This window comes from Motacilla alba, chromosome 9 (genome assembly GCF_015832195.1).
Source record: "Motacilla alba alba isolate MOTALB_02 chromosome 9, Motacilla_alba_V1.0_pri, whole genome shotgun sequence".
Lineage (NCBI taxonomy): Eukaryota > Metazoa > Chordata > Aves > Passeriformes > Motacillidae > Motacilla > Motacilla alba.
This window is the reverse complement of record NC_052024.1, coordinates 68,701-624,092: the sequence shown is the minus strand read 5'-3', so window position 1 is coordinate 624,092 and position 555,392 is coordinate 68,701. Positions and strand designations below refer to the sequence as shown.

The window sequence follows — 555,392 nt, the reverse complement described above, 5'->3', positions numbered from 1 at the left end:
TGTCCGAAAAGGAGACAGAGGAGTCCTGTAACTTCGTTGAAATAAAGGGAGAGGCCATGGGGCATTTCCCATGGGATCTTTCACATGGCTGGGGGACACAGCCCCATTTTTGCCCTGATTTCCCGTCCACATCACCCTCTTGCTTTCCCCATCGGCCGGGGTTCTCACAAGGCACTTCCTGCATCCCGTACTCTATGTCCCTCTCTACTCTGTACCCCCCTTTTCTTTTGTTCTTCTATGTACCAAAACACTGTTCATAATTCTGTTAAGTCTTTGTTCTTTCTCTTTAGGTTCAGGACTTCAACATGGCCTTGGCTGAGCAGCAGTCCGTGCCAATTAGTGCCATTTTCTAGAACTGATAGTCTCTTCCATCCCTTCCCTCGCTGGCCCTGTCTGCTCGGAGTTTCACGCGGTGTGTTTGCAAAGACACAGTCATCTTACTCCTTTAAGCTCAGCTTTCCCTGTGTCCAACGGCCTCACAAAGTCATCTCCTTCTCCATCAGCTATGGAACGTTGCGCAAAATACATCAATGTAACGAAAAGTGTGCTAAATAGATTTTGCAAAAAGTGAAGTCCAGAGTGTTGTAGATAATTTCCTTAATTTTTAGGCATATAAAATCCATTTTCTCAAGACATCAAAATGTCACCAGTTAGGTACCACAAACATCCTCTTTTTCATACTATTGAAAATTTTTACTGATACAAATTTTTCTCTGGCCTGACATCATGGTAAACAATAAATAGGATTGTGGAGTGCATTTTTAAGCTCTCCTGTGTGAAATGCACATGCAAATGATGAAGTTTCGCTCCTGCACAGAGGCCATGAGATGTACTTCAGATCTTTTGTTGCCCTTGCTGAAAGCTGGCCAAGAGAAGGCTTTGGCAGTGGGGCTTTGGTTTCAGACTGGGAGCAGAGTTTGCACTTTTGAGGTTTGACTTCAGGGGGACAAAGTGGCAGTGTGGGAAATGCTGAAATTGAACTGAAATCGTGTGTGGCTGTGTATTTCTCCATGACATTTCCATGCTTGTTGTTGGTCCTGGTCTGTTCACATAGTTTCATTCTTCTACAACTTGCAATTTGAGATATTAGGGAACTATTATTGTTAGTGGCAGGGTAACTTTTGTCATTTTTTAAAACAGGGAGAGTGTTGGACAAAGACTATGCAAGCAATTTCTTATACATAAGGTGTCCAGACTGTAGATGCTTAACTTTTAAAAGCTGTGGGATTATATAATGATGAAAAGTCAGATTAGCAGTTTTGAAATAAACTAATGTGTGTATAAATAATCTTTCTTACAAAAGGATCTAGAACTTAGTAGAAAAAGCAATTCCCCAACTCCCTTTGACAGACAAAAGTTCATTTAAAAAAACATTATGACAGTGACATCCTGTACATAAGGGACCACTTATTTTGGCTGACCACGCTTACTAAACATATGAAGTTTTTCCAGAAAAGTAGTAGCTCCTCTTCCTAGAGTTTGAATTACTGTTATATATTTTCTCAATATATAAGATTTCCTATAAAAGGAAACATTTCATTTAGAGAAAAGACAACCATTCCAAAGGTTACATCTTGTGCATCAGGTTGAAAAACTAAGGATGAGCTGGTGAGTGGGCACAAATTCATGAGGCTCCATTGGTCCCAGTGGGAGCTGTTCTGTGCTGGCTGGGGTTCTGTCCTTCACCAGTTTTGTTGTAAATTGCATCACAGGTATGCACTTCTGGCTTGCTGCCTTTAAACATAAGGTTTCCACTTCGCATTAGTTTTCAAGAAAATGTTTCAATATAGGTATGATATTTTATGAAAATCCCTTTGCTAGGATTTTCTTCTCCTGAGAAGCTGAGAGGTCCTCAGCTTAAAGTGTAAACAATTTATTATCTGCTACTGTAGAATGCAGCAGGTGCTTTCTTGATTAGTCAATGTAGGATGTTTCTACTTGGTAGCTAATCGAGGAAGCAGCAGCTCTCAGACTCTCTAGGATTCACAGAACTTTGTTATTCATTATTTTTTATTCCTGTCTCGCTTTCTGATGAATCCTTTTCTCTGTTCTTTGTAGTATAGTTATAGTGTAGTCTTTTTTAATATAATATATATCATAATATAATAAACCAGCCTTCTGAAATGGAGTCAAGATCTCCCCTTCACCAAGTCCTAACTGCCCTGAAGACCCACAGCAATATTTCATAAATAAAATGCTTTAGTACTGAGAATAATTTGCTGAAGGTAACAAACAGAGAGCTGGATGTGATCCTAAGCTGAGTTCTCCAGGAGCCCTCTGGAAGTGGGTGAAATTGCAAACTGTGCCTGAGGTACAGTGGTGTAAAGGGATGATGTGGGCAGAGGTGAGTACCAGACATGAAGGTGTGCAAGAGCTGAAGCGCTGAGATGCTTCTCTGCAAGGGAAGAACAAATGACCACAGAAAGTTCCCCAGCATATGAAAGATGGGCTAATTAAAACCTGTCTTCCAGCAGCCAAATGAAGACAAGGTTACTGCTACAGAATCATGTCATGTCCTGACAGTCACCTAAAGAGAATGGTAACCACTGGGCTGGCTTCTACTCTTTATCACAGAATTATTTTCATGGGTTTCTGGCCTAGTTTCAGGGCAAATTTGGAGCAACATGTCATTCTGTTACTCTTATATTAGTATTAAGTAAAATGTAAATCAGAATACCCATGTCAAGGTGTGAAACTATGAGTATGGAATTCCAAGCCAAAGTTGTTCCAGATGTTGTGAAGAAAATTTGGCATTTAATGCAGTTCTCGAGATGCAAAACTCCCAGGGTCTTACACAGTTTGTGCACACTGAGACTGTAGAATTAGGGCTTGTAATTGTAAATTAAGAAATAATCTTGTAGTTCTTGGCATCTGCTCTGTTCTGATGTGTAGTTCAGATCTGAAGAAAATTCTCTTGGGATGAGATGGAGAAGAGAGACATGAGAGAAGTGTTCATTAACCTTTCCCCTCCACAGCAGAGTTGGAGAGCATTAGCTTGAACCTTTGCTGATACTCCCATGGCTTCATCTATACACAAGTAAATACACAGCTTTTATGTTGAACATACTAAAGTGCTGCAGTTACAGCTACTTTGAACGTTACATCGAATATCACAAATACGGGTGGGCAAGAAAATGTTGACTTCCTGCAAATGAAAATCATTCCATTGGCTGATTGCTGTTGGAATTAAAGGCAAACATTAGCAAATCCAGTATTACAGAGGCAAGCAGGAGGAATCAACAGGCTAAACTGCAGTACAGAAACAAAGCAAAGCAGGCTCCGGTGTGCAGATTCCTCTGAAGTCACAGGAGATAAATGAGCTGAGGTAGAGACAGGGCAGAATACAAAGCTTTGTCTGAAAGTCAAGAAATAAACCCAAACCAACTTAAAAAGGCTCAAAGAACAATCATAAAGCTTTTTAACTTGGCTGCAAGGAAGGCTTATCTAGAAGATAAAATACAAACACAAGAAAGGGAGATAAACAAAATTTTTCACTTGTTTTAGGCTCCATGACCATCAAAATAGTCTTTTTGTTTTTTTTGTCATGGGTGAACAGAATGAAATGTTTGGTTCATTTCTTTCTGGTTTTAGAGAGTGTCTCAGACGTGCATTTTAAATTGCTTTGGGTTCTTTTTTTTTCTCCCTCTCCTTATTCCTCCACTGTTTGTAAAGTTATGTCAATATGTATCAATTGGTTTTGTCATTTCATTTACTTGCTTGTAGTTTAAATTTTAGTGGAGCTAAAATAGCTTGTTTTGTTTGCATAATGCTTCTGATGACGTTCCATGTTATCTTTCCAGCACAGTAAGTGGTATTACTGGCTGATAAAATCTCACAGTTCTTTGGTATTTTAATCAGAATTTAAAACAATTTGCAGGGTTGTGTCTGGAGGTAGCAACAACAACAGCAACAACATATAACAAGTCCAAGTAAAATTTTGTGACATCATTAAAAAATCTGTTTCTTAACATAAAAATTTTGATATTGATTTTTCAAGTGGATTTTATGAAAGTATATAGCACCTTGCTTTTCATTCGTGCATTCTTTGGGATCTCTGTTAGTGAATATTAGCATGGTGCTGTGTTCTTCTGTAACCTACAGAATTTAACTGCAGGTATTTCTACGAATTGTACTGAAAACCACAGCACCATTTTTGTCAGCTGTCAGCTTTCCTATACCTAAAGCCTCTGTATCACTGGAAGTTTGAGATGTAATAGTTCTGCTGAGCTGAAAGTGGGAGTAATCCCATTATCAAAAGGAAACCATTCTTGGTTTCCTTGGTATGGCTCTGTTCTAATTCAGAAATGACCAAGGCAAAAAATACTGCTACTGTAACGTGTAATACATTTCTGTGCAGCAAAGGTGCTGTAACATCCTGTCCTAGGGTGACGTTATGATGCTTGTATCCCCATTTGTGTGTTCTGTTTATGCTGGATATTATGTTCTGTGCCTTCAAGACTGGCTCTGAAGAGTGAATGTTTTGTTTTGGGTTTTTTTATCTGCCCGCTCCCCCATGTCTGGCGGGACACAGAGACAAGGAGTACATAGTGTGGCTTTTGCTTTTTGCTGGGCTTTTTGCTTTGCTCTTGCTCTGGCTTCTGCTTGCTCCTGCTTCGCTCTTGCTTTTGCTTTTGCTTCTGCTCATTAGTTAGTTTAGCTAAGCAGTCCAATTTTTTTTTTTCTCTGGACTGTTTTTTTCCTTTTTTTTTTCTTTTTTTCTTCCCTTTTTGGAACTACTCGAACCTGCTCTGGACTGGGACCTGGAAACACCGAGAGCTTGCACCTCGTGGCTTGTAGCAGCCATCTCCAGCGCCGGAGGGACTGACAACAGAGCAACCACCCCCCAAGAGAGACTTTCTGAATTTGTCATCCTTTTCAGAGTGGTGAAGGAGTGTTATCATCTGGTATTGTTCATTCTGTGTGCTGGGGGTGCTGTGCCTGTTAAATAAACAGGTTCTTTCCACTTCTCTCCGAGGAATCCTTCCCGAACCGGTTGGAGGGAGGGGCTGTGTGGGTTTGCTTTCTGGAGGGGCCTCCTTTTGCAGGTTTTCTCCCAAATTTGCCCTAAACTAGGACACATCCCCAGCGTGGAACGTGGGTAGCCAGCAGAGTTGGAACTTCTCTCTGTGGTGTTGTCCTGCACTGGCACTTGCTGGATCTCCGTGTGCCCTGTGCTGGTGATTTGAATTGAATTGCATTTAGATCAAATGTGGCAGGAGTCACTATGGAAATGCATCATGGTGCCATGTTTGTTCTGATAACTTTCTGACTGCAGAGTGCTCACTGATCCCTTGCACAGGTAGGGCACAGAGAAAGGAGATGAGTCCAGGACTGGAAAGCATTTGGGTTTATATAAAATTTGGCATCTGACACATTTTCCTTTGGAAAAGATATGGAGAGGATTTTGTGTTCTTTCAATGCAGACCACAGACTAATTTCAAACCTTGAAGTTTTGTTGTGAACCAGAGCTGGCATTTTTTGGGAGCTCTGTAAATTTAAGAATAGCTTCTCTGTAACACCAAACTGTGTAATGTAGAAAAACTGAGTATAATATGTGGCTTTCATTATTGCTTTTCTGAGAGGAACTGCTGTAAAGGCACATCATTTCCCCACTCTCAGAAATGGAGGTATTCCAGTCTTTGATTCTGCTGCCACAGCCACACAGATTTGCTGAAATACTCAAGTTTGTTGCTATTTTCTGATAGCAAACCATACTTACAGGTTTTTCCCCCCATTTAACCTCCTTTTCCTCTCCTGGAGTTGTCAGGAGGAAATTCAGAGAATTTTTCCAGTCCTAGAAATGATCTCCAGTTAGTACAGTGAAATTTACGTGGACAAACAAAGTGGTTAGGAGAGTGTGGGGTTTGTGTTTCAGGGAGGCACTGCAGGGTCACTGTTCCCACAAGGAATTCCCTCTGTGTCCCACAGTGCTGGTGTTCTGGCTCTCAGCAATGTCACCAGGCCATGGCAGGAGGTCAGCTGCAGTCAGATGCCAGTCAGATGCCTGCCTTCCCTGGGTGCCTGGTACTGCCATCCTCCTCAAGGACTGTTGAGGCACAACATGCCTTGAATTTAAAAAAGAAATAAATTATTTTTTGTTCATATTTGTACACTTTTTTTTAAGACATGCGATATTGTACTTCAGAGAGTAAAATTTAAATGTGCTGCAAACATCACATTTTATCAATTTTTTTACCAGTGTTTCTGTTATCTTCATCAGCTAGAAGATTTCTTTCTCTCATCCCTCACCAGTTTAGCTTATAGTGACTTGGCTAGAAGATTATTTAATCTGTTTTATATAACTTTGAAATGATACAATGAGGCATAGACATATGCTTAAAATCTTGATTTCAGTATCAATTAATATAAAGGATCTTTTACAAAACCATGTTGTGCAGTACAAAGCATCAAGGCTTCCATCCATCTTTATTGTTCCTCATTTAGGCCCAGATCCACACTTGCATGCCAGATGGCAGCTGCAGAGGAGTTTCAAGTTCTAGCAGCAATGGATGGGAAGATAAGTGCCTCTTGAGAAGGGAAAGCCAGATTGCAGATTCCTTTCAATTGCACCTGATGACTTATTGCCAGTCACTAATTGGTTTGCCCATACACAGGCAATTCAGAATCCAGCAGCAGTGCTTGACTTTGTCTGGAGCTCTGTTCTTCCTGCAGAGATCACTGCTGAAATAAACCCCTGCAGAGAAAAATATTTTACATGAAGCTCTGAGAAAAGCAGACGTAAGGTTGTTTTTTTTTTTTAATTTGTTTGTTTCTTTGTTTTGTTGGGGTTTTAAAAATTTGGGGGGGGGGGGGGTTGTTTGTTTGGTTTTGGTTTTTTGTTTGTTTGGCTTTGTTTTGTTTTTATTTTACTTTTCATAACTGCTGTGTCAAGATTTTTTCCTTCAGGAGAGCCACAAAATCTTTTGTAACTGTCATTGTTAGCTATTACTGCAAAATAGTGTAGCTGGTTGTGATGTGCTGTTGACAGTATATGCATATTTTAAAAAGAGACAGAAACTATAACTAGAGCTTTTTACTATTTTTCATTAAAAATATTAATGTTCTCATAAAAATCTTCCTTTCCCACTTATTTCTGAGTGCATTTTCATTTTAGTCCTGGATGGGACGTTTGACTTATTTTGACAGCATCCAGAGAACCAAGAGAGCCAGCTATGACAAACAGAGGATAACTCAAGAACAAGAAACTGCTGGTTATTTTCACCACTTGGAGGCCATGAGAAGCTGAAGTGTCTCTGGAGCTGCAGAGCAGTGTTGGTGCTTGCCGTTGTTGTTGATGAAAGACAAAAGCTGTGTGCAATGGTACAGCCCACAGCCAAGCTTGGAATAAGCCCTTTAAAAGGTGAAGTATCCACTTAGGAAACAGCATTCTTCATGCAGTGAAATGTCAGTAATTTTCCAGCTAATGCAGAACCAGCATTATCTCCTGAACTTGCCAGTGGAAAGCATTTTTGCTAGATGTGTTTTACTGAATGCAGTGACAACATAACAGTTATGTGGGAACAGAAAAAACCCAGCTGTCTGTGTTACAAATTGTTATTAGTTCTGCTGAAGAAAAAACCAAGAACAGTCTCTGTAATTAAGATCTTCAGTGTCCCTTGTCTTTGTTGTCCATGTGTCTGTGATCACAATCCCAACAAAACCAGAAGTGAAGCTGTGGGTGTGCAGCATGTCAGGGCTGTAACACCGCACAAGTGGGTCAAGAGCACATCTTGTTAAATGAACATGAAGTAAGTAAATCGCTGGGAATTAATGGTACATACCAAAGGTATTCTCAACAAAGAAGGGTGTGAAATAGTGGAAATATTCCCAAGTACAGCAAAACCACATTAAACATGTGGAGAGATCACTGGGGATCACCCAACACTTCAACTGGACCGTGAATTGAATTCATATCTTGTAAGTTATTGTTTGCTTCAGAAAATCGCTAAATTGACTTTGCCTGTCAAGGGCCCCATCAGTAAAAGATAAAATAAAATCACAGACCAGCATCCAATCACAAATGAAGTTAATTTAACACTTGGATAGCTGTGTAGTCAAACCCACAGTCCGCAGGGAAATGAAATTTAGACATTTCGAATGTGTTAGAAAGCAATGAATGTAGATTTCTAAAAATCCTAGTTCAGGTCGTTGTTTTACTCTGGTTTTGCTCCAGACCTAAAGGAGGATGGGGTACTTGCAGTGGCTCCACCTCTAGAGCTGAGCCAATGGTTTGTAGCTGACATGACTTGAAATTCTTTCTTGAGATGGGAAGAAATTCTGTTGCTCATCAGCATCCACAGGGTGGATGGGTGAAAAAAGCACTTATTTAGCAGAACATTCTTGCTTGTGGGTTTGATGGCAGCAGTGAAGAGTCATTTATCCAATACAGAGCTTGTCTGCAGAGCTTGTCTTTCTGTTCCTCAAGCAGAATTTAACAAATGCTGGGCATCCCCTGGGTTTGTGTGAGTGAGTGACTGCTGTGATAGTGCACTCTCAGAATGGGGCTTTGGGAACACTGCACTCATCTGGGATCTCTGCAGAGTGATCAGTGTAGTGGGGTCTGTGGCAAAACTCTGACCTTGTTTGATAAATGCCTCTCAAAATATAGCTGTGTATTGGTGGATAAAAATGTTTGGGGTGCTTTGTGTTCTTAACCCAGTTTAAACCCGTTCTTAAAGGGTTTGAACAGGTTTAGAGATGAAACCTAAATATTTGGAGGAATGGCTGCAAAGACAGCAAAAATTAGAGTAAGATGCAAAGAGGTGTCTGGAATGGTTTTCTACTCCGTAGGGATCTGAAGATAAACACTTCCTAAGAATAAGAATGGTGAAGTAATACCAGAGTCTGTATCTGAAATCTCTTAAAATGTTAAATTGAACATTATCAGGTTTTTTCCCTTACAAGATTTATGTCAGCCTGTATATGTTACGAGGTAGTGTAACAGGTGAGATTATCAATGGAACTGTGTCCTATGGAGCTGGGACTTTTGCCTCAGAGGGCATCAACCTCAGGCCATGGGAAACAGGGTACTGAAGGGGGGTCACCTAGTCAGGTCATGGTAAGAGCCACGGGAGTCAGTATGTTAATGGAACTATGCTATATTTGGTCATGTTTCTGCTCTTAGTTAGTTCAGAAGCTGCTCTTAGTTCTAAGTTATTTCAGAAGCTGTTACACATAAGGTCATGTTCCGAGTTTGTGTTTGTGACTGGATCCTTGCCTTCTGATACCCCTGTACCTGGCTGCGTTTGCCATGCCCACAGGTCTTTGGATCTTGCCCCTCAGATGATGAGGTTTCTGCATTTGTTATTTTGCTATTAATGATCTTTCTTTTTGGGCAAGTTCACCGTACCCATTCCTCTGTTTTATGCCATGCTTCCCCTGGCCAAGCAGGATTTGGGATCACAGCGAGTTGGACTGCAATAATTATCAGATAGAAGCAATCCTTCACCAGATTTGGTTGGTGACAAACCTACGTTTGTGACTTTACAAATCACTGTAAAAGTAACAGATGCTTTACTTCAGGGCATTGCTGTTTCACTTGTGAGGGATTCGGCATTGGTTATAGTCAGAGGAAATTCAGAGGCACTATTGGGCCAATAGTGCAGTTGTGGCAAAGTGACAAAAATAATTTGTATGTGAATTTATTGCTCTTGAAGATGCGGGCTCAAATGGCATGATATACAAATTCACCTTCAGACATGCAGCCTCCAAACATGGAAAAGTAGTTTGGTTACTGTACAGCTAAGGGAGAATGTTTACCAATGGTGGAAAATTACTGCTCTTTCTCCTTGAGATCGAATGCCATTTGCTGAAAATTTTGGAGATTGTTTTCTTCAGTCTTATTTTTCATCCTGGGTTGAATTCAATGGGGTTGTGAGACCTAGATCAGTGAGTTTGTGCTTGAAACCACCCAGGCTGATTGACCTTCATTAGAATTGTTTGGTGAGAATGGAGGTGCTGGAGATGCTTATTTTTTGGAGAGATGAAACATCCTACATTTGAGAATAAGCCCTCTGTTCAGATCTTCTCTTCCTAAGCTGGCAGTGATGGGATGACAACTCATCACGAACAGAGGGGACCTTCCTGTGCTTACTGTTCTGCCACAGAGATGATATTTTAGACTTCTGGCTGATTTGTTAAACTTGATGTTTTAAATACTGTAACCGCCGGGTTTATTTGTTAGTGTGACACGTCACACACATCTCTGCAAATACAGCAGTGAGTGATTTATTTGTGAGGTCAAATCTGCTACAGAAGGTGCTGTCTCCCTGATAGGTTCAAGGTGCTTTTCAATGAATCATTGCTCCAATAAATCATATTGTATATATACTGGCATACCCAAGTCAGGATATTAATTCCCAAGCAGTGCCTGTCATGAATATGGAGTTTAAAAGACCTGAGATGAATAAAGCATATGGCCTTTACATTTCAAGACCGTATCTGTAATTCACTGTACTTTCTTCTTGATACACAGACAAAGGTGAATTAGTTCCAGACAAAAATGCATCAATGCTCTATTGAATAGTCAATTATTAAACATGTAATGGGATCTCTGGTTATCAAGGCATGCTCAGTATGTGCACAGAGTACATAATTTGCCCCAGAATGGAGCAGAACTGGTCTGTTTTGAAAAAAAAAATCCAGGCAAAATGATATTAATGTGGAATTAAAACAAGTTATTGCTTCTGCTGTACAATAAATGGGCTTACTTGACTTCATTAACCATCCCAAGGAGCTAATTTCAGAGTCTTATTATATGTACAAACCTAGAAAAAATAGCAGTAAACAACATTATTTTCCTTGCCCTCAAGAAATAGTCTATCCAATTTACAGTGTTCTGTTTTGTGGAGAAATAATGTTTTTGACAAGCATACGTGAAGGTAAATGTTCTCACAAAAATGTCCTGGCAACACTGTGACTTGCTTGAATAAAATAAAAAAAGGAAGTTATTGCTGAACAATGAGGAAAATACTTAATGAATGCTACCTGCATGAGGTTTTAAGTATTTTTCATTTCCCTAAATTTTGTTCAGGAGAAAAAGTATTTGACTGTTTGATTGTCAACATTGTCGTCAAACTAGAAACATTATTCAAGCTGTGGCTGTTTATTATTTTACTGCAATCATGTACCATGATTGCTGCATTGGGCCATTCATCTATTGCATATTTTTGATTGGCATTAGGAAAGCTGCAGATTTATTGCAGCCTGTGAAAGGCACCATTTAAATCAACAGACAGGTGGGGTTTAGGAAAACTTCATTCTCAGTTGCATTAAATGTAATTATGAATATAGTTCATTGTGATATTTCTGTATATATTTTCATGGTTTATTAAAAAAAAAAAAAGTATTTTCTGCTCTGTGACTTCCAAAAATACTTTTTACTAATATTTTTTGTGGCATAATTAATTACAGTTATTTGCATGCTGTAATAAAAATTGCAAAATCTCCCTTTAGTGAGATTCAACAGTTTGCCAATAATTTCTTTTCAAAAAACACCTGGACAGTATGTGAGATGATACCCATTTATTACTGATACTTCATGTATATTAAACAGGAAATATGAGTGATGGAGACTTTATATGTCTAAACTGATATATCCAACATAAAGGTAAAAGCAGAAATTATGTAAGATATTGCAGTGATTTCTTGGCTAATAAGATGACAAAGACAAGTTAATTTTTCTGAATGAAAGGAGAGGCACAGAGAGGCAGAAATTCAGAAGTGAAAACTATCTGTATATTGTTTTCAGGGGTACCTTTTCACCTAGAAATTGGAACTTCTGTTGGAATTGGAATGCAAAAGATAGTTCTTGATTCTGCAATCCACAATTCTCTAGGGGATTCTTTTCAATTCTTACTGCAGGATTGTTCTTTTGTGAGAGAGGCTTAAGACCAGAATGATTTTATGTGCAAAAAAAATTTCTTAGCTGAATTACTTGACGCAGAAGAAAAGTTTGCAGTGGAGGTGGGAAAGCATTTCTCCATTTCTGCATAGGGTGTGTAAATGCACCTGAAGGTGGGTGATGCAGGTGGAGTTCTGCTGCTGTACAGCACAGGGAGCACAGGCTGGGACTGTAAAAGCTGTGTCTCATGTTTCTCTGGGGGGCTCCAGTCACTCAGCCATTGGAAACGGTTACCTGCAGTAGTCTGACACCTTGTGAGACCTTCTTGAACTTAACTCAAAGAGAGTAGACTTTAGGAAAATATTTTAACAAGAATTTAGCCTTTGCAGGATAAAAGTCATGCGTGCAGTTAAAATTCCCAGTCCACGTCCTCAACATGCAGCACACCATCCTAACCCCATCAGTGCATCAGTGTCCCAGCAGAGCTTTGAGCAGAAATCTCTGTCACTGCCCACTGGCCCTGCTGGGATTCTGTGGGGGGAACCTGCCATTAACAGGGATCAACTCCAGGCACCTGCAGCCAGGGCTTTGCCAGAGCTGTCAGTCACCTCCTTATCCCCCTGTTCCAGACATTGATCAACCAGCTTCTGGTCTTCTGAGCACCTTGTTGATGCTGCAGCAGGTGTAATTGCCTGCTATTATGATTCATGCTGCTCCTTCTATTGACCTTTCAGAATTGTTTTGCACCTCTGGAAGAAGAGGATATTTTGTGAGCTATGGGGCCCTTATGGTTAACGATGTGATCAGAGTACAGGGGGAGCTGTCTCGAATATGAAACCATCTGGGTATGAAGGAGGGGCTCAGTCCCTGAGATTTATAAACCTCAGAATAAGGCCACATCTGCCTAGTTGTACTTCAAGCTATGGCTGTCTCTTACATAAAAGCCATTCCAGAGGGAGACACTATTCCTAAAGCTTTCCCATGGATATTCTGTCATGTTCTCGGAAAGAAAAGACACAATTCCACTCCCAAGATCACAGAGTCCTTGGGGAAGTCCTGAGGTGCTTCAGACCTTTGGGAACAATGTGTGCTGATGTTGGCCTCAGTACCTCAGCTGAGAGTGGAGGGGAAGATGTGACCTGTTACTTCTGCACCTTAATGTGGAATCTGTGTGCTTTCCTATTGCCCCTTTGCTTCTTGGGCAAAGTGGTTACTTGAGTTCTGCCCCTGCACAAAATTTTGCCTCCAGGGGACCCAAGAGAGTCTGAAAAGACATCTCAGTACCCCTCTTTAGCTCAGCTCTCACTGTGCTTGCAGTTTGCCCCCTTCTTTTCACTGAGCTTTATGGTTTTGCCAGTCGTCACCTTCACTTTCCTCCTGCTCTACTGAGCACTTTTACTGTTTCCTCTTATGACTGCTTCTGCTAATCTAGGAGATGTTTATAAGAAGACTTCTCAAAATGTGCAATCATAATATGTGAGATTTTTAATGCAGCAAGACAGAAAAATCATGATTTGCATACATTGTTTGCTAGAATTAAAAGGTAAGCCTTGTGTTTGGCTAGTAGCTGTTTCAGCAGCAGGAGAAGGAAGTTCAGCCAATTGTAAAAGATTTTTCCTAAATACCTCTTGGGTTAGAAAAGAAGGTAAAAGGAAACAGTAATTCTGCTGAAAACATTCATGAAGTGCAGAGCAGACTTGTTTGCTTGTTTCTTTCTCCCCCTTAGGCATCTGTAATTCAAATAAACAAAAATCCAAAGCAGTGATTCTGTTTGTCCCCCCATCCCTTGAGTTTTTCCAGGCTTCAGTGTCTCTACCTCAGCAGAGCCTCAGTGCAGGTGCTGCTGTCCATGACTAACCCTGGGCCACAGGAGCCATGAGGGCCACGTCTGCCTCTCCCTGGAGCCTGTAGAGTCAGGACTGCCTTACGTAGAGTGATGCAAACTTTACTGTGGTGTCGTTTCTTTGTGCTGCTCATTTTAGAAAAAGCGGGGAACAGAATGTACAAAGCCAGCCCTTCATCTTTCTCCTGTCCTACCCAGACTTTTCTGCAGATGTGTGGAGACTCATCATAAGCAGATTTTTGTGTTTTTAAAGCTCCCACCCCTCTGTACTCCCTGGAGCCTCTAGACTCAGGATTGCCTTACGTGGAGTGATGCAAACTTTACTGTGGTGTCGTTTCTTTGTGCTGCTCATTTTAGAAAAAGCGGGGAACAGAATGTACAAAGCCAGCCCTTCATCTTTCTCCTGTCCTACCCAGACTTTTCTGCAGATGTGTGGAGACTCATCATAAGCAGATTTTTGTTTTTAAAGCTCCCACCCCTCTGTACTCCCTGGAGCCTCTAGACTCAGGATTGCCTTACGTGGAGTGATGCAAACTTTACTGTGGTGTCGTTTCTTTGTGCTGCTCATTTTAGAAAAAGCGGGGAACAGAATGTACAAAGCCAGCCCTTCATCTTTCTCCTGTCCTACCCAGACTTTTCTGCAGATGTGTGGAGACTCATCATAAGCAGATTTTTGTTTTTAAAGCTCCCACCCCTCTGTACTCCCTGGAGCCTCTAGAGTCAGGATTGCCTTACGTGGAGTGATGCAAACTTTACTGTGGCGTTGTTTCTTTGTGCTGCTCATTTTAGAAAAAGTGGGGAACAGAATGTACAAAGCCAGCCCTTCATCTTTCTCCTGTCCTACCCAGACTTTTCTGCAGATGTGTGGAGACTCATCACAAGCAGATTTTTGTTTTTAAAGCTCCCACCCCTCTGTACTGCTGGAAGCTGGTATTTGATTCCTTGCTGCTTTCAGTTTCTCTGCGTTCCCCCCAAAGTGGTGTTTGTTGGTAGCAGTGTGACTCCAACACAGAGCCCTTGGACTTGCACAAGTGACCAATTCAGTGCCAGCTGCAGGACTGATAGCTTTTTTGGAATTTAATACTGTAAACCCCAGTGGAAACAATGAGAGATTTCTTTGCAAGATAAAAGTTATGAACTGTCAAGGTAAAGCATGGCACTGAATAAAGAACTGGTTAAAAATGTATGAGGAGAGCAGGGTGGAATCCTGCCTCTCTTTGGAGGAAGGGTTACTTGCATGTGCAGAAAGGTTAAAACATTGGTGTCTTTAACCTCTAATAGTTGTTTATGAATACAAGATATACAGCTCAACAACTTCAGAAAGGACAGGCCTCTTTAGAAAGGAAGGGAAGCATCGGACAGTAAACCAGTAGAAAAGAGGAGGAAAAATAACCCTGAAAACTGGAATGTATGTTGACATTGAAATGCAGGGAGTGAGTTTGGTACTGCCATTTTTAGAACAACTCAATTTCTTTGCAATTTGCAGGAAATGGCACAATGAGGTGAACAGGATTGAAGAAGGAAAAGTATGTCTGATGTTCTTTCATAGCTAATGGACTTTCCTTAAGAGAAGTATCAACTCCAAAAAATACTCAGAAAAAAAAAAAATTGAAAAAGAAATAATTAATAGCTAGGACATTTAATACTTGACTTCAATCTTTTCACATCTGAGATGAAGCTTCTTAACCCAAGAACACTTCAACCATCTATGGATATGGTATTCCTAGAAACAGGTATCTTAAAGGAGGGTTAGGTTAAAAGAAACATAATTAACATTTCCTTTCTTCTTCCTCAGCCCGTGCACAGCATCTCTGAATTATGAGCAGGCAGTAAAGGGTTCTTTTTTTACAGTTCTCTGCAGCAAAGGTGCAGCTGCTCGTATCTCTGAAATTGCTTCATGGAACTGAATTCACATTTCCTACTAATTTGGCTTTCTTTAATCATGAATAATTACATTCAAAGAAGTAGTAGGAAAGGTGGTTTTCTTTTTTGCCAAGACTTGCAATTCAGTGAGGTTAATGACATTGGCACTGCTTTATTCAAGAAATGAATTTGCCCTTAAGTTAGAATGAGAATTCTTCAGAAGACATGCTTCAAAAAATCTGGGTAACTTTTTCTGCTATCAATCACTGGCACTTGTTACAGAGAAACTGATGGTCTTAAAAATGTGTGTCAGCTTTCCATTCGTATGGGATAAGGATTTACTTCTTAAAAAAAAAGTGAAGGAGGAGGAACAGGATACAGATTCTATTAAGCTGGATTAGTCTAAAGCATCTAGATAAATTTAGAAGGCCTGATTTTGGGTGATTTGGCCAAGGTAAAATAGGAACTTTTTGAAAGAACAGAACCCCAAATTTATGTCTCAGGCCAAGCCTGTAGGACTCTCCATGCCCTGCAGAAGTTCTGCAGCTGTCTGGTATCAGCTTTGTCTGTAGGAAGGTGAGATTCTGGTGCCATCAGGATCAGGAGAAAATGCTTTCTTTTTTTTTTCTTTTTTTTTTTCACATTTTCCTCTGAAGCATTTCTTTAGAGAATGATATCAATATTTTTGAATAACTATAATTTCTTATAGTAATTCTGAAGAGGGATTTTTAAAATTCCTTCTGTAAAAGAAGCTGTGTCAGGATGGGCTTAGAAGCAGGAAGGAATCTCAGAAAATATAATACACCTATTGTAAAATGTGACTGCTCTTGTCTTGTCAAAGAAAGGGTTAAAATAGATTTGATGAGCAGATCCAGGAGTACAGAACACAATAAAGAATAACCAAGTCATGTCATTCCTTTCAGCAGTAATAAGTCAATGAATTCTCGATCCATGCAATCCAGTACTCTCCCTAAGCTGTGCCATGCACCATACTTAAATCAATACTGAAAAGGGAGAGAAACTATGTAAAGTTAAAGCAACTGATACAAACATTAGTAGGAAATTGTACCAGATTTGTAGGATGAAATTTATTGGTAGGTAATTCCTACAAATGTATCATTCTGCAGCTTTATCTAATGCCTACCAAACCCAGCTGTCTAAAAAATGTAATTCTGTTCATGTATCTGTAAGTGACAGATAAAAAAAAAAAACAAACCAAATTTCTAATATTATGAATGCCTCTGTAGAGTCTGTAATGGAGTATATGTCAGTATAAATCAGTAAAATCCTTGTTAGCACTGAAGTGGTGCCAGAAGTGTACCCTACACAGAAAGTCCACTGAGTGATCATTAACTCCTCAGATACACTTACTGGATTAGCAGGGAAGTGACAGCTTGTTTTTTCACACTTTTAGAATAGAATTGGCTCTAGTGATATTTTAAATGAAACATTGGCACTGCTAATAAGAAATCCATATAATTGTTCCAAAAAGCCTGGAACTAAAGGAAATCCAAAGCGGGGAAAAGCCAGATTTCACACACTGGAGAACAGAGCACTAATAAGCCGCTTTTGAGAAAAGACTGAATAAATGAGAAATATAGGTTTGCAAAAATGCATTTACTTTGTAAGGAGGGCAGTGTTTATGTGGTTTGGCATTTCCCTGCCAAACAGAAAAGAGCTCAGCTGACATTCCTGCTGTGGGTTCCTGTGTCAGGGTCTGGGGCTTGGCCCTTTATGGCTCTGCTTTGGTGCTCCAAAATGGAAGTCCCCTGTGGGCCACTTATGTGCTGTTCCCTAACCCAGTTCTGGTGTTTGCATTGGAAATACATGGTATTAAAACTGAGCAAAAACTTGCTGTTGCCCAAGTGAGCGGGACAAAAAATAATTTTTTTTTTTTTTGTTGTATATTTGCACTTCACACAGATACTCAGGAAGCTCAGTGTGAGTGCCAGAGCTGGCCTTGCTGATATGCTGTGGTAATGTATGAAAAGGAAGGCAAAGTCAGAGGACAAGGTTAATCTGCCCTGAAAATAGAGAGAGCTCCTAAGACACCAGCAAACTTAGAGATTCTTTGTGTTCAATGTGTGGTCTTCCACTTTTTCTCTCCAGATCTGATGCCAGCAGCCGTTTTCTTGCAGAAGAGTCACAGATGTACTTCTCCCTCTAAGTTCCACCAGGCAGATGATATGTTGTGCTCCTAATAAATGTGTGTGATCAGGCTGTTAACGACTTCATATTCAGTTGACACTGGAAAGTTCCCATTCCTGTGACAAAGGAGTTGGCACAAGTGGCACAGTTCTGCCTTAAGAGCTGTAACTATATTCATATATTCCTTTTTGAGCTATTTAATAGAATTTCCCTCCCTGAATCTGAAAAGCTGGAATGTGCTGATTTTCCTGCCTTATCCACCCAGATTCTCACTTGCATTCACAAACGCAGGCGTGCAAACCGGCCCAACGAGCGGCGTCACCTGGGGAAATCGTTTGCCCCTCTTTTGTGTGCACCCAGCCATTTCTGGCTGGAAATATCCCCTTTTGCCGTGAGTGTTTTCCTGCTGCACCTCCCTGAATGCTGCTCCACGCAGGCATGAGAGCAGCTGAGCACACCGGGATCAGGGAGTGGACTGGGGGGGATGCACAGAGCCGAGCTCCCAGCGCTGCTCTGGCGTTTGGCTGATCACAGATTCAACTGCAGATCTTCTGCTTCAGTCTTGGAGCTTTTTGCAAGCTTTATTTCAAAGGCCATCCCTCAGCAATTTGCTGGAGCAGCTGTGATAAATGCAGGGAAGGACCTTTGCAGAACAAGGACTGGAAAAGTCTGATTGTGCTTAAAGTCTATTGCAGGGTTTTAAAATCAGAATTTCTTCACTACATAATGTGTTGTTCGGGTTGTTTCTGGCTGAAAACATTCAGAATCTCCTGAGAAATTACTCAAAAGTGAAAGGAAGGGTGTCATATGCTAACCTGTACTTTTGATTAATGTCTGTGAAATTAAAATACTAGGAATATTTAAATATATTAGATTTCTACAAAGGCGGAGGCAAAAATTATCTATTGTAATTCTGAGGATGTTCCTGCATTTAGTTATATGTGTCTGTTCTAAATTTTGGAGTTACTGTAAGAACCATGTTATTTTCTCTGAAGAAGAAATACTACTCTGATCCATGGGAACTGATAATATTGATCATGGCATAAAAGGAGGAAGAACTTCATATCTGTAAAGTATTTTGTCTTCTGCAAATAAGAGCTTATTTCAGCTTGCCTTTTGGGACCTTTGTTAAGATATTTTCCATTCTCTTTCTTTGAAAATACATATTGTTCTCAACTTCCTTCATGCATCACTGTGTCTTTCCCCCTCTCCCTGAGAGCTGTGTTGAGACTAAGTCCCTTCCGATACAAAAGAGCTGAAGGAGAAGCAGACAAGGCAGTCTCATAAATACATAATGAGGTGGCCTGCAGAAGGGAACAGCCTATGTTGGAAAACACAATAAATGTTCCAGCTTTGCACCAAAAAATGAAACACAAAAGCTGCAGCAAATTTTGCATTCAGTGTGTGTAGTTTTCAGTTTCTTGAGGAAATTCCTGTATCTCAGTGGCACCAGTGCTGCAGCTTTGCTCCTCTGGTTCAGAGGAGACAGTCCTGGCTCTTCCCTGGGCTCTCTGGATTTGGGGTGATTTGCATTGCCACAGTGGCTCAGGCCATTGGGCTGTGGCAGCAAATCTGATCTCTCATATCTCTGATGTCAGAATGAATCTGGCATCATCTTGCTTATGTGAGGTTGTCCTGCTGCAGCTGAAATCAGAAGTTGCTTCTTGTTTGCATATTGATTGGTTTCCATTGGTATTGAGTGCACAGAGCTCTCTGTATGGCTTGTGCTGCTTTAGGGGAACAACAAATATTAACACGAAGCTGTTTAATGTACATAGCTCATCTCTTACAGATTCTGAAATACTGCTAAATCAAAAACTACAGCACTTAGATTTTAAAATGTTAAATAAAGTTCACTCAGGCAGGTTCTGTGCTCAGAAGTGCAACTTGCCTTCAGGTTAGAGCCTGGGTGCTCCAGAGCCACCTCAGCACACCCAGCTGCTCATCCCTGCTCTGTGCCCTGTCCCTGTCCTTCCCTCCCATCACTTTCCCATTCCTGTGCTCAGGTCAGGGGCACAGGTCACTGGGCCAGCCCTTCTGGGGAGAAGCTGGGGCTTTAGTTTGCACTCTGTGTGTGCCACCTCTGCCATGCCAGGAAGGGTTTTCCCTCTGCACAGCTGGTGGCAGGGAACAGAGTTGCACTTACTGCAACATCAGGCATTTGTTTGCTGCTGCTTTTCACTAGGCTGTGTCAAAATACTCTGAATGACAGAGAGATGGGAATGCTGAGCTCTAGCAGCTCCACGTGTGGTAAACCCAGGGCTAGGTGGGAGGGTGGAGTGGGGACCCCAGACTGCAGACTGCGTCAGCCTCAGGAGGCTGAAGCTCTCTGCAAGGGTCTGCGTCCTCACCAGGACTGTGGGGCTGCGTTGGGACTGACAGTGAAATTCTCATTCCTTATGATGCCTTAGGATTTAAGCTTTTATATTTGTCATATATTTGTGATCCTGCAGTTCTTCAGTGTATAACTCTTAACTCCACACTGTGTGTGAGCTGCTGCTTTCCAGTTTTGGGCAGACACAACAATTCCTCTCCAGGCCTGGCAATCAAGGACACCTCACTGCCTCAGGCCCCCAAGGATGGAAACAAAAATGAGTTGTGGGGAGCAAACTGGGGCTAAATGACTTCATTACCTGAAGCTGTACTTGGAAGATTAACCCCCAATATTCAAATAGCCCAAACTTATAAAAGTGTGAAAACCCATGAGCTGTGGTCCATTTTTGGGTGTAGCCCATGGGGGGACTTCATGTGCCCGAAATGTACCTGAAGGCCCTTCAATAAATATAACTGCTTTTTATTGCCTTAATTTTGTCTGGCCTCTGGTTTCAAGTAGCCCCAAAAAGGCATCACTTAAGGCAGGGAAATGGATCCCTGTCGCTGGTCCTACCGGTGGCCACACACCTACAGAACACGATGGAAATTTCCTGTCTTTGAGAACTGGGACAGAAAATTCTGATACTTTGAGGTGATGCAAGTGAAGTTTGACACAGAAAACACACTCGAGTTGGAAATTAAGATCCTTAGCCATGGAAAATAGTCTCTGGAGTTATCACAAACCCAGAAATAGATGCCTTTATTTTTATATCACTAAGTAACTCACGCCTCATGTTCCTTTTGATAATTGTTGAGGATGTCTGTAACTCCTGATTCCTCTGACAGAAAAAAGTTGAAGACCAGATGGGCCTGATGAAAGCCATCCTCCAAATCACAGAGTATAATTCAGCAATTGGAGCTAAATGTTGATAATCCATAGGTGGTTTGTGTTAAATGAAAACCAATCATTTTGTCATATCTGCCTTTGCTGGATAACATTGAAATTATCCATTTGCATTCTGGATTTTTTTTTAAATCTGAAAGTGGAGGAAGGTGATATGAAAGGCTAACAGGACAGATGACAGAATTTCCTGTAGCTGCCATTAAGAACTGTGAGTAAGACAGACTTTGAATCCCTGTTCAGAGTACTGTTGTCTTCTCTGTTCCCTCAGTGTGGGATGCAGCAGGATCAGTCCAACCCTAAATCTTGGTAGCTCTAAGGATCCTCAGGGTGCTGCTTCTACTGTCCAACTATATATTTCACCTTCTCATGCCAGTCAGACTTAGCATTCTCCCCCAAGTATATAGGATTTAACCTTTTCACCACCTCAAGAAAACCCCCACATTTTTATGCTTGAAGAAATCTGAAAAAAAAAAAAAAAAGCACAAATAAAGGGCAGCTAGACACAGAATCAGAATAGTTTGTGTTGAAAGGGACCTTTAAAGGTATCAAGTTCATTCCCCTGCAGTGAACAGGGACATCTTAAATTAGACCAGGTTGTTCAGAGCCCTGGCTTGAATTCTTTCAGGGATGGGGTATCCATCACTTTTCTGGGTAACTTGTTCCCCTGTCTCACCAGCCTTATTGTAAAAATGTCTTCCTTGCATCAAGTCTGAATCTACCCTCCCTTAAGTTAAAAACTTTCCTTTCTCCTCTTGCAGAAGGCCCCGCTAAGAAGTTTCTTGTTCCAGGTCCCTGCAGGAAGGTGTCCCAGAGCCTTCTGCTCTCAGGATGAACACTCCAGCCTCAGCCTTTCCCCACAGACAGGGGCTCCAGCCCTCCAGCCTTTCTGTCCCTGCTCCAGGAGGTCCCTGTGGATCCTGTGCTGAGGGCTCCACAGCTGGACACAGGATTCATCTAAAATAATGTCTAAAAGGAAGTCTTCTGCACACACTGCCCTTTGTGCTTTATTCTCACTTGTCGCCCAAAGTTTCCTATTTTTTGATAGAAGAGTTTCAGAATGTGGGAAAAAGTATTTCATGGGGGAGCAGTTAATGAGAGAATATGAGAAATAAAGCTTGAGGTTGAGGCCCAGCAAACCCCTCAGTGTTGCTGAAGGGTCGAACTCCCCAGTGGACATCAGGAGAGGGAGCAGAACAAGAGAGCAGGAGTGAACCTGGCTCTCAGCCTCTTAGAGTGCTTGAATTCTGTATTTTGCCAGCTCTGGTACATTTATGGCATGGCATGGGTAGTAAGATGTTTTTTGTTTCCATCAGTGAGCTGATCAGAAAGGGTTCAGATGCCCTGGAGAGCTGAGACAGTGGTTGTTAGAGGGGGAGCTGGTTTGGAGCTGAGGCCCCACAAGAAAAGGCTGCTCTCAGTGTCGGTTTGTCCCCAGCTTCTCCTTGCACAGCTGCCTTTGTTTGGATCAATTCACCCCTTCCAGAGTGTGGTTTTCTACCTGGCAATATGACAGGCAAGACGGAAGGATCTGTGGCTGGTGTGTTCATAAAGGTCAAAATATTCTCATTAGAGAGCAGATAACTGCTCAAAACTCCTTGTTATTTTACTGGAAAGGTTTGCTTGTCCTGGGTGACTCTGGAACAGTTCTTTCTGCAGCTAATGACTATAAGGATGCTTCTTGGTAGCAATACTGTCTTCTCTCCATCCCCTACTACCCACCCCAGTCCGAAGTGCAATCAATTAACTTCTCATTTGGAAGTGCTCTCCAGCTGGGTATATTTTCCAAGTCAGTGTAAAACAACTTATCCAAACCAATATGGAGAATGAAAGGTTCACTGGGAAAACATTTAAAAGCTTTCTAATGTTTCTGCTTATTGAATTGGTAGAAGTTGGGGGTTTTATGTGAAACATCAGTATGGAAGTCATTATGCCCATAACAGATTCTCAAATAGCTAGTAAACTTCCAGAGGTATCCAAAGCAACCTGCTTTGAAAAATGTAAGTGATGAAAAACGAAAAGAAAATATAGATAGAAAGGGAGCCTGGCCTTACTAAGGTATCTCTGGTAACCCTTTCCACGTGTGGGAATTCAGATGAATTAAGCGTGTCATCAGCAGGATTACTTCATCCACTTGGGCTTGCTTTGTGTCCTCTAATCTTCTCTCAAATGGTTGTAAGCCGTCCACACATCAGCTTTGAACTGGTCATTGGTTCAATTTTACTTTTTAAGTGTATCAAAGACCAATTAATAATGAATGGGCTGAAGTCAAGAAGTATCTCAAGTCTTCCTATCTTTCAAAAATCTCTCTCCGTCCTCACTCACCTCTCTGTGCTTAGTGCTTCAAACTGACAATGACAGGAATTGAAATAACTCGAACCTTGCTATTATCGTAGCATTCTAAGCCTGACTTAAATGGTTTTACTGTATTTCTTGCTGAGTTAGGCTCTCTTGAAAGAATTAGGCTAGTGTTCTTTTGAATGTCAAATCAATACCAATAACCTGTAGAGCTCTTGAGCTCCTGCAGGCTATGACAAGATCTGTTTTATTCTTGGTGGCTTGTTCTTAACAATCCATAGTTCATAAAGAATCTCTGTCCTGAGCACACAGAATTTTTCACAGGTGGAATCTACTCATTATATGTTTTAGAGTGGTTAGATGTTCCCATATAGCTGTGGATGTTAGAGTATCTACAGAAAGTGATTGCATTTTAAGTTTAGCAGTGGTTGTTCCTTTCAAGTCACTTTATCACAGAGCACTTCCTACAGCAAAGTCATGGGTCTACTGGTGATGAAACTGCTATGGCTGGCTGTGGGAAGTGTCAGCTGAATATGCTGAGAGAAGAAAATTACTGAGGAAAAAAATTAATGGTATTCTAAAACTCAATATCAGTGGGGCCCTGTTCATTTAAAAAATAATTTCGGTGATAAAACTTAACAGCAATAGGTAGAATTTTATCAAGATAAATCATAACAACACCTATTTGAGTGTTCTTACAAATATCTCCACGGTGTTTCTGCAGCTTCAGAAAATCTGCAGGCAGATTGTTGTGAGGGTGAACTAGAAGCTGGAGGATTATTGTTGTAGGAGTGTCTGTTCCCCATGCAGTTACGTGTGCTACTTTCTGTACTGGAGTAGTGGCAGTTCCTTTAACCTGTGGATAGGAAAAGTGTGGTCACTTGTGGGTGCTTTGCTGGATCACTGTGTAAACAGCAGAACAGGTTTGGTTTTGCAGTAAAGATGGCACTTACATATGCAGTTCTGACCCTGGAAACCACGGTGCGTGCAGCGTTGTGCGAGACCCTCCTCACTGGCTGTGATCAGATCCTGCCTGTGGTGGCATTCATCAGCCTCACTGTTCTTCCCATCTTTAGGCAATTCTTCCAAATGGATGAGGCTGACAATCTCCTACCTTTGCAGTGCTGCACTTCCCGGTACGCCAAGGTTCAGTGATGTTAAAGGCAGCTCACACTCTGCCACAGTGTGCACTGGGGTTATGGACCAGTCACTCGTGTTAATGTCCAACTCTCTGAGGCCAAGGACTGCTGAAATCTCTGCCTGGATGCTGCCTGAAATCTGTCTCTTGTTACTGCTGCTGTGTCCCCCTACTGCTGATAAGGGGGAGAATAACCAAAAGGATGTGCTCACAAAAGTGGGAGTTATAAGCAATGCATGAAATCATGACTTTGACCCTGATGATATGCAAAATCTCTAGGTTTTGAATGAAAGAAAAATCAAGGCTCCAGAGGTAAATGGAATAACTCAGTATACAGTTCCATCGAGTGCAGGTTTTATCAGACTGATTTAATATATTGATAAGATAGCTGACTTCTTAAACAAGGGGAATACAATGAACCTAATCTGTCTAAATTTAAGCAAAGTGTTTGACATAGTTCCTCAAGGGAAATTATTCTTCAGGAGTGAGAAAGTGGGGATGAATTAAAAAAACTATGAGGTGGATAAAAAGCTTGGTCAAGTAGAAGCTTTGGTGAATTCTATGGAAGGGAAAGTTCCTGGAATGAAGTTACCAGTGCTGCTTCTTAAGGTTTGGTCTGGAGAACAACCCTGTCTAATATTTCAATTAGTGACCTTGTTACAAGAACAAAGTAGGTACAATTATAAAATTTGTGTCTGACATGAAGTCAGAGAGTGTTACCAATTTTGGAAGAGGACTGGGTCATAATTTAGGAAGGATTGGATAGCCTTAAGGGAATAATTATTTCTGAATTATGATGCAGTCTTCCTCTAGGACTGGCAATATTTTCTCATTTTGTCATCCACAAATTTTATATGGCCTTGTAGACTTGACTAATGGGAATGGAATGAAGTTTAATTGCACAAAGTCAATCACATAGAGACTAATTGCAATAACTTTTGCTATGAGATGGAACCTTATTGTTTGGAGCTGGCTATTTCCTGGTTTTTATATGCTGGAGAGGGATGTAACCAGACTGTAGGATGGTTACATGTGCTGTGCTGGGGGTCTGGAGTGGATAAAGTGAATTTTCATCTAGTCCTTTACACCAGCATAGGTGAGGGACTATCATGCAGAAAATGACTATAAAGTTGTTTCTGCGATGGCCCATGGCTGCTCTTCCTTGCCTGGGCTCTAACTGGGGTGGTTCCCTCAAAGAGTGCCTCATTCTGAGTTTTTAGGAAGCACAAAGTTGCAGCTCAATTATGTTGTAACTCAGACTCATAATAACTGTAACATCATAAATTATTGAAACTTTCCTTTCAAGGGATTGTATTCTTGGGGTCTTTTATGGTCTACACATCCATTTTAGGCCCTTCCCTCCAAGACACTGAGGAGCTGGAGTGTGTCCAGAGCAGGGCAGCAAAGCCGGGGAAGGGACTGGAGCACAAATCCTACCAGGAGCAGCTGAGGGAGCTGGGAAAGGGGCTCAGCCTGGAGAAAAGGGGGCTCAGGGGGGAGTTTGGGCAGCCAGGTGGGGATCAGGCTCTGCTCCCAGACAGCAAGTGACAGGACCAGCAGAAACAGCCTTGGTTTTAGACTGAATATTGGGAAAAACTTCTTCACAGAAAGGTGGCCGCACCTTGGAAGAGGCTGCCCAGGAGCCCCCATCCCTTGAGGGATTTAAAAGATGTGTAAATGTGCCACTGAGGGAGATGATGATTTAGCAGCAGACTTGGCAGTGCTGGAAATGGTTTGACTCCATGATCTTGGAGGTTTTTTCCAACCTTAATGATTCTATGATCTCTTGTACTTGGTGTAAATCTGAAGGGATGAAATTTATTAGTTTGGGAGTACTTGAAGTGATGTGAAATCACTTTTGAAGATGAAGCTCATGGTGAGTCAGTCAGTAATTTTTTGTTTCTCAGGTTGTAACATTCATCATATTGCTTAGAATAGCTTAAAAACTGCTATTGATGTGATGATTTTTTTTGTCTGTTTGCTGTATCATAAATATCATATCATTTGCTGTATCATAAATATCTAAAAGCCAATTATTTATATCCTATAAAAATTCTGTGCTGATGTTTATTTTTCTGTATTATGAAGTTACAGTGAGACACAGACAGACATTGACCATCAGCACTTCTGGGAAGGGTTGAGCCTGGAGAAGGTCAAATTGCAATGAAGCTTGCCAGTAAATGCTGTTCCTAACAAACACCAGCACTATTGAATACTATTGAATTCTTTTGACAATTCACAATATGTAGAAAGGAACCAGTGTCTATAAAATCCTCACAAAATTCTGACTGAATTCTAAGTTTATTGCCAGACATTGAATATTCATGGCCAAGAGCCCTGATAAATCCAGGAAGTTGGACACTGGGACTTGATGCCAGAAATCCCATCTTGCTTTCATTCTGTGCTCCAAATAATAGAACTGCTCAGGATCCTCCAAAAGAATTCTTACAAGAAAAAAAGAACACCAAAAAACCAAAAACAACAACAAAAACAACAACAACAACAAAAAAGGACAAGAAAAGAAAAGAAAAGAAAAGAAAAGAAAAGAAAAGAAAAGAAAAGAAAAGAAAAGAAAAGAAAAGAAAAGAAAAGAAAAGAAAAGAAAAGAAAAGAACTAACCTGTAAATTTTCCAGAACATGGTCACAGAAATGACAAGACCATGTTTGATTTGACCTTTAAAGGAAAACCTCCCAAAACCCAAAGAAAATTTCAGATATGGAGAATTTAACCTTTCAGAGCATACTGGAAATCAGAATATCAGAAGGAAGATGGCTGAGGAATCTTTGCCAGTGTTATCTCAAACATCTCTAATGGTCAATACAGGCCATTAGCACTGCTGTGAGCATTGTGGTGGGCACTGCTCTAAATGCTAACTGGTCACATAAAGGTTTTTATAAGGCCATAAATTAGACCATCATCTGAATGTGTATATTAAGAAGTGGGTATTCAGTTGGGTGTATTGCATTTCTGTGTCATAAATTTTTATTCATCACATCTTCATGCACAGTGCTAACAAATGTAAGGTTTCTCAGAGCTTTCTGAGATCCTCAGTCAGATTATGGTCTGGTAAATCATTCACACGGGCGATTCCACTGACCTGAACAGAGCTATTTCAGTCAGAAGCTCCTCCTGGGGATTAATAACGTGATCACAATAGAGCTCATCAATTACAAGAGTTTTGGTGTTGCTGGGGTAGGAAATGTGGATTTTAATAGTGAGGATCACTGGAAGTATGCAGAAGTGAAGTACGTTTTGGATTTTTTGCTTCAAAAGAACAGAGAAAGTAGGAGTTGGTGTTGATGCCTTCTAGAAATGATTATGGAATAATGGTGACTTTGAACACTTGTGTTTGGACAACAGCCATGGAATTTCTGAGGCTTTGAGAAGCTGAAGCCATGCTTTTATTTTCTAACTTATGATTCTGTGTTTCTTTATTTCTTTGTTTCTATATCTCTCTAGGAGATAAAAATAAAATTACTGTGTTATTGAAGTAGTATATCAAATAGGGGAACATTTAGAAATATATAATAATTTATTTTCTTTGACTCTTATGGTCCAGAAGAAATTAAATAATAAATAATAACAATACAGAGGTAATCAGAGTTTGGAGCTAAAATAGATTCAACTGACTTCACTTCTGAGGGTGGCTAATACAATCTAATATACTACTGAGGTGAAAAATCTGCTCCTTAGGAATGAGGCTCTGCATTTGAAGTGTGAAGGTAGCTAACCTGCTGGGTTAGCTTTCTGCTTTTTGAGACAATCACAGATAATACCAAAATTAAAATCTTGCTGTTGGTGCTATTAAAATCTTTCCTCTGGTAAATACCTCCTGCCTTGTACTCTAAGCCAGAGACCATGCCAGGCTGATTTTTAGACAAAGTTCTGGCTGTTCTTGGTGCTGATTTTCTGCAGTCTGAGTTGATTTACCACACAAGCCTCCTTGGAGACTCTCTGCATCCATTTCCCTCAAGTTCAAGAGTTTTGAAACCAGACAGAGTTTGGAGTGCCTGCAGTCCCAGTGATTTCTCATATTTAACTATTACTAAAGCTGCAACCTATTAGAATAAGCAGTAACAAGTGCTGGAGAGAAATCTTCATTCCAGTTCCAAACATGAAAATAGAGTATTTCCTTTGGCATAACTACATTCAAACTCATCACTGTATATTTCAGATCTAATTATCAGAACTATTATTTATGTGTAAGATGCAAAGCATTTAATCAGGGCTTTCTGTAAGGATGGTGACTCAAGCAGTCGGGAGTCAGGACACTTCATGTAGCTAAGCTTAGAACCAAAAGGAAGATTTGGATATTGGGAATTCTGGAAGAAAACCTTGAAGGATTTATTTTTTCCCCATGTATTGTTTTGCACAAGGTTCATTATGATCCCAGTAAAAAGAACCCTTGGCCTTGAGTTCCTTCAGACACTGGGAACCTCAAATTGTTTGGAATCACACGGGCTTCCACCCAGGCACGTCCCACTTGTGGAAAACGTGCCCCTCAGCTTTGGTTTTTTTGAGGCTTTCAGAATTTTGTTAAAAGAAATTCCACTAACACTTCTATTGTCAAACAAACCCAAAGTTTGCCACAGGAGGACTTGTGGCACTTCTAGCCCCAGGCAGTGACTCCTCAGTGCTGGCAGGGAGCTCCTTCTGCCCCCTGTCACCTGGGCTGGGGGGACACCATCCTGGGCAGCAACACAACCTCCTGGGCAGCATCACAACCTGCTCGGCAGCATCACAACCTCCTGGGCAGCAACACAACCTCCTGGGCAGCATCACAACCTGCTCAGCAGCATCACAACCTGCTCAGCAGCAACACAACCTCCTGGGCAGCAACACAAACTCCTGGGCAGCAACACAAACTCCTGGGCAGCATCACAACCTGCTCGGCAGCATCACAACCTGCTCAGCAGCATCACAACCTCCTGGGCAGCATCACAACCTCCTGGGCAGCATGGGCAGCAACACAACCTGCTCAGCAGCATCACAACCTCCTGGGCAGCAACACAACCTCCTGGGCAGCAACACAACCTCCTGGGCAGCATCACAACCTGCTCGGCAGCATCACAACCTCCTGGGCAGCATCACAACCTCCTGGGCAGCAACACAACCTCCTGGGCAGCAACACAACCTCCTGGGCAGCAACACAACCTGCTCAGCAGCAACACAACCTGCTCGGCAGCATCACAACCTCGGGCTGAGGCTGGACCTGCGGCCTGGCCCAGCCCGACGCCGCCCAGCCCAGCCCTGCTCAGCCCAGCCCTGTTCTGTTCAGCTCAGCTCAGCTCAGCTCAGCTCAGCTCAGCTCAGCTCAGCCCAGCCCCGTTCAGCCCAGCCCCGTTCAACCCAGCCCAGCCCAGCCCAGCCCCGTTCAGCCCAGCCCCGTTCAACCCAGCCCAGCTCAGCCCAGCCCCGTTCAGCCCAGCCCCGTTCAACCCAGCCCAGCTCAGCCCAGCCCCGTTCAGCCCAGCCCAGCCCCGTTCAGCCCAGCCCAGCTCAGTTCAGCTCAGCCCAGCCCAGCCCAGCTCAGTTCAGCTCAGCCCAGCCCCGTTCAGCCCAGCCCTGCCCAGCCCAGCTCAGCCCAGCCCTGTTCAGCCCAGCCCAGCCCAGCCCAGCTCAGCCCAGCTCAGTCCAGCCCCGTTCAGCCCAGCCCTGCCCAGCCCAGCTCAGCCCAGCCCTGTTCAGCCCAGCCCAGCCCAGCCCAGCTCAGCCCAGCTCAGTCCAGCCCTGCTCAGCCCAGCCCAGCCCGGCCCAGCCCAGCTCAGCCCAGCCCTGTTCAGCTCAGCCCAGCCCAGCTCAGCCCAGCTCAGCCCAGCCCGGCCCAGCCCAGCTCAGCCCAGCCCTGTTCAGCTCAGCCCAGCTCAGCCCAGCCCAGCTCAGCCCAGCTCAGCCCAGCCCAGCCCGGCCCAGCCCAGCCCTGCCTGGCCCAGCCCAGCCCGGCCTAGCCCAGCCCTGCCTGGCCCAGCCCAGCCTAGCCTGTGCCTCCTCGGTCTGAGCTGCTCAGGGCATCAGTAACTCCCTGATTTACAGGCGCCGTCTGCTTAGAATCACCGCAGTGATTAATTTTGATTTTCAAGCTCTCATCTCCCTGCCCACAGGGACCAATCCAGTGACTTCAGACGTAAAAAATAAGGGCCTTTAATTGCAATTAGGATTAGGTTCTACTGTCCTACTGGACAGTGACTGAAATGGCTTTTCAGATTTATTTCAGGTGGATCATACACTACTCAGCACTGTTCAATTGTCCTCTAAGTTTCAGAACGCTTAAATATCACTCTCCTTTGAATATTGATATACCTTTCCCTTTTTAAAAAAGTTGTTGCAGCCAAGGAAAAATGGTTCCAAAATGGCTGGTAGTTACCAGTTCATTTAGGAATAGAACAACATGTGGATCTCCTTGCTTGCATATGAATGTATTTTATGGAAAAAGGCTAAAATTGAGCTGTGAAATGGAGTGCTGTCAATGTAGTTCATAGCTGGGCCATTGCAGGTAGCCAAGGAAGGAGGAAGCAGTGGGCTCGGTGCATGACTGAGCACAGGACTGCCAAGGGATGGTGACACCCTCCCCAGCAGCTCCCAGAACGCGGGTGCCTGGCAGAACTGACACAGAGGCAAGAGGAGCCACACCTGGGCTGGCCACAGCTGGGCTGGCATCAGACTGGATTTGGCTCGTGTGTCTGTAGCAGACCTTCATTCCCACAGTGCCTGACAACAGGAACACGTTTTAGGGGTCTGGCCCCAGTCCTGTGAGCTGCCTAGGTTTAATCAGAGTTTATACCTGGGTTGACCAAGTTGGTTTTCATTTGTGTGTTGGAGTAGAGGAGAACTGTCCGGTCTGATCAGCAGACCAAGGTGCAGTAGGAAGGAGCCCCTGTGCCCTGGGTTTTGGCAGCTGTTGTTTAAGGCAGCAATAGTATTGTTTGACTGCGACTTTTTTAAGCTTTTAAAGTTAAAAATACAATTTGTGTGATAATAGATGATTGTTTTAAGCCAGTAAAGCTATTTGTTCATTTTAAAGGGTCCATTTAAGTCTTCACCTTACAAACAACGTTTACCTTTTCAAGTCCTTCTCTTGTTGTCTTGCTAATGTTGAGAGCATTTGTGGCTCAAATAGTTTGAAATATTTACTGGAGACACCACAGGCTTGCACATTCACATTGTATTGTTTATACTTGAAATATGACTTTAAAATAAGATTCTGTATTTCTGCTTTGAAGTGCTGAGAATGGTGTCCCTGTTTAATCATGGGACTCTGATAGAATACTTTGTTATTACTATAGGTAGTTCCAAAACTTCTGTGTGAGAATAAAGAAAAAGTTTATTTCATTAAGCCCGGTAAACCTAACAAAAAACCAGTTAACTTAGGGGGCAAAAAGATGTATTTATGTCCTCAAGTTGCTTTATTTTATATGTATCTCATGTGTATTAAGGCTTGTAGTTAATCCTCTGAAAGTTTGTACTGAGGATAATGCCCATTACTTGTGAACTGTCAAAATCACACAAAGGATTGGCAGCTTCTAAACTTTGTATAAAACAAATTGCTCTGACATTTTGCCCCCTAGTTATTAATCCAAAAGTAAAGATTTATGCTATCAAACTTTGATCCACCAAAACCCTTTTGTAGAAAAACTGGGGGAAAATGTGCTGTATTGACCATCAAAGGAAAAAAAAGATGTTTCCCTTGACTAAAGATACAAATTTAAAAAAACAATTCTTTATAGAGCTATATGAGCTTATATTTGTGAGAAGCAGGTTGTCCTGTTTCTGCTGCCATAACTCCTTTCAGTATTTTCCTGGAGGGAATGAGGAAGCACTCTGGGGCTCCAATGGATACACAAGCAGCTTTGTACTTTGGAAACAGAAGTTCATAATTGGAGGGTTTCACATTTAGAATTGCCTTAGTGTAACCTGAAGTTTGTGTTTGTCACTTGGAAACTGGCACAGCTGTCAGGTTTTGATGGGGGTAGCAGAAACATCTCTCTTACAAAGTGCAGGGCATGTGGAGTAGAGTTCCCACGCCTGGGTGCTGTGTTTTGCGTGAGGTCAGTAATACTGGCCTCAGTTTATAAGAGCAAATGTCCTAATGGTAAAAAGGGAATTAATTCTTGTCACTAGAAATGCAAAAACTTCAGTGAGTTTGATCTCATAGAAGTCTAGCTCAGCACAGGCGCACAGTTGCATGAGTATCTGGCCTGGAACCATTTTTCTTACACTTTCTTTCACTTACACTAACATGGGGCAGGAGAGGTCTTCTTGCAAGATTGCTACCAAATTGTCTGTCCATCATGAATGTAGCAGGGAAACCAAGAATTTAGGAGCTCTGGGTTCTAGTTCTGTGTCTTCTCTAGACTCAGTACTGGTCAGTCACCTCACTTTGTCACCTGTAAAATGAGAGACTGTACATCTTTGAGAAGGACTTGGAGCTGTCTGTGCTTTACCTGTGCAGGTTTCTTCACAGGCAAATTAAAGAGCATTGGCATAGGGATGTGATTTTGTTTCCTTATTGAGTAAAAAAAAAAGACAGCTCAAGGTATGACTAAGCAATTCCTCAGCAAGTTAGGAACATACATTTTAATTCTTGTTTTATTGATTTGCACCTGACAGTAAGTGTCAAATTAAGCCTGAAGGCTCACAGCTCTTGCAGTTCTGGGAGGAGCATCCAGGCAGCAGGCAGCACCCAGTTCCTTTAATCTCAGCCCAGAAGAGCTGCAGGGAAATACAAAAGGCATCATTTCTGTGGCTGTCAAGAGTCTGGCTTTGTGAATGTGCCTGGCAGTGCAGGTGTTGGCTGTGATGAGGACATCTGGGAGGGGGACACCCTCTGGCTGGAGCTGTGGTGTGCCCAAACTCCGCTCACACTGGCAGTGAACAGCCAACCAAAATGGAGTGGGCAGCTGTAGGAGTGTGCCAGCAGACCTCCTTTGGGCTGGGAACCAGTGTTTAATGAAATACATGGCACCAGCCACTCCTCCTGTGAATCAGCTGTTTCTACAGCCGATGCTGGTATTGTTGAGTCTAATATTTAAACTATAGTTTCAAATACATTGATCTGACTTCTTGTGAAGTATTAACATGTTATTAAGGCTGATGCTGAAAGATGCTGGGTAGACTGGGAGCTTCATTTCGTGTGTGACACTGGAAAATCCAAACAGTACGGGTACTGTGCAAAAGAGATCTGCTCCATGGAAACTAAATGTTTGCAAATATGTCTCTCCCTTAAGAGCTGAAAGCCTTTAACTTCATCTTTTAGCCAGCAAGCACCTGAAAGCTTGCACCCTCTAATGGAAAACATCTTTCAGCACTAATAACATAATAAGAACAAATTGGGCAATGATCACACATAAACCAGGATGGATTGCACCCCGGGAATACCATCTCCAACAGATTGTTAAAGGTGAGGCTGTTTCCTGATTGCTAAAGAAATGCTATTTCAGAGGTGGCAGCTGCAGCCTCTGCAGGGGATGCTGCTGGCTTCACATTCAAATGCTGGATTTGTGCTAGTTAGAAGGGGATTAGGTAGAAAAAGAATAATCCATATACAGGCAAGAATATGCCTTTGAAAGAAAAGGCTGAGTGCTGTTAGACATGATGTGGCACTAGTTTCAATTTCTCTCTGTTTGCTGATAGTTTTTTCCTGTTAAATACAGTCACAAGCATACTTTCTTATTTAAAATGATCTTTAGAATATTGTTACAGGCATTTGCTTGTATTTTTTCTCTCATTTATCAAAATTTTCCGAAGCTGCAACCACAGGTATGCCATATGCATCACAGTCAGTTTGAAAGGTAGTCCTGGTGTAGTTTTTCCAACAGTATTTCTCTTCCACTTCAAAAGCGTAGCTAAACTGGCTAAAAGGAAATTGAAAGGAAGAAAAAGTTCACTGAACTTGAAGCATACTTTTCCCTGACAGATTAAATTTCATTAAATATTATATTCCAGGTGAGGTGAACCTAAAATGGAGAATTAAAAAAAATATAGTGAGATGACCTGCTTCATTTCCAAAACTACTCCATTTTAAATGATTAAGCAACTACCCAAGTGCTGTTGCCTGCACCATTAAATCTCCCAGTTTATGCTCATAGGTGATTTCTTCTTTTCCTGTCTTGTTTAATAGCGTTCAGCTTTACTGGTCTTTTAAAAACCATCTTTGAGTTGCTGTGATGGAAATGGGGTGTTCCTGCTGCTAAAGGATGCCACATGCATTGGGTCACATCGATTATATATCAGTCCTCTGGTGTCTGCAGACACCTGCCTGGAAAAATTTGCCTCCAATCACTTGATAAATGGTGAAAATTAGTTTATGTCCCCCTCATGGCCTTCACAGCTGAAGCCAGCTTTACTGAGAGAGTCTGATTCTGGTTTTTTTTTTTTTTTTGAGTGGGAGTAGGGAACACAGATGTGTTTAGGGCACTGGAGGGCAAAGTATGAGAGATGGGAAATGGGCAGCCTGGGGCAAAGCCTGGGGTCAGAGCCATCTCACTGAACAGTTTGATTGAGGCATTTCCTGACCCACTGCAGCAGGGGAAGCCTCCCTGGTGGCACTGGGGTGGCTCCTGGACCGGCCTGGGGTGGTCACAGCCACACCTCTGCCCCCTTTCCATTTAGGCTGAGCTTCTCCCCAAACCTGCCTGAACGAGGTGGGTGCTGAGCCAAGTAGCAGCGCTTTGCTGAGCCTAGCTCAAGTTCCTCTCAGCACAAATTCCACCTAAGTCCCTGTGAATGGTGGTTCCAACTCTGGTTCTGTCTTGCATGTGGGAAATTCAAACCTCAAAGGTTTAAGAGCAGGGAGGGAAGGATTATCTGGGTTTCCTCTGTTAGAGTCAGCTCTTCAAAAGGAAGTTAATGGAAAAGTCAGTTCCTAGTCTCTCATGCTTGTTATGATTTGTAAACCAGGGGCAACTATTAGGAAAAGCCTTTATTATGCCAGAGGGTGAAATTAAATGGGCAGGTTGACCAGCAGGAGGAACCAAATGTTTGTAAGAAAAAGGCTGGCTAAGGCAGTAAATACACTGCACTGTCTTAGCCTGTGCCAGTGAACAGTGTACTCAGATATCAAATTTGTTTTGTGTAGTGAACACATGAATTCTTCATTCTGTTGGTTCATTTTAGTTTGGTAGAGAGTTACAGCCTCTTTTTCACATTCTAGTGTGTAAACTGAGAATTCACATCTTTATCCTTTATGTCCTGATAAACCCACTAAAAGGTTATAGTTGAAGCTTTCCTGGTTTTCTTCATTTGACGCCCATTGATGAGATGAAAATATTGCTACTGTTATTTTATTGCAGTGCTAAAATTTTGTGTTTCCATTATTATGACATCTCCTGTCAACACAGGTTTTAATTTTTGAGATTTATACTTTGGACATGACATAGTTTGTCCTTGCTGAAATTTGGCAAAGAAATTCTTCAGTCTTGAGGGATTTGAAGCTTTTGTGTACCTGTTAAAAACAACAAAAGCCAAACCCTAAACACCTCACAGCTCCAGTTTTTCTTTCACTAAAAAAGAAAAATAATTTAAAAATCAAACCATATGCTGAAATTTCTGTTTCCACTTGCCTGTAACTTAAAAAGAACAAGGCAAAATGGTTTAAAAAGGCCCATTTCGAGTGGCCTTAGAATTTGTCAGCTGTCTCAGTGATGTATCTTCCTGAAACTGAAATGATTGCACAAAATGTGAACATTTTTGGTGCCAGCTGGTTACAGTGGCAGTCTTTAGAAGAAGAAAATTTGTGTTTTAACTCAAAGTCATATGTCTGAATTCTGTAAAGTATTCCTGGAGTTGTACTTATTTGGATATTTGAAAAAATTTATTGGAAAAAAATATTGGATAAAGAAGTGTAGGTAGATGGCCAGCCATCAGAAGAATATTTGTCATCACACCTCAAGTAATAATAAATCAAACTTCAACTTTTTTTAGCACATTCATGCTAAATAATGCTATATAATATACTGTGCTAAGTGAGTGGTAGTTTCATGGGTTAGCAGACTTGGTCCTTGAGCTTCTCTTATTTCCTTCCTTAACAGAAAGGTCCAATTTTTTCTTTATTTTTCTCGTTCACCTAAACATCTCTTCTAAAAGTCATGTATGATATGTTTTTTTTCAAGTTGGACATGGTACTTCTAATTTTCAAAAAATTAGCTTTATAGACAAAGCTCTACTGTCTGCACAGATTCATAGTGTGTAACTTGGGGATAAATCTAAATACTGGGGAATTTCCACTGCTGGCTAATTTGCTGCTCTTCATGAACTCTGATCTCACTCTTTTTAGTAATTGCCTCTCTTCTAAAGCAGATCTAAATCTTGGTGGTTGGAAAATCCAACACGATCGATATTCTGTTGGTCCTCCTGCCAACAAGATTTAAGTTCAGTTTGCTAAAGGATCTAATTTATGTCTCCTCTAAGTCCAACTCTACGCACACATTTTTGCCTGCCCTGCAGCCAGACTGGTTCCCTGCCCTCCACAAAGCTCCTGGGATGTGGGGAAGTCCTGGAGCACTGGAGGGAGAGAACCAATGCCTGTCCCATCCCTCTGCGAGGGCTGAATGCACTGAGTACCCCAATACTGAATTACAGCACAGCTGAGATGGCCCTGCTCCTTCTGTGTCTGCCAAATAAAGCCACTGCAAACCTACAGATATACAAACCTATTTATGGATAGCTTCACAAACTGTTATAAATGCCCACAAAGACCCTGAAACCTGACAGTTGGTCAGTATGAAAGCAAAGATGATCAATATTAAAGGAGTAACTGGAAATGCTTTCTCTTCTGTGTACCAAGCCATGCGTAATTTTTTGGTTGCCGGAATAACTGAGGTGGGTGTTCAGGGGGGAACTTCTCACTTTCAAACAAATGTTGTAGGGTTTTGAAAGGATTTAAGAATACTTTGATGTACTGTTACTCAAGACTAAATATAAACATTTAGCTCCAGTGGTCTCGGGCTGAAATTAGGAGTGGCATTTTTAACCTAGAAGAGAACAACTCACTAGCTGTTTCAAGGGGGAAGGATTTATCTTCTCCTGAAATATTTGATGCTTCTGGCTGCTAGGGGCAAGCATTTAGACTTGCCAGAATAATGGCCTGATCCAGGATGGATGCTTCAAGCTGCCAGATTGGCTGGGAGTGCTTCAAGCAGCCTGGCTGGGTGCCCCAGTTGGAGGCTGTTATTCTCCTGTGTCATCTGCCTCTCCTGTATCTGGCACTGTGCTGCCTTGTTTTCATTGCAAAGCAACAAAACAGAATTACTTTTTTAGCAACTGATGATGGGGGAAAAATCCCCATCTCACTGAGAGCAAGAGTGTTTGGAGAAGTGTTCCTTCAGCCAAGCAGGCAGAGAGGCTCATGACTTTATAGAGAGGGAACTGAGACAGACTTTGTTGACTCCACTGGCAAAGAGTCCCCATAATTCTGGTGTCAAGGTGAACATCTTGCCATTTCCACCCCACACTTTGATTTCCCAGCAAAGTGAAATGACTTTCTTGCTGTCAATAGAGAGGCTGATAGAGCCAAGCACCAGCCCCAAGGAGCTGATTAAAGCCATTTTTCACCTTGCTGAAAAGTCAATGCAAAGCACAGAAGTGCAGCTGAGCAGAGCAGTCCCCCTCTGTTCCATCAGAGTTCTTGCTTGTTTGCTGCCTCCCCGCATCAATTTTCTCTGTGTTGTTTTCTGTCAGCTCTCCATGCAAGCTTTGATGTTTGTGGACTTCCTTGCATGTGTTGTTTTAATGATCCATTTCTTAGTGTCAGTGAATGTGACGGCAGGGCGTCAAAGGTCCATGCTTGGCATTAGGGATGGCAGCTGAAGTGCACCAATGTGGTCTTGGCCCTGAGAAGATACATTCTTAAGAAATATGATGTGTGTGTAGGTTGCCTTTCATTTCTCCCTTCTGTTAATCAACAATATTTCCTAGCAGGTAGTAATTACTCCTGATTATCCCTCCTCTCATAACCTAGAAGAAACAAAGAAAAATTACCAGCCTCACTGCTGCTCAATACAGCCAAACTCATAAATTAACAACACAATATTTTCTCAACAACATGGCTTCTTTTGAATCTGGTAGTAGTCAATTGAATTATTATTTTTAACAAAATCTCGCCCGGGTAGCTTTAAGAAATTAATTTTTTTTTGCATTCTTCTTGTATCTCTTTCTTTTCATTGCCTTTTCTTTTCCCTCTGAGATTAACTGTTGACAATTATTTTCCAGTTCTTTCCAGTACCCAAAGTTTGACCAGGAGCTGTTCTGGTGGCTGGTCATTGAGCACTGATGCTGAGTGAGTGAATTGCACAAGGCAGAGGTTTCTGAGCTGCTGCTGAAGGTGGCTGGGCCAGAGCTGAAGGCATTGCCCTCTTGTCAGACCACTTGCACACTGGATTCATTTGACAAAATCCTGCCCAAGGTCATGCAGAGCACACACCTCAGTGATCAAGGGACTTGGGGAACACATAGATGGAAAATTTAAGTAGCAACTTCAAAATAAGAAGACTTTTCCTTCCCATTTATGTGTGGTCTGTTCTGATCAGGAGCTCCTTGAGGCTGGAGAGTGCCTCTGCTGTGTCTGTGCAGCACAAGACCCATCCTCTGTTAGAACCTGTTGAAATCACGAGGGTGTAAATAGCACCACAAAACGCTTTGGGGCCAGATAAGCAGGAGAAGGTAAGGAAATTGTACAGCCGGTCTGGGATGGAAAAAGCAGTTGTCCATGGCAGAGCTCCCAGCAGGAGCATTCCCAGCAGGATTGTGTAAGAGCACAGTGCCAGACAGCCACACTCACACACCCACGGCCGGGCTGCTGGGCCAGACACAGTTGGAGAGCTCCTATTACACACCAAAAAAAGAATAGTTGCCTTCCTCTTTCTGGCCAGTAGCTGAGCTGAAGGAGTAGGGGCTAACAGAGCCTATTTGGTTTCTAATTGTTACTTACTTTGTTCAGATTGTGAGCTGCAGGAAAGTTCCTGCCTTTCAAGATTTCCAATTAAAATAGCTTTGATGTGGGGACAGTTGGATACCACAACAATCTATGAGACAGTATTTTTTTCCCTCAATTGAGATGATTAATTTATTTAGTTGCCTGCTAAGAAAATAGTGTCGGGGTTTTCTGTTTCCATCAGGTAATACCACCCTGCAGAGATAAATATGATTTTGCAAGGCTATGGGGAAAGGCTGGCTCTTCCAGTGCCACTCAGCTGAAGGACTTTAGGAAAGAATGGAACTCCAGCCTCCTGCACCATCCCAGTGCTCCATTTACTGAGCCAGGCTTGTGGCTGGTGCAGAATGGCACAGAAAATAAGATGACACATCAGAAGTGCACCCTGAAGGGCCAGTCTCAGGCTGGAGTGATTCAGGGACAAAGGACAATCTGGGTGTCTCTCTGTGCCACAGTGAAGGGGTGGGTGAGTGGGCTGTTCTTGCCACAAGCTCCCATTGCTACTTGGCATTCCTCATCCTTGGCATTATTCAGTGGCTGCCAAATGGACTTGCTGACTTCTGGGCTGACCTGCTAGACTTTATGTTTTATTGATGTCCTATGGTTTTCATGAATTCAGAATTCTCCATTCACTCTAATTAGTTGAACTTGAGTTCACAAACTCAGAGACCTTTCAAAGCATTTGGCAAGCTGCATGAAAGTAACACAGCCAACGTCTCTGAAGTGCACAATGCAATCCATGTTGAAAATGCAGGGAGGCTATACAGGTGCTTTTTGAAATCTTGAATATCAAGAGAAAAAAATACCTGAGAAAAATATATGCTACTTTTCTGCTGAGCATCCCCAAAAGAAACTCAGGATGAGCTTTCCCTGAGTACTTAATGTGGACTTAACATAGGTCTCAGTGTTTAAAATTAGAATGGAAATAGCCTGAGTACCAAAAGTGTCTCCCCAACTAAGAAGTTTCTTGGTGTCCTCTCCAAAGTTATTCCCAGTGCAGAATGAAAGTGTGATGTTGATGTTACATGGACAATTTGTTGTTCAAGTAGCAGCTGGTGCCCCAAGGATAATTTTAAATCTGTTTCAAGTGTGTGCAGCATCTTTGCAATCCAATTGTGTCCTGGTATTGGTTCTCCAAATAACAGCCATTAAGAAAATCACCATCATCCCTGAGCCTTGTGGATTTTACCTCTGGTATCACTGGTCTGAATCAGCACTGTGACAGCTGAGCACTGAAAATGTAGGTAAAAATCTCATGAGGCTTTATGGAAATACAGTGACAAAAATAAAAGGTTGTGATCAAAAGACCAGAATAATTGCTGTCGTACAGAATTTAAAATATTTAAGATTTGCTTAATGAATATTTAAATATATTAAAACCTCTGATAGTGAAGTGGTTGTGCTTAGCAGAAGGTGTTCCAGGGCTGGTATCTGAATTTCAGCTCTGACTCCAGACTGCTCCTTTGCACTCTGGGTAGCTGCATCTGTTTCCTTTCCTGCTGAGCATGACAGTGCTCATCTCTTGCTGTCTTGAGAACTGCCTGGGTCTGTTGGCTCAGCTCTGTTTCTGTCTTGTTCAGATCCTAATGATGAAAAGGAGCAGCTGACTGCTTGTAGGGTTGCAAGCAGAGTGAACTGTGCAAGGGGAAATCCCCACTTGAGGCAGGAGCTCCTCACCCCGAGGAGGAGATGGTGGCTGAAGCTCTTAGATGGCTTGTCTTAACATACACCTGGAAATTCAGTAATGCAAATTGGGACTGGAAGCCCAGCTTAAAAAATTAGAAGCAGTTTTTTAGCTCAGTTTTACTGCATGAGTAAGTTTTAAGTTCCTGATTCTTGTTAAAGGTGAAATAGAGAGGTCACTTCTTGAAAATTGTTATCAGTGGGATGGGAGCTGGGAGAATCCTAAAACCTCTGGGTCAGATTGTATCCCTGCTGTTCTGCTCTCCAACTGTTTCCATGGCAATGGATGTCAGTCTGCTGAAAATGGGAAAATCAGACTTTGGAAACAATTATTGGTTTAAATCTCTTCGTTTTTGTTGTCTCACAGGGGTTCCTGTGGCGCTAGCAGCAGGTACAGAGCAGTTTGGTTGTCAGGTTCACATCCAGCTACTAACTAAGTGACAGCTGAAAGAACTCATTTTGCTAGGAGCAAAAAAAACCCCAAAAAACCAAACCCTAAAGCACCTAGGTTTATGGATGGGAGAAATAGGAAGTGGTTTTAAACTGTTTATTAGACAAAAAGGTGTAATATGCCTGCTCCTAGGACAGAAGGGAATATTAAGAAAAAATGGGTATTTTAATACTCCTCACATTTCTTGGTGGAGAGAGCAGAGCTGGTCTTCACACACATGAAACTTCCTATCACCATATGTTCAGCTCTTGTAAAACTAACTGTAGATTTCAAATACGCTCACCCTTGAGGTTTCAAAGATAAGAACTTAATGCCATTTTTTTTTCTGGATTCCTTTTATGTCTTGGTGAATCTGTAGGGAGTGGGAGAAGGAGGAGAAGAGGTTTAAAAATATAGAAGGTGTGCATACAAGACATAGCAAGGGGAATCTGTCACAGCATCCAACTCAAAATTCAATTAAAGGGAAATAAATGCTGGCAACACTTCCAAGTGTTTGGGAATCTGTAGAATTTGCCTATATTTATAGCTTTTATTTCTGCAAAACTGGGTTCCAGGTAAATGTTTGATTTGCCAGTGGACTGAAACCTCTTCTGGTGTAAGTTAATCCAAGAGAGATCACATTAGATTCAGTCTCTAAATGGCTGGAGAAGATTTGGGCTGATCAGGAGCTGTGGTGAGGTGTTTCATAGGAAGTAAACATAAGGCAAAAACTCTCTGCAGGGGTGTTTAGGCCACAAAATCTCTGTAATTTTAGAAATGTGATATTTACATTGTGCATAAATGGTTGCTGATCTTCAGAAATTGTAATGTTCTGAAAAGTGAGGGCATGTTGAAAAATAACACGGTGTTTCTTTTCACTGCTTCTGGATTTTTGAAGTGTGATTCAGGAGCTTAAGTCCTGTGGCAAACCAACATGCATTAGATTCCAGACTCATTAGGTGCAGTAGCTATTGCCAGACATACTATTCTCATTTAAATCCTTCTTTAAAATCTACACCTGTCAGAAAGCTTGAGGTAAACTAATTAAGATGTTACAGTGAAGTAATTTGGCTTGCCAAAAAGCCTTTGATTTTAGAGAGGCAGGAAACTCTTGTCACTAAGGTCCATCTGTGTTTTAAGTCTGTCACCTCAGCCTTGAGTCCTGGTGTACAGAGCTCACAAGTCTCGCGTGCCTTGTGTGATACCTGGGGCATCTGTGGGCAAGAAGGGATCAGTAGTGCTAATAAAAATTTCCGTAGGCATTTAAAATGTGGTTTTGTCTTTATTAATGTTAATTAATGTCATTCTTACGCTATCTGTAAATTCTCCAGGATTTTTTGTTCTAATTTCCTACATAAAGACCAGTGTTTCTTCTTTCCTCTAAGTCTCTCAGACAGCTCTCAATCTGCTATTCTACTTGTGGATCTTTTTGCTTTCCCTCTTCTCTGTCAATTCTTTGATCTTTGCTCTGTTTTGCAATTCAGAAAGTTTTTATTCCCCTAGATAATGTGCAGTGTTACCATTTTTCTCCAGAGATCTGCAGAATTCCTTTTGCAGGCAGCACGAATCTGACAACTCTGTGGAAATGCCGCACCTCACGCTCGCACATCATAGGATTCCCTCAGTTTTGTATCCCTGGTATCTCACATTCACACTGCAGCAACACCTGTGCAAATAGCAAAGTTAAAATGCAGAAGTCAAACCAAATAACTGCTGTGCTAGAAACTCCTCCCAGCCAGAATCAGCCTTAGCTCAGCTCCTCAGGTTGCCTTAAACAGCGATTGAAAAGGCTAGAAACAAACATAAAGGCATTTGTGGCAAGATTCAAGTTTGTTAAAAGAATAAAATTTAAAACTAAAAATTAAAAATGAAGTCTCCTAAATGGGTAGTGGGCAGGCTGATCTGCATTTGGATCAGAAGCCCACAGCCATCTGACAGCTGTCCAAGTGAAACTACCAAACCTTGAACACCAGCGTATTTACCCAGCCTGATCTGGGGATGGGTCTGTTTATTGGTCATTGGCAGAATTTAATTCTTCTTGGGTTGGTTGGGGTTTTTAGTGGGTTTTTTAATGACAGGTAGTATTAGTGTGCCATAGCTTCTGTCAGCCAGTAAAGCTGCTGGTAATGTTACAGAGGCATGGAAAAACAAAGGCTGTAGGTACAAAGCCCATTGATTTGGCTTTCTCTCTCCTAACTATTCAGGCTTGGTGTTAAGCTCTTGATGCACAAGGGTTTCAGGTGGATGATAGCTTGGCTCCAGAAATGGATTTCATAAGGAATGGGATATTTCTGTAATTGCAGCTCTGTGAGGAAATGAATGTTCCACTTAATGGCTTCCTATAAAAACCCCCTCATATTTGCTCGGAATTTGTTGCTGTGCTAGAAACTGTTCCTCCTCTTTGCACAGCTTTATTCACTCTCTTTGCTGTCGTAATCCTAAACTTGATAGAAGCTAGCTTTTGCTAAAAGTAAAGAAAAAATAAAACAACCCAATTTGAGGTAGGTTTCTAAACTATAACAGTGGTGGTTTCTAGAACAAACACTTGGTAGGTGATGAAAGAAACTGATTAATATCTCTGAATATTTGAAGTGAGGACTGATAGCCAAGAGCTGACAGAGAGTGATTTAAAAATGAAAATGAAGCCATAATATATTCAAAGGGTGAAATGGATATTACTTGGGGGGAGGGAGGGAGGTGTGCTGATGTATTAATTTTGATTTCCAAATTAAAGGAAAAAAACTTGGGAGCCAATTATTACCCAATTGCTCCAGGCTGCATTTCCAAGATGATGTACAAAAATGGCAATTATACAACATTATACCCCTAGAAAAACAGCACTAATCAAAGATCACTTCTGCAAGTGCCTGCAAGTTCTGACTGGCAGGATCCCAAGTTCAACATCCACCAGGAAAGAGCAGGGAGGAGAGGATTTATGCACTGCCTTAGCACAATCAAAGATATGGGGAAACAGAGACTCAGTCCCAAACTAAAATTGTGAACTGCATTTAATTTCATGGCTTACAAAAGGTGATGCCTTAGCAGCATGTCAGGGACAAAAAAAATCTGGAATTTTTATTGGGGAACCAAAGGGAAATGACATGTCCAGTAGGGCTCTGGTGGGAAGGAAAGATGAGGGAATGAAAAGCCACACCTGGTGATCTTCCTGAGAGGTTTGATCCAGCTGAGAAACACTTGTTCGTTCTTTGGTTGCATGGTTTTGATAAATCTTTGTCAAATCCTTGACCAGTTGCCACTGGAAGCATTGTTGATTTTCTAGCACGTTGTCTGGGAGGTAGCTTGGGAATCAGAGCTTCTGTGAGCTGCTCCTGCAGCTGTGTCCTGCCATGTGAAGCATTGCAGAGCCTGCCTCCACACCTCTGGGCAGCTGGCAGGAGGTGCTGCTGCTCCACTCCTTCCCAGGAACCCTGAGGAACTTGCTGTATTTATACCAGGTACATATATATGTGTGTATATATATATGTGTGTGTGTGTGTGTGTGTATCGTGTGTTTTCACACCTGCTTTATTACAGCAGATGTGTGCCATGTAAAGTCAGGCTCCACAAAAGATACTCCTTTTTCTACTGGTGCACTTAGTGCTTGTAGCATTAACAAATTACCCTGTCCAGTTCCTCTGCAAAGAGAAATTCTGCTGTTGATCTGCTGCTCATCACCATGGATGCTCATCCCCTCCTTTCCCTGCCTCCCCCTTGGTTCCCAAGATCCGTGCCCCACCCCGGCAGGGCTGAGGCAGGCTGTGTGGGGCTCTGAGCAGCCTGCTCTGGTCCATGGCAGGGGATTGGAATGAGATGATCCTTGAGGCCCTTCCAGCCCAAAGCATTCCCTGACAGCAGCCAGTGTCCATGGAAAACTCTCCATGATCATGCCAAATGAGTTTCTGCTGCTGGGACTGCCACACACCAGTAACTTTACAACCTGTGTGCATATTCCTGTGGTAAAGGGCACACTGGGGGAGCCAGGAGAGCAGGATTTGAGTCGTTTTATTGAGGGCAGTAGGTTGGGCTGTTTTCACCAGGCCTTCTAAATCAGTTAAACTTTGGAAAATGGACTTGCTTTCTTTTGGTCCAGAATATCCAATTAACATTTCAGTGACTTAAGTGCACCTTGTAATAATCCATCTCCTAGAGCTGCCTTAATTGCTCATAGAAAAATACGTTTCTGCCATAAAAAATGTATTTTTGGGCTGGAGGAAGATGCGGCTGGCAGTTCAGAATGCTGAACAGATGGCGGTGCAGAGTCCTGGACTGCCAATTCAGCTGTGCTTTGGGGTGCCTTTGGTGATCAGGCCACCCCTTTGGAATGCTGCAGAGCCAACGAGGATCCATTCAGGACCCTTTTATTATAGCTGGCGCTGCGTCCTCTGTTGAGCCACTGAAATAGCTGTTGTTATTTTCATTTTCAAATAATAACCGTGCCCCATAAACTGCTGGATCTGCTTTCTAGCTGGGAGTGCAGTAATCAGATGCTACCTGGCAGCTGTGCTTCAGGGGAAGTTATTGTAAATATCTCAATTAAGTATTTTCATTCTTTGCACAAGTAGTGCTTGTTGAAAAAAAATGCTAAAATAGAAAGGTTTCATGGTCTTAAATTGAAGCAAACGCCGATATTTCACTAATTATGTACAAATGTATTCTACTAATGCAACATTGCAGCTTATGTTAAATAGTTTCTTTGGACTTTGTGTAATTACTGTGAGTGTTCAATACCTGGAGATATTTAAATCCAGAGGTGTATATTAAAAATGAACATCTGCAGCTGTACTGTTCACACAGACGTGATTCTCCCCCCAAAGATCACTTCAAATGGCATTTTCCTCGACAGGGCAGAGAAGGAAAAGTTTGGGGACACTATAGTATATTCTGAGCATTAATATAATTAGGTTGTTTCATGCAACCCAGCAGCAAGGATGGAACAAGTATGTGTCAAAAAAATCTTTCAGGAGAATATTATCATTACATCCTGCATCCTGTTTATATAATGAAAAGATCACCTAGATTATATGTGTGTATATATATATATATATGGGGTTTTGTGGGGGTTTTTTTGGGTTTTTTGGGGTTTTTTTTTTTTTGGTTTGGTTTGGTTTGGTTTTTTTGTGGCTCAGATCTACAGTCTTTGACTACAGTCTTTGAAAGGAAAGGACTATTTCTATTTCTTAGTTTGAACACAGCACTGTATCCTCTGTACCCACAACATCTGATAAAATCAACTGCAAAATCACTGCAGTAGCATAATTTTGATATGTCTCAGTTTGAACACAGGGACAGTAGTCTTGCCTTGATTGTAAGTCACACCTAAGGAGAAATTCCCTCAGCAAAAATGATGCAAATACTGCCTCAAAGGAATGTTTTTATGACATATATGCCCATAGAGGTTCACACATTCTAATTACAAAGATGAGTAAGTCACAAACTCCAAGCTGGAGTTCTGTAAGCAAATACAGCAACATCCTCTCCTCTTTCTACAGCGGTGTCTGACAGTTTGAATTTAAGGAGAATGACTTTCAGGAACAGGTATTTCCTCACAGCTGGCAACTGGCTGGAGGAGTCAATGCTCTTGGCATTGCCTGAGGTCATTAAATGACAGGGATTCTCTGATCTGGAAGTAGCTATTGCCATTATAAATAATAGGAATGAAATACTGCATCACCATAGGGGTAGATGTCTGTAGATAGTTTTGGGCATTTTTTTGCTAGTAATTAAAGAGCATAAATGCCACAAGAAGCCAGATAGTCTGTTCTGGAGCCTTTGAAATAATTGTCCTTAGGTATAGATTTTGCATCCCCAGGTTCAGCAGTGGTGAAGAGAAGAGCAGCTCCATCAGGCTGCGTTCCCTGCTCAGTCACTTGCTGCTGACCTTGCTCTCACATTTCCCCATTCGTTTTGTGCAGTTCCCTCCTTTCAGCACTGATCAACCAGAACTGCCGAGGGCAGCTTGGCTGTGTCTCCAGTGCTGCTGACACCAGCAGAGTTCTCCTCCTTCCGGGGGGGAATCTCCACAGCAGGAGGATGTGAGCAGCAGAGAACATGAGTTCTGCATCACTGAGGTCGCCAGGAAAAAAATTAAAGCCACTAAACAAGGCTGGGACTAGTGTAATCAAGTTTATTATAAATGGGAGAGTTTTTACTCCAGAAAGAATTGTAAGAAAGCTCTTGGCTCTGATCATGGTGTGGTGTAGAATAATAAAAAGGTGTGGCAAAATTTCGGTTCTGAATTTCATCTGGACCAAAACCTAGTGGACCAGAGGGAGTCTTTCCTTTGACTTTGTGGATGATAGTGCCAAAAAAAAATTGAAAACACCCATGGTGGTACACTGGCTTTGTATTTGTGTTTTGTGTCTGAGTATTTTGTAAGATGCTGTGGGTGCTGTGGTCCCCAGTTCTCCCCAGAGCAGAGGCCTTGGAAATGTGTGTCCAAAGAGAAGAGAGAGACCAGAAAGGAAGAGATGCAGAGAAATTACTCGGGCAGCAATACAGACACACAGCTGGGAGTCTGATTCAAATCAGCTCAATCCCTGTCTTTTCCACTGATGCATATTCCTTACAGTTTTGAGCACTTGCATCTTTGCTGAGGAAAGGAAAAAAAGAGGGATTTTAAAATTAATTACTTTACTCATTAAAATAGAGAGAGAAAAAGTTTAAAAGAGAACTATGATAAACTGGGCAATCAAATACTCAGGAAAAGACCTTAAAAATAACACAGATATGCCTCGTGCAGTTGTGTGTATACAGCAATCACAAGGTAAAACATCATATACGTATGCAAATTTCTTACCCTGAGGCTTTTTCTTTCAAGAACAATAGTAGGTGTTCATCACCTGAGGTTCATGCAAGCAGATTTCTTTTAACTGAACTCTAATCTGATGCCTAGGGTTGCATGTGCCTATTATCCAGATTACACTGCAGATTTAGGTATGTGATCAGATTTAGAGCTTTACTGGAGAATACAGTTTAATAGAAATGTCATTAAATGTGTCCAATCTGCAGATGTACTGAGGAGTTCACCTTCACATTTTTGACAGCTGATGAAACTCGGTGCCCTCTCGAAGGAACTGGTGTTTCAGGCTGATATTGGCACAAGAAAAGGTACTACCAAATGTAACATCATTTTAACATGTTCATTTTAAATTCACAGAAAACCACAGTTCACGTGTGAATTATAGATTGAGCCAGGGCTATGATCATCTGTTTTAACATAAATCTGTTTCTCAGGGCTACATCACAATGAGTAAAAGACTGTGAGGTAATACAAATCCTGAAAGACACGAAGATCTTGGTCAGTGTGCTGTGTGATTTTGCATTATTCACATAATGTGCTACAATACTGCTGGATTAAATCAGTTTATTAGACCTCCGTGCTTCAAGTTTTAAAGTCAGTATCTTCAAGCTGAATGTGAGTCACTAGAATTAGTTAAATAACTCTCTCTGTTGCAGTGCTCAACAAATTATCATTCCTCTAGTTCAAAGGTCTCAAATAGAACATTTTAACCTTATTTATTGTGTGCATACACAGCAGGAAAGAGTCCACCCTCTACAACACTTTACAGGCAGATGTAGTTAATTTCAGTTTAAAGGGATTGTGCTATTCTTGGTATTTTGCAAAACATTTTCTAAAAAATCCAATTGACCGAGTTAACTGATAAAAACAAGACATTAATGTGAAAGAAAAGGAATATTTTTTTCTTGCCTGAATTCAATGACTGAAGTATTTGAATACTGTTACCACTAAACAGGTGGGGCTGTCACTTGAAAATCTGCATGATCTAAATATATCAGTCCTCTAACTATACTGGGTCATATTAAAAAGCAAACACAAAATCATCCCTATCTGTACAAAGAAAAATCTGTGGACTTCCTAGCACTCAACACCTTAGGGGAAGCAGGGAGGAGAATTGCTGTGCAGCACTGTGCCAGGCTAAACATCCCCCCTGAACACCCCCTTTAGGCACCACAGGACACTATTTCAGAGTGGCAGTCAAGCCTCATGAGGGCAAAGCAGGTTTTGCTATGTGTTAGAGCAAAAGTACAAAATTATTCCAAGAGCTCAGCGAAAGAAGACAGCGGATGAAAAGGCTCCACAATCAGTGGACTGACTTACAGTATCTGAGTGCTTGATGCTGGCAGTTCTTCATATTCAGTCATAATTAGTTTATCATTTGCTCATTTTGCTGCTCTTCTCAGCTACTCATTATTTTAGTGGCCATAGCTTCGTTTGCACTCTGCTTCCTGTTCTGTTCAGTACCTTTTATCCTGCAGGAAATCTTTCTTTTGGTTCTTCATTGGCCTTGTGCTCTGAGGAGCCCCTGGACCTGCAGGTGATACCTTTATCTGAAGCAGAAAGTGGGTCACTGCTTTTCATAAAACTGGGGATGATGCTTCCCTAGATTCTGTCTTCACCTGCTGCTCCTGCATTTTTAAAACCATCAGACGCATCCCAGCTCCCTGGGAGACCCTTCCACACTGCTCCCCTGCAGCAGGGCTCAGCTGGTGCTGCTCCTGCAGCTGGGAGAGCACAATGAGCCTTTCCCCAGAAGTCTGGCAGCGCAGATCCTTTAATTAGGCCGGACGCATCACTGGGCAGAACGCAGAGCTCCCCATCCCCTGGGGCAGCTGATGCTGCCTTCCCCGGGTTCAGCGTGCTGCCTGGGGACTTGGCCTTGGGATAATGCATCCTGCTTGCTCTGGCACCCGCACCTTGGCTTTTTCCTGGGGCTCTGAAACAGCCAGCCCTCGCTGCCTGCCCCGTGTGCCCGGCTGTGCGTGGCAGGAGGGCAGTGCTGGCACTCTCTGCTCTGCCACTCACCTCGTTTGCCGAGGCAGAGGGGCCCCTGCTGTAGCTGAACATCAAACATGACCAAGGTTGTTCTGTGTAGCCCGAACAGGATACACATTACATGTTTCCAGAGCTCAGAGTCTATTCAAAAGACAGCCAAACAATTCAGAAAAAAAAAAATGTAGCTAAAGCACTCATGCAGTTTAGTTTGTGCTGTCGTGACGTTGTGGAAGAGCTGTGATTATGATGGGGGAGGTTGTTTGTAGTGCTAGACAGTCTGAAACTGGCTCTTGAGTACACAGAGGTTATGTCTGCCTATTAATTTTTTCCTGCTTCTGGTGTCCTTAAATAGCACAGTTTATATTCTCTGGCTGTGCACTTCTTTCCCTACAGTTTCACTGAAACCAAAGAAATTTTGAGAGATCCTATATATTTAACAGTACAGCCTTTAATAAACGCAAAGGTAACAGAAAAATCCCTCCCTATTCAAAGATAACTTTAGACAATAAATTCCCATTTGTTTATATAAGATAAAACTTTGATTTAATCAAAAATATATCCATGCCAAAGTGATGGAATCAAGCTGCTTATCTGCTGTAGCTACACTGGGAAAAGGGCAAATCTCTATTTTTTCTGACTACAGGAACTCCACTCCTAGGCTTAGATCTTGTCTTAGAAGCAGCCTATTAGTGAGAGTAAGGGTTGTTGCACCTTTTGTTTGGTATTTAATTTATTGATGAACTCATTTGAATAATGGCAGTTGTGGTGATGGGCTGTTTGTAGCTATTGGTGCTCTACAGAGCTGGACTGAGGCAATCAGCAAAATGAACACAGGCAGCTGAGCTGCCATTCTCATTGACCTGAGCTGGATTCACAGCAGTGACCCAGTGCTAAAAGACCCCATTACCAGTCCCCAGAGCCTCCTGCTCTTCCAGAGTGCACAGAAAAATTGGCCACTGGAATTTCAATGCTGAAAACCCTGTGATCTGCTAGAGTAGAACTGTGATTCCCTTATCCTGATTTTAGCCCCTTCTTTTTTTTCGGACTGAGTGGTGAAATGAAAGGCAAAACTTACTCTCTGCCAAGGAAGTGAAGCAGAAGCACAGCTCAGCGAGCAGTACAACCCGTCACTCAAGGGAGAGGACTTCATTCTTCCCCGCTGTCACTTGCAGTGTAACCACAGCTGAATGGTAATTTAGGGACTGCAGAGCCAGTTAGGATTGGCCATACCCCACTGCCCCAGCCCCGAGGTGAGCACACAGGCTGCACTGCCCTCCCGGGGAAGCTGGATGCCCAAAATGCCGTAGAGTGGGAATACAGGCAGGACACACCAGAGGCAGCGCTGTTCAGGTGTTTAGGAACTCAGGGCGAGTTATTTAGGAACTCAGGGCTGACCTCTGAGCCTGCTTGAAGGCTGAGGAACTTCTGCAATGAAACTGGAGTGAGTCAGGAAGCAGAAAAGGACATAAAAGATTGCAAGAGTCGGGTGTGCAGGAGTACCTGGATGTCTGTGTGGAGCCAGCAGTGTAGGAGAGCAATAAGAACAGTTATTCCCAAAGGGAAATCAAACAGTGTAGAACAGTAGGAGCACAGTTATTCCCAAAGGGAAATCAAACAGTGTAGAACAGTAGGAACACAGTTATTCCCAAAGGGAAGTCATGGGAATGTAGAACAGTAGGAGCACAGTTATTCCCAAAGGGAAATCAAACAGTGTAGAACAGTAGGAGCACAGTTATTCCCAAAGGGAAATCAAACAGTGTAGAACAGTAGGAGCACAGTTATTCCCAAAGGGAAATCAAACAGTGTAGAACAGTAGGAGAACAGTTATTCCCAAAGGGAAATCAAACAGTGTAGAACAGTAGGAACACAGTTATTCCCAAAGGGAAATCAAACAGTGTAGAACAGTAGGAGAACAGTTATTCCCAAAGGGAAGTCATGGGAGTGTAGAACAGTAGGAGCACAGTTATTCCCAAAGGGAAATCAAACAGTGTAGAACAGTAGGAGCACAGTTATTCCCAAAGGGAAATCAAACAGTGTAGAACAGTAGGAGCACAGTTATTCCCAAAGGGAAATCAAACAGTGTAGAACAGTAGGAACACAGTTATTCCCAAAGGGAAATCAAACAGTGTAGAACAGTAGGAGCACAGTTATTCCCAAAGGGAAATCAAACAGTGTAGAACAGTAGGAACACAGTTATTCCCAAAGGGAAATCAAACAGTGTAGAACAGTAGGAACACAGTTATTCCCAAAGGGAAATCCAGCAGTGTAGAACAGTAGGAACACAGTTATTCCCAAAGGGAAGTCATGGGAATGTAGAACAGTAGGAACACAGTTATTCCCAAAGGGAAGCCCACCAGGGAGCCAAGGAGAGCCAGAGATACCTGCAGGACACAGTCCCACAGCGCTGGAGCCAAGCAGGGACAGCGCCAAACAAAGCAAAACAACAAGCCGATGTCAGATTAAGATACCAAAAGAACGGGAGAAGAAACAAAAATCTACAAAGGGCTTTAAACTGAGACTGAAAGCCAAGGTTGGAGTTTATGTGCTGCTCCTGGGCACATGGATGGGATCCTGGCTGAGGCTGCTTAAAGCAATTAGTGGCTGTTAATGACCTCTACAATGTGAGATTAAGGCCCCTGAAGCCACCTGCAGAGATTAATCACAGGATGAGCCTTACAGCACTTCCTTACTCTCTATTAGTATTCTGAGAATAGGTAAATCAGCCTGAGCAACTCAGCAATTACAGCATGGGAAGCTGCAGGAGCAAGTTAATTTGGAATTGGATAGGATAGGGTTTCAAAAAAGAAAACTGACAATTAAGAAAATTCATGTGTGCTTGATTGGAATGAGCTCTTAAATTATATCTAATTTTACAGAAACCAAAAATAAACCAGATTATTTTAATAGAAACTTCTTTTTTTTTTTTTTTAGCTCCAGTTAGGGAAAAATTTATAGTAGTACTTTTTGATGAAGAATTTCCAGTTGACTGCACTGTTGAATAGGGTACACTTAAACAGTGCAGCAAAACCTTTTCTTCCAAGACTTATTCTTTTGATGAAAAGTACAATAAACAGAAGCATGTTTGACCAGCTGAGCTTTTATAGTGGTTTTTGGTGCAGATTATATAACAGGCTCTTAAAATATGGATGCAGTGACTGGTTTTTCCTCCCCTTTTTGGGAAACTCAATATGCTTTTCTGGTGCCTGATTTTTCTCATTTATTGGGTTTGCCGTTCTAGGCTAAAGCATCAAACTGAGCTCAGAGTGTGCTTTGAGGTAAAAGTTTTAATTTATTCAGTTCCTCACTTGCGCGAGCACACTGCCTGCAAAGAGGAGCACTTGAGGTTTATCTGTGTCATCATTAAAGCAGAGAGAATGCATTCAGAAAAGCTGATAGTAAAATTCGCTGTCTCTTTGCTTTTCATTGGCACTGACTGTGAGTTTGGCTTCTTTCTTTACTCATGAAATCTTAAGGGATAAAAAAGTTACAATTCCTCATTATTTATAACTACCCAACTGATTTTGTGCTGTTATTAGGACTTTTTTTACATTGGATTTAGGGATGATAATGGCCATTGAATTCATGGGTTTGAGATGCGATAGGTCAGTCATGTGGCAGGAGTTCTTTTTAGTGTGAAAGGAGTAAGTGGAGGTGGTTTTGATTAAGTGGGGGCTTAAAAACGTGCCCTGGAGAGCAGAGAAAAAATGGTTGTTGCAGATTTTTAAGGGATCTTCTGTGCCTTTCTCTTCCTTGATTGCCAAGGGATTCTCTGGGCACTTTTACCACGAGCAAGGGAGGATTTTGCACCTGAAAGTGGAAAAACAAGTGGGACCTTTTGCCTGTGAGAGAGAAGATGTGTGCTAATGTTGGTTCAAATAATTTGATGGGTGTTAACGTCTTTGAAGTGGGTGTGAGTGTCTCTCCTGACTTTGGCCAGGAGGTTCCTCACCAGACAGTTTGGCTCCTGAGAAAAACAATGGTTTGCACAAGCCCCAGTTATTTCTGAAAGTAGTTCAGAGTTAGAAGTCTGACACAGTTCAATTGCACCAATTACATCTATCATTTCAGTGTACTTTCATCACCCAGCTTCAATGGAAAATGACAACAGAATGAGAAATAGAATGATGACACTATGAGGAATGTGCATCATTTATTATCAAGGTCTGTGTTGTCACCATTCCTGATTGGTTTCTTTTTCTCTAAGGGAATAGTTAATGTGTGATATTCTGATTTTTAATGATGACTAATATAGAGTTGAGGGTGTGGGGTAAATCTGTTATTTAAACTGTTTGAATTTATTATCACCATATAAAATAAATAAAGTGCTTGATTTGCACTGTATCATTAGAGCTTGTGCCTAATCCTTTTAAATCTGATTAGTTATTTTATGAGAGTAGAATTAGATGTTTGCAGCAGAAATGCCAAGAGGTAGATTTGATGTCTCTATTTAAGAGAGAATCAGTTAATCCAATCTCCCAGAATTTATGTTAGTTCTGTGGGTTGTGAACCCTTTTCATTATTTGAACTTCCCTCTGCTCACTCTGAATGCTTTTTCCTTCTAGGATCTGAGAAATATGTAAACATTGTGTTTGTTTGTTTGTTTAATTAACTAATACTTTTTTAAGAAAAAAACCCAAAAGTAGCCAATCACAATCAGTTATTGGAAAATACACAGTTATGAATATAATGAAATACTGTTGTGGTACTGGGAACTTGTGCAGCTTTGGACTTTTTAATGCAAATAATGAAATGAAATTGAAATAAGTCTCACTGAAATTTGTATATAAAAGACCACTGAAAAACTCAGGCAGAAGATGAACAGGTTTTATTTTTGTTCCTAAAATGCCAGCCCTACCCCAAAAAAGCTGGCAGAGATAAAGAACCATACAAGTACAGCTCATGTGTCCTGCCAGGGCAGGAGGTCCCTGCCTTCCCCTGCACAGCAAGGCTTGCCCAAGGTTCCAGGGATGTTTGTTTCAGATTCTGAGGGAATCCCTGCCAGGCACTTGCATGTGGGGAAGCCACACCCTCCTTTCACAGATTGGCCATGGTGTTCTTTGCACTGAGAACTGAACCTGGGCGAAGTTTGGGAGGTCACTTGGATTATTGTGAGAGAACTCCCTGGGTAGAGAAGTGCAGGTGTCTGAAAATGCTTTAGTTGGCCTCAAGGACAGGGGCACAGCTGAGTGCCCTGGTGTCACAGTGCAGCCTGTAAAGCACACATCCTACAGTCCAGTAATGTGTCCAATCTAATTGCTGGCACTGCTGCATTATTCTGAAGGACCTTGTGAATCTGTGTCCCCTTGTGTCCCAGCACCGCAACCCCAGAGTGCACTCACTGGCTAACCCTGCATATCCCCCCTTCCTCACAGCAGAAGTTAGACATGTGGATCAAATGCACTTTATAACAGGGGTTCCATCATTTTCCCTCTGTCTATTAATTCTAAAATTCATGTACTGTTACCATGCTAATTCTAGCATGGTAACCATAATTCTAGATTAGAACAAAACCGAGGGTTGGAAGTTGGGATATCATTTACACCTCTATTTCTTCCAAATATGCTTCCTTATATTCATGTTCAGAACACCCCAAAATCTCATGCTCTCTGAGTGTTACTGTGCAGTTGATTAATTCAGCTTTATCGTGTTATCCAAGGGTTCCTTGGCCTACTTAAAAATGTCCACTTGGAAAGTGCCCTTGAATCCAGCAGACAGCGTGTGATGTATGAGACAGAGTCCAGTCAAACAAACTTTCTGAGCAGAAGTGGAGAGGATTTATGACTCCAACTTCCTCCTGCAGGAGTGCATGATTGGTGGATTTGTCTGTTGTGGGTTATTTGTGTGGCAGTGAAACCTGGGAGTCTCAGGAGATTCTGTATTCAGAGCCAGCTCTTTCGCTGGGTACATGAGGAAGGTGGGCAGAGAGCTGAGGTTCCTCCAGTTCTCACAATAAATGAATGGCCAAGTTGGCATTTTGGGTGCCTGGCTTGTTAGAGAGGGTCTGGGGAAAATACAAATCAAAATGTAAAGCCTGAAAACTGTCCCAGTGGAAGTTGCCCAGGAAATTTGGAGGAAAACAAACTATGTGGAAGAAATAGAGTAGCTAGAAAATTGTGATTTAAAATACATTGATTATTGCTTGTTTGTTTATTTGGGCTGTAAGTAGGGAAATTGGCAATGTTCATATGTTTTGCCCATAGGTTGATATAATACAGAGAGGCTTCAACTGTAAAATGAAAATCCATGTTTGGTTTTATATGCCAGCTCCTCTCAAATTGGATATTCGTGTTCCAGTTTCTAGTTCAAGCCTATTTCTAATACATTTTGCTAATAAAACACAGAGGTTCTGGTGGTTGAAGTGGTTACGTATCAGGTCACATTTTGGTTAACTCCTACCTAAAATAATTTGTCCCTTCCCCTCCCTCCCCCCCCATTTAATTAGAGAATCTTAATATTAAACCATTCTGGGCTGCTGAAACATTTGATTAATTTTGTGTGGTTGCAGTTCTGTAATGAAACCCTGCAAGCAGTCGAGCAGCTTTCCACAGCTCCATGAACACAGCTGTGAATTATGGCTGTGCTAACCCTCCAAGGAAATAAGTGCAGCATTCAGTCTCAGTGGAAGGTTTCCATCTGATTGGATTTCCAGTCACAACTTCTCCCCCTTGTGCTGCAAGGCTGGGACTCCTGGGAAGGTGCTGGGCTCTGTCTTGGAGAAGGGCAAATATTTACAGTGTCCAGACAGTTTTCTAGTCAGCCATAAAGATGGGTGACCATGGCACAGGGCTTGGAGAGAAGATTTAAGTGAAGAAGAAAATACAAATGAATCTGACTAACTCAGAGCAGAGTAAATGGTGAAATTTGCAGACAAAAAGACAGCTTTGGAAAACATCATATTAAATTATGGGGAAGGTTTGTCTTGAAAAAACCCCAAGACACCATCTAGTTTATACTTTTTCACAAGGCAAGATAACTTCCACCAAGCTTTTCCTGATAAATGTTCCTGTAATGTGTTCTCCAAAAGCCTTCAGTGCTAAAGCAATGCATCACAGCTCTCCACTGTCCTCACCACACGAGTTTTCTTAGTGCTTTGCCCAAATCTTTCCTGCTGAATGCTGAGCCCATTACTTTTTCTTTTGCCCACAGAGGATAAACAGTTTATTAACTCCTTCTCCTCCCCTCTGTATCGTGTACGTACAGATTTAGACTCAGAGCCACAGAAATGGGAGTATTTAAAGAACACACAGCCCCATTTCAGTCCCTTCCTCAGGAGTTTCAATCGAATTATGATTCTGTGACATCAGGTTGGGTCTTGTGGTCGTTGTTCTTGTTCTCCTACAGGCAGTCTGTGGTGGTGTGCACCTTCAGTGCAGTGCTCAGATGATCCATTCCAACAGAGCCACTGCCAGGCTGGGCACAGGAATGACTTCTGGATCTTAATGACACTTTATGTTAGCTTGGTATGGAGCAGTGGTCTGATAATGCTGTTTTCAATTTGTGATCTACCAAACTCTGGTATCCTTATCTGGAAAACTGGTGCTTCTTGCATTTTCCCTCCATCGTGTTTTGTGGGGATTTTTCTTGTATCTTTGTTGTTGTTGGGGTTTTTGGTTGGTTTTGGAGGGGATTAGTCCTCACTGCAGTGCTCTGCATTTATCCATACTGACTTGCACCTGTGTATTTCAGACCTTTTCTTCAATTTCTCAAGATCATTCCCAGAGCACTAATAGCTTTTTCTGTTATCACAATCTGTTTCTATTTAATCAATCAACAGCCATTTAAATTTTGTTCTTGAATTTTGTTTTGCTTGGTTATTTACATGGAAAAACAGAAGCAGTCTGCTAAAAATATATGTTGCATGCGTTTGCACATGCTGTTTCATTTAAAATACTGCCTTGTGTCTGGCAATATTTAGTATGAATGGGAATGTTCAGAAAAATATGTGGGAGCAGATGGAAAACCAGTTTGGAAAACTCTGAGGGGAAGAGTGAGCCAGTAGAGGCTTTGAGTCTGGAAATCTCCCATGGGGAGCAGCCTGGAGGAAGGGTTGAGCTTTCTTGTGAAAGCCAAGAAGCTTGGGGAGCTCACTCAGAGCTCACTCGGAGCTCACCTGTTCTTTGGCAGGTGCCACAAGGCACAGAAGGAAAAGAACAATCAGAAACAGCGGTTTTCTTGCTCTTGGCACAATGGAAGGACGTAACATTCCCATAAAATATGTCCACCTTTATTACTGAGCTACTGCTCTGGAACTTCCTTGCTGTGCAAAGCATTTGAGGTGCTCTGGGAGGAGTGAGGGTTCTTTCTCTCTCTCTCTCTCTCTCTCTCTCTCTCCAGGAGCACTTGGTGCTGCCTTCACTAGCTCAGTTGTTGATATTTGTGAGGCAGGGATTGTTCCTGAAGGACAATTCCCAGAGAAAATCCTCCCCAGTGTCATTCTGGGGTAGCACTGGGAGGGAGCTCCTGCCCTGCTCACATGCTGTGCCTGGCATTTGGCAATTCTTGTTCCAAAATAGGAATGCCAAATAAAGTTGGATTCCAAAACGCTTCAGCTCCCCTGAGCAAAGCAGTATTTACAAGGACAGAAATAGATTTAGCATCGTATCAGCAGCCCTTTAAAGCATGTTTTAAATACTAGGCACTCCTCTGGGGGAAGGAGTGGGGAGAGTTGTAGCTGTGTATAAATAAAATGCCCAAGCTGTAAATAACAGAGGAGATCAGAGGTGGAAGATCAGGCCTTTTGGAGAGCTTGTGACTGGACCTTAAAAATTCCTCGAAAGTGTGATTTTAAAAAGCAGATTTTTTCATTCTCCTTTTAATTTCAACAGTTTTAAGATGGAATACTTAACTGAGATCAGGTTGCCAGGGGTAAAGTTATGCTCTTTAATTATCTGCTGTCACTTCTCGATGATCTTGGGATTTATTGATGTGGAATTACCAGTCTCTGGTGTTTCCATCTTTTACATTTTTTCAGCACCGGGAAATTTTTTTCTCCTCCAGAGAGATCCACCTGATATCTCCTCCATGACCACAAATCAATTAAATGGTCTTGCCAGAATTGCAAAATTTTACAGATTGAAATCCAGCAGTTGTCCTTTACAGTAGGCTGTGGAGAAAACTTTGTAAAGTGTGATAGAACAGGAAACAACACCCTTTTGGGGTCAGGCCAGGCTGCATGAGAAACTGAGAGCTGGAAAATCATCATGAGAATGAGGAGAATTGAGGAAAAGAGCCTGGGTATGGAGTGTGTGTGTCTATGGACAAGAGTGGTGGAAGAATTTCAACTGACCAACTCTAGAAATCACTAAAAAAGTCCCAAAAAAGGACTTCAGGAAATATTTTAGATATTTAAAAATTTCTTCACTTCTGTTTGAAACTATTTTGAAACTTGAGAGTGTTTTCTATTATGTGGTGCAAGGGAAAAGCTCCAAAACACTGAAGATGATGCTGCCATTCCTGTTTTGAGCAGAGAGCTCTTGCAATCTGGAAGGTTCCCCCAGTCTGAGGGAGAGCAAGGGCCAGAACCTCAGAGCCTGGGCCACAGGGAGTGTCTTCACCCAAAGATTATGGATTTCCTTGGGAGCTTTCTCATTGTCTGTAAATCTAAGGTTAAGTTGGTCATTCGGGGATCAGAGCACAGCTTCTAATTCTGCAGGTTTGAATTTAATCATGAACCTCAGAAGCCTTTTCTGATGAAACTTTCATGAAAATTTAGGAAGAATCTGTTTTAAGAAAGCAATATTTCTTTATATAATCCCTAAACATTTTTATTCATCTACTACTGAAACAGAACTTTTATCCTTTGTGCTATCAAAACACTTCATCCTCTGATCCAAAGTATTTATGCAAAGATTTCCCAGAAGCAAGCCAAGAACACCAAAACTCACCAAAAGAGAGATGCCAGAATTTCTTGAAACACATCAAATATCTGTGCTAGGGAGATCGTGTAAAATAACTTTAACAACTGTTGTCTTTTCAGAAATCAGGCTTTATAAAATTCAGAAGCAACAGGGTAATGCCCTTTTACATGGACTTGAAAGGAGCTCGGTGGACCGAGTACAAGAAGTGTTACTGATTCTTTTTTCTTCTTTCAATAACTGTAAGCCCCAAATTTCCACGGGTGTGGGCTCCCTCCTTCATTGCAGCAGTTGCTCCTGCTTTGTTTTCCCAGGAACTGCCAATGCAGGTGGCAGGTTTTGGAAGGAGATGCCACCCAAGAGGGAATTGCCAACGTTAGGGACTGACATGGCTTCTGACAAGCAGCTGCTAGAAGAGGAGGGAAGAGAAACTTCTCAAGTGACAAATACTAAAATGGGTGAAACAAATGCTTTCAGAGTGGGGTTGGATGGGAATGATGTTCTTGTGTGGAAGAATCAAGTGACAGAAATACACACACACACACACATATATATACATACATACATATATATATATATATATATACACACACACACACATTTGGGTAGTGCTGGGAGCAGAGCCGTGCAGGATTCTGACAATTCCAGCAGAAAATGTGCCTGGGAGCAGTAACCACAGCCGAGCTGCTCGTTCCCTCGTTCCCTGAAGGGGAATTTGCTAACTCTGGCAGCAGCAGAGCTGAGGCTTTGCATCCTTTCATTCCTCTGCTCTCAGATCTCCCTGACCCTCGGGACTGATGCAAGGCTTGTGCACTTGGTTTATTCTTCCTCAAAATCCCCTTCTCCCTGACAGTTCCTGTAAGTTTCTGGTGGCATCCAGCAGGGATTGTTGTTTTGATGTGCTGATGGTGTTTCACAGAGAGCTTGGAATAATTCCTGCCTGTTAACTTCTGTGTACTCCCACAGCAATCAGCCCTTTTTAACGGAGTCAGCTAATAATCCTGTAAAATTCCTCGCAGAACATTTTAGGGCTGCTTCACGTGGACCTTCAGAAGGTTAAAAACTCCAGTTATAGTTTACAGAATGGGGAACAGCAACTGTCTGAAGTCCAGAAAGCCTGGTAGCGTATGGAAATAATTAAAAGTAACATTTAAGGCATCTTTTTTAAGCAGAGATTGTGTACTGAGAGCACTCTCTAATACTGACAGGGACAGCTGGCAAAGCCAGCTAAAGCCTATCCTTCCTTTATTCCCAAGAATAAGAGATGAATTGCTGTATTTAGACAAATGTAGCTGAGTTGTCCGTTCATTTTACATAAAAACTTGTTTTGTCATTTAGATTAGCTTTTCCTTGGGTCTTTAGTAATTTTTCTGAAGTTAGCATGTGTAGCTGTGAGTTCTGACAAAACCAGATCTCAAAAACTGCATTTACATTGTTGTTTAATGCTTGCAATATTAGGGCTTACATGGACCACAAAGCTGACTCATAAGCTTTATTTAAAAAAAAAAAAAAAAAGAAAAAAAAGAAGGGGTTGAAGGGTGTTTTTTCGTTTTTTTCAGCTGGTGGGTTTTGGGGTTTTTGTGGTTTTGTTGGGTTTTTTGTTTGTTTGGGTTTTTTTGTGGTTTATTTTGGTTTTGGATTGTTGGGTTTTTTGTGGGGTTTTTTGTGTGTGTGTTTGGGGTTTTTTGTGTTTATTTGTTTGGTTTGGGTTTTATGCTGGGATTACTGGTTCTAGTCCAGTTTGAATTCTGACATTGGAAATAAAACTGAACTCCTGTAATATTTCTGGCGTTACAGAATAATGAAAGCATAATTCACTACCAGGCAGCAGGTTGGGGAGATCTGGCAATAGTGGGGTGTGGGAGTGTGGCATTTTTGTGTGACATTGGTGACATCAGCATTGCTTTTGGCTACCTGGGCAGAGGCTTCCAGCTGCACTCTCACTGAATTCTCATGGCTACCCCTTGCTGCTCAAAACCAACTTTGGAAGCCTGCCTTGTTTCTGGAAAACAACCCCAAATTTCTTACAAAAAATAAGAGTCAGATTTGAAAACTTTGTGCCACAAAGAGACAGAAAGCCCTGTTTGTAGATAAATCCTTTGCTATTCCAAAGAGCCTGGCCCCAGGTCTGCCTGCAGAATGCTCCAGAAAATCCTTGCCAGGGCTTTCCCTCCCTCTGCTGTGCAAAAGCCACCCCTGTGTAGCCACAGAGCATCCGAGGGTAGCCCAGTGTTTGTCTGGGGGCAGAGCACACAGCCCATGCTCCAGCTCGTGAGCAGAACCTGCCGTGCCCAGGGCAGCTCACTGGAGAGCCCTTCTGCAGAGCCATAAAACACAGGAGAAAGCTGAGCCATTTAAAACCCAAACATTTGGCACCTCCGGTCTCACTGCTGCTCCTCCACAGCCACGCTGGCTTTTAGCTTCCTCTTTTTATTAAACTATTAAATTGGGAGTTTTTATTACTCCCAATTTAGCACTTCTAATAAAAAGTCACGGTTAAAAGCCTCTGTGGGTACTGAAACTGGCAGCTGTGATTTCTCCTGATGAAAATAAAGACAACCCCTGCTTTTAAAGCTCGCCTCTGTCAGGGGGTGGCTCCAAATCAGAGGGAGCTGGGTGGGATAGCAGCTGAGAAGGAATTACAGCAGCAGGAAGGGGTGAGGAGAAAGGAGAGAAGATGGCAGAATAAGAGAAATATTAATTAGGTGTTCACAGGGCAGCTGCAGTATGAAAATACTTCAAAGTCTAGAAATAGTCCAAAGCCCCTCACTGCTTTAACAGAGGACTGATTTAAACATGACATCAGTGTTCAGTGACAGGGCTGGAACCTCCCTGCAGAGGCTCCTTTTACCATTCATGGACAGCTCTGTCCTGTGCAGTGGTCCTGAGGGTCTCCATCCCAGAAAAATTGTGGCAGCAGGGTGAGGGAGCACATCACTACAAATCCTGCCAAGTGGCTGCTTGAGACTCTGACTGCCTGTAAAGGACAGCTTGACACCTTGACCTGGGGATTCAAAGCAACAATAGAAGAAATTTTAGTACAAAGAAAATTCTTTTCTGTCTAGCTTCTTAAACTGACATCATTATCTTTTACTGAAAAAAAAAAAAAGAAGAAAAAGAAAAAAGGAAGAAATATTTTAGAAGTGCAAGAATATATTTTTAAACTGTGTTTCTGCTGGAAATAAATCTTTTCATTAAGAAAAAACACTGAGATGAAAACTCTGATGTATAATGATTTAAAGTTTTCTATCTTAAGGTAAAGTTTTTTATGGTCCTTAATGGAGAAAGATAGAATATTTTGAATTACTGAAGTTGAATTCAAAGTTACCTGACTGGACTGCAGGAGACAGTTCTGGGATGAGAGGAATTTTGAAGGCAGGAAGAGTGTCTCTCCCGCAGAGCCTTGGAAATCTCCAGGAGTGCTGCTCTTCTCTGCTGCCTCTGCTTTTCCCTCTGCTGAGGAAATGAGGCCACTTCCCCAGAGGGAGGTTGTGTGGCTCATAACTCAGTTTGTGTTCTGTTCCAAAGCAGGTCCTAGAACTGCAGACCTCTGAACTAGAAAGGGTAAGAGCATTAAACTGCCCCTCTTTCATTATCTGTTTGATGGCCAGAGCTGTAGCAGCTGCACAGCTGCTCAGATGTCTCGTGGTTTACAAAGCACTGCTGAAGGCTCAAGGGGGAAATAGTCTTTCATTGAAGACAGAACTCCCTTTGATTTCTGCTGGAGCTGTGTTTCAGGCTTACAATCTGATGGTGCACTCAGTTATGTCAGAAGAGAGGTCAGCCCATCCAGACCCATCTTCAGAAACATTCCTCAGGTTGCACCTTTCAGCAACGTGACCAGGTTAAATTTAGCTCCACTGATTTTGTTGAAATTTCCTTGAATATAACTGTGCTGGAATTGGATGATAAACTGGGGGGGTTGCTGGGTGTCTTGGTTTGAAGACAGGTGTCTGCTAAGGAAGGCAGGAGCCTCCCTTGAAATGGAAATTGTAAATCCCATTCCTCTGAATTATTATAATTTTGAAATTAAGAGGCTCTCAGGCAAAGATATGGGAATAGCAATAACAGTTCTACTAGGAAAATTAAAAAAAAAAAAAAAAGCAATAGTACAAAAAACCCCAACTACTGCCAGAGTCAGAGCATGCCCTGACCCCCTGTGTGTCAGGGTGGTGGCAGCAGTGCCATTCCATGGTGGCTCAGCCCTCCTGCAGTGCCAGCTGTGCTTCTGCTGGAGCAGGGATCCTGCACAAGGCTGGAGTTTTCCTCTGAAGCTCCAGGGCTGCTGGAGATGGGCCTGCTCTTCCTCTGGGAATGCAGTGAGAAGAAAGCTGCTCCTCTGGGAATGCAGGGGGCAAAGGCTGCTGTGCTGTTCCAGGTTCAGATTGGATCCAGGCAGGAATGCTTGGCTCCTGCCCTGGGCGCAGCATCTCCCATGGGATGATGGAATTTGATCAGCCATGCAGGGACACTCAGTGGCCATGGACAGCAGAGATCTCCTGGAGGGAGGATTGGCTGTGGGAGAGAGAAAGAAAACTGCCCAATGAACAGCAGAGAGCTGCCCCAGCTCTGAGAGATGGGGATAGGATACACACCTTTAACTACACATTGCAACTTCAGATGCTGGGTCAGAATCACCTTAGGTGCTGTCTGTCCCTCCTCAGCTCTCCCATCTCCTCATCATATTCTGTGAGCGAGGCAGTGGTTTTTAACCTGCTGAAAGTGTCCCTGGAGCCAAAGCCAAGATGTCTTTGGGTGACAGGATGCCCCTTAGGACAGCACATTTTAAGGGATGGCAATTCTCAGTTTTTGGCAGTAGTGCACACCTGGGGCAGCTCAGGAATGACTTCCCTGCTCTTGGAGGCCACTGCTGCTGCCACACCTGGCTGTGGGAGAAATGGTGTCCACAGAGCTGTCCCAGTTCCATCCTGGGACTGACGCATCCCTTGCTGCCCGTGCTGTGTGCAGGGCATTCCTCAGCCTTGGGCAGTGTTTGTGTCCCTCTCTGGGAGCCCCCATCCCTCCTGGGTAGCTCCTGAGTAACTCCTGCTCACTGGTGCTCAGGAAGGAGGCACATCGGCCAGAAGAAGTTGTTTTGCTTCACTGCCACCCCATCAGCTGCCCTGATGTCACCACACCCTCCCCAGGGTCTCAGCAGGCAGAGCAAGGTGTGTGACCATGGCTCAGGAGCCAGCAGTGTCACCCTGGTTCAGGACCCAGCAGTGCTACTCGGGAGCCAAAAGTGTCACTCAGGTGCCAGCAGTGTCATTCAGGACCCAGCAGTGTCACTCAGGTGCCAGCAGTGTCACTGTGGCTCAGGAGCCAGCAGTGTCATTCAGGACCCAGCAGTGTCACTCAGGAGCCAGTAGTGTCACCGTGGCTCAGGACCCAGCAGTGTCACCCTGGTTCAGGACTCAGCAGTGTCACTCAGGAGCCAGCAGTGTCACTCAGGAGCCAGCAGTGTCACCATGGCTCAGGAGCCAGCAGTGTCACTCAGGAGCCAGCAGTGTCACCGTGGCTCAGGACCCAGCAGTGTCACAGTGGCTCAGGACCCAGCAGTGTCACACAGGAGCCAGCAGTGTCACCGTGGCTCAGGAGCCAGCAGTGTCACTCAGGAGCCAGCAGTGTCACTCAGGACCCAGCAGTGTCACCGTGGCTCAGGAGCCAGCAGTGTCACTCAGGAGCCAGCAGTGTCACCGTGGCTCAGGAGCCAGCAGTGTCACCCTGGTTCAGGACTCAGCAGTGTCACTCAGGAGCCAGCAGTGTCACCATGGCTCAGGAGCCAGCAGTGTCACCCTGGTTCAGGACTCAGCAGTGTCACTCAGGAGCCAGCAGTGTCACCATGGCTCAGGAGCCAGCAGTGTCACTCAGGAGCCAGCAGTGTCACCGTGGCTCAGGACCCAGCAGTGTCACACAGGAGCCAACAGTGTCACCGTGGCTCAGGAGCCAGCAGTGTCACTCAGGAGCCAGCAGTGTCACTGTGGCTCAGGACCCAGCAGTGTCACTCAGGAGCCAGCAGTGTCACTGTGGCTCAGGAGCCAGCAGTGTCACTCAGGACTCATCAGTGTCACCGTGGCTCAGGACCCAGCAGTGTCACTCAGGAGCCAGCAGTGTCACCGTGGCTCAGGACCCAGCAGTGTCACAGTGGCTCAGGAGCCAACAGTGTCACCGTGGCTCAGGAGCCAGCAGTGTCATTCAGGAGCCAGCAGTGTCACTCAGGACCCAGCAGTGTCACCGTGGCTCAGGAGCCAGCAGTGTGTCTGCCTGTGGTGGCAGCACAGGCTCAGCTTCTGGGCAGTGGCCATGGGGACACCAGTGCAGAAGTGAACAAATATTTGGATATGACCCACTGAAAAGGGGAGCACAATGATTCTGATGCAGGGAGAAGAAGAGAGGAATCTGCCTTTGTCCTTGCACTAATCGAGCAGACTGACTGTTTGTATTTCTCCAGGGTTGGAGTTGGGGCAGGGGACGCACAAAACTGACTCTCATGAATAATTAATATATATATATTTTAAATGTTTCATCAACTCAGTGAATTAAGGAGATCTGCAATGAACAGATGAAGTATTAGACTGTGTGGAGTGAAGACAAGCATTTAAATTAAGAAAACAGCATGATAGGATTGTGCATGCTGAGTCCAAGAACCCTTGATCTAGACATTTAATGGATGGAAAGGAAGACAAGCAGGAATATATAAAAAGATGCTATTAGTGCCCTGGGGTTGTCTGAGGAAAAAGGACTTTTCAGTGTGAGAAATTAATTTGAAAATGTTGACTTTTTGTCCAGATATTTTATGAGGAACCCAATGGCAAAGTACAGAAAGAATAGGAAACATAAAAATAAAAGTAGGGAAGGAAGAGACAATATTTTAGAGTCTCTTTTCCAGGATTTTTTTTCACATTCTTGTACAGTGGAGCAGTCTGCCTTTTGTAAAGGAGATCAAAGCTGTAGGAGAAGCAAAATCTAATGAAAAGCATCTGGGCCTAGTGATAAAAGGAGGAAGTGTCTGCAAAGGGATGACAAGTGTATAGTTGTTCCTCCTGTCAGATCTAACATGAAATTGGAGAAACAAAACACAACCTGCACCAATCCAGCTCTTCCCATCGGGAGTGGTGGGCTGGGGCAGTGGAAGGACACACACACACAGATTGTTAAACTCAGGGGAACAGAAAAGCTGCTGTGCTACAACTGAAAGGAACTGGCAGAAATTTTCAACACGTGCACTGCGTAAGAACGAACATGATCAAGGTTTTGATTGAAAACTAATTGAAATTCAGTCAGAAGATGGTGGAAGGCAAAAGCTTTTTCATTTTTATCTGTCTTGAAACATAGGATTTGGATTCACTTTCTCAATTTCTTTGTGTGGTAGAGACCAAAACTTGATGAGAAAAGTGGAGAGAAGCCTCCAGTTCTTGCAGTGGCCCAGATATATTCCACATTCCGTATTTCCTATTCCACATTCCATATTTCCTAGTCCATATTCCATATTTCCTATTCCTTATTTCCTATTCCACATTCCATATTTCCTATTCCATATTTCCCATTCCATATTCTACATTCCATATTCCATATTCCACATTCCATATTCCACAGTCTCTATTTCCTATTCCATATTTCCTATTCCATATTTTACATTCCGTATTCCACATTCCACACTCCATATTCAATATTCTATATTCAACATTCCACATTCCACATTCCATATTTCCTATTCCATATTTCCCATTCCATATTCTACATTCCATATTCCATATTCCATATTCCACAGTCTCTATTTCCTATTCCATATTTCCTATTTCATATTCCACATTCCACACTCCATATTCCATATTCAATATTCAATATTCCACATTCCACATTCCATATTCCGTATTCCACATTCCACATTCCATATTCCATATTTCATATTTCACAGTCCATATTTCCTATTCCATATTTCCCATTCCAGAGTCAATATTCCACATTCCACATTCCATATTCCATTGTCAATATTCCACATTCCACATTCCATATTCCATATTGCACAGTCCCTCTTTCCTACTCCATATTTCCCATTCCATATTCCACATTCCACATTCCACATTCCACATTCCACACTCCATATTCCGTATTCCACATTCCACATTCCACATTCCATATCCACATTCAACGTTCCATATTTCCCATTCCACATTCCATATTCCACATTCCATATTCTGTATTCCACATTGCACATTCCATATTCCACAGTCCCTGTTTCCCATTCCATGTTTCCCAGTCCATAGTCAATATTCCACATTCCACATTCCATATTCCACATTCCATATTCCATATTTCCCATTCCACATTCCATATTCCACATTTAATATTCCATATTTCCCATTCCACATTCCACATTCAATATTCCATATTTCCCATTCCACATTCCACATTCCACATTCAATATTCCATATTTCCCATTCCACATTCCACATTCCATATTTCCCATTCCACATTCCACATTCAATATTCCATATTTCCCATTCCACATTCCACATTCCATATTTCCCATTCCACATTCCCCATTCCACATTCCATATTTCCCATTCCCCATTCCACATTCCATATTTCCCATTCCCCATTCCACGTTCCATGCAGCTCTGCTGCTGAGCAAGCCCCTGTTTCTGCGCACGCGTGAGGCACTGCGGGGCTGTGCTGCAGGGTCCTGAGGGCCAGCTTCACACGGAACCATTCCCCCAGGCTCTTCCTTTTAGAACCAGCAACAGGGCGTATGAGCGGGGTGGCAAATTATTTGCTATGTGGATGGCCCTGTACATTCTTTAATCTAGATCTCACCTGCTCTTTTGTGCCCTGATCCCTCGCTTTCAAGCTGGTGTGGAATTTCTTATGCTATCTGTACTGGAAAAATGATAAAATTATTTAGATACTTTCAAATACTTTGTTTAAACATGCCTAAAGTTCTCTAATGCATAGCTTAAATAATTGGTATACTTGATGAACATAAAAAAGTTATGTTTTTAAACACCTCATAGGCCTCAACACTAAATTTTTATTCTTTCTTTGCTGTCTTTTACACTGTTTTCTGCGTGAAGGGGGTGATCAGGCGCAGCAGAATCTGCACAAGCAACGTGGTTTCTCTACATGAACCCCTTCTGTGCATGAGATGAAATGTCAGAGGAGTATGTTAGGGGTCCCTGGTGGCTCCAATGCTTGTGCCAGAGCTCACTGAATGGGTTCTGAATTTGCAGCCACATCTCTGGATGAATTCACTTTCCTTCTGTTGCTCACTTTTCTTTGTTTGCTCTCCACAAACTTCTGGTAAGTGATGGGATGCTCACTGCAGAATATTTCCAGAAAGTCATCTTTTCCCTTTGTAACCATTAAATCTTGGAAGTATCTCATGCTCTTTGCTTGTCCAAGTGAATTTCTGAGGCAGTGATCTGCCTCTGGGAACTGAGTACAATTTATCTGTGGACCTTTGGAACAAAGACAGAACACGAACTTGTGGTACTCCCTTAGAGATTCTTACTCAAACATTTACCTTCTTGAGGCAGAAGTAAAGGAGATTTTGGAGATGTTGAAGTATCAATTTCACTTCCCTTGTCCTCCAGGCTGGTGTCTCTGTTCCCTTCCCCTGGTCTCTAATCTCACTCATGACCCCCTGGACACAGCAGCACAGTCAGACTTTGAGGACTTTGAGGAACAGGTTGTTGGAAGTCTCAGGCCCTACAGACAGGTCCCTGCTTCTCCCTTCCCTCCTGGGACAAGGAGAGCTGGAAAACTCCCATCTCCAGCTTTGCTGCCTTCCTGCAGGGATGCCTTACTGCAGCAGGTTGCTGCACTGCTCTGATGCCATCCTGGTTCAAAACTCCCCCAGCTTTGACAGCACATGGTGGCAGGAATTGTTGTGTGCATTCCCAGACAGCTCTTTAAAGGGAACATGACTGTCTTTGTGCATAGAATTTTTACTGGAAAAATTGAAGAGGTCCAGGGAGCTCTGAAATACAGTCCATTTGTGGTTTTGCAGAGCCTTCTGTCTGAAAACACTTCTCTGGCTGCTGCTGATTTTCCTGGGGTCATCCTGGAGGGAAGGAGGGGAGCTGGGGAGCAGGGTGACCCCCATGTACAGCTGCTATCATTTAGTTGCTCTTTTAAATTGAATTTTTTTTTAAATAGAAAAATTTAAGAGACATTTTCTTACACACCCACAGGGTCTTCCTTTCTTCCTTTCTTCCTTTCTCCCTTTCTTCCTTTCTTCCTTTCTTCCTTTCTCCCTTTCTTCCTTTCTCCCTTTCTTCCTTCATTGCCTTTTTTCTTTTTTCTTTCTTTTTTCTTTTTTTCTTTTTTTCTTTTCTTTTTTACATGTTATTTCATAACAATGTAAGTACAGAGAGTGGGATATTACAAACCCACTACAGCTGGATTAAGCAACTGAGAACTTGGCTGGAATGCCTGGAAAATTAAGAAACAAATAGTCTATGTAAGAAAATATAAAAATCCTTTCTTGCCCCAGAAAAAGTTCCCCTAATCTTAAGTTGCAATGCTCTTATCTCCATCACTGCCTGTAACTCATTTGTGTTATGTAACTGCTCCATTTTGCTGACCATTTAAAAACTCGGAGGAAACTGCTCAGCTCCATCCCTGTTTTGTTGCACACTTACTCTTCTTTACTACCTCTGCTCCAGTGTAATCTCTGGATAACACCTTTTGGCTTCAGATGTATTTTCCCCTTCTCTCTTTTATCTTTTTCTCGTTGTTTTGGTTGATGCTCTTTTTTGTTCTCTGGATCACGAAGGAGATAAGGTGTTCCTAAGAAGCTGTTTTGGAAGCACCTTTGCTGTCCTGGCCTGGCAGACAGGGTGCTAAAGCATCGAGCTGTTCAGGATGGCTCCTCCTTCTCGCAGGGGCTGGCACAAACTGGGGGCCACGGGCTGAGACATCTGGGTCCAACAAAACAGATCAAAAACCCCCCGAATGGGATGGGATAATGAACCATCCCCAAGACAGTCCTGCAGGTTAAAAGCAGCCTTTGGAGGCAGCTGGAAAGACACAATTTGCTCAACTGGCAATGGAAAGCTATTTTCATGTAACATTATTTTCTCTTGGTTTGGGGATTTTTCTTTTGGAGGTGTTTATCTGGGTTTTTACTGGGTTTTTTGGTGGTAGTTCTGTTTTGTTTAGTTTAGTTTTCTGGTTTTGTTGTGTGGGGGATTTTTTGTTGTTGTTGTTTGGTTTTGATTTTGCTGGTTTTTTAAAGTAGCAATATAGCCTGTTCTTGTAAGGAGCTTTGCCACTAAATTGTCCCACCAGCCTCCTACTTTTCCAAATTTTCTCCAGTACATTTGGGGTTTTCTTCTTTGCTTTCACTCCCTCCCTTCACCTTTCTTCCCCCAATTCCAATATGATAAAATGGATGATAACTAAAAGTCCTCCTCAGAATGAGAAGAAAAAAAAAATCAGAAAATTGAAATGTCTACTGATAACCCTGACCTGGACTCTTTCTCTCTTAGGGAGTTCGAATTAGTTTGATGTAATTTATTAACACAAACCAGGTAACTGCAGAACCATTGCAGTTTGGATCTAAATCAGGAGCTGAAGTTATTGATGACACGACCAGGTCCCTTGGTCTCCAGGTGTGAGGGGAGTGGCTGAGGCTTGGAAGGAAAGGCAAAGTGCTCAGCAGTCACATTTGACCAGGGAAGTGGTGTGAAGCTGTGAAACATTTATGTTGAGGAAGATCTTTCATTCATAACCACAGGTGCCACGTGAAATCCATTGCATTTCTTACCACACATTGCATAGAACTGGAAAAAACAAACTGGATGCTATAAACAAGCCCAGCACTGTTTTTGTGAACACACAGCACTCTTGGTTCACTTTCCTCTCTAATCCTGACCAAGGTTTCCTGTGAGATGCCCATTTTCACCAGGAGATAGCAGGTGCTTGTAGATGATGGCAGCAACTATTGTAAAACCATCAGCTCTAACATCACTCTGATAGAGCTGCTTCTATGCAAGCAGTGGAATTTATATGATTGATTTTGACCTTTTCTCTCCTCTGGAAACCTGTGCTCTTGACATGCTGAGGTCTTTGCTCTGCTGTAGCATTGTTTAATACAGGTTTTGCCATCATTAAATGAGTATGAAATAGAGCTCCCATGAAAGGGAGACATGTTCACTGCTCAGAATGTCACTGTCTTGCACGTGCTTGTTTAAATTCTCACATGTGAGAGACTAGAAGGTCTTTGAGATCAGTAACAGCATGAAGAAAAAGAAGAAATAGAAATATATTTGCAGAAAAAATATTTGTGGTTCTCAAGAAAAGCCTTGAGGATTTTCCATCAAATTATCAGACAACAGTCCTATAAAAACAAAATATCTTTCAAAAAGTTACAGTGAATCAATAGGGATTTTTAAACACCGTTGTGTCCATGTGAATTTTATCTCAAAACAGCTGCTTTTGTTTAAGGCTGGAACCCACAAGAATACATTTTCCTGGGTTTATGTTTTTCCTGAATCATCTTTTACAGCAATCCAGCTCCTGGGCTATAAAGGGAGCCTGTGTGAGCTGATCTGATGAGCTGAGCCATCGCTGTGTTCTCTCTGTGCTCTGCTCATGGACCCAGGCTGGGACCTGGAATGAGGGGCTGCAGCTCCTCAGGTGAGGTTCCCCCACAGCAGCCTCTTGGGGTGGCACTCAGGCTTTTGGAGGAGGCTGAGGAGAGGTTTTGTGGTTGGAATTCTGCATCCAGAGGCAGGGAGGGCCCCTGTTGGATTGGGGCTGACTTAGATGTTCACTCCATGCTCACTCCATGCTTCTGAGCATGGACAGATGCACCTTTCAGTGGCATCTATCCATGCTTAGAATGTTTAACAGCTTAAAAATCATTGTTACAAATAAAAGAAAGCTGCTCTTGAAGCAGTACATAGGCTTTGACCCTTTCTTTGACTGCAGTTATTTTAGCTTCCATCCAATTCTACTGGAATTGCCACTGCAATCTTTGGCTTCTGATTTAATAGACCCCTGTCAAAGCCAGCATAAAACTGATTTAAAATAACCATAGAAACAGACAGAGAGTATTGTCTTTATCTTTTAGACTGATGTTTTGTTTCTCTTAGATCTTTGTAAAAATTCAGCAGAGGGACTTGAAACGCTGCATTTAAATACAAGAAAATCTAATATACATGAGGAAAAAGCCAAGCCCAAATTGCTGTGTGCTGAAGGTCTGTTTCATGCATTACAGCTTAGCTAAGACCCACTGAAGGAGAAACTTCAGCAGCCTTGCCAGGGCTGTCTCCATCAGCTGTGGCTGCTGTTAGGGCCTGCTGTAAATATTCTGCTGGTTTACAGCTGCCAACTGATGGACTTGGCACCACCCATGTGAAATGTTTAGATAAAAAAATAAATATTCCTCTTCTCTCCCTTCAGAGGAAATCCTGGCAATAAATAGCAAGAAGGACAAACCATCAAATAAGTGGTGAGGACTCATTTGTAAATGCTGTTATCTCACTCATTTCATTCATAAAGCTGCACCAGCCAGGTGCTTGGAAACCAAGCAGGTTTCCCCTTTTAACAGCAAATCTACTAAACTGCAGTGGGTCTGTCTTTATGGCACAGCTTTATTTACATTTACTGAAGGAAAGGGGGTGCTCTTGGCACTTTGAGCAGATGGCCTGGGCTCTCCAGTTCTACTCAGAACTGTATTTGTAAGTAATGCAATATTTGTAATATCATTCATGTATTTCTATTTTTTTTAAATGAACCATTTTATAAAGAAGCTTCTGAAAGTGAGGAGTGACCTTTTTGAATCTCATCTATGGAATATTTTACAACTTAGGATTAAAGAAGATCTTTTTTACATCTATTTATAAACCATATTTTTACAATATTTTATGGTTTAGACTCCTGACCTCTCCTTCCAAATGTTTCACACATCATATACTTGTTATATTGTGCCTGTGCTATAGAAGTAAAAGCATTAATGGTTTCTCTTTAGAGGTTACCTCACTTAAAAGACAATTTGGGGAACATGGTACCTGTGGTTGATGAAGCAGGATGGAAAATTTTGTCTTAATCACTGTTTCCAACTCATTGTCATTAGTTCAGAAGCATTTTTAGCTGCATTAGCAGCTTAGCATTATGTTTAATGTGTTCTCCAAACCCCCCGTGTTCAGTGGCCAAAGGATTGGAGCCCTTGAGGCCGGTGAGCGAAGCCCATGCCATGAGCCAGCTCCTGGGTGAGCACTCAGGTCAGAGCCCCAGCATCTGGCTGGAGGACACTGCTTCCAGAAGCGTCCCCTGGGCTTCTCACCACCCCACCTGAGCCTTCTGTTCAGCTCTGCTGTGTCAGTGTGGATCCAGAAACTGCCACCTGTGTCCAGGTCTGCCTCTCAGCCTGTCCTCAACAGCCTCTTGTTCCTATTGGCACCTTCAGGACTACTCCAAGAAGCAAAAGTTCTTCAGTCCCAGCAGTGAGGAATGCAGTCTGATTTTTCTTTTTAAATTTCATTTTTTTCCCATGTCATCCTCCAGGCTGTTGGCTCTCAGCCTGGGAGCTGTATGATTTTTATGGGAGGTCTAGGTGCCCAACTGCTCTAGGGAAGTGTTATCTCCTTGGCTTGAAAAAAGGCTCAGCAGCATTCTGGCTTCAAGCATGGCAGTGATTTGAGGGACAGGAAGCCAAACTGAAGGGGTGATATCTATGTGTGAAACAGAGCTGCCTCAGTTCTCCAAGAGTAGATTTTAGTGGTGAGTGTCTACCCAAAGAAATCCATGGCTGAGAAGAGGCAGATTCCCAGCCCATATCAATTACCCCAGCCTTGTTCACTTGAGTGGAGCTGCCAGCTTACTGCAGGATTTGCTGCAGGAACCTGGCACAGAAATAGGGAATATCAGCAAGGACATCAATCACTGGTTGCACAGCAGTTTGCTTGGTATGTGGCTGCTTGCTACAAATTGCCCTCAAAAGCTTTACATCTTCTTGGAGCACGGAACTATTTAGTATGTTAGACTTCCTGCAATTTGGGGGCCTGATAGAATTCCCTTTGTGGGAAATGGTCTAGCTGGCAATGCTTTAAGATACATATACATGTAGATAAAATCAGGTGTCAAGGACCAAACAAGGTGAAATTGGGCTCTAGTGTGAAAATGTCGTGTTTTCAGCATTCTGTGCAGCCACAGAAAAGCCAAGAAGCCACGTGGGGCTGGAAGCTCCTTCAGAGAAGACACAAAGAGGGAGAGAGATGAGTTTCTCCTGTCTCAAGATTTCTGCTCTATCAGCAGTGTCCATCAGATGTCATATCAAAAAGGCTTTTCACATCAAACATGAGACTCTGGTTAATATTTCAAAACTTTCAATTTCGCATCCTCTGTAGCTGTCCAAGTCTCCTTACCTGTAACCTGTTTGTGCTTTTGACTTCAAAAAGTTGCCAGATTGGAAGTTTCAGACTGAGCCTCTCATTAGCTGTGGGTGCCATGAACTCAGAAAAAGATAATGAGCAAAACAAACACCAGTTCTCAGTCTTCTTTTCTCTGAGAAAGTTCAGGTCTGGCTGTCAGTATGCAGTTTGGTTAATTATTCTTGCTCTTTGGACAACTTGTTCTTACATTTATTAACTCTATTGTGTTTCAGAGTATCACATTTTCTTCCCTGGCAGCATCTCCTCCATTTTGCATTGTTTACATGAGGACACATTTCCAGTTTCCCTGTCTCATCAGGCATCAGTAGGAATTTCCATTCAACTCCATCTCAATCCCTTTTCTTTACAGAGTTTGTCATACTTGGCCATCCAGTGAGAGTCAGAGTTCAGGGATGAAAGAAAGGGCAGTATCTAGTTTTTGTGTTTAGACACTGGAAACTCCAACACTCCAATCATATGATGTTCACAAGGCTGTTGGTATCCATTTTCAGTATCTTGAAATATTCAAAAACACAGTTTGACTAGCTTTTGCTATTAGTAAAACTAACAAAATCAGCAGAAAACCAAATGTTGTTTGGTTTGGGGTTTTTTGTTTGTGGTTTTGTTTTGTTTTGTTTTTTAAATAAAGAAACCAAGGTCCTCTGTTTACAGTCTTTGACAAAACTGATATAAGCAAGCAAACTGGGGGTTTTTTTGTTTGTTTGTTTTTGATTTTTGGGGTTTTTTTGTTGGTTTTTTTTTTTTTTTTTTTTTTTTTTTTTTTTTTTTTTTTTTTAGTTTTAACAGTAACTTTGGGGGAAGTAAGGTTTCCAGAGCAGTAATCTGACATAATCATAAAAATAAATGTCAAAGAGTTGTGACATGCAGAGACTCTTACAACAAACTGGAAAACTCATTAAGTCAGACATGTGCTCAGGTAACTCCACTGAATCCAAGCCTCTTCTTTGTTCCTTTTGGAATCTTGAAATCCTCAGATTAGGAAGTTTTGGAGGACACTTTTCTGTTCTCTTCATCCCACCCAAAGCAGTGACATTGGTCCCCACTGTTTCCTCACACCTTCCAAGCCCAGTCCTCACGGTGCAGCCGCTGCTTCCCAACCTTCCCGGGCATTTCTGTGCCTCCCCTCCTCCAGACACTGCTCTCAGGTCCCAAACTGCTGATCTCCTTCACTTCTGAGTTCAGAGTTGCCTGTTTTGTGCCATGAACTGCCGTTACAGGAGGTGTCATTGAGAACATGAATGCATCACGCCCAAAGAAAGGACAAAAGGGAATTTAAGGAGACAGATGAAAATAGCCACGGCCATATGGATTTCATTGGGTGTGTGTGATACGCTGATGCCATCTCTTTTTTGGTAGCAATTATATGCTGTTTCCAAGTCTTCTAATTCTTGTTTTGCATTCAGCATTTCTCCAAAGCCATTTTGGAGAAACAAACTCTGAGTATCATTACTGCACAAATTGGTAAACTGGGTGTAAACATTTTATAAGCAACATGTTCAGTCTTATTTTTTTTATGGTGGGATTTGTTGAGGTTTGGGTTTTTTGCTTTATTTTTTTAAGTGAACACATTATTTCACAGGCGCTGGCTTACTGGGTCACAAGTTAATAGCATCTCTGCCTGGCACTGAGTTGGAGTTATTACTGACTCTCATCATGAGTTAGGCCACTGTGGATTTTTTCATTTCTAGCAGTTGTTGTTATAAATGCTGTATCATCGTTGTATTTCTCTGATCTTACAACGCAAAGTTTATTTGATGTAATAAATATTAGAAGAAATTCGTGCTTATAAGAATGGTATGTATGAAATAAGTTATATTTGTAAGATGCCTGTCAGAAATAGTACCAAGGTTTAGCAATCACACACAGGGGCACGAGAGAAGATTACCTCACTGCACTGTGAAATCGCAGGTGGGCACTGAACAGAGTTCCAAATTAGCAAGTGAAGGGACTAGCCGGAAATGTTGGGCAATTTCAGAACACCCAGGCCATCAACAGCTGATAACGACTCAGAGATAACCCAGAACCCGCATCCCAATGCCTGGTTCCCCTAACTTGAAATTTAACATTCATCTTTTCCCAGAGACTGTTTTGTCCACCCAGAAACTGCTTTGTCCACCTGGAGACAGGTTTCTTCCAATACGACAGAGAAAAGAGACTGCATGAATATTCGAAGGAAAAGAAAAGAACAAAAGGAACTTCCCTCCGGGCAAGAAAAACAGTATAAAACCTGCTCACCAGATGGACTTGGTGAACACTGGGGGTTCCGATGTGACCATCGGTCAGAACTAAGTGCACCCAGCTCCGAGACCCGGGCTCGACACTGCCCCTTTGATTGTGGCTGTTGGAAATTGTATTTTGATTCACGAAATAAATTCTTTTGATTTTATTTTGTCTTTCTCAATTATCAATTTGGCCTTATCGATTGCTACCTATAATATTTGACATATCCTGAATCTGTCTGTTTTCTGATGGAATATCACCTAGAAGTAATTAGAAATAGCAATGAGCATCATATTTAAGGAATGGAATATTTAGGATTATAGCTACATTCTTCAACTGGCTTGGTGTTCGAATTTCCTGGATTCAAAGGAAAAAATGGAAAATGTCCTCTCTGTAATAATGTTTTAAAAGAAGCTTCAGGTATATGACCTGAGTGATCTATTGCTGCCTTGGGCTAAAGCAACAAGAAGAGGAACTGCAAGAAGCTCGCTGGGATTTCAGCTGTGACTTTCTTGGGTGCTGTCATAAGAGGGGAGATAACATAATCCATATATCTGCAAGTCCAGGGGAAAACCATCTTGTGTAAAGCTCCCATTTCCAGCAAGCATTCAAGGTGTAGGATAGATGCTCATCAAACATGGTTTTGTTTGCAAAAGTGTTGGAAGGTTTATTAGCACCCTTGTAAAGCCAGGACAGCTGTTCACAGACCCAGTCCTGCTTTCTGCAGAAGCCATTACCACAGGCTTTAGCTCCCTGCCAGTAGCACCCTTCGTGTTACAGGCTGCTGCTTCTACATCTGTCAGAGGTGTCTCTGGTTTGCTCTGTGGTGTGTTCTATAAATCATGCTTTGGCAGGAAACACTGGAGGGTGCTTTCTTTAGAGGTAATAACCCCTGGCATTGATAGGGCACATCAGGGAATCACAAAGAACTTTGCTGAGCTTCATAACAACCCTCTGGAGCAAGCAAGCATCATCACTCCCATTTTTTCAAATATGAATTTTGACCTTTTTCTATACCTTATGGGACGTTCTGCTTAGCCTTCTTATTCCGATCTTAAACTTGTGGCTGAGTGGAATCCTCGTGTGTTTCACATGGTAAAACCCTCCCTCATGTGATGCTTCTGGTTCATGCTGCTCTCCAGTGAGTCACAGGCAGCATGAGATGGCCTTGGCTGCCTGGAGTTGCCTCTGAGGGGTCTTTCCTGAATGAGGCTTGTGGCAGGATGCCTTCTCTCCTCTGCTGCTCCCTGGGCAGCCGTCAGACATCTCTGCTTAGTTCCATATCATTGTCCCTGTCCATGTGGAGGTGAGTCCTGCAGCCCAGAGTGCCCACTGGAGGCTGGTGAAGCAGCTGAAGCAGGGGCTTCACAGCTGGATGAACCTGACTGTGTTTGTACCAGGGCTGGATGAACCTCCTGGGTTTGTACCAGGGCTGGATGAACCTGACTGGGTTTGAACCAAGGCTGGATGAACCTGACTGTGTTTGTACCAAGGCTGGATGAACCTGACTGGGTTTGTACCAGGGCTGGATGAACCTGAATGGGTTTGAACCAAGGCTGGATGAACCTGACTGTGTTTGTACCAAGGCTGGATGAACCTGACTGTGTTTGTACCAGGGCTGGATGAACCTGACTGGGTTTGAACCGAGGCTGGATGAACATGAATGGGTTTGTACTGAGGCTGGATGAACATGAATGGATTTGTACCAAGGCTCACGAGACACACAGAGCTGGTGCGTCTCTCTGTGCTTCCAGGGAGAAATGCTGGTTGTGGGGTTTTGAGGTCATGGAAACCCAGAACACTCAGCTTCAAATCCGTATCTTCAGGTAGCAGAGAAGTGGGAAACAGGAGCTCTAAGGGACAAATGTCCCTGTGCTCCTGGTTCAGCAACACCAGGTAGGTAAATGTGATGAAGAGCCACCCAGTTTTGTGTCAGTTCAGGAAGCTGGACAAATGGAAGTGGGGAAGAATTTGGACAACTAATCCTGACCTGAGATCACAATCACAGGTTTCTTTACAGGGAAATAAGTGGAGGAGAAAACGCACAAGAACCCACTACAAAACCCAGTATCTGGTCTTTTTTTCCTGAGCCTTACCTGGAGATGATGTGGATATGTGAACAATATCTTTTCCCATGAAGGGAATGTCATGAACAGGGAAAATCAGCTGTGCTCCATCACTGTCCCAGGGACTCAACAACTGCTGAGCCATATCTGGGAGGGAAAACAACTGTGGACGTAAAGCCCTGGCCTTCAGGAAGAGATGGGGGTACACTTGAGGATGCACTACTGCAGAATATCAAAGAATAAATGACCAAAACTATACAAGAGACAAAAAGAGCCAAGGTAAGAAACTGCCCTTGTTTCACTCAAGTGCCTTGTGCAAACATGCGTCCCTTGAACTGCGGGCTGGAAAGATTAAAGGGTCCAGATTAAATTGTGCAGAGCCCAGGCTCACATGAAATGGCACAACTCTGTTAACTTTACTGGAGCCTCAGAGATTTGCAGCAGGTTGGGATTTGACTTCTTGCCAAGTTATTACTTTGGAAAACTCCCATTGACATCTGTCAGGTTAAGGACAACTGTGTTCTCTATCTATAGACATTGTAGACTCAAGATTGAAGAGCACGATCTTGGCTTTAAACAGTGACACAAGCATTACATGAAATTGTTTCAGAATTTCTTTTATTGAGCGGGAATGTTCCATATTTTAGTATTTCTGAAGGAAAATATTAAAAACTGTAGGTATCACAGAGAAGCAATTCCCTTTGAACTCAATGTTCTTTTTGCTCAGCTTTGCCTCCTTTTTTTCCTGCTCATTGTATTTCACAATATTATGTCCCAACTAGTTTAACATCAAGTGTTTGTGGAAGACAAATATAGTGTGCATATAGTCATTACGGCTGAAACGTGCTTTTAGTACTGCAGAGAAAAGATGTTGCCAATTTGATAGTTATTCAAAAGAAATGGAAAGGCTTCTAACACAGAGAATGGTCTGGGCTGTTGAAAAAAGATCTAAGGGTAATTTCTGTTTCACTACTAAAAAGAGTTCATGATAATGAGGCTGACATTTGCCAGTTGTTCTTCTCTATTTTTTACTCAGAAGGAATCCTAACTAGCCTTATGGCTGTAGTTATGGATAAGGTCATTTCTGCCTCATTCTTTTTTTGCTCCTTTGCTTCACGGTGGATTTGAAATGGAGTTTGGTTTGTTTTAACAGTTGCTACTCATTGCTTCCAAAAGCAACTGACTTCTTAAAACACAAGGGCTTTCATTCCATTTCAAGTGGGGGTGGGGGGTTGTTTTTGTGAGCATGGGGCAGGAGGGTGAGCAACTAAACCTCATTGTATGGGGCAAATTATGTTTATACGCAGGGTGAATCCCATGCTCTGTGTGTAAATGATGGAGTACAACTGGCTGTGTCTCCTGACAGAGAAGGGCAGGCTAAAGCTGGCAGTGTGTTCTGTGTTCTCATCCTGGTGTTTGCAGGGCAGGGCCTGTGCTCTGCAGCACTCTGGTGGGCACAGGCAGCACCAGTCCTGGAGACAGGTCCTTGTGCCTGTGATGTGATGCAAGTGGAACATGGCTACTGGAGTTTGCAGGAAGAGCACAGCATTTTCCTGCTTTTTGCCCAAAACATTTCTGATTCCACTTTTTGGAGTGGAGCTGAGGATACTGGCAGTTCCCCCTATTCCTCCAATGGCTGGCAAATTCAAGCAGATGTGTACTTCTTCCTTATTTGCCAGCTGATGTTTCAGAATGGACATAAGAGACTGAAGTCCTTACTGTGGTACTCCTCAGTTAAACATTCCCCTTGTTCCACCACTTTCCAAATAGGCACTATCACTAAACAACAGAGATTTGGTAATTGGTTGCATGTGAATAAATTATGATCAGGTATGTTTAATTATGAATGGGGATGTGTATGTAAGAGAGCAGAAGACATCTAAAGGAAATATGATATCCACAAGGGATAGGAAATAAACTTTCCTGAGTGCTAAAAGCCATAAACTGTCAGGCATTTCAGTGATTTGTCACCTCAGCATTAACCACTGACTCAAGCTATTAATGATAAAAGCAGGTAATTACAGTGCCATCCTCTAACAAAGAAGCTGTTATAGCTGGGTAAATAACAAGCCCTATAAAATTGTCCTAAATTTGTGTTTGCACGGTACACAGCATTCAGTAAGCTCCTGTTAGCTCTGGAGATGTTTGGGAAATGGAACTTATTCTTTTGTGTGTTTTCTGTTGTAATATCAGGGGAAGAAACAAAAGGTAAAAAAGCCCCCAGATTGTATGGCAGGTTTTAAAGTGTCTGCTGCAGAGGGATGAAGCCAAAATGGCCTTCTCAGAGCCAAAGGCAAGTCTCTGGGATTGCCACGGAGCTTGCAATAGTTGAGCTGCATTTTCTTCCACTGAAGTGAAGTATGGCAGTGCATTTTTATAGTCACACTGGCATTCTCTACACTTCATTCCTTATTCTTTTCTCGGCAGCAACAAAGTCCTGACGGCTGCGTGACACAGAAGTGGGGAGTGAGCAGTGCGAGCATCCTGCTGGAGCTGTTCTGGGACCACAGGCACATGAGACAAGGTTGCTAGTGACAGCAAACACCAGCCTAGCGTGGGCACACGGAGTTATCCTTGCCACATTGCTGTCCAATTAGAGATACCTGACTCCTCCTGCCAGGAGGAGTGGGGAGTGCAGCTGTGCTGCCTCTCACATCTGGGGCTCTGCTGGACCAGCACAGGGAGTGTTGTATGGCCGGAACAAAGCAAGCATCACAGCAGGACAGGCTGAGGCACAGCCCCAGGGAGGGTTTCACTGCTGGCTCAGGAGATCCAGCCCCACGGAGGGTTTCATTCCTGCCTCAGGAGATCCATCCCCAGGGAGTGTTTCACTGCTGGCTCAGGAGATCCGTCCCCAGGGAGTGTTTCACTCCTGGCTCAGGAGATCCATCCCCAGGGAGTGTTTCATTCCTGCCTCAGGAGATCCAGCCCCAGGGAGTGTTTCACTGCTGGCTCAGGAGATCCAGCCCCAGGGAGGGTTTCACTGCTGGCTCAGGAGATCCATCCCCAGGGAGTGTTTCACTGCTGGCTCAGGAGATCCAGCCCCAGGGAGTGTTTCATTCCTGCCTCAGGAGATCCATCCCCAGGGAGTGTTTCACTCCTGGCTCAGGAGATCCAGCCCCAGGGAGTGTTTCATTCCTGCCTCAGGAGATCCAGCCCCAGGGAGTGTTTCACTGCTGGCTCAGGAGATCCAGCCCCAGGGAGGGTTTCACTGCAGGCTCAGGAGATCCATCCCCAGGGAGTGTTTCACTGCAGGCTCAGGAGATCCAGCCCCAGGGAGGGTTTCATTCCTGCCTCAGGAGATCCATCCCCAGGGAGGGTTTCATTCCTGCCTCAGGAGATCCATCCCCAGGGAGTGTTTCACTCCTGGCTCAGGAGGTCCAGCCTCTGCCAGTTGTGCTGACTGTGGGAACAGCTCCCTCTTGGTAGCAGTGAGCAGTGGGAGGTGACAGTGCCCACGCTCAGCCAGCCTCCCAGACAGCAGGGGACAAGGTACACCTCTTCCAGGAAAGACATTTCCCCTAATGAACACGGACAGGAAAAAGATGATGCAAATAGACTGATTTTCTGATTCTAATTAGTGCTTCACATTTAGAGTATTGTGAGCATAAAACATCTTGCAGAATAAAAAAATTATCAGGACAACAGCAGTCATCAGTTCAAGTAATAAAAAAGCTCTTAGGTATTAAAAAAAAAAAGGATATAGAAATAGACTTATTTAGTGGGGCTTTTTTTCCTAGAGAAAGTTTAGCATTTCCTGCTGTACTGATGTTTATGTGAGATAAATATAAAGTATTATCAGTTGAACAGCATTAGTTACCACTGAAGGCCTTTCTCTCCTTCAGCTGAATCTGCTTACCATGAGCAAAGTAACTGAGTGATACACTTGCTTAGATTCCAATTCAATTTAGGGAAAGGTTAGAAATGAAATTGCTGTTGGCCTTGATCAGTGTTGAAAATATTGATCAAACTGCTTATCTATCAAAAATAAAAGGCTTGTGAGTGTTCTTTGAAGATAGAGCATTGGCAAGGATCTGAGGGATGATTTTAATAAGTTGTTTTTAAGGGATTTTTTTTTTCGTATGGAGACCAGTGTTTGCTAGAGAAGGCAAAGGCTTCACTTAAAAAAAAAAAAAAAAAGGCATGTATTTTAAATTTTTTTTTTGTGCTTACACACATGTCTACACACTGGTCTCTGTGTTAGTTGGCAGAGCCCATTCAAGGTATAAATTGTGTCCAAAGGGTGACAGGGATGGTTCTGGGAGCACAGGGGCTGCCCTGGGGCTGTTCCTGGGCTGTGTCCCCAAGGGGTGACAGGGACAGTTCTGGGAGCTCCGTGCCTGCCCTGGCACCCTTTGCTGCCCAGCTGCAGTACCTGCCTCTGAGGCCACTTCCTTCAGACAAACACTGCACATGGCTCACCTAAATAAATGCCCCCAAATGTTCTTATTTGAACAGTTCCTTCCAACTTCTCTCGCCATGGTTGAACTTCTGGTCTCTGGCCTCCTTTGCTCCTTGTGCTGTTGCTTCTTGTCCCGGTTTTGCTGCCTTCCTCTCTCCCTCCTGCTGATCCCACTGTGTATCTGCGTTTTGGCTGTGCTGATTGCATTTCCTCCTTTTTTGTTCTTGTTGGCCTTTATTGCAATAAGCACAACACTGATTGTTTCTTTGTTGACATATATGAGATGAGATATGACAATACATTATTTCACTGAAAATTTCCCTCAAAGGATTATCCCTCCAGGGTGAAATGATTGTTTCCTCTGTTTCAGATTAACCATGCTAGCAAGGAAATATTTCATGCTTCATTACTACCATTAATCTTTCAAGGTGCCCCTCTGAATGAAAATCCATTGTTTTCTTTAACGGAGAGGGACAGCAGTACAAGTTATCCTGTGTAATTACACTTCTAACAGATGTATCTGTCAGGTTGCTCGGTGTTTGGTAACATAACAGCCCTGAATATTACATTGCAATGCAAAACACACTCTCACCTAGGTATGCAGACCTGCAGTTTTTCTCTTAACTCTAATAAAATGTGATGGTACTTCATCTGCTGGAGTGCACGGGAAGTGTATTTACCTTGCAAGACCGAGGCAGACTCACCTTTGGTGCTGTGGCAAGAGCACCCAAGGTAATGGAACGAGACTGGAGAGCAGGAGAGAGAGGTGAAGTTCAGAACCCTTTGGACTTGGGAGCAAAAATCCCTTTTTCTGTGGAGATAGGATCAGGATCAGGCAATGTTCCCTCTGGCTTTGCTCTCTGGCTGCTGCTGGTGACCTGCAGGCAGAGTGGCTGCAGTTCCACCCGAGGCAGCCAGAGACCTGACGTTCTTCCTGCATCCTGCCCCTTCAGCACTCGCTGCCTCAGCAAGGCAGCACTTCACGTTCTGCAGCAAAAGGAAGAATAATTTTATGCTGCTGGCTCATTTCTGTAGGTACTCAGGTAGTTCTGTGAAAGCTTTGCATGAAGTAACGTGTAGGATGTGCCAAAGCCATTGTGTTGCTTGCTATGATTTATGATTTCATCCTTTTCTTCTCCAGCCAGGAATACTCAGGTGTAGGAGAGCACTGCAAGGCAGAGGAGCTCTGAAGGCAACAAGCCAGTGTGTTTGATTAGCTGTGTGTGCTGTCCTGTGAGGATTGCAGTCTTGTCAGTCCTGCTGCATCTTCCAGGCTTCTGTGTTATTTATTGCCCATAAAGCAAATCAAAGCACTTCTTTGCCACTGACACAGATGGGAGGGCTTTGAACTAAGTGCTTTGCCTTTTACAGCTCTCCTTGTGATACGTTTTGAGATTTCTAAATGCTTATACAGGAATTGTCACTTACACTGAGGTTTTACAGTGCTTAGCAACTTTGAAGCTGATCTGAGGATTGCTAAATAATAATTATATCATTCCTTTCTCCTCTGTTCTCTTTCTGTTCCTTTTGCTCCCACATGTACCCATCATGCTCCTACAGTTTCCAAGTCAAATATTAATGTGCTCACACATACTGGAATTAAGTTTGCCTGTAGTTAATTTAGTTTCATTATGTATTGCAGCTTAGCTAGCAGGCACTGAGGTCTCTCTGCAGCCAGCTCAGGATTCTCCCCCTTTTCCTTCCTATGAGTGGAGGCTGCAGACTGGGGAGCACAGAATGGATCCCTGCTCTCATGTTCCAGGTACTGACCCTGGCAGTACGGGAAAAAAAGGAGGCAAAATCTTTGAAGTGCTGTGATAAATGTTCTCGAAATACACAGAGCTTAAGCTCCAGACCCTTTTCAGGAGCTCCAAAACAGAGATGCAATTAAAACCATTGAAAATAAAGCTATGAGAACGTATTTGAAAATGTCATTAAGGATAGGAATCCCTACTCTTATTTAGAAAGAAAGATTTGTATTTCTAAGCAAATGCTTTTTCTGAAGCTGAGTATTTGCAACCTATTGGGTTTTAGTCCTTGGAATCAGAGGTTTACACAGCCACAGATTTATGACACTGCTTGAAATGACCATGATTATAATAAACCATGGAAAAATTAAACTTGAAGATTATTTTGACAAATTGGCTAGACTCCTGCTTCCTCTACTCTGCACACTCAGGAAAATGGATTCTGGTGCTCATGGAGAGATGAATTTTAAATTAGCGTGAATACCTGGGTTCATAAGGAACTGTGCATCAATTTTAACTCTCAGCTGGAAAGCAGAATGCAAGTTAGTGATTTTTGTCTCTGATATAAAAAATTTTTAATCCCTTTCAAGTATCTTTCTTTTTCTGTATTTAGAAAGTAGGTAACCTTTTCCAAATATTTTGAGACAGGTTAGCATTAGTTACTGTAAAGAGGAAAAAAGCCCACTGATTTCTTTTCATTTTTCAATGTATCCAACCCTTCTCTCCAGTAGTGGTCTCATAGCACAAAGCAGAATTTGGAGATCTTTAAGAGGCTTGAATGTAAATAATGATTTCTAATAATGACTACAGGATTGTCTTTATTGGAGTTTTAATGGGGATCAATGAGGTTAGACTGGAGAATACAAATTAAGAAGGGAAATTCAGGAGATTTACTCCTTCACTCTGTAAGACTTTGTTAGGGAAGATGAGGAACCCTGCACTGTCAGTCAACAGCCCAGCACTGAGAAAAGGGAAGATCCTATGTGCTCAGGTCTCAAGACGTGGTCCCTTTTCCTTTGGTAAACAGAATTCCCCTGGGTTTCAGGGAGTTTTACCCCATCACCAAAGTGCGTCTCTGGATCTGTCTGGTCTCGGGACTGAGGAGTCTCCACTGGGGCAGTGCAAAGGATATTTTCTCTTGCAGGGTTCCGTGGGGTCGGTGCTCAGAGGCAGGGACAGCACACACACCTCAGAGCTCCATGGTGTTCCTTGTCCTGGCTAGATGGTGACAAAAGCTATAGCCCCTCTCTCTGCTCCGCTGATTCCCAGCTGCCAGGGAAGGCACAGTGCAGAACAAACGCCAGCAGTCACGGATCCTGGGATGAGTTTATTTGATGGTACAGCTTCCCCTTGGCTTCTCCAGGACCCCAGTCTCGGGGCAGACAATAGCTTAAATACCAAGGGAGGGTCACTGGCAGGATACAGAATTCAACTAATCAGGAAGACTTGAGATAACAAACAAGGCGGGCATTCAAATATCACCCAACGAAGAATCCCAAGGGAAAAGAACAGTTACAGTGAACTAATGAAGTTTAGAGAAGTACAAAACTGACAGGGAAGTTTCTCTAGAGGAGGCAGTTTTTAGGGAGAGATTGGCATTTCCTGAAAGGGGGAGTAAAGGAAGTTCTGGGAAAAGCACTGAGACCAAAGGGCTGCATAAGGAAATTACAAATCAAACAATAATCATATTAATAAAACAAAGCACACTACAACACCATGGGACAGCAGCGTGTCGTTGCTGAGAGCCTCCTCACACAGGGAGGAGGGTCAAAAATGCTGGGTCTCAGCTGCTGGTTGCTCTGATCCCCTCACAGCCCAGCTCCTGACCAGGAGATGCCTGCAGCCCAGGAGCCATGATAGGTGAAGCCCCTGTGTAGATGTGGATCCAACCTACCCTGCCCACCCAGGGACTGTAACGCTGCATCGCGGAGCTCAGTAATTGCAATCATGAATTAGTTTATGCCGGGTGTTCTGAACTTGCTGATAATTTCTCCAGGGAGATGTGAGGTTTGGCTGTGCCTGAAAGTAGGGTAGTGCTACCCTCTGTTCTAATAAATTGGAAATAAATTGGGAAAGAGAAACCATAAAATGTTTCTGCTGGAGTTACCATTCCATGGCCCACACACACTCGGCACCTACAGATTGTGGAGGCAGATTCTGTTCTTTTGCAATCTCCAAATCTAATGGAAGTTCCAAGATGCTCCTGAACTGACCACAGAAAGCAAAGTGTTATCTTCTTCTTTGGAAAGGTTGAGGAAAAGATTAAAAAGCAAAATTCTTATCTTTCTCCCCCAAGAAAAAATATCCAGGTCTTCCAGTGACAATTGCAGAAAACATTGCCCGAGTTCGTAACACAACGAGTGGAATGGAAAATGCCAGCACTGTTGCAAGACTCATGTGACCATTGTTGCTCCTGCTGGAGAACTCTGCTGGTGTATTTTACAGCAGTATTCAAACAAATATTTTCCGCTTCTATTTATTTAAAACGAATGCTCTTTTCTGTAAAAAATAAGCTTTGTGAATTCAAGGAATTCAAGTCTTCTATTCAAGTCTATTCAAGTCTAGACTTAGTCCTTACTGCATAAATTTTCAATTATCCTTCTGAGTATTATGCAAAGGCTTCCACACTTTGCTTTTACACTGAAGTTCCTGGGCAGTATCACCTGTATGCTGTGTATTTGACAGAAATGCAAATAAATTGGAAGGACTACAATTATTCCTTCTTCTCAAGGTAATTTCTAAGTAGATTAGTTGAGAAATGGAAAATGGAAAGAAAGCATTTAAATTATTTCATGTAGCTTGGTTTAGGATATTCCTTTGCAATCATTTTAGATTCGTAACACCTGTATTTTATTTCAAAGAAAGTTGACTCTGGATGATCATATTAATTAAAGCAGAGAGAATAAAAATGTGCTTATGACATCCCTGCAGCACAAAAGTCTAGTGTCGCCACACAGACAAGTTTAACGTGAAATTGAAATCTTTTGTCAAAGCCCTTAATAAAGTCACTCATTGATTATCATCAGTTCAACTCTTTTAGAATGGCAGATTTGGAGTGCCCAAACCAGCACAAACATTAAAATAGTTTTTATTCCGTAGTCCTTCTATTATTTTTACATTGTTATGCAGAGACACTGTGGCATCACAAAATGCAATATGTTGTGCGTTTACCTATATTTTCAACTAATTTCATGCTTTCTTCTTTCTCCCATTCCTTTAATTTCCTGCTGATTGCACCCATGAGCCCATGACTGCCTCTCCGGGTGCCCAGGAGAGTTATCCATGTGACAAGGCTGCAGCTCTCCCTTTCCACGGGCCGGTGGAGATCACCAAATGCAAACCTGGACCTTCAAAACACTCACCGCAAATTCAAAAAATGCAGTTCTTTCTGCTCACCCCCCCTGCACTGTCTGACAGCAGGATCCACCTTGTGCTGAGGTTGATGGCAGCTCACAGGGGTTTTGGTGGAAGGGATCCTGTGTGGAGAGCAGGGAATGGGCTCAGCTGAGCAAAGTGGGCCCCAAAGTCCTGCTGGGCAGTGCAGGGGTGTAAGAATATCGTGCCTGGACAGGCTGTTGGGGTCCAGTCCCACTAGCTGTGGACCCCTGCCCTCACACTCTTACAGGGACAAAAGGCAAAAGACAAGAAGTGCTCTTCTCCACGTGGGGACAAATGTCCTCAGTTTATTGACTTGATAGGAGACACCAGCTCCAGGCGACTCGCTAGATGGAAAAGAAGGCTGGCTGTAGCCATGATATTTTATGAAAATCCTTTTGTCAGGATTTTCTTCTCCTGAGAAGCTGAGGGCCTCAGGAACAAATGTAAACAAATTACTATCTGCTGCTGTGGAATGCAACAGGTGCTTTCTTGATTGGTCCTTGTTGGATGTTTCTTCTTAGTGACCAATCAAGGAGGCAGCTGGTTGAGCCTCTCTGGGAGTCACAAGCCTTTGTTATACATTCCTTTCTATTCCTGTCTTGCTCTTCTGGTGCACTTTCTCTCTGTTCTTTTAATATAGTTTTAGTGTGGTCTTTTTAATATAATATATATCATAATATAATAAACCAGCCTTCTGAACATGGAGTCAAGATTTCTCCTTTTCTTTACCCAAGTCCTGGCTGCCCTGAGAAGACCACAGTGGGCCAGCTGCCTCTAGGGGGTTTTAAGAACTGGGAAAGGGGGCTGGAGGAGATGGACTGCAGCCAATGGGTACAAATGTCATGAGGGGAGGAACTGACCAGGGGAAAGACCACCACCAGCGGTACTGGGGAGAGGGGTGTGTGAGAAAAACCATGTGATAAGAGAGGGGAATCCCATGAGAGGGCAAGAACAAACCATGTGACATAACATAAACTATTCAGTGCAATATAAAGTCTACTCAGTGCAAATCTCCAATCACCCAGCGCAAAACAACAACTAAATAAACTATTTAGTGCAATACAACACCTCCCCCTTTTCTGTTAAAAAAAAAAAATAAAGGAAAAGCGTTGGCCTATGTCTGACACAGATTATGAACTTGTCCACCACTCATGATTTGCAGGCCTGTCAGTTTGATTTAGATCCACAAACTCTGTGCGGTTGACTTCTGAGGCAGTGGAGACTAAACCACTGATAGCTTTTAAAAGTATGTGACGTAGAATTCCGAATGCTAACAGGACTAGAAAAAGAACAACAAAAAACAACAGAATTGTCCTAATTATGGAAGCCCACCACCCCGAGAGTCCCCAGTCCTTGAACAGTCCGCTGAACCAGTCCTCGGATTCCTGCTTGACCTGTCCGATCAGGCTTTTCGCTTCTCGGAGAGCCGCGTGGACGCTGGGTGCTTTTGGTGCTAGGTTCAAGCAGAAAAGTCCTTCAAATTCCTGGCACTCGTGTCCATGCAGCAGCGGGAGGAAATCTATGGCCACATGATTTTGGAGTGTGGCCTGCCTGGTAATCTCCTCGTCCTCCAGGAGGGAGCAGATGGATGTCAAGTTTGCCTGTTTGAATACCCAGCACTCAAGCGGCCCAATTCACCAAGAGCTTTGGCTGCTGCAAGCCGTGGAAGGAACAGGGATACAGCAACTCTTTTTGACTTGGCCCAATGAAAAATTTCTGAATCACAATTTGGGTCTAAATCGTCAGAGCTTCTCTTTTGAATTTTGCTGACTGAATTGTTCTTTCGAGTCCATTTGCCATACAAGGTTTGGTTGGGTGTCAACAGGGACAACCACTCCATGGTACACGGCCCTCCTAAAAGCTGAGAAGGGATTCCTGCCCATGCCCCTTGGTGCAATACAACACTGGGGGTCAGATGAGAGAAAATAATTGACTTTTAAAAATGCATTTCAATGTCATAATCTCTCTTTAGCACTCCACATGCTGACATACATATCCTTTTGCTTCTCCCAATGGGGTAGATTTACATATATTTTTTATATATAAATTTTCTAGTTCTTACTCTTCTGTGAGTTATCAGTTTTATGCACCTTTAAATAATTAGGTTGTTACATATACAGTAATTTTATAATTGGCTGTGCTGGGGGACTGGGTGCTGGGGGAACAGCAGAGAACAGCCCTTTCAGAGCCCTGTGACCGAAGCACAAGGCTGGGACCCTGTTCTGGCCCCATTCCAGTGGGAATTCCTGCTCCTGCCCCTCCAGGAGAGCAGAGAGTGGCAGTGGCACTGTCCAGGGAAGCAGGAGCCAGGGCTGCTCCTGGTGCCAGCAGTGTCCTGCCCTCCCTGGTGTCACCTAAAGTGGCTTTTGCTACCACTGATCACTGTTGCACTGTTGGCAGGTCTGAAACTGCTGCTAGAAAATCTGGCAGAACTTGTCTTTTAAAAAGCAAAAGGGAAACACCACTCGAGGAGAAAAGAGGAAAAGGATTGCTCATGGCCTGTCTTGTCCATCTACCTGCCAGTACCTAGGCTGGATAGGCAGCGGCAGGTTTAGACCACGATTTTCATCAGTGGCACCAATCTAAACCATATGGATCTGACTGGAAACTCTGCTCCCTCCATTTGTATTTACCAAGCTTTCCTGTTCCCAGATTATGCAGATAGTGGTTTGCAATGGCAACTAAGAAGTTAATCCTTTTCTTGGGAAGTCTGAAAGCTAAGAGCTGTGATTAACAAAATGACTAATGGAGTAGCTCTATTTAATGATTTTTTTTTAAGAGAAAGCAATTATTGTGGAAAGAAATGAAAAAATCATTGACTAGAAATTTCTGCCTTTTCACTAATGTGAAATCACTTTCTCCTGATGCATTTCCTGAAATGTTGGTTTGTTTGGTTTTTTTTTTTTTGAGGTATGTGACTTTTGAAAAGGCAGGAAAGCCTGACCAAATAACTAAATCACCTTAACATTTTCATGATTGGGAAGGATCTGCACAGAAATCATGTGCTTCATAGCAATTTGGTGCCTTTAAGGTCACACCAAATCCTCTGTAGTCATAAAGCTGACCTGAACTGCTGCTCTCAGCTTCTAATCAGCTGTCCTTTTTTTTTCTGAAATGCAGCTGGCCTCACTTTAGAGGTGTTGGCAAATTCAACAGTTTTGTTGCTAATTTATTCCAATAGGTGATTAATTATTTATGAAAAAAGATTCAATTTGCAGTGTCACCTTTTGGCTTGTTTATTTTTTCTCATTTTGTCACCTGAATTAAATGGCCCCATAATTTACAAATTCTACTATCTATTTGAAGTATTCTACTTTAGCTGCTTCCTGACTTATTTAACACGTTGTGCCAAAACATGTAGGTTGAATTTCCTGCTTGATGTGTGCAAAGCATATTTTTCAGGTGTCTGGACATCTTTGTAGGTGTTTCACCATCCCTCTGCAGGTTTCCCATGGTTTTTCCTGGCATGGACATGAGCACTGGGGCAGCAGAGTGCCAAGGCAGCATCACTGGAATGTTCCACAGGGGTGGAAGCCCTTCCTTAACACCCTTTGCTTGAGAGGACCCCTTTATCCCTCCGGGATCTTGGGAGCTCTGTCAACCAGAGCATCAGAGAGGGAATTCGTCCTCGTTTTGCCCGAGCCCACACCATTTCTGTAAGATCCAAGAGCTGGTCCCTGCTGGCAGTGGGAGGAGTTCCAGGAGGGATCCATCTGTCCCCTTGCAGAGCTCAGAGTGTCCTGTCTGTCCTCCTGCTCCTCTCCCTTTTGTCAGCAGCTCCACGATGACTTTGCCCTGCAGAAACCTCTCCTTCCTGAGAAACCTTCTGTGAGAAGGGACGGGCACTCTTTGGAAGCAAGGCTGACTGTGAGATGTAATTAAATGTTTGACGAGATGCTTTGAAATCCTTCACAAGGAGCTGCCTTTGTATAATTAATAAACAGTATGGTTCCTGTTCTCCCGCATCTTTAGAGATTCTGTGGAAACAGGTATGAAAGGCAAGAAATGGATGAGGATTTCTTTATAGAATTTCTCCATTTTTTAAGATATCACTTATTTTAGACAATCAACTGCACCAAGTTCCTCATTAAAACTGTATGAGCAGGCCCAGTCTGTCTGCCTTGTGCCTTGGCTGCACTGTGATCACTGATTTTTCCAACTCTGCTGATTCTATGTTGGATTTTTGTTAAGACAATTTAGATTTCCTCCTTCTTCAAGCTAATTTTTGTTTCTTGTTTTGATCTGGCTTTCTTATATTTGCTTTCTGACAAACATGACTCAGAATGTAGGCAATGTTTTTGATGTAAAGATTGGTCAGATGAGAAGAAATAATCAACTTTTAAAAATGCATTTCAATTTCACAATCTCTTTTTGGCTGTCTACGTGCTGACATACATATCCATATTTTTGCTTCTCACAATGAGATAGCATTTACATATATTTTTCATCCTAATTCTTACTCCTCTGTGAGTTATCAGCTTTATGCACCTTTAAATAATTAAGTTGTTACATATACAGCAATTAGCTTTGTAAAACATCTACATTCATGGAACTGCAGAAGTTTTAAAGCAATGTACTATTTACAATGCAAGCAGTTGTAGGAGGAAAAAAATTACAAGCAGCAGACAAAAGTAGAACACAGGAAGGATATTTGATAGCTGCAGTAAGAGTAGCAAACACTTAGTATTAAACTATTAAAAGATTCAAAATTTCAAATTAGTAAAGCTTGCTTTGAACTCAAAGAAACCAGCAGAACAGGTGGAATACAGAAAAATAGCCCCAAAACCTTTTAAGATGGAATACAGCAGAAAAGAGCAGTTTGTAGTGCAATCTTTCGTTGGAGAAAAGCCAGGTGAGCTGCTCAGCTTTGCACCCCAAAGGAGCAGTGACAAACCCCAGCTCCCTGCTGCAGTCCAGTGACACTCTGGCTCTCCTCTTAACTTCCTGAATGAGTCAAAAACAAACAAAAACCCACGACCAAAGTTGAACAAAACCACAGGGAGTGGTGTTGAAAAATAAGTTTTGGACTTAATTCTTCTGTATTTCACATGTGATTTATTTCAGACTGCATTAGAAACATGATTTCTTGGCCTCACTGAAGTCACTGCAAATTTTGCTCAGAGACTTTAGACATCAATTTTTTAAGGCAAAACTTGGAGGAATCAGTGGTGGTTGATCCCATGGAGTCCATGGCTCTGAAATGAGCCTTCCCCCAGCTTTTTATAACTACCAATACTGCTGTAATAAATGACTTCTACAGTTTCAATATTTGTGTTACAACAGAGCTCTTATTTTTTTCAAACAGTGAGGAACAATCTAAGATGAAATATTATAGTTTTTATGCTAGCAATTGGAGAGCAAAATCAGGATTTTAACTGGTGGGAGGGTAGGATTACACCATTCATTTTTCTGTCCTGCTCTTCCTGTTGGTATAGGGTTCTATGGGAATTAAAGTCTAAAACAGAGTTATATTTTCTCATATGAGAAGCAATTTTACAGCTTTTTTCTCACAAGTCTTAAGTAATCAATACTTGATTATATGGAATATTATTTATAATTTGAAAGCTGTAACTAACTATTTGTGTAATCTAACCAGTTTTGTCTTGATTCTTGTGTGGTAGCCCTACAAGTTAACCAGGCTTCCCCTCCACATCTGAGTAGAAATATCCTCTATTCTGCAGCAGCAGCTGGAGCATGGACTCAGTGAAACCAGCATCACTTCTGGACAGTACCTCCTGACCATTCTGAGACTGGTTTGGTAGCTCCTGCAGAAGTTCCCTTATTTTCATAGCTTTAGAGCTGTCATATCTGCTAATGATGGAGGAGCTGAGGCTCTTCTGCTACTTCTCCTGAAATATCACACCAGAAGGTTTACAGGGGACGTGTTTGTAGGCAATTCAGCAGCAATAGCAGAACACAGTGAAAAAGCAACCTGTATTTGACAACTCTGGTGGCATTCAGCATTAGATCACCTCATTTTTTTCAAAACCTAATGTATTGCTATTATCTTCAGGGCCAAATTTTGTAGTTCTTTCACATGTAAAGCTGTCTCTGATCTGGAGAGATGAATAACAGTTGCAATGTATCTTCACCTCTGATTTCCTTGGCCTTGGTTTTCCTAATTTTTTTCCCTCAGACCTTTCTACTTTGTCATTCCCAAGAGTTATCTCACAACGTGCTACTTCATCAGATGCCTTTTTATGTATGCTAATCTACAAAAGCACAACTCTAAAATGTAATGGCAGGGTGCTGCATTTACCAGCCAGTAATTACTCCATGTTCAAGACTGAGCACAGACAGTTTTTGTATGGAACTTTTTTCCATGGCACAGTATGGAGATGCTAGAGGACAGCAATATGAAATTAAAAAAAAAAAAAGAAGAAAAATTTAAAGAAAAAAAAGAAAAATAACACTGAAGCATGGGGGAGAAAGTTGTGTTTTGTTTTCCTTGGAATCCATTTAGGCACAAACACATTCCTGGGAAATTGAGCATCCCAGTGAGACCAAGACAGTGTCGTGAGCAGGGAAGGTCCTGCCCAGGTTCCCATCTCACAGCAGGCTGAGTGAGGAGGGAAAGGACAGCTGAGCAGGGAATGGATATCTGGAATCTCCAGGGAAGTGCTGACATGGCCAGAATTACAACTGGCCCCGAGGCTTGCTTTTTTCATGGAGATTACAGAACTAAGTAGACCTTATGTAGGTCCCAGTTCTGTTAATTAACAGTTTTATAACACATCTGAGGGACCATAGGCTGGCAGAATTTCCTAACTCACTTCCATTTACGCAGAAGCATATTGGTATTTCAGATTAATGATCCAGAAGTAGTAATTATGATTTTATGATAGTTTTTGATGAGATATCAGCTCTCTGTCAAAGAGTCATTTGTATGACTAGATAGAAACAAGACAGTGATTTTGAATTTCCCAAACAAAGGCCATAGTACTGCTCTGCTCACTGCAGCCTCTGTTGCATTTACCATGGATATCTTTTGTTCATAATGAATTCAGTCTGGGGCTTGTTTTTCTCAAGAGATTAATTTTCCTGAAAATGCATTGAAAACCACACAAAATCCTTTTACATTTATTTAGGACATGAAAATACATACAATAAATTGGTAGCAGACTTGTTGCCTACATGCCGTACTGCTGATGCTCACTAAGGCAAAATGGCAAAAAATACCACTATAAAAATACTTCTACCATTGTTCTTCTGGATGGAATATGTAGTTCAAGTTGGCTTTGTTTAACTCCTACAAACGTTTTGAAATGACATTTTAATCACTTTAAGGTTTGCAGAATCTGAACTTCAAATATTCACATTTAAAGTGTCCAGGTGCTTGGATGATATTCAAGCTACATAGCATGCAGAAATACCTGTCAGCATGGGATTACTATATTGCTGTGCCAGAGCAAAGATACGAGACCAATTAAATGGATTAGATCAATACCTGACAGCACCTTGTACATCTTGAGAGATTACAGGACAAAGGGTAATGGCTTCAGACTGAAACAGGGTGGGTTCACATGAAATATTGGGAAAAAAATCCTTCCCTGTGAGGGTGGGCAGGCCCTGGCACAGGGTGCCCAGAGCAGCTGGGGCTGCCCCTGGATCCCTGGCAGTGCCCAAGGCCAGGCTGGACACTGGGGCTTGGAGCAATCTGGGATAGTGGGAGGTGTCTCTGCCATGGCAGGGTGGGCTTCAAGGGCCCTTCCAACCCAAACCATCCTGGGATTCTGTGAACATGCACAAGTGTTCCTTAATGTAAGGGAAGAAATGTAAGTGCCAACTCTACCAAGGAGGTCCTTCTGTACATTAGCTCTAGAACTTGTCAGATAAGGGAAAGGGAGGAGGAGGGACTATAGGCTGTAACACAAATTATAATAGAATAGTAAAGACAGATAGATATCCATTGTCCATCTGTCCATTTGCCCACTTCCAGCGTTTTGAAATGTTTGATTGCAAAATAAAAATCACAAAGTTTTTGTCAGATTGCCATTTGTTTTTGGAGAGAAATATTTGAAATTAACTCCATCTCACTCAGTCCCGCTCCAGCTCCGCGTGCTCTGCTAATGCTCAGTAGGAGGAGATGGAATGACTGCAGCTGTGGTGCTGAGAACCCTTTTCCCACACTACCCCATTTCATGAATTTAACTCCAGTCTTCAGTTTGACCGAGTCTGGTCCTCGGGACTGAGCCACAGTAAAGAGCTGGAGGACACCAAGTGTGGGCAGGGACCACATTTGCTGCTTTGATGCTGCTTGACAGGAAGCCAGATCATGTGTTCTGTGTTTGCCCCACAGTGTAAAAGGGGCATGGTGGGCTGGGACTGTTTGTTTTGTTTGCAAACTAAAGTGGCAACATGTTCATTCTCAGCTGTCTTTTATCAAAATCTTCTTTTATTACCTAGTTTGCTGCTGATCCTGCATTTATAATTAAAAAGAAAAAAAAAAAGGAAATCTTACACTTTTGATGTGCTTAATTTACAATATAATCACACTTCTTTTGATTGATTTAGTAAGGTGGGAACAGCCTTCAGAGAGAAGGAAAGCTTGTTTTGAATGTTCTGAACAGCCTATCAATCAATTTGCTTGGCAAGGGGCAATGTGATGCCACTTAAACCAAATGATGATCTGGGGGGTGTTTTGTCTGAGCTGCTGTGACCCAGAGCCCGTGTGTGGCCAGGAGCTGTGTCCACACCCAGCACTCCCAGCTCAGAGTGCTCCTGGAGCACACTGTCTCAGTCCTGGGAGGAAGGCAGAGCCTCTTCTCCCTCCCAGCCCATCCTGCTTTTTGACAGAGCTGCGGGAATTCCTTTCCCACTCAGCATTCCTGGAGCTCCATGGTCCTGCTTGGCCACAGAGCTCCTGCCTGAAGTGTCCTGGGGCTGCTTTGGAGACTCCTGTGGGATAAGCCCCATGGGTGGGAAGGAGCTGGAGGCCCCCTTGGAACAGGGACTGGGAATTTGCTTTCTCTTTTCCTTTGGAGTTACATTCCTCTCCCATTCAGAGCACGGCTACCAGCAACTGTATTGACAGTGCAAACCTCCAAACAAAGCAGGCAAAATAATGATGTGCTTACTGAAAACATTTTTGGAAAAGTAAACATTCCTCTTGATTAATGGACAGTTTTAACCTGCTCAGGGAACAGGCCATTCCTTATTGATCCGTGGGCAGCTGAAACAATATCATACTGCTTGATTGGTTTTGCATTTTAATCACAATTTTGCTTTACCTATTAATTGGTCCCTATCAAATTCTAGATTTTAGAAGCCAATGATATTTTTTGTATTACAAGAACAGCTTTTCGTATTAAATTGCAGCCTTTCTAAACTTAAGTAACTAAAACGTAGGAGTTACTTTGTTGTTGCCAAAACCAGATGAAATGCAAATATCAATCACTTGTTGAGCAGCTGCTAAACAATCCTTGCCTACTGAGTATTGGGGATAAGAAATTTCACTGGGAAATTTGCAGTCTGTGCAGCAAGGCTCTGCTCTGTGAAAAAGCTCTGCTCAATTTACAGTAGAATTTGAGTCACTTAGTGGGCAAATAAGTTCATTCTAAGTTAATTGCTTACCACAAGTTTTGCTGAAGTTTTCTGTCCTCAAAAAAGTCCATTCTCAATTACTTGGAAGACCAGCACTGTTCTTGGAAGTGTAGCAAGATGTAATTTTCCAAACCAGAGCTGTTTCACCAATGATATTCCATACAAAAAATTTAAATAAATATACTTAATCAGGAGTCCTGTGCTGTGTTGCCAGAAAGGGAGGGGATGGAAAGGGGACAGTATGGGTAACCCCATTCAGGCAGCAGCCAAAATCTTCTTTTGGTTTTAGAGAATGGGGTAGGATAGCTTGTGTTCCACTGAACCATTCCTTCAAGTTGCTGTCGCTAATGGCCACTCAAGGTGTCCCCTGGGGTTGCAAACAAGGCAGGAGTGTTTGGAGGAATACTTCAAATTTGGCTCACTGAATGCACTTAGGAGAATCCTTTTTTGCCTCCCTTGCAGTGCTTGGCTCTGAACCATTTCATGTGGAAAAAGGTTCCTTGCTCATGTTATATTTGTATACCTAAACTCATCATTTGGGGAAACTGAGAGTAATTGCAGCATTTATCACCTTCACAGTTAAAGGATTAGTGATTCTGGGAACTCAAGCCAGGACACCAGTAAGTGGGATATTGCAACAGCTCCCGTGTCAGTTATCCAGCAGCAGGGCACACTGTGGATTTGGAGATATCTTCCATGACTAAAGCAGGAGTTATTTGTCCTTGGCTGTATTCGAGTTTCCCATAAGAAATTTGCTGTTTTGTGAAAATCTATGCTGAAGAGATAGCACTTTGGAATGGTTCTAGGATGTGAGCTCCGGTGGTTTTACTTCCTTTAGTTCACAAACCCAACAAAAGAGGTAATATTTTTAAGAATTCTTCTCGACTCCCAGAATGATGAATCTGCTATCTCTGCCCTGTGTATGTAATTCCTCTCTGAAGTCACTCTGGGTTTCTCAAACTCATTTTTTTAGAAGGACTTGACTGCAATTCCTTTGTTTGGTTTCAGCCGAATTTTGCTGAAATTCAGAGATCCGTGGATAGCAATGTGGATGCATTTCAGCACTGAATCTCTCTGCTGAAATATTTCCTTTATTTATCATCCTTGGAAACACTGTCTTTGAGTAACAGCTTTTCTGACTGCTTTCCAAACCACATTTTTATTCATCTGGGCGTGATACAGTGACCCACAAAAATCACAGTAGTTTCTCTTCTACAGAGAAGGGCTCAGCTTTGCAGAGGAAACAGGCACAGCTGGAGCAGCAGAAGTGGTGTGCTCACAGCAGCACAACGTGGGGTGCTGCTGAGGACCCAGGAACTTCCATTTCCTGTGATACAGATCCAACCTGTGTGAGCCTGTAACACAAAAATAATCCACATTGCACCGTGTTTCCCTAAGCAGGCAGAAAGCCCCCAGTGCTGTGAATCACACACACAGGTATTCCCCATTTCCCATTTCCCTGGAGCTCCGTGTGGCTCTGGATGTGGCTCAGGAAGGTTCTCCCCATGGCTCAGGAAGGTTCTCCCCATTTCCCTGGTGCTCTGGATGTGGCTCAGGCAGGTTTTCCCCATTTCCCATTTCCCTGGTGCTCTGGATGTGACCCAGGCAGGTTCTCCCCATTTCCCTGGAGCTCTGGATGTGACCCAGGCAGGTTCTCCCATTTCCCTGGAGCTCTGGATGTGACCCAGGCAGGTTCTCCCCACTTCCCTGGAGCTCTGGATGTGACCCAGGCAGGTTCTCCTCACTTCCCTAGAGCTCTGGATGTGACCCAGGCAGGTTCTCCCCACTTCCCTGGAGCTCTGGCTGTGGCTCAGGCAGGTTTCCCCAATTTCCCATTTCCCTGGAGCTCTGTGTGGCTCTGGATGTGGCTCAGGCAGGTTCTCCCCATTTCCATGGAGCTCTGGATGTGACCCAGGCAGGTTCTCCCCATTTCCCATTTCCCTGGAGCTCTGGATGTGACCCAGGCAGGTTCTCCCCATTTCCCTGGAGCTCTGGATGTGGCTCAGGCAGGTTTTCCCCATTTCCCATTTCCCTGGTGCTCTGGATGTGACCCAGGCAGGTTCTCCCCACTTCCCTGGAGCTCTGGATGTGGCTCAGGCAGGTTTTCCCCATTTCCCATTTCCCTGGAGCTCTGGATGTGACCCAGGCAGGTTTTCCCCATTTCCCAGTGCCTGGAGCTCTGTGTGGCTCTGGATGTGGCTCAGGCAGGTTCTCCCCATTTCCCTGGAGCTCTGGATGTGACCCAGGCAGGTTCCCCCATTTCCCTGGAGCTCTGGATGTGGCTCAGGCAGGTTTTCCCCATTTCCCATTTCCCTGGAGCTCTGGATGTGGCTCAGGCAGGTTCTCCCCATTTCCATGGAGCTCTGGATGTGGCTCAGGCAGGTTTTCCCCATTTCCCATTTCCCTGGAGCTCTGGATGTGACCCAGGCAGGTTTTCCCCATTTCCCAGTGCCTGCAGCTCCGTGTGGCTCTGGATGGCACTCTTTACCTATATTCCCTCTGCAATGATGAGCTCCTGGAAACACCAGCTCTGCAGAGTGATCAGCCAGAGCAGAGCAGCTCAGATCAAACAGCACGAAACCTGAAGTGGTTACTTTTGAGAAATACGCCTCAGAAGAAAGCAAAATAGATACAGTATAGGATTATATTATTATAATAATCAAGAGAAATCAGACATGGGGGAAAAGGTAGGAAATTATAAGGAATTATGCTCAATCAAAAAAAATGAAGAGCAGCAATTGAAAGTTAACTGGTTCCAATTTAGCTTGAGGAAGAAATTTTACAGTGAGTGCAAAATCTTTACCTGCATCAACATTTTCTGACATTCAGCCTGATTTAATAATGGTAATTAAACTCAGGAAAGGTAGCACTACAGCAAAGTTAATAGCCATGTAGAGATTCCAAGCTTTGACTACATTTTTGTATCAGAATATTCTTTTCCTGCAAAGGTGTGTTTTTTTCATTTTGAAGTCTGAGTTGCTGAAGGGAAGCTGTGCTTTGACAAATAAATAGAAGATCTCTAAGTGTTAGTTTGGAATAACTTGTGTTTGTTACAAATATAATGCAAAAACCTCACAGATTTTAGGCTACTTTTACCCTAATTTATAATCTGACACTTTGTTCTAGAGCTTCAGGAAGTGTTAAGAAAACTTACAGAAATTAGAAGAAAGTAGGCACAGCAAATATTGATTAACTGAAAGGTTCATACGTAAAATATTGAGGATGAAGTAAACTAAATGTTCATTTAAAAGGTCCAGAACATGTGGAAAGGTATAAGAGCTGAGAAAGTTCTGGAGAAGGCATGCAGCAGGAAAAACATTCTACAGAAATTTTGTTGTGCTGTCTGATGGGAGCCATGAAGGGCACTACCATGAAGGGTAGATAGAAATCCCAGTTTTCTCTTCAGTACCATTAAAATTGTGTCAAATCACATTTTTAGTTGGGCTTCAAAGGTCATCTTGGATATTTGTAGTTATTCCCCCTCCAGATATTCAAATATGTCCCTACATGGATTCACATCTTCCCTAAAGTCTGCTCCAAGCAAAAAGAAGAATACAATGAACCAGCATGGGCTATAAACATTGCAATGGAGTTCCAATTTACACCTCCAACTTTGCTGTGCTGTTCACAGACTGTTCTGAATGTAGGACAGAAAGGTTGGTTTGAAGGCAGGAAATATGAGGAAGGCGAAATAAATGTTTTGAAGGAACACTTAAGAGTTAAATGAGTTAAAGAATTTGGTTGCTGTTCCTTCAGGTGACAGCATTTCCTCCCAAGAACTAAGACTACTGGAGTGAGGTGGATATTCTCATTTCCTCTGGATATTGAAGTTACCCAAAGTGCTGCCATCCAAGTTCAGCAAGCCATGAAGTCCATCCTGTGAAGAGCTGACTTAGTGTTCCACAAGGCCACGCTTCTGGCTCTCTGAGTGCAGGAAAAATGGTCCCAAAGAAAGGCCCTGGCTCAGCAGGTTGCACAGCAGCCCCAATTTCATGATCTAACAATCTGCAAAGAGCATTATCCACTTGTGCCAGGCACCCTCCGTGCACTGTTCCTGTTGTCTGGTGCAAGCCCCAGGGCAGGTGCTGATCTGTCTCTGATCCAGGTCCTGTGTCCTGCTCTGACCCTCCTGTGTCTGACCAGTAACCAAATAAAAACTCATTTCTTGCTGCTGGGGCCCGAATGCCAAATAGGAGAGATGAGAAAGATTGTCACTTTTCACCGCAGGAATGAAAACTCACAAAAGAAATAGGGGAGAATTTGAGGTGTTTTGAAATCAGGTTGCTATGATTCATTACTTTTCCACTGAAATCTTTCTCAAAAGTATAAAAAATATTAACTGGGGGGGACCCCAGAGGTAAAACATAGTGACTTACTTGAAATCAACAGCCACCAGTTTAAATGTATCTATAAGACTGCACTGCCCAGACTTTCAGAAGGGGAAGGAATTTCTGGTGAGTGGATGTGGAAAGCTGCAATTGTAGCCCTGCTGGAGGCATTAATCTCTCTGTCTGACTAATCAGGATCTGAGATAGTGCCCTAGCTGTGACTTACACCCAATGGTTTTGATACCTTTGGATAGAGGCATCAAAAACTAATTGTAAGTCAGACTTCCCAGAATTTAAAAAAAATATTTATTCAGTGTGTTCCTAGTTTAATTTTCTTGAAATTACATCTTGGTTATAGGCAAAATACTTATTCATTTCCAATTTTTAATTTTAACTGTATCTTTCCCAATTTGGATCCAATGTTAAGGTTGAAATCCTGTGTTACCTTCATAAAAAATTTTCCAGAGATTTGCTAATTTTCTTGTTCTCTGCTGACAATCTCAGTAATGCTATAAAAAATATGTTATCTCTGCTTCCAAATTCTATTTTATTTACATAAAATGTAAAATGTCTTAAATGAAAGATCCAAATTGGATAACACAAAAGAGGGGTAATAGCCCCCAGCAATTAATCTTGCACTGGAAAGACAAACAAGTGTTTCACACAGGTGTCCATCAAAGGCCTGCTTGGATGTGATTAAGCAAGATTAACTTCTAGCACGTAACATGATTTTATTTGGTGATCTCTCACAATAAAAACCCAGGAAGGTTCATAATTTGTTAAGAACAAAAACTGCTTTGGAAACAACAATTAAACCCACGTGCCTCTTACCCAGCCTAAACCAGGACGGATGTCTTTGAAGCTGAGGAGTGTGACAAGGGCAGAGCTTGAAGGCAGCAGGGCTCAGTGCTGAGGATTCAAATACCAGAGCTGAGGAACTGAGTGCACATTTCCATGACTCTGATTAGCCACTGCAGGGTTAAATACACTTTCAGAGCTCCCATCTGTATTCTCAAACAGGAATTGCAGCACTGTGCACAAAGTGTATGGGACAATGCAATGGCCTGTCAGCAGTATTAATTCCCACCATTACAGCTGTTTGGCTTTGCTTGGGTTCTTAATGGCATTTAAACAAATACAGTCCTCTCCCCACCTTTCATGTGATTTTTCCTTCTGCAATAGGCCCTTTTGTTTAAAAACCTTCCTGATGGTTATAGAACACACATATTCATTATTCAGATGGTTCATTTATTAAGAATAAATAATTTAGGTACATTTTCTTCTGTTTAATTAACACATTAGCAGTTGCAGCGTATATGGTAAGTAATGTTTATATTTATACTCATTTCTCAGGCTGTTTTGTTCTGCTTGATGGCCACCGTGGTTATTTATTGAAAGTTCCTGAGCTGCAGAAGTCTGCAGAAATGTTTGCAAATCTCTACACAGGCAATGGCCCCTGTGGCAGCAGTAGCAAAATGCTGCTTCATTCTCTTCATGTCCTCTGATGTCCAAGGCGAGTTTAAACCCATGCAGCAAGAACAAATAATCAGGATGGCCCTAGGCCTACTTCATACTTCATACTTGTTGGGAGGAAACATAAATTACATCATTGCTCTCGCTGCTGCATTTGGCACACAGCAAACCCATTACTTTATATTCACCAGCGACCCCAAAATTTACTTCCATTCTATTGGAAACTTATTTTTCTCTCCTGTGATTGCAATAGCAAACTTCCATGTGTCAGAGGAAATGCATGCTCTGTGATGCTGTACTTTAAATCCATTTTCTTCTTTAAAATTACACTTATGCTCCTTTCCCTTTTTTTTCCTCCAACATGAAAATCTGCTGCCATTTTCTTGGGTAATACATAAACATCTTCTAAATGTGATCAAATCTAGATTCCTGTACCTTAGCTGGTTGGTTATTTCTAACTATACATTAAAATTGTTGGAATCATGGCTGTAGGAACCCAATCAGGTTATTTGCTTCCCATTTTTGGTGTTAAACAAAAATGTCTTAAAACAAAAATGTGAAGAACTTTAAACCTTAGACCCTGATCCTACAACCAGCGCTGCAATGGGGTTGTAGGATCTGAATTATGTGTATTTACATACCGAATTCTTTTCTATGGATGATAAAGTGACTTTTATAATGTTAAAGTAGATTATTCTTTTATGATTTCCTTTATTTTTGTTGTTTCTGTTATTTTTTAACTAATGGAGTCTAATGGACTTAACAGTAGAATAACCCCACTTTATACCTGAATATTACTGCGAAATTCTCTCTTTGTTACTTAGAAAATCTAACATTCACCTTTATATTAAAGAATGTTATTCAGGAAACATGAACATCCCAATAGTTAAATGTCCCGATATATGGTGAGGCAGGGTCGACCACGACCTTGGAGCAGCCCAGATTTCTTCAGCAAATTCTGCCTGTCAGGGTTAAATCCTGGCCTCCAGCAGTATCTTGAATCCATGCTAGGGAAATTATGATAAAAATAATCTTTACATCTCCAGACTCAAATGGATCTTTCTGATTGACTGCCTCTGGTGCCAGGTCCGTGTCAATAATTCTCAGGGAATGCATGGCTGTGACCTTTTCCCCCTTGTTTCAGAATTTCTATTTTACAGGACCAATAAACCATGTCAGGAGAAAGTGGCGGTTCTAGACATGCGAATGGATGGAGCTCGGGTCAGAGGTAATCCTTCAGCACGCTCCTGTTTGGGACTAAAGAATACATCTCCCTGCTGCAATGGTTCTGTCAAAAATGTATGCAAGGAAAAATTGAAGGATACACTCTTTCAGTTAAGCAGTGATTAGAAAGAAAGAATAAAATGACTAAAGGATTTTCCACTTGCTTTCTCAAGCCCCTGTGAAGGCTGTAGGAGTTAATGGACACACTGGGTTGGAAGTCAGCATTAAATAGAAGAGGTAATGGCAATTATCTATTATGAATTCCTGCACAGTGCCGTATCATCATTACTGTTTGTAAACCTTTCTATCCATCTACATCCATCTCCGGTATGAGGCACCAGCAGAAGACTGCAGAACACCCAGGTTGTCACATCAATAAACAAACACAGTCGGGTAAAAAGGAGGAGAGTTTTTAATTAAGGTACCAGAGCTGAAATTAGGTTTTGATTCTGACGCCACTGTAATGTTGTCTACTGGCGAGGCCTCTTCCTTTGTGCTTCAGCTCCCTCCCCATGGAATGGAGCAGCATTTATGCCTTTTTAATTCTGTTATCTGGCTTATTTATTTAGCCTGTAAGTTGGCTGAGGAGATGCTTCTTCCTGTACAAGATCTGCCTTGCAAACCTGCGCTCTACGTCCCACCACCAAATCAGTTTTATTTGGGATTGTTAATAACAGGTTTATACTAAAAATGCAATATTTTCCAATTTTAGCTCCCTCAAAGACTTGCTGGTTCTCTGTAGGAAAATACCCTCCTCTGAATGATGGTGCTGTGTTGATATATATATTTATCTATAATGCAGAGTGTTAGGTCGTATTTCTCGCCTTTCACAAAGTGGGATGTTGTGTTAAAAAATGCTTATGCTGTTTGCCACTATTTTCATTCATTTGTTTATTTATTTATTTATAAATTAACAGTCCTATAGATTTTAAAGTTTTTTTAAAGAAGTGAATGGTGGCAAAAATTTTATTTTTCTGTACAGTTTTCTGGTATTCAAAATTACTTTACTTCTGATTTTCCCTGTTTGTTCTATACACTATTCTACTCAAGCTCACAATAGAGATTACAGGAAAGCAGATTCCATAACTAATTACACAAGCTTTAAAAAAAAAAAAAAAAAAAGAGCTTTAGAAGTTTGTCCCAATGGTTTTAATTTGGACTTTATTTTTTGTCTGAATGCAATATAACAGTAAATGTGTGTTTCCATCTGTCTTTCTTAGCAGATGAGGCATTCCAGCTCTGGTTTGGAAAAGGTCTTAGGTTCTTTTCTTTGTATCCCATCCCAATTTTTCTGTGTGCGTGGACAGGAGGAGGAGAGAATTCTGCATTCCATCTACTCCATGCATTTTGCTCAATGATTCATGCTTCTAGCACCACATATAGGGAAAAATAATGGAGAGGAATGGTGATAGAGACCTAAACCCAAATGATTTTATACAATGGCTGTGTTGTCTGTGGTGCCAACTTAGAGTGCATTCTGTGGGACGGCCCTGGGGCTGCTCTCAGGCAGGAGGTGCTCAGGGAACATTTCAGGAGAGCATCCTGACACTGCTCTGTCAGAATGACCACGCTCCCACAGCCCAGTGACCAACAAGAATCCCTTGGAGCAGTGGTTCTGTTGGAAGTACTGGCTTTTCCAGAATCAGGTGGCTTTGATAAGCAATTTATGGGACAGAGCACAGATGAGGGAGCATTTGAAGCAGGGAGGGAGCTTTGAAGTGTACAGTAATTCCTTGTGGCTCTCACAGCTTACATGGAGCTAATGCCTTGCAGTGTAATGTGCAATCTTAATTTGTGATCTTTGTGCATCGCGCCAAGCCTTGCCAGGGCAGTCTCTGTGTCTAAGGTTTGTCCATTCCTCGTTCATTTCTTCCCTTTACCAAAACATTTGCGATTTGCCCTTTTCCTCCAACAAAAGCATTTCATGTTCAAACCTTGGGTTTCCAAGGTCTTCTGTTTCCCCCCAACTTTACTGAACGGTCACTTTATCTTTTCTTCTCCGTTCCTTTCTCCCAGCCGCCACCTTTGTGTCTCCCTTTCCCGGTGCCCTCCGCACCCTTCACCAAAGCCTCGTTTTCCTCCTCTCCGTCCCGTCTCCCTCGCTGCCCACCGCTCTGCCGTGTCCTTGCTCCCGGCTCGCCGTGCCCTCCCCGCGTCCCCAGCCCGGGCCCGCCCTGCCCCGCGGGGCTGCGGTGACACCCGCGCGGGGCTGCGGTGGGTGACACCCGCGCGGGGCTGCGGTGACACCCGCGCGGGGCTGCGGTGGGTGACACCCGCGTGGGGCTGCGATGGGTGACACCCGCAAGGGGCTGCGATGGGTGACACCCGCAAGGGGCTGCGGTGACACCGGCAAGGGGCTGCGGTGGGCGACACCTGCAAGGGGCTGCGGTGGGCGACACCTGCGCGGGCAGGTGCGGGGCCGTCCCCGGCTGCTGTCCCGGCTCATGAATATTCGGGCCTGCCCTCGCCGTGACGTCGCCGCGGTCCCGGGCGGGGGCCGGAGCCGCCCCGGCGCTGGCAGCGAGGGCGAGTGAGGGCGCGGCGGCAGCAGCAGCCTCCGCCCGCCGGCAGCGCAGCGCAGCGCAGCGCACACAGCCGGGCCGGCAGCCGGCACCAGGGCCGGGGATGCGGAGGCGCCGCTGCTGCTGCTGGGGCCCGGCGGCGCTGCTGCTGCTCCCGCTGGGGCTGGGCAGCCTGCTCGCCGCCAAAGGCAGGTACCGGGGCGCGGGCCGGGCGCGGCCGCTCGCCCTGCGCGGGGCTGAGCCGCCGCTCCCCGCGGGCAGGGGCGCAAAGTTTGGGCGGGGGGCTCGGCGGCCCGGCAGGGCTGCCCGCAGCTCTGTCCCGGGGCCGGGCGGGAGGCGCCGCCGCGGTGCTGCGGGGCCGCTCCGGCTGAGCCGCGCTCGGGCACGGGCCGGGCCGGGCTGCGCCTCCGCACGCCGGGCTGGGCGCAGGGAGCGCGGGAGAAGTGCTGGAGCTTCCCAGGCCGGGAGCGGAGCAGAAGCGCGGCGGTTCCCCAGGCCGGGATAGCAGTGCCCGCGGGGCTGCAGGTGCGCCGGGGCTCTCGCTGCTCCGCCGCGCTCCCGCCACCAGCCAGAGCCCCTTGCAAGAGCTCCGGTCGCACAGGTGTCGGCGATTTCTTGCCTCTGCTTGTTTTCTTTTCCCTCGCATTGTTTCCATGCGGTTTAGGACTGGCTTTGGAGCCCCAAGTTTTAGAAACTTGGTTTTGAGAACTCTGTCTCGGTCTTTTTTTATATTCTTTTCAAACGTTTCAGTTGCTCTTATTTTTGCATGAGGCTTTGGTGCTTATTTTATTTGTCAGCATGTGTGTGAGAGAGAAGAGAAAACTTCAGTGTTTGTTTGGCGTTTGTTTTCTTAACAAAACCCCAACCAACTGCCTGAGCTGTAACTTTGCGAGAAAATTGATTCTTTCCGGCAAATGTTACTTGACTTTGTTTACATGTACGTGTATGAATAGTAGAAAGTGACCGTAGGAAATTAATTTCTCCTTCTGTTACTGACCCAACGTGCCTTGGTGTCCTGGTGGGAATGCCGTTGTTTTCTGGGCAGATTAACACACAACACGTAACATTTTGATGGAGAGGAGTTACTTTCCTCCTCTTTACTTTCTAATGTAAGTCAGGGTAATTGCCTCCTTTAAAAGGACCTTTTCTTTGGACAAGCGTGGGAGGTTTTATTTCGTGGGAGATGTCTTTTACCCTGCCGGCAGTTCATCAGACAAAACGGGGTCGTTCTCGCTGGGCTCTGCTGTGCCTTTGACCACTGGAGGGCTGCAGAGAACATTTCTGGATAACAGGAGCCACAAGCTCCCAGCAGTTGGTGGTTAAAAATAGGCATTTTAATGTTATTTATATTGATATTCAAGTGCTTAAGTTTTTGCTTATTACTTTATGTACCTTGTTTCTTAATACTGGATATTTTCAAAGACTATAAGGCAGTGTTAATAAATGAGGTAAGATGTCTTGGCACTGTATGCAGTTAATATCTGATATGCTTTTTCTTCCTCCACCTGGTCGGTAGAGGGAAGAAAAAAAGGGTTTATTTCAGCAGGAACCTCGTGCTGCTTTCTCCTGTTCTCTGTTTTCCTATGGTAAGCAAGTTTTAAGTTAAAAAGCATTTTGTGGGTACCTCATGCAAAGCTTGGTGCTGTAACCACAACCTGGACTTGTGGCCTGAAGGTGCATTCTGGTGGGAGATGGAGGTAGGATGCCGTGTGTACAGAGCTCCCCATGTGCCCTGAGCTATTTATAGGATCAAAGACAGCCCAAGATAATGATTTCAGTTCTCGTCTTACCTCATCTACTTCACTGTGCTCTTCTCATTTTAAAAACAAAACCAAGCCCCCTCCTCCCCCTCTCCTTTTCCCCACATGTTTGTGAGGAAGGGGAGAAGGATTACAGGAGCAGTTCTGGTTCTCACTTTTCACTCAGTAGAAAATAACAGTTTCTTTCACTTAATATCTCCAGGCTGCAAAAATGGTTTACTGTGAATAGAAGGGGGAACCTGCCCTGCCCCCCAATAAACAAACTCTCCACAGTTTTCCAAGGAAAAAGAAATATGAGGCAACATCAGAGTGTTTAGGAGGTTGTTAGTTACAGAACCTAATGTGTGTATTAAATATGCATACGCAGTTTGTTAGCTTTGCAGCAGGTTGTTCACACTGAGATGTCTATCATAGGGTACAACAAAAATCACCGTTTTGGACAGAAACATGTTTGCTTTTAAGTATTTTTAGATAGCTTGTCTCCGTGTGACAGAGAGGCACACCTTCTGGGTTATCGGAATTGCATTAATGATGTCTGGAAATTGTGTGAACTGTCTCTTGTTGTCTTTAGTTATGGAAAGTGGAATATGCTGAAGGATAAGGTTTTGGTTTTTCCCCTATCATATTCAAAATTCATAGGTCCATGTGGGTCACAGGCAGGGAGTATTACAACCTACAGCACTTTTTGTTTCCCCAAATCTGTGCGTTATGCTTATATCTTAAGTAATTTATGACCTTATTCTAGTATGTACTACTAAACTACTCAATGAAGTCCTGAAAGGGCTGTCTTATCCAAATTTCTTGTAAGACCCAATTAATTAGCATCTTGAATGTTACTGTATTTGAACTTCATCGTTTCCATAAACAACATTTTAATCTTCATTTTTAAGTGCGGCTGAAAGCCTCTCAATGATGTGAACAACTATTCAGAATATTTGATTCCAGTTAAATTAATTACATGGGCAAAACCTGAAGTCTTAGCCATTGCAGACATTTCCAAATCAGTGGAACATTCAGTCCCACTTGGCAGGTCTGTGATGTGAGTGCATCAGATCTGACTCTCAGCAGCAGAGGAACAGCTGACCCAGGGAGACAGAGCCAGCATCTTCTTCGTGAGAGAAACCTTACAGCCTGGGGGCAGGAAAGTGAGGGAAAGGCTTTGAGAACACACTGGACAGATCCTAGAGTCTGAAATTTTCTGCATCACTCAGTGTTTCCTTGTATTCCTTTTAATAGTAAATAATAATGAAATACTTTTCATTATCAGTTCATAGGAGACATTAAAAAAAAAAAAGAGTGTTCTTTCCAACCTCATTCAAAATACACGAGGAGCAATGTTTGGCAAGTCCTTAAGTCAGAAGATGGGAGGTGAAGCAACTATGCTTTCTTTTGCTGGTGCTTCCTGTAGCTCACCAATAAACCCCAGTAAGAACATGTAAATTATTTCATCTTTCTGTTTCTTTTCATCAGTAAATGGAGTTAGGAATCCTTTTTTTCTAGAGTGTTTTGATTGAAAAGCAGTTCATGAAGACTGACTCTTGTGTCTCACAGGATAAAAGATTCATCTGATTATGAAGTCTGGGTGTCAAGATAATGAAATGATTTAGAGGTCTCGAAAGACAGAACTCAGTATTTGATAGCAGCTTTAGCATTCAGGTGTTTCAGCATAGAAGACTGACAACTATATTTAAATTGTCATTATGAAGTTAGAAAATGTCTGCCAGTCAGAATCATATTGTTACCAATTTTAATTGCATTACTTGGAAGACTACCAAGACTGGGAACTTAAGAGGTTCCAAAGCATATTTTAATTGTAAGCAGTGTATGTGCCGCTTAAAGAACACCCTCCAACGTGCATCTTTTGTCACCTCCCATTAAGTGGCTTGTGAGCAGTCAGAGTTGGATCCTGTGTTTCCCCTTTGAAGTGACTGGTTTTGAACTTGGAGGGTTGTGTCTGTATCTGGACACACCTTCTCCTGCCCAAGTTGTACACTTGAAAGGTGTAACGGGACGGGGGGGTGGGTCGGAGACAGAGATGACCACACGCCCGATGTCCATTGGTAACAGAGAGCATGTATTGGTTCAATCTCTTTTTATAAAGGAGGTTTGACTGGATAGCTCATTGGTCTGATCTTTTGACACTGCCCAGCTTCTGGACCAGTGAGATATCTGCAGCTTAGGATGGAACATAATTGGTTGAGGTTCCTGTCAGTCAACCCAGGGGCCAGTTTATGGAACCGGCTGGGTTTCTTATATTTAGTGAATTAATAGCCCGGTACAAGCCAGCTTGTACTGTGATGTACTGTGACATCCCCTCCTTTCTTTCTTTATTAAAAATTGCAACCTGGTCTCTGTCACCCATCTGCAAGGACGCTTTGCAAACCGGGTGACAGAAGGGCGGCATGGGTTTAATTTGCTTGAGGCCGTGTATCACTGGAGCTGCAGCATTCGTATCTAGGAGCTGTTAGGCAAGAACTGCTAATATTCCTCAGGCTAACATGTCACAGGCTATTTTCTTAGAAATTACAACTTACCTCTAAAAACAAGATACTATTTAACCCTCAGAACTGTTAGGGAAAAACCAAACTACTAGAAAAACAATCTGTAAACAGGAAAAACAGTTTGTAAACAGGAAAAAAATAAATTGTAAACAAATTAGGTCCTTATATGAACTGACACTTCAGGATTTCCATGAAGTAGGTGAACAGCTGTTCCAGTTACTGCTCCATACACGGCTCTGTGATGTCTGTTGAGGGATCATCAGGAGGATGCTGCCTGTGGTTCCAAGCAGGACGTAGTGCAGGCCGGACACATCTGGCAGGTATCCAGCGTGTGCCAATGTCCCTTGAAATGCATGCATATCCCTGTTCCCAGGTAATAAGATCCCAAGGACCCCTCTGTGTATTGGTGAGGAGGTCTCTCACCCTTACCTTGGGTTTGGGCAGCTGAACACCACAGGATGATTGTAGTGATAAGAAGTGATTTAAAATAAGTGGGTTCTGGGACTTCTCTAATACTGTTAAATGATTTAGTGTCTGTATAGCTTGAGCTACCCTGCTCTGTGGGCTCTCGCCACACATTCTTCCCTTCTGTTTTTCAAGTTTATGTTTTAAAGTGCTGCGTGCTCTTTCCACAATGGCCTGTCCAGTTGCTAAATGGGGAACATGAGTTTGGTGTGACACACCCCAGAGCTGTAGAAATTGTCCCGTTTTCTGTGAAATGTATGTATTGTCTGTTTTGATGGCGTGAGGGATGCCCAAAGCTGCAAAAGCCGATTGGCATCCTGACCTTTTTCTCCTGTGTGCACTGTAGCCCATATTGCTGATGAAGAGTATCCATTGAGACATGTGCATATTTAAAAGGGCCAAATTCAGGGATGTGTGTGACATCAGTTTCCCAGATTTGCAAAGCACGCAGTCCACGGGGGTTTGCCCCCATCTGCAGCGGTGCAGTGTGGCCCTGGCAGTCAGCACACGTGCGAACAATATTACGAGCCTCTGTGTTTGACAGCTGAAATTGCCACTGTAAGACTCAAACAGCTTGGAAAAAATCATGTGGTGCCTTTGCTTGAGCTAGCTTATCTGCTGTGGTGGTTTCCAAGCAAGGCTAGCTAGCATATCTGCTCTGGTGTTGCCCTCTGTGATAATACCTGGTAAATTTGTGTGACTCCTGATGTGTAGGATATAATAATGGCAAGTTCTGGCTTGGATAGTAAGGCATAGAGTTTTTACTAAATTAAATAGTTGTGCATTATCAATTTCCTTTAGTAGTGCTCGGTCTAATCTTTGTGTGATGTCAGCTACGTATGCAGAATCAGTTACAGCATTTAGAGGAGTGTGGGGAAAATGTTGGAAAGCCATAGCTACAGCCCGTAGCTCTACCATTTGAGGTGATCCACTCTCATATCACTCCAACCTTTGCCACTCATCTTCCTCTTGCCATGTACAATGGCCCTTCCTGTTTTCCCAAAGCCGTCAGTAAACACTGTAACACCTTTTAAGGGTGTTCTGCTATTTAGAGGTTTCAGAGATAGTGCAGTTTCCCCGCTTAACTTCAGCAATCTGTGGCTCGGTAAGTGGTAAGTGATTTGTCCAGAAAAATATTGCAAAGCACTTTGCAAGGCCATAGAGTTAGCAAAACACCATTCAACCTGCTCTTGTGTCACAGGAGTAATAATTTGTGAAGGATCTCTAGCATGCAGTTGTAAACACCTGTAATGACATTTGATGATTAACTGTGCAGTTAGGTCTAAGACAATGGGTGCCGTCTTCTTTGGCTGGTGAGGCAAAAACATCCACTCTAGAATGTGCTGAGGGTCAGGCCAGTGTGTGTTCCACTGCCCAATAATACCAGTAGAATAAGAATTAACAATGAGAATGAACACAGCGATACACGCCTCTGGGCATATACGGTGGACCTGTCTGTCTGTGATAGCTTGCTCTACTGTTTTGAGAGCAGCTTTTGCCTCTGGGGTTAATTTTCTGGGGGAAGTTAATTCAGGATCACCTTTTTGGAGGTCAGATAAGGGTGCTAATTGTGAATTGGTTAATCCTAGATATGATCTGACCCACTTGATAGTACCCAACAGTTTTTGTGCATCATTTAGAGTCTGAGTTTTGGTTTGAAAATTGAATTGCTTGTGGCTATACAGTTTGATTCATTATTTTGAGTCCCAAATATTCCCAGGGTTCTTGCTGCTGTACCTTCTCTGGTGCTGACTCCAGCCCAAGTGTTTTTAATGCTTGCAGCAGGTTTGGCTGAATCTGTGAAAGTTCATTTTTTGTTTGGGCTGCAATCAAAATGTCATACATGTAATGATAACAGTATGCCCCTGGAAACTGTTCTGTCACTGATGAGAGTGCTTGTACAATGTACCATTGACAGACTGTGGGACTGTTTCTCATGCTTTGGGGGAGAACTCACCATTGATAATGTTCCACTGCTGCAGCGTTATTAATGGAAAGCACTGTGGTATCCACACAGGCTGAGTACTCAGCCATTTCAGAGCTGGTGTGGGACGCTTTACACCCTTCAACGCAGTGGCCCCTGTCAAAAATCCATCCATCCCATGCAGGCAAAACATCCCTCCCCCACAGTTGAAGAGGTGCACCAGTGATGTAAGGCCAGATCGTAGCTGTTTGGCCCTCAGGATTTTTGATCAACACAGGACTGGTGCTCAAGCAGCTCTGTGTGGGCCCTCCGAGGCCAGCAATGGCAGATCCCACAGGTGTAGCAGGCCACGATGGAGGCCACGTGTTGGCAGAGATCTTGGTGACGTCTGCCCCTATATCTGTCATCCCACTGACCTGTATCTGTGAAGGCTTTGCCTTAGGCACCGCAGCGGCACAAACCGTGTTAGGTCTTTGATCTCCTACGCCCTGAGTCCAGTTCACCTGGGTCTGTCCTGTTCACCTGGGTCAGTTGATCCAAAGCCTTGGTCTCCTTGCTCTCTAGAATCTGCTTTGGGGACACAAGACTCAAAAGGGATGAGTTGAGCAATTCTGTTTTTTTCAGGGATACTCACAGGTGGAGTAGGGGTGAAAATCAATGCATGTGTCTGGTAAAATCTGCATCAACAACACCAGGGTGTGCAATGATACCTTGCATTGTGGCACGGGACCTTCCAATTAACAGTGCACTCAATCCTTTCCCGGTAGGCCCCCAAGGCTCGAGAGGGACCTTACGTACCTTTGAGGTGCTTATGGTTACTGCGATCGAGGAGGACACATCCATTCCAGCTGCTCCTCAGGTCTTTCCTGTGAGCTGGTCACATGAGCTTGTACTGGAGGGTGGGAAATTACTTGTGTCATCATGCATTCCCCTTTCATGCTCATTTTCCTGTTTCCCTAGTTCTTGAGAAACTGACCATTAGCATGAGATTTGGACCTGCATACCTTGGTCGTGTGTGTGGTCCTTCCACATCAGCTGCAGCTTGCATTTGCTCCCTTCTCTCCTTGAAACATCCCCTGTGGAAAGGACTTTTGGGGACAGTTTGCTCTTAGGTGGCCCTGTTGTCCACTCCGTAGCATTGAGGTGTTACCCTCACAGCGGCTGTTACGGAATCTGCTAACATAGTCATTTTATGAGAATTAGATCCAACCTTAGCACAGGCATTTATCAAGTCATTTAGTGATGGATTTTCATCAAGTAGCAGTTCTGTGACCTTTTGGCAGTCCTCATGGGCATTATCCTTTGCCAGTTGTAAAATTAGATGATTTCTGACTTCAACATTAACAATTTGTTTTTTCCATAGCATCTAGTAATCTCTTTAGAAACTGCAAGTACGTTTCTTTGACTCCTTGTTTGATTTTGAAATATGTTTGGGTTGGGTGTACCATGTTAGTTACTTTAAATAGTGCCTGCAGACCCAATTCCTTCACCTGTTCCAGTACTAATGGATGGAGCCTGGCTTGGAGTCTTGGATCTCCCACTGGTGGTAGACCCAGAAGTTGAGGGACCCTTGCCCCATAACGTGGGTCCTCTTGAAGAACCTTTAGATTTTTTAACTCCTGTTTTTCAGTGCTGCTTTTCCACACGGATTCAAAAACTATACATTGGACAGCTGTAAACATTAGTTTTGCCGGTTGGAACTGTAGCATATTAGCAACTGCAGCAGACCCCAAACTGTGCTTGGCCATGAGCTGGCACAGCTTGGATAGAACTGGCCATTGAAAAGGAGTATACTTGTTAGGATTAGTTCCAGTGCATCTTACTACTGGATAAGCTCCCAGTGTCCTATCCTCAGGGTCCCAACCCCCAACATGAGTACATTAGTGAGTTCTGCCCCCTGATAGCAGCAAGCTTTACTTTTTGCCAGATGCTCATCAGCAACAAAGCGACTGTGGTGTTATTGTGGTGTTCCACAGGGGGACAATGCCTCTGGCTTTCTCTGTTGGTATCCCTTGTGTCCCTTGTAGGCACATATTCCAGGGGAGGCTTTAGCTCCAGCAGTGGTAGTGCAGTGGGGATAGTGGCCCCGCTTCTGGTCTGCAGGAGCTCCTGGTGATGTAATTCCCAGACCTGCCCGTGGAGTCAGGATCAGGGGCCATTTCCACTAGAGGCACAGCTGTGCTCCACGGAGCTTGGACTGGAGGCCCCGAGCAGCTTTGGAGCTGAGCTACGCCGTGTCAGGAGGAGGCGGTTCTGGTGCGCGTGTGGTAGTGGGGTTGCCGCCATGGCGGCGCTGGAGCGGCCACCATGTGGTCTGGCCCTGCGGAGCGGCGCGGCACAGTGTGCCCCCCAAGGCGGTGGCATCGCGGCTCCCCTGGGACAGCAGCCTCGCACAGTCGCGTGGGGGTCTGGTGTTGCACAGGAGGTCTGCAGCATGGCCGCAGGGCAGCTCAGCCCAGCACAGCGGCTCTGTGTAGGCACGGAGTGTCCCAGTGCCACCAGAGCTGCACGGCTCGCTGGGGCCACGGTGGCTGCCATTATGCCACGTGGCTGGATTGCGCAATCCTCTTCGCTGCCTCCCTGGGCATTGTCAGCAGCCACGGCCCAGGCAGTCCGCAGATTCTCTCAGTTTGCTGGGATTGCCACACTCCCTGGGGCAGCGCTGCTCCCCACGGTCACTCTGCAGCGGCGAGTCGCGGTCCCGCTGCAGCAGGGTGCGGTCTCACTTCCCACAGTGACTGGGGCCGAGTAGGGCACAGAGAAAGTCCTGAGCGGCTTGGCAGTGCCATGTCTCCCATGTCTCATGGGAACACCCCAGCAGCAGTGCATCCCAGTGTGGGGTGGCCCTGCGGCTCCGTGCAACGGCAGAATGCTTGGTTGACATATCGCCTCCACCCGCGGCGGCTTTCTGGCTCCTGCGGCAGTTTTGCCGTGGTCTGTGTCAGCTTTGCCCATCCTTCTTCCCTGCTCATTATTCAAATTCTTTAATAAGTCCAGGTTGATCCTCCATGGCTGTGTAACATTGATGGTTGTGTCATCACCAGTGGAGGCTGCTGAAAGTATATTTCATCCAGCCCGCTCTCAAGTTGATAAGTCTAAGGAGATCCCTTCAGACACATCCAGTTCATGGCTTTCACACCATGTGAGCAGGGCTAGCAGAGCCCGCTTGTCGTAATTAATCCCTCTATTTTTATGAAAGAAAGTCTATACCTTCAGAATGGGATCTTCTAGTGCAGAAGTCCAGGCCCCCAGTCCCCATGGTGATTTCAATCCACAAAAATGTGGTTTAAAACCACGCAGCATACTCTGCTGTCTACCACCGGGATCTCGCAGCAATTTTCCACTGCCTGTGGTAATTCCACCACTATACCACTGTCTCATGGGCTTTCTCCTGCTTTCACACCATTTGCATTAGTAGCCTTTACCAGCTTTCTCCAGCTATTACACCGTTCATTCTCCCCTGCTCTGTGTGCTGAAAATGGCTGAGTCCCATCATGCCGTGGGCACCACGTGTAAAGCAGCGAGGGTGGGTCGGAGACAGAGATGACCACACGCCCGATGTCCAGGTAGCAACAGAGAGCATTTATTGGTTCAACCCCTCTTTCTAAAGGAGGTTTGGCTGGATAGCTCATTGGTCTGATTTTTTAATGCTGCCCATCTTCTGGACCAGTGAGATATCTGCCGCTGAGGATGGAACGTAATTGGTTGAGGTTCCTGTCAGTCAGCCCAGGGGCCGGTTCGTGGAACCAGCTGAGTTTCTTATTTTTAGCGAATTAATAGCCCGGTACAAGCCAGCTTGTACTGTGATGTACTGTTACAAAAAGGGACCTCAGTTTTCTTTAATTGGTTTTTAAACACCCAGCAGCTGTACCTAGTAGATGAGAGTTGTGCACGCTCACTGGGGGCTTTCAACACAAAATTCAGGATGCCTGTAATGCTTCAGTGTTTTGTTTCCTTTTATGAGATGCAAATTTACTCTATCAAGAAGGTTAATGAGTGGAATCTAGCTATTTAAAATGTGCAAGTGCTGATTTCTAAAGTGCACCTTAAGACAGGTCACTCTAAATACCTTCCAATTCTTTGCTGTGTGCATTTCAATAAAAATGGATATGTTGATTGGTTATGTCTATAAGATATAAGAGCAAGGGAGTGAGTTACTTTGAGTAAGTTGATAGAACATTATGCATTATAATATGGCATCAAAGTTCAAGTGGCTTCTTGATAAAATTAGCCTAAAGGCTCTGGATGTGCATCAGTTAATTTGGTACTTGTTGTTTTCAATAAGTGATACTAAAAAAAATTAAAAATCAGCATTTAAGACACATTGAATCTAAGTGGGCTTTACCCTCCCTGCCCCAAAATCCTGCTTGATGTGGAAGATGGATCATTCTTAAAATCCATCTTTTAAGAAATTATTTGCGTTTGCGTAAATCTCTTGTGGTGCTTGGTGGTGCAGCATCCCTGATGCTGCTGGCTTTGTGGTACAGGTTGGGTGTGTACAAGTGTGGTTGTGTTTGAGGGTCCCCAGGACGAGGGAAGAGATGAGAATCTTGACTCCATGTTTCAGAAGGCTGATTTATTATATTATGATATGTATTATATTAAAAATGCTATCCTAAAACTATACTAAAAGAATAGAGAGAAAGGATTCATCAGAAGGCTGGAAAGGAATAGAATGGAATGATAACAAAAGCTCATGACTGCTCACAGCCTCGACACAGCTGGACCAATGATTGGTGATCAAGTAGAATAAACCAGCATGTGCCAATCAAAGATGCACCTGTTGCATTCCACAGCAGCAGATAATTATTGTTTTTCTTTTCCTCTGAGGCTTCTCAGCTTCTCACAAGAAAAAATCCTGGCAAAGGGATTTTCATGTAATATCATTGTGACATACAAGATGTTCAAGCTTGGCAGAAATTAAAGAGATTGGAAAAGTGGTTCAGGTTTTTTGGGGCCCTTACGGGTCTGAGTGTCCTCAAGATACAGATGGAGTGTGAGTTGACCAATAGATTGTTGAAGAGTATTGGGCTAGGAAAGATGACTTTTGCAGTTAACCTAAAAACACGTTTTGGAATAGAAGTGTATGTGCTGAATTACAATTCATTTTAATGTGGCTTCTCTAGGTATTGATTTTAAAGATGGGTCTGCATGGATTTGCAGTTTTCCAGCAGTTAATGCTGTTATTTAGATATTTGGTTTTTGTATGTGTAATCTTGACCCTCTTTAAATCAATGTGAGATTTGCAGCGTATCTTGGTAAAATCGGAGTTTCATCCCTTGTGTGTTTTCCTATAAATGTAAACAGTTATTTCAAAGCTTTAATATTGTTGTGCTAATAGTTGCTTTTATCCAAACAGGAGGAATGTTTGATTCAATCTCTTTCCTTTTACAGCCTCCTGTGGTATAACTGCTTTCATTGAGCCAATAGAACCGTTCTTGGTGGCTTTTGTTTGTTTGAGTTTTTGTTTGTCTTGGTTTGGGTTTTTTTTGTTCTTTTCAAAATACTTTTCATTCAACTTCAAACTATCAAGTGAAGTGTTGGCCAGGATGGGTTTCCTGCAGGTTTAAGTGTGGTTATTCTTCCCTGTGCTGCCTGTCAGAGCAGCTGTGTCGATGCAGGCGTTTGCTTGTTGTCTGTATTCCAGCCCCATGACTCCTGTCTCGTACTGGGTAAACACTGGGAGTGTTTAGTAAAGTGCAGTAAAGTCAAGCAGTGCAGCACTCTCACAAAGTTTCACTTGTGCTCATTTTGTGGAGCTGTTTTTTGTTGCTGCTACAAATCAGACCAATCACTTGAAGTTGCATATCCCAAATATGGATAGTACTTGGCTGTTTTTCTAATAGCAATGATTAAGAATGACATTCAATTTACTACTACTGCACATTTTGTGTCTTAGGACTGTTAAAATGAAGTGGGACACCTTTTATTTTATTTGATGAAAATTGCAATCAAATGCAAATATTAAGGTTCTGCTTTTTGGTCAGCATTCAGTTGTCACTCACTTGCTAACAGACTGTAGTAAGTAAAGTAGGTGAGAAGAATAGACTCTGCTCATTTTGGGACTGATTTCCTCATTTTTTTCTTGTGTAGATTATCTTCTCACTGAATATGCACATGATAATCAACACTGTGTATGTGTTTATAAATGTACTGCATGTGTCTCATCATTATCAGCTTACAAGGATTTCATGACTTTTCAGGCACCTGGGGTTTTTCCTCCTTAAACTCTGAGCTTCTAAAATCACCCGACTAAGAAAATTTAGTCTTTTATCCTCTAAAAAATAACAAACCCTACCTTGAATGTGAGGGAGAAGCGCAAATGTCGAGCAGGTAAATCACAAAAATTAACAAAGGAAGTAGTGAGGGTTTCCCTCATAACTTGGTGGGTTATTTTTGTCTCACACCTGGCTCTTGGAAATGCAATCAAAGCGTGACTGTGGCTGGAATTTATGACACCCCTTGCCTATACGGGGTTGCCCATTTGCAGTAATTGGGTTGAATTTTTTGGTTGTGAGAGGAGCTTGTAAAATATGAGTTGGTGGAACTAAGTTAAAATCATTTGTGAACTCTCTTTCACGATTTACTGTGTGATAGATACTGTTAGTTTCTGAAATTTGGTCTGGAGTTAGTTTCACAAAGGTTACTAACACAGGTCAGTCAGTGACAATGCATTGGCAGGTATATTTGAGGCAATTGTGAAAAAACTGTACAGCAATCGTGTTTGAAGGGTGATTTTCACTTTTCCTTATGAGAGCTACTTTAAAAATTCCTGAGCTGCAGCTGAACAGATGGTATTTGCCATTATTGTCAGGCTTAGATCTTAAAAGTTCATTTTTTCTTCCTTAGTTAACAGAATTTTAAATTTGTGTTGAAAAAGGAAAGCTAGAAAGATGTTAAATGTCTGATTTATACTGAACTGCCTTAAAAAGTCAGCCTTTTGATAGTGGTCTTTAAAACCTGGCAAAGCTGGACTCAAACTCTTGATTCGAGGTCAGAAAGGGAAAAAAGCACTGGCTGCTGAAGCCAGTTGTAGTTGGTTTCTGTCTTTTTCTTGCTCAAAAAAAGCATAAAGGCTGTGTGTGTATAAAATGATCAAAGTGCAATTATTTCAGTGTTCTGCTGAAGCAAAAGGCACAAGATTAGGCAGAGCTATTGAGATGAAATAATTTGAAGAGAAACATTTTGAGGTTTATTTTGGGAAACTAAAATAATTTCCTTTTTTTGCTTCATCTGCACTCTTCCTTTAATGGTGGTCTTTGGTGTCGTGGGATCTGTGGGACTGTTCCAATGACTGCAAAAAATAATCGAGAAAAACACATCTATTTTCAGTAGGCTTGTATTACCATTCAGCTGTCCATCTAAATTTGTAGGGATTCACAAATCAAAAAGAGCTGGAGCTGCTTGTGAAGATCAGCAAAAATATCTGAGAGAGGATATTTTTGGTGGAAACAACATGACCTCAAAAAATGTCAGGCTGTTTGTTGGATGTTTAACTTTCTAATAATAAAAAATGTTAAGATATCTTTGTCCAATATGTTTTCTTTTTAATAGCTTAAATCTGTGTAGATTTGAGTATAATGCCTTTAGTTAGAAAGTACTTCAGTTTGAGACGTCTTAAAAGAGGTAGTTCCCTTCTAAGTTTGGGGGAATATTTACTTTTTTCCCTCCTCCATTCTGCAAAATACAAACTCGTCTTATTTTCCAGTCTCGAAGAGTATATATTCTTTAATGTAGAGTGGAATTTACTAGGGGATAAAGCCTAAAATGCTGTAATGATTTCTTAAACTCTCCATTTGAATGTGAAGAGCTAAATCTGTGCATGATTGGGCTTAACCTTCTTTGCAAATACTTGAACCTGAACAATAGAAATTCTTTCTGTACAGAATGAGGCTGTGTACTTATTTTGCACAATAGAGAGCATTTATTTACAGCAAGATCAACTGAGGAGGAAAAGTAGTTTCATGTTTTGATAAGCAAAGCAGTTGGCAAATCAAGTTTTGATGTTTTAAGGCTTCAGCGCTTTCAGCACTGCAAACCCAACACAAGCTTTGAGCCACGAGCCTTCTCCAAAGAATTCAGATTGATGGGAAAACGCTGAAATTCTGTAGACTTTTGGGTGTGTGGCCTTGACTGTGTTTCAGGAAGCATTTCTCATTGAGACCACAAATTCTAAAAATAAGTTAGGGCAAGGGAATAAGATCTGTTATAGAAATTTAATTATAGAGCAGCTTCTGTTTCTTTGGAAGCTAATAAAACCCAATATATTCTTGCAAGACTTCCCAATATCGGCAGATTAGTGGATTAAAGGGTAAACTGGGACATAGCAGGAAAATTAATTTTAGTCTGGGTTTAAGTTCACCACTTTCTACTCTAAAATACCTTCTACAAAATGCTGACTGTAGCATAATTGTAAAGGATTTTTGAGATTTTTGAGTTTATCTTTGCAAAATGTTTCTTGGGTATCTTTTTGCAGATTCTGTCTAACCCAGTTCTTTTAGGCCGACTGCACGCCAGAGAATTATTTTATATTCCACATAAGCAATTACTCTGATATAATTTATGACCTGCTGACCTTTTCACTTTTCTGCTGCAATGATTATAATGAGTGTGTTGAACAAGGAGGAAATTGAAAGCCAAATACACAGGGGAGTTGAATCACCCAGGAGCTGGAGAAGTCTGGTGTAATCTGTGGGCAGGGAGCTGATTGCAGTCTTTTCCTGGGGATAATGTGCAGATCTCTTTCTCAGCTATTGTTGCAAGCACAGGAGGAGAAATTTGATGATGGCGAGCGAGGCAAGCAAGGAAATGCACAGTGGGAGCTGCTGGAAAAACAGCACCAGTGGGATGCTACTTAAGGATTATTCTGCATTGTTCTGGGCAGCACTGACAGCTGTGTCAGTCCCTCCTCACTAGGGAGGGAAGGGACAGGAACATGTGGGGACATCACGTGCTACTCTTGGCTTCTTCTCTGCTTGCATCAAGAGATGAAGTACTCCTAAGGCTCCGGAGGCTGGGGGACTGAACTGAAGGGCTCTGGTTACAGAAAAACAGTGGGTTTTTTCCTGGTTGGCTTGCAACCTTCAGCAGGTTTCATGGTTTTTATTGCAAGTTAAATTTCAAGTCTCAGATCTAAATGTAAAATTTAATAAGAACTCTGTAAACTTGGCAGTATTTTTGTGATGCATATCAGTTTATGTAGTGAGTCTGTCAAAATTCAGCACCCTGAGATCTCTGAGAGAGCTGGAAAGCAGAAAGAAAATGAAATAGAACCTCGATGCTTTCACATTCTTAGGCATGTAGAAATTAATGTCTTATGTGTTAGGGCTTTGCTCCTAACTTAGTGGTTGTTGCTGTTGTTGCAGGGAGTTGATCTACATGTAGAAGAACTGATGTTTAATTTCTGCAGTAATAAGTGCTGTTCCACTTGGTGTCCCCATCATTGAGGGGAACTGATTGCCAGCAGCTTTGTATGACCCATCAGGTGGGGAACTCGCTTTGGCTAAGCTGAGAGTGACTACTGCCCTTCAAAGGGAAGGTTCTTTATAGCATTTCCAAAATACCTGGCTCAGAACAACAATTGCACCTGCCTTGGGAGGATCATGAGTTCCCCTGTGGTCCTCAAAAAATACAGGCCGCTCAAATTGCTCAAGAGCTGCAGCATCCTGTGCTCACACTGGTGTTTTTTCTCCAAGATGTGTTTGGTGGGGAGTGCCCATGACCCCATTGCAGAAAGGGAATGGAGATATCATTGCCAGCTTGCAGATCCGAATGGGTTGAGTGAGAGTGTGACCCTGAAAAGCCCCGCTGCACTCTTCACTGCAGTGGTTTAGCTGGAGACGCTCTGGCTGCAGGGGAATTTCCATGCTGTGCTTCTTTGACAAAAATCAAAGAAAAAGTGTGTGCTGGTTTTACTGAAGTATTATTCTGAAGCATTCTTGTATTTCAGTGGCACATCAGCTCAAATGGAAATCAATGGCTCATTCTCCTAACTATGGGGAAGCTGGGTCGTTCCCTGTGTGCAGACCCTTGGTAATCTGCAAGTTTGCACACAGGAGTTGAGAGCGTGTGACAGAAATTGTGTTGGGCGTGTTTGATAGCCTTTATATGAAATAATGTTCCATGTTGTCATGACCTGAAATAGAAACATAGTAGGTAGTATGCTGGAAAACCCAACAAACCATGTGGGATTGGGCTCCTTTGTGCTGGCAGAAACTGTGGAGAAGATTTTTCCGGTGATTTGCAGTATCTGGGTGTGATAAAGTGAGACTTCTGTGTGCCCAGGCAAACACCTGGCTGCTGCTGAGATTAACACGTTCTGTGAACACTACAGACTGGGTCTGCACAGGAGAACAACCAAGAGTGCCTTTGATTTTAAAATAAGTTCTCATCAGCTGCTGACTGGGTTAATTTGGTATTACATATGAATCGCTGTGTATGCTATGTTGACCATGAGCTGCAGCTATGTTATTTTCAAATATCACTGAAAATAACATTCCAAGGGAAAATTTGTGTCTTGTCGTGCTACCGTTAATAGCAGGAATTACATGAGGTTTGACCATTCCTCCTCTGTATTCAGACCAGGCTCCACCGTGACCAGTACCAGTGGTTTGGGTTTTCTTTTCCTTTCTTTTTCATTCAGAGTGGACATGCTGACTTTGTTCTCACTATACTTAGGCTGTAAACTCCTTCTACATATGCTAATGGTTCACTTTTCCCACTATGATTCTTGAACAACTGTCTTCTGTGAGTTTGGGCTTGGTATTTCAAAAGCATCTATGTATCAAAACCTTCTTCAAATTGAGGGAATTGTTCTGGAATGTAAACAGGTACCTTTGTTAGAGCTAGCTCAAATTCCAGGGAAGTTCTCTGTGTTCTTTCTTTCCTTTGCCTCTATAATAAGGGCAAATAGATTTTAATTTTTTTTTTTGAGTTTTTGTTAACGGTATTAACTTTTGGATGAGATAATCTGCTGAAGTGCTTCATTTGCATAACAAATTACTAGAATGCAGTATTGATTGCTGTTCATGAGCACCAGCATTCACTGAATAGCTTGGAAAGCTAATTAAAAATTATAATTGACTTTATTCTGCTTTCGCCTGTTAATGTTTCCCTTTCCTGTCAAATTGTAAAGTTGTTTTTTGTCTTCAGTTTTTAAAAAATAACCTGTCTTCAGCACAGTCAAGAGACTTTTGCCACCTGTTCTGAATTGCTCAGGTTCAAAGTTATGGGTGAGTGGGCTGAAGTCTCCTGGGGCTTCTTGATACCCTCTTTGTAACTCAGGTAAGTTTAAAGACAGATTGTTTGCAAATTTCACAGCCTCTTAAGATTGGAGAGTAAGATTTTTGTTTAACAATTTTAGAGAACTAGAAAAGAAAAATGTTGATTTATTAAAAAAAAAATCTTTACATATGTCAGTATTGTAAATATCTTAAAAAATCTTATTTTGAGCAAATTGCTGCCTGACCAAGTGATGTGGTTACTGTTGATGTGCTGAAAAGTGTCTTTATAGCATCAGTTTCAGCCACCGTTATGTTTAACTAATGTTCTGTAACAGGAGGAGATGACAGAAATCATGATGTTGTTCCTGTTTCTGAAGTCTTTGAGGTGAATATTGAGTCAGTCTGGGATGGTGTACCAGAAAGTCTTGCTTTGTGCTTGCGGCTCAAATTTTCCTTGTTTCTGGAAAATGCTGTTTAGCCCACCCTGACCTTTTGACCTTCTCCTTTTCCCAAGGTGACCACCCGGGCAGGTTATCTGTTCAACTGCAAGTCCTTTCAGTCAGGGACATAATTCTTGAATCTGCCATTCGGAGAAACTCAGCAGAGTATTTTGCACAGGACACCACTGTTGCCATTCCTAACTCATGCCAGTGGATTTCTGATTGTATCCTAGGAGAAATACTGAGTATCATGGAGCAATTGATAAGGATATTAAAACAAAGTGGAGTATGTTAAAACAGCTTTTGCAGGTGGAAAAAAATATTATTAAAAGAATAAGAAGGCAGTTGATTTGCTCAACACTCTGAGCATAAGATGCACCCTGTTGGGTGGACAGGGCTGTTTCTCAGCATGGTGCTTCTGAGGAGAAGATGGATTTTTGAAAGTCTCATCACCAGCACATCAGAATGCAGCTGGTAGCAGGATAAAGTTCATTGCGTGTGCCTTTTGTAGTTCCTCGTGTTGCACTCAAACATCTCACACAAAACCTTACGCCAGCAGCTGAGGGAAACGGGTTAGTCCAAGGTTAGGCTTACTTTAGGTGTTATGTATTGCTGGTTAGAATTTAAATTTATTTGTCAAGTCATTTGTAAAAACTACTAATCCTAGAAATGATTAGTAATCCTAAAGAAGGATTTTTTATGCTGTTAGCCCTTTTAAAATGCGTTTGGCACACAGATTCATGAAAAAGTTTACCATTTTAAGTTGACTTCCTGAAGAGAGCTGTAATATGATATGAGCACTTAAGGAAATTGTAAAAACTGCTTTAAAAATATTGTGTATCCTTGCTGCATGCCTTGTGTCATTTATGTGTACGTACCCTGCATATTCTGAAGAAATGCTTGTATGTGGAGTCCAGCTGTTCCATTTCCATTTTGTAGAGCAGTTGATTGATTAGCTTTGTGCCGCTGTTCCTGTGAATGAGAATGGTGCATTTGTTAACTTCTTAAATATTAATTTGTAATTTTTGCAGGCAAGATCTGTAAACAGTTGAAGCACAAAAAATACAACTATGTTTTATGCATTTCTTAATGACTTGGTGAAAAGACATGCATTTTGACTTAAGTTTAATGTCTTTTTGTTATACATTACTTGTGGTTTGTTCTGTAATCAGATGGCTTTTGGGGATTAATAGGCATCAGATTCTAATCCTTTTAATTATGCTAGCTAATGTATTTTCCTATTTTTTTTCCTTCATTGAAGTCAGCAGGGTGGCTTGTAAATGAATTTGAAAGTAAAGAGATCAAAACTGGGCTTTCAGTTGGGAAATAGTAACAGTGCATATTCTGCAGATCAGGACTAGTGTCCGAGGCAGTACAAAACTATGTCCTCTGTCTTTTTCAAGGTGCTCATAAACCAATATTTCACAATGAGATGACTTTGTGTTAGGATGGGCCTCCAAATGTGGCACTGGAAGGAAAGAAGGCTCTGGGCTAAGACATTGCTCGTGACACATCATGGATTTGCTCCTCGTGCTCCCTTCTTGGCTCTGTGAGATTCCATGGACAGGATTTGCCTTGAAGTTTGTTTTCCTTTGCTGTTTATTCTTCGTGGAAGAGGCACGATGCCTTTTCTGTTTTAAATGCTGCTCTTTGCTTTGAGAGGTGAGCCACATGCTGTGACAATCACCTTGTCACCTGTTCTGTGCTCCCAAGCCAGAGCTCTCCACTCTGTGTAGCTGAGTGAGGAACAAGGTGAGTGCAAGGAAAGCAAGCAGTTCATGCTGAGTGTGTGGAGCCAGAACACAGCTTTATCTGGCTCCTTTTGTTCTGTGAATGGGCACAATCATCTCTGAATCCTCTCACGAACCAGCTGCATCTGTGGTAGAACCACCACTGTCTTTACCTCTCAGCTCTGCTGCTAAAGCAAAACAACTCCCTTGCTTTTCAGCAGTGTGCTAAAAATGTGTTTCCCCCTAAAACTTCAGAAGAAAATGTCTTCCACAGCCCAGATGTCCTGTCCCAAAAGGTTTAGTCAGCTTGGAGGTACTCAGACTAGCTGGTTCTTTTCTTGATTTCAATTTTCTCCCCCCTTGCTGTCTTACAATCTCTAGCTGTCCTTAGTGACACACACTTTAATCCCTTCGAAATGCAGTAACCCATATTTCACACTTTTACCCAGGATGTAGAGACTGAGCTGCAATACTGACACCGGGGACTTCTAAATCCCAGGCTAAAGTTCTTCCTTTCTTTTCCCTCAGAGTTATGTACTATTCCTGCGAAACACTTTGCAACTTCTGCATTTTTTTCCCCAGTGTTTTGGTTGTTTGGCTTGTGGTAGGGGTTTTTTGTGGGTTTTGTTTGGTGTTTTTCGTGGGTTTTGTTTCTTTTTTGGGAGGGGGTGTTGTTTGGTTTTGTGTGTCTTTGGTTTTGTGTTTGTTTGGGATTTTTTCAGGTTTTTCCTTTGCTGACTCTGGTAGCTCTTAAAGAACTCTTTTTCCCCTTGCATTATGTTTTATTGAGACCTTTAGCTATGATAAAGCTGATTTATTTGTTTGATCTGGAGCAGACAGTGTGTAGCTTGGATCCTGTGCTGTCCAGAGCTGGCTGCCCTGCCCACCAGCACCCGGGGGTGACTGGGGCCACTTGCCACCTTCCTGCACTGCTGTCAGAGCCAGCACCTGCTCACAGCTGGGACACAGCTGGGCTGGAAGCTGTGTTTGCTGCCTGCTGGGGGTTTGAGCAGCCCCCTGGGCTGTTGCTCACCACCTGGTCCAAAGGATGGAGCTTCTCCCGGAGCGTTTGTGCAGTTCTGAGGATGCTCTCGGTCCCTGCCAGCAAAGAAGGGGCTTTGTCAGCCACCTCAGAGTGCCACAGCAAGCACTGCCCGAGCAGCCAGGTGTGTGCTCTGCCTGTGACCAGAGCCAGGAGGCAGCTGCTAATTAGGGCAATCAGCAGGGCAGGCCATATGTGAGTGATTTCCCCCTGGCAGGGCTGCATTCAGCGCTGGGGTGTTTGCTCCAGGCTTACACACCTTTCTGGTTTGCAGGGCTTTTTAAGATTATTCATTATTCTGAGCATCCCCACACCATCTGAGAAACAGAGTTGTGGTTTTTTTGGTTAGGCTCTGCTAGCAATAGTCGCACTTTGTTCCTTAAACTGAACTAGAGTATGAGTGTGCACTGCAAGGATAATTGGCAAACCTGGTGGATGCTGCAGGTAGTCACTGATGTGTGATGTGCCATTGCAGGGTACGCCAGGCTGGCATTCCCTCCCCTGTGCCCGCTGTCCCCTTACAGTGCCACTGAGGTAGGTGACCCCTGTGGCCAGCAGGGTCCCGTTGGGTGACAGGGATGCCTTGTCCTCAGCAGGCAGGAATATGCAGGCTGCCGTGCAATCATTGTGTACTGGCTGGAAATTGCTGTTCAGGCCATTACAAATATTTTTCTTTGGGTGTTGCTAACTTTCCTATCACCCCAATTCATGTTTAAGTTTCTCCTCTAGTGAAAACACTGAAGGAGCCTCAGAAAACAGAGATGGGAGAAAATCTTGCAGGCTAGATTTTTTAACTTTCTTTACTTTTTTTTTCCCCAGGCAGAACACTTTGGCTCTTATCTCTGCTTTCCATTTGCAAAGGTTTTTATTTTAGCATTTCTAGCTACTGTAAAATAAGGATGTTATTTTTAATAGGTGTGAAATTATAGATAAGAATGGTTTGCAAGGGGGAAAAAAACCACCCAGCAAACCCCCAAAGCAAGCCTATATTGTAATACAGATGCTACTTATATTTGCATTTGGTGTAGTTAGGCATAACAGCCAGACTCTTGGCCTTAATTCTGAATGAAACGTAGTATTCTTTTACTTTATTGGGTAGGGAAAGTTAAGAATTGTTTGTTTGGGTTGTTTAATTCTTCTCCTTAGAAATTTTATATGAATTAGGTTTTAGACTGCATAAAATGTGTAACTACTCTTATTGATTTTTTTCACTGATGGAATAATGGTCATCTCTCTTCTTAGCTGGTCTCCTGAGATTGTGTAGGTCACCCAGTAACATAATAAAATCAAACACAGACACATTATCTGTTAAACTATACACCATGAATAGAAAATGAGCTCTGAAGTGACTCTTTGGTCTCTTCTGTATTTTATTTTACTGCTGACTTTGTTCTTGTGGTTTTTGTGGGTTTTTTAAAATATCACGGAGTATTAATATAGAAAAAACAGTAAGTGACAGAAACTACTGCTCAGATGGAAGCTGTTATATTAGGATTAGCTGACAGAGAAAACATTAATTATAATCTAATTGTACACATGTGTACAAAAAAAAGGGAATCAGGATAATGTCTCCAATGTTTTTACCTCCTTTCATTCTTTTGTGAAATCAAGATTCATGGGGAAATTTCATGAGGTGAGAAAGGGGACCTAAGATGATGTGTGAGCCACTTAAACACTAATTTCTTATATTCATTTTTTAGTTCATAAAATTCAAGGGGGGAATAATAAAGCCATGAGTGTAACAGCAGGGACTCCTCCTTATTTGAGAAGATGTCTCAGAACAAAATTAGGACAAAGCTTTATTTTAGTCTTCATAAGACTAAAATTAAGTCAATTAATATTTTTAATAATTTAGAAGTTGTTCCCCGGATTGGCTGTTTATTCTTGTCAAATTGTATTTTAAATTTCATTTGAAAACAAGTCTCTTTTAATTGGATGCAGCTTTACCTTGCAGGAGGAAGCATCTCTCTGCAGCACATTCTTTTGTGGTTTTCTTTTTGTCTAAGTCTGTGAACAGACAGTTTTTCCCTTAAATTACACCTCATGTCCCTGGTTGCTTTCTTTGTCAGTTCTCCTGTGCCATTTAGTGTGCAGGGTTTCATACACCACCAGTTAGGGGACACAGTGGAGAAGGTTGTGGCTCTTTTCAGACTGATACAGGGCATCTCTTCTGTCCTGCATTAATATCAACAGAGTAGTATTTCTCTGTTTCATTTAGACAATTATTCTGCAGTCAGAATGCTACTATTGAATTTAACTTCCATTAACTAGGGATAGATAGTACTAAACAAAAAGCCAAGTTAATTTTGAAGAACCTTCTGATACTATAAATACAATCCAGACTGGCAGTGGTTTAACCAGTGGGTGTCATGTTTGCATGGGCCTTCTTTTAGATGACTTTTAAAATGGTTTGATGGATTCTGGGAGGAGCTTCCTATATTTCTGACAGTTTTCTGTCAAATAAATGCCATCACAGTTCAAATAACTATTCAAGAAGAGGCCTAAATTGTAACAAAAAACCAAAGTCAGCCAACTTGAGCACAGTATATAAATAAAAAGGGAAAGCTGCTGTTCCTCTTTCCAGTCATTTGCCAATACCTCCCCCTTTGTTTTAGGACCTGTAAAATGAGCTCGTTTTGATTAAACTGGCTGTGGTGTTATGTTGGTTTTTAATTGCAGCCAGCGAAGAAGTTTTACTGCTGAGTAAATCAGTCATTTGCAGAAGTATGAAAAAGCAAATTCAGTCAAGAAAAAATGTGAAGGTGCTAATGCTGGGCTAGAATTAGATTCACTCTGAGCCACCACTACGAGGTAATAAGGCTGTGGTGATACTCAACAGCAATTGAATGTTTAATCAACAAAGCTTCCTGTCTGAGCATTAATATAAATGCAGTGAGAAGCCTGGTGCTCTTAAATGTAAAGATCTGAATCGAAGATTGCATTTAATCTGTAGGAAAGATACTTCTTCCTCTGTGAGAAAAGGACTTGGCGAGGGTTTTAATTCCCTGTTTTTGCGGCTTTGTGTGTTTGTACCTGTGGAACAAGAGGCTGGCGGGTTCACACTGCTGTTGTCCATGCTGGATGTAAAAACAATTTGTGTGTCAGAGAGGAATATGGGTCGGTATTTGTTCTGCTGGCAGGCCCTGTAGCTGTTCCTTGCAGAGGTGCTGCACAGGTTTATTTTCAGTGACTGGTGTCCACATGGTGGACACACTCCAATGTCTGGAGTGGTGTCCACACCCCAGTGCTGCTGGCACAAAGCTGTACGCTGGCACTGCATTTGGGGCTGCTTTCAGATGAGTTTTGTGGGATGGCTTTCCTGTGGACCTCCTCTTTCCACTGTCCTTTTTTCATCGCGCCGTGGGTGCTTTCAGTGTTGGGGGTCAGTCTGTGAGCGCTGTGCCCCTGAGATGAGAGCTCCCTTTGTTGGTGACAGCTGGCCATACCTCGGTGCTCAACAGCACCCGTGTGTTCCCAGGGCACATTTCATGGAATACCTTTTCTGTTAATTCTTTCAGCAGTCTAAATGTACTCACTGTGGAAGGGACCTTCCTTTCCTCCTTTCACGTGCCTGGTGGGAATACTGCACAAAGCTCTTTTTGCACCTGGTGAGGGTGTGAGGGCTTGCTCTGGGTGTTGTCAGGGCTCTCCAGGCAGCTCTGTGGAGTTGCCCATCATGTCAGCTGGGGCCCTCTGTAACAATAGGGACCAAACCCAGATATTTCTTCATCTGGCCAGGATCCTGAAGGGAGGACAGGAGGTAAGTAATATCCCATTGATTTCTGCCCGGGCAGCTCTGTCTTTCGCATGCTGACATTGCTCATTGCCTGGGAATTTGTGGTGACACCTGGAGCTTGATGCAGATATTGACGTTAATGCAGCAGCTTCTGAGGCATTATTAGGATGATAAATGGGATAATTCCGTGGTTAGATTCTTCTGCCACGTGCTGTGCCATGGAGCTGCAGCTTAGCTTGCAGCCCACCGGGAGGGGAAGCGTTGCTGTTGGCTGAACGCAGTGCGAACCGTTCAGTCCGTGTTCAAATCTGAATAATGTTTTTAATAAAAGTAAATGCATTTGGTAATCAATATCCCCGTGTAATTGTTAGGCTGCTGCCCCAGTATGAATCTGTGTACTTTGGGTGCTCTTTTGCTTAACAAGCTGCAGTCAGTGAAGCGTTTCTTGCAGTATAAGAGGTTTTTGAGGAGGGGTGGGAGCAGAGAACTGCAATTGAATTTTGACAAATAGAAGCTTTAGGAGTAAGAGCAAAGCACAAAATATTGGATGCTTCTCTCCCTAAATTGTGAAAATCTCTTGGTGCCTTAGTGAATATACACTGTTTCACTTAGATTGAAAATCGGTGTTGATACTGTTAAGCTTTTACAGTCTTGTGGAATTTGATGGTATAATTTAAACCTGCAGCCGTTGTTTGCCTCATGTCAGAGTGAAAAGGATTAATCTTTATTTGTATCCTGCCCTGCAATTATCTAGAGGTACTGTGTGCCCTATATGATATAATCTGATACAGCTGAGGATTTCTTGTAGTCTTCATTCAAGCAAAACTTACAGCTTCCGAAGGGAAAATTTAATTCTGGGAAGGATGGTTGTCATGAATCAGAACAGAAAGTTCTGTATCAGAAATGCTCCTCTATTTCATGCCTGTTGTTCAAGAGCTGCTGTAAAATTGCAACAGAATATCATTGTGCTCTGCCCGGAGATGAGCTGAGATGTAAATACAAAGTATGCAGGGGTGCAAAGACACTGAAGATAGTGGAAAAGAGAAATGAAATGTGTGGGCGTGTGGTTTCATAATAGGAAGGAAAAAAGGAATTTTCTCTCTCCACTGTATGTATTTCCACTCTGTAGTTAGCCCAGATGGCTTGCACTTGAGTTTAAATGGGTTAAGTAGAACAGGCAGTGTCTGAGCAGAGGTGTGTTGTGTGTCTGTGCTTTCTGTCGTTTTGTGCTCATTTCTTGGGGCTCAGGCCTTCTGGATATGCCAGCCTTAGTTCAAGAAACTGTAAATTGCCTCATTGTTTTTCATGTTTTCATTATTTCTGCCTTTGGCTGGCCCCTGTGCAGCACCCAGTGTTAGCTGGGTCTTCATTCTTCCAGAATACATTTTTCTGGCAGTGGCATTGAGCAAACATTTGCTCCCATTCCTTGTTCTCTGCAGCTGTGAGCCAGCATTGCCCAACAGTGTTGATGGAGTCCAAGGTAAGATGAGCTCAGTTGGTGGATGAAGATAAGATGAGCTCAGCTGGGTGCAGTGACAGTGTGGGTCAATCCCTCACGTGAGAGTTGGACTCTGTAATCCTTGGGCTCCCCTTCCAACTCAGAATGTTCTGTGACATCAGACACAGCTCTTCTGTGGAACCAGGCTGTTACTGGGAGAAAGTAAAAATCTTGATAACTGTAACAATCAGTGACTAAAACAGTAAGGAAGTTTTCCAGTAAGTTAAAAGTTCCTATTAAGTGGATTTGAGTAATTACAGCTTTAAGATTTTGGTGTGAGTTCTAAAAGCAGGAACAGGGATGCTGTTGTTGTACATGAATACGCAGCCAAAGGAAAGCATATGCCTATCTTTTCAACATCTGGAAAACTCAAACTGTTGCTGTCTGAGATTTTTGTTAGGCCTGGTTTACTAATCCAAACTAACTGGGTTTTTTTTTTGGTACCAAATAATTTATTTATTTTTATTGTAAAATGTAATTTCAGCCTGTTTCAGGAGGAGTTGAAGAATCAAAATTTAATTTTGGTATTGAAGCGGGGTCTGCAGATTTCCAGTTTGTTTCCGAAAAGCTGTACATACACATCACCTTGTAAGTCATAACATAAATAGATTTCTACAGAAATGCTGAGGACACTGAGGTGCTTTGCACACCTGCAGTTTTTCATAATGCCATATTTTATTTAGTATTATGGAACTTTACAGAGCTTAGGTAACAGCTACAACTCTTAAGTGACTTTTTTTGGAGACATAAAGATGTTCATAACGGTTTAAACTAATTTGGTTATTTCAGGGTTTCTCCTTCTGTCTCATCGTTCTCCTTTTCTCATTCATGAACTGGCATGAGCTACTCTTTCCCTCCCCACATCAGATAGTTGTTGAAAAGGGTGAACATTGTTCTTAAAACCTTGCTAAAACAGAGGACAAGGGTAACCACAAAAAACTTAAAATTTAATCATCAGCAAATAAAATGTTCATGAAATTAAATACTGTTTCTAATCATGTGAAATAATATAGGCCAGCTGTGGTCAGTTGTAGTAGGAAAAGCCCCCAAGAAAGTATTGAGAAGCAATTAATTAACTTTAAGGACTAAGTGATTTTTTTTTTTAATTTTCATCCAACTCTTCTGGCTTTATCTCTGCTTTGTGAGTAGAACAGTACTTATTTCTGAGGATTAATTAATAATAGTGCATGGTAGGTGCAAGTAACCCATTGACTGGAGTTCTTTTGACCTCTTGGGCAGTGTATAGATCTGAAATGACTTTGCCATTATGTGATCAAAAGGAACAGAAGAACCTAAGAATTGAAGTTAACAAAACCTCTGCAAAGTTACTGTAATGTGAGTGGAGCAAAGCCTTACGTCTGAAAACATCAAGGTAAGGTTTTATCCCAGTGAACAGTGACTGCTGTCTTGTCTTTTTAGGTCAGTCTAAGGTTTTGGAAGCTTTTGCCCAACACGGTTCTTTAGAGGGAATGCTGTAGTGGAGAGGGAATGGAAGTAGTTCTGTGGCATACAGTTCTATGTCCTCTTGCAGATGTAATCTCATAGTCTACATTTAGAGTTTATTTCTGTACATGTGTGCACACCGTCAGCACTTCCAATTCGCACTGAGTCGATGCAGATGCTGCTGCAGTGGCTGGGGTGGCTCACACCTCGTTTGTGGACCAGCCTTTTGACTTGTGTGGCTGGCACTCACCTTCCACCATGTTCTTGCAGCTGCTTATAAGATCCCCGAAACTGAAATGCTGGAAAAGTGGAGAGGTGCTCTGCCCAGTGCCATGTTATATCTGAGGATTGATAACCACAGCCTCAGGATAAATCCTGTTGGCTTTCATGCGGAGAAGGCCCTAAGACATTTAGGCTTTGTCTTTCTGGTTCACATCTAGGAAAATGGATGGAAAATCAAGTGAAATTGTGGTGTTCAAGTCCATCAGTATGCAAACTGAAACGCAGATGTATTAGTTCTGAAGTGCTGTATGTGAGAGTTCACTGAAATCCCTTTTCAGGTTTCCCTGCTGCTGCAGATGTGCTGCCTGCTGTGCAGAGCCATGGTGCCTCATGTCCCCTGCCTCATGTCCCCATTCCCATGGCCGATGTGCCACGGGTGCTTGGCTGGGGATGTGATCTGTGGCAGGAAGCACTGCTCTGGCCAGGGGAGAGGATGTGGGATCTCAGGAATATACCTGGACTCTCCAATCCAACTCCCACTAAATGCTTTCCCTTATTAAAGGAGGAAGTTGGGCGCCTTCTGTGATTTCTGTGGTATGGATAAGGGGAACAGATAATTTCTCTCCTGCATCTGGAGCCCTGTGGATCTGCTGCCATCCCAGCCAGAGGTGCTGGCTGTGTGAATGGCTGTGTGGAGCCCAAGAGCCCAAAGCACTGTCACCCCAGGTGGGTAATCCCCTCTGGGAACGGAGGGGTGCAGAAGCTCAAGCCTTAATCTCTGCCCCACAAGTGCTCCACGAGTGCTCGTGCTGTCCAGGGGATTCAGCTGCAATGCACAGACGTGGCTTTGTTCCTGCATAAGCCAGCTCTCTTTCACTTAATATCACACTTTTATAAATGTGTGGTCATACACAGCTGTGCATGTGACACTGACAGAGATATTTGTACAGAATCAATGTTTTCCTTGCTATAGTGATTATTCGTTATTGCTCTAGTGTACCACGAGTAAATAAACTCAAATAGGGTAGGAAGCTTTTTAACAAATTGGTCAGTGGAAGTAACTAACTTTGTATGAAGAAGAAATAAGCTCAGGGTTGCAATAGAGGAAAAGTGTAACTGTAACTCTTAGCTGCTGATTTGTATGTCAAATCTCTTCCTTTCCAATGCTCAGTGTAGCATGTACCTCTCTGTGCCATGCTACAGGATCAAATGGGTGCTTTTCTCAGCAGTTCACTTTCTCCATGGCAAAACAGTGTCCTGGTAAGAGGTGAATGATTATTTGAATTCCTTTTTTTCAGAGGATGGAGTGAGTTGGGGAGGTTTAACTCTGTGTTTAAGCCTGGCAGTGCAGGGTGAGTGTGCTGATCCACCAGAGTTTGACAGCCCTGCTCCTGGGCTGGAACAGCCTCTGCCTGCTGGGATGGGCTGGGTGCTGGCTGGATTTGCCCACGGAACCCAGCATTTCTGAATGACAAAGTCTGTGCAGCTGAGAACTTCAGTGGTGTAGTCAGTGTTGCTCTCCTGCCTTTCCAATGGATTTTCTTGCAGATCCTGGAATTATTGCCTTGCCTGCTGAGCCTTTTGCAGCCAAAGCTGCATATGGCATGCAGTCCTAGGCAGCACACTGCAGCAGGAACCCATTTTATGAACTTGAGCTGGCTAGAAATTGTCTCTAAGCTACTTCTCTAATCAATATTTATAAAGAGAGAAAGGCTCATCTAGAGAAGATGGAACAAATCATTCTTTTTGACAGCTACAGTAAGTAGAGTTTGATTCTGGCTTGAGTCTAGATTATGAAATAGTGAGTTTGAAAAATTTTGAATTTTCCCAGTCTGTTACTGCTGCACATACAACTGGGTAGGTTTTCGGTAACTAATTATTCAGGTTGATTCTCTCTGAGAAGGAAGAAAAGCTTAGTTCACATGAACTGCTTGTTTATAATTTATAATCAAGGGCAAACAAATTGAAGTGCTCTAGGTACCAGATTGTGTTGAGAGACTACATGAACTACAATGTGGAAATATTTTCATGTAATGTTTTCTTTAAATGAGAAAGATTTCCATTTATTCCAGCTTTGTTTATGTGGCATAAGAAGGTAACTTGATACAGAATATATCTTTACCACCAGAAATTATCTTTGGGAAGAGAGGTGAATGTCACATTTTTGCAAAGTGCTGCTGTTTGCTGTTTATCCTACATCTGGTACTGCTGTCAGTGGTGAAATTAACTGGTTCTCATTCTTTCATGAGAGGAAACTTTTTTGACCTTAATTTGCAATATAAGAGCAGCAAGAGTGGCCTGAGCTGGAGAGACACGGTTTTGACCTTTAGAGCCACATAATGACATTTGTGAGTGCAGCTTTGGTAGCTGAGCTGAATAAATAACTTCAGAGGTGAGAGACAGAAGCGTTCCCTGTGAGGAAAGGGCAGAAGGAGCCTGTTCAAAGACTGGATGAGTGTTGGAGATCACTCCAGCAGGAGAAGAGCCTGTGGGCCAGCACCACTGATCTCACCTCCCAGTCTATTTACAAGCAGCCCATATAATTTTTTGCTGTTTCATTTTCGGTATTGCATCAACAGTTTGAGGTGTCAATAAGAGTATAATTTACAAATCCTGGCTATTATAATTACTCAGCAGAACAGGAGACTGAAACAAGCCTTCAGAGTACTTGTGGCTTTTGTGGCAGAATTCAGTCATTAAGGCAGAATCAAGGTCTCCTTCTGGAAAGATGCCAGTGGAAATTATTTCTGTAATTTTGATTAAAATTTTAAAACTTAATCTTCTAAATTAATTCTGTTAATTTTAAGAATATTCTTAAGAATGTGATTACATTTTCTCTAAGGGGCTGAACACAGGATCCATCAGTGCTCTTAGTTTGGGTATATCTGACCTATTATTTCCTCTCACACCGCTGGAAGTTGTGAAGGGGCTATAACCAGATGATGGCAAACAAATGATGAGTATTACTCTGCAAAATTTTATTTCAGAGGAGATGGAGTTAACTTTTGTGTAGATGGCCAAGGTGTCCTGTAGATTTCTTTTCTGGTTCTGAGGTTCTTTAAGGAAGAAGCATAAATATTATTGTGTAAGTTGCAGGAAAGAAAATGAGCTTTTTGGAAGATTGCTGGATTAGTCCTTACAGCCACTGTCACCATGGAACTCCCATGCTAGGACAAAACTTTTAGTTCTGACACTTGTACAGCACCACTGAGAGTTACACCACAACTCTTGTTCTATCCAGTATCTTTTGTTGCTTTTACTGGGTGATGCAGTAGGAAGAACTCCCAACAGCTTTCCTGACTCAAGGGAAAAAGCACAACTATGAAGTGTCTTCTTGTTACCAGGATGAATTGTAGAAAGTTGCATTCAGTCTGTAATTTAGATTAGTCTATGATTTAGGTGTTGATGATCATTGGGGTGGCAGGGATGCTAGCAGAAGTGACTCCAGCTCCTCGGCTGTGAGATGGGGGTTTATCAAGAGCTGGCTCTTCAGCCACGCCCTGGGTGCCCTTTGGTTTCATGAATGGCTCCCTAGGCAAGCTGGGGAGGCCATCCCTAATCTTGGTACTGAGTGCTTTTTTCGGAGAAGATTCCTTTCTCCTTTGGAGTTAAACTTCAATAAAGAGTTGTATTGCCAAGGACTTAGAAATAACAATTTAATGCTTCTGTGCCTACTGCTCTTCTGAAAAACACTGGTGGAGGAGCATGACCCATTCGTTGTGAAAAGGGGCCTGAAGAGGAAGAGAGTCCAAAGAGCTGACCAGTGTGAAGCAGCACTGGCACCAGCAACTGTTCTTTTGAATTTGCCCAAGGTGTTTCACTTTTAAATATGTTTAGATGGGGTTTGGGTTTCAATTACAGGTATTTGGGAATTGAAACTCGAATCTGAAGTGAGCTGAAGAACTTGCTTTCATTTCTCAAGGGTTTGAGTTCAGTGTTAGTTGACACCTGCTATGATTGATCTCATGAGGGAGCGGGGTTGTTGTAATAGTCTTCTCTAAGTCCTGGGCACTGTGTGATAAAACTGATTCTTTTAAAACCTAAAGCAGGCAAGGACCAAATGAAAATGTGATGGCAGTTGTGGAATATTGGAGCCAGGGAGCTGGCTTCAGGGAGCCAGGTCTGTTGGGACAGACGCTGAACTGCAAGGAGAACTTGCCTAGGTGAGGAAGAGACTGCCAGGTGACCCTGCCCTGATTCATTTTACTGATCTAGAGAGGTTCACAGCTCTTTTTCGATTTGGTCAGCTTAAGGTAGGCATGGGTGGGAGATGGGGTCAAAACTTGAAGTTAAGTTGAATTAGATTTTGTTCCCCCTGTATATACAGTATTGGAAAGGTTATGGACCTTCTGTTTCCCTTCCTAAGGCAGGAATGAGCCTTTCCATCTGCTCAGAGCTGAAGCCACTTTGTGTTTCAGAAAGAAGTGGTGTCATATCTTACAGTGGCAGGGATTGATGGGAGAGGAGGACAAAGAGGCATGGAAATAAATCTTGTGTGTACAAACCTTGCACTGAATACACTGGCAGTGCACAGCCACTGAAACCTTGACAAATCCTTTCTCACTTCTTGGTCTCTAGGAAAACATGTGGCTTACGTGGTTGTTAATTCTGAATGCAGGAGCTGCATTTCTGAGGGCAACAATGCTTTATTTAAAATAATCCAACAGTGTTCAGTTAAGACCCTCATTTACCCCCCCCCCAATGAAAAGTTTTCTAAATTACTAATTAATATTTGTTTCTAATTTGATGGATTTTGAAACAAATCAGTCTAAACTGTCTTTCAGAAAAAGATTTTTTTTGTGTTTGTGTTTTGCTTCAGTACGTGACCTTAACTTCTAGGTGTTAATGCCTTTTGCATGATGAAAGATTCAAAGGAGGTGAAAGATAAATGTTCACTACAAGTTTTATTCTTTATTATATGATGGCAAAAAAAAGTCTTTTCATAAGGTTAGCTCTGCATATGGAGTTTGGTTAATGTTGAGTGTGGGCTCATTAGGAATTCTTTTGAAATGTACCATAAAACTGCATATTAACTATGCTTATTTGCTGTTCCTGCCAGGGTGCTGTGGAAAAGTATAATGGATTTATTATAATTCACCTTTACATACGTGTTAGTTGCTAGACACTAAAACCCCTGTTCACAAATGGCTCCCTGAGCTCTTTGTTAAAGCTCATTTTGTTGGCATAAATTTCCGACTTTCATCATTATTTTAATACCTGAGGTGTCTCCCTGTCTTTGGGAAAATTACTGACGAGTTATGTCAGTAACAGGGAAATGTAAGTGTATAAAAAACCCAGAAATAAAAAGAAATAATGAACGTACCAGGAGCCTTGCTGTGCCCAGCTATGCAGCCCTGGCTATGAGAGGATCAGTAATTGTAGGAAATTTTGGCTGCTCAGTTGTAGCATAGACAGGTCCAGCTGAGCAGCCAAACAGTGAGAAACTCCCGTGGGACTCGGTGGCAATTCCAGCAGTGTTTGGGCTGGATCTCTTGCTGAGCAAGCAAGGGATGAGGCCTCTCCCAGCAACAGTCCAGAGACAAACAGAAAAGGAACTCAGACCACTGAATGAAGACTGGGTTTTGAGGTTTAAATCTTCCCAAAAACGCATGATCAAAAAGAGCCTAAAACATGAAATTTGATATTACTAAGGGTTATTTTAAAGCAAAATTGCATCTCAATATAACTTGCAGGTACAATAACAGAGTCTGAAACATAAATCCAGTGTGACAGCATGTCCCTAAATCTGCTTTGGAAGGGAGAGTTCCCACTTTTTTCCTAGTTTTAAAAGTTTTAATCAATATTATTTTAATCAGCCCCAATGCAGGGCATCATGTTTGAATTGTTGAGCTGGTTTTGGATGTTTCCTGCAAACAAAGAGTGGAATTCTGGAATTGTTTTGATTGTCGTAACATTTGGGCTGACACCAGCAGTTGACATTATGAAGTTGGCGTCTTCAAGGCTGCTTTCCCTTACTGAAATGACCATGACTGTGAGGGCTCTGTACCATGAGAACAAAAAAACAATAGAGGTAAAGTTGTGGAATGAAATCCCTGAGTAAAGTGAAATTTCTCTAACTGGTAGAACTTGTTATCAGTAATATATTTACCATATTTTGAACTGTCTGCTAAAGTAATTATTAATAGCTGTTAATAGCTATTTTGTTCTACTATGGAATGGGACATTCTGTTGCTGTTTCTTTTTCTGCTAGGGGAGCATGAGACATTCATGAGAAGTGAATGTCTTGCACTTGACTTAGATATGGAAAGAAACCTAAATGCTTGGTGAGGCCAGAGAGACTAATAAAGGGAACACAGTCAGTTTGCACTTTGAAATGGTGTTCTGGCATTTGCTAAATTAGTTTTAATTACCTTCATAAAGAAAGCTTTTTCTGAAGTGCAGATTTGAGTCTTTTTAAGAGCAATTGGAAGCTCAGTTTGGCTGGATTTTATTTTGGTGCTGTTCAGTCAAGTTGGGTTTTCTTCAAGAACATCCCTCAAGTTCATTAGGTGACCTGGTAAAGAAGTTTTTTCTGGTGCTGCCTTGTATAAGATGGATATTTTTTAATATCCCTTGAGACTGTAGTCAAGTAGAGTACCCTCAGATAACTGATGGAGAGATTTGTAACCAAAATGAGCATTTGCCTTAGCAGTCAGCAGAATGAAGGAGTCTGAGTGGGACATGTGCACTGAGTGACAGAGGCTGGCACGGCTGCAGTGGACGGGCATTTCTCAGCCTGTGATATGGTCTGATCATGTAATTAGTGGGTTTTTGTTACTCTGCCAATGCTGCAATCCAGTTATGCTGCAGCAATGAGACTTGTTCTGATTTCTTAACACCCACAGCTGCAGAGGAAGCCCCTCATTCATTTGGTTGCTGCAGAAGTGAACACAGGACAGGTTCCTTTCAGAATTCCTGTGTGAGCTCTGTGTGCACGGCGCAGCTCCTGCCATATCTGGAGAGAAACATTCTCCTAGAGCACCTCTTGGAAGAGATACCAAGGATACAGATACAAGCTGTACCTTTTTTATTCCTGTTTTGTTTTGGAGGGTTTTTTTGTGTGTGTGTTTTTTTTATTGTTGATGTTTTTGGTTTTTTGTCCCTCCCCTCACCCCCAGTTTTTGTTTTTGGATTGGTGATGAAATGCCAACACCAGAGTTGCGAGTTCCTCCTTGTAGGGAAGATCCCTGTAGTGATTCTGCTTGATGGCTTGCCAGTTTTTCTTTTTCTACACTTTCATATAGGTTATGTATATATGGTATGTGTACTCTGTAATATAGTTATGTAAATGTTTTTTTCTCCCCATTCTATCTCATTTCCATGACTGTGGGCATTTGAAGTGTAGTAGCTTGCTGTAGAAATGATTACAGGTATCCACAGTAGGTTGATTTCTTTTGTGATTATTAGTTTCTGAATGTTGATGTGAAATATGAAATATCCATTCTTTCAGTTGTAAAAAACACCCCAAACCCTATGTGTTTCCCATTTTCATGTGATAATTTGTCCTCTAAAAAACTCCTCAAATTCAGTTTTTTAAGAGCTGGAATTTACATCAGTCAATTTGGAGATCCCCATCATAGTTTCTTCTGCAGCTTTCTCTGAACTGTGCATGGGATCTGTGATCTGCACAGGCCAGTGGTAATTCCTGGTGCACAGCACCAGTGAGCTCAGGGGACAATAAATGCATCACTTCATGCTGCTACACTCTTGTGCCACCCACCAGCTTGTCTGGTAGCAGCAGCATTATGAACCCTGCTGGACTGGCACAGAAGAATCAGGAGCAGTCTTTTCCTAGAGGCTGTTTACCTTCAGATAAAATCATTTAACAGTGTTTAGTTAATGCTAGCACAAGAGATCATCAGCGTTTTATAATTGTTCTCAAACACCAATAACCGGTGCTGAACAAAGCTTTGTTAGATGTGGGCTTTACTGCTCTTGTTACACTCTCTTGTGGAATTAGGAGTGAATGTAAATGAAGTTATTTCAGAATTAATAATACCCTGGACTAGGCATGAAAAATGAATAGTACCTGGCTGCCAGGTGTTGGGATGGAGGACTGGAGCATCCAGTGCAGGAACAAGCAACAGGAATTCACTGTGTGTGCTCTGTGTGTGTCTATCATTCTAAAAAGTGTTTTAGATGAAACCTGAAACTTAGAGTTTTGACAAATTAGGTTAATTATGAGACTTGCAGTCTATTTTCACAGCTGCAACCTTGTCGTGTGCAAATTCAGGTCAGATTGTTGAATTCTTTCTGTTTTGGGAAATACCCTTTCTGGCTTAGCCTATAAGTGGTTCTGAAAAGCTTTTTGTTCTCCTGGCAAGGAGGATATTTTGTAATGAGATCTGAGATGGGACAGAATTTTAGTAGTAGATGAGAGGATCCTCTACACTAAAAAAATTTGGTACTTGGTGCTTTTTTTCTTTCCTTGAATATCATTGAAGTTTGAAACAGATCCTTTGATGAAGTAATCAGTTTTAAAGCAGGGATAGAACATGAATGATGTGGACAGACAACACAGAAAATGAAGATCTCTCATTTATGAGGACTGAAAAGTAAAAGTTCAGTTTTGTAAATTGTTGCGTAAGAGAGCAATAATTTGTGTGTTATCTGTAATGTCACATTTCATTGCATTGTGGAATTCATAAGAAAAGGCTGTATTGGAAAAATTAAAAAATACATTTGCAGAGTTGTAAAAGAACTAAAGAGGGGTGCACAGGCTGATGAAATTCTCAGAGCACGTTCAGTGTTCCTGAGCAGTCTTGTATACACAAAACATAGCAATTAACACTTATAGGTTTCTTAAAGCAAAAAAGCTGGGAGAATGTATTAAAGAAAAATTACTTTGCACATTCCCTAACCCTATTTAAATAATGGGATGCACTTGCTAATTAATGGTATTCTGAACTGTGAACATGAGTAAGTTTGGAAAAATCTCAACCTTGTGTAATGTATTATTGGGTTTGCAAAATGATTCTAATGAATGGTTAATTAACAGTTGAGATTAAGTCATCCTATCATGAGGCATCCTCCTTACTGTTGAAATGTATCAAGTAATAAAGATTATATGCAATAGACACTTTTAGCCCTCTTAGAGCATGAACCCTTTGGAAAGCCAAGGTGGTTCCTGAGGAGCTGGGAGCAGAGCATCCCGTGAGGAGCTGGGAGCAGGGCATCCCCATGAGGAGCTGGGACAGAGCATCCCATGAGGAGCAGCAGGTGCTGCTCTGATCCAGGACCTTCTTACCTGTCAATGTTTGGGTACTGACTGTACCTGAACCTGACCCCAAACAAGCAGAAATAACAAACCCTTCTGTTTCCTTAGCCAGATTTGGACATATCTTCATTCAGTATTGTTGCAGTTTCTGTGTCAGGGAGGTAAGGCTCATATTCTGTTATTCATTGTCTCCAGAAGGGGAAATCTTGCATCATGTGGGATTTCCTCAGGTGACCAACAGTGGCAGAAATTGAATAGCAGTCGTTAAATAAAAAAAGGCTTTATATTCCATGTCCTTAGAGTGTTAGTCATTGAGCTGGCTTTGGTTGAAACAATGCAATTAGATTGCTCTTGGCTTGTCCTTGCAAATTTATCACTGTCTTTAATGCATTTGCATTATTCTGCTACTAAATCCCTGAACATACACATGAAAAGAAGCTTTTCACACAGAATGAAAAATGTTAGCTTGGATTTTCAGAGAAGATATGCCAGCAAAGCCTTTTTTTCCCTTAATGTGCTCTAAGTTAGTCTTATTTCTGCCTAATTAGCTTTATTAATATTAAAGACTACAAGCTGGCGATCCCTTAATTCAGGGATCTTAACTTTAATACTTATCTGGGGATGCAGAGAAAATAGTACATTATAATGTTCTGTTAATGCAAAGCAAAAGACCTGAAGTCCTGTATTTATCTCAGTCTTAGTAAGGCTTAAGAAAACAAGTTACCCAAGTTGTAAACGAGCTGAGAAATAAACATCTGAAACTAGATCTGTTTTTGTGGAAAGGGAAAGAAATGAACAGGTGACAGGGAAAAATTACTTCAGATAGGTTATCTTGTTTTCTTTTGGCTCTTTGACATTTCTTGTGAGCAGAACATGAACTGGACAAGTCAGCTCCCTTCCCAGGCTGGTGAGAGGTGAGGAAGAGCTGCTGTGAATTGGAGAGATGCTGTTTCCTGCAGCAGCAGTGGGGTTTTGGAGATGCTGTTTCCTGCAGCAGCAGCAGCAGTAGGGTTTTGGAGATGCTGTTTCCTGCAGCAGCAGCAGCAGTGGGGTTTTGGAGATGGTGTTTCCTGCAGTAGCAGTGGGGTTTTGGAGATGGTGTTTCCTGCAGCAGCAGTGGGGTTTTGGAGATGGTGTTTCCTGCAGCAGCAGTGGGGTTTTGGAGATGGTGTTTCCTGCAGTAGCAGTGGGGTTTTGGAGATGCTGTTTCCTGCAGCAGCAGCAGTGGGGATTTGGAGATGCTGTTTCCTGCAGCAGCAGCAGTGGGGATTTGGAGATGCTGTTTCCTGCAGCAGCAGCAGCAGTGGGGATTTGGAGATGCTGTTTCCTGCAGCAGCAGCAGTGGGGATTTGGAGATGCTGTTTCCTGCAGCAGCAGCAGCAGTGGGGATTTGGAGATGCTGTTTCCTGCAGCAGCAGCCTCTGGCTCGGTGCCCCTGCCCTGGGCTGCCCCAGGGCTCTGTGCTGTGCCTTTTGTTGCAGGATGTGGGCAGGGTGTGTGAGCTCTGGGGCAGCTCCAAACCCAGCAGGATAACTGCCCAAACAAGGACCTGAACCCTACGTCCACCTTTGCAGCTGAGGTGAGCTCCCGGAGCTGGCACTGTGTGTGGAAGCTGGAAGCTGGTGTGGGTGTTTCATGGCCAGGACTGGGACGTGCTGACAGTCTCTCCTTTGCTGCTGCCGTTCTCCCTGGATCCATTCCCCGTCTGCAGCTCCGTGAGGGCTCCTGGGATGCTGCAGGGTAGCTCAGGCAGCACTGGGTGCCTGCTCTGGAGCTGCTCCACCAAGCTGCAAGTGCCTGTTCTTGCGAGGTTGGGAATTTCCAGCTGTGCTGCAATCCTTGCAGTGACAGCAGCTGCAGACAAACGATGAGCTCTCCCTTGGCTGTGCTGCTTACACACTGCTTGCAGTTATTATTCAAGGCCATGTTTTCATACCTCGTGTCTGTAAGGTCTGTCTGAATAACTAACATACAGCATAGGGGGGATTTATATTGCAGAATACCTTCCGAGGTACCATATAGCAATTATTCTTTAAAAATCTCTTCTTAAATCAGAAAAATAAAAAGTAATGCAAAGTGTTATGCAGAGGGCTCATAAAGGACATACAGCTATTGAGTATTTCATAAATATTTTGGAAGATTAATGCTTCGTTTACAGTTCTCAACTAAAATTTATTTTATTCCCTGGGTGAAGAAAGAGAGGGCTGCACATCTTTGATGGAGCTTGGACAAAAAAAAAAAAATCTGGATAAGAAATTAAGGTTATTGAAAGCCCCTTTTCTGAATTTATAATAGTTCATGGCTTGTGTTTTGCACAAATTGTCTGTCACATTAAGACGAGAAAATGGCTTCAGGTTGAGCCAGGGGAAGTTTAGACTCTCCGTTAGGTATTGCAGAAGAGCAGCCCCCATCCAGGGAATACCATGCAGTGACTCCAGTGATTTCAGAAGGCTGAAGAAATGCTTTATTAAGCGATCCTATATTACACTAATACTATGTTACAGTAAACTAAACTGTTCTACAGAAAAACCTGTGACCCTTTCTGACAGCCATGGCACAGCTTTGGCCCAACTGGTCAGTCAGTCCAAGAGCCATCTTCTGTGGCAAACAATCCCCATCACACATTCCACATGTGCCAAAAAACAGGAGCAGCCAGTGGAGACCAGAATTGTTTTCTTCTCTGAGCTTTCTCACTGCCTCCCCCAGGAGAAATCCTGGGAGAGAGAATTATGTCTCTGTTCAGAGAATGTGACTACCACAGTTAGAGAGAGTTCCCTCACTGGAAGGGAGGCTGTGTCCAGCCCTGGCAGAGCCGCCCAGGGCAGCGGTGAGTCCCCAGCCCTGGAGGGATTTAAAAGCCATGTGGATGTGGCACTTGGGGATGTGGGGCAGGGGGGATTGGCGGAGCTGGGGCAACAGCTGGACTCAAGGATCTTTTTTTCAACTGAACCAATTGTCTGAGCCTTGCTGTCTTCTCACTCACAGAAGGAAATCATTACTCTCTTTGAGAGGTCTCTCCTGCATTTTCCAGTCTGCTGCTGTTTCTCCTGTTCCCTGTCTCCCTCTCAACATCTTTGGAATTGCCACTGACCTGAGGCACCCAAATTGAATAGAAAAAGTGTGAATAGAGAAATCTTACAGGTTTTTTTTTCCTACAGCTCATGGGGAACAGGTAAATGGGTAGGTGTGTTGCTCAGTTACTTTCATTTCTTCCTACTAATCCCCTTAATTTTATTATTATTATTATTATTATTATTATTATTATTATTATTATTATTATTATTATTATTATTACAGTTTTGTTTAGAAAGTTGTGTCATTCTCTCATAGGCAGCACTCTGTCAGCTGCCAATGTCTTCAAGGTCACATCAGGCATTTCTGGTATCTTTTCTTGGCTTACACTGTGCATCTGCCAACCTTTTCCCAGCCACTCCTCTAAAATGCATTCTTTATTTTCTTTTACCTATTTTTTTTCTATAATTTGCAATACATAGCATGTGAAATTAAAATGCCAAGTTTTGAAAAAAGCTTAATTAAGTACTGGCAGAAGGGTGGACTAGAATTTGAGGTTTTGGCAAATAACCACTTTCCTGAGCATGCCAGGTTTCATTGAACCTGAATGCCCACTCAGGTTGCTGTTGTTTTGTTCTGAAAAACTGCTTAGTTTTTTTCCCACTGCTTTAAACTTGTTTCTGCAATGCAATCTCACACACAGATCTGTGCAACTGTATTTGCCTCTATTAGAACTTTTAACCATAGGGAAGTGCAGTTCAGTGTATACTCCTTGTTTTTTACAACTCCTGAGAGTTGTGCCCGCTGTCTGGGTCATAGCTGGATTAAACACTCCCTGCCTTCAGCCCCAAATGAGTGAGTCATTTGTTAATGCAAACCAGAGAAGCTGAATGAGATCTGAATGACCCAAGGGCCAGAGCTTGCAGTCGTCTTGTGGCTGGTGAGAGGAAACATCATTTTAGCTGTAACTGCAGCAGAACCTCTCCAAGCCAGGGTAGTCCATGGGCAGTATGTACACCCTTCTTCCACTGAAGAAGAATTGATTTCATTTTTTTCCTTATGTGGAAGTGATTTTATCCATCTGAGATGCTTATGTGCAGGTCAGTATTACTTGTTCTGTGCAAATATTCTCTTTTACTCTGTGAAACTTTTTCTGTACATCTGTTGCTAAGCCTGTCTTTAAGCTTGATGGATAATCCCTTACCATTGTTTTACTGTTTTTTCTCCTTCAGAAAGTAAACCAGCATAATTTTGTGTATTATTTATTCCAGCTGAAATGTCAGGTCTTCTCTTGATTATTGAACATTTGCCAGTCTTTTTATTGTGTTTTAGTCGGGAAAGTGATTAGAATGGAGAAGCTGCCATGTCTCAGCTGGCTTTCCAACCCCCATGAATAAAGCTCCAAAAACACCCTGGTTGGATCTGTGGTGGAAGTGTTTTTTCCCCAGACACACAGCCAGGACAGAGCTGTCCCCTGTGCCTCTGCTGTAGGGTTGGCACATCTTTGCTGATAGCTGCAGCTTCTGGAGGGCACAGCTGGAGCTGGGTGGGTTTTACAGAGTGGAGAGGATTCAGTAAGAACATTGGGAAAGGTTATGTGCCTTTGCTTTCCCCCCAGCCAGCTCCAGGATTTCCAGAGTTTAGTTATGGCTGTCCCGCTGCTCAGACCAGTGGCTGTTAACTCCAGTGGAAATAAAGCTGGGGTAATGTTTGGCTCTGCTGGAAGAGTCCTGTGCTCCTTGGGAATGCCTGGGATGCTGAATGGGAATGAATCACAGTGCTCTGAGGCCTGGGCAGAATTTTTTCCTGGGCTGCATGAGAGCTTTTTGCTAATTCTGTGTTCTGGAGCATGGTTTAATCTCCCAGGAAACACTCAATTCCATTTTTCTATTTCATCCCTTCTTATAATGTTTGTGCTTTAGATATTTTAAGTGATCCAGCTGCAAAATTAAAGGATTTTAACTTCTGCTTTCTGTTGAAATTGTTCAAGCTTTCCTTCGGGTGACTTTCTTTAACTGGCTTGCCCATACATTGTCTTCTCAAGATAGATTATTTTAATTTTTCTGTCTCTTGCCTTTTCTTTTAAAATCAGAGAATTCTGCTGGGTATATGATCTCTCTTGCCATCTGTGTGTAAACAAAGCACTTAATTTTTAATGTTAGCTTTATTAAATTGAAAGTAGTTAAGGTTCCTATCCTAGGGTTTGGATAGGGCCTTTTTTTTAACCCAGAAGTGTTATTCCAGGAATTCCAAAATACAATTTAATGAACAAATGGTCTGTCAATAGAGATGTTTTGGTAGCCAGAGTGAGAGCAGAGTGAAGTGGTGGTGTTTGGTCCCAGCACTGGCTCTGTGAGCAGGCTGCTCAGAGGATGAGGAGATCAGAGGAGCCCCTTGGCTGGGGATTTCCCCTCAACCACTGCATGTCCTGAGCACTGTTTCTGTCAAATCTGAGAAGCTTTCATTCCAAATTTGAATTCTCACTCATTTATATGATCTAGAAGAGGATTTAAAATAACTTCATCTGTTGTGTTTATGAGCATGTGCAAGAGGCATTTTCCTTACTGTGTTTACATTGTGAAACAGAAGTGCCTCTTTCAATTTGAAGTTTTGTGTGGAGGGGATGGAGGAGGGGCAAGTATTCAATATGGATTTCTCTTTTTTTGTTATACTTGAAGAAAAAAAGAATGCTAGAAACGAGCCCTAAGCCACATATTTTAATGCTTTTTGCAAAGAATAATAGAATGCTATGTTCCTAATTGCATTGAAGCCTTGTATTTCCACTTTTATCACTTGACTGTAAATGCATTACCTCCTTTGGTATGCGTATTATCCTTGCATTTTATTTAAAATTTTATTAACCAAGGGCTCTGTAGTTGTTACGGTGTGAGATGGTGCTCTGTATGAAGAACTTGTTTTTAATATCAGTGATAGTTCTGAACATAAAGCAGTGTTTCTTCTATGACATAATTAATCTTTTGTATTAACGTTTGCCTCTGTGGCCTCCTGGCTTTCTGCTGTTTTACTGAATTTCCGGACTTACTTACCTTCAGTCATTATTCATCTTTAAAAGAATGGATTAAAAAAATGGGTGTAGTGACTTCCAAGCCAGCCCTTCAATATCAGCGGCCTTGTCCTAAACACTCCTGACCTGTCTGCTCCCAGCCATCATGGGTGCCCTTAAACAGTGAGAGAAACATCCTGCACAAGCCTCTCAAAGGCCAATTAATCTATGAACTTTGTCAGGTAGACTGAGATTACTGTGCTCTCTAGGCAACTTCAGTCTTTCTTAAATTATTCTAAGATTTCTGTCGTTTCATCTGCTGCACTTGACACTTACATTTTTATATTTCCATTTTTATTTAACAGTCTGATGGTTCTGTATTAAGTTCCTAGGGGCTTCCTTACATTATCTCCATTCCTATTTCCCCCGTGCCATGGGCTGTAGAACTTACATATCTTGCTTTTGTTTTAGCTGCTTGAGTCTTACCTGCACACTTAGGATAAAAAGTTGAGCACTCATTTGCATTTTTCTGCTCTTTGGTTTTCTTCCGTGCCTGCTCTTTCCTCTTGTTCTGCTCTATCCCACTATTGTACTCTGAGGCTTGGAGCAGGTACCAATTTTTGAAGCCTTTTGAAAGTTTTCACATTAATTTTGGAGAAAGAAAGGATATAATTTGCTCTTCAAGTGTTTAAGTGCCTTCCTGCTCACTCTGAGGAGTTGAGGTGAGTTTCTCTGGACGGGCCTTGGGCTCTGCCCCAGGGACTCCAGTTCCATGGGGGACACTTGTTAGAGAAGTGTTGGACTTTGCAGCCTCCCTCTCAGGCACTGAACTTGTCCAGGCAGTTTAAGGAGCTCACCATGGTCATGAGGATTCAGCATCAAGTCTTCTGTCCTGAAATTCAGTTTGAGTTCTCAGCTGCCCCACTGTATCTAAGAGACCTACTCCAAAATACATATTTTTTTCTTTACTCAGGGATATTGGGCCTCACTGTCCTAGCTGCCTGGGAAAAAAATGTCCTATTTTCTCAGTTAAAGAAGGCATCTAAATTCCCTTTCATTAGAAAAACTCATCTCTCTCTCTTCCTCTCTCAGAGAGGGGGCGAGGAAATGGAGCTTGAGAGCATCTTCTCCATTCTGACACCACCATTAATATAAAACCACTGAGGGTTAAAGAATGATGCCTCTTTCGAGGCCTATTTCAAAATTGATTTCTTGAGCCTGCATGGATTCCAAAATAAAGTTTCTTCATGTGGAAATAAAAAGGCATAAATATGTATTTTTCCTTAAAATGTCATTATGAAACCCATCGTAACTTTTAGTGCTCAAAAATCCCACCTTTAATTGCATTTGTGAAAATCCAGCAGAGTAAACAAAAATTTAATTTACTTGTGCAATAGGAACATGATTAATGTGTATTATGATGGTACCTGGGGCAGAACAAAACCTAATTTTTTTCCCCCTCAAATTAAATTGATTCTTGATCAAGAGGATGTGAAAAATACAAATAAACTGTTTCATCACCGAAAGGAGAAAGCTGTGAAGGATTCTGTTGGATAAAATGATGTGATGTTAAGTCATTTTTGAGACTGTAGCTATCTTTGCAGCATTGCTGGATAAGGAATTTTACATCATGGCTGATGGCTACTGATTTCTGTTAATCTCTGTTAATTTCTAAAAGAACTTTGTCTGGTTTTGTATATGTTCCTCCTTATAAATAAGTAGGTGCAGTTCTTTCAAAAACTTTGGTAATTTGGGGATATGAAAATATCAAAAGGCCTTTCATGAAGTATTTTCTTTGCAGATGGACAGATTTTCCTTCTCTTTTGCTAGAAGTTAACAAGATTGAGTAAGCAAATGCGTTGAATTGTTTTGTACAACTATAAAAAGCATATTCTTATATTTTCAAATACCTTTTCATAAGGTATTTACAGAAATTAGATTTGAAATGATAAAAGGATTTATTAGCCCAGACTAGGATTTAGGAAGCAGTAATGCTCTTTAAAGATTAAGGTTTGGGATTTTTTTTTGTCTTTATAATTCTGCCTTCATCCAATGGGGGATCTCATTCTCAATACTGCTAAAAAGGCATTTGACATGTTAAAGGCATTGTGTGCTTAGCACAAAATATGAATTAATTGAGGGTAATCCTGATTTTGTAACTGAGGATTATGATAATTTCCTGTTTATAAAAATAGTTGTTCCCTGAGTTTGGTTCATTTGAGTTTCAGTCTGTGAAATGTTCATCTGGTGAACGTGAGCAGCTCTCAGTGGATGCTTTATTTTGCTGTGGTAACTGGGGCTTGCAGTGGGGAGCCCAGAGGGCTGTGCTGGAGACAACAGTGTGCATCCAGAGCAGTGGCACTTGTCAGATATGCCATTTAGTTGGTTTGCCAGGAACTCAGAATCTCGCTGGGGTGGCTGGGTGTGAAGTTGGGTCTGTGGTTTGGTGCAAAGAAAGAAGTTAAAGATGGGAACAAGCTGTGCAGCGTGGCTGTGCAAGGAAAACTGGGAGCTGCCTGGGGGGCAGTCGGTGGGGAAGTGCTTTTCTCTCCAGACTGGAAATGTAACTTGCACTTTTGTTTCTTCTTCTGCTCATTTCCTTGCTGGGACGGAGCCTTTGTGTGTCACTGAGATGGTTCCTCCAGTGCTTTGTCCATCCCCTTTGGGTGCAGTGCCCCCTCTGCAGTGTGGGCACGCTGAGCACCGATCATTCACGGATCTTTGGCCTTGCTGTGGAAATTGTGCTGGGACTTGTCCACTCCCAGGCTCTGAAAAAGATAAGGAGGTGACAGAGCTGATAGGAAAGGACCTTGAAGCAGGTATGCTCTTGTATCCCTGTCATTTCTTGCTCGAGTGACTGCCAGGTCCTCCAGTTTGCTAAAATCAAGCACAAATATCTATAGAAGATAAGGGCAGGACCTCATTTGAGGATACCAGTTTTTCTTAAGAGGGAGGACTTAGGGTTATTTGGAATAAGGAGAGGTTCAGGCTATGTCAGTGGCAAAGTTTTTGTGTTTCTGGGAGAGAGGAGACTGATAGATGTGTAATTGGAAGGACTGGAAGTGAGGCAGCAGTGGGAAGCCAGCAGGAGAAAGGCTCTTTGTAACTGAAGAAATGTGTGAAGAAATATTAGTGGAAGAGATGGACCTCTGCCTCTTGCCACAGAGTGGAAAGACTAAACAATGAAGGACACAATTCGAGGAGGCATTAAATGTCTGTGGAGGCTTTCAGGCATATGACATGAAGCCAAAATAAAGCTGGACAGAAAGATTTATTTGCTATACAGATGTGTTGGAAAGGTGGACCTTTAGCTGGTCATTTGGAAGATGACAAGATCAGTGACAGCAACAGACTGACTTGAACTGGCTTTAATTCTAGCAGCTGTTTTGCAAGGTTTTGTATCTAGTATTGGCATTAAAATCAGACTTTGTATAATCATGAGAAGAATTTTTTGTGCTGCTGCCAATTAACTAGAGAAACACAATTACATTAATGCTTTTAAACATCTTTATATTGATGCTGTTTCATTTCCAGAAGGATGGTTCAAAACCTGCTATGAGCAGTGGAACAGACAGCAGTGCTGAAGAGGCTTCAATTTTCTATATAGTAGACAGAAATTAGATTGTGAGTCAGTTTTTACATAGGCTACTGTGACTTGTGCAATATATTGAGAGAAATACATGTGAACCTCCTGAGACGTGGGGTCTTTTGGCCACTATTTATTGATCAGAAGGGTGAGACAAAAGCAGCCAAGAACCACCATGCAGAGCACTGCAATAACAACCTCTGTATTTAAGAGCCTGCAAGAATGTAGTAAAATCCCTGCTGAGTTCTGCTCTGAAAGCCTTTGTGACTCTGGGGAGGTGGAATTCGTGGCATTCCAGAGTGAACGTTCTGGTTTGTTCCTATTCTCAGTTTATCACATTTTCTGTCTATTATTATTGAGTTATGGTTTCTGTTGTTCTTTTTGACCAATCATGGCAGTGATACCTTTTGTTTTACAGCATCAGCCTTGCAGAAATAATGACCTGCACTCCTGTAATCTAACCTAATGATCCCAAGACAATGCACAACGTGCTCCTCTGAAACTTGCTTATAAACCTTTTAAGGTGTCCTGTTCATTCTATTGTTTAAAATTCAGCTTTTATTTGGCAGATGGACTTCTTGGCTCTGACATTCATAGCATTGCTATCTGTGAACAACTTCCAGCCATGAGTTAAGGCTTGTACAAAAGAAGTAGACCAGTTTTAAAATTTGGTATTATTTTGCTTACGTGTGAGTGACATGGGGCCCTGGACACTCAGTCCATGTATTTCTGGTATTTTCTTATATGCCTCATGACAGTCTCTAAAAAAGATTTTCAAATTATTATGTTTCTGGAGGGCCACCATAGATATAATGCCAGTAATAGAGAGCCTGGTTTTATTTCTCAGAGTGGATGTTCTTGACCAAACAGTTCATGATGTTTTTCAGTACAGAAGAGGATAGAATGAGTATAGTCAGGTGTTGCAGCAGACCTCTCATGAGCCAAGACACAGACTCTCATGTAACAACATGAAAAGGGTCCTGGTTTATTCTTCTTTACAGCCATCCTGACTGACTACAGCAAGCTCCTGCCTTTGGCTTCTCTGACAGACTCTGACTGCTGGCTGTTCCTGCTGGAATATGACTGCAAGCCATCCCTAGCTCGAGTATCACTGCAGGCTCCAACTCCATCACACCCAGACTGATCTCACAGCAGATCTGCAGCAGCAGCCACTCTTGTTCTTCTTTGTGCCTCTCTGGATCCATCCTTCTTCCTCAGAGCCCCTCTAGGTCCTCTTCCTCCAGGCTCCCCCGACCAGCCAGCCCACCCCTCTTATCACACTTACCTTTATCAGTCACTGCTGTGACCCATTAAGGGCAAGGCTGTTCTTCTTCTTTGGTAATTAGTACAACTGTGATTTATCAGGGGTGAGATCGCTTGTAATCCTTCCTTCTACACCTACAGTCAGGAATGGTATTTGGGGTGGAATTTGTAGCATTTCTTTGGCAATGGCACCTGAGGCTGCTGTGGAAGGAAGCCTGAGCAGCAGTGGAGGTGCCCTGGAGCTGCAGGAGTGCCCCGGGCTGTCTCTGCAGAGCTCACTCAGCCCTGTGTGCAGGAGAGATGTGCATGTCTGGGACTCCTCCCTGTCAGCTGCACAGGTCATGAGTATTCAGAGAAGTAAATGGCTTTTTTTTTTTTTTTTCCTACTGCAATAATTCTCAGTGCTAACACAGTGAAGACACAAACCTTTAAGACAGAGTGGAGCTCATTTGAAGAGGAGTGTTTGGATGTGCGGGAGGATAAATTTAGTTTGTGCACAGTTGAATTCTGGGGTTTGCAGGGGTGTGTTTGGAGCTGCTGCCCAGTGCTGCCCTCGGTGCCAGATGAACCCCAGGCTGTTGGGATGTGTGTGCTGTGTCCTGAGGTGCCCGAGGTTTTCTTTCCGTGCATCTGATGTGGAGTGGTGCACCTGACACCAGTGAGATTAATTGAACGTGTACCTTAATTAACTCATTATACTCTGTGTTTATTCACAGAAAAAGGTCATTAATCAGCAGGAATTCGGGTCTCTTAATTTACACAGATGTCTGTTAAGACCCCTGGTGTCAGCGCTGGCAGGTTCAGCCCAAGAAGAAAACTGCTGTGAGGTGCACAGCCTGATTGCAGAGGGCTGTGCTACTGAGAATGAATCCCAGCAAATGCTCCCTCTGGCCATCTGCATCCTGGCAGAAAAATGGGGAGAGATCAGCTGTAGCCAAGGACATCAGGCAAAGGTGGCCTGGCAAAACAGCTGTTTCAAAAAAGTATTGGAAGTCCTTCTCTAGTGGTAAGTTTTGCACAAGAAAAAGTAGTTTATCAGTGATAAAGAGAGGCTGGATAGAGAAATTAAGGGAGAAGGGCCTTTATTTGGTATTTTTTACTACAAGCCTCTTAGTCCAGTCAGTCCTGCTGTGTGCAAACACAGGACCTGTATGTCCTCTGCCAGAACTTCATTTTGCTCCTCTGTTGTTCTGGGCTGTGCAGTTTCTAGATAGGAAAATGCATTTCATTCAAGTGGTCGGACTGGTTTTATAAAGCAGCTTGGCAGTCTGAGGGATGGAAAGGTGTGATCCGTCTTAATCATTGTTTTTCCTCTGTGTGTTGGATTTTTGAGATGTAACTGTACTTTAAAGATGGTGTTTTCCAGAAAACAGCTTAGTGGAAAGACAGAAATGATTTTGGCTGCTGCTCAAATGAGCAACGTCTCATCTAATACTTAGTAGCTGATTGGTTTTTCTCCTCTAAACCTGTGTTTTCCATTTGCAGTACATATTGCCTAATTAAGTGTTGTCAGCTACTGTCTGACCTGTGGTTGTGGAAAACCGTAGGCTCAATTTATAAAGGAAGAAACTGTGCTGTAGTGTCAGTGAGATTAGTGGTTCAGAAAATGCCATTATTGTTTAGACCAGAAAAAGTGGAAAAAGACTGTACAGGTATGTGGACCACAGGAAAAGGTTTTCTGACTCAAAATTCTAAGAATCTCAGTCTTTATGAGTGTCTTGGGCTTTTTTCTTAGAAACAATTTCAAGCAGTTTCCTTTCTTTATTGTTGTTTCCTCATTCTCACTGACATTTGAGATAATGTTTTCCTGGCTCTTCGAGTGAGACTTGAGGGAGCAGTCACCAGCTGACAGAGAGCTGTTATTCAATTATATCCTGATTTGAGAGTGGCCTTTCCTAATGCTCTGTACAAGGGGCACCCTGTGACCCTGGCTGAAACCAGCTGTAAAGTAGCCAAGGAGGAAGGGGGATGGCACTGCTTGATTTTATTGCTAGTGAGTGGTGCTAAGGTGTTAAATTCAGACATGCAGAGGCAGAAAGTGATGCACAAAATATGATATGCCTGCTAGGAACGTACTTTTCTCTTTTAAACTAGCAGGAATGTCAGTAACAACTGTGCTGTAGCATCAGGTCTGATTTAGTGGGCACTTATTCTGTAATTAGTGCTCTCAATTTAACATCTGTTTGTGAGGTAGCACAGCAGGTCCCAAGGTAATCACAATGCATATGCTCTTTTGGAGTATTTTGAAGAATTAAGTTCTAAAATCAAAGTTCTGTTTGACTGTAGCTATGAATCTTTCTACTTTTCCACCAGACTGTGGAAGCTCCACGCTCATCTTTAGTCGGGGGAAATAAAGACTTAAATGCCTCTGTTTATATCTCCTAATGAGCATTGCTAAAATCATCCCGTGACTGACTTGGGTGTGCCCAGGTATCCTCGGTTCCATGAGATGATGGGGTGTGCTTGGGGCTCCAAAGGAAGGACAAAAAGTGCATTGGTATCTGCCTCATGATAATTTTAATGTCTTCAAATGTGGTGGAAATAATAATTCAAAGGATCATGGTATTTCAGAGAAATAGATCTGAGGGAAGTAAAAAAGCAGGTGTTTTATAAAATGCAATAGGTAGGTGATGGTTAAGAATGTAAATAAATGTTTGTCCAATTGATCAGTGCCTCTCTCTGTTGGCTCATCAGCAGCACCTCTGTGTGCAAGAGAAATGACTGTAGACTGCTGCAATAAACTGCACTGTCATCCTTAAAAGAAAACTTCTTGCTTATTTAGCTCTAAGGACAACTTTTTCATTTTTTCCCCCTGTAACATCCTTAAAACAATCTCTTCTGTTGTGATTGTAGTTGTTGCATGGATGTTTATTATGGAAATATCTCTTTATTAGAAGTGCTAAGTAATTTTCTGAAATATTGCTTTCCTTGGCTTTAGGAAAGTTCTAGCATAGGAGTGAGGGAGTATTTTTCAAATGATTGCATAAATATAAATAATGCATTGAGATATTCAGATTAAAATTCAGAATTTTTTTGTTCAAAAATACACAGCCATTAATCTCAGAATGTAAGAGTCATTTCAGTTTTCATATTTTCAGCTGAAAAACATGTCTAAAAGACAAGAGGGGATTTTTTTTTTCCCCTGAATAGGCAGAAAACAATAAAAACAAAGCTGTGATTGTCATATGAACTTTCCTACAGCAATATAGCAGCAATCACTCTTCTGGGCTGCACTAATACCCCTCAAATCACATAATAAAACATTGCCTCATAAATAATTACCTGTCAATTGTGTATTTTCTTTCATGCTGGAATTACCATATCCCAGCTGATGCCTTTCAATTCTTCCAGACACAGAACATTTAGGTGTTTAAGCCATTTTAACAATAGCTGTTTCTCTGCTTGTTGGAAACGGAGGGAAAGGTTTTTCTTTTCTAGTGCTCCTGTAGAGGTTTCAGGTGTTTTAAAGCTCTCAGGGAAAGTTTTGTTTGCTCAGAAGGCTTCCACTGACTGCAGTGGTTTCTGAGGGTCAGAAAGCACAGTTTAAGTTGCACGAGCAGTAACTGGAGGGGTGAGCCAAGGGGTGAGGTGTGAAAGTTCAGGGATCTGGAACTGGATGCGTGTCCTTTGCACAGGGTGTAATGGAATATGGGTGTTGTGCCCTGGGCTTCAGTGCTGCACTTAGAAATCAATTACTCCCTGTTTTTTCTAAACAAAAATTCAAGTTCAAATCTGGTCCAAATCTCCTTCCTGATGAGGGCCTCCTAAACAAGTGTAGAACCCTGTCACCATGACGTTTTAATGAAAATCCTTTGCTAGGATTTTTTTCTTCTGAGAAGCTGAGGAGCCTCAGGAAAGAAATGTAAACAATAACTATCTGCTGCTGTGGAATGCAGCAGGTGCTGCTTTGATTGGTCCTTGTGAGGTGTTTCTACTTAATGAGCAATCAAAGATGCAGCTGCATCATTTTCTTTCCTTTCCAGCCCTCTGATGAATCCTTTCTCTCTGTTCTTCTAGTATAGTTTTAATATAGCATTTTAATATAATATATATCATAATATAATAAATCAGCCTTCTGAGAAATGGAGTGGAGGTTCTCATCCCTTCCCTTGTTGGAGCTGCCTGTAAATCCCACAGCACCCCAGCTCCGTGAGCAGCAAAGTTACTGTCATTTGTTTACAAACCGCTGAGTACAAAACAAAAACTGTTCCAGTGATTGATATGGGTGGTGTGATCATTCATTGTTGTGCTGGTCCTCCCTTCACAAAGGATAATTCCTGGCTTTGGTTGTCAGCTGCCTTGGACCTGCCCAACAAGACCTGGAAGGAGTGCGAGGTCACTGCGCCCCGGTGCTGCCCGTGGCTCCCGTGCATGGCACAGCTCCTGCCAGGCTTTCGTGCTTATCCAGGCTGCAAGGGAGCAACTGCTTCTTCCACACAGAATTTCCAAACTTCTTGGTGCTCCTGTGGAGAAACTGCCTGGCTGGGCAGTTCCCTCACCTGCAACTACCATGTTTTAACAAAAAAAGCAGCATTCTGTACAAGTGCTCATGTAGAACTTCCTCAAACCACTGCTGATTCGTTCCTTTCACATCAACTTCTCCAGGCCAAGCTTTGTTATTAGATTTCCCACAGAGCTCAGCCTTAAAGGTAGCTTTAGCTTTTTTTATCTCACTATCTGATTACATTGAATCACAGCAAAGTCAGGAGACATGAGGAAAGGATAGGATGTGGCACTTCTGGGACTTTTTTGGAATGAATAGGACCACATCAGTCCCCATTTCTTAGGCAATATAAAATATATATCTTTTGAGTTTTGGAATCATTCAAGTTGTGGAAGATCTTCAAAGAAGTTATGGAAACCACTGCAACTTTCAAACTGTGTTGGAATCCTGTTACTTTTTCATAGGTGCTTTAATGTCTTTACTGTTGCCTTCCAGCAAATTTGTGTGCTTTCTTCATTTATGAAAATTAAGTTATTGTAATATTTAGGGTAAGATAATATCAACAGGAATCTTGTGGGAAAATTTTATTACCAGCATTTGCCTTGGGTAATATCTTATTTCATATAATGATGAAATAGTTATTTTTGTATTCTCCGGGGTGATTCAAAAACATCTGCTTCACATTAGCTCCTCCAAGTACTTTGTTTAAAAGAAATGTATTAAAGAAGCCTTTCACAGCTTTTAGTACAGCAACTGTCTCTTATTTAGTCTTGGGCTAAGTGCTTTCCAATATGAATGATTGCTCTGGCAGCAAGGACAATTAGAACAGCAGCCTGCAATAAAACAGCACCCAGTCCTATTTGGAGAGTATTAATGGTACGCCTTCCCAGCAGGTTATCATCCAGACAATGCAAAATGAGCTGCTACTAAGAGTTCCTAGAATTTTATGATGCTTTATTATATTTCCTCTTTTTGCAGCAGCAGCTACTGTAAGTGAACAAGTTAGAGACCACTGCTTGAAACATTGCAAAGGTCTGGGATGATCCTCAGATTCGTGGTTCTTCACTCCTGAGTTAATAGGAATGTTGTCGTCCATCACTGTTCTGTTGTCTCCTTTGTTTTCCAGTCTGAAAAGCATTTGAATTTTTATTCAATTATTTTCATTATTTAATCTGAAACCATCTTCAGAAGAGAACACTGAGAGCTATTTTTAGTAACCTTCCTGTCTGGTCTTATTCCATTCCCGCCATTAGTATTCAGTCCTGTTTTTCTCTCTTCCATCTATCCTATATTTCTTGTTTTCAGGCAGAACTAAATTTATAGCTGCCTTTTTACCCTCTGATCCTGGACTGATTCCTTCTCTGCAGAATTCTCTCAGCATTACAGTGTGGGAGTCTGTGCCCCACAGCTGCCCGTGGTTCCCTGGGGATGTGGAGCCTCAGCCATCCTCCCTCTGCAGGGACCAGCAAGGACAAATTATTCACTTGTACGTGTACGTCACTGCTTTGCCCCCGTGTCCTTTCCCTGGGTGTGCAGTAGTATTACCATGCTGCACATTTCATGGCTTGCTGCTGAACTGATACATGTGAAGGTTGAACTCTCTGAAATATTAGAAATAATGATGTCATTTTTTTATTCCTACAGCTGCTTACCATGGAAATGCACAGAACTAGGCTTTTTCTGTATGTATAACTGTAATACTTAGTTTCGTGTAATTTTATATTGCTATTTTTAAGTAAGTAAGCAGGTGGTTCAGTTGTATAATTTTTTTCTCACTTGTTGATTTAACTTAAGTGTCCAGGGGATTTTTTTTAAAAATTTGAACCAGACTTTTTCTGCTCTATTTTTTTATCTTTCTAATAATTCTGGTAGGCCAAAATGGTGTCACAGTTGACTATCAGTAATTAAATTTTGAATGGTTATTGCACGTCCAAAAGGCACCTAATCTTTTGTGGTATGGGCCAGTATTTAATGATGACTTGCCCAGCTTTTCTCAATTGTTGTGTGTTCCTATTTCATGCACCATGGAATTGGTAGAAGCCTCTTCATCAACCTTAGTGTGCTTTGTTTCAATATGTAGCAAGTATGTGACATAAATAAATATGTACGTGGATGTCATGTTGTGTGTTTTATGGTAAGAGTTATGGATTTAGGGAAAGATTTGCTAGTTTGCTTTAGCAGCATGATTGTAAGGGAATTCATGTTGTCATTGCTGCAGGCAGGTTCTGGTTTTGCCTTTTTCAATAGGTGTGCATGTTTCAGTTGGTCTCAGCATCTTGGTGGTTGAAATTCATGATTGCTTTGTCTTTGTAAAGCAATTGCACTAATTTGCTTCCTACTCGTTTCACATCCTACTGGAAAAATGACTAACTCTCCTCAGCCTTGCAAATCATAGAAGATTGCAAAGGTGCACATAAAGCAAAATAATGCATCAGTAATGCACCAACCTCTGTTTCCCCGTAACACCTGTCAGCTCCTAATCAGAGGAAGGTGCAGGATGGGACATTCCTGTGTGTGTGTGTAATTTCTTTCCAGCACTTGAGGGTGTTAAGAGTGCTAAATATCCACGTATTGCTTCTGTAGCCCTGCTACAGACTCATTTCTGTGAGTGCTCCTTTGAGTCTTCTCAGGCACCCAGTACACGAGTGGACTGTGAGACATGGGGGCTCTGAAATACCAAGGTATTAAACGAGTTCTCTGGACAACTCTGACAGAAAAGCCAAGTGAATTATTCCTTTCTCGTGCTGTAATTGTGCTCCATCCTTCCTTTGCTGGATTGGGAGCTGCAGTCTGACCTGTGCATAGCCTTGCTGTCGCTGAGCATGAGTGGGAAATGTTTACCAGTGCCTTCTGTGCTGCCCACTATTTCTTATCCCAAATTCAGGAACAGCGTCTGTGTTGGTGCTTCTAAAAGCCAGCCAAGGGGACAGGAGGTGGCTCTGCAGAGTGCTAGTTTTTTTAACCACGTTCAAGAAGCAAATAGCAAAATGAGTGCAGCCCCCAAAGCAGTTCTGTTTCTACAAAGTGATTTGTAGCTAGCTACCAGGATCACGGTGCCACGAATGCTCATTCCAGCTAAATCCTGCTGTGTTTTGAGGTTTGCTCAAATGGGGGATGAATGACTGGTCTTGAAGCACAGCAAAATGCACTTCTTTTGAAAGGTTGAAATTATTTCAACTTCACCAAAAAATACACTGATTTTTCAAACTCATCTTAAAATACAGAATGCTCAGCCCTATCCTATTCCAATTCTTTGACCTTTCTGAAATGGATTTGATGGTAATTTTACACGTAAGCAACAGATAACCAACTCAGACTACAATGTGAAAATTATTAGTATCTGAATTGCTAAATCTTTAATGCAATCATGGCTGACTCAGCAATGCTTAAAGCCTTCAGCTTCAGCCCTTGGGGTGTGTGAGAATGCCAGTAAGTCATGGCCCATTTGTCATGGAACATTTGGAGATTTCCTAAAATTTCAGGGAAGGCAAAGGAAAATTTTGTCTATTAATGATTTCCAGCCCACTGCTGAGGCAATAAATTTAGAAAAGTGTGGTTCCAAGAAGATTGAGTAGTTAAAGTCTAAATAAGTTTAAAGTGAAAAGGATTAATGTTTGGGAACATCATTTGTCTACTGAAAAACACTTAGAAAAAGAAGCTTTTTTTCCCCTTAAATTTTACTGCATGTGGACTCTGAAGGAATCAAAGAAAGTTGCTGGGTGCAGGTGCAGTGAAATGCAGGGGATTATTTATCATGTTGCTAATGAAGAGTCAGTTTAATTGCTAGTCTGCTCAAAACACTGTAAGAATGCACGTGGACAATCAGTTTATTTGTGATGAGGGTTGTAGCTGCCGTGGGAATTGTGCATGGTTTGTTCACTGAGGAAGTTTCATTAACTACAACAGCAGAGGCAGCAGGTTGGGTATTTTGGGGGAAAGCACGAGTCTGGAGAAGGTGAAAAAGGGGGAGCAATGTGTGTGAAGTGCCCTTGTCTTACTGAGCCAGCAAGATAAATCCTGCACATTCAGGGCTCTCAACGAGGAGCAAAGAAAATCCTATCATTAGTGATAGGTCTCATGAGAGTTAGGTGTTAGTATAAACCATGGGGGCTTTTTGGTATAATGAAATCATAGCTGCTGCATGGAGCTGATTTATTCAAAACAACCACCGGGGATTAAATCATTGGCATTTATTTACATCTTAGTTGAGAAGTAAATCTGGTCATTTTAGCACTCAGCCTCAAAGCCAGGCCCCAGTGAAATATGCTGCTGAGCTTTCTCCTGTTATTGAGAACATTTCACTGTGCATATTGCCCTCAGGTAGATAGCCAAAATAACCATTAATCCTATGGCTCTCTCGGTTTTAAGGCCACTTAACAAGATAAAGCAGAAATACGAGAGCATTTTTCTAGCTGCCAAAATCCCAGGCTGAGGAGAGCCTGAATAATGCTCAGCTGTTTACTTAAGCAGAGAGACTGTCTCAGCTGGGCGAGTACTCTGCTGTTTCCCGGGTGAGGTATTCCCTGGAATATTGCTTGCTTCATCATAGCTTTCCCTAAAAGCAGCAGGTGGCTTCACTGTTGTTTCCCAAGCTTTGGCTGCTGTGGCTCTGGCCCATATTGTCTGGGCATTTGGGAATTTGTCCCAGCACTTGCAGTTAGCAACAGCCTGCGCTGGAGATAGAAATTCATTTACAGGAGCCTGTTTTCATAATGCAGAAAGTTGCTCTGCACTGTTTTCCCTGAAAACAGTGGTGATTCTCATTAGATGAAGATCTATGGATCACAGAGCCATTTAGATGGGAAAAGACCTTCAAGTCCAACTGTTAATCTAGAGCTGCACATGAGAAGGTGGAACATGTTTTATCAACCAGTCTGTGCACCTTGTAGCTTAGTTCTGAGGCAGTGCTTTCATAGACTCACAGAGGAAGCAGGACAAGTGTGAATATTCAGCTCCTGCCAGTAGACAAAACGTTCATTCGGTGTTGGAGCAACTGAATATGTAATTTTTGACTATGCTGAAGTTTTACTCTGTTTTCTTATGGACAACAAAATAAATAGCTTATTCACCCAGATGAACACTTTTTCCATCTCTGTTCAGTAGATGTAGAAAATAAATTAGATTTTTAGCCTTGGAGCTGTGTTTAATGAGCTCAAGTTGCACATCTTCCCTGTTTTTGACATGAAACTATATGGCCACAAACCATTGGCTGGGAGAAGTATTGCAATGAAGGGTTTCCACCAGTCACATCCTAGAGCACAGACGTGCAGGGAATGGTTTGTTGTGCTGAACACACTTCAAGGAAGTTTTTTTATAGACAGAAATTATATCTTGCTGCCAAAAGAGTAAAAGCCTACAGAAAAGCATGATAATACATTTTTTCAGGCCATTTATGTTTTGCCCAATGCATTGAGTTTTGTGTGCCTGAAAAGTAGTGAGATAAACAGACCTTAACAGCAGCATCTTTTTATAACAATAACAGCAATATGGCATCATCAGAGAAATTAAATGCCAGTATATTTTAGAAGTGTAGAGATATACTTGAGGTCTGGTTTTCAGTATTAACTTTGGTTCCTTGCTGTTTAGGCTGCAGTCCCTTAAGTTCACTTACAAGGAGAAAGCACCTGGCTTTTACAGTGATTCAGACTTCGTTTCATTCTCTGTATGTTCACCATCCCCAAATACTTCTTGAGAGTATAGCTCTGTGAACCTATTTATTTTATTGTACTCTGGTCCTTAGGCTTGTGCACATTCCTGCTGTCTCAGTCCTGTTTCTCTTGGTAAGGAAAGGGAACAATGCCTATTGTGCCCAGCCCAGCAGGTGAGAAGGTCAGGGAGTCTTTGAGGCTATGAAGAGACAGTGTTTTGTGCTTGAGTTTTCAACTAAAGTTTGTCCAAAAGGGTTGTGATTATTAAAGGTGATATATTTGTAATTGGCTTAAGTTAATCTGTGATAAAAAAAAAAAAAAAGAAAAAAGAAGGAAAGCATGGAGATTAAAAAAAAAAAAAAGTGTGTTTTGTAGAACCCAGTGCTTTTGGCTTTTTAGGTTCTTCATATGTGTGGCTTTTGTACCTCATTTTAAAGCCAGCACATCTTGGGAATTGATTTTTGAATGATGGACAGATCATTGGAGTGCTGAGGAGCTGTGCATGGAATGATTGCCCCCAATCCTGTGCTCCCATGTTGTGTTGCTTTCAATTCAGGCACTCATAGGAAAATAAAAGCTGCTGCCCTTGCAGTGCCAAAGATCACAAGGAGCTGCTGATTTGGATGGAGAGCCTGTCTCACAGAAGGAAATAACACTGGCTGCGAGAAGCCTTTGTTGAGAGCCATCAGCAGCTATTAGCACAAGTGGGATGCTGGGTGTCAGCTGGCTGGGATGCTGCTGCTGGTCCCAGTGGTTTGTGTGCCACGTTCCTGGTGACAGATCCTGTCAGCTGCTTGCTGAAAGCACTCCGTGAGCTAATGGGAGTTGGTGTGCAAGGAAAGGTCTAAAAATGGGACACAGCAGATTTCAGAGCAGAGGAGGCATGTTCAGACTTCAGTAGAGGTGGAGCTTGAAATTTTACTTAGTCTGGCATGCCAACCAAAGTACTTTCACATTATGATGAATTATTTCTAAAACCTGAGTTTTATGTACCACTATTAAACTATTGTTAGGAAGCTATACATGTGAACCCTGAAAATAGGGTAATAAATCATTCATGTTACCTTTTTGAAATGCTCCACTGATTTATGTAGCTGGAGAGCAAGGCCTCCATTCAGTATCCACCCAGCGTGCTGAAACAGGATTGTGCTGCCAGCGTGTAATTCAAATGTTCAGGGCATGGAGTGGCCTCTGAGAGCTGTGATGGGTAGTGGTGAGCAAAGCTGTTGGGAAGAGTTAACAGTAATGATTACCAATACTGCAAGAAGCTACACAAAAACCATGAAGTCTGAAATGCATTGCTAGGAATAAGGTGGAAGGCTTCAATTCAGCAATGGAGCTGCATAAATTGGTGCTTAGTGGCCTTTGAGGGTTCCTGCAGCTTTGTAGGCAGACAAACCTTGGCTTAGGGTTTGTCAGATCAGAAGGAGATAAAAATAATAACTTAAGCCTGTCTTTGTTCCAGAGGCTGTGATGAAAAGATGATTTTGTCACTCACAATCCCTGGGTCCCAGACACCAGGGGACGGCTGAGGTAACTTCAGGCGAGGCAGGAGCTGTGTGGAGGCTTGTGCAGCTTGTGTTGCCTGCCTCTGTTTGTTCTGCAGAGCTCAGGGACAGCTCTTTGTGTGCCTCTTCTGCGGGGTCTCACGAGCTCTCAGCAACCACACGCCGGATTTCTCTGGCATGAATGGAGGGCACACTGCTAATTTCTCTCGTGTGTTTTCCAGTGCTGGGAGGAGCAGCAAAGCTGTCATGATTAATCTTAAAATAAAAGAGCAAAATCCTGGGAGTCATGAACTGTGAGTATTTACATAGTAGCATGAGTGTATTTAAATAAATGAGCCTTAAAAATCAGTTGAAGACACTGGAGTGTACTAGCAGAAAACAATGCTTTGCAGTCACAGCAGTGAGAATAAAGCTGGTTTTGGTATGTGGTGTGAGCTGATACAGGGCTCTGCTCAGAGGTTACACTGACAGGTTATTTTTCCATGTAGGAACAAGCAAATCTTCCTCAACAGAAGCACCTTGTGGTGAGCCACAGAGATCTAAAAAAGCAGTGTTTGGCTGGTGGTGCTGATTATCCCCCGTGCTCTGGAGCATTGCTGCCCGTGGCCCTGTCACAGCAGACACCTCAGGAGCTGTTAACTGCACCTAGTGCTTGTCCAGGACTGGGACTGCAGAGCTCCAGGGACAGCCCTGGAGCTGCCCAGCCCTGCACAGAACCTGGTATTCCTGCTGGCATGCACCTTCACTCAGCTCTGTTCACAGCTGGGCTTTGCCTGGCTAACTGGGATGAGGCTGCCCTGGAAGTGCTCCTTAAGGGAAATGTTGGGAATGTGATGTCAGGCTGCTCTGGCCACAGTGCAGGATGATTCTTATTCCAACAGCTGTTTTCAGCTCATACATTCATAAAACATAGTAAAAGAACAATTTCAAGCTATGCTTTTAGGTTTGAATAAGTTAAGAAAAACATTAGTGATGTTTTTAGTATTAGATTTCAGAGGTTGCATTATAATATTTTTTTGTGGTGTGTCATTATTTAACATCTCAGATGATGTGATTTTTATGGGGGTTTATTTAGAGCCCTCTTTTGGAGGCAGGAGACCTGTAGGTATTTATTTCTGAGGTGTCAGAAGGGGAGTAGGAAAGTGTTTAAACACTCTGTGACTTCTAGAGGGTCCCGTTAATTTTAAACTCCATTCAGTGCAAACTGTAGTATTGTCATGTAACTTTTGACAACGTTGAAATATTTCTCACTGTCTCACTGAGCTTTTAAGGGCTGCTGCAGATGTGCACAGATTCTGTGGAAGGAAGGAGAACAGAATGTCCCAGGATACTTTCCTGCACAGTGCTCATGGTACTTCTTTCAAGGTGTAGATTTACATTTTCAGTGCAGACGTGGGAGCCATGAAGGAAAGCTGAGTGTGTCTTGTACCTTGACTGTCCTAAATGCTGGCTGAGTGAAATGAACTTCCAGTTCTGTAAATTTAGTAATTTGTGACTTTATTTTACTTTATTGTGAGCTCCTTCAGTATATCTCAGGAAAGGTCAAAGCACTGGATTTTGAGTTTTCTGGTATCCCACTTATTGTCTAGCTACAAAGAGAATTCATTTTGCAACATCTAAGAAGCACCAAGTGCTTGAAAGACTTTCTTTTCCCTAGTGAGTTCATTACTTTAGAGAAATGTTTTTGCTCAGCCTGAGCCACAGCAGCTCACCTGGAAATCAGAAATTTAGAAAGCAGATGTGTTTTGTGTTTTAGTTACCTTGCCTTGCTTATGATATTTAATGCTTGGAAGCACATGCTGACCTTGCTGTGGGGGATCACATCTCACGTGAGAATCACTGGTACCAGACTGTCCTGGAAGCAGGGGAGAACTTGACTGCAGTGTCTGGCCTACCTCAGCTGTATTTATTTTTCTTGTCAAGGACCTCTGTTACATCCAAACCTAAATCCTATAGCTGAAATGTCACCAAAGATCAAAAACCTCCCTGCAGCTCGTGGGACAGTTCAGCTGCAGAGGAGAGCAGAGCCTTGCAGGTGTTGGTGGGAGCTGTGGACAGTCACCTCTTCTTTACACTGGTGGGTGCTGGAGCTTCACAGGAGTGGGAGATGTAATCAGAACACCTTTTATGGGGTAATTTGGATTTGTACACCACTAAAGATCTGAGAGCTGTAGCCACAGTGAAGGTCCTTGTCTGTCTCTTTCTTGCAGAGTTTTTATTTAGTTAAGACATGTCTTAAACAATTTGAGATGCACTTCAAGACAGACCTAGATCTGTTTTCTTGGCTCTTGATTACAAATTACATTTTCTGTTTTCCCAGCCTCTTCCAAAGTAACTTTTCAGCCTTTTACATTGATTGTTCCCCCAGGAAAGGTCAGATGGCTTAGCTCCCTGGTTTTAGGCTTGCCTGTATGTTCTCACAATGGGTCCAGCTGATGCCAGTTTGTTCTTTTCTCTGAACGGTTCCCTGGTTTGGTCCCCACAGCTGCCAGTCTTGCTGTTGAGTCTGTGATAGGTAAAGCTGATGAAGTATTTAATATCTCTGACATATCCAGGCCAAGTCGCCCTGTAGAACAGACTGTTTTCAGCTGTTTGCTCTGTGAGAGCTAAGGAGGTGTCTGAAATTATCTTAAAGGGACATTCTGTTTTTATCTTGGGATAACCTAGGAAAGGGAGGTTGAAAATGCTGTGGTGTCGAGTAGGATCCCTGGCATTATCACAGGTGGTTGTTAAAAATGTTGGCAAGTATGAAGAGCTAAATCAATTTTAGAAGTTCCCTGAAGAAATTAGTTGCTGATACTGAAACTATTTAAAAAGTGATACCTGGTTATGGAATTTTAAAATAAATAAAGTCCTAATCAAGAGTTAACTCCTTTTCTTTATTCTCAGAATTGGTGCTGATATAATTTAATATCCTCAGTGGAATCAGCTGAGAAAGGAAGAAGAGGCTTAGTCTGAAAATCCAAGAGCAAAGTCTTAGGAGTGTGTGAGAAGGTGATCAATTGCTGTCCTTTCAGGTGATCGTATCTTACACTTTTTGTTCCTTATCTTTGCATATGTTTCATGGAAGGGCAGGAGTGAACAGATCTGCTCTTTGTGCCAGACCATCCAGAAGTAAAGTCTTGTCCTTGTGCTCAGGAAAGTGAGTCATTCTGCTACTTCCCCACATTTATCTATTATGCTGTCTGTTTTTAAGGGGAATCCTCTCACTGCTGCTTGGCCAGCCTCTGGAACATGAGATGTGTCATGTCTTCCTTGGCTATCGTCAGTCTTTGCTGCAATGCAAAATTAATTTGCTGCCAGTTCAGCCAAGTGTATCATCAATGAAGTGTGTACTTAGTAAATAAAACCTGCTCCAGACTATTGTACCTAAAATACTCTTTCCCTGGTTGGTTTTTTTTTTTTTTTCATGTACCATCTTGTGTTTATAGGTTGGTTGCTGTCATTTTCATAGACCTCTTTCTCTGCCTTGTCACTTTTGTTTTTCTCCCACAGACGAAACAATCTTGATCCAGCTCCCACTTAAGGGCTTCTTTTTTCCCTCTCTTTCTGCCAATGAAAAATTCAATACCAGCTTTTGTAACTACCTGCTTGCATTGTAATTTCAGCTTTTTGCACAACTTGGTTTTGGTAAGGTTATACCAAGAGGTATTCCACTGGAGACGAGCCACGGCAATGTGGCCTTGGTGGTTCTGCTCTGGTCCTTCCCTTGACAGAAAGTGCTTTGGGTTCCATAGCCTCAGAGAGGGACAAGTGTGTCCCAGTGCTTTAACTGACAAGGAGACAGTGGCATCTGGCAGTCACTCTGGCTGTTGTCACTCTGTTTTAAAGCCATGCCAAAGACATTGAAAAGCTGTTGCAGAAATGTGTTTCCTTTCTGTGACTTAGGGAAAGGTTGGTGATGATGATCAGTGTTTTCTAGTGATGATGTATCTGCATCTTTATTATTAGGAGGAAATGAAAATGTGTTGTCTCTCTGTGCACCCTGAAAGGTTTGACAGCTCTCACCAGCCTTGGGACCTTCCCTAAACCTTCCCTCCGTTAATCCCACAGGGATCTTTCCACAGTGCACACAGCTGCGTGCAGAGGAGCCTTGACTGACTTGTTAGTTTGGGTACTGACTGCGCTGACTGGTGCTTCCATGTCGGGTCTCACCCCCGGATTGGGGTGACCCCAAAAGATGGAAAAGTCCCTCCTCCAACCCGTGCCTTCAAAGAAAGACTCAGCAGTCCTCTGTTGTCCGGTCTCAAGGTTATTTATTGTTGGTTATCTAAAAGATTCTTCTCCCTGAACTGCTGTGGCCCGTTCAGCAGCTCAGACAAAGGCACTCTGCCCTCCCAGGGGCTGCTGCCATCTTTTATATCACACATTACGTGTTACATGTTTATACCTTTTCCCCAATGCCTACTATCTATATTGAATGGTGACTTTCTACTCTAAACCAATCTGTGAGTGCCAACATCACCATGAACATGGAGGCTAGGAAGGAGAAAGACGGAGGACAGGGCACACCCAAATCCCTCCATCTTAGAACCCCTGACCCCCATGGACAAAACTTGGACCCCTGCATATACAAGGCTTAAAACCCCCCTGTACAGCACTCAAAAATCCTTCCTTTCACTTCGTGACTACTTCTACTACAATACCTAAACTTTTGTGACTTGTTCTTCCTGCAAAGTTGGTAAATTGTTCCATGGGTGAAATTCAAAGCCACAGGGGTTTCTGGCTGCATGCCAGAGTCTCAGATGCTTCTAACCTGAGTCTGGAACATCCGAGAATGTCTGCGGGACATTCTGAGTTCTGACACTTCCACTGCCTCCTTCCTCCTCAGGGAGATCCTGGGGCAGATCCCCAGCACCTCTGCTGTAGTACAGACACATCACAGCAGCTGTGCCAAAAGTGACAGCAAGCAGTACCTGGCAAAACAGCTCAAATGCTTGATAGATTTAACTCTAATTATATACATGTCTATCTATCTATCTATCTATCTATCTCTCTCTATATATATGTATATATAATTCCAGGCAAAATAGAATATCCACTAATGAAAATATCTGCTTGGTTTTATTACCTGCACTCTCTTTGTAAAAGGAACAAAAATGCTATGTCAAACTGCCTATAACTGTGCTTCATTATCAGACTTACTTCTGGTTTTTCTTCTCTCACAGCTTTTAAAATTATTGTTGGCTTTGGCTAACCATCAACAGTTCATTTAACTGAGATTAGCCAATTCCCAAGGAAATTACATTTTGCTGAAGAATATGAGCTGATAAAAATGAGTATTTGGTGTGTGGGTGGTCAGGTGTCCCTGGCAGTACATGGAGAGCATCTGAAAAGCTTCTTCCTGCGTGTGCCAGGAGAAATGTGGGGGCTCTGCAGGAGCTTCTGCAGACAGGTGGGACAGGCAGTCCTGCAGCAGAGAGAACAGGAGGGCATGGAGAGGAACAGATTGCAGTTTTTAGCTTTCGGATGGTGAGGGGACTTTGTGTGGGTTTTTTTTTAAGTTTTTGTGATTTTTCATCATTTGCTTTGACTAGAATCTCGGAATTTGGAAGATTTCTGAGGATTCCCAATGCCTTGGTTCCTAGCCATTTCTAGTCACTAGAGGCCTGTTGAGAACTATGGTTAAGGTGAAGCTTTTTGCCATCCTGAGTCAATTGGAATCTGATTGCTTTAATCTGTCACTTCCATCCATTCACCACAATTATCCCCATCCTGCCCTATCAGAAGTGCCTGAGCACGTGTTGCAATATTTTGACAAAACATCTTTTTCAAAGGCTTGCTGCACAGTTCTGCTGGGGGCACATTTCTGCAATGTCAGCAGCCAAGTCCAATACTACTTAGGACTTTATGTGTACAATTTCAGCTTCCCTTTGATGGATATTTCCTGCATTGGGCAGCTCTTGCATGTCAGAAATCCCAGTGACAGCTTAGCAAGATGAGCAGGTATTGAAACCAGGTGCAGGCTGCTAAAGCATGTGTAGAATTATGGTTTTGTCCAGAGTTTGGATTGCTTCGCTAAAGCTGCAGTGAGGACTTGTTCCTTAGGATGTTACTTCAGGAAAATGCCATGTGTGATGTTTACCCAGTGAATCTTCTCTCAGAGTGTGAGATGTGCTGGCAGCCAGCCCGTGGTGGGGCTGAGGAGAGAGCCAGGGCTGGCAGCCCAAGGAGGGCTTGGAGCGCTCAGCTGAGGGCTGCTCTCCTTTGGCAGCAGCTTCTTTCCTCCCTTCTTGGGAAAGCTGTGTGTGGCCTCACAGGCATAAAGGAGATGTGGGTTTTGTCACCTTTGTGTTCAGACTACTTACCCAAGATTATTAACAGCCTTGGAGCGGGTGGTTCAGGCTGATTGCTCCCTCTGTTCCTCTGGAATATCTGCACACGCTTGGAATTTCTCGAGGCTGACTCTCAGCCTGTCTGCCTCCAGCTGCCTGCTCTTCAAGCCCTTTACTCTGTCAAGATATCAGATGAATTTCTGCACTTGTGACTAATGTATAAGGTGAAGGAGGTTCCAGTAATATTTAGAGAAGTGATTAAATCCCTCAATAGGGTGTAATACTTTTGAATAATTGCCAAGAAGTCACCTTCTGCTTTGAAACTCAGGCTTTCTGTTGTGGTGTCCTCCTTCACCAGGCAAGGGCGCGCGTGCTTGTCTGCTTTTTTTTTTCACATTTTGCCTTTGCATGCCTTTTGCCACCAAAGGATCCCTGTGCTTGAAAGTGTGGCAGATCTGCTGAAAGGCAGGACACTACTCAGAAGTATTTTCTGCACTGTATGTAAACGTATTTTCAAAGAGACAGATTATTAAAAAAATCCAGAAAACCAGATTTGAACTGATTTCCCAGTTGGTCTATAAGATGAAAATGCTTAGTGGGATCACCTCTCTCCTACTTCTCCTCTCGTGTCTCTGGGTTATGTGTCACATCATTTCCATCGTTCCATGGCTTCAAAGGAGTGATGTTGGGTACCTTTGTTCTCACAGCTGGTGTTGAGACTGGTGGGGTACACATCTGACCCAGAACTTTATTCATGCAGCATATTTCACATCTTCATCCAGCTGCTTCAGCCACAGCAGTTAAAATAGTTCATCTAATCAATAAAAACACCTGAAGGAACAGGGAAAATACTAAATAAATGTTTTGCCAGAAATACTGCTCAAATTATGTGGTTTTTTTGTCTATTTGTATTGTGTCAGAAACTATTTCAGTGTAGATCTGTTTAAATGACAGATAAATGAGTTGTGAAGTAGTCTGTAATCATGCTCTGGTCTCTGGAGAAATTTAATCAAAACTATTTTGAAGGCACCATTTAAAGAACTCCAGTGTTTGTAACAAATTTCATGTGAATGTGAAAATGAGATTGGTGCTCCCTCTGTAAGGGATCAGCATTCTTGTGCAGGAGCAGCTGCCCAGACAAATACAGACATGTAAATTAAGAAAATCTTCTATCGCCGCACACAAATAAAAAATTAATAACTAAAAAAAGAACCTTGATGTTAATTCAAGAGACTGCCATCTTATTGCTGTCATTTGTGGACTGTTTTGTTTTTTTTTTCACACGTCCAGTAAGGATTGAAAAATGGGTGTTTGTTTCTCAGAACAGAAAAAATGCCCTTGGGATTTGCATACCTGCAACGTTTTCTGTTGAGGTCCCAGTGTATCTGTCAGCTGCTTTGGAAAATACACAAGTTTGTTGTGAGGTGACAGATCATTTGGAAGAAGAGGAATGAGAATGAGATGCTTTTCACCTACTAAAGGGGCCACAAGTCCTCTGTTCAGGCTGCAGAGGTCAGGAAATGATGATGTTTGCTGTCAGTTTGAGCTCACAGGTGAGAGATCCCTGGCTTCCAGCAGGGATAACTGCACCGCGTTTTCATGTGGGGCTTTTAACGACCACATTACTCATATTTACATTTCTTTCTTAATTGGACATTTGGAGGAAAATTTATTTGGTAGTTCTCCTATGTTACAGTTTTCATCTTGAGCAATATTTTTTTTTAAAGAGCACAGTCTTGGTCAGAATTGTTCAAAGCGCTGAGCATTTTTACAAAATTATCTGTACAAGGATAATGAAGGGTCTAATTATCACTGCAATTACAAACTAATTCTCAAATGTGAAATATACCTCCCATATAATTACTGGGATCAAACTGGATTTTCAAATCATTTATCCTGGGTAACTGGAATGCCTTCTAAAATTAACCTGTCTCAACACTATAGGTGGCAATGCATTCCACTTTTATTGTTCTTTTGGCTTTACTGTTCACTGGGAGTCTTTTTTTTCTTTTTTTTCAAGATACTGTGTGAGTATTACTCTAACCCGGGAATCTGAGTTACACTGAGTTTATGCAAACATACTCCTGACAAACATACTTGCAGGAAAACACTGAGAGAAACAAAAAGACACATTGAAATGTTTTCTTTGGGATCCACTAAAATAACTGGCTGGGTAGTAACAGCTCTGTGTTTGGACTGTTGTTAGATGAGCAAGTGTGCTGGTTTGTCTTAGAATTAAAAATATGGACATGAAACTTAGCTTGGTTTTCCTATTGATTTTGTCTTTCCCCTTTCCCTGGCTTCATATTCCCTCTTTTTCCAAGTGCCTTGATGTTTTTAAGCCAAAGTCCTTACGTATCTGATTATTTGCTGGTTGTAGTAATAATTCCTGCTGCAGTGATGGTCTGGATCAGGGACTAATACAATTACCAGACAGAATAATAGGCTCCAGATTCCTGCAGCTACTTAAAACTTGTTTTGCAGTGTATTAATGTTCCATTCATTCTCCCTCATTACCATGTCTGGAGTCTGTCCTTGGCTTGCTTGCCATTTTCTTTGGGCACCTCAGAGGCATCTCTTCTACACAGAGAGGACTCTGCATTAAAGAGGATATTGCTCTCCTCTGCTCCTTGTCTTCTTTAAGCAGTTGGTCTGGGGAAAGGGGAAAGCAAACATGCCTGATCACATTCTGGCCATCTCAGGGCAGCCAGTTCCTCCTCCACTTTGGGAAGTCTGGGAATAAATCACAGCTTCCTAAATTCCCTTTGAAATGAGTCAGGGATGGGTGGATACAAACAGCTGACCCCCAAATCCAAGATGATGGGGAGAAAATTTATGTTCATAGAACCTTGATATATTGGTAATAATTTTTGGCCTAGTTTGATTCTTTTTTTAATGCAAAAAAAAAAAAAATTCTGGGGTTCAGAAATTAAATGCTTTCTGAGCTGATGCAAAATAATTTAAAAACCCCTCGTGGTGTAATGGCCTTGGCAAGCTGTAGATACACCATTTAAACACAGAATCTCTTTTAGTGACTTGGGCTTAGACTTCAGTGGTGTCAGAGCCTCTAAAGCCTCAGAGGAGCTTCCAGGGCCAGGGATTTTTGGAAGTTGTAGCTTTACTGTGCTGTGACTCCTCTGTTCAGGCTGAGTGTCCAGAGAAAGAGGCTTTTGCTCCTGGTTGGAAGGACTTTGTCCAGCAGCAGCTCCCCACAGGAAGGGGAACAGGGAGCCTGAACAGGGACAGGCCTTCACCTCACCCAGGGGAAAAACTGGGGAGTTGGAAATAAATTTTGGTGCACGGCACTTCCTAAAACAATAATTTCATTATTTCTTTAAAATGGAACATTATGAAAATGTACGTTGAAAGCCTTAGTGGTAGAAAAAGTGTTTGAAGTACTTGGCAGATCCAGAATTACATGCTTAGTATGTGTGGGGTTGGGTTTTTTTTTTGATTTTTGTGGGGGGTTTTTTGTTTGTTTGTTTTTGGGGCTTTTTTGGGTTTTTTTTTTTTAGTTCTTTCTGTAAATTATAATGATGTTTTTATACCTCTGCTCATTTTGAGTTTAAGTTCTGTGTCTAAGGATGTGCTAAGTCATTACAAAAAACATTCAAGTTATTGTAATCTGTGTTCTATCTTTTGAAATCTGCAAATAGCAATCTTTTCAACAAAATGTATTTGCAGCTTAGTTTATCTAAGAAAGAAGTTCTACATCAAGCTCTGAAAGCCAAGTTACTGCAAATTCAAATTAAAAGTTTTATTCCAGTGGGGAAGTTAATGGTTGGAAAGGTCACCCTCCTGTAGTATAATCTACCAAGTATTTATGGAAATTACTGTAATACCAAGATACGACTTGGTGGTAAAGACAATATGAACCTGAAAATCCTTTCTGATGTTGTTGATTCAAAACCAGTTGAGTCTTTGAACTGAAGAGAGAGTTTGGCTCTTGGCTTTGCTGAGAAGTAGAACATCATCTATGTTTGGGGTGAGTTCCTGCTTGGTGGAGGGAAGGAGGGAGACGCTTCAGTGCAGTCACTAATTCCCATTCTCTTTTGCTCCCGAGACTACCAGAAAAAGGACTTCACTTGTGCTGCAGACAAAGGGAAAGAAAAAACGAGTGATAAAGATCCTGTACTTGTGGGCTGCTGGGGGACAAAATCTTTCTTCCTGCCCCTGTCTTTAGGAGGAAAGTGCAGGGTTGCAGAAGAACAGGCTGAATTCCGAGACTTCTAAAATCTCCTTTTCTTCTTTTAAACCTTTCTGTAAAGTGAGACTGCACCAGTGTTGAGGACTGCTCTGAAAGACTTGGAGCTGATCTTTCTTTTCATGCCTTTTGTCACTGCTGTGGGAGCTGTCTCAGCGTTCTCCAGCGGGCAGCCCTCCAGGAGCTGCTCCCTGAGGAAATTCTGCCTTTTCCAGCGGGCCGGGCGTGGCTGGGATGGGTCCCTCAGTCTGGCCACCCTGACCTGAAGGTGTGACAGGTGAGAAGCCTTGCTTTGGGACTGGAACCTTCTCCATGGCTGTGTTTGCCTGTGCACGGCGCAGCAGGTACAGCTAAAACAGGTAATTTGAATTTTGCCATCAGTGTGACCAGGTCCCTATCCAGGCTGTGCCTCCTCCCTGCCTTCTGCCCAGCCCTGCTGGCTCTGGGGGCAGAGTGGGGGAAAAGGGAGAAAAGCCTTGAGGATGTGAAAGGGCTGCTCAGCAACAGCCAAAACTCTGTTGTGTTTTCATGCTGGTTTAGTCACAAGTCAAACACAGCACCAGGCTCAGCAGCAAGGAGCACAGCGAACTCCATCCCTGCCAGGCTGAGTAGGATAATTAGCTGAGATGCCTGTCTCTAATGGTATTAATGCCATGGAGCCTGAAAATCTAAGATCTGTAATTCCAGGGTGTGCCAGAGCTCTTCCAAACTGAGTTTGTCTTCTGGAACAACAAAAATGTAGGTGATGGTTGGATACCATGAATAAAAGCACAAAGGGGATATAATGCAGCACTTAACTGACTGCTGGGCATGCAAGTGTTCAGCTTATGCATGATCCAGCAATGGGTATTTCTGAACCACAAAATACCATCGTTTTAAACCCCTTTACACTTCTTCATCCAAAAGACAATACTTCTAGTATGTTAAATTTCTTGTTTTCTTACAGAAGTCTTTTGGACCTTGCATCTTTTAGTGTTCCAAAAAACACCGCACAGAGTATTAGGCATGGATTAAACCAAGATCTCCTTCTTTCACCCTGAATCTCATCTTCTTTATTATTAAAATTATTAAAATAATTTTTGGCCTCAAGGAAGCTAAAAATGGGCAGTGAGGTGGCAGACCTCTCTCTCCCTCCAGAGAATCACTGGTAGTGTTTTCAATGAGATTTCTTCCAGAGGAGTACTAGATAAGCAAGATGAAGTGGTAACCTCAAGTTATAGGAGTGCTAAAAGAGGTAGTAATGCAATTTCTCACTCGTGCTTTCATGTGATGTGATTTCTCACACCCAGGAGTGGGGAAGAACCTGATGATTTCTCTTCTGTGGCAGTCAGTGGGGTCCAAACCCAGGGATGGGGTCTCTTGTGTTGGGGATGGAGGTGGAGATAGCCATGGAGATGCTCCTCTGTTCCATGGATAGCAGGAATCCTCTCTCATTTCACACTGGCTGAAGAGTCTGTGCTACCTCAAACTTCTGCTCTCCCACATCTGTCTCGTGCTCAGCAGCCACAAAGATAAAGCTGCAAATATTGCCACCTGCTGTGTGTGTATTTATCATCTTGACTGCAAAACCCCCTCAGATAATTTTTAGTCTGCAAGGGCAAATAAACTGCATTTATTACATAGCTGAAATGAATTTTAATAAGTAGAAATCTGGCTTTTCTTCTAAAATGGAAGTTTACAGGCAAGTAAACTGACCCTGTGAGTTTTAATCCAACATTTCTCCCTGGGGAGCACTTGACAGAGTCGACAAGCAAATAAGACTTGCTCTTTTAAATCTCGGCTTTTGCCAAATAAACATAACTGCAGTAATGATGAAAAAACCACTAAGAAAAAAATCCAATGAATGCCTGATACTTGAATTTTTGGGAAGTTTGAATCAGTGCTGGCGATGTTACCTGCCTGTTTCCAGCTCTGAGCGATTCCAGGACCGATTTAAACAAAAAGAAAAATTATCCATATTAGACATCACCCTTTGCACTTGAAGAATTGTGTGATTAGTCATTTTCCTCATTTTCAAAGGCTGGAGGAATGCTATTATGACAAACCCTGATCATAAACACTTCATGAAGCCTTTTGTTGAAGGTGTATGTGCTTGGTTTTGGGGTTTTTTGTTTGTTTTCTTTTTTGTCTGCATCTGCAGGCTCTGCCCAAATGAAATGTTTGAAGATGATGTTCTATGGGGTATTTCCGCAGCCAAACCAAGCACAGTCTTTGGGATTTAGGAGTCATGAACGAATGTTTTGACTTGCTGTCGTGTCTTGTGGACATGTGAGCAGGAATAATGAAGACTTTCTGAATGAAATTACATGAAGGAAAACATCAATATAAATTTTCTTATGTTTCTCTTAAATATTTAATTTTCTAAATTTCAAACCACTTGGGTTGAAAGAGACTCTTCTGGCCACTGTTGCCCAAACACAAAACTTATATAAATTAAGGTATCCAAACACAATGAGATTCTGATGGTCTGAGGACATTTGTAGAACAGATTTCAAGCAGACTTTGTTCCCTTTCCTCCTGAATCATTCTGCTGCACTTGCCTTGACACAGAGGAGGCTATTTGGAGAGCATATGGCCTGGAAAAGTATTTCTAAGCAGGTGTAACCGGAATTTTTCTCATAATGGCTGCAAATAATTCAGATAAATATGTCATGGATGGTTGTTCCTGACAGGAGGGAGTATATAATGTATAGGAATGATAACTTGTGGGAGACTGACTTTGAGGAACCTCATTCTTTGCAATAAATGAGCTCCAAATGTATGAAATCCTGGTACAACTGCATAATGAAGGTGATTCACTTATGTTCCAAGGTTTTTTCAAGCTAGAAATTGCATCAGGTGAGAATTTTGTGATTTATTATCATACCTGTCTACACCTAAACAGTAGTTGAAGGGGGATTTAAGTATTTTTATGGTTTTTTGGGGTTTTTCCCCTCTGTTACTTAGAATTTTAGAAATAATTCTTTATGGAAAAAGAAAATAACCTTTATAATGTAACCCTCTATCAGCATCTATCTGAAAACATTCATCTGGTTCTGGTGGTGACAAGACAGAAGGAAATGGATTATTGCCTTTTCAAATCTAAAATGATTCATGTGAAGAATTCAAGGTGATTTTATTTCATGTGTTTGAATGGAATGATGGCTTTACAAATGAATTTTAGGTGCTGTTTGCTATTGCTGTTTTACTGAGAAATACTCACAAATTTATTTTTACAATTTATTTTTGGATTTCTTGCAAACTGAGGTGTAGTGAAGGAAGCTGCTGGCTTTGCATGTAATCACTAAAAGTTTCATTGTGGTGGAATTGTGATGCAGATCCTGGAACTTTATATATGAAGAAGTAGTTAAAAAAGGTTGAGTGTCTGTGGTTGAATATAAAACTTCAGCTGTGATCAATCAATCTGTAGCCTGGTTATAATGTATATATACATTTTTAATTTTGTTTTAGCTGAGCTGGATTGTTTTGAAAAGTAAAAAGGGACAATATTCATCTCAGAAATGAAAATCGCAAGGGCCCTGATCTGTTTGCCATCTCTTCATTAAATATGAGCGTTTGAATTGGCATTTATTCTTGGTGTTTGCTGGCACGTTCATAGATATAAAATGAAATTAGAACTTGATTCTGCCCTTCCTCAGTCCAACCAGTCCTGATCCAATTATCTCATCCTCCACCTCCGAATCAGCCAAAGGGTCCGGGTGAAATTGTAAATTCAGAATGTGGCACAGCATAAACTGACCTCGTGCTCGTGCCCCAGGTGTTGTGGGCTCCCACAGGGGCAGGAGGAGGCAGGACCCTGGAGGAACAGCAAGCCCTGTGAAGGAGCTGCTGTGGAGAGACGTGGTGGGCTCAGGTGGGTGCTGGAGCTTTGCCATGAAGGTTGGCATCTTCTCCATCGTTGGCATCTTCTCCATCACACCCTCAAGGACAGGAGGGGTTTGTGGAGCAGAGAGAACAACCCAGGCTTCCTCACTGATCTGATAAGAGCTTCCCATGAAGTCCAGATGGGACGAAGGGGGATGCATGCTTTCTCTTTAAGAAGAGAAATAAAGAAGTGAAGACTAGCGCGGTTCTCTTGTTCTTTGCTTGGAAACTTTTTTTTACTTCAGTATCCTTCAAAAAAGGTGCAATTTCTGCATCTCGGACTGTTACCTCATCTATAAATATAAATCTGCTTTATAGATTTTTTTAAAAAATAAAATTTAATGCAACTGAATTAGCAGGTGCCATAAAACTAAGTTCTTAGATGTGGTAAGAATAAGGTAGGATTGCTGCCTGATACAGGCTTATCTTAATCACAGTGGGTGCTCTTTTAGTTTTTGACATTCTGTTCTCAAGCTTCTGGAATCAATAACATCAAAATAAAACACTGTGTCTGGATTAAGAGGGGCTTTAAAATCTGTTTTAGAGTTTTTATAATCCCAGATACTGACTGCATACTTCGTCCCTGTGGGTTACTTTCCTCCATACATCCATTCCTGGGAGGAAACGTTCCACCTGATGGCACTGAGAGATGAGAAGGTGCCAGAGCCTCAATCTTGTCCTTCCACAGCCACAGCACGGTGTTTTCAGTGGTGGGAGATGATCAGGCATAGGAAAGGTGAGGACAGAATTGTATCTGTGCCTGTTTTCCAGCCGTCTCAGCCCACTGGCTCACAGAATGGGAACCGCTGCTGAAAATAAAGTGTCTTTTGGAGGCAGTTTCATGTGGAGGGACAGAATGTAAGGAAATAAAGATAGTGCAGAAGGTAATCTCACCCTGAGGAGTTGCAGCTGTGCCAATTAGCAAAGATTAGGAGCAGGCCTGACTTTAACAGGCCACAGCTGTGACCAGTGAGAAGAAGAGTGCTAAGAGAGAGGGGGTTGGCTGATTGAGAAGGGATCTGGGAACAGGGTATTGAGAGTGGAGTCACCTGGCTGCTGTGTGAAGAAGAAGAAGGAGTCAGTGCTGTGAGGAGCTGCCCATGAGAAATCACCAAGAAGGTATGGAACTATTGCAATAAGATGACAACAGTTTCATGCCTCTCAAGAGTTTCTAGCATGTGGCTCTAGGCCAAATACCCAAATGGAATACCCAGAAATGTGTTTGTCAGGTCTAAATCAAATATAAAATTGGAAGGGAAAGCCTAAGGGGGGATGCACATGGAGATTCCTTGAGATTTTCCCTACAGGAGAGATGAGGGAAAAGAGAGGCTGTGGAATCTCCATCCTTGCACATACTGAAAAGAGGGTGTGTAAGGCCCTGAGCAAGTGCTTTAGCTTCAGAGTTGGCCCTGATTTGAGAAGGTTGCTGTAGCAGATGGCCTTGAAGGGTTCTTTGACTTAATTTATTCTATGACTCCGTTTTCCTGTGTATAAAAATACCACCAGTAGCAAGCGTATTTAGTTTTCAAAACTGACTTGAATGCAGAATGTTGCATTAGTTGTACCTTGCCATTTACGCTGAAAACTGACAGGATCAAATTTGTAACAGTGGTTAGTGAAACCACAATAACAGTTTTAATGGCTGAGCTGGTTTGATGGCTTTGAAAGACAAAATTCTTTTGGGAACTGCCCTCACTGTATTTTCTCTGGGCTGATTAAGAGTGGGAAAACAGAAAAGATGTACAGGCTAGTATTCTTGTTGGGGTGAACAGTTAATTTGATACTGAAATGACAAAAGGAGGCTAAATAATTATATTGCTCACGTATTTCCTAACAGAATAAATAAAAATGGGTGAAACTCCCTAAAATGCTGGGAAAGCATGAAGGGCTTCGTCATCAGCATATTGTAATTGCAGCACTGCAGTTTGCTGAGGCATTTGCTAGAAAGAGCAGTTGCAGTAAAACATGATCAGCCCTTTGAGTGGTAATTGTGCAGAGTGTTCAGAGCTGCTGGAAGTGCTGCAGGGCCATGTGTGCACGTTTGGCACGCTGCAAAGAGTGGAATTTAACAAGGAAATGCTTGCAAATCGTGAGCAGAAGTAGCAGCAACTGTGTGGTGGTGAGTCCTGAGGAATAACTGTTTTTTCATGGTTAAAACTTGAGATTAGAAATCCAGGCTCTGTTTTTATGTGAAGAGGCACTACACAGAGCAGTGCAATAAAGCTTCTGTCGGGAAGAACAAGTGTGGAATAAACTTCGTCTCTTTCAGGAAACATTGTGGAGACTTAACTTTTGCAGTTTGTGCCGTTGTGTGCGGCTGAGCTTGGAATGATTCTGAGGGAATGCTGTTGTCTGGAATTCAGCCAGGGATACCCTTCCTGAGCAGGAAGGTAGGGGCAGAGTCCATCTTACTGCAGGGATAAAGGTGAAGGAGGAGATCCACTTAGGGACTCTGGAAGGTCTCAGGTGCATTGGAGTGGATTTGCTGGAATCCTCAGGAGCTCCGTGTGGCTGTGATGTCTGAGCACAGTCCGAAGGCTCCTTGGTGTTAAATCTACTCTGGCACTCATGTTCTTAGACCAAGGGCTGTAAAATCTATGTGGGCAGAGGCTGTTGAGCTAGACATCATCATTAAATAAGAATGTAAGTATTGGAGCTTGTTCCTGTAACCACTTGCTGCAAAGTATCCTGCTCCCTACTCAGTGAACTGGGGCAAACACGCACAAATCTTTGTCAAAGCATGGAACACAGCAAGTGCAGCTGCCTAAAATTAAACACCTAAATAAGCCATCTGATTTGAGAACTCCCAAAGCTCCCATTGAAGAAATTAATGCCAAAGGAGAGCAAATTCTACTAAAGCTTGGGAGGGTGAAGTCACTTGAATTGCTGTTGTCAATAATTTTGATTTTAGCTGTAAAGCTCAGGCTGATACTCTGCTGACCAGTAAATATTGTCTATTGATTCTGTCACCTGAATTCATGTCTCTGAATTGGATCCTGCTTCCCCTTAATGCTTGCTTTCTTGGTATCAGATGCAAGAGGCAGAAGCAATGTGAAATTATAATTTATTGTTTTAAAACATCCGTTTGGGCTGCATAAAACTTGACCAAATGTATAACCCATATGAGTACTTCATTGTGGTGGTTAATACAGGGCCATTGCATTTGTGTTGGGAAGAGATGGAATATTGCATGGCTTGGGGTTGTGCCTGATTTGCTCGTACTGCACCGTGCTGTTCTGATGATTGGAATATTTTAGTAGCCTTTTATTATTTTTCACCCAAAGAAAGCCAGGCATGAGTAAAATTGCTTTGTTAAAGAAAGGAGGAGGTGAATTTTACTTCTGAAGAAGCAGTGTTGTCATAAAAGCATGTCCCCCAAAGGCAATGTTTTCCATTAAGAGTGGAAGTTTAGTGAATGTCCATTAGAATGGGATATCTTCTGGTAATAGGTAGTCCCAGGAGCACTTTCTCTCACAAGCTTTTTACAGAGCAAATCCTTAGGATTGTTTGTGGTTTTATACCTTACAAATTCCAGTCTGTCTCTTACGACATGTGTTGTATAATTCTTTTTGTGTTCTGCTTTACCTTCTACCCTTAACTTCTTGGCATTTTATTCAACTCCTGATTAAATCTTTTAACACCTACAACTTTCCCCCTTCAAATAATAGCAAACTGCTGTTTCTGACAAAGTTCAGGTTCTGATTTTTTTTTGGTAAAGTTGAAACAAGTTTTTCCCCATTGTTAAATTTTAAAGTTTCACATTTTTGAGTATTTGGCTACTAACACAGCTTTACTTTTAATGAGAAAACTCACATCAGATTTCTTGCCAGCTGTCACAGTGAAATGCTGAGCATTAAAAGTTATCAGAGAGAGAAGCTGCAAAATGACATCAATGGCTAAATAAAAGATTTGTCAGGAAATGTGTAAAAATTACATGTTTGTAATTTCAAAGACAATTAATTACAAATGGGTTGTTTTTATAACCTATCTTTCAATATTTTAAAATGCCTCCCAGTCATATTTTTAATATGGTATTTATTGTATTTTTCTGGGCCTTGTTTCCAGTTCTCTTTTCATTCCTGTTACACAACTGACTTGCTTTGCATTATTTACTGATTGATATTTTAGGATGAAACATGGTTAAACATGGAGAAATGCTGAGTTTCAAGGTTTGTACTTTAAGCTCTTCATTTTAGGTCTCCTCTCAGTTCTTTGAAATGCAATTTCCGGAGGGGATAGTTCAGCAGAAAATTCAGTTGAGCACGGTATTTAGGAACATTCCAGGAGATTGTTTTTTCTTCTTTCTGAGGGTGCTGGTCTGTTTTTCTCTTGGAGTCCTATTGCTAGAATGGGGCGGAATGTAATGTTTAACTGATGCAATCTCTGATTTTATCCAGAAAAAAACATGTATTTGCTGCAGAGTAGATGAACACCCTCTATATAACACATGATATGCATGATATTGTGGGTGCAGTTTGTTCTCCGATGTGAGTGAGGGAAGAATGTCCCAAGCTGTGGATGTGAAATGAGGACCCAGCGTTTGTGTCTCAGGGCTTGGGGCAGGCTTTTCCCTCCTCGACTACAGCAGAAAGCTTTATTTACTGGTATAAAAGATGATTTATTTTATTTATTCCATTATTTATTTATTGAGGGCCCTGGGTCCCTGCCCTGTGGTGCTCAGCATTTCCCTCCTGTACTCCCATTTGTGTGGGGAGCTGACTCTCCTTTCTAGCATTCCCATGTGGAACATTCCTGTTCCAAACACAGGTCCAAGCTCCCATTTGTGTGGGGAGCTGGCTCTCCTTTCTGGCATTCCCACGTGGAACATTCTTGTTCCAAACACAGGTCTGAGCTCCCATTTGTGTGGGGAGCTGACTCTCCTTTCTGGCATTCCCACGTGGAACACTCTTGTTCCAAACATGGGTCGGAGCTTTGCGGGGCTTGCGGAGGAGCCGGAGCTTTCGGACGCTGTCCAGCTCCACGTTCTGCACAGGTCACCGTGCTGGATTTACAGCTGGGGCAGAGCCTTCGCACAGCCTGTTCAGGTATAAACCAGAGAAAATAAGCAAAGCAGGTCCCTGCAGACCTCCTGAGTCGCCTCCCTGCTCCAGACCCACCAGTGCAGGGAGAAGAGTGTTGTTCCTTCCCGTGCTCCGGCTGGCGCTGCCCGCTGTGGCTGCCTCAGGTGCCTCACACACCTCTTCTGGCAGCCTGCATTTCCAGCTGCAGGACCCTGGACAGGAAGGTTTTTAGGACAGAAGCGTTTAGTGTTGTTTGAGCGCTCTGGGTCCTGGTGGCACCCCCGGGCAGAATGAAATATTCATTGGTTGGCGTGACAAATCATAAGACCTGCCTTGGAGACTGATTATTCTGTGGCTGATCTGACCTCTCTTAGCTCTCTGCTGGAAACTTTTTCTTGCTCTTGTCAGACTACTTCAACATCTGAAAGTGCAGTCTTTTCCTTGGCAATTAATCCCTGCTTCACATGAAGTTCTGCATTCAAGCAGATGATGAGCTGTTGTCTGATCTTCTCGAGGAAGGGTTGAGGCTTTAAAAACAAAACCAAAAACATGCTGAAGAGCAGCATTTTAGAAGTGGGACTGACAGAAGATACCATTCCCTTCGAGATTACAGGCAGCAAAAAGTCCAGAAATGGAACAGTCAAGACCTTTGCTTTTTTTCTTCTTTCTGTGGAAGTAGTGTAGGGATATCACAAAGCTGAATAGTAGGTCGTGCCACGCTGTTGCTGGAACCTTTGAAGTTTGTTCTGGAATTAGGTAACACCTCATCAGCAGCTGATTTTTTCCCACCAAACCCACAGTGGGGTTGGTGTTCTTGCACTTTTGTAATAGCATATGATGGTGGGGGAATTCAGCTCCTGTGCTTTCTCTGGCACCACCAGCATATGCCAGATGTCATCCGAGCTCAAAGCTCTGATAAACTTCTGTTGGCAGAGCAGGGACAGGGAAAGTTATTACTGTTAGAACTCTGATACTTCAGTAAGACCAGGATGTACTGCAAATCTTGTATGAAATGTGTAATCTCATTTATATGGATTTGATTTTAATTTGAAGTTTGCCAGTTCTGTAAAAAAGAACAAAAAGAAAAAATCCTTGAAGCATATTTGCAATTTCTGTTTTCTCCCCCAGAAGTTAGACAGGTGCTATTCCAGTATAAGTTAGAGCTTTCAAATCTCAAGTATTCATAACCTGAACTAATTTTGTCCAGAAAATGATGGGTGGAATTGCCAGCTACTAATGATAAAGAAGGATGTTTCTGAAAGGGCAAAGTCTCTAAAAACTGAAGCTAGAGCATTGTTTTAAAGTCCCCTCAGACTCTGGTATTTTTACATGCTTCTGTACCAGTTGTGTGTCGTAGAGGTTGCAGCAGTCCTTTGAAATTTCCAATTATTCGAGACCTTCCAATTATGTCTCTTATTGATCAGCATGCTGGAGACTAGTCTAGGCAGAGCCAATGATCTGTGACCCTCTGGGAGGCCTCTCATGTGCTAATTCAAAGCTTGTGGATAATTCAGGAACAATAGCATAAGCCTTTGTGGGCTTAGGATGTTTGCAGTGGAATTAATGCACTCACTAGTTCAAAGGCTTTGCGAGCCAAATGTCAGCTCAGCTCCCTGTTACTCTTTCCTTGGATGTGTCACTGGGAACCTGTGAAATTACACTGATAATCTTCATCAAATTCCAAATACAAACCCAGCGTGTATTTGTTAATAATGTAAAAAAGCCTTGAACAGAAAAGCCTTTCAGTGCTGCAGCATTTTCTCCATTTCATAAATGGAGAGTATAAATACAGCCTGGTCATTTCATGACTACTTCAGTGGTCTTAAGGCCAGAATTTACTGAAATATAATGGATTATTCTTTGTGAGGGGGCACAACATGGTTGATTATTTTTTACCTTGAAGCTTTTTTCTTTTTCTCGTGGTGGTCTTTTGTTGTTGTGTTTTGTTTTGTTTGTTTTTATGATGTGGTTTTCTATGTGGAGCTTTTTGTTTTGTTTGTTTTTGTTTGTTCAGGAGTTTGGTTTTTTTGTTGTTTTATTTTGGATTGGTTTTGCATTTTGGTGGTTTGTTTTTTTTTTCCCCTTGGAGAATAAATGGCACAGGAATGCCTTATAAGATGGAGATGATGTAGCATCATTCCTTCTCCCAGAAATGAGAAGGCTACTACATGATTAGTTTGTGAAGGAAACATTGAAATTAAAACTTCTCTGCTATGATAGTTTAGTGTTGATTCTGCTCTGCCTTTGCTTCTGCCCCCACTGGTGTTTGTGTGAGTGCAGGACCCCTGATCACAGACAACTGGCGTGGTTTTTCTCCTAGCCCCTGTGGGTACACACAGTAAGTTCAGAAAATTCCCAATTTGAGCTGCACAGTATAAGGAAACTCAGCTTTCTGTTCACCTTTCTGGGGCTGTACTTCAAAGATGATTGCTGCAAGAGTCAATAAAAATGAGGATTTGTAGGAGTAATAGAGATTCTGTTACACTGCTAGCTTCTGAAATTTTTTCAGGGTTTTTTTTGTGATCATTGACAGACTGTGTATTATTAGCCTTCAGTGAAATAAAAGCATTTAACTTTCCCCAACATATGAACTTTTTGGTTTTTAAAGATTACAAAAATTGATGTAAATATTTTTCATTTTTAAATTGTGTTTTCCTCAAGTCCACATTTTAGCTGTCAGGATGCTTTAGCACATCTGGAGCTCTGGGTGAAAGCCCTAAGTTCTGTTGATGAAAGTGTCTATCAATATTTTCAAATCTATTTTTTCACAAAGGGATCCTGTCATTTCTGTCCAGGATTGTGTCTGTGCTGAAGTGAACCCAGCCAGCCCCAAACTCGCTCAGTCTCTTCAGTGTTCCCTTTCTGTGACTGATGCTTGGGTGGAAGTTAAACCAGTGCAGAGGAAGGCGAGTTTGTGCAGTGGGCTCTGGCAATGGCTGTGTGCAGTCAGCTGCCATCTCTCATCTTTGCTTCACGAGAGCCCCCCTGGCACCACCAGGGCTCAGCCTGCAAAATTCCCTCTGAGCCCTCCTCCTGGGGAGCAGAGATGCCTGGCAGAGCAGCTCAGGGTGTCTGCAGCTCCACTGTGCTCCTGTGAGTCCCCAGGGAACTGCAATAACACCAGAAGCTGAGTTAGCTCGGCTCTGGTCCTGGCTGGGGCAGTGTGGCGCTCCAGTGTCCCTGGAGATGCCTCCCTGCAGGAGCAGCAGGAGCTGAAGCACAGAGCAGTGCTAACAGTTCAGGTGTGCAGTGTTCCGTGGGGATCAGCAAATGCTGGGCAGGAGGGGGGGCTCAGCTGACCCTGATGTGCCCCAGCTGATCAGGAGCTGCAGCCTGCACACAGGATCATGTGTGCTCTTTGCTGATGGAGCTGCGTGTTCAGCCACGGGTGTCACCGGCCGGGGGCTGTGTACACATCACCAGCAGGACAGGACTGCTGGGAACGTGCCTTGAGCTGGTTTATTTCCAGCATCAGTCTCATTACGTGGTTATGACAATGGGAAGATGCTGCCAGCTCACATCCCAGGCAGCAGACAAAGAACTTAATGTTACAACTGACTTTAAAAGTTTTTTGACCAATCCCACAAAGCAAAAGCACATTGACAGTGGTTCCATCCAACCACTATAAGCACACCTAGCTTTGGTTAAAACAATGCTTGCTTATTTCCAATACAATACCTGCTTGTAAGCCTTCAAACACAACGCACAGAGCTCCATTATCAAGCTTAGAACTTCCTAATGTCTCTCTAGATAGACTTTTCTGCAGCTTAGGGAGTTATTCTAGACAAGCATTAATACACAAACCATTGTTCTATTTGTCCTTTTCTACTTCTTACAGAATTTTTCTGCTGACCAATCTTCTGGCTACTGCTTAGCTCCAGTCACAGTTCTGCTTCTGAGGCCTGCCTTTTGCAGCTTTCCCAAAACCCTGTGATTTTAAGGATTCCCACAATTCTGTGGGGATCAGCAAATCCTGGGCAGGAGGGGGGGCTCAGCTGACACTGATGTGCCCCAGCTGATCAGGAGCTGCAGCCTGACACGGGATCATGGCAGGAGTGCTGTTTGCTGATGGAGCTGCACTGAAGTTCTCCCCCTGCTCTGGTGTCTGCAGCACGTGGCTGGGATGGATGGCTCATGGCAGAGAAACGGGGACTGCCTGGGTAAAAAAAGGAGAAAAAGCTGTCAGGGCTCATTTACCTTCTCTCATTCTCTGCTACCCCTTGGTTAGTTTATAAATCAATTTACTGTGCATTTAACTCAATAAGGAAGAAGCTTTATGAGGAAAGTGGATGATCTGAGATCATCTTTGCTTTTGTAGAGTTCTTAATTTTTTTATTAAGGACAAGTGGAGATCATGTTTATATATACACACCCACTCATTTTTTTTCTATGCTGGATTGTTCTCTTGGCATTTAAAGGTCCTCTGCAGTCATAGGAGACACACAGCCCTTTAAAGCAGATAGAAACCATTATAGAGAGTTGGTGTCAGATTATACAGGAGCACAGAAAAGGGAGAAAACCCACTGAAAAAGTAATGATGTGTTGCAACCAAAGGCTGTGTATGTTTTGTCAAAATCGTGTGTCCTGTGTCCACCAGCAAGAAACTGCAGTGATCCAGATTAAAGACACCTGTTAATTAGCTAATTTTTCTGTCATACCAGCTGCTTGAGCTATTCTGGTGTGTTGTTTGCAATTAAATTTATGATGGCCACTTCCTTTTTATTTCCTACAAATAAAAACACAGCCATCTTTCCTTCTCAAAGCCTTGGGCCTTCTCATTTCAGTGGGAAGTACTGCAAGTGTTGTTTTTTTGTCTCAGTCCACCAGGTTACCAGTGCAGGATTTTCAGGTGCAGTCCTGAATGTGGCACAATGTGAGCTCAGTTCCTTTCCTCTCTGGGCTCTGCAGTTGTGGTCACTGGGGCTGTTCCCCAACTTTTTTCCTGTTCCAGGAGCAGGAGCTGCATGGAAGCTCAGCAGGACAAGATGCTGTAAAGTCTCTTGTTTCTACCCACATGGATTTCATTGTAGCAGCTGCTCATTTGATCAATGCAGATATCAAATAGTGCTTGGTAATACAGAAACAGCAAATTAGAAAAAAAGAGAACTTTTTGAAAGGCTTTTATATTTAATCATTTTTCTATCTCTTTAAAGTCATATGAAAGTGAAGGTTCAATGGAAGTTTCCTCAAAATGTGATTTGCTCCTATAATAATGAGCTACACAAAAGCCAGACATGTTTGTCCCTTAGGTGTGAGTTAGCTCTATGTCCAGTTCTGTGGCCTCCCTGATGAATAACCCTGGAGTGTTTGTTAAATAATAGGCTCCAAAAGACCTTTACAGGGTCACCCTGACAGGCGAAGAATAATTTCATTCATCACCAACTGATTAGTTCAACAGGAGGGGATACTTAGGATATAGAAAAACCTCACTCCCTCCCCAAAAGAAGAGATTGCCCTACCTCCAAAAAATGCTGCAATTTCCACAGTTAGAAACACCTTATCAGCTTTCATGAAATATGTATTCCTCTTTGCAAATTAAGCTTTCCTTGCAATCAAGCTCTGTCTTAATTGCTCTACAGAAAACAACTGCCAATAAACAAAAAAAGAATCATATTTAAATACTTCTGTCAGTAATGCTCGTTGAACTTCAGAAAAGAGTAAACAGTTCCCTACCAAGAGCTTGGCTTTGCCAGCAAGAGCTACCAAGAGCTTGGCTTTGCCAGAGCATTGCTCTGTGAGAGTAACTACTTGTTGGTTTGTGGTTTTTTTTCAAGACACAGGCTAAAAGTTTCATCTAATTCCATGTACTTTCAGTTGCTTGTTTAATATCTAATAAATCAGTTTATTATGTCAACTTAAACTTGGCTTGGATGTGGCCCAGCACATCCATGCCTGTCATGGTGCACTCTGCTGGCTGCAGAAGTTTAGTGAAGTTAAAAAGGATTGTTCCCAATGGATTGAGAAGAGCCTTCTCAAGTCATGAATTCTTTCTTTTTTGGGGGGGAAGGAAGGAAAAGGGATTAAATTAGTCTTGGTATCACCCAAGAAGAAAGTAATAGATGGTATTCCTGATGTGTGTCCTGCTTAGTTGTTTGGAATACCCCTGCTGGGTGGCAGCTGGGGGATCGTGGAACTGAGCATGGGAAAGGTTCAGAGCTGCAAGAACCTCTGAGATAATTGATGTGTATGCCCTGCAGCCTGAAGGGCCTCTTTTTCAGGCACCTCTGGTAAGCAGATGTGTTCCTGATGCATGGAGTGTCTTCCTCTGGAGACGGATCAAAGGAAAAGTGTCACTCAGGTCACTGATCAGCCTTTCTTTGGCAGTGCAGTTGCTGAAGGCGGGAGGATCCATCAGGATTATTCCTGGGAGGTGAAGCACAGCTTGGTTCCAGGGCAAGGATTGCTGCAGCTGTGCTGCAGGTGCTGTTCTGGGTTGTTCCAGACAGCTCTCCAGAGGCGTGGGCTCTGCACAGGTTGGTTTGGGACAGTTTTCTGCTGGGGGTCTGTGGCTCTGAAGGTGGGGGTGACATCCCAGGGCAGGGACAGGGACACTGACCGCTCCAGGGCTGCTCTGCCTCCTGCCTTGCACTGGGTTGGCAGCTGCATCCTCTCCCAAAAAGGACACTTTTGAGATACAAAAATGCTGTGTTCTGCCTTTTCTCACAAGTTTATCTAAAGAGGCAGAATGGAGGTAAGGCAGGGACGAGGAACGGTGATCTATTCCAGGTAGCTCAGTGAAGATGTGGCTCGGCTGAGCTGTCCAAATAAACAGTTTCATGGGATATCAGTCCTTCCAGCCAGGAGGGAGGGGTAGGAAAAGTCCTTTGTGATGAGACTTCCAATCTATGGCCTAGAAAAATAAGGAGTCGCTTGATTATATAAATTGCCAACATAGCAGGGAGAGAGAGATTCATGATAGCAGCTCTCTAATCTACCAAAAACCCCAGAAGCAGTAATGGCATCCAATTATGACAATTTGAAGTTGAATTAGAAATTGCAATGAGGGGATATTAGAAGCAGTTAATAGAATTAAGTGGACTCTTTCTACTGTAATGCTTTTCAGTGGACATGCCAAGCCAGCATCCTGTCAGGGTTTATTCATACAAAAATGGGTTTCCTCCCTGGCTGACAGAGCTGGGCAGCCAAGGATTTTAGGTTCCTTTCTACTTAAAATTTGAAACTCTGAAACTGAAATACTTAAAACAAGTGCACATTTCAAATTTCAATATTGAACAGTTCAAGCAGAACTTTTATTTTTATGGAATTCAGAGCTTTTTGTGCTCCTCTAAGCAGAATATTTCAGTTGTGTCTGTGATTGTTCAAGAATGATAATTGTGAAAATGGTGCTTTTTTAACATGAAAAAAAGCACAATGAAATTTAGAGGAAGTCGTTAATTCTCTTTTTCTTCTGATCTATTGAAATTATAAACTGTAAGAAGTCATAAGATTAAAGGGCATACTAGAAAAAGAAAAAAGGAAATAGTAATTCTGGCAGCTGACTAAGAAAATATTGCAAAAGGTCACAGAGTTAAGTGCTCATTTCTTGCAAAAGGTTGAAGAATTCCCTCAGAATACTCCTTCCCACTGCCTGGGATCAGTTTCTAAGTGAGCAGCTGGATTTTAGTATGAAGTTACCAATGGTAAATACCAAGGGTCTGTATTTGCAACCACATTTTGCTGCTGACTAGCAAACAGCTGAGCTATGTTATGTTGGACATGAGGTTTTTCAGAGACCACGTTTGGGAGGGAAGGTTTCTGGTCTGTGTGGGATGGCTGCTACGTGAACTGAAGCATTTTGTGTGCCTAGACTTAAATGTGCTTTTAAACCCAATATTTTCAAACCTGCCTAGTGAGACATTGATGCTCTTTCCTTAGTCATGTAAATCTGTGGAAGATGCCAACAGTCTAAATGGGAAGATTTCAAATTCATTATTCTGGTTTGTAATTAATGCAGGGCATGGTTTAGCACAAGTACCTGGCCTGTAGGATCTGAAAGCAAAATCTGTATTTTATGATTAACCATCTTATAAATCATCTTCACTGTTATAAGACATGGCACTTTTGGAAAGCTCTCTTCCACTTTTAAGCATTCTCTCCTGTTTTAACAGCAGCAGCAACAAAAAAAATCCCCAAACAATAAAAAAATCCTAACAAGTATCCCAAGAAATTTATACTGTTAATGCCTCATTTCTGGTTTTCTGGACTTGCAAACCTGTTAAGGATTTCCCTAGTAGAATCTTTCTGTCCCAGCTCCCAGGCTAGAAGGTCTGCCCATCTCATGTTGCCATTTACATAGCATGAGTCACAATGAGCAACTTTTTGTGTTCTCTGCTATCAAAGCTGCTGAACTGCTTTTCATCAATACCTTGTTCCATAGGACGTGAGAGCTGTTGAACAGGTTATTGTGTTTCCTACCTGAAACTACATTTAGCAAATAAAATGTATGCCAAAATGGCCACTGTTATTTTCCTAGTACTTGTTTTAAGAATTAGTGGAAGATTAGGAATCCTACACCACTAAACAACATTGTTTAGATGATAACAAAGCTATACAAATTAAAATAAGAGATTAAAAAGTGATCTTGGCCTAAAAGGGCCAGTGGAGGAGGGGACAATACAGGGTGAGGGACTTTGGCCATTGTGTTCTGGATGCCCCCTTGTCCTCTCCCAGTTCATCTGGCTCTGCTCATCAGGGGCTGCCTTGGTCCTGGAGGAGTTTTCTCTGCTGGGGCCATGGCAGAGGGGACAGGTAGGACAAGCAGGAGCGCAGTGCTGGGACATCCTTCTGGGTGGAACACTGCCCAGATATTCATCTGTCACTCAGGGCTCTGTTACCTTGAGCATCTGCCCTTTTCAGCAGTGGGTACTGAGAACAGGGAACAATTCCTGATATGAAATTAAAACTAAATTTATTATTTTAAAAACTGCGGGAGAATTCAATGACTAAAATGCTATTTCTACATTTCTGGAATAATAAGTAGTTTGTGTTTTGGTTTTGTTCTCCACAAAGCTGGTTGTAGGCAATATCTTGGGGACCATTTGCATGACATGGGTAATCAAAGTTCATATAACCAAACAAGTTTCCTGGCCTCAGCAGTCCTCACTTTGCCACAGAAATATATATAGGGCCAAATTTTATTCTTGATAATTGATGTTGTATGGATTAGCTGCAGGAAAAGTCTTACAATTGATTGACTTAGCTGCTGTTTTATGTCTAACATGTATTCTTAACTGAAAGGACTTGAATGAATCAAGGTAGGTTCTTGATAGTAGTTTGCATGTGAAATCCTAGAACTTAAAAAATAGCTAATACAGTGTGTGCCTTTGACAAGGGCCCCCATTTGCTTTGTAATATTTTACATCAGTGCTTGTGAGGTGACTTTGCCTGTAAAAGTTCATTTCCCATCCGCAGAAGATTTCTCACACAGTTAATCCTGGGAAGAGATGAGCCTCCTCAGCCTTTGTTAGAGCTGAAGTTTCCCCTCTCAGCTTTAGGCTGAATGTTTTTTCTCTTCTCTCCCTTGAAGTCTGCTCCCACTCCAGGCTTGGAGCTCAGGAGTGTGTGTGAAACACAGCAGCCTGAGCTTCCCTGTTCACCTGGAGCTTCCTCTCCTTCCTTAGGGTAAATTTCTTGCTCTGTTCTGGAATGAGACTTTACAGGGTCACTCCAAAGACCTGGCAGGGTGGCGTGTGCTTTGGGAAAAAATTTAAATTAAAAAACATGATTCTAGACCGATCACTTCCTCTGTTACATCCTTCCAGTTTCCCTGTCCTGAAAATTGTTGTTATAATGTGTCAGTAAAAAATGAATGCAACCCAATGAGAAAGAGGAAACCCCCTCCAAATATTAGGAAAGACAGGGTTACTGAAAGCACATAATTATTTTTACCCAAATTGATACTGTACATGTTTTAGCCAGGACAAAAGTTGGAGACGTCACATTTTATTTTTAAATAAATCTGTTACACAAACATCTCGGTTCATGCTTGGCTTTAACTTCACAGATGATTTATAAGAACTTTCCTCCTTCCAGACAGTACATTTGTTATCCATTCTTCTCACTGTACATTGATGATAAATGTTAAAAAGTTTCATGGGCATTAATTATTCTGTGAAAATGGGAATAATTTGCATAGTTCCTACTAATTTTTGGTGTTGTTTTTTTTTTTTTGGTAGAACTTAGAATAAATGTAATCATTATCTCCATGCTTTGGGAAAATAACTTCGTTTTTGGGGCTGTATAACCATTCAGATTATTTATCATGCTGAAACCTTCATAATTAGTACATTATCAAAGAATGTTTGCTTGGCTCCTTTCAGAGATGAACTGAGCAACTTACCTGGCTGCTAAGAGACTAAAGAGATGGTCAAACAGAGACTGAATTGATATTGAGCAAAATTAACTTACTTTTCCACTGATCTGAACTGTAAAATCTTTATCAAAGAGAACAACTCCATGATGTCTTTCTGACCACCTCTTAATCTCCCTGAGATTTTGGGAGAGCTACAATAAATCAGTGTGTGTGTCAGTAGAGCGGCTGCTGTCTAAATGTCCTGGAGGTGTATGACACCTTATCCCTTACAGGAAACAGAGCTTTCACACCTCTGTGCTTTTTTTCCTGCAGCCCAGGATGCTCCTGTGAGCTGGGATCCTTCCCTGCTCCCTGCCTGTGTCACTTGGGGTGTTTCAAATTGCCACCAGCAGTGAAGCACAACGGACAAACCTCAAAGGTTGGGCATTCCGAAAGGATAATATTCAACACCAGAGCCATGTTAGGCTTCATTCCATCTTTTACTGAAGGAAAATAGCCCGAGGTAGCTGCTGACACCTGAGCTGGTTATATGGGAATCCAGGTGGAAAAAAAACCCTCTCAAAAGGAGTGCAGGTTTTAGGTGAAATCTGAATGTTCATTTTCCTACACAAGTGGACTTCCCTTTCCAGAAGGTTCAGCATGGGATGCTCAGGCAGTGGGTGCATATCCAATATCTAGTAAACGTTGTTCTCCTGTGCAGGTACAAACCAAGGTGTGCTGGACTGTCAGAGTCTGTTTCCATACCTGGTATTTGGGGCTGGCTGATGTTAATTGATAGAGATGTTGTTTTAAGACTACCTGCCCAAGCTGTGAGTGTGAAAATGAGCAGCATTTCTCTGGGAGTCTTCAAAATTCAAAGTCATCTTGTATATTTCCCTGGTTAGTTAAATATTGTTTTACATTTTGAGAAGGGAGTGCTTGAGGAGGTACAGGACAGGGTTCCTTGCCTGACCTGAGAGGGGCACATTGAGGGAAAATACAATTGTTTTATTTGAGTACATAATAATAACAAACCTTCCAGTTTATTTTTCTATTTCTTTGAAATGTGTGTTCTTACTTTCCATAAAGAACTATTTTACCATTATCAATACATCTTCCAGATGATGCCTTGTCATTTGGTGACTCTTACCTGAGAAAGTAGATGGGGCTTTTTTTAAAATTTTATTAAAATTTTCACAGTTCAAGCACATTTTATTACCAACTAAATGATACAGCTTTTTTAAAGAATGTTATCATCACAGACAAGTTCATATTTTACATTCTAGTAATTCAGGTCAATAAACCCAAATATATAACTGGAGATACACAAGATCACATCAGAGAAAGGGAATTTAAAAAAAAAATTAAATTAAAATCCTAAATTTGGAATTGACTTCTTGAATCTATAAAGGATTAATTGTTTTGTTAGTTTTTTTACCTCAAATCAGTGAGACTGTTCACTTACACTGAAAAGGTATCACATCTTTACAGCCTCTGTAAAGGCTGTAAAGATGTAACACCTTTTCAGTGTAGGTGAACTTGGAGGCTTTAAAAATAGAAATGGGTCAAATAGATTGTTTTGAAGCACAGCTTGGCTAAGGCGTTCTGTAATTTCAGACTTACATCCTGATGAGCTGAATGACAAGACCTCCACGGCATTAATAGCAAATCAGATTTAGTTGATACCTGCTTCCTGGCCTAAGGGGCACGTTGCTGATCACAGCAGAAAATTCCAGCCCAGGGACTGAGATTGGGAATTTTGGGGGTGTATCCTGGGGGTGCCCTGCTCCACCCCACGCTGGCACTGCTCTTGTCTGGCTGGTGAGAAACAACCGCTCACTTTAAACACTTTAAAAGGTTTATTAAACCTTTACAAAAAATACAACAGCCTGCCCCTCCCCAAATGCCCGACTGCTCTGACCATCCCTGATAACAGTGCTGGGGGGGACACGACACTTTGCAGTAACATAACTATACATGTATAAAACTTCTCCTGACGTATATAAAATGTTCATCCCTTAATTGTGGGAGCCAACCATCTCATTACTCATCTCGAACAGGCTCCGGGGAGGCGTGAGGGCAGCCGGGCAGCACTGCCTGCAGTGAGGCTCTGTTTTTTCCAGCTACAGCAGAGATAATTGTCAGAGAACCGTGCCCACCCGGGGGTCACAGCCCCGTTCCTCCCCAGGCAGAGGGGATGTGAGAGCTCACTGCACCCCCTCAGCTCTCACTGGGATCACTTACTCCTCCCACGGGGACAGCTGGCTTTAATTGCTCTAATTGCTGCAATAATTGAGGATGAGGTTTTATTGTAAGTTCCTCTCTACTTCTGCTGGTTTTCCAGCAGCTTGTAAACATAGAGTAAATCTGTTGGAAAAGGAGTTGCAATTTCAAGCTGTAAAGTCCACTTAAAATTCCTTCTTTGTTCATAGGATTAAAGAGAAGGAAAACTTAGGTATTGCTGCACCAGAAGTAAAAGTAACTTCAAAAAATTTTATCCCCTTGTGTATTGCATTGTTCTTTTCCACATTTGAAAGTACATGGAAAATCTGTGCTTTTTTGGTGAACCCGACATTATTTGCCTCTGATTCTCTGCTAGTCTCAAAACCAGTCTTTTTGCTGCCTTTGGTCTGTGAGTGTCTCGAGGCTGTGGGTGTGCTCTTGCTCTTATTCTCATCCAATACTTGGCAGCTTCAGTTTTGGAAAACCAGATGACAGCTCACAGACAGGGTAAAGCAGTTTGGTGGGGTTTCATGGATGTCTTCTGAGGTGCTGAATGAGGTGATTTCTCACTCCATAACTTTGTCTGGAAGAAGGAACGTGTGTTCACAGCACAAATCTTCCAGTGACTGTAAACCAGAAGCTGTATCTGTGTTTTAGGAGTAGAGATAAAAATTACTTGCTTCTTGGAAAAATATGGTTCCAAATACATCTGTGCAAAATCCGAGGGGAAAGATGAGTGTTGGGTAAGTAAGGACTGAAGGGTACGTGTGTGACTGGGTAAGACAGAAGAAAGGGAAAGGTGGGGGTTTCTGAAAGAAACATGGAAGACACCGTGCGTTTAGAGATGAGATTGTAGACAGTGCTGATTCCACACAGGCAATGCTACATTCATTCCAGATCTACAGCAAAATTACAGAAAATTGAATAAAGGAAGAGAGAAATTTTGAGGACTAGAGGGAAAGGAACTCTGAAAAGCAGAACATGTATAATATCATTAATCTAATTGTCAACATAGGATTTCTATGTAAGGATAGATAAAAAATTCAATTTTTGTTTCATGTTCAGCAGTGAGGAGGGTAGTAAAGGGATATCCTTCATACAAATACCAAGGGGAAAAAAAAAGAGTTGTAAATAGATGCTTTTAGTGCTGCTGAGGAGTTTCTCAGGGGAAGTGTTACCACCTGAAACATTCCAGCTGAAGTTGCAAGTGCACTGGGTAATGTGCTGTAAGAAAGGACCCTTTGTACAGCAGATACAGCTGAACACTGTGATGTGGGATGTCATCTAGACAGGATGGGAAGAGGGGAAAGGCAGTGGGGGACCAAACTGGTTTATCCGAGTTTCTGAACATGCTGTGTTTATTTCAGACTTGCATTAGCCCAAGGCAGAGCAGCCTGTCCCAGTGCTGCTCACGGATGTGTCACTGAGGAGTTGTTTCCATGCTCTGCAGACCAGGCTGGCCACTGAGGTGATCTGCTTTGAGCTTGAGAACAACAGAGTGCTCATCATGACAGTGTCCAGTACAAACCAAAGGCAGCCCTCCAGGGGCAAAAAGGCACTGAGCTTTTCCACACCTGCTCACAGGAGCAGGCAATATTGTGCTTTTCTGCCATTCCTTTTTCAGCACTGGGATAACTGCTCAGTCTGCATGGCATAAATACTTTAGGTTTTCTGTGGGATTAGGGATTTAAAGGAGAAATATGATGGCTGCAGTGAGAAGTAACCAGATTATGGTAGAATTGTGTGGGAAGAAACAGGATCAGTACTGGTCTAATTGAAGTCAATGAAGAGGCTTTAATTGAGTGAGGGCTTCAGTATGAGTTTGGAAATGATGAATTTCAAATTGAAAAACAAATTGGCAGAACATTCATGTGACATTTCTGCTGTGGACTGTGAATTTAGGAAAGTTAAATTCTGCTGAATGGTGACAAAAATACTTCCTTCTGCAAAGAGTATGAAAACAGCAACAGCAGCTCAAAACCAAGCCGTCACCTTTGGGGTGTGAGGGAGAATATAGACACAGAAGAGTTGGCAGGTGGGGGTGTTCAGGGACTTCGTTTTGGTTTATGAAGGTTAAGTTTTTTGAGTTTTTTTTCTTGGTTTTTTTTTTTTTTTTTTTTAGGATTGGAAGGAGGGAATTTTTAGAAAACCAAAATTAAAGAGACGTCATGCTATAAGCCAACCTTGGAAGCAGGCAGAAAGGAAGGTGGTTGAGATGGATGTGAGGGTACAAATCAATCAGTCACAAACATCCCAGGTTGGAGGACTGATGAGCAACCCAATCTCTGCGGGAGCTCAGGGCAGCATCACCCCAGAGGGGGATGGAGGAGAACCTGATCCCCTTCTAGAGCAGCCCTTGGTGGTGGGGAAGGGATGAAGGAAGTGTCTGCAGCATTCCCATGAAAGCCCAGGTCCTGCGACCACCAGCTTGGGTGGCTGCAGCTAGAGGGTTGTTCTGTACTGTGAGTTTTTCATGTATCATGAGCATTTCCTTTTGACAAATGTAAGGAATTGTCAGGTTTTTAGACCTTGAAGGACCAGTAGTTTTATAGGTTTTAAGGTAAAGGTCTGAAGATGTGTCCAACACGGGTCACTAAAGGGCATCCTTTCTAAGAAAACCATACTGATTTTATGTTTCTGTGGATGCCTGGGCTAAGTGCCCTTCATTAATGCAAATAAACCAAGCCTCACTTAGAAAAGCAGCAGAGGACATCATGCTTTTCCTTCCCTTAGTCTGTAATTTGAATGCCAGTAGTTTTTGAGGTCCCTTCCATATTCAGTGGTCCCAGAAAACCTCAGGCTTGTCTCACTCAAATCTGTGTAATTGCAGCCACTCCTCAGATTTTGACTGGAGGTGACCAATGTAAGCAATGTGAGGGGAGTATTGGATGTGCTCTGCAAATCTGCTTGGACCAAGCTTTCAAAATTGCACCAAATCCCATCAAGAAGCTTCCCAGCTACAAGTCTGTCAGAACTGCTGTGATTTGGGCACATCCAGAGCAAACATGAGATCTACACTGACGTGGCTGTGGAATGTAGTAGGTACCTGTATTAAGTAAAATCTGTTCAGGGAGAGATCTTTTCCCCCAAACTCTGCAGGCCATTGGTTCTCTGGTAAACTCAGCACTTCCTATCCAAGTGTGACTGTCTCCTCCCAAGCTGGCACGATGCCCACAGCAATCAGACCATTGAAGGGCTTTGCATACCTTCAGTTGTGTTCCGGGTTCTTATTGTCACAATAAGAAATAAAGCCAGGCTTACAACAGACTCCAAAGTATTCCTGGGAAGGAAAATAAGCCAGTAATTACATTGTATTTTACTTTTTGGAGCACTCACTACTTTCCTCCTACTTATAATTATTGCAAGAAACTGGCAAAAGAAATATTTTACCTCAGTGCACATAGCAATGTTTTCTGTAAATTGTTTTTTTTCTGTTAATTATTTGCAATTCTTACAAAGGAAAGAAGAAGACTGGTGTGCCAAGGAAGTTGAGGAACCTCAGACAAAGTATAGGAGGTTCAAGAGAAAGTGTAGCACCCACTGTAACTTTCTTCTTCTTTTAAATAGGTATTAACCTCTCCATGATCCTTATTAAATTAGCCGAAGTTTAGAACTAATTTTGCAGCTCAAATTTAGATACCCTATTTGCTGATATTAGGAAATTTGATGTAATGCCTATTAGAATATAAACTAGCAACACTGTTAATTTGACCTTGGTTTTAATTAACCCAAGTGTGCTTTGACATCCCAGCCTCCCAGGGCATCACACAATCTAAAGGATACTGCTTAAAGCTGCTTGCCTTGCATTGCAACTCAGTGCAGATTTTGGAGCTGATCAGATATTTTTACCTTAAGGCCACATTGATCTGCTTTGCACAAAGTGAGCAGCAATTGCTTCGTGTACTGAAATCATAATGCTTTGTAAAGGCTAATTAATGATGGAACTTGTACAGGCATGTGCTTCTGTTTACTGTGCTTTTGTGAGAATAGCTGTCCTAAAACAATTTCAGAAATGGAAGATAAAAGATAAAAAAAGAAATGGAAATGATCTAATTGTTTCCTAGAATCTGGTACTGAGGTGGGTAAACTTCCCCATCCCTGTGAAAACCCATATTCCATAAATCCTCCTTCCTTCTGTGCTTGGAGTTACTTGCCTGAGATCCCTTGCTTAGAATGCATTTGCTAACGATAACTCATTAGTGGTGATTACCCTGTACTAATAACTCTTCACAGGCTTCTTGATTCTTGTTATCCTTTTAAACTCTAATCAATATAAAAGGTTCTCTGATCTTGTGGTAACTTTCATTTCTGCCCACCTCCTCTTTAAATGGAGTAATCATTGCACATGTTGCTTTTCTTTTCTATTTTTGAGCTGAGCCTCCTTGCAAATCACGGACTAATTTTGTGACTGGCACACTGTGCATGGTTTGAATTGTAAAGGGTTAGAGATTTAGAAGCGTGTGTTTGGACTCCTTGGGCATTAGAAACACAAAAAGAGAATGGGAGAAGAAACTTGAATAACTGAGACTTGAGGAACTAAAGTTTGTGTATTTTAAGTAAACGTTAAGCTGTAAACATAAATTGTAGACCTGTAAATATTAGTGTCCAAAATAAAACCCAGGCAATTTCAAGGTAATAGGACTTAACTGTGACCTGTTCCCTGGTAGAGCAGGGGACTAAAACTCCTCGGTAGCAGGGGAGTACATTTGCACTTTAACTTCCCAGTTTGGCTCTGCTTGGTTTTGTTCCATCTGGGACTGAATTTGGCAGATTTAGGCCAGCACTTTGAGACTTCAGTGCTTTGAAATCCAAACCATCTCCTTTTGGTGGATTACTGCTGCCTGGGGAAATCAGGGCTGCAGAAGGTGAGCGCGGACCCTCTGCACCAAGTGGGATTAACTAAAAAAACACTTGAGGAACAGAAAGAGGCCTTTGAACAAGGACTTACTCAAAGCAGATGCAGCTTCAGGTGGAGCTGCTGCTCAGGAGTAAACTCGTGCCAAGCATTGAAGCAGTAATAGCAGCTTTGCAGAATGTTTCTAACGTGATTGCCATTGCCAGGCAAAGTTTCACAGGAGACAGAATCTTCCAGTGGTTGCTTTTTCTCTGGATGGTTGCAGGGTATGCAAAGGCCAACAGCCTTCATTTGATGAGGGTGGGATACCTCCCAGCTGCCTGGTGTCTTGGGGGAAAAGGCTCGTTACTTGGCTGGGTAGGAATTTCCCCCCTTGTTTCTCCTTCTTACCATCTTCCCTTCAGTGACACTCTAAAAAGTGAGAGGTGGTTGAGAATAGGTTGTTTGTGATTTACATTTGTTCTACCTGTTTCTTCCTGTGCCACGTGACTCAAATTTTTCTGTATTTCTTAGCTTCATTTGCTGGTTTGGGATTACAGTTGGGGATGAGGTTAATTAATAAGGAGAGGTGATGATGCTCTTTTAGAAAACAAAGGTATTTGACAGCCTTAATGTGCTTCATTGATCAGGGCACTCAGAATGATCAAATAAATTAGTTTTCTTCCCCGAGTAGAATGACTGGGGGTAGTGCAGAAGAAAGAGGAGGACTGACAAGTACGAATCTACTGTTCTGCATGTGTATCCTTCTATTTTCAGGAAGAAGGATCTTCCCTGAAATACTTGGGGTTTTAAACTTTTTTGGCATAGCATTACGTACCCATCTTCTCTGAGACTGCAGAATCACCCTGTAAACGTTCTGGAATTTTTGCAGAGTTACCATCTGGATCCTTGCTGATGCTTCGCTTGTTGCTGGTATTTTGGTTACTATGATGTTCCTGCCCTGATCAGTGGAGGGACAGCTCATGCATCTCGTGTTCCGTGTGACTGCTGCTCCCCACCCCTGCCTGTGAGCAGTGGGATGTGATTCCTGCATTCTGCTGCCAGAGGAAGCTGGGCTGAGTTTGGAGAAATCTGTGAGGGAGCTCAGTGAGAGCCATGTTGCCAGCTGCAGTGGTGGTGAAGACTGCTGGCAGTCATCATCAAGACAGAACTGATTAAAAATGAACAACTCCTCCTGTTGTTGTACCAGTGGTGTTTTCAGGGTGTAATTTTGAAATGTTCGAACTTGCCAGTTTGGATCAAAAAGCTTAAGCTTTCTACTAAAAGCTTTTAGTTGGGCTTTGTAGGCATCCTTGTAGCACGCCCCAGGATAAAAACCTGCTAATGTAGCTCTGTGTTGTTCTCTTTGAACTTCCTGCATGGATTAACTGTAGCAAAGAGTAAATAATTTACAGATAATTGTGAACATAAAGAAGTTTTAAAAACTATTTGAATATGCTATTTTATACTGGTAGAGTACAGTCTGGTGAGAAATGATGTGCGGAGAGAGGATGAACACTTGCTCATGGTTCTTCAGTGGTGCAGTTGACTCATCTGTACAGTTCTGCAATGGCCAGTGCTGCTCCTTGTGCCTCACACAGAGCACATCAAGTTACTTTTCCTGACAAAGTAAGGCTCATATACTGGTAAAACTGATACAGGGATGGAGAGATTTGCATTTTCTTGCGTTACCAAAAGGTGAATAATCCAATTTAAGACAATCTTTGCTTTACTTCATTAAATACTTAATTTCTTGTTGAACCAATTGTTATTTCTGCTGTAATTTTTGTTTCTTTGGAAAAGGCTAAGAAGAAGTCTTGAAGGCGTATGAAGGGTTTGTTCTCTTGGCATAGTGGAAACGGGAGCGTGAGTGGTGATGTGGAATCTGCTGCTCTGTAGACTCTCAGTCTCTGTTGCATTTGCAGAAATAGCAGGCTCAGATTTTTGTATTCCTCTGTGATTTCACTTGTTGCAAGCTGAACTACAACACACTTTAGAAAGATGATTTAATATAGCAAAAACCACATGCAATTCTTTCCTTTCCCAGTTATTAATCATTTATGTATCTATAAAAGTGGCAGGTTTGCCCTTGGGTTTTGGTCATAGGTCATTATGATTTGCAATCCAGTATAGATTCTGTTGTGGCTTGATACAGGGCAGAAAAAGAGAGCCTGAGGTATGAATAAATCATTCAGCCCGCTGTGGTAATGCACAGCAGTTTGTGTCACCATTGCTCTGAAAGGCCAACAGTCTGACTCGCCAGAAGCAGAAAGTTTTAAAGAATACAGCTTCCCTGCGTTTTGGTCTGTAAAATGTAGCAATGATGATTAAATGTCTGAAAGTTCTTTTTAAAGATAATGAGAGTCTGAAGGTTGGGGAGCCTTTCAGTAGTGGTTCAGCACATACAAATCATCAGCCTTTCAGATCATCAGTGAAACCAGGAGCTCATCAGCAAACTGGACATTTCCTCTGATCAGCTTGACAGAGGCTGTATCTAAAATGTCAAGATTGCTGTTGTGTCTACTTTAAAGAAAAAAAGTATGCTCGGAAAAAACCACTATCTTATTTATCAGATAGCAAGGAGATACCAGAGAGTTTTCAGAGTGGCACTGATACCTTTATGCTGTCTGTTGATACTGCTGAAACTAAGGTGCTCATTGGACTTGCTCACTGGAATTAGTTTTGGAAAAAACCCTGGGTTGTAAACTACATTTCCCTGGGTTTTGCTTAGGCCAGGTTCTGTTTTAATTAACCTATGCACATTTTCAAAACTCAAGCTATAATGCCTCCAGAGCAGAAACTTAGTGTTTCAGACTTGGAGCTTTCAAAGTTGTTTGAAGCAGTGTGGAAGCATCTTTTGTGATATTTTTCCATTCTCTCCAATATTCAGTTTCTGATCTTATTATTCGGTAAAATGCATGGGAAATATGATTAGTTTTAGTTCAAATACAAAGAAGTAGGTCATGAGCAGACTGTGAAATGTGGATAAAATCCTTTAAATTAAATTGTTTTATTGAAGAAAATTATCTCAGTGCCTCTATGATGGAAAGGCTGAACATGAAAGAGATGTTTACTAAAAAATGTATTGATAGCAGTTTAGTATTGTGGTAATGAAAATTATTTCAGTATATTCTGCATTGGCTATTGAAATCACAGTGTTATTTTTATTTACACGACAAAACTGATATAAGACAGACCTGTATCCTGAAATCCTTGAAATTACATCTGCTTTAAAATTAGATAACTTTTTTGTTAATCCGCATCCTATCATTTAATTCCAATTAATATCTTTTGCTCTAGATCTTGTCCTTAAAAAGAGGAAAACAAACTGTATAGGCAAAATTATCCATTTCCTATATCCCAAAGTCTTACCTTGATAAGGTCAGAGGGTAAACCCTTTATCCTCCTGTATCAGCTCTTGTGGAGTGTGCTCACCTGGCTGTTCAGGGTGCTGTGGGGAGGGCTGATACCCGCTGCACATTGGGCAGTTCAGTTTAGCAGAAGAGGACATTGCTGCTGTTTGATAAAGGGGGGATCAAAAGCCATTTACATGAGGGACGGGGAATGGTGTTGTGCACAGTTGGTAGAGGAAACAGCAATGTATCACTGGGTACAGCTCATCCTGCCTGATGGAGTTCGGACCCTGTGAGTCAGGCTTAGACTTCTTCCAGTGGGCACACACAGAGCCTTGGCTGAGCTGTGACTTCTGCTAGGGCTCCAAAGACCATGCAAAGTAAGGGAAGATAATTCCAGCTGAGGCTGGAGCACAGAGTGTCTGGAGCAGATGTCACACCCGCAGCCTGCTGTGCCGAGCTGCTGCTCACCCAGGCTGTGTCCAAGTGTCATCTCAGACACAAGAACAGGCAGCCCTGAATTCACCCCCAGCTCAGTCCTGAGAGCCCCACTCTGACAGAACTGCTGTCCGTTCCTGACTCACATGGCTCTTGAATCTGTATTTACCAGTGTTGACTTTTCATGGGTACACTTGTCACATTTTTTTCCATGTTTAAAATAGCACAGTAAAGCTTACTTTATTTTTTTAATATAATAGGAAGATTAAAAGGTCTGGCCTTGTTATCATTTCTGTGATTCTGTGCAAAAAATGGCTTTTTCAGTGGGGAATAGCAGGACTATGAGATAAAATTCAGTTTTTATCATCTTTTCTGTATCTGGTTCAATAGTGACCTGATCACTGGGAAACCCTCTATTGCACCTATGTGAGACACTGAGATTCTGTTGTCTGTTAAAATTATGGTTTGGGTTGCCATTAATAGCATTTTTCAGGGAATTTTGATTTTTTAAAATTACAATTTACAGTCAAGTAGTTTTTTCATTCGTGATAGTAAAATTCTTCTGCAGCTGATTCTGAGAAACATATTATTTCTAAGTTATCTTTTTTGTTCTACTGAATGATGAAAGCCGTTACAATGTCCTTTTATCTATGTTGAGTTTAATATATAGAAAAAATAATGCTTAAAAATAAAAAGTGGGAGACTGAAATAATTAGGTGTATCTTTATTGGAAGTTACAGTTGTACCTGAGTATTTGCTGCCTGTGCTAGCTGTGGTATTAAAATTATGACTTTTTCTGCAGTCTTGATTGAATTAGGAAAGATCAAATGCCTGGAACATCCCAGTGCTGTACTCTGCAAGAACTGAGTAAAGAGGCTGTTTGAGGGAAGCCTGTCTGTCTGTCTGTCTGCAAACCTTTTTGTGCTGTGAGGCAGCATCCTGCTGGATCGAAATATGCTATTTGTATTGGGGCAGAGTGCTGTGACCCTCATAATTTAAGCTGTGCTTGGACTCGATGATCTTAAAGGTCTCTTCCAACCTAGAAATTTTGTGTGATTCTGTGTGTGATCCTGAGAGGTGAGATGTGGCCTTGGAGGTGAACAGGCAGGAAACGTGAGGTTGGATGGGATACAGGGGTGGGCTGGCAGAAAGCTGTGCTGCTATTGCTGAGGGGGATGGGGATGACTGAGAGCTGCTGAACAGGTTCCTGGACAGCAGAAAATGTGTCTGAGGGGTTGTGCCTATTTTGGGATCATGATCAGTGCACATTTAAAGTGAATTTTGTTTGTCCTTATCCCAAGTCCTGCTCGAGGTGGTTTCTGTTTTCTCTAGACAGAGAAAACAGAAGGCCTAGATCAGCTACAAGTGTAGCTGATCCAAACAGCTTTGTTCTCCTCCTCCTTGGCTCACTTTGTTACCTTACACCTGCCCACTGACTTTGGTACTGGCCCAGACTTCTCAGCTGTTTGATTTGTCTTTTCCTGCTGGGCTCTTTGGAGGTCCTCTGGGTGTGAGCGTGTGCTGCCAAAACTGATAGTGAATGAATATGTGTGATTATTGTAACTTTCCTCTATGAGCTTTTTTCCCAGACTGAGCTGACTGCTCAGAGGGCATGAAAATAGCCATTATGTAAAATAAATACATTTCTAACAAAAATTATGCTGAAATTCCCTGTCCTGTGAAAAATCACTAATACAGTAGTTAGTGAATCGTATGCAGAGCAGTGGTCTCTAAGCAGTTATGGGATTTTCATTATGAATATCATTACTACTGTTCATTTCTAAGTTCAGCACTATTGAGGGAACAAGCAATTACCCACTACTCAAAGAATTCTGTCTTGAGCTTCCCTAAGTACATTTTGTAAAGTGATTGAAACACCTCAGTATTGGGAATCTTGTGTCTCTGTCACAGCAGTCTATGTAATATATATGTGCACGTAGAGAGACATACAGAGTTACATTTTTAATCTATTACTATAAATATTTTATTTAATGTGTGTGAGGGGAATTTGCTATTCATAAACTAAGACCTTGCTAACTGGGATTAGGCCTACTGCAGACAAATGTGTCTTTGTGTCATTCCAACAGTTCTTGATGATCTTACCTGTGTGATTTCTTGCTCTACCTATTTTTCATCTCACTTCTCTCATCTTTATAAAAGGGATTTTCAGTCTGCATCACAAGATGCTTTGTATCATGTGGCTTAGTGATGAAATGTTGGGGGAAAGCACAGCCGCTGAGTTCTGCCAATTCTTGTGAGTTAGCAGAATGATTACCCGAGCTATTGGATTCCTGTGATTGATCTTGTCACACTAAAGTGTTACTGGCATTGGCTTGATTATAGCCTAATATCTGTCTGTATAAAATGTTCTACATATAGAATAGCTTTAAAATGCCAACAGAAATGCCATTATTGGTAGTAATTCTCTGCATTAATGCAGAGCATAAAAAATTGCTTTTTGTGAGTGTATTGTCCCACAGAGAATTCTTACATACTTTCCATCGTGTTCTCTTCAGGATCTAATTTTCTTATGGCCTTGGAGTTTCACCATGATACAAATGCTGAATTTATATTTGCATCATCCCTCTGATAAGAAGAAAGATTTTCTGACATGTAGATTCAAATCTGAGAGGGTGATTAGAGTGTCAGTCTGAAGGGTCAAGAAAAAAGAGCGCCAGAGACTGGCGTCAGAATGCGGTTTGAATCCGAGCATGGGATGTTTCTGAGAAAAAGAGGTGCTTTGGCATTACTTGAAAGACATGGATGCTGTTAGGAGTTTGTTGACCCACAGAAGGAAGATTAAACTCTGATGTGCTGTGTAGCAGTCCTTGACCAGGAGGAGAAAGCTCCCTGCTGTGGTCAGCTCTCAACAGTGCCAGTTCCTTGCCTCATTCTTCACCTGCGGATGGGAGTGCCTGGACTTCTTAACTGTTGATACATTTACAAACCTTGCAGAATTGCTGTGCCACTGATCAGACAGCAAACGCTACCTTAAATTCATAATGACATAAAGGCTGGTCAGGTGACTGGTGGGGTTTTGTCTGGCATCTCACAGATTTATTGTTAAATTAATTAGGTGTTTCTGAAAAGCACTAATTTTTGAACAGGTTTTGGTGTTTTGTGTTGTTAAGATGTTTTTGAGAAACACAGCTCTTTGTTCTAGCCAGATGAAATCTACTCTTTATTTCGTTATACCAATAGAATACACTGTGATCCACAGACTATCCTGATACAGACAGCACTGCCTTATCAGAAAACTTGTATTGTCCTTCCCTGCGGCTGCATTTGATAACTGTCTCCACTGGTACTGACAAAACTCTCAGGAGAAAAAACAAAATAAAGGAAAAGGAAAAACTAGTTCATACTAGGTGCAAGCATATTGAATTCCCCGTGAAAGAGGAGAACTCTGTGGGAGTGATGAGCACCAAGTGCCCCTTTCTGAAAAGGTGGATGTGTGTCCTCTGGGGCTGTGTGCACTATCAGTATGATTCACCTTTCTTCACTGGAAATTGAAAGTCTGCATCTGACTGGCTGTGCTTGAACTTAGGGCATTTTAATAGACCCAGGTGCTTTGCATTTAAAATGGATCTGCTGTGCTGCCCGACGCGGGCTGGATTCCGTTCCTCCAGACAGGCGAATTCTGGGCAGCAGGAGTTTGAACCCACATTCTGTCTTGCAAGACTCAGATCAGCTCTTTTTTCCTTCTGCTTTCTTTTCTTGTTAGCCAGCAAAAGCTTGAATCATCCCTTTCTGTCCTTATCTGCCCTGCAAGAGAGCAGTTGGGAAGATGACTCTGTGCTTCTAAACCGGTTTCTCATTCAAAGGGACCTAATAGTGGACAGATGGCCAAACCCTGGAAAATAGGAAATGACAGCAAGGAGAAAATTCCCTCTGCCAAATATCTCTGCAGCTCGTTGGGTGAAGGGAGCAACGGGGAATATTCTATTCCCATCTCTTAACGTGAATGAATCTGGCAGAATTTCATTTTGTTTGGGTCAGGTTCTCTGCTCAGTGTAAGATTTGGAGCATTATCTTCTTTATCTCTTTCATCTCTTGGATTGCTTAGGCAGGCATTTTGATGAAAATGTGCCCTAGGTGTTGAGTGGCTGCAGCCACATGAAGGAGAAGTAACAGATGGGGCCATTTGAGTGAAATCCATCTGCTATGATAAGATTCCTAAGGGCAGCCTTTGAAGGCTTGTTGGAAGCACCCGAGCAGTCCAGAATTCCAGGGGGTTAATGCCTGCACCATTTTCTTGTTAATTCATTTGAGATTTTAAAAACTTCAGAAAGGAAATACTCTCAGATGAAACTCTAGCAACTCTGTGAGGGTGACATATCCCTGCTATTTTGTGACTTGAACCACCCAGCAGCGTTTCTTGGGACGGACTTTTTCTCATTTTCCAAGAGAAGCATTTCAAAATGTACTGTTTTAAAACAGCCCAAAGCTTCACATTTATAAAAATTTGCGAAAAATATTTGTTGCAATTTTCATTCATGAACAACTCTGATATCATGTGAGATCATTATGCATGCACTTGATTTGGATGTCATTTTGAGATATGCTCATGAGATTAACAGAGATGGTTTTTCCCCTATTTTTTCTATAATTGAAAGAGAGAGAGGGAAGGATGGGAAAAAGAGACTTGCATCACAACTGGGAAACCAAACTTCCACACAAGTTAAAGGTGAGGATGCACTACTGCAGTATGTTAAAGTGTTTAATACCTCGTGCCTCTACAGTGCTGAACACCTTGGCTCAAGTGAAACACGCAGTTGGTGCTGCTTCTTCCATATCCCTGTCCTGGTTTTGCTTGAAGTTTAAATGGAAAGAAATCTCCAGAACTTAATCATTTGAATATTGATGTGTCATTGTCTAGGTTCAAGCATTTCTGTCTTTGTTTTGATCACAGACGATTGATACCTACAAGCAGAACAACTTGTTTCGTAGTGTGATGATGAATGAAGTCTTGGAGCCAAATGAACTTTCTTGTTGTGGTTTGTCTGGTGTTTTGATAGTTTATCTATGTCGATGAAACTGGTGGAAAAATGGGTGACTGGGATGTGAAGATAATGCCAGATCGTTGCGGAAATGACAATAAGAATTTATTTGGGACTTGTGCAGATCCACAGCAGGAGTTTACCTGCACCTGCCTTATGGAAGGAGAGCAATGCAATCCTTGCATAAGAAATTCTCCTCAAAGTATTTAGCAATGAAAGTAACATAAAGTGAGCTGGCTAAAGAGCTATAACTTCACTTGCAGTTACTCATTACTTTGTGGTAAATCTTAATTTGGCTCTATAAGAAATATTTTTTCATTTTAGTGTATTCATTTAGGAAAAGCAAGGAGTTACTTAATATGCAGTTTCCATATATTGAAACATTCTTTGCATTCCTCTTTGTTCCTTCAAGACTTGAAGTGTGTTTCAGCATAATCAGCCTCCCAGTGGATTTTAGCATGAAAACAAATCTCACTTTAATTTCACAAACTTCAGTTTACCAAGCAGCGCAAGGAAATTAAATTACCTGTTTGCAAACACAGCCTCCTTTCTTAGGAAACATTTTTACTATCACTTGCAATTTTCATGGAGCTCTTTCCATTGTGGGTTTTTAACTGTTGTGGTTGCGCCATTAATCAAGAGAACAGGCAGGGGAGCAATAACTCAGATGGGTTTTCTGCTTTGGGACTCTGTGGTGTATTGTGGGCTCAAGGAAAGGTGGGGATGCTGTCAAACCCGAGCTCAGTCACTGTAGGGTACATCTGCCAGAGTGTAGTGGTGACAGTGGGGGAGCTAGCAGGTTGATTTATACGTTGTTGTGGGCCTAGAAAACCATATTATCTCTATCTGTCATGTGCTTAAATAATTTCATATGTATTTTGGGTTTGAATATTCAGAATTTTGAATGCCTTGTTTCTCAGATCATGACCCTTAAGCTGCTTTTGTGTTATGCCAGTGGTAGGCACAATACCTTATAGCTTTTTAGCACCTTTCAGGCACTGATGAAAACAAAGTTTTAATGAAACTGCTCACCCTTTCAAAGCTACCCCTTTACTGTAGAAACAAATTATCCTTTAGAAGGATATCGGAGAAGGTGATAATTTTTTCAGCACAGGATGCTTTATCAGAAACACTGATTTATTGACTGTGAAATTTCACAGGAATATATGCCAGCCTTGATGAGCCTTTTGTGGAGTATTTCCTCAGGTCTCTGATGAAAGTGATAACTTGAAAGAGAAATCCCCTAGAGAAACCCAGAGACTAGAGATTAATATATTAGCCTCATATGTGGGATCTGGAGCCTCATGTGACTTGTTCCTTTCCCAGCTGATTATTTTGGAGCTGCCTTCATGCTAAAACTGTCTGCCTGGTGTCATCTGCCCTGTTGTCTTGTTTTCTGGTTTTGTTTGGTGGTTCTTTGGGGATTTTTTTTTTGTTGTTGTTGTTGTTTTTTAACAAAGCTTGAAATGCTTTGGTTTTCTAGTGATTAAAATAGAAGATTTTTTAAAAAATCTTTTCCTTAACCTGTTAACTATTTCTTTGCCATCTTTATATGGCTCTTGTATCATGTGCTGCCTGGATTGTCCCCCTGCCACCCCAGGGAAGGGGCTTGTCTGACACTCCAATCTCCTCACAAGAAACAACCAAACAAGGATGCAAATGAGTCTTCATGGTAAACATGAAGCATGGGAAGCAGTGCCTCAAACATGAGGGGAGTAAATCTCTCTCCCTTCAGATTAAGTGCTTCTCTGAATGACAGTTCTTTATAGATTTTTCATTGGGATGATGTACAGCATCCATTATTTTGAAGTACTGCTCTTAGATACAGGTAATCCCACAGCACTGGATATTTGTGACTTTGGCATGTAGGCATTAAGTCTTAGCAAAATGAACCCAGGCACAGAATTTTATGGGCTGTAGAGGTGTCTGGGAAGGCAAATTACATCTCAGCCAGGCTGAGAAAGGGCATCATAGTTGATATTTTATAGAAGATTATTTGTTTACAGTAAAGGAGTGGGGGTTGGAGAGGGAGGTGTTCCCCTCTGACTGATCAACCAAAGGCATTTTCATTAAATGCAGTTCCTGCAGGTAGGTGCATGTACAAGGTATTTATGAGGTGTGGGAGTCTGCAACTACAGACTTGGATCTCTGGCTCCTTTGACTAAAAACATCTCTTGCATGAAGTTAGTTATGAAATTGTAACTGACCAAGTTTATTATTACCTCACACTAATACACGGGGTGTACACTGAAATTAGGACTTCTAGAATCACTTGTGGTTCTCTATTCTGGAGCTTACTCGTAACTGTAAAGTAGATCCATTTTTTCATTCTTTCTTTTTAAAGGAAGAAGAGAATCATGTCAGCAGCCTTCAGCAGGGTGCTGAAGTAGGACTGCAAGAAGGTGAAGATTTCTGTGTTTGTGTCAGTGCAGTGTCAGTGGTCCAGGCTGGGGTGTGCAAAGGGGGCACTGGGGCCCCTGTGGCACAGAGTCTACAGCCAGGGTGAGCTTAAACAGCTCCAGGCTGTAGCAATCTGCTATTGCCAGACTGAATATAAATGGGGCCTCAGGGTAGGGGAAAGGCCACAACAGACACCCTCAAGAAATAATTCTCTGTGTTTGTATCAGGAGGAAAGCTTGAAAAAGTTTTTTGTTGTGAACAAGTGCTTCCTGCCTCTGCATTTCGTTCATGTACTGTCCTCATTTTGCTGTGTAACAATGCTGGACTGGTTTTGAAATTTTTTCTGCCCAGCTTTGTTTAGTATCCATTTTTCTTGAACTATCTAGTCTGTGTTTCCCAAATTCCATACATAAAATTGAGCTGTGTGTTTTCAAAGTCCTGTGGGTAAAAAATAATGCTTTTTCTCTCAGTCTTCTATTTTTTTTTTAAATGAAGAATTATTTTGGTCCTGAAGAAATTTAAATTATCCCATTACAGTGTGACCTCACAGCATGATGCAGTGATGGTTCCCTGCAGGGTAAGCAAGCAGTATGTGCCATATGTACCCAGTTCTGTCCCTGTGGAAAATATGTGTGAATTTGGGGTAGATTTAGTCAAAGTTAACACCCCTCTGCTTGAGGAAAAATAGCAAAGTGTGACTGTGACTAACTGAATAATTGAATAGATAATTGAATTCATTTCTAAAGGTGACTGCTGTGAGAGGGGTAGCTATGAGAGTTAGTGAAGAGAAAATAACTTCCTTCTTAAAATTAAGTCTTTTCTGTAAACCTACTTAGATAATAGTGCATGGAAATGGATTTTAATGTGGCTGTGGTCATTTTTTTGTATTGGTACATCATTAAAATCATGTCTAGTATGTTGAGATCAGAGCAGTTAGTCTAATGCTAATGGGTGGAGAGGACTGAAGTAACCAAAGCATAGACTATGTTGTGAGTTTTTATTTCTGGCTACTTTTTTGTTTGTTTTTATATGCTGCTTGGCCAGTTGCAGGTGTGTGGTGTGACTCTCCATAACTTAGCTGTTAAAGAAGAATTACTGAATTACTTTGAATTTTGCAGCATCCTGCCTGCAGCTTAAATCTGAGCTCAGTGCCTCTGGATTTGTATGCACCTCTCTTCTCCATGTGAGAGGTTATCCCAGTGTACTCTGTGCAGAATTTTGGATAGAAACAAAGCAAGACACAATCCAGCACACACGGCAGCCAGTCAGAAGGACTCAGTACAAATGTTACCTCTACATCTACTCTTGATGCAGGAAGAGCTGCTTCTGACAGGCTTCTCTTCTGCATTGGCACTTTGGCATTTGACAGGGCAGATAATCTATGCAGATACTGATCCAGCAGATTTCTCTGTCTCAATATGCTGAAAATACACAGGTGTATACCCCTACATCAGTTAACTCATCTTGAAAACTCCAGACTGGAACTTTCAGTGCTGAGTGTGTTCTGCCCTCTTTGGCCAGCACTATTTAAACATGCTTCTCTTTTATTAACTGTGTCCAATCCATATTGGATGAAATCTAGGTAAGACTTGATATTCTCTTTATTTTACCTCTAACTATTGCTCTTTTGTCACTTCAGTTGAGAATGTGTACCAGGGATGGAACCTGTCCTGTTGTCTTACTGTTACTCCATGTGGCATGGATCTAATTTCCAAAGTATTAGTTTTAAGCTAAAAAGCACCCCTAAGAAATTAAAATGTCATTGGTTTTAATAATTTTGAATGATTGGGACTGTTACATTTGTTACATTAGTTTCAGTATATAGTAGATCCTGTGGTCATTTTTTCCTCTGGCTGAATTGTTTCCTGTTATAAAAGGGAAGTCAGATCTTTTTGTCAGATCAACATTTCATCCTACTTCAGTTCTATTTCCTAAAAAAGATGTAGCTTCAAGGCTGATAAAACCTAACACTGACAGACTGTTATCCTTGCCCCTTAATGTCAATTACAAATTCCTGCAAGTGCAAGTTGCTGCTTTTATTTGTCATTCACCCATTAAAAAAATGTTAATATAATGAGACTACAAGAGATAATAGTATTTAAACACTTGTGGATTGCATAATCCTGTTAGTTTTGAAAGCAGACTCTTGCTGCCAGTACTTTCATGTGGCTGTCACTTTGCATATGAAAAAGTTTAATTCCTCCACCTGAAAATCAGGTGGAAAGAAGGGACTTGCACTGTCAGCCAGAAATTATTACACCTGAGTCCTCAGTGTGTGGTGCTACCTACAAACATTTTCTTCTTCAGGGGGAATGTGTCGGGACTGCTCTAGGAGCAAATGTCCGCTGTCTGTCTGGTTCCTCTGTGTTCTTCCACAGAGCGAGTGGAAACACCCCCATCTTCAGTAGTAAATGGCCTGGGAAGCCGAAAAGCAGGTCTTTGTCCATAGCAGGATGGAAGCAGGCAGATTCATCTGCTGGCAAAGCAGTGGTCACACAAGGGCCCCTGATCCTCTCTGGGTTTTGTCTGTCACACATGTACAGTCTCTGACTGTAGATGAGATTTCATCTGCATCTCCGTGTTCTTTCAATCCGTGCTAATTGCTGTTCTGCATTTCACTTTTGTGACATGTCTGTGCCTTATCTGTCACTTTTGGAGCTTGCAGTTGCTACACATTATTAAGGCAAATTATATCATAAATGACATCTTAATAGATATTTTCCTCATAGTGGCACAACTCTACTCTTTCATGTTGGTAAAAATACCATATGAGTGGACAAGTCTCTATACTTTTAATCTTCCACATCTCAGAAAAAGCAAATCAATGCCACTGTTATAACAAATAGTGATACAACTAGTTTTTCCTGCTGCTTAACATAACAAAGCAGTCAATTAAAAGAATAATTCATAAACATCATATATTTTCATAGAATTGAAACTTATAGGTCTTATGAAGCTGACTAGCATTGTTCTCCTCATTTTTATAAATCTCATTTTTTAACACTTTCAGGCAAATCAAGATGATATTACTAAAAGGAGCAGAATTATGGCTACAAATAAGAGCTGTAAAAATACGCTGTCTGAATAAAATAATTTTAAAGGAATATTTAAGGGCTATTGAGTGCACACTTCACCATGTTGCTCAGAATTCTGTTTTCATTGTTGTGAGAGGTGTTCAGCGTGTGATACTTAAATTATAAGGAGGTGAGGAGAGCTGCAAATTTCTGAGGAGAATGGCAGGAGCTACAAACAGCCACAAAGCTGTTTGTTCTGTCTTTGAACAAAAGAATAAGCACAGTGTGTTTGTACTGAAGTAGGCTGGCTATACAGAGAGAGAATAATAAAAAATGGATTTATACTCTCAATTTGCCTACTTTAAACTCTTTTACAATGACAAAACAAAGCTGTGTCCGGCCCAGGGCAGCTCCACAGCCAAACATTCCCAAAGCCTACTAGGACCTGCCTTTTTATCATTTATTGGTAATAGAGAAGGAACATTCAGCTTCCTCAGGGATTACAGTGGATGCACCTGCCAGTCATGTTTGGAAAAACAGGAGTCTAAATTGGGAGAGAGAAGAGGAGGAAGAGCCTTTCCTCTGGGGAAAGAGGAGAAGTTCACTTTATGAAGGAAACAACATGGTAATGAATTGTGATGGATTAATTTTAATTTAATCTTTTTGTTATTATATGTTAAAGTGCTGCTGTGGAGGGTATTTCTTTAGAGGTTAAACATCAGCTGAGGCTTGAAAGTGGAGCACATGGGACAATGTGAGAAATGGGTTGGTTCTTGATGTTTGCTTTGTAAGTGGAAATTCCAAAGTTTAATCTCCAGTCACTGTTCAGCCAAAATATTTGTATCATGCTACTGAAAGACAACTCGTACATTTTTCATTCTACTTTGGAATTTGGAGAGGTGTGTTCTCAGGCTTTTAGTCCAGCTGTGAGTGATGAAATAGTTTTAAAAACAAGACCAAACCAAAGGCAGGCAGCTGGGCACCTGTGTGGGCTGTGACAGCCGCCTTGGGCTGCCCTCAGCTGAGGGCTCTGGGACACCTCTGCTTTGCTTTTCTTGCAGATTTTTTTGTCTCTTGTCCAGATTTTACCTATTTGTGACAGAAATAGGTGAAATCTGCGGCCACATTAAGAATTGCTCTCATGTTTCAGGGCTGGGGTTGGGCTGCCAAATTTTTATCTGCGGTCAGATCCCCACACCAGGCAGAGTCATTTGGTGTGGTCACGTTATGCTGGTGCCTGCTGAGTTCAGAGAGATATCACCTTGTTCTGATAGGTTTGAGTCTGTGCTAGCTCTGTCAGCTGCTAGAACTGGGTCTCTGAAAGCTGGGATGTGGCTCAGACACTTCTGCCTTTCACTCGTGGCTGCAGTTCCCTGCTGAGGCAGAAGTGACCCCATGAGCACTTGTGATTTCATAAAGCTTTGGCTCTGCACTGGAATGGCTTGGAGCATTCATAAATTCACAGTCATAAATCACAGCTCAAGGGATTTCTTCAAAACACTGAGAATTGTGTATTGTGGTCTGAAGATTGCTATATACTCTTAATTTTCATAATTTAGAAGCTTTTCTATTCATAAATGCTCTGCTCACTTCAGCATTGCCATAAGACTGCTGGGTGTGTTGGATCTGAAGTGCAGGCTTGATGTAATAGAGTTATGGTTCTAATCCTGCCTTTTGAGAAATGTCCTGAAGGAAATGATGAGGGAAAGACCTGGAGAAAGGTCTGCATGTGACCCCTATAGTAACTGCTGGATCAGATCAGGATTCATAAAAGGTATTTTAAAAGCTTAAACATGTACTCATTGCCCATCCATTTTCTTCTTCAGTGGACTCCTGAATATGCTTTAGCCTTTGAAAGTGCTCCTTTCCCTTGGGAAGGAGAAATTTGTATTGTTATATTTTGTTATATAAAAGGATGCTAAAACTGAAATGAAAAAAAAAGAAATAACTGAAAATATTGATGTAAAAAGGAAGAAAGAAAAAAGTAAATACACTGTGATCAATACGAGAAACAGACAAAGATAAGTGAATCCAAACACTGACAGATGTACAGGAATAAAGTCTACTGTCTTTACCATCTAAAAGTTTAAGGCAACAACAACAAGAAAAAAAGAAACCAAGCAAAAAACACCCCAACCTGTGAGCCTTGCTGGGTTTTTAACTTGCCGTGGAATTGTTCTGTGTACACACTGAGGACTAGCAAAGGTGCTTGTGGCTGTGCACTGCACTCTCAGTCCTGCGAGGCTCACTGTGGTGGGGACATTCTCCTGTGTCCTGATCTCTCTGCTGGCAGTGTTCTGCTATAAATGACATTGTGAACACTTGTGATGTTCCTTGGAGCTGAACCCTGGCCTGGCCATGTGCCATCACCTATACTCTCTTGTGTAAAAAGAATTTTCACTTCAGCCTTGTTTGGTTCAGAAAGAAAATCAGTTACTCATTTTGTTAATGCTCATGCTGAGGCTGTCGTGGGAGGAGTTTGAAACCACTGCATTTGAAACTGATGATTAGAACCTTTGTTTTTCATAATGATCTTTCTATTGCAAACAGCACAAGATGACCATAAACCCAGAAGTAGGATCAGGAGCTGGAAGAATACACATTGAAAAGTTAATTTATTTATACACTTTGGGTCTTACTGGGATTAATTCAAAGATTGTTCAATCCTATCTCCTAGCTGTGTGCAAACATGACCAAGGCAGGTTATTGGCCTAAAACTGGAATAACATCATTGATGTCTGTGATACTATTTCAGATTGCTCTGCTCCAGTTATGATGTGGAATTTTGTGACACTGTTTGTTGCACAGAAGCTTTCTGTATCTGCACAATTCACCAGATATTTCTCACATCCTCTAAAAGAAATCAATTTCCCAACAGATGCCTTTGCAGGGGGAAGGTGTGGGGTGTTGGAGGATGGCACTGTTGTGCATTGTTTTGGGTATCTTTGTCTGGGGGTGATGCTGGTACGAGACAGTGGCTACAGAAACCCAGGATCCAGTGAAGCTGTTGGAGTAGAGCAGACTTACATTGATTTCAGTGTCCATCAAATTATGACTTGGGTAGGTTGTTGTCCTGCTTCTGATAAAAAAGCTTTAGTAATGAACCTGGCCACAGCATTTCTCTATAGCATATGACTGATTTTTAAAAAATGAGACAAATTAAACAACTGACATGATTATTTTTACAGACAAGTACTTTGTCCCCTTCCTAAAATTCAATGATTATTATATATTTGATGTGACATTCATTTTCTGTCTTTAAAGTGATTTTTTTGGACAGTGTCCTTCATTCAGTGGCAAAGACTACAAGCCACCAGGGCAGAGATGAGCCTTTTCCCTCAGCCCTTTGTTCTCAGATTTTGCAGGTAACTGGCAGACCTGTCCCCCCAAAAAGACAGGACCTCTGCACCATGCTGCCTGCTCGTACGAATGCTGGCATTGCATTGTACTGTTAAAAAAGCAGAAAACTTTCCTCTGGCAGTGCTTTCCCTGCAAAGCCTGGAGACTGCTCAAGTTGCTTCTGCTGTGCTAAGCTTTCTGAATAGGCTCTGTCCTAAAAGCTGGGTTTAACAAAACCAACCACTACAGCTTTGATCCATGGAGGAGAAGAAGAAGTCTCAGCCAGCTCCCTCCTCTTTCACACCAGTGCTAGACTGCAGAATGTTGGTGGGCTCTGGACTGGAGTGATGGGTTGTGGTCCAGGGCAGGAAATGAGTAAAGCAGCTGCGACTTTGTGGGGAGGTCTTGTCAAAACTGATGCACTGAGATGAAGGTCTGGAGTAGTTCAGGAGCTGATTCCCAGTGGGATGCCAAGGCCCAGCCTCAGGGGAGCAGAGTTGTTTGTCGAAAACATGGGGCAAAAGGCAATGCAGAGGGCTTTCAGCCATGCAGTTCTCCTCTAGCCCTGAAGTACGGCAAACCATGGAGCTTGTAGTGATTATATACTTATTACCTTTAATTCAGCTGCTTAAATTCTTGTTTAACTTGTTACACCAGTGAGAATGTGATCTGCGTGATAATCTTAACATTTTCTTTTTTATTCAGTTTTAATTTTAGCAAGGAACAGTGAAAGGAAGACTTGCTGGTGTGAGGTAGGAGGGAGCAGATAAAATATTCGGATAGCATGACTCTCATTTGTGACATTGCTTAACTAATAAGGGCCATACCAAGCAAATTCAGTGACTTTTTTTTTTCTGTGTTGCCCCTCACAATGATACAAGCATGTTTTTACACTTTGTTATGCAAATGCGCAGTGTAGTATCAATGATAAGACTGATGAAAATATGTACAGCATTTGTTAGGGCAGCTTGCTTGTCATCATTTCCCTCTGTCATCTGCATCTCCTTAAAACGTATGAACACATTAAACACATTGGGATAACAGTGTGTGGTGTGTCTGGGAGGGGCAGTGGCTCCCAGGCCATGTTCTGCATAGCTCCATGTGCCTAATGTGTGTGTGACAGTGGCTCCAGGCCATGTTCTGCACAGCTCCGTGTGTGTGGCAGTGGTCCCAGGCCATGTTCTGCAGATGTTTCAGCTCCCATATGTGTGGTCCCTGCTACAGTGGTTCCAGGCCATGTTCTGCACAGCTCCGTGTGTCTGGCAGTGATTCCAGACCATGTTCTGCACAGCTCCATGTGTGTGACAGTGGCTCCCAGGCTATGTTCTGCACAGCTCCATGTGTGTGGCAGTGGCTCCCAGGCTATGTTCTGCAGACGTTTCAGCTCCCACACGTGTGGTCCCTGCTACAGTGGCTCCCAGGCCATGTTCTGCACAGCTCCATGTGTGTGCTGTGTGTGTGGCAGTGGCTCCAGGCCATGTTCTGCACAGCTCCATGTGTGTGGCAGTGGCTCCAGACCATGTTCTGCACAGCTCCATGTGTGTGTGGCCGTGGCTCCAGGCCATGTTCTGCACAGCTCTGTGTGTGTGTGTGACAGTGGCTCCCAGGCCATGTTCTGCACAGCTCCATGTGTGTGGCAGTGGCTCCCAGGCCATGTTCTGCACAGCTCCGTGTGTGTGACAGTGGCTCCCAGGCCATGTTCTGCGCAGCTCTGTGTGTGTGGCAGTGGCTCCAGACCATGTTCTGCACAGCTCCGTGTGTGTGACAGTGGTTCCAGGCCATGTTCTCTAGACCTTTCAGCTCCCACACGTGTGGGCCCTGCTGTTCCCCCTCCACTGTCCGAGCTCGGATCAGGCCCGCAGGGGAAGGGGAATGTGGAGCTGCTGCTGCTGGGGGAGCTTCAGGGCCATCCTTGATGTAAAGGCACTCAAAATACTGCTTTGAAAGGGGAGGTACTTTTGAAGGGTTGCCAAGCCCTGCTCAATTCCATGTCCCTTCTGACAGCAGGGCTTTTCCTCCTTTGTGTGCGGGGACTGCCCATACATGAGAGCAGTCAAACACAGTTGGCCCCTTCTGCCTGTTCCTGCTGAACCAGAGCAGGCCTCTGACCCTTGCCAGGCAGGTGACTTTAGTTAATGGAGATTGTAGATTTTATTACTGACACAAATAACAGAAAATACTTTTTTTTTCCCCAAAGGCAAGTTAGTCTGGATTTTTAGGTGGTGGTTTGTTTTTTTTTTTGCACCCCTGCCTCTTTAATCTCTGCTGTAGCAGTAAAGGTTGATAAGCAGTGTTGAAGATGTGCTGATATAAACACAACCAATTGCCAAATCCCTGCATCAGCCTTGTTAAATTCATGTTTACATGATTATGGGGTGTCATTTCTGCATTTATGTCGCTGCAGGCACTTTCCTGGGCTCCCAAGTGTGATCCAAACATTGAAGGAGTTCTGCTGTTTCTTGTTGCATTTTAATGTGAAACAATTTTAGTGTTTCTAAGTGTGATCTTGAATGAATGAAATTTCAAAGTCACAAAAAACCTGGAGTTGTGTGGGAATATTTTGGGTTTTATCCAGTACAGGCTCTGGGCAGTTACAAGTGTGCTTTTAGATCAGATAAAACTTGTGAATGTCGTACAGTTCAGATGAGGACATGACCGGTCCAGACCTTTTTGCTGTTGCATAAATGCAGGGTGAGGTCTTTAGAACTTTCCTTTATTTGCAAAATGCAAATAAATAAATAAATAAAGCTTCTAACTGTGATTTAATTCATTCCTTCTATCGTCCTTTCAAGCATTGGTCTCTCCAAATCGGGCAATAAGCAACTGTCAGTGTTGACCCCTGAAAAAATACTTGTTTTTTGTCTTACCACTTACAATACGGTGTAATTTCTGCATTTAAATAACTTCAGGCAGTTTTTTCTGCATCCTGGCTGACTTGTTTTGTGGAGATCTTGGCTCTTGCCAGGAAAGCCTGAGTGGTCTGGTGTGCCCTCACTGTTTGGGCTCTGCCACAGCTGCCTGGGCTGCACAGACTGATGGAGAAGGTTCTCACCAGGCTGGGGACTGAACAGATTGTCTCATCTTGGTCCCTTTTGGTAAGAGTAAATGCTGGGTCACTGATGTTGTTCAGCTGTAGTCATCAAAGCTTGGCTTGTATTGAGGTGTATTTGGTTTGGTGGTTTACGTGTGCTTGCTCTCCAACTGTACTCATTCCTTCCATGAATTTTCTATTTAACATGCCATATTTCTTATATCATAACCTCCAATTTTGGAGCCAGAACCTCTTCTTGGGGATGTCAAAAGGAAGAGCAGAACAATTTTCTGTTAGCAACCCAAATTTTGTGAGGGCCAAACGTCCTTTGAATATACCATTGAATATATCCAGTGCAATCAATGGATGAAGAGATTCTGATTATCAGCAATTATTTCTGGTGAAAGGAGCCTCAAAAGCAGAGTATCCAGAGAGCTCTTACTTAAAATTGGAACGTAGAAATTGGCTGGAGTAGTTGCTTTAGGAAGCACAGAAAAAAGATCTCCTTCATGTTACACACATCTTCAAGTAATCACTGGCTATCACCAGGGTGACTTTTTGCAATACAAAAAATAACGATTTTTTGGTGAGATCTGAAATACTAGGAAAAATTGAAGTCCAAGTTCATTTCATGAAAATATGTCCAGGAGCTTTAACCTTTTCTTCACATTTCATAGGAATGATTTATATAGTTGTATATTTTTATGCCCAAACCTAGTTTTTTTAACCAGGTTGTAAAAAATATCAGGAGTGTGACTTTAGTCAGCTATTTCTTTGACAGCAGCCCCAAAAATTAATGTAACTAGCTAGCAGAGCCTTTTTGAATTTTAGTGTTTTTTTTTTTTTTTAAATGGAAACTTGGGTGCAATCTCCTTTCAAAATTCTGTTGCTTGCTCAAATGCAGATATTATGTGCATAATGAGGGGTAAAACTGACAGGACATGTCTGTCACTGGAGTAATGAATATTAAATGATCAGTTTGAAATGAATGAACTGTAAAATATATAATTACCATTCCGTGTTCCATACCTTTCACAATAAAAAGCATGAAATGAAATTTGCAATAAAATGTGTCCCATCTGCAGTACTGTAGGACAAAAGCTGAGATGTCACAGGTCAAAATCATTCATATTAGTAATTTATAGAGGCAGTTGGTAATTAGGGACCGAATGATGAGGGAAAATAGTCTTTGATATTTAGTCACAAGACTTAACCAATTAACTAAAAAAACCCCAAATGGGTGGAAGATGCAATTTCGTTTTTCTTCCATCAGTCAGTCTTTTGTTTGACAAGTTTTTCTGCACTTGCCAGAGCCCTGGAAACTCTTTTTACAGCAGACAGCAGTAATTAGGAAATGATCTATTTAATTATCAGGGAATACTAATAAGCAGTGAATGGAAGCTTAGCTATTTTTAAGATTAGACAGACAGAAATGAATTAATTATATACATAAAGAATGTATCTTATGCAAGTACTCTTATCTAGCTCTTGTGAGCAATTAATTATTCCAATATTATATAGTACCTGTTTTGGAGGAAAACATACTGGTTGCATATAGTGTTCCCATGTTTCTCAAAATCAGATGTTTTCTCCAAATGTGTATTTTCATTTTTGGAGAAGAAACACAGCTAAGTTGTCACCTCCTAAGCAGTGAGCGTTCCTTGGGATTGTGCTGCCCGAGGGCGGGAGCTCCTGTCTGGCTGAGCAGCGATTCTTTCACTGTTCTGTGGGTGCCTGCTAGCCTGTAACACAGCAGAATGGTTTTCACCAAGAGTCAGACCAGCCGTTCTCCGTCATCTTCTGGTTTTCCTTCATTTGCCTTAGTGCTGTTTGGGCCCCGGTGGCTGCCCATACCTCATGAGCCACATGTGACCTTGGTGGGCTCAGGGCCCCATTCCCAGGCTGGCAGTGTCACCTGGCAGGCAGCAGGGCTGGCAGTGTCACTGGACTGGCAGCAGGGCTGGGCTGGAAGGGAGGAGCTGGTGGATCCCCGTGCCTGCTGTTGAGGACAGCTGCCAAGCAGGAATTACTGCAGCAGATGTCCCTTGGTTGCCACGCGAATGAGTGAACATCCCATCCCACAGAACCCGCTGCCTCCTCACCTCCCACGGGTAACCCAGCTGTAGGCTTGATGAGGTTTTTAATGAGGAGGAGGAGGAGGTTTTACTGTGTGGTTTTGTACAGTCAGGAAGATTAGTGAGCCTTGCCCCAGTTATTTGTTTCCTGTGGTGTCCCCTGTATGGTGTGCCCGAAGTTTAAAAGTCTAAATTTTGATACTGCCCGAGGAGGGTAGAAACGCAAGCAGGAACTACAAAATTTTGAAGAAGGAGAAACCCTAAAAGAAGCCTTAGAATGATATTTATCTTGGCATCTGATGAAAGGCTGTGCAGACCCCAGAACGCTGGCTTCAGTTATGTTTAAACTGAGGGAGGGGAAAAGGTAACCCACACATTCAGGTGCTCTCTAGGTTTACCTTCCTCTACTTGGACATCTCCTTCCTCACTTGTTTATATGATCAGGATAACATGAGAGGGACAATTGTACAGGGAAGTTCCTTGGAGTCAAGATTCAGAGTCAAGATTTAAGAGAGCTGGAAAGCTGTCTTTCTTTGTTGTGGAATTTGATAATTCTCATTCCTAAAGAGGCTATAATGCAAAAAGCATCTTGGTGCTCTCATTGGATCCAAAAGGAGACAAGAATGTGTTAATTGTTGGTGCAAGGTCATGGTCCAACTCTGATTGGAGCTCTGGGAACTCTGACTCCTGTTGCAGGCAAATTGTGCCACACTTTCACCCCAAGCTCCGCCTGTACGAAGCATTTGTTATTTAAATGCAGAAATGTGGGTAGGAGGAAAGAGTACTTGCTAATGTAAGAATTGCATTTTAAAACTTGGCTGTTGGCAGTATAATTTCTATGTAAATAGACTGATATGTTTCAAAACACTCGGCAATTAGGAGACACTTGAGGATGTTGAGGGAAGAAAGAAAAGCAAGAGCCTGTTTCCAGGTTGAAATGCAGAAAAAAAGAGGTGAGGGAGTTTTGAGAGAAGAGTAAGCCATTCAAATAGGATCAGTGATAATTTTAGGTTTAAATCTGTAGAAGATGTACTGAGAGAAAAGACTGCCTTGGAAAAAATAAAGACTGCATCGATAATGAGGAGGTGCACAAAAATAAATTAAGCATTTTGTTATAAAGTCAGAGCTATTTATAATCAGAAACAGCATCAAAGCTTAAAAGCATATTTCTTTCAGGCAGTTCCTAGGTCTAGACTTGGCTGTTAAAAGAAAACAAATGCAGTAGAAAAAATTATAGTGCAGCTGGAATATGTCTGAAGAATGCAGAATAGTTATGAAAAGCACAGTGTCAATGCGCTCACCGTATGGATTCCATAGCCCATGGAATTAAGGCATTCTCTGCCTTGGAGAGATGAAACTGAGAGGTCTTGACTCTTATAGTGTCTGGAACAGCCACATTCCCATTATTTTTGGGGGCAGACAGATCATTATTTGTTTTGGAGTGTATAGAAGCTTCAGTCGGGACCACAAACTAATAAGAGCTGTTGTTTTGCTCTGTCCCAAAAACCAAGAACAGCAGTTCTTCAGGACACGACTGTGAATCTGTCAGAAATGACCACCAATAGAGCTGCACCTTGGTACCAAAGCAGGAGACACTCCGGTGATAGCTTTGTCCTGCCTGTGTGTCATTTACTGCATTCCTGCTTTCTGCTGGGACCGAGAAGAGCAACACCATCAACTGACACCTGCCTTGTGCACTGATGGGGGGAAAATTATGCAATCCTTGCTTTATTAATGTGTGGGACCATATGACAAATGCCATTTAAAGGCATATTCTGAGAGGTTTGGAGTGAGGATGGAAAGTCAGTTAATAGATTTATTTTGAGGTACATTTTGACTTAAGACATCTGAACACAAAATAAATACTTGCAAATGGACTTCCTGTTGTGTTTCTCTGTGGTGCCCTTCTGCCTGCATTACTGGTAGTTATTTTGACACTTGGTGGTTTATCTGTGGGTTTGGTCCGTGGCTGTTGGACAGGCTGTGATGACCCTGTGCCTGGCATGGAACAGAGCTGTGCCACCCTACCTGTGAACAGCTTGCAGCGGAACAGTGGATGTGACACCTGCAGTCCCCCTGTGGTCTGCCCATAATGCACAAATGGGGCAAGACTGTCAGAGCATATGCACTCAAAAGGGTTCTCATGCCCCCAGCTCTGGAGTTCTGTGCATTTTCACATCTCTCCCTTGACCTTTCAGCTTCATGAGCCTTTGCCCACACAAACGTGCCTAGAATTTATCAATCTCTCTCAGTTTCTTGCACTCTTCCTATTATTCCCTCTTAAAGAATTGGAGCTCCTCGGTTTTCATCAGGGAATAAAGTATCTCTTCTGTAGTGCAGTCACAATTTCAAAGCCAACATAGTTCATTTGGAAGGAGTGGTGGCCATATGAAAGAAAAAGATCAGTAGCTTCTTTCAAGATCTGCTGGATGAAGCAGAGGACAGGTAATTTGCAGCAACACCTGTCCCATACATGATCAGCTTCTCTCCACTGCAATATCCTTCAGTCCCTGCTGTATGGAAATCTGTAATTTTGAACAAATAATGAAAAGATAAACATCAGTACTTTCTTCTATTTTTTTAAAAAAGAAACTACTTCTTTAAAATCCTTGGCATTAGGATTTATCTCAATTCCCAAGACTTCCAAATGTGTAGGCTCATATGTAGGAGCATAGGATTTCAGTGAGATGAAATTTGTATACTGAGATAGCACTCAAATCTGTGCTATCAAAATAGTGTGGCATGAAATTTTATAAAGGCTACCATTTTTTACTTTTTTTTTTCATTTATTTTAGCTTCATAATATAGTAGGGGTTTTAACTTGGAATTTTTCAAAATGCTGTTCTCAGCTACAGAGTATTGCTGAAACTCTTGAGACATAATTGCATAAAGCCTAAGGTACCTTAATATCATTTTTTAAAACTTCAACTCAAATTACTGTTTACAAAGGAAAATGTCCTCATCTGAATTATAAGGTGTTGAAAAACCTTTGAAAATCTGCTCAGCCAGTGTTAAAATGTCTCGAGTTCTGTAGCATCTGCAATGTTCACTTCAGAGATGTCCTAGTTGAGACGTAGCAGCCATTGGAAGCCCCTGGATTTGGTATTTCAGGCTATAAGGGGGGTATTACAGATACAAATTAGTTCTTCAGTTAAACAGGGCATCCTGCAGGCCTGCAGCTCCTCAGTGAGGTCTGTCGTTGGTGCTTTTAGGGCATTGCTCTTGCTTTTCTGCGCAACCACTGTATTTGATTGGTTTTGCTTCCTATGAAAACACACTGTCATGATAAAAATGTTCACTGGGGATTGGTGTGCTCCTCAGAATTACATGAAATACGTGGAGTATTTGCAAGGCCTTGGTTTCCAGTCAGTGAAGCAGTGCTGGGAGCCCTGATCAGCACTGACAGAACTCTTCAGAGCTCACTCCATTCTTGTTTATTTAAGGAATAAGGACAAGAGTCAGGTTAAGTGTCTGCTGTTAATGCTCATAATGGAAAAATAAATCCCTGTTCTGAACAACTTTCAGCCCAAACAAAAGACATAATGTAAGAGTGGGGCAGCTTCATACAGTGAGCGTGGAATTATTCCATAGTGAAGGAAGTTAAATTAAATGATAGAAGGGTTAAATATTGGACATCTCAAGCTTTTATGTCTTTTTAAATGAGAATGAAGCTGTTCATGAGGAATCCATGTTGAATTGAAGATTGGCATTGATAAGCAAGATAAGTGAAATGCTTTTTGAGTGCAAGTAAATACATAGGAAAACACTTTGTTTGTGACATTTTTGTGCCCTTGAGACACCAATGAAAACATTTTTAAACCATTGGATACTTTCCCCAAGATTTTTAAGTGTGTAATTTTTATGTCTGAGGATAGAATCAGTAAGTGCTGTTAAAGTTCTCGTGGATAGCTGTGGGACAGACTCATCCCCTAATTCCGATTTTGTTTCTTAGATATGGGACATGAACAGCTTCCTGCTCTTAATGCTGAGGCATGGAAACTTGGAGCTCAGAGTTCAGGTTTGCATTCTCTGAAGTCTGTTTGTTAAGGCAACTATCAGTAGATAAATTTATAAGGGCATGTTGATGAAGGAGTTGAAATGTCTTTTGTGTTAATTAAAATAACTTTTAAGCTTAAAGGCACTTCAAGGCCCAGAGACCACAACTATGTGGTCCGTTCCCTAAAAGAGAGACAGAGTGTAAAGACTAATTCCTGTATGCATATGAAAATTCAATGTGTGCTCTTCAGAAATAAGGGTCAGAAGTAAAAAATGTGCTGAAAGTTTTACATCTCAGTATTGTAAGTGGAGTTCTACAAAATTTGCAACTCGATTGTTTTTTCCTGAACAGCACAGGTTTGGGTTGAGCAAAGCATTCACGAAGTTCCTGTTAAATGTGTAATATTAATTTGCTCAGTGTTAAGAAGTTTCTCCCCCACTCACAAAAAAACCCAAACAAACACATTCACAAGAGAATTAATCGTATTTTTGGCTGCACAAGCATCTCAACATGTCAGAATAAGTACAGAGTATGTTATTTTACTTTAGAAATAGCCAACAGCAGTGTAATTACCGACGTTATCAAATCTATTAGGCAAGGCACTTGGTGCTTTTGGTCAAATTAGTTTGTAATAAGAATTAGCTACTAACAAAAGAGTCTTCCTTTTCAAATGCTGCCCCTTTTTAATAAAAGAATAAATTTTGTTGATGGGAACCATCTCTGTTGAAAGGCCTTCTCTTGGAGGCCAGAAAATGTGTTTATGGCAGAAAAGTTAGTGCAGTGTGTTGGTGCAGAATAGATTTGCTGTGCAGCACAAAGCAGTGCCAAGGTATCCACAGGAGCTCCACTGAGTAATTTAATGTTGCTGAGATGCACTGCCCATAATGTATTGCTCAGTTAAAATGTTCTCCAAAGAGTTCACATCTCATAATCATACATCATAAATCATATAAATTCTGCTTTAACTGATCTTAATGTCAAAACTCCCATTGCCTTAATTGGGGCAGGATTTTCATGTTATTATTTTATGTAAAAGCACATAAAACATTATAGTTTAAAGTTGTCTATCTAAAAGTAAAGCCAGAACATGACTACTGGAATTTCAGTAATTCAGGCAATGGCATCACAGGCAGAACAAAGTGTGTGGAACAGAATAAATTTCTTCTCTACAATTTGTCTTTGGCAAAGCATATAAAACGTGTTTTATATCTGAACCTTTTTGGAAAGTTTTTAGGGTTTTTGTAGGTAGGGAAACACAGTTCCTCCTGGTAAAGCTACTCAATTTTTTTATTTCCTAATGCTGAGAAAGATTTAATCCTGTAAAATGCAAACATTATTTACTTCTACTACACAGCCATTTTCAGTTTCCACTTTTTACTTAGTTTCTTTTTCCTCAAAAATGCATGCAAAAATCCATGTTCTTGTTTTCTCTGCCTTCCAGAGGAAGTCCTAAATTCTTTCTCAAGCTCCAATCCTCATTTCTTTAGTGACCTAAGCCCCCCATATCTGCCCATCTTCTGAACATTTTTGTTCTTAGCTGCTGCTTTATGAGATCTGGGATTTTGCTTCTGTCTTTGGTTTCTATTCCTGGCTCATTCTGGAAATCCAGGTTTCTATCTCAAGTTAAGGTCTCCTCTGTTATAAAGCCACACGTGCACAGTACAGTCACATGTATGACCCGTGTGATGAGAACTTCCTTAATAAAACACAATCTTTGAAATACTTCTGTGGTTGTGATAGTTTGTGAAAATCCCTTTGCTAGGATTTTCTTCTCCTGAGAAGCTGAGAGGGCCTCAGCTTCAAGTGTAAACAATTTGTTATCTGCTGCTGTGGGATGCAGCAGGTGCTTCCTCGATTGGTCAGTGTGGGATGTTTCTACTTGGTGGCCAATCGAGGAGGCAGCAGCTCTGGGACTCTCTGGGAGTCACAGAACTTTGTTATTCATTCCTTTCTATTCCTGTCTCGCCTTCTGATGAATCTTTCTCTCTGTTCTTTGTAGTCTAGTTATAGTGTGGTCTTCTTTAATGTAATATATATCATAATATAATAAACCAGCCTTCTGAAATGGAGTCAAGATCTCTCCTTCCCTTCACCAAGTCCTGACTGCCCAGAAGACCCGCGGTAATAAATGGTGACCCCACATGTGGCAATATACTTCAGTGTAGTGACATCCAGTTACCAGAAGCTGGAGCTACTGGAGACTCCACTGAATTTCTCTTCAAGGTTATGAGATTTCAAAACTTCTCGCTTGTTCATCAAAGAATGACCATAGCACGGGCCACACTTGTGAGTCAAAATCATCTTCTGACCTCACTCTCTTTCAAGTTTCTCCTTCTTGGTCCAGAGCCCAGGGCTTTAAAGCTCTCCAGAGAACGGCTCACAGAAACTCAGCAATGGACAAATCGTGGTTTTAGTTGCCATTTCCTTTGGAACATCTGAAAAACGAGCCCGAGCTGTGGCCATTGCTGACCCCACAGGTGTCAGTCACTGTGGTGTTTCCCCAGGAAACCACTGTCAGGGAGGAGTGACCACCAGGTCGGTGCTGCCCAGGTCCAGGGGCTCTTCCAGGCAGGGGCATTGTGCCTTGCAGCTGTCCCTGTGGCAGCTGCATCCCTTGGGAATTGCTGCAGCAGCTCCCTGCAGGGCTCGAGCAGCATGCCTTGCTGTTCAAGGGGAGGCAGCAGGCACAGGAGGCTCAGTCTGACATTCTGCAGGAGTTAATGGGATTTCCTGCGTGCCTCAAAGGCTTCCTGGGCATCCTCATTTTGGGTGGTTCTGAGGGGAAGGCCTTGACAACTACACAGGATTCCAGCAGGCTGAGCTGAAGATCATTAAGTCAGCAGATGAAAAGACTTAGAGCTGAAAGAGGTGGTAAGAAAGCCTAAATTTTCTGCCAATTTTTCTGGAATTGACAACCTCCTTAAGCGAGAGATGAGAGAACATATTGTCAACACAGTTAAACAGAAAATAAATCCATTGTGCTATTTAGAGGAGAAAAAGAAAGAAAACATTTGCTTTCATAAAGCAATTCTTAACCATTTTAATTTGCTACCTCAGGTTTTAGCTGCCTGAAGTTTAGAAAGCGTCAGTTAAATCAACTGACAATATTGAATCTGCCCTGGTGTCAGGAGTTAAACCTTCTAATAGTCACATTTTTTTCTTTTATAATTCTTTTATAATGTGTTATTTTTGTATCAGTGACATTTTCTAACTGATTTGAGGCAGAAACCATCTGAATTTTGCAAATACCATTGCAACGTGTCCCTTGTACACGTGCTGCTTCCCACCCACTCCTCCTCTCCCCGCGCCCTAACAAGTGTCTGTCTCAGCTTAGAGAAAAGATGGCTTTGCTCGCAAGATGATGGCTTCATGCATTTTGTCCTTATTGTACTCCTGTTATCATAATGCTCCTGCACTGACAAATCACAGCTCTGCTGCTCGCAGGCTTTGGGACTTGGCAGATTTAATGCACAGCCTGCGATTGCCTTCGGGAAGTGCCGCGCATGTCTTGCAGTCTTGAATACTCTGCGCGAGGTCAGCGAGGTTTGGGTGTTCTAAACATCATCTGGGCCTTTCTCTGTGTTACCTCTGTGTTCAGCTCTGAGTTTCCTGTGGGGCTGTCCTTAGGCTGACTTTGAGGACAGCAGTCCTGGGCCACGAGGTTCCCCCAGGCACTCAGAGCGGGGTTGGCCCTGCGCGGGTGCTCTCTGCCCAGAGTGTTTGCACAGGGAGCACAGAGGGGCCCTTTCCTGGCACAGTGCTTCCACTGCATCCCAAGGCTTGGGATCACAGCCTTGCATGGGACACACCGGGAAATGCCCTGTGGACAGTGCAGACAAATTGGAATGGATCAACCTTGAGTTGTAGTAAAGGAAGATGATTTGCCTGATCCTAGATGGTATAAATTATTTATAGTGAGGGTTTATATGAATGACTAATACATTATAGGAAGGGAGGCAAGTTTGAAAAAGACAAACAACCCACAGCATGGGTATCTTTATGTCTTAAATAAATATGTTTGCGTTCATGCAAGCCTTGTGCTAATTCCAGTTTCTAATAAATGCTTCCAGAGAAGATCTTTTGTGAGGAAGACAAAATCTTTTTTTTTTCCCTAGGTTTAGAGTTAATATCAGTGTGCTACAATTTGATATGCCTTCAAGAGGGAAAAGTTTTTTTGTATAACTCTTACCTGCTGATTATCCAGCTTATTTGCTCATTTGAGCTTGACTGGCTGTGTAGTGCTCTGCCTTTTTAGTTCCTGAAGCTTCACGAACAAATCTGTGTATAGATCTCTTCCATCATCTTTAGCAAATGCAAACCAAAGTAGCTTCCCTATCACTTTACTTTATAGAATGTTGTGAATTTGTAAGCATTGTTGAGAAGCATTGAAATATTTTTTAACCATTCCTGCTATTTCCATTTTAAAGATAAAATGAAGAATTTCCCATCTTATTTAAAACTTTAAAGAATTCCAAAAAGGATACATGGTAATCTTTAAAATATCCTAGTAAGTATTGTATATAATCAAAATTATGGAGCTTTTTCAAATAATGTGATTTTTTTTTTTTCTTTTCTAGTTAAACATACAGTTTCACATAGCCTGAAATTGACAGCATGGTAAAACATTTTTGTTTGTGGTGTTTAAATAAAAGCAGCGTGGCACTATTATGTTTTTGGAAACCTAAAATCCAACTCACATATCCCAAAGTAGAATCAGTAGCTCAAATAAGGCAAGACAAAACACTTTTGAATTTTGAAAATTCTGTTCTTTTGAAGACACTGCATAGGGATAGGAAAATACCAGAGATTTGAGAGCTGTGTTAACCTGTGGATAAACACTGGCTTGAACCAGTCTAATATTTTGTACTTGTCCTTTTGTCTCTAAAGTATTTATTGATCGTGTTACGTATGAAGGTTTTCCCTTCATGATCTATTATTTTATGAAAGCCTGTAGAGTGGTTTCTGCAGTTAGTTCTGTGGTAACATTTTACCAGCCTTTAGCAGGGAGAATATAAACAGCCTCCCAGCCAGAACTCCAGCTGCTCATCTCAGGATTAGAGATTTCTTATATTAAAGCAAGTATCCCAAACAGTGCAAAAGGATCAGTCATTTTCATGATGTGAAAATATTCAAAGAGAGATCATCTGATGCCAGAGAATTGCTTTGCATTCCCAACGAGCATGGATGTTTTCCATTATTTGTAAAATGTCCACACCACAGGTCACACAAAGCTTATATAGCCATAGTTTTTATATTTGGGGATGTATCTCCAAAATTCATCTCCAAGATAAGAGCTTGCAAATAATTTGGTATATTATTTTATTTCAGTTTTGCTTTATTGTTCTTTTCCTCTTCCCAATACCAGTCTCTAAGGTTTAAACTTAGAGACTGGCATTTGTTCATAATGTACTTTTAGCATTTGTTCATAATGTACTTTTCTTCCCTCCAGTATAATCTAAGGAATGATTTTGCTGCCACTCATTTGACTGCTGTTATTGCTCACTGGACACCAGCTGGAAAAAGCTAAGCTGGTAGAATTGCACTCACTGTATTCTTAAAGTTCCTTAAGTAAAAGTGCCATCAAAAGTATTCCCTTTGAATCAGTAAGAGGAAAGTTTTGGTGCTTTTTTTATTTGCTTGTTCAGGTTTTTTGTTTGATTGGGTTTTTTTGAGAGCTCTGACCCTTAACAGAATCAGGAGGAATGAAAAGCGTTTGGTACTTGAAATTTGAGTGGCATAAGGAGTTCCCTTTTGATGTGAGCTCCTGTTTACTGTCTCTCTATGGTTCAATTCCATCTGCCTGCAGTCAAGGGATGCCCTTGGGCTCAGTTGAGCCTGTTTCCCTCCGAGCCTGTGAGCCACACCTGAGTGCCACTGGAGCTCACTGGTGTATCTGCATGCTCAGGCAATTCACATATTCCATTAACAAATACAGAATACTTCAACTGCCCTGCAAACCAGAATCCCAAATGCCATAAAAACTCTGAAATTGCATCTATCACTTCTCATTTTTCAACATCAACAAGACTTCTGGCCTTCATCTATTACATAAACTCACCAATCTCTCCTCTGGCTGTACAGTCATTACAAGATAAAGAGATTTGAGATCCCTGTTTTCCATTTCACCTTTCCCTGACACATCCCCAGTTTAATCTTCCTGTTGCTTAGTTATTGCAAAAATGGGCAAAACCAACTACTGTGAAGATAAGTAGGCTTTCTTCTGAAAGAAGATCTGTTGCAACATAGGAATGAACTCAAAGCTCCCAGATTAGTGCTAGAATATAAAATAATTCAGCTTTAGAAAGATGAGTCTCCCAAGTCCACAGCTGCCTAATGGTTAAACAAGGAAGCAAGAAAGGAACAGAATGAACTTCAATTTTCCATAAATATATTTGCATGCTTTTCCCAAATAGCCAGTGGAAAAAAAATCATTTGCTAATTGCCCACTTTTACCTGTGGCTAGAGCCCTCTGTGTTGTCTTGGTGGTTTTGCTGCTTTCTTCACAAAGGGGGAAACTTGAATCTCATTGATGTCTGAGGGTTTTACAGAAGACAAGACAGGAAAGAGTTTAGGGTTATATCTGTGGATTTTGTTTTAATAAATAATAATTTAATTTAGAAATAATAATAAACAATAAATAATAATTTTTTATTTATTTATTTTAAAATTTGGTTTTACTCTAAGTGCCAACTCTCCATCTCTGAGGTGATTTCTGTTAACTCACCAGGTATTTTCTTCAGCATCTGGTACACACAGCTATATAATAAGTATAGAAATTACCTTGCATGTGAGTTTGCTGCAAATGGGGTAGATATTCCTTGGCGCAGTGCTCCCTCTCGCCTGGGGGAGTACATTCCTCAAACTGAAATTCATTTAGCTGTCACCATTGTATTCCTTATGTAGGAGTTCCAGTGACATAACATTCAGATTGTGCCTGCAGGAAGAAAGCTCAATTTATAAGCACAGCAAAGCTAAGCCTCTTACATTTCCCCCTTCCTTTTCATTTTGTGTCTTCATCCTTTCCAGTCAATAGGAGATGGATGGTGAGAGGGGTGTAAATGGAGAGGGTTCGGCAATAAGACAATCTGATGGTGTAGTGTAGTCTCTCCTTAAAGTGTCTTTTTGTGTGATCTTCCTATGTGCTTCAAGACCAGATATCCAAATGCTCAACGGCTGCATTTGAAGGACAGGTTTTTCCAGAACTTCAGATCCCCTGGTTAAACTGTGAAGAAGTGCAGACTTTTATCAGTAATTAAAATGCAGACGTTTGTTTTCTCTACAATGTACAAAACAGAGCAGTAATTGTAGATATTGTTCCAAAAATAAAAAGTGAGAAGGTGACCAAGAGTTGAGTGTTCTCACCCACCCCTCTGCTTTGTGTCTCGCCAAGCTGGGTTTCTCAGGATGCCCTTTCTCTTGTACCAGGGCTTTGCAACTGAAAGCAATTCCTGCAAAACTGTCTGAACCTAGTTAGGCTGACAGTTGAGAACATATTAAAAATATTTTACAAATTGCCTTTTTATTTCAGTGTCTTAATTGGAGGGATGTGTGCAAGTGTTGGTTTTCTTATCAGTGCAGTACAATGTGCATGGCATTTTTCTTTTATATTTGATTGCTTATTGTAGGGATTTTGTTAGTGGCTTTTGAGTAATACCATTGATATTGGAAGTATGTTAAATAATTTCTCTTTACAGACAAAATGAGCTGAATGGATGTGAAACACAAACCAAATTAATTAAGCATGGTTTCTTCTTTTCTAGTGAATAAACACAAACCCTGGATTGAGACGTCGTACCATGGAATCATAACTGAAAACAACGACACTGTGATTTTGGACCCTCCCCTAGTTGCTTTGGATAAAGATGCACCTGTTCCCTTTGCAGGTAGGAATGTACACGAGCAGCAGCATTTCAGCCTGTGGACTGCATTTTGAATGTATTGGCATTTGTAAGGAAGGAATTTCCAGTGTAATTTGAAGGGCACATGTAAAGGTTGTGTCTGAGTACTCGGGACCTGACTGTTGGCCCACAGATCCTGAAATGAGGTGTTTCCTACACTGAACTTGTTGTGAAGCAGAACAGAATAAAGAGAATAATACAGCAGGCACCCACTATCAATATGTTTTTAATGAAAACACAATAATTACACAATTACACTTGAATTTGCTTTTCTAGAAATTAATCATTGCAATTGCCTGAAGTAAAAATACATAATTAATTTTGTTCAGCAGTAACAGCCCCTGCTTTCTCTCTTCCTGTTCTGCTCCCTGGCTATGGACACAATGTGTGACAAATACTTAAAGTTGCTCAAATCATATCTTACTGTGTGAGCACTTTATAACTGTCGAGACTTTGACAGAAAATTTAATGGAGGTTTTGAACATTTTTGCTCAGGTTGCTGTATGATAGATGTATGTCATATACAAGTTTGCATTTATATTAAGTCTATTTTACCTGACACTTTTTCTGTCCTGAGTCCCTTAAGCAGAATATGGGACTTCTGCATGTCGAGCTCTCTTAAATTCCCTCTTTCATTGAAAATACTTCCTGAAGAAAAGAGAGAATAGTAAAGCTTGCTAGCTGCTATGAAGATCTTAAGATGGTGCAGTTGTTAAAAAGATGGTATTGCTTAAGAATCTGCACCTTTTCTAAGGAAGGGAATTGGTAAAGGTGAGTATCCTTGTTCTTAGGGAGTTGTCATTGTTTAGGAAGCAGAAGTCCAAGTGCTTGTCCCAAACAGCATTTTACAGCATCCTGAAAGAATTGTTCTCAGTCACTTTTCCCAAAAGCTTACACTGGCGTCAGCTCCTACCCTGCCAAGCCAGGGCTCCCAAATGGTTTTATATATTGACCCCCATTTTAATATCAAGATTGCTTGTTGCTCATGGTGCCCAGTGATTCTTGGCTGCATGAAGATCAATTCCTAGTGAAAGATGCCCTTGTCATTTTTTCCTCTATCACTGTGGGTGTTCCATCTTAGATTTGGTTCTTTTGCTTGCATTCCCTTAGGATCCTTCCAGGGATCTTAATCACGTGCTGTTGTCACTGACACTGCAAACTCTGCTGACTGGGAATTTGTTAGCCTAATTATTTTCTTCAGCTTTTACATTGGGAGAATCAACACATTTTTCATTAAAGAGTGGTTTACTTTTTGTGTAGAAAATCATCCTTTGAAATACTGAACTTACACAGACAGACTGGCTTTTGTGATAAAGGTTACATTAGACAGTAGTTTTAATTTAGCTTCTTCATTTATTGAAGTATTTGTATTGTGAAAAGTATCTACTTCTTACAAGGGTAAATACTTTCTGTGTATTCCCTGATACTAATAGTTTATTTCCTGATAATATTTGGCCTCATGGTCTGAAGTCCAGGCATAATATTATAGTACTGATGGAACCCTTCATTCCCTTGAAGGGCCTGCATTCCCTATGTTTTTGGAAAAACCTCTCTGCACTTTAAAAAAAACTCCTGTCTTTTTAAATTGTTGGAGGAACTTACTATTTCTGTTGCAGTTTTTGATGAAATATCATGTACTTTTATTTGGTTTCATAAAATCATTAATTTATTAAAGGTTTTTATGGAAAATTAAGTTTGTATCAGGTATTTAGTAGGAGAAAACTGAAACAGATACAAGGACAACATTAACAATATTCAGTAGCTGTACATGTAATAGTGTGGTAATGTGGAACATCTTTTATGGCCATATTTTATTTGAATGTAGAAATTGCAGTTATATAATATTTCAGTCTTCAAGTGTAACAGAGAATCAGAGCTCCAACAGTTCCTTTACCATCAGCCTGTTAATATTTTCAGTATTTTGTGCAACTCTTGGAGAAGAAAAAAAATCTAGTGCTTGGAAAGCTCTCCATGTTTGGTTGGTTGTATTTTTTAATGTTCCTGGATTCAAGAATATATCAGGGCAGTTTCTGATCTGTGCTGAAATGTCTGCTAAGATCTTGAGCAAACTGTAGTAAGACTAAATTTATGTGAATTCTTCCTCTGCAAGAACCCCTGCAGCAGTTTACAGGCAGATGGTTGGCTCTTCCATCAGGACTTGTGTTACCTTATAAAAATAAACCTTTTTTCAGTGGTACCAGTGTGCATTTGACTTTAAAAACACACATAGAAAACCTATTGACAAAAGATCCCGTCCAACAAACCAAAACAAACCCCAAATCTCAAACCAAACAAAAAAAGACAATAACCCAACCCTGCCATGTAGCCGTTCACTGCAGATAGGCAGGAGTTCTACAGGACCAGAACTGAACCAGAACAGAAGGCACAGTGTCAGTTGCCCCCCAGGCTGATGTTCCCAGGGCACAGCTGTACAGAGACATGGCTGGATGCTATCTGAACTGTGAAATCTTCCTGCTCTTCTCAATGCCTTCCCTTTGAAGTGCTCGTCTTCCTTCAGTGACAGGCTTAGGGAAATGTACAGGATTTACCACTGTGACAGTTCACGGCAGGGGAAACGCCTATTTATTGAATGCATTTATCTGCTAACTCATTCCATGTTTATATGTTGTTGGTGAGGGTGTAGTTCTTTTGGACATGTGCTTAGCTTAGTCCTTGTGTTTGCACCACGCTCCCTGCTGCTTGCCCTGGTGCACAGGTCGTTCACGCATCTCCTATTTTTCACCTGGGCAAATCATTTTTCACCAGGTAACTGCTTTGTTATTTAGAAGAGCACTTCACTCTGTTAAGAGGCATTTGCTATGCAGTGATTCTTATCTGCCCTTAGTGCTTTGATTCATTTTCTGTACCCATTCCTATGATCTCCTTTTTTTAGTTTAAATGTTACTCCTGCCACAGGCCTGCTCCAAACTGCAAACGGTGTTTTGGTTTTCGTTTGTGGAAACTTTCCCTTTTTTCCTAATACCTCTGCCTTTTTTCATCACCATGCCTACTACGCTAAGTCTGTCTGCCCCTTCTAGGAGTGCACACATTAATGATGCATGTCAAACCTGAGTGGTCACAGGAGAAAATTACTGTAATCTGCACTTTTTTTTCACCTCTGTCTAATGTTTAACATCAAGGGTGATGACAGGAGAAAAAGGAGTCTCCCATGCAGTTACCTTCCTGACAGTCGGTGTTTCCAGGAAGGACTGAGGAGAGACTAACAGGACTAAATGTGCCTGTGAAAATGCTGGCTGTCAAATGTGATCAGCATTTTTCATAACTGGAGCACAAAGACTTTCACAAGATTGCAATGAATGGCTTTTCGTGTCTCTTTATCTAATGAATTTATTGTGAATAATTCAAGTACATGTAAAGTCCTGGTTCTTAAAATTATAATGGTATAAGCATACCTCACTTTCTCTTTTCTATGCAATTGTATTCTTTGTCTCCTACTTTGGAAGGAAAACTTGAAAATGCCAGTATAAGCTTGTAAGAGTGAGAAGTTTCAGGATCTGTAGTTTTCCATATTTCAGTTTTTCAAGTCGTGGCCCGAAAAGGATTTTTAGAGACTAGTGTTGAAATACAACTGACCTTTAAAATAACTAAACTCACCACGGCGTCCTGGAGCCTCTTGCAGGGTATCGGAGACATTCCCTGACCCTCCTCCCCTCCCTTGGCCAAAAAATACCCCCCCAGAAAATGAACCCCTAGAAAACCCATAAACAAATTATAACAGTTCAGGCTTAGGGGTAGTTTGGCTAGAAACAAGGTGGGATCTACTGAATCAGTTTGTCAGGACTCTGTCCCTCACAAAACGCTGTGAGATGATGGATGGCTTTTGGAAGAGACATCTACCTGCATTCCAACAACAGCAACTACATTTCATCAGCAACGCTGTGCAAAAACAGATCTGAAAGCAACTTCAGGATGTCGTCAGTCCATGCTCCTGCACAAGACAGGCCCCTTGTCATTCCTGAGAAACAGTTTTCTGTCCTGATCTTACAGATCTGGAGTGGCAGAGATGCAACAGCTTCCCTGGGCGATCTGTTGCACACTTCACCATGTTCCTGGTTTTTCATGAAGCTTGCTCTGAACATTCTGTACAGTGGTTTTAGCCCATTACTTTTAGTCCTATCCACAAGGCAGAGCAGATTATTCCCACTCTTTTTGTGCAGAAGCCTTTCATGTTACTCCCTAAAAGCACTGTGAGCACCCTAAACAGCCTGGTGTGGAGGGGGTTTCTGCTGCTCGTGGTGTTCTCTGAAGCAGAAAATCAGGAGGTAACATTCAGGGCAGTGAGATGATGGATGTCCCTTCTCACCCTGGAAGAGAAGAGCCAAACTTGTCACTGTGCCCCCATTTCTGGGCTGATAAAGTCACATTTGAGTGCCTTGTGTCCCAGCAAGGCTGAGCTGGGTAATTGTACCAGGGTGAGCTGGGCCCATTACATCTTCAGCTACTTTTATGGTCTTGATAAATTTACAGAGAGCCTTTCTTAGCAAGATGAGAGGTCTGGCTCCCCCCAGACAAGTAATGTGTGTCTCAGAAGCAGGTCCAGTTCACACCTCCTGAGCAGATGGAGTCCCAGTCTCTGACTGTGTTTTGGCTGTGCTAAAAGCACTGTAAAGAATAAGGGGACAACAAAACCAGCCAGGAAGGATGCCTGAATATTCACTAAACTACAAGATGGAACCACAAACTCCCCAAATCTTCTTTGTTATTTTAGCAGCTCAGAGGAGTGTGTATTCTCAGCTACACCACAGCAAATCCAGCACTTGTCAGCCCACTTACACCCAGGGGCTGAACACAAAATCCCATTTCTCTGTTTCAGACTGTGAAGCTGTCCAGCCTCCTTGTTGTTTGTTTGTTTGGATTGAAAAGCAGTGGCATTAATAACAGCAACTATCCTTTTGGTACAACACTGAAAGTACAGAAGTTAATCTAAAATTGTCATTCTGAATATTATAATTTCTACTCACTGTCAGCCAGACTTAGAACACGAGTCGGTTTAGGATGCCCAAAATTCATTGGTGTTAAATATTTCTCTGTGAAAATGAGGCATGATCAAAAAAATATGACGTGCAGGCGAAGCCATGGAGTGTTGCGGTTGTTTATAAGAATTTTTTAATGATTTTTAATTTCTAGCTTTGAAGCTTACATTTATTACTGTAGCTTAATTAGTTAAGACTTTAGCCTTCAAAGGCAAATCCCCAGTCTCTTCATGTTGATCCTAATCTAAGGTAAAATAAAAGATTGGTAATAGCACAATTAATTCTGGGGATGCTGTTTTTGACTTAAGGGATGCTGCTTATCATCCAGTAAAGTTAAGAGTGACAAACATGCTCAGGTTTCAGATTTAGAATGCACTAAAAAACCAATCACTCTTACAGTGACCTCTGCTAGTCCCTGAAGCTCAGAGATGAGGGGTTTGAGGGCTTTTAAGTTTGGTTATTTTCTGTGATTGCCTTTCCTAGTCATTTTTACAGCTGTGAAATATTAGTAGGTGACATCAGTGTGTCCAAAGAAGACTAAAGGGTCAGGGATTCAGGCTGTTCTGATGGAGCTTTTAGTGGCTGCTGAGGGGTCCTCATTGCAGGAGGAAGGCGCTGGGGAGAAAATGAGAATTACATGCTTGGGTTGGGAGTGAAGGCAAGTTCCTCCTGACAGATAAAATCAATAATGAATGGGAATGTTGAGATACTTTGTAACTCCTAAATATGCTAAATTACTTGAAGCTAGAAAGAAGCAGGGCAAATAACCAGCGAATTCCAGTCTGATGATATCCACTTGGACTTTTAAAATTGCTGATGGAAAATAGTGATTTGAGATACATTTGGACTAGTTTTGAGTAGTTTTCTTTATGTACAAGACTTGATCTTTAGAAAAATAAGGCAGGACATCACAGTGGATTGCAACCCTAGACAATAAGACGGGGACAAAATTCATCATTTTATAATCCTGAAGTGTACTAAATAACCATTCAAGTAAAAAATCGTTAAGTTAAAACAGATTGTCACTGAAGGTGCCAGGAAAATAGTGAGGATTTTTAAACTTTTGGGCTATTCAGAACACAAGAGAGAAACCCAAGTAGGGAGTACTGGAATTGCTAAGCCTATAGGTCCAAAAATTTCTTGCTGCTGTTATGCTCTGAGGATGGATGTAGATTTTGTGTCACACTCCTTTGAAACTAATGAAGCCTTGCTGTATGACAGCCATTGCAATGTGCCTGAATCTGCAGCTGAAATATGAAGTCATTTATTTCAATGAACTATAAACCCTTTTATTTTCAACAAAATATTTTTAAAGCTGCAGAAAGTATTTATTTTGTAAAGGTACTATTTTGACAATTTTTTTTCTGCAATGAAACATTTTAGTGTGAATTAAGATGTAACTTGCTTTTGAGATGTGATTTTTGCTGTGGAGTTAAGTGTGGTTTCTACACTTTTTAGACGTTCTCTAAAATCAGAGGTGGTTCCTCAAAGATTTCAAATTCTGAAAGTCACAGGAAGGACAGCATAGGAAACTCATCTGTTTGGGGGTAAAAAAGGATGAGGATTAGTTATCCTCTTATGGTTTGAGTGATACATGGAGGGTTACCTGAGGTCTGAACAGGCTCATCTATTAAAAGAAGTGTGAGCAGCTGAAAAATGCAAAACTGCTCTAGTTATCCCTCATCATTAAGATTGCAGTGGAAATCATAACTGCTTAGCTTCTTAAAATTTCAGGTAGAAATGAATGTTTTCTAACATGTATTGATATAAATTAAATTCTTTCAAATAACTATGCTAGCAAGCATAACTTCAAGAAGATTCATGGTGAGCCAGTTGAAGCAAACAAGAATGATACCCCGGGACATTTTCTCTTCTTGTGTAGTTTGATTCTCTCCATTATTTGATATTCAAGGAGTAGTAAACTTGAGCTGCTCACTTCTGCTCTCCAGTGTGTGTGAACCTGAGAATCCAGCATGTGCCCCCATCTTTACTTCCAGTGCTGCAATAACAGGAGGGACCCTCAGGGGGAGGGCTGAAGGAACAGAGTGAGTCAAAGAATGGAAATTCCACTCTAATAACTTTCTTCACACTTTCATTCCATCTGTGGTCCACCCATTAATTCAATTACATCTCTCTCCTTTACATAAATACTTTTCTTTTATGTGTAAGTTCCTGCGTTGTCATGTTCCTAGGTGAATGATGATGAAAACCAAAAAGGACTGCTTGTGAAAGCATGCAGCATTCTGTATACAGACTGAGAAAAATAATTTATAATGCCAGGAAGTGTTAGTAATGCAACAAGTGGAATGGGAATATTCACCACATAAAAGTTTACTGCAACAAAATTGGCACTGCAGGATTCCAGCTTGCTTTAAAAATAAAATCAAAAGGCTTTAAAATGTGTTCCTCAGAATGGAACTACTTGAGTTAGTGTAAAGCAGCAGGGACAAGCCTCTTGCTTGTAATGGTTTCTAAATATTAAAAATGTTTTAAAAGAACAGCCTGAATAGGTAATTATTTATTCTTTAGAGCTCCTTGTGCTTATTGGTCAACAATTATCTTGTGGAAAGAATAGATAAGAGCCCCCACTTTTCTTTAAACCTGCTTCTTTCCACTCAGCTGAAAAAAAAAATTATTTTTCTGGACAAGAACAAACACTCCCAATAGGCTGAAACTGCTGTTGGTCCCTTTTCTTGCTAGGGCCACTTAAAAAATGCATGTGATGCTACTTTCATGAAGCAAGAAGGGGAAGGAAAATATAAAGAATTCAAACTCTGGACAGGTGGTTTAGGTCATTGATTTTCTGCTCAATTCTCCTGTTTCTGGCTGTGTGAAATGAATCCAACCAATTTGTTCTCCTGGCTTGTGGTTTCCTCCACTGTCCTTTTTTTCTGTGTGTTTAGATTATAAAAAAACCTCTCCCAAGTGCTTTTATCTCAGTGAATGTGGAGCACTGAGCATCTCTGAGTGCAGCCCCAGCACAAGGAGGATTTGCTATTCTCAGCCCTTTTCTGTTCCATAACCATTTATGGTACAGGTGTGTTTATAGGGGATGTAACAGTGCCACCAGACTGGCACAGAGCAATTTAGTTCAGTAATTTTGGAAACAACCTCTCCCTTTATAAATGAAGTCCAGTGCTTCTGTATTAAATGGAGCAAGTCTTTATATTATTTTAAATGTTGTCACATGTCAGGGTGACTCTTGTTTCTCAGACTGAAAGGCAGTGTGGAAAGGACAGTGGAGGCAATATTAGATTTTAGATTTTTTTTGTTTTGTTTTGGGTTTTTTGGGGATTTTTTTGGGTTTTTTTTTTGTTTGTTTGTTTGTTGCCTCCATTGTAGGGGTGGTGAACATAAACATAGAGTTCAGAATGTTTTGAGAAAACAATATCTAATTTGTGTTAGATTTTTTGCAGTATCACACACTCTGCCAGGCCCAGACTCGACAGAGACTCTGCTCCTGCCCTGGTGGCAAGCACTGGAGCTGCTCAGCTAATTGGCTCAGGCCAGTTTAATCAAGGAGGACATGCTGGGCTTGTCAAGTGATGGAAAATGGGCACGCAATGCCATTCACACAGCTCCAGCCATCTCCTGGGTGCTGTGATCCTTTCCTTGGAGAGCTGTGTGGTCCCACTCTGGGATTCTTGCTCTTTGCCTTGACCCCAATGCCTTGTGTCAGTCTCAAGGATTTCATTGATTTGTTTGTCACCCCATTCCACAACCCTGAGCCTGAGACGTTCTGTGCTTAGTGAAAATACAGGAGGGCATGAACAGACAAAATACTGGTAGGTATGAAGTATAGATAGATTTGTTATAGGCATTTATGATGCACGTTATTGTAAAACTTCTCTGGTGTGACAGCAGCTTTTGGACACAATTAACCAGTGTATGCACTTTGTATCCACACAAACACTTGCCTTAAGTTTGTAAGAAGGTATTTCACATCATAGGCCAGTTTCCCTTACTTATAGCACTGTCTCTTATGTGAAAATTATACAGAGATTGAGAGAAAAAGAACTAGTTCCTGGAAGTGATTGGATTTTAGTTACTCCATGGACTGTGACTCCAGTTAGTTGGTGTGCAATTACCATGGTGATATAAACAGACTGCAGAACAAACCTACATTACCTTTAAAAATGTAATTTTTAAATTTCTGAATTTCTTGTTTGTTTTTTTAAAAATCATGATGTACTCTAACTTACTTGCCCTTTATAGAAAGTTTAAAAGAACAGAAAAATAATTTGGGTTAACAAGGGAGAGCAATTGCCAGCTTGTTATAGGAATCCATCTCCATAAAAAAACTGTATTTAAATTTAACTCATTTCCTTTAAAATTATTTAGTTAATTAAATTTAAATTTAGTTCAAGCATTTAAAATTTACATATTCCTGTCACATGACAAAGAAATTTAAGTAACTGTGATTCTGTGGCAGTGGCTATGATAACCACAACATTTCAGGCCCAGTGTGTTTTGTTGCTGCTGAAAAGTTTTCAAGTCAGGTGGGTCCCTTTTTAACCTGCTGCTCAAAAAATTTCTGAGAGGCTCATTGGTACTTGATTGATTTGTTAGTGCCTGTGACAGATTTAATGGATATTTCTAACAAGACTTCTGCTCCTTACTGCTGCCTGCCTTGGAGAGCTTCCAGGTGTGCTAATGAAAAAAGTCATGAATGAAGGCAGCAACAGTGAGCGTTGCATTTGGTGTGGCATCCAGAGGACAGAAATGAAATATAACACTGTAATTAATAGGCATGCTAGAATTGAAAGGATGACAGCAATTTAACACCAGCTTCCAGATGCTTTTGGACTAGAATACATTATTTAGGACAGCAAAGTTTCTGCATCCCCCCCCAGCAGCTTCCCTGGAGCTGGGAGCTGTTTCTGCACGGCCTCTTCTCCCAGGGCTTCACCTCTGCAGCGCTTCACTAAAACTGGACAGAGCAAAGGGCAAAATCCTGCAGCTCTGTCAGCTCAAATGGATGTTTGCCCACTTCTGCCTCACTGCTGTCCTTGCGTGTGGGAACTGGCTGCTGTGTGGGAGCTGCCTGCCGGAACAGCAGCGTGAAAGGCAGTGGGAATCATGTGCAATGAAAGAGAAATCATGTGCAATAAAAAGCCCCATACGCTTTGTATAAAATTCTTGATTAAAAAGTGTTTCCTTGAATGGAATTTGCTCCAGCTGTTGCCATCTGTCAGTTTTTCGGTGCCCTTTAGAAAACACAACAGTGTTGATTTGGGTCCATCTCTCTGGGGGTGCTGCCATGGCATGTGCCACATATGGCAGATTATCAGTGGCACTGCAGGAGCCGAGGGCTGCTGGGTGTGGGGCTGAGCTGATGGACTGAAAACAAAACAGTCCTTTGCTTTAATCTGCAAGGTTGAAGTAGCAGGCCCTGCCTACTGTCTACTGCAATGTGCTTTTCTATGCTGCATGTGAAAGCACAGCAGAGAAATCACAGCTTTCTCCAGAGTCCCCACGTAATTTGCTTGCTTGGTGTGGTTTTACATACAGGGACAAGTTAATTTGGTTTGAACGTTTCTTGCCAATGCCTGTGGCTTTGTTGAGCAGAATTATATATATAGAAATAACCCCGCCTTGTGCTGATTTATTTTTGAGTTTTTTATTTCAGTATCATGTTATCTTTATAGAAGAGAGGGAATGAACACTCAGGAGCAAACACTTTCACGTGTGTCTGTCCTGATGCTGTGACTGCAGGTGTAGAGGTGGTGGCCTGACTTGCTGAGAGGTGAAAAATAAGCAAAGAGGACAGTTTCTCAGACAGCAAGAGAATTTTTGGAGTAAAAAACTCCAAGATAAATAATTCTGAAAACGTATTTCATGTATTTAAATGTATTAAATAAACCCTTTAGTCAGAAGGCTATAGACCAGGCTGAAATACGTTGTTAATTATTTTGCCATGTCTGAAGCTGCCTCAGCATATGGAGGTTGGCTGAGGTTTGAAATAACACTGGAGGAGGGGCATTAGATAAACAGGTGAGGCATCTGGAGCCACAGGCTGGGTACATTTTGGGGTTTTCAGCATCACTTTCTGGAAGGACAACGCTGTCATGGTGCAGCTAAGGTACTGCTTAAATTTACATTGTCATTAAACTTAATCTGAATTTTCAGTAACATTTTGCCCACAGTGCAATTTCTGTATGAATTGGTCTGTGACCCAGAATAAGGGATGGAAGTACAGCTACTTTGCTTAAATAACATACATTGTTTAAAATAACATACAACTTCCTAGGAGATTTTAAAATTGCTGTACTGAAGATGAAGTTAGTTCCTACACTCATCCTTGAAACTGACTTTTAAGTGTAGAAGATAATGACTTATCTTCAGATTGTAAGTTTAAATCACATATAAATAACATCAAATATTTATTTGTTCATTCTGGGATACATTTATTATGAAAATGGGAGAATTTAAGTCTGTTCCTGTGATAAAGATGTCAAAATCCAAACATGAGAAGAGAAACAAATGTAGATTTTAAACATGAATGTTTGGCTTTGAATGACAAAAGAGAAAGCTGAGTCATTGTTTCCTAAAACTAATGAGAAATAATTTAAAGTGCTGAAATAAGCAGCTGAAAAAAGCAGATGTTGGCTTATAATTAACTTTTGAGATTGATAAGTCAGTAGATAAGCTCTAGGAAACAGAAGCCTGAATACACAGAAGGAGAGACTTGCTGAGCATTCCAGGTAGTTCTGTGATGCTACAGTCATAATACTTATTCTGAGTTTGTGTTCATCTCGAGAAATGTTCCGACTCAATAGTATTTTGCATATGAAGAAGGAACTGCTATCTTTCACTATAATTTATTGAAAGCTCTGTTTGGTTTGTGATTGTGGTCTTCTGCTTTCTGAGTGCACCAAAGCTGCTCTTGTGCTGGCTCTTCAGTTGCCACTTGAGTAAAACCAGGCTTTTTAGGAGGTTTGCACTGGTCAGAATCGATGAATTTTTTATCTGGAAACCAAAATAAGTAACTTAACACACTTCTGGAGGGTGCACAGAGCACAAAACTAGGGCATAGGAATTAATATTTCAGTGTTCTGCACTTAAGCCACTACGTGCTTTCCTGAAAACACTACGTGTTTTGCTGATGACAATGGAAACAACTGAGAAAAAGAGGGAAAGAGAGGAGTGTTCCCTTTCTTCCATTCGTTGTCAGCAAATACCTGAATTGACTAAGGCTGTGATCTGATAGCTGGTGTTTCCACCTCCCCTGGCAGCCAGTTTTCCCACACACTCAGTTTATTTTGTTCTTACTTAAGAATTATAAATTCGTATAATTTCTTCTTTGAGCCAGGGTATGTATCTGTAATTGTTCTTAGAAGGAAAAAGAGCCCAGAGGACATCAGAAATCAGAATTTCATTCTTTCATCTGACACAGATTTTGGGCAGTCAGTTAAGTGCCCAGGTTGATTACCATTCATCATTGGGTGTGCATCAACATCAGTGAACATCACTGGAGGAATCTGTTGAAATAAGTGGCTGATATTAATATAATTGCTGCTGTTCCTGTTCCCTGTACAACCCTGAAGACTGTAATGTGTACAATACTTCCTCTTTCATATTCCAACATTTGCCTGGACTTCTTCTGCCTTGCATTTCCTTTTGGTTTGGAAAGGTGGCTTCTCCCATTTTCCAAAAGCATGCTTGCTTCATTTTCAGGGCCCTGTCCAGGATGTGTATATTCATCTCCTTGATGTGTATATTCATCTCCTTGAAGGAAAAATTCTTAGCAACTTAAAACCCTCAGAGAGTTTCATTTTATTTACAGTGGGCATTCAAAAGATGTAGGTCAGTCCTGAGAGGGAGCTGTTTGCCTCTCATGGCTTATTGCAAATTCTTTAATTGTCTCACTTGATAAGCATTTAATTTTAGATTTCTTGCCATTTTGTTTATCACAGTCTGTACTTCAAATAGAACTTAAAGACAAATTTCTCATGTGCTTTTGTCTCTCGAATTATTCCAGATAATCAGTGCATTAGGTCAAGAAAATGCAAACTGCAGTGCTGGGCCTGAGCCCTTCCTGCAGGGGACAGAGAATTCTCAGCTATTCATTATGTGTGCACTTCAACAGAGATGTCCAAGAGATTATACACAAAGGCTTTGTCTATCTCTCTCTGTTTCTAAGTGATCTTAATCACAGGCAATGGAAATACAGTTGTAATTTATTTGTAGGCTTCTCAAGTTAAATGGAGGTTGCCTTTTCTGCTGCGCCACAAATAAATACGTGTGTATTTGTGGTCTGGTTCCTGCCTCTTATTTCTCCTGCCACACAGTACTGCAGTTGTCACAGGAATTCTGATCTAATAATGATCTCACCACTGACACATTAGCACCTTTGACTTGCACTGACAAACATCTGAAGAGGGTGACTTGCGTCAGGGCTGCACCTATTGGCAGCTTCTGCTTTCTGCTGCTTCCTCCTTCCAAATGTTTTTCAGTAGGGAAAAATAAAAAGCTTTTCATTAAGACGCTCTATTTATTCTTGGCATTGGAATAGTCCAGATGCCATTTGTGCACTTAATAGATTAGCTCTGGTTTATTAAGAAAATGGACACCATCAGTTTGAAATAAGTCAGATTTTCATCTACAATGAGTTATCACTGCTCTGCTAAAAGACTGAAGGCAATATGAGTCTGGCCCAACAATTATTTTCTCTTTTACTCTCCCTTCTAATCAGGAAAGTAGCTTTGTTTTAAAAAGCCCTTTTGAAGATATTTGTAGTAGTCAGAAAATTATTTAATGGCTTCATATTTACTATGTGATTGACAAGTTTAATAGGCTACGTTCTGTGATGTCAGTGAATCCTTTATTTTTTCAGAGACAAGCGTAGGAAATGTGTATTTTAACATTTATTCTTGTTAATAGAGCTGATTGCTTGAAAGAGTGGACAGCTGCAATAGCTCAGTTCTGGGGCTAATTAAATAACATGTCTCTTGGTTTCCAATGGGAAGCAATTGCTTCCCTGATAAATAAAACAGTTTTCATGTTGTAGACACTAATGAGGACAACCCAATAATGATAAAATATGTCAGTGTTCATTTTTGGTCTGTGTGAACTGACAAAATAGTGCTATTTGGGGAAAACTGGCCATCCACCTGCTACAGAGAAACAGAAAAAGCCAAGAATTCCATCTGAGCCAAAATCCCCAACCACCTTCTCTCCTTCTCTGGTTTTCTTGGAATAGCACTGCATCTTTTATTTCATGATTATGGCCATGTTGTTGCAGCAAATAAATGACTGTTAGATCTGCAAATATCAAAAGTGTAATGGATTTAAAATTATACATACAGAATTAAATATTAAAGAGCTGTTTGAACCCACTGCTCTGTTAATGATGACTCAAGTCCTGGATCTACTTTTCATTTCTTTCAGTGAAATGCTGACAGCAGTTCCTTGGCTTTTTTCCCAGTCTCCCCTGTAAAAATGTTATAATTCTAATGCATACCCTTCCTGTGCTCAGCAAATAAGGACTAACCTTCCTGATGGACCTTATCTTCCTAATTTCTAGCCCTTGAAGAATTGAAAAATTGACTATCAAACAAAATCCAGTTACCTATAAAGTAAAATGAATCAACTGCTGCAGAAAAACAGCCAATCTTTATCCTTGCCAGGAGACCAGAATCTTCAGTGCAGCTGAAAATGAGCAAAAGTAACAGTAAAAGAGAAACAACTTCTTCCTCCCCACTCTGTGTTTTCTTCTTATGACTAATTACTGATTCTAAGTGTGCACCCATCTGCTGCAGCCAGCAGTAATATCCACTAAAGTCTGAGCTGGGATTTGCATCAGGATGAGTGGCAGCTGCATGGCATGGCAATCTTGGGCACTGTAAATGAAACAGTTTTGGTTTGGAAGTTCATTGTTCACTACAAACCTGTATTTAAGTGCTTAGCTCAGCTCTCTGGAGCACACAGAGTTCCCAGCTCTTCCCAAAAACTCAACCTGTACAAAGAGTTCATTTGTACATCAGAGTCCTCCAAGACACTTGGGCCTGAAATTTGCAGAAGGGGTAGATGCTCTTCCCTGCTGCTAAAAATTTACCCCACATGTTGAGGAATTGCTTTGGGTAGAATCTAGCTCAAGACTACAGTACAAAAATACCTAAGGGAATCAGAACAAATACTTGTTCCAACTTATGAAAACTGGGGAGGAACAGGAGAAGGTCCTGTGGAACAGGAGAAGAAGGTCCTGTAGAACACGTGCTTTCCCAGGGTTTTGAAATGGGGTGGGGTAGTGAAACTTCTGGGGTTTTTTGTTGATTTTACAAATATCTTCTTGTAGACCTATTGAGCCAGCTGTGAGGGATTACTCAAGAGTCAAACAATCCTTTACATGTATCCTGGGATGCTTCTGTGGGAGTTTGACTCATGTTAGGGAATCAGTAGCTGTAAATTTAAGAAGCACATCTCTATTACATCCCTAAAGAAACTGTTTTTCCACAGTGGAAATGCCATGCCAGTGCTGGTTCTTTCTCTTGGCTTCTTCTTGGTGCTGAAACCACCTGTCATGATGTTTGATTGCTTTGGTGGTGGTGGTGGTGATGATCCTTCTACCAATCCAAAAGGAAGTGATTTTGGAAGTGCTGTCCCTCCCAGCTCTCAGGCTGAGGACCTCCTTAGTCCTTGGGGAGGGAAGACAAGCAGGATTTCACTGGAGAGCAGAGGTTTGTGCCACAGGCACTTCAGGAGGCACGAGTAACTCAGTGCAGGGAGGGGAACTGTCCCAAGGGAGGGCTCTAAGCATCATCAGAGGAAAGTGCAGCAGCCTCTGCTTGTGGGCAGCTGCTGCTTTCTGTTTCTCCTCTGTTTAAACTCTTAAAGGGCTTCACTCTTCCCTTTTAGGATGAAAAGTTCCCTGAGTTCCTCATACCGTATTTTTTAATTTCCTTCAAGAGTCCTGTGAACTTGGATGTGAATCTGTAATGTCCAGGGCGCTTCCCGTTCCTCTCACTGCTTCAAATAACCTATTTCTATTAGCTATTGTATCATTTCTATCTGAACATAAAACCACTTATTTGGTGTGGAATGTTCTTTATCTCCATTAGTTTTCATAAGTTTAAAATATTTCCCCAAGCATTATGAAAAGATTAAAATTCAATTTGAGTGCTGAATTATGCATGGTTTTCAATTTGGCAATACTCTAAGAATTTTTTGTTCCCCAGCTTTTTAGTGTTATGAGAAAATATCTACTATCAAATGTATTTTTAATAGATATTTCCTGGTATTAGATGACACAGTTGACATTTAATCCATTCTGCAAAGATGTCTAAATATTTAATTTTACAATTCATAGCAGCCAATCTTTTTGATAAATGGAATGCTTTCATTTATGGCTACGATTTGGGGGGAGCAAGCATATAAACAAAATTACTTCCAGAGGGGAAGAAAATCAGTTCAGTTAATTATTTTACTTAACTGTGCATGGCAATATCTGTCAAGCTGCCAACATAGGAAAATAACCATCAGCAGAATAAACCCTGAAAAGCACTAATCAAAATTCAGTATGATTAGCGTTCTTAATTGGAATAAGGAGTAGGCTCCTGAAATATCCCATGCTGCTGGAAATAAGTGAATAATGGATAATAATAAAAGCCTTAAAACAGAAGAGAAGCTTTAAACGCTCAGAGTTTCCCTCTACCACTTTTTATCTTTTAGTGTCTGAATTGAAATTACAGACATTTTACCTTTCTACTTCATTGTAGTCTTGGTCTTTCTTTTCTGAATATTCGTGTAGATGTATAAATGAATGTTCAGAACACACTGAAATCACTTTGCTGGAATTAAAAAATACCACAGCTTAAGATGCTGATTTCTTTGCTTTTATTCTTAGTTCTTCATAGTTCTTTACCTGGAGACCTTCCAGGGGTTGGCAAGGTAAGGTTCCTTATTTTTTGAAAGGTAGCAAGGAGAATTCTTTACAAATACTGCTTTTCTTTCACTTTTGTTTTAAAGTGATATTTGCCCACAGCCAATAAACTTTGTACCTTCATATAATCTTATGTGATCTTATCTTGACCTTCTCAGGCATGCAGAGAATCAAATGAATTTCACTTACCTTGGTTCTCTAGGTACTCTCAGCATTAGCTCTTTATCTACCTATTTCCGTAAAATGCTTCCAGGAATTATTAGTGTTTAAATGTGTGTATTCATTCTTGCTGTAAATTTGACAGAGCAAATTTTATTGACTTTATTGGTTCATAATTTTTAGCTTTATGTATGGAATGTGTGAAGCAATGCAGATGGATTTACAACTAAACACATTCATCTTCATGAAATGTGTAGCTGAGGTCCTTAACTCCAGGATATTTCTGAACATTCACATAAATGCTTTCATTAAGTAATCAATAGCATTGAGTATTTGTACATAAACCATATGGATGAGAGATGTCAAAAAGTAATAGGGATTATAAATCCATTTTGTCAGTTCTCAGAGTATTAAGTGCCTCAATACAAAATAAAGGTATATAACTGTGCTAAGAACTGATAGCTGTAATACTAATACACTCTAGACATGTTTTAGTAATGCAGAAATAATTTTTTGGTTATTAAGTTTAGTTAGAAACCTGCAGGTTTTGACCCACTACTGGCGAATTCATTTCATACCTAATAAAATACTTTTAATCAGTCAACTCCTTTATACTTATACAAAAATAATTTTTCCCTTTGGTATTAAATAAAGGTTTCCTTTTGTAATTGTTTTGTTGTCTAAAGGTCTAAAATATTGAATTAAAATGTTTAGTGTTGTAGTTCAATCAAAAATATGCTGGTTGCAAAGGATCTCAGAGTTGGCCACAAATGAGCAGGTCATAAAATAATCAGTTACAGTAATCTGTGAAAATGGTACTTTGTTGTTATTGGAAAATAAAATCCAATTCCTAATTTTATACAGTTCTTTCAGAGTTAATGTTTTTCCAACAGCTGCATAAATTAGGAATTGCTCAGCTGCTTAAGTTACAAGCAAAAGCCAGTGCATAAAAATCCTCCTTTAAACTTGTCTCTGAAATGAATTTGTGGGAGTGGAAAAGTAATGGGGTCAAAAGCAGGTGAGAGAGTTGTGATCAGGATTGTTGTGTTGTTGTTTTCACAAGGTTTTATTAATGAATACATCTTCCCACAAACAGTTCTGGGAGTGCAATGAATTGTTCACAGGATAAAATGCTCGCCAGAAGTGGCAAAGGTTCTCCTTTCTTGTGCATGTCCTTGGTGGCACCTGGCTGAAATACCAACGTGTCCAAAGAAAACAGATTCCAGCATGCTCGTGTTTGGAATCAGGGAAATCTTTTCACAAAGACAAGCAAATAGAACCAATCAGGAATTCCTGATTCCACCAATCTTGTTTAATTACCAGGACTTTAACTGAGAGGGGTGTACAGAACACGACCTGGAAGTGCAAGCATCCTGTTGAAATTCCCACTGGACTTGAATCTCAGGGATAACTTTGCTCCTTCTTGCCATACAACTCTTGTCTAACTTTCATATGCCTGAAAAATAACTCTGATTTCGAGATCATAAATTATCAAGTGCCTGTACTGCTCCTCATGCAGGCCACTGGTTCCACTGGTTAAAATTCCTTGGCCCCATTCTTGCCAGTTACTAGATGATCTTAGGCCAAGAAAAAGTCCCTTGGCTGATGTTCAAAGGGGCTTTAAATGAATTAAATGTGGCTTGGCTTGTAGGATCAAATCTTCTCACTTTTGACTCTCTCCAAATAATTTTCACAAAGAAGATAATACATGAAAAGACTACTTTTAATAATTGGATTTTACATCTATTACACCTTTCCTTGTGTGTTGTAAGCATGGGGATTCCTGACTTTTTGCTATGCCCATTATTTATTTGCAGCTCTTTTCTGTGTACACCCACAGAATCATGCTGCACTGTAGGAAGCATGGGCAGAGATCCCAAGGAGGGACCTTAGAAGGAATTTGGGTTATTTGATCTTTTGAAGAGAGGACTGCTGGAACAAAGGAGTTTTCGGGTGCATGAAAGGGTTGATTAGAGGAAGGTAGGAATGTCCTTCTCTGTTTGTTAGGACTAGAACAAAGAGTAGGACTTTGAAATTGCAGCAAGAGAACTTCTGATCCATTGCTATTTAATTTTATTTTGTGAGATCCTGTGGTATGCTAACAATCATTAACTATTAGACTAGTGGAGTTTGGCATTTCTATCATTAGAATCTTTTAAATAGATGTTGAAAAAGGTTTGGGTTAAAAATATATTTGCTTAGAGATACAGTTGGAGTAAATAGTTCCTTATTACCCCTTTCAGCCAGCTTCTGGTTATTTTATGAAGGATTTTAAATCCACCCTGTTAAAGAGTTAAAAGCATATGGCAGGGAGTCTCCAGTGTGGTGTCAAGCAATGCAGTTTCCATGACAAGAACAGAAATAGCAGTTTGAAGTCTCACTGTTTTAACAAGTTTGGTTTTTTTTTCAAGGAAAATGTTGTCAGTGCATCACAAGAATATAAATACTGCATCCTTCTCTCTGTTTTGTTTCCAGTTCCCCAGATAACACACAGCCTAAAATGTAAAGCATTAAGAAAGTCTGTTTGGTTATTTTAACATCTAATTGATTGTCCTTAAGACAGATAATATTCTTCTGGTTTAGAAGTTTATAAAATGTCATTCATGTCTCCACCTACAGTGTTTTTCTCTGGTGGGTAATCTAATTTCAATGTAACTGTCTTCTGTTTTGTTTGTTGTGTTGGTCCTGTTTTGTCATTCTGTAAGAGGAGCTGTTAATCTGTGTTTTTGAGGAGCCCATATTTTGAAGACAAACTGCCCAGAATACTTTAGCCAAATAGAAATGTAAATAGGAAAGAAAAGCCACATCAGTATTTTCTTTGCAACTTAGAAGTTAAACTCTCTTAACCTGCATAGACATATTCAGTAACACAGCACACACCTTGAACGTTAAGTTTTGCCTCGGGTTTCCAAAAGTCAATATTGTGCTTACAGGTATTTTGCTGTTGATTCCCTGACACTAAAACTATGGCTGGCAAGTGTTCTGTGTGGAAGGGAAAGCCCAGGTATGCCCCCAGATTCTTGACTGTGACTGAGATACAGTTTTTTCTGGTAGCTTTGAGTCCTTCTCAGGTATAGTCAGTTCAATCTGTTGAGGTCTTTGCAGATGGGAAAGGTCTGGAGTTTAGCAGTGTTCAGAAAGAGGTTTCTGGCAGTAGAAATCTTTGGCATGGTGTGCTCTTAGTGCCTTGTGTAACTGAGCACATCAGCTTCACTGGGCTTATTTTTCAAGTTTCAGAATCTTAAAATGTCTTTATTTTTAGGTCTTCCAGAGTGAGAACACCTTGGTATCCTATTTCAAAGGTGTTGTATTTGCTGCTGGTCCACTGAGTCTCCACATGCTGTTTAGGATGAGTTTTTTCTGAGGGGTAGAATGATAGCTCTCTGCTGGGTTACAGCACTGGATGTGAGCACTTCAGCTTGACAAGTCAATTCATGACTGGCATTTATTCTGCAAAGGGGTTTGTTTTTTTTTTTTCCTTTCCTTTTTGTGCAGTAAAGAGCGATGCTCCATGTAAAGGCAAGAATTTCTGCCAATAGCAAAGAACCCTGACATCAGGGCATCTGTATGTCTGCCCAAATTCTGATTTACTCTTACATTTTCTCTCTTCATTTGAGCAGGGATTGTAGTACAGGTATCTCTTGCCCTGGTGACCAAAGTGTCCCTTTGATGACAAAATGGATTGCATTTGCAACTCCTGCTCTGAGAAATAGAATTTTCAGGAAATGAGGGAGTGGGTAGGGAGGTGCAGGAAATGTCCAGCCACACGTACGTGGAAATTCTGATCTCTCTCTACAGTATCAGTTTGCATTTCAATCAGCTCTTTTAAAAACTGGTAGTTGTTGAGGGCTGAGGGGTTTTTTTCAAGACACAAACCAATCTTTTGTGTGTTGTTGAAAATCTCTGTGCTGCAAAGAGGAGGATGATTCCTTCTGAGTATGTGCTGGGACTTGGTGAGGAACAGAGCAAGGTTCAAACAGATCCTGCCAGAATCACAAGTGGTTACCCTGCAGGATTCAAGGAGTAACAAGACAAAAGACTATGGGCTCTGTAAAAGGGATGTTGTCCCTAGGATGGCAATTCTGGAATTTCTCACATTTATCTGGACTTTAGAGAATGGGATTTGCATTACTGCATTTGTTTAGAAGAAGTTTCTGAATTATACCTTGTGTTTCCTTTCCCTAAGAGCCAGACCACGTGTAACTGGAGGTGGCTGACAGAAGAGGAGCAGTGCACAGGGAGTGATGAATAAGGGCTGGCTGGATGCTGCACTGAGCTGCTCTTGGAAGGCCAACACTGAGCAATTAAAAGAGCAAATGCAGTATGGCAGAAAACTGAGTCATTTTAAGAACATGGCTCAGTGTAAGGCGTGCAGAGGGAGCACAGCAGTGAATTGCTGGCACCATGAGAAGCCCTGTAAACCACTCCATGAGACACAAACTTTCAGGTTCAGGTCCAGGCTCAGAACCCATTCAGGACATTTCCTGACCTTTTCAGTGGCTGTAGCTGAGTATCACAGTCTCAGGCTTTGTTTGTGTCATTTTAATAGGTGTGCTTTATTCAGACATGTAATTACCTCTTAACTGCAGCTAAAGTAATTTCCTATGAATAGACTTAAATAATTCCTTTCATAATGTTCTATTTTCTATTATGTTGTCTTATACTTTAGATATATATTTTTTGGCTAACCTTTACAGTTTTTCCTAACTCTTCCTGAAATTAATTGATACTAGTCGGGGAGTTGATTAGATTTTCATTATGACTATGCAAGTGTCTAATCTTTCTGACAGCTGTTAGCCAACCCAGTTGCTTGTAAATTATAATTTAGAAATAAAATTAGAAATCCCTGGCTCAGAAACCTTTACCTATTTTATACAAGGGGAAAAAAAGAGCAGCTTTTTTTCTGTATATAGTAAAGAGCAAGGCTACTTTCCCCTGGGGGCTCCCACGTACATGATAGTGGTTGGCTGAATATTCATATGTGATTTAGTAAATAGGTGGATGATAGCAATCAGGATGCTGCCTGCTTGAGTAATGAGATTCTGATGTCTACCAGCTCCCTGGTGAGAAATGCTTCAGAACTATTAAGTGCTGTAAGATTCATGGCAATGGAAGAGTGTAGTGAGCCCTTAGTATTTAAAAATGGTAGTAATTGTTTTACATAGATTTTTTAATTCCAATAAATAAAGCTTATTTGCTTTGTCTGCAGTTGTGCAGGTTTTAAATCTCTGAGCTTAAGGATTGGCTTTTTGTGTTCTTGTTATCACTGGTAAAGACATAAACCATGGGGTTTCTGTATGGAAGCAGGGGGCTCATGGCAAGGGTGTTTGGCCTTGGCCAGCCCTGCAGCAGATCCACAGGCATCCACACATCCACACACCACAGCAGCTTCAGCAGTTCCACACATTCCCTGAGATTTTTGTTTCTCCCAGTGACCTTTCTGCAGAGAGTGGGTACATTCATATAAACATTTCCATAGAGGCATACTTTCCAATGTTACCAAAATTAAATATTTGATTCTGAGCAGTCAGCACTAGTGCTTGATTTAGCTGTTCCTTCTTCATCAAAGCTGTTTATTCAATGAATACCCAGTTTAACGTACATTTTTAAAGAATAAATGGCAGAGATTGTGATTGTTACATATTCTGTTCATCTATAATTTATCATTAGAATGTCGTATTGTAACAACTATTGAGACCTAATCCTTTGTAATCTATTTTTAGGCTTGCCACTGAATTTTTTACTACACTCTTCATATCTGCTAAGCCAAATATTTTAATATCACATCTCTTGAATGTCAGGATCTTCCTTAATTCACTAGACACTCTGTAAGAACAGAAACAAGCTAAGTGAGAGAGTCCACTTGTAGAAAAAAAATTGGCATGATAATGCTGTTTAAATAATAACTTGTCATTAAAATTATTTCATACTTGCTAATTTGCTGGAATAGAGAGCTTAATGTGGACTTATGAGGAACAGCTATTGTTTACAAGGACTGTCAGCTGCTTTTATGAATTGGAAGCCTTTGCTGATATGGCAGCAGATGAGTTCAGTGGGGTTTAATTAATTTGGAAAAAGTATTAAATTCCTTTTTATGAGATCATTAAATTAATATGAGTATTTAATTCATTTAAAATTCAAAAATTAATAAAAATATAAGTGAGAAGATTGATGGATTCTGCCATATTTTTAGACTTCATACTTTACGTTAGGCTGGGCAGTGGACACTGAATGATAGAATACTTGAAATTAAAGCAGGAAAAAGGATGAACTACTCTGCTTTAGAACAATTAGGCATATCAGCCTTTCTTTATTTAGTGGAGACATTTAGAGTCCCAAAAAAAAGTTGCATCACATCACTGGAGCTTTGGGGGCTCCTGCACTGGTATCTTGGTGTTTAGGTGAGAGATTTCTGTGTGACCTCAGCAAACTATTGTCCTTTGCTGCAGGAGGGGGAAGAGAAACACTTCTGGGTTCTTTTCCCTGGGCTCTGGTAAACATCACCAGGGGTACAGCTTTAAATCTGCTGTAGTCTGGTGCTGGAGATATGAGCTGCAGTTAGTAACCTGGTGCTTTCCAGCCTGTCAGATGTTCTTGTACACAATCAAACTTCTTGGGCAGAGCTATGAGTTTGTGCTTCAGAGAGACAAAGAACCAGAACACAGCATCTTCATGCAGATGGCAGTGACCCTGCCTGGATGCCCTATTCCTCTCCTTTTTGTGGAGACAAAATTATCTTTAAATAAAGCCACTGAAAAACTCTCCAACTGCTCCCACTTTCACTGTTCATTAAGCTGTGTTACTGAATGGATAATCCTTTATTACCAGAAAAATCAAGGGATGAAGGCCAAATACATGCAATATGATATTCAGGGATAAAAGTTTTCTGTATCCCACCTAAAATCCGTGGCAGGAGACTTGGAGCTGTTGGCTGGTTCAGCTCTGTTTGAAGCATTACAGGAGATTTTTCCTCACTGGCACATCTTTCAGAAAAGCTTCTGCTGGCAATCCCAATCATTTAAGAGACTCAGAGACTTCACTCTTAAGTCTAACTTGCATGCTTTTCCTGTCCTATTTTGCATTGAATACAGAGGATGGAGTCAAAAAACCCTGTAAAAATAAAGAAAACTTGATTTGTCAACTGCGAGTCTCAAGTAGCTCAGCTTATTTTCTGTCTGAATTCTGGTTTTTAGTGTGTGACCTTTAAGGACACTGTCCTTTTTCCAGTTAGTTTTATCACCATACTAATATTGCCAATTATCACCTGTCATAATTTTTCTAATGTAACATTTGGAGCTCACTAAAACACAGACAGTGTTTCATATATTTTCTTCCAGGCTTTGACATGGCCTATTAGCCTAAAATTTTCATGATAAATCATCTGCCTGATACTGCTATTATACTCCTTCCCCTTCTCTTATGATTTCTAATACTAAACCTGCCAGAAGAGAATAGAGAAAGGCGAAGAAATTTGTTCTTCTGGAATGAAAGATTGTAAATTATAGATGTACCTGAATGATAAAACAAAAAATAAATTTAATTGGAGAAAAAAACAAGCAGAAAATAGAAAGATGCAATAAAATGGTGAAGTGAAAATTATAGAGGGAAGAGATAAAACATTGATACCATTCTAATTAAAGTTGTGAAAACCACAATATTCCTTTTTTTCTGTTGATTTGAAGTGAAGGATTTTTTCCTGTAGTTTCTATTGATATAGATCTCATTGAATATTACACTACTGTGCTCTTGTTCAGGCTGACATTTACAAGAGGACATTAGCTGAAAGCAAAGAAGAATGACAGAAGATGTAGGAACTTCAGCAGTAAGACCATTTAAGAGGTATTAATGCTCTGACTAGTTTTCAGGCTGCTGGAAGGCTTTCAGGTAGACCATGAATTAGGGCCTGTATCTGAATTCCCATTTGTTTTTAAGCAGTGGAAGGTTTCACTGTCCTAGTGGAGGAGCTGGAGTTTTTGTGAAGCAGCCTTTACCTGACGCTAGTTCTTGCTTAATCTTTCACATGGAACAGATTTTTAGGATAAGCCATTGTTTTCTGACATGTCCCACTTCCCAGTGAACATGTTTGAAATACACCGTAGGAAACTGGCTGAAGTACCACCCTCCCCCAAATAATAACAATAATAAATTACTTTGGTAGAATAACAAGGAGATGGAATGAGAAAAGGTTTTAAAAACCTGATAAGACCAACTGTTCCCCCTCCCCTTTTTCACATGTAAAAAGCCTTCTAACATAATATCATGAAGATACTTGGATTGCAGAACACTGTCCCCTTGGCCCTGCACCCCTCACTGACAAATGGCACTGTATTTTAAGAATACTGGATTAGATCTATTTTCTCAAGTTTCAGCTATGCTACTTCTCTTCTAAGACAAACCGCAGAACTGTCGTAATTTCTAGGCTGCATCACTGTTTCCCAGGGAACAACACAGGAAATCACAACGTCAGTGACTAAGCCCTCCCTGGAGCCTGTGACAAGCAGCCAAATCACCTCAAACACCATCTTTTTCAAACTAGAGCATAACTGATGCACAGGTACAAACCAAGCAGAATCAGAACATAAGCAGAAACAGAAGTCCCCATATCCACGCCTCTCCGACAACATCTCCTGCTCCCTGGAGGGTTTTCTTAGAGCTCCTGAAGACACTCATTTCCAAACATCTTTACCCCCTCATTCTGTGCTTACTCTACACAGGCATCTCTAGCAGATTTTTATTTGCTTTTATAGAGGTACAGCCTTGGGAAGAATCCAGTTTTCTGCCTAAATAGGCAGTCCAATTAACCAAATTATCTGCCCTTATTTAAGGTACCATTTTGTTAGTCCTGGGATTATGATTTGTATCTTCTAACAGACCCTTTTGAATTAATTGTGCACTGACAGGCACAACTGAAATGCACATTTAGTGTCATTAAAAATGCAGATATCTGCTTTCATTTCCTGAAACTTTTTAATCACGATAATATGAAATATGTATTACATTTAATGCATGATAAAAAGGTCAGTTAACCTACTCGATATAAATAGGACTACTAAAGGTTTTTAGTGCTTGTGCCATCTTAGGTTATGTTTCTTCTCATGAAATCAAGTCATTGTTAGTATGACCATCTTAGGCCCAGAAATCACACAATCCTATGGGTTTAAATGAAATTTCACCATTTTAAGTTGAAGGAGTAGTAACGTAGCCAGAGGCAGTTAAGTGCATTAAAACTCTTGTTGGCTTCCTGAAAGAATTTTACCCTGAGGAGCAATAAGTAGCTTTAAAATATTCAATCCAGGTTTCTGTGTGGCTTTGGAAATTTCAGCCTTTGTGTTTACAGTGATGTTTCTACCAAAACAATGCTTGACAGGCATCAAACTGAAAAGTTCCTCTAACTGGTCACAGGAATGAATCCAAGTTTAACAAATGCTAAAAAAAAAAGATGGGCTGGACCTTTTGAAGCGACTTTGTGGCATCTCTACTATGACTTTTGGAAAAAGATTTGAAGAATGGGAGCTTTTTCTCCACATCCCTTTTTCAGTTTATAGGTATTAGTTTGGTTGCTTCAACCAAATCAAAATAATGAGAATGTTTATTTTAAGTTGGAAGTGCATGAAAAGGCAGGAGTCTTTAGGTACAGAGGAATCTCACATCACATAGTTCCTCACAATACTTGTGGTTTTTTTCCTCTACAACACATAGCAGAAGGGAGATAGCCCTTAGCAAAGGTTGTGGAAAATCCTAAATTAGTGAAGTGTACTGGCATGGGCTGATCTAAGCTGTGTAGCTGCCACAGTGCCCAGGACATTAATTTGGACAGGCAGAACCTAGAAAGGTAAAGTCTGGGGCATGTGTTCAGCACAGCATTATTTCCCACTAAATGAACTGGAGTAAGGGTTAAAATAAAATCAATATTTTCCCCTGTCAGCTTTTCCACTCGCAGTGGGAGTGTGTCTATGTTTTATTAGACCAAGGTATGGATAGAGCCCTGATCAGAGCTGGACTGAGCGATGCAGTCACAAAAGCACTGTGTTAACAGCTCAGAGTTGATGAATTGCTGTCAGATCACTCTGGCCATTTCCTCCTCGAAGTCCTGTCAGCACCCCGCCACAGCCATGCTCTGGTGATGCTTCAAATGCAAACGTGCCTCAGGGAGGCAAAGCTCAGGGCCTTGTGTGGAGGAGAGCACGGTGTCCTGGGACACACAGCTCCTGCAACGCTGCCACGAGGCCAGAGAAATACAGGAGTACTAATATTTATTTACTCATTTATTCCAGCTAGGAATTGGAGCCTTCTGTATCTTCCACAACATATGGAAATAATGGTTGTCAACAAAGAATTGCGTAGCTTTTCATGTTAGATGGCCAGGTTAGACTCCAGCACTCAGGTTCTGCTTGAGCACTCTGTCCTACGTGCCAAGGCATTCCTGGTGTGGGAGGAAAGTTCTTCATCCTGCCCTGACATTCAACACCTGACAATCACTGATGGAGCAAGTAATATTTTAAAGAGACTGCTAACAGTCTTGCCAGCTATTCTGTGATTTCATGTCTGAATTAAGCAAGGTGCAAAAGTGAGAACTTTTCCATGCTGTGAAAAGGCACCTGCCCTTTTTATGCTACACAGAAAAGAGCTACCTAGTCTTTGCACAGGGAATTGTGAGGAAGGACTGTCCATATACATGAGGTAATCTGGTGTCTTCAGATGCCAAAAGGCATGGTTTTTCCCTCAATAGAACACTTCTGAGTGTGGGATAAATCATTGCTATGAATTTGAGATAGCAGTAAGCAAAAGCAAATTAAGCTCCGTCACAGACCGAGGCCTGTTCCTTCATACGTGCCAGAGCTGTCTGCTTTAGAGGCAATTCATTGGAAATTGCTGCCTTTCTACACTGCTTTATTTGTCATCTGAAGGACACCATGTCTATTTTAGACTTGGTATTCAAGCTAAATTCATTTAGCCGGTGTACACAATGAATGCAAAGACAAGCATTTACCCACCTTCCTTTAAACCCTCATTAAAGGTAGAGCTGCAGTGAGAGATACACCTTGTATCTGTACAAAATTGCTCTCAGTATAAAAGCACAGATTTGTTACACAAGAGTATTTTTTAGGGCTGTGGTACAAAAATTCAGGAGAACTCTCTTTCCTGATTTTCCCTTGGCTGCGTTCAGACTGACACAAGGAGGAAGGGGCATGCAAGTGTTAACAACAAGTCTGTAGGCATTGCTTTAATCACCAAAGAGCCCTTCCTACAAATGCCCCCTTGTTGCCTGCAGATAACCCTGTGTACATAGTGGAGATTCCCCCAGCCTGCTCACAGAGGTGATTATAACTGTATGGAAGCTGAAGAGGGCTTTGAGGAATTTCTTGTGGAGGCACTGCAGAACCCGTCCTGTGCCAACAAAACTGCACTTAGTCTGTGGGCTAAAGGGCAAGCACACAGGAAGAATGGATTAAAAAAAGAACAACATCTACACTTTAGGATCATTTGTACAGCAATAGCACTGCCTTGGCCAGCAGCCAGCCATCTAAGCCCTCTTAATACTGCCCCACTGCTCACCCGATTCAGTGGCATTTAGCAAAGTGCTGCTGGGATGATGTGAAATGATTCCAGCTGTGATCACTTTGTGGGGTGCTCTCCTCTTACACAACAAGTTTCACTGAGGTGTAAAAATTTAAAAATACTAAATCCATGAAGACTATTTAGAATATTCAGGCTTCTTTTCATTTTATGTTTGCTCACTGCAGTTCTAAAAATGAAATAAATATCCCAGTGTATGTCCTGTGTAGAAGCTGTAAAGTCTACTTGGGTCTTTTGAGAGTAGACCAAAGGTATGTGGCATATGGATATTTGAGGAGTAAGAAATTAATTTAATCTTTCAGGGAGCTGTTAAGCATTTGTAGCAATATATAAAATCCTTCTGACTTTAGAGTTGGAGAGCCTCAACATTCACAAACTATGTTGACCTCCCTATTGCAAAATCACTGTTTCAGAGGGCTCAAGCCATATCTTCAGTTCTGATTTAATTCTGAAGCAAATGGGACCATTCTGCTTGGTTGATCCATGCAGAAATGTAAGTCAGTTAAAGAATCTTTACGTTACATTTCAGCACCTGGGACAGCACCCGGGACCTTTTCAGAAGCTGGTGCCTGGCCGAGTGCCCACAGCAGGCTGGCTGTGGGGACAGAGTCAGCACAGTGCTGGTGGCATTGGGCCTGTCCTGCATGGCTTCCATCATGCACAGCATAGGGCACTCCTGGCTTGCCATTTCATGCTATCAAATCATGCTGTGTACATTATGGATATTGCAAAACATACACGCTGAATACTTCATTCATTCCCATTCATTTGGAAAAAGATATATTTTAACCCCCTACCCACTTGGAAATAATAACCAGGTTCATCTCTGTTACCTCAAGAACCATCTTTGGCTTTGCTGTAAAGCACTGACGTAGCACATGAAGCAAACGGAATTTTTATGCTAATTCAATTGGCTTGTTTTCTGAGAATTTCTTCTCACCTGTTTTCTGGGTGGACTGTTATTAAGTCGCAGGTGTTTGCAGTGGAAATACTGTGTGTGCCACACATTGTTGGGTCTGGAGGTTTTGCAGGCGGGGGTACAGGTGTGCCTGTGCCTGGGCAGTGCCAGCTGGTGGCAATTATCCAGTTACCCAATTACCCACAGCCGGGGCTCTGGTCCTTGGGTGGGGCAGTTTCCTTGTCACACAGTGTATGAGGAACCTCAGGAACCTGGACTTCTCTGCAGAGTTTTGGGGGTAGGGGTGTTTATTTTCATGTTTATTTTCTAGACTCTTCTTCCTTTGGGGAGCAGCAGCCCGAAGCTGGCACGTGGGGCAGAGAGTTGGCCAAACCACAGTGCCCAGGGGCTCCCTGGCTCCCGTTTGTGCCAGCAGCCCCCAGTTCAGCCAGGCTGGGGGATGCTGGGGCAAGGGCAGGTCAGCTGTGTGGGGAGCCCCCAGGCTCTATCAGTTCTGTGTGAAGGTGAAGCTCAGGAGGAGTGTTTGCCCTCACCATTTCCCCCGAACATTTCTTTAAATCTGCTCTCTTAGGAGATTGTTTCCCCGTTAAAATGCAGGAGAAAATCAGAACTGCTGTATTATTTTAGCTGTACAACTGTAAAAGAAAAGCTATCATTGTGTTTTGGGGAGCTTTAAATATAACCTAATTATTACATGGTCATTTTAAGGACAGGAGAATGCTGTTCTTAGATGAGAAAGTAGCTGATAGTAATATGTTAAGCACAAAGGGAGTCAAAGGGTAAAAGTGAGGGAAATTTAATGTGTGTCAATTTTCTATTTTCTTTTTCATCCTTATTTTTGGTTTTATTTAGGTTGATGGAAAGGAGGAAAGGGAGTGGTTCTTGGAAAAAGCAGCACAGCTGTTTCATAGTAATGTTTTAAGGTTACGAGAGAGTTCAGTTTTAAAAGTTGCACAGGGTTTTTTTTACGTTTACTTCAATTTCCTAAAGCTGTTATTAAAATGGATGAAGTGCTATATTTGAACCTTTAAATGGCTGCACAGGGAAATGTGTCATAAGTCTGCACTTTCTTCAGGCTTTTCTTCATCTCACCAGCCCTAGGTTATAGATGAACATAGTTTAAGGAGAAGAGCTGTGTGGTAGATTTTTAAATACTTTCATCTTTAATGGAAGGAGGAGGGAGAACTGTTTAAAATTATCATAAACTTTTGAATGCAATTTGCAGACCATTTGGTGTGTTGATTTAGGCAACAGCAGAAGCAGAGATTCAGCTACATGGGGGTGCTAAGAGACTTGGAGTTTCCACACCGTGTTGAACCAGAGGCCTTTTGTGCGTGCTGGAAAATTTGCCTTTTACATCTCTCATGAGAAATTCTGTCTGGGATTTCATGTGACCCTAATTTTGGTGTGCTTGTGATACTAATAATGTGTACCAAAATTAATGTTGAAATAATTCTGTGCGCTAGACAGGATGGTACCCTGGAGTGCTCTGTAATAATTTGTGTGTATATTGAATGTATGCATTGACTTCACGGGATGCTGCAATTGTTTGGAAAGAATGGATTGACAGCTTTGGACCTTGTTGGTGTTTTTCTTCACTGATGGATTTCAAAGCTGGGAGGTTCATTTATGAACATTCTTTGTGTAAAGCATTCTTTGATCAACACTTAACTAAGTTCCGGTTAATACATTTCACAGTCTGAACACTTAAATGTGTGGTGGGGTTTTGTTTTTTAGAATAAACTTGTAATCACCTGCAGTGATAGCATGAGTAAATACCAATACTTAATGTAACAGTGGAAAGTAGAGATTTAATATTTCAGTCAGCAGTCCTTGTCTCTCTGCTAATTGCAGTGTTTGTTGGACATCTCACATTCCCAGATCCATAGCTTGGTTTACGTGACTGCATCTGGCATTTGCTCTTCTGTCTCTCATCTCTCCACTTCAGTGATGAAAACTGATAACTTTAGAAGAGCAAGCTCTTGCTGCTTTGCTCTTTGATGTTCCTTCTGACTATTTGTTTCAGTCTTGCTTGTACTGAGATATTTTTGCTGGAATGTGATGGCCTGCTATGTCTGTGGAGGTTTATACAGAACAAATATAAAAGACATGCTCCACTACATCCTCTGAATAATCTGACAACTCCTAGGTTTTTTTGAACGTTTGAAACTTTGCAGCCCATGGTGTTAAAGAGAAAAATGTACATGTTGATTTAAATGAAATGTATCCAGTGCAGTGTTTCCCTTTGGAATCTGCAGTCAAACAGTACCACAGTAGCTCACTGTTTTTTTTCAAGATGTAGCATGGCTGAAGTTAGAGCCATCCCAGGATCCTTCCAAACTGTCACAAAATTGAATTTTGCAGCCTTTCCGAGGAGATTCTTTATCCTAGAACATAGAAGGAGCTGAAAGTCAGGACCATGGGAGAGTTTGGATGGTGTTGTGCCCCTGCCCAGGGCAGCATAGCCTGTGTCCAGGGTGCTGGGTCCCAAAGCCTCACCATGGTCAGTCTGCTGGTGCAGACTCCTCCTCCAGCTGGGAGACGGGGATCTGGGAAGGCCAGCATGGGCTGAGCGAGCTCTGCTCAGCAGTGCTTTGTTCTGCCTGTGTAGAAGTTTTCTATGGTTAAAATCCACAACGTGCCCCTTAGAAACTCCGGTAAACCTGGCAGAGATCGCTGCTGTTCCCTGGCACAAGCCTGTCTGTGTGGGCATCCGTAAGCTGAGCTGGAGGAGGACTTGGAAGAGAGGAGGCTTCCCTCTCCCCCAGTCACAGCAGCAAGAAGGGTGGGGAAGGAAAACAGGAAAAAAATATTTGTGTGTTGTCAGTTGGCAATTAGGGAGATTGACATCAGCAGTACTTCAGGGATGAGAGCTCAAACAAGGCCCAAAGACTTCTTCTGAGAAAGCTGAGTTTCAGCAGCATGTTGGTGCTGGAACAGCTCAGCGTGTGGCTCATAGTGTGACTGACTGCCAAAAAACCCCTCCAGGTGCTGGCTGTAGGCAGCAGGGGGGGAGCTGCTTTGCTTCCCTGCCATGAGCTGGGTGCTGGGTGGACAGAACATCCCAGTGAGACAGGAGTGGCAGGAATTCTGCAGCTGCAGCCACAAAGACAGCAAAGTGCCTGTACTGAGGAAATGACTACCCAGAGTGTGAGATAAAGCTCAATAAAAGGCACTGAAAGGAAAGCATACTCAGATTGCTATAAGCAAATACGTAACTTGACCTGGGGAAGAATAAAAGTTGGAATTTTTAGGATGAGAAGAAGGAAAAGAACAAAATATATGAGGTTGCTGAGTTTCTAGATCATACTTAGTGGCAATTTTTTACTTTTATAATGTGCAAAAATGGCATTAATGATTGTGGTTGCAGGAGTTGTGGAGAATTTGAGCACATCAGGTGTGGGAACAAATGTCTGGGTTTTTTTAGGGGGTGAGTGCCTCCGAGTCCTGTTCTGTAAATTAAGTCTGGCACAAATTTAAGAAAAAAATCACCTTGAAAAGTAGGATGCTTAACACAGAATGGAGTTTTACGTTTAGTTCAGCTGTACATAAGTGTGCTTTATGGAGTCCTAATGGAATATGTAACTGAACAATTAAAATTATTAATTGTAATGATTTTATTTGTAACCAACCCCTTTTAATACACTTCTCTGCTAAAAGTACACTGCTAATATCAGGAAGCAGTGTAAGAGGTGTTATTTATCTATACATTTTTAATCCTATTGATTTTAATGGTTTAGTCTTAATCTCAGAGAATAAATGTTGGACATGAAATTAAGAAGCTCCTGTGGCAGTTCAGAAAATACTTCATTAAAAAGAAAATACATCTGTATGGGCAAATTATACATATCTTAGACACTTCAGGTTATTTTCCAAAGAATGGATCATGAATTATTAATTTTGGACTTGTGAGAGCCGTTGCAAATGTTAAATATATAACAAAACAATTACAAGGATCCCAGAATTGTAATAGTTTGTCTATTGTATGTCCAAATTAGGAGCAAAGGCAGTTCCTCAGTAGTAAAAGTAGGTTCCCTGAAGCCTCTTTATGTCTTTATGGGCTTAGTTATTATTCAAGCCTTATTGATCTGAACAGAATTATGTAAACATATTGTCTATTCTCCTTGAGCTATAGCCCAGATTTACCCATATAATTCATATTGCTGCTGCTTAGTACATTAAAATTAGGGAGGAACACTTACAAATTATCTTACAATTTGCATTCTTTGAATTTCTAATGAAGTTTTATATTAATATTTAGCGTGGTGGTGTGCCAGGAGTTGGGTGCTGGTGGTTTCTCAGTGTGGCAGAGGAGAATGGGGTTACAGGGGCCACCTTTGGGCCTTTGCTTGCTTTTAGGGTAATGATACACACATACAATACCTATTTCCAGCCCTAATATTTCTGCACATGCCTCTGTACTTTTGTGCCCTGGAAATGCTTCAGGTATCTGATGCAGACAGTCATAGATTCATTCTGTTCCAAAGTCCTGGGGCAAAGTTTCCCCAGGCAAACTACAGGACTGGTAATAGGATCATCCCCTCACTGGGTGTGACCTGGAACACCTGGGTGTGACAGCTGGAGGTGCTCGGGGCTTTCAGTCCTTCCTGGTTTCAGAGATGTTCATGTCCCCCTGGTTTATGACACAGCCACAACTGAATCCCATCACTGAGTTCCTTTCTGCTGTCCCGGGAATCTGCCCAATAAACACAAATTTACCACACTCAATCAGGGCTGAGGCTTGCAAGGATGTACATGGTAGGCCAGATAAGCTCAGTTTGCTGCTGTGTCACTGCAATTTTGGAAACTTACTTTTAACTGCTTTGCAGAGGATGTACTCCTTAAATTGATGTTTGTGTTTATCCCAGAGGAGACTGCATTTCAGTGAAATGTAGCATGATGCTGACTTAATCCTTAATGATCTCTTAGAAGTACTTTGCTGCAGAATCTTAACTTGTTTAAGATGATGTGAAAGGTGCCTTAGGTTAAAGCATCCTGTTGCCCTAACTTGTATTTACTTACTGTGTCCTTCTTCTGCATCTTTAGTTTTACTGTTTTAAATTCTAAAACTCAGTAGCTTAAAGAAAAAAAAAAAACCAAAAAACCCAAGTATGCAAGCTTGGATTTTTGTATTCCTTTTAAAAATGTGTTGCTGTTTTCTTCAAAGACACTTTACTGCATGCTCTTGATGTTACGACTTAACAGTTGCGGCTGTATGTTTTCAAAATAGCTGGGAAATTAAATATATACTGTTAATGTCAGGGAAAATAAGCAAGTGTTATGGACAGATCTGAATTCTAAAGTAGAAAGTATCTGAATGCTGTCCATCCAGCAAATGTAATGTATCAGTGATGAGGTTGTTAAAATTCTTTTAGTATTTCTTGTAGATCTCTTCAGGTGTAGACTTACTGTGGGGCAAGCGTTGGTAAACAAAGTTGAAATGACAGTAAGCACTGTGAGTTTAGAAGCACAACAGAAATCCTAGAGAAAAAGGCAGTAGTTTATAACTGTTTTGTAAATCTTATAATGGATGTTCACACAGAAGAGCAGGTTTTGAAATGTCAGAATCTCCAGTGATTTCCTAGTGACATGGATACTGCATATTTCAGGACAGAGAGCACGAGGCGTGGCCTCTCCTCTCCAGCTGGCTTGTCATGTAGCAGTTGGAAACTCAGTTTGATCTTGGTATTCTATGCAGCAGCCCATTTTTTTGGTTTAGGCTCTTCTTTTCTTTTGACAACATCAATACTTTGGGTGACATTTTCTTATTTTTGCCAAACTATAGTTCTCAAGGACTTCCCCTGCCAAATGCAGAAAGAGGAATATAAATGTTTTCCTGTGTGTCCAGAAACCTAGAAGTGGTTTCAAGTTTTATATTAACTTTAAAGAGATTCTGAGGATCCAAAAATACTTCCACGCGCACATCAAATGAAATGCGTATGTTTAAAATACTTCTAGGTCAGGCAAAAACTTGATATTGCTTTCAGTGGCAGCATCTTTGCTGGTTTTATTCTGGTTTTCCTGTTTTGTTTCTTTTCCCACTGGTCTTATGTGAATATGAAATTCACATTATTATTGTATTTTTAATTGGACATTATGTCCAGGTAGACTGTATTTGAAATGCATGAAACTAAGGGATTGGAAGCATCTAGAGACTGAAATTCCACTGGTGTAGGAACTCCTGGTGAATGTTAGCTAAACCTTAAAAACAAAGTCTTCACTGTGATATAGGTGTATTGTGGAATGCTTTAAAAACTGAATTTTTCAACAAAAGAAGCTTCAACCCCAAAGTAGGGGTTAGTCAGAGAAAAAAGGCTCAAAGTGCTTTGAGAGCTTGTTTTCAATTAAACCTAAAGAGAGAAGACACCTACTCTACACTTCCATGATACTGGACATGGAAGAGTAGAATTTATAATGCATAAAAGAATGGGGAAAATTCTCTGAGGTTCAAAACACTGGGAGATGAAGGTATTGTTCCTAGTATCTTCTGTTGGTATTTGATTTGTGTGTTTCTAAATAGTTGTAGACTCCCATGTCTTCATTCTACTAGTGACTTAGCTGGACTGTAATTTGTGTTTCCTGTTTCCAAGTCCTGCATGAATAAATAAATCTGTGTGGCTTCTGTGGTGTGAAAACCATGAAAAGGCAATGCACACCTAGGATGCTGCCATTTCCTTCGTGTGGCAAAAACCATCCACTTTTATTCCTGATGCTATTCGATAATAAGCCCTAAACAGAGTCGACAGATTTCCTTCAAGGAGATGTAAGATGTTTTTCTTGCAGTATCTGGTGGAATAAAGGTTTTCTTTTATTTCTGTCAATTGTATCTGTGTGACCCTGATCCTGCAGCCAGCCTGAATAGGTGGGGTTAGAAGAATGTTTAGGCCAATTTCTCTGGATCTGAAAGGGACAGGTATGAAAGGGAAGGTCAGAGGCCTTTTTTTGAAGCTGAAATGCTGGTGGTATTGTACACCCTGAGCAGACTTTCAGTATTCTGGGCTTAGCTGAATGCTTTTCTCTGATATAGAATATAACTAATTGCTTCATTCTACAAAAGGCTTACATTTTTGCTATTATCTCCGCAGGTGGGAGTGCAATTGTCAGTTCACAGAATCATTTTCTGAGCTGAAATAACTAAAATCACTAAAATTAATAAATAAATTTTTGTCTTCAAGACCTTAAAGTGAGCACAATCATAAGCCTTCAAAAACCAAATTTACCAAACTGATTAAAAATTTGCTGTTGGCCCTTATTTGAATCAAACATTAAAAACATAGGTGTGTCCCTTTTTTTTTTTCCCACATTTGCTGTTGGCTAACTGTGGGAAGAGATGGGACGGAGTGGGGCTGTGGGGTGTGCCTGCAGAAGCACAGAGGGGCAGAGAGAGGCTTTAACTCTCTGTCTGAAGTTTCTCTCATCTGCCTCACGACCGTTGTGATAAGGACAGAAATTGGGACCACCAAAAAAGACCCTGACTGAAATCCTGGTCTTGTGGGAGATGGTTGCTTGCCAGGGTCCTGAGGCATGAACAGAGCTTCTGGCTCGCCAAACTTGTTCACAGGTGTGTTTGCTCATCCCCATGGAACACTGCACCCAGTGAAAAGAGAAGGGGCACTGTGCCCTTTTCTTTGCCTGCATCGCTTCGCAACAATGACCCTGGAATTTCCCCACCTCCCGACTTGGCTGGACTTTTCTGGGGTGACCTTTGGTGGTCCCCACGGAAGACCCTTCATCTACTGTACAACCACCGTGACAGATGGAGTGAGATGGGAGAAGCCTCTCCCTCAAGGACTGAGACATGAGACCCCTATATGGAAAAGCTCCCCCTTTCCTCCCAAAGGCTGAGACCAAAACCCCTAACCTAGGGGGGTGTGTGGGGGAGGCAAGCTGACCAAACCAAGATGTTTGCCTGCAGGTGTGACCACTGGACCAAGCAGACAATGGTTCTCGCCCACTGCTGAGAACATGGACTATTGTATCTGTTTCTTCCCCTTCGCAAATTTCAATAGAGTTATCATAATAAAAACCCCTGAGGTACTTAGGGAATTTGAGATCTCTCTGACATGAATACGACAAGTACTATCGACTGGACTATGAAGGACTTTGTTGTCTCTATGTTTGGTAGCTATATACCTTCCCTTTCTCTTCTTCCCTTTCTTTTTTCTTATTGTTTCCGTTCTTCCCCAGTTCCCCCCAAGGCATTTTGCTGTGGCCATTCAATAAAGTACATTGGTTTTTGAGTATTAATGCAAACCCCCCTTGCCATGTCAGTGTTTTTTGCACTTTGAGATCCAAGTAGCGAACCGTCACTGAAACCCGTTCGTAAGGACGGATCGTGACAGGGCACACGGTGGCACAGAGAGGCACACGGCAGTGGAGAGGGGCACACGGTGGCACAGAGGGGCACGCGGTGGCACAGAGAGGCACACGGCAGTGGAGAGGGGCACACAGCAGCAGAGAGCAGTTGTCTCTGCCTGAGCTTGTGGGCAGGAGATGCCACACGACAGAGCCCTGAACGGCGCATGGTCGCCCCACAGAAGGAGATTTAGAAAGCGTGTTGTGACCTGGGACAGATCACATAATGAGAACTATGTAAGGAAATCCTGTGCCTTGAAAAACCTGCTCGTTTCTTTGAATAAATGATTCAGATTCCCTGCTGGGCTCAGTCAGTGTCTCAGAGCTAAGCACAGAAGGCCACAAAACAGTGAAACCTTTTTCAAGGTTCCCAAAAAGGCCCCATCATGTGAGTATCTGGACTGATCCCAGTGTACACATACAAAGATGAAGCTTTGTAGATCCGGGATGTTGACAACAAACCTTGGATTATTTAAGAGATAATATCAGAACAGAACATTGCGATGGGATAATGTCCTCCCACTGCTGGATGAATGTCTCAGCATCCTTTGGCACTCATAGGAAATAAACACTGAGGTGAAGCAGGGACATTTATTTCCAAAGCGAGAGTAATTTATCCTTCTAGAACATTGTATTTCAGGGACTCTGTTTCCATTATAACAAACAGTTGATAATGGAAGATGTTGTCATTTGATGGATGTTGATATTGTGGAATGACAGGTGATCTTCACGCGACTTTTATGCAAAATATCTCTTATTCTAACTACTACATTAGTAGTTAGAATAAGAGAAATGTTTCCTAATTGTCTTGGATGACAGATTTGCATTTTGCTTTTAGCCATTCCAAAGGACCTTATCATAATACAGTCAATTTAAATTTTATATACTTGTCACACTGATTGAAGTGTAGTTACAAGAATCAAAATTTTGTCGTTCAGCTAGGAAAAATATTTAATGTAGCTGTAGCAGGTAATAGAGATGTCCTGTCACTCAATGCAGTAGCAGCTTTCAGTAGTTCACAAATGGCTTGAGCACTCACTTCATCCAAAAGTGAACTTCAGCCTTTGTGTGTTTTTAAATCTGATTTCAGAACTGGACCAGCCATGTTCAGCTATATTATATATATATATAGTATTAAATGATCTCCTGGGCAAAGTGTGGCCTAAGGGCTGTTGTCCCAAGGCAGCAGAAGGTAACTCCCTGCAGGGTCTGTCCCAGGTCAAATCATAAGCCGAGTCCTCTCAGAGCAGCATTTCTGGGCACCTGAAAGAGAAGAGGCAATTGTGCACAGTCAGTGTGGGTTTATCAAGAGTAACTCCTGCCTTGCCACCTGCCCTGGTGTGAAATACTTGGTTTGTGGGCAGGCAGAGAGCAGTGGCTGCCCTTCACCTGGCCTTCGGCGGGGCGTGCCCCAGCCTCCCTCCCAACACACGTGTGTGCAGGCTGGGCCAGTGGGCATTGAGAGGGTATGGCCAGGCCTGGCAGCCTGGCCAGGTCAGGGATGTAGTGCCACGTGTGACCCGGGACATGTCCCCAGCCCCAGAGCAGCGCGGGGCAGTCCCTGGGTGCACTCACACGGAGTTTGCACAGGAACCCAAACTGAGGGAGCAGCGGTGCTCAGGGCAGGGCTCTGTTTCAGAGCAACCAAGGCAGACAACATTTTCATACAGGGATAACTCTCAAGATTTCAACACTGATTAAATATTGAGCCTGTGAAAATTCTTCTTTACATTTTAAAAAGCTTAAAATATTACATAAGTTTGATAGCATGCAAGTTGCTTGCAAGAAAGGCTACTTTTCAAGACTGTGTGTGATACACTGAAGGCAAGATAACTTCACAAAATAATTTTTCATTGAAAGCATATGGTACTGCTTACCTTGTAATGTTCTCCTAATTAACTTGACCATAAAAAGATGACTGTCGAAATTTAGATAGTAACTCTGATTGTTAAAATCCTAATTACAGTTCTGTTAACTGTAGTTTCAGTAATACTCATTATTACTAGTTCCACGTCTGAGAATCAGAGAATCAGTTCGTTCACATTAATTGCCATGAACTTTGGAAGTGAATGTGTGTATTGACTAATGACCCTGCTAAAGCATTTATGTAAGATAACTTGATATTGGACTATCAATTTCTGCCTTCAGTCTGTGGGATATGGTGAGTTTAGGAAAATAAACCAGGTTACCCAGTTTAAATGTGTAGATGTTGCAAATTAATTTACACAGTGTTGCATTAGAGAAACAGCATTGCTTTGGAGGGAGAAACACTGAGTACAAACACAGAGCAAGACAGTTGCAGGTAGCCTATGGCACTGGCCAGCGAAGCAGGGCTTGCAGTTTGAAGTGTACAGTAGTGTTCAGTGTAATCTCGAGGGCAGTGCATGATTGCAGGTCTTTTAAATGTATTCCAAAGATACAGGAGAAAAGGGAATTGCTGTTTGTAACACAATCGATTTTGAGATAATAAAAAACGTTCCTTGTAGGGATGGTTGGCTAAGAGAGAATTAATAGAGACAGTTACTTGAGAAGGGCAGAAGGTGTTGCTGAAGTCAAGCCTACTTCTTTTATGTGAAAAGGAGACGAATGCAGGAAAGAGGAGAGGAAACCAATAATAGAAGTGAAAAACTGTCCTTTTTGTTTGTTTGTTTTTCATTCAGCCTTTTGCTGTTGTACTGCCTCTGCAGAAACATGGGCTCAGCTCAAAGTCTTACCAGGAACTTTGTGGCCTGACAGACTGGAATGAACGTTGAACTGTTTAGGTCAATGCTCTTGACTGCCTCGTTGGTCACAAGCTCAGTGAAAAATGGTCTTGTCTGGATAAACCCAATACTTGCTAAGCAAAAGGCAACTAAAAACTAAAAGGAAAGAGAATAGGTAGAGAAAGAAAATGAGCAAAAAGGGAAGGTAAACCAAACTGATATTTTTAGGTCTGACTTAAAGTTGTGATGAATATCTAATAAATTCACACACGTGGTTTTGATCAGGGAAGTAAAAATTCAGGGGTGTTATGAAGCACCCAACAAGACTAAGGGACTGGCAGCTGTGCTGATAAGGGTTTCCAAATGATGCAGAAAGAATTAATGTGTAAATTGCTATGTGCCATCTTTGTAGATTGTTGGCCAGTGTCAGGCCTAAATCACAGATGCCAATTTCAGATTTCCTGCTCTTTTGCGTAATATTGCTTTTGGGTTTCATCTATGCAATATGGTTTTTTTGCTTCCATTTGACATAGTAACATATGTGAATTTTTATCATTTTGAATATGTTTTTGTGGTAAAATTATTGTGATAAAGATTCCGTAGTATAAGATACCAAAAAGAAACATGACTGAATTGATTGAAATGAAAATATCAGTCTGTTTGTTAGCGATTTTTTAAATTTGAAATAAAGCTGCAGGTACATAGTGGTGTTAGTGGAGGACAGCTGGCAGCAAAGATTAATTTTGCTTTGGAATTTTGGCTCATAAATTCCTATACTGTGTAAGGATCTGCATCACTGGGATAGCACCTAGGTACTCAGTGGATATAATCAGTAATATGGGATTAATAAAGAGGATGTCCCTTTTGTAAATCCATTCAGTGCCCCCTCCTGAGCAGAAACTATTCCTTTCTCTTACCCTCTCAATCTCAGTGATTGTCATTTTGTAACATCCTTTATTCTGGGCTCCAGTGCCGCTGAAAAGCAGACAGTATTTAATGACCTTCTGCATCAGTGGTTTCATCTCCTGAAAAATTAGAATTGATTTGTTTTGTCTTTGATATTGAAAATCTAAAGCAGACCTTTTCTTCCTAACTTGTGTAATAGCTGCAGCTGTATTGAGGAAAGACTGGGGAAGAGGACAAAAGTTCACAGAAGGTACATTGAGAATTAAGAGTACTTTAAAATAAACTTTGTTAACTAACATGGTCTTAAAAAAAAAAAGAAAAAGCCTTGTCACTAGGCAGTTTAACATGTGTCCCTGAGAAGAGTCAATGTTTTGCATTATCTCTTTATTATTACAGGGAGTTCAGTCTGTGTAAAGAAAAAAACATTGCTTAATATGAACAATTGTTTCCCTGCGTATTCCACAGGACATTATTCCTATTTATTCTTCTCATCCTATCTTGGAAAGCTGTCAGGTTAACCTGTATATGGTTCAAGAAACCCTATACCTCCCTCCTTTAAAGGATAAATTAGTGTTTGACCTCAAACACCTTACTCTTTTCTGTGATAGACTGTGAGTTTTAGTTTATTATTTTAACAGATCAATAGGTACATTAATTCTAACAGGAAGCTCAGACTCTGCCTGAAGTTAAATTTGCCGGGTTTTTAAATTACTTTGATTCTCCCACAAGGTTGAAATTTCTTTAGGAGAATCAAAGACAGGAAAGTAATTCACTGGAGAAACAGTAAATGATGCAGAAAATGCCAATATCAATTTCCTCAACAAGTCATAACTGGAAAGCCAAGAGTCTTGTTTCCAGCTCTGACTCTAATCATATGAGTAATCTAAGGCCCTGATTGGGAGGCACATTTGACAAACCTGTGATTTAGCTTAAAAAGATGACTGAGATGAATTAAACCCTGCTGGGCTGTGTGAGGTAATGTCTTGAAGAGAACCCTAGAGGAACTAATGTTTGTTGCACCATGATTTATATTTTAAAGGCATTACCAACAGTGTAGATGGCCAAGTGCTGAAGATTTGTTTAGGAACATTCCCAGTTGTATTTCTGTACTGTGTAGTATATTTGAAATTGGGTGGAATCTGAAAACAGGCCTTTAAAGGGAAGAAACCAGTTAGAATGCCTTTGTGTCTTTGACCTCAGTCAGTTCATACATTTTTCACCTTAGCCTCGCATTTTGTGGATCTGCCTAGAAACTGGGGGTTGCTGTAGTAACTTGTGGCTCAGTGGTAGAAGGAGAATAAAAATACTGGTTATTGTTGATTTCCTCAAAGACACATGGGGACAGGACACGAAGACAAATACAAGGTTCCAGGTTAGCCTAAACTAATTTTTTGTCTGCCTATCTTCCACACTCTTCACTTCTCTGTACCTTAGAAAAGATGGGAAATTAAACTTGTGTTGGGGGCTAATCTGGTGGAAAAGTGTGTCGGCAGTACTTAGCCCAGACTGACTTCAGCTCAGAATGACCAAGGCCATCTTCTGAGGCTCTGTGACAACTCTAAGATGTATAATGTTCTGCTGGTGCTCCCTGAAGGGGTGAAATGGCTTTGAGGAAGATTAAGATACCAATAGAAACAAATTGATAATGTAATTAATGAAAAGGAGGAATTTCCAAGTGTTAAAAGCAGCTGGGGGGAAAGTGATTTTCTTCCTGTTTTCTTCCTTGGAGCTTTAGTGCATTATCAGGCATGGATAAAACTTCCAACAACACAACTTGGGTGCGGTGCCTGCCTTTCCCACACCATGAATTCCTGCACTGTTCAGAACTACCCACAGCTTCCTGGGCTTTCGCTGAAACCCAGGACATGAGAAACATGGCACATTAAGAACTTGTTTCTCATTTTAATTTTTTGGTCACCACCTTCCACAAAGTGCAGCTTTACTTCTTATGTGTGGACAATGTCTAAGGGAAGCCCAGTTGTCCCTGAAAGTCAGAGCACTCTGATCCAGTCCAATTCTCATCCACACTGGTATTAGGGACTATAATAAAGATAGATACATACTGAATAACAAATTCTAAGCTTTCTTGGTTGCTAGAGTCTATTATCCCGGTCTGCTCCTTCAGTCTGGGCTGTATTTTAGCCAGAGTAGCTACCTAGCTCCCTACCAGGAGAGGAGGTAGTCTAGAGCTGACTGCACCATGGACATTGTGCAGTGCAGATGTTTCATTTCCTAAGACACATGGAAATTGTGCAGTGCAAATGTTTCATATGAGCAAACCTTGTTGCGATCTTAGGGTGACAGGTGCTGAAGAATGGTGGTTAATTTTTTTAGAACTTCATGTTTTAAGAGTGCGCAACAGACATCGTAGAAAGTGTAGATCAGCCTTTCCAGGACTAGCCATCCAGACATTGTCTTCATTTCTCATTCAAATCCCCCAGAGCAGAATTTAGGAGACCTCGTGCTTACATTTGTAGTATTTCAGATTCAAGGGATTCTTCTGTGCTCTAGAAATGTTTACTTCCTATCAAAGGCTTGCTGTTTATAATATTTTTCTAGGGTTGCTTTTCAATCAGCTTTTGTTATCAATTCCTCCTTGATAGTTTTTCTCTCTCTAGCAGAGGGCAATCGTATTGTGTAACACAAAGAGATATTTAAATCCTTCTGCTTTTAGAAAACTTTTGTATTTTGATCAGTATTTAGAATATTCTATTAGTATTTAGAATACTTTTGTATTTGCCACTGATAAAAGTGGCAAAGTCCTTTTTGGGTTATGTTAATCCTTAAGCGTGAGAGAAGCAATCCTTTGCCATGAGAATCTGTTAAATACTGTTTTATTTTTCAGTCATGCCATCTCCGGACACTCTTACAGTATTTTGTCTTTTTTGCTCCCAAAAGTGCTCACAGGACTTGAGGTGTGGCTGCAGCAGTGCAGAATGTGGCAGTCGTGTCCCCTGACCATCTGGCAGTGCAAGATAGGTTGGCCCTTTTGTGTCAGGGCCCACTGGTGACTTGTATTCAACAGATCTTTCACATGGCACTGCTCTCCAGCAGTGTCCCCCAGTTTGCACCTATAATTGGAAGTATCCCATCCCAGGTAGAAAGGTCTGCACTTGCTCTTATTAAATTTAATATGGTTGATGATTGCCCAGCTCTGATCTACCCAGATATGTGTCCTTTAGTAACTTTCAAGTTAATATTCTCCCCTTCTGTTTACCATAATTCTAATGGCACTGATTCAGTGCAGTGACAGATGTCAGTTGCTGCTGGGGAATATTCAGTGCAGTATCCAGAAGCACCCAGAAACCCTTTTAGGAATTTATCAGAGCTTGGTGAGGCACTGGAGGCAGGCTGCTCATGATTTATTGTTGGAGACCTGACATAAAGGGCTCACAGCTGAAAATTACGAAGTTTTGCCCAGAACTGAGATACTGGCATAGTGAATGTCTTTATTTTTCTCTGAAGAGAGTAGTCTCACGTGCTGCTTGTTTTCTTTTCAAATCTTCCACTTACTTTTGAAGCATCTGATGTAATTTATCAGAGGGAAACCTAAGTTCATTAGAACCCTTTTATTCCTCCTCAACTTTGTGAACGCTTCTGTTGTCCCCTCTAAGCTCAGTGTACAAACAGAACAGCAAGGTCTCCACCCTGCGTGGTTTACACCTGGAAGCTCATCTCTTTCTTGACCAAATATGGCCATTAGTACAATTTTCTGTCTATACAAATACCATGCACAGGCAAATCTCTTGGGGTCAGGCTCAGCCGTGCTTGTACAAGGCACCATTTGACATGGCATCACAATGCTCTCCACCTAATGCAGTGAACCCAGAGCAAAACTAATGTCCAATAAAGTAACTTTAAAATGCTTCTCCAGTGTTTTCTTTCCTACTTTCTTTCTGCTGGAAAATAATGCTTTTGATAGGCCTACTCTTCCTTTGGCAAATAATGTCTTCTTTAGTAGCATTCCATAAAAAAATATCTTTTCAGAGATAGCTGAAAGCCAGCTGATAGCTTTAGCCGTAGCTAAAGCCAGCAAAGGAAGAAGGAAATGGGTCCAATGTGTTTATATTTACAGGAAAGGATATTTTACAAATTATTTTGTATATCTTGTGCCATTGCAAGGTCTAACTTGAGTGAAAAAAAAATCTGAGAAATCAAAAACCAAAAAGTTACTTTTTTTGGTATTACCTTATAAATTTTGCCTTCAGACTTCTGAATTTTGTTTGCAATAAGGAAAAGAGAAACAGCTTTTGTTCTGTTTGCAGTTTTCGACTGTCTTAAAGTTTAATCATATTTCAATTTTAAAATATATTGTCTTGATATATTATTTTGAAGAGTCTGTATATTGGATCTTACTTTGAAGAGGAAACAATTTATAGATGGCTTCATTATTTTATCATCCAAGCAAATGCCTGTAGGTATCTAATGATAGCTATTTATTTTTTGTTACATTCTAATTATTGCAAATTAAGTTTTATTACAAAATGGTGTTCAAGATGCTAATTGCTTAACATTATAAGGGCAGCCATCCTATTGGAAATAGATTAGGTGTGATTTATAAAAAGAAAACTTTAATAGGCTTTTGGAAAATAATCCTGGTTATATATGTGCAGCAACAAATAAAGTTCAGGACTATAAGTATTCATCCCACAGGAATAAAACAGGACAAAAGGCAGCTAATTGGAAGAATTTCTAAGGTGTGCTAGTAGAAATGAATTTTCATTACTTTATAGCTGAAATTCAAATCATGTTGACAGAAGCTTCAGTTATTGACTTGCAGCTAATTAGCAGATAGCAGACTAGACAATTAGCTGGAATAGAATGGAGTTTGAGAAAGTAAAATTTAAAAGTTTATAGCACTTATTAAAAACAAGTTTCAGTTTCTAGAAATACACCAGCTTAATTGCCAGCATGATGAGAGTGGTCTGTGCATCTAGTCTGAAGTCTTTTTTATTACATGTATAGGTATTTAAACCTGTGGTGCAGCTAAGATTTATAAAGCCTGCCACACACCTTCTACACATGCAGCAGAAAAAGTTAGAAGTAACAGAAATATTCCATGGGAGGCAGGAATGCAGGCAGTGTGAGAAAGGACAATCCTGGTCAGAACAAATGTGATGGCTTTAAAACAATTAGGACAAAGCCAATTAATAATATTTTTCATAGGAGATTTTGACTGTGTCCAGTGTGTGTAATGTTATTAAATGTGAGAGATTGTAGGAGAACTATTTTGTATTTTTTCTTAGTGTTAAGCAGGATTTACTGTGAAGTTCAAAAAATAATGTATTGACATGTATATTTTGAGTCATGGTATTACAAAAGCTCTCTTTCCAGGTTCTGGTAAAGTTTTCAAGTCCGCCTGCTTGCAGTGAGAAGCAGTTTTTTTCCAATTTTATTATACTTGGATGCAAAACGTATTGTTTTGTTACACTTACAGCTTCCTGGAGCTGGAGAATTAACCCGAACAGTTTTTCTCAGCATGCCTCTCCTATGTACCCCTGGGAGCTTATCTCCATCTGTTGCTCCCAAGGGATCAGACTGGGCAGGGCCTGCTCGGTCAGTGGAACCTCCGGTGTTCACTAACCACGTGGCCTTTGCTAAATTAATCTCCCAGTTCTTGAAAGTCTCCCCACACAGTACCTTCAGGTGGTTTTAAGGAGGCCATGGCACTGTTCAACTTTACGTGCAGCCGGTGCATGGTAAGGGATATGGCACACCCAATGCCATGTTCCCTGGCCCAGGTGTTGTAAGGCTGTTCTTGAAATGAGTCTCTGGGGTAGGTGACAGGGTGGATACCCAGGTCAATCTCCCCTTATCTCTGAATGCTAAATAGAACAGGCATATCATCAATAGCAGCCACTGTATGGTATCATTAGCATTTAGAGTGGATCTGAACCCTCCAAAAACTGGCGGGGCAGACCCAAAGAGATGGTTAAAGGGTTGGGAGAAAATCTCCCTGGTGTCATTTCTTCACAGTGGGTACCATTATTACAGTAACCCCAAAAACATACAGTTAGCGTGTGATAGCTCTGAATCCATGTGCCTGCCTTTCAGAGGAAGATAAAAATCTATAGATTCTTCACTTTATTAACCCATAAAGCAAAGCGCATAACAGCCACAGTAGCCTTGGTTACAGGACCCACGTTCAGATAAGAGTGTGCAAATGGGAGAAATATAGCCATAACCACGCGCCACCCAAACCAGGGTAAAGTAGACCACGTGGTGATACCTAATGAGGTTTCTATATCCAGCACACAAAAATGAAGTTACTCAAGAACTGTTATTCCTTTTTCCCCCTTTTTCTCTCGATGCCCTCGGGCCCCACCGTTGGGTGCTAAAATCTATCTTGGTTTGAAAGACAGGTGTCTGCTAGGGAAGGCAGAACTTCTCCCTTATGGAGAATGTAAACCCCCTCCCTCTGAATTACTGTAATTTTGAAATTAAGGGGCACTCAGGGCAAAGATACGGGAGTAGAAATAACAGTTCTTCACTAGGATCTATAACAAGGCAAACAAAACCCAGTGGCTGTGGCATTAGCAACAAGCAGAAGCAGCACCCGCTAACTCCTCTCGGCTGCAGCCCTTCCCCTTTGGTGCGGTTCCCGTCCCAGCCGCAGCCCCGAGCAGCATCCCGGGCTGCGGGAGCGATGGAGCAGAGGCCGCACGGCGGGAGCCGCGACTGCGGGCCAGGAGAAACCCAGAGCAGCAGCGGAGAAACAGCGGGGCCGGGACAGCCCCGGGCAGGCAGGGACAGCGGGGTTCGGGACTGCCGGGCACACGGGGTTCGGGACTCCCAAAGCACACGGGGTTCGACATTCCCAAAGCACACGGGGTTCGGGATTCCCAAAGCACACGGGGTTCGGGATTCCCAAAGCACACGGGGTTCGGGATTCCCAAAGCACGCGGGGTTCGACATTCCCAAAGCACACGGGGTTCGGGATTCCCGGGCACACGGGGTTCGGGATTCCCGGGGCACACGTGGTTCGGGATTCCCAAAGCACACGGGGTTCGGGATTCCCAAAGCACACGGGCTTCGGGATTCCCAAAGCACACGGGGTTCGGGATTCCCGGGCACACGGGGTTTGGGACTGCCGGGGCACACGGGGTTCGGGATTCCCGGGCACACGGGGTTCGGGATTCCCGGGGCACACGTGGTTCGGGATTCCCAAAGCACACGGGGTTCGGGATTCCCAAAGCACACGGGCTTCGGGATTCCCAAAGCACACGGGGTTCGGGATTCCCGGGCACACGGGGTTTGGGACTGCCGGGGCACACGGGGTTCGGGATTCCCGGGCACACGGGGTTCGGGATTCCCAAAGCACACGGGGTTCGGGATTCCCAAAGCACACGGGGTTCGACATTCCCAAAGCACACGGGGTTCGGGATTCCCGGGGCACACGGGGTTCGGGATTCCCGGGCACACGGGGTTCGGGATTCCCGGGGCACACGGGGTTCGGGATTCCCAAAGCACACGGGGTTCGGGATTCCCGGGGCACACGGGGTTCGGGATTCCCAAAGCACACGGGGTTCGGGATTCCCAAAGCACACGGGGTTCGGGATTCCCAGGCACACGTGGTTCGGGATTCCCAAAGCACACGGGGTTCGACATTCCCAAAGCACACGGGGTTCGGGATTCCCAGGGCACACGGGGTTCGGGATTGCCGGGCACTCGAGCAGACGCTGCTCGGTCCCTCAGGGCTGAGCTCCAGCCGTGCCGCTGAATTGTCCCCGCAGTAAGCGACAGCCTGGCCGTCCTCCCCAGCCCTGTCTTTGACTGCCTCTGTTGTCACGGGATCTCTGTGCCCCGAAAGAAAACTCCCAAAAACCAGAGGAGTTGCCCCTCCCCGCCATCTCAAGCACCCAGCCATCAGTGCTTCTTACCAACTCCATGGGGAAAAGTTCCACAAGGAACAAGGAAAGTAAACAAAAAAGCCCCAACCCCCAACAATTTTTAAAACTACATTTCTCAGAGAGCTGCTATCAAAACTGTGCATTAATAAGCATCTAAATTACAGCTCTTGCCATGTAGAACAAATTAGATTTCTTTTCATTAATATCAAGGAAGCAGAAAACAAGCTGAATCCCAAGTGAATTAAATGAACATAATTATTTGCCATTTCTTTTTCTACTACAAGCCAGTCTTTATTCAATTAAGCAACTCGTAATCATGTACCCACTATTTCAGTGGAGTTCACAACAGCTGGTGCCAAAGTTAACTAGTTTCCCTATATGTTGTTTACAGGACTTTGAACTCTGTTACCCTATTCATAGCAAGGGCTCTGGTGCTTTTGTTGAAGCTAAACAAAACTGCTGGGGGCTCTGCAGAGTTTTTCTCCTACCAGGTCTTTGAAATGCTGTGGTAAAAATCTTTAAAACGTGAGTGTTTCTATGTTTTGTTGAACTTGATTCCAGTTCTTGATTAGGCTGCTAGGAAATATATTATTTTTTCTCTGAATGTGTTATTGTGTGTGTATGTTTGTTTTTGTTTGAGGAGCTTGATGGAGGAAAAAAAAAATCTCTTTGTCCCCAAAATCCTTAATTACTAACTGTGCCAATGTTTCATTCAGAGCTTTATTGCTTCCATGGTGTCTTTATTGGTCTAATCAGGGCTGAAATTATGAGATACTTTATAAAATGCAGAGCAAAAACTCTAATATTTAATCCTCAAAGGTGTTTTCTCCCTCTACTTCCAATGATATATTTCTCAATGGGTAAAGTTCTGTTTCATGGGAGACCAGAGAAAAACCTCTCGTTTCTGCTGATTCAATCAACATAAATGGATTTGTTAATTTTTTGGGGACTGTTCTCCCAGAACTTCTCATTTTCGCCTCACATCTAAACGTTCCTAGCTGGTAGTTAATTGTCTGTTCCTTTCAGTATCACTCCAGAGATCCTCAATGGATTAGAACTTCAGTGCAAAACATTAACATAATAAGATAATTCTCATAATGATACAAAAGAAAGTGCCCTGAAGTGATAAAAGCAGTTTTCCCTTAATGTTGTTATATTCAGAGGCAATTTGTGTTATAGCTTTTCAAAACCATATTCCGCTACCTGTGCCGCAGAATCAGAGTTAATTTCACACGAGCATTAGGTGAGAGTGAAAGCTTGAGCCACAAGGTGCAAGAGATGAGAAATCTTCCTGTGCCTGGGAGCCCTCCTGAGCAGCTGAGGCTGCAGCACAGCCGTGCCCTGGGGAACACGAGGCTCCAGAAATTCTGCCATTCTCTGTCGGGGTAGATGGGAGACTCCTCACTCTGAGCGCTCAGAAGGGAGAGAGAAAAAGTGGCTCAATCCTCTTGCATCGAATCCCTGAACACTGCAGCATTTGGATGGAACATAATTTCTTTTTCTTTACAGACACAATTGGTATAAAATATTATTGCTATTGAGATGATGTTCATTGTTCTTAGAAGCCAGGTTATTGCCTCCACAGCTGAATTCATGGAATAATTCAAAAGAGTTTGTTTGGATAGTCTTAGACTCTTGTACAGACCAGTGTTTGGGCTTTTTTGTTTTGTTTGGGTATTTTTGTTTGTTGGTTTTGGTGGTTTTGTTTGTTTGTTTGGAGGGTTTTTGAGGGGGTTGGTTTGTTTGTTTGTGGGGTTTGGTTTTTTTGTTTTGGTTTTTTTTTTCTTTTCCTTTTGAAACAGTTTTTTTTTAATTTAAGACTAGCTGTATGTCAGAGATTATGGTGAAATATACTTCTGTGATGGTAACCTTGAAAGGACACTTGGAACAATATAAATTATATCTGTATATGTACCAATACATTAAAATCCAAACTTGAACAGCCTAAGGTTCCAGAGTAAAGCCAGACACTGATCTAGACTTGAACTTCTCAGTTCACATAATCTGCTTTATTGTCATTTATTCTCTTTCCTAAAGTCTTACTTTTTCAGATTTTTTTTCCTACTGCTCTGTCTTCCAGTTAGGTTCAGAAACAAAACAACATCCTGGGGCATGTGCCATCATCAATTTTTACCATCTACTATAAATTACCTCTCTCTGAGATTTAGTAGAGTGTCATATAATGAAGATTCTTTTTATGTGTGAAAGGATAATTAACTCTTGACTGGAGTTGTTTTCTTACGTGGACAGAAATAGAATACAAAGCCATCACTGCAGACTGGTTGTCTGCTTTTGAGTTCTGCTTTTTCCATAAGGGAAATGCATATTATTTTTTAGGATGAAAGATAAAATAACCTGAAACTGAGTGCGCAGCATTTGATGTGTGTTGCAGACAAGTGTTCTGGGATACACTTGTTTAATTTACAAGTAAAGCACCTCAGGATTTCTTGCTATTTTTTTGTCAGTGCTGTAAGCTCAGCTTGATGTAAATCAAGCTGTGTTCATCCTGGTTCATGCTCCATTGCCAATAAATTGCTTTGGGAAGTGAAATTTGGCTGGCATATCCTGGGTATTGAAAGATGGAATACAACTCTCATTTCCACAATAGTCCAGATTCTTCAGAGCTATTGCAGTACATAGTAAATATACTTTTTTGCTGTTTGTTCTCTTTTGAGGACTTTGGGAGGACTCTTGGGCTGACTGATCAGTGTTTTCAAGATCACAGACAGCAAATGTGCACACACATGAAACTAAGCAACAATGGGGGCTAGTTTTATGAAATAAAATCACAAATTTATTAAAATACTAAGTCTAATAAAATTAATAGATGGTTTTATGGAAGCATTTTATCAATAACTTAGCAGGTATATTTTTCATTAGCCAGAATTTACTCGTTTCTCCAGTGCCATTGCAAAATTCTCAAATGAACACTGTGTAGGATCCTCAGCATTAAACAGCCTTTTGTTTTTTACTTTTGAAAATACCTATAATTTTATCTTTTATGATTATTCATAAATTCAAAATTAAAAACTGTTTTAAAATCACTTTAAATTCTTGCATAAAGCTAAACCCAAGTTTCTTGGAAGCTTATATCTGTGTTGGATGAAAGAATACAGCACTGTACTGTTTTTTCTGTGCTTGGGAATAATTTTGTTCTATTGAAATTTGCTCCAGTGGCACCCTGGAATTTACTTTTTTATGAAATTATAGTGCTACTCAACCATCATCTCAGAGTACCTTTTCATTTAATGATGCTATAAATCAACATCAGCAATGTTCTATAATATCAAGAAAACTGGACCATGCTTACATGTAGACAATTAATTTATATGCATTGAAATACTCAGATGAAAACAGAATAAAGTTAACAGGGAGTAACAGGGACCTGTTTCTTGTACCTGCCTCTGTTCAAAGCAGACAGGCTGATAAATGCCCTCTCCCACCAAACCGCAGTGCAGCTGGATCCAAACATGCTTCACTTGTGGCTGCAGAATCAACTCCTAAATAATAGCCTGTCAGAAGAGGTTAATTTTCAGATCTGATACTCATGACTAGACTGCAAAGCATCAATTTAAATGTCCAAACATGTAAAACAGTTTGCCCTAGAAATTAAAATTAGCATGTAAGCTGACAGAATATGTGCTGACATCTAATTATGGTGCATAATAGGGTTTTGTTCAACTGTACTAACACCTCTCTTATTTTAATTTTTTTCTAATCTTATTAATATGGACATGTAGGTTTTTTTTTCTCTTTCGGGCTCTCATTTGCTAAGATTCTAATTCTGATTCAGAATCCTGTTACATTTGATTAGCAATTTTTGCTGAAAACAGTTTTCTAGTAGATTAAGTAAGAATGTTATTCAGATGCTGTCTTGTCTGCATTTAAACATCAAAGCCTGGGAGGAATCTTGAAGCCAAGTCTCTGCCATATCCTGTGCCGTGCCTCTTTAGCTGCTTTACTCTCTGCTATGAGAGCTTTCAATAATAAGAGCTTTTTGGTGTCATCTTTTGGTTCCGTCCTTTTCTGAATTTCTGACTGATGGCATTCATAGGAGTACTGGCTGCCTTTAGTAAGACATCTGCTGTGCTGCTGGGGATGTGGCAGTGTGCTGTGCAGTCTCATTGTCGCCTGGGGTGTGTCTGAGCCCTGGTGACAGAGGTGTGGTGTCCAGGAGAGCCTGAGCTCCCAGGAGTGCCTGCTGCCCATCATCCCCTGGCAGCTTCTGGGGAGAGGGAAGGGTTGCTGAGGTCTCCAGGCTGTCCTAAAGGAATGTACCAATCTGTTTGTTTGCTTTTTACCCTGCGTGGCTAACAGAAACATTGTTGGGCACATGCAAATAACCACACCCATCATGATTCCGAGGACAGAGCAGGGGCCCATCAGCATCTTGGAAGATGAACACCTGGGCTGCTGCTGAAATCCATAAGGGTGGATGGATTTTTTTAGAGGCTTCAAGGGAAGTAGAGTTTAATGCCCACTGGGGTATATCACTTGATTTATCACTTGGTGTGCATGGCTTGAACACTGAAGGAGCTTGAACAGAGGGGCAAGCAACACCACACAGGTTGGGAATAAAATCTCAGGAAAACAACATAGACAGGAGGGTATCTGATAGCTGCATTTTACAGATTACACAACAACCACCAAACAAAATACCAAACGCAAAAGAAAGGCCAATTCAGATACGAAAAATTAAATTGGCCATTCGAAAATGACTCCAAGGAAGTTAAGTGCAGTTGGGTAGTGTTGGCCAGCTGGGGCAGATTGGATTTGGCTTGCACTTGGAAATGGACACAGGTTTCAGGTGCAGTTTGCTCTGTGTTCAAAGATGAGTAAAGAGGGTGTTTCCAAGTGTAGTTCAGGAGTTGTAATATCTGTGATACCGATTTCTGTGATACAGATAGAAATGCAGTTTTACCAAACTGATTTGAACATTAATGTTTACAGAGAAGCCTACCTTTATGAATGACAATATTTACTTATAAAGTTCACAGATACTACAATTTAATCAGTGCATTTATTGTGGTCTACAACAGCAAATTGAATTTCTATGTTTTCTGTTGACTTCAAGTAAAAGTGGGCTGACTTGTCACCATGTTGGCTGAAATACTTGCAGTAAATACATGGGGGCAAAATAAATTAGAAAACGGTAAAGAAAAAGACCCAACCAGCATTTCAAAGACTATTAAGTTACTGTAGAAGGAACTTCTCATTTTTCTACATATTGTCCATGAAAAATAATATATTGCTCTAGGGCCATATTTTTAAAGTGTCTCCTAAAGCTTCTGAACTTGCACAGACCTAAATGTGTGTATTAGAGATGTTCCCATGGTGTTCAATATTTCTAGACCTCATTAAATACCAGCCACTCTGTAGCTGGGAACTTGTAAGGTAATTCAAGGTGTTAAATGTTTCTGAGGAACTGCACCAAATTAAAGTCAGCAAAACTGATGCTGATTATTTGATAGTTGGAGTAAATCCTCTGCAGCCCCCATCCTCCACACGACTGTTTATGGCTTTCATTTTTTGTTGGGATATAATCCAGTGAACTCCCAAGCAACACCAGCTAGAAAAATCTACATGTTCTTCAGCATGATACTGGGATATATCAATACAGCTTCCCCGTGCTGGGTTCTTAAAATTGCATTCATTGAACCACACATTTTATTTTGACCTTGGTCATTCTGTTGTTTATTTCTATTTTTGTTCAGTTTCTCCTAGGAAAATGTTATTAACAGCTCCTCCTTTTTTTTTTCTTCCCTATTCTGTTGTTTCCCAGGGTTGTGTCTTAAATTCAGATTAAATGACAATATTTACAGGGTCTGATGAGGCTTGTAAAGCTGAAGTTTATCATCTTTTATTAAGACTTCTGTTTGTCTATAAAACTGAAAGAAAAGAGGAAAAATAGAAAAAGAAAATCTTCCCAGAATCCCACTTGGGGTCTCAGAATTTGGTTTCCTTTACACTATTTTTAGCTGCTAACATTTACGCTTTTAGCTCACTTGAAAACATTTTTTCTCATGAATTTCTAGACCACAGCTTTGATACAGAGAAAAGGTCTGGCTTCTGCAGAAAGATTGTTATTAGGTTTGCTTGGTTTTCCTATGTGGTTTCCTTAAAAAAAAAAAATAGGGAGACTAATGGTGGTCCAGATCTTTTTTGTCGATACAAAATTTTTGTCATAATTCTTTGAAAAATGAAGGTATAAAACTGATAACTGAAAATGAATATACATATCCATATATTCTTGTATATATCCACATATTCTCTTCCTTTCTTGATTTAATAGGATAGGATATATTTTTCTGTGTTTTATATAATACAATGCCATTTTTTCCTTTAATCCGTTTCACTTACAAAGGAAGTGCAGCACAGATGTGACCTGGAAGTATATAAAAGAGGATGCAGAATAAATGAATGTTGCCTTCTCTTTTTCAAGGTGCCTGTAAAGCAGGCTCAGTGCAAGGAAATGTTTGCATGGCAAAGCTCTGCTTTAATTATCCTTAATCTTCACTGAGTGGCCTTTTCCAATTCAGAACTGTCCCCTGACAGAGCTGACGACTCTAATTTTTATTTTCTATTTGTTATTTTCTTTGTTTTGGTAATTTATATTCTCAAGGCATTTTACCAGATTTTGCCAAATACCTAATGTTCATTAACATTTGGTTGTTTACTAGATGTTAATGAAATGGACAGAAACCATTATTTTTTAAAATTATCCTGTTCTGCCTACCTCTAGAAATAATTTAGAGCAGACAGTCTAAGGCTGATGGAATTCAGTACTTAGACATAACTTGAGAATAGATAGTGGTGTCTATCCTGTATTTAGAATTTTTACACATGGGAAAAACAGCAAAAAAATATCATTAGAATATTTTTTCAGTTCCTGTGAAAGCAGGTGTGTTCTGCACTATGGGTAAGAGGGGAAAAATAGCCTGTAGCTCTCTTATCAATCAGATTGAGGTTGATATGGTTGATGTAGAAGCAAATCAATGTAGATTATGGAATTCTACAGAGTCTTCCAGACTGTGGGATGCGTTCAAAGTCTAATCCATATGTATCTAATTGTTCAGTAACTCTAGATTATTTTATGCAGATTCATTCTGTGATGGCAATTTTCTACTTTAAATGCAATAGTTCCATCAATCTTGAGTTGTCCTTCCTGGTCCCCAGAGGACAAAGCTGTGACACGAGGGACAGGGCAGGGATGAGCCCAGGCTGTGGGCAGGCAGGAGGATCAGGATCAGGAGACTTCCCGGCTGGGGAGGGCTCAGATGAGGTCTGCAGTGTCCAAGACAAGCACACTGCTCAAGAAGGGGGTTTTGATCACTTTCTTCCTTTTCTGTATTTTGTAAAAATATTGAAATAGTTGCTGGGATGGGAAATTGAACACTTCCCTTCTTCTATCCCAAGAAAATTCCTTCACTAATGGACTGTAGAGTGTGTTTATCTTTCTCTTTCCCCCTAGAATCAGCCAAATAAAATTAACTTTAGCAGAAGAATTTATGAGAAAAAAAGAATTACACTGAGCCCAGTGTTGCGAGATTTCACTTGGAGTGCAGGAGACAGAGTTCAAAGTTTTTGATCTGACTCAGAGGTGAAATATGAGATTATTTATGCCCACAATTAATATGATGCTTTTTACTTGTTCCTCTATCTCTGTTTTGGTTTTTTTTGTTTGTTTTGTTTTGTTTGTTTGGGGTTTTTTGTTTGGTTGGGGTTTTTTTCGTTTGTTTGTTTGTTTGTTGGCAGTGGGCTTTTTGGTTTTTTCTTTTTTTCCCCCTAAGCATCTCTTTGGTCACCGTTTCATCCCTTTGCAAGATAAAGAAAAGTTTAGAATGTCCAAGACTCCTTCCTCCTGTAGCCCCCACTGACAGGTTAGTTGTTATTTTAATAGGCAGCACACATACAGCAGAGAGTTTTGGACAAATACAGATTTCCCAGAGGAAAAGCTAAACAATAGGAAGTAGTTTTGCAGCATCAGCTTGCTAGAATTTATTTAATTGCACATGCTTAAAAATAGTTCTTTTTAGATTGAGCTGTGAGTGATGTTTTATGATTATTTGTGTCTCCATGGGACCTTCTAATTGCTGAGAACCTCAGCAGCTGTGCTACCTGGTTGCTGGCCCGAAGGGCAAGAAGAAGTTCCCGTGTTTCTTATGTCTTTAACACGTGTTTTTCACAGAGGTGTGTGCAGCTTTCCAGTAGCTGGATGCTTTGCATCACTTCTGTAAATGCCTCCCCATGCAAAACCATCACAAAAATGAAGATTGTTCTTCTTGGATTGACAGTAGTTTTGTATTCTTTGAGATTGCACCAGTGAGAAAATGGGACACCTCAGCTATCTCTGTTCTGCTGCTTTCTGGAATCAGAAATGGTTCTGGACCTTGTGCTGTGCACGTTTGTGGGGCACTCCTGAGCCCCAACACTGCAATTCTTTAGTTCCTGGTAAAAGAAACAAACTATAAAAGAATACAGTGAGAGTCCCAGAGGAAATGACAAAGTGATTCTGAGGGGTGGGAAGTGGCAGCATGGAACACAACTTGGCTTTTGGCACCAGATTTGAACCCGCTGTGTGATGGGAACTGAAGCATGAGGAAGATGGGAGCTTTGGGAAATTTCTGTCTAACACAGACTCCTGATGGGAAATGAAATGCTAATATGAACCTAAATTGTACATTTTGAAAAATAATTCCTGTAGCGTAACATTCCTCTTTCTAGAATGTGCCAGGAAATTTATTAGAGAATTTTGGTTATTTAATGCTCTTAAGGTACATTTTTACCTATTAAGCTTCTCAGACACAGTTGACTAATTGATACTAAATCTTGCTAAAAGCCAAGATTTATTCTCATTTCCTGCTAATTTCAAGGTAGTTGAAAAGAGGCAGCTAAGTAGCTAAAGATAACAAACACCTTTTTCCATCTAGTATTCTGTGAAAATTACATGATAAAACCAAGGTTTTCATTGTTCTGGGGGCTCATCATATGATGTGCTTGAGATATCTATTTTTTTAGTTTTAAATTTCAAACAAAATTAATTAACTTAACTGAAAGGCTTTGATGAAAAAAAAATCTCCTTTTGATACCAGCAAAGTTACATGGACATATTGTAAAAATGCTAACCTCAGAATGTTCATTGTATGAAAGAAAGTTGATCAAATATAGTGTGAATCCCATCTTTTGGCAGCTGTTATATTTTAGTGGCTCAATGTCCCTGAAGAATGTTTATTGCTTAAGTACTCTTTTGCTGCCCCTTTTGTTCTCTCTGTTATTCCTCCACATTGCTGGGGGAGAGAAACCCTACAAAACTTGAAGTGTTATAATCATGGTGCAGCAAAGACAGTTTCATAGCAGCAATGAAATGGATTCTATTCTTATTAATGAATGCTCTTTGAGTCATTTTACTCAGTAATCATTAGAGCTCACGATCACATCATTCCAGTTTGGAAAAATGTGGTAGGGCTCACTGGTAAATGCAATAATGTACCGTCCATAAAAAGGGCTAAAGGCTTGTGCAGGGAGCTTGCAGGGAGGTTGTACAGCTCCTGCTGGATCTCGCCCGGCAGATTTTACAACGCTGTGGAGGGGCTTTAGGTGTGGCATTCAGGATGGTGTGTGCGTGCTGCGTGGTGTGGCTCAGGGCTCACAGGAGTTACTGCTGGGAGAGAAGGGTTTGCTTTGAGCAGAGGCATGCACTGGGAGCACTGCTCCAGCAGGGATATTCCATATTCCCCTGGAAGCTGGACAGACTTACTGGGACACTTTGCAGCACAAGGATGAACATCCAGTGACACAGGCAGGTGGAGGACTTTGCCACCTTTGGAACTTCAGCAGCAGAGCACTGACTGCAAAGAAACTTCATGCTCCCAGCACTCTGCTCTGATGTTCTATCCAATAATGCGGAGTTCTGGGGACAAAAGGAAGTCTCCCTTTCTCTGAACATCAGCTGCGTTGTCACCTTTTCTTCCCGGCCCAGGAGTGTTCAGTGATGCAAATGTACCCTCTAGTACAACCTGATCATTAGCAGTTATGGAAACCAAGCACTGAAGAGGGTCCAGGACTTGGGTATTCAGAAGGTACTGCTCAGCTGTCACTGCACTACCACAAAACCAGTTTAATTAATGAGGATAATACAAGAAACTCAGATGAAGAGGCACGGCTAAGTGGAATACAGAGCAGCCTTCAATCAATAGCAGTCAGGTTGCATTATAAAGGAGTTGTGAGGTGCTGTTGTTCAAGGTCTGTCAAAGTTTCCTTAGCCAACTTCTGTTTTCAAGGATTTAAAACTTCTGTTTTCAAGGATTTAAAACTACGTGTAATATCAGCTTTAAAACTTGCAGCTTGAATATGGAGATTTAAATTACCATATCTGGGAAAATACAAGGATACTCAGGGAAGCAAGCATTTTTTGAGATTTCATTTTATTTCCATCCTGCCTCATTGTCTCTAGCCTTGAGTTTGTGGGAAATGTAAGTCAACCAAGACCTGCAACTGAGAAAACATACCTCATAGTCTAAGAAAGAACAGAGTTTCAGAATCAGATTTTGCAACTGATGTGCCTTATACAACTCTGTAAGAATTTGGCTTTGCCTAAGTGGGAATATATAATCTTAAGTGGCAAATAATTTTAAATACTTTATTACCAGCTTTTAAATGTCAAATTTTATAAGACCCCACAGGGATAAGGTCATGTACTCAGGTATTTCCAGATCATTTGAAATATTGAACAATAAATCAGAGCATTTATTTTAAAAGATGGGGAAAATAAAAAAAGAAACCCACCTGTTTTTAGTGGGGGTGCTTTTGTTCGTTTGTTTTAAAGAAAAAACACATAATTTTTTGTGAATTCATTAAGCCTAAGCTTGAATTTCAGTTCAACTACTTATGCTTAGATTTGCATTCCAACTCCAATTAATATTGGCCTTAGTATATAACACACACTAGCACAAGATTTTCAGTGGGGCCTGTGTCACACATAGAGAAGCGTGTGCTCATTAAGGTGATCTGAAGGGGGCAATGTCTGGAACTGCTTCTCTGATGAAATCCATAATGCTGTCTCAAGACTGATGTAACCGTGCCAGGACCACCTGAACAGTTGGAGCTCCTGGAGTTACGTGCTCTGGCTCCCCAGCTTTTGCCTTTATAGTGAGGGCGAGCTAAAAGAAGTTAACAAGCACTAATATAAAAGTCATGTTTAAAGAATAGATTCCTTCATACTCTGCCTGTTTTACCACAGTGAACCACGCTTTCCTTGTTGGCTGCCTATTTATCAAGGTATTTATTTTAATAACACTAAATAAAAGATGACAAAGGCTTCTTTGTTTTGTAAACATTGGTAGAGCTTCAGAAATCCGTCTGTAGTGTGAAGGAGTCCTGAGAGCAGTGCTGCTTATGTTACATTGATGTGAACTTCATGAATTGCAGTCTGGCTTCAAACAGATCCCACGGTGCTCAGGAGGGGAGGGCAGATCTGTTCTGTGGGGAGAAGGGTATCAGATTAAACATTAAGTGGCTTCTGTGATTTGCTTGAGCAAACTAGGCGACTCAAGCTAGTCACCTAGCTAATTCACAGAGGAAATTAAAAGTCCGTTCATGTTTGCCCATCTGACAGGAAGGTGATTGGAACAGAGCATCTCTCCCGTGCTTTCTTTGTGAACCCTTTTCCACTTCCTGCAAACCAGAAAGTGTCATGGAAAGGCACACTGGAATACACTGACACAGTAATGTTCATAAAGCAATATAAAGTTCTGACCTTAGTAAACATCTCTAATCACTTATGGTTTTTGGAGGTTTTTTTGATCGTTAACTAAAAAAATGAGGAGAAAAAAAAAATTGCATTTATGTTTTGTGGACTTAGTAGGAACTTTGTGACTTACTGGGCCAGGGAACAGTTCCCTAAATCCGTATCATGTCTGTCCACCCACAGTCTTCTGTCAGCCTGAAGCTGAAGGTCATGTGTTCGTGTTTCCACAGCCTCCCACTGGCCAGCAGACCTGGCAAAAATCATTCAGAGGGTTTTTGCAAGATCACTGCTTTGGGGTATAGAGAAATTGTACTAATCTGTCAAAACATTTCTGCTTATATAATTGCCTTTTTTTTTTTCCCCTATCTGAACTTATCCCAGTAGAGAGCATGTGCTTCAGTCCCCTCTTGATTTTTCTTTTTATAGAAAAAAATGTCAGCAGGACACCATTTGCAATTCCCCTTGGTGGCAAAGACAACTTCTGGGCATCAAAGTCATTTTCTTACACGTGGATTAACATGACATTGTGTTTCTGATGCATTTGCAATAGATTTTAATGTGTGGTGGCTCTTTGTGTTGAGAGGGTTGTCTCTTCACATTTGTGTGTGTAACTGTGACCTCAGTGACAGCTCCTGGGTCCCCTGCTGTGGTAAATACTGGATCACAGAATGGACACAGCTTCCAATTGCCTGCATTCTGGATATTACCCTTGAAATTTCTATCAACTTTCAGATCAACAGTGAATTAATTATTACACTGATCTAGTTCTCTGCTCTCAAGTATAACATATCCATTTGAATACTCCTCTGAACTTGAAAGGCAGCCAGCAGCTCTGTTTTCTGTCTCAGCTCATTAGTGACCTTGCTTGTTTACAGTTGCAGTTTAATTCCCCCAGAACTCATTTAGGGTGCCTCCTGCTGTTAGTTCCCCTGTAGTTACTGGAGTTTGAAGTGTGTTTCAGATGTGGCATTTAAGATTTAACACCATGATACATAAATATATATAATATATAGAAATATATAGAAATATATTTCTATATATAGAAATATATAGATTTCCCTAAGGCAAATTATTGGAAGTCTGCCCTTGCTACACTGACAACAACTGGGAAGATGCTGGTTGGGTTTATTAGAGGAAAATCTAATGTTTCAAAGTCCAAGAGGGCACTGTGCATGCTACAGAGACTTTTAGGGTTTGAGATCTGTCAGAACAAGAGAGGATTACATCCTTTGTACCTCTACAAATTGATGGGACCTGGATAACCTAGATAAGATGTTCACCTTTTAATTTGGCTGAAAGGAATGATTTAGTTTGCATTTCTAGCTCCAGATTTTAAATCTGTCTCTCCTTTTTGATATAAAACAGAAGAATAAAGCAAACATATTTTTAATGGACCGCATCCATAAGCTGCTTACTGCTCCAAGCTACAGAGATAAGCAAACTGCAGGGAATGCCTGCAAGATGGTATTACATGAGGAATAATCCAAGTATACCTCATTCTTCCATGCTGAGGGATGCACCATTGAAGCAACTGCATGCCAATTTGGTTAAATGGGGTGAATTCCACTTTTGTACTAAGGTGCCTAACAAAAATTAGGCCTAAACTTTATTAATAGCAAATGTTTTCTTTTACAGACTTCCTAAAATAAGTAGGCCTTGCTGTGAAAATGATGTACTCTGTAAGCAGAATGTATGAGCAGAGCAAAAAGATAGAGACCCTCATGGAAGCTGCTAAACAGCTTTTCCATCCTGCATCAATGAGTGCTCTCATACATGAGTACTCTCTTTTTACTGTAGTAATCACTTACTGAACAAAACCCCTTTTTTCACAGGATCACTTCTTTCTGCATTTTTCTCAATTTTGGTCATTTGCCACTAGTAATATGTGATGCACAGGTTTGGGAAGAAATGGTACTCATCAGTTAGATTTTCTCAAAGTTCAAAACTGAAATGTACAAAGCAGCTCCTTAGAATTACAAAGAAAAAAATACCTTATTTTTTTTTACTGCCATAAACCACAGGTTTTAACAGGTACTTTAAGAGTACACAATATTTTCTCTAGTAGAGCTTGGTTATTCTGTTGTCTTCAACTGTGGGAAGTTGCCTTTTAGATAAAGAAATAAAAGAATAAACTGAGATGCAGCAAATTAGCTTTTGGAAGCCAAAACTCCATGTATTATAACAGTGGTAGCAGAAAAAGATAAAAGCAAAGTTTTTACCAAGAGGGTTTTGTTTACAAGTAGTGGAGCCTTTGTTTGTGAGTCTTTATAATCAGTACTGCTTGGTGACTCCATGTATTCGGAACAGAAAAATCACACCAAAAAAAAAACCCAACACCAAACCAAACAGTTTGTTACAGCATTGTGATAGTTCATCCCTGTCAAGTCTCAGAAGGTGACGGAATAAATGGATTTCAGATAACTCATGAAGCCTGCAGCATCCCAGGACAGTGGGCTAATTAAGCTCATGTGGGAGAAACCAGACTGACCAGACAAAAATATTTGTGTTTCATTCCTTATAATAACTTTGTTACTTTTTGCCAGCCTGGCTTAACACCGCGGCACTGGTGAACTGCAGCTCAGCTTGGGAAAGGTGTTTCTGCTTGTTTTGTCCTCAAGCAGAGAAATCCCCAGTCCCTACTTGAATCACTCCAGAATTTGATGGCATTTCAAATGGCTGTGAGAAGGGGATGATGAAAGGCTGACAGAAATATGTGGAGCATTCAGCTGTACAACTCTCAGTGACAGGATGCAAAAAGAGACAGAAAGTGGTTTGGGAGAGTACAATTCCCCAGAGGATTCTGTTTGGAACATATTGCCTTATTCCAGCTCTCTTAGGGTTTACTTCTTTTCTGTCCAAATACATGTGCAAAATATCTGAAGCTCAGCTTCTGTTTTTCCTTCCTGTTCTTAGTGTGTGCTGGGTAACACAGAGAGTGGCAGGCTGGGGAACAGCAGCAGGGTGTGTTCCCTGAGAAAAGTGGAGACACATCCCATAGTTCTGGGCTCACTCAGGCATGAGAGTCACTTCTGCTGTCATCCACTGTCCCAGGAAGCCCAGACCCATTAGGCATGGATGCAGGGTGGGAAGTCCAGAAAGCAGAATCGGGAGTATTGTTGTCATGGTACTTATATTCTTTAATTTCTAGTATGAATCATTAAACTTAGGAATTGCACAAAATGGCAGAGGGATAAAAGGTTGATAGGGGCCGTGTGTATTCTTGGCTTGCATTAGTATCTTCAGATAAATGGCCCTGGTCAGTAGGAAATAAAGGACAGACAATGCTGGGCACTTGTAAACACTGAGGGCTCCAAGGCAATTGCATTTCTTTGTGATACCAAGTGCTGTCTGCTAAACTCTGCTGCTGAGGCTGTCTCTGCCTGGAGAAGAGGGAAAAATTCTCCTCCAGACTCCCCTTTCCTTTCCGGGTGCAGGAACTATTAGAATTCTGTGGCGCTGGAGCAAACTCACTAATGTGGGTGTTCAGATGCCAGTTTGAGAGAGATACATCCTTTTATCTTTGAACCCTCTGTGTTCCGTGCAGCTGATGTCTTTGCTCTGGAAAGTGCCTTTGTCAGCGTTGTAGAGCATCTTCTGAGGAATGTTCTGTCATTCCTGCAGCTCATTAAATGCTTTACTCTGCAGTAACCCCAGCCTGGTCCTGATACCAAAATTTGACCAAACTGTGTTTGTAATCCAGATACATTCCTTGAACTACTGATAAACAGAACCCTGAGTGTAGAAAATTTGCCTACAAAATCTGGTCTTCTGTCTCTGTAGCTAAGGCACCCATCTATCAGGGTTTTCCTGCATGAATTAGGGCAGATAAGGAAACCCGAAATCCTTAATGAAGAATTTACACTTTGTAAAGAAAAAAGCAAAATAAATACATTCAAAGCACAGTGAGCTATCGTACATCTGCTTGATACAAAAATGATGTCTAGCCTGGAGATGAAATATGATTGAATCTCCCTAGTTTGTGGAAAATATCTGGCCTTATTTAAGAACTTCTCCCAACTGTTGCTGCACTATCGGACTCTCTAATAGCCAGTCACCCTCTCTCTGCAAGGGGGAATTCTGACAGTGTTAGCTCCAGATGCAGCCTGTGAATATTCTATCCTCTGAATTCCTCTGCCTGAAGGAACAGAAGTATTGTCTTGCCATTTTCAAACCTGTTGCTGCATTTCTTGTTATTTGTTTTTCTCATGGACACTTATTGCAAACTTGCTGTTGTAAACAGTAATTTGCAAACTGCTTTGTTTGCTTTTAAGTGGGTTTGTCTGACCTCTACTGTGCCTGAAGGCTTGGAGGGCTTGGGATTCTTCTGAAGTAATTTTTAAAAATAAAAGTGCTTCAGTCTCTATTCAATTAACACACATTGGCTAAGACAGTTAAACTAGTTTTTTTCTTTTTAATTGAAAAGCTCTCATTTTGTTCAAGAGTTTAAAAAATAGGTTCTATTTGATGTGATTTACAGTAAGTTTATTCAGGCTGTAAAATATAACTTTCTATTCCCTCTATTGCTGATGCTTTTTCTTCCCCTTAATGCGAGATAAAAATTCTATTACTTTTCTCCATGTCCATAAAACTCATAAGCTGTGTAACCTTGGTGCTTTTTTGCTGTTTCACTCACAGCTCTTCCCCTTGCTCTGCTGTAGATTGTTTTCAGTCAAGGAAATGTCCTTTCTAAAATGGCTCTGGGTTAAACCAGGCTTCAGCCATGCTAAAATATAGAGGAAAATACGGATTTTATTCCCAGGAGCTTTTCAGCAGACCTATACTTCTACATTGCATGATGTTAAAGACTGAAGGAACATCTCCTTTGGAATTAAAGGTCATCTGTTATTCTCACACTGCTGCCAGAATTTCCAATTGGTCAAAAGATCTCGAGGAAGCTCTAGCTGAGCGTGGCTCTCTTGATTCTTTAGGTAATCTTGGTGTCAAAGAAACAAGATACATTTCGGGTCTCTAAATTCTCTGTTACCATCCTGGTTTTCTTTTCCCCTGAAATGCTGCCACCTTCTGTTGTGTGGTGTTGGGAGAGGGCGTGTGAATAAATCAAACAAAACCCCTCACTATCTCAGGACATAACTGAAAACCAAAAATCTAAATTAACACCTTCCCAAATATAGCCTAATTTTTTTCCATTTGAATTCCATTCATCCAACTTGACCTGATTCAAATAGAAAACCTTTTAGCACGTGGAAATTTCAAATGTTGAGGTTGTTTTTTCTTTCTGCAGTATATAATGAAATTACGGGGTTGCATTTTGACAGTCTGTTTCCAAAGCATGCATCTGTAGTGTGAATGAAAAGAAAAAACATTACAAAAGTTACTGAAAGAGAAAATAGTGCTTTGTCTTTGGTGTCAGGGATGCATGAGCAACATCCAAAGTTCTGCCTTTGAGGGAATACAGGTGGATGCTGTGAGGACCTTTTTGATGCTGATGTGTTGGGGGTTGGGGTTTTTTCCTGTTCTTTCCTTGTTCCTTGTGGAACTTTTCCCCATGGAGTTGGTAAGAAGCACTGATGGCTGGGTGCTTGACATGGCGGGGAGGGGGAACTCCTCTGTTTTTTGGGAGTTTTCTTTCGGGGCACAGAGATCCCGTGACAACAGAGGCAGGTCAAAGACAGGGCTGGGGAGGACGGCCAGGCTGTCGCTTACTGCGGGGACAATTCAGCGGCACGGCTGGAGCTCAGCCCTGAGGGACCGAGCAGCGTCTGCTCGAGTGCCCGGCAATCCCGAACCCCGTGTGCCCTGGGAATCCCGAACCCCGTGTGCTTTGGGAATGCCGAACCCCGTGTGCTTTGGGAATCCCGAACCCCGTGTGCCCCGGGAATCCCGAACCCCGTGTGCTTTGGGAATCCCGAACCCCGTGTGCTTTGGGAATCCCGAACCCCGTGTGCCCCGGGAATCCCGAACCCCGTGTGCCCCGGCAATCCCGAACCCCGTGTGCTTTGGGAATCCCGAACCCCGTGTGCTTTGGGAATCCCGAACCTCGAGTGCTTTGGGAATCCCGAACCCCGTGTGCTTTGGGAATCCCGAACCCCGTGTGCTTTGGGAATCCCGAACCCCGTGTGCCCGGGTATCCCGAACCCCGTGTGCTTTGGGAATCCCGAACCCCGTGTGCCCGGGAATCCCGAACCCCGTGTGCCCCGGGTATCCCGAACCCCGTGTGCTTTGGGAATCCCGAACCCCGTGTGCCCGGCAGTCCCGAACCCCGTGTGCTTTGGGAATCCCGAACCCCGTGTGCTTTGGGAATCCCGAACCCCGTGTGCTTTGGGAATCCCGAACCCCGTGTGCTTTGGGAATCCCGAACCCCGTGTGCCCGGCAGTCCCGAACCCCGCTGTCCCTGCCTGCCCGGGGCTGTCCCGGCCCCGCTGTTTCTCCGCTGCTGCTCTGGGTTTCTCCTGGCCCGCAGTCGCGGCTCCCGCCGTGCGGCCTCTGCTCCATCGCTCCCGCAGCCCGGGATGCTGCTCGGGGCTGCGGCTGGGACGGGAACCGCACCAAAGGGGAAGGGCTGCAGCCGAGAGGAGTTAGCGGGTGCTGCTTCTGCTTGTTGCTAATGCCACAGCCACTGGGTTTTGTTTGCCTTGTTATAGATCCTAGTGAAGAACTGTTATTCCTATTCCCATATCTTTGCCCTGAGTGCCCCTTAATTTCAAAATTATAATTATTCGCAGGGAAGGTAGTTACATTCTGCATTCCAAGGGAGGCCCCTGCCTTCCCTAGCAGACAGCTGTTTTGTAAACCAAGACATGGTTTAACATTTTTTTACTCATTCATTCAATCATTCATTCATTCATTCATTTTATTGCTACAAACTCTACCATGGGTGTTTTTTCTTTCCTAGTTTGAGGTTTGTTCTAACCTCCTCCTACTCTGCACCTTAAAGCCTTTTCAGTCCAGTTTCACACAGTCTGAGCTTGCTTTCTTTCACATTTTTACTTCCTTCCTCATCACCTCTGCCTGGAGAAATAATTCTCTACCTCGTGTCAAAGCTCTGTTGTCTGTATTGCAGACTCTGGTATTATATTGTATGTTATCTGTCCTTCTCGTGCCCCAAAAAAATTCTTTCTTGCTTTAACACCATTCAGCTTTACCAGTCAGGGATATGGATCAAGTGCTGCTCAAATTAAATTCAGCACTCTCAGGAATGAGGTGTCCTCTCAAATCTGCTGCCAGCAAAACATCTTGTGTTGCAATCCTACCATCCTGTTATTCAAGTATTGTTTTATTAGACATTAACACTTTTCAAGCAAGTAAGGCTGATTCATCAAGAGTTATCTCGAGCAAATACTGCAGAAGGCAAGCCTGTAGTAAATAATCATACAGAAGAAAACTGTTCTCCAGTCAACAAGATTAAAGTTACAAATAACTGTTACTGAGAATCCATAACTAAGGTTCTCTCCCCCTCTCCTCTGTTCCAATACATTCTTACAGGAATATGGCAATTTGGATCCTGCTTCAGCACATAAATAAATATCTGAAGTACATTTCTGCTCACTATCGCCTGCAGTCAATCACTGTATTCTGCATGCTCACCCATTATTTAATTTAATTCCCTTTTTAATAGCCTCTCTATGCAGAAAGAGGAAAGAACACTATCATCAAAGGAAAAACAAAAGCCTGCTTGAACATAAGTAATTATCTAATGAAGAAAAAAGCATATCAAGCTGTAACAAAAGCAGTCCTAGACACTTCTGTTTGGGAGATGCAGGAGAAAATAAACCAGGTTTTGTGAAGACGTCCTATGCTTACACTTCATTTAGCACTGGAGAACCATCCACAGTCAATGACAGCAACAAACTGAGGAGGGAGCAAGCCAGTTTACCATTGAGTAAATAAAGCAAACAAATCCCTGATCTACTGAAAAACAAAGGGAACTATAAATTGTGTATCTGAAATGCTGATGTGAGGCAGGATGTAATCTCTTGCTTCCAGGACTCCTATCAGCAGCACCAAGTCCCTTCTCCATAATATGGTTTAATATGGTCACATTCCAGTTCCCCATCCAGCTCATAATGGCATGCAGGGAAGCTACTGTGAGCTTTGTAAAGCCCTGTGCAACATTAAGAGAAGCTATAACCTTCTCCAATCAAATGTCTGAGAGTTACATCTTGCATTTTCCAGGTCTAAGAGCTGAGATAGTTGGACAAACACCATTTTAAATGCTTTGGTCTATCTTCCACAAGTGCCCAGTGTCAAATAAAGCCTTTTGTATGCCTTTACTATCTATGGCAAAATCTGTCAGCTGTTGTCATTAACAGACTTACAAAATTTTTACCTTGAGCAAGAATCAAAAGTATATCCAGAAAGTGATGAGCATAAAATCTTTCTGAATGGAAATTCTTTCTTTATGAATCCATGGAATGTTCAGACACTGGAGTGCAGACACAGCAGGGTCTCTTGCTCTGACACACTCGAACAGACCCTGCTTGAAACCAGAGTGGGAAGATAACGTTGTCACACAGCAGGAAACAGGATGTTCCAGGACAGATGAGTGAATGAAAGGGGGGAAAAGGCATGTACTGACAGCTGACCTCAGATACCATAATCTCAACTGGGTAATGAGTAAATGCTATGTTAGCAGAACAGTGGAGAGTCTGAAGGAAAAAAACAAAATTAATCCAGCTGTGATGCCACCAACATGCTGTGGTTATTTCCTGAACAACCCGGCTATCATTAAGGTGCTCTTCAGGACTCAGAGGTAAAAAGGGATGGTTTTTTCTGACAGCAGCAGCAGAGAAGCTAAAAGATGAGCTGTTCATAAACACAGCTTCTTTCATATCCGCCGTGGCTTTAGATAGTATTTCACTGTTTTGGACACGATTCCCCCTTGTGCAGTATTCTCCTGGAAGTGCAGCAGACTGTGCTCAGCTGGCAGGGGGTTGTGATCTTGCTCAGGGATGGTGCAGGACCAGCCTGGGCACAGGTTAAGCCAGAGGGGACAACCCACACACTCAGCTGTGCTGTTTCTCCACACTCGCTCCATTCCGAGGGCCTTTCCCTGACATCCTAAAGTGGGTACTTGTCTTGGGCAGAGGCCTCCTGGCAGGGAAATAAAGAGGGGCCATGAAGCTAAACCAGAGAGGAAACAATGGCAGCAGGAGAGGAGCAATGCTCAGCTCACGCTTTGGGACTGTGTGGGGTGTTCAGTCACCTGCCTGTACTCTGCAGGTGAATGCACCACAGAGACCAGACACACCTTCACACTAAATGACATTATCAGTTATGTGGGGGACACAGCATTTGTGGTCCTTGGTTAAAAACAGAGTGAAAAGACTCTAGATTGGTACTTCAAAAGCTAAAACTCCACAGGCAGACATTATACATAAAATAAAGCCTGAATAAGACAAATTACATAGACAAAAACCTATCAAAAGCTATTAGGATAAACACACAAGCATTCTTTTGGTATTCCAAGAGTTTTAAAGACCAACAACTCCAGGAAAGAGGAGGTCTCCGGCACACAGTCGCAGCACAACATCTATTTCTGTACCTGAGGATGAGAGCTGCATTCAGGGTTACTCAGAAGGTGACACATTAGGATTAGAAAGATAATACATGTAATTCTTCTCACTGGAGTGGCAGTAACAGCTGTATTTAAGGCCAGGAAGACTGAAATGGATACAGTAGCTGGAAAGTGCTTTTGTTGTGAATACTGACTGCTGGGGAGACAAACTTAAGGCTTAGTACCTGTAATGCTGCAAAATTTATCCTGAAAGGGTATAGGTTCCTCCATAAAAGCTACATTTTCAGGCTCTGATCAAAGTGTTTTACACATGTTTTAGCTCATATATGTAAGCAATCCCATAGGTGTCATTTATTTGAAAAGAGAATGAAAATAGTACTAGATTTAGTTCCTTTATACATATTATTTTATTAACATTTAAATGAAATAGAATCTTATCCTATTTCTCTACACAAAGGAACAGTGACACAATTTCCAAGCATGTATAAAGATGATTTCCAGCTGTTTTTCATGTGCTATTTAGAGTCAAACCGCTAATCCCCTAGGTACAACTGATAAACTTAGTAAAAAAAGTTAAGGCTTGAAATCTTGGATATGGTGCAATGCTAGAACTAGGTCTGAAAAAAAGGGCAGGTTTTCCATGTAAATCAAAAATAAGAGAATCAAAGATATTTAAAGGAAATGTATCAGATATGTAAATTCCCTGACACTAACAGAAAACTCAAATGAGCAGGAAATCAGTAGACTGATTAGGTCACTTGCTTAGTGAATTAAGTTGTGTTTTCTTATTTACTTTTTCTAATCAAGGCTAAAATAGTAACTTGCATTCTGTGAATTTCTAGTTGTATAATTACTGGGAAATAATAATTGAATCTTTTTTAAAAAAAGTAGAACAAAGAATCTTTGAGAAGAATTGTACCAATTCTTTAGTCATACAGAATGAAAATCCCTTTCTATTAGAATTATCCTGCAATTACTTCTGAATCTTTCTTCCTCTTAAATGTCTAAGAAACACAGAGGGAAGTACTCCAAAAGAATACCTTACCAAAACCATGTGCTGTGTCTAAGATGATGAAAATAATGAGTGTTGCTCCATGTATGTTCCACTTCAGTTCATCAGTAATTCAAATGCTTCCATCAGTGTCAAAGGACCAATTAAGCCAACCTCAGACAGTTTAATTGACCCCCTCACACACTGCTGTGAAAGAAAAGGGCACATCCAAACATCTGAGCAGGAGTTAAGAAGCAGAGTCCCCAACGAGGGTGATGCCTTTGTGCTGAGGGACACCCAGTTAATGGTTCCAGGAGGGCAATTATTACTCTGCATTAACTTTGAAGGGAAACTGATGGTAAATCTATACATGGATGGGGGGAGCTGAGTCCAGCACACTCAGTGGGTGCAGTCCATAGCATCCAACTCCTGGCTGATGGCTGCTTGTTGGAGCATGAGGTCACTCTGCCATGAGTGAATAAATACACAGCCAGCTTCTCCAGGCTGAAAATGGTGGAACTCCTGCTGTGGATGGGGAGGTTTGTACCATGTATTTTGGTGAACAACAATTACAGGTAAACAATCACCTCAGGCACCCCCAAATATGTCCAAATTGCTCATAATGTCCCCAGAGCTGCTTGTGACCGAGGCTGAGGGATGAATGGCAGCAAAGGCTGCTGAACATGATGTGCACAGCACAGGACAAAGAGAAAATTATCCTCAGCAAAATTAGGGATGCACCCAAGCTTAGCAGTTACCAGTATAATATGCATATAAATACACCAACTCTTCCACTGCATGCTGCTATAGCAATCAATAAAACCACTCTGGAAGTACCTTTTCATTCTTACTAGATGTTTATATGGACAAAAACTGGACTTTACTATTTCATCGCCATCTCCTTCATATTGTTTTTAAACGTCCTCACTATAGCTAGTGAGAAAAGAATGGATTTTTACAGACCAATTCACAAAGACCCTGAAACTCTTCAATTATTTAAACTGCCAGAGAAGTGACCTTAACCTGTAGTCCCAAAGTGAAATGCTTATTTTATAAAGTCTATTTGTGTGTATCCACTAAAGTGAAACACTTATTTTATAAAGTCTGGTTATGTACACCCACTAAAAAGTGTCTGATAACCAAAAAAATAAATTGATAAAAGGAGCAAGATAAAAGTGAAAAAAAAAACCTAACTGATTTTTATAAATTACAGTTTAGTTTGAAATCCTCAATGAAAAGAAATTGATGGAAAAGATTGACATTGCTGCTTCAGATTTGCTGATCTGAAAATTCTCTGGTTTTTTTTTCTTTTTTTTAAAGATATTATGGGAATGCAGCCAGCTGGGATGAGCAGTGCTTTAGCCTCGGTAGCATATTCAGGAGGCATCAACCTGAGACCACGGGAAGTGGGATACTGAAAGGGAGATTCCTGGTCAGCTCATGGCGAGAAGAGTGTGCTCATGGGAGTCAGGATGTTCATGGCATGTTCATGGAACTGTTCTAGATCAGGCCATGGTTCTGGCTCTTGTTCTCAGTTTGGAACCTGTCACGTTCAAGGTCATGTTCTGAGCTCATTGGTGAGTGGACCCTCCCCCTCAGAATACCCCTGTATCTTGTTATGTTCCCCACGCCCCCGTCTTTGGATCTTGCCCCTCAGACTGCACCATTTCTTCATTTGTTATTTTGCTATTAAAGTTCCTTATTTTTGGGCAAGTTCATCACACCCATTCCTCCATCTTATGCTGTGCTCGCCCCGCCCGAGCCATACTAGGGACTACAACAGGACATTTTTACCTATTGGTGCAGACTAGATAAACCTCACATAGGTTCTTTTTCCATTCTGATGCCTCAGGTCCCAGTTGGGGACCTGTGAGGTATTGATGCATGGCAATTTCTACCCTCTGCCAAAAGGTACCAAGGATGTGGAGCTCTTGGATAGCATGGAATTCAGAAATGTGGCCTGAAAAGCAAATCTAAGCAAGCTCCGATTGTTTTAACTTGTCTCATTGGAGCACAGAATCCCAGTAACACATCCCATTTCTCACAGAATCCCATTTACAAAATCTCCATAACAGCATGAAACACAACATGCCACGCTGCTGGGAATGCTCTCCCAGCTTCCAGCATGTACAGGCTGTTAAAACTCCTTGGATCCTTGCAACCAAGCTCCCCCTTCATCTTTTCCATGTGGATACCTGAAGATGAGAAGGATGACTGGCTACTTAGGGCTGGGAATTCATTTTATGACTTTTTTCCCTACAGCTATTTCTTTACAAGGTTCTGCTCTTAATAAAAAGCCACCTCAGAGACACCTTACACACCGTGAAGGCTCTAAAGAAAGTGAATGGAAATGGATCAGGGCTCCCATCCCAGGAAATCTGGCATTACCCTCTTGGGCAGCTCTGGAAGCATCCAGGGAGGGAACTGCACAGACTTCCTGCAGGAGAAGAGTCAGGCATGTTTCAGTGTGTAGGCTATCCCAGATGCAAAATTTCTCTGGCTTTGTCTGCAAGAATCATTTCGAAAGTCAAATATTTGACTTTACGCAGGCAGCAATGATATTGTGGGCAATATGAGTTTACACAACCTGCTTTACCATCAGGGTTTTAACTCCTACATATTTTAAAAAAAAAACAGGACATGAAAATGCTACGCGTCTAATAAAAATCTAGTTAGGCAGATTTTTAAGTTGTCTGGTCAAAATTGAGGCCAAGATGCCATCTGATAGCAATTTGTGCATTTGATAGCAGTTTATTTATTCTGCCTAATTCCCTGATTGTAATACATGGCATTTATTCTACTTTCTACCATGATCTGGCCAGGGCAAGACTGACCAGAAGAGCAATTATAGTCATTTGTTATAATTAGTGAATTAAGGCAAGGAAACTAAGTCTGGAGGTTGGGTTCAGGCTAAAAGACCATACTTCCTTGTCTTGCCTAAAGGGAGAGGCATAATTGTCAGGAAAAGACAAAAATAAAGAGACAACAAGCCATCCTTTTGAAAAGCCCTGACAATGAAGCAAGCGAGAGTCCCACGGGGAACTGTGCACCAAGAGAGAAGGGAAGATGCATGGCCATGTGCCCTGCTTTGCCCTGAGGGCATGAGGAGAACATTCTTCATCTTCTATTTTCCTGCCTGAGACCAACGTTTCCTATAAGCTTCCAAATGAAGATGAATTAGAGAGGTCCTGAGTCTGCGAGTTTGTGTTCCAGCAGTTTCAACTCTTCTTTCCTGTTCCAGTCAAAGCTCCCCAATTCTGTCCCTTCACCAAATCCTGTGACATTCCTACAGATTTTTGTGTGTTTGCAGATATTTTTTACAGTTGTGTGTTTACACACCCCACCCGTGGGCCAAAAGCAGCAATCTTCCACTTGATTTAAATCTAGTCCCAGTGGTATAAACCAGAAAATCATCCCATGGAGCTGCATCAGTGAACTCCCCTGATTCTGATGTGTTTCTACAGATCAGACTGGACAAGAGTTCACCTGCACTGGAAAGGAGGCACAGGTAATAAGGTCACAGCTGGACCCACCACCTGGCAGGGCTTCTAATCCAGCAAGCAGACCAGCACTCCAGAATTAATTACTTCTGCTTCTGAAGCCGAGTCTCTCTTCCCAAAAGCAATAAGAAAAAAATTCTCTGGAAGTGACTGAAGCACATTTATCAAGTTATTTATGAGCATGAGAGAAAGCTGCCTTGTTGCTACTGCCTCTTTGTTTGCCAGTGTCATTTTTGGAAGTGCTCTAGGCCTTTGCAGCAACCTGGCTCAGAAGTGAATATATAAATATGGAGGGGCTCTCCCCGTGTGTGAGAAGCTGCATGTCTTTGAAAGACACTGATATTTCAATATAATAAATGGCTGGTTCACATTCACAGAGTGTTTGGTACCCTGTATATGCTGACTGTGCATTACAGAAGTGTCTAAGCTTGCAGACTTACAGCCTAGCAAGCACATTCATGTTTAAGGGTAGGCAGAAAGGAGACACCTCTTTGGTGGCTGAAAACATGAAGGCACTCCTCCATTTCCAAGCTTTCTAGAGAGGAAAAGAGCAAGCCCACGTGTACACACCCATGGCATAAAAAGTGTTTGTGCCTTGTAGGGTGGAAGATTAAAAATGCATCACCATTACTGTTTTACTGGAGATAGCACACAATAAGAGGTCAGAGAGAATAAAGCTGGGAGTTTCCAGCAGCCAGTTGATTTTCCGGCACCCTAAAATATTTGCATACTGTCAAATACTGTATGAAGTGACATAGCTTACGAACAAGGTGATGGAATTTTTGAAATGTTCATAGTAGAAACCTGTATAATCTTTTTATAGCAGTTTTCATGGCGTATGTTAATTATTTAGCAGAATGAGTTCCCTGCCTAACAGAAATACTCGAATAAAGAGATGACAAAGAAAGAAGGAGCGCAGCAGTACCCTCAAAATATGCTTTTGTAAAATGTTTTGTAAGCATATTTTTGATTATAAAAAAAAGTAAAAGCAGGCCCTGTGTTTTTCCTACGGCATGTTTGAAAAAAAACTACATAACCTATATTTTAGCCTCTCTGCAGAGATCCAGGAGAGACAATTGCCAGATTGCTACAGACAATATCTTGTTCCATACACAGTTGTTCACCACTGCTGAACAGAGTGCTTTGAAATCCATCATTAGCGGGGGGCCTCTGTTGTTTCTCAATCTAATATCTCACTTGTTTTACACAAGCTTTTTCAGTGTCATTCCAAATGGCTTCTGACTCCCCAAAGCAGCATCTCCAACACCCCTCCTTCTGGAAAATGAATGCTCTCCCACCTCAGAGAGCAGTAACAAAGAGACAAGAACATGCTTTCATCAGGACTTTTGATAACTCCGTTCTGTAGTGTCTGCCTTCATTTTCTTTCATTATGGTATTCATCAGAGCTCTGGGAAACTACTCAAAATGATTCTTTGAGGCTTTTTCCCCCACAAAAATGGTTGCTATTTCACGCAATTTTACCTCTCCTCAGATCCACTTTTCCATAAGATTTGACAAAATTGCCTTCTTATTTTTTGTGACAAAACCAGCAAAATGGCAAAATCAGATTGTTTCTCTTGGTTTGGAATGAATAGATGTTGGTCTAATTCTACTGGAAAGCAACCATTCTACTAGTAACATAACAATTTAAATGCATAAAACCTCACAGAATTTCTTAATAACATCAAGATCCTTTGTCCTTTAAATTGTATATATTTTTTGCCTCTTTAGGAAAATATTTTTGTGTTTTAAGAGATGTTGGGTCACTCTGTGGTCACACTTTTTTCTTAGTTTCCGAATATCTAGTTCCACATATTTTGTGTAAGATATAAATTGCAGTACAGCCTGGTATAATCCCAAGTCCAAGAAGGCACGTTGCATATTCCAACTAAAATGCCTTTCCAAGGAATTATGTTTTTAAATAATGAACATGCTCACATCACACCTTGCTGCAGAGCATTGCAATATTTATTTTCTCTGAATCCTTTGCTCAGCTCTGCATTATTCCCCCCGTCTTAGTTTGGAAATACAGGTGTCTGCTAAGGAAGGCAGGAGCCTCCCCTGAAATGGAAAATGTAAACCCCCTCCCTCCTAATTGTTATAAATTTGAAATTAAGGGGCTCTCAGGCAAAAATATGGGAGCAGGAATAGCAGTTCTTTATTAGGGAAGAAAATAAAAAGATAAAATAAACAATGCAGAAAACCAAAACAACACTGGCAGAGTCAGAACACAACCTGACACCCTGTTGGTCAGGGTGTTGGTAGCAGTGCCATTGGAATTGTGGCTGCAGTCCTCCTGGAGTGTCCAGTGTGGTTCTGTTGGAGCAGGGATCCTGTAGAAAAGGGTGTAGTCTTCCTCTGAAGATCCAGTGGAAGAGGCAGCTGCTGTTCCTCTGGGAAATCCAGTGGAGAAGCTGTGCTGGTGTTCCAGAACCTCCAGATTATATCTGGGTAGGAATGCTTGGCTCCTCCCTCTGGGCTCACATCTCCCAGTGGGATGCTGTAGTTCTTATCAGCCCTGCAGTGACATTCAATGGCCTGTTATCAGCAGATGTTCCCCCAGAGGAAGGATTGGGTGTGGAAGAGATAAGGAAAACTGCCCACTGAACAGAAGACAACTGCCATACAGATGGCAAATAGAATACAATTTGATTGGCAATCCAGGACACCCCCCAGTTTCCTGTTAATTATTTTATTTCTGCCCTGATAGTGAGTTGAGTCTTGTTAACACACCTGAAAATCTGATTATCCTCTCTCAATTCTTCGTGTCTGTAAAGTGATGTAATATTTCTCTTTTAAGTTGAGATGTTTCCTCCCAGTGATGTAACATGACAGCCAAATGTGCATGGAGGATGAATCCCAGGTTAAAAGTGACCACTTCAAGCACTCGCATGCCAGGTGCTCCAATCTTAAGTTTTAATAGACCTGGCTGTCTACTTACCTGGGCTGAACTTCCTCAGTTTGTCAGTGAGGATGTTACAAAGACACTGTGGAAAACCTTCCTGAAGCCAAGAGGAACAATGTCCACTGCTCTCCTCTTGCCTGCACTTAGGGAACGAGAGATGTGACCTTGCAGAGAAAGCTCAAGTGCCTTCTGTGGCCTAGGAAATACCTCAAGCCTTGAATATTGATTGGAATGTTCATCAGTCCTTCCTTTCTCCCTTGAATGAATTGCATCTGGCTAATGAATGGTGGTGGTGTGTGTTTGTTTATTAAAATTAGTTAGTTTTTCCCATGCAATGTTGATATTTTGAACTAAGGACTGATACTTAAAAGTCTGGCTTTAAGCCAGCCCTAAATATTTTTATCGTGTAACCAGTGTGTGTACAGTCTGTGTGAAAACTTGAGACGTTTTTTTAAGAAGTTGAAAAAAGGGGTTAAGAGAACCACATTCGGTTCATGATTTGAGTAAAATTGTGTGTCATAAGTAGGATGAGAGGCCAGATGAAAGTCTAACAGCTGCTTTCTATACTGTAGAGCAACACTCCTGTGCCAAACTTTGGTCTACATTTCTGTTAGAAATTTTCTGTTAGCTTTTCCTGTTAGCTTTTCCTTTTTTCTGTTTAGCTTTTCCTTTTTCTGTTAGCTTTTCCTTTTTCTCTTCATCTGTATTTTCTGTTGACTTGCACAGCATACGACTGTGGGAGCCTTTTCTGTTTCATTTCCCCTGAACACTTGCATCCTGCACAAGCAGCAGGGGCAAGTTTTCTGCTCCGCAGTCACAGTACATCCTCACGTTAAATTTTGTGCCTTGCTGGGATTACCATTACTGCATTCTTGGTGTGCAGACTGCACACTTGTCTCCTGAAGGATGGTGAGGCTTTTTTGAACAGGAGCCTGCACCCCCAGAGCTGTCCCACTGCTCCTGCGGTGCCGCCGCTGTGTCGGGAGAGCAGTGGCAGGCTGGGGTTGACACAGCCCTGCAGCCTCACACAGGAACAAGAGCTGCTTTTTGGTGGACTCAAGAACCTCACCTCTTTCCAGGCTGGCTCCAAAGCAGGTTGAGAATGGGATTGTCTTGCTTTCCCCCCACAAATCCACTTCAAGTTACAGGTGCGACGGTGGTAACCAGAGGGGGACAAACACAACGGAGAGCATGACAAATGTGCTGGAGGCACTGGAGCCCCTTTGTGCTGTGCAGATGGAAGGCTGGAACAGTGCCATGCTTGTGACAAGCCCCTTTAATGCACAGCCACTTCAGCTGCATTATTGAGCCCCTTCATAATGTCCATGCTACTTGCCTCAAAAAAGTAAAGTTTAATTGTCAGCTGAACCAGGGAGATTTTGCAGCCTTCAGGCATGACATAAAAATGAAAATAATGCCACCTACATGCTTTTATAATGTTAGGGACAATACATTTCATAAGAGAGTAACCGAAAACTTAAAGAATTTTGGAAGGTACTTGTCAAATATTGTCTCTCTTGATCATATCCCAGGGCCTGCCACACCCAAACTAAAAGTGTCCATTAGCTGAAAATTTGCCCTATGTTGTTTTATCTTTAGTCTCACAGAGCAATCAGTATAATATTATGAAATAATACCTTAAACTGAGCTGAGGCCAAAAAGCACATACCCAGTTTTAACTCTTAGGTGTTACAGAGCTGATATATTCGGCATTCTTTGTATTGTGTGAAATATAATTGAGGTTATTGATAATTATTTTCTTGTTGCTTAATGAATTGCAAAAAAACCCCCAGAATGTTTCAGAGAATATTTTTTATGCTAAGTCACATGCTTATCTGAATTTTTTTGGCCAGTAGTAGAAAAATGTAGTAGGGGAGTAATGTCTCAAACACAGGAAATGATACAAGTTTATGAAATGTGAATGTGTTGTAGTGTAAATTTTGCAATCGTCCTTAGAGTTGAAAGCTTGAAGAATCTCAAATGTGCATTGCACGAGGACTTGAGACCAGACCTTCCACATTTTAAATGGACAGGGCTGTGCTGACTTTGGGAGATCAGAGTAAATTCTGGGAGTAGATGGGGTGGAATTTTTTTAAAGACTTTTGGCTTTAAGAAACAACACATGGAATCATCAGGGCCACCAAGCAGCCAGGGACATGTATGGACAGACAAGTGACGGAGAGGATGTGGATTGGTTTGGTTTGGTTGGATCCTTTATGAGGCAAAGAAATGTTCTTACCCTGCAAGAAGAAAGATGAAGACTCCTCAGGCTGAGCAGGCAGTCTGCATCAAAGAACACGATGGGATGTGTTACCCAGGCTGATAAGAGGAGTAGATAAGGAGCACATCTTTGCTTTGTGATCTGTGATGAAAAGGGACAAGGACAGAAGAATAGCAGGGTAAAAAAAGCCTGTGAGATTCTCCTGATAATACAGGAGACAGAAGGGAAAATGTTGTTAGGTATTGTCAGGGTGTCAAAGGCGAGTCACAAAACGGGGACATTTGTCACAGAATTAACTGGTGTGAAAAATGAGAATGGCACAAAGTACTTTTTAAACTGAGCACTGCACTTCCATTTTGCTGGTTGAATTGAGAAGACTTACCCTTGATTCCCTCTATCACACATTGGGCAGCTGGTACGTTAATATTGGATTCTACGTGCTGAAGGTTAGAAAGACAATGCAAGACCAAGTGATTATAATATGACTTCCATTAGGAAGACACAACAGGAAAAAATACGTTTATAAAGAGCATAATATCTCTGCTTCAAAATATTACTGAAGTTTTTCACTAAGGGAATGTTGGGTGACTTGACATTTAAAATCAAAATTACAAGCTTTTAGCCTATGCTTGCCTTTAGGGCCCCTGTTACTTATTTAGTCCCAAAATTGCCCATGATTGGCACAAACTTGGCATGCTATCATTCTACAGTTCAAAACTGCAGGTGCTGGAAATGGGGCTGTTCTCACAGAGGAAGTGAATTGCCCATAATTTTGCAATTTCCTGCTTGTATATTACGAGCTTTATCACAGATTGTGGCCCATATCTGTGCCTTGGCAGGTAGGAGTGTGAGCATGGAATAACTCTGGTTGCTAGGAGCTGACGTTATAAAAGTGGTTGAAAGGACTTCTTATTCCATCATCACAACCCAATTAAGCTTTTTAATACTTCTGAGAAATCATCCTTGGTTTCTCTGTATATCAGATAAATCTCTGGCCTTTAGACAAGCCCTGCTTTTGCTTGCAGAACCACTATGATTAAATGTTGCTTTTACCTATGAGAGACAAAATACACAGAGATATATTTTTGCACCTGCTTGCCATTGCTTTTCTGTGGAGTCCATTGCTCTCTTAAATACTCTGTGAAAAACGCCAATCGCTTGTTTTAAAATTGGTTTAATGGTTATAAAAATAGTAATACAAATCAGAGCAATAAGAGTTTGGACAATCAGAGTTAGGACAATAAAGGCCAACAAAAGCAAAGAACACGAATGTTCGGATGCTTTCCTCAAAGAAGGCATGGCTTGCTAACAAAGGATTAACCCTTAAAAGCAATAGCCTGTTGATATTCATATATCTCATACATGATGCATACATTCCTTTCAGACTAGGGATTTCTCTGGTTATTGTCAACTTTCCTCCTTAATCCTCTTGGCACCTCAAAGATGAGAAGGAGGTGGAATAAAGTTTGTCTTTTCTAATAAGGAGGCCTCTTGGGGATTTTGGTGTCTTGTTGCTGTTTTCTCTGTGCAACTAATTTCACGAGCTAGTTAGAAAAAATTAGTTACATCGTATAGTTTTTATTTTAATACTATATTATAGCCTAAAACTATATTCAACACACTACTGAAAATTATTAATACAGTATAACTTTTTAACATAACACATGTAATATTCCTTTTAATATCTGCAAAAAGCCAATCATAAAATACACATTTTTCACATACTCTATGTCTCTGCAAACACATAGGGGGAAAAGAAAGGATAAAAATTAAAATAAACGGAGTCAGCCTTTTGGGTTTGCAAAGCCAGAGGGAGGTGCTGGAGCAATGAACAGCTGGCTCAGGTACCTCAGACTGTGTCACAAGGACTTCCACCCACAGGGCTCAGGATGGGCAAGGACCTGTTGGAGCTAACACCAGCTCACTGCAGCAGTGCACACCAGCAGCCTCACAGCATCATGCTCTTCCTCGTTACCCACCCCCCCATTGTCGTTCCTGAGGAAATAGTTCTTGAATTACAACTTGTGGCTGCTTTAAATCTAAGGGCAGTTAGAAAATAGCAACAAACAACGTGCTAAAGCTTTGTGTCTGCGCTATTTCATGCTTTGTTTCATCTTTAGTGATTCTCTGAGTATTTGAATGTTTTTAATGTTCTACACAATAATAACAGGACAAATTCTTGCCAAGCAGTGTAACTTGTGTCATAGAGGGTGCATTATTGTAAGTCCTGTGAGGAGCAGCTGAGGGAACTGGGGGGCTTTAACCTGGGTGCACTTAAATAAAAGACTCTGGTTTGATAACAGCAATATTTTCTGAGTTAGGTTTCATCTGCCAGTCTCATTTCACATGTGTGAATCCACATCATCTTGAACACCACTAACTGCCTGCTCTGAGTAGTGCTTTTCCTTCGTGGATTATATTTCAGCTTCTTTCTTCCCACTGTAATTGACTGTTCAGTTTCTCGCTCTCCTCGCCTGACTCTGCTCCCAGAGCAGGGCTGCAGGATACTCTCTTTGCCTTTAGACCACCATGACAGGAAACACAGGGGGGAAAAAATCTCGTCATCCCTTCAACAGGAGGGAGAACGGGAAAAGACAGATGTTACATTTGCTGTCTCATTAAATGAGGTGACTATTCAATTGAAGTACCCAGTCCTTCTCTCGTGGGGAAGTGCATTTAAGCACATTTTTTAAATGAAAAAAAGGAGTCATGTTCCACAGGCACCAAGAGCAAATCTCAATTCATACCCAAAAAATGAGCAAACTTCTCTTCTTGTCTTCCAAATAAAAAGACATCAAAAACCCCTAAACTTTTCTATGTAGGCCTGGAAACTGAAAGTCAGTTTAGGTTAGCTCCTGAGACATGGCACTAATGATTTTCTGCCTTTAGTTATACATAGATTTAATCTCAGAATCATCAGTGAGATTACAAACCTAAGTCATAGTTCTTTGTCTGTGAAACAGACACAGATGAGTGTGAGAACAAAAGGCAAAGCCCAACCAGTATTTGCTTTTGCTTGAGTGGGTTGGTTATGGATGTGAAAACAGCCTTGAAAAGGCTCTTCCAAGCCCCTGAGGGTTATGTCAAATTGAGAGGACTTGGCGTGGGTTTTAAGAATTATTTTTAACCCAGTTCAGCTTGCAATCTGTTTCAGAACACACTCCCATGTGTATTATTCTGTGAACCACTGAGGAAGAGGCACGGTGAGTGTGGGGTGAGAATAGAAGCTGTGTGTCAGTGTCATCTCAGGGCCTTCCCACCTCACCTGGGCATGTCAGAGAGGAATTCTTAAAATTTATTTGTCACAAGTAAGATGGTGAAATGAGGCGTTGACTTCACTGATTTCACTGCTTTCCAATCTGATCACAAATGCTGGAGCAAGAAATACAGACCCATTAAAGAAATGCCAATACATTTGCATATTGATTTAGATGCAGGAGAAGGAAAGGCAAAAACCAATAAAGGTAGTTCAGTCAGATCATTCTGCATACATGGAACACGTTTGAGAGGTAAATAAATAATGTTATTGATAATTTTACATTTGTTTTCTCATAGTGTTTTGTGAGAGTGTTTTACAGGTCTTTTCGACTGGTTCAAAAGATTTCTTTCATCCTCTCTTTTAATTAAGTGAAAGAATGCCTGTTTTGGTTCTCTGCTGTAATAAAGTCATGGAAAACTTATTGGCAAGGGAGGATTGCTACTAATGCTGGTTTTTGCTCACACATTTAACTGACTGTATAATAAAAGAAGAGAAAGATTATTCCCTATCTGCCCTTTTTTATCAATCAGAAAATAGGAACTAAACTCTCAGAACTCCATCTCAGAATAATTTTTATGATTGCCTGGTATTTTAAAAAAAGCATAATATTACTATGCTAGTAATTTGACATTTGCCTGTGTACTCTATGTTTTGGAGTAGTAAACAGATAAATATTTCAGGAGGTTTTTGTGAAATATATGAATCATAAATGTCAAACAATTATTTCCATTTCTATTTGCGATATTTTAAAAGGCATTTGCAGAAAAACACTGCTGGTCCAAAATGATCAAGTTACTGGCATTAAATAATTTTTCCCACTTACTTTTCATGTTCATTCTCAGCCAGCAACACAAAAGCCAACTAATGTGTTCATGCTTTATTTTTGCAGATTTTACTTAAAGGAACTGGAGAGAGATGTAAATTATTGGACGAGAAGTGTGTGTCAAGAGCTAATGAATTCCAGATGAAAAATATTTCCCCATAATGGGAAATAGGCTGTATCTCAAAAAGGCTGTATCTGAACATTTCTTTTCCAACAACCTACACTTTTTATTTCTGGGCATCAGACACTCTCTTTTTATTCACTGATTTTTCAGAGACCCCAGCAATATTTAAAATAACCCTTAATTCCCATGGAGTTTTATTCAAGACAAATGACCTCTTGATGATATTTTTCAGCATGGAGGGAATATATCAGATTTGTCAGGGTTTAAAAACAAGTTATATTCCAATATGATTCATTATGTAGAGCCACTGGAAAAAAACCTTTTTTTTCCAGTAGCAGGTAGTAGCTTGAGTAGCTACTACTACTGAGTAGTAGTAGTAGCTGTTACTACTGAGTAGCAGTAGTAGCACGTAGATGTTTTCAGGCATTACACAGACACCTAGAAGTTCTCAGGGACATCACATCACTGCAGCAGAAACCTCCATGAACCAAGCCACCAGTGTGGCTGGCTTTTGAGTTTTTTCTGGTCTGTGGGAGTCTGGATCAGAGGATTCTAACATATTCCATTAGAGAGCAGTGACTTAGTGTGGGTTCAGAAAAGGTGAAGGGTGAAACCCAGACTCTCATAGACTCCAATTAAAATTAATGGATGATTTCTGTACTTTCAAATTACTTTTTCAGAAATGGTTTATATCAAGAAATGAATATTCTATTGTTGAATACTTAATTCACAAATTAGTATCTTTCTTTCTGGAATTTAAGTTAATGTTCTCACATGGAAAAGAAGCTGGCTTTGCCCCTGGGAATGCAGCCATATTATATTGCCTTTATCCATGCCAACACAAGTGGCTGGGGAAGTTGCATCATGTTGGGGTTTTTATTTTGCTGTTTCTTTTTACCTTTGGTCAACTGGATCCTCCAGCAAATGACTTTGCTGTCGTGACTGACCCTCCTCGTTTTGCCTGCCCAGATCTCCAGGGTCCAGGAGAGATGGAATAGTTCCTGTGTGTTCACAGATCCTGTGTGAACTCTGCAGTTCTAGATGAGCCCCTGTCCACAGAGCTGCCACTCCAGGTGTCTGGTTGGCAGATGGGATAAAATAACTCTTGGTCCTGCATTTAATGGAATGAGATCCCCAAATCTGGTTTTGCATTTCTTCCTTCATAAGTGGGAGTTGCCATGGCAGAAAGAGTTTGAGCTGTGCCTTTAGAGACTCTGCCCACAGAGTGCCCAAGTGACTGTGTTTGAAATCCCGTGGGGTCTTGGGCAATACGAAGTCTTATGAAGTGTCTCATACAAAAAAACCACTGAGAGATTTTTCAGTGTTAGTAAAACGCAGTGATCTATCCCCAGGTGCCGTCCACCAAGGCACAGTGGAGTGGAGTTATCAGCAAAACCAGTTGTTGGCAAAAACTGCCTGATTTTCTGCACCACGGTTTGGTTTGAAATGTCCGTGTACTTGTGCTGCTTAACCTTTTCCTGCCAAATGGAAAACACCTCAAAGTCACTCCCTGTACTGAAAAACAGCCTGTCAATAAAATGAATGCAATAACAGCAACAAAAGCAGGGCCTGTCAATCACTAGCAGCATTAATTATTACATTAACAATGACGTTGTTTAAATTGTTCTAAAGGCATACTGGACATTGCAATTCATTAGTTTCATTTCAGGTTCCAGCCATGTGTGCTAATTGAATTATATATATTTTGGTATAGCAGAATTCCCATTATGTTTCCATTCCACCTAGTTCTCATCTGTCTTTCCCAAAAAAAAAATCAAATGTTGCCATTAAGGACAATCCTTTGAAGCTGAATATTAAAATATGTATTACACTGCAGACTGAACTCCGTAGTGATGGAAAAAATCTAATTTTTCCATACTGTAATTATGAAACTCTGCATAGTTTTCCCCTAGTGCCCTGTATATTTCTTGTCTTTTGTTGTTGTTTTTTATTCTTTCCCCCACTGTGGAACATCTAATTAAATAATGAATTAAAATACATTACCATTTCTCTTTTCCTTTTTTCTATTATGTTTTATTTTCATAATTTCCTCTTTGGAAATTTTGCTTCCTTTTTACAGTAATTTATTTTAAATGGCACCTTTAAGTGTGTAATATATATGGTCCATATATATAAAGGAGGCCACTGACATTACAGAAATTTTGTGTTATGTATTAAACCTGTAAATACCTATTCCCCTCAGCTAATGAACTGCACAATTAGGAAAAGAGGCTTAGAATGCATTTAAAGTTTCAGTAAGTGAAAACAACTCCCAGTCTGAAAAAGTACTTTTTTTCTCATCAAAGATTCTGTTTGACAAAGAATTCTTTACCATCCCTATTTCCCATTTTATCTAAATACATCTTAAACACCAAGAAGCATTTAAAAGTTAAACCACCTGCTAGACCAGGCTTCTGTCTTTCCAGCCAACTTCCCAAGAGGCATCTAAGGAAGCCTGGTCATTACTGTATCTTTCTCAGGTGCCTTCCCTGGCCAGAGATTTTCATAGCACAGCAGGTGAACCAAGACGTTTTGCTTTTTTTTGGAAAAAAAAACAAGCATTTGTTCTGACATAACAAGTATCCAACAGCTTTAAAATGCAGTTGTGGTGGCAGCGATTTGGGTAAAATTCACTGTTTCTCTTGTGGCTTCATTTAATTTCAAGTCATTGATGCTGTATTTTACTTCCTATTCTGCAAAATATTGCTGACAGTCTTTTATGGGGAATTGGTATAGGTAAATGGATTCAAAATTGTTTGCCAGGGAAAACCTATAGAGAACCAGAAAATAAATATCTCTATAAGCAGAAATGTATTCTGAAAAATGAATCCTGAGTAGCTGGACTGATAAGATGCATTTACTGCTACTCTAACTGTATTTAGAGGAAAGAATCGAATCATTATTTGAAGAAGATTATTCTGTTCTATCTGAAGAAAAACTCTCAATATATTTCATACTGTCTTGGGTATTATTGAAGAGAACATCAAATCCATACTGTTTGGAAGCTGAAAGTTGGTTAAAAAGAAACCTTAAGCGGGATGCTCTTTCCTGTAGATGTGATTTGGTTTTTTCTTGGAAGGTCTACACCTACATTCAGTCAAGAATTTCTGTGTACTCACAGAAAAATGAGGTTTTCAGTGACATTCCTACCTTAGGACTTGTTTTCTGGCTGTTTGGAGATTAAAAGCTTGTTTGGCAGAGTTTCTTATAAAGCAACTTTCACGAGTCATTAAAGGGCATTCTTGCAATAATCCTTTGAAAAGGGGAAACCTTTCTGGGATCTGCAGATCTCCGATTCCCAGAGTGGGGAGGTTGGTCCAAAGCAGATGTATTGGGGCCCACCCAGCCTGTGAACTCAGTCGTGGCCTGTTGGACATAATGCAAATTCATAGCAAGTATTTAAAAATACTTGAAATATTTTTTAAGCCATGGCAACTATTAAAAAATAAAAGAGGAGGGTAAGGGAACAGCAAAATAAATACTTTCTAAAAGAAAGTGTCATGTAATTTATGTATAATTTTATTTAAAATTCTGATCTCCACAGTAGATTTTGACTGTGAATGTTATGCATGCTGTATTTTTCACTCTACATTCACATTTCCTTCCCTTTTTCATTTTGTTTGTTTGGTTGGTTTTGTTTGGTTGGTTTTTTAGGAGAGAAAAAAACAACTGGTGTTTTTATTTTCAGAGCCATAACGTGCTTGAATTCTTATTCTGAGCAGGCAAGATTTGTTGAAGGAGAAAATGAGTAATCCAAGTCCTTTGAGCTGTGACTGCTTTATATCCCATGTGTTTTTTCACCCATTTTTGCTTCTTTATTAGCACCTTTCACTGTTGTCAGCTCAAACAGATTGAAAAGTAATGGTGAGGTCCAGCTGCTAAGCTAATGCTGACAGAGAACAAAATCATTTTGGGGTAGACAGCTAAACTCTTCTGCAATCTGATTCAGTCTTCTGGCATGGGGGACATTGTTTCTGTTCAGTTCCAGCTGAACTTTGTGGTTTGAATATGAAATACTGGAACGAGTCAGGCTTTGAAGAATCAGCTCACTCCTCAATTAAACTACATCACCCCGTTATTTGTATTTACAGCTTTTAAATCAGCTCCCACAAAAACTTCTGGGGAAAGAAAGCTTTACAAGGTTATAAACAACAGCAAAGGAACTTGAATAATTTAAGCAAGCTGCATGGAATAATTGGATGCCATGCACTGCATATGATCAGCCACTGCAGTTTTCTTCCTTGTTGTCAGTCCTTTCATCCTTTGCCTGACATCAGACAAAGGAGTAACAGATACAGAAAACGAGGTAGCTGGAGCAAAGAGGAATGAGCTGACAAATCAAACACTATATCAAACAAACTGCCAAAAACTCCAACAAATCAATGTGTGACTGCTTAATCTATCGTACAGAGAATCTGGGACTGAGTAGGTCCAGTGGGAATGGTTAGTCTTTTCCTTTTTCTGTTTTTTTAAACTATTTTTCGGATCCTTCTTCTCATTTGAAGGGCTTATTTTGTTTTGTTTCTAAGGAAGAAAGGATGCTCCTCATTAAAACTTCACTGGCTAACAGGGAGTAGTGCTGCCAGGTCACTGTGACTGTCCCTCACCCAGAGGAGAGAATAATGTCTGGGTCGTCCTTATCCTCTGCAAGACTGTAAGAGCAATCATTTATGTGCTCCCATACTTGCCATAGGACAACATATCCTCTTATGAGAGCCCTTAAAAGGTAGCTCTGTGTAAGGACCTGGGGATTAGTTCTGGCTCCTGACTTTGAGGTCTTGGCTCTGGCTGCAGCCATTGCACAAACGCCATGAGAAGTGCTGTGTTCTGCTCCAGCCTCAGAGGGAATGTGTCCAGCAGAAGGCATGAGCTTAGGTGTTTTCACAATGCTCTCCTTCATGCAAAGTCATTTAAAGAAATTTAAACGTGTCAGAGTTAGAAAATGTCATGCAGGGAAGAAGCACTGAACTGTATTTCAGCTTTTGGGTCCAGGATGACCCTAAAGGATTCTTCAGACAAGCTAAGAAATTTCACAGAGCAATATAATGCATTTCCCCTTTAATCATCCTGTTGTCACTGCAAGTTTAAACATCCAACAAAATAGCTGTTTAAGAAATATAATGGCTGTAACACTGATTTTTGTGATCAACCTAGATAGTTCTTTAAGAGCATTTTAAAGAAAAGTCATTGTGTGAATAATGATGTTGTAAAACTGGAGATGTAGCTCTAATGTTTATTGTGCCTCAGCAATTTCCAATCTGAATATGCTGAAGTTTGCAGGAAAAAAAACCAAAGTTTCTTCTTCTGAAGTAAAACATGTAAAATTTGGGTGTCTCTTCTGTGGACAGAGTTTCTAACCTGACAGATTTTGCAGACCAGATGCTGATGTCTGTAGTACCTGCACGGTACTTTTGTCTATAAAATTCTTTTCAGAGTGTCCTGAGCATCTCATGTCAAGAGACTTGTGGTGCTCCGTAGGGAGACAGAGAGTTCTGGGTGGGGTACTGAGGTTCTGTGGGCCTGTTCAGAAAGCCTGTATCCCATTCAGGACAAAGCCCTGCAATCTGCCCCTCAGGTAGCCTCTTGATTGGAGTGGGGGCAAATGGCCACCTTGTTTCAGGATGTGCAGGATCTTTCCATGTGCCTCATATACCCCCATGGTTGCTAAAGTTATCAAAGTTAAGAGAAAATACGTATGTATATATAGGAACTTCTAGTTCCAAAAATGTGTCTGTAATCGGGAAATCCTGATGGGTGTACAATAAACTGTGCAGCTTCTGCCATGGTGTATTTCTGATAGTGTCGCTGCCTTTGACTATTGAAAATCTGGCTGCTTTGTTTTCTTTAAATCAAAGCGATGGCTCAGAGATAAGCTCCACTCATGCCTTGTTCCCTAGTTCCTCTACCAAAGATGCTTTTCAAGAGACAGGTCTGTCTAACAGCACTTAAACCTGGTGTTCAACGTAGGTGAGGTAGGACTGGCACCATAAGCTGCAGGTTTCTTCATTTCCATGAGGTTTTGACAAGTCTGGTTTAGTCACTGCTCTCTCTTTGCTATCAGTCTCTTACAGTGTCTTGCTGGAGTCAAACCTGACTCTTTCTGACCCTCTTAAACCTGTCTGGGTGTGGAATTCTACAGATTAATTATTCCTATATTACAAGAATAATCCTAGATTAGAATAATAATCCTTCTGGTCACTGGCCATGCTGGGTCAGACCCCTGTGGCAGGGACAGCCCTTCCTGTGCCCCCTGCCCTGCTCTCCCTCAACCCCTGCTGCAACTGACCCCTCTCTTCTGGGGACAGGGACGTCTCTGTCACCTGGGATTTGGTTCTGGGAGTTACAGGTTCACTGACCCTGGCTGGAAGCAGCAATCTCATTGATACCCTCTTTGCTGTCCATCCACACACCCCTCTGGTGTTTCTTTGCAAGGCTTGCTTTCATCATTGTTTAGTTTCTTGTTTTGCCTCATCCAGTACCATTATTTCTGATGCAATTTCATGCCTCATAGAGTGATTTTAAAAGAGATGGAGGGAGGAACTTGTAACATTCAGTTGAAATAAGTCCTCATTGTCAAGCATCAGTAGCATTTTCATCATAGAAACCAGAAAGCCTCTGAAACCAGAAAGCCTCTGAAGCCAACTGAATTGTTGAACATATATATTTTTAAAGCTGTATATTTTTACAGAACAGAGTTGAAAACACAGGGAGTATATCAGAGTAATTACTGCCAGACTATTCTCCACCTTAAGCCTGGTTTCTCATTGTACTGATGGTGCCATTCAGCAGAAGACATCAAACGTGTGAGAGTCATTGCAACCACATACTTTTGATACTCTAACAAAACACAGACTGGCTGGTGGCAGTGATCTCTCAAAGCTTCTACTCTGGAGAGCAAGGCATTAATGGAATAATGACTATTGATTTTTCTAGCTCTTTCTAGTGTTTTATATGTTCTGTCATCAGTTTTGTTGTAACTTTGTTCTTGTGATTTTGAATTGGCGCTTTCACTGTTTCAAATCTAGTATCTACTTAAGAATTCCTGATTTTTTTTAATATTTTCTTTTTGTTTATGATCAGAGCAAAGGGATCTCTCATTCCTGGATAGCACAGTCTGTCGAACATCTTTCCAAAGGTCCTGTCAGAGCAGCACTGTGGTTATGTTTTCACATAATCCTTTCCACATCCGTATTTTACTTCCATTTGCAGGCTAAGAGAATGTAATTCAGGGCAGATGCCCTGGACACTGTGTAAAAACATCTGTTTCTTCCTCTGTCATGGCCAATAGAATCACTTCTGGGTGTGACTGTATCCATGTATCCTTGATTTACAGGTCACAGTAATAGCGACTGGTAGCAGTAAAAATAACTTTTAAATTATGCTTTTGAGCTCTCCAGTGAATTTACACAGACCCTTGCCCAGTTTTTTACACATACAGTGGATGTACTATTGAAACAGTAAATGTTGGCGTGTTGTTCACAGTGGAAAAAGGCATTAATGCTCTGGAATTCCCCCCAGAATGCCTCATTTGCAGCTGTCACTGGGCATTATTTTGCTTATTTTGTTCCCTTCCAGCTGTACAAACACACAACATTTTCCTGAAGTCAGTGGAACAATGCTATGAATAAACTGATATGAAAGAGATCTAATTTATCATCTCGTTCATCACTAAAACCAAGAAAAAGATCATGATCAGTTCTATTACCTGACTGCCTTCTACCCAGAGTGCAAAACCTCCACAAAAACAAAAAAGAAAAAAAGAAGGGAGAGAAGGGAATATCCGAAATGACTGCCTGGAGCAGAGCACAATGGTGTAAGCAGCTTTTGCACGCCAGGGTTCACACATTTGTGCCACGGTGGAAAGGGAACCAGAGGAAACCATTTCAAAAGACCAAGCAAGCCTGGCACACGGTTAAAGTTGTAGTGACTCCTTGGTGGCACTGCCTTTCCTGATGTGCAGGGGCAGACAGCAAGGGTTCCTCTCCTTTCGGGCCAGGAGGTTTCTGTGTGTTTGGGTTCCACTGGTGTTTTCCCACCTGCTCTCTGCAGTGCACACATACGCACACACGCTCTTCTCAGAATTCCCCGAATTCCAGACAAGAGAAGGAGCTGCTGCTGCTCCACCTGAAATGGGCCAAATGTGTTCCTTTCAGACTTTAGCACACGCATTGTAGCATTGCCACAGCTGGGAAGCTTTTTTTACCCCATCTGCAGAATGTGGTTTGTAGATGTAAAAGTTGGCACACTTGGTAATTTGTAAATTGCACCTTGTGAAAAATGAGAAGCGCTTTAATAACGTTCCTTTCACTACCACCTAATTTATCAAACCTGTAATATTCAAAATTCTTCAAGGGTTCCTCAGCTGCATATCTCTGTGCAGTTATGGCTCTTTAAGTAGTTATAATCTGCCAAGTGAGCTGTCATTGTATCTGGTAAGTAATTTTGACAGCCATAATGTGCTGATTATGGAGCAACACTGAGAGGATCATGAGGGTCGTTGCTGGGGTTTTGCCAGTTGAGGCTGCTTATTTTTCATTAACCACAGAACTGGTTTTGATGCGTTTTCAGAGTGTTTGAAGACGTTCACTCTGGTGAGATTTACCTGCTTGAGAGCACCCTGTTTCTCTGGGTTCCTTCTGGTCCCCAGGAGAGCACCCTGCCCAAAGAGCCGTGCCAGGAAACACGTAGAAGTGCAAGTGGGCAATTTTTGGTCCTGAATCCCGGTGGTTCCCAGGTGTTTGCTGGGGTTTTGTGAGATGGCCCCCATCATCTCATGGTGTGCGGCTCTGCCCTGCAGACAAGAGCCTTGGCACAAGCATGGCTGATTCCCTATGTTATTTCATTTCCAGGATCTTAAAGCAGTGCTTTGTTTGTGACTCTGTTATATTATTTCCTTTGTGCTCAGCTTGCAAAAAATCACAAGCTTTTTTTAACTGTTACATCTCTAAACCCAGTCTTACAGAGACAAAATGCTCTAAGTATGTAATGAGAATAAACATTCCTTGGGGTCTCCCTGACAACTGTTTGATCCCTCTGTGTTCAGAATATGCCCTTGAAGCCACTTGGACAATTCTGTTACTTAGCTCAAATATCATCATGGCAGGCAGCCTGGTCTTTAGGCTTTGTAATCACCTGCAATTTCCAGTGAATCCCCGAGGATCAGCATTTACTCAATTCATCTGGAAATGGGGCTTCCAGTAAACAAGGCTGCTAATGCTCTGGCAGGAGAATGATGATGGTCCTGGTCACTTGGTGTGAGTTGTGCTGCAGGGCTGGGAGGAGAGGATACTCTCAGGGGCATTTGGTGTCCTCAGAGCAAGCAGGGGTGACTTGGAGTGAAATAACCCATACAGATAACACTGCCATTATTGATCGTTCCTGGAAGACGGCTTTGCACCATATTCACTGACAGAAAATACCACTTTAAAATCAAATCAGAATGTTCAGAAATATATGGAGTAAAAGCTAGCAGAGAAACTGTTTTCAGCAAATGCCTTGAAAAGCAGTTACTCAGTTCTTCCTTCCAAAAACACATTTGTCACCCAAAATTTCAGGTCTGTAAATGGCTGTTCTAAAAACTATGTCGACACAGCACTTGCTTCCCAGGGCTAGAGCTGAGCATTCATGAGGGAGTTCTGCCACAGCCAAATTCTGTTTGACCACTTGTGAAGGTAATAAATGCAAATGCCACTCAGTGTTGTTGAGTGGTAACTACAAAACTGGTTTTGGATTAACTATAACTCTTGACAAAATACATAGTGTTTCCTGCTAGATATATTCAAATTAATATTATAATTTACTTTGGAAACTGCAAATATAATTTGTTTCTTTACATTGTTGAGGAACAGTTAAACATAAACTACATAAATATTTATTTGCACTTTCTGAATCACTGGAATGAATTATTATTGTGGAACCTACATGGTGTTACTTTTTTATTGCTTTATATTGCACATTTGGTTTTTATAGTTGCATCCTTCATTCTTTTAATTTCAGATTAAAAATTAAATTGCAACTGAAGTTCAGCCATAGCTCCTAAAGCATAAAAAATAAGCTTTGGTCTTCACTTTCTAGAATGAAAGTGGGGGTGGAATACAGACTAAGTAGAAAAATAATCTCTCAGCAAGAACTGTGCTTGATATTATTTGCTACAGCTGCTGGTAACTGTGAGATCTCTGTTCATTTCTGTACTACAACCTTCAGTTTTATTGCACTTTGGCTACCTAAGGTTAATTTAGACTTTAACAATTATGGATTTTACCAGCACTCAGGAAGGAGTTGCCTTTTGCCATTGATAGCAATGCAAAATTTGTAAATAATCAGTACAATCCTGTACTTTTAAATTCAGCTCTGTTTTCAGGTAGTCTCTTTTTTTTTTTTTTAATGTGGTATCTCATCTGCTCAAAAAATCGATACACAACTGTACTTAAATCCAGACCTCTCAAAACTCCTGCAGTAGTCTTAACTCTTAGAGATGCAAAATATCCCAAAAGAAATAAAGATTTTAAGTGATTTAAAGGAATAGATCGTGAATCCACAAATATTTCAATATAGAGGTGAAACTGAAATATGTATCCACAACATGGTTTGTTTCACATTGGATTCCGTTGAATTCAGTCTCTTTTAGAGTTTTTGTCATTCCCTGAGGACTTCAGTTTTGCATTTGCAGCAGGGACTTACTCAGAGGGTGCTCTGAGGCAAAAAGTGAGGGAACAACGACCCTGGTACATCCCCAGACAGTGAAATGTTTGCAAGACCATGCATGCTTTGAGGGCAATAAATCCAGTGATTAGGAAATCCTAGAAAGGCCAAATTCACACAAAGCTGGAACTAAATCTGATGGTGAAGTCCCGGCCCCATCGTAGTGCTCCATGTTTTCAGGACTGGCGACCCCAGGCTCCTGCATGTGTGAAGAAGCAAGGAAGGATGTTTTTTGTAAAAGTCACAAGCACCTCTCAGACTAACACAGCCAGAGGTGGGCAGCAGACTTGGAGCAGGAGTCAAAGAGAAAGAGCAAAGTCATTAAATATTTATAGTGGAGCTGGCACAAATATGGTTTATCAAAAGTGTAATTGCACTGAGGTAGAAGCATTTTGTGGATGTTTTGAGATTTCTGCCATTTCTGCAGTGCAGAGGAGGGTTTTGAGAGGACTGGATCGAGAGTCTGATCTTTCTCTGAAAACTATTTTGACACAGCTCAGTTTCATGAAAAGTTTCAAATAGTGTTTCATTTCACGTTGGGGAAAAAGCTAACACAATCTTCAAAGCTGCTGAACACCACCATTTCTGTCCTCTGTGGAGCCCCTGCTCAAGAGGGCAAGAAATAGGAGACAATCTAACAGATACAGCAAACAAATAGGGGTTTTCAGTGGGTTAGATGATAAAAAGCACAAACATCAGCATGTTGAGCTCACTGTGGTTTTGAATTTACCATTTAGAAAGCAAAGTTTTTTGACCAATCACACAAAGCAAAAGCACATTGACAGTGGTTCCATGCAACCACTATAAGCACACCTAGCTTTGGTTAAAACAATGCTTGCTTATTTCCAATACAATACCTGCTTGTAAGCCTTCAAACACAACGCACAGAGCTCCATTATCAAGCTTAGAACTTCCTAATATCTCTCTAGATAGACTTTTCTACAGCTTAGGGAGTTATTCTAGACAAGCGTTAATACACAGACCATTGTTCCATTTGTCCTTTTCTACTTCTTACAGAATTTTTCTGCTGACCAATCTTATGGCTACTGCTTAGCTCCAGTCACAGCTCTGCTGTCTCTGACGCCTGCCAAAACCCTCTGATTTTAAGGATTCCCACAATGAAGCTCAAACAGGGTAACAGCAACTTAAGAAGAGGGGAGGGTCCTAGGGGAGGATAACCAACAGTAGAACAGCAGGGCAGGACTCTAGGTAACCAACGGGGATAACATGGGAGGGAATCAGGCTGGGCACACCAATGGAACTTCGAGGGAAGGGTGATAGACAAGGAAGGTTCTAGAGAAAGGGGTGGGGTTACATTTGATGAACAAGGGAAGAGGGTAGAACATTCAGGATTGGCAGGGAAGGGTCTGGAAGTCAGGGAGGTGCAAGGGAGATTGACATGGGGACTAATAGAAGATTAGGTGGAAAATAGTAGTAAAGAATTTCAGGGCAAAACCATTGAGGAAACCGAACTGGGTACATGGAACAAACCGCTGTAGACTCACAATAAGGAACACTTAAAGATTACAACAGAAAAACAATCTCTCACAGATAAGATATCCCAGTGTAAAATCTTAGAAGGGACAGAGCCCTGTTTTTACAATGGAGTTGTTAATGGCTGTCCTGTGTCTTTAGGCTCAACACAGCTGGAGTTTGTATAATCCATTATAGTTATTTTCATGCCAGTGACGTTATAAAAACCTGAATCTACATTTCCATATAGGAAAACTTACTTTATTCTCCTACTGACCACAGCATTCCATGAAAGAGCCGTGTTTGCAATCAGTCTGAGATTTACTGGAGCCCAGTCTCCCTGCCATTATAAATCCTGTGTCATGGGGCTGTGCTGCTGGAGCTGTTTTGGTGGCTGGAGTCCCATCTGTATCATGGAATATATCAGGATCTCTTCAAGGTGGCAGTCCTGCACTGAAAAACGAGGATCTTACTAAACGCTGAGTAGGAATTAGTTACTGTCTCAGAAAAAGCTGGGATTTTGCACTGCTGCTGTTAGGAGAATGAAAAGCTGGGAATAAGGAGCAACATGTCAAGTAGGGGTTGCCCACGGGCAGCTGGAAGTACTGAGACAGACAGCTCACACAGCTCAGGTTCTCACACCTCTCATGTGTCAAACATTGAGCCTGAGCAGGTGAAGGCAGCTCTGCCCAAAGCTGTGCTGGGGAGTCTTGTATTGCTGTGTCTGAAAAACCATGTTCTGCTGAGCTGCCTGGGAGTGACACAGCACTGCAAGCCTGTTCTGCACAAAACCACAGACGTTTGCTGGCTGCCTGAACTCTGGTCAGTGGCTGGAGCTGTCTCCTGGAGTATTGGGCTGGTGGGGAGCAACCTTGTGCTAAGACCATCACAGTATAAAAAGACACTGACACTTCTCTTCATAAAGATGTAGTGGGAAACATTAAACTCAGTAGAGCAAAAGAGGAGGAGACTGTGAGGCTCAGAGGAATAGGATGAACTGAATATATTTTGTTAGAAATAGAAGAAGCAATTCTAAGTGTCCAAACAGATTAGAGTACAACTGATCTTCCAGGGAGATGTGCGTTTACTTTTTCTTTTGATGAATTTTGTTATCTTCACGACGTGATTTCCATTCTGATAAAAAGCCAGATGCTATAATTTTGACTGTGTTGCTTTTCATTTGAGATGATGCTTTGTAGCAGAAGTATTTGAGTCCAAAGTAACTTACCGTGTCTAGAGATCCAATCCAAATTATGAGTTTACATCAGGAGCTGAGTATTTCAGATTATTTAAAGACAGGCGAGTGGAAGTAAAGACAAATGAAAAAAGCCATGATCAGGAAGAACCATATGGTACTCTTGTAACAATTAAACTCAGTGCTCTACTTTGCTGCGTGTCTGCAGGATGCACAGACTAATCCCTAGTGTCCAGGCTCCATGCCAAGATTAAATTAATGTTCCCAAATTTTTTATTTAATCTGCTTCTGTGAGAAGAGGCCACAGCAGAGTAAATGGCTGAGTGAAAAACTGAGGATGTGTGAGCACTCTATTCCTTTCCTAGCCTCTCATTCAATCACTTGCCTCTCACGTGTGTTTTCACAGGCAAAAGGTAGAAAGGTCCTAAAACACGTAATGCATGTCTGAAATTTTACTGTGTGTGTTATCAAGAGTTTAGGAGCCACTGAAAAGATCAATATGTTCCCTTTGAACTCATTTCATAGGCTGCCAATGCCATGCAAGCTCCACAATTATTCAAATGTGTAATATTGGAATTACTTTATGGTTGTTATTTTGAAGGACAGCCCTAGCTCCTAGTACTTGGCTCTCCTCTGGTTTGCATGGCTGAGTCTGCTGTTTAAATTATGTGCTAGCCAGTCCAAAGTTCCTGATGTAGCTCTCAAGTTAGAGCTAACTCATGCCTTTGGTTCAAAAGAAACAGAAAAGCTGATTGATCATTCACTGTGTGCTTTAAATTAGCTAACTATGCCCCAAAAGAATGCCTTTAAAATTATTCAGGGAAATAATCATTTAATAAATTCAACATTTTCCAAGCTGCTTTATCTCAAAAATTGTCTGCCTTGATATAAGGCCCTAGGGAAAGCAGTTTAATTAAAAAGTAAGGTTTTCTGTCAGTCTGCTGAGTCCTCTGTAGACTAAACAGCTGCTGATTTTCTACTCTGAGTGTGACATGGTGATGTTCATTTTCTTATTTATCTCTGTGTATCTCACAAGGGAGCCAAATCTAGCAGGTCATGTTGGAGCACCTATCCCGCTGAAGGAAATATTTGTGTTGGACTGCAGGAATTCTGTAAGCAATATATACTCACTCACCAAGATTCCTAATTCTAGGTCTCTATTTAATTTGAAAATCTTAGAAACATTATATATCATAGCTACTTTGACATATTTTATTAGCATTTGTTCTTTAACTGCTCAGTAATACTTAGTGGCAGGAAATTTTTGCAAGCATTGTCATAACCTTTATAATTTTACGTGCAGATACCTCTAGCTCGCTCTTTTAAAAATGGGTTCACCTTTTTTTTTTAAAATGATATACACACTAAATTGGGTCAGGGCCTCATAAGGCAAGTTATCTCCTATTTTTCTGTGTGTAGACCTCACTAATCTAGAGGAGAAATAGCTTTGTGACCCATCTTTCAGGCACGAACGTGGAATTAGGGCAGTGGGAGCATCTGGGCCTCTGTGTTTCCTGGAAGAGGAGTGTCTGAAGCAAAGTGCTTTTTGATCTGCTGCAGCAGCAGCAAAGCTGCAGCCACAACTGCAGACATTGCAGCCTTGAGTGGGCACTGCCCAAAGAATGCAGGTAATGTGTGTGAAGACAAGGACCCAGAGGTGTTTGTGATTGTACAAAAGGAGAGCAGAAAATGACCTAGCTGGGAACTGTGTAATTCACAGCTTCACTTGGCTCCTGGAAGATAAAGTTCCTTTTATTAATGTGCTTTTTGCACAGGCTTAACTACACGGTTGCAGGATTAATTTTTCAAATTGTTCATTATAATGTGGTATTGTAAAAAAATGCCAAGGCAAATATTTCTCAGTGATGCTCATGTAACTGTTAGAGACACTGTGCTGTGCCCTGCAGCGCTGTAACTGAATGGAACAGCAGCTCCTGTGTGCTGAGTGTGTGGCTGTGTGGCACTGGATGCACTCCTGAATCCACAGGATACTTCCAAACATGAAACTTGAGGCTGACAAAGCCTTCCATTGGTGCAGTGGGCATGGAGCTCCACACATGGATTAGAAAACTATACTTTTTTGCTACTGTTCTTAAAATCCCACTTTCTTCCTTTCTTGACTCTCTTGAATCTGGCAGATTTTAGAAAGAATAAAAGATTAAGAAATGTTTCAAATTGTTTGCAGTAGAGTGTTAATTTGGTAAGGGTTTGATTAATGGGAGGAAGGAAAGAAAATATTTTATATTTCTATGCTTTTAGAGTAGAGGGTGTTTGCAAAAGGCACAGTCAGTAATTAATTAAGCACGTCTTTATGTGCACAAACATTTATCTCCTTGTTACTTATTTTTCTAATCCACCTCAATGTTTATTGCAGTTTTCAAATAAACATCTATCAGTTCTCCATCATTTGAGGTGGAGCACAGACCTGAGTGGGACGTGTTGTGCATCTCAGCAGTGGGGGATGCCAACAGAGCAATGTGGTCAGATATCTCACTAAAATCACAGTTTGTCCAGAAAAATCACACTTTTTAACCAACATTTATGTAAACAAAATTGTGGAGTAGGGAAATTTATTGTGGAGCCAGGAGGAAACCCAGATATCACTGCTGCTTTTATGCTGCCCAGAGAATTATCTTTATCCTGAGCAGCTGGTCCCTGCTTCAGCAGTAGGATGAAGTGTGGTTCATTTGATGTGAGCTTATGGCACCTATGAATTACTTGAAGTGCAAGTGCAGTTTTCCCCTCTTCCAGTTTCAAATCCATGGAACGGGAAATGTAGCTGTGGATTTATGTTCTTTCTTTGCAGAGCGTGTTGCCCATAAAATAAGATATGAGGAAATAATAATTTTTGGTATTAAGGCATGAATACCTCTCTCTATTAATGATTTCAATTTTGCTTCCTGGAGTTTAGTATTGCAGTGTGAGTTTAATAGCTTTGACTTAAATGAGCTGGAAAAGTATATATAGTAGTTACTACCTTATTTTTTTCCCTATCCTTACAGATATTTTAAATCTCTAATTATTATTTTGCTTCATTTTCCCAAACAACTGCCCTTTCTTCCTTCAAAACATAGCCTTCTGCATTCAGTAATTATTTAAACAGTAGCAATAGCCTGTGATAGAAGAACTTGTCGAAGCTGTAAACCTTCCCAGTGGCATGATGACACTCCAAAGGTCACCAGCTCTGCACTGCAGGAGATGTTTGCAGGATTCCAGCAGAGAAACTTGTATACAACTGTCATTGCAGAAGGCTGGCTTATAAAAAAAAACCAAAACCAGAGAAACAGCAACCCCTAAAAGAAGTTATTGGAAAGTCTGACATTGACGGCAGGTTGTGGGTCAGTGCTGTGTTTCTGAGAAAACAGCAAGCTGAGCAGTGTCCCAGTGGGTACTTATTTGCAGGTGTCCATCCAAGTGCCAGGAGAAATCTTTGCTGATAAATTTTCCAAGAACAGCGTGCTTGTGTTTGGATTTCCATCTGCAGGTAAAGCCTGAAAGATTCAAATTTGAGTCATACTGAGAGTACTTCGATTTTGTTGACAAACTTTTAGTTAGAACAAGAGGAAAGTCATGCTGCAGGCAAATCCACATGTTATATAAAATCCTTGGAAGCCTACTGGTGGCATGTAGTGAATGGAGATTCTTCTTTAGTGGTGGCAGTCAGATACCTCTGTTAGGACTTGGATCCATGGAGCTGAATTAGGTTCTTGGAGGACACACCTAAGGAAACAGCACTGTTATTATCATTCATGTGCAAAGCTCTGGAGGCTACTGTAACACCTTGATGATGGCATTTCTGTCTGTTCTTTGCATCAAAACTTGATAAGCATCTGTCCTGAACAGGGGTTTTGTCTCCTTCAAGGTGTGAATGGATTTGCCATGGGATCCTGGGACTTTGATTCTTAGGCACTTTGAGATCTTTCAGGGTCTCTGTGCTTACCTCAGAAAGTATAAAACTGCAACCTTAATTTTAAATAAAGGATTATCTGTGTTGATTTGCATGTTGGAGAAAAACACACATGGAAGTGTAATAAAAGTCTAGAGAGTAATAAAATTAAAACAGGATGTGAATGTAAATGAATAACTTTGTCAGCAGCAAACTAATGAAGCCTGGTTTCCCAGAGATTTGAGCTTCACATTTGATTTACTGCTACCTAAAAGGTACAAGATAGAATTGAAGCTTTTCTTCTTGTTGAGCTTTTAGAACACTTTCGTCTGCTCTCTCTGCCATTTAGTGAGATGTGACCTCTTTGTCACCCCTATGCTTTTTTCTGTAGCATCTCTGTATTGCAGAGCTGCATCATTTCATAGCACTTGAGGGAAACAATTCATCTCTTTAAAACATAGTCGAAGTTAACAGATGGTTTCAGGAACAAATCCATGTGTGTAGTCACACATCCAGACGTGTCCTGGACACAGCAGTGTGATCTCCATTCTGTAAGGAATCATGAGTTTGCCTGAGCACGCAGTTGTCACTGAGGTTGGAAAAATTACTGAGTCCAACCTGTAAAATTATTGAGTCCAGCAATAACCCAGCAGTTCCAAGCCCACCACTAACCCATGTCCCTGAGTGCCACATTTACATGTCTTTTGAATCCCTCCAGGGATGGTGATGCCACTGCTGCCCTGAGCACCCTGTGCCAGTATCTGACCCACGCTTCTGGTGGAAACACTTTTTATGGTGGAAACCTCCCCTGGTGCAGCTTGAGCCACTTACTCACCCTATCAGTCGTTACCTTGGAGAAGAGACTGACTCCCATCCCACAAGAGCTTCCTCTCAGAGAGCAATGAGGTCTCCCCTGAGCCTCCATTTCTGCAGGCTGAGCCCCGCTCCAGCTCCCTCAGCTGCTCCTCACCAGCCTGGTGCTCCAGCCCTTACCCAGCTCCGTTCCCCTCTCCGGACTCACCGCAGCCCCTCAGGGTCTTTCTTGCAGTGAGGGACCCAGAAGTGGGCATGGGATTTGGTGTGTGGCCGCCCCAGGGCTGAGTACAGGGGGACAGTCACTGGTCCTGCTGGCCACACTGGTCCAGGCCAGGTGCCATTGGCCTTTTGGGCCACCTGGGCACTCCTGGCTCAAGTTCAGCCACTGCTGACCAGCACCTGCAGGTCCTGTTCTGTCAGGCATTGTCAGCCACTGTGCCCCAGCCTGGAGCACTGCAGGCTTGTGGTGGCCCAGAGCTTGGCCTCGCTGAACCTCAGCCAGCCCAGCATTTGCTGATTCCTGATTCACAAACAACTTGTGCCTTTTTAAACTATTGATGCCAGTGATGGGATGTCAGAGACCCCAGCTTTCCATCTGAGGTCTTCAGTGTTCTTGGTGTAGTGAAGGCTGAGGAAGTAGCAAAGGGAGCTGTGAAAGGCCAAATAACCCTCAGTGTTTCTTAATAACTTCTGAAATTGATTTCGAGTGAATGAGGCTGTGTAGTTATTAAAGGAGTAATATTGGGGATTATTATTTTACTGCAAGAAGCATGAATCTGGTGTTTCGTATAGAAGACAGTAATTTGTAATACAATTTTATTGATCAAGGCTTATAATCACTAAATCTTGCATGCAAATGTGACTGAATGTGAAACATTGTCTTTATCAGTTTCCAAACAGTGGATAAATTTGTTGGTTATGTTTCAGTAATTATGAACCACCAGTAGCTTTTTTTCAGGCTAATATAATTTTTACAGAGGAAATAATATCCTTATTACCCCTGGAGTAGTAACATATGGCTCTAGCAAGGCTTTAAAACTTAAAAGAATGTAAACTTCAAAATGAATAGGTGCTTATGGCTAATGATAGTCTGAATGATTTGAAGAAAAAAAACATGTCCAGAGTTTAGTTAAAACATGTATTAAAGTGAAGCTCTCAGCAGAGTTCAGCCCTGTAACCAGAAGGTTTTATAGGAAGCAACTGGAAGCCCCCAGAGTGTTCCTCCTGGCCTGGGAGAAGAGAAATTTTCCCTCTGCCTTGGCAATTGCTGTAGGATTTCATGAATGTGCTTCTACCTTTACATGGTGTCACCAGCTTATCCTTTTTTTAGCAATTCAGTGCTACCACCATTCCTATGATCACAAAATCCTATATCCACCTGCTCACAAACCCATTCAAACGAAATGAAGAACAAAGCACAGAATTTTGCTGGGTTGTCTGTTGGGAGAAAAACAGTGTCCCAATTTGCACTGTCATTATTTCAGCCTTGCAGAGGGGAAGGGAAGAAGGTGGTGCAAAGGTCCCACAACTTCAGTGGTGAGTCTGAGTAGGAGAGAAATCCTGCCTCCCTTTCCTGCAGTGATTTACAAACCCATACTTACCTAAGAGCCCGGTAAGTAAGATAGGCTTGGCACAGTTCCCATTGGCACCGTGTGTGTCTGGTGTGAGGATTGACTGCCACGGACTCCACTTGTGCCAGCCAAACAAAGCCATTTGTGACACAGTCTATCAGAATTTATAGGTCACTGAGTTCATACAAAATACTCCATTTTGACCCCTTTGTCCCAGTCCCCTTTAGAAACACAATCTTCTGATTATTCTTCTTGTGCTAGTAATGTCTTTTGTTATCCCTTTTGCCATAAAGTCCTTTTTGCATCTCCCCTCACCAGAGCAGTCAGTGTCAGAGGGGCAGAGTGACCAGACATGGTGTCTTCACGTCTGTTCTCGGGTTTATCTGTCCCTTGGCTTTCACTGTACCAGGGCCAAAAGGTCTGCAGTGCTTCCCAGCTCAGCTTCTGTAGCTGTCTGATCTCTGACAGTCTGGGGTTAGCTCAGCTGAGTTAAAATACAGCCCTGTAGCTCTATTTAGTAATGAGAAATAGTATCTGTTACACTTTAAAGACATAGTTTGTAATGCTTAATAAGAGTATTTGTATATCTCTGTCAATGTCTGTGTGTCTGACAGTGGACCTTAGTTAATACTCTGCTTTGCTACAGCTCTTAACAACTCTGTTATAATTTCCATTTGCAATACAGCCATTAAGACACCTTTTTAAAAAGCCATGATCTTGTACATTTAAATTGTTCAACAGTTATAGTTCATTTCTTTGGAAAAAAAAAATCTTACCCAATTTTTAACAACATCTCCAGTTGTTTTCAAATAAGCAGGTTTCTGTAGCCACATTCTGAAAGTGCATGTGGGCTTTTTGCAGTTTGTTTACAAATATCTCATCATATCCAGGCAGCTGTCTTTATTTTATCTTTGGCAAGTGGGAATATGGAGGCAAAATTAGAGTCATACTTAAAGCTGGAGTATCTTGCATAGGAGCGGGATATAGAGACTTCTAAAATATTTGATGAGAACTAATTGGAGCATGTGCTGCTTCTGTGATTGCTTTGCATTAAGGCTCTGCCTTTGGAGAGGGAAAAATGATTCATATTTAGATAAGGGCTGAGAGAACTTTTATCTGCCCGGAGCTATTTCTGCTTTTTAAGAACTGTAGCTTGCATGTCTTCAAATGCTGTCTTGTTTGCAATCAAACAGTGGATCAATAAAATACTAAACACAAACCACTGAACTTAGGATTTTTGTTGATGGATTGTGCATCTGAGGAAAATTTTATTAAGGAACTATGAAGGCCAGTCTTTATAGAACACAACAAACAGTATTTGCCATTAGATTTCCCATGTTTGCACTGGTTTATTTTGTTTTCAATTAAAATAAAACTGAAATCCACAATATCATTTTAGATGAATGTTTTGGTTTTGAAGCTACAAGGAAATGCAGATCATTTTTTTCCAAGGATGTGTGTGACAGCAGTGGGACACAAACTCAGTGATCAGTGCCTGTGATTAAAGCTGAACAGGCTGCTTCCCTTCAGCCTTCTCCTCATCTCGTGCTTTGGCCCCTGTGCAGAGTTCATTATCACTGTGCAGCCTGCTTTTATGGATGTGCGAGGTGTTAGTCTGTTGAAAATCTGATTCTCAGGCTAAAGGCCATTGCTTCTTCTGCAGCCCAAATATTTGAGCTCGCTGAGGGTGAACAGCAGAGAGCCTGGAAAAGGGCACAGCTTTGTCCTGGGAAGCTCCACAGCCCTTTCAGGCCCCTGGAGAGGGAGAGGGGACAGCAGGAAAATGTCTAAGCAATGCTTAATGTATGTTTTCACTGCCTCATAATTACCAAAACAACTGTGTGCTGATCCTTTAAAGGCATTCACAGGATTGATTGCAATTGTAAAGTGTGGGATTCGTCTGTCTAAATGTCAGTGGATGTAGCTGAGCAAAGCTTCATCTCCTGTGGTCATAAAGGAAAACCAGTGTGATGATAGTTGAGGAAATATTCTAAAAATTCTGTGTTTGTTCCTCCATGCCTAATCCCCACCCTCCCTGCACACACGCCCTTGCCATTTTTTATTTTTCACACATAATAGGAATTATGAACTTCAGCACTTTTACAAAGTCACCGTCTGTTCTCTTTTGCAAAAATAAACAATATATTGTAATAGAGCAACAGGAACCTATCCTGAATTCGAGGTCATAGATTCAGAGTTAATTTAGAATTTGGCACTTGGCTCAGATATGATTGGCAAGGAGATTTTCAAAAGCCTGCAACTGTAAATTGGAAATAAATGGAAAAGCATTATGTGAGTGGGAGATGGCTTTGAATCTATAACACATGTCCCGAGACTGACTTGCTCATAAAAGAGCATGTGTTTAATGTGTCATAAAAATATTAAAGTCATATTGATCTTTATATAATATTTCACTTTTAAAGTTGGATCTTGGAGTATCTTGCATAGGAGAAGGATATAGAGACTGAACTAAAAATAAAATAAAATAAAATTAACTCCATGTACATATCCTTGCTATCATTATGAAGGATAAAAAAAGGAACACCAGAAATCGGGTCTTTTTTCCCTTTCCAGTCTCATATTCTCACAATATCCTTTATGCTGTCTTTTGTGACCAAATCAATTTTATTAGTCCTTGCTATATCATCTGTTCTGTTCTCTAGTACTCCTCTGAGAGATGCTATGGATGTATTATATCAGGAAACAGTTTGGAGGCAGAGTGAGCTGCTGCCAAGAAGGCACTCATGTATGGGACTGAGAATGTGGGTGGGTAACTGAGATGTCCAAAAGGGGCACTTTTCTGTGTGCCTTCAACTGCTTCTGATCCAAAGATGATGTGTGTCTGTAAATAAAGCAGGATGCATTTTGAATGTGCCCATGTTCTGCACCATTAGTTTTTCCACTGTTGGGAAACTAAACTGCAAGAATCTGCACATCTGCTACCACCTGGCAGCTCAGGTGGCTAAAGGAGTGACAGCAGTTAAAAAAGGACCACCTCTGAAGAATTATCTATTTTTCTTTTTGATGTTTTCTTTAAATAAATACAGTCTCCTAATTTAGCTCAAATGTAATTTAGCTCACCGTTGCTGTTGGTACCATATGGAATGGCCTCTGGGGCTTTCAGAAACCATTTAGTACTGACAGAGGAAGAGGGAGGAGTGTGCCTGGAGCTGCACTCAGCGCATCCCTCTGCACAACACCTGCTTAATGGCCCTTTTGGATACACAATGACCTGGTGCCTGAGTCTGCATTTCCCTCCTCTGGAAAAGCAGGTGAAATACAAATGGACCTTGCAGGTGTCTCTCCAGTGCATAAGACTTAGAGTCACCCCCCCACCCCCAGTTATGATTGTTTTGTGCTGTTCCTCACAGGTGAAATTTGTGCTTTTAAAATCCATGGGCAAGAAATGCCCTTCGAGGCCGTTGTGCTGAACAAGACATCTGGAGAAGGCTGGCTTCGAGCAAAGAGTCCCATTGACTGTGAGCTGCAGAAGGAATACACATTCATCATCCAGGCCTATGACTGTGGGTCAGGACCAGGTGGAACAAACTGGAAGAAATCGCACAAGTGAGTGAAAATGTGAAGAATTTTTTTTTTTGCTTTGGCATACATTTGCTCCACAGTCTATGTTATTTCAGGTAGAAAGCAAATAAAGATAAATCATAGTTGCAATATTCCACCCATTTTTTCATTCCTTTTTCCTATTAGAAAATATGTTCCTTTTTGTTTGCTTCAGTTAAAGCTTTGGACAGGATCCCCGTTCAAGTGGATAAATGCTTCTCGGTTTATATTTTCCATTCGTGCTTTCATGTTGAATACATCCAGGTCGTAGAAACTGGCTTTCAGTTGGTATTTGCAAGTTTTAAATAGATTTTCTCTCTGTTCATCTCATTTCAAATGGTAAGAAAAGAGGAATAATCCCTCTTTTTTAGTATATCTATGTCATAAGCTGAGCAGTGTCACATTTGAATGGTGTCTGACCTCAGCTTTTGTCCAGCAAGTCTCAGAGAAAGTGAAGTCCTCTGAAGAGGAGTGTATTGAAGGTCAGTAGGTGGTACTTTATACTGTGGAGTCAATTCCCTGAATAAGCTTAGGTGGCACAGTGCCTTTTCTTCCCTTTGAATTCATGAAACTAAGCTTCAGATCATTTGTCATTAAAGATGAATTTAACTCACGTAGATGTATAAGTGCTGTACAAATAGTTCATTTTGCTGAGAGCCATTATAATAAATGATTTATAGTAATCATTCTTCCTTTTGCTCATTCAGGACATATAACAATTAAAAATTTAATTAGGTCTGTAATGCAAGCTGAAGTTTTCAGGATATTTAAAAAGAATACAGAGTTAGGAGGAAGCCTGCAGTAGCAAATAACCATCAAATCACAGAAACAGGTTTGCTTCACAATATCAAATTTTATTATGTTTCGCCTTCTCACGTCAGTAACAATCTGGTAGAAATCCAGTTGTGGAAATTTTTGGTCTACTCTTGACTAAATGAAGTCCGGCCCACTGCCACCAGACTTTGTCTAGTAGCACACACTCTGCCACGCTGCCTGGGGTCCCAGCCTTTACTGCAGCTCTGCTGTTGCTCCAGAACATCCCTCTTGTGTCCCTCTGCCACCCTGCCTATCAAACCAGAAAGCAAAGCCTTCCAAAGCAAGGCCTTTGGGGTTTACTCACTAAATACCAAAGGCCTTGGTGGGCTACATGTGTGTGGGGTCTTGTGCCCCAGATTGGGGTGACCCCGAAAGATGGAAAAGTCTCTCCTCCAACCCGTGCCTTCAAAGAAAGACTCAGTAGTCCTCTGTTGTCCGGTCTCAAAGTTGTTTATTGTTGGTTATCTAAAAGATTCTTCTCCTGAACTGCTGTGGCCCGTTCAGCAGGTCAGACAAAGGCACACTGCCCTCCCAGGGGCTGCTGCCATCTTTTATATCACACATTACGTGTTACATGTTTATACTTTTTCCCCAGTGCCTACTATCTATATTGAATGGTGACTTTCTACTCTAGACCAATCTGTGAGTGCCAACATCACCAAAGACATGGAGGTTAGGAAGGAGAAAGAAGGAGGACAGGGCACACCCAAATCCCTCCATCTTAGAACCCCTGACCCCCATGTACAAAACTTGGACCCCTGCATATACAAGGCTTAAAACCCCCCTGTACAGCACTCAGAAATCCTTCCTTTCACTTTGTGACTACTTCTACTACAATACCTAAACTTGTGTGTGTGGCTTGTAATTCTTCATACAGAGTTGGTAATTTGCTCCACGGGCTAAGATCAAAACCCCACGTGTGTCTTTGGCTGCATGCCAGGGTCTCAGAGCCCCCTGCCAGCGGCTCTGGCCATCCAGGGCACCCAGAGGGATGTCCTGGGTTCCCACACATGTGCAGTGTTGAACTGCTTGAAGGATTAGATAGTTGTCATCAGCGGAAGGTGAGAGTCTTCCACATAATATGGAAGAATGCTTGTAAACTGCCCATTTTTAGGTAGTGGGTATGGAAGACTACTGTGTCTTATTTTACCGTGTAATGACATCATTGGCTTTCTGCTGAGGTTCATTTTTAGAGGCAGATTTTAGTAGGGAACACCATGAAACTCTCTCCCTACAAGCCGTGGCAATGGACTTTTACCTAGTGCCACATTAAGATACTAAATTGGGCAAATGAAACATAAAAATTCTAATATCTCATTTTAATTGGGGCTTACATAGTTTTCTAGATATGTTTTGTTAGTCTTTTCAAGTGTTTTGAAAATAAACTGTTAGTGAGGTGTCACAATAAATTAACTTTTCTCTTTGATATTTTCTGTGCCTGTTTTAGGGCAGTAGTCCATATCCAGGTAAAGGATGTCAATGAGTTCTCCCCAGCATTCAAGGAGAGCATGTACAAGGCCTCGGTGACAGAGGGGAAGATCTACGACAGCATCCTGCAGGTGGAAGCCACAGATGAGGACTGCTCCCCCCAGTACAGCCAGATCTGCAACTACGAGATTGTCACCACGGATGTTCCCTTTGCCATCGACAGGAACGGTGAGTGCGGCCCCAGCAGGGGTGTCTGCAGGGCTGGCAGTGCCTGGGGGCACGAGCTGATCACCTGGCTGGGGAGGGAACTCCAGAGAGAAATCCTGTTCTTGTCTCTGAGAACAGAGGAACCCTCACACTGAGCAATTCCATCCCTTTTGGGTACCACTGGGGCAGGAAGCGATGCAGTAATCTCCTGTGGAAATTAAACCACCAGAATTAGGTGAACAACATGATTCTTGGTCGCTCGGTCCATTCTCCTCATTGTGTCAGATCCTGTTTCCCATCCAAGTGGTGGCATTCCCCAAGGCAGCATGTATTCCCCAAGGCAGGGTTTATTTACTGGATTACAGCCAGTCCTGTTCCCCTGAATTTCCTGAAGGAGAACCTGAATATGGCAGTGTTCTGCATATGTTTATTGATTGTTAAAGCTTTTAGGATCAGGGTCCACAGACCTGCCCAGTTGTGGTGCTTCCTGAAGTGGATCCATTATTCTGCAGCATGGAAGAAAATGTACTTTGGAGAATAAGTACCATTTCTTAAGTTTTTGTTGGTTTGTTTTAGTTGTTTTTCGGAGGTATATATTTTATATTTTAGTGAAAATAATAAACCATATTAAGTTTTCCATATGCAGCAGTTTTTGGTCTTGGTGGCATTATATGTCAGCTTCCTGGATCAGCAAAGAACATGGAACCGAGTTTGGGAATGGTGACTGAGTTGCATGAAAAGTATGTGGAAGGTCCTTCCTCCCATTCTCTGCTTGCTTCAGGTTGTACAAAACAGTTTACCCTGAAGAAACACCCTGTGTTCATGCCCAGCAATGCTCTGATTTATCTTTCCTAGCAGAAGCATTTAATCCATGTTTGTAAGAGGAGAGTACAGGTTGGAAGTTAAATCTGATTTTTGGCCAAAATGTAAATTGAAAGCATGCATGGAGCTACTGTTTTCTCTGAGCAGTCATTTTCATCTTGGGATGTTTTATAAAAACTCTTTACCCTGTTCAAAAATGATTCATCTGTATTTGTTCAGTTCTTGCACAATGCACAGATGAGCATCAGAAGATAATAACCTGTTACATCAATAAATTTTAATGACTTTGGGGAAAAATCCATCTCGTTATCGCACATTGGGAAGCAAGTGTATGGTATGGGAAGTGCAATTGTGAGGAATATGTTTGTGTTTGAGTAAATGAGGGCAGCTGGCACAGTAACCCTGAGGATTCTTGAGAATCCAGAGAACTGCAAAAGGATTTTTTACAGCAAGTGGGCATTTGGAAGGACATATTTGGAAGCAATTCCCTAGAAGATTTTCCTCTCCATGGCTTTTTTTCTAACTGTGAGATTCCCTATGTTGTCATAAAAGAAAATTCTCTATGTCTCTGAATCCATTTTTTTCCAAGGCTCCACGTGACTTGTCTGTGTGAAGGGTGGGTACTTAGAGAAGTCACACGTTGTCTCGAAATTTCCTGTGGGGTTTGTGGCAGATGTAAGGGACAGAGAATACCCTGAAATTGGTGTGATACAGAGCAGTCATTTCTACTACTCGTGCCTTTTCAGTTCCTATCACACAGCGCAGCTGCCTCAGGAGGGCTCATGTCTTTTTACAGTCAGAGCTATGATCAAAAGCATAGGAAATGTCAGGAGTCCTTGGTTACATCTTTGTCCTCATGTGCCTGGGACCTGCTTTTCAGCAAAGGCAATGAGAAAATCATTGATTTAAACGTGACTTTAAAGCCTGCAGTGAATAATTGGTATAAGGTTGTAATACTTGCAGTTTCTTGGTCATGAGTTCAATTAATATTTTTGATCTATTTGTTCACTAAAAGAACAGTGCTGCCACAACCAACCAGTAATTGCAGTCTAATTTGCAATTTTTTAAGATAATGGTAATTGCTTAAACCCACTGGGATTAGAGACAAAGTTAGAATAGATGACTATACTTTTATTTTGTGACAAAAATATGTTGCTTAGTTCCAACATATTTCACTGCTGAGAATGTCTCTCTATGGCAGCTGATAGAAACTTTCTCTGGTGCAAATTCTTTGGAAACATGCCCATTTCTGTTCCCAGTTGGGTGGTTAAAATAGATGTATGAGATGCCTGGGACTGTCTGATAATACTGTGCTAATTAGGATTTTGTTAACAGGGTTTTTTTTAGCCTTTGTGAAATACAAATCTAGGTTCTTGTGTCTTCTGCAGGTTACGATTTTTATATGCTTTTCAGTCACCTACATGTAGAGCTTCATTGCTCAGAAAGAGGATGAGTAAATACCTTAAAATCAAATCTAAATATTGCAGGGAGCCGCAGAAGATGGAGGTGGGGGTGAATTGTGAGGAAAACGTGCCACTCTCTGCCCCAGACAATGATGGACTTTTTTCATGACCAACATATGAAACTAACCCTAAACGTAGGTCTGTAAAAAGATGAAGCTATACCATCAGCTCTTTTTCTTTTGGCAGGTCAGTGTCTTGTTAGGTAAAACTTACTTCTTGTTCCTAGATCCGTGCATGGAGCATTTTTTTGGCCTTGAAAAATTGCATTACACATTGGAGAAGGTTTACAGAGAGGCAGAGAGAGCCCTGCAGGCTGTGTTGATGCACAGGCTGCCTCATCCCCACTCCATGGGAGGCAGGAGTGAGTGGGCACAGGAAGCAGCATCAGCCTGGGGGTATTTCCTACAGGTCCTTGTAGCTTAGGCACTTTGGGAAGGCAATATAAAACTTCTCAGTTATGTTTGGGAACTCTAGCCCTTGGTATGTGATTTCCTTGTGGATAAAATTAGTTTGTGTTCTGAAACTATAGCACTAGTAAAATTCAGTCTTGTATATGATGAGCCCAACTCAGAGGGCATTGAACTCTGAGTCATAAAATACAGTCATGTAAAGGCAGAGGACAAACCTGTGCTCTGCTGTGCAAAGAACTGTGATTAAAGGTATGAGGCGTAATATGTTTTGAAGTAGTACTGCATGCAGATTAACCTCATTTTATCCTTAGCAGAGAATCCTAATCAAGTCACTTACTGCAGCAATATTGTGTAGGCTTCTTTCAGGTGACAGAAAAATTAAACCACAATGCACAGATCTGTCAGAATGCCAGCAAAACCCATTTTTATTCACATATCTTGTGCTTGATTTATCAGGGATTGTGGTCAGATGATCTGGGGACTCAGGTACAATTACAAACTCTGTCACACCTCTGACTTAGTCTCACCTCAAAAATTCTTATTTGCCACCCAGCTCTGGGGAGCACTTCACAAATGCGTGTTCAGACTGTTCAATGTGAAGATGAGACAGGGACCTGTCCAGTCCGTACAGATTTTATCACCATCCTAGACAGGACAGGACCTCACAAGATCCCCCTTTACAGCACCCACAGCTGTAGGAGCTGTGCACACTTCATATTGCCAGAAAAGTACAGCCAAACTTTATAGCTCAGCATCTGCATTTGATATTTATATATTTATTAAACGACAGAGTCTTCCCATTATCATTTAAAAATGAACCTTTTTGACAAGAAGATCAATTGATTTAGTAACTGTGGAATTTAGGAGGGAATTGCCATACTAAATCAGTCAAGCTTTTCCCCATTCTCGTGTCTGCTCCAAAGTAAGGTGGAAGAGCCATAAAATAGGGATGTCTATATCCATCTATCCCTAAAACTGACCTTGAAGAAACAGAGGTGTAAATGTCTATGTCCTCAAGAAGGTCTTTTTCTATTCCTCTAGTCACCGATCTGCTTTTTGTTGTTTGAAAACTGGTTATAGCTCTGGGTATTTCCAGGAAAAGGCAGATATTTAGGAAGACTGAATAAAAAAATGTATGGCCTAATTTTAAATTGTGTAGAAATGTACTTACTTCTTCATTAAAATTTTCTCTTTTTAATGCTATTAATTATTTTTGTGTCTATGGGTGAGATGTAAACAGAAACTTTCAGACTATCATCTCTAAAACTTTAGTTAGTCTGTGTTTATAGTGCTTTCCTTCTGTGTCAGCTTTTTAATTGTATTGATTAAATTATAAAAACCCAAAGAATCATAAAGCATCAGAGGTAAGAGAAAAAAATACTAGGAAATCAATAAACTATTGGGTAACATCTGCAAGTCATCCAAATGACCTTGCAGAACAACACCTAAGAGTCAGAATCTTTGTAGTCCAAATCTGAAATGGCCATAATGAAATACAGATCTTGGAAGATAGATTTAATGAAAGGTAAATATGTTGGAATGATTTATAAATCCTGTAGGACAGTTAACGTGCCACACAAATTTTTGCAATCTGCTAATGAGAATTTGGACAGTTTTGGTTTCTTGAGAATTATCTTTGCTGATCACAGAGTAAAATAACACCAAGAAGAACCAAATAGGGAAATACAAAGATTCATGTGTGGAATAATATAATGCAGAAAGGACAGAAGAACTGAGCAGATATAAAGTCAGTCATTGAGTATATACATACAGTGGCAGATTTTCATTAAATCCTCTTAGGCAGCCACTAATTGGGCAACTCAAGATAGTAAAATGGGTGATTAGATTGTTTTGTCAATCACTAACTCAAAACCCAATGAAGTCATTGATGTGGTTGTTGCAGTTCTTGTGGGGAGCAAAGAGCTGTGCCCATGGCCGGCCTGAAAACGCCTGGCAACATGAGGTACCCCAGAGACAGAACCCCAGAGTCTGCAGGACACTGCCCTGTGTCCAAATCAGCCTTCAGCAGCTCATTCCATTTATCCTTTCAAGACATTAAAATATGAGAAGGGCTTGTCCTCCTGTGTGCCCTGCTCACAAAGGGAGCAGGAGAGACTCAGACTCGGCAGTAAGTGGGGTATTGGGCCTGACTTGTAACTGCAGATGCAGGTTTTGAACTTGAAGGTGGTGATAAATGCAAACAACAGCCTTTCTTCATGCCTGGCATGGAAAGTTTTGCATCCATTTCAATAAACTCCTAAAGTTGGCTTTAATGTAGTCGAAGTAAAAAGCAAAGTGGTGGGCTCTGACAAGATAAAGAGTGTGAAGCAGAGAGACACGTGCTAAAAGTCTTCCCTTGTCAAATTAATGGAGCTTTAGTGAAAGACTTCTTTTAAGAAGCTGCATTTGTCTGCTTTCTCCTGTCTCTCACTCATTTGAGTGAAAAGAAAAAAGAAAATGAAACCCAAATGCTCAAACCAAACCTAACGTTTTGTGCCTAACAAAAGAGACTTTGGCCAGCACCTGTAGGGACCAGTTCACTGCATCTGACTAAATTCCAGGATATGGGGGGCTGCCCATTTCAGATTTAGCACAAACAACTGGATTTTGCTGATCCTTGCTTGCAAGCAGATGTTGCGTGTAGCCCTGATGTAGAGTAAGTTTGTTCTTTGAATTCTAGAATAAAAATCCTCATTCAAAGAGATGGCAAAACAAACAGCCCTGAGCAAAAGCATGAAATGAATTAAACCAGGATGAAGTTTCAACTTGTGTAAAAATTAAATTTCAGTGGAAATTGACAGAATTAAAATGCTGAACTTATTAGTAGAAAACCCATATATTTTGCATGGTGCTCTCCCACTCCTCCAGGAATAATTTCAGAGAAAGATCTTTCTCTTTCCTTCTGCAAGTTCTGATGTCTTTGTTCCCAAAACAGGCAATTTGTTACCTTTATATGTGTGTCAGGTTCAGCAGATAAACCCTGTTGTTGCTGGGTTTTATTTTGCATGTGATAGCTCTGTGCTGCCCTATCAAATACTGCTAAACACTGTAATGCAGGAGGTGGTTCTAGGCCTTTTCCTATTTTTAAAATGTCTCTCACCTGCAGGGTAATAGCTTTTGAGAAAACAGGAAGATACTTTGGTTCTAGTGGATCTCAGGAACATGGCTGTTAAAGCCAGGTATTGTGGCAGATGTGGAAATGAAGGGTGCACCTACTCGTAGCTCACATGTCAAGATGTAACCGCTAATTACTTTTACCATCTTACTTTAGAAAGTGTTCTTGAGCAGATGTTTTCTGACAGAGCCATGCCCACATTATATCACTCCCATCTTATATTTTCCTACAAGCTTCTTATTTCTCTGCTGGATGGAAAGCAAATCCTTCCTGTTCCTCAGAACCTTCTGCCTCTGCATGTCCTGTGTGCTTCAAAGAGCTCAAAGTCACAAAGCACTTGATGAACCAGGACCCAAATGCTGCAGTCTGTGGATGCTCAGCCAAGAATGAATCTCTGAACGTTTTCTTGTGTTGAACCTCTAGGTAACATCAGGAACACCGAGAAACTGAGCTATGATAAACAGCACCAGTATGAGATAATGGTCACAGCTTTTGACTGTGGGCAAAAGCGTGCAACAGAAGATGTCTTGGTACGAGTCAATGTCAAACCTGTGTGCAAACCAGGCTGGCAAGGTAAGGTTGAATAGCTTTTCTGTTTTAATTCTTTATTTAAATCTCTTTCCTTTGGTGTTTTCCCTCTACCTCACAGTAAGGAAAGTAGGGTGCTTGTTGCACTGGTGTGGAAAACTGCTGCTATTTTTTCTGCCTCATTCCAAGCCTGCTAACAAAGTGGATGATAATCCCATGTTTGCGTACATTTGCCATGCTTCTTCTCTAGGCAGAACAAAGAGCAGACCAGACAAAAAGAAGTAAGACAAATTTCTACTCCAATTAGTTATCTTAGGAGTCTAATAAGTTATCTTATGAGAATATTCTGGAAAGTTAAAAAAAATGATGCTGTTTTGCCATTGTCCTACTATTCCTTAAAAGAGCATTTTTGAAGCCACCATGGCAAGGTATTTCTGCCATGTGAGCTGGAGTTGTTCAGGTTATCTTGTTCAAGGTTCAGGATTGTTTTTTGTGGCATGCAGGAGCCAAGACACCCTCAGTGGGAGTGAAAAGCATCTTTAAAGTTGATTCCTATCTTGTAATTGAGACATTTTGGTAGGAATCAATTTGATTTTCTAAAAAGGCTGTAAGGATCTATACCCTGTCTGGAATGGAGAAAAACCCAGCTGACAATGTACAGGGATGATAGATATGCCACTAATCATTAGGAATTAAGATAGAAATGAAGGCTGGATTGCAGACAAACAAATTGGATGTGACCATGTTATGCAGGTGTCATTCAGGACTAACTTGACCTTCATAAGTGTAATTTTTATACATAATGATTGAGAAGGAAAAAAATCAGTTTAGCTGTTGTACTTAAAGGTAAATTTGCAGGTTGACATTTAGAAGAAAAAAAAAGGTTTTCTTTGGGAAATGAAAAGCTCTGGTCTAGAGGAGGTAGTAATGAAATGTTTGCAATAGCAGGATTCCATTTCCACGGCCCTCACTTGGAGCAGAGCCACGTTTCAGTTTTTTGGGCTGTACTAGTACCCAAGTATTTGAAGAACATTTCTGTTGGAAAAAAAAACAATACCTATGAACTATTTCCACATTTTCTAACTGATATTACTGTTTGAATGATTTATTCTATAAAACTATTATGGTCTCTTTACACTGGAGAAATGTTCTGTTTCCATTTTATGGAGTTATCTCGGATAAATTAAGTATCCCCAAATTAGCTTGAGATTTGTATTAAAAAGGGTATAATGGATTAATATCTTTTTCAGTTCTATTTTTTTTTTATTCAGGTATTTTATTGATTGAATAAGTATTGCAAAGGTGGTAATGGTGTATTTCTCTTGCCAGTATTATTTCACAGTTCATGTGGGTGTTACGCTTGCAACTGGTTCCATCAGGTGGGTTTAGACACTAGGCAGCCAATAAAAGGAAAAGGAACAACCTCAGACAGGTTTGGTGGGGGTTTGGGGTTTTTTTTTTGATGCTTTGTTCGTGTTACTTGTACCTTTCTATCTGTCAAACACATGACTCTTCACCTCCTTGGCACATCCCCAGGTCAAGGAGCACAAAATGCAAAGGGATGTCTCCTACTCAGGGTAGAAGGTCTTTAAGTAAATAATTGGGTAGTTAGGGCTTCAGTGCTTAATTATTATTAATTCGTTAATTGTAATTTGGAAATGAGCTACAACATAAGCATCCCAGACATTTATACATTTCTCCTAATGAGATTTTTTTATACCTATTATTTTTAAAGGTGGAGAAATTCATGCAGGTGATGCTGTTTGCCAGTTTGAGCCAGTAAAAATCACCTGTTTCTAGGGAAAAAAATAAGATCAAATAAGCAAAACTTTCCCAGAGTATTTGTAGTAGTTAAAGAGGAAATTTGGAGACTGGAAATGGAAGATATTTATAATGTTCTTCCCTGTGTCTGTTGCTCTGCGACCTCCCCACAAAGGGGCAGCCAGCAGGTTTGCTCCATCTTCTTTGAAATAATGCTATATTTGTAAAAATTGGATGACTTCAGGAAGTAAAATAATGGGAGGTTTTTGACAGAAAAGAGGAATATTCTGAGTCTTTGGTTATAATAGAGATGCTTCTAAAATACGTGATTTTTTTTTCTTGTTCTTCAGTGTTATCCTGAACAAATAAATACTCAGATTTTCAATTTATGGCATTGGGCACTTAGTTCCTAAAAGTTAATGGCTTTTGTAATTTGAAATATTGTGCACTTGTTTATGTAACTATCATGAATAGAGATTGGAGTAGTCTAATGCAACTTCAGTATTAAAAATTTTATTGCAGCCAATTTCAGTGTAGATGCCCTTCAGATAACCTCCACTGTGCAGGGCTGGGACAGGAAAGAACAGGCTGATGTAAAACAATTCAAAATTATTCCTGTTTCTTGAGGCCAACAGCATGTGACTGATTTGTGGCAGAGCAAATAAGGCTCCACAAGCCAAGGTGCTTTCTTTTAATCAATATTTACTTGGGCTAACAGCATTGAAGTCTTCATTAAATCCAGGAGCTGCTTCCCTGCTCTCTGATGATGGGCATTAATACACCAGCAGCCAGATCCCCACACAGACATTTTCAGCAAAAAAACCCTCCTCGCTCTTCAGAGGCTACTCTAGAAACAGACTTGACCCAAGCTGGCATCTGCTTTCTGAGCAGACCACTCTGGAGTGTTATTCGTATACTGAGCAAGCTAAAAATGTAAATCAATGGGCTGAATTAATTCCTAATCAGTTATTTTAATTGGAAATTCTCATTAGTGAGTTTTGTCAAGTGACTTCTAGAGGTGTGCTAAAAAATCTCTTCATGCCAGCTGTGTTTTCATGTCCATGATTTCCAAACAGTGGAGTGACCATGTCCTGCCAGGTGGGTAAAGGACTGCATTACCAAGAAAAGCTGGATGGTGACAGTACTCCTGACACCATAATGGCTCAATTTGCAGTTGAAGATACTTTGATTTTTGGTTTAAAACATTTTAAAACACAATTATGGGGTTTCCATCCCAAGCAAAAGCCTGTTAGCTTCAACACCTTCCCCAGGTTCTGTCCCTCCCTCCAGGGCTCTGCCTGGTCTCAGTTCTGTGGGCACAAAGCTCACACTACACTTCTTCTTGGGCATTCACCTCCAGTTTTTTAATGTCACAGATACGGATTTCTGTAAAGTTACATCTTCCTTATTCAAAGCAGGGTGGACAGACTTGTGGCACCCCAGTACTAAATGTCCATAAAGTATTTTCATTAAATATCATGAGGTGAAGATAGACAAAGTCCTGTAATCTAGACCAGGTTTCCTTTAGTTCATTTATGGTATTGTAATCTTTTGCCACATTTCTGTTACTTTCAGGAACAGTTCTCACAAAACTGTTGCTGTCCCCCCATAGTGGGATTACAAATGGAAATTAAAAATGTAACCCGATGTGATGCAAGGTAGCAAAAAATTGAAAACAATTATTCCTGTACCAGGCTCTCTGGTGACCAATGTAGTGTGTGGGGAGAAAAAGAGTGTAGCCTCAAAAAAAAAAAAAAAAAAGGGCAGAATCATGGACCCAAAAACTTGAAAAATATTTTTTGAGACTGTCAGAGGTCTGCTCAAATATTGACAATTAAACCGCAAGTGAGGTTGCTCCTTAAAATGCAATTGATTTCAGACAGAAAATAGTTGTTAGAAGAAAGAAAACTTCTCCGAAGCAACCAACTGAATACCCTGGGAAAGTGTCAGAGAGCTCACAAGAGGGAAGACTGGCTGTGCGTCCTGGGGAGATGAGTGTGGAACAACAGCCCAAAACTCAAAAGTCACTTTGTTTCCCCTCATGAAAGGAGACTTCTTCCATGCCAAATTTCATATGGCCTTGCATTGGCAATAGTGACTAACCTGCAGTTGGACAGTTAGGACTCCAAATAGAAAACAGGATTTCACAGCATCCAGCCTCAAGTGTTTTACCAGTCTGAAAAGATTTCTTGCATTTATCTTCCAAGGTCTGTGAACCCATATGCATCCACACTCAACTACCCAAGAAAGAGAATAAGGTTGAAGTTCTTTAAAAATTCATCTTAAAAGAAATAGTCCTGAAAAATTCAATTACTTTTACATAATGCTGGCTTAAAAAAGAGTTTTTAAGTAAAAGCTTCTCTCTGTTTATTCACCCAGTAGATTATTAAAGTATTCTAAAAAGGTTGTTAGTTAGTGCAAAGATCATTTCCTTCCTAAGGCATGTTGGGCCCACTAAGGTGACCTGGGCCCTTCCTAAAGGCACATTCCTAGCACCTCTTTAAGGCTGGAGAGGCATTCAGAGGTCATGTGCAGTCAGATCAGCTTGCTCTTCCTGCTGAAATAAAATCCTTCTTTTGTACAAAGAAGGGCAGGACCTTCCATTTCAGTAGCAGAATGATCTCACATCACTTCTGAGTCAACATTCCTCAGAGATGTTGTTTGCAGTAGATGCTGAGTGACTTCAGAATGGTTTTCATGGGGGCTTTCTAGTAAGATCCATTTACTGAGGAAAACCAGAACCATATTGGCTTTCATTCTGCCAATGCTTTTAACAAGGAGGAATATGATTACTAAGGCAATTGATTATTTGGAGGAGGCTGGTCAAGTGCAGAAACCTTGCTGATGAGGGTAATATTCTCAGTCTTCCAGAGCAATTTAAAAGGGCCAAGTAATTTCTGCACTAAACATAAATCAATTTGCATTACTCTTGTGCACACACCTAGCAGCTCCAAACACCATCCTTGTGTTGTCTTAGCTGTAGGATATTCACCCATGTTTTTATAAATGAAATTTATTGTGAAGCAGATAGTCTTTATGCCAGTCTAGGCTTGGCACTGCTGTGCATGCATATTTGTTTTTTACTTGTATCTACGTCATTTTTACTTTGCTTTAACTAACAGACATACTCAGAGAAAGCAGTCATACCTGTTCCAATCTAATTTTTCAGATAGGCTCTCTTTAGTAAGTTCTGTGTCTGCATTATAATTAAATACATCTTCCCTGAGCACTCCAGATCCTCCCATGTTTCTTTTCACCATGGCCTCTTACTGAAAACAGTGCTTTAGATATTCCAGGACTGCCTTGCTTTTGCTGGCTGTATCAGACTGGTGGCCTGTGGAAATGCTTTCTTGTCTTAATGAAATCAGTTCTTTTTCCATTTATTGTTTTTCAGTGATTTCTCAGAAGTTTGCTGAACTTCCTGAGCACTTTGTATCATTTGTAGCATTACTAAGTATTTCTGTAACACCAGTTCTCAAGGTCATCTTATTCTGTGTTTAGGATATCATCTTTCTAGACTGACTTCTCGTGTGGCACTGCCTTCCTTTCCCTTCACTGGCAGCAGTAACTAACACGGCCCTGGTCTAGTGCCAGGACTGCAAATGGAAATATCAAATAACACTCCCAAGGCAGACTCACAGGGATCATTACCAGTTAGTTCCCTGTGTACCATGAGCTTCACATTTGCAGAGTAACCCATTACTGCCCACTCTGCAGGCTGTTCTGCTTATCTGTGAGGACTGAAATACTGAAGCCAGTCTTTTCCATCTTAAGTGATACAAAACCCCTATTCATTTTAGACCTATTCAACTAGATTTTTATTTCCATATAACTCTGCGGAAGATAACTCCTTTGTTAATATTTCTGTATTTGCAACCACAAAACTAGTAATTTCTTTTTTTGAATTTTCACTCCAAGATTCTCCTGAGCTTTACTGGGGCAATTATCATTTCATTGAGAAGTTTCTTATCTCTGAGATGCAGCTGACAGCATCGTTCCGTTAACATTACCTCTGTCCAAAAGTTGAAGCACTGTGGGGTATCCAGTTTGGTTTGAAGCTTTTCCTTATGATTTTTTTTTCTCTGCATGTAAATAGTGCCACATATTCTTAGACCTTGGACTGAAAAATTTAAAGCTTTCCACAGGAGTTATGATACTCAGTTCACTGATTTGGGTAACTACTTCATGCAGTGTTTCAGAATCTGTCTTTGAGAATCTGAGAAGCACTTTGCAGACTCCAGCAAAGACATTAGAAGCCTGTGACCAACTCAAACCTGGCAAGAAGAAGGTTATTTCCCCAAGGAAAGCAAGCAGAGAGCCAATTGTAATAACAGAGCTGGCAGGGTGGGGTGATGTATTTGTCACCTAGGGCCAAGCCCTGACCCTGCTGAGGGGAGCAGGGCAGACCCAGAGAAGGGGGCCTGGCTCAGCCAAGATGCCAGATCCCCCCTCCTGGGGAGGAGGCAGGTCCCAGCAGGGGGAGTCTATTGTGTGTGGGGCCACGTGTTCCGTGGGGTCAGTGGTGGGAGACGGGAAGGACACACACACCTCAGAGCTCCGTGCGACAGCCGCGAGCTTTACTGTCCAAACCTGGTTCACACTGGGGCCCTGAAACGCCCCGGCCTCAGCTGCTGGCTGCTCCGATCCCCTCACAGCCCAGATCCTGACCAGGGAGATGTCTGCAGCTTAGGATGGAACGTGGTAGGTGAAGTCCCTGTGTAGATTTGGATCCAACCTATCCCTGCCTCAGCTGAGGACTTGTTTCACCTCTAGGCTGGCCGAGGGTGAAGGTCTGATATGACCAAATTTATTTGGCAGCTACAAGCTAACTGCAATCCGTGACAGGGATGAGGGCTGGGTTCCACGGATGAGGGCTGGGATCCACGGATGAGGGCTGGGATCCACGGATGAGGGCTGGGATCCACGGATGAAGGCTGGGATCCACGGATGAGGGTTGGGATCCACGGATGAGGGCTGGGATCCACAGATGAAGGCTGGGATCCACAGATGAAGGCTGGGATCCACGGATGAGGGCTGGGATCCACGGATGAGGGTTGGGATCCACGGCCGCTGACCCGGTCCACAGTGCTGAGGCTCTGTCAAGCCAGAGCAGCAAGCCCTGGGCTGGCTCCTGGATCCAGAGATGCTGTGGCTGAGACAGACCAGCACCTGCAGCCCAGTCTGATGGGGCTGAGCTTAAACGGAGCTCCAGGCCCATGCAGGGCAAATGGAGGCCCTAGGTGAAGCTTGTGGAGGTTCATGAGGGTTTATTAGTGCCCTTGGGGCTCTGACACGGTGCGAAATACCTTATTCAAATGAAATCTCATGACAAATAATAGCTTAAGCCGTGCTGTTTCATGGTTTTTAGATTCTTACATGTTTATTTCACATAATTAAGCACCATTAGATCAGGGAACTTTATCACTTGATGGAATATTCAGTGTCAGTAGGTCAGGCACTACAGTTACTCCGTTGGGTTTGCCAGCTCCTGCAGCAGCAGCCTTTCCACTGTCCTGTACTAAGCACAAATCTCTGTCCCTTTTTTGTTTGTCTTTTTAAAACTATCAACATGCTGCACAAGGAAAAAGTGTTTGAATATTTGTTTATGCTTTGAGATATGCTCTTAAATCTCTTAGCAAACCAGGAGAGCTTCGGACATTAGTTTGAGGTTTCTCTTTGCTGTGGAAACCCTTTAACTGAGTCAGACCTGATTATAATTTCCTTAACAAGTCACTCATCTTATTTCACAGAAAAAAGGCACTAGAGTAACCTTTAGCCAAGTCTCTAGCCTACATAAACAGCACAGATGTGAAAATGCTGCAGAGGAAACAGAAGAGATACCAATTACACTGCTCTGGGAACCTTCTGTTCCAGCAATTATGTAGGGATGCTGCAGAGACTCACTAACGGCACCACATAAATTTTATGTTACATTTAGCTGCCAAGATGCATATCTTCAGTGCAACAGGAGAGAAGTTTCATATTTCATTGTGTTACAATTATCTTTAATTACATCTCCATCATTTTTAACACCGTGAAATGGAATCAAAGTTTATGGCCACACGCATGTAGGAGACGTGAACCACGTCATACCTCCTCTGCATGATCTCCTTCAAGGAAAAAAAATCAGATTAAATCCCTCATGTCAACTAGCGTTAGAAATTAAATGAGATATAAAACATGGATCACAAAGACAGTACAGAAAACCTTACGTTTAGAGATCAAGGAACGTTACATTATGCATCTGTGGTTAAAAGGAAAAATTGTTTACAGCATTGGGATTTACATTTAAAGGGTCAAACTGTCATGAAGTTTGATCCATTTTGATCTTGGGATCGTTGGAGTATCTCAGCAATCAAGATGCATGTTTACATAGTTGCTTTATAATGGATGAAATTGGAACCACAAGCTTGACATGGTGATATTTGCACTCTAATTGTAGGGATAACACAGCTGGGGCTGTCTTGCAATGTCTGGGGCAGCTTTATGCCACAAGTGGCAAGCACGCAAAAGCCTGCTGAATTATAAAATCAAAACAGTGGCTGCAGGACTAAACAGTGCTAGTTTTATTCAGACTTTTCCCCTGGGATCAGTCTTCTACCCTGACAGCATTTACTTTCCTGAGTTTGCTCTGTAATGTGGTGTTCTAGGAGGACTTGGGTCAGGTTTGTGTCAAAGCAGGAGCTGCATTGGTTGGGTTTAGTTAATCTAAGTGCAGCCTGCCAGTTCAGGTGGGGTTATGTATCTGAACATATCTAGAAAAAAACCTAAATTCAGAGGTATTTTCAGACTCAGGTTACATGAGACTTTTCCTGTGAGTCACTCCAGAGGAAATGAAAAATTCCCACCACATTCCTGAAGGGAAGGTGCTGATCTTTTGAATAAGTCCAATGTGGGATGTTATTCTGAGAGAAAGCAAATTAATGACATTCACACCATTCAAAATTAAATTAAGGACTTGGGTTACTGTCACAATCATTTCTTCCTACTGTTACTACCACTTACTGTTGCTTGTTCCAGCTCTGTGCACTTCCCAGCGTTGCTGCCTGCACTGGTGGTGAGATGGAGAGGGTGCTGGCCTCAGCTTCACAGCTCTGGGAGCTGAGTGCTTGGGGGCAGGTTCTATGGAAGTAAGCCAGCTGATTTTTATCAGAGCCTTTAGGGATGGTTCTGCCATCACAGGATGGAAACCTGCCCCAGTATTGCCTCAAGCCTGTCTGGGAATTCCTTTGGCATGGAGAGAGACTTCTTGGTGGAATTCCTAAATCTGCACTTAGTCAGTGAAGGAAGTGCTGGTGCAGTTTAGGATGAGGATTGGTCTGTGGCGATGCAGTAGACCAAGGTACAAAGACACTGGTTCAAGTCTAGTTGATGTTTTACAATTTAGAACTGAGATGAATGTGAGTGATTTAGGGAGGTGCAGGGTTTATGATCTCTGGGTACAAATTTCCACTTCTGTCAAGCTGAAAACAAATATGAAACAAAATACCTCTTGCAGTTCTTGTGGCAGAAACAGAGGCCTCCCACCATTCTTCCTCTTGAGCAGTGGCATTTTATGTGGTGTGAGTTTTATAGGACACTCCTTGTATAGCTGGAGGCGAGTGTGCAGCTTCAGGCACCTTGCAGTTTATAATTCAGTCACATCTCACATCCACTAATGAATATTTTGCATGAGTACTGGTCCATTTGGTATGGCTGAGAAATGAAAATGTGGCTGAAAGCTGCTGAAATAGTCAGAAAGGTTCCAGACATATATAAGACTTTATTTTCCTTTTGGGGTAGAGGAATACAATGCCTGAACTGGTGAATAAGAGATTATAAAGATTGATAGTTCATATATTATTAGTTTGCATAAAACCAACAAATTAATTCATTTTTACCTGAAATACCTCAAAGAATTTGCTGCTCTTGTTCTATTGGAAAAGTGTTAACCTCAAATTTCGGCCGTGGAGAGGGAACAGAAACCTATTATTGTAATGATGTCCCATATATGGTACTTGAAATTCTAATGGAACTGTTTAAACCGACAATTGCAGAGAAATCTTGCAACACTGTAGATCAAGTCTAACTTAACGTGGAACAAACGGAGTGAATTACATGAAAATTACAACTGAAATAGTAACTCAGTTATATGTGCACAGGCAGTCATGGTTGTCTTAGTCATGATGTACTAGTCCTAAAGATTTTAGTAAAAACCAATTGGGTTATGTCAGAAAGAAGATCAGAGAATTCTGAAATGCAGACCTGTGGTTGTAGCGTCATTGCCTGGACTCCAGATTAGTGACTTCCTCACACTTCACAGTGTTTGCATGAATGTTCAGAATTTCTTGTAAATGTTTAATTTAATGCAGTTTAAGACCTGAGAAATAGCAACATTTTTCAAGCTTTCTGAAATGAGATCTGTTGAAAAACACATACTCCTTCACCTGCTAAATGCATACATACATATTTGTATCCACTATTAGTTTTCCCTTCCACTGATATTTAGAACAAATCTTGATCCATTTGCTTTGAGGGATTTTGTTGACTGCCAAGACCTAGAACTTTTCCATTTCCGAAGTCTTCTTTTACCTAGAAAGATTTGAACTTGTTAAAGCAATGAGGGGAAGGGCCATGAACACGGCCAGAAGGCTGGAGCATCTCTCCTTTCAGGACAGAGTGAAAGCTGGGGTTGTTCATTGTGAAGAAGGCTCCATGGCTATCTTGCTGAGGCCTTCAGTGCTTGAAGGAGACTTATAAGAAAGATTTTCTTATAAGAAATAAAAAGATTTTAGTGAGACCTGTAGTGACAGGACAAGAGGCAATAGCTTTAAGTTGGATTTAGATTGGAGATATGAATTTATTTTTTTTCCTATAAGAATGCTGAGGCATGGCACAGGTTGCCCAGAGAAGCTGTGGATGCCCTATTCCTCAACCTGAGATCAGGCTGGATGGGACTTTGAGGAACCTGGTTTAGTGGCAGGTGTCCCTGCCCACGGCAGTGGGATGGAGTAAGTGAGCTTTGAGGATCCCTTCCAACTCCAGCCATTCTGTGACTTGATGAAAATATGAGCTGTAAAGACATCTGAAATACATGTTTGTAATTACGGCTGCTTTTTTGGGTTTGCTCTGAAGCGTGTTGCAAGCACCATAATTAATTTGATTTCAAGCATTAAAATGCTTCAGTTGAGCAGCTCCGGGGGGTATGTGTGGCACAAACAGGTGGCTGCCTGAGGCAGGGGATTGTTTAAATGTTGACGGCTCTGAGGCATCTGCATAAACACAGATTAGTCAGATCTGGCTGGAAGCAGGAGTCATCCTTTCAGCTGGAACTTCCTGTCATCAGTGCTTCACAAAATTAGGAAGATGTTCAAAGACAAGAAGTGGCACTACAGAGGTGTTATATTAGACTGACGTGTGTAGCCTGGCCTTTGGAGGTATTTGTTCTCATCACAGCGCTGTGAAATCTGACCAAATTGGGCGCAGCAGACAACCTCCTCCCTGCAGAGTCAGCTTGTAGTCTGTCACGGAAGGTGGGCACTGCAGCTCCAGACTGACACCAATTAGCACTTCTTGTCAGGAGATGTGTGTAGCCCCTGCTTGTGTGACTCAACCAGCAGTAGTGTTACTAAGTGAGCCTGACACTATTAGAAAAACAGGGCTGAAATCCAATTTTTTTAGGACAGTAGCTTATTGATGCCAGCTTCAGACTCTTATTTTTGCATTAGACAGTGTCCTTTGAGAGCAATATGTAATTTTAAATTATATAACTCCCTTTGCTTTTTTTTACTCACCATTGGATCTTGGTTTTGATTTGTTTGTTTTTCCAGACTGGAACAAACGGATTGAATACAGGCCTGGCTCTGGCAGCATACCCTTGTTTCCCAGCATCCACCTAGAAACGTGTGATGGACCAGTGTCCTCAATCCACACCACCATTGAACTGCAGACCAATTACATCGGGAAGGGCTGTGATCGTGAAACCTACTCTGAAAAATCTCTGCAGAAATTATGTGGTATGAGTATGGAGTTCAGTTGACATAATAATGTTTTTGCAAGCAAGGCACCAGCTCCTTGTGACCTGTAAGCATGCAGAACTTGGATTCAGCTCAGCTGGCTCACTTTGGATTGTAGCAATGAAAATGGAGATAGTGATGATATTTGACAGCTGCTCCATCCTTCTTTTCCATTTGTTTTCACTCTACTTCATACTTTCTCCCTGTCTTCTTTTAAATTTTTTTCTCTCCTGTTCCGATTTCTCTCTCAATTTTTCCTTCTTCCTCATTCCATCTCTTTCTCCTTTTTTTCTTCCCTCTGCTACAAATAGTGGTGTGACACTGTAGGGAGATTTCCGGAGTAGATTTGCCATCACAGGAAGACCATAGGATTTGAAGGGAAATGAATCTCCATGTTGTGTTTCAGTCCTCCTGACTCAGCTTTCTGTTCTGCTGCTCAGTGCTGTGCCAGAGGACAAACAAACAAAAAGTAAAATAATATTCTGGGCAAAAAATATTTAAAAAACATGAACTTCAGATGAGAGCTGACCTGGTAGAGAAATATTTCCTAATTTTTTCCTCCATTTTTGGGCTTTTTGATAACTTTGTGTAAAATGCAGAAGTCAATTTTGAAAGGCAGGTTAAATCCTTGAAGATACTGCTGTATTTTTTTCAGAGTTTTAAGATTCTGTATCTGACAAAGCAATGGCCACACAATAATCCCTTCATCTTTTGAGATCAGATGTCTCTCCTGCTCTGATATCCTGTTTTTATGAAGCCCTGATGGTGTAGACATTAATTCTCGTCTTCTCTGTCTCTTTGCCTGGTTTCTGTCTGAGCTACAGTAGTAATTTAGCAGTTTTTTCCATTTAAATGCCTGGATTTTGGTTCTGGGTGTTCTGGTGTAGGACTTGCCTTTGCTCTGATAACCACCCAGCAGTGCTGCAGATATGTTAGGATCAATACACTAACCTTTAGGAAATAATTTTTGTAAATGAAAAATTTCAGCCAGTGTTACTAAATTATAAAAAAATGGAGAAGCAATTTCCAGGGAAAATGGTTGGCAGTAAAATTATAAGTTATCAGTGGAGATTAAGAAAGGGAGGTAAAGGTGAGTGGGAGTAGTAGCATTGTCATAAAATCTGAATGTTTTCAACTTCAAAATTGCTTAGTTAAGATCACAGAAACAATCATGACTTTGATTCTATGTCTTTATTCAGCTGGCTGGGCTCTAGAAGAGCAGATGAAAATCCATCTGCCCCAATATGCATCTTTATCACGGCAATGATATTAAAGCTGAGAGATCGACCAAGGCTTGATTTCATCAAATACTAACATTTAAATGAAAATAAATATGTTAATTATTTATATAGTAGCTAAATATATAAATATTATATAAATACTATATATATAAATTATATATAAATATTATAAAAATTATATTTATATAATAGCTAAAGTCAAACACTTTTGCCTCCTCTATGAAGCTGTATTAGCAGCCAAAAGAACTTTGCTTTGTGCTGTTACAGACCTGAACTGCAAATGACAGTCACTCAGTGCATACCACTATGAACAAGACCTAAACCACGAAATTATTATCTTGAAATCAAACAATGATAGCAGCTATATCCAACAATATTATCATTTCAGGCGTAGGCTGAAAGGAGGTACCTTCAGCTGGTGTAAAAGTCCTTAGTTGACGAAGGTTGTACAAACTCTAAGGGGCTCAGTTTGCAGAGTGTGGCTTGACTGCCTCACCTGCTGACACTGGAGTAGAAAAGAGAATTCCAGGCATCTCTCGGGTCTGCCAGGGCCATTGTGGTGGCTGCAGGCAGCTCTGAGCAGAGCACAGACATCCCTGCTGGACTTCAGCTCTGGCTCAGCACATCCGTGAAGGAAGAGAATGGAAAACACTTGAGAAAACAAGTAAGAGTGTAAGAGTGTATGTAATAGGAGGAAAATTCTCACTGCTGAAAGAATTTTTCTTTAGGTCCAGGTTTTCCATATCTTCATAGAGAACAGACATGGTAGAAACTTATAACAGGACTTTAATGAAAAGGCTGTAAGTGACAATGTGCTTTACATGAGAATTGCATTTAGCCTGGCCTGCATTTTGCTATTTAGTATTTATTACCATCCTTAATGTAGAGAGAAGTCTTATGAAAGCAGCTTAAATTATTTCTGGAAATCAGTTTTCTCCCAGAAGTTGCCTTATTGTAACTAATGGTTGGATGATAAAATCCTTTCAAGAGCATGAAAACCCTGATTTTTTTTAATACAGTGAAGCATGATGTGATTGCAGAGTGTGCAGAGCTGAGCACTCAGACAGCTCTGCACCATGTAAAATGCAAGGCTCTCTCTGTATAAGTAAAGATCCAGTTTATAAACCCTGTGCTCACTTCTTCATTTATCTGTTGGAAATCTGGAGAAAAGCAGATGTTAAGGAGGGTGAATTAAAATTCATTATTTAAATGACGGAAGGTACGAGTCTGCTTTTCAATAACCCAGAGATTTGTGTCCCTTGGACAGTCAAGGTGGGCAGCTTAAATGATTAAATTACACTTGAGTCATTTTAAAGTCAAGGTACTATTAGTGTTGTGCCTCAAAGCATTTTAGAAAGCATTCTTTCACCTTGTTACCTGACAGTAATAAAAAGTACAGACTGTCTAGAAGACACCATTTGGACTGCAAAACCATATCAGGAAGAATCCCACTAAAATAAACACAGGTTAAGGAGCCTAAAATATAGTGGAAAGATGGCTCTGGTGCTGTCTCCTTTCCCTCTAAATGTAGATAAAATAGAAAATAATGGGATTGCTAATTCTCACATGTGACAGATGGGAAACTGAGACAGGGAAACACTATCAGCCTCAAGGCCCTGCTCCAGCCACGATCCTGCCCTCTCTCCATTATCCTGGGTGGTGTAGCATTGCAAGAGGCCCAAAGAAAGTTGTTGATCTGGTCACAAAGGTCATTTTGAGCTAGGTGTTATTTGGATCATTTGTTTCCAGCTAAGCCAGCAGTCTGGTCCAGCTCAGTGAGCAGCATCACTGTGTGCTTATCCTGGCACAAAGTTTGGAGCCCAAATGTGCAGGATTGGGAGAGGAGGTGGGGCCAACTGCAGAAATCACTTGTGAAAATTATCACTTTTATATGCAAGAGGTGCCTCAGGGGTCCTAGCCCAAAACTGAGCTTCATGCAGCAGTTCCTGCATTGTTCTGGAAGCGTTTTGGGAGAAAAGGGCATCAGGCACTACATTTTGGAAGAGCACTGATCCCATGATAAGGCTGTTCTGGGAACACCTCCAGAGAGATGCTGTTTGCATTGCTCCAGGTCTGTCTCTGTACATGGCTCAGCAGCCTGGGACTCTGGCTGGATTTATATGGATAGGAAAAGCATGACTTATTCCAGCCAAATCTCCCAAGTACATAATCCAATGATTTTTGTCAGGGCAGGATTAAAACACGTAACAGGATGAGATTCCAAACTTAGCCATAAATCTCCATATAAATATGGGCAGATAAAGTAGAACCTGTGGACCTTGGCGCTGGTTATACAAATGCAGTGTCCTGTATTATCCAGAATTACAGTTTGTAAAATAAATATACTTTGTCTCCATGCTCAGACTATGAACATGTAGGTATTGGGTTTGTTATTCAAAATATCACTTCAAAATAGCCTTATTTTACAGTAGTAAATTTTGGAGAAGACCCCAAGACTTTCAGTTACAGAATAAGGTAAATATTTCCAAATCATTGCTATAATACATTTTTTAAAAGCCTGTATGAAACAATTCTACACACTTTTGGCTTAAATTTTTTGCACTCCTGCAGAGATTTGGGATCTTTTATCTCTTCTTGGATGGTGAAGGAGGCAGAACACCTTAGCAGGTGATTTTTTTATGCCATGACAGTTTGCTTACCATATTGTTACTTGACAAAGCATCAACAGGAATACAAAGATTGTTTGTGCTTTTTACTCTTGGAATCGTACTTCCAGCTACAGGCTGTCTTTCACCAGTAGGTAAATGCTCTGGGTAGCTCCTTGCATGGTTTTCATAGTGCCAGGCAGTTGTTAAGCTGTAAGCAAACACAGGGCTGTGAAGAACTGTGCTGTTCCATCAGATCTTGGTACCATGGTGTTTTCCATCTTGGTCTGTCATTAAAGAACACACGGAGCTCCAACCATCAAATACCTACCAGAAAGCAGCACTGGAGGGATATTCTCTGGTTGGGGTGAATTCCCCCTGTGAATGGACATTCCTCCCAGAATTATTTGGGATATCCACGGCTGGCTGCTGGACACTGTGGGGCCCGTCCTGCATTCATCCCCACTGTGCTGTACATTACAGCACATCATCCCCACAAACCTTCGTGCTGTCAGGGAGGGAAGATAAATGCAGAAAATTTGTTGTGACTTAACAGATCTTGAAGTAGCTGAAGAAATGTCATCATTGAATTTCAGAAAATAATGAACATTTCTGGGAAAGATAACTTTACATTATTTTCTGTAGTTTTCTGTGCCGTACATTTAATCTGGAAAACTCTTGCTGGTTCATGATGGTGGGTATTTTATAACGTTTCAGTGATTTGCCATAGAGGCTGGTAGGACCATTTGGGTAGAAAAATAGTCTAAAGAGTGTGAATCAGAACCCTGGCCTAGATTAATCTTCACAGCTTTTTCACTGGTCTCTCATTGTGTCATTCATTATGTGATTTGCAGGAGCTTCCTCAGGTGCCATTGACCTGCTACCATCTCCCAGTACAACAACCAACTGGACAGCTGGGCTCCTCATGGATAGCAACGACATGATTTTTAAATTTGATGGAAAGCAAGGAGCCAAAATCCCAGATGGAATAGTCCCCAAAAATTTAACTGATCAATTCACCATCACTCTGTGGATGAAACATGGACCTAGTCCTGGATTAAGAGCTGAGAAGGAGACTATTCTCTGCAACTCTGACAAGACAGGTGAGTCTGTGTCTGGAAAAAACGTTATGCAAAGGGGATATCAACAGCAGTAGAGTGTTTCCATGTCCCCTCATTTAATTTGGTCTGAGAAAAAACTAATCTCAGATGGTGCCATTCCAAACATTGCTGACTTAAGAGCTTATTGAGGGGCCTGATGAGTACCTACATTTCAAACACAGCTGGGATAACGCAGCTAGAGATTTCACAGGAATTGACTGATAACATATCTAAGTTATGTTTAATTTTTTTCATTATTTAGATTGAAACAGTTCTAATTCTTCACTGAAACAAGTTAGATAAAATATGCATTTGGATCTCATTTATTAGCTAGCACTGGATGCTTCCATGAGCAAAGCTGATACAGCATAATTCAAGAAGGGTCGTACCAATCCATGAGAAAGCTCAGTTCTTTGGGGTTTCTCTGATGTGGCTGGGTGCTGTCAGTGTGTGAGGCCCCCAGGCAGCAAGGGCCGTGTGTGGCTGAGCCAGGTGTGTCCCCCCGCAGAGATGAACCGGCACCACTACGCGCTCTACGTGCACAACTGCCGCCTCGTGTTCCTGCTGCGCAAGGACTTCGACCAGGCCGACACCTTCCGCCCCGCCGAGTTCCACTGGAAGCTCGACCAGGTACCCCCCTCGTGCTTCCCAAGGTCATCCAGGACCCTTCCTCCTCCTCAGGCTTTTAGACAGCACAGGGAACCACCCAGACCCCAGATCCCTCCCCCTCAGCCCTTTATACAGCTCAGGGAACCACCCAGACCCCAGATCCCTCCTCTTCAGCCCTTTATACAGCACAGGGAACCACCCAGACCCCAGACCGCCATCCCAGATCCCTCCTCCTCAAACCTTTATACAGCACAGGGAACCACCCAGACCCCAGATCCCTCCTCTTCAGCCCTTTATACAGCACAGGGAACCACCCAGACCCCAGATCCCTCCTCCTCAGCCCTTTATTCAGCACAGGGAAGCACTCAGATCCCACAGCAGCTGTCCAGAGTCTGTCCGGAGCCTGTCTGAAATCTCTTGCAATTACACTGCAACTTGCAGCTGTTGCAACTCTAATTAGGATCCACATAAAAAGAGACAAGTTAACTTTGTCAAGTCATTTTATGCACTAGTTTTTTGTTGTTTATTTTAATTGAGCCACTTTAAATGGTAAGTAGAGGTTTATATCCTTTGGCAGGGGAGAGAGACGTGACATTGCATATAGCTCCCTAAATGTTTTCCATTTATCATTTTTTAAAAAATCTGCTTTATCAGCACAACGGGAGTGATGGAAACCTTTTTGGTAAAGAGTATGCTGATACACAGAAAGGCACTTCTATTATATTTCAAATCCAATCTGCAGACTTTTTCTTTTATCTGCTGTGCTGTATGTAATTTTGCCTTATTATTAAGCGTATATTGCCATAAAATTATTATTAAAGAGATAAGAGTTGCCTTTCATAGACTTGTTCATTCTAGGTAGGATAAGCATCATTTGGATGAAAGAAGACAGACTTCAGCAAAGTACTATTTTTTCCAAAGCAAGTTTCTTGTTATCTTTGAGCTCAAAGGATGCTATGGAAAATGTAGCTATAGGAATGTTTACTTTTCTAATTCACCTTCTAAATGTATATAAAAATGAGATCTCCATCGTGTTTATCAGATGAGTGTGATAAGAAGGCCTGTGGTGGTCATGGCACTCGCTTTGCATTTATACTAACCAGTCTGGAATCAGTTTGTGCTGTACTCAATATGAAATCTTAGTGTCTCAAAATAAATTGAAATTAAATCATATTGAAGATTGCAAGTCAGGAGTAACTGATATCATTTCAGATAAGGCTGTTGTGAGTGCTGAAGATGGACTTGTATTTCTAAACTCAGTACTAAGCATCTAATTAATGATAATGCAAAGGTTTTGGGAAGTATTCTGATTTTGAAAATTGAGTGCAGTCAACTTCTATATCCTTAAAACGAGAGAGAACCAGTGTCCTCTCAATAAATGAAATTTGCGTGTGACTCTTATAACTTGGCCATGAACCTTCCTAACTACTACTGAAAACTCCTACATGATGTAAACTAGAGACAGAAAATATTTTTAGGTGACTTGATTAATTTCCTTTCATTCGGCTGCTGTCAGTTGATTTCCACAGTATATTTTCAGCTGTTGTTTATAGACGAAAAAGAAAGTAAGATTAAAGTATAAATAAAGTTGGTTATGGGTTGTGTGCCCAGACTTCCATGAAGATAGATTTATATTGTCAAGGTGATACTGTTGTAAGTTTTGTCATGAAAGGGCCTCATAAAAATTGCTTCTTTATCTCGTCTTCATGCTCCATCTGGCCTATATGGTAGAGTAAATTAAAAGAAACTGAAAATAAAACATATGTGAATAATGGACCAGGAAGGAACTTGCATGGTTTTGAAGACAAGGCAGTGAGAAATTGTCACTGTAATGCAGTAAAATTATGCTTTCTTCTAACTGTTTACCCAGAGTGGTCTATCATAGAAAGCACAGGATATTTTAAAACCACATCATAAAACAAGTTAGGGTCCTACTCAATATGAAAAGAAGCTGGACTAGACTTCCAGGAGTAGATTAATTTGATTATTTGCATATTTAGACACTGACATACCTCTGGAAATCTCACCTTCAGAACAGTTCATTCTGTAGTGGCAAACCCTCCGATTCCCTGCTGTCGTCGTTGTTTTGTTAAGAAAAGCCTGGGAATGGAGCTGTGCCCAGCTGCTGTCCCTGTTCCTCCACCTGCCTTGTGGGACAGGGCTCTGCAGACAGGACAGGGCAGAAATGACTCTGCAAGACCCTCCAGGGCTTGGTGCCAACCACAGCCAGAGCAGAGGAAAATGTGGCAGAGCACTTTATTGCTGAGCTCACTTTATGAGTGCAACAATCCAGAGATTGTTTTTGCTGAGAGGTATCCAGTGACCTTGGAAGAGTGTGAAGCTTGAACTGGTGAAATCATTTATCACTCTCACTGCAGAACAGTAAAATTTATGATACCAGCTGCTCTGGGCTCTATCTACTCCACGAGACTCCTCATTCTTTCAGGGCACTGACTAGGTTTAATTTAATTGTCTAGATCTCATTTCTGTGGTGGGTGAGTTTGGCATGCGTCTTAGCTGCAGGCTCTGTCCTTGTCTGGATCCAGGGATCCAGGGAACATGTTACACAGCTGCACCTGAGCAGTGAATCTGGAGCCTCTCAACACCGTGACAGCCTTGCACAAGGACTGTCTGGAAGCTCCAAATGGCAGTGTCTGCCAGGCTAGCTCTGGGAAGATTGTGTCTTTAGGTCAGTTCATAAACCTAAGGATTTATTTCCAGCATGGCTTTCAGTTTATTTGGCCCTATTTGTTCCATTAATGGCCTTTGCTAGGTGAATTTTTCACTTACTGCAGTGATCCATACCTGGGAGTGTCACAGCCCTGGGCAGATGTGCCTTTACCAGTGACCTGCTGACACAGGACCTCTGCAAAAGGTGCTGATAATCAGAGGTATCAGACTTTTTACTGAGGGTGTCCTTGTTATTTATAAGCAACATGGGAAGAAAGAAGTGTAGATAGTTTGGGATTTTCCCCACTTTCATCCTTTTGCAAATTAAGTGTCTTAGTTGTGAGAGACTCCATTAGCAGTAATCTGGAAGAAAAGGTATGGAAAGAGCAATGTTAAAGAAAATCAGTGTCAGGTCTGTAACACTGGTAATAAAAACTGCAAAGATGCCCAGGTAGAGGAGGTTCCCTCATTTTATTTCCGTTTCCTTGTAAGCCCAGGTGTTTCCTTTATTTCAGGATCATGACCTTTTTTCTGAGTTTCCCATTCAAAAGTTCAGATTGAATATCATGATGTGTTTGTCAACATTTATGTAATTTCTTTTCTCATACTTTAAGTATTGAACACTTTTTAAACCCAAGAACTTAATAAAAAGGGCAGAAATGATTCTTAACAAAACAAAAAGTTTTGTTACCGAAGTCAGTAAAAGGCATCTAAATTATTATCTAATTATCTCAAATGAACATAGGTGTTATTTTAAGTGAATTATTTAGGGAATTAGTTAGAATAGAGTTATTTTAAGTGAAATATGCATTTGGGACATCTAAGAATAACATATAAAATATTAAAACTGTTTCTTTGACTCTCTTAGAAAGCTGTGACCCAAACCAGAATTGTAATTTGAATGATTAACCAAGTCACTCAAGCCTTTGGTAACAGTGGAATACATAACACTAAACAGGATGGTGTACTTCACACTGTTCTGAACAGGTATTACACTTTTCATACAAATACGAGGACAGCCAAAAGGTATTTTTTCTTCTCCTAAATCAATAGGATAGCAACACTTTTTTTAGTGGGAGAAGGTATCTGAGCCGCAGATGAACAGTTTTTTCATGTACTTTATTCACAGTGCAACATTATTTTCAGGATGTTATCATTCTGCAAACAGTCTTCACCCCACAGGCAAAATTTATGTTGATCCCATTAAAAACAGGGAATCGAGTGCATGATGTGGAGTCATTCTAAGTCAGCAAAAACCAGACAAACACACAGAAAGTTACTGTTTCTTTACTAAGATGAGATCAATTTTTTGAATAATCCAGAATTAACCTGCAGTGCTTTTCATTGGGAAAAACCCCCAAAACAATTCCTTTTCTAACAGGAACAACAGGAGACGGTTTAGATAAGTCTCAATGTGGTGCATTTTGTCAGTGCAGGCACGGAGCTGCTGAAGGATCAAGGCAAGGCCTTGGTTTGCACTTCACCACTTCAGTGGCCACACACACACACCAGGGGCTTCCCCTGGAGGAAGCAGCCGTGACAGTCAAGCACTTCACTCCCAGCTCCTTTTTTAAAATCAGCACCTGCTCAAGGACATGGTAGTGCAGGAAGTGACCTTTGAAGGAATTTATGTTACATGATAAGAGGGTAAAGTGAAATTGATTTGGTATTTGGACTCTTTTTTTTTCAATATAGTTAAATAGGATATTTCCATCAAATAACAGAATTTATGCCTGGAAGTTGTTCTTTTATGCTGGATTGTTAAACATTGTTTAGAATTTGTGTGCGTTCAGTTTTAAGAGCACCCTTCATATAATGAAAGCTGTGTGTGGTCTCCCTGTTGAGAGATTGGAGAGAGAAAAAATGAGTGAATACTTGTGGAAAATACACAATAATCTCAGTCCAGGAGGGGTAAGGGTACACAGCGAGACAGGATGCTGCAAGTTTCCATCATTTCTCTGCATGAAATCTAACCTCTAGGTAAAGCCATCAGTCTTGGTAGTCCCATCCTTTCCAACATGATGCTGTATTTGAAGTCACCTTTTTTTTTTTTATGATGGAGTTTAGTTGTTCATTACTTGAAGTTCAGAAGAGTTTCTTATGGTCTTAAACACTTACTTTAGAAATTGGTATGCAGGCCTGCACTGCTTTAGGCATACAGCTTTAATGAAACTGCAGAAACAAATCAGTGAGGTGTTTGCCTACAGAGCCAGTAAGAGAGAAATGATACATGAATGACTAATTCCGCAGCAGAGATGAAGTAATTCCAGGATTTAAAAAGTCTTTGTGGCATTCCTGGCACCTTAAGTGCCTTCCATTACAGCCCTGTCTCTTCTGACACACTTTATTGCTACTTTCCATCTTTGAATGCTATTTTGACAAATATTTATTCAGTGTCTTGCTTCAAAACAGTTTTTGGTAGCACAAGGATGAGTCACCAGTGATGATAAATGGTGAAAATATTCTTTGAGATCCCAACTGAAAGAAGCTTGTTTAATGTAAGTTTTTAATGCAACTGCTCTATCACTGATAACAACAAAATCTTGACAAACCACTCGCAGTGGCTGTCCAGAACTTGCTTTATGACATATGGAAGTCCCCTTGAGCCACTCTGAAGTATTCCCTACAAATTGGTGTGCCTTTGTGCATTTCTGATTTCTGCAGTACAGCCCGGTGTGAAATGCAGTGACTGCTCTGTGCTTCTGTAAAACTTCTATGAGCTTAAGGACCAACCAAGCTCAATATTTTATCATTTCTCTACTTCCTTTTGCTTGAAGTTATTAGGACATTTTTCTCCATATTTCTGTTCTATGGTTTTGCAATTTTCTGACCTGTTTCATTACAGCTTTATTACACTGGTATGGGACTTTCACACCTGTTCATGCTCAGCTACTTTAAATGAGCTGGCTTGACCTTTCTGAAAATGATCTCTATTATGTGCTTTTGGGTCTTACATGGACAACTGTTTTTCCCATATGTAGTTATGGTCATTCCCAAGGGAAGTTAGAACTGTTGCAAACATTCTTTAAACCCTAAGACACTAATTTCTCAATGAAAGCAGGAAAAAGAAAAGGAAGGAAACTCTGCATAGAATAAAAGGAAGTTAAAATTATCTATAGCACCATGAAATACTAAAAAGTAGGACATTCTTAAAGCGTCCTGTGGGAAGACCCTCCAACTAATTTCATTTCTTAGTGAAAATTGATATGGAGTTATTAATAAATCTAAACAAGCTGGATTAAAGTGTCTGTTAGTGCCCTGGTTTTACACTACTCTGGGAACTCGAGAAATTTAAAACCTAGAATGGAAATTCCCAATCAAACTATTATTTGAAGGTGAACAGTCACATTTACTCTCTTATTTGTCAGCTATTTCTAATATTTCTCTTTTACACTGTATGTGATTTATCATTTGTGCACCAGAATTTGTATGAGACACGCAGAAACTGGTTTGGAAATGTTCAAGATCCATTACTTGGGCAATTTCCTGAGGCCCCTCAGGAAATTTAGCTTTAAGGAAAAGCAGGTTGGCTTTCAGGTGGTGTCTGAAGCATTTCATGAAGATAGGACTGATATCTTTATCCTTGCAAAGGCAGGTTAGGAGACAAAGAGGTTGTGTTATTAATGAATATAAATTCATTTATCCATGTTCATGAACTGTTTATTCCAACCTTAGAGCCAAGGTTTCTGGATGTCTGCAGTTCAGGAATAAAGTATGGTGGTGCTTTTCCATGGATTTACTTTAACATCTGGGTAGCCTCTTGACAATGTCAAAGCCTAGAAAAGCGTATTTTCAAGTACATGATGAAAAATTGTGTAAAAATGCAAAACTGAGCAGCTTTCTAGTTCTGCATTTGAAAACGAAACAGGGTGCTGCATAACTGCAGTCAGCAAGTGTTACTGAACTGACATACTTGCTTGATGCAATTTAGGAACAAGAAAGGTGGGTTATAATAGAATTATTTCATCATGAATGAACTACTGATCTAATTTACTAAGACACCTGGAAGTTACAGCATGACAGCACAAAGACATGCTGCAGCTACTGTACATAATCAGGCTTTTCAGGTGCTTTATCTGTCAGCATGATTAAGCAATTTCATTATTTAAAGTTGTAATTAAGCCATCCATATTTTTGAAACCCATTGTGAAAATCAGTATTACACATTACGAGTTTCAGGGCTACAAAAGCAGCTCACAGCTTGCATGCAAATCAGTTTGCAAACTCTTCCTGTCACTGCAGTGAAGTGTCCTGTGTCACCGCCACAAGTGAATGTACCTTAAATAGAAAGGTTCTTATTTGAAAGCTGCATTTTCTAATGCAGTTATTTACTTGCACCAAATAAGAACTTGATCTCCTAATCCTCCCTTTCTATACTTTACCCACTAAATTTTTATTTTCTTATATCTATTGTTGAAATTGTAGCACGCGAACGTTGTGCAACCTTGGCACAGAGAAAGATGCACTTTATATATCCCCTTAAAATGCCTTCCAGCTCTAAGTAATGTCTAATATTCTAAAAGCATATCATTATGGTTGCTAGTGGTTTAATAAAACTTGTATCAGACATTTGTCATGTGAAAGTAGCCATATAAACAAATCCCCACCCTAAGACTGCAGGAGTCATTTAGCTGTACTATGGATTTGTCAGTTCTCACTGCACCACCTCCCTGGGTCATCAAAATCAATATTCTTATTTACAGAGCTCCTGGGATGTATTAGGAATGACTGTGGTGGGTAAATCAAATGCGTGATTTACATGAATTTGAAGAAAGATCAATTTCACTTTTCATAAAGAGCTCTACTTTTCTAAAGATATTGACTGTCTTAAGACATAGATTTAAAAACCACTTTTTTTCATTCACCAGGTCTTCAGAAGAATTTATATCTATTGGCCATATTGAACTTTGCTGCTATTACTGTGTTTATGTGCTGCAGAAAGTAAAAAATTCCCGAGGGCTGCACTGGGCATCTGCAGAGCTGATGAGCCAGTGTGAAGTCACTGGTGTGAATCTGCACTGGCTGGGGTTCCAAACCTCTGCTTCCTTACCAATGGATATTCACTGTGTAAGGATAAAGGAGAATCAGCAGCTGTTAAATAAGGTCAGGGTAACTGTGCAGGTTTTCAGTTCAATGCCACCAATTAAAAATGTACTCTTCAAGCTGTGCCTGGATCCGTGAGCTTTGCCAGAGCATGGCAGAGCCAGGCTAACTTCAAAATTTAGTATTAACCATTCTCTCATTAGCAATTAGGTTACAAATAATTGTGGATCCACTTAAAGGTTTGTAGCAGTACTAGTGCTGGCTAGGAAATGGAAATCCTATGAATAATTTCATGTTTTGAAAGCTTTTTCTACTTCAGAATTGCATATTCTTTATAAGCAGGCAATGAACCCTACAGAAACTTCTTAGGCAGGCAAATGCAGGATCCTTACTTGAATCTTCCATTAGCAGAAGTTGTTTTCAAATGAAATTCTAAGTGCAACTTTAATATTAGAAATTGCAAGTTCATTGAATCATAATTTCAGGAAAGTTCCTGGCATTCTTTGGTATTATTGATAGCTGTGATGTTTTGTAGGGGTTTTTTAAGTAATTGCATAATAAAGTCATAACAAACCTCCATCAGCAAGAAAATTTCCCAAAAGAAGCATCACTATGCCATACAAGTTGTACAAAGTTCTGGTAGAGTATTATAACAAACCTTCCAATTTTAAAATATCTTCACAGCAGCCAGAGAAGTTCCTATTTCTAATTTACTCATAACTGCTTGAAAACAGACAAAAAACCTGCAGACTGATATTGCACAAATCTTCCTATCCCTGTTTTTGTGTTCTTCCAAATGGGCAATGGTACTCCAGACTCCAGAATTTTACTGCATTTTTTCAAGCAGTTACGCAGAGTCCAGGATCTCACTAAGTTCTTTTCCTATCTTACTGTGATCCCTTCATTACTGGTTCAGTCTTTTCCCTTCCAGGTTGTTCACTCCAAGTAACCTGTGGACTCAAACACGTTCAGAGGAATTTACTGTTGCTGTAATTGCACACATGGCCTGCGTGGCATTTTTTGTTCTTTCCTAAGTGGCCTCATGCCCTCTCTCCCTGTGTCACATCTACCACCACCCCTGGATTTGGAGGCACTCCCGAATGAGGGTTTGCTGTAATTCCATGGTCCTTATGTCAAATTCAGCCTTTATTTTCCATATGATGAATATTTAACCAAATGTGGCTGATTTAATGAAAATTCTTGCAGTAACTTATCACCCAATACTCAGCTAAAGTAAATAGAAGGAGAACTGGGATAATGGTTGAATGTATTACAATTCAAACATAAATGATAGTATTAATAGGACTCTGGAGTGTGTGCAATAGGAGGCCATAGATAGTCCTCTGTGTGCAGAGGTGACTGGAAATGTCCAGTTGCTTTCAGGTAATAAGAGACATTGCTGAATGTCACACTTGGATTCCTTCCTGCAAGGGCAGAGCTGTTGATGCTCTCCTAAATGTTACTTCCTAGCCCAAATGGACTAATTGTTTGGATTTCAGAAATACACAGCTCTCACCTGGCAGAGAATCCACCTATTGTCTTTATTTCTGCAGTTGCAGTTCTTTTATGTCATGTAAGTCTTCCATATGACTTGGTATGGGTCTGTGTCTGATATTACATACTTTAGGGGGGCATGTTGGAACTTTTGTTCTTAATATTCAGATTTTTTTTAAGTTATTTACAATTTTGAAAGCAAACACCTGACCTATTTGGCAAAACTAAAAAGGCATATTTTTCAGGGGTTTTTGGGGTGTTTTTTTTGGTTTTTTTGTTTGTTTTTTTTTTACCTGAAGAACCTGTTGTCCCGTTTCTAACAACAGCAATTTCAGCACCCATTTACCAATCAGCAAAACTGTTGCACTGGGAAAATTTCAGACAGCTCAATTATGAATAAATGTTTGAACCTTTAAACAATTACTTCAATGAGATCCATGAAACTTAGAGGGCTTGTGCAACACTAATCTTGAAAATGTCTTGCCACAGTCTATTTGTTTCAATAACATCAACCCAGAACTACTCTGGGATGCAGACCCTCGATGCTGACTTGTTTCCTCCCATAAAAGCACTAAGAACATGATCATGATTAGTACTAGAAGCAAGCTGCATATTGACAAAATAACAGCATTCTCTGGCAAAGTCACACATACAGCTGATAACTAATTACCTTCCTACGGTATATAGCATATAATCAGTCTGTCTGCAAAATGCCAGCTCTGTAATTAAAGTCCCAGCAGTCCCCATTTCACTAAAGAGACTATGCATAATATTTGGGTTGTATCATTTCCTGACTTATATCTATGTATAAATACAGCAGCATGGACACACAACCATTCTTCACTTTACAGAAATTATTAAGGGAGCCAAGTATGACTCATTGCCACCTTTTAGCTGCATTAAAACAAAATAGCATCTGCTTTTCCCTGCATTATGTCCTAATTGTCTGCTGGAACAGAAGTAAATCCCAGTCTAATCTGTATGGGGAAGGAGCACCTATTTCTGCTGTGCCTTTGTGCTGCTGTAGCTGCCCCCAGCTCAGACTGCTGCAGTATCCACACCTGCCAGAGTAGTGGGCTCTGGGCTACACGAGATTCCCTCCATGGTTCCCTAGAAAGATCCTCTCAATTCAGTGTGAGACTTGTGTAAATTGGGGATTCTTTCATCCCCAATTTGCACCGTGCACTTTCAACTGAGCAAATAATCTTTCACGTAAATCACTTCTCCCAAAATGTAGAAATAGTGAGAGGTGTTTAACACCCACGTCAGCTGCATCTGCCTTTGCTGAGCATGTTTAAAGCAACCCTTGCAAGCAATCTCAGAGATCAGAGTCTTTGAAGAGGGATTTGCCAAGTGATGCGGGCCTTCAAAGAGCCAGCAAAGGACAGGTCTGCAGCCCCAGGCAGGATCCAGGATCCAGATTCTTCTGTGTGCAGACCAGCCTGGGAACCCCTGTGTTTCCCAGATGGGAGCTGAGAGCTTAGGCATCAAGTCTGGATGTTTATTTGATGAATTAATGCCAGCATATAACTTCCTGTGGGATGTGCATGGATAAGGGAGCATAGTCCTTTGGTCTGACAAACTGAGTGATGCGTGTATGTGGGAGTGTGTAAGAGGGAGGAGACAGGAGCTCTCTTCACGAGGTGTTTTTAGAGCTGAGCACAAGTGTTTGTCCTCTAAAGCAAACAAGCCCCAGCTACCCTGTTTTCTTTGTCTCTGGGGTCTAGTTTGCGTTAATCCCACTCTTTGTACCTTTCTAACATCTTAAAAGCTGCCTGAACCAAGTGTTTTATTTGTTCAGCAGCAAGGGAAGGATGTCTCATCCTGCTTTGAACAGAGACAGCCTCCTTTTTCTTCATGCAGCCTCCTGATGCTCAGAGAGACAAAAATCCTCAGTTCCTGAGGACCCTTCAGGAGTGTGGCCACACCACTCAATTGTCTCAGTCCTTGAAGCAGCAGGCAGTCAAGATGCCTGACTCAAATGTAACATTTAAACATTTGAGTATTAGCATTTCAGCCAGGTTTCTAGAAAGGAAACTGAATAAAAAACGAGTATATTAATATTTGAGAGGTAATGGCAAAGAATAGCAGGGTTTGTTTTGTATTAAGACTCATAGCTTTTGGTTTTTTTAATTAAGTCTATGTTTTCATTAAGTATTATTAATAAACTGAAAATTATTTGCTTGGTTTTCTAGCAAATAATGTGTTTTTCAGGAGGTGTGTTAAATAGGCATTTCATGTAGTTTATGACCACAATTCCATTTGCAGACAGAGCCCTCCAAACAGTGAAAAATAAGTTTGTTGCAAATCTCTTAGTAGAACTATCTGACAGACAGAATTCCTGCATGTGTCACCTAAGAAGGCAGATTTTGGAGATGAGAGAAAGTGATTTAAATTCCAGATAAGATTCAGAGATGAGGCCTCATGAGTGATGAGGCCTCATGCGTGAAATGAAGTAGAATTCTATGTGTCCTGTCTTGAGGAGGGAACAAACTCACAGACCAAAAGCTCATTTCAGCTCCCTTTGAAGTCGGGTTGTTCAAAAGCCCACACCTTTTCAGTTTTGGAAAGGACATTAATGATGCAAGAAAATAAAACTGACACAATTTGTGCCTCAATGTACATTAAAACATCCCTGATCTCTGTACTCCCTTCCCAGTGATGCCCTCAGGAATATAATGGGTACCATTTAGAAATAAAACATGTTTTAATGCTATAAATGCTTTATAATTGCATTAATAGGCAAAATTTAAAAATATTTGAGCACTTCAATAAATAATGTCAACCAAATATCAGGTCTCAGATTAGGAAACAAAGGAGGTATTTGGGCCATTGGGCTCCTACCAGTTAGGTAGGAGCTCAAAGGATCTGGTGGGTTTCATAGTTCTCCTTAATATTATTCTTATTTGTTAAGTGGTAAATGTGTTCCGTTTGTGAATAATTCCCAAAGACATGATCTCCCCAAGTCTTTGCATTTTTTTCATCTCTGATCATAGATATACACATTTGGGTATATAACATTTATAGCAGTTTCTTTAGTTTAGAGAGATATTTAACAGAAAATTTATACAGACAAATCACAGTGCAGATCAATATCTGGCATATAAATGAAACAATCATAGAAGCCCTTTCAGTTGGGAGGCAGGAAATTAAACTTGTAGTGTTTATTCTTGCTAAGACTTTTTGGTTGATCCTTTTATTCCTCAGATTCAATTGATTCAAGCTGATCTTAAAAAATGTCCCCATGTTTCATTACTTAGCAGAAAGTGCATACATCTTGGGATATTGATCATTCTTTCCATTTAGATAGGAGCAGTTTTCCACCCTGATAGGAGCACGGCAATATTTTATTGAGCCTGACATGCTGCAGCATCCGTGCTGGGAGGTACAGTGTCTCTCTTCCCTTGCTTTTCCTGCTCTCCTCAGCTGTAGATTTCCAAGGGCAAATCCAGGCTGGCAGTGGCCATGCTGCAGCTCTGAAGCAAAGTTCTTTGCATTATCCTTAATGGTTTTACTTGTTCTTTTTATACCCTGACATCAGGGGACTTTTTTTGCCTTTTTTAAATTCCTGATCTATTGTTGTTAATTAATAGAAAAATAAAGGGGATTTTAGAACAAAAGGAAAAAAGGGAAATAATACACCAGGATGAGTTACTGTTCAGTAAAGCTTCCTGTTACAAGTAGTGAAATATTATAAGAACAACGAACAGATAAAATAGAAATAATTTGGTTTTTTATTTACTTTTTTAAACAACAGTAGAGGAACCTGAAAAACACTTTAAGTGGTCTGTTTCCCATCCTGGCTGTCTCACTTTTGCTGGCAGCAGTGCTGCTCCCTGCATTGGGTACCAGTTTCTGACAGCTTCAGAAGGGAATATTGCATCCGAAACAGGAGGCCACTGCCCTGCTCCCATTCTAACTCTTCTTTGGAGACCAGCCCTTAGCCCAGAAAGCCTGGAAAGAGGGATGGTCCAATCCAGAGCACCACAGATAATGTTAACTGGGTTTATTTACATGGGGCAGTGAGATCAAGAGAGAGATTAATGGCCAGGAAAAATTTCCTTACTGGTGAAGAAGAAGCAACATTCAATCTAATTCCATGGACATTTCTTTATGGGATCATTATAACAGTTTATATAAATTATTTTCCCTTCTGTTACCTACCAAGACTGTTATTTGGTAGCTTAAGGAATATCAACAATAACTTTAATAGTGAGTTAACAACTATTAACAACTCACTCACAAGGATCAGCTTTCATTAGCTGTGTATCACTTCTATAGTTTAGTTTCAATTTCACTCCAACTCAGTTATTAAATACTTAGTTTCTAAAAATGTTTTTTCATCTTTGTATGGTGTGATAATTTCTCTTTCTTTAATAGTTTTTAAATCAATTTATTCTGTTATGAGCTGTTGAAAGTATCTTGCCTGAAATCTTTACAACTAGAATACTACAAATTGGTCTAAGAAAATACTCACATTGATATGAACTGTTTGGAGTTTATTAATTTCAGTGATTGTACCATGCTGACTTTCTAACAACAGTGTTCCCTTTTTACTTTAAAGCTTTAGAAATAGGTCATCATTCTACAATGCTGTTTTCAAATGTTTTATTCTAGTTTGTAATTAAAAATGCCAAAGTTTTGTGTGTGTGTATGCATATGCATATTTATATATTTCATACATTCATATGTATGTATGTACCACTAAAAGCTGTAAAGGACTGCAACAGTAAGTTGTTTTTATCATCTCTCCATCTTAGAGTAATGTGAAAGTCTTCTGGTATGGGACAGAGTTGTCAAGTCTCTTCCAAGAGTAAGACAGGAGACGAATCTCTGCAGGTGAACAGCCAGATAAATTTCAAATGAGGGTGGTTTCTGATGGAAAAGGGCCAGCACTGTGGTCATGCAACCACAGAGGACTGCAGAATACGAAACTAAGACATGTCTTTGGTTATTAATTTGTTCCCTGTCCTTTCTTTTTGAAACTAAGGCATGTCTTTGTTTATTATTTTGTTCCCTGTCCTTTCTTTTTCTACAGTTAGTGAATAGAGGTTTACCTTGAGTTTTCTTAAATCCTTTCTGTTTTTACACACTGAAGGTTCATTTGCAGAGGACTCAAGTGTCACGTGTGGTTGGATTGAAGCTGGCTTCATTAGGTGCTGGAATACTAGAGAGGCTGTTATAATTCCAGAAGGGGCAGGGGATGCTGAGGTGCAAGGCAGTGATCTGCTCTGACAGGCAGAATGCCAGCAGCACCGGGAGGGAAGACACTGGCTATCAGTGAGGTCAGTGCCACAATTAACATCCTCTCTCCAGCATGTGGGGCAGGGAGCTCAGACAAACCAGATAATAAATCTTGGAAAACTCGCAGTCATATTTGTATACTCAGCTCTTTTACACCAAGAATGACACACAAACCAGAATAAAACTAACTCACGGTAACGAGAAATTTGCTGCAGTTGCTAGAGGGAGACTTGCAGTGTCTGTGTTCACCTTCTTGCTTGAGATGAAAGACATTGGCTGTGTCAGTCAACTGCCAAATAAAACACACTGCAGAGTTCTGCAAGATTCCGGTTTTTAATCGCAGGAAAATCAAAAGACCAAAACATTGTCTGGTGCTGAACACAGACTCGTCTGTTTTAGGTGCTTGCTGTTCCTTCTGCATTCATTTGAATGAATATGGAGGGGAAATGGGCTCAGGAGGGAAAAAATAATTACTTTTATTTGTCACTAAAGAGTAAAGAAGAATTTCTGATAAAATACAAGGCGTTTCCTATGGGAACATCCATAGCTATAAAGAAAGATACTTGGCAAACTTGCTATATAAATGTATTTCAGGAATTAGTTTGGATGCATTGGTATTGCTGGGGTACTTCTCAAGAGAAAAAAAATTGTTAAAAGATTGAACTTTCCTCACCAAATTTTCTGAGTGATTTAGTGGATATCCACACTTCTCTTTGACATGTTAAATTAATGATATTGCGTAATAAACGGCAGGGCTCAAGGTATTCTAACAAAATACTCTATCCATATTTTCTTAAAAATATTAAATCTTAGGGATGGTTCCTAAGCAGTCTTTGAAAATCTGGGTTTTTTAAATGAAAGAAAGTGTCTAAGTCATATAAACATTAAGCAGAAGAAAATATGTGCTAGACAGTGAGTAAATAGTTGAAAATACCAGTTTAGAAAGATGGTGATTAGATACATGCTTATTTGCATAAAGCATTTACTTGAGCACAAGTACACAATAAGTTCCAGCAGGTTTTTCTAATGGACAGTTTTCTAAACTATACAACTGAATAGTTCATATTGAAGAAACAATTGTTTTATAAGGTACACAAATTCTCATTTTAAATCAATCAGCATGAGGCTGCATTATCCTTTTAATGAGTGAGATTGTTAAGGGCAAGGTAGTGCTTCCCAGTCCTTCACCTCCAGTTTGTTTCAAAGTACACAGTTGTGGGAAATGCCTTCTGCTTTGCTCAGCTTTCTGAAGGAGATGTCAGTGCTGGGTCTCACAGTGTCTGTGGAATGCCACCAGTGCCTCCTTCAGGAGCTTGGGCATGAGGCAGTGCCAGCAGAGCCCTGAGAGTGACGTCCCTGTGGCTCTGCCCACCTCAGTATCATCTCAAGAGGATTATCTTTCTTTTATCCATCCAGCCAGGGTAGGAAATACAAACTGTTTCCAGATCCCTCGCCAGAACTCCTGTGAGGAAGCAATGCCTTGTTGGAGACTTCCATAAGGAGCAGGGAAATCTCTTCTGCTCCCTTCTCTGGGTAATGTTCTTCTGGTATTGAGCTGAGGTTCCAGAAAGAAGGGATTAATTTGCACAGTGTTCATCTCCTTTATTCTATGACTGATCACACAGAGTCCTTTGCAAATGCAGCTATAGAACAATGGTTAATCATTTTTCCATATTAACTCCCTGTACACAGAGCTGCAACATCACATCAGCATCTATACCAGAGACATCCAAGTTCTGATACCGCTCTGACAGCTGTGGAATAGCTTCCTCACTAAGGAGTACAAATTACTCCATCCTACAGCCACTCCTGCTGACACTTGGAAGAGTGGTGATGCTCCAGTCTCAAAAGCAGAAAAGCTGGTCCAGAGCAAAGCAGTCTGGCTGGTTGGGTTTTTCCTTCAGCCACCAGCTGTCTGTCAGAATTCTGCAGCTAACTCAGGGAGACTGTGATCACTTCTGAGCAGGGCTGTGCAAGCTGAGATTCAAGGTACAAGATTTATGTGGAGGTTGCATGTGCAGCAGTATTATTATGGACAAAACACTGCTTTGTGTTATGTGGAATCAGAGACAGAGACAACCCACTCTTCAGACTTACACCTGGCAATAGAGCGCGCTTTATTGTTTCACTTCATTCAGGGGGTTTGAAACACCCCGGTCTAAAACGCTCATTGGTCTGCTCTTAACAGCTCCCAGTGCTCTGAGCAGTGGGATGTCTGCAGCTCAGGATGGAACAGGATAGGGTGAAGTCCCTGTGTGTCAGCCCAGGGGCTGGGTTATGGAACTGGGCTGGGTTTCTTATTTATAACTGAATTAATTGCTCAGCCACAGACCAGCTGCGACAGCTTTGGTAGATTATGATGATGCTTTGCAGTGTATCACCTGTAAATTTAACTGTGGGAGTGTGTATCGATGCCTCCTTTTCCCATAAGCAGTGTATTTTCCTTCCATCCTGCCTTAATTACTACTTCCATACTGTATCTAATGGCACTGCAGAGACAGGGTGTATTGATTTTACAGATGGGGAGAAAGATGTCGTGTGAAGGAGCTGCTGAAGGATAAATGTAGAACACGAAACACAAAGAGAGTACCTTTTAAAAAAGCCCTGGTGCATAATATGAATATTTTAGAGTGTGATTTAAAGTTTTCTGAAGAGGTTGTGGAGATACTGGAGACCTACCTGCAATCTGCACACCTTCACTTAGTGGTCAGGGATATCAAACCCTTTCCCAGAGATGTTTTAATCATTTCCAGGGAAGCAATGCTGAGGTTGAGCAAAGCCAACACATGTGGTAAATATGTCCTAATGCAGAGTCTATTACTGAGGCAGAATAAATCATGCTACAAGATACAGCAATTCACGTGGCTGAACGGATTTGATTAGTCACTGTTTGCTCTTTGCTTTTGTTTACTTCCAAAAGCTCTTCCCCAAAATGAATATGCTGACAAACTGTACTGTAGCATAAAGCCAATTTTGACTCCCACAAAAGCAGTTTTTTTGCCATAAAACCACATATTCATGGCAGAAACAGATTTTTGTTCACTGTATTAGAAAACAGAAAGGCACCAGGTAACCCAGGAGCCCCCAGTGAAGCAATGCCATCCTTCACACTGAATATCTGCATACTGAATTACACACTTGAGATCTACACCAGGATATTTTTAGCATTTCTTCTGTTCCTGGTGGTGTAGGGATAACATTTTAAAAAAAGGAAAGAAAGAAATCAGAAGTGTTTGTAGACAATGACAAAAAGAGCTCAAAAAGTCAACTGTGTAACTTTTTTTCCTATACCACTTAATCAGCTTTGCAGGTAGCTCAGCTACTGAAATTTGAGACAAAGATTTATTAGAAGAAATCAAAAGGAAGCAGCAGTCATAGCAACAGCAATGCCCCAAGGTATCTCCTTTTTGTCTTTTAAACTAACATGTCTTAATTGCAGACGTCTGTGGATGAGAACTGACATTAGGATAACAATTAGGATAATAAATGAGATTCTAAAGTAACAGATAAAAGCTCATTCAATATCTTTAAAGATCCCATTTCAGAGACAGCCATGGTTTATCCCAGAGTGGGAGAGAAGAAAGGCTCTCTGTGTTCACCTGTGAATTGCCTTCCTGCAAAACTTACCAATCTCAGGCAGAATGACTCAACTGCCAAAAATGCTTAATTTTTTTAAATTTACATATGTAAATACACAACTTTCTCTGAATAATTGCAAATATATGTAACTTTTTCAATTTATATGAAATCCACTGCCAACCAATTTCAAATTATTATCTTTTATAGGCTTCCTTGCTGCAGGGGCACTACTGCTTAGTGCCTGATTCAAAGTAAAATGAAACAGTCTTTCAGAACCTTCCTTTTAGCTCCCTGTTTGTAAGTAGTGCAGTGTTTTCTCTCAATACTATAAAAATATGTTCAAAATACATAATAAAAATATTTATAAATATTTAAAAATATATAAAAACCCAATCAAAATTATTGGAATCAACAGAAAAAGAGCAACTCCAAACCCTGTAAAATTTTTAAAGCTCTTTCAGGAAGATTTTTTTTAGAGATGGAAAGAAAAATCTGCTGTTTTTTAAACTTAAATCAATACCTCTCTCCCCATCCAATTATCATCTATTTTCAGTGCTCTGAACCAGGGTAGTGGGGGCCAGGCTTTGAAGCAGAGCCACAAAGCATTTGGCTGCTTTCAGAACAAGGCAGGAGGGTTGACCAGGGGACTGTGGCTGAGGGAATAATGCTAATGCCATTAAGATTCCCTGCATTTTTTGCCTTCTTTAGTGAGGGGATTTAAAAATGCAGAGTTGTCCACTTTGAAAAGCCTGCCCGTGGTCACTTCTCCCTTGGCACTGCAGGGCTGTTGTTTTTCCCTAAGGCTGCCTCCCCCCAGGCCAAAGAAGCCCAGTCCCCTCAGCCTCTCCTCATGTGGCCAGAGCTGACACTTCTGCTGGTTCTCCACTGAATTCACTCCAGTTTATCGAAATACTCCTTGTATTTAGGGTCCCAAAGCAGGCCCAGTGTTTCAAGCGTGCTCTAATGATGGCTGAGGATGGGGGTTAAGATTCTTTCTTCAAACAAGTGGTTCAGTCAGACCATTTTTGTCAGCTGAATGAGCGGTTCAGACCACTCAGGCAGAAGAATTTTTGTCTCATAGCTGCAGTAAGTGGTGCTATTTGCAGTGAGCAGAGGGCTTTCTTTGCTTTCCTTTACTTCTTTCTGCTTTTGCTGAGGATGTTTGAGTATGTTCTGAGAGCACTTCCTCAGCAAAGTCCCAGGAGGCAGAAGATGGAAGTCACACGTGCCTCTCCAAGCCCTGAGGGGACACTTTCAGGTGTGCTCTGAGCAGCACCAAGGGGATGTGCAGAGCTGTTTCCCTGCTCGGCCTCCCTGGGATGGGCAGACTGGGCTGTGCAGAGCTGTTTCCCTGTTTAGGCTCCCTGGGATGGGCAGACTGGGCTGTGCAGAGCTGTTTCCCTGCTCGGCCTCCCCAGGCTGCAGGGGGATGCGCAGGGAGCTCAGCAGAGGCTCGTGGTGAGCATGAACAGCTCTTCCCTGGGCATTTGGGGAGCACAGACTGCTTTGGTGTTGCACCCAGGCAGGTGAAGGACCCCCATTCAAGGAGTAGCCCAGCTGACCCGAGGGAGGCTCCAAGAGCTGGAAATTGCAGATTCTCCCAGGTGCCAGGCCTGGCCTGTTGGACAAAGCTGAAAAATGGGGCATTTTGCAGACCACCCAAGTCTGGTTCTAAGCACCACAGGCTTCTGAGACCCAGAACTTTGGTTTCAGTCTTTTCCTGAGCATTCCAATATAAAGCACAAAAATCTGATGTTTTTCATTAGAAGATGCCAAGAGCCTAGGTCACATACTCTGTAAGATTTATATGGAGGCTGTTTTCAGCTATTTCATAAAAGCATATTCCAATGCAATGGCTTGTAATCAGCACTAGGACTTCAGGCTGTTTTATTCACTGTGATTTGATTAATACTTTTTAGAGGCAGACTGCCATGATAGAGTGATTAGACCAAGCCATCCAGCAGTTTTGGAAAGCCCAACTCACTCAACTGTGATTTTATCTCATTATGATAGCTTTATAAATTAGATTTTTAAAATAAATTTTCAACTTGACAGTATTAAAATTTCTTTATTTGCCAGTGTAGTATATTGCATAATTTTCTTTTCCTGACTCCACTGTTTCATATTGCATTCCATTGCCACAGTGGAATACATGCAGGGAAAAAATTGGTTTCCTGTGTTAAGAAGGCAAAGAAGGTGTCTGAAGTAACAGCATAACAAATTGCATGCCACAATTATTTATTTCATTATTTTGTTGCTTGTGAAATGGCCAGCCATGAAGTACTCCCTGCTGCTGAAGGACTAGGATGTATTCCGGAGTTTGGAAGTAATTTTTTGCTTCCTTGTAGAGTATTTGTTTTTACACTGGGGCCCAGTACAGATACTGAAAGCTGGTTCAGAGGAATAGACATGTGTCTGTGTCCCTAAGCTGAACTGAAATCGGGTGACAATTAAGATGACCAACAAGTGCTGTTTAAATCTCAGGAAAAACCAAGCTGAGACTGTTTCATCCTTCAAAACAACGCTTGATGTGTTTATGTGTTAAGATTTAAGGAAATGCAGGTAAGTGGGGGTTTGAGGACATCACCAAGCTGTCTGCACTTGCATTCTTATGTTCCAGAATGTATAAGAAAAAATAAAAGCTACTGAGTACTTTGTGTGGACATCTACAATTGGACATGAGTATTTTCTGTATTTTTCTTGGAAGCACTTGAGCCCAATTGCAGAGCCTTGAATTGTGGAATTTATGAAATGTTGTGTTTTCAGGAAGCATTTTCTTTGAAAAATGTAACTGCCTAATGGATTAATTACACTGGCTACACATTATTGTGCTCTTTGTGTGTGTAATGCCCCAAAATGTTTTGGTTTGCTCTGTCAAAGTGCCCTTGCTTTAGTTAAACATGAGGATTACTCACTCATTGGGGTGCACGTGGGGCATCCCACATGATGCAGTTCAGGGTTGCAAAACAGAAGCAGTGTGGAACAGTTCTCCACAAAGTGCCAGGTATTAATCCTGTAGGTTTGGCCATGCAAGGTCTCTCAAAACCAGGTTTTGTTTTCTATGAAATGTCAGCTGCACGTGGCTGTGAGGCATCACATGCTAATGAGGTCAGGGGCTTGGCAAGCTGTTTTTCCTCGGAAGGCAGGGCTGCATAATACTGTTGGTGGTTGGTGTTTGTTCAATAACGTTTTCAGTGTTCCAATTTATTTACTTTCAATTTTGGTTTCAGTTCATTTAACCTTCAGAAAACATTTGTGCTGTCTGCTGCTTACAAAAGGAGGGCTCCCCCCAGCAGCCCCTCGCTGCATTTATCTCTCACTGTGGAGCTACAGTGTCTGCAGTAATAAATGTATCCGTTTGAAACAGAAGCAATTAAGTTCTTGTTGAAATGTCTTCTCGAACAAAACATTAGCTTTTGCTTTCAAAAGGCAGATATTGCCCCAGATAGCACTTCCCCTGGCCAAGGACAAAATGTTATGGTTAAACATCACTTTCTGCTTGCTTCTGTGAAAAAGCAAGCATATCTGCATTCAAGCACTTTTGTTTCTTAATGCATCAAAACAAGGATCTCCCCAAAACTGAAAGAACCACTGTTGTAACTATTCTTTTGTTTTTAAAACAGCCTATCCAGCCTTCCAGTTTGCTGTGATTTATTCCTTTGAACTTTTAAATTGAAAGATACAACGACGGAAAAAAATAATTGGGCAGACATTGATATTTGCATACCAGACTTCTGTCTCTAGAGGCATGGGTTCATCCAGCTGTACATTTGTGAACTAAAGCTGAATTTGGCCATCCTGCAGTAATTCCTGGTTGTCCAGCTCAGATATTCATATGTGATTTGACACTAATGTTGTCATCCTGAAAGTATGTTGTAGCTGTGGCTGTTGCTTTTCAAAGCTGGTGGGTATCAGGGAAATGATAAAGATCCTCATTTTCCCACCATCTGGGAAAAAGCTCAAGGCCAAAAGATGAAGGGTGGAGAAGAGGTGTGTTCCCTGCCCAAACCTCTAGATTGCTGGTCCCTCTGTGTTTCACAGGGCACGGCCCACGTCCTTGTAGCACTGTCAAGGTTTCACTGGCAGGTTGCACAGGACTTTCTAAGTGCTGATGGGATAAGTTAATAATGGCAATCATCAGTCCAGTGACTAAGGGCTGTACATTTTCTTAATCTGAACCTAATAGGGATGCTCAGTAACTATGCCAGTACATCCTCTGTGTATCTTACACGAAGTGTTCTGTTTTCAACACTAGATACAAGCGTTAAGAAACTAATATTATTGTCTTGGTTTGAAAAGACAGGTGTCTGCTAAGGAAGGCAGGAGCCTCTTCAAGAGAGGAGCCTTCAAGGCAGGAGCCTTCAAGAGAGGCTCTTGAAATGGAAAATGTTCCCTCTGAATTATTATAATTTTGAAATTAGGGGCTCTCAAAGATATGGGAGTAGGAATAACAGCTTTTTATTAGGAAAAAAAAATGCAGTAGTACAAAACAACACTGCCAGAGTCAGAACAGGAGCTGACCCCCTGTGTGTCAGGGTGGTGGCAGCAGTGCCATTCCATGGTGGCTCAGCCCTCTTGCAGTGCCAGCTGTGCTTCTGCTGGAGCAGGGATCCTGGACAAGGCTGGAGTTTTCCTCTGCAGCTCCAGGGCTGCTGGAGATGGACCTGCTCTTCCTCTGGGAATTCAGAGGAGAAGAAAACTGCTCCTCTGGGAATCCAATGGGAAAAAGCTGACTATGGTGTTTCAAAATCTTGGATTCTATCCAGGTAGGAAGGCTTGGCTCCTGCCCTGGGCAGAGCATCTCCCCATGGGATAATGGAATTTGATCAGCCATGCAGGGACACTCAGTGGCCATGAACAGCAGAGATCTCCTGGAGGGAGGATTGGCTGTGGGAGAGATAAAGAAAACTGCCCAATGAACAGAAGAGAACTGCCCCAGCTCTGACTGATGGCAATAGAATACTCATCCCCAGCCACATCTTGCATTTGTAACCTAAGACAATTATGTATTAGGAAATGTGAAAATACAGATGAAATACCAAATTGCCTGATTTTTCTATTTTCTATCCATGTCTTGTTTTCAAAGTGTGTTTTAAGAAGCCTCTATTTATCACATATATTTTGCGAATATATATTTTGCCAAAAGTATTTATTAACATTATTGTGGCTTTTATTAATGTTAGAGACATAGAAATTACAGTAACATTATTTCCCATAACTGACATTTGGAAACACAATTTAAAAACCATATGGGATATAAAAATCAGTCACTGTAAGAGCTAACTAGTACTCTGCTGTGTCCCCCAGATCTGTGACAAGGAGTGGCACTACTACGTGGTCAACGTGGAGTTCCCCGTGGTGACGCTGTACATGGACGGGACGACGTACGAGCCGTACCTGGTGACCAACGACTGGCCCATCCACCCCTCCCACATTGCCATGCAGCTCACAGTGGGGGCTTGCTGGCAAGGTAAAATCACACCGGCTAACAGAGAACACTGTCGGGAGTTCAGGCCAAGAAAGAATCTTGCTTGTCTCGCTGATTGTATGGAAATATGCTAAAAGGTTGATGGCATAAAATCAGGTGTAAATCCAGAGGTGTTAGTGAATCAAGTCCAAGGATAAAATGGACAGGACATTAACAGGCTTTGCATTTACATCACCTGAAGAAATATTGGATACAGTTTGTCTATTCAGTGTGAAAGATTGTCTTCTTTATCTTTTGTCTTCACTTCTTTTAATTGTTTCCCTTGTTCTCCAGCCTTAAGCAATCTATCTAGGTACTAAAGAACTCCAGCTATCTCTTTTCGGTCCCTGCCTCAGATTTCTTTTACAACTCATGGCCCAGTCCTGGGCTCTTCACATTGGGTGTATCTCACCAGAAATTCCAGTAATTTACTTGATTCACCCTCTTGTACACCAGAGGTAAAAGTGAGAGTAAAATAAATCCAGAAGTCCAAACCCCTGAGCTGTATGGGCATTTCCTTAAATATTCCCTTTCTCTGTTTTCTACCCTTTATAAGCCAATTCTTCTCATTCTTTTTGCCTGGTCCTTACACCACTTTCTTTCTCTGTTCTCTGCCTTATACCTGAAGTGCTCCTTTTTCTCTGCTTGTCTGGTTTTGTAAATTGTCTCCATTACCCTTCCATGCTGATTTTCTGTTTACACTTTTTTCCACCTAAAGTATGAATTGAAGGAAACTATAATTAGGAAAAAAATGCTTTAACATAGATTGTGTCTCTTCCCCACTCCTTCATGTAGTCTCACTTTCTCCATTATCACCTTGTTTACCAATTTGATCTCTGCTTATTTGCAAAATTTGGACATCTTATGCATGGCAGGGCTGTTCAGTGTCAATAGCTCGAAGCAAATAACTCGAAGCAAATTCAGCTGTTAGATTATGAGTGGGGTAAAGATCCAATCTTTACTTTGATGACAACATGCAGAATGAAGCTGCACTAACCGTAAAACCAAAATTTCGTAAGTTGACAATATTGATAATTATTGGAGGTGTGATCAGCTGATTGGCATTGCACTAATCCCATATACTTGGAAAAGGAGAGACTGTTTCTTGTTTATTTTTTTTTGTTATGCAATATTGGTGCAGTACTTTTAGATCAGAGTTCCAGAGTTAAAAAATGCAAATGTCATTTGTAAATTTAGTTCTTTCCAGACATGAGCAAATGCCATAGAGGCTGTGAATAATCATGGAGTACTGCTTTCAGAAAAATCACCATTTCTCTGTAGCTGTGTTAAAAAAAATTCATTTTAATCCCTTACTTCATATTTATACATGGTTCTTCTGCATTGATCAACATAAATTTTTGTGCATTATTTGTATTTCTTCTGACCCTTATCTTCTTTCATCCACACTCAGTGTTTTTGTTACTCTCTAAAAGCAATCTTTAGTGTTTTGGGGTTTTTTTCCTAGAAGTCTTGGTATTGCTGGGAATCCACTCCCTTCAGCCCTCACCTGAATCTCAGGTAAACCATGCTGCAGGTGCCACGTCTGGGGCCTGAGGAGCAGTTTGGGTATCTGTGCAGCAAGCCCTGCCTAAGCAAAAGCTGTGCCAGCTTTGCCACAGCCCTGCATCCCAAGGCAGCTGAGAACAAAAACAATAATCTTGTTCCCTTTGCACCTCTGTCTCCTTGTCTCAGATTGGGAAGAAAAGGAATTAAGGCAAAACTGCTCACAAAGGCTCCCAATACATTCAGGCCAGGGACTATATTTCATATTTCAGCTGTTAAAAAATAAAAAGTGGCAATTGTTTTCAAACATTTTTATTTTTGCCTGGGATAATTTGATGGCTTCATTAATAGGGTTAATTAAGCCAGGATTAGATTCTTCTTCCTTTTTGGTGAAACACCTGATTTATACTACTGAAATCATACCTATAGCTGCCATTAGTATTTACTGCAATATTATGTCCTTGCTCTTTTCATAGTGAGAGAATGTGAACTCCTCAAAAGTAGAAACAAATTTTCCACCTCATGAAAATGCTAAGATTTAGTAATACAGTCTTTTGAAGATTCTGATGAACTATCATGTGCGAGGCAAAAGATAAACTTCTAATGGTTATGTGAAACAAGATTTCAAGATACTGCTTTTGACAAAGCTTATCATTTGGTACATTTGTTTTGATCACCTCAAACTATTCTAAATGAATGGTGTGGAAAGTCCCTTTGTTAACAAGAGTCAGCACTGTGTTTCAGTCTGTGAAATAGTTATTAATTAACATAGAAAACCAACCTATGCTAGTCAAAACAATAATTTTCAAAGTTTGTATATTTCAAGAAAAAGGGGCTCTATCAAATATATATTTTAACTATAAATACTTTCTGTGAAACTGCTATTAAGTCTACTTAGGCTTATACATTTTAGCCAGTAACAATAGTCTAAACCTCTACATTTTCACAACATTATAAAGCTGCTTTACAACATTCTGTGGTTTATTGCAGTAAAATATATGGTGATTTTGGTGTCATAAGCCATTCAGGATTCTCCTTGTTGAGAGGATATGAAGAATTTCCAGCTCTGGTTTGCTAAGACTACTTCCTTTCTTTTCATTAAAGCACTGGCAGAAAGGAACACTGGTCTAACCTCTTCCTTCAGAAAGGGCAAGACCTTCTTTCCTGTCTTTACTAAGCCACTTTACAGTTCTGAGTACACAGCATCCGTTTGTCAAAGTCAAATTATTTGAAAAACAGTCTCAACTCAGACAAGTAAATGAATCAGAAGAAATAACATTCCTTTTTTCTTCCCACACTGACTCTGAATTGCTGACAGCCAAAAGTCGTTGTAGCTGTGGGGCAGCTGAAGGACTGACAGGGAGCAGGAGGAGTGTGTTTAGAGGACAGTGAAAAATCAAGAACAAAAATTGCAATTTGCTCTGTTAGCACTAATAGGAAAGTCTGCTACTGCTATGAGGGATTTACCCTCTTGTAGATGAAAATGTTCAGTTCTGGTCTGGAAACTGGGAATTGTTCTGCTGCTTCTTTAGGAGCCTGAGTGTCCTCTGGGATACGAGTGACTCTTTGAGCCCTGATCTTTCCATCCCTTACACTGCTCCTCCTCCTGGGGCTCTGTAGCAAGTACCATGCCTGCACCTCCCCCTTGTCTTTCTCAGAGTTATAGCCTGAAGGAATCTTGGACATGTAAAATTCTTCTCTTTAAGATTATTATTGCCTATTATTAATATTTCAATGCCTGAGTAACTGTATTCTGACTTTTATAGCCTTGTTTATAGCATCCATTATGAAAAGTTAGGTTGTTTTTTATTTCTACCTTCAGCTTCTCAAGTGAAATATAAGAGCAGTTTAAGATCAGTGCTGTTCTCCTGACCAAAACATGAAAACAAACCGAATGTGCAATTCCTCAGGCTTATGTGACAAATTCAAACTTCAGCCTATGGTGTGCTCACTTGGCTTGTCTGTGGCATCAGCAAATCTCTCCTACATCTTTACCCTTTCCCTGGCAATGTAAAAATCTTGCCTGATTGGTTTGTTCCTGATGTTATGCCAAATTTCTTTAAATAATGTGAGAGTTGAGTGCTAGGACTGTCCAAAAAATAGGGAAAATTAGCCTTTTCCTGAAGGGCATATTCTTGGAGACAAGCAGGAAGTGAAGATGGTTGAAAGAGCAGAAAGCCAGCCTTTAAAAGTGATGGAAAAGGCTTCCTTCCTAGGGTCTGTCAGGCACTGGCTCAAGTTTACTGCAGCCCAGGAAATGGCCCAGTTACTTAAAACCAAGCCTGGGGAATGCTTCCCAGTTCTAATGACACTGCACATGAGGAAAGCTGCATGATTTGTTCTGGCATAGTCAATATGAACTTTATTTGCTAAAAATTGGCTATACTGTATGTTACCATGGTATAATTTTCCTTTTTTAGTCTAAACCCCTTGGTTATTTCTTCAGGGATCTTACTAAACGGAAGATCTAAGCAGAGCTACCTCATTGATTTAGGGTCCTTCACAATGGTTAGCCTGGAGTGAATTCTTTTTTGTGCAGTTGATGCTCAGTATTGCTATACTTGAGTGGGGGTGGTTTATTTGAGGGTAGGAGTTTAAGCATTATCTTTAGGCTGAAGTGTTGATGTTGCTTTGGTTAGATGTCACCCAGGAGCAGTGACAGGTAGCACCTAACCACAGCAAAGTCCCAGCCTTCATGCATTGCAAATCCCGGGATTTCAGTGCTGTGAGGCCTGGGAAAAGGTAAGGCTGACCACAGAGCTAAGCAAACTGGGCTCCTAGTGAGGGCAGAAACAAACGCCTGGTACAGCTGTTCCTGGAATTCGCCCTTTCTGTACCCTCACGAAGCTTGACAGCTTTCTCTGCAGGTACATAGGGTTAATTATATAACTTAATCTTAACATCTTTAAAATTTTGTTCACATCACTGCTCCGGTGGTGATTGTCAAGGGTGTGATTTTTGTAGGTCAGGTTATTTAAGGCCAAAGTGCTGCTCTTTCTCTAATGGTGAAAGAAATTTTCAGGCAGAATTACTCTCTCAGCATTTCTAAAGGACAAAATTGACTTGCTTGCACATCTGCCTCCTAGAGCAAAAGAGACACCAAAAAGAACAGGAGGGAAGTGGCCCTGTGTCTGAACTGCTTCTTCCCTGAATGGGTATTAAAGCAGACGTGGTCCATTGGGAACTCCCCAAGGTTCTCATTACTACTCTTTTTCTTCTTTAGCATAAAAATACTTCAAGATTTGCCCGTTTACCTTAAGAGTCTCAAGATCTTTTCAAAAAATAAAAAGGTGCAGCAAGGTGGGAGAGTCATCTGTGCTCTGTGGGGATAAAGTGCAGTAGATGATTTTTCCATGGGTCACTTAAAAAATCTGCATCACAGCAAGAATAGAATCAGAATTCGTGGTCTTCTGTTCTTATTCTCCCTTTTAGGTTTTAACATCCTGTTTGATTCTCCTGAGCAATGCAAACAAATTGTTATCTTGTCCTGGAGCACACTTTACAAGAGCTTACCCCATGAAGTTCTCCTCTGAGTTCATTATTTCTGATTCAGTTTATCTGAGGACATAGCAAATGGACCCTTTTACAGAGTGAGAAACTTCTTCCATTAAACCAAGATTTATGGGCTCCCGCTCTGATCCCTTTATTGCTATACATTCAGGGGCAAAAGCAGACAGAGGAAGGAAGCAAGTTATATGATTTGGTAGTCTGGTAATTTTTTGTACCAGGGGCAGAAGACGGACTTCCTCATGCTTTCTCTGAAAAGATAAGGTCCTGGGTTCATACAAGGCATTTTGGGAGGCAAGGAGGTTGTGTATGGCTCTTAAAGCTCTGTCAGGAAAGTAGTGACACAAGTGAATTACTTGTCACAAGGTTATGCTGTTGCTTACCATGGCTGTAATTGACTGTTTCTATCAGTGCCACCCCTTCAGCAGTGCTGGAGCTTCACAGTGTAATACTGCTGGACACTGCAGAGTGAGGGTATTTAGGAGAAGCCTGTCAACAGCTACTTTATTATCATAGATACAGCAGAAGGCTATTGTAGGTCCTGTTTTCTAAGGAATTGCTGGCTTCTATTGTATTTTTCTTTTGTATTCTCCTGTCATTTTCCTCTTTCCTTAACCTGTGCTGACACAGGGCAGTCAGAGAACTGACTAATGATTCAATGCAAGAAACACCGTAAGAGTTAAAAGTTGGAGAGGGGGTCAGAAAAAGGAGAGCCAGTGTGGGCAGTGTAACAGCAGCCTGTATCAGTCAACCTTGGATTTCCTCCAGAAATTAAGGTACTCAGCAGATAAAGATGCCCCCTACTGTGCATCCAACACGGCTGGATCGGGCCAAGGGCGCTGACATAGCTTGCACAAACCTGACACCTCAGAGGAGTGGTACAAGCACACCTCAGTGCCAGAGCACCAGGGCAGATCTCAGCACAGTGAGATGCTCAGTATCTGTGTCCCAGTGCCTCCATGGGTACAGCAGTGCCCTTGCTGCATTGTCCTTCTCATCCAGAGAAAGATGGGGCAGATTTCACTGCACTTCGGAGACCTTTGCTGAGTTTCAGCTGTAATAGAAATACAAACACATGTGGAAGGTTTAGTTTAGGAAGGTGTTTTCTTGGAGAGCTGAATTTGCATTCAAATCAGTTACCCTAGATATATACCCCATTTTTAACTGAACTTCTGCAGGGAGAACTACTTACCAGCACAAAAATATTTTTTGGAGAATAGGGATATAGGTTTTTTGAGCAACATTTATGTATTGACTGAATTGTGAAAAATTGTATCGTGTTTTTATTATCCTAAGAAAAGTCATTGTCAATAGTGTAAATTATACCCGCTTTGGGTTTAAGGATGTATTGCACAGAGATCAGTTGGCATTTGGACACATAAGAGCAGGGAGCCCTTAGTGTTCTCTGAACTTGTCTTACTTCAGATAAAGCTTTAAAGCCTAAAGCTGTTTGAGTGAGGTTGTTGGGTTATGATATCTACCCAGACAGAGGCAGACTTAACATGGGCCGTGTGTGATGACCAATTTATGATTCATTTTTATCTGAGTGATACAGAAAACCCCACTAAAACTTTTCTGTGCTGAGAAATGTCATGTCACTTATTGAGGCTACTCCTGAAATCTGTGTTAAGTTTCATCCTGTTTTACAGCCAATCTACTTGTCAGAGAATTAAACCCAGCTCCCTAAACTGCTGTAATAAAAAGATGGGATAAATTTGGAGGCTTGGACATAAGGACTTCAGAGCCAGAATGTCTTGTGCCTGCTTCCAGATTCATTCATTTATGTTGGAACCCTAAATACTCAATTGTTCTTTAATTATCTGGCTCAGTATAACCAGAGTCTAGAATATCTTTTAAAAATTGCATCTCAATTGGAAATTCTCTTGATTTCATCATTTCCCATGAAAACCTCATTGTGATTTGACTGCCTTGATAATTACTTGCTCATTATTAGGATAGGACAAAAAGCCTGCAAAATCTGTGAGCTCAGTAAAGTCTCTTGTTTTGAAGTGTCTGATTGTTCTTTGGAGATTGTTAAGGAAGGCAAACAGCACTTTACATCTGTGTAGTCAAACCTACAACTGCAAAATTCAATGCTAATCCAATTCTGTCACACTTTATATCAACTCAATGCAAAATGAAAAACAAACGTGTCAAGGAAACAGGCTCTGCTTCTTTAATGAATGCATTTTAACCCCATGAAGTCCAAACTCTGGGACTCTTCAGCTCCCTCTGGACTCCCCAGTGCTGTAGCTAACAGATAAAATGCTATCTCTAGCAGAACTTCTCTTTTGCTGCAACAAGAGGTGATTGATTGCCAGGTAACAGTTCTTAACCCCCGCTAAATTGTTGTTCATCTGGCGGTCTTCAACTGTTTATAACAAAACATTTGTTTTCCTCCATGTGTATAAGGAGTCATCCCCACTGAACTGCCCCCAAGACAGACAGACATCTGCAACATACTCAGCTAAAATTAAGTAGGTTGGTCTTCTCTGTTTGATCTGGTGTGTTTGAAATTTCAGGCAGCAGCTGTGACTGTACCTGTGCCTATTTATATCTGTGCCAAGAAGTGATATTGTGAGGTCTCGCTTTCACTGGCAGCGTGATCGCTCCCCACTGAGGGGCCTGTGGGGTCTCCTGCATGTCCTGCTGGGTGACTCCATCCCTGGCTGTGCCCCTGCTGGGCTTGCTGTGAGCTCAGCCCCAGCCGTGAATGGCACAGGAGGGAACCAACACTCACAAGGGCTCAGAGGCTTTTAGGCTTCTCGTGGGAGGGGAACACCTTGGCCCCAGTGTAGGAGATGCTGCTGGGCTGCAGCTAATAGCATGGGACACTACCCATCAGCATACCCTGATAGCTCTAGTTATCTAGATAACTCCAGCAGCAAAAGAGATCAGAACCAGCACAGAAGAACTTCAGTCCAGAGAATAGTTACTATTTCAGCAAGTGAAAGGTGTGATGCACGCTACTTCGACAATGACTAAGGAGTGAACAGTGTTATAGTGAATAATGGGGGATGTCATGGTTCCTCTGGATGCCTCCACAGTCTGTTGACACCATCTTGCCTTTACAAGGGTTGAATTAATGCCAAAAGCCACCATCCATCCTCCTGTATCTGCCAGACTTTGGGAGTGTTGGTGCATGCTGGGTCAGGTGTGAAAAGCAATGCACAATTTTATCAGCAAGATCTGACCAACTCTGTGGCCTGTGTTCCCTCACAACTGTGATGGCAACCACAACATTTACATTTAAGGAAGAGAAAAAAAATCAACAGCTTCAAAAATTTTTCATGGAAGGAATTGTAGGAAGAATAGTTGATGACTAAACTATAGTGTAGTTTCAGTCTTTTTTGTGTTACAGACATTAAGTTAATTCCCTGGCAGCAGGGAAGGTTCTGTTTTCCTCTCTTGGCCCTATCATTAATCAGCCTTAACCACTTAAACATCCCCCAAGAATTAGCATTCACAGCATATTAATCCGTAGCAATCAATAAGCATAGTGCTGAGCGAAACACAAGATACAGTTGAGGACTAGGTTTTTGCATTCCCTCAGAGCTTACCAACATCTTCTTGGAGATGAGTAGTATCTGAGCAGTGTTTCACTTGTAGGAAAGGGCAAAAAGACCCTGACAGCAAAGAAATCCCATGAACCTTGCTGAGGCAATCCAAGTTGACTGGTTATCCTGAGCTCTGGAGAGAAACTGGAGATGCTGTTTTACAGAGCTATTACAAATTTTCATATACTGGACTGTCGTCACTGGAGCTCCACTTCATTCTCTGTGTAATCTATTTAGGTCTTCTTCATTATCCCAAAAAGATTGTTGCTTAGGCTCGCTTTGGTGCCAGAACCAAGAGCTCAAAGTGCCTTAAAGCAGTAAGGGCTGTTGGGAGCATCTCATGTCTTTTCTCAGTTGTTTCTTAGCAGGTGGTAACACCAGTGCTGAGTCAAGTCCAGGCAGTGGAACTGAGCATCCTCCTGCCCAGTGAAGCCACTGACTCTGAGCTGCCTGTCAGCTGCATGGGGAGCATGAGATGAATCCTGCTCAGGGTCAAAGGATCTCTATTTGAAAAATCAGTATTTAGAAGAATTTGGGTAACATTCTGTAAAATGTTACTATCTGCATCAGCTACAGTTATCCATTGTGCTTAAACATGCAATGAAATTATCATGTTCATTCTGGATTAAATATATTTATACTCATCTAGTCTTGGGAGCTCAGAATTTCGGAGTGACTAGGATTTGGAGATTGGCCATCCTGGGCTAAATTTCCACCCACTGAGAAGCTGAAGTCAAATACTCAAAGAATATCAGATTGCAGAAGCAGAAGGAAACAGCTTTCAAACACACCAATACAGTTGACCCAAATATGAATAAAGCATTTTATCAAAGCTAGAAAGCAGGATTTGTAGGAAACTGGCTTTAGGCCATTCCTTTAATTTTAGTGAGAGTTTTGGGTTTTGTTTCCCAGTTTTATTGGATTTGATTTTGTCCATTTGCAATCTAATAATTACTGGTGATGGGAACATCAGCAGCTAACATACCCCACTGAGCTGAGAAGATTCTGAAATGCTGAGACAGAAGAACATCAAAATGACAGCATGCTGCAATTACAAGCAACTGTAAGAAGAGTCAGATATAATGAGCTCTGTTCACCTTCAAGTTCAGAATTGGCAGGTATATAATTTTGTCTTTAACACTGGTAAAAGTTGCTTATGGAAGGCTTATTTAGCGAAGTGTTCTTGTTTTTTCATGTGATTAAAAGTGTTGGTGCTGGTGTTCTCAGTGGCCTGGATGAACAGGCACATCCTGTTTTACACATTCAGTGACAAGAATACTACAGTAGGGTTAGTACTTCAGCAAGATAAGTTCCAGGAAGAGCAACAGGGATGCTCATAGTCTACAGTGTTAGGTGGAAGATGTAAAGAGAAGTCCTTGTTTAGCCTGGCAAAGGAAAATGATACAGATGTATTTGGACTGCTCACATTTCCAGCTGGGAAAAAACTTCCCCCTCAAGGGTCAGTGGTCGATGGAGGGGATTGCTTGAGGAGCCTCTATCTTCAGAAGAGTTTAGAAAGCTCAGGCAATATTCTCAATAATAGATTAGGTACAGCTGTATTTATCTTGGGGCTGGGGACAAAGTGCCTCATACCTCCATGTCCCTGCAGAGTCTGCTCTTAGTTGGTCCCGTGCATTGTCTCAGCCTGGATCACCCTGTCATCACCATGGCCATGGCCATGCAGATTTTCTCTGCTCACAAAGTATGACACTGGCTACTCCCAGCTATTTTTCACTCACAGTTTCTTGAAATACTTGGGGAAGAACAAGGCTTATACACCTTCTTCACAGGAATAAGGAGGTGTTTGTGCAGGTGCAGAGATCGAGACTGGACTGTAAAGGAGGTGATGTAATATTTGCTTGTTCTTTAAATGCTCAATGTTTTTGTAGTGCCTGTATTTTCAGAGTATTTTAAAAGCTTATTCCTGGAAACACTTGTTCCTTTCCATGCTTTTATGTTGGTGGCTGGACAGATGACTTTAAACAAGAATTATACATCTCCAAGACGGAAATACCTCCTTGTGCACCAGCATTTCTTAAAAGTGTGGCTTGGGCACAATGAATACCTTGTGTATTTAATGATTTAGAGGCAAATACTGTATCACTGCTAATGAGCGAGCAATGTGATTGTAAGTGCTTTGTCAAGAATACCAGAGAAGAGCTAGTCCAAAGTGGAAGAACACCCACTATGTCCATGGATGCTTTGGTTCATTCTGCAAAGCCACAGCACTGAGTTCTTTGTTCTGGCTTCTTGTCTTATCTTTTATATCCATTTTAATGAGTGTATTTCACATTTGAATACATTCACTGATCTGAGCCTGCTTCTTATTTTGCATCTCCTCAGAATTATTAAGACCTACTGGCAGACTCACTATAGGTTTCTAAATTTCAAAGCTCCACGATTAGTATTGGTATTTTAACCTTGGAACTTGCTGTCTTCACAATTCTGTAGTGATATGAGAATGTGAAGCTTCAAACAAAATGTGATTCCTTCTTCTGTAAGCTCTTAAATGATTCTGTCTCCTTTTTAAGATGTTTGCTTTTTTTTTTTTTTTTTTAATTCAGCATACCTTTTTCTGTCCAGTTACATTACTGCTGTATATGTATTTTTAAAGACAATGTAAGTAGATATATATAATAGCATTTTGGCTCAAAGGCCAATATCCCCATAATGCACTATTGATTTACCAAATAATTACCACATGATTGTATTGGTAAGTATCAGAAAGGTTGAACTTAAACTGTTGTATATGTGAAAGTTTCTAGGAAATCTAAAAAAAAAAATCTCAAAATTCTGCCTACAGGAAATTTCATCTCCCGTTGGGAACCTTTCTTTGGAGTAAGAAAAAGAGAGGCAGTTTGTGCTGTGATGTTTAAAAAACAAACAAACAAATAAAAACAAAAACCAACACAAAAAAAAAACAAACCAATCAAACAAACAAAAAAACCTTCCTACTTCTCTGAAGAAACAACCTGCTTGTGCTTGGACATCGCTTTCCTGTCAGTACCCCAGTGGGTATTTCCTTCACTACATAAAATAGCTTGAGTCTTCTTCATCATGCTCATCCTGCAGAGACTGGAAGTGAGGGCTTTCAGGCTTTTAGGTAACAACAGCAGCCTAAAGAAAATCTGCCACTTCATCCCTATCCAGCTCCAATTCTCACACAAGTTAAAGTTCAAGTTTGAGCTATCTTGCCTGCCAAAACCAAGTTGTTTGACACTAAAGCTACAAACACTGCAGAGATGAGTTATCTACCAATTACAACACCTTATCAATGGCTTATCAGCTACTAATCCAATTAGTCTGCCTGGCTCCTGCTGTGTGTCTTCCCTGGTCCTCCCAGGCTCCAGGCAGGCAGTAATTCACATGTGCTGAGACATAACACTGCAGGAAAGACAAGCTCTAAAAATTCTCCTAAAGGAGGATGAGTAAATCACTAACTGTCCCAAGAGTAATTGAGATGCCATGATCACTGGAGCAGGCAGTCTGTAATCACGTTTTATTGACAGCTCCTAAAGATCAGTCTTCCTTTGGAGCTGCCTAGAGTGAAACCAAACCGAGCGTGTCTGCAGGGCCTGGTGCAACACAGAGTGACAGGACCAGACCTGGCCCCAAATGATGCACCTTGGGCCAGGGACAGCACTCGCAGCCTCTCAGAGAGGGGCTGTGCACAGGTCCCTGCTCGCTGCAGGAATTCCCAGCGTGTCCTCAGACACAGCCCAGGGAGTGTGGCAGTTTGTATACAGACAGCCACCACTCTCAGCTCATCTGGTACTGTGTTCTTGGGAGGACAAAGGCAGAGAGAGCTGATCTTGTCATAGAACACTTGCAAATACTGTTTTTTTATAAATAAATATTGGACTTTAACGTTTATTAAATTAGTGTTTGAGTACCTGAGTAAGATCATTATTGAAAATCATCTGCTTCCTTGTATACATTTGGGAAGCCATGTTTCATCTCTGGATTTGCTATCTCTGCTTTATAAACACCTGAATACAATCCTGGAAAATCCAGAATCTTAAAGACAGCCTGCTACCAGACACCACCCAAAAACCCACAAAGACATTCCACTGCACCACAATAAATGGGATCTCACTTACACTTGGCTGAGATGGATATTCTTTAAACGTGTTAAAACATAAAGTGATTTATTACATATGCAGTTTGTGCGTTGGTACCAATAACCATTTTGCATCCTCTTTTTTGCAGGAGGTGAAGTCACCAAGCCCAGGTTTGCTCAGTATTTCCATGGCAGCCTGGCCAGTCTGACAATACGGCCAGGGAAAATTGAGAGTCAGAAAGTGATTTCCTGTTTGCAAGCCTGCAAGGAAGGTCTTGATATTAATTCTCTTGAGAGTCTTGGCCAAGGAATAAAGGTGAGGGATGAACTGACATCATCTTTGATAAAAATTTAGATCTGATTTATGAAATGGAGAGCCCAAGGTAGAGTACACACAGTGCAAATGTACTCCCAGAAGCAATATAATTTCCCATAAAATCATGCAAAGAAAAAACAGAACAGTAAAAGAGCTGTGACACTGCAAAGAAAAATGTTTCCATTATTGCAGAGCTAGATGATCAGAAAATAAGGCACTGCTGATACTTCAGAGCCTGTATGAATTGCCAGGTTGTGTTTTCATGCTTATTTTGCTACTTCTACAGAAACAGACATGATTCCAAAGATTTATTGAATTTTGATCTCAAGTAGTTTTAAAGCAGTGGAATACATAAGTCCTACAGCAATACCATTCTAAAAGTCAGTGTGTTCAAAGAGGAAAACTTTATGGCACATGAAAATTGAACACAAAAATAAAAAACAAACCTAAAGTCAAGAAATTAAATTTTTAGATTTGAATATAAGTCATTATCCATCTTTATTATGCATATGACTACTGGCAATGTAGAGCTTTTTCTAAGACTGGAGAACAACAGACAGGGAAATCCTGTTTCAGTTTCAGACCTAGTGGCTAGATGGGTTTGCATTCATTCAGATAATTCTGAAATTCTGTTCTTTGGATACATATGTAGGATGTTGGCTATTCCAATGCTCATGTAAGCTGCAAAAGTCAGTTTTCCTTTACTGACACTATTATTTGGTGGCAGTGTTCTTGTGCTCAGTGTAAATGAATTTGTGAAGCTGTTTCCTAGCACACAAATACCACTGCCAAAGGAGCTGAGCTTCCATTCCAACCCAGGAAGTTCCTTTGGGTGCAGACAATGCATCCTGAGAGACTGAACAGGGGTGTTTTGTTGTGGGGTTTTCAGAGGGGAGGAGGATGGTGCTGTAACACTTCATCTGGAACATGCAGTGGGAGTGCCATGGACAGCATTTTATTAGCCAAACCTTTGTGTTGCACAGACTGATCTGAAATGCACCCAAATGCCTGTCTGGGTGATGACAGGTTGCAGTGGTGTAGTATAACTGACACATTTTGTGAAAACAAGTATAAAAATGAAAATTGAAAGTGCAAAGGTAAGGAGGAATTTTGCAAGCTCTAACATTTACATATGATGAAAGACCCCCAAAGAATTACTTTATCATCCTACCAAGGACATCATTAAGAATTTCACATTGCTGCTTCTCACAGCAACAGGACACAGGGGTCGGTTAAAGCTGTTTTTTAAAGGTAGTGCATACAAGGAGCAGGTAGGGATTTCCAGAATCCACATGTGTATGCCTAATAGTAAGTTCTTTGCTGGGATTTTCCATTAATTAAAGTACTGCACACTTAGTCCATGATGCTTAAAAGCACAGTAATTCCCTGTTGCTGCCCTCTGAAACCTGAAAATATTTGAGTCACCCCTGTTTCACAGGCTTGGGAAAATCCCTCTTCTACCACCCACTGCTGCTCCAGCATTTGTGACTGGCTTCTTCACTGTACTGGCAGTGCAGAGGGAAAAAGGAAGACAAGGGATTGTTTTCTGCCTTTTCATGCTTTTGCAAACCTTCAAAACATCTTCATTTTCTGAAATACAGATGAGGCATAGTGGGGTTTTCTTAAGTTACTGATATTGCTTTTACTGCCTCAGCAAGCCAACAGTGAGAGCAAAACAAAGAGGCAAAAATGATAGGAGCAACAAGAGGGAGATTGTGGAAGGGTTTTTTGGGGGGCTGACAGAAGGAAGCTCAGCTGAAAGCAGAACAGTTGCCTGACCTTGAAGAGAAAATGAGAGAGAAAGGTGTTGTGGTGTCAAAAACAAACACACCTGATCCCAGACAGACATGTGTGACATCTGGACAGACGAGGGGTTCTGTGGGGCTGTTTATGTGGTGTTCTGCAGATTCAGTGTTGGCAGACTGATACTGGAAGGTGGTTTGGGCACTTTGGACCATGGAGATTCACGCTTTACCCACCTGAGAAGGAGCAGTGTAGCAGCAGTTTCTGAGACAATAGTGTTGAACTGGTTTTGGGCTGCAGCCTAATTTTCAATATCTGTAGCAGCTCTCTGAGACACTGTCTAAACTGTTGCTATTTTTAGCTTTTTTAATGAGAAAGACAAAAATGGCTCAGACTGGGCCTTTCTCTGGTGCCTTTGGCAGCATTCCAGCGTTTTGGCAGCTGAGCTATTAACAGGCTAGCTAGAGTCTTCTTTTGCTAATTTTATTCTCTACTGTTGCTAGCTTAAAGAGAGGAAAAAGAAGTATATGCAGGCCAGGATTCATGTTAGTCCTCCTCTTTGTTAAAAAATACCCTTCAGTGTGTTGTGACCTTCCCGCACAAGCTTTAAACCCAGTCCTCCATGTTCTGTTTGACAAAGGACCCTGCACTTCCTCCTGTTCTTCACAGTCTGTTTGATGCGTTTTGCTTTTTAACCTTTCTGGCTGTAAGGAAGTGTAGGCAGCCACTGCCTGTATTTTAACAGAACATCTTCACATAATCAATGCCCAGCTTTGGGGAAAGCCTTTGCAGGAGACAAAAGTGCATTTTTGTCCTGTGCTGGCAACAGTAGGGTACAATGTCAAGTGGGTGACGCTGGTTTCCCCGGCAATGCGGATGGTTTACTGAGCCAATTAACAGATAAAACATGTAATTAGGATTAATTATGATGAAGGTAAAAATCAGTCATTGGTTATGTCACAACACTGACAAAGTTTTTTGATCAGCCAGGCTGATCTGTGTTCAGTGCAATGCGGTAGAGAAGGCTCGGGGCTACGAGAGCAGGCACTGATTTTGCAGGGTTTGCTGGCCCAAGTGAGCAGCTCCATCTTAAATCATGACACCCTTATTGATCATCAGACAGGATGGAGAGTCCCCTTTAGTGTGTCTGACATTAATGAAGATGTAGGAGGCAAATGTTGTAACTGTTTTGTTCATTTGTGTTGAAATGTATCTCAGAGAGGTAGCCCAGGATAAAACCACAACAAAAAGCAGCCAAAATATGCTTCTGCATGCTAGGCTGGCTCAAAAGGCAATGCTTTTATGTGGGGTGTATGTTTAACCTAAAAAGATTACATAGAAATAATAATCATGGTGGTAAGTTAAGGTTTTGAACATCTACAGAGTTAAAAAATAAATAGCATTGGAAATTGCTGCAGAAATTATATCAGCAAGTTGATAAGGCTGGGAAAAGAACAGCAAATCTGGATTAATTTACTTCAAAATTAATTATAACAGTAGTCATTTAGGTGACTGATACAAGTACATGATATAGAGAACAGCATGTGGATTCAGCCAATGACAGCTAGTGAGATTTTTTTTTTCTTAAATCATTAAAATTTTTACTTATGTCTGTGCAGCATTCCTTAAAAATATATATTATTTTGTACTCTGTACCTGGTCCCTTAGATACTAGTTATTTGTATTTCTCCTAGTATCACTTCAACCCTTCCCAGTCAGTCCTTGTCATGGAAGGAGATGACATTGAGAATATAAATCAAGCCCTCCAAAAGGTCTCATACATCAACTCCAGACAGTTTCCTACTGCAGGCGTACGACGTCTCAAAGTCTCATCTAAAGTCCAGTAAGTTATACTTCAGCTGAATTGAACAGATTTGGAACATTTTTATTAATTACTTTTCTCTTTGGCCGTGTAAAAAGAATAATTTTGGCTAAATTAAATTGATAGATCACACTGCTTTGTTATTGAACTTTAAAGGATTAATTTAATTTACTTTTATGCCAATTTACAAGGTGGATTACTCTTGATATTGCCTTCTTAAGAAGCCTTTCTTATTAGTGTAATGTACTTGCATTCTCTTTATAGTCTTGGGGCATACAGTCTGGACTGAACTGTGCATTTACTGCAATCTTATTTACTTTTAAACATTTATGGTTCCTTCTGAGATAGCCAGAGCCATGACTTTTTAATGCAGGCCTGTTCCATCAAACAGAGGACATATCTGCAAGAGCAGTATCTGTAGGTGGAAACAGTCTGTATGTGTCTGTCCCCTGATGCCTGTGCTGTCCCTGGAGGCTGGGCTGGGTCTGTGTCCATCCCTCTCTGTGCACCATGGTGACAGCAGCTGCACAGTGATGTTCAGAGCTGCCCACAGCCTCTCCTGGGCTCTGCTGTGTCCAGAGCAGGGGAAGCAGGGCTCTGGAGGGAAAACAACCCCAGTTCTAACAGCCCTGCCCTGCTGGGGCACAGCTGCTCCCAGGTGCCTGGGCCGTGCTGCGGGCTGAGCTCCGGCTGCAAGAGCAGCTCCCCAGGCAGTGCCACTGGAGCCAGCCCAGCCTGCACATCCCAGGGCTGGCCCAGCTCCTGGGCCAGCATGAAATAAGGCAGAGCTTGGCAGGAGATTCACTTCCTGCACAGTGCTGATTCAGGTGAAAATGGAAGTACAGGCGCTGCAGTTATTGGAGGGTCCAAAAAAAGTTCATAATGGGACCAATTTAAATGGAAAATGAGGCCCTTTTAATCACACATGACAGGATAACAGGGTTGTATTCATTAGCTAACACTTTCTGAATTTAATGTTTGGCTTACTAAAGTTAGTTGTAACCTAGTTAACTTTTTTAACCCTTTACTACTCTGTTAAATGTCAGTTCAACATTAAAATATTATTCTGATAGTGACCTTAGGAAAGACTGAGTTTGTCCCTCAGAATGAGTATCTGTGAAGGTGGGAAGGGAGGGGAGGGCCAGAGCTGGCCTGTTTGCACAGTGGTACAGGAGTATGGCCTCTTGTGTGACAGTGCCTGAGGATGAACTGGACTGACCTGAGAGCCATGAGCTGGGCTTGGGGCATTGCCAGTGCCACACTCCTCTGATGTGCAGTGTGTTACATGCAGTTAACCACTGATGTATCTTTTCAGATGTTTTGGTGAAGATGTCTGCATTAGTATCCCAGACATAGATGCCTATGTAATGGTATTTCAGGCCAATGAGCCCAAGATTACCATAACTGGGATGGACCACTTTGCTAGACCAGCTGCACAGTTTGAAAGTGAAAGAGGTGTTATTTTGTTACCTGACATCAGGATTGTCAGCACAGTCACTAAAATGGAGCATTCAGTGGACTTAAGAGAACATGACAGAGGTTTGTGTCTCTCTTTTATATATTATTACACATTCCGTAATGTCTCCTCATATTTTTTAAAGGATGGTGCAAACAAGTAATGCAAAGGAAGTCACTTCACCCAGATTAATTAGGCCACAGTAATGCTGTACTGAAGAAATTCAATTCAACACATTGAAAAATGTGTTAAATGGAGGCAGATCAGAAGGTGCTTCAAAAAAAGCAGATTTTCCATGTAGTATTCCTTTAGTATACTTTAGAATGATTCCTTTCTACTCTTCCTTTCATATTCTGTTATGTAGGGTACTTTCATTAGAATGCCTCTACTTGTAACAGAATTTTGTTAATTGTGCTGATAAGGTGAAAAGCAGTAATTGAACAAAAGTCGAAGTTTTATTCTGCTCTTATGTTTCCAGCTCTGATACTAGCTTGTGAGTGATACTTGAGAAAGTAATCTCATGCCTCAGTTTCCCACCTATAAAATGAATATAAAATCCTTTAAAAAATATTTCTTTTCAATGATGGCTGTTCATTCTAATGCTAAGCAATGTGTGTATCATTATTCAACACTGTGCGAATGTTCCAAAGTATAAATCAAGTTTAAAATCATTGTCTATAAAGGAATCTTCCTTTTGAATGTTTGTGTGCAAGGCAGATGAAATGTCTAGTAATTTGAGGAATCATTCTAAACACTGTTTGTTGGACTAGAATAAGCAGCAACTAGATGTGTGTCTCTGCAGAAGAGAAAATGGGTAATGGTATGCAAGTTTACAGGCTTGGATTACCTGAAGCCTACAAATTTGACTTGGACTGCATTTTTGGATATGTTACAGCTGTAACTTAGAGCTTAGGTACCCAAATTCACTGCACCAGGAGCTGGCAATCTAGGGTGTAAGGCTTTCCTGGCTGTGGCCTCCTTCCCAATACGCCCTCTAACATCAAGTTTGCAAAATGGGCGGGAAGTTCCAGACTTGCAGTGTCTGTGCCCTCGGGGAGCTGCTTAAGCAGTTTTGCCACACACTCTGTGCTAAGTTGATCAGAGAATTTAAATATTAATTTGATATGCTACTCTTTTTCCAGTAACAGAATGTTTTTTTAGTTGTACATGTTGAAGAACACTCAGTTTGTAACTTAATTTCTTTAAGTCGCATAGCACAGGACCTTGCTATTTATAATAATGCCCTGCTCTTGGATAGATGGCCTGGTCTTTGTGATGTAAATTGTTTATGGGGCACAGAGTAACTGAGAGAATCATCCAAGCATAGATATGTTGGATGTGTATTTTTCCAGTTTGGTTTTCCTTGAGAAAGCTGGTATCAATTCAGCACTGAAACCTGGGATTTTTTACATGAATTTATTTCCAAGATCAAATTTCAGTTTTCTACTTCCAGTAATGTTCTTGGGTGCCTTATACTACACCGCAATATATTTTCTATTTATCTCACTGGGTGTTTGCAGGCCTTCATCATCACAGCACCTGTGCAGACTGGACACTTCTCTTGATTTGCTTCAAGTGTGCTGGATTTAATATCAGCAAAAACAGTTCAGCCATCTTGGCAAAAATTGAAAGCCCTGATGCAAAGCACATAAAATGACTGAGCTGTTCTGTGATAATTTATCTTAATTTCTGTCCTTTTTTTTTCATGCCCCATGCCATGGGTTCACAGCCAATAAACAAGTGGTGGTAGAGGAAATGCTCCACAACTTGGATTTCTGTGATGTTTTGGTCATTGGTGCAGAGCTAGACCCTGAACAAGAGTGTTTAGAACTAGACCACGGGGAGCTTCAAGGAAAACATCTAGATGCCACGAATTCCACTGCAGGATATTCAATCTATGGTAAGTTCAGGAAATTTGTTTTCCCTTATTTTGTCACATCAATTATATATTGGAACGAAAGCTCAAATATGTAAGAAATTGGACAGAAATCTGTGATTTTCTAGCCATGAAAATATCCCAAGGGTGACTGTATCTTAAAAAACACAGCTGCTTCTTGATCTCTGGATGTGCTGTGTTTGCCCTTTGGATTCTCAGCATCCCTCCTGCTACTCCCCAAGTAAGGAAAACGGCATCCCTGCTTTCTTTAAATGTGGGGTTCTTGTGGACCATCACAGTGAAACGTGGGAGCGAGGGGGTTCCTGTACAATGCTGGGACATTGGCCATCTTTTTCTCATCACTAAGTAATTTATTCTGTACCATTGTTGTATTTTCCCCTCTCCATTAGGGACCTACATTCAGTTCCGAAAACTATCCTCACATAATCGAGTGTCAGGGAGCATTTGATGCCCTGTCATTTCTGACCATTCTGCCGAGTTCCGTGTGTTTTGTGAGCAGTTGATTTGTTGTGTGTTGCCAGAGCAGTGTTCCCTTGGCTGTCCCAGAGCTGTCCCTCCCCTCTCACCCTGCAGGTGTGGACAGCATGTTCAGCTATGAGCAGGTGCTGCGGCAGCTCCGCTACCGCAACTGGGGCACCTCGGCCACCTCGGACAGGAAGTTCAGGGTCAAGTGCTCCGAGCTCAATGGGCGCTACACCAGCAATGAATTCAACCTGGAGGTGAGCAGTGAGTTCAGCCTGGAGGTGAGCAGTGAGTTCAACCTGGAGGTGAGCAAGGAGTTCAGCTTGGGGGTGAGCAGTGAGTTCAACCTGGAGGTGAGCAAGGAGTTCAGCCTGGAGGTGAGCAAGGTGTTCAGCCTGGAGGTGAGCAGTGAGTTCAGCCTGGAGGTGAGCAGTGAGTTCAGCCTGGAGGTGAGCAGTGAGTTCAACCTGGAGGTGAGCAAGGAGTTCAGCCTGGAGGTGAGCAATGAGTTCAGCCTGGAGGTGAGCAAGGAGTTCAGCCTGGAGGTGAGCAGTGAGTTCAGCCTGGAGGTGAGCAGTGAGTTCAGCTTGGAGGTGAGCAAAGAGTTCAGCTTGGAGGTGAGCAATGACTGAGTCATGTTTTCCAACCTAGCACCGAGGCCTAGAGCCCAGGTAACAACTCCAGGAAACTGCGGGGCCTACTTAGCAATATGGTCAAAATTAGTAAGTGTTTACAAGGACAATTAACAGCTTAATAATTGTTAATAAAATTAACAGTTATTTCATAATGTTTAGGGAACATCTAAAAGCTGATTAATATAGAGAGAAGAAAAAGTCACTACTTATCCAAACAGGTAAATCAAAAGAGTCCTGTTCTGTGCCACTTCAGAGCCAACAGCCAGAAAGTTTAGAATGTATTTTTCATGCTACAAATTAGAAATATGTTAAGCTGTGTATTTTCCACTGGTATTAAAAAAAAAGAGTTAATTTGGCCTTTAGCATCTGTGAACTAGTGTCCCTATCTGCTGATGAACTTCATAGTCCAATGTAATGTATGGAACCAGCAGGCTTGGAGTATAAACCACTTTTGAGTATCTGGTCTCTTATTTTTCTCTTCTCCCAGGTTAATATTCTACACAGTTCCAACTCAAACCTCATGGACCATGTAAACCACATGATATTCCAGCCCAAATTTCTCCAATCTGTTCAGCACCCTGAGGGGAGTGTAAGTGCAGTTCACAGCTCAGGTATGTGACACCTTCCCAGAGACTGCTCACAATGATTCCGATGTGTCAGTGTTTCCCTTGTGGGTCAGCCTGCTCCACAGACTAAAGCCCTGAGGTCCATTGTTTCAGCTTCTAAGACCTCTCAGAGACCACAGGTGTGAAAGAAGGTAACTCTGAATTCTATTCTGTCCAAGAATGTACTTTTAAATTAAAACCTGGTATCCTTTTTTAAAGTCTTCATTAATGGTTTTGTGCTCTGACCCCCACTGTTAAAAAATAAATATAGGATATATTTTTATTTAATTTTTAGGCTATATGAGTTAAAATATATACCCAAATCTGAAACCTTTTCAGTCAAGTTAAATGCAGGGCAAAGATACCTATTTGAAAGCTGTATTTTGAAATCCCTTTAGCTGAATGATACATATGTGAAGAAGTAAAGCTGATGTAAAGTGTAGGCAGTTGTAAGTAGCTATATACAGAGATGCTTAGAAGATTACTGTATTTTTCTTTACATTGTAGAGACACTTCACTAAAATGAAACTGACTGTTTAATGGATAAACTATTGCAAACTAGGCTTTTTCATTCCTAAAAAACTGCTTCGTTTTCAGACTTACATTCTGATAGGCAGGGCAAGGCAACAAAATGGGTCATGGACTGGGTTATCCCATGCTCCTGGAACTGCAGTACCTCGAGGTACATAGAAAGTGGCAGCATTTCTCCATTATCCTAACTATGGAGCTGATCACATTACAGCTGAGAGACTTCTTCCTGTGACTAGGGGGAGACAGGGGCCTCTCAGAGTACAACCAAACAGTGGGGGAAAATGTCTTGAGTCCTCAAGAGTCTCCCAGGAAGGTTGTTACACAGACAAATAGGGTGGCAATGCATTTGTTTCTGGGAGCTTGAGATTGAAATCGCAAGCATTTGAAACCTTTGAAAATATAAGCTTTGAGAGGTACATTTTGCCTCAAGTGAGGTTGAGACCTCGGCTGCAATCAGAAGGGGTCAACATGCAAGTGAGGTAACATTATTTTTACTGCAAAAACTATTTGATTCTGCACTTACTAACTACCTGTCTTCTGTAGTTAAGTGGCTCAAAAAGCAAAGGTGAGCATGCTCACTTTTTAGTTAGGATTTACCATACTCGGGATAAGATATCTGTGAACATCATTTGTGTGTGCTCTGCCTTAGTGGATGGTCAACACTTTCCATCATCCCGGGCACATGGAAGGTGTCTGTCCCGATTCTCAGTCCAAAGGAGGGGCTGCTGTGGGTTGAAAATGAACAAGGTTAGTGAGGTTTGGATGACTTGTTCCACAAGTGTAACTGCATCCCCTTTGCCACCCTTTGTCCCAGTGGTTCCCAGCGTGGCCACGATCGTTATCATCATCTGTGTGAGCATCCTGGTGTTGGTGGTGACGCTGGGCGTGTTCCGGCTGCGCTCAGCCCGGCAGCACGGCTCCCTGGGCCACGAGGGAGCCAAGGAGAACGAGATGGACTGGGATGACTCCGCTCTCACCATCACCGTCAACCCCATGGAGGTACTTACCCGGGGCACAGCACTGCACCCTGGCACTGCCAGGAGCCACTGGCTGGGCTGGCAGTGGGTTTGAGCATCTTTCAGGATGCAGTTGTTCAGCTGTGTGTGTGTACACTCAAGACCCCAGCTCAGTTCTCTGTTCTGCACACCTTGATCAGATATAATTGAGAACTTCAGATTTGTTGTCATGTGTAATTACTAAAGAAGATGGTGAAGAACTCTCAGGTACAGCATCACTTCCACTCCATCCATGTCTGTTTGTAGGTACCCAAGATGATATAGTTGCTTTGGTTTTAACTTTTTCATGTTAACATTTATACACTGAAAGGAGGGGAAGTCATCATCATTTAAACAAGATAATGTTGAAGGTTTAAATTTTGGTAGTGTGGCTAACAAAGAGATTGCTTGTTGACATCCCATTCTTCTTGCAGTAGTTTTTGAATGTTTGCTACCAACTTGTATGAATTTGATGCTTAATAATCACATAATGATGGAAAGCAGATTTAGCCAGCAGGTTAGCATTTCTAAATGCTCATTTGAGACAGCTCTGGCTGTCAAGAAGGCACCTTTCTGCTACTGTCTCATTTCTTTAAATGTATTGTAGAAATATGAAAAGCCACACCAGACAGAAGAGGAGAGTGAGGAAGAAGACATAGATGATGAAGAGGAAGACACAACCAGTGCTGAATCAGATGATAGTGAAGAGGAGGAAGAGGAGGAAGAAGAGGAGGAAGTGATTGTCCAAAAGGGAGACAAACAGAATGCCACTAGGCAAGAGCAGTTGGAGTGGGATGATTCAACACTCCCCTACTAACAAACAGCCCTCCAGCCACAGCTCTTTTGTAACAGCCAATACAATGTTTTTCAGAGTCTATGAATTCGTTGACAGGATTGGAACTTCTGCTTGCCTCTAACTGTTTTGCCTAAAATGATCTTGTTGTAGTAATTGATAACGATAGAACTGACCCTTTTCTTACAAAGCCTGGAGAAAAGGTGGTACAAACCTCCTGGCACGCGCAGTAATAAAGTAATCCAGAACTTGATCTGTTAGCAAGCGTAGTTCTCAATTTCCTGTTTCTACCCTGCAGATGTGTGACAAAAGTCCTGTCACTCAATCCATACAAGTTTTTGCCTTTGCTACTTTTTTCACACAGGAGAGATTTCAGCTTGTTATGTAGAATAACTTCTGTGGGTCCAAATACCAGTTGCCATATAACTTCACATTTTTACAGGTGTAAAAAAACATAATCCACCTTCAAATTGGGGCAGGGCTTTAGTGCTACAGGGGCTAAATTCCATCTATCATCTTGTCCTGCCTTTTGGATGTTAACTGTCTTCTGCAAGGGAATATCTAGGACTTGACAGGGGATGCATGTGTGCTTATGTAGACGTGGATGGTGTATTTTTTCAGGCATGCTGTCAGACCCTCAAGAGGGGGATTTTTATCCAATCTACCAATAGAAATTAAAAACGAGTTTAAGAAAAGCAGCAACAAGAAAGGGCTGCTGAAGGTTATCAAAAAAAACCCCAGTCTGTGTCCACAGATTGAGTAATATGGTCTTATGCAAACTGTAAATTCTAATGGGATTGATTCACTGAAAATCTGTAGAGCTGCTCATTAGTTATGGATTGAGCAATTTGCAGCAAATCGATGCTTTAAACTGTCTGTCTCATGGAACCATTAGCTTGCTGCAGCATCTTACTGAACTAGTGGAAAATAAGTGACCCCATTATTCCATAGCTATGTATGGCTGGGATTTAAACAATTATTTTAGATGAGGAAAACGTTCCCTTTTGCTTAGTCAATGCCAGCTGGAATTCCTGTCTGACTATATTCTATAAAAACATGATGCCCTATTTCTTCTGTACCCCTGCCTGCCTGTAGTGCACAAGAGAAAGGAACAACACTGTGAGCCCTCTTCTGTGCTCATAATTTTCCCTTATTTCTTCTGCCTGAAGCCATTAATGTTGAGAAAAGGTTTTATAAAGTAGACAAGGAAAAATAAAACCTACTTGGAACCAAAATAATTGAAAACAAAAACTAAAATCTTAAGAGGCTGAGAGAGTATTTTAGTTTGTTATAGTAACACAGCATATTTTTCTTAAACACTGTTTAAAAAGGAAAAAAAAAAAAAAGAAAAAGCAGAGCTACATATACAATGTGTTGATTAGTCTGTGTGGTGTGGTTTTGGCTCCCTTTTCCTTAAGTACCTTTCAACTGCTCTGCTTACCAAATGCTGCAGCACTTGCTGGGGTAGCTGCTCCAATGCACAGAAACAAAACGGCACGGAAGTGAATGCTGCTTAGTGGCTTGTCTGGGTTATTTTCCTGAGTACTTTGTTTTCTTTGCAATTTCATCTCTGACTTTTGCTTTTCTAATCTGCTGTTTGAAATTAGCTGCTGCTTCTTCTCCACTCTCCCAGTCAGTCTTGCCACAACAGGCCCTTCCTGAGCACCCTGAATGGTGGCTGATGTTGCAAAGGGTACTTGGAGCAATCTTGAGGGCACCCTCCTCCCTCAATACTGGATTATTAACAGCTCCTGAATGTCGTGGGATATAGGGAATATATAGGGTGCTTGTAATTCCAGTTTCTGCATTTGGTAGCTGAAAGGAAATACTGACAGCAACTAGGGCCTTTAGTTGAATATCTAGAAAGTAAATGAAAGAAAACTCGATATTAATTTTAAAATTAGAGATATTCATGCTTTTATTTGTTGTGCCTGCAATCACATTGTCACATGGTCGTTAAGACTGGCAATACAGCAGTTTTCTTTTGTTATCAATCCTGTTTCATTTTATTCTCTCACACATATTAAACTTAGAAGAATATTTGCAGAATCAAGGCCACATAAGTAGATATTATCTGCAGGAATAACTGCTGTAAAAATGTCCACAATTTCTGTTTAATACAAAATTAATATTAATATTTCTGATTATCTTGAGCAAAATGTTATGTTAGATCAGTTCCTACCATCCTAGTATCCTAGATAATTTCCCAGTTTTAGTTTTTTAGTGACATGAAGCAGGCTCTTCATGATGCTTGTTACCAGCACATATCAGCAAGTCTTTCTGCTCAGAAAAAAAAAATCAAAATTAAATGTAGATATTTAAAATTCAATTTCAGATTTAAAACTGGACTTAAATTATTTTAAAGTTTCTGTTATCCTGATTATTATTATTTTATTGTTGTTGTTGTTGTTGTTGTTGCTGTTATCATAGCAAACATTAGGGCAACTTGAAAACAGCAATTTACAACCTTATTGACAGCCTTTAATTCTTTTATATGTTTGTGAATTCATCAGTGTGTTTCTCCATCTAATAGACTTTTATCTTTTTGCTACTGGAAGCAGATCTTTTCAGGTTGTACTCGTACGTTACACAAAAAGGAAACAAAGTATTTTCTCTACTGTAAATAAACCTACATTTTTAAACCTAAGCAAAGTCATATAGGCATGTGTGTTATCACTAAAACTTGGTTTGCAGTAAGATACTCAGCAAACTCTAATGTATCACTGTACTTATGTTAGATTACTCATTGGAGTGCATTATGCAGCATTTTTCATTCAAATAAATAGAAACATCCTTTTCATAGAATGGCAGTGAGAATGAGGTACTTCTTCACAAAATGGGCCCTAGAATATTTGTATAGCACTGAAAGCAGTGGTTTTCTGAGCAAAACTACTACTAGAAAATCACAGAAATATCAATTTTTCTAAAACAATTCTAACAGTATTGCCTCCCCTCCAGAAATTATTTTTTTATATAGCCTACTTGCTTAAAAACCAACCAGAACATATAGACACATATATACATAAAGACACACATGTGGGGTTTTTTGCCCCTCATCAAAAGCCAGAATTCTCTCCTTTTCTCCCTGAAAAGAGTGTTTAGAATTGTAAAACCATTCAGGTTGGAAAAGACCTCTAAGATCATTGAGCACTGCCAAGCCCACTCCTAACATGTCCCAAGGTCCCCCATTCAGGTGTCTTGGAATTCCCCCAGGGATGGTGACTGTGCACTGCTCTTGACAGCCTCTTCCAATACCTGACCATCCTTTCAATGAAGAAATTGTCCCCAATATTCAATCTAAACCTCCCCAGCACACTTAAAGCTGTTTGCCCTTGTCCTATCACTTATTATTGAGAGGAGAAACCAACCCCAGCTGGCTGCAGACTCCTCTCAGGGAATTGGAGAGAGTGAAAAGGCCCCTCCTGAGCCTTCTTTTCTGCAGGCTGAGCCCCCCCAGGCCCCCCAGCTGCTCCTCATTTGCCTGGTGCTCCAACCCTTCCCCAGCTCTGTTCTCTTCCAAGGACTCACTGCAGCTCCTCAGGGTCTGTCTTGTGGTGAGGTGGCTTTTTTTACACTAGCAATAAACAAGTGTATCCAAAGAAAGCAGTTCTGAAGAGGTACCCACAATCCATGGCACCAGGAATCCAGAGGTGACAACAGAGGTCTAAAATGACATCACATCAGTGATCCCTTAAATTTTTGGAGTTCTAATCTAAGGCTTGGAAAAACTGTAAAGCCTACAAATGCAAATTGAAGATGTTGTCAGAATTAATAGAACTGCCTAAGTGGCTATTTGTGGTTAATGCCTCCCATTTCTCTTTCATTTCTGCCCCCTCCATAGGAGTTTTATCTTTGCAAGTAAACCTTAAAATGCACAGTTGAGATTAATGTCAATGTTTACTGCATTGGCTGACACATCTAGAAATAGACGTAGGGTTTGTGACATCTTTAATACTAATTAAAATTAACTGTTGCTGGTTTTTCATTCCAACAGGTAATACCTTGCAGTGGTGGTGGGACTGCTTTTTACCTCACCAGAGGCTAATGGGAGGGAGCAGTTTATTTTTCTGTCTGGCACGTGGTGGTGCTGAACTTGGTGAGCACCGTCCTTCCTCCATTCTGGAACAAAGTAAGGCTCAGAAAGGATCAGAGAGCTCTAAAGTTCCTTCTGTGATTGAAATCCACTGTCTCCATTGCAGGAGCTGTCCCTGCCTGACCCTAAACTGAAAATAATGCCATGGGAAATGAGTAGCCCCAGGTGAAGGATGGGCAGAGGGTAATGCAGTAGCAGCCCTTACTTCACTGTGGCAAAGCCTTTTGAGCTTTGATAAAATATAAATAATAAATAATTTGTGTCTCAGCAGTCCCTTTCCCCAGGTGTAACCTCAGAGGCAGCTTTACTTGTCTCCCTGGTAGGGGTCCTGGTGCACTGGGACCCAACACTGCTTCTTCTCAAAGTCTTGGTGCCAGCACACACAGCTCTCCACAGAACAGCACCAGGAAAGACTTTACTGGGGTGACAGCAGGTCAGGGTCTGGTGGGATGGAGCTGTTCCTGGTACCCTGGAATAGAAATTATAATACCAAAATTAAGGATGTTTGCAAAAACATATGGATACTGAGAGAGGGAGAGGAAACAAAACTGAGTACGTCTCCTCTAAGGGGCTTCCCCTTCCCTTAATTCATACATACTGACCAGAACAAGTATCTCAAAACTAGGATATCCCCAGTCTCAGGGGGGATATCAGGTTTTATCAGGTTCTGCCTTAAGAACTGCTTTCTGCCTTTAAGCAACTGCTTAAAGTAGTTCTACACCAAGTGAGTAAATCTAAGGAGATAGGAGAAAAAAAACCCAAATGACAAAACATAAATATCAAAAAGATTGCTGAAGAAATCAAACCACCTTCTAAGTCACTGAAATAATTCCTGTTGGTTGTACATAATCCTGTGCTGTATCATCTCCCTCATGCTCCAGCATCACCAATGGCATTAGGTTTTCCCTCTCAGCACAGCAGAGGAAGCTGCCAGGCCTTGTTCCTGCTCAGCCCCGCTGCCCCCAGAGCCTGCGAGCTCACAGCACTCCAGTGCCACTGCAAACAGCCATGGGAACAGCAGCCAGCCCATCCCTCTAGGACCCTGGTGTTCCCAAAGGAACCCACATTCCCATGCACCAAACCATTGCACTTTGTAATATTTTCTACAGCACCCAGAAGCTGTGGTCCTGTACGGTCTTTGTACATTGGGGTCAGATGGGGTTTTTTTAAATAAAGAAAGGCATAACAAGCAATGTGTGAGAAGTGATGTAAACTGAAATGGATCAGGTTCCCTAAAGCTGCATGTCTCAGATTGTGTGTCCAGTGATCAGACTTCTGGTTGCTGGACTCTCCTGGAATCCAGCTTCATTTTTGTTAGCATGGAGAATAAAGATACAAAGAATAGCGATAACTACTAAAGCTACAGCAGAGCAAAATTCATACTCTCTTAACACACCCAATCTCAAAAAACATTTCTGTTAAATATATTAGGAGATTGCTCCAGTGATATCTCATAAAGTAATTATAATTCATCACCTTTGCAGGATTAGCAAGGTTCAAGCCTGGTGTGTTCTTTTTGGTTTTGGTTTTTTCTGAAAAAAACACAGTCATAAATTAAAAATACACAAACTTGGACAGTGCAAAAACGAAAGGGGAGCAAGGGCTTTAATTTCATAAGCCTCTGTCAAAGATAGGGGTTCAAAGTAATAAACAAGTGTAGCCCTCAGTATTGAAACTTAGCAGAAGAAATGAACCCTGGAAGTTTTGTATGTTCACAAGTTCATTCCTGGTGATGAAAAGGCAGGCACCAGAGCAGGTTCCCTTTTTCCCTAGAGGCATTTTGCTGCCTTTGGTGTAGGTATTGCCAGCAGTTTGCTCGTTATGGTTTCCACGTCTCTGCTGGCAACAGGAACAGTGCTGCTAGCATCCTTTGGAACAGCCCTGTCAAAGATTCTGGTGGTGAGCCATAATTCAATAATTCTCCTGCAGCTCTGCTCTCAGCCCTCCATGGTGGAGCACTCCCAACACATGCAGAGGGAAAGACACAATGGTTACAGCGGAGAGCTCTGGGCTGGTGCTTCATTAGTTACTGCCTATAAAGAGACACACTCAGCAGCATGAAGCACTGCAAATGTGGGAAACAGAGTTCAGGAAAAGCCCTCATTCTTATTTTCAGTACTAGATCACAGGGAAGTTGTGCATTCATCAGCTGTTGAAGCTCCATGCCCATGTATTGTCACTATTTATGTCTGTGCTGAGAACAAAGAAGCAGCAGAAATTTTTTCCCCCAGTTAAATACATTGTACAATAAAAGAGCCTAGCTTTCCCTGGGCAAGGTGCACAAAGCTTGCCAAATGCAAAGAGAAGCTGTCTCCAAATAGGGGACAAAGATTTTACAGTGGTATTCCATCCTTGTACTTCAGACACCCAGAAAATTTCATGGGAGTAAAATGCTTTTCTGCAGCCCTACCTATTCCTTTTGTATAAATCTGGACACAGTTTTGGGTTTTCAGAGGCATTTAACTTCCCATCTGGGTATAAACTTCCCAGCTTTCAGGTGTCCTTTGGTGTACTAACCCATAAAACTATTTTTGGCTGAAGGTTTCAGGATATACTAAGCGGGGGGAAAAAAACAAAAAGTTATTCAAATTACAATGTCTTTTTTTCCTGCTCCTGCCTCACCTAAATATATAAACAAAGGCACAAAAGGCTTGATCAGACAACCCTGACCAAGTCTGTGACTACAACGACATTTCAAACCAGTACTGAAATTGGCAATAAATCTTTGTCTACAAACTGCTTAATGTGCAGTAGAGGAGAAGGTGGATGATTGTTTTAACTGGGCATGCTCTCTAGAATGTGGAATGGATCAACTACAGTCAGTTCCATTAGAAGATCAAATAATTATTTAAGGAAGAGTGAACAGGAAAGTAGAAGAGAATACATGAATAACAGAAAGAGATCAGTTTTACAGTGATGTGAAAAAAAAAAGTTGAAATTTGATCTTGTAGAAAAGAAAGAGACATAAAAGTGTCAGTGTCAAATAGTAAGAAAATGGAAACATTTTCTGTTTCCGTGCCAGAACTGACACTGTCACGATGAACAAGAAAGAGAATGAATGATGTAGGATGTCGAAGGGTTCTGAGATGACCAGACATAGATGCAAAACACACACGTGTGTGTATAAGAAAATCACAGAATGGTGCCCATGGGGAGGCGGTGGCTGTGGTGATGAAAGAGAACTTGCAGGTTTTTAGCCTGGCTGATGCTGAAGTTGCCTTCTTGAGTTCCAGTTACAGCACCTCCAGCAGAGCTGGGAAGGGAGCAGGGCCATGAGAGGTGTTGCTACACTGTGTGTGCTTTAAGTAGAAAAATTTAGAGCCAAGGCCAGCCCAGGGGGCTTGGGGCAAACATTCTGTCTGCTATGACTCAATTCTGAGGGTACAGTTACCACACAGTTTAATTTGAGGTAAGACATGGAACTTTTGCCCACAGACAGTTGTTGATTAGAGATTTTCTACAACAAACATACTCCATGGGTTGATAAGGAGCTGGAGATACCCAAGGCAGACTATATTCCATATTGAAAAAGCCCTCAAGTAAACTTTTTGTAGTGATACAGTCTCCTAAGTGGCCACACAGTTAGGAATCCTGATTTTTGAAAATATACATAATAGAAAACTTATTTAAGGATAACAGCCATCCCTGTGCCAGTCTGAGAGCTGAAGTTATTGCCTCCATTCTCAGAATCAACTACTGGCACATTTATTTTTGGCCTTTCCACAAACTGATGTAAAAGTGTGAGGTACATCTGAAAAGAGATGGGGTTTTTGTAGTATTCTCTTAGAAATACTGTGCCACCAGTTGAATAAATTTTTGATTGTGGTTAACAGACAATTCTGTTCAAAGGGTCATCATGACAGGGATGGGAAGATACACCAGAGTGGATTATTGCTTTGCAGGGTAATCCACACCATGGGTGAGCTTCCTGAGAACTGTTTCATCTCAACTTCAGTGTGTTTTGAAGTTTATAGTAGACTTATCAAATCCTAGAAATAAAGATTAGTAGACAAAAGGAAAAAGTAGTGCAAGTAGAGTATTATGCTAACAGTGCAGAATTATTTCCTAGAATATATTTTTTAGTGTTAGGGGTGGGGGTGCTTCAACCTACTTAAATGTGTCTAAGCCTGGGGCTTCTACTGCTTCCCCTGGGAGATTGTTCTAGAGTCTATTAGAAAGTCCATTAGAAAACTTTTCCTAAAAATGAATTTAAATAATCCTTTTTGTAATTTTTATCTCATTAGTCCTAGTTATACCCTTTTGCACCACTCTAAATAGTTCCTCTAACCATGATTTATGTCCTTTGAATATTTTTAGATAGTTATCAAGTTCATTGCCTTTGGTAATTTACTAGAGAAGCTGTGAATCTGTCCTCATCCCAATTCATTCCTTCAGTTTTGTATTTCTTACCTTTCCATGAAATGTTCTTAATGCACAAACTGAATCCCCTAGTATTTCCTTAAATGTGTCACGGTCAGTTCACTCTGTTAAGGTGCTCTGTGTTGCTGGTGTCACTGCATAAGTTGTTAAAGTTTAAACAATAAATTTAAATTGAAGCTTGATTTTTAAAAAATCTTTTCTGTAATCCATGGATAAGTTCTCATATGATATGAATTTGGCAGTGTCTTTTACATGGGTATGATTTAACAAAGCCAACCAATAAATGCTGCAGCCAATCAAACAATAATACAAAGTATAATTTGTTGAAACTTAGGTTGCTGTCATTAATGTGAAAAGAGACATTGTCATTCGGGGGTCCATGTTTTTAAGTGTCCCTACACTAAACAGCAGCTATTAACCAGTACTTTCACTTCAGACAGATAATCCTGCTTCTCCTCAAATGTCAACAGAACGCACCTACTTTCTAAAACAAATGCTCAAGATTTCTAGATAGGCACTAACTGCTGCAAAGAAATAGAATTGTGCCAACTCTTCTGATTACTGCCATGCCTGCACTTATATTGCAAATTTGTGATCCATTTCTGGTCTCTGGCTGGCATGATGACCATGTGGTTTGTTTTCAAGCATGTCCCAAGCAAACCTGTGTTCGCTGGCTCAGAAGCCACACTGGCAAACAGGGAGGATGTACAAAGGGAGCTTGGGTCTTTTCATTGATGTGTTTCCTTCATCTGCTCCTGCCTCCTGTACCTGAACTCCAAACCAGAACTGAAATCCTTGTGTTTGAAGAGCCACTGCATCACTTAAAACCCAAGGGAAATAGGATTTGATTTCTTCTTCATTTGGGCTGTCTGCAAGGGTTGGTGTAGAGGGGAGGGCAGGAGCACTGAGGGTTCCAGGGGTGACTTTAGGGAGCTCTACGCTTCCCTGAGCACATCTCTGACCCTAGTGGGTGCAAATTGTGCAAACCATATTGTAGGAAAGGAATTGCCAGGAGTGGGTTTAGGTCACATGAGCAAACAATGACTTCCTTGGCATTGGCTGTTTGCTGTCACTGCTCTGCCCACCTTCCCCAAACGAGCCATGGCATGAGGAGTACCTAAAGTCTGATGGACCTGGGGAAGATGAATGAGCCTTGGAAGGTCAGGTTGCAACACCAGGGAGAGGAAAACAGAAGAGGAATTCCTGAGCAAGGAGCTGTTAAACATGACTTGTGATGAGCAACAGGGCAGGAATCAGACATGCACCCTGAATATTGCTGCAGCTTGATGAAAGGGGTTGTTCTAGTTAGACTGAACTATATAGTTATTAAACATTTAAATGTTACTGAGAGTGTAGGATTTTGAAGAGCTGAGAAATTATCATGTTGAATGTAACAGCTGTGCTCTAATTGGCTGGGGCAATTCTATTTCATATTTCATCATCTCTTGACAGTAAAAATGGTATTTCATCTGCCTGCAAAAATGTACAATTTTTCCCTCACAGTTCATCATTCCCCAGATTGTTTCCATGTTAGTGCACTGGTTCTTGTTGAGGAGCAGTAACTGCAGTTGGTAGCCTGTATTTTGTAGCTTGGGATTGCTTCCTGGCTGTTGAAATTCTGTATAGTTGTGGCCACTTCTATGGATAATAAAAACTATACCAGAGAAGGGATTAAATAAATATATGCTGTATGGTTGTACATACAATGGTTGTACTCCGTAAATGTGTCTCAAACCAACAGACTGTTCAGCCCAGGAAAAATGCCCTTACATGAAATGTCTTGTTGTTGATGTGAAACAACCATAGACCATATCTTGAAATGTCTTGTTGCAGATGTTAAATGCATTTCTGAAAGCATGAATCTACACAATTTATGCAGTACAATGAATTAAATTACTATATGCAATTGAAAATATTAATATGAAATGATTTTTTAATATAGATGAATCAGCTATTTAAAAAAAAAGAAAACTCAACCCTTTCTTAATGAAAATGTACAGTAAATTTTGACAGACAGTATAGTACAAAAACCCTACCTTTACATAGAGTAAGAAGTTGTACAAAAGCTCCTCCATGGCATAGTGGTGTCTTTCATAAAAGCCATGTCAATTTGCACAGTCATTTATGAATTCAGCATTGTTACTGCCCATATGTTTTCCACAGGACTGACTGACTGCATATTCCAAATAGTTCTGTTATTTTAAAATTTGTTCTGTACATTTGTGCATGTATAAAGCCAGAGTCATTTTTGTGGTCACTACAGCACTTTCTGTGAATTGGCCAATAAATATAATTTTAGAATTTCACATAAAAGGTAATGTTGTCTAATCTTTATTTCACTGATTATTGGGATGTTCTCATTTCCTGAAACATAACCCTTAAACCCTAACACACCTCAGGTGGAAAAGGTTAAATATCTGGCCCACATCTGCCATCTCTCTTGCTAATTCCTAAGGAGAAAAATGCCATGTGTCAAAAGACTCAGTCCAGTTTTAGAGCATCTACACAACTTTTCGTCCTGCTGCTGAGAAAAGGAAGCAAGGGAAAGGGAACTTTTTGAAGAGCTGCTGGTATTTATATTTAATAGCCATCTATTTTCCCCCTTCATTTTGGTGTGATAAAAGATGATAAAATATTAATGAGAAGGATGAATATACCATATATTGCACACATAAAATGTAAAATAGTACAAGGGGAAAAACCTAATTCTGGTTCAGCAGCCTATGAATTGCATTAGTGCATGTAAGTGATGTATGTGATCTCATCACACACAGGAACGTGCCTGACTTCTCTTTGCTTTCTGCTCTGTCTGGAGCTCCCCTGCTCGTCAGCTCCTCAGGCTCGATCCCATTCTTTTCCAAGATGTTGCACTGATTACTTCAAATCCGGTCTACACATCCCAAACTCACCGTGCACACTTCTTTACCACACACAGTTAAATATGGTCTAAGATGCAATTCAGCCCCTTCCAATTTTCAGAAGGGTTCATCTCCCACTTCACCAGTCTCAGTGACAAGCAAAAGCCAAACCTGAACATCCAAATCTCTGCCTCCAGCCCCTGCTGCACCAGGCTGAGCACAGCAAGTGCTGGAGACAACATCAGCCTTCACAGCCCTGTTTCAGTGGCACAGCCTCCCATGGCTGGCTGGAGTTTGGGAAAGTCAGGGGAAATGCATATCCTACACAGGGACAGTGAGCCCAGTCCTGTGTCATTGTAGGTACAGACTCCAGACTCACAGATTCCAAACAGAAGTTCCTGTTTACTGCATTTCACATCCAGAGAGTGTGGCAGCCTTAGCCATTCCCTTTGGTAAGAAATCTGGGATTAAATATGGCCACTTTCACTTTTTAATAATAAAACTTCCTGAGGGTCTGAAATATTAGTTAAGAGAAGCTGTGCTGAGTGTGCTCCCAGCAAGGCTGGATCATCAGTCTGCATGGCTGCAAGGCTTGTTTTCTTAATAGAAAAAAAAAGTTCCTAAATCTAATTTTGCTTCCCTCCTTGGAGAGCAATTCCTGACTGCCTCTCCTCTCCTCTCCTCTCTCCTCTCCTCTCCTCTCCTCTCTCCTCTCCTCTCCTCTCCTCTCCTCTCCTCTCCTCTCCTCTCCTCTCCTCTCCTCTCCTCTCCTCTCCTCTCCTCTCCTCTCCTCTCCTCTCCTCTCCTCTCCTCTCCTCTCCTCTCCTCTCCTCTCCTCTCCTCCCCCAATGCAATCTAGGTTTTTACATTTGTGTGTCATTAGTTAACAAAATAAAAGACAAAGGAAAGAAAATTGTATGCCCCATTAGTCCCCACCACAGTAACCATTAAATCCTGGCGCGTTCTCTTAATAGAAAATATACACCTAGTATGCAATGTCCTGAGAAGACATGCAGGTCACTGCAGGCTTGGACACAGCACTTTCTTTCTAGCAATTCAAATAATCTTTAGAACCTACCTAGAATTTAGGATGGGCTTTTTACAAGTCCTGAGTATAAACCTAATGACGTACAATGAATTGCAGGATTCAAAGAAACAAAACAAGTTACAGGCTTTTTAGAGAAAGAGTCTAAAGTTTCCCACCCTGTAATTTTCTTCCTTTTGGGACGATTCATAAATATATAGAAGAAAACTCTTTTGGCTAATAATTAAGTCATAATGTGATAATATATTTAATTTAGAGACATCTTGAAGAGCGCCTGAAAAATCAGAAATATGAGCTAGGGCATCTTTTCCACAACCCTCTGCAAAGAATTTTTTCTTGTTACAGAAAAGAAAAAAATTTTTGTTATTATTTTATTAATAAAAATAATTTCTGTTTACAATTTCATTCTATTCATAATTCCAAACTGTCACTACCATTGCAGGTTTTCTAATAACCTCTGTGATCTTTGTTCCTGAATTTAGATAACCTACAATAAATAAATCGTGGTGGCTTAGTCTATTTAAAAATATGTCTCAAGTAGTCAAACACTCTGCTACACCTTCCCCAGTTACTGAAAGCCTCCTAACACAGATGCACAAAACTGACATGATTTTTTTCTTAGTTACACACCAGATACACTAGGAATAAAAAAATTGAAAATTAAATCTTAACTGATACAAATGGCTTTTTCACTTAATTGCTTATTCACAGTATATTGCTTATACTATGACAATCTTTAATCAGTCTTCTACCACTCTGAAAAAAGGAAATGAGCAGCTGGTGCTAGCGCCAAAAAACAAGTGCAGGAAAGATATTACAGCCAGAAAGAGAAAGGAGGATTTAGTTCTTCCCTGCCATATGGCTTCAAACTGAAAGAGAGTAGGTTTAGATTAGACATTGGGAAAAAATCTTTCCTGTGAGGGTGCTGAGGCCCTGGCACAGGGTGCCCAGAGAAGCTGTGGCTGCCCCTGGATCCCTGGAAGTGTCCAAGGCCAGGCTGGATGGGCTTGGAGCACCCTGGATAGTGGAAGGTGTAGGGGGTGGAACAAGGTGTTCTCTGAGGTGCCTTCCAACCCAAACCATTCATGATATATTGATGGATCACATATGGACACATACAGACAAATGCTCATAGATAGCTATGTTTTAAAAAGTTGTAGTTGATCTAATGATTTCATACATGAAATGCAAAGACAAGCAGGAACAGATCCAGCAACAGCAGACTCCTATTTGCCTTCCTTATGTGGTGAAGTTTTTTTCTGCAGAATACAGGGCCCAGCAAATGGCTTAGTGGTCTAAAAATCCTGATTTACAGTTATTCCAGTTTGACTCCAACAAATGCACTGTCTGTAGCCTGCCAGTAGAGACTGGAGCCTGTGAGGGTTGCTGCCTTTACCCCACGCACTGGCTGTGGCAGTGACCAAATATTTCCCCCTGGCTTCAGCCCTGTGCCCTGACCACATCAGCAGCTGTTCCTCACAGCCCTCCTGCCTCTTCTCCCACTCTCCCCAAGTTAGGAGTTACAGTCTGATGTTTCTCAACAAAAATGGGACAGACTAGTAAATAAGACCACAGGCAGTTTTTACATTTCCCTGGCTGCTTCTGCATGAAAGGACTTCGAGGATTGCTCACCGAGGGAATCAAAGTGTGCCTTCCAGCAGGGAAGCTCCTGAGAGACTGGATTTTTCAGCGTGACTTCGGCAAATCCCACTAACTTCTCAATCAGAAATGCCTGCTCAAATGAAAACACCACCGAAGAAAGATTCACAAACATATACGAATGAGAAAAATTCGTATATTCGTAAAATTCGTATATTCGTAGCTACAGGGGCTAAGGGAGAAAAATAAATCTGTGTAAAAGATTTTGGTAAAATAAAATTAACACATAGCTGTGTCCCAAGACCACCAAAGACCACAGCTGTGTCCCAAGACCACCCAAGAGCACAGCTGTCTCCCAAGACCATGTAAGATGTCATGTGCTGGAGAGTTAATGGTGTTACAAAGAGATATTGACAGACTCGTGATTGTCACAAAAATCACTAGAGACCTTAGAATGAGGAAAAACAGGGAGTTGTTTTTCCTGTGTTTTAAATTAAAGACTTTGAAATGTCTTTCTAGTCTGAACTTAAAAGAAAGAAAAATTATAACTCCCCTGAACATAATCACAGATAAAGGGAGGGAAAAATATTTAGGCATATTATTGCAAACATCATCCTTAAAATAGAGTTCACACAGAAATATAAGTTAAACCTTTAGAAATTTAGCACTTAGTGAAAGAGTTCAGCTGTGTCTCTGAGATTAGTAAAACTTTGTAAGCAGGGCTTTATTTTTAGCCTTTTCTAGCTCTGCCAGCAGCTTTTTCAAAGGAAAAGGAAGGATTCTGTCTGCTTTTTCTGTCTTTCAGTGCAGTGGTCAAGGAAGAGAGCAGAAGCTGTGGATTTGTTTGTGAAGCTTGTATCTTCACATAAGACAGCAGGAATGAGATGCTGTGAGTTCCAAAGTGATGACTCAAGCTCAGTTATATCTTTAGAACAAGCAAGGTATTTTTGTGTTGAAGAGATGATCGATTTAGTTTATGGAGAGGATTGGTTGTGCTTCCTCATTTTACATCCACTCCTCTATCTGAGATCTTTCTACATTTAACTGCACTACACTTCTGTCTCACCCCTTCAAGCAGATATCTATGACAGAAGGAATCACCATCTAAATTAGTTATACTATTAGCAACTCCAGCAAGAACCAAATAATTATTCTCTCTGTAGATGAAATATTTGGAAGAGCTCTCAGTAGTGACATCCACTGTCTGCCTTTCTGTGGGTAAAAGAGCCCTTCCAGTTTCTGCATTTTTCTTCTGTGCCACTCATGAGTAAAAAATATTATTCAAGATAGAAACAGTCATTCTTTAGGGAATAACATCTCCAAAAAGGCATTGCTTCTTATTAGGCTGTTCAGCTTTGTCTCATTGTTCTCCACTGTCTGAGATGTAGCTGTTTGTTGTGGCCTGTTAAAATTTACCTTGTAAGGTTTTGGGAATAGTCTTTTCTACTGCGTGTTTTCTAGAGCGTAGCATGAAGGACACTTGGATTTATTCACATGAATGATACCACACAGAACGGATCACAGTAATAAAAATATTATTGTTATACTTGGAACGTGAGAGGGCAGAACAGGTAGAGATGAGCCTTGACTATGCCAACCTATACTCCATTTCTTGGTTTTTTTTGCCTGTCATCTTCATAGAATCTTCAAGATTCTGCATCTTCCTTTGTACTGCAGTTTTTCCACCTATGAAGTGGATCTAAAAAAACTTTTCTGGTTATCTTTTCTCATGTATGATGCGAACTCTGCCTGTGCCCCACCCAACATAACACCTTAAAGGGCAAGATGACTAACCAAATACAATTACTGCAGACCGTGAATATTGCCATTACAAGCAAATTGTGTTCTCCTACAGCTCCTTTACAGACTGAATCAGAGGGTGACATCCAACTGCCCAAGTGTGAAAGGCTCTGGCCAGAGAAGGAAGGTAATTGCAACAGTGACAACCAAGTCCTAATGGCATTCATTATTTACACTGAATATAATTTTCTCCTTAAATACACAACAAGTACATATAGATATGGCCATGTCTACTTATTAGGGAAAGTTTAATACTGAAAATATTGTTTATCAAAGGCTGTAGAAGTCTCTGATTTTATGAACATTGGGACCAGCTCTTACAGGAGTCTAAGAGATCTTTAGAAATTCATAAGAATAAACAGTTACACAATTGTTGGATATTAACATAAGTATTGATAAAGTTATTCAGTCACCAAATATTTTTTTCATATTAAGAAATACAACATCAAAAAATACTTAAGGAACTAGAAATACCTTCTACCTTATTATCCATTAAATCTAATGGTCAAAAATTCCACAGTATCTGCTGGGGATCTGTTTTACTCAAGCAAGAATTGGGAAGTACATAATGCTGGTGGGGGACGTCTCCTGAGAGGACAGAATTAAGCCTAGTGAGAAGCAGTGTGGGGCAGGCAGGACAACAAGAGGAGTTCTGACATTCACAGCTCTCAGGGCTCCTCCTTCTAGCACACTATCTTTTAAAAAGTAAAATCTAAATGTTGATGCCTGCTTTGACTCTGACAGGTGATCTTCCTGCAAGAATGATCCATCAATGAGACAAGGCCTCATGCCAGGGATTGCTGGAATGCAGCATTTTTATTTACTTTTTTGAACTTACAATACTTCTGAGGCAGTTAAAAGGTAAGAGCTACCAGAGTTTATGTCTAAGGATAAAATTGTCAGTCACCAGCATCGCATTCCCATAGTACATCTGTTTGGAAGACAACAATAACCATAGCGCTGGGAAGAGACTTGAAATTGGGAAGGTAGTGTAGAAATTCTGAAATTATTATGCCCAGAAGTTTGAGTTCAAAGCCTGTATCCCGTATATTTTTTTCAGTTTAATGGCAGCATTGTTGTTTTTAGGTTTCTTTTTACAATAAGTAAGTGCCATCTTTCCCAAAGTGCTGGGTTTCAGTCACATTTAGGGTAGCTAAGAGAGCTCGTTCAGAGACTACAGTATTGTTGCAGAAGAGGTTCCTCTGCTGTTTAAGTAGATGCCAAGGCAAAGCTGAGGCATTTAGCCAAAATAATTTTTAATGCAAAAGGCCCATTAAAATAGGAAGCATCAATTTTATTTATGCTGTCTCAAAAGTCTAGAGTACACACAAGTTGTTTTGCTTGCTGATTTTCACCGAAGACAGATTTTTTTGTATTATTTTGTAAATACGTCCATTCTAAGTGGAATAATTATCACAGGGAAAAATAATCTTAACTGCCATGTCCATTAAAGTGTGACAGAGAAAGAAATTAGCTAGAATTTTGTATCATGCCTACTTAGTCTACTTAGGAAGTGGTTGCATTTTGGGGCACTTCAGTGTGGGTTGATTTTCACACGATATTGAACAATCACCCTCTGAAAATACTTTGGCCATGACTCTCTCTCCCAGAAACATTATCCTTGTTCCCCAGCTGCTTCAGAGACCCTGTGTGATGAAAGCCAATTCCCTGGCCCATGAACTGACAGAAAACCTGTTCTTGGGAAGTACCCTAGTAGTACAGGTGAAAAAAAAGAATGAGCACTCAGGCAGCTTCACCAGAGCCATCCCAGCACTGGCAGCAGTGGGAGCTGAGGAGGAAGGTTCAGGACCAATGAAAATGTGACTGCAATATAGAGATGGATAAGAGAGAACTAAGGAAGAAAGAAAAAAATTAGTCAGTCAGAGTCTTGAGGAGGAAAGAAAAGGAATTACTCGCTGCAGTGCTACAGAACAATATTCAGCCTTGCTTTGGACACTGGACATGACTTAATAAAGGTTTTAAAAACAATAAAGGTTAAAGAGTAACTTTGCTAGCTGGCCTCTGTATTGAGAAATTCTCCAATTCTCTGGCCTCTGTGGAATCACAGAGAAAAAAAGCTCTTAAATACAGGGACTGCTGCATTCTTTTGTACTTATTTTTGTGGAGATCAGGTTACAATAACAAATAGTTTTCTAAAATTTAAAATACAATTATTCAGCACTCAGTTGCAGTCCTCAAATGTAGCATTCAAGTAAACAGGGTTTTCTTATATGCACAGTCAAGGCAATTGTGTGCTCAATTACACTGGGAGAATTGGCACTTGCAGCACAAACCCATGGACCAAGAGACGTGGTTGGTTTATGTTAGTGCAGCAACACTAAAGCCACACAAGTGTGGCAATTCACACCACTTTATGTGGCATTTGTACACAGAAAAGCACTATATTCATCACAGATTTTTTTTTTTTTTTTACAACACTGTTTTTTTTCCTTTAAAAAATAAATGCCAGGGTGGCTTCTTTGGGAAAAAAAAGATATTGTGATTTCTTAAAGGCAACATTTAACTTGCAATTATATTAATGAGACATGTGGTGTGGGCATCAGTGGAGATCAGGAATCATCTTGATCACTGATTAAAATAATTTATAATCCAAGGAAGCCTGAAAATCAGAGACCAAACTACACCAGGAGATTCATGGCATAGCTGGGAATTTGAGAGACACAAAGAGTCCTCAAGACCCACAATGATTACTACTTACTACTCCAGGTGGAAAGCTAAATCTTTTTACTCTTGGCCTGGTACTGTGCAGGTGATGCTGTGTCACAGAACCACAGAATGGCTGAGCCTGGAAGGGACCTCTGGGTGTCCCTGCTTTGACCAAGCCCCTGCTCCAGCAGGGTCCCTACACCTCGAGCAGGCTGCCCAGAGCCACGCTCAGATGGTTTGGGAACACTTCCAAGGATACAGACTCCACAACCTGTCTGGGTAGCCTTTGCCACTGTTCAACACCCTCACAGTAAAGAAAGTGCTCCCTGAAGTTCAAAGGGAGCCTCCTGTGTTTCACACTGTACTCCTTGCCTTTTGTGCTGTCTGGGCACTGCTGCAAAGACCCAGTACTCCTCTATGCCATCTCTGGAGATACTTACACGCTTTGATAGGATCCCTCACAACCCTTTCAAATTACAGAATTCACACAGTTTCCCTGGTGTCTAAATTTCACCTATTAAAACCTGGAGGACCCAAATTAGGCACTGTATCAGATTTACCTGCCTTAGTAGAATTTATATCTCTTTATATACTATTTGTGCCTCCTTCTCCCATATTTCTCAGTAAATATCTAGGCTTATACTCAGGCCCTCATTCATTCAACAAGCAAAGATCAATAACTAGATGAAACAAAACACGTTTTGCTTGTCTAATGCACTTCATTATTGATTAGTTAACTCTGTAAAGTGCTTTGTTTCTTCTGGAACAGAGGATGAGATGGGAATGTAAGGCACTCAACCTGTCTGACTGACAAGCACAATCAACTCAGATGAACACTTTAGCAGTTTATCTGTGGATAAACAGCACTGCAGGTGAAGGAGCTCCCAAGTTACAAGGGCAGATGGATCGGGAAGGGCTGAGCACCTCGGGTGTGCTGCCAAGGAAACGCAGGGGCCCTGCCTCCCCGCAGTGCCAGGAAACCCAGCAGATGTGTTTGCAGAGCACAGAACAGGATGGCCAAGGCTGCTGGGCCTGAGCTGGTGGAGCTGGAAAGTCAGGTTGGGCATCTCTGTGCAAAGCTCCACATGGCCACCTTGTATTTCACAGAGCTTGTCAGCTCAGGCTTACTGCTGCCTACTAAAAGCCTCAGGATAACCAAGATATCAAACGTCCCTCTAATATCTTCACAAAGGAAGAATTGATTATTAAAAATGTCCTCCTAGCTTTCCAAACCTGTCAGGCAGATTTTTAATGCTGGAATTTTTTTTTCAATTTTCTGTAGCATGCTTGTCTGAAAGCATTTGTGCATTGTACCTCACTGATACTGTTGTTAAGACATCCTTTGGCTCTTGTAAAGGGGTTTTCTTATCCAGAAACAGGCTTCTCTTTATGTGGGCAGTGATTCACGGGCACTGTCATTAGGAAGTGAATTGAAATCTCTGGAGTGCATCACAACTGGGCTTTGCCAGTCGTTGCTATTTGGGTCAGATTCTGCGTCCAGATGAAATTTCTATAACACTATCTAGATTTCATAGCTGCTATTAATACAAGTTATGCTTCATTAAGTATGATTTTGAAGCTAACAGGGCTCTGAAGTTCAATAAAGTGCTGAAGGACAAACAGAACAAATGTTTTTTTATTCCTAAAAGTGTCAGCAAGACAGAGAACATTTGTTTCCACTGTATATCCACCTCAGAAACAGGTGGCTCTTTTAGAATGATAATTCCCTCATGGATTTTGTTTTTTCCCTTTAAATAAAACTTATCTTGCTTCAGGCTTAGACAAAAGGTGGATGAATACTGCTCTGAAATACACATTTATTCTCAGACTCATTTTTTTTTATAAGTCCATTGTTGCATATAGGTAAAACCTTAGAAGAGGAAGGCCTTGTAAAACCATGGCTCAGTCCTGTTACTTTGGCTGAATAGAAAAGGACGATGGGAAAGTGAGGCAGCTGAATTAGAGGTAGATAAACAAGTTCTCTAACTGTCGTGTGTTCACAGCGTGGTGTATGGTGCTTGGTTGAATTATGTTTGTTATGGGTTAAAGCTCTGTAACTGATAAAGGCCTGACTGCTTCAAAAGGCCTGGTTTTTGCAATAAAGTGTCTCTCCTTTGCACCTGCCCAGGGCCTCTGGGTCACCAGGGACCCTCACTCACAGTCCACAGCATACAACTTGCTGGTTAAAAGAAGTTGTTCCAACCTGCCCTGCACTGGCAGGTGCAGCTGAGGTATCTCCACTACAGCAGGGCAGCTCTGCCCACTGCCAAGCGCTCCATGCTCTCCTGCAGTCTGTCAGGATTCCTGATGTCAGCCAGACATCCGGAAGAGCTGTGTCCTGCCCAAGCAGCCCCCGCAGTGAGCAGCTGTGGTGCCACGTTCCTGCACAGCCGTGGGGCAGCAGGCAGGCTGCCCCGGGCCTGGCCCGCTCCCTCAAGGACACTGCAGGTGGCACATCCGCTCACACGCTCGCTGCGAAGGCTGCAAATGGACAAGCAATTAGGCTACAGTCCATCAAGTCCTTGATAGTGATTGCTTTTGTACAGCAAAGAGAAGGTTTGGCTGGAACTCAGAGCAGCCGTGTGCTTGTCACAGGGATAAGGGTCACAGCAAGACCCAGGACAAAGTGTGAGCCTTGGTTTTGGCTTCACATCTCCCCTTATTCCAAAGCAAAACCAAATGGGGTTAGATCTATGTCTCTATAAGGGTATGAAATGTGCTCAAAAGGTGCCACTCTTTGGAAGTTACCACAGAACGGCTCCTTGCCTTGAAGTGATTTGGTTCTGAGCTTACATGTCCAGCGGGACAAGAGGAACACTTCCTCCAGCATCAGCCTGGATCCATAAGAGCATACAAAGCAGGAGGTTTGAGTGAAAAGGTGGCACTTTACAGAACGACAGAGATCTGAGACAAAAGCAGTTTGGATACTGAGGGAGAGGAGGGACAGGGAGAAGTTGGATGAAGGGAGATTATGCAAGCAGGGTCTGGGAGCCTAGTGGCAAGGAGTGGATGTTTAACTATAGTAATTACTGCAGTGTAAGTCTCTCATCCATGGGGCTTGATTAGGATTGGCAGGCACCAGCAATTACTGACATGCATTCATTTTGTGCAACTCCAGTCTACAGGAGTTGTGATTGACTTTTAAGGAGTTACAAGAAGAGGCTATTCAAATGCCAGGTCTGCTTCCAGTTACTCAGCTTTCACAAATGTGAGAAAACTGTGTTCTGAGTCATACCTAGTTTTGACCTTATTGCAAGCCAAGAAATGATTTATTTTCTATTTTAATAGAATACTTACAGCATTCCTACTTTATTGTGTCTGTAAAGGGATTGCTGACCCTTAACGGCTCAAAGCCCAGCATCCCCTGACTCACTCTGGGTATACTTTGCTTCCAAATAGCTCTATTTTGGTGTACCAGATCCTAACACCTGAGGCTAATTTTGCCTTCCTTCTATCACACATTTGTTATGATCGTGACTGCTTAAATTCTCCATTTCTCATGAGACAAATGCCACCTGTATTTCCAGTCACGCTCCTTGGCTACGTAACTGCTTTAAGAAGAGGCAGCCTATTCTGCCCATTGTACAGCAGCAAGGCAGCTAGTCCAGAAATATTTCAAGTTTCAATTGTTTGAGTCTTGTAATGATAGTATTTTATTCATCCCAGAAGCTCCTCGTACTATAAAGCCTTCCATTCATCTACTTCTTTCTAGAGACCTCCAATGTTAAATCCACAGTTATCGTAGCATGGGTCCCTGCCGGGCAATAATTAGCATTGACTCCATGATTCCAGAAGGCTGATCAATCCCTTTATTATACTATATTATACTTATTAAGAAACTCATTGTCCTTTACAGACAGTCCGATACAGACAGACCAGATTGGTCAATTGAATCCAAACGCCATCACCAGTGGCCAATTAAGAAATCACCCTTTGGTAAACAAATCTCCATAACACATTCCACATGTTCACAACAGGTGCAGCAAGTGAAGATAAGAATTGTTTCTCATTCTTTTCTCTGATCTTCTCACAGCCTTTCCCAGAACAATGCCTGGGAAAGTTGTGCCTGCTGCTCTCTGCGGAGAGAGCTGTGGCCACACCCAGTTACTTTGGCTTTCCAAATAAGTAACCTGAAACAGAACATGACTATAAAGGTTGCTCAAAGTCCCAGTTATTCTGTGGCAAAACCTGGCAGAAGTCCCCTAATAGTGTATTTATCCAAAGCAGGTTATTTCAAGAACAGATTTTACAAGAAACATGGAAATTATTGTTAACAGACAGCAACTAGAACTCATAAGCTGCAAACCTTAAAAGATCTGTAGACTACAAAGAAATAGAATCAGTTGGGAAAATATGCAGGAACTGATGGTAGGAGAGACCCTGTCCTCCTAAAAGACAGCTTGCTCCAGGAAAGTCCACTTTCTTCTCCTCAGGGAGCTACTAGTACTTAAACAACTGCTTCCACCTGCTGAGTTTCCAGACAGGAGCTATTAACTTTCAGAAAAAACATCTAATCATTTTACCCTATAAAACCATTTTTTCCATGAGGAGCGTAGAATCATTAGACGTAGCACAGGGACATTTTTCTGTATAGTTTAGCGCCAAAATATTCTTTAAAATGTAGCTCTTCGTCTTCCTGGGTCTGGCCTCCATTCTACCCTCTGACACTATTTTAGAAGAAGTAGCTGCCATTAGTTATCAGCCAAATCCATGCTGCCCACATGTGATGGCCCATGGGAATCCACCCAGGACTCAGCTCCCTGGCTGTGTCTCCATGGCACAGCACAGTGGGGAGCTGGAGGAACAAACCAGGTTACCTCCACAGCACTCCCATCACAAGGCTAATTAACACATCTCTCTTACTTGTGCACAGATTTGAGCTGCACTGGGCAAAATTCTGATGAAAGAGCAGGCAGAGAACACTGGTTATATCAGAAAACTAAGGAGGACAACTACAAACAAATGTGGGGATATTCTAGCTAGTCTTAGCAATTGAAGAATAATTGTAATGTATTACCATCATGTCTGTTAACCAGGAAACTCTTTGGCTACACTATAGTAGAGGGGATTTTTCAAGTGTAGACAGAAAGGGGATTTCTGAAGGAACCAAAATATGGCTCTTCTACCTCAGGGTTTGGTAAGCCTCTGCAAAAATACTCAATCCTCAAAAGTATCACAAAAGAAATGAGTAATTGTCCTAAAGAATATGATCATACTGACAAAAACAATTAATTCCTCTGAGAAATTCATGCAGATTTTTAAAGCCAGCCTCTGAGATTTGCTAGCAGAGGTATAATTATCCATGATCTTCTGAAGGATGATTAAAGAAAGAAAACCCTACAAAAAGAGCAATTGCTCTTTATTGCATACAGTATCTCTTTGAAACAAATTCAATAGAATCCTCTTGGGTTTATTCCTAATTGGTTTCATAGGATGCTCCCAGAAGGGAAGCATTTTTGAACAGAATTCTACTGGGATATTTTCATCATCTTTGCATAATTCTACTCATATATCATTACTGAAAGCCCGTTATATTTCTAGCCCCAAGTTTAATGTAAAGCATTTTTTCTTCTGACATTTCTTATGTTAAGCCTCAGATGCAGAAAAGACCACAGGCAGCTTGTGGGCACATTATGTATGGTGTTTGATAAGCTACTTGTGCTTGAATAGGAGACTATTTAACAAACATCCTGTGATTTATAAGTGAAAGGATGAAATCATGAGAGAAACAAATTTACAGGCAAAGCATATTCAGCAGTGGTCTCATCACTTTCACTTGCTCACACTCATATTTATTATACATTACTTGGAGCTATTTATTTTGAGAGGGCAAATTGCACCTTGCAGACAACTTCACTGTATTACTAAGTACCAAAATCATATTTTTCCTCCCTACTTATCTCTGGAATGAAAATTAATTTTTTTTTCATTTTCCCATGACAACCAAATATTAAGATTGGTCAGTAGTTCTCTGAAGACATTGCAGCTAATCCACACTATTTAATTCACATGACAGTGTCAGTCAGCAGATCCCTGAAGCTTGGTATGGGTCCATAAAAGGACAGGATTCTCCTAAAAGGGCTCTGAAGTTCTGGATCTAAACAAAATGTCCACATAGCCCAGCTGCCAGCTGGACTATTTCCTGGTAGTAAGTCTTGGTACAGAAGCATGTTAAGAAACAAACAGAGGTTAATGAGCAACAAACATTTCATAGGTCAATAACACAGTTTGTTGGTGGAGAGCTAGACAAATCTGCAAATATAAATTCAGAAGGTACCCAATTCCTCCTGCTTTTTTTAAGGTTCTGAAGCCTTCATAAGCATGGTGATTAATACTCAACCGTAAAAGTCTTTTCTTAGGGTTAAGCCAGTGATCCAAAGTGACAGAACAAGCAGTAAATTGCCACTTGTCATCTGCAGAATAAAACAATCAGAATGCTAGAGCTAAAAACGTGCACATGCACATAGGAACATGCCTTATAGAACACATGGACTTTTTAAGAACTGACGATTGAATTGCCTGTTCAGATCCTAAAGCTGAGATTTTGGTTTGCTTCAGACTGTAAGGAGAAGGAGCTAACAAATGAACAAAAACAAAAAATCAAGAATGTCCCTTCAGCAATATTCTCATGAAGAGATGGCAATTACTCTGTCCTCAAACTGATCAAAACTGGAAATGCCATGCAGAATAACTGGAACCAATGGACAAAGTGGCTTGATCAGGAATAGCCTTTCAATCCAAGTGACACTATTTGACATGATGGTGCCACCAGCAGAGCTAAAGAACTGAAAGAGCAGACATTCAAAAAAAAAAGGATCATCCTCAGCAATGGGAACTTAACAGAGGTTCAACACATTGACCCAAAGGGTCACCAACAGTGTCAGAGCGTCACCCTTTAGCTGCCAATACCAAATTGGTACAAAGTGCAGAGAATCAGGACCATACATACAGACCATATCTGAAATGACCACTTCCTATGTAGAATACTAAAACTGCACACCACATGTGTGCATGACCACCCCCAGAAAAATCCAACCTATTTATTCTTTCTTAATTCAGGAGGGAGAGCATAAGAAAAAAACCTGCTTGCAACTTACCACATTGTTTAAGGCATGACTTAAAAACCAAAAAGAATTAATGTATTACAAGATCACTGAGTGCAAAGTGCAGAGAAGCACACATGATCATCTTTATTCTGTATTAGAACTTCATTTTTCTAATCCCTAAGGCACTTCTAAAAGATTTTCTAATAGGGAAAGTTTTGTTCTCTGGGGTAAAAGTTTTCAATTGCTGCGATTTTTTTCTCACTACCTCAAGGATAATTATCTTCTCTAACCACTGATACATCGTCTGCTTTGAATCTTCCACTTCTTTGACCAAGGAGTTCAATTTAATAGAAAAAGTTTAATCTTCCCTTCCAGGGAGTTTCAATAGTGTTTTAATTTCACTTGTCTGGAAGGTGAGCAAGTCTAGCCCTTTTATAGAATCTGCTTTCAGTAGCTGTCACAAAGATCATCCTGTGGGAGATTATCTCTGACCCCAGCGTGGGACAGGGGTCTGTTCAGGCTGGCAGGAACAGCACAAACCTGTGGCAAGCAAAAAGAAAACATCCATCCAGAGCCATTAAGCAAAAAAAGTATTGTCTGCAGTTCAATACTTCCTACATTTGCACATTTCTGCAGGGTGGAGGAATACTCAGATGAACTGATACCTTTGCATTGTTCCCATTCTCTTCCTTAGGGCTATGGTGCTGCTGGTGTCCGAGGCAGACAACACCCAGCATGAGATCCAGCTAACACCACAACTCTGTGTGAGCTTACAAGGGCTTATCTGAACACTCATTTCTCATGAATTTCAGCAATGTCAGTAAGCATTTAGCACGCGAAGGAAAGAAGGTTGCTGGAATCACCACGCCACCCTCAGAACTCAGGGGAAGTGAAGCCTTTGTGCCCCAGCCACTGCTGTGCCCACAAGTGTCTGCCCACAAGTGTCTGCTACGCCCACAAATGTCTGCTGCAGCCTGAAGCCTGCCTGGCAGCCACAGGTGCTGCTGGATTGCTATGGATCAGGGTAATTTTAACCCCGTGTTTCACTGCTGCAGCTAAACGGACTTGAACAAGTTTAAAAGCAGAAAGAGACTCTGCAAAGTCTCAATTTATATTGTCCAGGTGAACACCCCAGCTAAACTGGTGAAGCAGGACACCTTGGGATTTGGAGTCCCAGAGTGCTGTTATGGATTTTCCTTTTCTCCTTTTCACTCTCACTGTATTTTTGTGTCGTCTAAGTTGCATATGTTCTGTGCTTGATGCAGATCAGCCAAACCTTTCTTGGACTCATCAGACTTTACAGATTTGGCATGTAAAAGGCTTGTCTGTTTTCTTTAATGAACACAGACAGGTGTCTTTAAAGACGATGAAGAAAGAAACTTCACTGTATAGTAAGAGGGTTAATAAAACATTACAATTATAACCACATCTTAGTACCTGAACGGCTTGAAAATCCATGTTCCTTTTGTGCTCATTCGTTTTGTTTTCTCCTGAGCTCCAATCTATTTTACTGCACTTAGGCTGAAAACTTCCAGCCTAAGGCAGTCAGATAGTCTCTGCAGGGACTCCATGTACAAGGAGTCTTGATCATCTCTTGATGACATGTAGTCTAATTAGGAAATCAGGTAAGGGTGGGCAAGGCAACAGGAGCAAAACCCATTAAAAGCAACCAGGACTTTCTTGGGATTTTTTTTTTCTTTTTCACAAAGAGTCTGCTTTATCAGAAGTCTTGTGCCCTGAACCGTTAATTAATTAAACTTATGGTTTCAACCAGCTCTCAGAGTAATTTCATCCTGGCTGAGAGAAAACTCCCCAGCAATTTTGTATTTCAGCTCTGTAACTGTTTTAAAATCAGGAAATTTGAAATCTAATTCTGCAATAGCATGGTTGTTAGGATTATTGTTACAAACAATATTAATGTGTTATGCACTAAAACAGACTTTTCATCATATTTTATTTTAGAAATTGATTTTCTCATTCTCCTATTGTATTCAAAATAGAATTTCCCTGAAGTCAAACAGAATGAAATGTCAGTGGTATGAACAATCACAAAACCCAAAGTTCAGACTTCCATATGCATAGATTTTCTCTAGGAATGCTTTCATCCTATGCAGCAAAAGTTCATTCTCAAAGAAAAACACAAGAAAAAAAAAGCTTTAGCATTAAGATTGCTTAAAACCACTCAGTAGAGAAGGAGATGGGCAGAACTCTAAGCCCAGAAGACTAAAATCATGGAGCAAACAGATACAAGGGAATTGAGGCTACTGAAAGGTAGTGCTTATGTACAGTAAAATAGGCTGTGTGGACTTTGCAGATTCCTTCAGCACATTAACCCCTAAGGCTTAGTGACAACATGCTTGTGTTTTCTTGTATGGCTGCTTTGGATGACCAATGACCTCTCATGAAGGTTTTACCAAGGGCTGAATAATCACTCTTGCATGATGTTGACATGAATGAGGACAAACCTCTACTAGAAAATGAGAAACCCCCATAAATGTAATTCTGTGTGTGTTTTTAAAAAGCTGTCAAAGCAGGTAAGCTCAGTAGTGAGTCCTACTCCAGACACCATGGTGGAGGCCAGTGGACCTGCACAAAAAGGGTCCATTATGGTTCCTTGGAGGGACAGACCCCAAGTTGGAAAAAATCTCCCCCATCCACGGCGACTGAGCAGAGCCTCTCCCAGGATGCTTTGTTGTGTATGCAAACACACCCCAATTCTACCTCCCTGGTTGGCCTGTTGGTCTCTCTGCCCCTTTTTCCTTATAGGTATAACCCCTAGAATGTTCTCCCTTCCCTGCTCACCCATTGGCCCCGTATTGCCACAGTGTCCTGCCCCCTTTACCCTATTGGCTGCCACCCCTTGTCCCGCCTCTCTACTGCCCTGAGCCCTCAGCCCATTGGCCCTGATGCTCTGCTCCGCCCCCTTGTCCCCCATATTTAAACCTGGACCCTCCACTGTTCTTTTGGTTTTGTCCCTGGACCTCCTCGTGTGTGGCTGCAGTAAACCTCCTCCTCTGACCTCCACACGAAGACCCTTCCCACTGCTTTGTTGTGGGTGATTCTACAAGAGCTACGTGAAGTGTGTGCTGCAGTGATCGTGTGTGTGCGTGCCTGTGCCACCGAGCGCCTTCACTCCTGGAGACACTTCTGGAAGGTCGCAACACCGCTGCCTCTCGCTCCATCGCCAACGGGCTAGCGGCTCGCAACACGTCGTAGTCCTAATTTTTGTATACGCTCAAGAACAAAAATTCAACAACATAAAGTAACACAGATTAATTGTAATCAGTATTTCTCACCCCAGAAATTTTTGCATTAACACATTGTATTGCAATGGATGGATGAACAAGATCCAGGAAATACTGGAATTACCTGTCTCCAAGAGGAGAAAACTCTAAACTTCATGTAAGACGAGACCCTGCAGAGTATGTGGGCTTGATAAGAACAGAAGCAGAAAAGTCCTCTCTACAGAGTGGCATTTTAACCCCACTTCTCTTTGCTTGGGCCTGGGAAAGCGGTGTGGTGCAGCCAGGGACACAAGCCTATTTCAAAGCTATTAGAATTGTTAGTTGTGATGAATCAGATTCCTGAGAAGGTGTGAGGGATGCCTGTTTGTGGACTTAAACGCTCCTTTGAGCAAGGATCTGGCTCACATCTTTCTACCCTGGAGCACAGGCAGAGCTGGATCCTGTCAAGCTGTGCCTTGTCAAGTACTGAAGAGGAGCAGGCTGTGCTCCTCAATGCCAGAGATTTTGAGCACTTTGCTCTGAAGAAAGAGGATGAGAACTTGCACAAGCAGGAAGTGTTGAATATCAACAGAGCTGTTAAGTGAAGCAGATAAGAAGACAGGACATGGGGCAAAGCTGAAGTGATAATGTAATGGGGAAATTCAGAAGTCACATGTCCTGCAGGTGTCCTCAGGTGGCTTAAATGCTTGTGCATCCTTGGAACTGGGCAGCTACCACCCCTCATGGAGAGGACACAGACCTTCTGGAACAATGTCCCTCAACACTGCATTGCTGTGCTCTGCGTCTGTTCCATGCCTGAAAGCTGGAGGAACAACAAGTCAAGAGATGTCTTTAAAGAATCAGGGGGAAAAAAAATCTGAAAGAATTAGATTTGGTCAGCTCAGCCACCAGAAGTAACACTGCATTTACTTCTCTTCACCCATTCTTGAGCTTCTAAAAAGCAAAGACCATGTTCAGCTGATTTATTTCCCCAGAGACAGGGAGCTAAAATTGTCAGAGAGAAAAGGAAATAAAAGTTATGCCTGCATATGACAACTGTGGCTGGAAAAAGCAATAATAAAGAAATGAATGTTTCTTGTATGTACTTGTTCAATTCAATTAGAACACAAGATGTTTGTTTCTTGTAAATTCTGCTCCATATAACAGACACATAAAGGTACAATAACCCTGTTTGCATCAGACCAAAACCAACAATAATGTCCTATAAAATTAATTTCCAGCTTCTTATGAAAACAAGTCACTTTTTAATAATATATCATGGCATTATTTATTTGCTATAATTTTAATAACAAATGTATTTTTAAAATAAGGTATGTATTTGAAGAATGCTTACAGTCTCATTTTTGGAATGTCATTTGCAAGAATAACTTCATGCAGCTCTTTACGTGACACTTTGGAGTTACTATGCAGATCTTTTAGCTTTTATTGCTATGATCCTGACAGTCCCTTCCAACTCAGAACATTCTATGAAAAGATTAAAAAAAAACATGGGAGAGAATGCTCTTCCTCGGCTGAAGGGGAGAGAAATTTTGAAAATTTGCATTGTGTGTATGTTACTCATCACATCTAATAAACAGGCATCTCAGCATTTTTGCTGACAGTGGAACTTTGTTAAAGACAGTCCCTGCCACAAGGACTAATTCAAATTCTGGGTTAAAAAACCATCATTAACCCCATCAGACAGAATTAAAGCCCAAAGGATTATAGGGCCAAAGGAGTTGGACTTAGAGGAGTTGAACTTAGAGGAGTTCACTCACAAAGCAGCTGTAAATTTAGGGGCCCTACATTTTCAGTGGTAAGCCTGTCTACACAGCACACTGAGGCTGGGCTGCACCAGTGGATTGTGCTGATGGATGAATGTGCCAGTGGATTGTGCTGATGGATTGTAACGACGGATTGTGCCAATGGATTGTGCTAGTGGATTGTGTCCATGGATGATTGTACTGATTGTGGTGATGGATTGGGTTGATAGATTGTGCTGATGGATTTTGCCAAGGGGTTGTGCCCGTGGATTGTGTCCATGGATGACTGTGCTGATGGATTGTGCCGGTCTGTGGCGCCGATGGATTGTACGGGTGAATCGTGCCAGTCTTTTTTTGCCGATGGATTGTGCCAGTGGATTGTGCCGTGTGGCTGTGGGTGCTGCACCTGTCTGTGTGTGAGAGGGTGGCAGTGAACGCAAGCAGGCAGAAGGCACTGACAAGCACAGACTGTGGAGAACAGGGTTTTCTACGTAACTGCTGCCATACACCAGAATTGTCTCTGTCTTACACCTCAGTATCCTGACACTGCTGCCCATGCTGGCTCAGTTTCATTACCCAGTCATTTCCCCATTTCACTTTGGAAGTGTATCTTCTGCAAACTCCAGGTTTTCAGAAGCCCCAGAGGCATGATGTGCGGCTTCCTTTCTCAGCTGCAAAACAAGATACATCGAAATAAAGAAACTGTTAAACCACACAGAGGAAAAAAACTGCTCCTCTCCACTTCTGCAGTGAACACTTAGAATTATTGCATGTATAATACAATTCAGTAAAGTTTAATGAGTTTCTGAAAAAGTAATCTTGCTTTATTATCCTAAATTTGTAGGGTAGACCAGTATATAAGTGATTTAATGACAGCACACACAGCTTCACTAACACTTTTATGGACAGTTCAACGAGAAAAGGAGACAAAACTTATTTCTAAGGTCCATTTTTATATATTTCTTCTGACTTTATGACATGCAGGCAGTAAGTGTACATGTAGGCATAACAAGACACGGACAGAAGATAGTTGACACCATTTTCTTCATTGCCAAAGAAAAAATACATGGAAATACTGCTTCTGCAAGTACATTTCAATTTTGGATTCTAGATGAGAAATTGTTGATCTACTTATGTGATACCAAAATTGTTTCCAAGCCCAACAACTGTAAGCAGGTGTCCCCCCAGAAGCTCTACTCCCTTTAGGTTTGCTGTTCATTCTTGCAGAGGCCAAAATACCTTGGTAATTTGAATTTTCATTTAATTTCATGTAGTATGTGCAACTTCTCACAACTTCAGCAAGCAGCAGAACATCATGGTGCAGACACATTTTTTAAAAATCTGAATAACAAATAAAATATCCATTATTCATTAATAACCTGGCGCTGAAGGATGAATAAGGTACTGCACCAGTACTGAAATCAAATTTGTGGGTTTTGGGCCAAAGTATCCCTTGTGAGCTGTACTTTAATTGGAGCTGCATAAAACCTGGCAATATTCATTCCCAAGGCCATGACCAAGTATTTTATTTGGTTCAGATTCAGACAGTGCCTCACACAATGCAGGATTTGTTGCAATTTCTTTTGACAAGAAGTTGACACAGGATTGTATTTTGAAGATGTCTGCCTGTGTCCTCTGTAATTTGCAATTCTTAACACTTCCTACAATTAATGAGATTGGTGTATATATATTGATTTTGTTTGAATAAGAGTCCACCCTCTTGATACCTGCAGGAAAAAAAATGTTAAAACCTCTCCTTCGTATCTCTGGGAGTTTTCTACTACAGAGCAAAAACTCAGACTGGAGATAATAGATGACAACAAAGCCAAAATTTGAGGGCTGTTTAGAAAACTTCTGACTACATGTCAAGATTGAGGCTCAATGAAGCCTTTTTTGTTTTACAGACTGAGAACCAGAGGGACAGAAACTGACACCAGGACATCAAAAGTGGGATAAGATAATAGCAAGCATGTCCTATACATATCCTCAGATGTGTATTTCCACAGCAGACAAGCCGTGTGTGAGAAATTCACAAAAATCTGAATATAACAGGGATGCAAAAGAACTTCTGACCCAAATTTATCCCATCACCTGGTTATACATCTGTTCAGTTACCCCACCACTGATTTGGTATATCCCCACCTTGGAATTCCTGAGACAAAGAATGTTCTGAGTGTAATTGAGTAATAACAAAGTGGCTCACAGAGACACCTCTGAGAGTGGCTCCTGAGCAGTCCTTGCCATGCACACAGCCTATTTCCCAGTTTCTTTCAGACTGGCAAAACACAGAGCACTCATCAAAACAGCCACTGAAAGCTGTTCCTGACTTTGGACCTTCCAGCTAATTTTAAGATGCACATAAAAAGCTACCAGTGAGGACTATATGTAGGGTCCTGTGACTCCTTTGGAGCCACCTTATAGATAGACCAACAACCTGATTATATTTCTCCACCTATATAGATTTTATGTATTTCTCGCTGAACAAAATTCTGACAGTAACAGTCAAAACAGAGAAGCAGCCTTAACCTGTGTTTGGTGGGCTCTAGGATAATATAAGAAAGTCTCTAAGAAGTAAAGTACAGTTTCCTTCTTTTCTCCTTTGCAAAGAAACACATTCAAACAGTAATTGCTTGCACAAAGTGCAAAGAAATTTTGAAATAATTTGCGCTGTGTGACACTTCCCTTATGAAGTGAGAGACGTGTAATATTCTGGGTGTTGTTTTTTAATTAAAGCCAAAGAGCAATCTGGAGAGATTTTTTTTCTTCCAATAACGTACAAGTCATCACAAGCAGCACAATGCTATGAACTATTTACCTCTTAAACAGCAAGGAACTGCAAACCAAGAGCACATTATGCACTTCTTCACTGCAAAACCTGAATAGAATGTGATTGATGGAAAGATCTCTTAAGACAAATTATTTTCTTTCTCTTTTTTTCTTTTTTCTTGTTTTACCTATCTTTGAAGTTTTGCTGCTGGAAGTCTACGATGTGAAGCAAATATTACTTAGGGGCTCCTGTAGTGTGTGTACCGTGCACAGAATGAAAACCCTACAAGGAGATTTATCATTCTAAAGTTCTGCTAGGCTTATTAGAATTGCTCTCATCATAGTCCTGAGTAAAAGGAACAAGGAACTCTGTTGTGGTTAGTTAGAAAAAGTCACTATAGTGAAATAAAGGACCCAATTACTTTGACCCACATTTCCACATGGTTTGGACTACAAAACTTGCCAGCATGGATAGGAACACACTAGAATCACATTAGCACAGAAATTTTGGTAAAATGAAAGTTGGGCCACTTTTTACAGCTTTGATGGGTTGGAAACTGTTCTATAACATTTAGTTTAACAGTCAACCCTTTTCTTTCATTTTGAATACCTGATACCATTTGAGCTGTAAATCAGAACGTAGATGGATACAAAGCAAAAGTAGCTCAGTGGCTTTTTGACTTGTGTTTTTTTCTCTGTGGAGCGATTCCAGAGCTTTCACTGTGTATATACTTTACTGAATCAGAACAGCAATAAAGTCTGTATAAAGTTTCTGAAAGCAAATGTAAAAGGAAGAGAATTTCTGGTGATAAACTATCCTTAAGGTAGTTTTCCATTAGGATCTGAGTAGATACTGAGATAAGTCTTGATTTTTTTCTAAGCTTTGCCTTACAGATCTTCCTCTCAGCTAAGAGGGGAACTGCACACAAAAAGACAGTGATAGGCACAGTGAGAGCAGTGCTTGGTTTTTTTTCTCGGTTGAAGGCAATATCTTATTCTTTAAGCCAAAGTCAAGGTATCTATGCTGCTGTGCACCCTGAATCCTTTTTTTCATCAACTTGCAGCCTTGAATATGACTCCAAAGAATGGTGCCTCCTGTGATATCAAAGGAGGCAAGTTGGGGAAAATGCCTTGTTTGATCACATGGCCAAGAAATACCCAAAGGATATCATGATGAGCCAACATTACCGTGTGCTGGAATTTGATAATGAAAATGCTGCTGCCAGACGTTGATAAACAGCCACTGAAATGAAAGGCAAAAACAGTAATTTTACAGAAAGTATTTTATATTCAGGAAAAGCTAATTTAAAGATGCACATAAAAAGCTACCAGGACTATATGTATGGAGGTCCTATGATTCCTTTGGAGGCACTGAAAAGGGATCATCAATAGCTTTGATTCTTTTTTTTTTAAGGTTTTACTTTAATAATTGCTGTGTTTAGCACCTGTACTTCTGCCTGCAATTTTAATTCCGGACAGTAACTTCTTTCATGTGCCTCAGTGTGGAAGGACAAATAGTCAGAGGCAGATTTTGTGAGTTGGAGAAAACATTTCCTTTTTTGATATCTGTGACTTATGTCACTGGAGGATTTTACACAAATATAACTGAGACCAGGTTTCAGTCTTTCAAAGGTTCTTTTTTCATCATGTATAATAGTGCTCATCTACTATGAGGATTTAAGCCAGTTGCTGTTATCTAGTGAGTTACAAGAACTGCACATTATTTGTACTATCAGACAGCCAGGCAGCCACCAGCACAGAACCCTGATGATGCTTTAGCTCTGAGGAGGTGGGAACAGAGCCTTTAGCCAGGGTCCGTACACCACACTGTCCCCAGCTCACTCTGGGATGCAAAGATGCTGGACTGAGGCGTTGTTTGTTTATATTGTCTGCTCAAATGGCAAGAACCATGTGTCACTTCTATTCCCTGCATCCACAGCAGCCCCTGTTGCATAGGGGGCTTCAAAACAGCCTGGGGTAACACCAAATGGCCAAGACATCACCCCTTTTTACAAAGGAGGGCCATTGATTTCTCACTTGTTCACTTTTAGCAAAGAAATTTCCCCCATGTGCTTAACAATAGAGGCCTTTAAAAGTACTAAACACTTCAACACAAAGATACAATTTCAGTATCTGCCTTCTTTGATTCAGGAGACTTCAGTGTATGTGACCAGTCATTAAACTCCTCTGGGAGTTCTCAGCTCAGTGTTCTTGCTCTCATGTCACAGATTTCATGCACAGAAGCAGGTGGAAATCAAGAATTTTTCCCACCTGAAATCTCTCACATTCCATATACAGTCAAAATCAGCAAAACAGTAACTTATACAACAGAACTTATTTCCACCTTAGCTACGAGGAATATATATCAGGAATATTTAATTTATTTTTTTTTTCAGCACAACACACACTGTTGTAGTTTCTGCACACTTTTTGGCAATTTAGCAAGTTACAAACCCATAAATGTTCCTTATCTACCCATAACAAGTTTCTTTTTGCATGAACCCCATATATCATCACAGGCTTTCCATACATACAGATGAAACCTCTCATCCTTGCAGGTAAGAAGTTTTTATGACAGATAAATATTAGTATCCTTCTTTTGATCAGCACCGTGTTTAAAAAGCCACAAATCCAGATGTTCTAGTAGAGTCTCTACCACACTGATGACTTTCCACAAGTTTGTTGTGGCAGACATCATATGGATATTGCCCAATTGTCACCTGAGTTAAACTTGAAGATTGCCTTCCCTGCTAAGACTGTCTGCTGCTTTTGGTCTTCTTTTTCCCAAATTCCTTCAAAATCTCTGTTGCCTCCAGAGCTTTCCTCAGTTTTGAGCACATTCCTACCAGATGACAACCCAGACCATTTGCAGCAATACCCACAGAGGCCTAACAAACACACAGTCCCAGCAGAGCAGAGTTTCCCCAGATTTCCTATCAGAAATTTCAGCAAAGACCCACCAGGAATGTGTTTGCCTTCACCAGAGAGCAGTGACTGATTCCTGGCATTCAGAATATCCCACCTGCCAGCTCCATGCCCACATTGCCCCCACTGCAGAGGATGTCATTCTGATTACAGGCATTTTTCTCCAGTATCTCACAAACCTTCTAATTAATCTTGAAATGTGCATGCCAGTTTGTCTTTTTGTTTATGTTTTAATCTTCTTCTTGTTCTTTATGTAGCTCTTGCAACAGACCTCGATTTGAAGTGGTAATTTTTCTGAGTCTTATGAATTATCACACTCTGCTTTATCTCCAAACACATGGTTCAGAAGGAGAACTATCTGCAGATTCCAGGTGCTTCCAGCACTGAACAGCAGCTAAGGGAAGACATAAAATGTCTGTTTATTTTACTGCATCAGCCTGTCACCACGCAGCACAGGAAGTTTTTCACCTTGTTCTCTAGGCTGTCCTGCTGATTGAAGCCAACAAAAGGAGACAATTCTTGCAACTACAGCTGTAGGGGGTTTATGTCTTTTTATGTCTAACTTCCTCTGAATTGGCCACCCTGGGGATCTGAGACGTGTACACAGCCCTCTGACTACCAAAGCAGAAAAAAAGCCCTACATGTAAATAGTTATAAATAGCTTAAGGATTTTTATGCTGAAAGGTTCTTTTGACCATCACGCCTGAAGAAAACATTTGGAACGGGTTTCCTCCAGGCACTTGAATGATAAAAAGAAGGTAAAGAATAACAGAGGAAAAAATAAAGGAGGACAAAGGAAAAAAAAAAATTACTTGTAAGCAAATCACTAGAACTTGGGTATATTTCCTGAAATCACAGTAGGCGTGTTTCATTTATACATTAGAAATCCCTCCTTTTGACACTTCATTATTGGCAGTGTGACAATATTCATTTGCTCTTTCCATGCAGCCTGGTGAAGGCCGATTGTTTGCCTACAATAAATCATGCCCATTGCCAAGGCCATGCTGATTGTCACCTGTGACCCAGCAGTTCACTATCACAGGACTGTTGTCCTCTAATCCCTCTCTCTGAAATATGCCAGTAAAATTACAGAACAGACTCAAAATTAAACAACAGGCTTACTGCCCCCTAGTAATATTTTGTCTAATAAATCATTTAACCTCATCTTTTTCCAAGTGTAGATGGTTCTGGGTTATAGCAAACTGATGGCAAAATAATATTTGCTATCTTGGGCCTATTATAAACCACCTCTCTTAAGACCATCAGAGGTGTTTTTTCTCTATAACAAAGGGATTTGCTTAGAGATAACAGAGGTCTTTTAAAAATGCAGTTATCTTATTTACAGAGAATAGTAAGAGCTTGCTTCATACAGAAATATAATTTTGGTGTTTATTCAATGGGTCACCAGTGTTTTCTTAAAAAAAAACCTAAATATTTAATTTCTCTTGCTGCAGCAGCATGGGTTTTTCTTTGGCAGCTATTTGCAGTCATTTCACTGACATGTGGAGAGCTATATCAGCTTATGTTTTTGACCTGGTTACAAATGTCTCATCTGAGCATTGGAATAAAATGAATTGTTTGCAAGAAAATAACAAACAAAAAGTTTTACCGTACGGACAGACATAATTTAGAATATCAGTACTTACAAAAAAGAGAGTGGGAGAGAGAAAAATAGCTATGGTGTTCTAAGAACTATTAAAACTATAATGACTGAAGAACTAATCAAGGATGATAACAAATTGCTCTGCTAGATGAATGAACAATCACTCAGTATCCCATGCAGAATTGTTGAATAAAGACTGAAAACTTATCTCTGTTGCATCATTGAGCGAGTTTACATTTCAAGTAACAGCTGCATGGTACAGAAAGCATTTTTGGGTAAAGGTTTAACAGCAGGGTGATCTGTCAACTGGTACAAGTGAGTATGGCCTTACTGACAAAAAAAGACAAAGACTAAGTTACTGGGTGAGACATTTGGTGCAAGTCACGGAAAAAATATGAATTGTGCTGCTTTACAGCACAAGCCAGGAATAACTGTTTCAAATTTTTCTTACAGATTTCTAAGTTCCATCCAGAAACCTGTGTGCTTCTGCAGACGTATCAGACGCATTCCTTTGGTCAGCACTGATGGCTGAAGTCCTCAGGTGCAGAGAAAGGAAGAAAGAACTATCCAGAACCTGGCACAAGGAATAGCAGTGCTGGAACAGAGGTGTCTCAGTGTTACGTTTTATCTGCTTGCACAAATTTAGGAGACAAGTGCTAAAATCCACCCAGGCAGCAGCAGCTGCTGGAACTGCCTGCTTGCACTGGGAAACTTCTGATCTCCTATGATCTCTAACATCTTCTGTGTCTTCTCTAACAACCTTTTCCACAGACTGATATGACTTTTCCAGAAGCCATTTGACTCTCTGCTTGCTCCATGGGAAGGCTACAAAAGCCACAGGAGGCAGTTTGACCAAATGTAAAGGCCCAAATGTGTTCAGCCATGCTCATTTTATGGATGCTGCTGCATAGAACCCACTGGTTTGCGAGAAGTCTCTCACAGTTTACAGGTTTTCCTGGAATCCCTTCAGAACCTGGAAAGGACATGCTAGCATAAATATAGGTTGTAAAAATCTAAGTAGAATTGCTTTTAAAAATCCTTGAAGCCTTGCTAGTGGAACACCACTATATTGTATAGAAATTTTCAAAAACTATTAAAATTTTTAGAAGTGAAATCTGGAGCTACTTCTTCAGCAGGCAAAAACGAAGTTGTGTAACAAATGCCTTAAAACTACAGCTTTTGATTGGATGTTTTTGGCTTTTTCACAATGAAAATAACTTTATCTTATAGCTTAATTTGTCACAGAAATTCTTGGTTGAGCATGTAAACACAGGTGACAAAGGAACATCAGTAAAATGGGTACAAATTAGGGAGATAGAATCTCAGCTCAGATGAGGTAAAGTATCAATTATCAGAATGAAAGTACAGAGATAATGGGAATAAATGTCAGAACCAGAAGAAAAAATGAAAACCAAAACTGTCCCTGGTCCTCAAGAAAAAAAACCTAAAAATTGCAGCAGACCTACTGTGAAGTCAAGTATGAAGTTATGTAAATACAGAAGAACAAGAAGTGAGCATTTTATTGTGAATGAGCTGAGCAAAATGAAATTTGGAAGACAGAGTGGGAATTTTTAAATCATTCCATAGGTAACAGTTATCTGTTTTTCTCAGGTGCAGAGGATGTGCTTCACTCTCCCTGGGCTGCACACACATCTTTATTTCATGCACCAGTTGACCTGGATGTACAAAAACTGTGGGAGGTGGGCTGAGAGAGGCATCGGGGATGCCTTGGGAGGAGACATGTGTGTGAGGCAGTCCCCACCTGTCAATCAGTGTGCCACTCACCTGCTCCCCACTCCCTGGTTCTGGAAGGTTCTGTTGTTCTCTGTTCCCCATTAGTCCCCTGCCATGAACCACTCCCTTCCCTCTTTCCCGTTGGTCCGTGCCCTGTCAACCCGCCTTAACTCCTCCTCAATCTCCGCCTTTACGCCCCTCGATTATATACCCGAACCCCTCCCAGGGTCGGGGCTTTTTTGCCTCTGCTGCCCTTCGGGGAGAGTTGTACCCCTGCTCCCTTCTACTCCTTTCCTGAAATAAACTCCTCCGGACTTGGCAAGCAAAGAAGCCCCCCTGCGCGTCATTTCCTGGTGAGGCGTCGATACTATCCGGGCTTGGGCGGAAGGTTGGCTGAGGGCTTCCATCCGAGGGACCTGTCGGGACCTGCCCAAGGACAAGACACCCCCGCAAAAAACTATGGAGCTTCTGCTGCTTTAAATTGAATTACACACCACAATATCTGCCTGATGATAGAATAGCAGTAGGGGACAGGGCAAGGAGATATGGAGAGGATTCAAGTCCTCTGGCAGCATTTTGGTAAACATGCTTCTGCCTCTTTCAAAGAGGGAACATAAGGTGTGTTCTCAGAAATTCCACCTGAGGCACTGGGAAAGGGGACTGCACTTTCTAGTAGGAAAAGTCAACATGAACGTGTCTGAAGATGAAAGGTGGCAGGTGTGATCACTCAGTGTCCAGACACGGCCACGCAGCACCTCGCATGGAACTCTCTGCAGCGGCCCGTGCGCGCCCAGCACACTGCATGTGAGGAACACAGAAACCAGGACAGCTCAGGAGCAAAAGAGCAAAAGTTTGTCCCCTCATGTGCATGTGGCAGAGCACAGCTGCTCTCACCCTGCCCAGAGAATGGGTATTAAGCTCCAGTGCTGCTAGCTGAATTACTGCATTCCCTGTCACGCTGAGAGCTGCGGCTGGAACTGGAACTGTCTCTCTTTCTTATGGGCTAACATGGCTTTGGCTTCGTGGCTGCAAAATGAAAATCTGTGCTTTAGCAATGGGAAAAGTGTAATGAGGAGAGAAAAGGAGAGTCCTCCTGCCTGTTTAGGAACTGTGGGCATGAATTGTATGATCATACATATAATTGTATGATCATGCTCTGTTTCTTAAAGGGACTGCCTCTATCTGCAGTTCCACCACTGAGTGTCCCACTGCAACTGAAATGGTTCCAGCCTGTGGGGGGACCAGAGATGAAAGCCCCTGCACCTGCAAAGTGAAGAAACAACTTTAACCCTTCCAACTCACAAGTCTGTCATATTTCTTGGAAACAATAGGCAGAAAATGATGTTACCTTAATTTTTCCCTGTTTTAAAAAAGATGAAAACAATATTTAAGTCCCCAGCTATCACTATTTATTTTTTTTAATTTGTCTGAAGAGTCTTGTGGGTTTCCTCTGCAGTGTATTATATCCTCAGTCTAAATGTCTAAATCAGGGACTGGGTGGAGATCATGGTTCCCTCATGGACATCCCCTGGGGAAACTAGGATGTGCTCAGGACATGATGCCTTCATGTGGCAGGACCAGCCCCAAAATAAAGAACAGAGGGGATTATGTGTTCAGGTTTCATAGTAGGTGAGACATCCAACTACTTCTCCCAAGATGAGGTCCCAGACATAATATAAATTATTATGGAATATCTATGCCTTCAGTTCAGGACCATGACTTGTTTATGAGTGGGATGCTTTGCAAAACATTATTGAAAAATAGGTTTGCCTATTCTGCCTCCCTTTCCCTAGATTTTAGCAATATTTCTTTTCCATATCTTTCTAATCTGTTTTTCTTAGCTTCACCTGAAAGGTGACTTATTTGGAGGGATGAATGATGTGATCTCTGCAGTGTCTGAAGACAATTCTGGATGAAAGATGCTGCAGGAATGCAAGTCATTACCAATACTGTATTCCTCTGTGTTATGGTGGGTTTAGCCTTATTATATTCTCTTTTTTCTTTGCCAGCTATTTGCATATGTGAGCTCTTCTTTCAATCCTATTCCTCCTCTCTGCTTGTGTTTACCCTGAGATCTTTTCAATCAATCAATCAATCAATCAATCACTCAATCAGTCAATCAATCTCTTCACTGTTCATTACCTACTGGAAAATGGACTGTGTTTCATTGTGATTTGAAGTGATATAGTAAGGACAACTCTCTCTGGTCTTCGAGAGAAAATCTTTTTATATTTATCTACATGTGGAATCCCAGGATTGGTTACAGCAAAGAAGATGGAACTATGTCAGCATCATACAGATGGAATGAGGATGCCACCTACAACCAGTGTCTCCATATTGATATTTGGCTTTGTTTTAAAATTTTCCAGCTGACTAAAGATCATTGTTGCTGTTGAAGCTCCAGTTCAATAGCCAACACAAAAAGCTTGTTCACTATGTAATGGGCAGCATACATAGCTGTAGTTCTCCACCCAATTTCTAAGGATCTTCATTTGAAAAGAAGGCAGCTTGGTTAGTTCTCACCATAACAGGACTATTTCTGCATCCCAATCCAATGATGGAGATGTGTTAGCACCAGAACCAATTAATTCACTATTAGTTACTACCACTATTCAGTTTTAAAAAGGATCCATGGTAGTCACCAAACCCACACTCTATTCCTTCCCAGAGGGATTTATTAAACACTTTTTTCCCTATCTTGCACATCCACAAACCAGTCTTGTGAGATTTTTCCTTGAAAAAATGTGCTATTTTTTCCTGTTTTGGCACTTAGGCTCCATGCAGAGATCTTAAATATCTTCCCTCAATAGTTTAGTATTCTAAAACACTTGTAAATATTATAATGAGGACTTGGAGTGGAGGGAAGTAAAAAATATGTAAGAGAAATAATTTTTTCTTCAACTCTAATTGTTTTTTAATCATTGAAATTCAATATGTAGTGTGGCACTGTTGATGGAAGACCTCTGAATCACTCTGTTGGTTCTGCATCACAACACATGTTTAGTACTTATGCCTACACACATCCCCTTAAATTTGCCCTAGATTTGGGCAAATCATCAAGCATTCCTGGAGATACCTCCCTTTGGAAAGGTGGGGGAAGCAGAAACTAACTTTACCAGCTGTGGAGGAGGTAAATAGAAGGGGCAGGCTGGAAGGCAGGAGGTAGATGCAGCAATACACACATTTTCTTGTTGTGCTGAAGAGAAATAGTTTTTCCTACACTGGATTAGATGTACTTTTTAATGCAGCTGGATCCCTTTTCCCCCTTGCCTTCTTATTAAGCAATTTTTTTATTTTTTGGTGAATTATCAAAAGGGAAAACTTAAAATGCCATCACAAACAGATGATGGCTTTGGAGCTTTCTTTCAATCCTCTTCATCCAGATAAAACCAAAACAAAGGCAGGAGGGAAAAGAAGCCACTTTCCTCATTTTCCTCAGGATGGTGTTCTCCACTCTGGCCTCCTCCCAGGTTTTCCTGGCCTTTTCCAGAGTGTTTCACAGTGGTCACTGCTGGAAAGGTTGTACTGCAACAGACAAATGACTGGTTGGATGCACTGTGGCAGCTCCCATGCTCCCAAGTGATACAGTCAGAAAAAGAACTCTTGCACTCACAAATAAGATTTTAGACCAATAAAAAATCATTTGAATCCTACTTCCCATTTCTCTTTCATTAAAAAAAACACCTCTTCCCCTTAACCTGCCCTGAAAAGTTACATATTTATCAAGATGTTAATAATTCTTTTTGTATTAAAAAGCTTCAATCCTACTAGATTACTTTAAATGGAGCTGTGTGCCTCTTAAATTAGCAAATGCTGCTGTTTGAGGGGAGGATGAGCCCCACAAATAATCCCAGGCTCACTTTAGGCCCAGTGTGCAGTACAATTGGCAGTTTCCATGTAGCTGCACACAGTTGTGTTCCTTCACCCCACTGAATGCTGCAGCTCCTGGGAGAGTCCACAAACCACTCTCCTGGATCCTGCTGCACACAATCCATCCCCTGCAGATCACCACGGGCTCAGCTTCCCTCGTGCAGGGTAGGGTTTCATCCAGCACCAGGAATACATCCCTGCTCCACACAGGAAGGAGAGAGCAGGGATGGAGGTAAGCCAGGAGAAGAGAGCACACAGGAAGATGGAGCAGCAGCTGAGCTCTAGATGCAAGAGAGCTTAACTGGAAAAGCACAGGAGAACCTCGTGATAGTCCCCTGTACTGTGCTGCTGTCACCTGGAACCAGCATTTCTTACTCTGCCAAGTGCCTGCTGTAAGATGAGAATTTTATCCCAGTCTTCACTGCAATTACACCAAAGCATCCCTGACAGAGGAGGGCTTTTAAAACACCGACTGGGACTTGGTTTTAACTGTCCAAAGCAATACAGAGCTTATCAAAACAACGAAGTTCTGCAAACCTCTCATCTGAAAGATTTCATCCTAATAATTACAATTGGAACTAATGCTTAACAAAGGATAATTTTGGCAGGACTTTCCTTTTCTGCACTCTCTGCAGGAAATCAATTAGAGGTTTTATCTGCCTTTTGAAAGAGCAAAAATTCAAAGAATAAGAAATCTCTGTTTAAGTCAATGCTACCATTCTGAGAGAGATTTGTAACAGAGAGGAAAATAGATCCAGAAGCCACTGACGTTGGAATAAAATACCACAACAACTGTTTCTTTTCAAAATACTGAGTATACCTTGTATTGCCTCTACATAATAGACTTCAAAGTCAGGACAACTCCTAAATATTGCTTTTCCCCTTACTTAAAATGAGTAATAAACCTTTCTCCCTTTCATTTCTTGCTTAGGTTATGAACTCGTCAGAACTGGCCCAGGTTGTACCTTTCTGCAGTGCTTATTCCATGTGCACATTTTCCTCTCCTAACTTTGGGAGCAGCAACCAAGTAGAGATGTACAACTCCAAAGAATCCAAATAGTCTAATAATAGTCTAATAATCTAATCCTAATAGTCTAATAATCTAATTATCAAATAGTATAATAATCTACCTTCCATTAAATGGAATTTTTTAAACTACTTTCTTGTGGCTCCTTTGAGCACAGTAGCTGCAGAAAATGTCATTGTTGACTTTTAGAATTAAACAAGAATAGTCAGGCAGTAGGACAAGGTGATTGTGTAGGTTCTATCCAACTGAACTGCTCTAGTCAATCGACTGCAATAATAAATTGGAATAAAATTTAGATGGGGTCTAATTACAGGGAATTTCTAACTTCTTATGACCAGGTAGGATACCTGAATAGCAAAACACTTGTATTGGACAAAGCAATGTACTAGAATGTTGTTTCAGACAGGTAATGTAAAGAAAGGCAGACATATAGAAAGACATGTTACTTTTATATTGCGGTTCTGTTTTCCAACAGAGAACACACAGAACTGGATTTACAAAGCTCCTAGGAAATATGCATAAAACAGACACAGGATATTTAGATTTTGATGCATAAATATAGTTTCAATGCATATATATTCTGCATCTGCCACAAAAAATACCTTTCTTCTGCTTTGACTGCAGAAGCATCTTATTTTGCCAAAAATTAAATACCCTCGTTCTTTCACCTCTATGTCACTGATCAAACAAATGAAAGTGCCCACTGATCCTTTTGAAGAACAATAATAGAGACCACAGTAATATTTCCAGAGGCTTTGAACAAAAGCAGACACATCTGGTATCGCAGTCTTCTCTCACTGCAACCTCTTGTGTTTGGCTTGGCTGGGGAAACTGATGAAATAAGGGACAGGAACAATGGTCTTGCCAGAAAAATAAAGACTTTATTACAAAATAACAAACATGGAAGACCACAGAGCTCGGGGGCAAGATCCAAAGGCCCGGGGGTGTCGCACTGCAATGAGCTGTAGGGGTCTTTTGAGGGCAAGCGTCCAATCACCAACGCAAACTCCAAACATGACCTCATTTGATCAGGTACCGAACCAACTGAGAACAAGAACCAGAAACCTGACCAAATACAGGATAGTTCTATCAGCATACTGACTCCCATGACCCCACTCTTGACCTGGCTAGGTGTCCCTTTTTCAGGATCCTGTTTCCCATGGTCTCAGTTGATGCATTCTGTACATGCTACTGAAGCAAAACTACTCTTTATCCCAGCTGGACGTGATTCCAGAATCTGAGGCTTTGAAACACATTCACGCTGTGTGCCTCAGTCCCCTGAGCTATGAAGTATGATACAAGTGCTTTTTAAAATACATTATTTACTATCCGCAAGCAAACTAAATATATGAAAAACTTGCTTGTTCTGGAAATACAGTTCTTGCAATTGACTTCCAAGTCTCATCTACCACTAATTTTGTTTCACTCTTTTAATTCATATTTTTTACTACATCAGTAAAAATCCTAATTGAATGGCGTTTTGCTCCTGAAGTGTCTTATGCCACTTCATCCTAAGACACTATTTTTCAATTTGGTTTAATCTTCTCTTCCTCCTGATGTATTCCTTTGGATTCAAAAAGCAAACTATCAGCCCTAGCTGATATCTTAACCATAGAGTCTCAGAGTCCCTCTCAATACAAGTTCCTTTGAGCTGTTCAACAAATGCAACACAGGAGGTGTGAAAGAAGTACCCCACTCCATTGGGACAGCATGCCAGGAAAAAAAAACAAACAAACATCAAACTGTTTCAGTGCTGTGAGGATCTCTAGACTGAAAATCAGTCAATCTCATTACAGGAGTGCAATGACATAGTAATGCAGCTGTGGGACAAAACAATCTTCGGAAATGGAACAAATTCAGAAATAAGTTGGGAGCTACCAGGAACTTCACTGCATCCCCAGCAGAAAATCACATGCCAGTCTCCAGCCAGCATGAATTTACATGTGTGTGCCAGACGTAAGGAAAGTGCAGTTTAAAAATGATTAAAATATTTCAAAAATAATATTTAAAAAAACACTGCAAGCTACATTTCTTTCCTTTCAAGAAAATGGTAGAACTGGACAGAAAGCCGTAAAGCTCTTCCATTCAGCTGAACACAGATACCATAGGAATACAGAGAGAACTAAAGTTTTACACATTTTACTTTCTTTTTTTTTTCCTTGTGAGCTGTGACACCTACTGTTTCTCGCCCATCTTTCCTCTTATGCAGAAAGTTACTCACTACGAGACACACCCATGTAATCACAGTAATTATCTTCAAAAACTGAATAGATGTCCTTGAAATGGAGAGCTTTCATCTTTGTTTCATTTAACTAGGACTTTAGATATGCAACTTCACATACCTTTTCATTTTCTTTAGGCAAACTCTATTCCTTTGCAAAGCTTTTTTAGAGGCAACAAAGCTGTGAGGAAGCAGGCAAAGAATTATGAGGGACTTTCTAAGTTTTTGTGTTATTTTGGAAAGCCTCAGAGGCATTTCTGGGAAGGAATGAGATAGCAAAAAACAACAACAATAAAAATTATCATGTCATTAAGGATGCTTGAAATGACATTGTCAATGGTAAGGAAATGTCTATGTTTGTAACATCTCATGATTTAAGACTGCCACTGACAAATTGCCATAACTAAATGGCACTGCAGATGCAGCACTTGCCAACTACTCTGTGCACAAACTTTGACCCAATCGAATTGGTTTGGGTACCATAGATTTAATTAGGCAGACAGAAACTATTGTGTACCCATGAATAAATCTTTGTAATAGCGACTTTACATTGATCTTTTTTACACAGGCAAGAATTCAAGTTATGCTACATTGTTATAAATCAAATTACAGTGAATGTCTTGGAGAATTTATCAATGGATATGATTGATTTTTTTTTAAGAAGCACATCTCTGAGATGCATGTTTGTGCATCTTAGTTCAAACCAGTCATCAAAGAGCATGTTAGAAATCATTCTGATTTCTTTCTTTGCATTTTGTTCTACATACAAAGAAAGAGAATTCATGGAGCCCTACATCAAGAATACTGTGATGTCAGTGCAGAATTCCAAACATTTTACATTTGCTATTCTAGTGCATCTGGTCGTATCTGACCATGTTTTCAGTGCCTTATGTTTTATGTCACCTCCATGTTGTGCTTCTCCTGCAAAAAAATCTATTTAAATCTTGCAGTCCTTCACCTTGCAAGACAATAAAACAGATTAGCAATGTACACTGCCCCCAAGTCACAAAACTCTGTAGATGTACATTACTGTTAATAAAATCCTTATTTTTGTGCTGCCACTACACGAAATAAGCAGGGGCACAAGGTAGCAAAAGGCAGCAGAAGGGTTAGAAATACATGGCAAGAGATAAAAAGACACAATTTTCTTGGAGAATAAAAGGTGCATCTCTGTGTGATCTATCTGTCCCTCCTGCTGCCACCACAAGCTGACCCCTGTGCTTTCTTTTCATGATGAATATGCCCCAGTTAGGTCAATTCAATGCTTCCTTCTGTCTGCAGGGCTCCCACTGAAAATTAGCTACCAAAGACAGCTCAAAACAGAAGAAATATTTTCAAAACCAGTTGAGACAAAATCTGAGTTAGGAAGCAGACAACCCAGTTTCCAGCTAGATACAGATTACAAAGGGTTGAAAGAATCGACAATAGCTTTCATCCCTTTTGAAGTTAAAATTTTTTGTTATTATTTATTAATTCTAGGGTGAGGGGGAAAAATGCACACCAAAAAAAAACCCAAAACAAAACAAAACAAAACAAAACAAAACAAAAACCCACAGACATCTCAACCCAACCCTTCTTATTGCTGTGCTATACAAATGTTGTGGGGAATTCGCTGGTGAGAGAAGAAGGATGTGGGCTAGGCAGAATGCACTGTGGGCAGCCATAGCCAGCACAGTCCATGTCCAGAGAAGTCAATATTTCCTTTTTTTAAATCTTATTCTTTCTACTCTTCATAGAAAAATAAAAGGTTCAAGCAGTATCTCAGATCATGTGTTATAGCTCCAGGTGATCTGTTTGCCTTTACTATCTTCAGGCTATTTATCTCTGCCTTCAGCAGATACCTGGACTTTCTCTGGTAGTTTTTTTAATGAGAGAAGAGAATTTGAGTGTTCTTGTTAAGCCTGAGAAAGAGCACTTGGCAAGGTCATTGATTTTAATGGAGCATGTCTCTCTTACCCTCTATTCCTACTTGTTTGGCAAATACGGTCATTGTTCAGCATAAGAGCAGTATTTACCCTGTGCCAAAACAAAACTAAATGGTACACTGTGATCCCAGCCAGGGTGAGGGATTTATGGTAGCAGGCATTGTGCAAAAACAGAATTAATGACAAGGCTGGAAACCTTACAAAGCAAAGAGATGGGATAAGCTAAGAAGAGAGAATGTATTGGAAAAGATTCAAGGGTCTACTATGGGATAGTGAAACTGAATGAGCAATGTCCTCACTGTATTTCTAATTTTGCTGTCTTGGACATTAGCAAAACTGTTTCTTCTCCACATTTTTCTATTCTTTATCCATACCCCCAAAGGGGATGATGGTTATTTAGCTATGGGGTAAGGCACTTTGCTGAGAAAATCAGACCTTTATGCTTATATCTGCATTACCTTATTCAAAACAAAATATATTCTTCAGGTTAGGTGTTTTACATGTCCAACATTCAGCAACATTACCCTGAAAAACTGTACATGGTCATCATCACATGAGGGCAGGAAAGGGTTCTCATAATTGGATCTTGACTCCTCCTTCTGAAACGTTTTTCACATGGGTGAGAGAAGATCCACAGAAAATCTGCTGGTTACAGTAATGACATTGAACAAACAAATAGAGAGAGTTTTTCAAATTAACATTATGCTCCAACCTCTCTGACTCATACAGTGACAGTTTTTTCATGCACTGTATGCTGCACTAACTTTGCTGTCACAGAGATGAGCAATAATGAACAGAAAGAAATGTTTACAGCCTGCTTAACTCCACATTATGAGTTTTAATGACTCCAGACATATGTCATGTATTGTGGATTATATGAATGTTTCCTACTTTGGGTTTAAAATTAATCAAATTTAAAATAACCTGTATTCCATAATTTACTGACAATTTTATTTAAGATAAAATGTAATGTTTCACATCATCTCCATTCCATACACTCAAGCCTTATACTTTTCTTACAGACATGCTTCTTTCTTTTGTGTACAAAACAATGGTTATAGACATCAAAGGCAATAAAGATGTCATCTTCTGTAAAAAAGTATAACTCTTCAACTACTCCAAATCCCAGCAGTTGCAGTTTTCACAGTCACTAAATTCCATAAATGCTTTGTAAGTTCTGTTATGTATTTCTAAGACACACGGTGTTTATGAAGTTAGTCACATTAACAGCTCTGAAGACCAGAATATTCAATCATGTCTTCTTTTTCTTCTCTCCCACCCCATGATGTAACTTCCTATGCTTGAAAAAAATTAGACTTTTAAAAATGTATTTCCATTAAACATATATGCATGATTGTTGGTATATGTGTGCATATTATACACAAATAATTAATGTCAAAGCTATACAGTTTCACTTCTTTGTTTTCTTTAAAAGATAAGTTTACAAGCTGGCTATCTGAATAGTTGCAGTGAAAAGAAACATGATATATTATGCCTTTTCTTTTGACTGTAGCTTACTAACAGGTCTTCCAGGTGTCTCTTTCTTTGGTCATCTGAGTGAGGAAGCAAGAGATTAAAATATGGTTTCTTCCTTCCAGTCTGTTAAGGTATTTCATTGGCAGGTTCTTATTTCTGAACAGGATTGTCCTGATTTTGCTATAGTTTGATGGCTAAGCATTCATTGTGGGTATATGGATTGTGTGCTCCCTAAAAAACACAGTATCATCTTCAAGTCAGATATTCAGGGTAACAAAAGGGCAAGCCTGGAAATTATTTGGTTCGCAGTCAGAACAAGAGAAGTGTGTATATTGATAATTCAGAATTATGCCTACCAACAGGAATAAAGAGTCCTCATTTACTTTGCTGAGCAATGTCATGTTGGTTTACCAGCAAGACGATCTTTCCCAGACTCACTGGTCAGTGCTAGAGTGGTTTGAAACTGTGTAAGAGAGGGTGAGAGAAGTGCTGGTCCATGACCTGGGTCAGCAGGAGACAGCTCTCCTCTCTGCTGGCTGGGCAGCAGCTGTTCCAGTCTGGAGGGGCTGAGATGAGCTGTCCTGCGTGCGGTTCTGGATGTTCATAAGAAAAAAGGTACAAGAAGCACACACCCAAACCAAGAATTCATTAGGAGAAAGCATGTTCATAAGGGAGGAGCTTTCCAAGGAAACATTTTGCTACAGCTGACACTGGGAGTGTCATTGTCAGCAGAGCAGTTAAATCCCTGCTCGTGGCGCACAGACTGCAGTTGCTCTGTAGATATTAAACCTGAAAAAAAAACTTTACTCTCGTAATTGTTTCTTTGCAAGAAATTACAAGCCAGACTTAGGATAATACAGAGACTTCATCACACAAACCACCATCCCTCTTTCCCCCGCCACCCAAGGCCTGCATTCCAGTGTACAGTTCCCCACATTTTACCAGACAAATACACCTACAGCCAGTATGCAAGGAAAGTTAATATGCTAAAATTAGTAGTTATTCCAAGATTTGGTGACTATCTTTACAAAAAAAAGCCCTTTTTTTTCCTGATATACATTGGCAATGCTATTTCCAGATATTAAGGCCTCACTTTTCCTCTAAAATTTCTAGAATGAGTTTCAGACAATTTACTGTGTAATGACTGTCTAAATGCGGCGAAGATGAAGAATCCAGTTTAGGTATCATGGAACCAGGGACTGTGCTTAAATTTTATAAACCATTATGAACTGCAGTTCACAGAGCTCTTTCTATCATGTTTAGGAGCCAAGGAATCAGAGGTGTCAGAAATATGAAGTTGATTAATCACTGAAATAGCTTTCTCAAGGTCCACTGCATCTGCCTACCACCTACAGTGTTTATTCAGTCACACACTATAAGTTCTTTGAAAAAATTACTATCTTCCCCTCAGCAGACAAACTGGCAAAATGGTCCAGCCTAGACTCATGCAAAGAGACTGATCCCTTTACTTCTTGGCACGAAAAGCCTTCACAGAAAATTTTCTCTGCATCTTCCTAAGAAAAACTGAGAAAAATATGTTTCAGCCAAAATAAATCAAAACGTTCCTGTAAACAAAACAGACTTTCCTTCTAATCTAATTTTCTTGCATTGTAATGTTAGAAGTGTATGGACATTTGGGGGAAGTTATTTTTGGTTTTACACCTGCAGGTATTTATCAATCATGTGCTGTATTCCCAAATTTCAGAAATCCAGCCTAAGTTCTGAATGAATGGGTTGCAGTGGTTTGCCAAGAACAAACACAAAACACGACACCCAACACATGACACGTGCTGAAGTCCACTACCACCCGTTCTATTTGCCAGGTCTTCAGAACTTTGGTTTTGTTAGTTCATTATCAAGCCAGATTCTCTTACTGTCGTGGAAGAATTAGCTGCAGGTTCAAGCAGTGTGCTCATCTGTGCCTTGGCTCCCCAGACTCCCTTGTAGTACAAACAATTCTTCATAACAGCTACTTAGCAAAACATACTGTTTTATGCTTCACAGTTGCTTGCACTGCCTCAGAGGACACATCCTGCTGCAGAGGGGGCCTGAGAGTGTCTTCACTGAGGTGTCTTCAGAGGAAAGGTCATCTCTTTGCTCCTACTTGAAATAAAGTAATGTCAGATTTTGTAATAATGCATTAATAGAAATACTGCTGCAAAAAAAAGGGTTCAGGAGGGAAATCAATCTGCAGACAGCAGCTGAGAAAGCAGAAGGGACCTGCAACCCTTGCTAAATGTAATGATTCATTGGTATAAAATTACAAAATGAGGAAACATGTAGGTGAAAGGACACTGTATGTGGAAGCTGAGAATCCAGACAAACTGATACTTCCTTATGGAATAATGGATTAACAGGGGAAATAATGTCAGATTTAAAATATGTCAATAGGAATATCCTTCCATCTCCTGATAAGCTTGTCTGCTAAACAGTCCACTATGGAAAAGGCAGGGGAGATCTGATACAATTGTTAAATTGATTTGCTAAATCAGATACCCTGCATTCACACTCTTGCTGTAGGTGCTGACAAGACTGGCCCATAATCCAGCATTTACATACTAATCTCTACTATAGTCATGAAAGATTAGAATAGTGATAAAACACATTGAGGATGGTGGGAAAAATACTGTTCCCTTAAGTTTCTTTTTCCATGTGGAAACAGTTTTGTCAGCTATGTACCAAGAAGGAAAAAAAACACTGCTATGCCAGTCTGAAGATGAAATAATTAAAGGGATAAAAACAATTTCTACACAATCAAAGCACTCCCAAGCCAAGCACAGTTCCTTTGTTTACTTTCACAGCAAACAGATTAACTGTCTCATCAACATTGTCAACTACTAAAGCAAATGTTCCTGGCAAGAATCTGAGATACAAATAACTATAAAGACCATATTTTTATTTTGAGTTGAGGTCTACATCGTAGCAGCTTCATGAGAGGCTTTTTGCACAAATTAGCTCCTGGCAAACATATTTGCTTTCATCAAACCACAGTTCACTAATGTTTCTGGCATAGAGCTTCCATGCACACCAGGATTCTCATGTGAAAGAAAAGGGAAGCCATATGTTTTGATTCATCTTCAGTTCTCTCTGCCATGTGATCTTCTATTCTAGTGACAAAATGCTTTCAATGGACAGAATGCATTGAAATCTATTTCCAAAAATGCATAAAAAGTAAAATACTAAACTCGTATTAAGAATAAATATCTGTATTAATAAAACCACTACAGTTCAATATAAATTAATGAATTTTCTTTTATTCCAAAACCTGGTTTTCCATAAAGACACTTCAGGCTCTAAGAACTGATTTTGCTTTCTTGTTAAGCAAGATTGAAGAGAGATCAAATGAAAAAAACTCCCCATCTTGAGGATGTCAGAAACTTATTTTAAATGCTGCTATAGCAAGACCTTAAGGGCAACTACTTTTTTAGAAAGCCTAGAAAAATATTCTTGTTTCAATTAATAAAATATTAACTTTTCAAAGTCCTAACTCCTTTTTTGCAAGTAGTAGGTGAGCTTGCCCCCAATTTCATTTTTCTCTTCTTTATCAGAAAGTTGGAAGACAAATGTTAGACTTTATCAAAGGCATAGATTGGCAGCTCCTACAGGCTTCTGAAGTAGAGCATAAAATGAGACTATAGCCTTAAGTTCTAATGCCACAGAAATCTATAATATACTCTATACTGTACCAAGAAAAATATCAGTCTGCCTTTCCTGAGTAATAGAGACATTTCTGAAAGAGAGTTGCAGATAAATCTCTGGCTACTCTGTATGTTTAAGAAAATAAAATACCTCCAGAATTATTTCATATTTCTCAGATTGCACCAATACAATAGAAAATGGATTTGCTAGTGGCTGCCCATCTTGATGGCTCTTAGTTTATGCTAATTTTAGTCTCAGAATTTGCAAGAATTTGCTATTAATAAATCATAGGCATCTTAAAACTATTCAAACTTGGTTGGAGGGGGTTTTGGGTTTTTGTTTGTTTGGGGTTTTTTGTTTTGGTCTGGGGGTTTGTTTGTTTGTTTGTTTGGGTTTATGTTTGTTGGTTTGGTTTTGTTTTCAAGTGAAATGACACAGTGAGCAAAATAATATATAATATATATATTATAATTCTGTATAATTCTAGTGTTTAAAAGCACTGTTTCTGACTGCTTCTTTACAACTTCTCCACTGTTTCTCTGCTTCTTCTGCAACACAATTTTCATCCCACCGTACAATCAAATATTTTACCCCCAAAAAAGTGTTGAGCTGTAGAATGTACCCCAAACCTGTCTGCATTTTGACAGCTCTAAGGGCAGACTGATTTGCCAGACAGAAAATAATAAAATTACTGCTTGATGTTTTCTCTGTCTCTGAAACATAAAAACCTTTGGGAGGTGTGGGGGACACATTTTAAAATGTTAACTAATGGCAGTGGTTTTATAAATGACTTTATTGATACTATCATGTGTTATTAAACTCATAACAACAAGAATGTCCAAATATATAAGAAGTAATCAAATCCTTACTGAAACTTGATGAGTTCTGCAGCCTTTTCTCAATGGGTCCAGCAGCAGCTGTACCATTATTGATTGCTGCACTAAGTAGTTTTTAAATGATTGGTGTCAGCATTGCAGACCTCATCATTTATGAATAGCCATTTTGGTTTGTCCCCCTTTTGCACCTGTTGGGATTTTTGCAGCAGGGAAACTGAATAATTAAAAAATGTTTGTTTCAAGTCACTCAAAAATTGGTTCTGAAAGAATCCAGATTTTATGTTTATTTGTGCCAGAACATCTTGTGGGCTTATATAGCTCACAGAATTGGTTGCCTTGTATTTTTTGTCTGGATTCTTCATTTCCTCTTGGTTTTTCTTCAAGCTACACAAATAATCATCTACATAATTTTTACTTCTAGCCAAGGCTGATGTTATTACAATCAGTATAGTACAATGTTTTTCTCTCTGTACTGTAGCAAAATTTCACTGTTGCATTCGATGCAGGAGTCCTGCATTTCTGGAAAAAAAACAAGAACATTAAGACAAGGTTAAGACACGAAATGTCTCAGCAACCAGGACATCAAGGGCCTGTCCTTTTTGGTTTGCAGAAGGGACCTGAGCTCTGTCCCGCTCCCCATGCGCAGCCTCGGGTGCGAGCGGAGTCGCTGCGGGACGGAGCTCCTGCTGTCCAAAATACTGCTGCACTCCCTGGGCTGGGCAGCTGAGGCTGTGCTTGGAGCCCATGCGAATTATGAAACCGTACACGGAAGTTTAAGGAGTCTCAACAAGCTTTACTTTAATCCTGTGCAAATTTCAGAAAGACTTAAATCTAATGCATTTTATTTGACAATTACGTGCAGAAATCAAGCTGTATTGCAAGTGATTGTAATGGAGGTAATTCCCAGCTGCTGTTAGCAATGAGATTAGCAATGAGATTTGCTTCACCTGGTTTAGATTTTGTTGTTTGTTTTGTTTTTTTAATAATTAGGGTAGTTTGCTGCATTTGGTGAGAGATGCTTAAGTTATATCAACATCTTTAGCTACATGTCTTATAGGTTGGTCGGGCTCCAGAAGTGAATACCTACTGAATGCAGAGGTAGCCAAGATGAAGATCTCTGATTAGATATGAGCTTTTAGACACTTAAAGTCAGATAACCATTCCTAGGAATAGGCATTGCTGGTGTGTCTTGAAATGCCAGTTGTAAAAAATATTGTTCTTCTGGAAAACCTTCTCCTGATTATTCAGCTGAAGGAACCCAAATGGGTGGAATGGTCTCTTAAAAGATCAAGGCTCTGTAGGATGTCCATAATTTCTAAGTGAGCATAGAAGAAATAAGCTGCTCCCAAATGATAGGAAAGGAAATAGGCTAAGATGATTTGTTGGGTTTTTTTTAATAGGAGCTGTGACTGGTTAGATTTTAAAATAACTCTGAAGCTGTAGATCCAAATATGTTTACAGAAATGAACTTCAGGTGATATCATTTATTCCTATGTTGAAAGTGCTACGTATCACACTGTACTGTTACTCTGTTCCCAGAATTTTCAGGGATGGCATGAACTGCATAGACCATATCTCCAAATAGTGTTCTGATGAAAAAGGAGACAAGGTGTATTGCTGTTAGAAGAGAGAGTTCATTTAAATATTAATCTGAAGTGCAATTGTACTTCAAAGCTTCTAACTGCTCATTGAAGCCCAGGAATGACAGTTTTCTACAGGGTTATATGAGGAGATGTGTGTGCTCAGCTTCAAGGGAGGTCTCCCCAAGTACTTTGCTGACACAAGCATTTGTTGATGGGGCAGTGGCACCTGAGTATCAATACAGAGTTCACTTCAAATATGCTTCTAATCAGCAATAGTCGTTTAAATAATATAGAACAGCTGCTGTGTCAGGGATGTAAAATAACTCAAGATTTAAAGCATTTCCTCCTCTTGGAATAGTGAAATGAAAATGTACTGGAACTTTTACAAGGCAAGTGAATTCTAAAGAGAGTTTTGTTCTAGGTGTGTGTAGCAGTTGTGAACTGATTTTCAAATTGCATGTTAGACTTTTTGAGTGAATGTTTTAAGTGGGCAGACGAATGCAGTTCAGTATTTACAGTCAATACAGGCCACTAAAAGTAAGGAACATACCATGGAAAGGAAAGGTGACTTTTATGCCTTCAAAATAAAGGTTAGAAATGGATTGCAACAAGCAGTCAACATGCCAATATGATGCATCATGCTGAAGTATGACCCATCCCTTCCAGAAAAAAGCTTGCAAGGAACAAGAGTCAACTTCTGTGCAATTTAAACTTTGCTTGTAACAACAAACTATTACATGCTCTGTTGGCGTAGAAAATGGCATTTTCCTCTGAGCTGTGTTGCTTTTAAAACTATTTGAATAATGGTACACTTATACATCCAAATCAATTTATTAGAATAAGTCCATGCTTTTGAAACAAAGCTGACTTGTTTAAACATGTTTAGTTGTGATTGAATATTATTCTTCCATTTAATGAACACTGTTCAGTCATAGTGTTCAATTGCTAAATTAATTAACATGTCTGTAACTCTAATTGTGCAAATGTCAATCAAAATTGAAGGAAAAAGTGACAAAGAATTTGCCTGGCAAACAAAATAGGCCTATAATAGGAAGTGAAAGTAAATTGAAAATTAGAATGAAGCATATTTATCTACAGTAAACATGAGTTATTTTTCTATTTTTTAATCTGTTTTTCAATTAATTTTTTAATAAATCATGTTTGAACAAATTTTAAAATATTATATAAAACTCTTCTATACTTATTTTGACTGCCAGTCTGTGACTGACAATATGTGCACCATTCCACATCATCTATGTACTAATCTCTGTTACAGTAGGGACACACTATTCTGTTGAAAGATGAAATTCTAGCTTTAAAGGGATGAGCTTAATTTTTAATTATTATATAATAGTATTAACTTATGTATGTGTTGGGGTAGTGAAAGGGAGGAATATCTCAGTTTTCCTCCTAAATTACTTAATGAGCATTTTTATCAGTTATCTGAATGGTTTTCAAATCTTTTTGTCCTAATTTGATTTCTATTTAATTTTATTTTAAAAAAACCTCATTTGAGTCCTTTATGAATGTACTGCTGTGAGTTCAAAAAGTAACACTCAGATATTGCATTCTGTTACTTTGTTCAAGCTGAAATTTTTTCCTCTGTAAATAATTGCATAGAAGACAAGCAAGATAGTTTGGTTTTAATGATTTACAAAAAGAAGAGTACAAATAAAAATTCCTGGCATTTTGCAAAACAACTTAAGTAATTCACCTTTATCAGACTTGGCTACTACAAGCAAGTAGTAAAGGAGGCATTGACATGGTTGTGCTGAGCAGCACTAACTGCAGGACAGACAAAGGGAGAGCTGTGGAGATGATATAATGCCACTGAAGCAGCTGAGTGACTGACACTGTCACTTGTGGTGCCCTATGTCCCTCAAACAGCCCTGTTGGCAACAGAGCCATTACAATGTAAATTAGACTATTCCATTAAATGCTCCGTGTACCCTGTATAATGTTATTGGCAATAACCCATACAATTTATATGCCACATATGGTTTAATATCCTCTATCATCCTAGAGAGACATTACACTACAAAAATGCTCCAAAGTAAATTAAGATTACAAATTAAGAAGATTGAAGTAAAGAACCAGAGAGTATGATGATCACTTGGTATCAAGAAACCCTTACTGGAGAGATTGCATGTGCTTTCTATTTTCCAGAGGAGTGAAACTTCCTGCATGCCTGCAAAATGCTGAGTTTGAAATGAGCTGCAGCGTGTGGTGAAGATTTGCTAATGGACCCTGCTCTGATCCATGTGGGTCTGTACTGTCCCATCCACAAGCTGGGCTACTGTCCCATCACTGCAGCCGCCGTGCAGTAGGGCAGCTCTGGAGCTGTCCTGTTGTCACGTGTGGATTTTGTAGGCACCCCTGTAGCAGCTTTGTGTGCACAAACTCCTGGTGCAGCCCTACTCTGCACAGCATTCACCAGGGATCATGTTTTCAGGATAATTTAACTTCAGCAGTAATCTAGTCGACAACTAGCTGCCTTTAGTCATGCTAAATCAAACACATAATTCTGTTAGTATGCATCACCCACTGTGGTGTCTGTTATGCTGCCACAATGTCATTGTTCTTTACTCACAAGAGGCTCTGAACAGGTCTGCAAGGTCAGTGGTACTTAGGAATAGTCTAACTGCACTTTTCTTTTGCTCTCTATTTGGAAAATATGACCCAGAGGCCATCATAATTCCTGTTACAGGCAATTGTAGCCTGGTGTGTGATCAAAAAAAAAGTATATTAAAAAAATATTAATAATTTTAAATGTTAGAAACATAATTTAAACCACATTTACTTTATGGGCATATTGAGTGTAACCTGGCTGTTGAAGGCAGCCAAACTTGAGCATTCCCATAGGAAATGCTCACGGAATTCATACAGGTGATGAGCTAAGGTCAGGGTCAGCTGGGAATGATGCTGGGGGTGTTCCTTGTTCTATACAGAGGCCATTTTTCCTTCTATACCACAAAGCCACTTTGGGTGGAGTGTACAAAATTGGTGAACTTGTGCTTCTGACACTTGATACGGCAACCGAGTGTCCAGTCATTCTTTTTCTATGCAGTGTCTTTTACCTTGCTTCAAAAAACACTTTTCCTTGCAATCTTAGCAGGTAAGTTGCCTAAAGAAAGTGAGAAGTACTCAAAGAGTACTTGCAGAATAAAGTTAGACTTTGGGTGTGTGCCGTGTGGGCTTTGGTTGGGGGAAAAGAGGTTTGAAGTTAGAAGTCTGAAAATACAAGCAATTTAGTTTTAGGCCAAAGATGCTGCAATCAAATCAAAAGCTAAGATTTTAGCAGATGCTGTGAGGAGAACTGGTCTTCTGTAATTGATTTATTTGAACTTGTGAATTTGAGTTGTCTTATAGAAAATGGACAGGAACACTCAAGTGTCTTACCCTAAAATCTGATTGGGTCCGTGTGGTACCAAGGTTGCACTTTCTGCAATAAAGGAATTTCACTTGAGCACAAGTACAAAGTTGATAAAGGATAGACTAAACTGAGGGAATTTTCTTCCTAATTAGTCAAAAAATAGCATGAGGAGAAATCACCTTATAGCCATTTACCAACTCCCCAGGAATCAAAAAGTAAAAATCATATCAGTTCCTTTAAATGAATGGCGGCTAAAATGTCACCATGGAACAGCAGGCATACACAACCTAGTGACAGTTCTTTTGTCCCACTTCTTTTAGAATAGCAGATATTATTAATGAAGTAATTTTCTATTCATGAGAATGTCTCCAGCATTTCTGTACTTCTTAATTCTATTTCAGCAACTTGCCATGCAAATAAGTAACACCAAGTTTGGAACAGAAACCACACCAAAAACATTTGCTTCTCTGTTAAGAGCTCATGGCTAATGCCCTTAAACATGGCTTTGAGAATTAATTTCTAAGTACACCTGGTAGTGCAGGTTGCCCCACAATGTAAAATGTGAATTTTCAGGATATTTCAACAACATAAATAGTTCACAATGGATCTTGGAAGCCATAGCTATAGGAAGGAAAACTACGTAATGAGCATACAGGATTTCAATGAAAATTTATAAAAATAAGATTGAATAACTTATTATTATCAGTAATTATCAGTAATTATTATCAGTAATTATTATTATCAGTTTCTAAGTAGTTATAACTATCTTACTTATAACTTACATCTATCAATTATTAGGGGAAATGAAATTTCTCTTGACATAAAATAGGAATTGTATATGTGCTTAGCAGGGTTACAGCTCTATTAAATAAATTCTGGTTTTGCCTAGGACTAAAGTTCAGTTAATACCAAACTTGTATTTAGTGACATAAAGACATTGAGTCCTCAACTTTTTAAGCACACTAATATTCATTTTAATCCTCAGTTTAAAACAGTATGATGCTAACCAGCATAGCATGTACAGAAGTTATTTAGAAAAAAAAATTTCATCAACCTCCTTTTGAAAAGGATGAACCCAAATACAAAGTCAGATACACCACTTGAATGTTGGAAAGTTCTGTTCCAGTTCTATATTTAGTGCTGCACAAAATGAAGCAGCCCCATTTCACACCTTTATAAAAAAGAAATGGGCTGGGTAGTGAAAGCAAAATTACTAAATCAGCAAGGGATCCCACTGGGGCTGTATTCTGTGTTTTTCTGCACTGTGCCATGTGGACCTGTATTCTGTGCTTGGGTTAATACACAGTACTGGAACGGCATTCCTGGAACAATTGCTGAGATAACATTACTTCTGTATCTACTACATTTGTCAGAACAAATATAGATGTAGATTGATTTGAATTTATGATGTGTATTACTATTTATGCCTCCTAATAGCAAAATAGATATTTGCAATAAGTAAGAGATGGCCTTCATTCCTTCGGTGCTTTTATGAGAGTAAAAGAAATTTAAAAGGCACTGGCTAGTCCATAAAGTAAGGAGACAAAAAGCAGTCATAATGAACACAAAAGGATCCCTGCAGTTTCTACCACCTCTTTTGAAGCTCTACAACCAAAATCTGAAGAAATCTGGGCAGTCCAGCAGAACTTAACTGATCCCCATGGGTTTGCTTGGTGCTGTATCAGGCCACTACAGAACAAGAATAACTTTTCGTAGCATTTTAACACCTTCTAAATGTCAAATGTCAATAAACTGCATTTTCTAGCTAAGTATATAACATCTGAATCATGGTTCTTCTAACAGTAATGTTACTGACAGTAGTTGCTTGTTAAGTTCCATGTGTATCCAGCCTGACCCACCAAATTATGCAATATCAGAACTTGGTATGGTGATCACATGTCCACAACATGATATGAATGAGTCTCAATGGAAGCTTTACATTATTTTAGTTGATGTTTTTATCACCAACTAACATTAATTCTGTTATACTTTTGAAAATAAATAGTATTTACACTTTGCAGTTCTGTAAATAATAAGATAATCTTACTTTATTATCTAACAACTTGATTGTCAGACCTGCAAAAATAGCACTGCTAAAGTTACATTTCTTGCTTGAAAGGCAGGATATTTTTACTTGTGCCAAATCATTCAAGACTGGGAACTTTTATTTCTTTGTAATTAAAAAAAATTAATTGTGTTCATTCTGATGTTCCAGAATATTAATGAAATCTATCATTATGCATGTGAGAGATTTCTTCATTCCCCTCTGTTTTCAAAAACTTGAATGCTTTCTCTGTGCCACCACTATCAGTTGTCACCCTCTGGCAACAAGATCAAAAGGCAAGCGGAATAAAAGGGAATGGAACAAAAATAAAGAATACAAAAGAAAGATGAACTGGGAGAAGAGCAGAAGAAATTATTAAAGAAAAGGAAAATAAGAGAGATGACAGATGTAAAGCTGATATGTTACAAGGTTATGAATGTTTTCATGCAACTTTTATGGAGACAACCAAATGAATTTCAACTTACTTGGAATTCTGTGTGCATTTATTGATTCAGCAGCGTCAAGGTAGTCAAATGCTCATTATCTGCCAAGAAAGATCACATTCACATGTGCAGGAAAGTCACAGACTGGTTTTTCAAGGAAGAATGTACTAATCTACTAAACCTCTACTAAAAGGAAGAGGTTTCAAGGAGCCACTATCTAACTATCTGGCTGTCTTGGAATACAAATATTTGAGATGAATGGGCTCTGTGGAGAAAGAGACAGTGTGGAAAGGATATTAGAAGAAGTTTGCTAATGTCAAGTGCTGCAGTGTCTGTGTGTCACTGAAGACCACTGCAACTTCCCCAGAGGGAGCAGAAGAGGAGGGATCAGGCACATGTCCAGCCCAGGGACATGAACCCCTGCCCTGTGGAGAAGCAGATGTGGTGGGTGTTCAGCACGGAGCCAGGCTCACTGCAAGATCCAGTGCCTGCCTTGGGACACAGGGGTTTCTCAAAGCCTGCAACCAGGAAAGAGCTGTCTAAAAGAGCTAGGAAATATTAAAGCAGTGCAGTAACTACTCCTGGTAGTGTCCTATCGCCAGCTGGGGACTATGTACAAATCATGAATGGGATGGGACTGCTAGGAATGCATCTTGAGCTGTTTTATTTTCCAGCATCAGTCTCATTACATGGTTATGACAATAGGAAGATGCTATCAGCTCACATCTCAGGCAGCAGACCAAGAACTTAATGTTACAACTTACTTTAAAAGTTTTTTGACCAATCACACAAAGCAAAAGCACATTGACAGTGGTTCCATCCAACCACTATAAGCACACGCATATTCAGTTTAAAAAATGCTTGCTTATTTTGAATACAACACCTGCTTGTAAGCCTTCAAACACAATGCACAGAGCTCCATTATTAGGCTTAAAACTTCCTAATATCTCGCTAAATATACCTTTCTACAACTTAAAGAGTTATTTTAGACAAGCGTTAATACACAGACCATTGTTCCATTTGTCCATACATTTCTACTTCTTATTTTTTCTGCTGACAAATCTTATGGCTACTGCTTAGCTCTAATCACAAGTCTACTGTCTCTGAAGCCTACTTTTTGCAGCTTTCCCAAAGCCCTCTAATTTTATAGATTCCCACAGTGTCCCTGTGCATTCAGAGCTTTCCTGTTTTACCAGACTGCTTTCTTTGGGTGATAGAATCAGTGGGTTTTGTTCTGTACCGTGCTAGAGAGCATACACTATATTAGTGTGAAAGAAGGGATGGTGCACAGCCCACAGGAGGGAGCAGTCACTCCTTCAGCTGGTGGCTGGTCCAACGTGCTGCAGTAAAACAGAGATCCTCTCAGGGGATTCAATGCAAGTCTGAATGCAAAGTCTGCACTATGCACTATGAGAGACCTGTATTTAAGCTTTTTGCAAATTTATTTTCTACGTGGTTTTTCAAGGATCAGCCTAACCCTATACAGAGACATTAATTAATAATTTTTATTTTATGAATATCACTCAAGGAGTTTGGGAGACCTTATCAGCTGTGCTAATATCCTTATTTTCCATGTACTGTTGTTCAGTAGTTCAACCTAAAATATCCAGCTCTGTTCTGCTCAGAGATAAATTCCTTTCTCTAGAGAGATGGTTCAGGTAAATCCAGGAGCAAACTCCGGAAGGATGAGTAGAATTACTGGCAACAGCAGAGGTAAAACAGCATGACTCTGTTTTTTCCAATTTGTAGAACGCAGCTTTGAGCTTTAGGTGGTTACTGTTGGCTTCTTAACAGAAATGGACATTGTAGTGCATCCTACTGTTCATTCTGGATGATGCTTTGTGAACATTTTTTTTCACTGTGCTCAAGAGGGGAAAAGTAATTAAATAATTAGGGTGTTTGAGGTTATAAAGGGCAAAAAGGAATCTGTGTTTTGAAACTTGAGTAGCTTCCACATGCAATCCTAAAAAAAGCCGTATTTCAAAACCAAATCCAGAACAACTGTGTTTGTGACCAGCATTTGAATATAAGGTATAAAGACAGGATGATGTACAAGTTTGCAAGAAGCTTGATAACCCTGCTGGATAATAATCCTGCCTCAGAAAGGGGACTAAGTTAAGGTTTTGCGGCTCATTTTAAACTGATCTTGCACACAGCAACAAGAGAAGTGCAGGGTTTGAAAATTCATTAACTGCACCTATAAAGTTAATATTTCATAATGCAGAAAACAATTAATTTGTATTGATCTGCCCATGTATGTTAATTAAAAGTATGTGCTTTTAGACGTGTGTCCACAGGGACTTTCTCTGGCAAGGGCAATAAATTGTATAGTGGACACTATATTCATTTTTCTTTTTAAAATAATATATTGTGAGTTTCCTAGAACAAAGGCTTTTTTTTTTTTTACCTTATGCTCCTGTGTCTTCAGTAGCGTGCTGTGGAAAAACATGGATGTAAACATCATTACACAGTGCATGCCTTGCACCTGTTGTGAATTGACAGCTCTTAATTGTTTTCTCACTTATTTGGACTCTTAGATTTAGCTTGTTGGTTTTTTGGGGTATTTTTATTATATTGGTTTTGCATGGCCTGGTTTTTGGGAGTGCAGGGGCCATGGAGGGGGCCTCTGTGAGAAGCACAGTGCAGCAGGCGAGGGGCTCCTCTCCCTGAGCAGAGAGAAAAACCAGATGAGAGGGACTGACCATAACTCCCATTCCCTGTCTCTCTGCACTGTCAGTGGGAAGGAAGGAGGGATTGTTGGCGGGCGGGGGCAAAGGTGCTTTTAAAGGCTTATTTTAATTCTCATTATCCTGCTCTGATTTTGCTGGTAATAAATTCATATCTCCGAGCTGGGCCTGGCTTTGCCCTTGATGGTAATTGATCCTTATCACTTGAGTCCTTATCTCAGCCCATGAACACTTCATTATATTTTGTCTCCTCTGTCCAGTTTCAGAGGAGGGTGAGCAAGAAGCTTTTTTGTGGGTGCCTGGCATCCAGCCAGCACCAAGCCACGACACTTATAAGAAAGGAAAAATTCCTTTGGCTGTTCTGTCAGAACCCATCAATAACTTCATATATTGCAAGAACTTGTCTGTAGGAATAGGCCCCCTATGGACAGAGTGACAGAACTTCCCTCTGTCCCCCAAAAAGGAAAGAGCCCAGAACTTTCTCCCGGTGATCAGGTAGAAAAATCACTGATAGGACCTTGGGGACTTCACCTAAAGTCTGGGGACAGCTAATCGGCCATAAGCCAAAAGGTCCCGCCTGGGCCATTGAGTAGAAAAGGACAGAACAAAGAAACCAAATCGCTTTTGTGAGGTGTCTTTACCAGGAGCACAAGCCTGTGGCACCTGGATCGCTTTGAGTTTGTTATTTTGCCTTTATTAAATCTTTTTTGTTCCTGACGCTGTCACATCAGCCTCCTGCTCCTTTTATGCCTCCTGATGAAAGCTGAGCTATTCTGGGGTGTAGTGTTGGGGTGTTGAGAGCTTATCAGATCGGCTCGAAACCCCCCGGGCAAAACGCTACACTTGTCATTCTGTCCTCCCTCTCCTCCACCACCACTTTCTCTCTGCTGTAAGGCTATGATTCCCTCTGCATCTGTAGAAACCTGTAGTGTTTTAGGGGAAGTAAATTCAGACACAGAGGCAGGAGCAAATCCAACAGTTTCATTGGCAGAACCCCAGTGAGCCTGTACTACGTTCTGCAGCAGCTGTCGCAGCATTACTGACTTCTACCCAAAATTCTGGGTCCTGAGCTGCATCTTCATTACCTTAAAACTGTGCTATGTGCACTGCCTGTCATTATCTTCTGGTGAAAAATAAAATACACAGTAGCAACTACAGATAGATATTATCCTACTTCAGACCTGCAGTCTATCCACCTCTTCAAGGATACTGCAATATTTGAGGGGAAAGCAGAAGTTTTTTCTGACTTTTGCCCTCTGTGACCTTGAAAACAGGGAACTGATAACTGCAGACAGCCAAAGTTGCTGCCCCTTCCTCTACAGTGTCACCCGTGCTTGGATTGCACTGAGAAGGGGCTGCTGTAGTTTCCTCTGCCAGGGGCAGCAGTTCAGGGCGCTCAGATTCTGATGCAATTTGATTTTTAGAAAAGTAGAAAGGGGCTTGTTGCTCATTTTTTTAATTTTCTGTGTTTATAATGGCACAATGTAGCATAGATTTTTGGGAGCTCTGTCCCCATAAATAACACAGCTAAATATTTACAGAAATAGCAACAGGAACACTGATATGAATCCCAGAGGAATCAACACCCTGTGAAGTATATGACTTCTGGTATAGCAGATGGAATGCTTGGGATATTTGGAAGTATTATAACCATCTCAAACCTGGTTTTCTTGTTCTGAAGGTTATTAGTTGTCTTCGGGAACAGGCCATTCTCACAGATGTCACATTTTACCAATGACAGAGCAAATTGTGCCACTCCTTCTCTGAAATGACACATTTAAAAAGTATCTAATGTTACTTCTGTGTTCATTTTCCTGATAACTTGGCACATCACAGTCTATTTACTGACAGGTCCTTCCTTTTCCACTCAAGATTACTTTAGACAAAAATGAAAGAAGCAATTTTGAGGTCTTGCTCTTTGCAACCTGAATTGTTTTATTAGATAATATGGGAACTCAAACTGGTGTGGCAAATGAAAGTTCATTCTTTTCTTTCTTTACACGCTCTTTTCCACAGAAATAGGCCATAGCATTTTTTTAGTCCATATGGCTTTAAAGTAAAATTGTGTAGGGTTTTGTCAAGCTAGCTGTAGTTCTTGGGAGAGATATGTAGCCCAAAGTTTCCTTTACATCTGTTAAAAGAGAGAGTTTTTCAAGACTTCTTGTTAACTCATAAAGGAAGGGTTTTGTTGTTCTGGTTTTTTTTCCCCTCTAATCTGGTTTTCCAGTTCAGAAAATCAATGTGCAGGCCACGCTAACTTCTCCCCAGCTTTATACGCCAGGTCACATCTGTACCCAGCTTCTGTGTTACCTACAGCCACATCATTAAATAGAGTTTGGGTACTTGATGGCCAGCACAGAGTAATTAACACCGTATCCTTGGAAGGCAGCTTAATTTGTTATTTGCTAGCAGTTTTACTAAGACCTGGTTCTGTCACCTTAATGCATTAATCTGTTACTCACTGGCTAATAAGAAGCTGAGCCCAGTTTCCCGAACTGGTGAACTTTTGTGACTTCAGTTGAGGTAATTTACATCTGAGGCTCTTAGTGTCTGAAAACAAATTAGTATTCAGGTTTCTGACATTGCTTTGAGGATGTTAACTTTGGGAGTTAGATTGGTTAGATTGGGGTTGAACAGCCAGATCAATGTCCCAGTGCGAGCACCAGAAGCTCTGGCAGAGCTCTCCTGGAGGCGCTGTCATCATTATGGCTCACCCTTCAAAGCAGTATCTGATTGCTAGGAGGGAAACAACAGAACCTGGAGTCACTTGGAGTGAACAGTGCAAGTGGGAGCAGAGATGCTTAAGCATCACAGAGCACAGCCAGTGAAAATATATGAGGTAATGCTTATTACAATTTAAATATATTTTATGGAAGTCCGAGTGTAGCATTTAGACTGCTCTTGAGAAGATAGATCAGTCTCAGGAGAGCCACCAAGAATATCTGGGTCACAGAAGAAACATGCTGAAATTCTAATTATGGAAGATCATATTATTCTCCTCTGGACTCCATCTAGAAGTAAAACCTTTTCATTATTTGGCTATCTCACTGGTATTCCATCCCCATTGCAGTTTGGGGTAAACATTTAGGTGGTTCCTGATGGAACCAGGATCTCAGCTCTGCATTAGGTGGTGAAAACAAGTTGCAGTACAGAGACCTGTTAACAGGATAAAACCAGGAAGAGTTCATGCTAGTGTTTTAGCTAACACAAGAGGCTACAGACAGAGAGGTGGAGCTGGGTTTAGTCAGTTTATGCCTCAGATAATTGATAGATGCTACGTCCAGGACTGGCTTTCCTGCACGGTGTCTGTGCTCCATTACAGCAGTGGCCATGGAGACAGTTCACCCATTGCTACTTTATGTTCAGGAGTGCTCTGAGGGCTGTTCCAGGAGGTGAATGACTGAGGTGTAGTTTCTTGTCTAGAAAAAACATAGATGATATGATGATAAGTATTGCCCTGAATTATTAATTAAAATTAATAGACTTTCTCATTTATGTTACTATGCAATACCAGTAAGATTATATAAAATTCTTTGTTTCCAATTTTCTAAAATAAAAAGCCCAACACAGATTCTTCTCAATAGGAATGATTGTTCTTCCTATCTGTGCTGTAGGTGGCCATGTGATCAGGCTATGGGACAGCCTGCATTAACAGAGAAAAGTAAAAGTTATGCAGGGCTCAAACCCAAAGCTGTACTTTGAGAAAAATGCTATAAGCATTGGCATGTTCTAAAAAGTTTCAGCAAGTGTTGAAAAAAGTCCAACAAGCACAAACCCCACAAAAGCACAAACATAAAAATCCACTTGCCAACTGCAAAAATTCTGGCTCCTTTCCTCTCCCCTTATTTGCCACAGCCTCATTAAGCACATGAATTGGATGACTCCAAGAGCATTTTTTCTGTAGGGCAGTCTAGCACAAATTTGCAACATGTTCCAAGAACTCCCAGCGAACCTCTATTAGAAATAAATAATTCTATTAAATAAGCAAAAAGAAAGTTACCAAGAAATAACTGTACGTGTGACAGGAGAGTTGTTGCAACATATTTGCTTGTCAGAAGATTGAGTGCTTTTTTTGGTGCTGAAAATTAAAATAGTTACTTCCCATTTTTCTCTTTACCTCTGTGGGAAGTAATGATTATGAGAGGACTGTGGCTAAAGGGAGTACTTATGGTAAATGTAGAGGATGCTGTGATACACTTAGGAATGAATAAAAAAGGTTTTCAATGCTTCAATTCCTTTCAGATTCTCTGTCATCTGCTTACAAATAGATATCCCGGCTTGGTCAGTTTTGAGTTTTCCTTTTCTTCTTTCTCTTGCTGTGCTTATTGCTCCATCCAACTCCCATCTAGAGGCACTTCCTGTCTGGCTCAAGGCCCCTCTTTACCATCTTCTGCACTGTCTGCAAAGCACCTGTGTATTCGTCCTGTACTACAGAGGTGCTGACAGTACAGGCACAGTAAAGAAAAGAGCTGTAAAATCATACCAGATCTAAATGGTACAAGAAATGAAGACAAGGTCTAATGACTTATTTGAGTTATGTTCCACAGAAAGAGTGAATATTATTTAATAAATATATTTTCCAGTTATTCTCAGTTTATACCTTTCCTATTCCATAGGCAAGTGATGTATTGAGCCTTACTTTAAAGGTGAAATAGGAACTGAAGGCATTGAACTGCCTGTGTTCAATTTAGTATTTCTAAATGCAGATGTACTGAATCAAGCAGCTGCTGTCTAGAGAGCCATGATGTTTTATGCTACCTTTTGGGCCTTTATCTTACACTGAAAGAATAGGTTTTTTTCTAAAATAATAAGTGAGCAACTGCTGCAGTGCGTAGTATGAATAAATATCCATGCATTTAACAATGTAAGAAATTGTGTTCTTGTCTTATACAACTGTGTTACTGTTAAAAACTTTCCAGAGAATGGAGATAGAATGATAGAGTTAATAATGTGCTTAAAGGTGAAAAGGCAAAATAATGTATTCAATGGAAAGCAAGGGCAAAGCTAATACTACAGAAATATCAAAGATACTGTTTTTAATAAGAAATCTATTTTTAAAATATCAGCAATCTAAAGACCAGATCACAAATAATGGGTCTGTACTCATCTGTCTTCAGATTTGTTAATTTTCTTAAATACATGTATTTAGGCAGTATTAATTGTTTGGGGTATTTTGTCTTTTGGGTTTGTTTGGTTTTTGGGTTTGTTTTTTGTTTGTTTTTTTTTTTTTTTTTTTTTTGTTTTCTTTTTTTTATATCAAGGCATCTCTTCTGTCTTAATATAAACTTAACTGCTCTGTAAGAGATTCAGTCAGTACTATGGACAGATTCCATTGTGAGTCATTTGAAACAGGGAAAGATCCTAAACCCAAGAAGACACAAAGTTATGACTCTTCCTGGAGACATTTTAGTATTCCAGAGTGGAGGATGACAGTGCTTTAGCGGTTTAGCTGGAATGGGTTTAGCTGTAGCTTGTTACGTCAGGTCATTGGTTGGAGACAGACAAACGACACGGCTCACCCAGGGTAAGCAAAAAACAGCATGTTTTATTCCAGAACTTCCTTTTATAGGGGTTTTGAATTTCCTGGGTTTGGATAGCCAATTGGTTGGGATCTCTGCACTGCCCAACTCTCTGACCAGTGATGTGTCTGCATTCCGAATTGAAGGTGGTTGACTGAGGTCTCTGCATTTGAATCCAACCTATCCTCGCCTTATCTGGGCACTTGTTTTACTTCTAGGCTGGTCAAGTTTGGGTGTCTGATATCAGACAAATTTATCTTTGCAGTTACAGGCCAGCTGTGCTGTGACAGTAGCTGAAATGGCTGCATGAATGGATTCACCTGGTACCAGTCACAGTGTTCTGAATGAACTGCAATGCCGGGGTGAAACTTCATTTCAACACAGGGTTCCTGTTGTGAGGTGCAATAATCTTTTTTATTATAATTTGAGACTTAATTTTAAATATTGTTTTTTGTTGTTTGTCTGGTTGGCCATTCTTGTCTGTTACCTGCAGTTTAGAGAACCTGAGACAGAAGAGAACAACCTAAACAGCCCTGGCAGCAAATGAAATTACAGCCTACTGAAAAGGTCAAAGCAGTGCTGCTCACAGTGGTAATCTACAGAATACATGAGGCATTCCATTTCAAATACATCATTTCTGTGTCAGAAATTGCAAAAGAGCACAGCAAATGACAAGAAATGAATCCATAACTGTTGGAATGAAGTTGGCAAGAACTTAGACTTAACATGTTCCAGATAAAAAAATAGCCATTTGTACATTATTCTCAACCACTGCACTTGAATTCCAGGGAGAGCTGGTTCCCCACCTCTTCAGTGTGACAGCCTTTCTTTCATTTTGCATTGAGTACTGGGGTAAAGGCAGAATATGTGTGCTGCAAGGGTGTTTTTAAAAGGGTAAATTGTTCCAGAAACATAGATAGCATTCATGGTGGAACTTGATCAGCTGGGGCAAATGGTGAATTGTTGCTGCAGAGAAAAGAGAACAACCTGATCTCTGCTGCCAGGGCTGATGTATGGAAACAGATCCTACAGACCAGGCTGTGATGCTGACTGATCCTATAATTTCATTTAGCTTTCTGTCCCATGAGACATCTGGTGTTGGTGTTATTTTTCTTTGCAGCTCATATTTCCCTGGCTGGTGGAAACATAGGGGGTGTAAAATGTCATTTGCTTTTGGGGATACTTAGCTGCTACAAGAGGAAGCAATCAGGTCAGGGAAATAGCATGAGCCAAGTTGTCATAGGGAGAGAGACAAGAAGCAATGTTGAGTGGTTCTGTCACAATTCATGATGCTTTTATAGTATGCAGAATTTCCTGAGACAGTGAACTGAAAGATGTTGGCCAGTAGGGATTACTGACTCTCAAAATATGTTGTGAGAACTCTGTGCAAGGTGAACACTCCCTCCCGTGCTGTGGAAGGCAGGAGGACAGAGTGCCTCAAGCAGGAGTAATTGGCAATCCCTGGTGCTTAAAATGAAGTGGTGCCTTTGAAGCCAAGCACACTGAAGAATATCTCTGCATTTAATTCCTCCCATCAGTCTCAACTGCAGTCGTCAAAATTTTGCTGTCAGTGGGAATATGATTTTCAGTTTACTTCATAGGGATGGAAAGGAAGCAATGATAGGTTGTGTTTTGCCATCCTTCTTGTTTGCTAATTCCTTATTCGGGAAGCAATTCCTTCCGTGGGGCACAGGGTTGTGCAAAGGGAATTGCTTGCACAAGTGCATGATGGAGCAATGCTGGGCATGTCCAGAACCCAAATAACTGATTTTTAAAGCAGTCACCTGGAGGTCTAGGTGGTGGCAGCTGCTAGGCCACAATGCCTTCCTCAGGGAAACACTTCCAGGTTGTTTCTTTTCCTAATAAAAACCTCCTTTTTTATCTGTTCTGCATTAAAATTTCAAGACTGCTGGAAAGCCAGACCCTTTCTGCTAAGGGATTTTTAGTTTAATCCCTGTCTTTACACAGTGTGTATGCATTTATTAACTTGTGAGATAACTTTTATATCCAAATTATTTGTGCCTGAGTTTGCTCTGTGATTTACTGTTCAATGTTGGCTTCCAAATAGTATTTCTTGGAGTTACAGCTGAATGGCATAGCTTCCAAAGATGCACTTTGCATAGCAATCCACATTGGTTTTGTTTTGCTTTTCAGTGTTAAAAGAGGTTTACAGAGATGTAATTTTAGATGTAGGTGACTTCATCAGACTTGCATTGCTTCTGATTCTGGGTAGAGTCTCCTTGTCCATTCTGCAATTATTCAACCACAGAGGATGAACCGACCCCATATTTTTTGTATTAAACTGAACACAAAAGCATCACAATCAGGATAAAGTTGTTCAATGTATCTCCTATTTCATTCAGTTTGCCTTCTTACTAAAAGTAATGATTTATGTACACAACACTAAATTTCAGGTGCTTTATTTTACTTAAAAATAACTTTAGTTTATCCCTTTAAAAAATAGTTCTCCAATCAATATTTGGAGGTTAAGGATGCTTATTAGCCTTTAAGTAACTTCTCCTATTTAAGAATAGGACACTACATAATGCTGTTGCAGGCTTTTTTGAAGAAAAAGGAAAGGATAAGGAGCTGTGGTTTCAAGGCCCTTGAAAATAGGGGAATTCTCATGGCTTAATTCCTAAAAAAGGAATATGCAGTAAAGACCATGGAGTTTTTTTTATTACTGCCTCTAAAGAGAAGAAACTTAAAAGACAGACATTCAGTGCTGCTTCTTGAGAAAGATATTGATCCTGGAGATATTTCCATTATCTCTTCATTGAAAAATTACTGGTCTGCACAGCCAACATCAGATCCAACTTGCACTATAATAAATATCCCCCTTGGAACAGTTGAATTTACTCCAGCAGGAACTGTGGAGAGTGACCTGGAGAGCAGGTCTTGGGCTGCCCCTCTGCCTGCGGTCAGCTGCACCCAGTACATCCCTGACTGACTCTTGTCTCACTTCCTACAAAAACCCATAGCAAAGGAGATGTAGCAATGAAGTCCACTGGCTCAGCTGGAAGGTTTTTCTGGTATCTAACCTACAGGCTCTTTCCTCCATAAACTCATTCCATGTTGTCCCTTCCCCTGTGGATCAGGGAGAATAATTTCTTACCTGTTCCTCCAGTAGCTTTTAATAAGGTGGGAACTGTTACCTGCCCTGTCAATATTCTTTTCTCAACCCTGAAAAACCTCAAGTTTGTGATATGGGCTAAAGAAGTGTTGCTAGTTCCTTAGAAATATCTTTTAGAAGTTAAGTACAGAGTAATGAAACTACTGAAAGCAGGCAGATCCAGAAAGATGAAGTAACTTATAGGAGAAAATGAAACTTGAATTGGCAAATAGTGCAGAAACACTAAGCAAGCGCTTAAGCTAAGGAATAGTTATATACAAACTTTCCAAGAGTATGTTGAGGCTGGAAATCAGAGCATGGGTTTTAGTCATCACACGAACCAGATTCTAGAGCAGCCTTTTAGTACAGAGAAAAAAAAGCCCAACTAATTTTTAGGAGGAGCTAGATCAGTTTCAGAAAGAGATGGCACAATGTAATTATTTGTGAGGGTAGAGAAAACCTAATAGTCTGGGCAGTCCCTTCCAAATCTTCTGTTTCAGCTGAAGTACCTTGTTCAAAAGTCTCCTTAGCCAGCATGTCTCTTGGAAAGATGGAGTATCTTATCCTGAGATCCAAAATATCAACTGAAAAATTTAATAGCGAATAATTTTGTTCTTACTTCTCACTTGGTCTAAATTTTCACTGACATCAGAGAGAGTTGTGCTGAGTGAGAGTATCTGTATGCATTTCCACATAATAAGTTCATGCCTCACTGTGACTGGATTTTCACTGCACACAAAAATAAATTAGAAATTGGTTTTGGGGAGATGAAAAGAATGTCAGATGTGTTTTATTAATGCAAGCAGCAGTCACATCCTCTAAGTGTGTTGTGCTGGGAAATTTTCTCCAATGATATGGTTTTGCTGTGTTTTTGGGAGGCCAAAATTTTCAATAGCAGTGTTGGTGGTGACCCATAAGGCTAATGAGAAAAGCTTTAGCAAGAAGCATTCTCCTAAATGCATGAGCATCATTTGTATTTTAGAGGCTGTGCTTATCAAGGCATTATTACTTTTATTTGAATTTGTTTTGGCTTGGGTTTTCATTTCTGGAGGTTTTTAAAAAAATTTGTTGTCATTAAGAAAAAGAAAATTTAAATAGCTGCTGTCCTCTGCATTGTACTTTAGTTTTCTTGTTTCAACCAAGGATTGAAATCAAAATTAATCTTTCTAGGTTTATATCATATCAGGATACTAAAGGATCATATGAAAGTAGGTCCACTCTGAAAGCTGAAAAACTTTCCCCACATAATTTGGACAGAAATTTTATTAAAATTCAAAACTATCCTGAAAAAATTTTAATTATCAAATTTTCTTCAAAATCCTTTCTCTAGGATTGGTCAAAATGCCATAACATGAAAGGGACAGACCCAAGTATTGCAACTTGAGCTTACCAACAAGATAAAAATTAAGTTTCTCTGCTTTTGTGAAGATTTACGTTATTTTGATTATTTTGCCTAAGCATTCATCTGTATGCACAACAGAAGTTCAAGTCACCTAGGGGACTTATATTTCAAAATTTGTCCCAGTATGTCACTATGAAGAAGCATATGATGAACATTTAAAATATTTCATATTGCAATAAATGTAAAACTGAGCAGAGATCATTTATACATTATGTATGGTAATGCCTCAGGAATATCATTCTGGAAGAAAGTCAGAAAGGAGTGCAGGAGAATACTAAAAAATCTTTCCAGATTAAATTCAACTTTATCACTTGCAGGAGACACCTCCTACTGAGGTGAGCAATCTCATCACATCATTACATTTCTATTTCTGCCATTCCTTAAGTGCTCGTGTGGTTGGATTAAGCCATCTCCTCCTGTTCTATATTTATGTGTTAAACCTTTGGTCATATTTTTTGAGAAAAAGCTACAGATGAGTCTGTGGGGGGGTGGGCAGTTGATTCTGTGAGATCTGAGACTATTTTGTCTCTTTCTGTCTGTAGTCCCATGAGTAGGACAACATGGGGAGCTGTCACACGCTTCACTTGAACTTAACTTTCTGCAGACTTCTGAAAGTTTCACTCTTTTCCTTTAGTTGACTCCTACCTTCAGAACTTTTCAGTTCAGATATTTCTGAAAGGAAAAAAAAAGTCACAAAGGTGAATTGTTTGAATGTTGTTAAGATTGCTACTTATCAATCTTACCGTCTGGTAAGCTTTCATCTTTCCTATGGAACGCAAGCACAACAAAGCAAGGAAAGGAAAGAACATCATCTGTTGTTTCTTGTCCCAAATAAACCAATGTTAACCATGTTTCCCTGTCCTCGGATGCTCAAAGAGTCAGGCTTTTTGTCCATCTGTAATGGAAAAATAATTAAATTCTATCGGGACACATAAAGAAAAGGGGATGGTTGAGAACCTTCACAAATCCATACTAGGAAAAGTGAACAAGCCAGGTTTTTATTAATTCATATACTTGTGAATTTTTATTTAAAGGTGATGTTATTTATCCATACACTGCCGCCTCTATCTTTATAGCAACTAATTTCTGTCTACACTTTAAGCCTACTTAAAGGAGTAGCAGTAATGTCAATTAAAATGTCACCTGTCAGCAGTGATAGGAAATTCCCATTTATTGAAACTTGGTGCTAAATCTTTGTTTTGTTATTAACATTTGGTATTCTTAACTTTGCCTCGCTTCAAGTTCAGTCGTGGGGGTTCATTCTGGAAATAGCCGAATGGATAGGAATTGTGATCAACCATTATTGATTTTCTCCCGTTTAATAAAAGGGAAACCAGGCTCATTTAAATGATTCCATTAGAGGAAGACTCAGTGTGAGTCATTCTGCTCTCTTCACTCAGCCCTGCCAGCTCTCCACTACACAGAGGCTCAGTTTCCTCAGAACTCTGCCAGCCAGCACCTCTTCTTCTGAGAAAAGAGGAGAGTCCGGGCAGCTGATAAGCTGAGGGAGCTTAGATTGCAGCATCCAAGGAGGATGGAGAGATGAGAGTTCAGCTTCGTCAAATAAAGAAAAGGAAGGTGACACTTCCTGTATGTTTTGCAGTCAAGGGAGAGCCTCTGCTTTCCTACCTTTCCCCCTACATTGCTAACTCTGGATCAATATTTAACTTGCTCAGTTTTCCTATTTCTTGCTGTCTATGAAGTCATGTCAGTCAGTCTATAAAGAATAGTGAATTCACATCTCTCATTTGTTTCACCCCTTTTACCTATCGGAATTTGAGAAACCCTCTATGGAGGAACAGATTATTTTCACATTATTTTTCATTTCTGTGAAAAATGCATATTTTATTATTGGCTTTTTGCAAATACTAAAATGAATATTATATGTGTTATGTTAAAAAGTTATACTGTATTAATCATTTTCAGTAGTGTGTTAAAGTTATATATAGTTATATATACATAGTTATATATAGTTTTAGGCTACAACATAATATTAGAATAAAAACTATACGATGCAAGATACTTTCTCTAACTAGCTCGAGAAGTTCATTGCACAGAGATAACAGCAACAAGACACCAAAATCCCCAAGAGGCCTCCTTATTGGAAAAGACAAACTTTATTCCACCTCCTTCTCATCTTTGAGGTGCCAAGAGGATTAAGGAGGAAAGGAGGAAAGTTGACAATAACCAGAGAAATCCCTAGTCTGAAAGGAATGTATGCATCATGTATGAGATATATGACTATGCAACAGGCTATTGCTCTTAAGGGCTAATCCTTTGTTAGCGAGCCATGCTTTCTTTGAGGAAAGCATCCGAACAGTCGTGTTCTTTGCTTTTGTTGTCCTTTATTGTCCTAACTCTGATTGTCCAAACTCTTATTGCTCTAATTTGTATTACTATTTTTATAACCATTTTATTATGTTAAACTTTCAAAAATTTTAAAACAAGCGATTGACATATATCACAATTTCTAATAGTACTGAAAAGATGTTTCCCCAGTGCTGGTTTAGGCGAGGCAAATCTGCCAGGCCTGCCGTGATTTCAGGTGAATTTTATGCAGTCAGTGCATTTCTGTATGCAGAGTCCATCCCAACCTAGAGATATTGCATTACCTGTGGAGGGTTACAGAACACAATTTCATAAAGGAGGTACAGACTGTTCCACAGTAATACACTGTTCCACAGTAATACCCCTCCCCTTTAAGCCAGGTTAAAGCTTCATCTTTGAGCCATGGAACAATAGCAGGGGCGTGCTGCTTTTGCATTGGAGCCACCACAGAAGTAATTTTTTCTGAGAGGAGCTGCCGAGAGCTTCCTCTGTGCCTGATAAAACCAATCAGTGATTCGTTCTGAATATTGACGCTTTGTTAAACCACTAGAAAGCTGAACACGCCTGTGTGAACACACATGTTAAAAACAAAGAAACGCTGCGAAAAGCTTTTTTTTCCTTCCGGCCTGGAGCAGGTAGCGAGGCCGGCCCGGCCCCGTCTCGGCCAGGCCGGGCCCGGCGGCCCCTGCTGCGAGGCCGGGCCCCTTCCTGGCCCTGTCCTGGCCGGGCTGAGACACCAGCAGCTGCCGGGCCGGGGCAGGGGACACCAGCAGCCGCTGATTCCTAGGCTGGCTGCTGAGATCCTGGCTCTCCCCCCAGTGCAGCTGCTGAAAACCCCCGGAGGCGGCCCTGCAGCCCGCGCAGAGAACAGCCCCGCGGCCGATCCTGAGGCAGCCCCCGGCGCAGCCGCTGGAGAAAGCTCCGTGGTAGAACAGCTCCAGCCGGCCGGGATCGCTTGACCATCTGCAGGTCCCCGGTGAGACCTACAGACATCAATCCCCTCTCAAGTGAGAGAAAAGGACAGAGTGAAGACACATAGAGGACAACGTGGAGACACAGAAGTCAGTAAGAAGGAGTCAAATCCCAGATGTAAAGCAAATGAGTAGATGCCTTAATTTCAGGCTGAAAATTATTTTGTAAGACATGGTGATGGACTACGATACACTGAAATATCCCTGTAACTCGTTGAAAATATGTGGGGATGATGGGTTGTTCAAACAACCCAAATGAGCAAAAGCATCCATGCTGAAGCAGGCCAATGTTGAAATAGCTGTGATTCAATGAGAAGCTTGAACAGAGAGAAAGAAGAGTGATGACGACCCTTTGCCCCCAGGGAACAAGAAGAAGACCTCTGTTCCAAGAGATGAAAATGATCTTAGAGATAGATGAAGAGAACTTTTGCTTTTGAACAACTCATCCTTAAAATAGTACCCCATAAGCTGACATGGGCCATAAAAGCATCTGTGGGAAGGCTGCCAAAGATGGGAGGGGCTTCACGAATGTAGACCCTCGGACAGCTGTTATTTGGGCAAATTGAAACCATGAGGGAACTTTCTTGTGGAGAAGTCTCCATGGCATGTCAAAAGAGACTCCTCTCCCTAACTGAACTAAAGAAAGACTATTCTAGAGGTGATAAACTGGCTGAATTGTTTCTGTACGTCATTAGTGGGAAAGAAAGAGGTTGTGGGGGGGCAGGAGAAGTGTTCTGAAGGTTTTAATCTGATTCTTATTATTCTTTTAGTTTCTGTTAATAACATTTTATTTATATCCTTTTAAAGTTCCGAGCCTGCTTTGCCTTCCTCCTAATCCTATCTCATAGCAGGAAATAAGTATATTCTAGTAGGTGTACTGGCATTTGGCCAGCGCTAGACCCACCACATTGTTATAAACAAGTTTATAGGTTGACTCAGTTAATCAATAGTTACCATGTTTGTTAATTGTTAAATGTTAATCACCAGGTTAAATACATTGATTCTGTTAATTACTGATATTGTTAATCACCCTACCCAACAGTCCCCTAACTGTACCCTTTCTTTCATCCGTCGAGTATTACCTCTGCTGCTTCCCAAAATGACCCTAGCTATGAAGAAGAAGGTAATGTCACAGGCGTATTTGCAAATTAAGAGACATTCGGTACCATTCAAAGGAGTAACACCCTAGAAAACACAAGCCAACCTGCAGTTCAAGAGACTAAGTGACCTGTCCTGCTTGAGAACTGTCCTCTTATTCCATTGGCGTCATTCCAGGTTATCACCGTAACCCGACAAGAACTGGACTAGGGTGAGGACCTTAGACAACAAACCCAAAAGTGTCTTCCTGGGCACGCTCTAAGGATGGCAGCTCTAGCTCTGCTAGACAGCAAAGCTGCCCACCTCCTCCTCCACGTTGCCAAAGGGAGCAGCGGCGGTGTGTGTCGACCCCTTGGGCCCCCACCCACAGCTGATTTCACAATAAAGGCGTGAAAAAAAAGGAGCAGGTCTCCTTGCCAATTTTATTTCAACACTAATTAGTGCATTAGCCAGGAAATCTCAGATTGCCAAACCAAAACAAGGTGTGACTCTTTGCTTAATTACCTTGAGATAGCTAACTGCAAGGAGCCCAGGGATGAAGAGGCAACAGCAGCATCTCTTGGAGTGCTTTAGGAAGTGTGCACAGCATCAGGGGGTCCCTCTGGGAATGGCAGAGCACTCCAAGGTCCATGGTGGCCATCACAATTGTCATGTAACACACGTTTTAATATTCCCTTAATTACACTCAATTCAGTGACTATTTAATTAACTATTTGCTTGAGACACATCATAATGCTTCTGCAAATGGAGTAAATAGGTGATATGGGAACTCCTGAAAGTGCACTTAGGGGTTTTATATATAAATATACATTATAGGTATACACACATGTATATGAGGAATTAATCAGCAAGGAAATATGTATACAGAATCTCTAGGAAATGTTTATGGTGCCAAACTCTGACCTATAAATTGCTTGATGGAAGGGTTGAGACTAAGGAGTTCCCCAGTCATTTTCCTCTAAATGCTAAGGAGGACACTGCCACCTTAATGCTTGGGTACAGAAGCAACTGCTTGCATGAGGAAGCAGATATTGGCTTTTGAAGTGGAAATTTATTTCAATATGTTTTGAATAAAATACTTCACTGTAAGAAAAGTCTCCATTTTTCCCAGCTTGTTTTGCAGAAATATTCTTTTTAATATTCAGTGAAAAGTCAATTGTTTCAGTAGGGATTTTCGTAGTCCTCTTTTTCAAAAGATTGCATTGTGCTCTAAAAATTGCTTGAATGCTACTATTGTGGCTCAATTACTGCATAAGAAGTGGTGCAGAAAAAACCTGAAGCATTCATAAACCAGAGCACAACCAAATTTATGTGACTATTACAACAATTTTTTTTTAACTTTCTCCCAGTATTTTTAATCCTGTATGGTAACTTTCTAATGTAAGCAATATCAACTAGTGTAATGTTTTCACAAGGTTGAATTTGTGCCCAGTTTAAGAAGACTCAATATTTAATAGAAGTTATTGTTTGTTTGTCCTTCAGTCAGCTAAACAACCAGCCTGGAGCTGGATAAAAACTTAAAGAGATAGAAGGAAATGAGCAAAACAGTATGAAAAAATTAACACAGAAAAATTTAGAATAACTCTGTTAGTAATACAAGGCATACAGAATTGGGGTTTTCTTTGATTCACTGCTGAAGCTCTGAAGCATCAGTATAATGGGAGAGCAGTCGTGACGTTGCTGTGCTGAAACTGGATTTGAGAGTAGTGTCCTTTCCATCATCCCTCCAGGGGGTGAGGTGTCAGCTGTTACTGAGCATTTCCAGTCACTGGGACAAGTCACCTCCCAGTTTAACTTCTGTGGTTTATTCCCTGCTTGTCATATTCTACTGCTGCTCTGCAGTCAAGACCTAGAATGTTCTTAAACAGAGCTGATCTGCATTTTGCCAAAAAGACTGCACTATTGTCAGAAAGTCACTTTGACTGTTGTCTTTTAGCAGTCCAGCACTACAATTTCCTCAAATTTTTTGCTATTGTTTTGATTTTAAAGTATTTCAGTATGTTCCCAAAATCAAAATAGTCAGTGTGTTGGAGAATAGCATTTATAAGGTCATTGTTTCAATGTGTCTGGAGCAAGGAAATTGTCTGGAACGAACTGTTTGTCAGGGGCAGAAATTAAATAAGCTGCAAACTACTTTCACTTAGGAGTCCTCTGGCTTCGGCCATCGCTTGGGCATTTTGCCTCAATTTTAGTTTTTTGAACCATGCAGCTCCAATCATTTACACATTTAACCCTCAATCTGTTCTATAGTTTACTGGGTGCTAAATATTATTGAATTGTCTAGTCCTATTTAATTTCAGTTTTAAAAAATAAGTTGGAGGATGTGCTGTCAATTTGTTTCTTCTCTCAAATAATATTTGCTATTTTTACCATGACTGGTGTTTGAAATTGATACAGTCAGTCAGTAGGTTAAGCTGTAGTATCTCATTAGCTGCTCTGTGTTAATTGCAGGTGTAGGTACTACTCCTCTGCTGCCCTCAGTGATGGTCAAATTAGTGCTGGGCAACAAATGAGTTTTCCTGGGTGGTACAAATTTGCTTACATTCTTTGTAGGTTCTAGGAAACCAAATAAGCTTATACATGTCCCATTTTTCCCCACCATTATCTCTCTCTACTTATGTGCTGGGTACATAAGTATACAGTATCTGATTTAAAAATTCCTTCATTTGGTAAAAATTTCTGTGCATCCAAGAATTCAGGGCTGTTTTTTTGCTTTACCTCATTTAATGCCATTGTGGTGCCTTTGTAGTCTGTATGCTAACTCAGTCTTGTAGTTAATTTTAATTTTGAAAAGAACATTTTTTACTGAAATACCTACATTTTCACTGCAGTAGCTCCAATGAAAGGCATTTCAAGCTGTCCTAGGGAAGAGAAAATGGGAAATGAAAAAAAAGCTATAGACTTAGGCATTATCTTTAGCTCAGAGAGAAGGAATTCTTTAATGTTGAGTTGTGGTCATAAATGGGATGTGAAAGATGTTTCACAAATAAAAGATACATAAATATTCAGATAAATTTGGATGGTAAGTTTTTTAAACATCGATGCATGTTTTGTATTTTCTTTAGAGCTGACTAGTGTGTACAGTGATTATAATACAGCTCTGCTATGGCATTAGATGTAAAGTCCAGTAGAAAACATGGAATGAAAGAGAAAGTAATCTTTAATCAAAGTTTAAAGTTCAGACAGTAGTTGATGATATTTTTAACTTAACTCTGTTATATAAGAAATAGTAGGTTTTCTTCTAAGTTGTTAACAAAGAAATCTGAATGGGGATGCAGTAAACAGGATGGAAGGTTTTGCCAGCGAGTTAACAACTCTGCCATAATTAACCAAAATGTTGCCACATTTGGAGGTGCATTTTCCCGACACAGAGCACGGTGGTGTATTTTCATGTGTACAGGGCCATGGAGCGCCGTGCAGTGGGTTCTGGCAGAGCCTCACCTGCGTGGTGCTGCAGCTAAAGCTGAAACTGCCCGGTGGAGTTCTGCTGTAATTTCATTACAGCTATGTAGGGCACCACCTTCCTGTGCTCAAGGGAATATTCCAGGTGTGTTTTGGAGCAGAGAGCTTTTTCCAAACAACTCAGGGGGTCTGACAGCACAGTAAAGCTCCTGGTGTATTTTCAAAAGAGCTGAACCTACTTATGGAAGAAGCAAGGTTTTTCCATAAAACCTCAGCCTTTACTATGGTTTAAGTGGAAAAAACCTCTACCCCACATAGCAGCAATAGGCACTTGTGTGCTCTGAGAGCTGTCTCATGTGGGATAAAAAAGTGAACTAGATCATTTCCACAGTATCATACATGACTAAAAATATGTTTCTTAAATGGAGCTGCTTTTAAGTCCCTGTGATACAAGTATACAAAATAAAGTGCTTTGAGATAGTCTGAATGAAGTGGGTGAAAAAAGTGGAGAAGGTTCATGTGAGAGGGGCTGCGGTGACTGAAGAGAATGGCCATGGCCTCCAGGCCATGCAAATTTCTGTGGTCACTCAAGGCAGAGAGTGGTAAATGATGGACCTGCCCAAGCAGAGAAATGTGCTTTTTGGATGTAAACCTGAAAGAAATATGCAATATGTATTTTTAACCACACTAGACAGGCAAAGATTTTTAAAAGTCAAATAAGCTAGCTTCTTAAGAAGTGGTACAAGAAATTCTTCGACAAGAGGAAATTACATTATTGGACTTGTCTGCCAGTCTTCTGTACTTCTACCTTTGTGTGTGAGTCACAGCAAAGATTTTTGTTCATCTCTTCACACTTCTGCTTGTTCTTAGTGGCCAACAGGTCACCAAAACAGCCTCTGTGCAAAGCCAAGGCAGAAGCTGTACAGTATTATACATTCTGTTCAGGATCGGTGGTACCATGTTCTCCCCTGAAATGTCTTTTCAGAACTATCAGATTTGAGTCCTTGCCATAGAGCTTCAGACAGAGTGTGTTATTGCCAAAAACAATTCCAAAAATAAAATTAGACATATGGTACTCAGTAATAATGAATGAGCATCCAGGAGTTCAATTTGGTTTCAGTAAGTGCTCAGGAATCTGGGTGTTTATCTAAAATAGAATTAAGCAGATGAAAAATGGGTTGGAAATTTTCCCCAGATGAACTGTATCAGGTACTTCTAATCTTTCTTGGGCTTGCTAGGAAGAGTCATCTTTTATTCTGCAGTCTTAAATAATTATCAGCCTGTGTTTTGGTCTTCCCTTCCTTCTATTGAACTTTGAGCAAGTTACTGTTTTATTCTCTGCTCCTCATCTATTTTTAAATAGGTAATACGTCCTTTGGTTCATCAGATCATTGTTAAAGATAAGCCTCCTAAAATTTCTGAGCAGCAAAGTACTACGGTTATGTAGAGGAGCTGGACATTCATCTCACATTTCATCTGAGTTCCTGTGAGAATGTTAGTTTTAGTATTACCTTTGGGATTAAAATTCTAACTTTTCAAAGATTTTGATGTTGGGTAGTGAAGGGGAAGAAATTGAAAGAAAATAAATGGACCAGCTTCTGTTTAAGCTTATGGGATCCTATGGTTTATTCATGACCAGCCCTTATTTAATCTAAATTAGCTCTTTCATCCCAAAACTTTAGTGAATATCAATCTAGTAATTTTAAAGTCTGTTTTGTTACCTTCTTGTACTGCAGTCTGTACTTGATATTGTTGTTTACCTCAGCAATGCCCATGTGCACTAGCATGTGTGCCAAAACAGAATTTAATTTTGGACCACAGAGTATGCCTTTATAATAATAAATGTTATGCAATATGTTGCATTTTCACAAATGTAGAAACCAAAATACATTTTGGGAGTGGAAGTAAAGGGATTAAAAAAACCATCAGATCAACATAATTTTAGGTTTTTTTTCATTATGCATGACGGGAAATGTTAATAAATAATAAAACCAAAGTATGTTGAAACAGTTTTACATTCAGGGTGCATCAAAGGAAAAAACTGAAGCAAACTAAAATTATCAACAAACTTGAAGTCAGCAGCTTGTCCACTGCATACAGCAAAGCATAGCTGATGGATGAGCTGATGGAGGCAGAAAAAGAAGCCATGAGGGACAGTTCTTAGACATCTAACTTGACTTTGGAAGCAAAACTGGTGTGAGCAGGTTCACAATCATAGCACATATTCTGCATTAGAAAAGCAACTGGAAAACCTGATGAAGGCCAGTGGAGGTCACTGGTAGGAATTAAAATTAAAATGAACTTTTGGAGTAGTAAGTACAAATATGTGTGAGTAGAACTTCTATACAGTAATGTGTTATTTTCCTGGAATAACAGTGCAGAATTAACATATGAGGAGAGCCTGGCTCCTCGCTCTGTAACTGCGCTGCCAGAATCTTGGGGCTGGTGGATGAACAGTTGTGAAGACTATTTCCTTGCCACTTTTGTTGTGTGAATTTTAGACATGAACTAATCCTGAACACATACAGCAACCTACGCCTCTGGCCATGCAGGAGAGAAGGCCGAGCATGCAAAGAAACACCTGCTGCAGGCTTTCTCAGTGTTGGGGGTCCCTAAAGCAATTAAGACAGACAATGGTCCATCCTACTTCTGAGGGATTCAACAAAGTCCTGCAGGTATGGGGAGTTGAACATAAGACAGGCACCCGTCACACCCCACAGGCCAAGGTGCGGTTAAGCAAGCACAACGGTGGCTCAAACAGGTTCTAGAACATCAACAGGAGGGCGCCAAGAAACAAACACCTCAGGAGAAACTTTGCAAAGCTCTCTTCACTATTAACTTCTTAAACTGTTCTTTTGAGCATCTGAAATCCCCCAGTAATAAGACATTTTGTGCCACAGGGAGATCACAGATACAAAGAACTTCCAGCCATCCTCATCCGGGACCCACAAACATCCAAAATCAAAGAACCATATAAACTGGTAACATGGGGACGTGGGTATGCCTGCGTTTCTACACCACTAGGCCTGCGGTGGATCCCACAAAAATGGGTGAAACCCTATGCCACTAAGCACCCTAACAGGCCTCCTGACACTAAAAAAGATGTTATGGTAGCAGCTAAAAGGAGGGAAAGTCTATTGGGTGGAAAAGGACATCCAAATTCCCCCTTCTACCCCAACTTTCTGTCACTTAATATGTTCATTGATGATTATGAAGTGCTAAATAACCTTTGTTAAACTTTATATTATTTTAGGAGGAAGCCAGAGACTAGGAAAAGGTACTTTCCTCATTTGTGGGGATAGAGCTTGGGCAAGTATCCCCTCTCGTCTGTTTGGAGGTCCGTGCACATTTGGACAGTTGTCACTGTTCACTCCCAACCAAACCCAAACTATGGATTGGCAACAGAAAAACAATTTGAGAATCCAGAAGCGAAGCATTGATAATTTGGACAAACACTGTGAATCGGAAATTATTCATTGGTCTAAGCTAAAAAGAGCTGCGGTCTCTCTATTTTTACCATGGGTTGCAGCTGCTAAAGCACTAGGTGAATTGGGCTGCCTCAAGTGTTGGGTAGTGAAACAAGCCAGTTTAACAACAGCCGCAATCAGTGACCTCCTAGCAGACAAAGAAATCACCAGGAAAGCTACCCTACAAATTCAAGCAGCTATTGACTTCCTGCTGCTGCTGCACAGACATGAATGTCCAGAGTTTGAAGGTCTCTGCTGCCTCAACCTAACATCAAAGGCACCGGACGTCCGCACATCCCTGCGAAAAATGCAAGAACGGATAACTGACATCAAAAAAGAATCAGAGGACTGGCTGGGGAACATCTTCTCAAGGTGGAGGTTGACTGAGTGGCTCTCTTCCATTGTTAAATCAACTGTGTATTTATTGTAATTGTTTTCCTTATTGCAATATCCTTTGCTGTTTTAACAAGATGTTGCCTTTCCGCTGCCGCACACCTCACCTTTTCCCCTCCTGAAACTAATGTTATTGAGACCCCTGATGCTCCTGACTCTGAAAACCTCAATACAAATAACCCCAATGGTGGTACAAGAAATGGCCAAAATCAGAGTGTAATCCCGATCTTTCCCCTTTTTGAAAAATGTAGGAGGAGATATTGCAGTTGGTGTTTGCGTTACTCCAGCTTTCTGTTTCGTAATCCGGGTTCTCTGATAATGGTTGCTTCCAAGTCCCTCCCTATGGTCCAAGTTGGTTTCTCATAAATTGTATCCACCCCTGATATAAACCACTGCCCTTTCTCCTCCCCTTTGTTTTCATTGGAACTGGCTCTGCAAGCCAATGCCCTTACTCCTCCCCTAAGGTTATCCCATTGCCTGGCTGTTTGTACCCGCCCACAGTTTTGGCCTGCTTATAAACCCCTGGAGGGCTGGGCTGTTTCTCTTTTTGGCTTCCGAATCTGTGGATTAGAGATCTACTGGGAGGTGAGGCAGAGAGTATCCTTTGACTCTTTTACTTTTCTCCCTGATGCTGGTAAAATTAATCCTACTGTAGAGCCACAGCTCTGAGGTTCAGCTCCTGGTGAATTCATCCTGGAGTTGTTCCGTGGGTGTCCGAAGGAGCTAAATAAAGATTCCAGGGGCTAGCATCAGCTCAGGGTGTTGTTGCCGGCCCGTCTCTGGCCGCTCCGCTGCTAGCTGGGTCAGAGAGGTCACTGGTGGTCAGACACGCGCCGCAACAAATAATGTCATCAAGAATGACAGAAAGCTTTTTTTCTGTTTATTATTGGTCATAAAAAGCTGCAAACATTGACCAAAAAAAGTCAAAGCTTCACCAGCAGGTCAAACACTCTTACATCCCATTAGGCACTATCTTTCTTTGGTTCCCTGTTATTTTGGTTGTTGCTGTTGTCATTTCTGGTGGAAACATGCTCTGAAAAAATTCCAAAATGCCCCAAGACTCATGCTTTGGGCTGTGATGGATAAGTGAAATATATGATATCTTCAGTGCTGACACTTTCTAATGCTTCTCTCTAAATAAATTGCATTAAAATTGACCTCTGTAAATCCTTCTTTACATTACTTGTTCTGGAAGAATCTGTCAGTTTACAAAAGTATTTTTTATTTTTTCCTTTTTTCCTTCTTCCTTTTTTCTTTAATTTTTTAATGAGATACATGAAAATGTCTGCTTCATATCTATGGTTATTATGTCAATGTTTTTGGAAGAATAATTATCACTTGGTAACTGACAATTTAAAAAAGTATTTAACTGATAATTAAAACAAGTTTTTAGGTTAAAAACTCCTGAAATATCTTTATTGTGTTTTTATACTATACCTTTTGCTTGAAATACCAAGGTTTAGTGTCTGGATCCATAATTTTATTTTGAGAAATATACAAAGGGTCGATGTATGGGGTTGGTTCGGTTTGGTTTGGTTTGGTTTTTTCTAAACTGATTTTCTTATGCATACAGCCTTTGGAAATGAAGAAGCACCTTTTTTTTTTTTAATTTTTTAAACAGTTTGTGTAACTGTGGGGTTTTTTTCTGTCTCTTTAACAGAGTAAGAGTTTATTGTCAATAAAACTCTAAATAGCTGTGAGAGGAGCTGGCTTTTAAGACACCTGCGTTAGGATAAAATGCCACGGGATTTACTGGCATAGTTCAGGCAGATGTTTTCAGAATTGCAATCCAATGAAATTCCTGTAAAGTGATAAGCATTTATTAAGTTGGACAGTGACCAATGAATGTGACATATGTGGTGTAAAGGGAAATTAATTAGAAATTAATTCAAATCCCATTTCTCAGCAATGGGCAAAAATCTGTTAGCTTATATAATCACATAGACTAAAATTCAGTGCTCTTTTAAGTACTGATTTGCTGTTTGAAAGTGACATTAACTGCATCTGACCAGACTGCAGGAAATCAACTTAGGTGAAATCTGCCTATCACTGCAGTCAGTGAATGCTTCACCTCTGTATGTGACCAAAACTTTGCTGTCCTTTGTGGATGGCCTGTTCTGGTGAGATGAGCATCCATGAGAAGCAGTCCATGCACCAAACCAATGGGCTGTCATAGAAGTGAGGTTTGGACAGGAGAATGATCTGGGATCAGCCATACCTCCTAAACTTGTGTTTTGTCCATTAAAAGACGTCTGCAATCTCTTGGAAATTGAGAATGGAGTGAATATTTCAGCCTGGGGTATTCACAGGGCACAGCAACACAAATCCCATGTCTGCCTTCTGAGGAGTGACAGCCCAGTGCATGCACTGCCTGCTTTGCACTGACAGGGATTTTTAACTTTCAGTGTCCTACTGGGCAACAGGCACAAGCTGCAGAGTCACATGGCTTGCATTTCCTTTATTGTTATATTCAAGAGGAAGCAAAGAATTTTACCCTGTGTCTCATTTGTCAGAGATGACAGGATTCATGTTTTTCAGCCTTTCTATGGATCATGAGATTTAGTTCACTTTGTAAGCTTACTGTGGCTTTTTCACTCAGAAGTTTATTTTCAGTCATAGTAACCTATGGCAATGCAAATCTCATTGTCTCTGCAGCTAATTTGTTTTGGTATTGTATATTTCCAGTACAGACATAGGGTCTTGTGGCAAACCTTGTGTCTTGCACCTGTTCCTCGTGTGTAGAGGATACATCAACATTTCTGGTACTTGGTTCCCCAACCAGTCCTGGAGTAGAAAGGGTAAATTGGCAAACTTGAATGGGAGACAGGTAAATTGGCAAACAAAAATGCAGACTCCTGGGATGCAGAGTGTAGTTCAAGCAGTGGGGCTGTCATTCCAGCCACAGGGTTTTATTTACATTCCCATTGCACGCCATCAGTTAAAAGCTGAGCTTTAAAATTTTTTATCAGTAGCCATTAAGGTGAGATTCCAGGGTTGTACAAACACGCTCTCATTGGGGAAATTACAGAAACAGCCAATAGATGATTTGATTGCTGTCTTTAAAACTGTCAGGGACAGTTGTACTCACAGTTTCTGTGTAGAAGCAGATCTCCAGTATCAGCCCTTGGCTAACAAACTTTATGACTGTCTCTTTCCAAGATTAGACAGAATAGAGTTTTCTCAAGAAGGTGAGAGGGCAGTTTGTGCCGAAGAGCAGCAGCTGGCTGGATTGTGAGCTGAGTGAGCAGCACTGAAGCACAACTCCCTGTGTGGATCTGCTGGCACTTACCACAAGGAAAGGGCATACCCACTGCACCTGATGCTTGTAGAAACTAGTCAGGGGAATAGGGCAGAGATTAGTGCTAGAAAGGGTTTATTAAGGCTCATCAGGAATGTTCGTTCCAGCTCAGCCATTGAGATCCCCTAGAGTTGATAGGTTTTTGTTGTTCTATTGGAAACGCCCACAATTTTATGCCTGTGGGAAAAGCAATCACTGCGTTGATAGCTAAGAATTTCCTAAGATGCATTTCAACGCTCGTGATTGTTTAGTTGGATTTTTCACATAATTTCATGAATTGGTATTCTAGCAAGCAGGAAATGTCTGCTGTTCAGGATTGTAAATAAACACCCCAGCTTTCAAGCAAATAGAGAATAGACTATGAGGCACTTGTTAAAAAAGATGTAGCTGGTTAATTGGGAAAATTTTCTACTGATTGCTTCTGCTGTTATGAGAAGTTTTTCATTTATTGAAATGGTAAAAAGCACAGAAGAAATTCTGGATAAAATGTTTTCTTGGGTATGTACTAGAACGTCTACAGATGAGATAGGAGGAGCAAGAGTAAATATCCCAAAACTGACCCCTTGGAAAAGCCTTTGCTCTGTCTTACGCAGGCCATCTGACAGTTTGGTGATGTGGTCTTAGATCTCATTGGGCCTTTACAAACCAATTCACTTGTTCAAGGAGAGCACTGGCTGGTGTTCAAGACACCAAAATAGGTAAAGTCTCTACATGTCACCTTGAAAGCTTTTGCAGTCAAGTTGTTGGTGACTGCATTAATAGTTTTGATAACTTCCATAAAAAACAGCACTAACCAGGAGCTCAGGTTTTCTTATGCTGAATCAAACCAACCTGGAAACACCATTCCCTTCCATCTCCTCCAAATTCCCTTTTATCTGAAGCTCTCTTTCCATTACTCGAAGTGTGATCAAGAGCAATCAACTCAAGGGATTAGTCACTTGTGTGTGTGAATGTATTTTGGATTTTTATTCAGACTCCTACATGAGGGATCTCTTTCAAATTCAGAAATTTCTCTCAGTTCACATTATGAAATTTGTAAAGGCTTCTGGGATTTATACCAGCAGAAAATAAGCTCATTCTTTGTAATCTCCTAGTGTAAAGGTTAAAGCAAGGGATAAAATCAAATTGTCACACTTCGAAAACAGTCATTGATTTGCAAATATGAATAAAGGACCTTGCTGATGAATATTGGTCTGAGTTTTTCTCTTTTGCGGCATTTTTCCCTGTTTGGCTGTTCTGATGTCCCATCAATAAGTGGTGTAATTCACAGAATGACTAGGTTGGAAGAGACCTTCAAGATCATAAAGTCCAACCCATGCCCTAAACACTTAACTAAACCATGGCACCAAGTGCCATATCCAGTGTTTTCTTGAACACATCCAGGGACGGTGACCACCATCCAGGGACCTCCACCACCTCCCCAGGCAGGCCATTCCAATATTTTATCACTCTTTCTACGAAAAACTTCTTCCCAATATCCAACCTGTATTTCCCCTGACACAGCTTGAGACTGTGACCTCTCATTCTGATTTTTGTTGCCTGGAGAAAGAGACCAGCCCCACCTGAGTGCAACCACCTTTCAGGAAGTTGTAGAGAGTGGTAAGGTCACTCCTGAGTCTCCTTTTCTCCAGGCTGAACAATCCCAGCTCCCTCAGTCATTCCTCACAGGGCTTGTGTTCCAAGCCCCTCACCAGCCTCACTGCCCTCCTCTGGGCACCCTCAAGAGCCTAAACTTCATCATCCTTCCCAAACTGAGGGGCCAGAGCTGGACACAGCACTCGAGGTGTGGCCTCACCAATGCCAAGTACAGGGGAAGAATCACTGCCCTGCTCCTGCTGGCCACACTTCCTGATCCAGGCCAGGATGCCATTGGCCTTCTTGGCCACCAGGGCACACTGCTGGCTCATGTTCAGTCTGTTGTCAACCAGTACCCCCAGGTCCTTTTCCGCCTGGGCACTGTCCAGCCAGTATGTAATTGCTGCTGAAATCTGCATTGCTTCTTTCCAGTATGGTCAACAGTAATGCAGAAGTATCAGCTAGAAAATTGGTCCTTAAGTAGTAGTAGCAGAACTTGCAAAATGCAACATTTATGAACTCTCAGCAACATTTTATTTTATGAAACATTTACTATCTCATTATTTGCAAATATCCTTATGCTTCTAGAAATAATAAAAGAACAAGTGCCACTAGATGCAATATTTACACAAACATGATATTCCTGTCTTCATGTTTGCAAAATTCCTCAGCCATGTACTTCAAAAGTTGGCAAATATTATTCAGACAAATTTATCGGAACCACATCTGGAACTTTTTGTCTTTGAAAAACATTACAATCTCAAATTGAGGTAAATTGCTAGTATCTAAGTACTATGTGATAATACTTCCCTAACTAATAGTGCACCTACTTAGACATAAGGTGACATCAGTTAGATCCTCTTTCAAACACATTGAAACTTCGGCAGATGAGAAGTTTGTTGAGAAACAGCTTTTTCCCAAATTCCACTCGTGTAATACTTGCCGAGGTTATAGTTTTTCACATAGAAAAGGCTGAATTCAAGCATATTTAAAAGGATATGACCCCATCACATGGTAAAAAAGAGGTTCTGTTCCTCGGGAAAGAGCAAGCACAGGCTGGCTGTGGCACTGACTCAGGGAAGGATGTGGGAAAAAGTAAAACTGGTTAAGCAGAGAGAGGAAAAATCAAATCACAAAGATAATTACCCTGCTTCTATAGCTGAGCAATGCAAGATTGTTCTGAAAAATAAATAAAAATATATAATTATGTGTAATATGAAAAACAATGTGGTCCAGTATAGACAACACAGAAACCATAAGTTAGTAAAAAGTACAAGCAGAATCTGAAAGAAAAATGTCATGAAAATTATCTAAAATTTTCAGGCAAGATTATTCAGCTTTTCTCTAAAAATGCTGGTTTTCCTTGCACAATGACATACAGATGTCACTTCCATTTCTCATTTTCCAAATGGTCCCTCTTTCTGTGTTCTGTGTGCTGCTGAGAGGGATCTGCTGCTCCTTACATTACCTATAGCTGGGAAAAAATATGTTGGCTGGGCACTTACTGGGTGGATTTACTAAGTGTAGTAATTCAGTTAATTATCAAGGGATTTAGCTGGTATATGAGCTCACTGGTCATTGTCACTAGAATTCCCAATTCCCTCCAAAAGAGAGGAAAGATGTCCTCCCTGATTTATGGCTTCTGTTTCTCACATTAAATGGATGCTCAAGCTGCAAGAGAGTAGTTCCTGTTGTCCTGTAGAGTTAAAAAGCCTTTTTTTTTTATGATCTACTCTTCCTTTAGTTGCAAAGTAGGTATTAGTTTATCCTTAAATGTCCCCACACTTCTGCAGTTCTAAATTCTTGTCATGTAGCTGTTCTCTAACAGCTTGAGGCTGAATGATCATAGGAAGGTAATCAGGTGCCATTGTTGAGTTGTAACTTTCTGTTCCAGAAGCAGCAAACTGCACCTTGATTCAATTGTTGAGGGGAGGGCAGAGTAAAAATTCTGGGATTTATTAATTCATGCAGCTTTAAAGACAGCTTTAAAATTAGTGCAGTCACATTTCTGGTACCTTCTGGCCAAGAATCATGGAATACCTTTTCCAGGGTTGCCGTGGCTCTGCTGCAATCTGGGGCTGCACCAGAGCTGACTGGAGCTGTCTGTGCCCAGCTCGGGGCAGCCCTGCTGCCAGCTCCCTGCCACCCACACCAGTAAATGTTATTTGACAAGATGAATAATCTTTGGGGTTTCAGAAATATTTGGGGTCTGGCCTACAGCTCAATCTGGGGCCTACAGAAATATTTGGCCTGGCCTACATCTCAATATGGCAGTGCCAGGCACAGGTGGGTGATGAGGCTTGGAGTATCTCCTGATCCTTGCAGAGTTTGCCCAAGGCCTGCATTCCCATCACCTCAGGATTTCTTGGACTGCACTCTACCCTACTCGTTCTTGGAAATCAAGTTAGATAAGTAGAATGCTTGACACGTAAGTTTGTAATGCAGCTCCGAGTTTGGTTTGTGTGCTGTATCTGGTAGTTGCCAGCAGCACAGTGAGTGCCAGGGGAAGAGCGAGGGCTGAGCAGCAGCAGGCAGCTGCCAGGCTCATCTCTCCAGCCCAGGTGCCACCAGCACTCCAGCTGATGCCATCCTGGCAGCAACAGAAAATTCATCATCTGAAATTAACAAGAGCATGAACTACTTCCGTCTGGTTTTCAAGTTAATGTTTATGCATGGCTATGTTATAATCACACAAAAATAGTTGTCTGCCTTTGAGAAGCTCTAAAAGATGTGTAATCTATTTAAATTGGGGAAAGGAGTCCCCAGAGAATGTAAGAATTCTCAGAAAGCAATCATTACACTTTCCAGCATCGTGTTTGATGAGTTTGGTGCCACACTATGCCCTATCAACCACAGGAACCCCCAGATTGTCCGTGAAATAACCAAGTGATGGGATGCACAGGCTCTGTGAAGTGACTGTGGTGAGGGAATCGGGATGCCTATGTCTGACAACATTTCTCATAAGCAGTAACAGCTACCAGATTGAAAGAAACAAGTGTGGATGCTGTGGGGCAGCTCAGCAACATTTGGAGTTGCAAATCTGGAAGATTAAAGATTGCTTTAGGAAAAAACAGAGCTTTGCTTTAGCCAGTGGCATCCTGAAGCAGTAACTGCTGCTTGCAGGTGTACTGAGTGAGGTTTGAGTGGCTTGGGTTGCACTTTTTCCTGGTTTAGGAATATTAGTTATGGGTGTCCACAGAAGCTAATGGATCTTTGAGAGATTAGCCTAAGGACAAAAATTTATTCCACATGTTACAAAATCCAATTAAAATTTTGAAAGTGCATGAAAATACTGTTGATAGCTATAAAATAGGAAGAATAATGTAGTGGAGGAAGTTTTTCTGAATTTCAAGGACTGCTTAGTGGTTTTTCACTATAAGTTAATTGGATTTCATGCTAAGACAGCACAGGGAACCAAAGTTAGAAGCCAGGGCACTGGCAAGGAACTTCTGTTCTCATTGGAATATAGAGTCAGGCATTTTGTACTTTATTTTGGCCCTTCAGGCCTTTAATATCCTGTTCTGTCTTCATTTATAAATAATTTGCTGATAAAGATATCCAGGAGTTCGTTCTAGGAACAGCAAAACTGGTGTTTCTATTTCAGGGTAGCATATCTGCGTGTTAGGTAAAAAAGTTTCAGGTAGGTTGGATGTTCAGGCAGTGAAGGTAATAGCCTGAGGTCCGTTGCCTCAGGTTTTATTACAAGGTCTGTTTTATTTTCTGTCTAATCTCTGACACTTACTTTGGAGGGTAATTTTATAAGAAATATTCTATCTGGTTTAAATAGCTCACTAATTTAAGTTCACAAGAACCTCAGCTCCTGTTTCTCTTCCTGTGAAAGGCCATGCAAAAGAAGCAGCAATACTGATTAGATCCAAAATTCAATGAATAGACTGTTTTTAATAGGTTGGGGGGTTTTTTAGGGCAACAATGAGCAAAAGCTTAATGGCAAAGAGGTTTTTTAATAACTGTACAGCATCACAGCAATTTCAAGTCTGGGCTTTAGGTTCTGTTTTGTTTGAAGTGGTCTGGAAGATGAAATTGTTTCACAGGTGTGAAACCGGCAAAATTGACTGATGAAGCACAAAGGTGTGGCAGTTTGCTGATAAATGACTGCTGGAGAGAAAGCCTAGGTGACTCTTAAACCAGAAATTCTCTACTGCTCTGACCAACCAAATAGTCTCACACAGCTCTTATAGACACACTTCAGTCTTTTTCATGTGGGTAGAATCCAGCCCTTTATATCCTTAATGTCCAACTTCCCTTCCAGAAGAATTCTTAGTTTATTTTACTGAAACTAAATTAGTTCCTTTGTGAGGAGCAGGAATCACCCTGCAGACAACCTGAAAGATGCAGTTTCATAGCATTCACATACCTCACACTCAAGAAAAACAATGCTGTTGTCAATTTTTTTTTCTGTTTTGAAAGAAAAGTGTCAAAGTGTCTTTTCTGCCACATTTAAGACCACCCAACCTGTGGTCCAGTTTATGCTGGGACAAATTATGTACAAAAAAATTATATTTAGAAATTTCTGCTTTTGTGTTGTCCTAAAATTAATGAGGTCTCAAGTAGTATAATACTGGGTGTGTGAGTCTGTAGGAGGAAATCTTCAGCTCTCCAGTCTGATGCTATAGAGGGAGAGAGAGTTCTGTGTGTCTGGAAGGAGGGTCAGCTGGAGCATTTTGCACTGACTGTGAATCTGGTTTGGAATCCTTGCTTTCCTCTCTGCCCCACAAGACTAATACCAAGACTGACAGGGAAAAAAAAAAAAAGAAAAAAAAAAAACCATTACCTTCCAAACCCACAACCAAAAATGCAGAAAACATCATCCCAGTTGTTGACTTAGTGTGGTGCTTTTTCAGGTTTGCCTCAAAATTTAGGCTGCTTTGGACAAAATGGTGTGTCTGTGGGAGATTGTTATGGTCCACCTGTTGGCACCTATTTGGAGGAAAGTCTGGGATTGTGCAAGTTTTATACGCTTGAAAGTTTTTAAAATGTGGGTCCTTTGGTTGCAGTATTGATACGTATGACTTAGAGCCACTAGAAATGTAGACAGGCTTCTCAAAACCCTGCATTTCTAAGTGTATGATTGTGAAAACCACACAGTGTGCTGGGCCCATGAGCTCTGTTTTCCCAGTCTAGAGTTAGGTTTGCATAAATGTGTATGGAATGGCTTATCTGAGAATGAGTCTGGAAAAATTACATTCTGACAATTTAATCAGTTGCAACAGATTTTGTTACAAATTTCAGTTGAGAAATGTGCTATTTCTGTAATTTTTACTAATCTTCCTAATGTCTGCACCAGGTCTTAGACTTTCAGAGAGAACCTGTGTTTAAGCCAAGTCTCCGTTGCAGAAATTCAGCCCAAAGGAGTTTTTCATGGCCAAATTATAAACTGGTGGTAAAATAAATTTCATTTTGAAAATGTGAATTCAGCCTTCAATGGTGCAGCACTTTGCTCTCCCCGTTAATAACGCAGTGACCTACATGTGCAAAGTTTCTTAAAAGTGTTTCTTGAGGCAAGTTTTTTCTGCTCTGGGTAGGAAGGAATTTATTTTTTATATAACTTACTTGGCTCCAGGAAAGTGTGTGATTAAAGACTTCTGTAACAACAGCAGATGCCCACAAGTAGAGCTGATAAAATCAGGGAGTTTTAGAAGTCCATGTGGTTTAGTCACAGGCACACTTTTAATTGATGCCAGCTGAAGTCATCCCCTATGTATTTTTTCATAATGGATCTATGGACAGTAACAGTGTGCTGTCTGTAGGAAAAAAAAACCTCCAAATTATGTAAACTGGAATGTTTTCCTGAGACTTGCATAGAGGGTGAAAATTACTCTGTGATGAGGTACATCCTATGGGAACAGGTCAGGCCAGAACAAATCTTTTCACATGGGATGTTTATGATTAGTTGAATCAGTAATTTTGTTACTCAGGTTGATAAGGACTTCTGGAAGCTAAAAAAATCTCCATACTCCTATTCACTCAGTTATGTATTATATAGCACCTTTTGTATGCAGTGGGAAATAAATGAATGCATTCATTGAAAGGAACAAGGACCTTAAAGAAATCAACCTATTATGTTTAAATTCAATACTTTTTTATCTGTTTCCTTTAAGACAAATATGAAAGAAAAGGATGCATGCCATAAATACAGGATGATATTTTATAATGAGTCTTGGCACCCAAAGGTTTGGGGCTGTTTAGTTAGTTAGCTCAACTAGAAAAGAATGATAAATCACGTTGAGATGAAGAAGTCCTTTTACTGCTTCAAAATGGAAAGAAAGTCTGATTTTAGAATGTCAGGTTCAGGATTTATGAGGAGGAGTCACATAATCAGTCACTCCGAATGAATCGTATTATTTTCAGGCAGACAAGTTGAAAATATTTCTATGTACAATGCCAAGTCAGTTTACTCTTTCACATCTAAATTGCTTTTTCACCCTATGCAGATGGAAACACACACATAAACACAGACACACAGTTTGTTAGTGCTGAGTTCCCTTATGAATTAGTTATAAACCCTGATAACAGTGCACAACAGCAGAAGGGGAGGGAGTCTAAAGCTTTATCTGTAGTATCTTACCTTGCAGAACCACAATGAAACCTATTATAGAATTTCCCTAAATGGTGTTTAGTAGAGTTAACACTTAGAGGGGGACCAGCTACTAGGAATGGGCCCTAAAAATGGGTCTATATTGAGTCTATCCTTCAATTATTTAGGAATTTAGACTTCCATGAGAGGGCAGAAAGAGCTGGGAAATACCTAATTAGATAGATGTCTTTCTTCAGATATGCCAAGGGTAACATTTGGTGTTTAAGGAAGGGATTTTCCTTAATTTTGTCTTTTGCATATAGTGGTCATGGTCACTATACTGCAGTGCTGCAGTAGAGTAAGTGAAATGCATGCAGTGAAGTAAATATGTAAATAACTACTACAGTAGCTGCAAACTGTAAATTACATACTTGATCCTTCAACAGGTCCTAGTGTGTCAACTACTGGTGTGTCTAACTTTCTTATCTTTCAGAGCATTCTTACACTGTTTTTTCCCTTATCCTTTCATCATTTCTTTTAACTTTTTGACATGGGATTTTTTTCCCAAAGTTCATACCCAGCTCTCTGCAATCAGAGGTCCAAAACACCAAAGTTTATGTTCTTTGTGAGGACAGGAATGACTATGAGCCAAATCAGTGCAAGAAATGCTATGCCAGCTCTACCTGTCTTCATCAAAAATCTGTTTCAAAAATGTCTTTCCAGCCTGCAGCTCTCAGTGTAACTGATATTGCAGAGATTTAAGGATAAATATAATCCTATGCAGATCCTCTGTGCAAAGTCATTCTTGTAATGGCACTGGGCTGAAGGTGATCTGAAGCAAGAGGGTTGTGATGGGCTTATGGTTTTAGAAAAGCATGTGTGGGGGCACCTAGAAAAATTCCTGTCTTGTGCGAGTGGACACTTGATACAAGTTCCAAATTATGTAAAATAAGCCCAGATAGGGGGGCATATTAATTGGATCCCAATAAAAGACAAGTTATTATGTGGGGTCACGTCCAGCTGGGATAAAGAGTAGTTTTGCTTCAGTAGCATGTACAGAATGCATCAACCTGAGACCATGGGAAACAGGATCCTGAAAAAGGGACACCTAGCCAGGTCAAGAGTGGGGTCATGGGAGTCAGTATGCTGATAGAACTATCCTGTATTTGGTCAGGTTTCTGGTTCTTGTTCTCAGTTGGTTCGGTACCTGATGCAAATGAGGTCATGTTCGGAGTTTGCGTTGGTCATTGGACGCTTGCCCTCAAAAGACCCCTACAGCTCATTGCAGTACGACACCCCCGGGCCTTTGGATCTTGCCCCCCAGCTCTGTGGTTTTCCACGTTTGTTATTTTGTAATAAAGTCTTTATTTTTTCGAGCAAGACCATCCTTCCTGCCCCTTATTTTGCCAGACCCCCTGACCAAGCCAAACAAGGGGTCACAGCAAGTGCCTGACAGTGATAACAAGGAGCAGGACAAAGACTAGGAACAGCATATACATGTTTGATTTTTTATTTAAGGACTCTTCTGTTTCAAAGGACCTTACTTGAGCAGTAGTCATGCCTTCAGATGGACACATACCTTCTGAGAAGTGGTGAAGAAATTTCTGCTACAGGTTGGAGAACACTGTAAACCCATACCCAGATAAGACTCAGCACATCAAGGAAAAGTAGGAGGTGGAATCTTGGGGTGTCATGCCAGACACCTCAAAGTGTTATCACTGCCTCCTCTTTATGGGGGCAGCAATGGGGAAAGAATCTGATGAAATTACTGAAGTGATGCCTTAGCAGCTGCGTATGCACCTATTCTAAGCTACAACTGTAAGTGGCTCCATGAAATATTGCCACTTCCAGAGTGAAAAAATTCCAGAGTAAAACTCTTTACTTTTTTCCTTCCTGAAATGGAATTCAGCACACAAGGAACAGAATTACATGGCCACAGGAAATTGTTTTTTCTTCCCATATCTCTCCATGCTGCTCTGGACCACTATTTCCCTTCCTGTCTCTGTGCTCTTCTGTATCCCTCTGCACCAGTACTTTTTCTACACCTGCAGTTTGTGAGAGTGGACTGTAGGTCTCATGAATTGCCTTAGCACACTCAGTTGCTCCTTTCTTCCTACTGCTTCTCTGCAAGCAGAATTTCCATCTTGCTCTCCTTGCAAAAAATGAGAGATCCCTCATTTCAAAATAAGTCAGGCACTGGTAAACTTTTTGGCAGATGCACAGATCTCATGGTCAAAATTTAGTATCATCTTGCCTTCAAAAGTATGCTAGTAATTAGGTGAGTCAAAATTTTAATTTATACAAAGCTGTGGGCTCAAATACATGCACAAGTTGCTTGAGAGCAAGTCTGCTCAACACCTGAGCTTCGTACTCCTGCCTACTTCAAGGCCACCTTGAATTCTGTTACTGAATTTTAAAGGTCAAGTCTTTTTAGCCAGATTCTCAAACTTCTGCAATAATTTTGTGCTATTTTCCCTTTTACATTTAGCAACGTGTTTTTGTGGACCTTATGTTACTGGATTGGTAAAAACCCTGAATATTTCCACAGGGAAGTAAAACTGTTCCAACACTGCAGAATGCACCATAAAATCGGAGCTGCGTTTGAAGCCAACAACCTCTAACCACAGTCTTGTTGGTTTTTTTCTTTGGGAAGAGCAACAAGCAACAATCTCCATGTGAATCCTACTATTATACTATCTAAGGTAAACAGGCTGTGAAGCTTTAGAGCATGCTGTAGCTGTTGCCAGGACACCGATGCTAGAAAACACAGCTGCCAAGTCAGACGCAGTTTATTTAGGAGTTTGGAAGCATGAGCCTGTGACAGCAGCATGATGTAGAAGCTCAGCTTGGGTTCATTTGTTCTAAGGGGCAAGAGGAACAGTAGCACCTTGACAGAGCCTTCAGCTGTCTGTAGGAGAGAGGCAGCAAGAATGAGGCAGGGAGGGGGAAGGAATTGCTGGATTTTAAAAGCCTTTTAACGTCTGACTTTGTGGAATCTCATCCAACTGGGATTCTTGCTTCAGATGCATTTTCAGAGGGCTTTGGCCACAAACCATGGCAGGCAGGGCACTGAGGGGAGGGGACACCTGACCAGGCCATGGTGGCAAGAGTGGGATCATGGGAATTAGTAGTAAGCTAATAGAACCATCCTATATTTGGTCGAGTTTTTAGTTCTTATTCTCCATTAGTTCAGGACTTTCTTCCTATAAGGTCATGTTCTGAGTTCACCTTCGTGATTGGACCTTGTGCCCCTATACCTGGCTGCAGGTTTGCCCTGCCCAAAGGGTCTTTGGAATCTAGCTTCTGTAATCTGCACCGCATTTGTTATTTTTGTTGTTAAAGTTTTTATTTTCCAGGCTATTCCACTGTTCCCGTTCCTCTTTATTAGCCAGCTCCTCCTGGCCAAGCCAAGCAGGGGATCACAGTGGGCCTCTGAGCTCATATGACTTCAGAGAAGAATGTGTGTCCAGTCTAATGAAACAAGGAGACTGACCTGGAAGGGCCTAATGGTGGGATTTTTATAAGACAGCAGACAAAGAATCTGTCTTTGCTGGATGGAAGCTGACAGCAATTTCTCTTTTCACAAAAATGGCAGCTTTCTGAAGAAGAAAATAACAATGGTAATGTATAGTTATGTGTGCATCAAACCCCCCTGACTCCTATGCCTGTAAGACTGGAAAATGGTAATGCTGGTGGCTTTCCATCATTTAATACTTCTATCCACGGTCATTGTGTTTCCTTTTAAATTTGGTGGGACCCCTTTTACGCCAGCACTTCCCTACCATAAGTCAGCAGAGGGAAGACATTGTTACAGAATATACTGTCTGTTTCTGGCCAACTACACATTTTCTTAAAACAGAGGTATGTGTCAGTGCTTTCATTTCATTTTTACTGGGCTGCCAAAACTTAGTCAACACTGAATAAAAATTTGCCTATGATCAAATCTATTAGCATCAATATCCATATTGAAGTGTGAGACTAGTTTTCCATATAGTTCTGTATTCTCCTAATTACTATAAAACCAGCAGATTCTTCCAATGTTGCCAAAATACCTGCTTTTAAAGGCTTAATATATAATTAGTGATGTTTTACATGGACTTGGCGAAGGAAGATTACAATCTAATGTCACAAATATGGAGAATATTGGGTCAGTATATTTTAGTTGCACACTGGGTAGGTAAAATATTTAGAAAAAATGTTTTCATTTGGTTGAAAAATTCTGAAAATAAAAATCATCAGAAAACACTGTTTTGTAAAACCTGAAACATTTCAGTCAAAACATTTCTAAGTGGTTTACTGTCCATGAATCCAAGAAAGGCCTAAGGGGACTCTGCATTTGTACCTTACTGATTTGCCTAGAAATTCTCTGCAGACATCAGAATTGAGTTTCTGTGAACAGGGTTAAGTTCTGAATAGTTTTGTGCTTACTACAGTTTTATTTTTATTAATAGCACAGTGTCAAAGAGTGGGAAGAAAATTCCCTAAGAACTCAAATCTCTTGAGGATCATGTGTTTTTACTTTTTCTGCTCTAGGAACATGAGCTCATGCAATTCTATCTAGACATTAAAGGGAAATTGAGTGTGATTAATTTTAATTCTGGCTCCTTATTTTCAATGGGAGTTTAGAAATCTTTTCTAGATTAAAATAAAGTGAGATGAAGAAGGGAATGTGAGGTGTTGTCCTTCATGATAGAAACAAAATGCTTTAAGTGTAGAAGTGCTTTAGCCAGATTTAGTTCAAGGAGGACATTAAGCAACTTAGGTTGACACTTAGGTTCCTGAAAGGTAAACCCCCCCTCTCTGGAGATTATTTCACCTAACAGATGGCATTGTGATACAAGCAGTATTGGATAACTAAAGAATGTGCTGAGCCAGTCCAGGCTTCAAGGAAGGGCTTTCCACCAAGCTGGAAGGATATCTCCAGCTGCTATATCAGAATAATGCCACTGCCCCAGAGTGAGGCACTGGTGTTCTCTGCACTTTCAGCTGCTGGATGACACTGTGAGGCTTCTCCTCCTGAAAATGTGAGACACGCATAGAGAAGCTGCTTTTACTAAGATTTATAAGGAATTATTATTGATTTGGGTACTGTGACTGTCTCACTCCCTTGACTGCAGTTTCTGAGTTGTATTAGAGAAAGATTAACCAAAGCCAAATAACAGGAGCCAAGTGTTATTGATACAAGAATCAAGAATGGGCTGAGGTACCCTAATTCTCAGAAGGAGAAATTGGAGAGGGGCCATAAGGCTCTAAGCCTTAAACATGGCTCATACACATGTTCTGGTAAAAATTGTGATTTTTTTCCTTTTTTCTCTCATAAGAGCAAACTTCAATATAAGTAGGATTCATCAGATACTGCTGATGATGATGATTTACAGATATCTTTTCCTGAATACATATTTAGATCTTGGGGTGAAGATTTCATTTTTGCTTATTATACATTTTCATTACTGCTAGTGTTTGTGCTATAAAATATACTCTGGTTTAGAATTATAGAATAATCTGCTTTGGAAGGTACCACCAAGGACTTTTAGTCCAGTCTCATGCTCAGACCTAATACAGATCTAATAAGACCAAGCTGTGCAGGCACTTCTCTTGAAATCTCCAAGTTCTGGGAAAAGGTGTTGGAAAAGACGAAAGTTTGACAAGAAAGTTCCACAGATATGTATGCTTGGCAGAAAGCTCTCTGAACGTAGAACCTGAGAACTGAACAGAGATGGAAGCAAGTTTTGACATAGAAAAACAATAGATGTCTAAATTAACAGTTGCTGAGCCAGTCGTTACTGGACAACTAAGAGAGCAAAGGTTAAGTCAAGTTGGAAGGAGGTTTTATGACTAGAGCAAAGGATATGTTGGCCACAAACAAGAAGATGTTTTTACCAAGCAGAAACAGGTCTTAGGAAAAGCAGAAAGATACCATAGGCAAACAAGCATGCCAATGTGGCAAGCAGAAAACAGGTCTAAGAATTTTCCACTGCAAGAAAACTGAAAAACCACTTTAAGCTTTACCTGTAACACACTAACTCATGCGATTGGATAGCATTAACCATAATATGGCAATGATAGTAGTTATGATAGGCTACAGGTAATAGTAAAGGTATTGACTGGGGGTTATGTATTAAGATGCTCAGCAAAGGAAAATATATCATTTTCATCAAAGGAAAATATATCATCAAAATATATTAAAATATATCATCATCAAAAATATACATTATATAAATGTAACCAAAACTGAAGTGTCTTCAGGCTCATCTATAGCTGTAGCTGACAGCAGTAGGCGTGGCTCTGTCACCCAGGACCCAAGACTCCTTAAAATCTTGTCTACAATAAACAGCATTTTGAAGGGCTGCCTGCAGTCCCGCATCTCTCGTCTCAGGCTCTTACTATAAGGTGTTGAGATAATTGAGAGGACAAGTTGTCCTCAATTCAGTGCACAGCTGTAATCAATTCTCAGGAGATCCTTATCTCCAGGATTTTAATGTAATGTGCTGAAAGAATGTAGCCTTTGAGTATGAGCACCAGTAAGAAAAAAAGGTATCAGATATCCTCTCAGTCAGAAGGCAGTTTGGAATTCTGGATCTTTTGATTCTCTAGAAGATAAGCTTTAAGTATTTAATCTTTTATGTGTAAACTTTTTCTTTACACAGAGTGGCAGTGTGGATGGCAAAATTAACTGATGACAGGATGGCAGAGGTGAAAGATTTCTGTGTACTCAATGACAGAGGCAATATTTTACCCTAAAATGGCACCGTTCTTAGAGTGCTAGGTCTGACATGAAATTCTCAGGATTTGCAGAGCTGCAAAAAATTACCTTGAACATATGGAATGATGATGCAATTTTTAAATGAAATCTGTATCTTTCTGCATTTGCCTCCAGGCTATTTTTGCATTTCCTTATTAGGCTATTTTTGCATTTCCTTGTGATTTGATTTCTCCTGGGCTAGACTTGGGTCATGATAGGAGGCAAACCAACCAAGAAAGCTGGCAATGGAAGTAAAGGAGTGCTATGTACTGACATTTCAGGATGGGGTGTCTTAGATTTTCAGTTTAAAACTGTTACAGTTTTGCCTGGTTAGAGTTTCAATGACTGGACTATTTGAAAGTCAAAGAGTCTGGCACCTGGACTGAGAGCCTAAGAATGTAGCCTGTAAATAAGATTCCATTCCCTGAATTTCCTCAGTAAATTGTAGTTTTTAATTTCATGTGATGGTTTGGAAAACTGTTCTTACAAGGTTTGTTTGTAGCAGAAGTGTACCTGGAAAACCTTTATCTAACTTCTGAGGATCTGCCTTTGCAAAACTATTCAAGCTTTTGAAAGAATTGTCTTCCAAGATAAAACAGCAACAATAAAAGCAAAGTGAGAGACCTTGCTCCACAAAAGATAAACAAAGGTGTTTTTCAAGAATCCCAGTGAGTTGGCTCCTAAATCTCTTTGCTGCTGTGATTTTGTGCTCCTGAATCCAAACTTCTGAAAATCTCTTATCTTGTATTACATCCATCATTTGTCATTTTTCTGACAGCAGACAAAAATGAATGGGAGAATCTTGTTATGGGAAATGAGTGTGCTGCTGCTGAGGCAGATGAAAGTAAGTGTGGATTCAGCTTTTACTGGATAATATACCACCCATTCCCAATTGGAGGCTGAGACCTTGTAACACATATTTAAATGTACTTTCCTAATGTTTCTTAAATTAGTACTTTTTTTTATAAATTAACTTTCTGTTCATTCTATCTTTATAGACATTTGCTGCCTCTTCTATTTGTAGAGTTTAGTGATAAGTTATCCTTTCTACTAAAATTATTTGATCAAATTATATTTTCCCCCCATGGTTTGTTTGTTCAATCAGTTCCTGGTTTTCAAGCATAGAGAAGAAAATTCTTGTCTGCCATAGCAGCTGGTGCTGTGCCCTACCTGTTCACCTACACTGATGCTGTAGATAGCCAAGAGCATTGAATGGAGTGAAAAAGGCAAATGGAATTTTTGTATTTTCCTATGGGAACAAGGACATTTTATTTTTGCAGAGCCAGTCTGTGACAGGAAAAAAGACAGTGAAAAATTAACTCTGTCTTTCCCACCATCTTAGGAATTAGTATTGATGCCACTTCATGAGTAAAAGAACCTAATTTTCCTGCAAGTTATGACCAGGAGTTTAAACAAAAGGCCATCATCCTCACTCTGATGTTTCTTCATTGCTGTACTGCTGGTTACACAGGGGAAATCTGGCATTCTCTTTGCAGGCTGGTGTTGATTAATGTTGCATTGACACTAATGGAGTGAAAGCTGCTATTTAAGGAAAATAAAAATGTTTTTTAGTTTGGGAAAAGAATCTCATAATCTCTGAATACTTTGTGAAGATATCTTCCCCTCATTCTGTAATAAGTTGTCTCAGCACAGTTCTTAATTCTGTGTCTTAAAGAGAGACTGCAATGTACATTTCTAGCTGACCTCTGCTGCACATTTTCTGTGTTTAATACCCCAGGAAAGTCTCTTTGCAGCAGTCTGTTTCATTACTAGGAAACGAGCTCGTAGCAAAACTGAGCTGGGAAAATAATGGCAAACGTAGAAATTAGAAAAAAATAAAGTTGGCGACAGCAATATTATTATTCGTTTGGGCTGTGCAGATTCTTCTCATCCAGCCAGGCACCATTCCAGTAATGAACTCCACATTTTTCTATCTCTGAGCACCTCATCCTAGGATGTCTTAGACAATCCATTTTCTAACTCTGCTCTCATTGCTGTTTCCTTGGCCATTACTTCTTCATTTGTCACTTAAAAGAAGCTTTCAAAGAACCAAGTAGTTTTGGATAATACTTGGAAACTACTCAATGCATTTTTACTGGAGCTCAATAAAATACCCTCCCACCCATTCACCATGTGAGTTGCACCAGAGGAGGTTTAGATTGAATATTAGGGGACATTTCTTCACTGAAAGGGAATTCAATCTTTGGAACAGACTGCCCAGGGCAGGTGAAGTCACCGTGTCTGGAGGGATTTAGAACACCTCTGGATGTGGTTCTTGGGGATATGGTTTAGTGGTGGGGCTGGCAGTGCAGGGGTAATGGTTGGAATTGATCTTGAAGGTCATTCACAACATAAATGATTCTGTGACTGTCAGACTCCAAACCAGCTCTGAAAAGTACAAAGTGGGAAGCACACACAGACTTAACTTGCTGGGGCATCACACTCTGGACCTCCCCATTTGACCTCTGTCAAAGGAGGCTGTGAGGAGGACAGACCTTTGAAAGATTCAGTTCAATCACCTTTGTGTTTCTGTATTTTTATGATCCAGACAGTGTTCCAGAAGGAGAAATGCATTTTTAATGATGAAATACCAATTAATTGACTCAGATATCAGAAGTGTATTCACCATTCAAACATATTTAATCACCACAAGTGCTTGGGTTTTGAATTTAATAATGTAATATTGGTTAGGTACCTCAAATGCTTCGTTTTCATTGCTGCTTCTGGTGCCTACAGTGCCCCAAACTGCTTGCAATTCATCAGTAGTGTCTGAAAAAAGGTTTTATCAGAATTCTGCCAGAACTTCCTAATTAGGTGTAATTAAAATGTTCCACAGTGATAGCTGAGTTAAAAATGTTCTTTTGTAAGCAACAGAACTAATGAAGCTTGGTTTTCTGAGAATTTATCTTACATGCCTGTGGAAGCAGCTTCATTTCTTCGTAAGTCCCTCCATTAAATTCCTGTGTTGTTCCACCCTTTTGGACTTCCCCAGGACATTCTCCAGGATGTGCCCTGATGCTCTGCTCCTCTCCAGGCCCTACCTGGTTCCATGGGCAGGAGCAGCTGGCCTTGGCCAGGGCTGTGCATGTGCTCACAGTCCACAAGCAAATCCAATCCAGATCTGCTTACACTGCACATTCCTTCCTTTTATCCAGCTGGACATTCTCATAAAACTCAAAAATTCCCATCCCCAACTCGAAAACCAACAGCACCTCCTCACCCCAAAAAGAGACCCAAACCTCAAACCTGCCAAAATTCTTTCTGCCTTTGAGATGTCTTTCAAAGTTTGTGATTTGGCCAGTAAATTAGGAATGTGTGAGAGTGTGAAAGATGAACAGATGATGTCATTGTATAAGTCTACTTTCATTAAGAAAACAGGGCTGGAAATTCTAGTAGAGCCTTGCTGGTAGCTGACACTGCCTGGATCTGCTCTCACACAGCCTGCTCTGCTTTAACAGATGATGTGTCTCCCATGCCTCTGATGCAGCCTGTCAAAACCCTTTTGAGGAGAACAAGGAAACTTATTGATTTTTTTATTTTAGATGAGAGCAAAACAATTTTCAAAATTCTGTTTGAAATATGTATGCCCTGCCATACCTTTCCTGGAATCTTGCTTTCTGTAAATGTTTGGACATTATTCACAGAAAACGAGGTGGAGCACAAATGTCAGACTCCCACAGTTTATCACTTGGAGAAAACAGTCATTAAAAAATGACTGTGTTGGTTTCAAGGTTCACTGAGGTATTCCGAATGTTTTGTTTGAAATTTCAAAAGAACAAAACCAAAACAAGCATTTGGGTGGGCCAAGAACCTCTGGTAACACCTTTTTTGGAGGAATGTTATAGTATGAAAATGGGGCATTTATTTAAGAGGAAGTTATATATGTATCTGGTCTCTTTTTTTTTTTTTTTTTTTTTTTTTTTTTTTTGAAAATTATAATTCTACTTAGTAGTGGGGGTTTTTTCCTAGATTTTTTTGTTATTGCTTCAGTTTTCTGGACTGCATAGATCCAATCTATCTAAGTCAAGAAGTGTTCTTTTTAATGAATTGTCTTGGAATGACATATGGGAGCCTTTATTTAACTGCAGGATCGGGTACCACTTTTACACCCTTTGTCTTTCAGCCTTCTCACTGCTGATCCACCTCCTTCATCTGTGAGAATCTGCAATAGAGTGCCTCATCTTTACTTGCTGCCCTCTTATCCAAATTACCATCCAGTTTCATATTTATACCTTTGAAAGTTCATAGCATCTAAAAGTAGATGAGAACAATCCTTCACATTAATGCTGATGTTTGTAATTGGAGATATGAATGTGACTGAAGAATTATTATTATTATTATTATTATTATTATTATTATTATTATTATTATTATTATTATTATTATTACTATTATACAAATAGACACTGCTGTCTAACCAGTAAGTACTTCATTTAGGTCATCTTTACTCACCTTGTATCACCCTACAGTAGTTGTTTTTTAAAAAATTTCTACCTCTGATGTCTATGAATCATATCTTACATAAGTCATGTTACGTATAGAGCCCCTCTGCCATTTCTTCTGTTGAAAATACCATATCTCAACATCTTAAGGTAGGTTGCAAAGAGCGAGCAAAAAATCTTCTCTACAGCTAAAAAGGTTTTTAGCTCCTCATATCTTTATTTTTATTGGGTTTTTATCTTTTCTCCTTATTTTTCTGTATATCAGCAGCAGTAACAAATGATAATGATAAATAATGTAGGCTCAGCCAGTGCTCCACATCAGGAATGTAGGCACTAAACTCCTGAAATATTCTCTGTCACTGTGCATAGGCACAGGAGGCTACAGTACCTCTTCCTAAGTGTTTTCTGGTGTGTAGTTCTTCCCCTGCCTATAAAGGTTAAGCCATTGTTTTCTAATTCCTTATAGATGCTTTCTAGTCAGCCTTGCTGGATGAGGGGAAAAAAAAAAAGTGGAGGTTGAATTGTATGACTGGATTTTCTGTGTTAACTTATCTTTGCAGCATAGCTCTGGCCTGATAATAATTTGAGTGTAACATGTTAATGGAAGTAGAGATAACTTAAAGGTGGTCCTTTCAACACAACTGAAATGACCAGTTCACTTTTACACTGTATCTTTTCTCCCTTTCAAAAGTTTTGAAGAGGGTACCTATGAGTCACCAAAGGATGATTACCCACCAATGGATTTAGTTTCTCTTCTGAGAAAACTGTAATTTCAGCACACAAGGGAAGGGAAGAAATGTTCAAGTCTTATTCCCAGTAATAGCACTAGCATCTTCTTTGGTTTTGCACAAGGATTTCTCTCTGCTATTACAAGGCCCACAATGATCAATTGACTGATCAGGTCTTGAAGTGGGCTGATTTGAGCAGATGATGCTAGTAACTGCATGAAACCATTCAGATGAAAGCAGAATTTAGGCTGGTGTTTGCAGAGCACTCAAACACATGCAGTGACCAGCTTGTGTGTTGCTTTATCTCTGAGTTACAGGGGCTGTGCATGGTGCAGAAGCACTGAAATTGCTTCTCCTGGTGAGGTTTGGATAACGTTTTCTGTTTAACCAGGACTGTGAGAAGTACTGCAGAATAGTTGAACAAGTGTGGTGGCATTTTTATTTCCATATGGAACTTCTGATTGTATTGATTAGGCCCTGATTGAAAAACACAGCTCCTGAGGATGTACTTACCTTTTATTTATGTTAACCCCCCTGCCCCAAACCCTCCACCCTCTCTGAGCTCCCTGAGGTTTTTGGTGTATGGAGCAAGTGATTTCTTAGATTGCAGGGGGGGGGGGGAATCAAAGAATAATTGTGCCATGCAGAGGATGTGAAAATTAGCTGCTGGCTGCAATGAAAGGTCAGCATACTTTGAGAGCACTGCAGCCTCAAACAGTGAGACCACCTCCCAAAGTATAAAGAAATGAGTGATTGTATAAAAACTTGGTGCCAATTACTGTTTGGAAAGCAACCATTACTTTGTCTGGGTTAGAAAACACATTTCATGAGCTACAATTACAAAATAAAAAGGGAATTCTGTATCAATGCGACCTAAATCCTTAGGATAAAAATAAAATTAACTAAATGCTTATATGTTTTCAAGGGATATTCCATGAAGTTAATGTGTCAATTTTCAGTCTTAATTGCAGCAGCAAACTGAAAGCAGCATTTTCAAACTCAAGTCATAGTGATGTTACAGATAAAATGTAAGAAATTGCAAAATTAGTCCGGAAATTTAGTGAAGAATCACTGCATCAAACAGGAGGGTATTTGAGAAAGGGCAAGGAAGAGAATGCTGAGGGTTTTTGCCATTTGAAATAAGAATTATACATTCAAAAGAGTTGATTGCTCATTCTTCTGGCCACCCATCTGGCTAAGAATTCAGTTTTAAATTCAGTATGCTCACTTTTGATGATGCTTGCCTTTGATGCTTAAATTAGGGATGGGCAGTTTACATGAATCTGCCTTTAATTTGGATGGACGCTTTTGAAGAGAATATCCTCATTATCTCTGGTGCTTTTGTTTCAGAGCCTGCCAGCTGGTTTGCTCTCAGATACAACTAAATTAGAAGATGCGCTCAAAGAGTTCACCTGATGTGCTACAACCATTAAGAAGCACTCAGGTTATAAATATTCCAAAATAAAATCTCTAAAGCACATCTAGTCTGGATACTGCATTCTCAGTAGCAAGAGCTCACCTTCTACAGAGATCTGCACTTAAATTCTCCAACTGACATTGGAGACCTGGCAATGACTTTTAAGTTTGTGAGTGTGACATGAGGCAAATTGATCTCTTTCTCTCAATAGAATATTTTCTTTTAGAGATTTTCAGTCTTTTTCGGTCATGAAAAATATAGACATCCCAGCGAAAGAAAAAGCTCTGAGTTCAACAGTAAAATTCAACAGGAGCTCTTTTTGTTAAGTTCCAAACTGGCTCAGCTTTGCCTGAATTTGCACTAAATTATATACACCAAGTTGTTTATACCTGCTTTTAATGAACTTTGGATATTTGAAGTACGCACATACATTAGGAATTGTAGCTTCTGGAAGGGGAGATCTGTCATCTGATAAGAATAGCTGTGCTATTTCAATGAACAAAAGGAAAAGAGCTGTCAATTTCTTTTCTGATTCAAATGTAAATTTTTTCTTCATTTTTTCAGCTGCTGACAATTCCAGATCAGAGTTAAGTCACTGAGCTTTCATACTCTGTGTCACAAAACGAGCAGGTTCTCAATATTTTACTGGGCATGCAAAGCCCTCCTCTAGGAGTCAGAACTGGCAAATCTAAGCCAGAGTGGTGTCTACTCTCCTTCCCACAATCATTCAGTCAAAGATAGAATTTGCCTAATAGCCATTATTCACATTGCCTGAAAGAACTAACTATACTTCCACTGAAGTTACAATAAATGAATCGCAGAATATTTTGTGTTGGAAGGACACACAAGGATCACTGAGTCCAGCTCTCAAGTGGATGGCCCACAGGGAGATCAAACCCACCAGCTTGGCTCTAAGGAGTTTTTGTGGGAAACAAGATCTCCTTAATTAAAAAGAGATACATAAACACATTAATAGAGCTAATCTGCCTTGTAGCTGTGCCTCCTTCTTCACAGTGGTGCCCCACCTTTCTCTTGGGAGGGTTTTTTGGTTTTCTTGCTTTGTCATTTCCACACGGACACACACTCGCAACAGCGCAATTGCAAAACAGAATTTTGCCATCTGGTCAAGCCCAGCAAAACTGTCTGTAGCACAGCATGCCGCCACTTGCAGGAACTTTGCTTGAGCCAAATTTAGCGGTGGCATAAGTGATGTAAATGACATGCTAGTAAATCAGTGCAAGTCAGCATGAAGGCAATTTAGATACTAGAAATTGTGGGTTATTATAGGAAAAGATCCAATTTAGGTATGCAATATAATGGAATGTCATGTAGCTGATCACTTCCATAAGTGATAAATCTAGGCTCTAAAGTCACAGTGTGGAAGGCTGCATCTAATGGCATTCAACTTAGAACAAGGCTTTTTTCATACAAAACTCCCAAAAGCTCCATAGAAACAAGAGAGGAAGACTAATTTTAATGATGACCACAACTGCAATCACTAAACAAGGGAACTCAAAGGGAACTCAATGCGTGGTGTAGGAGCGTTGTGAAAAAGTAGGGAAGCCTTATTATGTATGTTATTTTTAAAACTAAGCAGATAGTTTGACTTTACTAATCTGCTGATGAATTCTGCTTTTCATTCCCATTTGAATCTGTCCAACAATACTGCTTTATGCTCTGAATTCTCCTAATTAAACTCATTTCCTCTGTAGCTACACTTAAAATAAAAAGTTATTAAAATAAAATAAAATAAAAATTGAACTCACCAGATTAAGCACAGTGCATGTTAAGGTTCAACGCCAAAGATTTTAGATTCTGCAAATGGTAGGTGTATTTCACCCACCTTTAGGTGTCTGTTCTTTTCCAGACCCTGAAGGGAAATACCTGTCCCCTGAGGGTAATCCTCCCTCCTTCTTGCAATGGCCCAAGGCAGGCCCTTCCGGTGGCTCAGCCAAGCTTTCTGTTCACTTCAAAAAGAAGCTCCAAGTCTGACTTACTCACAGTGCCTTCCACATTTCCAGCCTGCAAAAGCCTGTTCTAGTCCAGGTTATGGCAGATTTGACAATTTGTTTTAGAGTTCATCTATCCCAGTCTTAAGGAACTGGTAGAAAACCATGGGTTAGAAGGTTGTTAGGCTTGGGTTTACTGCACTGAGCCAGGGCTCAGGAGGATGACAGAGGCTGTAGCTACATCAGCTTGAATGTGGGATGGTAAGAGGGGATGTGTGGAGTGAAGCTGGTGGCACTGAGGATCCAGTGGCCCTGTCACAGGGCTTCTGTGCAGCTCTGCCTCAGGGCTGTCCTGACCTCAGGCACATCTGGTGGGAGCAGTGCAGGTGTAAGAGCAGACTGACAAGAGGAAGTGATGCTGTGCTTTGGTGGGTTACACTTAGGATCAAGCAAGAATATTGCAGCAGGGCTAGAGCTTTTAAAACTCTGAATGTTACAATTGTCCTCTAGTATGATGGAGGCCTTCTGTGCTCCTGCTGATGAGGGAAAAAGTGATTGAAACCTCCTTTTTGAGTGGTTCACTCTGGTATTTCACAGAAACAGAATTCCCTATTTCTGCTCTAGTTCTAAGCCTGGATAGCAGACACTGCCTACATTTTGTTTTCTGTCCCTGTTTCTAATGCAATTTGGAAAGGTGATTTTCGGAAAACCCTGCAACTTTGCCTCTCACATCAATGACTTAGCACTTAGAAATAAAGATAAAAGTCTGCTCTTTTGAGCAGCCAGCTGGGAAAGGATAATCATATACTACACTCTGTGAACTAATAAAGTATATAAACAGCTTCTTTTTTCCCGACACTTTTATATAATTTATTCTTATCACAGTGTTGTGTGGCAGTAACAAACTACAAGAAGTTTATGTTAAGTTTTAATCTTCAGTGTTTAGCAACTTTTCCAATCTTTCTTTTAAGTGGCACCTTCAGAAAATTGCCAAGCAGGTACTCTGTTTATGACAAGATGATGGAAGAGGAGCATGGTTAAAGCCAAATAACAGCAGGGATCCACCTCAGGTGTCATTGTTGTAATGGGTGCCCAGGTGTCTAGTCAAAAAGACCGATTCATTTTTGGCATTTAGTTCTTCTCTGTGAAAGGTCTGTGTGAGAATTCATGATAAATGAGGCTGAGGTTTAACCAGTGTTCACCACGAGGGAAAACACAATCTTGTGAGTCAGAGCCCAGCAGCAGGTAAAGGTCAAGGGGAAAATGTGCTTTATTCTGAGAGCTTTTCATGGGCTGACTCAAAAGCTTCTGGTCTGCTGTGGTTCCACTTTATGATATCTTATGCATCTTGCCCTACTCTGTCTTCCTATTGTGGCTGAAGGTGCTTTAAGCCACAGGTATTTTGTAGAGAAAAAATGGGGTTGTTGCACAGCTAAAGAAGCATCGCTTCTTAGGAAGGAAAAAAAAAAACCAGCAAAGAAATTGTGAGAAAAGTGTAATTTCTTTTGGCACCACCTGGTTTCTTGTAAGTCAAAATAAATGCAAGCTGAGAAGGGCAGCACTGAAGAGCAGTACAGTGAAGGTGCTGCTGCAGGGAGGCTGGCAGGAACTCTGACCTCTGGCCCATTATTGTGTCTTCATAGATCTCGTTTCCTTCTTCAACACATATGAGCCTGTTATATCTATGAATAGCTGCATTCATTTGATCAGTTTGGCTGTTTCTTAGATAAAAGTATCTGTTGCTTTCTCCCAAAGCCAAGCTTTTGGTAAGTTGTGTGACAGTCTTAAATGTCTCTTGCAAAACTGTGCTACTTTCTTCCATCATATCAGTGTTTCATCTGCTTTTGGAACCTACTTGATACTATATTTTCCACTTTTTTTTTTCTTTATTTTGGGGTCCAAATCTTAAGGAAAAACGTTAGATTATATTAACTTTTTTTTTTGTAATTGTAGACATAGCATATCAGTTTATTAATATGGGAGATACCTGAAATTGACTTTCTAGTTACTAAAACAAAAGGCTGAAAATATAAAATATGATCAGTGATGTTAAATTAAAGGATGTAGACATAGAGAATAAAATACTAATATTTGTATGCTACCTTTACCAGGGAATGTTGATTTGGAAGGCTGGCAGCAAATTAATGTTGATCCAGCTATATGCCATTGATCATTTCAATAGAAATGGAGTTTGGTGGAAAAAGACTATTGCTCTTGGTAAAAGATGTGTTCTCAGTTTAATCACAGGTAAAATAGAGATTTTTTTTTTTTAAACATATAATTAGCACTTCTCTCCCAAAATATTGAATTACAGAAGAGAAGCTTGGACCAGAGTTCTCCTCGGATTACCAGTGTGCCTAAATTGTTACATTTTCTCACTGTGTTGAATGTCTTCCTATTTCAAATAGGTCTTTCAAAACTGGTAATGCTTCCTTGAAATACTTGAAGTTCAGTAAAATAATACATTTTAATAAAGACAAAAAATTGTGTGACAAAAAATAATTTTTCAAATGAGCCATCTATTAATGGCTTCTCTGCAACAGAGAAAGCAGACCAGGGTTTGTCAGTAATGGACATATTAATGCTCATTGCCTGCATTTTTCCATATTTTTAACTGCTGTTTACTGATTATGAAAGGGCTAGAGCGGGTTGAGTTGAATTTTAGTCTAGTGCATTTCCATCTTTATCAGTCAAGGGCTTCACTAATTTAAATAAATCAAAGGATTAGCTGAAGGTCTTATGCAGCTTCATGAAGTGAAACCCTCTGGCCCTTGCCTGGACAGTTTCACTGGTCATTTCTTTGGAAATTGGCTCTGGCGACCTTATAGAGAGAGGCTACTCTGATCTGATTGTTTGGAAAGAGAACTTTAACAAGGCAAAAACAACAAACAGGACAGTGTGCACTGTACTAGGAAGGAACCAGAGAAGAGCAAGGCCCAGGGTAAAGCAGAACTATTTACACCCTTGATTATACGGAGGGGGGTTAAGGCAGGGTTTGAGGGAAGGATCCAGTGGGAGAGAACAATTAGGAATATTACAATTTCTGCAGCAAAAAGTAACCAATAGTAACAGGAAGAACCCAGAACTTTCTAGCAGTAATTTGCATAACTGAACAGGGGGATCTTGGGAGTGAGCTTTTTGCTTATATTAACTAGAAAGGATTTTCCCACAGCCTTAAGCCGAGGTTTCCTTCTTTTGCTGAATCAACCCCAACAATAAAGCTTCTTTGAATTTCTTGTGATTCAATCCTGGAGCAATTCAAATAAGTCATGCTGGCCTTTGCCTTCTTCCTTCTGCTGCATCTGTTGAAGTACTTAAAGTAATGAAGATCTTATTTGGGCTTTTTCTGAAGGAAGTTCTGGCTTCTGGCATTTTAAATGTAATTTTTAGATTTGCCAACCAGTATTTCAACTGCTGATCAATACTTGTACGTATGACCTGAACTGAACACGTGGCTTAATAGATTGCTTGACCAGCTCAAGGAGAAATTTTATTTTTCAGCTATATGTCAGTTCCTATGTGACTTCCCACTGAGGATTGCTGGAAAACATTATGCTCTGTTTATACAAGGTAAAAAATGAAAATCTTGTTGCCAGTCTTTAGCCATACGGTAAGATTATGGGATGCTGCTGCTCTGATGTTATGTGTTCAGAGAGCTTCATTTCTGAGTGCTCCCTAAATGGGAATAATCTGCATTGTTTATAGGGTCATGGGTCAGGGTTGCAGTGCTGAACACAGTCCATCTTGTCACCATCTCATTTGTGTCAATTTAAACGGTTTATTATTTATGCCTTGTTACACACTCATTACTTATTTAGCATAGACTTTTTTGGCTTATTAATAATTTTTAACCACTTTGGTGAAAGGTGCTGTAGTTGGTCCACTCAAACAGTGCTAGCTGTCAAAATGAATTAAGTGCAAGACTCTCAATAAACAAGCTGATTATGTTTAGCTTAGAACCAAAAGAATATCTTTTTCCTGTGAGAAGCCTGAAACTTGCTTGTTTGTTTTATATTTTTTGTTTGCTTCTCCATGCAAGATTACATAAAGAAAATGGAACTAAGGAGATGGAGTGCTTCAAGCATGAGTTAAACTGCCAGTAAAGTGACATGGACTTTGTTAATTCTCCGAGAGTGGTGACATAGGTAACCCCTGACAGCCTTCTTGGAAAGCCACATGTCCTTGCTTGTGTGAGTAAGGCACTGAACTGTTGCTTTAATATCACTGAAGGTAGTAAGTGTTTCTGAGGAAAAAAGGTTTATGATCCCATTCTGTTAAGAAATATGGAACTCTTGCATGCTTGGAAATGAGTTTAAACAGAATCTGCTGAGGGAATGAATCAGTTGCTGCAGCTGCCACAAATTCTCGCTAATCAACCCTTTCCATTTTTTGCTGGATGAGGTCAAACTCTACATCTCTTTATGAAATACAGTATATCAGATACTGCCTGCCCTATGTGTATCTGGTCTTAGAAGAGGCTCTTCAATTTTTAGGTTTTCCATCCAAAAACCCCAAACACCCAAATGATCTAGATACACATTCCTAGCAGGTTTCACATAAGCTGGACAACAAAACTCCTGATAGATGTTTCTCCCAAACATGCTGTGCATCAGGGCAGAGGAAAAAGGTCAGAGAGTTACAGAAACATGTAATCACCGTTCTCAGATTCATTTCTGCAATTACAACACAGCGAAGAGAAAATATGAGTTTGCAGAGCTCTAAACGTTTGAAATTGATTTAGCCAGAATAAATACATTCTTCAGTAAGTGCTTTCCTATGTACAAGATTTAAGTTTTTGTGACATAGGAGACAGATCTATAGGGATTTAATCAACTACGTTACTATAACTGCCACTCACAAAATATGCTGCTATTTTTGATATGTCAGTATTTATCCAGTAAGGGCACTGGAGTTGCTGATTAATTGTATACAATAAACACAGAGACTAGCAGCTGCTGCTTTTGATTTTCATCAAACTCTCCACAGATACATGTTGAAAATTATTTTCTTCCACAAACACACTGAGGATTTTTATTGCCTTAATTTGTGGGCAGTCTGAGGCATCTTGAAATGTAATTATTTTTCAGTGGGTGGAATAGTCAGCACTCTCTAAAATTCAGAGCTACAAGATCATTTGATGATTACTGAAACTGTTGGCTTGTGACCATGATTTTAATAGAGAACTGCTTAATCAGATACTGAAGTCATTTAAAAAAAAAAAAAAGCAACATCTCTCTCACATGTTTGTTTTTTAGCATAGTTCCATATGTTTACTCTCTTGGGGTCTTGCTCTCAGAATATGCACACTTTAACCTCTGCTTGTGCTTTTGTATTATTGACTACAGCAGTTACTTTATGGTGCAGAGGAAATTCATTAATAAATTTTCCCAAGTTCCATGAACATGTCAAAGCTGGATATTTGATGCTTCAGCGATGAATCCTTTTTCCAGTAGGAATTAGAATAGTCCCTATTGTGCTAGACATGGGCTGGCACTGCTAAGGTCTGTTCTTGACCACTCCAATGAGATCAGGTGCTGAGTTTTGGCATCATGCTGAGGTGAGTTAAGGCTAAGCAAAATAATCTGGCTTGGCTTCTGACAAAATGAAAACTATATGGAAGCAGTATTAGTCTATTAACTGATTTTTTGAGGCATCTAAAATTAGAAAAGCTTTGGGATTGGCACTGGCAACATGTTACAATATTAAGTACTCCAGAGGCGCCAGAAATTATATTTCTGGAAACAAGTATAATGTAATATTAAAGTTTTTTTCTGTTTTGTTATTTTGGCTCTTTGGATTTCTCTTCCGTAAGAGTTCTGCCTGGTGAAAGAAGGAAGTAATACAATGTGTACCGCAACTTTTTGTCATAATGGTTTTGTTCAAAGACTTAATAGTGTTCAGACTATTATGTTAAAATGGCAACTGAAAGGCCTTGAGCACAGGGTACCTGAGTAAGAGTCTTTGCAGGGAACTTTGTCACCTGCCAGTATTCTTGGTGGCACTGATTTCACTGGGGAAGAATGCCATTGCAGTGGAATTTTTTAAGGTTTTCTGAAGAATAGGTGAGAGCAGAGTTATGTGGCCTCAAATTCCAATTAATAATTGACATCCCTTGCTAGAAAGAAGTTAGTAACTTATGTTTCAAAATGGATTTCATCATCTGCAATATAACTTTTAAAACATGATAGCCATGATCTTTGAAAAACTTTAATCTCTGAAGGTCTGTTTTGTAGATATCCTGGGTTTGGTGTCTTTTGGAGGAGATTTTGTCTTTCTGAGTAGCAATCAAATTAGGAAATGGAAAACTGTACTGCTAAGGCCTGATGAGGACATTTTGTGTAGGTTCCAAAAGAATCAAAATGCTGCAAACAATGAGGTTATACAGCTAAAATCACAAATGATCATAAGCTCAAGTGCTGAAAGATTGCTGCTGCCTGGCTTCCCACTGAATTGTTTATTACTTACAAAAATTGCACTTTTACATCCCTCTTTGGTATGATTCTCTTTTCACATTTCAGTAGTGTCTATTATTGCCCATTTCCTCGGCTGTGCCTAATCTTATCTGAAATTTTTAATGCAGTTATTCTTGCCTTTCTCAGGAAATGCATCTCCTAATTTTTTAACTGTTAATTCACACCAAGTCCTGGAAACTATCTGTGCTCTCACCTTAGCAGTGTGAATTTCCTGCCATTGTAAGTCTGTAACACTAACGATGCAATCTGTCTGAACTTGCAAATTTCCACTAATGCTAAGAACCCAGCAGGTCACTCTCGTCTCCCAGGAATCTCTGATAAATGAGTAGCTGTGAATCTTCTGCCAGCTTTGATGCTGCATCACAGACAGCAGCCACGTTCCTTGCCAATACCACCACGAGCAGTAGTAAAGTATTTATTTAGGTTTTCTCAGTGCTAAAGGTGATCACCATACATAGCTGTAAGCAATTAACTGCTCACCAAAATTCTAGTCAGAAAACTTAGAACTTTGCTCCATCTTCTTCTTTCTTAAACCTCTTGCACATTAAGCCTTTTCTTACCAGGTGGACAAGTTTTGCATATCGGTCTGAAAGTGTACTTTTGCCTTGTCACTTTGCATATCAATCTTATATCAGTCTCAATATGTCCTTTATAAGGAAAATGAGCACATGAACAGTTTATACTTCCATGAATGAGGCGGGAGAAGGCCATGTGGGTGGTGCAGAAACAGACAATTTATAGTTCAGTGTCCTGGGCCTTATAAATAGTTCATTATATCAGATACCAGTGAGTTTGACAAGATACTCCACCCAGCACCACAAGATAGACTTGGCAAATACCCTTCCTAAACCCCAAGAAGAGTTCCCTGAATATATCACTGGCATGTGCCAACATACTGCTCTGCCATCACAAATGAAGTCTCCTTCAGAGTATTCAGTCAGCACCCTCTCAGCAAGTCACTTTCAGTTTACACCCTGCAGCACTTGAAGAAAGTTTATATTTAGACAGTGACAGAACAGCACTTTCAGATAGGCAACTTCATCTTGGTCACTTCCCTAAGGCACCAGATTTGCCACTGCGTTAATGCCCCTTGCCTGTAGCAATTTCATACTTGGTTTGTCAAGCACATTTGTTATGTATGTTCAGGCAAAGACTGGGATAATGAAAAATACCTTATCCTGCAAGTTCTTCCATCTCTTCAATTCCAAACTTAGAGCTGAAGCTTTTGCATTCCAGCAGTAATTGATATTTAACTCTTAGTGGTTTTCTATCTGAAATTTATGGAAGACTTCCAAGAGGAGAAAGTAGTGAGGAAGAAGCAAAAGTATCTAAGGTTAAGTCAGACAAAGGTCACAGGAAAAGTCAGTGGTACAGACAAAAATACATAGCTGTGAGGAATGTGCTCTCCATTTGGAATAAAGGTCATAGGGGACGTGAGTGTCCCTTTGTTAATGGCTGTCCTTGTTAACAGGAATTGTGTATCTAATCCTATATCATCATATATATAATATAAATACACATTATGATGTGTCTATATGATGCACATAAAATAAAAATATAGATTGCAACTGCAAAAAATTTTAACTTTCATCCTTTTTTGCATTCAAAACAAAATGAATAGGGCAGGCTTCCAATGGAGGAGCAGCAGGCTTTTGAGGCATTGCTGTGACATTGCTGTGAAATTGCATCAAAGAATGGGCTGGTTTTATTGTAGAGACTTGAGGATTATAACTTGATCTAAACCATTATTGATGTGAGAGAATAGGCAATAAAGGAAACTATGGAACTGTTCAAACTGGGGCCATTTGCTTTTTAGCAAAGGCTTGTGTCCAGCAAGGGTCAGCCTAATCCAGTGGTTTGGGAAATCTAGTAAATGCATTAAAATTTGTTACTTCAACATAGAAGAATATCTGATTCTCCTAAATCTTGAGTCCAGAAATAATAATGCAATAATCAAGACTACGTGATGTGGCACTTTACTAGAGCAGTCCATCCCTCGAATGCTGTGGAGGAACAGTTTCTTCCTAGAAGAGAAAACAGGCCAGTGCTCATTTCCAGGAGTTATTCTGACAAGCTTCTTTGGTTTTTTTTTTTTATCCAGACTTTACTTCTGGGTAAATTGTGAATGTGCTGACCTCAAAGAAAGTGAAGGACTCTTGAGATCATTTGAAAAGACTGTAAACTGCAGCCTGGCAAGCAGCACTCCCTATCCCTGTCCTGGCACTAGCCAGACATCCACAGCAGCATGTCATCTTTGTTGCTTGCTTGAAATGTGTCAGATGCTTGGAATCAGTTGTTTACACAGTGATAGGATTTTTCTAAAGCAAGGATTATCCCAGCTGAACTGGTTTAACACAGGCCATGGGTATTTCTGGAAGTGTTTTGCAGTTCACTTGGGAGCTCTGGATCTGGAGATAAGTTAAAAGGAGTTAAATAAAGAAAAAGAATCTTTTTAAGGAGAAAAAAAGCAACAAGACTCATTACTGATTGAAAAGGCTCAGGATAAGTCATTTCAGTTCCCCTAGCTCAGTTATTGCTTTTGGTTTTCTTGTCTGTTCTATAACAATCTCTCTTGAGATTTTCACTATCCTGTAAGCAGCTCTAGTTGCTCCCAGTATTCAGCAGAAGCATACATTTACCTTCCAAAAGCTGGTTTCTGTGGGTAAAAGCCTGCTTTGAGAGCAGCAGTTGCTATTGACTGACATGAGTGGATTCAGACACGCAGACCGTGCTTTAAATGACACAATAATAGCGCCTCGTCTGCAGCCAAGCAGTATTACCAACATTTTGAGAATCAATGAGATCCTGATATACTGTTTACTTTTTGGAGAAAAATAGCTACTTGAAAAGCTCTTAGGTCCAATTTTTAGCTGGTTCAGCCCCATTCCATTGATCTTAATGTTTCAGAGGGAATGGAAGCTTTGAAACATTGACAACACAAATCATCATGTGCAAAGACTATTCCAGATGAGGCAGTTGTGTAAAACAGATAAATGAAATATCACAGTGGTTAATTATTCTGTTTGAAAATTCCATTTTGTCTTATACAGTCACTTATTTAACATTTAGTCACCTTTTTGCCTCCCTTCCTTGAATTGCCTAACATCCTAAAAGCAGTCACTTATAATTGCAAACATGGAATCAGAAGAGTTGCCTGGATCTGTGGTTATGGTCAAACTGCAGGAAAATAAGGAGAAGAGAGTGCTGACAAGTGATTTAAGAGTTCAATTTTTGTCATTCCCATTTTACAGAAGGCTCACTTGCATGCTGCACCAGCTCAGAACAATCTCTGAGTGAGGGGAAAGAGTTTTCATGTGCGGAAAATATTTCTTAGGGGAATATTAAAGCAAGAAGGAGGAGACAGTTTTATAGCTGCCTTTTGTGGGGCTTTGTTGGTACCATTTCAGTAGTCAGGAGACAAGGCACAATCCTATTCCTGCCACCATCCATATGCTGATTTTGAAGGAGCACTTTTGTGCCAATGAAAACAAAAGGGAAATAGCTGAAATTTGTGTTCTTATTTTACCCACTTATCTTGAGTCAATATTTTTTAAAAACTACCCACAACATTATCCAAGGTTCAGAAAAAGCAGTGTAAAGGTGTCTGATGTTTCAGCATGTGCTCAAAAGACACTCAAAGGCAGCTGCCTGGGCATTCAGTGGCCTTATGAACTGCTGGTTTCCAATGGCATTTGGAAAGAGCCAAAGTAATGCAGCACGACTGACCCTGTAGATACTCTTACCTGCAACAGTTTGCAGGAAAGGGTTAAAAAATGACAGCTTAAGTGGTGTTTTTGAATGGAATATAGTATCAGTGATATTATAGTGTGTGATATAAACGCTGCATGGATCAATTGATTGTCCAGTCTGCAGCCTCATAATTTTTTGGTGTGATGAACTGTTTGTTTCATGGTGTAAGACCTGCATCAACTGCAATTATCACTTAATCAGTCTTGAGCACTAGAAAGTATGTAATGGGCTGGTGGATCAATTAGGAAGTTAGATCACTTCATCAATATAGCAGGGAAAGATTATTTTGAAAACTGACCTCCTTTCTTTTATAAAACGTGCTTCATATGTCTGAAACTGAAACCAATGTCAGGCCTAAATTATACATTAAAGTATTTTATTATCAAAGCAGCAGTCCTAAGGTTGAAATTAGGCTATTACTGAGTTATGCAAATAAAGCCAACCATAATAGAAATAAGTGTTGGTGTACTGTGCCATTCTTTATGCAGTGGTTGAATCAAACATTTGTCCTAATTAGTAAAAACTTTCTAAGCAGTTGCCTGGTACTCAAATTCACCTTTCCTATCCAGAGTTTCACCTCTTAATGTGAATAAATGAAGTTTATCGAGGAGTGCTAGAGCAGTCTGTTACTGTGAAAAGAGAACACAGTTATTGGGGAATTAATTAAAAGACAATATCTACAACTGCAAAACGTATTATGAAAATTTTAAGAGAACATCAGAATACTGAGTGGGAGAAAGATAAATCACTCTGGAAAGGGAGATATTTTAAATTAATGGGGGTTTGTGGCCTTTGAAATTGATGCAAATATAGTCTATGGATGTCTTCTGGAATTAATATTGGTATGGTATGGTGTGGTTCTATATAATGTCTTAACTGTAGTAATTAATCTAGTTTTTAAATCTTCTGATAACATTTCTGATGGCTCTTCACTTTAAAGTAGCTGCAAAGACTTTTTTAATGATAAGAAGTTTCAAATTAAAAGCAGAGTATATAAAGCTGAACAGTTGCACAGATGAACCTACAGGAAAATTTTACAATTTTCACATAAAGGAGTAAAAGCAGCAGTAAAAAATGAGCCAAGCCAGGGACAGCTCTTTTCTTGACGAGTAGCCCTGACTGAAGTTGTCATGAAGAGTCTTCGTACATAACGTGCTCTCCATGGACCTGATTGAAAGCCTGTTTGCAAGGCAATGGGAATCTTTCAGTGGAATTCCCAGCTGACTTTGAATCAGATCCAGTAAATTTTGACTTGTTTCTCTTGAATCCAAATTCTCTCGTGTGCTAATGTGTCTTAAGTTTAGCACCATTTTAAAATAATCTAAATATTTTTTCTATCTGTAGCAGCTCTAACACATTTTTTTTTTTGCTACTGAAAAATCTGAGAAAACAAAAAACCACAGAAAACAAACAGAAAAACAAAACAAAAGGAATTTAAAAAGTATAATGATAGATAACCATACTAATAACATCTTATAGTGTGGGACAGTTTGGAAAGAAAAATGGGCATAACTGGATTGGCAAAGAAAACCAAAAGGAGTGTATACATAAATAGCAAATGCTAATTTTGACATACAAATAGAATTAATTTCAAATACTCTCATGTGTCTGTATTAGTTATCCAGCAACATAATGCTTCAGAAAGATCAGTGTCATTTCTATACTATGTAAAGGACCCAACTGGAGTCAAGGTTTAATCAATTTTATATACTGATTTAAACAATTAGAAGTGGTTAAAAATATATTTACAAAATGCAAAACCACTTCTGTTTAGATAGCGGTGAAATGAAAATACGACCTGCTAATTAATTTGAAGACTCCCATAGGAGTAGAATCCTGAAAGTATTAGTATTTCAGAATAAAATATTTTTCTAAAGACTCAAAATGACAGTACCTTCAGTTTCAAGTCATGTATTATCCCCCTCAATACAAGCCAATCCATCTGTAGACTCACTATTAACAGAAACATTTCAAACAAAGATAAATACTTGGCAGGAAAAGCTTGCTTCTTAAAATGAGAGAACTGTGTATTACATTTAGCTTGTCAAGGAAATTATGATAAATAATTCCTAGCCTAAAGCAGAGAAGTGTGATTAAATGATCTGAACAACTAGTGGCAATATCCATCCTAATGACTTTCCCTGTGCTTGCATAATCTCTTCTGAAGGCCTTGCTCATGGTGAAATACAAATGCGATAATTGACGTTTTCAATCTAGGGCAGCAGAGACACCTCAGCAAACAACCTGTTCTTAACTGCTGCAGAGGAGGTTTGGGTGTGTATGGATGTTCTCATGGCATATGGCAAGGAGATACATGCTTTATTTGGTCCTTGGAAGAATCAGATTTGCTCCCAGAGGGAATGATTTCAGGAGAGTGTCCTATGAACACAGGCAGCCATTGAAAAGACTGCTTTCTCTTGCCCTCTCCAAGAACAGCAGAAAGGGGCAGGGAGGGAATCAGTATCTTTGTGTTTAAAATTAATATTTGCCAAGCTAAAAAACAAGTGTAGAGAGCAGATCTTCCTGTTTTCTATAAAAACTTGGATAAACACCATGGAGGTTGGAAGAGCTATTGCAGATGATGAACAATGCTGGCATAACAAAAAATGAGTCTAGAGTACCCCTGAACAAATTTATGGTGGAAATTATGAAGAACTATGAATGGAATTAGGATCTGGAGCAGCTATTCACAGGGGCAGAGGGGCCATTTGGTGTTAGGATGGATTTTATTGTGCTCAGAGTTATGTGGTGTGCTTGTCTGCAGTAGCTGATTGGAAGGCTCTGTGATGTCTGGGGCGCTTTGCCTCGTCCTTTCAGAGTCATTCTGCCTAAAGAAAGCAGATGCCTGGGGAGGTGTAAGACAGTGACACTTTTTTAGCTAGGTTGAACTTAATGATCACAACTGTAATCAGGCTTTGAGTTTAATCTAGGACATGATCGGTAAAGGATGACATGATTTAAGCATCAAAGCCATGCCTGCCTTTCTTGACAATTATTTGTTGACAGGTGTGTTAGTACATCAGTTGCGAGAAAGATGACTTTCATCCTCCTAGATAAAAATAGATATTGCAGCTGAGCACTGAAACCTTACCTTTTAAATCAGTGCTATGTGTAATAAATGGAGATGTTTGGCAATTTAAGGATCCCACTGAAATCTTATAAAGGAAAACCCCGTGCCTAAGAAAGTGGAAACACATTTTGCAGGCTATGTTACAGTTCTGGTCAGATAATACAGCTGTAGTAATCACTGGCTCCTGAGTCTTTTGTGGTTTAGAGTTTGTGACTATCTTTCTTGGTGCTAAAACAGGTATCTAAATTGCTTCTTCTTTTTAGAATTTTATCTGATGTCAAGACAGAACCTTAACTCAGAATTTCTGGAGAGAAAGTCTTTCCACATGTGCATCGCTGACAAAGCTTCTTTTTTTTAATTAAACAGTAAGAAGACAAATGCAATTCTATTAGTTGTATCCATTTTCAAATACTTATTCTGACTGATTTTGAACAGGAACTTTTAATTCAGTATTATGACACTCTTGAACTAAAAGTAAGATCTCCCTTACTCACACAAAATATCTTACTGTTACCATGTCTAATCAGACTGATGTTTAACACCACAAAAACCCCTCTTTTATGTGGTTTTGCAGCCATGGCTCCTCATCTTTATTTTTACATAACAATGTATTTTCATCATACAAAAATTCCTTCACCTGAAACTTGGACTTATTTTTCAGGAAAAAATAAAAAATTTTATCAGATTATCACTTTTGTCATACCAAAATTAAGGACAGATAAAGTGATTACAGGGTCTTGTTCATTGTCTGGAGAGGAAAAGACTCATTCCATGAGTCTTGAAACACTACCTTTCCAGGTAGGAAATTGATCTGTTTAAAGACTTAAAATTTAGCCTATACTAATGTTTTAAGAAAATCTGTGAGGTGGAAGGTAAAGGTTTGAATATGAATAGAACCAAAAGGAATATTTGGGTCACTAGGATCTTCCGCTCATAGAGGCCAAGGTCCAGGATACAGGATTTGGAGCTGCACTCATCAGGGCCTATGTGTCCTAACAGTTTAATAGCTATTGAAAGAAAGACAAAATAGTTATGAAACATAAGAAAATAGAAGATTATTAAATAGATGTAGTTTCCCTTTTATTTTCTATGCACCTGGCTCTGATCTTTGGAGCGTCATTGTCTATATTTGCGTTGTATCAGAAAGTTCTGTCTTTGGACTAATCACAACTGCGGCTTTTGCCTAAAAAACTTTTTAAGGATCTGCTCAAATTTAGGAGGTAAAGATAATGTGGGCATGGTGAAATACTATGTACCCATCACTTTTTTCCCTAAGAGTGGTAATGTTTCTTTGAGTGGAAAATTCTTTTGAAGTTCCTTGTAAAAGGTGATTTTTGAGAACTGATGATAATGGGAGAGGGTAATGAAATTAATTGCACTTGTTTCTAAGTGTTAATTTCCATTGCAGCTTGTGAGGATGATCAAATTGCTATTATTCATTGATCCATAAAGACAGACATTTTCCTAACCTGTGACCTGTTGTCTTCTCAGGGGAAACTGAGCTCATGCCTGTGTTGCTGTAAATGGACTTTACTGCATGCAGTGGGGAGGAGCTTCTAAGGGAAAGAGTCTTGCCCAAGTCTCTGTTAGTACACTGAAGATGTAAACATACAAATAATGTTTAAAAATGTGTTTCCCAGGGTGGCTTATTTGTTTGGTTTAAGTACCATTCTGGCCAGCTGTCATTTTTACTTTTTTATATACTCTTTGTTTTCTTTGTACCAGATCTTTAAATTTGCTTCAGAATTTTGGCTTAGTATGGTCCATGGCTTTAACTTCAAGTCTCACAGCATAAACCCCATTTTTATCTCCCTATTGCACTTTGAGATCTGTATAGTTAAATGGAATGAGGAAATTAAATGTCAGTGCAAAGAGCTGTATTGTCCTTTACACTTCCTTTTTTCCTTCTGAAAAACTGTTTTCAACATGTTGTTCATCCACAGAACCTGCCCCCAGCAGATTCTCTGTGCTTGATTACTGACCAGTTGATTTTTCTGCAATTAAACCTTCATGCTTACAAGGCAGTGCAAAATTAGTTAGCATCCATGAAGGAAGGAAGTAGAGCAATTAGAGAAATCTTTTTTAAATCTCTTGGGGGATCTGTATTCTATAAGCTGGAAAGAAAAAGCCTTCCAGAAACCCAAGGGTAATTTCAAGGAATGAAACACTGTGAAATGGAGTTTGAAAGTACTGGGCCATTGCCTGTGACAGGGTTATCCAAAGGGAAGCCTAGAGGCACGGGACAAAGGGTGATGGCTTTACCATGACAGATGGTTCTGATTACATTTTAGGAAGAAATTGTTCCCTGTGAGGGTGGTGAGGGCCTGGCACAGGGTGCCCAGAGAAGCTGAGGCTGCCCTGTTGCTGGGAGTGCTCAAGGCCAGGCTGGACAGAGCTCTGAGCAGTGTGGGACAGTGGAAGGTCCCATAGCAGGGGCTTGGAATGAGATGGAATTTAAGGTACTTCCAGTCCAAACTATTCTGTGATTCTACACATTGATGGACATCCCCATTCTCAGTAGCTGTAGGAGAAAGAAGGGAATTAAAACATTTTCCTCTTAGTCCCTTGTAATGGTGAGCAAGATTTGTCACAGAAGTTCCAAGTGCATAGAAATTTCTATTCCTTTATCCTCATTCCTCTGGGTGTTCCCAATGCCACAAAATTAATTTGGGTTTAATGTAAGGACTTAAACTTAGGTTCAAATACATCATAGTACATCCTAACTCTCAGAAGTACTTTCCTCCTTGAAGTCATGGTAATTTTTTTTTGAGAGAGGAATAGCATCATTTGAATTCCATTGCGTGACGGACTGAAATAATGTTGCATGGCAGATTAGTCCTATATGCATTTAACAAAGTTGTCACATATCACACATCCTGGAAAAGAGGCTATAACAAGAAGGTTGCAGATGGTAGCCTATTAAAATATATTCTTTATCAAGCCTGGCTAGCCAATAAAACTGAGCCAAGCAATGTGCTCTCAGGGAGATTTTCTGGCTGAAGTTATTTACCTTCAAAAGTACAAAGTAATGAGAGAGAGTATGTTATACCTGCCTCTTGAAAAGAAACACACAGGGTTTTTGTAAACTCCTATCTGCCCTGGGTAACACATACAGACCCTGTGGTAAGTGAAATTATAATAAATGGAACAATACATTGCTGGAACATCTGCTCTTTGTGTGCCCTGTGCTGGGCAGAACCCAGTCCAGAGCAGTCAGTTCATGTTGTGCTGTGTAACCTGCACGAGGAACCTGAGGGAGAGAACCTGAATTAGGAGCTTGAGGAAGAGAGGACTGAATCAAGCAGTCAGGAGAATATATGTATATTTTTATAAGGGTTTAATCAGGCTTTATGGTAACAAAAATGAAGGGTGGGTTTTCCTTTCCTTTTTTTGTGAAATTAGACATTGAACATATAGCGATTATTTGCTAGATAAATATAATTAGTTTTCAATTACCATGAAATTGTCATGCATTCCCTTTCAATATCTCTGGCACTTTCTGCTCCTCTAATCAATGTCATGCTGCCAAGTCTCACATTGGCAGGAGATGAGGAAAAAGACCCTTGAAATAAGAATTGTTGTTCTTTGTTGAGTACCAAGGTTTGCATTTGAAATTGGACCAATGATACAGCTGGCTAGGATTTGCTTTTTTATGGTGATGAAATGTATGTTTTAGGCTTTATCTTTAGTTCTGTCCTGCCCTTTGCGCAAAGCTTACTTGTGGGGTTTTGATCGGATAAGTAATGGTTAAGATTGCTCAAGGTCTATCCTGAAAATGCTTTTCACTGAAACACTGAGGAAGTGTCCTCAGCTTTCCATTTCTACCTGTCCAGGCAAGGAAAATGAAATAATGGAAATGTGATTGCGTCACAATACCATCACAGTATAAAAAATGTGTGGTAGGGTGGTTTCCCTGATGTATTAAATTAGTTGACAAATAGGTGAGTGAAATGTTGAATTTACAAGTTGTGTGGACTTGCCAGAGGCAGTGTATCTTTCTCAAATTTTAAAGGTTCAGGTTAGCACTGGTCCTTGTGCAGATAGAGACAATGACCAATGCAGAAACCTTCCTATTTGTCTGTAATTGCACTGTAAAGCTCAGCAAAATTTCTTCCTTCTGCAGCACTGAGATCATGAATTGTGAGACTTTCTGGTTTGTGTGAAAGAAAGAAGGGCCATCACCCTGCCCTCTTTCCACGCCATAAAAAGGACACCCCAGCACTGCAGAGGTTAAAGCACCCTGAAATCCAAGTGTAGTAGCAGTATTCTGCTTTTCCTTGCTTCTCTGCCCCCTCCTCCCCGTCTGTGTCTGGGAAATAAGAATTGAGTAACCTTTCCCTTGGCTGAGTACATGAGCTCATGGTTTCTTTCCAGTGTTTATGTGCTGGTTGTCTCTATCCTCCAACAGGTTCCAAGAGATTTCAGAGAGGTCTGGTCTTAGCAGACACAACCCAACTCTGTCACTTCTGAGGTTAATAAAATGTTATTTATTGCAGTAACACCACACTGAGTTTAGAATATCCCGTTGAATAGGCTGTTTCATTAGCCCATTTCCAGTGCTATATTAATGGGGTGTCTCTAAGGGCTGTGTGTCTCAAAGGCCCTAAATCCTGTGGTGCTCGGTACACCAAAGCCCCATAATGTTGTCCTCAGAAGAGCTTTTCAGGTGCCACGTTAAGTACCACAGGTGCCTCTGCTTGTCAAATGCATTTCCATAGGGAGAAGAAGTGCTTTGAGTTTCAGAGAGGACTGATATAAGGGCCTCCTCAAGCCAGGCCTTATAAGCTCTTGGAGTGTGGGATTTGCAGGGGTCCCAGGATGAGGGAAGAGACGAGAATCTTGACTCCATGTTTCAGAAGGCTGATTTATTATATTATCATATATACTATATTAAAAATGCTATATTAAAACTATACTAAAAGAATAGAGAGAAAAGATTCATCAGAAGGCTGGACAGGAATAGAAAGGAATGAATGACAAAGTGACTGACCAGAGAGTCTGACCCAGCTGCATCCTTGATTGGTTTTTAAGTAGAAACACCTCACATGGACCAATCAAAGATGCACCTGTTGCATTCCACAGCAGCAGGGAGTTATTGTTTACATTTCTTTTCTGAGGCTCCTCAGCTTCTCAGGAGAAGAAAATCCTAGCAAAGGATTTTCATAAAATATCATGGCGACACTTGGAGATTTATGTCACACCCCAGATAGCTCAGCCACCTCAGATGGCATAAATTCAGCAGGATGGCTTCTGTGGCAACGTTGGTAACAGAAAAGTTTTAATAAAAGGCATAATAACAAAGCTCTTTACAGGGAAAAACCGAGCCAGGGCAAGAGGTTCTCTCCCCTGGTAAAACACCTCACAAAAGCAATTATTTTCTTTTGTTCTCTTCTTTTTCTAGTAAATTGCTTAGGTGGAACTTTTTGGCTTCTGTCCAATTGGCTATCCTCAAGTTTGAGGTGAAGCTCCCAAGGTCCTATGAGGTGTCTTTTTACCTAACCGAGGAGAGAAACTTCTGGGCTTTTTTCCTTTTTTAAGAGACAAAGGATAATTTTGTCACTCCGTCAGCAGGGGGCACGTTCCTACAGAGGACAAATAACAAAACCGTGAGCAGAATTTTGATTAACCCTCTAAAGAAAATGCATGTGGAACATGTCTGTAGCTGAGCAAAATTCCTGGTGAGTTTGTGGATGATGCACAGTAATCTAATCTAGAGCTTTCTGTAGCCCCTGACGTTTCCTGAGGTGCACAGCACAGTTGGTCTGTTGTGTTTAATTAAGAATAAACTCAGCTGAGAGGGCTTTTTTATTGTTTTATCTACTTTTAATGTGTTTAACTGAGTCAGATGGATGTTTGGCTGGATAAGCTTGTGATGATTTGATTTCGAGTTTTGTAGCAAGAGTGGGACTTGAATGAGGGCTCACTTGAAATTTATTCCTCAGTGAGTAATTCACTGGCTATTTGATGAGACAAGATCCGTACAAGATAAAATCACCAGCATTTTTACCAAATTTCTGCACACTGGGATGGCCTGATGCACTTCTAAACTCCTACCACAGTCACCTTTAGGGTCAGCTCATGGATGTGCAGAAAAGGCAGAGTTTGATTCTGCTTGACTCAGAAACGTTGCCCCATGATTTATTCTCCAGATAGATTTCCACCAGTGACAACAAGAATGATAAATATCATTCCCTAAAATGAATTTTTTAAAATGTAGCAGGTAGAGATAACTTGTACTGCAGAGTTTTCCAAAGAATTATATAAAGCATTTTCCTGACCACTTGTCTACTTCTGAATAAATCTTGGAAAAATTAGGAAGGTATAACTTCCCAAAAGAAAGTTATGCAAAAGCTATTATTTTAAAAGAAGATCACCAAGCACATATAAATATATGCCAACAGTGGTGAATAGGGGAAAAGCTTAGATCTTACAATGATTATCACCTTTTCCATTTCAAATTCCCAAATAACACCCTGATTAGTTTTCAACAAGATTCACCTACATTTATTTGGCACTTTTGATAGAAAGTCCCTTTGCAGATGTCTTATTTTAGTTCCATTTGAGTTACTTATTGGAAGTTATTTCCATGATTGCAGACATTCATAAAAAAGGCAATAAGAGAGGCTTTGTCTGGTAGAAAGAAACTTTAAATATCAGATGGGTATAATGAACTTGTAAACTCAAGTTTGATTTCACTGCTAAAGAGGGTGAATCTCCTGTCACAGGGGTTATAATACAGGCAAAAACTTGTCAGGATCTCAAAAGGACAGCACACAACTTCAAAGAAAATACTTGTGAGCTGTTGGATACCAAGAGGCTCTCTGTGGCTGTCAAAACCCTTAAGCCACAACACCATCTGATAGCTTGGAAAATGTCCCCATTCGGACACTGCTGCTGGTCCCTGTTGGAAACTGTGGGTAGGAAACTGGGCAAAGCTTTCATCCCTCCTCACTGTTTCACATTCTGGAATCGTCCAGGTCACTGGGAGGTGTAACACTGCCTGAGTGTGACTATCCAGCTCACCTGTTGTGCCCTGAGTCCCGAGTACTGAGAATCCATGACAAAATCCCACTGCTTCTTTAGCCTGAGAGGAGCTCTTGGAGCGCTGGGCTCTGCATCGTTAGTTTGTATTGTCTCATGACATTCAAAAACTGCTTTGAAAAGTTGGTTTCTGGAAGGTTGGGTTTTCTAACGACCCCGCTGTGGCTTTTCGCCTTCAGATAAACTGTTGGGAGAACAAGAGTTAACCCGTTTAGAGCTGTCTGTGCAAATCAGGTATCTATTTAGTAACGTTAAAGTTAAGAAATAATACTTTCTTTGCATGCTTTCTGATGAAAAGCTGAGCATTTCAAAGGGTGAAATTGCCAGAAAAGACGATGTCATTTCTGCTCAGAGTATTTGCTGGGGTAAGATAATCCTAGGGAAGTGACTGATGTGTCTAAATGTTGTTGAGAATGCAATCTTTGTGGGTCTTTTTTTAATAATTAAAAAAAAAAAAGTTGAAACCTTTTCCCCTTCAGCTTACGAGTCTTGTGAGATATTTGTATTGCATTTGAGTTACAGTAGAATTAATGGCTTGATCTTAGATTTACTATGATTTGTTTCCTGCCATGAGCTGCTGAAAGGAAGTAATGCAAAAATCTCATAGTAACTAACACATTAATAAATGCAAGGGCACGTCCAGGAGGTTTTTATTTGCAGAACAAAATTCTAGAATTTATAGGGTCTGTCTTAGTTATTGTTGTGAAGAAGAGAGAAAATAACGCAATAAACTCTATTAAAAATATTGATGCATGACTGTAAGAGCTCTTGACAATTGAGATTTCTCTCTGAAGTGTTATTTCACCTATGTATGGCAAAAGAAATGCAGGGGAAGGAACCAAATTTTCCTATGAATTTTTGAAGCACTTTTTATCTAGAAAAGTAATGAAATTATTAAAATGCAAATTCTGTGCTGCCAAGAAACCAAAATATTCCCATTTTATGACACAAGAACTTGCACCAGGAAACAGAAGCAAAGTGATTTCCTGAATATTTGAGCTACAGGTGATCTATATCGGTGTGGTAGCTGGGCTGGTCAAACTGCTGTGGTCATTTCTCTTGTTGAGTCACTGGCTGGAACAAGAGCTTTCAAGCTGGTAGGTGACCTCCCTGTGACATGCACATCCAAGTAAATGGTATTTTAAAGATAAAGTTCTCCTTCTCTTCCTGAAGCTAAAATGTTCTTTACTGGATGAGATGGGAGAGTGTTGTGCTGTGCACTCTCTAATATTGGACAGCACTGGAATCAGTTTTTCCCATGAAAAGAATTTACAATATGTAACATATTCACTGTTGATTTAAATGTTGTATAACACCAGCTGCTTAAGTGAAAGCAGTAATTTCTGAACACTGTTCTGTCACGGTACCTGGGAAGTTTTCTCCCTGCTCTCAGATGTGAACACCTTTCAGGCAGGCTGTTACTTAATCCTTGCTTTGCTGTCACTTGGATGGATATTGAGAACTTCATTCTCTTACATACATTACTTTTCTGTAATGTTAGTGAGAGCTGGAGGTCTTCAATAACCCAACAGAGAAGCTGATGTTTAATTTTTCTGTGTAAATTAATCCTCTCTGATCTCCAGTAATTTTGTTTGTCTTTTACTATCTACACTTTACCATTCTAAATTTTGTTCCCGTTCCCCTTCTGATTCTGTTTTCTATGGCAGGAGCCAAGTAGCCAAAACCTTTTCTTTATGGACACATTTAATGTATTTTTTTTA

At 41.0% G+C, this 555,392-nt stretch overlaps 1 protein-coding gene across 1 annotated transcript; it reads left to right on the top strand.

The window, feature by feature from the left end:
* The first annotated feature begins 108,298 nt into the window (after positions 1–108,298).
* On the top strand, positions 108,299–431,118 carry CLSTN2 (calsyntenin 2). The gene is made up of 17 exons (XM_038146273.1): positions 108,299–108,527; positions 239,124–239,246; positions 346,663–346,858; positions 349,116–349,324; positions 355,537–355,686; positions 367,212–367,397; positions 372,099–372,347; positions 372,853–372,974; positions 396,291–396,453; positions 409,227–409,393; positions 412,831–412,979; positions 414,274–414,497; positions 416,144–416,314; positions 416,885–417,030; positions 417,896–418,019; positions 419,359–419,543; positions 420,147–431,118. The coding sequence occupies exons 1-17, from the start codon at positions 108,443–108,445 to the stop codon at positions 420,354–420,356; spliced, it is 2,859 nt and encodes a 952-aa protein (XP_038002201.1). The 5' UTR covers positions 108,299–108,442; the 3' UTR covers positions 420,357–431,118.
* Positions 431,119–555,392: the final 124,274 nt, after the last annotated feature.

Bases quoted from the DNA above. Each gene is read 5' to 3' on its own strand.
- CLSTN2 (XM_038146273.1), top strand. From the start codon at position 108,443: ATGCGGAGGCGCCGCTGCTGCTGCTGGGGCCCGGCGGCGCTGCTGCTG. The intron at 396,454-409,226 runs GTAAAATCACAC...TCTTTTTTGCAG, and splicing joins AGTGGGGGCTTGCTGGCAAG to GAGGTGAAGTCACCAAGCCC. The intron at 416,315-416,884 runs GTAAGTTCAGGA...CTCACCCTGCAG, and splicing joins TGCAGGATATTCAATCTATG to GTGTGGACAGCATGTTCAGC.